This window comes from Xiphophorus hellerii, chromosome 21 (genome assembly GCF_003331165.1).
Source record: "Xiphophorus hellerii strain 12219 chromosome 21, Xiphophorus_hellerii-4.1, whole genome shotgun sequence".
Lineage (NCBI taxonomy): Eukaryota > Metazoa > Chordata > Actinopteri > Cyprinodontiformes > Poeciliidae > Xiphophorus > Xiphophorus hellerii.
In genome coordinates this window covers 4,983,362-5,544,196 of record NC_045692.1, presented here as the reverse complement: position 1 = coordinate 5,544,196, position 560,835 = coordinate 4,983,362, and the positions used below count along the sequence as shown (strand labels likewise).

At 39.3% G+C, this 560,835-nt stretch overlaps 5 protein-coding genes, 6 long non-coding RNA genes and 2 other non-coding genes across 19 annotated transcripts; 3 read left to right on the top strand and 10 right to left on the bottom strand.

The window, feature by feature from the left end:
- Window positions 1–3,624: 3,624 nt before the first annotated feature.
- LOC116711612 (uncharacterized) lies at window positions 3,625–4,133 on the bottom strand. The gene is made up of 3 exons (XR_004337291.1): window positions 4,076–4,133; window positions 3,875–3,987; window positions 3,625–3,768 (listed from the first exon to the last, which is right to left on the bottom strand). It is a non-coding gene; the product is annotated as an uncharacterized LOC116711612 (long non-coding RNA).
- Window positions 4,134–29,565: 25,432 nt separating this feature from the next.
- LOC116711613 (uncharacterized) lies at window positions 29,566–30,074 on the bottom strand. Its single transcript, XR_004337292.1, has 3 exons — window positions 30,017–30,074; window positions 29,816–29,928; window positions 29,566–29,709 (listed from the first exon to the last, which is right to left on the bottom strand). It is a non-coding gene; the product is annotated as an uncharacterized LOC116711613 (long non-coding RNA).
- Window positions 30,075–55,487: 25,413 nt separating this feature from the next.
- On the bottom strand, window positions 55,488–56,540 carry LOC116711610 (uncharacterized). 2 transcript variants are annotated; one of them, XR_004337288.1, is made up of 3 exons: window positions 55,939–56,520; window positions 55,738–55,850; window positions 55,488–55,631 (listed from the first exon to the last, which is right to left on the bottom strand). It is a non-coding gene; the product is annotated as an uncharacterized LOC116711610 (long non-coding RNA). The 2 variants fall into 2 exon arrangements; XR_004337287.1 differs by lacking the exon at window positions 55,488–55,631 and having other exon boundaries at window positions 55,776–55,850; window positions 55,939–56,540.
- Window positions 56,541–81,442: 24,902 nt separating this feature from the next.
- On the bottom strand, window positions 81,443–82,496 carry LOC116711611 (uncharacterized). 2 transcript variants are annotated; one of them, XR_004337290.1, is made up of 3 exons: window positions 81,894–82,476; window positions 81,693–81,805; window positions 81,443–81,586 (listed from the first exon to the last, which is right to left on the bottom strand). It is a non-coding gene; the product is annotated as an uncharacterized LOC116711611 (long non-coding RNA). The 2 variants fall into 2 exon arrangements; XR_004337289.1 differs by lacking the exon at window positions 81,443–81,586 and having other exon boundaries at window positions 81,731–81,805; window positions 81,894–82,496.
- Window positions 82,497–83,878: 1,382 nt separating this feature from the next.
- On the bottom strand, window positions 83,879–84,551 carry LOC116711410 (uncharacterized). Its single transcript, XR_004337215.1, has 3 exons — window positions 84,527–84,551; window positions 84,353–84,454; window positions 83,879–83,928 (listed from the first exon to the last, which is right to left on the bottom strand). It is a non-coding gene; the product is annotated as an uncharacterized LOC116711410 (long non-coding RNA).
- Window positions 84,552–100,629: 16,078 nt separating this feature from the next.
- gjd4 (gap junction protein delta 4) lies at window positions 100,630–104,348 on the bottom strand. The gene has a single exon (XM_032550830.1). It carries the CDS (start codon window positions 103,195–103,197, stop codon window positions 102,007–102,009), a length of 1,191 nt encoding a protein of 396 aa, XP_032406721.1. The 5' UTR covers window positions 103,198–104,348; the 3' UTR covers window positions 100,630–102,006.
- Window positions 104,349–105,920: 1,572 nt separating this feature from the next.
- ccny (cyclin Y) lies at window positions 105,921–132,901 on the bottom strand. 4 transcript variants are annotated; one of them, XM_032551234.1, is made up of 12 exons: window positions 132,245–132,901; window positions 119,523–119,597; window positions 117,805–117,825; window positions 115,833–115,867; window positions 115,723–115,746; window positions 115,098–115,198; window positions 114,924–114,959; window positions 114,351–114,408; window positions 113,915–114,034; window positions 111,966–112,132; window positions 110,054–110,216; window positions 105,921–109,225 (listed from the first exon to the last, which is right to left on the bottom strand). In XM_032551234.1, exons 1-12 carry the CDS (start codon window positions 132,396–132,398, stop codon window positions 109,112–109,114), a joined length of 1,068 nt encoding a protein of 355 aa, XP_032407125.1. In that variant the 5' UTR covers window positions 132,399–132,901; the 3' UTR covers window positions 105,921–109,111. The 4 variants fall into 4 exon arrangements, with proteins under 4 accessions (XP_032407125.1, XP_032407128.1, XP_032407127.1 ...); XM_032551237.1 differs by lacking the exon at window positions 115,723–115,746; XM_032551236.1 differs by lacking the exon at window positions 117,805–117,825.
- Window positions 132,902–134,985: 2,084 nt separating this feature from the next.
- LOC116712332 (cAMP-responsive element modulator-like) lies at window positions 134,986–140,586 on the bottom strand. Its single transcript, XM_032552205.1, has 5 exons — window positions 140,422–140,586; window positions 140,051–140,182; window positions 138,641–138,730; window positions 136,561–136,711; window positions 134,986–136,215 (listed from the first exon to the last, which is right to left on the bottom strand). Exons 1-5 carry the CDS (start codon window positions 140,546–140,548, stop codon window positions 136,071–136,073), a joined length of 645 nt encoding a protein of 214 aa, XP_032408096.1. The 5' UTR covers window positions 140,549–140,586; the 3' UTR covers window positions 134,986–136,070.
- A 3,327-nt stretch (window positions 140,587–143,913) lies between these two features.
- cul2 (cullin 2) lies at window positions 143,914–156,103 on the top strand. The gene is made up of 21 exons (XM_032551658.1): window positions 143,914–144,028; window positions 145,019–145,157; window positions 145,468–145,570; window positions 145,689–145,783; window positions 148,242–148,347; window positions 148,475–148,557; window positions 148,866–148,962; window positions 150,138–150,248; window positions 151,096–151,258; window positions 151,359–151,483; window positions 151,613–151,720; window positions 151,828–151,887; window positions 151,994–152,122; window positions 152,229–152,315; window positions 152,472–152,624; window positions 152,716–152,793; window positions 152,877–152,943; window positions 153,531–153,733; window positions 153,851–153,952; window positions 154,036–154,152; window positions 155,299–156,103. The coding sequence occupies exons 2-21, from the start codon at window positions 145,039–145,041 to the stop codon at window positions 155,428–155,430; spliced, it is 2,238 nt and encodes a 745-aa protein (XP_032407549.1). The 5' UTR covers window positions 143,914–144,028; window positions 145,019–145,038; the 3' UTR covers window positions 155,431–156,103.
- An 897-nt stretch (window positions 156,104–157,000) lies between these two features.
- Window positions 157,001–157,072, top strand: trnaw-cca (transfer RNA tryptophan (anticodon CCA)). Its single transcript has one exon. It is a non-coding gene; the product is annotated as a tRNA-Trp (tRNA).
- Window positions 157,073–161,968: 4,896 nt separating this feature from the next.
- LOC116711717 (partitioning defective 3 homolog) lies at window positions 161,969–558,732 on the top strand. Of its 2 annotated transcripts, XM_032551184.1 has the most exons (24): window positions 161,969–162,504; window positions 198,518–198,619; window positions 267,777–267,951; window positions 289,739–289,923; window positions 295,325–295,462; window positions 316,986–317,092; window positions 318,549–318,632; window positions 323,729–323,854; window positions 328,080–328,307; window positions 329,261–329,460; window positions 332,871–333,010; window positions 333,248–333,376; window positions 348,526–348,711; window positions 349,020–349,190; window positions 362,185–362,323; window positions 376,820–377,006; window positions 391,366–391,514; window positions 402,712–402,942; window positions 408,061–408,271; window positions 433,607–433,726; window positions 448,363–448,665; window positions 527,348–527,468; window positions 544,871–545,004; window positions 553,214–558,732. In XM_032551184.1, the coding sequence occupies exons 1-24, from the start codon at window positions 162,385–162,387 to the stop codon at window positions 553,731–553,733; spliced, it is 4,206 nt and encodes a 1,401-aa protein (XP_032407075.1). In that variant the 5' UTR covers window positions 161,969–162,384; the 3' UTR covers window positions 553,734–558,732. The 2 variants fall into 2 exon arrangements, with proteins under 2 accessions (XP_032407075.1, XP_032407076.1); XM_032551185.1 differs by lacking the exon at window positions 295,325–295,462.
- On the bottom strand, window positions 191,557–191,628 carry trnaw-cca (transfer RNA tryptophan (anticodon CCA)). Its single transcript has one exon. It is a non-coding gene; the product is annotated as a tRNA-Trp (tRNA).
- LOC116711718 (uncharacterized) lies at window positions 414,998–415,291 on the bottom strand. Its single transcript, XR_004337316.1, has 2 exons — window positions 415,239–415,291; window positions 414,998–415,055 (listed from the first exon to the last, which is right to left on the bottom strand). It is a non-coding gene; the product is annotated as an uncharacterized LOC116711718 (long non-coding RNA).
- Window positions 558,733–560,835: the final 2,103 nt, after the last annotated feature.

Genomic DNA, 560,835 nt, shown 5'->3' with positions numbered 1-560,835 from the left:
CGAATATCACCGTAAAACGTTGCACTGTTCTTAATCCAGCAACTCTTTTGCCGACTCCTGATGATGGTGAACCTCATCATTGTGAGGCAGTCTTGGAACAAGTTTGCACACCCAGACCTGATTTATGTGACACACCTCTAACTAACCCTGACTTAGTGCTGTTTGTTGATGGCTCTGCATCATGTGATCCTATTACTACTACTAACCGTGTTGGCTTTGCTGTTTGCTCTTTGCATGAAACGCTAGTTTCTGGCTCCTTACCTAAACACTTTTCTGCATAAACTGCTGAGCTTGTAGCACTAACAGAGGCATGTAAACTGGCAGCTGGTAAGTCTGCCTCGATATTTACTGATTCAAACTATGCATTTAAAATTGTGCATAGTTTTGGAGTTCTTTGGAAACATAGAAGATTTCTTAAAGCAGATGGTAAACCTATTCTGAACTCTTCTCAAGTTGCAGATTTGTTGGATGCTATCATGTTACCTTCTGCCATCTCTGTGACTAAATGTCAGGCTCACACAAACTCTGCTGATACCGTTGCCCGTGGCAACGCAAGAGCTGATATGGCAGCGAAACAGGCTGCACAGCGGCCTTCAATGATGAACTGCCCCTCCTTCCACACTTCTCCACCTTCTCCCCCCTCCCCTCTCTGATGTTGAAGCACTACAGTCTTTTGCTTCAGGAACAGAGAGGCGTGTTTGGAAATCCTCATCTGTTTATGATAATGGAATATGGATGGGTCCGAATGGCAAACCATGCCTTCCAAGACATTTTTTTCCGCACTTCGCAAAACTGACTCATGGTTTTGACCATGTTTCGAAGTCTGGGATGATTGCTTCACTTACAGCACACTGGTTTACTAAGGGATTCAGTTCTTTTGCACAAAGACACTGTCAGGCATGCATGATCTGTGCAACACACAATACGGGGAGGGGTGCGAGCACATCTCAGGCTGCACAACCTCCGCCTGACAGACCTTTTGACTATTTGATGATGGACTTCATTGAACTGTCCCCTGCTGAGGGGAAGAAATTTTTGCTTGTTATTGTTGACATGTTTAGCAAATGGGTGGAAGCTTTCCCATCGAAGCATGCGGACAGTCACACAGTAACTAAGGCTTTGCTGACTGAAATTATCCCTCGTTGGGGTGTTCCTGCCAGAATTAGCAGTGATAATGGCACACACTTTGTTAATGCAGCATTAACTGAAGTGGGAAAGCTTTTAGGTACGACTTTGAAAACTCATTGCGCATATCACCCGCGAAGTTCTGGCGCTGTCGAACGCGTCAACGGCGTTTTGAAGACCAAACTAGCTAAATGCTGTGAAGAAACAGGTCTGTCTTGGGTTAAGGCCCTACCGATCGTTTTGACTTACATGAGGATGCAGAGGAGAGCCAGGATTAACCTCAGTCCATTTGAGATCCTGTTTGGCCGGCCTCCTAATTTGGGTTTAGGGCCTCAGAGAAAGGTCCTTCCTTCCACTTCTATCTGTGATGATGCCATGTTGTCTTACTGTCAAAACCTGTCGAATGTGCTTTCTCAAGTTTTTCAGATGGTTGAAAGACGCATTGCCGCGTCCTGCCGAGTCACCACTCCATGCCATCAAGCCAGGTGATTGGGTCGTGGTGAAAGACTTCAGGAGGACGCGGTGGAACTCCAAACGCTGGAGGGGACCCTTTCAAGTGTTGCTCGTCACGCTTACAGCTGTTAAGGTTGCAGAGCGGGCGACGTGGATTCATGCCAGCCACTGTAAACGGGTGCCGGAGCCTCAGGAGGACGCTCATCCTGACGGGGAGGAAGTAGTCCACCAGTCGTCAGAACGACAGACCGAGGAGGACGACGCGCATCTTTCTGAATGAGGATAAATTACTTAACTGCTGCTGGTGTTAAGTGCTAGTAACCTCTGACACCGCAGACAGCCACGTTTGATTTCCTGGATCGCTGAAAAAAAAACAAACCTTCATTATAATTGGTGTTAAGTGCTAGTAACCTCTGACACCCAAAGAGGAAAGTCCGCACAGACGGTATACGGAAGAGGCGGAACATAACAACGAACATTGTAGAAAAGCAACATTGGTTGCTTTTCTACGTCAAAAGGCTCCCCAACCAAAGAACTATTGCTGGTCCACTGGTGAGTGGTCGAAGTGGGGTGTGAAGATTTAAAATAAATATTAAGAGTTCCTGAGTGATGCGACTACAAGTGTTTCACCATGATGTCTTCATCTTGTTCCAATTACAGACATTTGTGTTGGCTGTTTTTGCTTTTTGTTGTTTGTTTGTGTCGCTCAGGTGGTGGGTTTTGTTTCCCTCTGATGAGGTGGGAAGTTTTCTTCTACGTGGACTGAGGGATGTTGAATGGCTGCATGAGGAGGTTAATGTGTAGAAAGTTTTTTATAGTCTTTACTTAGTAATAATCATGTGTATTTTCCAGCTAGTGTCCTAGCTTAGCTTTCCTATCTGCTTTGCTCCTCATAGAAATGTCTATGTTTTACAAAAACAAATGCCTGTCCTTTCTACATCTTCTGCAAATCCATTTTATATTTAGATTTTACATTTCATTTGATCTAGCCTTCTGGGTTTTTTTTTTTTTTAAGGTTTAGTTAGAGTGGAGTTTTACCTTGTTGAACATTGTTGTTGTGACATTGATTTTAAATTACTCGACGTCATGTGTATGAATTGTTTTTCTAGCTACTTATAAGGGTGTTTTCTACTGAGCTTAACTTTGACATTGATTTTTTGTTTGTTTGTTTTTTGCTATTTGATGTTGTTTCTTTTGTTTGTTTTTATGTTACCTTTTTTTTATTACAATAGTTATTCGTGATTTTTTTCGTATCTTCATTCGTTGGTGTGATGCCTCCGTGTTTATCCTGGTTAGCACATATACAGAACCGTCTCCCTGGCAAGGAGGGGTTGCAAGATAAGTTTTCCTACCTAACACAGTGATATTGTTGCAGGGTTGAGTAGGTGTCTGCCGGTAGGTTTTTCGTATCTTGTGTATATGTGTTTGTTTTTTATTTTGTTTTTTTTTTTATTATTTTTGTTTTCATTTTCATTTTTTTTCTCCTTTTCTTACATCTTCCAGGATAGTTTTATGTTGTATCTTTTAACCTCGGAGGGAAATGATGATTAATATTAAATATTACATATTTACTTATAATCAAAAGGGGGGAAATGATGTGGAAAAATTACAGTTAGGTTACACCTGCTAGTTGTATTTCTATATGTTTATTCTAAGTTCTGTATATTCCCACCAAGTTAAAGCTGTTTTGGTTACATGTACAAGGTTGGACGTTGTTTTTCCCCAGCTGCATGGGAACCAGTCTGTTTCCCATGCTTAGGATCCCTTATCCCTTTGTACAAAACTCATGTGTTGTCTCTGCCTGGCAGAGCTTTTCATCCAGACTTGCTTCATTACTGATTGTCCTACAAGCTCTCTGTATTGTGCACAATATATGAATAAACCTGACTGAGTGATTTCACCTGAACAGTGCTTGGAAATAGTATTTTTTCCACGACAGTTTCCTTATTTATTGTTTCCTTAAAACTGTTTAAGGAGTGTTGATTTCATCCAAAATTTTAAGAGATTATAAAGGATTTAAAGTTAAAAAAAAAAAACCCAATGAAAATGTACTACATGGCATGCATTTGAAGCTTTGACCCAACACAGGGCAGGCTGTACACTGTGATGGAGATATTTGTCTCTTTAAAGATCTGTTCCAGGATCTTTGACACCTTTGACCACAGCAGCTGGTCCAGGCCACAGCCAATTCTGAGGGGGGAGATACGAGACAAGCAAATTGTTTAATAATTCCCAATAAAGAAGAAGATTTAAGGGTATTTATTATAGTCATTTATTCACAGTAGTTCCTACAAACCGGGGTATTGATATCCTATTGACACCATTTTCTAAGCAGTGAGATTTCATGTCTTCCAGACTCTGTCTTAGGTTGACATACGTGGGTTTCTGGCTGGCTTTTTTCTTTGTGATCTGAGACACATAATAGGAAAGATACAGTTACCAGATTGAATAATGAAACAACTTTTGGTCCTATGCAGTATAATTGAGGTACGTTTACCAGATAGTAGATGAAACGTTGATCATGTGTCAGGACAGCACACTGCCCTGGAAGCTTCTCTATTAGGACATACATAAAAAAATACAAAAACAGGATATGATTTAGCACTTGCTGTTGAAATCAGACATTTGAACAAACTGCAAAAAAAAAAACATAAAACATTTTTTTTTCCAAAACAAAGACTTTAGTAACTAGTCTGACTCACTCTGCTCCTTTAACTCTGAGACTCGACCAAACTTCTTCTTGAACATCACCGCTATGCCTGCTCCCATGCGACAGTCTTCACTGATGCAGTGGGCCAAGGATTCATCGCGTGGACAGGAGAACAAATCTCCGGTGAGATACTTGAATGTCCAGTTGGTTGATCGATAGAGTTTCTCAGTTTTGCACATGTTCATACTTTCTTCAAGCGCGACTTGGAGAAAACTATAACCACAAAGTACCAAGTTGGTAACGGCGCTTACTACAGCCTTGCTTATCCCCTCTACATGTGGCCCCACACTAGGCTGTGTCTCATTGTTCCTTAAAGCATCACCCACTTTAGCTGAATTTTTTTTTCCAAATTTGTCCGGGGGTTGTTAGTCCCAGTAAACTACAATAAGCTGGATTTTCTGTTTGCCTCAAAAATGAATTTTGATGTTACAAAAAAATAAAAAAATAAAAATACCAATCTTTGCTTTCATCCACCATAAAACATTGCTCATTATTTCTCCTCAGTCCAATCCGATGGTCAAATTTCAATTCAGTTGATTTATAAAACGCTAATTTACAATAGGTAATCTCAAAACCATTTACAAAAAAGTCATTTCCATCCTACTTATCAAACAACGCAGCAATTTAAAAGTATTAAAGTCAGTAAAAAACAAAAAGTTTAGTTATCCGAGTTAAAAAGGCAGAATGCATCATGTCATTGACTCGTCATTGACTTGACTTGTTTATACGCTTCTCCTTCTTCAAATTACTTTAACCCTACAATGACTGATTTGATCCATATTTTCAGGGGAAGCCGGTGGAACCAACATGTACATTTGCTGCTTTCTATCTTTGTTCTTTCTTAGACTAGGACCACCACAAAATGAATAACCTCGCTGATTGAACTCTAAAATGAATAAAAAGTCATTCAGTTAATCATTCAGTTACTCAGAATCAGCACAACATTGACTCTTTCCATCTTTAAGATGACTAGAACAAACTCCTCACTGTTGAATCCGTGGTGTTGGCGTCACTTTATTACAAATGATAGTAAATAATTGGAAATATAATTTTACCAAGATAGAACTTAATCCGCTATTACCGGACACAACTGGAACTCCATAAAGTCTCGTAGTAAAAGTCACATTAATACACAATCAGAGCGCATCATGCTAAACCGATCCTCCGCAAAAATACAAAAAAACAAACAAACAAACAAACAAACATTTGTTTAACATGTCAGAATTTTAACAAGAAAGAAAAACACAGAGTACAAGCGATAAAATTGTTGTGTTATTAGATGCAGGTCACAACAGTTGGAAGTGTACATTTTATCTTTAGGATTTTATGTAACACCGTACTAATAAGCTACATTATTGTTGGTGAATAATATCACAGTGAACACAGATCCTAATCATCCATCACTAGTGGATCTGCTCTTCTCTTCTTCTGCAGCCCCTGGATGAACAGGAACAACTGATGTTTGTTTGTTCTGTAGGACACAATTTCCCTTTAAGGAGAAAAAAAATCAAAGTTTAGTTTGTTTGACATTGTTGTTTTTCAGCACACGCAAATGATAGAGCACTTAATAAATTAAAATAAAAGTTGTTCATTTACATTATATTCATTTAGACCAAAAAGGAAAGTTATTAGTTATATTCTACAATTCAGAGTAGAATTCAGTTTTTAACGAGATCCAATTTTTTTTTAAAGTTTTTGACAAACCTTAAAGTGTCTTCAGCTCGTGGAGCCGTTTCAGTGAAGTTAGCGTTCATGGAGGGAAACTTGCTGCTGCTGTTCTGCTCGGTCAGAATGTTGCTGATGTCAGAAAAATCTGCTGTCATGTCATGAGCTGGAAAAACAAAAAATGAACAAACATGTTTGCAAAAAGAAGTGGCATCGTGTTTTCACTTAAGACTTATAAAATAGTTTCATGATTTTGGTTATGCCTGTAGAATTTAAACTGAGGTAACACTGAACAATGAATCGTTGGGTAAATAGTTTGAAAAAGAAAAGATATTAAAGACACGCTAACCTAAATGGCTGCAAATGCAACCATTGCTGAAAATGAATCAGACTCATGTGTAATGTTTTGTCTTAGTGTAATGTTTCATCTCTCTGCAAAAATTTGAGTCACTAAGCTTTATTCTGTTTTAAACCTTTGCTATTTGATCAGTTTGGTTTTAGAAGGGGAACAATGACTTTTTTTATTATTTATAACAGAAACATAAAATCTAGTCTTTTTACATCTTTAAGATGACTAGAACAAGACTCACTGTGAACACTGAGGGCGACGAGTTCAGCCAAAAGTAAAACATTCAGGATTCCCAAACAGACAGCCGTACGGAGGCAGAGCCTCTCTTTGGAGCTGCTCCAACCTTAACAAAAACCTCAACCTTAGCAAAATTGAATTCAATACACACTAGATTTCTCTGTAACTTCGTTCTTACCTGTGTGATTTGATGCAGTTTGTCCAACAGGTTCCATATTGACGTAAATTTCCTCCATCGCTTCAGACTCTGTGCTGGCTTTAAACATTGACTATAAAATCCACTGCAGTAGTGGAACAAAGTGAAAAACTGTGGGAAAGAGATGAGATGTCTGGTGTTCAACAAAACAAAAGGTAAACGTATTTTAGAGATAACGACCAAATAAAGAAATTCATGAGCGCAGATTCAGTATTATTTCTTAAATATCTTACACAACATAAAATTCTTGAAGGTTTCAATAGTTTCATAAGTTCATATTTGCTGATTCGGTTCTGTATCAATGAATATTTATTTATCCTTTTTCTTTGTTTTCCTTCAGCTTGGTTAATCCTACTCATAATAAACACATTACACTTTTCCATGGGTGAAAAAATAATTGACTCTTTCCATCTTTAAGATGACACAAAATTAAAAATAGTTTTAAATCACTGATATAAGGATGAAAAAATACATCTGATGTTGTGATGTTCTTGCTTCATCTTGCTCCTGCAGATGGCCGTGTCCAAAAATATTTCCTAAAAGCTAATAAATTGTTGGAGCAGATGACTGGTTCCCTCCTTGGTCATATGGACCCAACAGTTTTACAGGTCTCATTCTGTCCTGATAACTAGTCACAGCCTTGCTCTCGGTAAAAACAACTATCATCTTCGTATTTTGCTTTCTAAATCCTCTTTTAACCCTGTTTCTTGTCCAGTAGCAGAAACACTTACATTAAGAAACCACAGGTGTTGAACTGAAATCCTCCTTTAGTCCAGAAAATGTAAAATCCCTGAATTGCATTATTACAAAACTTCTATAGCCGCTGAAATGAATAATTATGGAATTGTACGTATTTATTCATATTTTAAAGATATGTACTTTTAGGACTGCCATCTAGTAAAAAACAAGCTGCATGAGCTGGCTAGTACTGTCTAAAACTCTGTCACCATATCTTCTAAAACAGCCATGAGGCAGATCAACAGTTTGACAAACGGTTTGCTTTGTGAAGCACCGCCTCACTGGGAGGGAATCAAAAGGGAATCAGGTGCAAGTTGGGCGGGTTAAAGTAAGAGAAACCAGATACTGCATTCAAAGCATGATGAAGACCAGCAAGCAAAACAATCACAGAGTGGATATAGTAGAATATCAGAGTTCAGGAGATACAGGATAGAAGATTTGACTGAATCAAGACATTGCCCAGAAGTTCAGACTGGGAAGCTAACTGGCAAATTACTAGCTAAGTATGTGGAGCAGGAAAATAGGTCGTATTTACTTTAATTTATGCAAACCAATTGCCTCAAAAAGATTCAATTACTGCAACTTATAAAAGACAAGTGTAGTTACACCGTGTGATTTTGGCAAACAATATTCTTAAACTCATCCAAAATATTATTCTCCGCAAAACTTATTTTATTTTCTGCCTACAGCAGCAGCAGCAATATATTTGCTACATAGATTAAAGATTCATGGTCTCATCATTTGACATGGTTGTTCTGTTCAAAACCTTTTGGTTTGCTTGAGCAGAAATGGCGTAGTGTCTGGGCATGTTAAAATGTTCAACTTTTACCACCCTAAATCCTCACTACTTTCCTATAGCTCACTTTTTATTTTATTTTACTTGTTGCATGGACTCAACTTAAATAGATTAACTTATAAAGCTTTTTTTTTTTATATTCAAACGTTCCTGCCACTTGTTTAAGATGAGTACAAACAACAAGTTGATGATAATTAAATGATGTTCACTTGAACTTTTTTTTTTTTTAAGTCTAATGTTTTATTTTACAGTGAGGAAGGCCGGAGTCTAGCTTTAGCAGATGGCTGAAGGCATCTGATCCGCTTCAAACTCAGTACCTGTTTGCTCCAAGGCAAAACTTTGGTAAGGTTAAATTTAATCGGCTAAAGAAAGTCAGACGGTTTATTCTCCAATGTGAGAAATCCCTTGAGGTAGTCAGGTTTCTTGTTTGATCAGATCTTGTTAGTCATTTACATAGTATGATTACTAATTAACGGTTGATTCTTTTGTATCTAGATGCAATGTAATCATTCAATTCACAATTGAAGTTCTATTATGGGGATTCTGCAAATTAAATATTTCATAGTATATTTCACTGATTCCTTTCATACAGTCCAAGTTCCCTGACAAGGAGAAATGACCTTTCAGAGAAACATAATCTTTATTGCTTTGAGTATAATGATATTTTACTTAATCTGACTGATATGATCTTCTTTAGCGCATACTGATGCTTCGCATTGATCATTTATAAGCTTATCGATTACAAGAGTTGTACTGTCTGTTAGAGAACATTAGTGAACAGCATCATTAGGACCAAGGAACAAAAGCTGCAGATCATTTTTAAGGTAACAAAACAATTCACCATTTTGTGAGCAACTCATGGAGCATGGTTGTGTAGTGAGCAGAGGTGTGACCAAGTCACTGTGTTGCAAGTCTCAAGTAAGTCTCAAGTCTCTGTCCTCAAGTCCGAGTCAAGTCTCAAGTAAAGAAGGCAAAAGTCGAGTCAAGTCTCAAGTCAGGAACCTTTAATTTCAAGTCATTTCGAGTCATTTTTATTTATTTTTTTTTTAATAATTTGCAATTATACATAAAATTCAAATAATAGACCATTTGTTCTTTTTAAAATATGTATTTATCTCAAATGATAGAACATGTGTAGCTGAACACAAAGTATAAAAAACATTTTTAAATTGGACCACTTTATTGCCCAGTTCTGTTAAACTTGATATTCAATAAAAAAAGATGAAAATGCTGACATTTCCACAGCACAATACAAAGAACCATAACAGCAGTTTTTTCCTCTTTTCTCTGACCTGGTCACTGAGTGAACATGTATTTTTATGTGTCCATGTTTTGAGTGACATAAGAAACAAAACAAATATATCAACTGAACAATTAACAGAAATCTGCAATTGAGGATACTGTATTTCAGTTAACTATTCTGCATTGCATTTGCAAAAGACCAAACTGAAAAAAAGTCTGTCTGTCATTTGTGCACGATGAGGACGTAAAATGATGCCACCATAGCTGAAGACACGCTCCACTGGAGCACTGCAAGCAGGCACTGCCAAAACTCTGGTGGCCACATTAAACAGTGAAGGAAGAATGTGCATGTTCATTGCCCAGAACAAGAGGGCGTTCTGTCCATCAGCAATATGGAGGTAATGACTTAGCTGTAGTGCTGGACTTGTCTGGACATCCTTCTTCTGCCTCTTACAATAAGCGGCAAACAGTCCTCCATCTTCACAGTCCTTTTGATCTTTATCACCAGGAGTCACGTGTTGCTCCAACTTTGCAGGATCTGCAGCATTTTCCAGCATCAGATCTGAGAAAACATCCAAGTAACAGCGGCAAAAGAGCCTGTATTAGAATTTTAGACAATAAATAAATAATACAGAAAAAGAACACCAAATACAGTCTTTACCTTAAACTTTTTGTGTCACTTCTGTCTTCATGTCCTGACTGCCCAACACATGGTGTTCCACCCACAACAGAGAAAACGCTGGATCCAAAGCAGCTGCTTTGAGGTACACTGGATCTGAAAAGGGTGCAGTGATCCCTTCTTCTGCTCTCGCCATTTGCACACTGATAAAAATTCCAAGAAATCTTTTGTTCAAAGATGCCTGGAGACTGCTGACCAGACCACGGTGCACATTATTTGTGGAGGCATTTGAAGGACCGGATTTATGGTAAATCATCACCAATTTAACCCGGAGTACACATGCTAACACGAAGTTAGCTATAGTCAACCATCTTACAGCAAAAGAAAAGTGCCACCTACCGATCTTTGTGAAGCTTCAAATGCCGGACAAAGTTGGACGTCGTGGCATCTCCATCCGATATTCTCTTCTTGCATGTTTTACAAGTTGCAGTTCGTTTTTTAGTCGAAAGTTCATAACCTACGTAGCCAAAAGAAATTACTCGCGGAAGCATATTCGAGCGGTTATTTCGTATTTCGTTCCCTGAGCTCTGTAGCTTTGCCGCGTTTTTTTAAACCTCCAAATCCTGTTAATTTGATTGGTTGTGCTGCAGCTACGTACACATACATACATAAGGAGAGAGGAAAACCATAGTGACGGTCTGCGCATATTGATACGGAATGAGTGAAATTAATTAATGACGCCACTTTATAAATAATGTGTTTTAAATTTTAAGACTTTGAGTAAAAAATATCAAGTCTTTTCAAGTAAACAGCTTCAAGTCGAGTCAAGTCCCAAGTCAATGGCATGAAAGTCAAAGTCAAGTCCGAGTCTTTGAGCATTTTTTCAAGTCAAGTCTCAAGTCGTGATTTTAACGACTCGAGTCTGACTCCAGTCCAAGTCATGTGACTCGAGTCCCCATCTCTGGTAGTGAGTATGTTTAATTTTTATTTTTAGGTAAAGTGTACCAATAGCAAACTTAGTCAATGTTATTATAAGTTGGGCTAGTTGTCAGAAGATGTAAGTAAGTCTCGGTGAGAGGGAGTATTTAAGAAAAAACACAAATTCACTGATTAAATTGTTGGTTGATAGCCAGCATATATTTGAATTTGTGCAACAAACACCAAAAGAAAAAAACTATATAAAACTGAATGGCCATTCAGTTTGATAAAATATTTACACATTCAATAAATCAATAGAAATCCAAGGGCACACATTAAAACATCAAATCTAAATAAATAATATGAATTATATTAACTATTTTAATACAGACTGATGGTTCACATTGATCATTTAAAAGTTTTAGTAATGAAAAATTTCAACTGTAGTGAAAGCTGAAAGATACATATAAGTATCCTCACCGAGGCCTGTTTTGTCCCTGTCAGATATTCTTCAGAAATAAATTTACAGATGAGGAACTTTTACTAACATGTTTCACACTAGCAAGTGTTACAGAAAAAAAAAGAGTTTCAAATGTATTTAAACCAAGATTTACTATTTTGGAGAAAATATGAAGCAGTGGGAAGATCAGTGTTGATTCAACAGCGTGAAAAAAAAAACTGAACAAAATCATTCACAGTGATGCCAGGACAAATTCTGGAAAAGTCTGGACAAATTCTTTAACTGCGGAAAGATAAAAGTTCAATTTGAGCAGCCTCACTTAGGCCTGTTTACTGTCTGTCACATGTTCTTCAGAAGTACGTGTACAAATGAACATTTACTGACATGTTTCACACTAGCTAGTGTTACAGAAAAAAAAAAATCTATAAGAGTTTAAAATTTAAGTGATGAAGGAAATCACAAACTCATAGTCAGCACTGACTAATCGTTCTACCATAAAATAAAGCAGTAAAACAGTTAAAACTCTAGGCTTTCTGTAGAGGTATGTGTTCAGTCTTACAGGTGCGCACACACAGATGGCAGGGGCTGGGGTCAGCCCTGCACCCACACACACACACACACACACACACACACACACACGCATCCAGAGTAAGAGGGCAGGGGAGGGGGTCACTGCTGACCCTCAGTCCTTATGTCCTACACACACACAAACACACGCACACACAGACGGCATGGATAAATCTAAACTTATCTAGGAAAGGTGACAATCTATGTATTAATCTTGATACTGATGATCACTTATTGTTTTTTTGTGCTCTAATTGTACTGTACTTTAATTTGCTCACAAGTGGTCACATGTGCCACTGGCACACAGATGGAGTGCTGCAGATCCTGAGAGCTGATAGCTGATAATCAATAAGCATGGCGACCAAAGCCCATCCAGACGGTTGAGGTCTGTGAGCTGATGTTTTAAGTTGTACTGAAAATTTGTTTTCCGAAATTATTCTCAATCATCTAACACTTATTGTATTTCTCTTAAAACTCATAATGTTTATTCATTCTTTAATTATATTATTTTAAAACACAGAGGTCAGAAGGTGAAGGAATATTGGATGGGGTTTGGGGAGGGGGGCGGGGGGTTGACTGGATGGGGGGAGGGGCATCATGTGACCGGAAATTAAAATCAATTAATGATTAGGGTCATAAATCACTCATCAATCAAACTCCGATTAAAATTTGACAGAAGGGGTCCTATATACCTCTCTATCAGCGCAGCACTGAGAAATACTTAGATTCTGGGAAGCTGCATCCAAACCGGGAGCTGAGGCCTCTCCTCCTGAAGAGCCGCCTGTCTGAAACAATAAAAAATAAATATATTCTGTGACGGAGGAGCCGTCACGAGCTGGGACTTAGAGTCCTTGTCAGCATGCCCGCGCACCCACGCCGACAAACACGTACACAATCACTAACTTACTTTTGTTGCAGCTTGGACTGGGGCGGTTCGTCGTGGGTGCACACGCGGTGTTCCTGCTTCAGTTAAACATTCATTCTAACCTATTTTAGCATTAAACGTTTTCCCGGTTCTGTTTTCAAGTAGGGTGTTTCCGGATTGTGGCGTGCCGGGAGGGAGTCACATGAGGTGGTGATGTCATCAGAGCGCACTGGGTGTTGTCTATTAAATTGAGTATTGTATTTTGTTTACAAGTTTATTTTATTTATTTATTTTTTCTATTATTATTATTATTATTATTTTGTATACTTTACAAACTTCAAACTGATTTGATGTTTGATTCAAATCAGAATCAAACTTCTGATTTGAGTTAGAAGTAATTTGTATTTTTGCTAGTTTGGATTGTCTGTGGGCGGAGCCTGTGGCTTTAAAAGCAGGGCTCTGCTCCACAGGAGGCAGTCTGTGGTTAGACTACTGAAGAAGTCACGCTGGAGGTGATGGACTACTGCAAGTGAAGGTACTAATGATTATTTGATTTCTAACCTGCTCTGGATGTCCTTTGTGTGTGGTCTGCACCTGCCATCTTTGTGAGAGCTTAATAAATCCTCTAAAACGATCTCCGACTTGGAACAGTCATTTTGTTTGACTAAATCATAAGAGAACCCCGTCACATATTCAAAAATGTTCACACTGCACGTAAGAAGTCAATCGAAGGGAAGAATATATTTCACGCACACACAAAAATATGAATTTACAAACTAAAAAAATCCATAAGGCAATATTAGCAACTGGAATTCGAAGAAAATACTGGGCAAAGTTGAGGAGATAATATCTTCAGAAGTGTCGAACTCTCTAGAAAGAGTATTTTATTTTGATACAGGTATCTAACGGTCCATATAGCCTACAAACACATTAAACTCTTCATATCACACTTTGAGCCGCTACGAACCGATAACAGGCAGCGGAAAACAACAGAGGGACTTGGCGAAATGAGGTTAGCGGGGAAAACACACGCCGCCTGGCCCCGTCAGCGGAGCTACGCTGCTCCGAAAACTCCGGAGCGTATTTCAAAGAAGCCTAATTTTGGATGAACTAAGTTGATAGACGAAGCTATAAGGACTACTTTTTGTGGCAAATTAATAGGGTACTTACCTCTATTTACCGGTGCTGGTTGCACATTGCAATGGACGCCATCTTGCTGGTCCAGAGACGAGGGAGTTATGACTGCAGGATGGTGTGGAAAGCCTCGCCCTCGCGCTCTGGCTTTTCAAAATAAAAACTCAGGATAACCATTTTTCTCGGAGGCCAGGTGTCTCACAGGAGACACCTTGTTTCTCACAGGAGCATTACTTAAACTGACTTGCGCTTGGCAGATCGTCTTTCTGCAGCTTGTATAAAGTCTATGTGTGATAGGGACCCTGTGTAAGCCGGACAGAGAGAACTTCCGGGTCAGATATCTTGTCAAAAATGTTGTCATGAAAATCGAAATTGAGCGCTCGTTATCCGGTTTTTCCATTTTCGTTTTGTTCACTAAATGGGAAATCGGATAACGAGCCGTCATCCGATTTTGGTTTAATAAACGAAAAACTAGTCTAGTTTCGTTTTTTCATTTTTCATTTTAAACAAAAGAAACTAACTGCCTGAAAATACACGGGCCGCAAAAGGTAAAGAGCTGGAAAAGCAAAGTGAAAAACTACGAGAGGAGAATGCTGGTCTTAAGAAGAGGCTCAGAGAAAAGGTACAGAATGAAATGGAGCCTTCGCATAAAAGGTCTGAAGGAGGAGAAAGATGAAGACATCAGGGCTTTAGTCATATGTACTCTGAAGCACATCGTTCCTGAATCTGCATCAAGGCTGAAGGGGGACGTGCATGTTGTTCATCGACTGGGACGAAGGATGGAGAACAAACACAGAACCGTTATTGTGCTATTTACACGAAGATTATTGAAGGAAGAAATCTGGAAGAAGACCAAAAAATCCACTTATTGCAAAGAACTGGGCATCCGGTTTGCTAAAATGCTACCCAAAGAAACCTGGGAGGAGGGAAATCGTCTGTGGCTGCAGATTGATCAAGCCAGGGGAGCCGGGAAGGTGGCCTACTGATGGACGCCAAATCGGACTGGAAGGTACCTATACTGACTAAGGTGGAGATGTAGACTTTGTAACAGGACCTGCTGCTCAACATCATTTTGTGGTAATCAGTTTAACTGAGTTTTCTTTTTCTTTTCTATTCAAGGAGCTTTTTTTTGTTTGCTTATAATGTTGAATACGAAAATTTCATTTATTTCACTCAATGTTAGCATATCTAGCTACTTCACTGACTCAATTGCTTCGGATGCCTATGAGGGTTTTCTTCCATTGGCTTTTTGTCCACACAATGAAACGAGCACATAAAGCATTTTGGGTTCTCTCTCCAAGTTTAGAATTTTTAGCCGAATTCTTTTTGTTTCCTTATCTGTCGGTAGGCTATGAAAACTACCTCTTATCACAGAAACACTGTCTTTTTGGTTTCGGGAGCACGTTCAAAACACACCTGTTGCTGCCACAAATTAAGTTTGGTCTAATTATTAGAGCACAGCAGTTACCCGAGTTCCACAGGGGCATCTTACGGCCCTTTCTAGTGGCAAGTTGTTCTCTAGAACAGATTAATGTGTGGTTCGGTTCAGTTCGGTTCTGTTCGGTTCGGTTCCGGTCCAGTGGGGAGATTCTCCGGGTTACGGACAGCTGCGGTCTTTTCTCCGCTTATTTGCAGCGACACTCAGCAACGGAGAACCTCGACGTTCTGGTTGTGATGGACTAAATAAATCCAAATATATTTTTTTGTACTATAGAAATGTATTGCTGGCCCAAACATAATGATAAAGATTCAGATCATGAACTTTATGACTTTTTAAATCCAAATGAAAACTCAAATTCACATCACACCAAGCTAATATTATGTATTTCTGCTGTTTTACACTGTTGGCACAAACCTGCAGCTCAGAACTCTGACCAGCTTCTCTGCTTTTCTCTTTGTTAAAGTCGGTTCTTCAGAGAGACGAGCTGCTAGCAGCGCTGCTAATTCACCGTCACTCCATTACCAAACTTAACGCTGTGTTCCTGTCGCTCCCCGTGATTAAACTCACAAACTGTCCTCTGAACTGAGCAGCTCTCTGATGGCAGACGGCGTCTCCGTGAACAAGTTTTACCAAACATTGTACAGTAACTGAAAAGAGAGATGTAACTTCTATCATGAATATAGATGAACAAAAAACCCTACAAATTACAGTAAAATGCCGCTACGTCCGGTGGGCGCCGGAAGTAAGACTCATAATCGTTTCCACAGTAAGCCTCCCAGGAATAGAGAGTTCTGGCAGCGTGGCGTGCTGAGCAGTACTACTTCTCTTAAACAATTCCTCAAATAAGAGTTAATGAATTTTAGAATCGTTTCACACACTAAGCCTCCCAGGAATATGGTGGAAAGTGAGCTGGCTTTGCTGTTGCCTGGCAACATAGCATACATGACATTATTCCACTGATGTAATCTGATGATGCCAAAGTGTGATGATGTCATAAGGGACAAGGCAACTGTCCCTTATGACATCACAAGGAACAGATGCCTTGAATATCCAGCGTCTGAATCAAACTTGCAGAAGTCAAGTTTCGGACGTTGGGTTTTCCATATTGGATTGAACAGTGCATTTTTTCATAGCTTTTGAGATACATCAGTCGAACAGCCAAAATGCTGCCAATTAAGACTTATTTTTTAACAGAGTGCGAAATTAAAGAAATGAGTAGAGATGAATTGATCTCCGTGAATCTGGATTTCATACAAAGGTTTAAAAAAATAGCTAAGGAGCATCGGAGTAGAACCGCAGTGGAGGAAGAGTTGAAAGCAGCTCAGGAAGAAATTTTGGATCTAAATCAGAACATTGATTCACTCAAGAAACAGCTAGATGAGTCTCAAAGACAAAACAACAACCTGAACTGTAAGACAATCCCACAGTTAGAAAGAGAGATAAAGAACCAGAGGTCCCACAGGAATCAGTTGTTGACTGTGAATAAAAACTACCAAACTAAATTCGAAGACCTTCAAACCTCTTTAAATGACCTCATGGACTCAAAACTGCAGCTTGAGAGGACGTTGGCAGAAAAAAGAGAAGCGATGTCTCAACTCACAGCCAACAAAATGGATGTTGAAAAGCAGGAAAATGAAGTGGAGAAACTTCGGTTGGAATTGTACAAAAAGAGCAACTATGTTGACCAGAAGAATACTGAAATTAAGAGAGAAAAAGAAAAGTCCAGAAGTCTTGAGGGCAAGGTAAAAGATCTGGAAAAGCAGTTGAATGAGGCAAAGAGTCAAATGAAAATTCCTGGGAATAGACTTTCAAAAACTCTGGTGGGAGATGAATATAAGAATGAACCAAGTGCCACGTTTTCTGACACCGTATTATTTCAGAAAAAAGTGCAAAACAGGGTATTAGCAACATATCAGAAGGCAAGAGCTCTCCGGGAGGAAAAACCCTTGAAGAAGCAGGCCGAGAGCCGCTCAATGCTCCCAGCCTCACAACAAAAAGAAACCTTAAAACTACAGGAAGAAGACTCACGACGACAGCAAGAAGCCATGGGTAAGGAAAGAAATTTTCACCGCACAGAATTTGATTGGAAAAGGCTGAAGGAGAAAATTCAGTCCTTAAATGGTCAGATACAGGCACTAACTCAAAACAGACATAGGGATCAAGAGTGCATTAAAAAACTCACTGAACAAGTGTCTACGATGAATACTAAGCACTACAGGGAGAAGAAGGAATACAAGGATTTAAATAAATCCATAAAGAGCAAAGAGACAAAGGTACAAGGTAATACTGCTCCGGAAATACCTAAAAATGAAACACAGACCAACGAACAGCAAGCCAAATTTCTACCGTCCATTGAGGGAAAGTCAGTTCATTATAAAGGAACCTTGCCTCTGGGTGGAGGCAGGTTAGATCCAGAATTCAAAGAAGACAAGCACATAACGATAGATAAGTTAAACCATAGCCCAATGCCCCCTAGCAAAAAGAAGCTTGAAATGCCATCATTTAAACTTTCAGGCAGGAAGATTGTCCTCAGGGAACCTGAGCAGAGAAGAAACAGTGGTCAATCAGGCAGGCGTGCCACAGTTGATGGGAACGTTAAAGTTCCCTCATTAGAAGTTAAAGGCAACAAAATATTATGAGGTGCATTTGTGAGCATCACATAGAAGAGGCGTATTCACCTTGGGGCTGGGCTTTAACCCATGGAGCCCAGCCGGGCACAGCCGAAGAGGAGACATGATTCCCTCTTCACACGGGCTCACCACCTTTGGGGGAGACAAACTGGTGGGGTGCAGAGTCAAAAGGATGGCAGCTGAAGGTAAGGACCTTGGTGATCTGATCCTGAGCTACAGAAGCTCAGGAACAGACCAGAGTCCGGTCCTCATTGCCGGCAGTACCTCGGGCTCGTTTCCAGTGAGAGTTGGACTCCGCCAAGGCTAATCTTTGTCACTAATTCTATTCAATACTTTTATTGACAGAATTTTTAAGGCACAGCCAAGGTGTTGAGGGGATCCGATTTGGTGGCCTTAAGATCAGATCTCTGCTTTTTGCAGAAGATGTGGTCCTACTGCCTTCATCAGGTCGTGATCTACAGCTTTCACTGGAGCGATTCGCAGCCGAGTGCGAAGTGGCCGGGATGAGGATCGGTGCCTCCAAATCCAAGGCCATTGAGTTCTTGAGCCAGAAAATCTGGTTAGGATGCCTCCTGATATGCATCCCATCTCTTTAAATGCAAAGGTTTTCTCCGGGTGCTCCGGTTTTTCCTACCTTCGGGGAAAAAGTGATTAGGCTAATTGGTCTCTTTTAAATTTACCTTAGTCTCTCACTCACTAACATTTGGAGACATTCTTTAAATGGACACACTTTAAACTCAATGCATAGGTTTTCTCCGGGTGCTCCGGTTTTTCCTACCTTCGGGGGAAAAGTGATTAGGTCAATTGGTGTCTTTTAAATTTAGCTCTGTGTCTCACTCACTGACTGTTAGAGATACAAAGAATATGAACTTATCTAGTTCAGATTCTTAATGCGTTTCTTTTTAGCACACACTCCTTACATGGCCTCATAAAATGGCTTCCAGTCCTAATGTTTCTATATTTTCTGTTTTTTTAGTCGTCTTAATTTTGAACAGGTCATAGAATATGATCAGTCTCTCTAAGCTGGAGTGTCTTCCTGTTAAAAGGGAGTTGTTCCTCTCTACTTGACTGCTCAGGATGAGGGACGGTAACAACTATCAATTGGATAATTGGATGAATGGATTGATGATTGGATTGGATGCAAAGTTTTTCTCTTGGTGCCCCGATTATTTTGACTATTCAGGAAAAGAAGTTTTTAGGCTAAGGGTGTAACTTTGTGTTGCAAGTTGGTGGGGATGAAGTGTGGGGCGTGGGGGTGGGGGGGTGCTGATGCACCCACAGTCACTGGACGACCTTTTCTTTCTAGTGCTAAGAATAAAGCCAAAACTTACATGAGAATGCAATAAATTAAGATATGATGTGTCTTTAGTATAGCAAATAATAAAGACGCAAAACCTTTTTTGGGTCTGGTTGGGGCAGTTAACTCTTTATTTAGTTATTATTGGATTCTATAAAATGTGGCTTAATGCTGAGATGCTGATGTTTAGATATGTAAAACATATTTTATCTCTGCTAATAAATCTATAGTTTGGTTTCTGTCAGCTCTAGAAACAAGAGAGAACAAAGCCAATTTCTCTTTATAATGGCCCATAATTTAATTTTACTTAGCAGGAGTCGTGGTTTAAAATTTAACAAACTTTGGCTCTTTATGCTTTATGAAATATTTCATCCTATTTGATGATTGATCTGAATATTGCCACGTTCTATGAACAAATGATGCAATTTGTCCAGGTGAAAACAGGGTGTTTTTTATGTCAGCCTGTCAGCTTAACGTCACACGCAAGAGTGACGGTTCAATTAACACAAAATAAGGTGAACTGCACACATTTTCTGACAGATAATCAGAAGTTCAGGTGCTTAAGTAGCTAATCAATTCAGATCAAACATCAAATAGGGCGAAATATTTCCTAAAGCATAGAGTTTGTTAAATTTGAAACCATTTAATGGTTATTTTTTACAGCAAAGTCAAATTAAAGTACTGGTCATGCAAAAGAGAAATTCGCTTTGGTTCTCTCTTGTATCTTTACAGAACTGACAGAAACCAAACTATTATAGATTCATATGCAGAGAGAATATATACATTTTACATGTCCAAACATCAGCATCTCAGCTTTAAGCCACATTTTATAGAGTCCAGTAACATCGATGGTCACTTTACTCACTGACAGCCCCAAACCAGAGCCAAAACAAGGTTTTTGGGTCTTTAATATTTGCTATATTAAAGCAAATATACTCAGCAAATACACATTCCATAAATTAGATTATGACTGAAAAGTTTCTTTGTTAGTAGTTCCATCACCAAGTAAGCATTATATGATTAATTAGATGTTTTAACATATTTATATTCCATAGCATGTTTAATACCTGCTAAAAAGTTATTTTCGAAAGGTACTATTAATCTGACAAGCCTATATAGATATATATATATATATATATATATATATATATATAGATAGATATATATAGATATATATATATATATATACATACATCCACACATCATAGAGACATATATAAATATATATCGTCTTTTAAAGCTGAAGTTATATATATATATATATATATTATATATATATAGACATACACACACTATATAATATATATATAAATATATATCTTCTTTAAAGCTGAAGTTATTATATATATATATATATATCGTCAATCTCAAGTTGTGATAGCAGTTGCCGTTTGCAGATTTTGGAACACTGAGCTAAACTAGTTGTTTAGCGCTTAGTGGTTGACCGGGATGTCGAAGTAACCATTCCTCACCCAGTCTTTGCATGTAACCTCTCTGATTAGGGTTACTTGAGTAGTAGCATTCCTTGTCCAGTAGCCCATTTGTCATCAAGTGCTCTGGTTCCCCAACACCTGACGCAGACCTTGTTGGGCCGGGGTGACGTCTGAGACGGATGTTATGCATATTAGTATCTCTAATGGTATGAGGTAGGCAGTAGCTTGAAGGGTCTTGCCTAAGGACCCAGACTGGATTCGAACCCCGCCCTCTCGGGGCTCTATTGAGCTTATCTATTGATAAGCTCAATAGACCTTATCTATTGAGCTGTCCAGTCAGCTGATTAGATGCCAGAGCTAAGATCCTGTGGGACTTCCAGATCCAGACAGACCAAATGGTAATGGCGAACCAGCCAGACATTGTCTAGTAGTGGATAAACAACAGAGGAAAGCCGTTGTGGTAGATGTAGCAATACCGAGCGACTGCAACATCAGGAAAAAGGAGCACGAGAAACTAGAGAAATACCAGGGCCTCAGGGAGGAACTGGAGAGGGCCTGGAAGGTGAAGACCACAGTGGTGCCTGTGGTCATCGGGGCCCTCGGGGCAGTCACCCCCAAACTGGACCAATGGCTACAACAGATCCCAGGAACAACATCAGACATCTCAGTCCAGAATGTGCAGTCCTTGGCACAGCCAAGATACTGCGCAGAACCCTCAAGCTCCCAGGCCTCGGTAGAGGACCCAAGCTCAGAGGATAAGAACCACCTGCGGTGGGTGAGAAGGGAATTTAAATTTATATATATATATACATACACACATATATATACATATATATACATATATATATATATATATATATAAAACTTTAAAAGAAGAGGAAAGCTTTCCTAAAACACAGTAGAACTCAACAGAAGATTTTATTGTAAAAATATGAAAAAATATCCTTTTCATCATCACTTTTCAAACACTAGCAGCGTTTTAAGCCCTTTTACTGACTGCTTTAGTAGTCAGTAGAAAGCAACTTTAAAAGAAGTGCATTTAAAACTCTTATTAACCCTTGTTACAGCATAAAATTCAAATGAAAAGCACGTCATGTCTTAATGTTGTCTTCCTCAGAGTACCAGCCTGCTGATGTTTTAGGCGGGGGAATAAAACATGAGGCTGCGGTTATCATTCTTGTCACCAGGGGGCAGCAGAATATCAAAACACCGGTGTTGGGAGAAGCAGCGAATACAAAACTTGATTGAAAACTATAAAAATCGCATTAAAAGATCGCATTAATCACGTTTGTATGGTTTTGAGCCATAAAACGTGATGAAAGCTGTGGCTGTTTCATACAAAAATAGAAGAGATCAAACAAACAATTATTCAAAATCTGGGATTTATTGTGCTTGAGATTAAACTGAGTATTGCAGTGCCTCGAAAAAGGATTTATACCTCTTGAACTTAAAGAAGAGAAAAAAAATCCTACATTCCCACCACTCATTTTAATGATTTTATCGTGATTTTATAGAATAATAAACCAACAGAAAGGTAGCAGGTTGCAAAATGTTCTACAAATAAGAGGTCGGCAAGCATTTGTATACTTTGTGACACTAAAAAGGAAAAACGCAGTGTGATGTGGAAAAATTACAGTTAGGTTACACCTGCTAGTTGTATTGCTATATGTTTATTCTAAGTTCTGTATATTCCCACCAAGTTAAAGCTGTTTTGGTTACATGTACAAGGTTGGACGTTGTTTTTCCCCAGCTGCATGGGAACCAGTCTGTTTCCCATGCTTAGGATCCCTTATCCCTTTGTACAAAACTCATGTGTTGTCTCTGCCTGGCAGAGCTTTCATCCAGACTTGCTTCATTACTGATTGTCCTACAAGCTCTCTGTATTGTGCACAATATATGAATAAACCTGACTGAGTGATTTCACTGAACAGTGCTTGGAAATAGTATTTTTTTCCACGACAGTTTGGTGCCGTGACCCGGATCCCTCGACTGGACATCCGAGGACGTCGACGAGCAGCGTTTGGCCAACCTGGACTACACTCCAGCCTCAAAGCTCGATTTAAGAGAGGAGAGCTGTTGGTCGGCTCCACGGCTCCAGCGCTGGGAATCAACGAACTCAAAACCACTGTTATCAGGTGGGATACTCACTCAGGCTAATAAAATTAATTTTGCAAATTCTAAATAATAAATCTAAAATAGTGAAGGATCCGATAAACCTTTCACCCTGGGGAATAGAGATGACGGTGTTGTTAACAGGAACGTTGGGTTTAAAGTCCCACGGGGAAAATAAAAATGTAAAAAATGAGAAAAACAACGGATGGGAAAGAGTCCCTCCGGAATTGTTTGAGTTTCAGTCTTAAACGGAAGAGAAAAAAGGGAACCACGGGTTTCTAGGCTGAGGGTCCTAGTGAAAGACCTTATCGGTGAATAAGGCGGGTATTTTCTTAAGTTTTGGTTTTCTAAATTGGGGGAACTAAACCTTTAGAGAATCCTAAAGACCTTTATCGGAAATAAAGGCCCCTCTTAAAGGAGTAAGAGGCAGAGCGACCACAAAGCTGATTTGTTGGATTCTGCGAAGACGTTTGCAGTCTAAAGAGGATATCCCACCCAATTCAAGAAGAATGGGTCTACGTGGTTCCAGAACGCAATCTCCTCCTCAGGCTGAATTGTTTGACTATATGATAACAAAATATGGAGAAAAAAGTGTGTATGGAGTGCATGAATGGATAAAATGTGGTGTTTTCCCTGCGGGTGGTTCATTGAAACTCTCTGTTTTGAAAAAAGTAGAAAGAAAGAGAATAGAAAATAGAGAACGTACTTTAAGAGACAAAAAACAGATAGAGACTAGGAGTCTTGTTGATCTTGAAAAACATACAGAGAGTTTGGAATGCTGGATGAAAGGATGACACAGACAATGACAATTATAAAACAATGCTCACTGGACTAATGGATGCCAAAGGCTACATTTCCTGTCCGTATAAACATGACCTCCATCTATACATGCAAACAACGACCGGATGAGACAACTGATGACTTCATTCATCGCCTTATGGACACCGTTACAACATACGGAGGCCATGCCAGGCCAGACACCTTCAACAATCAAGCTCCACCTGACCTTTGGGAAAGTATTACCTGTGACGCCATAATTAAAGGATTGCTTCCAGACATCTCAAAGGAACTGAAACAAGCTATGGGTTGGGCTGAGCAACCTCGTTTGGAAGATATCAGGCGTTATGCCAGACATGCACAGCAGCAATTTGACTCGTCTGCTCTTAACTATGTATATGAATGGAAGCTTCCAAATTCAACTCTTTCACAACAACTTCTTGCAGAAGTGAAAACTTTAATTTCTCCTTCTTCTGATTTTAAACAGCCTGATGACTTAAGCTGCATTTCAAATGTTTCATTGGGAGCTAATTGTGATTATGAGAAGCGATGGCTCCGAGCTCCTTCTGAGAAACTGTCAACATCTGCTTTGTTTTGGAACACACACACAGCGGGTCTGGCTGCAAAATCACAAAATTTGGAGTGGAATGATGTAGGGTCATTTATTCATGCGTGTAAAAATGAGACTGATTGGTTTCTTTCACCTACTGACCCAAATCTAATGTTTTCTGAGCGCATGTCTGCCTTCAAAAAGTTTTTCATTGTGTGCACTGTAAAAAAACTGTGGAATTGGTTCCTACCACAGATCCAAATTTTGAAGCATGCTTTTTTATCTCACACAGATCTGTTTTCACTACCACAAGCCCTATCTAAAGTTCCTGATGATTTTGGGGCTAAAAGCAAATATGATGTGGTCTAATTAAAGGTTGTGAACCAGTTGTTATTACCCCGACATCTGATTTCCGTCCATGTCAAAAACAATATCCCCTAAAACCTGAAGCTGTTGAGGGCATAAAACCAGTTTTTGAAGCTTTACTAAACGCCGGCATCATTATTCCCTGTAATGATTCTCCAGTTCGCTCACCAATATTTCCAGTAAAAAAGGCAAGGATCCCTGGGGAACGTGGAGTGGAGATTTGTGCAAGATTTAAAACTAGTAAATAAATCAGTTTTACCACGTGCAACAATAATGCCAAATCCTCATACGATCCTCTCTCAGATTCCCTCAAATGCTCAGTTCTTTTCGGTGATTGACCTTTCAAATGCATTTTTCTCTGTCCCTGTGGGCCCGAAAAGTCAGTTTCTGGTTTGCTTTTGAATTTGAAGGAAAATTACGGTTGTGTCAAGGCTTTTGTGACAGCCCCCCTATCTATAATGCTGCGCTGAAGGCTAGCTTGGATTCACTCCAACTTTCACCTGGTTCTGCTCTTATTCAGTATGTTGATGATCTTCTGTTATGCAGTCCAACTAAAGAGCAATGTGAAAAAGCAACAGTTACCTTGCTAACGCATCTTCATGCTGGGGGTCACAAAGCCAGTCTTTCTAAGCTTCAGTTTGTCAAAGAAGAAGTGACCTTTTTAGGTCATGTTGTGTCAAAAAAGGGTCGTTCCCTTTCACCTAAACGTGTTTCTGCTGTTCAAAAACATACCCAGACCAGTCACAAAGAAACAGCTTCTGTCTTTCTGGGTATTACATCTTACTGCAGAAACTTCATTCTGAATTACTCAATTCTGGAGAGTCCTTTGAGAGCCCTTAGTAGTGGTCTTCAGGCTCCAGGCACTGTCCAATGGACTCCAGAGGCTGAAGCTGCTTTTACTCAGCTAAAGCTGACACTACAGACTGCTGCTACACTTGGCATTCCTAATCCCAACAAACCGTTTGTTCAAACAGTGGATGAAAAAAAAAGGCTGCATGACATCCGTCCTGCTGCAATCACACGGAGGAAAATTAAGACCTGTGGCATATTTTTCAGCTAAGTTAGATCCTGTTGCTGAAGGGCTAATTGGTTGTTTACGTGCTGTGGCTGCTGCAGAAAAAAGCTGTTCTTGCATCACGTGACATTGTGGGTTATGCCAACCTCACCTTGTTGGTTCCACACTCTGTTTCTATCATACTTTTAGAGCAGAAAACTTCTCATCTTTCTGGCGCGTGGCTAAGATATACAACTGTTCTTCTGGATTTACCGAATATCACCGTAAAACGTTGCACTGTTCTTAATCCAGCAACTCTTTTGCCGACTCCTGATGATGGTGAACCTCATCATTGTGAGGCAGTCTTGGAACAAGTTTGCACACCCAGACCTGATTTATGTGACACACCTCTAACTAACCCTGACTTAGTGCTGTTTGTTGATGGCTCTGCATCATGTGATCCTATTACTACTACTAACGTGTTGGCTTTGCTGTTTGCTCTTTGCATGAAACGCTAGTTTCTGGCTCCTTACCTAAACACTTTTCTGCATAAACTGCTGAGCTTGTAGCACTAACAGAGGCATGTAAACTGGCAGCTGGTAAGTCTGCCTCGATATTTACTGATTCAAACTATGCATTTAAAATTGTGCATAGTTTTGGAGTTCTTTGGAAACATAGAAGATTTCTTAAAGCAGATGGTAAACCTATTCTGAACTCTTCTCAAGTTGCAGATTTGTTGGATGCTATCATGTTACCTTCTGCCATCTCTGTGACTAAATGTCAGGCTCACACAAACTCTGCTGATACCGTTGCCCGTGGCAACGCAAGAGCTGATATGGCAGCGAAACAGGCTGCACAGCGGCCTTCAATGATGAACTGCCCCTCCTTCCACACTTCTCCACCTTCTCCCCCCTCCCCTCTCTGATGTTGAAGCACTACAGTCTTTTGCTTCAGGAACAGAGAGGCGTGTTTGGAAATCCTCATCTGTTTATGATAATGGAATATGGATGGGTCCGAATGGCAAACCATGCCTTCCAAGACATTTTTTTCCGCACTTCGCAAAACTGACTCATGGTTTTGACCATGTTTCGAAGTCTGGGATGATTGCTTCACTTACAGCACACTGGTTTACTAAGGGATTCAGTTCTTTTGCACAAAGACACTGTCAGGCATGCATGATCTGTGCAACACACAATACGGGGAGGGGTGCGAGCACATCTCAGGCTGCACAACCTCCGCCTGACAGACCTTTTGACTATTTGATGATGGACTTCATTGAACTGTCCCCTGCTGAGGGGAGAAATAGAAATTTTGCTTGTTATTGTTGACATGTTTAGCAAATGGGTGGAAGCTTTCCCATCGAAGCATGCGGACAGTCACACAGTAACTAAGGCTTTGCTGACTGAAATTATCCCTCGTTGGGGTGTTCCTGCCAGAATTAGCAGTGATAATGGCACACACTTTGTTAATGCAGCATTAACTGAAGTGGGAAAGCTTTTAGGTACGACTTTGAAAACTCATTGCGCATATCACCCGCGAAGTTCTGGCGCTGTCGAACGCGTCAACGGCGTTTTGAAGACCAAACTAGCTAAATGCTGTGAAGAAACAGGTCTGTCTTGGGTTAAGGCCCTACCGATCGTTTTGACTTACATGAGGATGCAGAGGAGAGCCAGGATTAACCTCAGTCCATTTGAGATCCTGTTTGGCCGGCCTCCTAATTTGGGTTTAGGGCCTCAGAGAAAGGTCCTTCCTTCCACTTCTATCTGTGATGATGCCATGTTGTCTTACTGTCAAAACCTGTCGAATGTGCTTTCTCAAGTTTTTCAGATGGTGAAAGACGCATTGCCGCGTCCTGCCGAGTCACCACTCCATGCCATCAAGCCAGGTGATTGGGTCGTGGTGAAAGACTTCAGGAGGACGCGGTGGAACTCCAAACGCTGGAGGGGACCCTTTCAAGTGTTGCTCGTCACGCTTACAGCTGTTAAGGTTGCAGAGCGGGCGACGTGGATTCATGCCAGCCACTGTAAACGGGTGCCGGAGCCTCAGGAGGACGCTCATCCTGACGGGGAGGAAGTAGTCCACCAGTCGTCAGAACGACAGACCGAGGAGGACGACGCGCATCTTTCTGAATGAGGATAAATTACTTAACTGCTGCTGGTGTTAAGTGCTAGTAACCTCTGACACCGCAGACAGCCACGTTTGATTTCCTGGATCGCTGAAAAAAAAACAAACCTTCATTATAATTGGTGTTAAGTGCTAGTAACCTCTGACACCCAAAGAGGAAAGTCCGCACAGACGGTATACGGAAGAGGCGGAACATAACAACGAACATTGTAGAAAAGCAACATTGGTTGCTTTTCTACGTCAAAAGGCTCCCCAACCAAAGAACTATTGCTGGTCCACTGGTGAGTGGTCGAAGTGGGGTGTGAAGATTTAAAATAAATATTAAGAGTTCCTGAGTGATGCGACTACAAGTGTTTCACCATGATGTCTTCATCTTGTTCCAATTACAGACATTTGTGTTGGCTGTTTTTGCTTTTTGTTGTTTGTTTGTGTCGCTCAGGTGGTGGGTTTTGTTTCCCTCTGATGAGGTGGGAAGTTTTCTTCTACGTGGACTGAGGGATGTTGAATGGCTGCATGAGGAGGTTAATGTGTAGAAAGTTTTTTATAGTCTTTACTTAGTAATAATCATGTGTATTTTCCAGCTAGTGTCCTAGCTTAGCTTTCCTATCTGCTTTGCTCCTCATAGAAATGTCTATGTTTTACAAAAACAAATGCCTGTCCTTTCTACATCTTCTGCAAATCCATTTTATATTTAGATTTTACATTTCATTTGATCTAGCCTTCTGGGTTTTTTTTTTTTTAAGGTTTAGTTAGAGTGGAGTTTTACCTTGTTGAACATTGTTGTTGTGACATTGATTTTAAATTACTCGACGTCATGTGTATGAATTGTTTTTCTAGCTACTTATAAGGGTGTTTTCTACTGAGCTTAACTTTGACATTGATTTTTTGTTTGTTTGTTTTTTGCTATTTGATGTTGTTTCTTTTGTTTGTTTTTATGTTACCTTTTTTTTATTACAATAGTTATTCGTGATTTTTTTCGTATCTTCATTCGTTGGTGTGATGCCTCCGTGTTTATCCTGGTTAGCACATATACAGAACCGCCTGGCAAGGAGGGGTTGCAAGATAAGTTTTCCTACCTAACACAGTGATATTGTTGCAGGGTTGAGTAGGTGTCTGCCGGTAGGTTTTTCGTATCTTGTGTATATGTGTTTGTTTTTTATTTTGTTTTTTTTATTATTTTTGTTTTCATTTTCATTTTTTTTCTCCTTTTCTTACATCTTCCAGGATAGTTTTATGTTGTATCTTTTAACCTCGGAGGGAAATGATGATTAATATTAAATATTACATATTTACTTATAATCAAAAGGGGGGAAATGATGTGGAAAAATTACAGTTAGGTTACACCTGCTAGTTGTATTTCTATATGTTTATTCTAAGTTCTGTATATTCCCACCAAGTTAAAGCTGTTTTGGTTACATGTACAAGGTTGGACGTTGTTTTTCCCCAGCTGCATGGGAACCAGTCTGTTTCCCATGCTTAGGATCCCTTATCCCTTTGTACAAAACTCATGTGTTGTCTCTGCCTGGCAGAGCTTTTCATCCAGACTTGCTTCATTACTGATTGTCCTACAAGCTCTCTGTATTGTGCACAATATATGAATAAACCTGACTGAGTGATTTCACCTGAACAGTGCTTGGAAATAGTATTTTTTCCACGACAGTTTCCTTATTTATTGTTTCCTTAAAACTGTTTAAGGAGTGTTGATTTCATCCAAAATTTTAAGAGATTATAAAGGATTTAAAGTTAAAAAAAAAAAACCCAATGAAAATGTACTACATGGCATGCATTTGAAGCTTTGACCCAACACAGGGCAGGCTGTACACTGTGATGGAGATATTTGTCTCTTTAAAGATCTGTTCCAGGATCTTTGACACCTTTGACCACAGCAGCTGGTCCAGGCCACAGCCAATTCTGAGGGGGGAGATACGAGACAAGCAAATTGTTTAATAATTCCCAATAAAGAAGAAGATTTAAGGGTATTTATTATAGTCATTTATTCACAGTAGTTCCTACAAACCGGGGTATTGATATCCTATTGACACCATTTTCTAAGCAGTGAGATTTCATGTCTTCCAGACTCTGTCTTAGGTTGACATACGTGGGTTTCTGGCTGGCTTTTTTCTTTGTGATCTGAGACACATAATAGGAAAGATACAGTTACCAGATTGAATAATGAAACAACTTTTGGTCCTATGCAGTATAATTGAGGTACGTTTACCAGATAGTAGATGAAACGTTGATCATGTGTCAGGACAGCACACTGCCCTGGAAGCTTCTCTATTAGGACATACATAAAAAAATACAAAAACAGGATATGATTTAGCACTTGCTGTTGAAATCAGACATTTGAACAAACTGCAAAAAAAAAACATAAAACATTTTTTTTCCAAAACAAAGACTTTAGTAACTAGTCTGACTCACTCTGCTCCTTTAACTCTGAGACTCGACCAAACTTCTTCTTGAACATCACCGCTATGCCTGCTCCCATGCGACAGTCTTCACTGATGCAGTGGGCCAAGGATTCATCGCGTGGACAGGAGAACAAATCTCCGGTGAGATACTTGAATGTCCAGTTGGTTGATCGATAGAGTTTCTCAGTTTTGCACATGTTCATACTTTCTTCAAGCGCGACTTGGAGAAAACTATAACCACAAAGTACCAAGTTGGTAACGGCGCTTACTACAGCCTTGCTTATCCCCTCTACATGTGGCCCCACACTAGGCTGTGTCTCATTGTTCCTTAAAGCATCACCCACTTTAGCTGAATTTTTTTTTCCAAATTTGTCCGGGGGTTGTTAGTCCCAGTAAACTACAATAAGCTGGATTTTCTGTTTGCCTCAAAAATGAATTTTGATGTTACAAAAAAATAAAAAATAAAAATACCAATCTTTGCTTTCATCCACCATAAAACATTGCTCATTATTTCTCCTCAGTCCAATCCGATGGTCAAATTTCAATTCAGTTGATTTATAAAACGCTAATTTACAATAGGTAATCTCAAAACCATTTACAAAAAAGTCATTTCCATCCTACTTATCAAACAACGCAGCAATTTAAAAGTATTAAAGTCAGTAAAAAACAAAAAGTTTAGTTATCCGAGTTAAAAAGGCAGAATGCATCATGTCATTGACTCGTCATTGACTTGACTTGTTTATACGCTTCTCCTTCTTCAAATTACTTTAACCCTACAATGACTGATTTGATCCATATTTTCAGGGGAAGCCGGTGGAACCAACATGTACATTTGCTGCTTTCTATCTTTGTTCTTTCTTAGACTAGGACCACCACAAAATGAATAACCTCGCTGATTGAACTCTAAAATGAATAAAAAGTCATTCAGTTAATCATTCAGTTACTCAGAATCAGCACAACATTGACTCTTTCCATCTTTAAGATGACTAGAACAAACTCCTCACTGTTGAATCCGTGGTGTTGGCGTCACTTTATTACAAATGATAGTAAATAATTGGAAATATAATTTTACCAAGATAGAACTTAATCCGCTATTACCGGACACAACTGGAACTCCATAAAGTCTCGTAGTAAAAGTCACATTAATACACAATCAGAGCGCATCATGCTAAACCGATCCTCCGCAAAAATACAAAAAACAAACAAACAAACAAACAAACATTTGTTTAACATGTCAGAATTTTAACAAGAAAGAAAAACACAGAGTACAAGCGATAAAATTGTTGTGTTATTAGATGCAGGTCACAACAGTTGGAAGTGTACATTTTATCTTTAGGATTTTATGTAACACCGTACTAATAAGCTACATTATTGTTGGTGAATAATATCACAGTGAACACAGATCCTAATCATCCATCACTAGTGGATCTGCTCTTCTCTTCTTCTGCAGCCCCTGGATGAACAGGAACAACTGATGTTTGTTTGTTCTGTAGGACACAATTTCCCTTTAAGGAGAAAAAAAATCAAAGTTTAGTTTGTTTGACATTGTTGTTTTTCAGCACACGCAAATGATAGAGCACTTAATAAATTAAAATAAAAGTTGTTCATTTACATTATATTCATTTAGACCAAAAAGGAAAGTTATTATATACAATTCAGAGTAGAATTCAGTTTTTAACGAGATCCAATTTTTTTTTAAAGTTTTTGACAAACCTTAAAGTGTCTTCAGCTCGTGGAGCCGTTTCAGTGAAGTTAGCGTTCATGGAGGGAAACTTGCTGCTGCTGTTCTGCTCGGTCAGAATGTTGCTGATGTCAGAAAAATCTGCTGTCATGTCATGAGCTGGAAAAACAAAAAATGAACAAACATGTTTGCAAAAAGAAGTGGCATCGTGTTTTCACTTAAGACTTATAAAATAGTTTCATGATTTTGGTTATGCCTGTAGAATTTAAACTGAGGTAACACTGAACAATGAATCGTTGGGTAAATAGTTTGAAAAAGAAAAGATATTAAAGACACGCTAACCTAAATGGCTGCAAATGCAACCATTGCTGAAAATGAATCAGACTCATGTGTAATGTTTTGTCTTAGTGTAATGTTTCATCTCTCTGCAAAAATTTGAGTCACTAAGCTTTATTATGTTTTAAACCTTTGCTATTTGATCAGTTTGGTTTTAGAAGGGGAACAATGACTTTTTTTATTATTTATAACAGAAACATAAATCTAGTCTTTTTACATCTTTAAGATGACTAGAACAAGACTCACTGTGAACACTGAGGGCGACGAGTTCAGCCAAAAGTAAAACATTCAGGATTCCCAAACAGACAGCCGTACGGAGGCAGAGCCTCTCTTTGGAGCTGCTCCAACCTTAACAAAAACCTCAACCTTAGCAAAATTGAATTCAATACACACTAGATTTCTCTGTAACTTCGTTCTTACCTGTGTGATTTGATGCAGTTTGTCCAACAGGTTCCATATTGACGTAAATTTCCTCCATCGCTTCAGACTCTGTTGGCTTTAAACATTGACTATAAAATCACTGCAGTAGTGGAACAAGTGAAAAACTGTGGGAAAGAGATGAGATGTCTGGTGTTCAACAAAACAAAAGGTAAAGTATTTTAGAGATAACGACCAAATAAAGAAATTCATGAGCGCAGATTCAATATTATTTCTTAAATATCTTACACAACATAAAATTCTTGAAGGTTTCAATAGTTTCATAAGTTCATATTGCTGATTCGGTTCTGTATCAATGAATATTTATTTATCCTTTTCTTTGTTTTCCTTCAGCTTGGTTAATCCTACTCATAATAAACACATTACACTTTTCCATGGGTGAAAAATAATTGACTCTTTCCATCTTTAAGATGACACAAAATTAAAAATAGTTTTAAATCACTGATATAAGGATGAAAAAATACATCTGATGTTGTGATGTTCTTGCTTCATCTTGCTCCTGCAGATGGCCGTGTCCAAAAATATTTCCTAAAAGCTAATAAATTGTTGGAGCAGATGACTGGTTCCCTCCTTGGTCATATGGACCCAACAGTTTTACAGGTCTCATTCTGTCCTGATAACTAGTCACAGCCTTGCTCTCGGTAAAAACAACTATCATCTTCGTATTTTGCTTTCTAAATCCTCTTTTAACCCTGTTTCTTGTCCAGTAGCAGAAACACTTACATTAAGAAACCACAGTGTTGAACTGAAATCCTCCTTTAGTCCAGAAAATGTAAAATCCCTGAATTGCATATTACAAAACTTCTATAGCCGCTGAAATGAATAATTATGGAATTGTACGTATTTATTCATATTTTAAAGATATGTACTTTTAGGACTGCCATCTAGTAAAAAACAAGCTGCATGAGCTGGCTAGTACTGTCTAAAACTCTGTCACCATATCTTCTAAAACAGCCATGAGGCAGATCAACAGTTTGACAAACGGTTTGCTTTGTGAAGCACCGCCTCACTGGGAGGGAATCAAAAGGGAATCAGGTGCAAGTTGGGCGGGTTAAAGTAAGAGAAACCAGATACTGCATTCAAAGCATGATGAAGACCAGCAAGCAAAACAATCACAGAGTGGATATAGTAGAATATCAGAGTTCAGGAGATACAGGATAGAAGATTTGACTGAATCAAGACATTGCCAGAAGTTCAGACTGGGAAGCTAACTGGCAAATTACTAGCTAAGTATGTGGAGCAGGAAAATAGGTCGTATTTACTTTAATTATGCAAACCAATTGCCTCAAAAAGATTCAATTACTGCAACTTATAAAAGACAAGTGTAGTTACACCGTGTGATTTTGGCAAACAATATTCTTAAACTCATCCAAAATATTATTCTCCGCAAAACTTATTTTATTTCTGCCTACAGCAGCAGCAGCAATATATTTGCTACATAGATTAAAGATTCATGGTCTCATCATTTGACATGGTTGTTCTGTTCAAAACCTTTTGGTTTGCTTGAGCAGAAATGGCGTAGTGTCTGGGCATGTTAAAATGTTCAACTTTACCACCCTAAATCCTCACTACTTTCCTATAGCTCACTTTTTATTTTATTTTACTTGTTGCATGGACTCAACTTAAATAGATTAACTTATAAAGCTTTTTTTTTTTATATTCAACGTTCCTGCCACTTGTTTAAGATGAGTACAAACAACAAGTTGATGATAATTAAATGATGTTCACTTGAACTTTTTTTTTTTTTAAGTCTAATGTTTTATTTTACAGTGAGGAAGGCCGGAGTCTAGCTTTAGCAGATGGCTGAAGGCATCTGATCCGCTTCAAACTCAGTACCTGTTTGCTCCAAGGCAAAACTTTGGTAAGGTTAAATTTAATCGGCTAAAGAAAGTCAGACGGTTTATTCTCCAATGTGAGAAATCCCTTGAGGTAGTCAGGTTTCTTGTTGATCAGATCTTGTTAGTCATTTACATAGTATGATTACTAATTAACGGTTGATTCTTTTGTATCTAGATGCAATGTAATCATTCAATTCACAATTGAAGTTCTATTATGGGGATCTGCAAATTAAATATTTCATAGTATATTTCACTGATTCCTTTCATACAGTCCAAGTTCCCTGACAAGGAGAAATGACCTTCAGAGAAACATAATCTTTATTGCTTTGAGTATAATGATATTTTACTTAATCTGACTGATATGATCTTCTTTAGCGCATACTGATGCTTCGCATTGATCATTTATAAGCTTATCGATTACAAGAGTTGTACTGTCTGTTAGAGAACATTAGTGAACAGCATCATTAGGACCAAGGAACAAAAGCTGCAGATCATTTTTAAGGTAACAAAACAATTCACCATTTTGTGAGCAACTCATGGAGCATGGTTGTGTAGTGAGCAGAGGTGTGACCAAGTCACTGTGTTGCAAGTCTCAAGTAAGTCTCAAGTCTCTGTCCTCAAGTCCGAGTCAAGTCTCAAGTAAAGAAGGCAAAAGTCGAGTCAAGTCTCAAGTCAGGAACCTTTAATTTCAAGTCATTTCGAGTCATTTTTATTTATTTTTTTTTTAATAATTTGCAATTATACATAAAATTCAAATAATAGACCATTTGTTCTTTTTAAAATATGTATTTATCTCAAATGATAGAACATGTGTAGCTGAACACAAAGTATAAAAAACATTTTTAAATTGGACCACTTTATTGCCCAGTTCTGTTAACTTGATATTCAATAAAAAAGATGAAAATGCTGACATTTCCACAGCACAATACAAGAACCATAACAGCAGTTTTTTTCCTCTTTTCTCTGACCTGGTCACTGAGTGAACATGTATTTTTATGTGTCCATGTTTTGAGTGACATAAGAAACAAAACAAATATATCAACTGAACAATTAACAGAAATCTGCAATTGAGGATACTGTATTTCAGTTAACTATTCTGCATTGCATTTGCAAAAGACCAAACTGAAAAAAAGTCTGTCTGTCATTTGTGCACGATGAGGACGTAAAATGATGCCACCATAGCTGAAGACACGCTCCACTGGAGCACTGCAAGCAGGCACTGCCAAAACTCTGGTGGCCACATTAAACAGTGAAGGAAGAATGTGCATGTTCATTGCCCAGAACAAGAGGGCGTTCTGTCCATCAGCAATATGGAGGTAATGACTTAGCTGTAGTGCTGGACTTGTCTGGACATCCTTCTTCTGCCTCTTACAATAAGCGGCAAACAGTCCTCCATCTTCACAGTCCTTTTGATCTTTATCACCAGGAGTCACGTGTTGCTCCAACTTTGCAGGATCTGCAGCATTTTCCAGCATCAGATCTGAGAAAACATCCAAGTAACAGCGGCAAAAGAGCCTGTATTAGAATTTTAGACAATAAATAAATAATACAGAAAAAGAACACCAAATACAGTCTTTACCTTAAACTTTTTGTGTCACTTCTGTCTTCATGTCCTGACTGCCCAACACATGGTGTTCCACCCACAACAGAGAAAACGCTGGATCCAAAGCAGCTGCTTTGAGGTACACTGGATCTGAAAAGGGTGCAGTGATCCCTTCTTCTGCTCTCGCCATTTGCACACTGATAAAAATTCCAAGAAATCTTTTGTTCAAAGATGCCTGGAGACTGCTGACCAGACCACGGTGCACATTATTTGTGGAGGCATTTGAAGGACCGGATTTATGGTAAATCATCACCAATTTAACCCGGAGTACACATGCTAACACGAAGTTAGCTATAGTCAACCATCTTACAGCAAAAGAAAAGTGCCACCTACCGATCTTTGTGAAGCTTCAAATGCCGGACAAAGTTGGACGTCGTGGCATCTCCATCCGATATTCTCTTCTTGCATGTTTTACAAGTTGCAGTTCGTTTTTTAGTCGAAAGTTCATAACCTACGTAGCCAAAAGAAATTACTCGCGGAAAGCATATTCGAGCGGTTATTTCGTATTTCGTTCCCTGAGCTCTGTAGCTTTGCCGCGTTTTTTTAAACCTCCAAATCCTGTTAATTTGATTGGTTGTGCTGCAGCTACGTACACATACATACATAAGGAGAGAGGAAAACCATAGTGACGGTCTGCGCATATTGATACGGAATGAGTGAAATTAATTAATGACGCCACTTTATAATAATGTGTTTTAAATTTTAAGACTTTGAGTAAAAAATATCAAGTCTTTTCAAGTAAACAGCTTCAAGTCGAGTCAAGTCCCAAGTCAATGGCATGAAAGTCAAAGTCAAGTCCGAGTCTTTGAGCATTTTTTCAAGTCAAGTCTCAAGTCGTGATTTTAACGACTCGAGTCTGACTCCAGTCCAAGTCATGTGACTCGAGTCCCCATCTCTGGTAGTGAGTATGTTTAATTTTTATTTTTAGGTAAAGTGTACCAATAGCAAACTTAGTCAATGTTATTATAAGTTGGGCTAGTTGTCAGAAGATGTAAGTAAGTCTCGGTGAGAGGGAGTATTTAAGAAAAAACACAAATTCACTGATTAAATTGTTGGTTGATAGCCAGCATATATTTGAATTTGTGCAACAAACACCAAAAGAAAAAAACTATATAAAACTGAATGGCCATTCAGTTTGATAAAATATTTACACATTCAATAAATCAATAGAAATCCAAGGGCACACATTAAAACATCAAATCTAAATAAATAATATGAATTATATTAACTATTTTAATACAGACTGATGGTTCACATTGATCATTTAAAAGTTTTAGTAATGAAAATTTCAACTGTAGTGAAAGCTGAAAGATACATATAAGTATCCTCACCGAGGCCTGTTTTGTCCCTGTCAGATATTCTTCAGAAATAAATTTACAGATGAGGAACTTTTACTAACATGTTTCACACTAGCAAGTGTTACAGAAAAAAAAAGAGTTTCAAATGTATTTAAACCAAGATTTACTATTTTGGAGAAAATATGAAGCAGTGGGAAGATCAGTGTTGATTCAACAGCGTGAAAAAAAAAAACTGAACAAAATCATTCACAGTGATGCCAGGACAAATTCTGGAAAAGTCTGGACAAATTCTTTAACTGCGGAAAGATAAAAGTTCAATTTGAGCAGCCTCACTTAGGCCTGTTTACTGTCTGTCACATGTTCTTCAGAAGTACGTGTACAAATGAACATTTACTGACATGTTTCACACTAGCTAGTGTTACAGAAAAAAAAAATCTATAAGAGTTTAAAATTTAAGTGATGAAGGAAATCACAAACTCATAGTCAGCACTGACTAATCGTTCTACCATAAAATAAAGCAGTAAAACAGTTAAAACTCTAGGCTTTCTGTAGAGGTATGTGTTCAGTCTTACAGGTGCGCACACACAGATGGCAGGGGCTGGGGTCAGCCCTGCACCCACACACACACACACACACACACACACACACACACGCATCCAGAGTAAGAGGGCAGGGGAGGGGGTCACTGCTGACCCTCAGTCCTTATGTCCTACACACACACAAACACACGCACACACAGACGGCATGGATAAATCTAAACTTATCTAGGAAAGGTGACAATCTATGTATTAATCTTGATACTGATGATCACTTATTGTTTTTTTGTGCTCTAATTGTACTGTACTTTAATTTGCTCACAAGTGGTCACATGTGCCACTGGCACACAGATGGAGTGCTGCAGATCCTGAGAGCTGATAGCTGATAATCAATAAGCATGGCGACCAAAGCCCATCCAGACGGTTGAGGTCTGTGAGCTGATGTTTTAAGTTGTACTGAAAATTTGTTTTCCGAAATTATTCTCAATCATCTAACACTTATTGTATTTCTCTTAAAACTCATAATGTTTATTCATTCTTTAATTATATTATTTTAAAACACAGAGGTCAGAAGGTGAAGGAATATTGGATGGGGTTTGGGGAGGGGGGCGGGGGGTTGACTGGATGGGGGGAGGGGCATCATGTGACCGGAAATTAAAATCAATTAATGATTAGGGTCATAAATCACTCATCAATCAAACTCCGATTAAAATTTGACAGAAGGGGTCCTATATACCTCTCTATCAGCGCAGCACTGAGAAATACTTAGATTCTGGGAAGCTGCATCCAAACCGGGAGCTGAGGCCTCTCCTCCTGAAGAGCCGCCTGTCTGAAACAATAAAAAATAAATATATTCTGTGACGGAGGAGCCGTCACGAGCTGGGACTTAGAGTCCTTGTCAGCATGCCCGCGCACCCACGCCGACAAACACGTACACAATCACTAACTTACTTTTGTTGCAGCTTGGACTGGGGCGGTTCGTCGTGGGTGCACACGCGGTGTTCCTGCTTCAGTTAAACATTCATTCTAACCTATTTTTAGCATTAAACGTTTTCCCGGTTCTGTTTTCAAGTAGGGTGTTTCCGGATTGTGGCGTGCCGGGAGGGAGTCACATGAGGTGGTGATGTCATCAGAGCGCACTGGGTGTTGTCTATTAAATTGAGTATTGTATTTTGTTTACAAGTTTATTTTATTTATTTATTTTTTCTATTATTATTATTATTATTATTTTGTATACTTTACAAACTTCAAACTGATTTGATGTTTGATTCAAATCAGAATCAAACTTCTGATTTGAGTTAGAAGTAATTTGTATTTTTGCTAGTTTGGATTGTCTGTGGGCGGAGCCTGTGGCTTTAAAAGCAGGGCTCTGCTCCACAGGAGGCAGTCTGTGGTTAGACTACTGAAGAAGTCACGCTGGAGGTGATGGACTACTGCAAGTGAAGGTACTAATGATTATTTGATTTCTAACCTGCTCTGGATGTCCTTTGTGTGTGGTCTGCACCTGCCATCTTTGTGAGAGCTTAATAAATCCTCTAAAACGATCTCCGACTTGGAACAGTCATTTTGTTTGACTAAATCATAAGAGAACCCCGTCACATATTCAAAAATGTTCACACTGCACGTAAGAAGTCAATCGAAGGGAAGAATATATTTCACGCACACACAAAAATATGAATTTACAAACTAAAAAAATCCATAAGGCAATATTAGCAACTGGAATTCGAAGAAAATACTGGGCAAAGTTGAGGAGATAATATCTTCAGAAGTGTCGAACTCTCTAGAAAGAGTATTTTATTTTGATACAGGTATCTAACGGTCCATATAGCCTACAAACACATTAAACTCTTCATATCACACTTTGAGCCGCTACGAACCGATAACAGGCAGCGGAAAACAACAGAGGGACTTGGCGAAATGAGGTTAGCGGGGAAAACACACGCCGCCTGGCCCCGTCAGCGGAGCTACGCTGCTCCGAAAACTCCGGAGCGTATTTCAAAGAAGCCTAATTTTGGATGAACTAAGTTGATAGACGAAGCTATAAGGACTACTTTTTGTGGCAAATTAATAGGGTACTTACCTCTATTTACCGGTGCTGGTTGCACATTGCAATGGACGCCATCTTGCTGGTCCAGAGACGAGGGAGTTATGACTGCAGGATGGTGTGGAAAGCCTCGCCCTCGCGCTCTGGCTTTTCAAAATAAAAACTCAGGATAACCATTTTTCTCGGAGGCCAGGTGTCTCACAGGAGACACCTTGTTTCTCACAGGAGCATTACTTAAACTGACTTGCGCTTGGCAGATCGTCTTTCTGCAGCTTGTATAAAGTCTATGTGTGATAGGGACCCTGTGTAAGCCGGACAGAGAGAACTTCCGGGTCAGATATCTTGTCAAAAATGTTGTCATGAAAATCGAAATTGAGCGCTCGTTATCCGGTTTTTCCATTTTCGTTTTGTTCACTAAATGGGAAATCGGATAACGAGCCGTCATCCGATTTTGGTTTAATAAACGAAAAACTAGTCTAGTTTCGTTTTTTCATTTTTCATTTTAAACAAAAGAAACTAACTGCCTGAAAATACACGGGCCGCAAAAGGTAAAGAGCTGGAAAAGCAAAGTGAAAAACTACGAGAGGAGAATGCTGGTCTTAAGAAGAGGCTCAGAGAAAAGGTACAGAATGAAATGGAGCCTTCGCATAAAAGGTCTGAAGGAGGAGAAAGATGAAGACATCAGGGCTTTAGTCATATGTACTCTGAAGCACATCGTTCCTGAATCTGCATCAAGGCTGAAGGGGGACGTGCATGTTGTTCATCGACTGGGACGAAGGATGGAGAACAAACACAGAACCGTTATTGTGCTATTTACACGAAGATTATTGAAGGAAGAAATCTGGAAGAAGACCAAAAAATCCACTTATTGCAAAGAACTGGGCATCCGGTTTGCTAAAATGCTACCCAAAGAAACCTGGGAGGAGGGAAATCGTCTGTGGCTGCAGATTGATCAAGCCAGGGGAGCCGGGAAGGTGGCCTACTGATGGACGCCAAATCGGACTGGAAGGTACCTATACTGACTAAGGTGGAGATGTAGACTTTGTAACAGGACCTGCTGCTCAACATCATTTTGTGGTAATCAGTTTAACTGAGTTTTCTTTTTCTTTTCTATTCAAGGAGCTTTTTTTTGTTTGCTTATAATGTTGAATACGAAAATTTCATTTATTTCACTCAATGTTAGCATATCTAGCTACTTCACTGACTCAATTGCTTCGGATGCCTATGAGGGTTTTCTTCCATTGGCTTTTTGTCCACACAATGAAACGAGCACATAAAGCATTTTGGGTTCTCTCTCCAAGTTTAGAATTTTTAGCCGAATTCTTTTTGTTTCCTTATCTGTCGGTAGGCTATGAAAACTACCTCTTATCACAGAAACACTGTCTTTTTGGTTTCGGGAGCACGTTCAAAACACACCTGTTGCTGCCACAAATTAAGTTTGGTCTAATTATTAGAGCACAGCAGTTACCCGAGTTCCACAGGGGCATCTTACGGCCCTTTCTAGTGGCAAGTTGTTCTCTAGAACAGATTAATGTGTGGTTCGGTTCAGTTCGGTTCTGTTCGGTTCGGTTCCGGTCCAGTGGGGAGATTCTCCGGGTTACGGACAGCTGCGGTCTTTTCTCCGCTTATTTGCAGCGACACTCAGCAACGGAGAACCTCGACGTTCTGGTTGTGATGGACTAAATAAATCCAAATATATTTTTTTGTACTATAGAAATGTATTGCTGGCCCAAACATAATGATAAAGATTCAGATCATGAACTTTATGACTTTTTAAATCCAAATGAAAACTCAAATTCACATCACACCAAGCTAATATTATGTATTTCTGCTGTTTTACACTGTTGGCACAAACCTGCAGCTCAGAACTCTGACCAGCTTCTCTGCTTTTCTCTTTGTTAAAGTCGGTTCTTCAGAGAGACGAGCTGCTAGCAGCGCTGCTAATTCACCGTCACTCCATTACCAAACTTAACGCTGTGTTCCTGTCGCTCCCCGTGATTAAACTCACAAACTGTCCTCTGAACTGAGCAGCTCTCTGATGGCAGACGGCGTCTCCGTGAACAAGTTTTACCAAACATTGTACAGTAACTGAAAAGAGAGATGTAACTTCTATCATGAATATAGATGAACAAAAAACCCTACAAATTACAGTAAAATGCCGCTACGTCCGGTGGGCGCCGGAAGTAAGACTCATAATCGTTTCCACAGTAAGCCTCCCAGGAATAGAGAGTTCTGGCAGCGTGGCGTGCTGAGCAGTACTACTTCTCTTAAACAATTCCTCAAATAAGAGTTAATGAATTTTAGAATCGTTTCACACACTAAGCCTCCCAGGAATATGGTGGAAAGTGAGCTGGCTTTGCTGTTGCCTGGCAACATAGCATACATGACATTATTCCACTGATGTAATCTGATGATGCCAAAGTGTGATGATGTCATAAGGGACAAGGCAACTGTCCCTTATGACATCACAAGGAACAGATGCCTTGAATATCCAGCGTCTGAATCAAACTTGCAGAAGTCAAGTTTCGGACGTTGGGTTTTCCATATTGGATTGAACAGTGCATTTTTTCATAGCTTTTGAGATACATCAGTCGAACAGCCAAAATGCTGCCAATTAAGACTTATTTTTTAACAGAGTGCGAAATTAAAGAAATGAGTAGAGATGAATTGATCTCCGTGAATCTGGATTTCATACAAAGGTTTAAAAAAATAGCTAAGGAGCATCGGAGTAGAACCGCAGTGGAGGAAGAGTTGAAAGCAGCTCAGGAAGAAATTTTGGATCTAAATCAGAACATTGATTCACTCAAGAAACAGCTAGATGAGTCTCAAAGACAAAACAACAACCTGAACTGTAAGACAATCCCACAGTTAGAAAGAGAGATAAAGAACCAGAGGTCCCACAGGAATCAGTTGTTGACTGTGAATAAAAACTACCAAACTAAATTCGAAGACCTTCAAACCTCTTTAAATGACCTCATGGACTCAAAACTGCAGCTTGAGAGGACGTTGGCAGAAAAAAGAGAAGCGATGTCTCAACTCACAGCCAACAAAATGGATGTTGAAAAGCAGGAAAATGAAGTGGAGAAACTTCGGTTGGAATTGTACAAAAAGAGCAACTATGTTGACCAGAAGAATACTGAAATTAAGAGAGAAAAAGAAAAGTCCAGAAGTCTTGAGGGCAAGGTAAAAGATCTGGAAAAGCAGTTGAATGAGGCAAAGAGTCAAATGAAAATTCCTGGGAATAGACTTTCAAAAACTCTGGTGGGAGATGAATATAAGAATGAACCAAGTGCCACGTTTTCTGACACCGTATTATTTCAGAAAAAAGTGCAAAACAGGGTATTAGCAACATATCAGAAGGCAAGAGCTCTCCGGGAGGAAAAACCCTTGAAGAAGCAGGCCGAGAGCCGCTCAATGCTCCCAGCCTCACAACAAAAAGAAACCTTAAAACTACAGGAAGAAGACTCACGACGACAGCAAGAAGCCATGGGTAAGGAAAGAAATTTTCACCGCACAGAATTTGATTGGAAAAGGCTGAAGGAGAAAATTCAGTCCTTAAATGGTCAGATACAGGCACTAACTCAAAACAGACATAGGGATCAAGAGTGCATTAAAAAACTCACTGAACAAGTGTCTACGATGAATACTAAGCACTACAGGGAGAAGAAGGAATACAAGGATTTAAATAAATCCATAAAGAGCAAAGAGACAAAGGTACAAGGTAATACTGCTCCGGAAATACCTAAAAATGAAACACAGACCAACGAACAGCAAGCCAAATTTCTACCGTCCATTGAGGGAAAGTCAGTTCATTATAAAGGAACCTTGCCTCTGGGTGGAGGCAGGTTAGATCCAGAATTCAAAGAAGACAAGCACATAACGATAGATAAGTTAAACCATAGCCCAATGCCCCCTAGCAAAAAGAAGCTTGAAATGCCATCATTTAAACTTTCAGGCAGGAAGATTGTCCTCAGGGAACCTGAGCAGAGAAGAAACAGTGGTCAATCAGGCAGGCGTGCCACAGTTGATGGGAACGTTAAAGTTCCCTCATTAGAAGTTAAAGGCAACAAAATATTATGAGGTGCATTTGTGAGCATCACATAGAAGAGGCGTATTCACCTTGGGGCTGGGCTTTAACCCATGGAGCCCAGCCGGGCACAGCCGAAGAGGAGACATGATTCCCTCTTCACACGGGCTCACCACCTTTGGGGGAGACAAACTGGTGGGGTGCAGAGTCAAAAGGATGGCAGCTGAAGGTAAGGACCTTGGTGATCTGATCCTGAGCTACAGAAGCTCAGGAACAGACCAGAGTCCGGTCCTCATTGCCGGCAGTACCTCGGGCTCGTTTCCAGTGAGAGTTGGACTCCGCCAAGGCTAATCTTTGTCACTAATTCTATTCAATACTTTTATTGACAGAATTTTTAAGGCACAGCCAAGGTGTTGAGGGGATCCGATTTGGTGGCCTTAAGATCAGATCTCTGCTTTTTGCAGAAGATGTGGTCCTACTGCCTTCATCAGGTCGTGATCTACAGCTTTCACTGGAGCGATTCGCAGCCGAGTGCGAAGTGGCCGGGATGAGGATCGGTGCCTCCAAATCCAAGGCCATTGAGTTCTTGAGCCAGAAAATCTGGTTAGGATGCCTCCTGATATGCATCCCATCTCTTTAAATGCAAAGGTTTTCTCCGGGTGCTCCGGTTTTTCCTACCTTCGGGGAAAAAGTGATTAGGCTAATTGGTCTCTTTTAAATTTACCTTAGTCTCTCACTCACTAACATTTGGAGACATTCTTTAAATGGACACACTTTAAACTCAATGCATAGGTTTTCTCCGGGTGCTCCGGTTTTTCCTACCTTCGGGGGAAAAGTGATTAGGTCAATTGGTGTCTTTTAAATTTAGCTCTGTGTCTCACTCACTGACTGTTAGAGATACAAAGAATATGAACTTATCTAGTTCAGATTCTTAATGCGTTTCTTTTTAGCACACACTCCTTACATGGCCTCATAAAATGGCTTCCAGTCCTAATGTTTCTATATTTTCTGTTTTTTTAGTCGTCTTAATTTTGAACAGGTCATAGAATATGATCAGTCTCTCTAAGCTGGAGTGTCTTCCTGTTAAAAGGGAGTTGTTCCTCTCTACTTGACTGCTCAGGATGAGGGACGGTAACAACTATCAATTGGATAATTGGATGAATGGATTGATGATTGGATTGGATGCAAAGTTTTTCTCTTGGTGCCCCGATTATTTTGACTATTCAGGAAAAGAAGTTTTTAGGCTAAGGGTGTAACTTTGTGTTGCAAGTTGGTGGGGATGAAGTGTGGGGCGTGGGGGTGGGGGGGTGCTGATGCACCCACAGTCACTGGACGACCTTTTCTTTTCTAGTGCTAAGAATAAAGCCAAAACTTACATGAGAATGCAATAAATTAAGATATGATGTGTCTTTAGTATAGCAAATAATAAAGACGCAAAACCTTTTTTGGGTCTGGTTGGGGCAGTTAACTCTTTATTTAGTTATTATTGGATTCTATAAAATGTGGCTTAATGCTGAGATGCTGATGTTTAGATATGTAAAACATATTTTATCTCTGCTAATAAATCTATAGTTTGGTTTCTGTCAGCTCTAGAAACAAGAGAGAACAAAGCCAATTTCTCTTTATAATGGCCCATAATTTAATTTTACTTAGCAGGAGTCGTGGTTTAAAATTTAACAAACTTTGGCTCTTTATGCTTTATGAAATATTTCATCCTATTTGATGATTGATCTGAATATTGCCACGTTCTATGAACAAATGATGCAATTTGTCCAGGTGAAAACAGGGTGTTTTTTATGTCAGCCTGTCAGCTTAACGTCACACGCAGTGACGGTTCAATTAACACAAAATAAGGTGAACTGCACACATTTTCTGACAGATAATCAGAAGTTCAGGTGCTTAAGTAGCTAATCAATTCAGATCAAACATCAAATAGGGCGAAATATTTCCTAAAGCATAGAGTTTGTTAAATTTGAAACCATTTAATGGTTATTTTTTACAGCAAAGTCAAATTAAAGTACTGGTCATGCAAAAGAGAAATTCGCTTTGGTTCTCTCTTGTATCTTTACAGAACTGACAGAAACCAAACTATTTATAGATTCATATGCAGAGAGAATATATACATTTTACATGTCCAAACATCAGCATCTCAGCTTTAAGCCACATTTTATAGAGTCCAGTAACATCGATGGTCACTTTACTCACTGACAGCCCCAAACCAGAGCCAAAACAAGGTTTTTGGGTCTTTAATATTTGCTATATTAAAGCAAATATACTCAGCAAATACACATTCCATAAATTAGATTATGACTGAAAAGTTTCTTTGTTAGTAGTTCCATCACCAAGTAAGACATTATATGATTAATTAGATGTTTTAACATATTTATATTTCATAGCATGTTTAATACCTGCTAAAAAGTTATTTTCGAAAGGTACTATTAATCTGACAAGCCTATATATATATATATATATATATATATATATATATATATATATATATATATATATATATATATATATATACATACACACACATATATATACATATATAAATATATATCTTCTTTTAAAGCTGAAGTTATATATATATATATATATATATATATATATATATACATACACACACATATATATATATATATAAATATATATCTTCTTTTAAAGCTGAAGTTATATATATATATATATATATATCGTCAATCTCAAGTTGTGATAGCAGTTGCCGTTTGCAGATGTTGGAACACTGAGCTACTAGTTGTTTAGCGCTTAGTGTTGACCGGGGATGTCGAAGTAACCATTCCTTCACCAGTCTTTGCATGTAACCTCTCTGATTAGGGTTACTTGAGTAGTAGCATTCCTTGTTCCAGTAGCCCATTTGTCATCAAGGTGCTCTGGTTCCCCAACACCTGACGCAGACCTTGTTTGGCCGGGTGACGTCTGAGCCGGCATGTTATGCATATTAGTATCTCTAATGGTATGAGGTAGGCAGTAGCTTGAAGGGTCTTGCCTAAGGACCCAGACTGGATTCGAACCCCGCCCTCTCGGGGCTCTATTGAGCTTATCTATTGATAAGCTCAATAGACCTTATCTATTGAGCTGTCCAGTCAGCTGATAGATGCCAGAGCTAAGATCCTGTGGGACTTCCAGATCCAGACAGACAAAATGGTAATGGCGAACCAGCCAGACATTGTCGTAGTGGATAAACAACAGAGGAAAGCCGTTGTGGTAGATGTAGCAATACCGAGCGACTGCAACATCAGGAAAAAGGAGCACGAGAAACTAGAGAAATACCAGGGCCTCAGGGAGGAACTGGAGAGGGCCTGGAAGGTGAAGACCACAGTGGTGCCTGTGGTCATCGGGGCCCTCGGGGCAGTCACCCCCAAACTGGACCAATGGCTACAACAGATCCCAGGAACAACATCAGACATCTCAGTCCAGAAATGTGCAGTCCTTGGCACAGCCAAGATACTGCGCAGAACCCTCAAGCTCCCAGGCCTCTGGTAGAGGACCCAAGCTCAGAGGATAAGAACCACCTGCGGTGGGTGAGAAGGGAATTTAAATTTATATATATATATATACATACACACATATATATATACATATATATACATATATATATATATATATATATAAAACTTTAAAAGAAGAGGAAAGCTTTCCTAAAACACAGTAGAACTCAACAGAAGATTTTATTGTATAAAAATATGAAAAAATATCCTTTTTCATCATCACTTTTCAAACACTAGCAGCGTTTTAAGCCCTTTTACTGACTGCTTTAGTAGTCAGTAGAAAGCAACTTTAAAAGAAGTTGCATTTAAAACTCTTATTAACCCTTGTTACAGCATAAAATTCAACGAATGAAAAGCACGTCATGTCTTAATGTTGTCTTCCTCAGAGTACCAGCCTGCTGATGTTTTAGGCGGGGGAATAAAACATGAGGCTGCGGTTATCATTCTTTGTCACCAGGGGGCAGCAGAATATCAAAACACCGGTGTTGGGAGAAGCAGCGAATACAAAACTTGATTGAAAACTATAAAAATCGCATTAAAAGATCGCATTAATCACGTTTGTATGGTTTTGAGCCATACAAACGTGATGAAAGCTGTGGCTGTTTCATACAAAAATAGAAGAGATCAAACAAACAATTATTCAAAATCTGGGATTTATTGTGCTTGAGATTAAACTGAGTATTGCAGTGCCTCGAAAAAGGATTTATACCTCTTGAACTTAAAGAAGAAGAAAAAATCCTACATTCCCACCACTCATTTTAATGTATTTTATCGTGATTTTATAGAATAATAAACCAACAGAAGGTAGCAGGTTGCAAAATGTTCTACAAATAAGAGGTCGGCAAGCATTTGTATACTTTATGACACTAAAAAGGAAAACGCAGTGTGATGTGGAAAAATTACAGTTAGGTTACACCTGCTAGTTGTATTGCTATATGTTTATTCTAAGTTCTGTATATTCCCACCAAGTTAAAGCTGTTTTGGTTACATGTACAAGGTTGGACGTTGTTTTTCCCCAGCTGCATGGGAACCAGTCTGTTTCCCATGCTTAGGATCCCTTATCCCTTTGTACAAAACTCATGTGTTGTCTCTGCCTGGCAGAGCTTTCATCCAGACTTGCTTCATTACTGATTGTCCTACAAGCTCTCTGTATTGTGCACAATATATGAATAAACCTGACTGAGTGATTTCACCTGAACAGTGCTTGGAAATAGTATTTTTTTCCACGACAGTTTGGTGCCGTGACCCGGATCCCTCGACTGGACATCCGAGGACGTCGACGAGCAGCGTTTGGCCAACCTGGACTACACTCCAGCCTCAAAGCTCGATTTAAGAGAGGAGAGCTGTTGGTCGGCTCCACGGCTCCAGCGCTGGGATCAACGAACTCAAAACCACTGTTATCAGGTGGGATACTCACTCAGGCTAATAAATTAATTTTGCAAATTCTAAATAATTAAATCTAAAATAGTGAAGGATCCGATAAACCTTTCACCCTGGGGAATAGAGATTGACGGTGTTAACAGGAAACGTTGGGTTAAAGTCCCACGGGGAAAATAAAAATGTAAAAAATGAGAAAACAACGGATGGGAAAGAGTCCCTCCGGAATTGTTTGAGTTTCAGTCTTAAACGGAAGAGAAAAAAGGGAACCACGGGTTTCTAGGCTGAGGGTCCTAGTGAAAGACCTTATCGGTGAATAAGGCGGGTATTTTCTTAAGTTTTGGTTTTCTAAATTGGGGGAACTAAACCTTTAGAGAATCCTAAAGACCTTTATCGGAAATAAAGGCCCCTCTTAAAGGAGTAAGAGGCAGAGCGACCACAAAGCTGATTTGTTGGATTCTGCGAAGACGTTTGCAGTCTAAAGAGGATATCCCACCCAATTCAAGAAGAATGGGTCTACGTGGTTCCAGAACGCAATCTCCTCCTCAGGCTGAATTGTTTGACTATATGATAACAAAATATGGAGAAAAAAGTGTGTATGGAGTGCATGAATGGATAAAATGTGGTGTTTTCCCTGCGGGTGGTTCATTGAAACTCTCTGTTTTGAAAAAAGTAGAAAGAGAAATAGAAAATAGAGAACGTACTTTAAGAGACAAAAAACAGATAGAGACTAGGAGTCTTGTTGATCTTGAAAAACATACAGAGAGTTTGGAATGCTGGATGAAAGGATGACACAGACAATGACAATTATAAAACAATGCTCACTGGACTAATGGATGCCATAAAGGCTACATTTCCTGTCCGTATAAACATGACCTCCATCTATACATGCAAACAACGACCGGATGAGACAACTGATGACTTCATTCATCGCCTTATGGACACCGTTACAACATACGGAGGCCATGCCAGGCCAGACACCTTCAACAATCAAGCTCCACCTGACCTTTGGGAAAGTATTACCTGTGACGCCATAATTAAAGGATTGCTTCCAGACATCTCAAAGGAACTGAAACAGAGCTATGTGGGTTGGGCTGAGCAACCTCGTTTGGAAGATATCAGGCGTTATGCCAGACATGCACAGCAACAATTTGACTCGTCTGCTCTTAACTATGTATATGAATGGAAGCTTCCAAATTCAACTCTTTCACAACAACTTCTTGCAGAAGTGAAAACTTTAATTTCTCCTTCTTCTGATTTTAAACAGCCTGATGACTTAAGCTGCATTTCAAATGTTTCATTGGGAGCTAATTGTGATTATGAGAAGCGATGGCTCCGAGCTCCTTCTGAGAAACTGTCAACATCTGCTTTGTTTTGGAACACACACACAGCGGGTCTGGCTGCAAAATCACAAAATTTGGAGTGGAATGATGTAGGGTCATTTATTCATGCGTGTAAAAATGAGACTGATTGGTTTCTTTCACCTACTGACCCAAATCTAATGTTTTCTGAGCGCATGTCTGCCTTCAAAAAAGTTTTTCATTGTACAGTGCACTGTAAAAAAACTGTGGAATTGGTTCCTACCACAGATCCAAATTTTGAAGCATGCTTTTTATCTCACACAGATCTGTTTTCACTACCACAAGCCCTATCTAAAGTTCCTGATGATTTTGGGGCTAAAAGCAAATATGATGTTGGTCTAATTAAAGGTTGTGAACCAGTTGTTATTACCCCGACATCTGATTTCCGTCCATGTCAAAAACAATATCCCCTAAAACCTGAAGCTGTTGAGGGCATAAAACCAGTTTTTGAAGCTTTACTAAACGCCGGCATCATTATTCCCTGTAATGATTCTCCAGTTCGCTCACCAATATTTCCAGTAAAAAAGGCAAGGATCCCTGGGGAACGTCAGGAGTGGAGATTTGTGCAAGATTTAAAACTAGTAAATAAATCAGTTTTACCACGTGCAACAATAATGCCAAATCCTCATACGATCCTCTCTCAGATTCCCTCAAATGCTCAGTTCTTTTCGGTGATTGACCTTTCAAATGCATTTTTCTCTGTCCCTGTGGGCCCGAAAAGTCAGTTCTGGTTTGCTTTTGAATTTGAAGGAAAATTACGGTTGTGTCAAGGCTTTTGTGACAGCCCCCCTATCTATAATGCTGCGCTGAAGGCTAGCTTGGATTCACTCCAACTTTCACCTGGTTCTGCTCTTATTCAGTATGTTGATGATCTTCTGTTATGCAGTCCAACTAAAGAGCAATGTGAAAAAGCAACAGTTACCTTGCTAACGCATCTTCATGCTGGGGGTCACAAAGCCAGTCTTTCTAAGCTTCAGTTTGTCAAAGAAGAAGTGACCTTTTTAGGTCATGTTGTGTCAAAAAAGGGTCGTTCCCTTTCACCTAAACGTGTTTCTGCTGTTCAAAACATACCCAGACCAGTCACAAAGAAACAGCTTCTGTCTTTTCTGGGTATTACATCTTACTGCAGAAACTTCATTCTGAATTACTCAATTCTGGAGAGTCCTTTGAGAGCCCTTAGTAGTGGTCTTCAGGCTCCAGGCACTGTCCAATGGACTCCAGAGGCTGAAGCTGCTTTTACTCAGCTAAAGCTGACACTACAGACTGCTGCTACACTTGGCATTCCTAATCCCAACAAACCGTTTGTTCAAACAGTGGATGAAAAAAAAGGCTGCATGACATCCGTCCTGCTGCAATCACACGGAGGAAAATTAAGACCTGTGGCATATTTTTCAGCTAAGTTAGATCCTGTTGCTGAAGGGCTAATTGGTTGTTTACGTGCTGTGGCTGCTGCAGAAAAAGCTGTTCTTGCATCACGTGACATTGTGGGTTATGCCAACCTCACCTTGTTGGTTCCACACTCTGTTTCTATCATACTTTTAGAGCAGAAAACTTCTCATCTTTCTGCTGCGCGTTGGCTAAGATATACAACTGTTCTTCTGGATTTACCGAATATCACCGTAAAACGTTGCACTGTTCTTAATCCAGCAACTCTTTTGCCGACTCCTGATGATGGTGAACCTCATCATTGTGAGGCAGTCTTGGAACAAGTTTGCACACCCAGACCTGATTTATGTGACACACCTCTAACTAACCCTGACTTAGTGCTGTTTGTTGATGGCTCTGCATCATGTGATCCTATTACTACTACTAACCGTGTTGGCTTTGCTGTTTGCTCTTTGCATGAAACGCTAGTTTCTGGCTCCTTACCTAAACACTTTTCTGCATAAACTGCTGAGCTTGTAGCACTAACAGAGGCATGTAAACTGGCAGCTGGTAAGTCTGCCTCGATATTTACTGATTCAAACTATGCATTTAAAATTGTGCATAGTTTTGGAGTTCTTTGGAAACATAGAAGATTTCTTAAAGCAGATGGTAAACCTATTCTGAACTCTTCTCAAGTTGCAGATTTGTTGGATGCTATCATGTTACCTTCTGCCATCTCTGTGACTAAATGTCAGGCTCACACAAACTCTGCTGATACCGTTGCCCGTGGCAACGCAAGAGCTGATATGGCAGCGAAACAGGCTGCACAGCGGCCTTCAATGATGAACTGCCCCTCCTTCCACACTTCTCCACCTTCTCCCCCCTCCCCTCTCTGATGTTGAAGCACTACAGTCTTTTGCTTCAGGAACAGAGAGGCGTGTTTGGAAATCCTCATCTGTTTATGATAATGGAATATGGATGGGTCCGAATGGCAAACCATGCCTTCCAAGACATTTTTTTCCGCACTTCGCAAAACTGACTCATGGTTTTGACCATGTTTCGAAGTCTGGGATGATTGCTTCACTTACAGCACACTGGTTTACTAAGGGATTCAGTTCTTTTGCACAAAGACACTGTCAGGCATGCATGATCTGTGCAACACACAATACGGGGAGGGGTGCGAGCACATCTCAGGCTGCACAACCTCCGCCTGACAGACCTTTTGACTATTTGATGATGGACTTCATTGAACTGTCCCCTGCTGAGGGGAAGAAATTTTTGCTTGTTATTGTTGACATGTTTAGCAAATGGGTGGAAGCTTTCCCATCGAAGCATGCGGACAGTCACACAGTAACTAAGGCTTTGCTGACTGAAATTATCCCTCGTTGGGGTGTTCCTGCCAGAATTAGCAGTGATAATGGCACACACTTTGTTAATGCAGCATTAACTGAAGTGGGAAAGCTTTTAGGTACGACTTTGAAAACTCATTGCGCATATCACCCGCGAAGTTCTGGCGCTGTCGAACGCGTCAACGGCGTTTTGAAGACCAAACTAGCTAAATGCTGTGAAGAAACAGGTCTGTCTTGGGTTAAGGCCCTACCGATCGTTTTGACTTACATGAGGATGCAGAGGAGAGCCAGGATTAACCTCAGTCCATTTGAGATCCTGTTTGGCCGGCCTCCTAATTTGGGTTTAGGGCCTCAGAGAAAGGTCCTTCCTTCCACTTCTATCTGTGATGATGCCATGTTGTCTTACTGTCAAAACCTGTCGAATGTGCTTTCTCAAGTTTTTCAGATGGTGAAAGACGCATTGCCGCGTCCTGCCGAGTCACCACTCCATGCCATCAAGCCAGGTGATTGGGTCGTGGTGAAAGACTTCAGGAGGACGCGGTGGAACTCCAAACGCTGGAGGGGACCCTTTCAAGTGTTGCTCGTCACGCTTACAGCTGTTAAGGTTGCAGAGCGGGCGACGTGGATTCATGCCAGCCACTGTAAACGGGTGCCGGAGCCTCAGGAGGACGCTCATCCTGACGGGGAGGAAGTAGTCCACCAGTCGTCAGAACGACAGACCGAGGAGGACGACGCGCATCTTTCTGAATGAGGATAAATTACTTAACTGCTGCTGGTGTTAAGTGCTAGTAACCTCTGACACCGCAGACAGCCACGTTTGATTTCCTGGATCGCTGAAAAAAAAACAAACCTTCATTATAATTGGTGTTAAGTGCTAGTAACCTCTGACACCCAAAGAGGAAAGTCCGCACAGACGGTATACGGAAGAGGCGGAACATAACAACGAACATTGTAGAAAAGCAACATTGGTTGCTTTTCTACGTCAAAAGGCTCCCCAACCAAAGAACTATTGCTGGTCCACTGGTGAGTGGTCGAAGTGGGGTGTGAAGATTTAAAATAAATATTAAGAGTTCCTGAGTGATGCGACTACAAGTGTTTCACCATGATGTCTTCATCTTGTTCCAATTACAGACATTTGTGTTGGCTGTTTTTGCTTTTTGTTGTTTGTTTGTGTCGCTCAGGTGGTGGGTTTTGTTTCCCTCTGATGAGGTGGGAAGTTTTCTTCTACGTGGACTGAGGGATGTTGAATGGCTGCATGAGGAGGTTAATGTGTAGAAAGTTTTTTATAGTCTTTACTTAGTAATAATCATGTGTATTTTCCAGCTAGTGTCCTAGCTTAGCTTTCCTATCTGCTTTGCTCCTCATAGAAATGTCTATGTTTTACAAAAACAAATGCCTGTCCTTTCTACATCTTCTGCAAATCCATTTTATATTTAGATTTTACATTTCATTTGATCTAGCCTTCTGGGTTTTTTTTTTTTAAGGTTTAGTTAGAGTGGAGTTTTACCTTGTTGAACATTGTTGTTGTGACATTGATTTTAAATTACTCGACGTCATGTGTATGAATTGTTTTTCTAGCTACTTATAAGGGTGTTTTCTACTGAGCTTAACTTTGACATTGATTTTTTGTTTGTTTGTTTTTTGCTATTTGATGTTGTTTCTTTTGTTTGTTTTTATGTTACCTTTTTTTTATTACAATAGTTATTCGTGATTTTTTTCGTATCTTCATTCGTTGGTGTGATGCCTCCGTGTTTATCCTGGTTAGCACATATACAGAACCGTCTCCCTGGCAAGGAGGGGTTGCAAGATAAGTTTTCCTACCTAACACAGTGATATTGTTGCAGGGTTGAGTAGGTGTCTGCCGGTAGGTTTTTCGTATCTTGTGTATATGTGTTTGTTTTTTATTTTGTTTTTTTTTTTTATTATTTTTGTTTTCATTTTCATTTTTTTTCTCCTTTTCTTACATCTTCCAGGATAGTTTTATGTTGTATCTTTTAACCTCGGAGGGAAATGATGATTAATATTAAATATTACATATTTACTTATAATCAAAAGGGGGGAAATGATGTGGAAAAATTACAGTTAGGTTACACCTGCTAGTTGTATTTCTATATGTTTATTCTAAGTTCTGTATATTCCCACCAAGTTAAAGCTGTTTTGGTTACATGTACAAGGTTGGACGTTGTTTTTCCCCAGCTGCATGGGAACCAGTCTGTTTCCCATGCTTAGGATCCCTTATCCCTTTGTACAAAACTCATGTGTTGTCTCTGCCTGGCAGAGCTTTTCATCCAGACTTGCTTCATTACTGATTGTCCTACAAGCTCTCTGTATTGTGCACAATATATGAATAAACCTGACTGAGTGATTTCACCTGAACAGTGCTTGGAAATAGTATTTTTTCCACGACAGTTTCCTTATTTATTGTTTCCTTAAAACTGTTTAAGGAGTGTTGATTTCATCCAAAATTTTAAGAGATTATAAAGGATTTAAAGTTAAAAAAAAAAAACCCAATGAAAATGTACTACATGGCATGCATTTGAAGCTTTGACCCAACACAGGGCAGGCTGTACACTGTGATGGAGATATTTGTCTCTTTAAAGATCTGTTCCAGGATCTTTGACACCTTTGACCACAGCAGCTGGTCCAGGCCACAGCCAATTCTGAGGGGGGAGATACGAGACAAGCAAATTGTTTAATAATTCCCAATAAAGAAGAAGATTTAAGGGTATTTATTATAGTCATTTATTCACAGTAGTTCCTACAAACCGGGGTATTGATATCCTATTGACACCATTTTCTAAGCAGTGAGATTTCATGTCTTCCAGACTCTGTCTTAGGTTGACATACGTGGGTTTCTGGCTGGCTTTTTTCTTTGTGATCTGAGACACATAATAGGAAAGATACAGTTACCAGATTGAATAATGAAACAACTTTTGGTCCTATGCAGTATAATTGAGGTACGTTTACCAGATAGTAGATGAAACGTTGATCATGTGTCAGGACAGCACACTGCCCTGGAAGCTTCTCTATTAGGACATACATAAAAAAATACAAAAACAGGATATGATTTAGCACTTGCTGTTGAAATCAGACATTTGAACAAACTGCAAAAAAAAAAACATAAAACATTTTTTTTCCAAAACAAAGACTTTAGTAACTAGTCTGACTCACTCTGCTCCTTTAACTCTGAGACTCGACCAAACTTCTTCTTGAACATCACCGCTATGCCTGCTCCCATGCGACAGTCTTCACTGATGCAGTGGGCCAAGGATTCATCGCGTGGACAGGAGAACAAATCTCCGGTGAGATACTTGAATGTCCAGTTGGTTGATCGATAGAGTTTCTCAGTTTTGCACATGTTCATACTTTCTTCAAGCGCGACTTGGAGAAAACTATAACCACAAAGTACCAAGTTGGTAACGGCGCTTACTACAGCCTTGCTTATCCCCTCTACATGTGGCCCCACACTAGGCTGTGTCTCATTGTTCCTTAAAGCATCACCCACTTTAGCTGAATTTTTTTTTCCAAATTTGTCCGGGGGTTGTTAGTCCCAGTAAACTACAATAAGCTGGATTTTCTGTTTGCCTCAAAAATGAATTTTGATGTTACAAAAAAATAAAAAAATAAAAATACCAATCTTTGCTTTCATCCACCATAAAACATTGCTCATTATTTCTCCTCAGTCCAATCCGATGGTCAAATTTCAATTCAGTTGATTTATAAAACGCTAATTTACAATAGGTAATCTCAAAACCATTTACAAAAAAGTCATTTCCATCCTACTTATCAAACAACGCAGCAATTTAAAAGTATTAAAGTCAGTAAAAAACAAAAAGTTTAGTTATCCGAGTTAAAAAGGCAGAATGCATCATGTCATTGACTCGTCATTGACTTGACTTGTTTATACGCTTCTCCTTCTTCAAATTACTTTAACCCTACAATGACTGATTTGATCCATATTTTCAGGGGAAGCCGGTGGAACCAACATGTACATTTGCTGCTTTCTATCTTTGTTCTTTCTTAGACTAGGACCACCACAAAATGAATAACCTCGCTGATTGAACTCTAAAATGAATAAAAAGTCATTCAGTTAATCATTCAGTTACTCAGAATCAGCACAACATTGACTCTTTCCATCTTTAAGATGACTAGAACAAACTCCTCACTGTTGAATCCGTGGTGTTGGCGTCACTTTATTACAAATGATAGTAAATAATTGGAAATATAATTTTACCAAGATAGAACTTAATCCGCTATTACCGGACACAACTGGAACTCCATAAAGTCTCGTAGTAAAAGTCACATTAATACACAATCAGAGCGCATCATGCTAAACCGATCCTCCGCAAAAATACAAAAAAACAAACAAACAAACAAACAAACATTTGTTTAACATGTCAGAATTTTAACAAGAAAGAAAAACACAGAGTACAAGCGATAAAATTGTTGTGTTATTAGATGCAGGTCACAACAGTTGGAAGTGTACATTTTATCTTTAGGATTTTATGTAACACCGTACTAATAAGCTACATTATTGTTGGTGAATAATATCACAGTGAACACAGATCCTAATCATCCATCACTAGTGGATCTGCTCTTCTCTTCTTCTGCAGCCCCTGGATGAACAGGAACAACTGATGTTTGTTTGTTCTGTAGGACACAATTTCCCTTTAAGGAGAAAAAAAAATCAAAGTTTAGTTTGTTTGACATTGTTGTTTTTCAGCACACGCAAATGATAGAGCACTTAATAAATTAAAATAAAAGTTGTTCATTTACATTATATTCATTTAGACCAAAAAGGAAAGTTATTAGTTATATTCTACAATTCAGAGTAGAATTCAGTTTTTAACGAGATCCAATTTTTTTTTAAAGTTTTTGACAAACCTTAAAGTGTCTTCAGCTCGTGGAGCCGTTTCAGTGAAGTTAGCGTTCATGGAGGGAAACTTGCTGCTGCTGTTCTGCTCGGTCAGAATGTTGCTGATGTCAGAAAAATCTGCTGTCATGTCATGAGCTGGAAAAACAAAAAATGAACAAACATGTTTGCAAAAAGAAGTGGCATCGTGTTTTCACTTAAGACTTATAAAATAGTTTCATGATTTTGGTTATGCCTGTAGAATTTAAACTGAGGTAACACTGAACAATGAATCGTTGGGTAAATAGTTTGAAAAAGAAAAGATATTAAAGACACGCTAACCTAAATGGCTGCAAATGCAACCATTGCTGAAAATGAATCAGACTCATGTGTAATGTTTTGTCTTAGTGTAATGTTTCATCTCTCTGCAAAAATTTGAGTCACTAAGCTTTATTCTGTTTTAAACCTTTGCTATTTGATCAGTTTGGTTTTAGAAGGGGAACAATGACTTTTTTATTATTTATAACAGAAACATAAAATCTAGTCTTTTTACATCTTTAAGATGACTAGAACAAGACTCACTGTGAACACTGAGGGCGACGAGTTCAGCCAAAAGTAAAACATTCAGGATTCCCAAACAGACAGCCGTACGGAGGCAGAGCCTCTCTTTGGAGCTGCTCCAACCTTAACAAAAACCTCAACCTTAGCAAAATTGAATTCAATACACACTAGATTTCTCTGTAACTTCGTTCTTACCTGTGTGATTTGATGCAGTTTGTCCAACAGGTTCCATATTGACGTAAATTTCCTCCATCGCTTCAGACTCTGTTGGCTTTAAACATTGACTATAAAATCCACTGCAGTAGTGGAACAAAGTGAAAAACTGTGGGAAAGAGATGAGATGTCTGGTGTTCAACAAAACAAAAGGTAAACGTATTTTAGAGATAACGACCAAATAAAGAAATTCATGAGCGCAGATTCAAGTATTAGTTTCTTAAATATCTTACACAACATAAAATTCTTGAAGGTTTCAATAGTTTCATAAGTTCATATTTGCTGATTCGGTTCTGTATCAATGAATATTTATTTATCCTTTTTCTTTGTTTTCCTTCAGCTTGGTTAATCCTACTCATAATAAACACATTACACTTTTCCATGGGTGAAAAAATAATTGACTCTTTCCATCTTTAAGATGACACAAAATTAAAAATAGTTTTAAATCACTGATATAAGGATGAAAAAATACATCTGATGTTGTGATGTTCTTGCTTCATCTTGCTCCTGCAGATGGCCGTGTCCAAAAATATTTCCTAAAAGCTAATAAATTGTTGGAGCAGATGACTGGTTCCCTCCTTGGTCATATGGACCCAACAGTTTTACAGGTCTCATTCTGTCCTGATAACTAGTCACAGCCTTGCTCTCGGTAAAAACAACTATCATCTTCGTATTTTGCTTTCTAAATCCTCTTTTAACCCTGTTTCTTGTCCAGTAGCAGAAACACTTACATTAAGAAACCACAGGTGTTGAACTGAAATCCTCCTTTAGTCCAGAAAATGTAAAATCCCTGAATTGCATTATTACAAAACTTCTATAGCCGCTGAAATGAATAATTATGGAATTGTACGTATTTATTCATATTTTAAAGATATGTACTTTTAGGACTGCCATCTAGTAAAAAACAAGCTGCATGAGCTGGCTAGTACTGTCTAAAACTCTGTCACCATATCTTCTAAAACAGCCATGAGGCAGATCAACAGTTTGACAAACGGTTTGCTTTGTGAAGCACCGCCTCACTGGGAGGGAATCAAAAGGGAATCAGGTGCAAGTTGGGCGGGTTAAAGTAAGAGAAACCAGATACTGCATTCAAAGCATGATGAAGACCAGCAAGCAAAACAATCACAGAGTGGATATAGTAGAATATCAGAGTTCAGGAGATACAGGATAGAAGATTTGACTGAATCAAGACATTGCCCAGAAGTTCAGACTGGGAAGCTAACTGGCAAATTACTAGCTAAGTATGTGGAGCAGGAAAATAGGTCGTATTTACTTTAATTTATGCAAACCAATTGCCTCAAAAAGATTCAATTACTGCAACTTATAAAAGACAAGTGTAGTTACACCGTGTGATTTTGGCAAACAATATTCTTAAACTCATCCAAAATATTATTCTCCGCAAAACTTATTTTATTTTCTGCCTACAGCAGCAGCAGCAATATATTTGCTACATAGATTAAAGATTCATGGTCTCATCATTTGACATGGTTGTTCTGTTCAAAACCTTTTGGTTTGCTTGAGCAGAAATGGCGTAGTGTCTGGGCATGTTAAAATGTTCAACTTTTACCACCCTAAATCCTCACTACTTTCCTATAGCTCACTTTTTATTTTATTTTACTTGTTGCATGGACTCAACTTAAATAGATTAACTTATAAAGCTTTTTTTTTTATATTCAAACGTTCCTGCCACTTGTTTAAGATGAGTACAAACAACAAGTTGATGATAATTAAATGATGTTCACTTGAACTTTTTTTTTTTTAAGTCTAATGTTTTATTTTACAGTGAGGAAGGCCGGAGTCTAGCTTTAGCAGATGGCTGAAGGCATCTGATCCGCTTCAAACTCAGTACCTGTTTGCTCCAAGGCAAAACTTTGGTAAGGTTAAATTTAATCGGCTAAAGAAAGTCAGACGGTTTATTCTCCAATGTGAGAAATCCCTTGAGGTAGTCAGGTTTCTTGTTTGATCAGATCTTGTTAGTCATTTACATAGTATGATTACTAATTAACGGTTGATTCTTTTGTATCTAGATGCAATGTAATCATTCAATTCACAATTGAAGTTCTATTATGGGGATTCTGCAAATTAAATATTTCATAGTATATTTCACTGATTCCTTTCATACAGTCCAAGTTCCCTGACAAGGAGAAATGACCTTTCAGAGAAACATAATCTTTATTGCTTTGAGTATAATGATATTTTACTTAATCTGACTGATATGATCTTCTTTAGCGCATACTGATGCTTCGCATTGATCATTTATAAGCTTATCGATTACAAGAGTTGTACTGTCTGTTAGAGAACATTAGTGAACAGCATCATTAGGACCAAGGAACAAAAGCTGCAGATCATTTTTAAGGTAACAAAACAATTCACCATTTTGTGAGCAACTCATGGAGCATGGTTGTGTAGTGAGCAGAGGTGTGACCAAGTCACTGTGTTGCAAGTCTCAAGTAAGTCTCAAGTCTCTGTCCTCAAGTCCGAGTCAAGTCTCAAGTAAAGAAGGCAAAAGTCGAGTCAAGTCTCAAGTCAGGAACCTTTAATTTCAAGTCATTTCGAGTCATTTTTATTTATTTTTTTTTTAATAATTTGCAATTATACATAAAATTCAAATAATAGACCATTTGTTCTTTTTAAAATATGTATTTATCTCAAATGATAGAACATGTGTAGCTGAACACAAAGTATAAAAAACATTTTTAAATTGGACCACTTTATTGCCCAGTTCTGTTAAACTTGATATTCAATAAAAAAAGATGAAAATGCTGACATTTCCACAGCACAATACAAAGAACCATAACAGCAGTTTTTTCCTCTTTTCTCTGACCTGGTCACTGAGTGAACATGTATTTTTATGTGTCCATGTTTTGAGTGACATAAGAAACAAAACAAATATATCAACTGAACAATTAACAGAAATCTGCAATTGAGGATACTGTATTTCAGTTAACTATTCTGCATTGCATTTGCAAAAGACCAAACTGAAAAAAAGTCTGTCTGTCATTTGTGCACGATGAGGACGTAAAATGATGCCACCATAGCTGAAGACACGCTCCACTGGAGCACTGCAAGCAGGCACTGCCAAAACTCTGGTGGCCACATTAAACAGTGAAGGAAGAGTGTGCATGTTCATTGCCCAGAACAAGAGGGCGTTCTGTCCATCAGCAATATGGAGGTAATGACTTAGCTGTAGTGCTGGACTTGTCTGGACATCCTTCTTCTGCCTCTTACAATAAGCGGCAAACAGTCCTCCATCTTCACAGTCCTTTTGATCTTTATCACCAGGAGTCACGTGTTGCTCCAACTTTGCAGGATCTGCAGCATTTTCCAGCATCAGATCTGAGAAAACATCCAAGTAACAGCGGCAAAAGAGCCTGTATTAGAATTTTAGACAATAAATAAATAATACAGAAAAAGAACACCAAATACAGTCTTTACCTTAAACTTTTTGTGTCACTTCTGTCTTCATGTCCTGACTGCCCAACACATGGTGTTCCACCCACAACAGAGAAAACGCTGGATCCAAAGCAGCTGCTTTGAGGTACACTGGATCTGAAAAGGGTGCAGTGATCCCTTCTTCTGCTCTCGCCATTTGCACACTGATAAAAATTCCAAGAAATCTTTTGTTCAAAGATGCCTGGAGACTGCTGACCAGACCACGGTGCACATTATTTGTGGAGGCATTTGAAGGACCGGATTTATGGTAAATCATCACCAATTTAACCCGGAGTACACATGCTAACACGAAGTTAGCTATAGTCAACCATCTTACAGCAAAAGAAAAGTGCCACCTACCGATCTTTGTGAAGCTTCAAATGCCGGACAAAGTTGGACGTCGTGGCATCTCCATCCGATATTCTCTTCTTGCATGTTTTACAAGTTGCAGTTCGTTTTTTAGTCGAAAGTTCATAACCTACGTAGCCAAAAGAAATTACTCGCGGAAGCATATTCGAGCGGTTATTTCGTATTTCGTTCCCTGAGCTCTGTAGCTTTGCCGCGTTTTTTTAAACCTCCAAATCCTGTTAATTTGATTGGTTGTGCTGCAGCTACGTACACATACATACATAAGGAGAGAGGAAAACCATAGTGACGGTCTGCGCATATTGATACGGAATGAGTGAAATTAATTAATGACGCCACTTTATAAATAATGTGTTTTAAATTTTAAGACTTTGAGTAAAAAATATCAAGTCTTTTCAAGTAAACAGCTTCAAGTCGAGTCAAGTCCCAAGTCAATGGCATGAAAGTCAAAGTCAAGTCCGAGTCTTTGAGCATTTTTTCAAGTCAAGTCTCAAGTCGTGATTTTAACGACTCGAGTCTGACTCCAGTCCAAGTCATGTGACTCGAGTCCCCATCTCTGGTAGTGAGTATGTTTAATTTTTATTTTTAGGTAAAGTGTACCAATAGCAAACTTAGTCAATGTTATTATAAGTTGGGCTAGTTGTCAGAAGATGTAAGTAAGTCTCGGTGAGAGGGAGTATTTAAGAAAAAACACAAATTCACTGATTAAATTGTTGGTTGATAGCCAGCATATATTTGAATTTGTGCAACAAACACCAAAAGAAAAAAACTATATAAAACTGAATGGCCATTCAGTTTGATAAAATATTTACACATTCAATAAATCAATAGAAATCCAAGGGCACACATTAAAACATCAAATCTAAATAAATAATATGAATTATATTAACTATTTTAATACAGACTGATGGTTCACATTGATCATTTAAAAGTTTTAGTAATGAAAAATTTCAACTGTAGTGAAAGCTGAAAGATACATATAAGTATCCTCACCGAGGCCTGTTTTGTCCCTGTCAGATATTCTTCAGAAATAAATTTACAGATGAGGAACTTTTACTAACATGTTTCACACTAGCAAGTGTTACAGAAAAAAAAAGAGTTTCAAATGTATTTAAACCAAGATTTACTATTTTGGAGAAAATATGAAGCAGTGGGAAGATCAGTGTTGATTCAACAGCGTGAAAAAAAAAAACTGAACAAAATCATTCACAGTGATGCCAGGACAAATTCTGGAAAAGTCTGGACAAATTCTTTAACTGCGGAAAGATAAAAGTTCAATTTGAGCAGCCTCACTTAGGCCTGTTTACTGTCTGTCACATGTTCTTCAGAAGTACGTGTACAAATGAACATTTACTGACATGTTTCACACTAGCTAGTGTTACAGAAAAAAAAAATCTATAAGAGTTTAAAATTTAAGTGATGAAGGAAATCACAAACTCATAGTCAGCACTGACTAATCGTTCTACCATAAAATAAAGCAGTAAAACAGTTAAAACTCTAGGCTTTCTGTAGAGGTATGTGTTCAGTCTTACAGGTGCGCACACACAGATGGCAGGGGCTGGGGTCAGCCCTGCACCCACACACACACACACACACACACACACACACACACGCATCCAGAGTAAGAGGGCAGGGGAGGGGGTCACTGCTGACCCTCAGTCCTTATGTCCTACACACACACAAACACACGCACACACAGACGGCATGGATAAATCTAAACTTATCTAGGAAAGGTGACAATCTATGTATTAATCTTGATACTGATGATCACTTATTGTTTTTTTGTGCTCTAATTGTACTGTACTTTAATTTGCTCACAAGTGGTCACATGTGCCACTGGCACACAGATGGAGTGCTGCAGATCCTGAGAGCTGATAGCTGATAATCAATAAGCATGGCGACCAAAGCCCATCCAGACGGTTGAGGTCTGTGAGCTGATGTTTTAAGTTGTACTGAAAATTTGTTTTCCGAAATTATTCTCAATCATCTAACACTTATTGTATTTCTCTTAAAACTCATAATGTTTATTCATTCTTTAATTATATTATTTTAAAACACAGAGGTCAGAAGGTGAAGGAATATTGGATGGGGTTTGGGGAGGGGGGCGGGGGGTTGACTGGATGGGGGGAGGGGCATCATGTGACCGGAAATTAAAATCAATTAATGATTAGGGTCATAAATCACTCATCAATCAAACTCCGATTAAAATTTGACAGAAGGGGTCCTATATACCTCTCTATCAGCGCAGCACTGAGAAATACTTAGATTCTGGGAAGCTGCATCCAAACCGGGAGCTGAGGCCTCTCCTCCTGAAGAGCCGCCTGTCTGAAACAATAAAAAATAAATATATTCTGTGACGGAGGAGCCGTCACGAGCTGGGACTTAGAGTCCTTGTCAGCATGCCCGCGCACCCACGCCGACAAACACGTACACAATCACTAACTTACTTTTGTTGCAGCTTGGACTGGGGCGGTTCGTCGTGGGTGCACACGCGGTGTTCCTGCTTCAGTTAAACATTCATTCTAACCTATTTTTAGCATTAAACGTTTTCCCGGTTCTGTTTTCAAGTAGGGTGTTTCCGGATTGTGGCGTGCCGGGAGGGAGTCACATGAGGTGGTGATGTCATCAGAGCGCACTGGGTGTTGTCTATTAAATTGAGTATTGTATTTTGTTTACAAGTTTATTTTATTTATTTATTTTTTCTATTATTATTATTATTATTATTTTGTATACTTTACAAACTTCAAACTGATTTGATGTTTGATTCAAATCAGAATCAAACTTCTGATTTGAGTTAGAAGTAATTTGTATTTTTGCTAGTTTGGATTGTCTGTGGGCGGAGCCTGTGGCTTTAAAAGCAGGGCTCTGCTCCACAGGAGGCAGTCTGTGGTTAGACTACTGAAGAAGTCACGCTGGAGGTGATGGACTACTGCAAGTGAAGGTACTAATGATTATTTGATTTCTAACCTGCTCTGGATGTCCTTTGTGTGTGGTCTGCACCTGCCATCTTTGTGAGAGCTTAATAAATCCTCTAAAACGATCTCCGACTTGGAACAGTCATTTTGTTTGACTAAATCATAAGAGAACCCCGTCACATATTCAAAAATGTTCACACTGCACGTAAGAAGTCAATCGAAGGGAAGAATATATTTCACGCACACACAAAAATATGAATTTACAAACTAAAAAAATCCATAAGGCAATATTAGCAACTGGAATTCGAAGAAAATACTGGGCAAAGTTGAGGAGATAATATCTTCAGAAGTGTCGAACTCTCTAGAAAGAGTATTTTATTTTGATACAGGTATCTAACGGTCCATATAGCCTACAAACACATTAAACTCTTCATATCACACTTTGAGCCGCTACGAACCGATAACAGGCAGCGGAAAACAACAGAGGGACTTGGCGAAATGAGGTTAGCGGGGAAAACACACGCCGCCTGGCCCCGTCAGCGGAGCTACGCTGCTCCGAAAACTCCGGAGCGTATTTCAAAGAAGCCTAATTTTGGATGAACTAAGTTGATAGACGAAGCTATAAGGACTACTTTTTGTGGCAAATTAATAGGGTACTTACCTCTATTTACCGGTGCTGGTTGCACATTGCAATGGACGCCATCTTGCTGGTCCAGAGACGAGGGAGTTATGACTGCAGGATGGTGTGGAAAGCCTCGCCCTCGCGCTCTGGCTTTTCAAAATAAAAACTCAGGATAACCATTTTTCTCGGAGGCCAGGTGTCTCACAGGAGACACCTTGTTTCTCACAGGAGCATTACTTAAACTGACTTGCGCTTGGCAGATCGTCTTTCTGCAGCTTGTATAAAGTCTATGTGTGATAGGGACCCTGTGTAAGCCGGACAGAGAGAACTTCCGGGTCAGATATCTTGTCAAAAATGTTGTCATGAAAATCGAAATTGAGCGCTCGTTATCCGGTTTTTCCATTTTCGTTTTGTTCACTAAATGGGAAATCGGATAACGAGCCGTCATCCGATTTTGGTTTAATAAACGAAAAACTAGTCTAGTTTCGTTTTTTCATTTTTCATTTTAAACAAAAGAAACTAACTGCCTGAAAATACACGGGCCGCAAAAGGTAAAGAGCTGGAAAAGCAAAGTGAAAAACTACGAGAGGAGAATGCTGGTCTTAAGAAGAGGCTCAGAGAAAAGGTACAGAATGAAATGGAGCCTTCGCATAAAAGGTCTGAAGGAGGAGAAAGATGAAGACATCAGGGCTTTAGTCATATGTACTCTGAAGCACATCGTTCCTGAATCTGCATCAAGGCTGAAGGGGGACGTGCATGTTGTTCATCGACTGGGACGAAGGATGGAGAACAAACACAGAACCGTTATTGTGCTATTTACACGAAGATTATTGAAGGAAGAAATCTGGAAGAAGACCAAAAAATCCACTTATTGCAAAGAACTGGGCATCCGGTTTGCTAAAATGCTACCCAAAGAAACCTGGGAGGAGGGAAATCGTCTGTGGCTGCAGATTGATCAAGCCAGGGGAGCCGGGAAGGTGGCCTACTGATGGACGCCAAATCGGACTGGAAGGTACCTATACTGACTAAGGTGGAGATGTAGACTTTGTAACAGGACCTGCTGCTCAACATCATTTTGTGGTAATCAGTTTAACTGAGTTTTCTTTTTCTTTTCTATTCAAGGAGCTTTTTTTTGTTTGCTTATAATGTTGAATACGAAAATTTCATTTATTTCACTCAATGTTAGCATATCTAGCTACTTCACTGACTCAATTGCTTCGGATGCCTATGAGGGTTTTCTTCCATTGGCTTTTTGTCCACACAATGAAACGAGCACATAAAGCATTTTGGGTTCTCTCTCCAAGTTTAGAATTTTTAGCCGAATTCTTTTTGTTTCCTTATCTGTCGGTAGGCTATGAAAACTACCTCTTATCACAGAAACACTGTCTTTTTGGTTTCGGGAGCACGTTCAAAACACACCTGTTGCTGCCACAAATTAAGTTTGGTCTAATTATTAGAGCACAGCAGTTACCCGAGTTCCACAGGGGCATCTTACGGCCCTTTCTAGTGGCAAGTTGTTCTCTAGAACAGATTAATGTGTGGTTCGGTTCAGTTCGGTTCTGTTCGGTTCGGTTCCGGTCCAGTGGGGAGATTCTCCGGGTTACGGACAGCTGCGGTCTTTTCTCCGCTTATTTGCAGCGACACTCAGCAACGGAGAACCTCGACGTTCTGGTTGTGATGGACTAAATAAATCCAAATATATTTTTTTGTACTATAGAAATGTATTGCTGGCCCAAACATAATGATAAAGATTCAGATCATGAACTTTATGACTTTTTAAATCCAAATGAAAACTCAAATTCACATCACACCAAGCTAATATTATGTATTTCTGCTGTTTTACACTGTTGGCACAAACCTGCAGCTCAGAACTCTGACCAGCTTCTCTGCTTTTCTCTTTGTTAAAGTCGGTTCTTCAGAGAGACGAGCTGCTAGCAGCGCTGCTAATTCACCGTCACTCCATTACCAAACTTAACGCTGTGTTCCTGTCGCTCCCCGTGATTAAACTCACAAACTGTCCTCTGAACTGAGCAGCTCTCTGATGGCAGACGGCGTCTCCGTGAACAAGTTTTACCAAACATTGTACAGTAACTGAAAAGAGAGATGTAACTTCTATCATGAATATAGATGAACAAAAAACCCTACAAATTACAGTAAAATGCCGCTACGTCCGGTGGGCGCCGGAAGTAAGACTCATAATCGTTTCCACAGTAAGCCTCCCAGGAATAGAGAGTTCTGGCAGCGTGGCGTGCTGAGCAGTACTACTTCTCTTAAACAATTCCTCAAATAAGAGTTAATGAATTTTAGAATCGTTTCACACACTAAGCCTCCCAGGAATATGGTGGAAAGTGAGCTGGCTTTGCTGTTGCCTGGCAACATAGCATACATGACATTATTCCACTGATGTAATCTGATGATGCCAAAGTGTGATGATGTCATAAGGGACAAGGCAACTGTCCCTTATGACATCACAAGGAACAGATGCCTTGAATATCCAGCGTCTGAATCAAACTTGCAGAAGTCAAGTTTCGGACGTTGGGTTTTCCATATTGGATTGAACAGTGCATTTTTTCATAGCTTTTGAGATACATCAGTCGAACAGCCAAAATGCTGCCAATTAAGACTTATTTTTTAACAGAGTGCGAAATTAAAGAAATGAGTAGAGATGAATTGATCTCCGTGAATCTGGATTTCATACAAAGGTTTAAAAAAATAGCTAAGGAGCATCGGAGTAGAACCGCAGTGGAGGAAGAGTTGAAAGCAGCTCAGGAAGAAATTTTGGATCTAAATCAGAACATTGATTCACTCAAGAAACAGCTAGATGAGTCTCAAAGACAAAACAACAACCTGAACTGTAAGACAATCCCACAGTTAGAAAGAGAGATAAAGAACCAGAGGTCCCACAGGAATCAGTTGTTGACTGTGAATAAAAACTACCAAACTAAATTCGAAGACCTTCAAACCTCTTTAAATGACCTCATGGACTCAAAACTGCAGCTTGAGAGGACGTTGGCAGAAAAAAGAGAAGCGATGTCTCAACTCACAGCCAACAAAATGGATGTTGAAAAGCAGGAAAATGAAGTGGAGAAACTTCGGTTGGAATTGTACAAAAAGAGCAACTATGTTGACCAGAAGAATACTGAAATTAAGAGAGAAAAAGAAAAGTCCAGAAGTCTTGAGGGCAAGGTAAAAGATCTGGAAAAGCAGTTGAATGAGGCAAAGAGTCAAATGAAAATTCCTGGGAATAGACTTTCAAAAACTCTGGTGGGAGATGAATATAAGAATGAACCAAGTGCCACGTTTTCTGACACCGTATTATTTCAGAAAAAAGTGCAAAACAGGGTATTAGCAACATATCAGAAGGCAAGAGCTCTCCGGGAGGAAAAACCCTTGAAGAAGCAGGCCGAGAGCCGCTCAATGCTCCCAGCCTCACAACAAAAAGAAACCTTAAAACTACAGGAAGAAGACTCACGACGACAGCAAGAAGCCATGGGTAAGGAAAGAAATTTTCACCGCACAGAATTTGATTGGAAAAGGCTGAAGGAGAAAATTCAGTCCTTAAATGGTCAGATACAGGCACTAACTCAAAACAGACATAGGGATCAAGAGTGCATTAAAAAACTCACTGAACAAGTGTCTACGATGAATACTAAGCACTACAGGGAGAAGAAGGAATACAAGGATTTAAATAAATCCATAAAGAGCAAAGAGACAAAGGTACAAGGTAATACTGCTCCGGAAATACCTAAAAATGAAACACAGACCAACGAACAGCAAGCCAAATTTCTACCGTCCATTGAGGGAAAGTCAGTTCATTATAAAGGAACCTTGCCTCTGGGTGGAGGCAGGTTAGATCCAGAATTCAAAGAAGACAAGCACATAACGATAGATAAGTTAAACCATAGCCCAATGCCCCCTAGCAAAAAGAAGCTTGAAATGCCATCATTTAAACTTTCAGGCAGGAAGATTGTCCTCAGGGAACCTGAGCAGAGAAGAAACAGTGGTCAATCAGGCAGGCGTGCCACAGTTGATGGGAACGTTAAAGTTCCCTCATTAGAAGTTAAAGGCAACAAAATATTATGAGGTGCATTTGTGAGCATCACATAGAAGAGGCGTATTCACCTTGGGGCTGGGCTTTAACCCATGGAGCCCAGCCGGGCACAGCCGAAGAGGAGACATGATTCCCTCTTCACACGGGCTCACCACCTTTGGGGGAGACAAACTGGTGGGGTGCAGAGTCAAAAGGATGGCAGCTGAAGGTAAGGACCTTGGTGATCTGATCCTGAGCTACAGAAGCTCAGGAACAGACCAGAGTCCGGTCCTCATTGCCGGCAGTACCTCGGGCTCGTTTCCAGTGAGAGTTGGACTCCGCCAAGGCTAATCTTTGTCACTAATTCTATTCAATACTTTTATTGACAGAATTTTTAAGGCACAGCCAAGGTGTTGAGGGGATCCGATTTGGTGGCCTTAAGATCAGATCTCTGCTTTTTGCAGAAGATGTGGTCCTACTGCCTTCATCAGGTCGTGATCTACAGCTTTCACTGGAGCGATTCGCAGCCGAGTGCGAAGTGGCCGGGATGAGGATCGGTGCCTCCAAATCCAAGGCCATTGAGTTCTTGAGCCAGAAAATCTGGTTAGGATGCCTCCTGATATGCATCCCATCTCTTTAAATGCAAAGGTTTTCTCCGGGTGCTCCGGTTTTTCCTACCTTCGGGGAAAAAGTGATTAGGCTAATTGGTCTCTTTTAAATTTACCTTAGTCTCTCACTCACTAACATTTGGAGACATTCTTTAAATGGACACACTTTAAACTCAATGCATAGGTTTTCTCCGGGTGCTCCGGTTTTTCCTACCTTCGGGGGAAAAGTGATTAGGTCAATTGGTGTCTTTTAAATTTAGCTCTGTGTCTCACTCACTGACTGTTAGAGATACAAAGAATATGAACTTATCTAGTTCAGATTCTTAATGCGTTTCTTTTTAGCACACACTCCTTACATGGCCTCATAAAATGGCTTCCAGTCCTAATGTTTCTATATTTTCTGTTTTTTTAGTCGTCTTAATTTTGAACAGGTCATAGAATATGATCAGTCTCTCTAAGCTGGAGTGTCTTCCTGTTAAAAGGGAGTTGTTCCTCTCTACTTGACTGCTCAGGATGAGGGACGGTAACAACTATCAATTGGATAATTGGATGAATGGATTGATGATTGGATTGGATGCAAAGTTTTTCTCTTGGTGCCCCGATTATTTTGACTATTCAGGAAAAGAAGTTTTTAGGCTAAGGGTGTAACTTTGTGTTGCAAGTTGGTGGGGATGAAGTGTGGGGCGTGGGGGTGGGGGGGTGCTGATGCACCCACAGTCACTGGACGACCTTTTCTTTTCTAGTGCTAAGAATAAAGCCAAAACTTACATGAGAATGCAATAAATTAAGATATGATGTGTCTTTAGTATAGCAAATAATAAAGACGCAAAACCTTTTTTGGGTCTGGTTGGGGCAGTTAACTCTTTATTTAGTTATTATTGGATTCTATAAAATGTGGCTTAATGCTGAGATGCTGATGTTTAGATATGTAAAACATATTTTATCTCTGCTAATAAATCTATAGTTTGGTTTCTGTCAGCTCTAGAAACAAGAGAGAACAAAGCCAATTTCTCTTTATAATGGCCCATAATTTAATTTTACTTAGCAGGAGTCGTGGTTTAAAATTTAACAAACTTTGGCTCTTTATGCTTTATGAAATATTTCATCCTATTTGATGATTGATCTGAATATTGCCACGTTCTATGAACAAATGATGCAATTTGTCCAGGTGAAAACAGGGTGTTTTTTATGTCAGCCTGTCAGCTTAACGTCACACGCAGTGACGGTTCAATTAACACAAAATAAGGTGAACTGCACACATTTTCTGACAGATAATCAGAAGTTCAGGTGCTTAAGTAGCTAATCAATTCAGATCAAACATCAAATAGGGCGAAATATTTCCTAAAGCATAGAGTTTGTTAAATTTGAAACCATTTAATGGTTATTTTTTACAGCAAAGTCAAATTAAAGTACTGGTCATGCAAAAGAGAAATTCGCTTTGGTTCTCTCTTGTATCTTTACAGAACTGACAGAAACCAAACTATTTATAGATTCATATGCAGAGAGAATATATACATTTTACATGTCCAAACATCAGCATCTCAGCTTTAAGCCACATTTTATAGAGTCCAGTAACATCGATGGTCACTTTACTCACTGACAGCCCCAAACCAGAGCCAAAACAAGGTTTTTGGGTCTTTAATATTTGCTATATTAAAGCAAATATACTCAGCAAATACACATTCCATAAATTAGATTATGACTGAAAAGTTTCTTTGTTAGTAGTTCCATCACCAAGTAAGACATTATATGATTAATTAGATGTTTTAACATATTTATATTTCATAGCATGTTTAATACCTGCTAAAAAGTTATTTTCGAAAGGTACTATTAATCTGACAAGCCTATATATATATATATATATATATATATATATATATATATATATATATATATATATATATATATATATATATATATACATACACACACATATATATACATATATAAATATATATCTTCTTTTAAAGCTGAAGTTATATATATATATATATATATATATATATATATACATACACACACATATATATATATATATAAATATATATCTTCTTTTAAAGCTGAAGTTATATATATATATATATATATCGTCAATCTCAAGTTGTGATAGCAGTTGCCGTTTGCAGATGTTGGAACACTGAGCTACTAGTTGTTTAGCGCTTAGTGTTGACCGGGGATGTCGAAGTAACCATTCCTTCACCAGTCTTTGCATGTAACCTCTCTGATTAGGGTTACTTGAGTAGTAGCATTCCTTGTTCCAGTAGCCCATTTGTCATCAAGGTGCTCTGGTTCCCCAACACCTGACGCAGACCTTGTTTGGCCGGGTGACGTCTGAGCCGGCATGTTATGCATATTAGTATCTCTAATGGTATGAGGTAGGCAGTAGCTTGAAGGGTCTTGCCTAAGGACCCAGACTGGATTCGAACCCCGCCCTCTCGGGGCTCTATTGAGCTTATCTATTGATAAGCTCAATAGACCTTATCTATTGAGCTGTCCAGTCAGCTGATAGATGCCAGAGCTAAGATCCTGTGGGACTTCCAGATCCAGACAGACAAAATGGTAATGGCGAACCAGCCAGACATTGTCGTAGTGGATAAACAACAGAGGAAAGCCGTTGTGGTAGATGTAGCAATACCGAGCGACTGCAACATCAGGAAAAAGGAGCACGAGAAACTAGAGAAATACCAGGGCCTCAGGGAGGAACTGGAGAGGGCCTGGAAGGTGAAGACCACAGTGGTGCCTGTGGTCATCGGGGCCCTCGGGGCAGTCACCCCCAAACTGGACCAATGGCTACAACAGATCCCAGGAACAACATCAGACATCTCAGTCCAGAAATGTGCAGTCCTTGGCACAGCCAAGATACTGCGCAGAACCCTCAAGCTCCCAGGCCTCTGGTAGAGGACCCAAGCTCAGAGGATAAGAACCACCTGCGGTGGGTGAGAAGGGAATTTAAATTTATATATATATATATACATACACACATATATATATACATATATATACATATATATATATATATATATATAAAACTTTAAAAGAAGAGGAAAGCTTTCCTAAAACACAGTAGAACTCAACAGAAGATTTTATTGTATAAAAATATGAAAAAATATCCTTTTTCATCATCACTTTTCAAACACTAGCAGCGTTTTAAGCCCTTTTACTGACTGCTTTAGTAGTCAGTAGAAAGCAACTTTAAAAGAAGTTGCATTTAAAACTCTTATTAACCCTTGTTACAGCATAAAATTCAACGAATGAAAAGCACGTCATGTCTTAATGTTGTCTTCCTCAGAGTACCAGCCTGCTGATGTTTTAGGCGGGGGAATAAAACATGAGGCTGCGGTTATCATTCTTTGTCACCAGGGGGCAGCAGAATATCAAAACACCGGTGTTGGGAGAAGCAGCGAATACAAAACTTGATTGAAAACTATAAAAATCGCATTAAAAGATCGCATTAATCACGTTTGTATGGTTTTGAGCCATACAAACGTGATGAAAGCTGTGGCTGTTTCATACAAAAATAGAAGAGATCAAACAAACAATTATTCAAAATCTGGGATTTATTGTGCTTGAGATTAAACTGAGTATTGCAGTGCCTCGAAAAAGGATTTATACCTCTTGAACTTAAAGAAGAAGAAAAAATCCTACATTCCCACCACTCATTTTAATGTATTTTATCGTGATTTTATAGAATAATAAACCAACAGAAGGTAGCAGGTTGCAAAATGTTCTACAAATAAGAGGTCGGCAAGCATTTGTATACTTTATGACACTAAAAAGGAAAACGCAGTGTGATGTGGAAAAATTACAGTTAGGTTACACCTGCTAGTTGTATTGCTATATGTTTATTCTAAGTTCTGTATATTCCCACCAAGTTAAAGCTGTTTTGGTTACATGTACAAGGTTGGACGTTGTTTTTCCCCAGCTGCATGGGAACCAGTCTGTTTCCCATGCTTAGGATCCCTTATCCCTTTGTACAAAACTCATGTGTTGTCTCTGCCTGGCAGAGCTTTCATCCAGACTTGCTTCATTACTGATTGTCCTACAAGCTCTCTGTATTGTGCACAATATATGAATAAACCTGACTGAGTGATTTCACCTGAACAGTGCTTGGAAATAGTATTTTTTTCCACGACAGTTTGGTGCCGTGACCCGGATCCCTCGACTGGACATCCGAGGACGTCGACGAGCAGCGTTTGGCCAACCTGGACTACACTCCAGCCTCAAAGCTCGATTTAAGAGAGGAGAGCTGTTGGTCGGCTCCACGGCTCCAGCGCTGGGATCAACGAACTCAAAACCACTGTTATCAGGTGGGATACTCACTCAGGCTAATAAATTAATTTTGCAAATTCTAAATAATTAAATCTAAAATAGTGAAGGATCCGATAAACCTTTCACCCTGGGGAATAGAGATTGACGGTGTTAACAGGAAACGTTGGGTTAAAGTCCCACGGGGAAAATAAAAATGTAAAAAATGAGAAAACAACGGATGGGAAAGAGTCCCTCCGGAATTGTTTGAGTTTCAGTCTTAAACGGAAGAGAAAAAAGGGAACCACGGGTTTCTAGGCTGAGGGTCCTAGTGAAAGACCTTATCGGTGAATAAGGCGGGTATTTTCTTAAGTTTTGGTTTTCTAAATTGGGGGAACTAAACCTTTAGAGAATCCTAAAGACCTTTATCGGAAATAAAGGCCCCTCTTAAAGGAGTAAGAGGCAGAGCGACCACAAAGCTGATTTGTTGGATTCTGCGAAGACGTTTGCAGTCTAAAGAGGATATCCCACCCAATTCAAGAAGAATGGGTCTACGTGGTTCCAGAACGCAATCTCCTCCTCAGGCTGAATTGTTTGACTATATGATAACAAAATATGGAGAAAAAAGTGTGTATGGAGTGCATGAATGGATAAAATGTGGTGTTTTCCCTGCGGGTGGTTCATTGAAACTCTCTGTTTTGAAAAAAGTAGAAAGAGAAATAGAAAATAGAGAACGTACTTTAAGAGACAAAAAACAGATAGAGACTAGGAGTCTTGTTGATCTTGAAAAACATACAGAGAGTTTGGAATGCTGGATGAAAGGATGACACAGACAATGACAATTATAAAACAATGCTCACTGGACTAATGGATGCCATAAAGGCTACATTTCCTGTCCGTATAAACATGACCTCCATCTATACATGCAAACAACGACCGGATGAGACAACTGATGACTTCATTCATCGCCTTATGGACACCGTTACAACATACGGAGGCCATGCCAGGCCAGACACCTTCAACAATCAAGCTCCACCTGACCTTTGGGAAAGTATTACCTGTGACGCCATAATTAAAGGATTGCTTCCAGACATCTCAAAGGAACTGAAACAGAGCTATGTGGGTTGGGCTGAGCAACCTCGTTTGGAAGATATCAGGCGTTATGCCAGACATGCACAGCAACAATTTGACTCGTCTGCTCTTAACTATGTATATGAATGGAAGCTTCCAAATTCAACTCTTTCACAACAACTTCTTGCAGAAGTGAAAACTTTAATTTCTCCTTCTTCTGATTTTAAACAGCCTGATGACTTAAGCTGCATTTCAAATGTTTCATTGGGAGCTAATTGTGATTATGAGAAGCGATGGCTCCGAGCTCCTTCTGAGAAACTGTCAACATCTGCTTTGTTTTGGAACACACACACAGCGGGTCTGGCTGCAAAATCACAAAATTTGGAGTGGAATGATGTAGGGTCATTTATTCATGCGTGTAAAAATGAGACTGATTGGTTTCTTTCACCTACTGACCCAAATCTAATGTTTTCTGAGCGCATGTCTGCCTTCAAAAAAGTTTTTCATTGTACAGTGCACTGTAAAAAAACTGTGGAATTGGTTCCTACCACAGATCCAAATTTTGAAGCATGCTTTTTATCTCACACAGATCTGTTTTCACTACCACAAGCCCTATCTAAAGTTCCTGATGATTTTGGGGCTAAAAGCAAATATGATGTTGGTCTAATTAAAGGTTGTGAACCAGTTGTTATTACCCCGACATCTGATTTCCGTCCATGTCAAAAACAATATCCCCTAAAACCTGAAGCTGTTGAGGGCATAAAACCAGTTTTTGAAGCTTTACTAAACGCCGGCATCATTATTCCCTGTAATGATTCTCCAGTTCGCTCACCAATATTTCCAGTAAAAAAGGCAAGGATCCCTGGGGAACGTCAGGAGTGGAGATTTGTGCAAGATTTAAAACTAGTAAATAAATCAGTTTTACCACGTGCAACAATAATGCCAAATCCTCATACGATCCTCTCTCAGATTCCCTCAAATGCTCAGTTCTTTTCGGTGATTGACCTTTCAAATGCATTTTTCTCTGTCCCTGTGGGCCCGAAAAGTCAGTTCTGGTTTGCTTTTGAATTTGAAGGAAAATTACGGTTGTGTCAAGGCTTTTGTGACAGCCCCCCTATCTATAATGCTGCGCTGAAGGCTAGCTTGGATTCACTCCAACTTTCACCTGGTTCTGCTCTTATTCAGTATGTTGATGATCTTCTGTTATGCAGTCCAACTAAAGAGCAATGTGAAAAAGCAACAGTTACCTTGCTAACGCATCTTCATGCTGGGGGTCACAAAGCCAGTCTTTCTAAGCTTCAGTTTGTCAAAGAAGAAGTGACCTTTTTAGGTCATGTTGTGTCAAAAAAGGGTCGTTCCCTTTCACCTAAACGTGTTTCTGCTGTTCAAAACATACCCAGACCAGTCACAAAGAAACAGCTTCTGTCTTTTCTGGGTATTACATCTTACTGCAGAAACTTCATTCTGAATTACTCAATTCTGGAGAGTCCTTTGAGAGCCCTTAGTAGTGGTCTTCAGGCTCCAGGCACTGTCCAATGGACTCCAGAGGCTGAAGCTGCTTTTACTCAGCTAAAGCTGACACTACAGACTGCTGCTACACTTGGCATTCCTAATCCCAACAAACCGTTTGTTCAAACAGTGGATGAAAAAAAAGGCTGCATGACATCCGTCCTGCTGCAATCACACGGAGGAAAATTAAGACCTGTGGCATATTTTTCAGCTAAGTTAGATCCTGTTGCTGAAGGGCTAATTGGTTGTTTACGTGCTGTGGCTGCTGCAGAAAAAGCTGTTCTTGCATCACGTGACATTGTGGGTTATGCCAACCTCACCTTGTTGGTTCCACACTCTGTTTCTATCATACTTTTAGAGCAGAAAACTTCTCATCTTTCTGCTGCGCGTTGGCTAAGATATACAACTGTTCTTCTGGATTTACCGAATATCACCGTAAAACGTTGCACTGTTCTTAATCCAGCAACTCTTTTGCCGACTCCTGATGATGGTGAACCTCATCATTGTGAGGCAGTCTTGGAACAAGTTTGCACACCCAGACCTGATTTATGTGACACACCTCTAACTAACCCTGACTTAGTGCTGTTTGTTGATGGCTCTGCATCATGTGATCCTATTACTACTACTAACCGTGTTGGCTTTGCTGTTTGCTCTTTGCATGAAACGCTAGTTTCTGGCTCCTTACCTAAACACTTTTCTGCATAAACTGCTGAGCTTGTAGCACTAACAGAGGCATGTAAACTGGCAGCTGGTAAGTCTGCCTCGATATTTACTGATTCAAACTATGCATTTAAAATTGTGCATAGTTTTGGAGTTCTTTGGAAACATAGAAGATTTCTTAAAGCAGATGGTAAACCTATTCTGAACTCTTCTCAAGTTGCAGATTTGTTGGATGCTATCATGTTACCTTCTGCCATCTCTGTGACTAAATGTCAGGCTCACACAAACTCTGCTGATACCGTTGCCCGTGGCAACGCAAGAGCTGATATGGCAGCGAAACAGGCTGCACAGCGGCCTTCAATGATGAACTGCCCCTCCTTCCACACTTCTCCACCTTCTCCCCCCTCCCCTCTCTGATGTTGAAGCACTACAGTCTTTTGCTTCAGGAACAGAGAGGCGTGTTTGGAAATCCTCATCTGTTTATGATAATGGAATATGGATGGGTCCGAATGGCAAACCATGCCTTCCAAGACATTTTTTTCCGCACTTCGCAAAACTGACTCATGGTTTTGACCATGTTTCGAAGTCTGGGATGATTGCTTCACTTACAGCACACTGGTTTACTAAGGGATTCAGTTCTTTTGCACAAAGACACTGTCAGGCATGCATGATCTGTGCAACACACAATACGGGGAGGGGTGCGAGCACATCTCAGGCTGCACAACCTCCGCCTGACAGACCTTTTGACTATTTGATGATGGACTTCATTGAACTGTCCCCTGCTGAGGGGAAGAAATTTTTGCTTGTTATTGTTGACATGTTTAGCAAATGGGTGGAAGCTTTCCCATCGAAGCATGCGGACAGTCACACAGTAACTAAGGCTTTGCTGACTGAAATTATCCCTCGTTGGGGTGTTCCTGCCAGAATTAGCAGTGATAATGGCACACACTTTGTTAATGCAGCATTAACTGAAGTGGGAAAGCTTTTAGGTACGACTTTGAAAACTCATTGCGCATATCACCCGCGAAGTTCTGGCGCTGTCGAACGCGTCAACGGCGTTTTGAAGACCAAACTAGCTAAATGCTGTGAAGAAACAGGTCTGTCTTGGGTTAAGGCCCTACCGATCGTTTTGACTTACATGAGGATGCAGAGGAGAGCCAGGATTAACCTCAGTCCATTTGAGATCCTGTTTGGCCGGCCTCCTAATTTGGGTTTAGGGCCTCAGAGAAAGGTCCTTCCTTCCACTTCTATCTGTGATGATGCCATGTTGTCTTACTGTCAAAACCTGTCGAATGTGCTTTCTCAAGTTTTTCAGATGGTGAAAGACGCATTGCCGCGTCCTGCCGAGTCACCACTCCATGCCATCAAGCCAGGTGATTGGGTCGTGGTGAAAGACTTCAGGAGGACGCGGTGGAACTCCAAACGCTGGAGGGGACCCTTTCAAGTGTTGCTCGTCACGCTTACAGCTGTTAAGGTTGCAGAGCGGGCGACGTGGATTCATGCCAGCCACTGTAAACGGGTGCCGGAGCCTCAGGAGGACGCTCATCCTGACGGGGAGGAAGTAGTCCACCAGTCGTCAGAACGACAGACCGAGGAGGACGACGCGCATCTTTCTGAATGAGGATAAATTACTTAACTGCTGCTGGTGTTAAGTGCTAGTAACCTCTGACACCGCAGACAGCCACGTTTGATTTCCTGGATCGCTGAAAAAAAAACAAACCTTCATTATAATTGGTGTTAAGTGCTAGTAACCTCTGACACCCAAAGAGGAAAGTCCGCACAGACGGTATACGGAAGAGGCGGAACATAACAACGAACATTGTAGAAAAGCAACATTGGTTGCTTTTCTACGTCAAAAGGCTCCCCAACCAAAGAACTATTGCTGGTCCACTGGTGAGTGGTCGAAGTGGGGTGTGAAGATTTAAAATAAATATTAAGAGTTCCTGAGTGATGCGACTACAAGTGTTTCACCATGATGTCTTCATCTTGTTCCAATTACAGACATTTGTGTTGGCTGTTTTTGCTTTTTGTTGTTTGTTTGTGTCGCTCAGGTGGTGGGTTTTGTTTCCCTCTGATGAGGTGGGAAGTTTTCTTCTACGTGGACTGAGGGATGTTGAATGGCTGCATGAGGAGGTTAATGTGTAGAAAGTTTTTTATAGTCTTTACTTAGTAATAATCATGTGTATTTTCCAGCTAGTGTCCTAGCTTAGCTTTCCTATCTGCTTTGCTCCTCATAGAAATGTCTATGTTTTACAAAAACAAATGCCTGTCCTTTCTACATCTTCTGCAAATCCATTTTATATTTAGATTTTACATTTCATTTGATCTAGCCTTCTGGGTTTTTTTTTTTTTAAGGTTTAGTTAGAGTGGAGTTTTACCTTGTTGAACATTGTTGTTGTGACATTGATTTTAAATTACTCGACGTCATGTGTATGAATTGTTTTTCTAGCTACTTATAAGGGTGTTTTCTACTGAGCTTAACTTTGACATTGATTTTTTGTTTGTTTGTTTTTTGCTATTTGATGTTGTTTCTTTTGTTTGTTTTTATGTTACCTTTTTTTTATTACAATAGTTATTCGTGATTTTTTTCGTATCTTCATTCGTTGGTGTGATGCCTCCGTGTTTATCCTGGTTAGCACATATACAGAACCGTCTCCCTGGCAAGGAGGGGTTGCAAGATAAGTTTTCCTACCTAACACAGTGATATTGTTGCAGGGTTGAGTAGGTGTCTGCCGGTAGGTTTTTCGTATCTTGTGTATATGTGTTTGTTTTTTATTTTGTTTTTTTTTTTTATTATTTTTGTTTTCATTTTCATTTTTTTTCTCCTTTTCTTACATCTTCCAGGATAGTTTTATGTTGTATCTTTTAACCTCGGAGGGAAATGATGATTAATATTAAATATTACATATTTACTTATAATCAAAAGGGGGGAAATGATGTGGAAAAATTACAGTTAGGTTACACCTGCTAGTTGTATTTCTATATGTTTATTCTAAGTTCTGTATATTCCCACCAAGTTAAAGCTGTTTTGGTTACATGTACAAGGTTGGACGTTGTTTTTCCCCAGCTGCATGGGAACCAGTCTGTTTCCCATGCTTAGGATCCCTTATCCCTTTGTACAAAACTCATGTGTTGTCTCTGCCTGGCAGAGCTTTTCATCCAGACTTGCTTCATTACTGATTGTCCTACAAGCTCTCTGTATTGTGCACAATATATGAATAAACCTGACTGAGTGATTTCACCTGAACAGTGCTTGGAAATAGTATTTTTTCCACGACAGTTTCCTTATTTATTGTTTCCTTAAAACTGTTTAAGGAGTGTTGATTTCATCCAAAATTTTAAGAGATTATAAAGGATTTAAAGTTAAAAAAAAAAAACCCAATGAAAATGTACTACATGGCATGCATTTGAAGCTTTGACCCAACACAGGGCAGGCTGTACACTGTGATGGAGATATTTGTCTCTTTAAAGATCTGTTCCAGGATCTTTGACACCTTTGACCACAGCAGCTGGTCCAGGCCACAGCCAATTCTGAGGGGGGAGATACGAGACAAGCAAATTGTTTAATAATTCCCAATAAAGAAGAAGATTTAAGGGTATTTATTATAGTCATTTATTCACAGTAGTTCCTACAAACCGGGGTATTGATATCCTATTGACACCATTTTCTAAGCAGTGAGATTTCATGTCTTCCAGACTCTGTCTTAGGTTGACATACGTGGGTTTCTGGCTGGCTTTTTTCTTTGTGATCTGAGACACATAATAGGAAAGATACAGTTACCAGATTGAATAATGAAACAACTTTTGGTCCTATGCAGTATAATTGAGGTACGTTTACCAGATAGTAGATGAAACGTTGATCATGTGTCAGGACAGCACACTGCCCTGGAAGCTTCTCTATTAGGACATACATAAAAAAATACAAAAACAGGATATGATTTAGCACTTGCTGTTGAAATCAGACATTTGAACAAACTGCAAAAAAAAAAACATAAAACATTTTTTTTCCAAAACAAAGACTTTAGTAACTAGTCTGACTCACTCTGCTCCTTTAACTCTGAGACTCGACCAAACTTCTTCTTGAACATCACCGCTATGCCTGCTCCCATGCGACAGTCTTCACTGATGCAGTGGGCCAAGGATTCATCGCGTGGACAGGAGAACAAATCTCCGGTGAGATACTTGAATGTCCAGTTGGTTGATCGATAGAGTTTCTCAGTTTTGCACATGTTCATACTTTCTTCAAGCGCGACTTGGAGAAAACTATAACCACAAAGTACCAAGTTGGTAACGGCGCTTACTACAGCCTTGCTTATCCCCTCTACATGTGGCCCCACACTAGGCTGTGTCTCATTGTTCCTTAAAGCATCACCCACTTTAGCTGAATTTTTTTTTCCAAATTTGTCCGGGGGTTGTTAGTCCCAGTAAACTACAATAAGCTGGATTTTCTGTTTGCCTCAAAAATGAATTTTGATGTTACAAAAAAATAAAAAAATAAAAATACCAATCTTTGCTTTCATCCACCATAAAACATTGCTCATTATTTCTCCTCAGTCCAATCCGATGGTCAAATTTCAATTCAGTTGATTTATAAAACGCTAATTTACAATAGGTAATCTCAAAACCATTTACAAAAAAGTCATTTCCATCCTACTTATCAAACAACGCAGCAATTTAAAAGTATTAAAGTCAGTAAAAAACAAAAAGTTTAGTTATCCGAGTTAAAAAGGCAGAATGCATCATGTCATTGACTCGTCATTGACTTGACTTGTTTATACGCTTCTCCTTCTTCAAATTACTTTAACCCTACAATGACTGATTTGATCCATATTTTCAGGGGAAGCCGGTGGAACCAACATGTACATTTGCTGCTTTCTATCTTTGTTCTTTCTTAGACTAGGACCACCACAAAATGAATAACCTCGCTGATTGAACTCTAAAATGAATAAAAAGTCATTCAGTTAATCATTCAGTTACTCAGAATCAGCACAACATTGACTCTTTCCATCTTTAAGATGACTAGAACAAACTCCTCACTGTTGAATCCGTGGTGTTGGCGTCACTTTATTACAAATGATAGTAAATAATTGGAAATATAATTTTACCAAGATAGAACTTAATCCGCTATTACCGGACACAACTGGAACTCCATAAAGTCTCGTAGTAAAAGTCACATTAATACACAATCAGAGCGCATCATGCTAAACCGATCCTCCGCAAAAATACAAAAAAACAAACAAACAAACATTTGTTTAACATGTCAGAATTTTAACAAGAAAGAAAAACACAGAGTACAAGCGATAAAATTGTTGTGTTATTAGATGCAGGTCACAACAGTTGGAAGTGTACATTTTATCTTTAGGATTTTATGTAACACCGTACTAATAAGCTACATTATTGTTGGTGAATAATATCACAGTGAACACAGATCCTAATCATCCATCACTAGTGGATCTGCTCTTCTCTTCTTCTGCAGCCCCTGGATGAACAGGAACAACTGATGTTTGTTTGTTCTGTAGGACACAATTTCCCTTTAAGGAGAAAAAAAATCAAAGTTTAGTTTGTTTGACATTGTTGTTTTTCAGCACACGCAAATGATAGAGCACTTAATAAATTAAAATAAAAGTTGTTCATTTACATTATATTCATTTAGACCAAAAAGGAAAGTTATTAGTTATATTCTACAATTCAGAGTAGAATTCAGTTTTTAACGAGATCCAATTTTTTTTTAAAGTTTTTGACAAACCTTAAAGTGTCTTCAGCTCGTGGAGCCGTTTCAGTGAAGTTAGCGTTCATGGAGGGAAACTTGCTGCTGCTGTTCTGCTCGGTCAGAATGTTGCTGATGTCAGAAAAATCTGCTGTCATGTCATGAGCTGGAAAAACAAAAAATGAACAAACATGTTTGCAAAAAGAAGTGGCATCGTGTTTTCACTTAAGACTTATAAAATAGTTTCATGATTTTGGTTATGCCTGTAGAATTTAAACTGAGGTAACACTGAACAATGAATCGTTGGGTAAATAGTTTGAAAAAGAAAAGATATTAAAGACACGCTAACCTAAATGGCTGCAAATGCAACCATTGCTGAAAATGAATCAGACTCATGTGTAATGTTTTGTCTTAGTGTAATGTTTCATCTCTCTGCAAAAATGTGAGTCACTAAGCTTTATTCTGTTTTAAACCTTTGCTATTTGATCAGTTTGGTTTTAGAAGGGGAACAATGACTTTTTTTATTATTTATAACAGAAACATAAAATCTAGTCTTTTTACATCTTTAAGATGACTAGAACAAGACTCACTGTGAACACTGAGGGCGACGAGTTCAGCCAAAAGTAAAACATTCAGGATTCCCAAACAGACAGCCGCACGGAGGCAGAGCCTCTCTTTGGAGCTGCTCCAACCTTAACAAAAACCTCAACCTTAGCAAAATTGAATTCAATACACACTAGATTTCTCTGTAACTTCGTTCTTACCTGTGTGATTTGATGCAGTTTGTCCAACAGGTTCCATATTGACGTAAATTTCCTCCATCGCTTCAGACTCTGTTGGCTTTAAACATTGACTATAAAATCCACTGCAGTAGTGGAACAAAGTGAAAAACTGTGGGAAAGAGATGAGATGTCTGGTGTTCAACAAAACAAAAGGTAAACGTATTTTAGAGATAACGACCAAATAAAGAAATTCATGAGCGCAGATTCAGTATTAGTTTCTTAAATATCTTACACAACATAAAATTCTTGAAGGTTTCAATAGTTTCATAAGTTCATATTTGCTGATTCGGTTCTGTATCAATGAATATTTATTTATCCTTTTTCTTTGTTTTCCTTCAGCTTGGTTAATCCTACTCATAATAAACACATTACACTTTTCCATGGGTGAAAAAATAATTGACTCTTTCCATCTTTAAGATGACACAAAATTAAAAATAGTTTTAAATCACTGATATAAGGATGAAAAAATACATCTGATGTTGTGATGTTCTTGCTTCATCTTGCTCCTGCAGATGGCCGTGTCCAAAAATATTTCCTAAAAGCTAATAAATTGTTGGAGCAGATGACTGGTTCCCTCCTTGGTCATATGGACCCAACAGTTTTACAGGTCTCATTCTGTCCTGATAACTAGTCACAGCCTTGCTCTCGGTAAAAACAACTATCATCTTCGTATTTTGCTTTCTAAATCCTCTTTTAACCCTGTTTCTTGTCCAGTAGCAGAAACACTTACATTAAGAAACCACAGGTATTGAACTGAAATCCTCCTTTAGTCCAGAAAATGTAAAATCCCTGAATTGCATTATTACAAAACTTCTATAGCCGCTGAAATGAATAATTATGGAATTGTACGTATTTATTCATATTTTAAAGATATGTACTTTTAGGACTGCCATCTAGTAAAAAACAAGCTGCATGAGCTGGCTAGTACTGTCTAAAACTCTGTCACCATATCTTCTAAAACAGCCATGAGGCAGATCAACAGTTTGACAAACGGTTTGCTTTGTGAAGCACCGCCTCACTGGGAGGGAATCAAAAGGGAATCAGGTGCAAGTTGGGCGGGTTAAAGTAAGAGAAACCAGATACTGCATTCAAAGCATGATGAAGACCAGCAAGCAAAACAATCACAGAGTGGATATAGTAGAATATCAGAGTTCAGGAGATACAGGATAGAAGATTTGACTGAATCAAGACATTGCCCAGAAGTTCAGACTGGGAAGCTAACTGGCAAATTACTAGCTAAGTATGTGGAGCAGGAAAATAGGTCGTATTTACTTTAATTTATGCAAACCAATTGCCTCAAAAAGATTCAATTACTGCAACTTATAAAAGACAAGTGTAGTTACACCGTGTGATTTTGGCAAACAATATTCTTAAACTCATCCAAAATATTATTCTCCGCAAAACTTATTTTATTTTCTGCCTACAGCAGCAGCAGCAATATATTTGCTACATAGATTAAAGATTCATGGTCTCATCATTTGACATGGTTGTTCTGTTCAAAACCTTTTGGTTTGCTTGAGCAGAAATGGCGTAGTGTCTGGGCATGTTAAAATGTTCAACTTTTACCACCCTAAATCCTCACTACTTTCCTATAGCTCACTTTTTATTTTATTTTACTTGTTGCATGGACTCAACTTAAATAGATTAACTTATAAAGCTTTTTTTTTTTATATTCAAACGTTCCTGCCACTTGTTTAAGATGAGTACAAACAACAAGTTGATGATAATTAAATGATGTTCACTTGAACTTTTTTTTTTTTTAAGTCTAATGTTTTATTTTACAGTGAGGAAGGCCGGAGTCTAGCTTTAGCAGATGGCTGAAGGCATCTGATCCGCTTCAAACTCAGTACCTGTTTGCTCCAAGGCAAAACTTTGGTAAGGTTAAATTTAATCGGCTAAAGAAAGTCAGACGGTTTATTCTCCAATGTGAGAAATCCCTTGAGGTAGTCAGGTTTCTTGTTTGATCAGATCTTGTTAGTCATTTACATAGTATGATTACTAATTAACGGTTGATTCTTTTGTATCTAGATGCAATGTAATCATTCAATTCACAATTGAAGTTCTATTATGGGGATTCTGCAAATTAAATATTTCATAGTATATTTCACTGATTCCTTTCATACAGTCCAAGTTCCCTGACAAGGAGAAATGACCTTTCAGAGAAACATAATCTTTATTGCTTTGAGTATAATGATATTTTACTTAATCTGACTGATATGATCTTCTTTAGCGCATACTGATGCTTCGCATTGATCATTTATAAGCTTATCGATTACAAGAGTTGTACTGTCTGTTAGAGAACATTAGTGAACAGCATCATTAGGACCAAGGAACAAAAGCTGCAGATCATTTTTAAGGTAACAAAACAATTCACCATTTTGTGAGCAACTCATGGAGCATGGTTGTGTAGTGAGCAGAGGTGTGACCAAGTCACTGTGTTGCAAGTCTCAAGTAAGTCTCAAGTCTCTGTCCTCAAGTCCGAGTCAAGTCTCAAGTAAAGAAGGCAAAAGTCGAGTCAAGTCTCAAGTCAGGAACCTTTAATTTCAAGTCATTTCGAGTCATTTTTATTTATTTTTTTTTTAATAATTTGCAATTATACATAAAATTCAAATAATAGACCATTTGTTCTTTTTAAAATATGTATTTATCTCAAATGATAGAACATGTGTAGCTGAACACAAAGTATAAAAAACATTTTTAAATTGGACCACTTTATTGCCCAGTTCTGTTAAACTTGATATTCAATAAAAAAAGACGAAAATGCTGACATTTCCACAGCACAATACAAAGAACCATAACAGCAGTTTTTTCCTCTTTTCTCTGACCTGGTCACTGAGTGAACATGTATTTTTATGTGTCCATGTTTTGAGTGACATAAGAAACAAAACAAATATATCAACTGAACAATTAACAGAAATCTGCAATTGAGGATACTGTATTTCAGTTAACTATTCTGCATTGCATTTGCAAAAGACCAAACTGAAAAAAAGTCTGTCTGTCATTTGTGCACGATGAGGACGTAAAATGATGCCACCATAGCTGAAGACACGCTCCACTGGAGCACTGCAAGCAGGCACTGCCAAAACTCTGGTGGCCACATTAAACAGTGAAGGAAGAGTGTGCATGTTCATTGCCCAGAACAAGAGGGCGTTCTGTCCATCAGCAATATGGAGGTAATGACTTAGCTGTAGTGCTGGACTTGTCTGGACATCCTTCTTCTGCCTCTTACAATAAGCGGCAAACAGTCCTCCATCTTCACAGTCCTTTTGATCTTTATCACCAGGAGTCACGTGTTGCTCCAACTTTGCAGGATCTGCAGCATTTTCCAGCATCAGATCTGAGAAAACATCCAAGTAACAGCGGCAAAAGAGCCTGTATTAGAATTTTAGACAATAAATAAATAATACAGAAAAAGAACACCAAATACAGTCTTTACCTTAAACTTTTTGTGTCACTTCTGTCTTCATGTCCTGACTGCCCAACACATGGTGTTCCACCCACAACAGAGAAAACGCTGGATCCAAAGCAGCTGCTTTGAGGTACACTGGATCTGAAAAGGGTGCAGTGATCCCTTCTTCTGCTCTCGCCATTTGCACACTGATAAAAATTCCAAGAAATCTTTTGTTCAAAGATGCCTGGAGACTGCTGACCAGACCATGGTGCACATTATTTGTGGAGGCATTTGAAGGACCGGATTTATGGTAAATCATCACCAATTTAACCCGGAGTACACATGCTAACACGAAGTTAGCTATAGTCAACCATCTTACAGCAAAAGAAAAGTGCCACCTACCGATCTTTGTGAAGCTTCAAATGCCGGACAAAGTTGGACGTCGTGGCATCTCCATCCGATATTCTCTTCTTGCATGTTTTACAAGTTGCAGTTCGTTTTTTAGTCGAAAGTTCATAACCTACGTAGCCAAAAGAAATTACTCGCGGAAGCATATTCGAGCGGTTATTTCGTATTTCGTTCCCTGAGCTCTGTAGCTTTGCCGCGTTTTTTTAAACCTCCAAATCCTGTTAATTTGATTGGTTGTGCTGCAGCTACGTACACATACATACATAAGGAGAGAGGAAAACCATAGTGACGGTCTGCGCATATTGATACGGAATGAGTGAAATTAATTAATGACGCCACTTTATAAATAATGTGTTTTAAATTTTAAGACTTTGAGTAAAAAATATCAAGTCTTTTCAAGTAAACAGCTTCAAGTCGAGTCAAGTCCCAAGTCAATGGCATGAAAGTCAAAGTCAAGTCCGAGTCTTTGAGCATTTTTTGAAGTCAAGTCTCAAGTCGTGATTTTAACGACTCGAGTCTGACTCCAGTCCAAGTCATGTGACTCGAGTCCCCATCTCTGGTAGTGAGTATGTTTAATTTTTATTTTTAGGTAAAGTGTACCAATAGCAAACTTAGTCAATGTTATTATAAGTTGGGCTAGTTGTCAGAAGATGTAAGTAAGTCTCGGTGAGAGGGAGTATTTAAGAAAAAACACAAATTCACTGATTAAATTGTTGGTTGATAGCCAGCATATATTTGAATTTGTGCAACAAACACCAAAAGAAAAAAACTATATAAAACTGAATGGCCATTCAGTTTGATAAAATATTTACACATTCAATAAATCAATAGAAATCCAAGGGCACACATTAAAACATCAAATCTAAATAAATAATATGAATTATATTAACTATTTTAATACAGACTGATGGTTCACATTGATCATTTAAAAGTTTTAGTAATGAAAAATTTCAACTGTAGTGAAAGCTGAAAGATACATATAAGTATCCTCACCGAGGCCTGTTTTGTCCCTGTCAGATATTCTTCAGAAATAAATTTACAGATGAGGAACTTTTACTAACATGTTTCACACTAGCAAGTGTTACAGAAAAAAAAAGAGTTTCAAATGTATTTAAACCAAGATTTACTATTTTGGAGAAAATATGAAGCAGTGGGAAGATCAGTGTTGATTCAACAGCGTGAAAAAAAAAACTGAACAAAATCATTCACAGTGATGCCAGGACAAATTCTGGAAAAGTCTGGACAAATTCTTTAACTGCGGAAAGATAAAAGTTCAATTTGAGCAGCCTCACTTAGGCCTGTTTACTGTCTGTCACATGTTCTTCAGAAGTACGTGTACAAATGAACATTTACTGACATGTTTCACACTAGCTAGGGTTACAGAAAAAAAAATCTATAAGAGTTTAAAATTTAAGTGATGAAGGAAATCACAAACTCATAGTCAGCACTGACTAATCGTTCTACCATAAAATAAAGCAGTAAAACAGTTAAAACTCTAGGCTTTCTGTAGAGGTCTGTGTTCAGTCTTACGGGTGCGCACACACAGATGGCAGGGGCTGGGGTCAGCCCTGCACCCACACACACACACACACACGCATCCAGAGTAAGAGGGCAGGGGAGGGGGTCACTGCTGACCCTCAGTCCTTATGTCCTACACACACACAAACACACGCACACACAGACGGCATGGATAAATCTAAACTTATCTAGGAAAGGTGACAATCTATGTATTAATCTTGATACTGATGATCACTTATTGTTTTTTTGTGCTCTAATTGTACTGTACTTTAATTTGCTCACAAGTGGTCACATGTGCCACTGGCACACAGATGGAGTGCTGCAGATCCTGAGAGCTGATAGCTGATAATCAATAAGCATGGCGACCAAAGTCCATCCAGACGGTTGAGGTCTGTGAGCTGATGTTTTAAGTTGTACTGAAAATTTGTTTTCCGAAATTATTCTCAATCATCTAACACTTATTGTATTTCTCTTAAAACTCATAATGTTTATTCATTCTTTAATTATATTATTTTAAAACACAGAGGTCAGAAGGTGAAGGAATATCGGATGGGGTTTGGGGGGGTGCGGGGGGGTTGACTGGATGGGGGGAGGGGCATCATGTGACCGGAAATTAAAATCAATTAATGATTAGGGTCATAAATCACTCATCAATCAAACTCCGATTAAAATTTGACAGAAGGGGTCCTATATACCTCTCTATCAGCGCAGCACTGAGAAATACTTAGATTCTGGGAAGCTGCATCCAAACCGGGAGCTGAGGCCTCTCCTCCTGAAGAGCCGCCTGTCTGAAACAATAAAAAATAAATATATTCTGTGACGGAGGAGCCGTCACGAGCTGGGACTTAGAGTCCTTGTCAGCATGCCCGCGCACCCACGCCGACAAACACGTACACAATCACTAACTTACTTGTGTTGCAGCTTGGACTGGGGCGGTTCGTCGTGGGTGCACACGCGGTGTTCCTGCTTCAGTTAAACATTCATTCTAACCTATTTTTAGCATTAAACGTTTTCCCGGTTCTGTTTTCAAGTAGGGTGTTTCCGGATTGTGGCGTGCCGGGAGGGAGTCACATGAGGTGGTGATGTCATCAGAGCGCACTGGGTGTTGTCTATTAAATTGAGTATTGTATTTTGTTTACAAGTTTATTTTATTTATTTATTTTTTCTATTATTATTATTATTATTATTATTATTATTATTATTATTATTTTGTATACTTTACAAACTTCAAACTGATTTGATGTTTGATTCAAATCAGAATCAAACTTCTGATTTGAGTTAGAAGTAATTAGTATTTTTGCTAGTTTGGATTGTCTGTGGGCGGAGCCTGTGGCTTTAAAAGCAGGGCTCTGCTCCACAGGAGGCAGTCTGTGGTTAGACTCCTGAAGAAGTCACGCTGGAGGTGATGGACTACTGCAAGTGAAGGTACTAATGATTATTTGATTTCTAACCTGCTCTGGATGTCCTTTGTGTGTGGTCTGCACCTGCCATCTTTGTGAGAGCTTAATAAATCCTCTAAAACGATCTCCGACTTGGAACAGTCATGTTGTTTGACTAAATCATAAGAGAACCCCGTCACATATTCAAAAAAGTTCACACTGCACGTAAGAAGTCAATCGAAGGGAAGAATATATTTCACGCACACACAAAAATATGAATTTACAAACTAAAAAAATCCATAAGGCAATATTAGCAACTGGAATTCGAAGAAAATACTGGGCAAAGTTGAGGAGATAATATCTTCAGAAGTGTCGAACTCTCTAGAAAGAGTATTTTATTTTGATACAGGTATCTAACGGTCCATATAGCCTACAAACACATTAAACTCTTCATATCACACTTTGAGCCGCTACGAACCGATAACAGGCAGCGGAAAACAACAGAGGGACTTGGCGAAATGAGGTTAGCGGGGAAAACGCACGCCGCCTGGCCCCGTCAGCGGAGCTACGCTGCTCCGAAAACTCCGGAGCGCATTTCAAAGATGCCTAATTTTGGATGAACTAAGTTGATAGACGAAGCTATAAGGACTACTTTTTGTGGCAAATTAATAGGGTACTTACCTCTATTTACCGGTGCTGGTTGCACATTGCAATGGACGCCATCTTGCTGGTCCAGAGACGAGGGAGTTATGACTGCAGGATGGTGTGGAAAGCCTCGCCCTCGCGCTCTGGCTTTTCAAAATAAAAACTCAGGATAACCATTTTTCTCGGAGGCCAGGTGTCTCACAGGAGACACCTTGTTTCTCACAGGAGCATTACTTAAACTGACTTGCGCTTGGCAGATCGTCTTTCTGCAGCTTGTATAAAGTCTATGTGTGATAGGGACCCTGTGTAAGCCGGACAGAGAGAACTTCCGGGTCAGATATCTTGTCAAAAATGTTGTCATGAAAATCGAAATTGAGCGCTCGTTATCCGGTTTTTCCATTTTCGTTTTGTTCACTAAATGGGAAATCGGATAACGAGCCGTCATCCGATTTTGGTTTAATAAACGAAAAACTAGTCTAGTTTTGTTTTTTCATTTTTCATTTTAAACAAAAGAAACTAACTGCCTGAAAATACACGGGCCGCAAAAGGTAAAGAGCTGGAAAAGCAAAGTGAAAAACTACGAGAGGAGAATGCTGGTCTTAAGAAGAGGCTCAGAGAAAAGGTACAGAATGAAATGGAGCCTTCGCATAAAAGGTCTGAAGGAGGAGAAAGATGAAGACATCAGGGCTTTAGTCATATGTACTCTGAAGCACATCGTTCCTGAATCTGCATCAAGGCTGAAGGGGGACGTGCATGTTGTTCATCGACTGGGACGAAGGATGGAGAACAAACACAGAACCGTTATTGTGCTATTTACACGAAGATTATTGAAGGAAGAAATCTGGAAGAAGACCAAAAAATCCACTTATTGCAAAGAACTGGGCATCCGGTTTGCTAAAATGCTACCCAAAGAAACCTGGGAGGAGGGAAATCGTCTGTGGCTGCAGATTGATCAAGCCAGGGGAGCCGGGAAGGTGGCCTACTGATGGACGCCAAATCGGACTGGAAGGTACCTATACTGACTAAGGTGGAGATGTAGACTTTGTAACAGGACCTGCTGCTCAACATCATTTTGTGGTAATCAGTTTAACTGAGTTTTCTTTTTCTTTTCTATTCAAGGAGCTTTTTTTTGTTTGTTTATAATGTTGAATACGAAAATTTCATTTATTTCACTCAATGTTAGCATATCTAGCTACTACACTGACTCAATTGCTTCGGATGCCTATGAGGGTTTTCTTCCATTGGCTTTTTGTCCACACAATGAAACGAGCACATAAAGCATTTTGGGTTCTCTCTCCAAGTTTAGAATTTTTAGCCGAATTCTTTTTGTTTCCTTATCTGTCGGTAGGCTATGAAAACTACCTCTTTTCACAGAAACACTGTCTTTTTGGTTTCGGGAGCACGTTCAAAACACACCTGTTGCTGCCACAAATTAAGTTTGGTCTAATTATTAGAGCACAGCAGTCACCCGAGTTCCATAGGGGCATCTTACGGCCCTTTCTAGTGGCAAGTTGTTCTCTAGAACAGATTAATGTGTGGTTCGGTTCGGTTCAGGTCCAGTGGAGAGATTCTCCGGGTTACGGACAGCTGCGGTCTTTTCTCCGCTTATTTGCAGCGACACTCAGCAACGGAGAACCTCGACGTTCTGGTTGTGATGGACTAAATAAATCCAAATATATTTTTTTGTACTATAGAAATGTATTGCTGGCCCAAACATAATGATAAAGATTCAGATCATGAACTTTATGACTTTTTAAATCCAAACGAAAACTCAAATTCACATCACACCAAGCTAATATTATGTATTTCTGCTGTTTTACACTGTTGGCACAAACCTGCAGCTCAGAACTCTGACCAGCTTCTCTGCTTTTCTCTTTGTTAAAGTCGGTTCTTCAGAGAGACGAGCTGCTAGCAGCGCTGCTAATTCACCGTCACTCCATTACCAAACTTAACGCTGTGTTCCTGTCGCTCCCCGTGATTAAACTCACAAACTGTCCTCTGAACTGAGCAGCTCTCTGATGGCAGACAGCGTCTCCGTGAACAAGTTTTACCAAACATTGTACAGTAACTGAAAAGAGAGATGTAACTTCTATCATGAATATAGATGAACAAAAAACCCTACAAATTACAGTAAAATGCCGCTACGTCCGGTGGGCCCCGGAAGTAAGACTCATAATCGTTTCCACAGTAAGCCTCCCAGGAATAGAGAGTTCTGGCAGCGTGGCGTGCTGAGCAGTACTACTTCTCTTAAACAATTCCTCAAATAAGAGTTAATGAATTTTAGAATCGTTTCACACAGTAAGCCTCCCAAGAATATGGTGGAAAGTGAGCTGGCTTTGCTGTTGCCTGGCAACATAGCATGCATGACATTATTCCACTGATGTAATCTGATGATGCCAAAGTGTGATGATGTCATAAGGGACAAGGCATCTGTCCCTTATGACATCACAAGGAACAGATGCCTTGAATATCCAGCGACTGAATCAAACTTGCAGAAGTCAAGTTTCGGACGTTGGGTTTTCCATATTGAATTGAACAGTGCATTTTTTCGTAGCTTTTGTGATACATCAGTCGAACAGCCAAAATGCTGCCAATTAAGACTTATTTTTTAACAGAATGCGAAATTAAAGAAATGAGTAGAGATGAATTGATCTCCGTGAATCTGGATTTCATACAAAGGTTTAAAAAAATAGCTAAGGAGCATCGGAGTAGAACCGCAGTGGAGGAAGAGTTGAAAGCAGCTCAGGAAGAAATTTTGGATCTAAATCAGAACATTGATTCACTCAAGAAACAGCTAGATGAGTCTCAAAGACAAAACAACAACCTGAACTGTAAGACAATCCCACAGTTAGAAAGAGAGATAAAGAACCAGAGGTCCCACAGGAATCAGTTGTTGACTGTGAATAAAAACTACCAAACTAAATTCGAAGACCTTCAAACCTCTTTAAATGACCTCATGGACTCAAAACTGCAGCTTGAGAGGACGTTGGCAGAAAAAAGAGAAGCGATGTCTCAACTCACAGCCAACAAAATGGATGTTGAAAAGCAGGAAAATGAAGTGGAGAAACTTCGGTTGGAATTGTACAAAAAGAGCAACTATGTTGACCAGAAGAATACTGAAATTAAGAGAGAAAAAGAAAAGTCCAGAAGTCTTGAGGGCAAGGTAAAAGATCTGGAAAAGCAGTTGAATGAGGCAAAGAGTCAAATGAAAATTCCTGGGAATAGACTTTCAAAAACTCTGGTGGGAGATGAATATAAGAATGAACCAAGTGCCACGTTTTCTGACACCGTATTATTTCAGAAAAAAGTGCAAAACAGGGTATTAGCAACATATCAGAAGGCAAGAGCTCTCCGGGAGGAAAAACCCTTGAAGAAGCAGGCCGAGAGCCACTCAACGCTCCCAGCCTCACAACAGAAAGAAAATTTAAAACTACAGGAAGAAGACTCACGACGACAGCAAGAAGCCATGGGTAAGGAAAGAAATTTTCACCGCACAGAATTTGATTGGAAAAGGCTGAAGGAGAAAATTCAGTCCTTAAATGGTCAGATACAGGCACTAACTCAAAACAGACATAGGGATCAAGAGTGCATTAAAAAACTCACTGAACAAGTGTCTACGATGAATACTAAGCACTACAGGGAGAAGAAGGAATACAAGGATTTAAATAAATCCATAAAGAGCAAAGAGACAAAGGTACAAGGTAATACTGCTCCGGAAATACCTAAAAATGAAACACAGACCAACGAACAGCAAGCCAAATTTCTACCGTCCATTGAGGGAAAGTCAGTTCATTATAAAGGAACCTTGCCTCTGGGTGGAGGCAGGTTAGATCCAGAATTCAAAGAAGACAAGCACATAACGATAGATAAGTTAAACCATAGCCCAATGCCCCCTAGCAAAAAGAAGCTTGAAATGCCATCATTTAAACTTTCAGGCAGGAAGATTGTCCTCAGGGAACCTGAGCAGAGAAGAAAAAGTGGTCAATCAGGCAGGCGTGCCACAGTTGATGGGAACGTTAAAGTTCCCTCATTAGAAGTTAAAGGCAACAAAATATTATGAGGTGCATTTGTGAGCATCACATAGTAGAGGCGTATTCACCTTGGGGCTGGGCTTTAACCCATGGAGCCCAGCCGGGCACAGCCGAAGAGGAGACATGATTCCCTCTTCACACGGGCTCACCACCTTTGGGGGAGACAAACTGGTGGGGTGCAGAGTCAAAAGGATGGCAGCTGAAGGTAAGGACCTTGGTGATCTGTTCCTGAGCTACAGAAGCTCAGGAACAGACCAGAGTCCGGTCCTCATTGCCGGCAGTACCTCGGGCTCGTTTCCAGTGAGAGTTGGACTCCGCCAAGGCTAATCTTTGTCACTAATTCTATTCAATACTTTTATTGACAGAATTTTTAAGGCACAGCCAAGGTGTTGAGGGGATCCGATTTGGTGGCCTTAAGATCAGATCTCTGCTTTTTGCAGAAGATGTGGTCCTACTGCCTTCATCAGGTCGTGATCTACAGCTTTCACTGGAGTGATTCGCAGCCGAGTGCGAAGTGGCCGGGATGAGGATCGGTGCCTCCAAATCCAAGGCCATTGAGTTCTTGAGCCAGAAAATCTGGTTAGGATGCCTCCTGATATGCATCCCATCTCTTTAAATGCAAAGGTTTTCTCCGGGTGCTCCGGTTTTTCCTACCTTCGGGGAAAAAGTGATTAGGCTAATTGGTCTCTTTTAAATTTACCTTAGTCTCTCACTCACTAACATTTGGAGACATTCTTTAAATGGACACACTTTAAACTCAATGCATAGGTTTTCTCCGGGTGCTCCGGTTTTTCCTACCTTCGGGGAAAAAGTGATTAGGTCAATTGGTGTCTTTTAAATTTAGCTCTGTGTCTCACTCACTGACTGTTAGAGATACAAAGAATATGAACTTATCTAGTTCAGATTCTTAATGCGTTTCTTTTTAGCACACACTCCTTACATGGCCTCATAAAATGGCTTCCAGTCCTAATGTTTCTATATTTTCTGTTTTCTTAGTCGTCTTAATTTTGAACAGGTCATAGAATATGATCAGTCTCTCTAAGCTGGAGTGTCTTCCTGTTAAAAGGGAGTTGTTCCTCTCTACTTGACTGCTCAGGATGAGGGACGGTAACAACTATCAATTGGATAATTGGATGAATGGATTGATGATTGGATTGGATGCAAAGTTTTTCTCTTGGTGCCTCGATTATTTTGACTATTCAGGAAAAGAAATTTTTAGGCTAAGGGTGTAACTTTGTGTTGCAAGTTGGTGGGGATGAAGTGTTGGGCGTGGGGGTGGGGGGGTGCTGATGCACCCACAGTCACTGGACGACCTTTTCTTTTCTAGTGCTAAGAATAAAGAGAAAACTTACATGAGAATGCAATAAATTAAGATATGATGTGTCTTTAGTATAGCAAATAATAAAGACGCAAAACCTTTTTTGGGTCTGGTTGGGGCAGTTAACTCTTTATTTAGTTATTATTGGATTCTATCAAATGTGGCTTAAAGCTGAGATGCTGATGTTTGGATATGTAAAACATATTTTATCTCTGCTAATAAATCTATAGTTTGGTTTCTGTCAGCTCTAGAAACAAGAGAGAAAAAAGCCAATTTCTCTTTATAATGGCCCATAATTTAATTTTACTTAGCAGGAGTCGTGGTTTAAAATTTAACAAACTTTGGCTCTTTATGCTTTATGAAATATTTCATCCTATTTGATGATTGATCTGAATATTGCCACGTTCTATGAACAAATGATGCAATTTGTCCAGGTGAAAACAGGGTGTTTTTTATGTCAGTCTGTCAGCTTAACGTCACACGCAGTGACAGTTCAATTAACACAAAATAAGGTGAACTGCACACATTTTCTGACAGATAATCAGAAGTTCAGGTGCTTAAGTAGCTAATCAATTCAGATCAAACATCAAATATGGCGAAATATTTCCTAAAGCATAGAGTTTGTTAAATTTGAAACCATTTAATGGTTATTTTTACAGCAAAGTAAAAATAAAGTACTGGTCATGCAAAAGAGAAACTCGCTTTGGTTCTCTCTTGTATCTTGTACAGTATATATACACATACACACACATATATATACATATATAAATATACTGCTCAAAAAAATAAAGGGAACACTTTAAGTGTTAAACACCTGTTTAAGTGTTCCCTTTATTTTTTTGAGCAGTGTATATATCTTCTTTTAAAGCTAAATATATTAAAGCTAAATATATATATATATATATATATATATATATATATATATATATATATATATATACACACACCCTCCCATTGAATTCAATGAGAAGGTGTGTCCAAACCTTTGGTCTGTACTGTATATATATATATACATATATATATATACATATATATACATATATATATAACTTTAAAAGAGGAGGAAAGCTTCTCTCTTGTATCTTTACAGAACTGACAGAAACCAAACTATTTATAGATTCATATGCAGAGAGAATATATACATTTTACATGTCCAAACATCAGCATCTCAGCTTTAAGCCACATTTTATAGAGTCCAGTAACATCGATGGTCACTTTACTCACTGACAGCCCCAAACCAGAGCCAAAACAAGGTTTTTGGGTCTTTAATATTTGCTATATTAAAGCAAATATACTCAGCAAATACACATTCCATAAATTAGAATATGACTGAAAAGTTTCTTTGTTAGTAGTTCCATCACCAAGTAAGACATTATATGATTAATTAGATGTTTTAACATATTTATATTTCATAGCATGTTTAATACCTGCTAAAAAGTTATTTTCGAAAGGTACTATTAATCTGACAAGCCTATATATATATATATATATATATATATATATATATATATATATATATATATATATATACATACACACACACATATATACATATATAAATATATATCTTCTTTTAAAGCTGAAGTTGAAGCTATATATATATAACTTCAGCTTTAAAGGAAGATATATATACAGTACAGACCAAAAGTTTGGACACACCTTCCCATTGAATTCAATGAGAAGGTGTGTCCAAACCTTTGGTCTGTACTGTATGTACATATATATATACTGCTCAAAAAAATAAAGGGAACACTTTAAGTGTTAAACACCTGTTTAAGTGTTCCCTTTATTTTTTTGAGCAGTGTATATATATATATATATATATATATATATATATATATATATATATATATATATATATATATAACTTTAAAAGAGGAGGAAAGCTTTCATAAAACACAGTAGAACTCAACAGAAGATTTTATTGTATAAAAATATGAAAAAATATCCTTTTTCATCATCACTTTTCAAACACTAGCAGCGTTTTAAGCCCTTTTACTGACTGCTTTAGTAGTCAGTAGAAAGCAACTTTAAAAGAAGTTGCATTTAAAACTCTTATTAACCCTTGTTACAGCATAAAATTCAACGAATGAAAAGCACGTCATGTCTTAATGTTGTCTTCCTCAGAGTACCAGCCTGCTGATGTTTTAGGCGGGGGAATAAAACATGAGGCTGCGGTTATCATTCTTTGTCACCAGGGGGCAGCAAAATATCAAAACACCGGTGTTGGGAGAAGCAGCGAATACAAAACTTGATTGAAAACTATAAAAATCGCATTAAAAGATCGCATTAATCACGTTTGTATGGTTTTGAACCATACAAACGTGATGAAAGCTGTGGCTGTTTCATACAAAAATAGAAGAGATCAAACAAACAATTATTCAAAATCTGGGATTTATTGTGCTTGAGATTAAACTGAGTATTGCAGTGCCTCGAAAAAGGATTTATACCTCTTGAACTTAAAAAAGAAAAAAAAAATCCTACATTCCCACCACTCATTTTAATGTATTTTATCGTGATTTTATAGAATAATAAACCAACAGAAAGTAGCAGGTTGCAAAATGTTCTACAAATAAGAGGTCGGCAAGCATTTGTATACTTTGTGACACTAAAAAGGAAAACGCAGTGCAACCAGTTGCCTTCAGAAGTCATGTAATTAGAAAACAGTCCATCTCAGAGGTTTGTTGGAGAACACCAGCGAACAGAAACACAGCAGTCAATGATAGAGTTCTGCTGAAGCTTAAAGCAGGGTTAGGTCCTAAGTATCTAGAATATCCTAAGGTTTAAACAATGTTCAGTTCATTATCTGAAGAAAAATGGAAGTAGTAGTGCATTAGTACAGTATTACACAACTAGTGCACTGCATTACTCTTCCTGATCTGAAGTGTTGTTGAAGAAAAAGCTCATCTGAAATCTGCAAAGCTCATCAGACGCTACGAAGCTGTTAGAGACTGATTAATACGTCTCTTTTGAGATTTTTTTTAAAGTTTAAAACAATTTCAAAACGTTGCATCCTTGTTTTTCTTCCACTTCCTAATGAGGCACTACTTTGTTTTAACGTGTAACACAAGATCCAAATGGATAATACTGACGTTTGTGATTGTACCGTGTCAAAATCCAGAAAGTTTAAGATGTGTGACTATTTTTGCAACCTATTGTACATCAACAGTAGCATATTCACTGGCACAGCAGCACAAAAGTCTATGCGAAGGGCGTATAAAATCTCAAATGGCTTAAGTTTTTTTTTTTTTTAGTACAAGAATTGTAGCACTTAAGAATTTCATCAGAGAATTTAATTTAGATTAAATGCCGGCCCAGCTGAACAATGAAAGCATACACAAAAGACACTTTGGTGGAAGAAGAAAACAAAACTCTTCATCATACATGCTTTTGTCTTTGGTTTAAAAAAAAATAAAAGGAAAAGCCATTTCACAGTCAGTGTGCAGTTCTCTTTACGAATCCAAGATATGAGTCGGGGAGCTTTTTTCAAAAAGACCACAAGAAGAAGATCAAGAGCTACAGTATCTCTTCACACAAAGATAAGCCCCTCAGCTCTACAGCAACTCAGTCATATCGATGACTCATTTCAATCATTTTGTGTAAATCGTTTAAAGTGGTTTCACTGGCTGTGTAAACACAGCGACACATCCTCCTGTCCTTAACGGGCGAGTGTCAAAATTAATTTCGGCTTCGATCAAGGTGAAACTAAAGCCGAAGCAGAGCGCAGAGATCCTGCGGGGGCAACAGCTAACTCTCCTCTATTTCCAGTGTGGAAGTGTGCTGATGTTTGTGGTCCTCTTGATCCCTCGGAGGCCCTGAAATAGAGTGACAAGCTGTCGCCGTAAATACTGGGCCCCTACGGGGGAGCATAATTACTTAGTGATCCTATGTCAGCTTTTAGGGGCCTTCGTAGTGTCCTTCACTTTGCAGGAGGACTCTCTTTCCATGTATGGGCCAGGTGACGGCATTGCCTCTCGTTTTAGTTGAACCATCTGACCTGGTCCGGTGGACTTTGACCTCACTGATCCATGCTCAAAAGCAGGGCTATCTATGTTGGGAATCATATGGAGGGATTTGAGACGGGGGAGCGAACTGAGTCCAGGTCAAGACTCGGCTTTGTTGTGGACAGTGTTGGGGGTAAAATCTGTATGGAAACAAACAGGTGGGCTGCATTCTTGTAGGGTTTTTTTTTTTCTTTTAAATCTTTAATACCCCCCAAGAACGACGCTTGCTCAAAGACGCCTTATTCAAAACTCTTCTGTCATTGCTAACTTTGATTCAGGAGGTAGGAGGATTTTTGTCGTAGCGTCACAGAGCACGTACCCTAAGAGAGAGAGCAAATAATAAAAAAAAGCAACAAAATGGATTATGATTAGAGCGGCACTAAAAAAAAAAAAAACAATTTCCAACTTGATCACCCCTAACCAGTGTCCAGGCAGCTAGAAAAGGAAAGATTAATTTTTTCCCAATCAGTAAACACATCATGCATAACAACTACCAGGTCATACAAGTGCTCAAATTCTTTTATAGGCGTATGAAGTGAAAAAGACTCAAGGTTATTTAGTAATTTTGTACTTCTGCAGTGGTTCACGACTGACTTGTTTGGAGTGCAGAAAGCAGCAGCCCATTCTGATTGGTGCATCTCTAATTATGATGTGTTGTGTCTGATGTTTATGTCTCCATTTCAGATTCTCAAACTAAACAGCAGCCTGGGTTTAAAGGAAAAACACATTGCTGTAGTACGGGGAACTACAGTAATGTGTGCCTAAAGCTCACACCCACTCTGATCTTTTCTCCTGACCACCTTCACCGCTTTGAGGCTCAATACCATTTCCAAGTTCAAACAGCGAATACTGACCCACTCTCCGGGTACAGACTGAAGTTGTCATGGAAACATCCTTGACCGGTGCTACAGATTCCCCAGAGGGTGGTTTGAGGTCCAGCCTGGGTGGAGGTGGGGGTTTAAGTTTGTTGCGTTTGCTGACTCTAATGGGCCTTGGCGTCCCTATGGTCTCCTGGGGGCAGAGGGCGACCTCGCTGCCATTCCTCTCCAGAACTTCCTCTTGGGAGATCAAAATGTCTTTGTTACCACTGTTGCAGCACAGAGGCTCTGAAGAGCACGGGTGCGCGCAATGCCCCAGGATGGACGCCTTCGGACTTGAATGAAATTTCCCACCACTCCCGTGCCTCTTCCTGAAACTTTCCATTTTCTCGGATTGGGCCTCTATATCTTGCTGAGTAGTGGATGTGCTAGGATCTCTGCAAGTGGATGCCACACCGGCAGAGAGGAAGCAGCGCTCCTCTTCAAATATTTTCTCAACCGTCATCTTCCTCTTGGTGTTGTGCTTCAGCGATCGCTTGACGGCCCAAATGAAATCCAGAACATTGAGGAAAAGGGACAGAGCGGCCACAGCGAGCATGAAGTTGAGCATAACCGTCTTCTCGGTGGGCCTGGAGATGTAGCAGTCCACCTGAGTGGTGCACGGAGCGTGCTGGCACAGGAATCTCCTGGGGATGTAGAACCCGAACATGTAATAATGAGCGGCCCCAAATCCGGCTTCCAACAGCGTCCGGAACAGCAGATGGAGGATGTAGGCCCCTGTGAAGCACCGCAGCCCCCCTCTCTGCTCAACTGCCACTGGCACCTTGTTCACACACATCTTGTTGAACTGCTCCTTGTGGACCTTGAAGAGTTGGAAAGCTTTGGCATGTCCGGTTGAGTTCAGAGCCACGGAGAGAGCGTTGCACACCTTGTGGATGACATAGATGACAAAGATGACGTAAGGCAGACACAAGGCGACGAGCTGCACCAGCCAGAAACGGAAGAGGGAAACGGGCGAGAAAAGATCATAGCAGATGTTTGCACAACCGGGTTGGATGGTGTTACAGACGAATCTCTCCTGTTCGTCCTGGTACAGAGGGTATCCAGCAAAGAGGAGGATCAGGACCCGGAGGAAGAGCATTACAATGAGCCACACCTTTCCTGTGAAATAAATAAATCAAAACACTAATATGAGAAGAAACACAACCTTTGAAAATGGTTACGTTGACATTACTTCATTGAAGCCTAAAACATCCAGATTGTTTAAGCGATATAAAGACAAGAGAAATCGACTTACCCATCAAAGTGATGCTGTGACTGACAGAGATAAAGAGGACCTCAGAGACACTTGATTCTACCATGGTTACTCGGCCTAATGCTCTAAAAACTCTCAAAATAAAGTTGAAAAAGTCCTGCAGGTGACACTTCACTCTACATTTTTCAGCTCATCCATCTTCCACCTCTACCATTCCCGCCAAAGGTCAGCTGGAGCTCAGTGTGCCCAGTCCTTAAGGTTGAAATCCTTCCTGACCGACTCCAACAAACCAAGTTTGACAGACCAAATGACGTGCTCCGTCTTACTTCTTCATCTGCCCTTTGCAGCCAAACGCCTGTTGCCAGAAAACAGAAGACAGGCGCACGCTCTATTGTCGGTCTATTCTTAACACGTTTGCAGAAGCACGTTGCCGTCCTGGCATCGCAGAGATATTTTTGTGCTGTTGGCTCATTCTTACAACAAGCCTCTTGGCTTACTCGCTCCAAATTGGACTGGTCCTGAGTTTTTGCGGACAATGATGAGCATGCTCACATTGACTCCTTCATAATCCTGGAGGAACTTGCTGCAACATAGATCAGTCACAGAACATGCAGGTATGTGGACTTTGGAATCTCGCTCATGAAATAAAACCAGGTTTTAAATTGCCGTTTCCCCTCAAGTGACGCTGGTTTATGGGGGGAGAAGAATTAAAGTTGCTTCTTGTAGGTTGCACAGGAAATAAAAGTGTAATTAATCATTAATCAGATGAGAGACAGGAGCTTATTTTAGGACCACTGTTTACTAAAGACAGAATCAGAAACAATAGAGATCTCACAATTTAAAACTCAGTGGTGGGAGAATTTGAGTTTTCCTAAAACTGACAAACTTATGTAAAAATGATTTTATGAGATACCTTATTGAATAAATATATGAATGACAAATCAGACAAACTTCCATTTTTTGAGTCTCTCAGCAGTGGTTAACTACACTTTTATTGTGTGTGTATGTTGCTGCAGGTATGAGACACATCTCACAGGCTTGAACACTAGGATAGCTCAGTTTTCGAGTCCTTCCCATATCGGCTCACCAGGGCCAAAAGGCCGGAGTCCACCCTGACGACTCTGATGGCTCAAATTAGCATCCCTTCTTCAATTGTAAATGTGGTCGTTGACCGTCAGGCCAGAAGGTAGGAATGTGAATAGTCCATGTTGGGGGTGGGTGCAATCTATGATGGAGGCAGCTCTACAGTAGACTCTCCTGTAGGTAGTGCTCTTCAGTTTAGTTTTGAAGCATACATGAAGTGTTTTTGGAGAGATGTGACCTTTTGCAGCTGATCCATGATGTTGTGCTGCATTATCCAGGTCATTTTGCCAAATGTACATAGAGTTTGCAAAACATACAATCTGTTTCAAGAAATGTGCAAAGGTTTTTCTAAAAGAAATTAGTAATGTTTCTCTTTGAAATAAAGCTAAGAGGGTATAAAATGACAGTTTAGAAAGAGCAGCATGCACAGCGTGGTTGAGACTGAGGATACCACCAAAAGGAAGCCAAACACGGTCACAGATTACAACAAAACAAAGTGTGGTGTGGATGTGATGGACCAAATGGTGCGGGAGTACAGCGTGCGTGCAGGAACACGGAGATGGCCAGTTGCGGTGTTCTACAACCTGATTGACATGGCAGCACTGAATGCACATGTGCTTTATCAGGCATGCACTGGGGTGAAGGAGAGACAGGTAGACTTCCTTGTTGAACTTGCTAAAGAGTTCGGTAACTCTCATGTGAATGAGAAGAAGGCACACAAGGAGAAACTGCTTCGGGAACAACCTTCCACACCCAGCCCAGGCAAAAGGGCGAAGTGTCAGGTCAACCAGCGAACATTTTTCTCCTCAAACATTGTCCTGAGCCGTATGCAACGAAATTTCGTTCTTTATACACCCTGTGCATTGAAAATGACAACAAAGTCAGTCTAAGTCGAAGTCGAAGTCTAAGTCTATTGTGCAACTGTGAGATGCGTTGAGGCCATTACCAGGGTACTGATAAGGTAATGGCCCTATTTACTGAACAAAAGCACCTGCTAGATAAAATCCTTCAGGCCAGTTGGACTATCGAAGCCGAAATAGGTATACGTCAAAGTGGACTAACTCAAGCTATTCTAGTGTTAAAGCTCTGTGGATTATTCCACTCGCAGTTGTGAGTCAGGGTCAGTGCAGTTTATTTCAATTCAATTCGACTAACACTTTCACTCAGTTTGCACAATGGCAGTCTGGGACTTTAAAGCTATAACTGACGTGAAACAATGTGAGATTAATGATGTCTTGGTCTGATTTCATCATTTTAAAACGCATCCCACTGATCTCTTCCTTCAGATCAAAGCTCCACGCCAGCAGGAAGAAACGCTCCAAAGTTATTTACATAAAGTTGGGTTGTGCACAAAAACGACACCGATGATCAGGAGAAAGAAAAAAAAATAACACATTCAAGACCTCATAGTGGAAACTTGACAGAATGTGATTGTTTTGCAGGTGCCTCTTTGTCTTTAGGTGGTGTTAAGTTTAAATTAAGCAAAAAAAAAAAAAAAAAAAGTGCAGATAAAGTCAGACAGGATGTACTGCAAGAGTGGATTTGCTTTAATTCTTGCTGTATTTTCTTCCTAAACATTGCTTCAGAGGAGGAATGGAGACATAGAAATCACAGTTGAAAACACAGAAGAAAAAAAAACAAACTATTTGACAAACTGAGAACAAGAATAAAAGCAAATTAGACTCACTGGGATACACAAAACAAAACTACAGAATACAATTCGCTGAAAATGTCCATTGATGAGAGGGGAAAAAAAAAGAAAGAGTTCAGATACAGCAGTGGACTGTTAGCATGGGAATTCTGATCGAAAATGAGCATCTCAACGCAAAAACATTTGAAATACAGAGGAATGAAAGTAAAGAAAAAAGGAAACTATGCAGAGGTAGAGCTCAGTGATGTGGCACTCATCTAGCAACCAACCATCGAAGCGCCACAACCCCCCCGCGCCTCCACCCCCCGGTCTTCACTGTGAGAATAGTACGTTTTCCACCTTAGAACTCAACAAAGCTGGCCGCACGGCAACAACGCTCAGCTCTTGCCGTTTAAAACACCGGGGCCTCAACATATGTACACACACATATGAAATAAATACGATATACAATCTTTGAGGACAGTTTGAGCAACTCTAGTAGCATCACTTTCCTACAGACACTTATGAACTCCTCCTCATTAACTAATGTGCAAGTGGACTGAGAAATTGCAACACACTGGAAATCATCTTCCTTCATTTCTCCTCGACTTTGGTTCGGTTCTTTCCCTTCTCACTCATGGAGGTCAGACGTGAATGGCTGACTGGTTCCTTAGCGGTTTGACAGACGGTGGAGGCCGTCAATGAAATGCACATAACGTGGAAATTACAATATACAAGTTGAAAATGAACCTTCTTCAGACCTTTGTGGGGTTTTTTTTTTTTAGAAAAAAACAATAGAAACTGACTGCTCAATATTTAACTTTTTTTTTAAGCCTATGTTATTTCATTAGTAATAGCTCTAAGGAATGCGAGTCCAGTTGATCATATTCAAACAAGCACTGGTGTAAAGAAAAGGTTTCTCCCACAAGTTCACCAATACTGTCGAACAATTAGAAGTATTCAGTCCGTAGCGTCGTTTTTCTTTTTCCCCTTTTGTTCTCTACTAGAAGAAGAGAGGTGTGAAAAAAATACTGATTCTATCCAGAAAATATAAATACTTTGGAATCCGGAAACTGACCAAAACAAGCGGAGGTTTATTACAAAATGGACTAAAATAGTTGGGTCAAAACAAAACTTTCTGTATCAAAATTTCTTGGTTAATTTGTGACCGAACTGTTTAGATCAGTAACATTGTTTATTTAAACGCTAAGCCAAAGATTTCTGATCCAACTACCTATGTAGCTGAGAAGGTGATAGCTTCTTAGCTAACAATACCCAGCTTCAGAAATGTCAAATTAAAATGTGAAGTATACAGGACATTCAGTTAAGCAAACTATGGTGTTAATTAATACAGAAGACAAATAACACCATTTACATCAATTAACATGATATTAGAACAAGAGGGGACAAGAATACTGAATGAAAAACAAAGGAAACAACTGTTAGCTACGTAGCTAATGCTAAACATTTCTAGATAAAACTTGTACTGAAGTTAATTAGTAATTAATTCAGTTGCATTTGGCAGTGTGGTTCAAGAAGTCTTTTGGAAAATGTGTAAAAGTTTGGTGAATATTTAGTGACATCAACATACCAGTAACGCATTCAAAGGTGACCAATTTCTATTATGCAAATGTTAATGAGATAGACAAAAAATAATAATCTTGAGTGGTGTGTCCCATTTTAATTTTAATACTTCACTTTTTTTTCTTTACTTGATTTGTCACAGGAGCACAAAGTCATACATACAATATTCACTGCCTCCATCCTCCATAAAAACTGATATAAATATTTCTAACATCACTTTGCAGCCTTTTTTCTGTTTTTACAATATACCTTTTAGTGAGTCTAAAGGTCTTTCACAATTTCACAATTTATTTACACTGTACAAAGAAAAGTCTGAAAGTTTATATATATATATTTATATATATATATATATATTTATACAATCTCTCATTTTCTGAGCAGTGTTTTAATCAGCGCTGAATGTTTTGCTTTTATTAATTTTGGTCTTCATTAGACCAACAAAACCCCTGAAGAATCATATTTAAGTGGCTTCGAAATGTAAATTCCATATTGTGCCATTTCTTTTTAAGACGGAAGAGCCATACAAAATAGTGAAGCAGAAAAATTGAATTTGTTCTCGTCCTGATAAAGAGGGGAAGAAGGGTTAATTACAGGCACCACAGGTCGGGACAATGGCAGTGGACACAACATAAACTCTACAGTATGTCTCGCATTCGTCTTCAAGGCAATCTTCTCCAGAGTGTGTTTCCTTTAATCATGTTCCATCCAAAACACAGAGGTGGACTGGATATTGCTTTATTTGAAAGAGCTTGGTGAGTTTCTGCACATGGAGGTTGAATTAGCGTTTCCTGACGAAAGATTCTTGAGGTATAATCTGATCTAAATAGGTGTGTGATGAATTCTCTGGATAAATTTAGCCAAATGACCACAGTTTCAATAAAAACTGTGGGTTAGTTTGATGATATGTAGTCTACTGAAATGCATCACCTCTGCTCTCACCCAGGAAATGGAATGTACAATCTTTTTCTGAGTGTTTGATGGGAATGAAAAAAAATAAGAAATCACAAACATTGTGAGGAAATGTGTCTGTATGAGGCGTAAAATGATGCTCCAGTAATGGATTCGATTAAACCAGAGGATTCGAATTAAAGAAATGTAATCAGATGTACAAACCAGTTAAGCTTCAAAGAAAACTATTAAAACACTTCTGCCATTCTTTTTTTCCTCTTGTGTCTTGCTATTGAAGTGCTTTCCAACTTCCCAGTCTCTCAATTCACCTCCATTCACCTGCTTTTCTCCTGTAACTTAGATCTTCATTCCACATCTTTCAGCTCAATTTGATTCAGGCAACCAGTGGGACCTTTTATGTACAACAGCCAGGGAAAGGGCAATCTCACTTGTCAAAGTGCCAGTCTGAATGGAAGTTTGTGTGTTGTGTGGGTGTATATATTCCAGACAGACCCACCGGCCTGCAGTCGGCGGAACCGCTCGCCTCCCTGCTTTTCAGGCAACAATATGGCAAAGGTCTATTTATTCCTCTGATCCTCTGAAGGTGGCCAGGTGTTAGGAAATGATAGCCGGACACCACCGCACCACCGTCAGGTTGTCCGCACTCACCGATCGCTTCTTGGCCAGTTTCCTCACGTCCTTGTACTTATCGCACAACCGTGCGATGGCCTGCAAGACGAAACAACAGAGAGTGCTTGAACTGCTTCTCAGAATACTCGCATATCGAGATTTATCGGGGAATTGGGTGACGATCGGGACGATTTTAGGTTTGATCATCCTACATCTTTTTTTTCCCCAAACAGTGAATAAAACCAGAAGTGTACCAAACAACACTCTTTGTTGTGATGACCGAAACTCTTACTTTGTTTAGTGCAGCAAACTTGCTCTATAATCTCCTTCTGTAATGGAACATTTGGGAATGCATAGAAGCTGAGTTTTACAATTACTAATGATAACCTTTGTTATGCAGCTGTTGTTTTGACGTTGCCGGTCACAGAAAATATTTAAAAATTGTAAAATTGGGAGAATGAAGTAGCAATTTTATGAGAACTCCAACACACACACAAAATTGCATCTTTATTCTGCTAATATTATGACTATGTTCTTGTAATTTAGCAAGAATTGCCATAGCCAGGCCATAATACTCTGTCATACAACTCACAGGAGTGATTGAAATAGAAGCCACTTTTTAAAAACATTTTCTATCATCTCCAACCTTTTCTATCTTTTTTTCTTCTTTTTTAGAAAAGAAAGCAAGAAATAAAAAGATTAAAATAGAAATTCAGATCTGGTATGAAAAAAAAATAGGACATTTTATTTTTAAGCAATATTGCCCTGCCTTAAACATAACCAACAAAAATGTATTTTAATATATTTATAAAAGAAGAAGAAAAATATCTTCATTAGTCCCTTTGTTGTACTGAAATTGAAATTTCAGTACAACAAAAGAACAAAACCCAGACAAACATAAGACCTGGGTAGACAGGTGGTCCGCACCTCTAGTTTCTGGGCCTTGTCCCTGCTGAGCGGCTCCAAGGGAAAGCTGAGGTTGTTGGCCTCAGCCAGGGAGCGCAGGTCGAAGTAATACTTGGCGTAAACGCTGGACGGTACGTTGATATTAAACTGCAGCAGCTCCAGGAACTGACGCTCCAGCTCGTTCCTTTAGAAGACAAAGGAAACAAAAAATGTCTTGTGAGGAACGCCTTCTAGTTGAACCAAATTAAAATAATCATTATGTTGACTTCTGTCCACAAAGAACTCCATAGACGGCAGAAGTCCGACTGAAACGGAAACTGATAACTTTGATAATGAAAACAAGCTTTTTCAAATATCGAACAGGAATGCTTTGCAAGTAAACGCTCTGAGTGTTGTGCGTGAGGAGGAGAATTAATCCCAACTCCAGATTATGTTTTAGTCATGCATACTCGGCAGCTTTGCGGTCTCTTCTGCGCTGCGATGACAGCAGCTTTCATCTGCTTCTCCTCGGTCGTGACCGACTCTTTTCTGCTCTGTGGCTTCCATCCACCTCTCCTTCCCAGTCTTTGTTCCTAACCCACGCACATTTCGACGCACGCAGCTAAAATTAGACTCCATTGTTGCCAAACTCTGCCTAATAACGCTGCTTCGTTTTCTGCTCTCTTGTTTATTTTTGGTTGTCCCTGCTCAACGTTCTCCATAATTTCCCAGCAGCGAGCAGGTGGAAAGGGAGATTCAGCTGTTACAGAGGAGGAATTTTGCAGCAAAGAACTGGTCTGATTCTGAGTCACTGTCTGGTAAATGCTCAGCTGTATTGTCTGGAGTCAGCTCCGGACAGGTGGATTGTGGTCACTTCAGCCCCAAGACGAGAATAGACCTCCACCGGCTCAGCAGAATGTGCATAGGTCAGAGGTTAATGCAGGGATAGAATGTCTATATAGCATAATTTGCATCGTCAGGATAATCCTGCCAAGACTCCATAGGGTTAAAAAAAACCATGTAGGATGTAAAGAATATGAGGTTTCATGCCTGATTTGAACTTAAGTAATGTCTATAAAAACAAATGTTACATTTAATTTCTCCACAGAGCCCTTTATCTCGATGAGTATATAGTTTTCATCCTTGCAACAAATTGTAACTGAAGACGAAGGAAAGCAATTCATTTATTTTAAATATTTTTTTTTAAACCAAATTAAAGAAATCTGAGTTATGAACAACTCATTGAGCGATGTTGCAATTATCATCTGAAAGCGTGGAGGTTGATATCAAGAAGTTTGTTAGCCAAAAATTGGAGAAGAGGGTGTTTAAATGTAAAAACTGCCCTTAACATAAACCATAAGGAATACTAGAAAAAAAAAATTTTTTTGGACAATGTTTTGTCAAATAATGTAATTTGAGGGCATTTCACATGATAGTAGTATAATATAAATACATTTAGTGAAGTTCATTGAATTTATTTTCTGCCTCTCTTAGCCAATTATAACAATCTAACATGATATAAAGCAAAGAAAAAGTAAATATTATATCATGTCTCCATTAGGAGATTACATTCCCTTATTCTAAAACTAATTTAGCCCAGCTTTGTTGAAGATATTTCGAACAACATGTGGCTACAACCACAAAGAGTGTAGATACGCTAATGCTAGCTAGCTTGCTCCTAATTCAGCTTATAAAATATATTTCTAAGCAGTTCCAGATGATTATGTGAACAAAATAAATGTATAGAAAAAGTTTAACTTCTGATTCTTAAACTGAAAACTTTACTTAAATTACGTTATTTTTAATCAACAGTGTACCTAGGGTTTGCTCTCTGCTTTTATCGCCTCTTTCTCACACAGATATTCTATTATGCTGTTCAAACGTGACCCGCTACTGAGATCAGACAGAAACATAGGGAAATCTGATGCTTTTCTATGTCTTTTCAGAGACTTACATGTCCTCTACTGTGATATCCTTGAGAATTTGGCAGTAGTCAACATTCCACACCGCCTGGTCGTCCCAAACTTTGGAAGCTAAGAGGATCGCTCCCAGCACAATGCGCTTCCAATTTGCAGGGCAGATGTCAATCTCAGCGTAAGTTAAGAGCCTTTCCAAATAAACCTGAAACAGAGAAAGTTTTCCATTTTGAAGATCAGACAAGTTAAGAGTCATCTTCCCTCATAAAATTTCGTCATTTTAACAGCTTCTGTGCTGCTTTAGAGTTTTCCAGGCCCATAGTGACTCTTCTTCCTCAAAGATCCACCCTGGAGTTTCCTCATAAAATATCCATGCCAATCAAAGCAACTTCAGTAGGTTTCCACACTTCCCACAGGGTTAAAGCTCCTACAGGGCCCCGGGTTAAAGGATTACCACCGGCGCTGATTCGCTGGATCACCTGATCATTTTAGAATCATGTTAGAATCAAAGACATTGGTGAGTTGAAAATTAAACACAGACACAGATCAAAGCTGGACTCCTTTGCTAAAGGAGAAATAACATGTTTTTTAAAGAGGAGCTGACTGATACAGTATGAATTATTCATATCAGTTTGTTTTTGCATTAATAATTTGCAATTTTAAGATATAATTGGGAATATTCCAATCTTTCTTAATACTATTAATGCAGACTCAGACTGAAATACAAAATGATCCTTCAAACGGGCAGTATTATGCATTTTCCAGGCATGGAGTGCCATTTTGCAACTATGTTGTCTTCAGTTGTTCTAAAAATACTACATATATCAAACATGACTTAAAATAAATACGACTTCAAAATTTAACGTCTTGAAATTGGGCCTCTGCTTATTTAAGAAACTCCTGCTCTTTCAGAAATATTGCCTTCAGGAAGTCATCACAACAGACCTCCCCTATTGATCCTTTAATAAAGTTTTTACCAGGGTTTCATGATGATGTTTTATCCTAACATCTGCTGGAATCGCTCAGTTTAGTGTGAATTGGTCTCAGTATCACTCGAATAAATAAAGTTGTTGTTTTTTTTCTCTGCTTCAGAAAACCCAACAGTAGACATAAACTAGTTGAATGCATCAGCTAAAACGGCATTTGCAGAAAACAGAGAGATATAAACACTTGAACTTTGTCACTTTTCTGTTGCACTTTTGGAAGACACTGCAGGGGAATATTATCTGTACATGATCCATATTGGCTTTGCACAGACCTGCTGGTTGCTCTTGTTTTCTGCTTTTCCCATCTTTTAATGAAGCCTTTAATCTTCTTCCCAGTGGAGCAACAATTACAAAGCGAAGACAGAATCCACAGCGTCTATCTGTATTTCCCTAAGGTTTAAGTCAGCTGAACTAACTTTATTACCACCAGCCAACTGCTCTGTCAGTTACTGGAAGTCTGTCAGATTTTACATGGAGAAAGCAGAGCATATGTATTTTTAAGCCATGTGTCGGCATTAAACATTTTTTTTATGAATAGCCATGCAGAATAAAGCACATAGAGTGTAATACAGTCATTCTTAAAAGCACATCCATTAAGCATATGTCAAAAAGGAAAGCAGATTAAACAAGGTTAGCCAGCCAGCTGTATGAAATCCTGAAAATGTCTTTTCTTGCTTTTACTTTTGTCTATTCAAAATAAATAAATAAATCCATGATGTGTTGGATTTACATTCAGATGTAAAAGAGTTTCCAAATTTGTAGTCTAAATATCCAGCAGGTAGGCTTTCCTAAAGTCCGGTCTAGAAATTAAATTTGGTTACCACTCATAAGTGCAAGGAGCAATACTAAACTGTTTACTTCTGATTTTAAGTACAGCTTCACGAATATAGAAGTGGACTGATTATTTTGGAGAAGTCAAAATAACAGAGAATCAGAAAGCAGCAACAACCCCTCCTAGTGTCAGCGCATATTTTGGCACCCTCAAGTATTTTGGCACCTACCAAAGTGACAATAGCACACTCGGCAGTGAGCTGCGCGGCGCTGAACAGCGTCCGGACAAAGCGATAGATCTGCTTCTGCTCAGGGTCGTATTTGTCATAATCAGCAGGAACCTCAGACTTCTAGAAATGGAAAAAGAAAAAAGAAAATCAGACAAGTAATATAAAAAAACAACCTATTTCCACCTCATCGGATTTTTTTAGAGTAGAAAATAGAATAGAGAATGCATTTGGCAAAGTGTCAGAGTACATTTTGAGAGTAAATCATTGCAAATGCGCTCAGATGGGAACAGATGAGAATGATCAAGCTGGATTCCTCAGATTTCCCCCCCCCCATGTTGTACTCGTTGGTATGCATTTGCTGTTTGTTCTGCTGATGAATGCTGACATCGCTACACTTTGCTCCTAATGGGAGTTTTGTCTGCAGCTGAGGCCGTACCGAGAGAGGATGCAGCTTCTCGTCAAAAATGTCTAACAACATTCGTCCGTCGACGTCTCTGGAAGGAGAAAGAGAAGGAAAAACATCAAGGTAGAAAAAAAAAGAATGTAAAACCTGAGTTGAATAGCAATCTGCCTGTTCAATAAGCCCCTTTATTGGCATTTATATGCTTTTCATTCCCACCAAAATATGATGAACTGAAACACTGGACTGAATCCAGAGAGATTTGTTTTTCTATGAGATTTGCATTCATAAATGACTCAAGCAGGATTGACAAAATTGGATAAATTGTAAGAAAAAAATATGAATCACTCTCAATTGTGTGTGTTAGTGCTTCTAAGTACTAAAAGAACACTGGTCCATCAAAGAAACATTTTGACAGAATTATTAAATGTAGAAATTTGAGACTTTTAGCTGCTTCCATTCACTACCATTATTTTTCCCCCCACATTTTCCAAGTAAAATACAAGGAATGATGACATATGCTCTTTAATATGTGTTTTTGTTGGCTTTTTTTTTTTTTTTTTTACAACATTCAGTGGAGAATCTAAAAGGGTAGAATATTTTCCACACCTGTTTTTTATGTGGTAGTAGATCGCCAGGGCTACACTGCAAAAAACAAAAAAAAAGGCAGATTAAAAATAACCTCCACTACAAAGAAGCAGGAAAGGATAAAATTCTGAATATTTCTGTAAAAAGTGAATTAATTGAAGTGAGGAGGAATCCTGAAACAATGAGCAGAGTTACCATTTGATGGTGTATTTGAGGTTGGGCTGACTGACTGTGCTGTCGTCTAGAAATATGGTGGAACAGGAGCTGTACTTTCGTCTCAGTGGACCCGGATGATGCTGCAGCACATTTGCACGCGGTCATACAAAACACACATACACACACACACGCCCCCAAACACATACATGTGGATTGATCAATATCTTTAAAGCTATACTTGGGAACATTTGATGGCTTTATAACGGATGGAAAGAAGTGCATCTTCAGTGCTTTACATGGCTGCATGCATGATTTAGATTTATGGTGTAGTTCCTCTTTAAAGAATAATAACAGTTTAATTTCAAGTTGTTCAAATCATTTTTTGTTTATACGTTTACAATATTATATTGCATATTTACCTACGTGGATTCCTGGGTAATTGTGCACACATATTGAAAATATTAAATGTATACCACCGATGAGGTAGAGAGGAACTGCACCACACACAAAATAACCTGTATTTTTACATTCAAACTACATTAAAAAATATACATAAAAACCCAATAAAAAAAAGGATTTTCAACAGTGTAATTATAGGCATGTAGGATCTGTGAAATTGACAAATACAAGACATCGAGGTGACTCTGAATGGTCGTTACTTTACCTTGTTTTCCGAAATGTGTGTGAACTTGCAAAGCATACAAGATATTTGAATTACAAAACGGTTCTTTTCTTTAGTTAAACAATCAAACAAATGCGTGTTATTTCACTTACGTGGTTGATGTAAAGGCTCTTCCGCTTTTCTCGAACTGGAAGGAAAGATGAGAGAACAGCGTCAGCGCAGTACCCCACCCCAACAGACAGGGAGCAGCATCTCTCTAAAGTTCTCTTGTACGGCTTGTTATTCTATTGAATATTTTAAAAAGCAATAGTAAATTGCATTTTAATAAAGCAACATAACAAAGCTTATGCATGGTTTTTACTGTGGTATTAAAATCCAAATCAAGTTAGATTTGATTTGGATTAGAAATAACCAAATCTGGTTATTTGTGTTGCCAATTTATTTCAATGGATATTTCTATGTTTTAGTTTTATAGGTGCCTGTTTTGTATTCTTTTTTTTTTTTTATACATGATGGTGTGTAGCATGTTCTACACACAGCTAACACCAATGACTCAATTCCTGTATGTTTATCTACAGTGTATGACTGGAGGTTGAAGTGTTTCATGGCAACATTAGGCTTTCTGTAAATTAATCTGATATGACTGCACCAAAGTATCATAATATGTCAAACAGGAAATTGTGGAAAACGCCAGTCTTTAAATTGAGAAAAACTGGAAACTGTGGCAAATCTTGTCATGACCAGCATGTTAGCAGGATGGTGAAGAAAGTTAAAAAAAAAAATGGATCGGAGAGTGACTTATTTTTTGTTTGTTTGTTTGTTTGTTTGTTTTAATTTTATTGTTTGAGTTACTTGTTCTCCTTTTCTGAGGAGGGGCACTAACTGAATTGAAATCGAAGCAAATCCTAAGGCGAACAAAAGATTTACACTAAGTTGCAACTTTAGTTTCCACGATTGAATAACGAACCGCCACTTAATTGGCTGAGAAAGACTGAGAAACAACCTGATTTAGAGCAACCCCTGGCACATATCGGCACAGGTCTGTCATGATTTGAGATTACAAGTGTAAGTTTTACATCCCTGGCACTTTAAAGGTTGTGGTGGGAAAAACAAGAAAGAGTAGAATTACCACTACACATTTACAGAGAGATGACTAAGTCAGAATTAGTCTGCATAACAGTAAATGATCTACTGTATTTTAACCTATTAACCTATTCCACAAATCTGCAGCAAACTCCCAGAAAACTGCAAAAATGCTGAAACATCAAGGCTAAAAACCAATTTGCAACATATTTGGTGTACATTTGCTTGATGATTTTGATGACATTTGACAATATGCGATGTTTATTGCTTGTTCATCATTGTTTATTGTATGGTGTGATGTAAAGCCTTGTTGGTGGAATGTGCTACACAAACCTGAATTGACAATTCTTTTCTTCTTCTGGTTAAACCAACAGATTAAACAATCGTTTGAGAGCCTATTGTTGTCATGACTTTTGTGGAGAAGTGTAGGCTTGTAGACAGAAATATACTCCAAATATGTTACGTACGAGGAGGAAAATGACTGCTAACAAAAGCAAACAGGAGCAGTTGGGAGGGAAAGTAGGAGTAGCAGAGTTACATACATGAAACAAAGTACTGAGGTACCTCACATTTCTTATCCCAGTTTTCTTCTGTATCTTACCTCTAGTACACTGGTGCTCTCACAGCAATGCACATTTTCCACTGACAAGTCTGGAGTACAACTGGTTTAAGCAACAAGCAACAATTTTATTTTTATGAAAGAAAATTAAAACATGCATAATACATTACATTACGGGGATTTTGTAGGTTTTGACCGCTCTAACTACAGTTGTACTCATGGACCGACATGTGCAGTGGAAGAAATGTACACACAAAATGACAGAAGTAGATCAGCTCGAAACACAAACAACTACCTACACATTCACGGCATGATGACGCATAACGTAGACAACACTGGCCAAAGAAAAAACAACAACATGAAGGCGGTACAGCTTTAGATACCAGGAAGGAGCCGTTCTCTTCAGAGTTAAGCCCAAACAGACAGTAAAGCAGGGCGGTGTTTGCCAGTCCTGTTGGGACCGGACACACAGACATGCTTACCTCGCTTGTTGGGCAGCAAAACTGAAAAACAAAAGTCCAAGTTGGCTTCATGCTTTTCGTCATGACAGATGTTTAAAAGAAAATACACAATGAAGTAACAAATGGCGAGTCTGCAAACATCAAAGGATGCGGTTTTGGTGAGGTTTTAGAAAAAGGTTTAATTTAATTATTCAATACGTCTCGATCAGGTAAGCCTTTCATTTTACTAAAGTTATATAGGGCTGAGAACAATGACCAGCAGATCTTCCCACAAGAGCGTAATCATGGCCAACAGAGGAGTGAGGAGTTCCAGCACATTATCCCTGATCAATACACTATGCTCCAGGCAACAGGCTGCAAAGTTCAACTGGCTTTTCTCCAGGATTAAAGATATTAAACAGCATTAGAATACTTTTCACCAAAGTAAAGAGGCTGTGTCTGAATTGGAAAAAAATCAGAAAATAGCTACACAGAATGAAACAACAACAGTGTCTTTTGACAGTAAGGGTCTTTAACTATAGTTCTCGACAGTCACTATTCAGTAGTACTAAAATGCTTGGATGCATTCTTGCTCCAACCCACCTGAGTTAAATAGATCAGTTACCTCTATGGCATGTCTTCAAGTTGTGTACAGGCCCGACAGTGACTTGTCCTTTTGATTCAGGTGAGTTGGAACAGAAATGCATCTAAGGCATCTAGAGCTTTTTACACTTTTAGCAACCATTGTCAAGTCTCACTAGATTGAGACATGACAATGGTTCTAGCAGAGTTGGGTGGGTCTCCCTGGACAGTGTGATCCTCACTATGGGGACGGACCATCAGTGCGTAGGACTTGTGGTTGACGCTCCAATGACGTCATTTTGATTGTGAAAAACTGGCCCTGGTCGGCCAGTTTTCCCGAAATCTCTCTGTATATTTGTTCGTTGAGGTTTGCCTTGACAAGTTGACACTGTATGTAGTCTTCCACCATAATCAATGAAAAGGTTTGGACCTCAAAGTTTGACAATGGAATTATTACTTTGAAGCTCGCCATCTCACAAACTACAATTTCGTCGTATATTGAAAATAGTGTTTGATTTGTTGTTGTAGACGTAAATCCACTGACAATCAATGAATACAGTCTGCTCCCAATCAAATCACTTGGCGGCAATATCCAACTAGGACCGGATTGTACCACCGGTAACCAGGTTACCTAACTAACCTGGTAAGGGTTCACTGGGGAAGAACCAGTTAAAGCCACTGTTAACAGCAAGGAGTTAAGCACCTCTGCTCTAAAGGCTAAAACTCGTGCAAGACCATCACAGATGGTAAAATATGTTAATATGTTGTTAATACAACTAACTTGATAGCATATTTGCTTTCCACTAAAACCATAATCTCTGGATGCATGAAACTGAAATGTTCAAACTCTGTTCTAAAATTATTAAATTTAATGAACAGCTTACGACATTCACTTAGAGGCAAATATGCATTTCACAATGGTTCACATTTCAAAATATTTTCTCCTTTTGCGATTTATGCATGCTTAAAGATGGTTGTGTATGAAATTTTACAGAAAAATCAGTTTCCTTCATCATGCTATGCTAACCTGGTCCAAACAGATTGCTGTGTGTATCCCAAACACAAATACTTATTTGTAGATGAAAAACTTATGCAATTCCTAGTCAGCTCAAGGAGTAGAGACATATTAGATGCAACATTCAGAGAAATGAGAAGTCCCAGTAGGGGTCACAACTTACCATCTGTTTGTGACTTGCTAAGAAAGATGGTGCTGGCTCGAGGATGATCTGAAGGATTGTATTCCATGGGCAGATCTAGAATTACAAAAAAGTTAAACTTAAGTTCCAAAAATCCCAATCCCACTTGGAATGTGATGGACAAACACAGTGAAACACAAAAAAACGATACTAACATATTTTGACGTTAATTGTAAGATTATATTTTTGTTAATTTATTTGAAGACAAATGTATTTAACTTGGACAAACAAAACATGCTGAGTTCAAGTTCAAGTCTGAAATAGTCTCTAGAGGTGAAATGTCTACCTTGTAATGAAGTGAACTAAACGAAAAGGTAATCTGTTAGCTGACAGTGTGCTGCATCAGTGCTGTGCTGTGTAAACAGCAGTTTGGAAATCGATGAACTCAGCAAACACAACAGAGTATTATAGATCTGGGTTAGATCAGCGTCTGCTGATCACACAGGAGCCGGCAGAGTGAAAACAAAGCCTTCAGTGAGGAGATTTTATGAACTGCAGTTCTGTTGTGTTGAGGTAAACAGTAAAATGTCTGCACAGGTAACTACTCAACCTTATAGCTCTACTTTTTGTAACAGTCAGCCAGGTACAGTTATTCTGCAATGAAAGACAATTATAGCAACATTGACGAGACAACCACCAGGGCACAATGCTTTAGTTTATCAGGTGCTCACTGCCAAGAAAATGACATTTTTTACAACCTTTAATATCAATTTCATTAGAATTGCAAACACATGCCACAAGGTAGAACCTAATTGGCTGAATCTAATTAATGGATGTAAATATAGTGCAATTTGGAAAGTGCAGAAGACTTGAGCGAAGACTTCACCCAGAAGGATAACATCCCCAAATATACAATAAATAAGTAACAGTAAACAGGCTTAGATTGCTGCTGCTTCAAATACTTTGAGTATGCTTGTCAGTGAAACAGATACAAATACAGACAGCATCAATAATGTTTTTTTTAATACTTCTCATACTGTTTTATATCTCTCCTTATAAGAATAGCATAATTGTCTTTTATATGTTTTTCATGTACTTACATTTTCGGAGAGAATCTATGGAACCCTTGACTCAAACTTTGGGAAGCTAAATTTTTGTTATTATCCCACCTTTCATTAGACTTTTGAACACTTGTCTAAAATAACTTTTAGACCAGGGTGGCTAATTTATATTAGCTACACTGGTCTATTTTCTTCTTTTTTTAATTTAAATTTTGTTGTAAATTTCTGCTTCAAATTCTGTTTCTAACTGTTGCTGGCACTTTATAATTACTGTATGTATGTGTTATTTTTGTGCAACTGTACATGGACTGGATGGCTGTAAGTAAGTTGTTATTTATGAGATTAATAAAGTTCTCCTGAGCAGAACTGGAACCACTGGTTTAGATTTTAAATAAAGCTACAGTCCCTGATGTTCAATGGTCAGTTTCTGTTTCCGTCACTGAATATAACAGTATCCAGTTTTGTGTCCTACATTTTACCCTGATTAAAACCCACAGGGATAAGCGTGGTGTAAAGGGTCATTTTATTTAGAAAACCCAGGCAAAGTTGGTTATTGAAACTTTACACTGCAAGTGAAAAACCCATCTGGGTGTGGTGAGTTAATGTCCCGAATAGCACAACACCAGACATTTGTTCAGATTCTCTAAAGATCCTTAGAAAATATAATATGATCTACTTACTTCGTAGTCTTAGAACACCAATAGTGTCAATAACTACATTCTGGCCCTAGAAAGTTTTACAGCTAAATTGAAAGCAGTTCAGACTATGACTCTGTGTGTGATGTCAGTGTGACAGGAAGGGTAAGACAGGGCTAACGCCTCAACTCATCATAGAGAAAGACAATGTGAGACAGATAACTAAAAAAGGCTCACAACTGGAGAGAGTAGAAAAGTAGGAAATGAAAAGACCAGAATGACATGATGTAAAACATGATTGAAAGGATGCAGTGGATATAATAAAAACCAATGAAAAAAGGGTATCTACAGGTTTTAGCAATTCCAATATAAAACTTTTTAAGACCTTTTTAATGCCATCTTGAATGAAATTTAAGATTGTGCTTCTCACTCTCACATATGGCTCTCTGTAGTCTTAACCCCGTAGTGCCAAACTTAATCGCTGTTTTACACTTAGCTTCATATGGGTTGGCAATAGAAGTAAGCCAATGGCGAAAACAAATATCGTCCAGCCAACTACTGAAAAAATTGCACTTCCTCACAAAAAAGCTAGCAAGTTAGCTAGCGCGGATATATTTAGCAGCTACTTACCGGTAGCCGCAACCTCTGCAAGTCACAGAACGCAATGAAGATGTATGCACGCAACCTAAACTTTTGCCTGACACAAAAAGCCCATAGGTAAAAAAAAAAAAACTACATATACGAGATTAAATTGTCCTGTCACAACAAAATGTAAGACCTGTGACTAACATATTTAAGCCCATTTGCATTTTCTTCATGAATTTAGGCCTTCATTTAAAGGCCTTCATTTTAGATAAATGAATTTAAGAGGTTCCATGGATGCACGAACACCCTGATAAACCAGAGCAAAGCAGGATTCTTGAGATGGGGCAAATGTAAGAGATGGGTCTCGCATTTACCTCAACCTTTAAACACTCTGTGATGCCAACTATAGAGCATACCTGTGATCAGTGTACTGCAGGTAACACGCAAGCCATTGCCATTGTCTCCTTACTCTTTTGAACTTCAGTGTCTTTGAGCTGAGAGCCACTTAGGGACACAAAGCCACAAAGGGGCACTGATACATGCACAGGGATACACGCTGCTGTGATGTTGGCGGAATAAACCCTCCATACTGAATAAAGACGGGTGTGTAGGAAGGCATTAAGAGGGCTGAAGTTGGGTTATGGATGCTGCTTTCAGAGTTAGTGACCTCGATAGTGTTGGCAAGAGCACCCTTTCCTTCTCTGCAACCAGGATTTATAACGTTTCCTCTGATTTCCAGACAGCATCGCATACACACAGGAAGATGACAACATCCACAGACAGAAAGTGTGTCTCTGTCTGCAGCTGCTACTGGTAACCCCCCTTTATTTATTTCCAGCCTCTCCAAAAACTCCAGCCCATTTCTCCAACCTGGGGAGAAGAAAGCCCCCAACATCCTCTGTTTCAGGAAGTGATGTGGAAATGGAACAAGGGGTGGTGATTACATAGTGTAAGGGAGGCAAACTGAACAAAGAGCGGAGGGAACAGGTCGGTGTGTGCATTTGGGGGAGGAACTTCTACATTTAACCATTTTCACAGTTACAAAATCCTTTCAAGGTGAACAGCCCTCACTATTTGTGAACTTCAGTATCTCAACCATTAAATAAATGCCCAAGTGCAAATATCATAGACTGACAAAGTCTATCCAATTTATATTCATATACATTGTTCCACACAATGTATATGAATAACAGAATTATAATCAAATACTGCCTCCAAGGAGTAATTTGTGATGGCTACATTGCACACACTGATTGTGTTTTTGATTGTAATTTTATATATTATGCAGCTCAAATTTGGACTTAGCATCTCAGATAAGCAATTAGCAAGGTTAGCAACAGTAACTGTGTTTCTATTACAAATGTACGCAAAACGCTAAATATATAATCTTACATATATATATATGTAAATGGCATTTTTGGAAAATTATAGCGCCAATAGATTCAAAACTTTTGAATGACAAACCAAACAAAGATTTTGTATTCCTGAATAACTTGGTAAAGCTCAGTTCTTCCCACAATGTTTTTGTTTATATTTGTACCTGCCTTACTTAGGAATAACACATTGGTTCAAGACTTCTCAACAGTACTTTTATAGCATTTACACCAGATGTGTTGTGTTTTGTTGTTCCCGGCACCCTGCCAACAGAGATCCTCCTGAAGAAGACTTCAGTTTCCAACATCATCCGTGAAAGGACACCCACTGCTGGTTTCTGGCTGACCTGTATGAGTGCGTGTGTTGGAGGGTCCAAATGGTGCAGTGTGGCAGCAGCATGCTTTCAAGCCAGGAAACCCACTAATAAAGTATTAGAGATGTTACTGGTACTTTGGGAATTGCTACGATTAATGCATCCCAGGGCTGAATGGCTGAATTGTGAGTCTGGATGCTGTTGTATTCACTCCAGGCTCTTACAGGTTTGTGTGATTGCTTTCTATCCCACTTTCAGTTTCTGAGCACATTTGTCATGGAATTAATTGATTAATGAATTGGCGTAAGACAGAGATCCACAAAGAACTAATTATGAATCTAGTTCAGAATTTCAAAAAAGCCTGGAAGCTGAAAACTAGTAAGATGAGAAACACAACAGATGTTCAAAAATGATGAGAAGATGGGGAGGAAAAGATTCACTTATTCTACACCAAACAGAGCTAGACCCACCCTTCCTCTTTCTCCTCTGTCCCAGCCCTAACATCTTCTTGCTCACTGTAGCTAGGCAACGCTGGCTTGAAACAACTCAGATAGTAGAGGTGGACCCATCAAAGGCAAAGGCACACAGCTGAGCTTGCCATCTTCTCTTCTCTTGCTTAATCTCTCTCTGCCTAGAACACCTGTTTGAACACTGTATTGTGCTTTTAGCAGCTGGTTCTTGCAGTGTTTTCCAACAAAGAAGTAACAGTGGGGGGCAGTACCAAATCGACCATTGAAACATTTTCAAATGAACCACACAAGTAGCACACACATCTTGTTGTGTCCGGATCTTAATCACTTCAGTGTCGCTCAAACGTTTGAGCTAAAATAAAAAGTATTGTAGCTGAAAACAAACACTTTCTACTGCAGTTTAAAACTATATTTATGGTTTGTGTCATTATAATTCTGTACTTTTCTTGATTAAATTTGTCTAAGATCTTAGTTGAGTTAAAGTAATTTTAAAAATAAGCACGGTAACTACATTTTCAACAAAAATTTTACAGATGCACATTATGTGGAATTATGAGATACGGAATAAAGTCTGGAAATACAAATATTTACAGCTTTCTTTTGGCATACACTTTAATCCAATTCCAGACTTCTTTGTGCTAGCTTAGCAGTAGCATAGCATCGTCTCTAGACGTGTAATGTCAATGCTCATTGCTAGACATGTTCCAGAAAAGGTGATGAAAATATATGATATATTATTGTTACCAAAAATAAGGTTTAAGGACACTTTTTTGTGGCAAAAGCGATAGAAACTGATCCGATTTAATCTTTCCAATCTGGCACAAAACTTTGCATAGCAACACTACAAACACACACAAAGGCAATGGCTTTTACCTTTGTCCCTCTCAGGTCAAGGTAAAATAAAAGGCATGGTTTGAAGATGTTTCGCCAATGAGGCAACGAGGCAATCAATAATAAAATGATTAATGTTAAAGAACAGAACAGGTTTGTAGCTAAATACAAAGTTATTGCTCACACCTCCTTTCCAAAATGTTTGCGCAACTCAATCCAAGTAGGAAATTATTGCGTTGTTTATAATTTTTCATGATAAATTTCTCATATAAAGTTTGATTTACTGTTGCCACAAAAAATAAATAAATCTGTCCGCATTGTTGGGAATGCTGCTTTACTATTTTCTCCAATGAGAGAAAGTGAAATGAGAGTATCAATACATTTAAAGATGTTGTTCAATGCAGTTAATGTGTGCAGTTTAATGATACAAATCACACTTCATATGACTGGTGTCCTAAAAAAGCATATTGAAAAATTGGTATGTTTTTCCAAGAGCAGAGAAACATAGAGACACAGTCACAGCCATACAGTTACCTGAAAAAGTAGTAAGAAGTAGTTCTTTTTATCACTTTTGTCGCTATCACAGTACTATCACAAAATAGCGTGATAAAACTTTTATACTCCCATCCCTAAATTCGAGATATGTGACTTCCATCAAGCATGCTTAAACACTCCCACTTTTATCATTATTATTATTTACTATAAATAATGCCACATATTTAGAATCCAGACAGAAATTATATCAATCACAATTGGTCAAGAAAATTAACTTTTATTTTAAAGGTACTGGATTAATACCAACTACCCATCATAGACTGTTCAATTTCCCTGCAGGGCAGCAAAATGGAGCTCATAATAACAGATCTTAGTGTAATCATGAACTTGTGAAAGCTGGTCAAGCGTGATGTATTTTTCCTGACCACACTCAGTTGCCCTCCCTTAGCTCTTCTTTCATACAAAATCCCTATGATAGCGTAACGTTTCAAAAGTGTCAAAATTGTGAGGGAGCAAGGAACGTCACTGGTGTCAAGCCCTGTCAAGCTGTTGACTGTTTTCTGTGTTTCGTGGCTAAATCAGACATGACTACATGACTTTTCCCAAACAACCAGGCTTTATTTACTACTCTAACCTCATAAAGATGTGTGGTGTTGTCTATACAATCCCATTGGTATCTTAAGGTAGTCATACTCCTTTAAGGCATTTCAAAGCCTGCATTTATGAGGCTTAGAAATATTCTGACGGTGTTGAAAAATGAAAATCAAACACCCGTTGTTAGCCGAGCTTAATTTGATAGTGTGACCACTCTGTTTTTAGGATGACATTTTAGTCACAATACATAATTTCAAGGCGAGAACTGTAATTTTACCCTTACAAGAGGCCTGTAAAAGGTCTTATTCTGCAGAACTACGCAAGACCACACACCATATTGAATACATTCTGTGCCACATTTAGATGTCACTGTCCCTTTTGCAGCCTTCCCTGATTATATCTTTGCAAAACTGCAGAAACGCAGGCCTCCCACTTCCAACTATGCCCACACACTACATGAATTTCCACTGCGACTCTTTTTCCAAGCGTACGTGTAGCTAAAAGCACCACTTCAGCGAGGGGGGGGGGGGATGGATGAGCTATATGATTGAAGCAGAACTCCAATTTTGCCATTAAAGAGTCTCTTGAGTATTTCTTGAGAAAGATGTTCTTGATCCAGTGTAACAGAGGAACACCTAATAAATGATAAGATGAAGTCTCAGATCATTTAAAGGGGGAGAGGATGGGGAGGGCTATAATTTAAAGATACTTGTAATCCCAGAGGAGCCTCAGTGCAGACTTCAGACAAACACATTAATGTCTGCTTGGACAAAGTTGGCCTTTCAAACCCATAACAGCTTTGCTGCTTTTATAAATGTTAGCATCTCCCTCTAATCACACAGCAACATGCATATAACATAGTATTGATCTCAACACAAGATAGAATGAGATTGTCAAAGGAAACTGCACTTTAATTAATATTGCATGCAGCAGCTAATTTGCACTTAAAGAAGAAAACGGTCCCTTTCAAATAATTTTTTTTCTTGAGGGAAATATCTGAGCAGTGACAGAGTATTAATTATATGCATAGTTTCAATGAGGAACTGTACAACAGATGGCACACAATCAAATTTCCTGCCCTACATTTCAGTGTTTGTCTGGAAATCCTTTTGATGCATCACACTCAACCAGGAACAGCAGTGAGTTATATTAAGGACACGTCTGGATTTTAGTACATTTCTGCTAATGTACAAAACAAATAATCATCAACCTGACTGTGATTCCTTATTTGTTTTGGCTAGAAATGAAACAAGACATAGACTGGTGAATGGAATCAAATCATTTTCAGCTTGACCGGGCACTGAATGGTGACCGACTGGTGAAAAAGTCAGCAAACCAATATTTTCCCCAAACTGTAGCTGCATTTCCATTACAAATGTCAATATTCTGCCAATGTTAAACCCTCCCACCCCCCACAATTTTGCAATTGCAGTGTTTCCATTAAGTAGGAAACGCAATAAAAACACATGTGAATAAGTTTGTTTACATGATAAGTTGTAAAAGAACATGACGCACCATCCTCCTCTAACTACTTCCCTTAGTCTTCTTCTTTGTGTTTTGTGCCAGAGGCAACATTCAGTAGTTGATCATGTGACTTGTGATCATGCGAAAAAAAAAGTGCTTACATTGCAGTTTTAAGAAATAAACCAATTTCCATACGGCCCCCCCCCCCCAAAAAAACACCTCGTTCTTGCACCAAAACTTTTTTTATGAAAAGACAAGAGTTTTTTTCAAAATTGGAATGTTTTCATTAAGCAAATTTATTTTGGAAATGTCAAATTGGACAATTATATGGCCAATGAAAGGATAACAGTAAGGATAAAGGAAGTAAAGCAAGTTTGGTTTGTTTTAAAGCTATAAAAGGATTAAATAGAAATAGAAACCAATTTTAAAGGAAAGTGTATTTTCTACAAAGACACTTTTGCTCTTTGTTCTTTTGTTCAGGCTGCAAGACAGCGAAAGAGAGCAAGACTTCAGTAGATGAAAGAAAGGCTAAAGGGACAGTAGCAACTTTCGGTCTTTGTTTGTCATGGAACATGCTTAATTTGGAAATGTTGGCAGCCTTGTAGACATTTCAGTATTAGTGCACATATAATATACACACAAAAAAATCACAGGTAAACGAGTCACAGAGTTATCAGTTTTAGGTGACGTGGATGTATAAGCTCACCGTACTGCTATGAAACACTTGTATTGTGATATGTTTTTCAGCCATATCGTCTAGCCCTATTTGATTATATATTATATTTAGTAAAGATAGAAAACATCATCTCTTAAGTTCTGAATGGTGTTGCTATGCTATGAAGTGCTTGGCAAAACAGGAAATCACAATGGATAAAGTTTAACTTAACACATTTTTTTTTGTTAAAGCTCAGTTACTATAAAGTGCATATTTTGTCTTATTGTCACTCCGGTAGTGAGGTAAATATTAGATCTGGGTTAACTAGTCTGGAATAAGTTAGGAAACTCCCCAGACTCATTAACTACACATGAATAATCCATGCACAGATTATAATTAGCCTGCAAGTGGGACTCATCAATACGTATGTGTGTGTGTGGTGGGGGGGGGGTGCGTGTGTGTGTGTGCGTGTTCCAGAAATAGCTGACTTCACTACTGATGAGACCGAGCTTGCAGCCATCTCTTATTTACAGATGTCACTTTTAAATAAAACTCAAAGAAATCACTGCCATTTTATCAAGCTCTTTTAAATTTGACATGTTAAAAATACACTTGAAAAAGTCTTTGATTTGATTAGAGGTAAAGTAGCCCATGTGTTGATTTAGAGGGTTTAGAAATGAAAAGGCCGTTAATGTTCATTTTTGTATTGAGTAAAGATAGAAAACATCATCTCCTTATGTGCTGATTTTACTTGTCTTTAGGTAAAATAAAATTATTGAATACAATCTATGTTATAATACAATTTTCTTTGGGTACTGCAAAATTTTTCAGATAAAACAGTTTCAGACTAGAGGACATCCTGATTGTGAAATCTTTTTATTGGCTGCACAAAGGAGCAGCAGAGGTCTTTTATGAAAACTTTCCTCTCACTTAGCAGTCAATTACTCAGCAGCTGAATTACAACCAGAAGACTTGCCCTCAGGCCCAACATATGAGTGCTAACAGACATGTCTTTATCTCAGTGAAGGCTGTGATAAAAACATCAGAATGGTGAAACCACTGGGGAAAACCAGAAGCACAAGCAGTCCATCAGCTCTGGTTATTTAACTGGAAACTGTTCAAAGACAAGCTGTGGTCCCATTACAAATGTGCACAAAACTTTATTGATATCCCACTAAAGAGGAAAAAACACAATTTCACAACTGCAGTGTTTCCATTAAAGAAGAAACACAAATAAAATCACACATGAATAAGTCTGTTTGCGCTACAAGTCGTTGAAAGTCATGTGGCAAGTCATTCTTTGTCTCTTACGCCATTAGTAACATTCGGTTGTTGATCATTTGACTCGTGTGATGTGAAAAAAGTGTTTACATTGCAAAATACACTAATTTTAAAGCCCAGAATGCTGTGGCTTACATTAAGTGGGATGGAGAAAGATGCACAACGTAACATAATAAATTTTCATTTTGCACAGAACACTCAACATTGGAACTGGAAGATATTTTAAATAACCAAAGAAACAACAACTCAAAACAATAAACAAAAACCAAACACAAGCGAAACCATAAATAAAACGAACTATGATGTCTTTGTAAACAAAATTGCCCTTCATCAGAAAGGAAATGATCAAGCTCATTTTAATTTATCATACAATTGATGAATTGCTTAATGCAACAAGCTTCCTTTAGAGATGTGATTTCTTTTATTTAAAAGAGGATATAGTAGAAGTTTAACGTTACAACCAGCGGAACCCATTTGTTCAGAGTTATTATTATTATTATGAAAGACCCGAGTTGCAAGCTGGATATTGTTTAGAATCTATTGGAGGGAAAATAAATAAGTGAGAGAAAAGGATTTGTTTTAACCTTTGACAGTTAGAACCTTTATCAGAATTTGTAAAAGAGCTGAACTCACATCAGCATCCTATTTTTTTCCCCGAGACATTTCCCTTACATGAAATGTAAGGGAAACTGACTCATTCAGTGATTATTTACCAAGTCGCTAACGACGACACGCTTCAGGACTTTAACCACGCCTCATTATTAACTTAAGGAAGCTTGCACTGGAAAAAGGAAACTTAGACAAACATTGTTCCACAGAACATAAAGCTTCTCTCTCTTATCTCCTTATGTGAGGAAAAGGCAGCTTATTGTCTATATATCAGTTTCAAATTAGCAAGAATATTCTGCTCCAACAGGGAGAGTTAAAGCCAGTTCCTGCTGTTTAAAAACAAAAAGCAAAAAAAAAACTCCGGTAAGCAATTTCCTTTACTGTGGTGACATGCTGGGAAAACTTCCTTTTCTTCATTTACTCCCACTTCCTCAAATTTCCAACCTAATCACTGTGGTTATACTCTAGTGCCCCCCACCCCCCGAAAAAAGAAACCCTCTATCTGGGTGGTCTGATGGAGATTTATAAAGTTGTTTGATTTGCTACCACAGCAAAGCCTCAGTCATTCACTTTTGCTGAATCAACATCCACCCAGGATCAATGCTGTCAAATCCCAAACAGTATATAGTGATGGAAAATGATTGCGTCATCTAACTTTTTTTTTTTTTGGGGGGGGGGGGAGAAAAAATTTCCAATGTTAATATCAATCATGTGATACTTATAATAAACTCTTACCTATGACGTTTGGAAACATTAACAACTAAGAACTGGCTGAGAATATTAACTTTTATCCCCACTGTTGGTTTAAGAAATGTAGAGAATTACCTTATATTCTGTTTTTGTTGTAACAGGACTGTGGATGTATGCGATAATAGATTTACAGACAAGAGAAAAAATGATTTAATTGTGAAATAGGTTTTATCATCATTGCAATCCAAAAACACAAACTTCCAGAAACTGCAAAACTGCCAAAAATACTGACTTCCTTTAATTCAACCTAAAATCCCACGTTTAGAGCTGATTTTGATTCATAATAACTGCAACACTGATGAACATATTTGATGTATATTTGTGTCACAATTTTGACAATGGCTTTTGAATGAATTTAATGGGATAATTTTACTACTAAGCTCCCAAAATAACAGCTCGGTCCTCTTAATTTAAGTTTGAACAGAATCAGTTTTTATGTTAAAGAGAAAAGTCAACCCAGCAGTGCCTTTAAAAGCGGCCATAATAATAGAAATAGCCTTACGGAAATGTTTTTCAGTCAAAATACTAGGTTTGTACTGCTTTCTAAAAATAAAGATGTTAAAAAGTGGCAATGAGTGTGGCTGCTTTGGAGGAATTTATTCATAATAGAGCAAAGAATAAAACGGATTGGACGAAAACGCTGCGCAAAGACAATCGATTGGCTGATTGTTGAATGATGTCATGATCCAAGTATAAATTTTAAAACTTCACTTAAGCCACAAAATGCTAAATGCCTATAAGCCAAAAAACTGATCTAATATGTGGGCAGATACTGAATTGATTCTGGCCTTGAATATATCAATACAAGGAAATATGTTGATTTAAATTTTAGAATACACTTAGAAGTCTTAAAAATAATTTAACCAGAAAGTTCGTTGTTTGTTTGTTGTTGGGTTTTTTTTGCTTCGAGGCAGAATATTGTTTCTGTTTTTGTGAAAATCTAACAAACGCAAGCTTTGGGTTGAACAGAACGTTGTATTAAGGCAGAACATGTATCAATTTAAAAAGTCTGCAGAACCTTTTATGGCAATCCTGACAAGGTTTTTAGAAAAAGAGCATATGGTATGTTAGAACTCTGATAAAGTGTGTCAGCTGAGGGACATAATAATAATAGAAGAATTTCAGCTTTCAGAGAGCTCTAATTGTCTTAATTTGATCTGATAGTTTCTAAAAACAAAATTGAAAAAAATTTCTCCAGAAAGTTTTCTGGGAATCTGTTTTCATAGGACTGTAAGTATACTGAAGTCTCTCAGCTCTCTGTTCATTATTGTCACGTGTATTCCCACTTGAACACCCATTCACACTAACACCTTAATAAGCTGCTCCAGGCTCGTGCATCCCGGATCCACTCCCACAAAGATGGAGGCTGAGAAAAACTCGAGATAAAAGTAAAACCAACAGATATGTAAAATGTGTCCAAAAAAAAAACCTGCAGAAATGTGCGTATTGATTTGATGAGTGGGTGTGTCTTTGCACAGCTGTGGCAAGCTCTCAAATTAATTCTCCAGCAGAAGTCTGCAGAGATACTAGGTAAAACCCCACGTCCATTATAACGGTATTTAAATATTCTGAAAATGAATTTTCATTTAGCAATATACTCAGAAACTCAGTGAACTTCACTTCAGACCTGTCAAGTCTGCGTCTTACCGTCTAGATTTTCTCTGTCGCTGATGTGCTGGAGATTGCAGCCCGTGTCCTCACGACTCAGCTCCGGCTCCGGTCGGTAGGGCTCCAGCCTAGAGTGGTTGCTCCTCCGGTGTTTGGGGCTCGACGACACGCAGCAGGAGGTTGTATTCCCCATTTTGTACGCGGGGCCCCGGTGAGAGTCTTCGCCGCCCCAACTGCTTTATTTACGGTGCTGTCGGTGTTGCTGAAGAAGGGAGGGAGAGAGGGCTGGGAGGCGGTAACGCTACGAGCTGCTCCCCCGGTATCCGCTAGCGCTACACGCCCTTCTCTGGTGTTCCAATGGCGTCCCGAAGGTTGAGCGGAGCCATTAAAACTGATGAGAAACGCGAAACTCGGGCCGGTAAATCAGAAGAGGAGCCCAGCGTCCTCCTCCAAAACCTTCAAGCGGGGACAGGCAGCGCCTCTAAGAGCTTCGGCTTTCCCTCGCCTGGTATTTCCTGACAGGTCGCACAACTATCGTTACAAAGGCATTTTAGTGTCCCGAAACTTTTTATCGACATAAATAAAGGTTACAACGCCGTTCCTAAACAATTCGGAAATATATTTCAGCGTTGACTGCTACATTGTTGCCACTGTACAGTAGATTGCTGTTGCAGCTACATCCGCTGCCCTGCTGCATTCAAGTACTTCGCATAAAATGGGATTTTTTTAAAAGCGCTATCATTTATTTTCTTCTGAACAAATTCTATGTAGCTAGCACCTGAAAAACAGAGTAGTGGGTGAATAAAATCACCAGTTTTATGTTTTAAAAACACCAAATGCAGTTAATCCTAATTATGGTAAACATAGTTAAAACTATGCTAAAAACAAGTAGCTTTCTTAAGGTTTACCTTACATTTCAAAATTGGTAAATAAAAAAGCACACTGGATAAGACAAGGAATAGATTTTATTTGCTAACCACCTTGCTTTTATATTTCCCAAAAACATAATGATGTTGTATGCCGAAGAACAAAAGGAAATTACAACATTTCTGTCTGTACTTGAACACATCCACGTTGTGGCCGTGATAGAAACGTTTCCGGTTCAAGTGGGTGGTTACAGCTGAGTAATAAATAGACTGAAGTGATAGTCCCCTGGGTTTTACAGTTGGATTAGTGCAGATGTGCTTCTGAAGACGGTCTGTTTTCATAGTGATCCTTTTTTAATGTTTACAGGCAATGTAATAAATTCTATTCTAATAATAAGTGACCTATGCCGGTGCTGCAGGGCTTGGATGTAGCAACTCCAATATTTTTCATTGGAATACGTTGTTTAAGGTCTCTGTAGGATTTTGTATTAGACAACTAATGACAAAAAAGTTTTACTCTCCAAAATGTTACTTTATACACAGAATATTATGTTGCATACAGTGGTGGCCTTGGTATAATAGGGCACCTGGGTGAGAGTATTGGATTTAAAGTCCTTTTAACATTTTGCAAATTAAAAAAAAATGACAGTTGGGTACACAATAACCTAAACGTTTTTCTGCTTTGTCAATCCCCCCACCCCAAAATAATATCCTTGTATTTCTTAATTATATCATTTTATCTACATCTATTTTTTGATGAACTATAGGAATAAATACCAAGAAAGTGATCAAATCTCTCATTTAATTAAATGTATTGGTGAATTCTGAAAGAGCTTGTCTTACACACTATTTCCATTGGTTGTAGCTGTGAATCCAGTTTGAATTAGGCGACTCCATGAAATGCATCCATCTACTTGCTAGAAATCCATTTTATATAGATTTATTCCACATTGTGTGATAATCACGCGGTAGCTGCAGTCAAGTACGATGGTATGGCACATCCTACTGGTAATGCAAGTACATTGCACTTTTTGATACGGGGTGAGTTTTGTGTTGGAGTAATCCTTTTTACGACTGAACGTTTTGCTGTTCAGCCAATAAAATGTTTTTGGGTGGGTGTGTGTGTTAATTGACTTATGTAGAACAACCATTATAACATATTTTATCGATGCTGTCATGTTTGACAATATGTGTGACTGGATCCAGGACGTAACCTAAAGTCAGACATGCGTCTTGCTCCGGAACAGTGAGTTTTCCAGTGTGGTTTTGTTTCAGTCAAACCAGAGAACGGCTGGGTTTTGTTTGAAGCAGTCACAGGAATGCAGTTTCACAGCAGATCATCTTCTGAATGGTGTCTCAGATCTCCTGCAGTACAAAATGAATCAAAGTCCTAATCTGTGTTTATTCTGTCAGAAAGTCTTCCATAATTGCAATCTACATGTGGCAAAATTCCCCACTAGTCCACACTTAGGTGTTTAGATTAATATGGTTTCCATGGGAGACAGTATATCGTGTTTTCTAGTTAGAAGCATTCTGTTCTCTTCAAATATCCATTCTCAGTTGGGTGAGGCTTATGGAAAACGTACTCATCCTTTCTCACTGTGTACTGCATATCAAAACACTAGAATGTTTTGGGGGGGTTTTACGCCTGACAGTTGGAAAATGGGACAAAACATCTGATAGTGGTAGAAAAATTGAAGGACAAAACATCTGAGTAGTCACACAAGCTTGAATATGAAGATGGTAAAAGCTGTCTTATGCACTTGTTGAGGTATGAGTCAGTGTAAAAGTTTCAAAGTTTGATAACCTTGGGTAAAAATACATCAGTTTTATAGTAAAGGAAAAAAATTATAACAGAGGATGATAGCATTTAGCATCTATCATCTTTTTTTTTTTAATGCTTGTTCCTTAAGGTTCTGTTTTGGGAACTACTCTGGAACACGTGAAGATTCATATGGGATTAATAAAGTTTTTTTTTTTAATGAATTATTTTGGCATACCACTTCCTCTGCATTGAATAAAACTCCTTAAATTTCCAAATCTTTATCAACACATTTAAATCTCCTCTTAAAATCGGACTCTCTCAACTTTTTACAAATGTGAACCTAAAAACTGAACAATACTTACAATAACATTGCATCCGCATTGGCACGGTATCAAGATGAAAAAACTGTTTGGGCAAAATCGGTGTAAAAGTCTAAGATCTTTTAATATGGTGAAACTAAACCCATCAAACAGTTTTTGAAGAGAATAAAAACACATAACAAAAATAAATAAAACACAAAATCCGGCAGGCAAAATGGGTTTAAACAGTATTGTTAATATATAAACCTCCTTTCCTCACTCACAAAACAAATGAGGGATTTTATTAACAAAATATACATCTAACATAAAACTGTTGAGGCAAAAAAAAAAACCTGCCCAAAAATAAATAAGCAATGATACTTGTCTTGAGATATGTCATCGCATATATGAACTTTGGGACCTTATAGTCTGGTTTTCAGCTAAAATATTGAATATCCTGCAACTATAATAATATCAAGATTTTTTTTTTTTTTTTTTAGAGAGGAATAATAGTAAATTTAGTTTTTTGAAATACATTCTCGAGTTTTTTTTCTTCTCACAACATCAGCTGGCGATGCAAAACAATGCCGAGCTAATCATGCGGAATACAGAATGCGACACAAATAAAATGAGATGGCGGCATGAATAAAGGCAGTGACTTCTGCTATTTTCACTCAACCTCACTCATTTGTGTCCGGTAAACACCGGCGCGCACTTACAAACCTTCCCCCCTAATACTCGCTCTCGTTTGTCCTGCTGGTGTTGGATAATTGCGACCCTCGAAATCCTGACATCATTGTGTGAACACAGAAAATTAACGACGAGGAGTGCTTTGTGTCAGCGCGTTTGTTATTCCAGACTCCATTCAAAAACACGCCACTGAAACAGACAAAAGTCCACGGGATCCCAAGTTGCCCATCTCCTCTGCAACGCAGTCACTCCACTTTGTGTCCGTAGATGTCTTTCAGGGCTCTGAGCTCCTCTATGAGAGTCTTGTTTTGCTGCTCCAGCACGGCCACGCGGTTTTCCAGGCACGAGACGTACTCCTTTTTCTTTCGCCGACACTCTCGCGCAGCTTCCCTGGAAGCGACAGCGGCAACGATTAGAGGCCTGGACATCTTTGGCTCCTCTCCCGGATTAAACACAGAGCGTATTGGAGCCATAAATAATGAAAGCTTCTTTGTAATGTTTCGGTCATGACTGCTATGATGACGCTAAAGTAGAACTACACTTTGGTTGGATGGATTGTTTGCATACTGAGACAAAGCACGATTGAAACGATACAAAGCCTCAACAAAATAGCATTTTGTGGCTGGGGAACCACAACAGTCATTCTTTCCTTCAAAAATACGTCACAGAAAAGCTAACAGAAAGATGAATGACCTAACAAGAGAGAATGACTGAGAATGACTGGTCCCTCTCTACCTGTTTTTCATTAGGCGGAGCTCCCTCTTCTGCAAGGAGTCCTCTAAAGGCTTCTGAGGGCCGTAACTCCCAAACCCGGACTCGGTCTTCAACAGCCTAGAGGTGGGGTTGCGTTGCTGGCAGTTGGGAAAGTCGCCAGCAGCAACAGAGCCTGGGAAGAGGCCAAATAAATACAGCACGTCAAACTACTAGATTGATCTACTACAGTATAGGGGGTACCAAATACTGGTTACTCAGTAGCTAACAAGTTACAATTAATGGGACATAAAATAATGTGTTATAGACTAAAAGACAACAGGTCAAATGTTAGCAAATCTGTAAAAACAATAATTAAAAAAATCCCCCCAAACAGTTTTTGTGTTTGAACAGCAAATAAGCATGGAGGAGAATTCAGCCCAGGCTACACATTTTTGTCAGCGATTCAACACATTCGAATGACGCACAACTTTTTATGAACTGTGTGCTGGTGGAGCCGGCTGCACATTGCCCAAAAAAACCAAAAAACCATTAATCATCTTTCCACTTCCTGTTGTCTTCATGGCTTTCACCAGTAGCGACATCCGGCTGTTGATCATGTGACTCCTGTGATACAAAAAAAAAGTGTTTCCACTGCAGTTTTGCGAAATACATCTATTTCGATAAGGTCAAAACAACCACGTCATCCTAGCGCAAAAACTTTTGATAAAAAATGATTTTTTTAATTTTTTTTTTTTTAGAATTTGCCATGTTTCCATTTCCATAAAGTTGTGCAAATTGAAATCACGGAAATAAACTTAAATTTGCAATAACCAATTTATTAGGAAAATAAATTTGTTTTACTCAACTGCACATTAAAGACACCCACGTCTCCTCTGACGGCTGATGTATGAAAAAGGAAAATATGTTTCCATTTTTAAACTGAAGAAATTATTAATAAAAGAAATAAAATAGTGAAACCTGAAATGTCAAACTTCATGCCAATTTGTGTCATTTAAATCAATAATATTTAAAGGTAACAGATAATGTAAGTCACAGCGGAGTTTAAACTGACCTACTATGGTGTATCATTCTTACAAAATTCAACCAATCAGAATGCACCACAAAGCACCACCCCCCTGAAGATTCAGGGAGATAGCAACAAGTGGTACCAGAGAACAACCCCGGTTCCTGTAAAAGGTTCCTGAAAACAAACGGAAACTTCAGTCCTTTTCTTGTGATAATTTTCCACACTTTACATGAAAAATGTTTTTTTTATTTTTTTTTTTATTTTTTCTTTTCAAACTGTTTCGGTTCAGAAAGTTTGATTCCAATTTCTCCTTTCATCCAGAACAACCAGCTACAAACAGGAACATAACCGTTTAGTTTGGATTAACTAGGTGACTGAGCCTTTTCCAGGCAAAACAAATGCACAAGTGCATTTTCAACAAATCAAAGATAAAGGCAATAACATAGAAAATGAATTAAGTGACAATACATTGCTTATCTATCGCTCTGTCAACAGAACTCTCCTCTTATGTCGTAAAACTCTGCTGACTAATTCAGTTATATGTGGCGCTTGCAAAAAAATGAGCCGTGTCTGATCACAGCGAGTCCTGCGACTGACGTCAGGGTACATCTTATTTGCTGTTTCACATTTACACGTTGCTGCTGGGGGTCTGTTCCAGGAAAAGCAGTGACGTCAGCCACTGCTGCTATGCAAGTGAGTAAGTGAGTGAGTGGGTAGCGCACAGCACTGAAGCATTTCACAGATGACGGGCGAGAGAAACGCAGAGTGAAGAACACAGAGAAAACGCAGAGCTTTTCCAAAGTGTTTCTCAAAGTGAGCTTGTTGGATTTTAGCATGCTGTTTATGCCAATGAACTATTTTATATTACTTTTTTCAAGCGAGTAATTAAATGTTATTATATGAAGTCAACACTACATTTCAAGTCAAGACTACATTTCCCAAGGAAAATCACATTTTTTTAAAAGAAAACAAATCCATTTTTCCATTCCAAAGCTCTCCACCTCATTCCACATGCAACTAGTTTGAGTTAAACATATAGCTATTCAACAAATCATAAAGTAGTACCTCATCTTAGTTACAAAGTAAAACACATACCTGCTTCTGTCTCATCTCCAGTTACAGCCATGCTGTATCCGATCCCACGCTCCCAAGAAGAGACTGTCTTCTTCAAAGTCTTCTCCAGCACTGAAATGTCACCGCAAGCAACAGTGAGACTATGTATGCAGTTTACAATTAGGCATTGACATCACTATGACATCACTGCTTGATGTCAACAGTGTGGTTTGTTCTCTCCCGCCTCCCCCCAGCTGCCTGACACAGCGCTATGAGTCAGGGACTCTGCTGTTTGTATTTCCTCATCTTGAGCTTATGAATGATCCTGCTCTTTGAAAGCAGGCTGTGATTAAGAATCACTTTTTAGCTTAGCGCTAGCAATTGAGATAGGTAGCCTTCCTGGTGGATTGGGCAAAATGTTAAATCAGCTCTTGACCCATCATTTGGTATTATCTTAAATTAAAAAATATATATAGAAATATGCGCTTCCAATCATAAGTGAGGCAAAAAACTAAATTATTTTCATCTATAAATAAAAACAGCATTCTGCCCATAGTTTTTTTTTGTATGCTCATAAATAAATCAAACTAATTAGAGGTTTTAGAGTAAATAGTGGCGCTCATAATACCAGAGCCTTTTCCTTATGGCTAATACTAAAGGAAAAGGCTCCCTCTACAGGTAGTGCAGAGGTACAGACAGGACAATGTGTGATGGAGGAAATTGTTCATTTACCTCAAAGTTTCAGCAACTCCAAATAGACACACACAAAAAAACTGTCTGCAAGTAATGACTCTATGAACATTGTAAAAGGGGCAGTGTGATTATGAACTTTTTGAAATACAAAAAGATAAAAGAAATATGGTAGCATTTGCCAGAGAAACTAAGAATTGGTCTTCATTAGGTATTTCAGCAGATTAATAATTCCCCCCAAAAATATTCTAATGAGCACATAACTGCTTCACCAGATCAGATTCAGGAATAATCTAGAGAGCCAGACGGTCAAAGATCGCTCTCTCCTCACCCAAAACTTAATAAAAGTTATCGGACAATGCTATCTGCTGCCCTTTTGGTAAATGGTAGCTGACTAGCATCGGTGTTGACGCCAGTGAATATCCAAATGAATTTCTCAACTTTGGATACCTTTTCACACTTTATTCATCTTTACCGGAGAACATGCCAACAAACCCATATACCCATATGTATATCTGAATGTGACAGTTTCCACTTGGTTCCAGCTCATGTTTTTTTTTTTTAATTTAACCTGATAACAGAGAAATGTTGTGTGGTGACATTTAAGAAGGTGATGTGGGAAAATCCTACTTTCACATCTACACAGGCAACTCTGGGCATCTATTCATCAATAACTGAAAGGAAAAAGGCACGATCGCCTTGCAGAGAGAGAAGGGATGGAAAAGGGGAAGGAAAAGTGGGAGGGATGAAGGAAGGAGCTACCTTGTGCCATAACAAAACTGTTTGGTCCTTGCAGTGAATCCATGTCCTCTGATGCTGGCTGCTCATTGGTTCTTCTTACAGGAACAGATGCCAGGGTTAGCGTACTGTCTTGCTTTACCTGGGCAGGAACGCCTTGACGACAACAAAACAAAACAAATAAATGCTTTAAAGACAGGACAGCTGTGTTTCTCAGCTGAGATTATTGCGACCGGTTTCATCGCTTGGTGATTTAGTTTGAAATTTATAAAATATTACACAGTTGTTAGAAGACACAGCTTTGACACAACGTCCCTTGTGTCAAAGCTTAGAGATTGGATCTTAGAGATTTGGGATCATTATACGCAGTAGTCTAGATGAAGATGAGGTGTTACCTGACAGTGAGTACATCCAACGCTGCTGCATACAGTTGTACATCTCCTCATAAAGCGGAAACGCAGTGGGAGGTGGAGGCTGCGGCATCTGGGCGCAGCCCATGGAAGAGGACGGCAGGTTTGGCATTGTGTTAAGAACGTAACCGACAGGAGGTGCCTGAAAAAGCCCAGCTGGAACAAGCAGAATGGGAAAAGGCTCAGATATATTACATATCATAATATAATAACTGTTTGTGATCATGCTTTCGGACATGCTTACTGTGCTGGGCTTCCATGGTTCGCTGGAAAACCTGATCATTTCCCTCTGACTTAATCTGGTACATTGTGACTGACTAAGCCTGCAAGGGAATCCCAGTGGTACAAAATGTTAAACAGTTCGTCTTTGGTTCTGCATCTTTATGCAGGATATCTTTTTAAAACTCTAAAACACACAGCTATTAATGTCTACATTGCTGGAGTCTAAAGGGCATACCTCACAATGGAAAAATGTCCAAATTGTGCCCAATTAAACATTTTCCCTCCCTGGAAATACGTGACTTGTTGGTGTTACAAGGTATCAGGTGTGAATGGGGAGCAGGTGAGTTGCATTATTTTGGTTATACAGTTACATAAGCTGTACAATGATTTGATACATTGCATCAAAGTGTCATATCTTCAGTGCTGTATTATGAAAAGAAAAGAAATATTTACAAAAATTTGAAGGGTGTGCTCACTTTTGTGTTTGACGTCAATCAATCAAATAACCCATGACTAATGAAATGCTTGCTCGCTTAATTACACAGCCATTTGTTTAATCAATGGCAAATGTTTGCCAAGTGCTTTTGGATTGTTACCGAGTTGTTATCTGCTGGCGATGAATTTACAATTGAACACTTCTGCTATTTAAAATTAAAGCAATTTATCAGAAAGAGGAACCTGCCTTGTATTAAACTGCACGTTTCACAGAAGTATGGTTATTACCAGAGGTGTGACCAAGTCACTGTGTTGCAAGTCTCAAGTAAGTCTCAAGTCTCTGTCCTCAAGTCCGAGTCAAGTCTCAAGTAAAGACAGGCAAAAGTCGAGTCAAGTCTCAAGTCAGGAACCTTTAATTTCAAGTCATTTCGAGTCGTTTTTTTTTTTTTTTTAATAATTTGCAATTATACATAAAATTCAAATATTAGACCATTTGTTCTTTTTAAAATATGTATTTGAGGTTCATTTGTGATCCTCTTATTCATCTGGTATTCTTCAAATCTGTCAGAAGTAAACAGATGTCAGAAAATAAATTACAGCCTTTCATGAATTACATTTGACTTCAGTTTACTCCTTCTATTCATAAATAAACATCAACACTACAACAATCATAGTTTTCAAAAAATGAAATAAGTATAAATGAAGTTATCACAAGTAAACTCAGGAAGGTCTGGTGCATTTATTTTTCTGCTTTTATTTCTAAGTATGTTAGTTTCAGTCCTCCGTAAATATGGGACAGATATTCTAAACACAAAATTTATTTGGGACAGTCACTGTATTTGGTCTTTTTTTTTTTTTTTCCCAGCAAAGCTATACTACTTGGAAATGGGTTCTGTGCGACATGTGACAGTCACGCTGGTCAGTGCATTAAGTCAAAAACAGTTGACTTAATGCACTGACTGCAGTAAACAATATATTGTCAATATAATTTCCCAACGTAGATGTCTTCAAATACACCAACCATCCTTAGATGATACTGGACCCGGCTCATCATCATGATGGGACAGAGAGACTCTGTTCCCTGTGTTCAGGTCCAGAACCTGCTTTCTGTTCCGGAGCCCCGCTCACTATCCACCGGCTTCCTGAGCTAACACGGTGCACATTATTTGTGGAGGCATTTGAAGGACCGGATTTATGGTAAATCATCACCAATTTAACCCGGAGTACACATGCTAACACGAAGTTAGCTAAAGTCAACTATCTTACAGCAAAAGAAAAGTGCCACCTACCGATCTTTGTGAAGCTTCAAATGCCGGACAAAGTTGGACGTCGTGGCATCTCCATCCGATATTCTCTTCTTGCATGTTTTACAAGTTGCAGTTCGTTTTTTAGTCGAAAGTTCATAACCTACGTAGCCAAAAGAAATTACTCGCGGAAGCATATTCGAGCGGTTATTTCGTATTTCGTTCCCTGAGCTCTGTAGCTTTGCCGCATTTTTTTAAACGTCCAAATCCTGTTAATTTGATTGGTTGTGCTGCAGCTACGTACACATACATACATAAGGAGAGAGGAAAACCATAGTGACGGTCTGCGCATATTGATACGGAATGAGTGAAATTAATTAATGACGCCACTTTATAAATAATGTGTTTTAAATTTTAAGACTTTGAGTAAAAAATATCAAGTCTTTTCAAGTAAACAGCTTCAAGTCGAGTCAAGTCCCAAGTCAATGGCATGAAAGTCAAAGTCAAGTCCGAGTCTTTGAGCATTTTTTCAAGTCAAGTCTCAAGTCGTGATTTTAACGACTCGAGTCTGACTCGAGACCAAGTCATGTGACTCGAGTCCCCACCTCTGGTTATTACAACGAAAGGCTCCTTTGGGGATAAAAATGTCTTAAGTGTCACCCTCTGGTGGCTTTGGTAAGATATTTAAGGTTCAGGGGAAACCTAGCTATGAAAATATGATGCACTTCAGGAAAATTCACAAGTTTGGTCAGGATAGCACAAAGCTAACTGATGTTTCATCTAGCATTACTGCCTGGGGCGCTACGTTTTGTAAACACCAGCAAGCTAAAGTTTAAAGTTACACTGTAAAGTAAATAGTAAAGAGCTAATGTACTAACATTGCTTACTTTTAATAACAACAGTAAATGGCATGACTCACGATAAAGACTGCTTAATTTCGCCGGAGCGTGGCCTCAGTTGTAGTTTTATTTTTTTTAATCAGTCTGTTTTCGCACAATTTAATTGGTGCTTTATTCTGTTGCCAAGTAACTGTTTGACCGTTTTCTTGTTTTGGTTTTGTTCGTTCCACATTCAAAGCCCATGAGCAAGAAGCATACAGTTAACGACATGTTGTCTATTTGTACTGTAAACTGAAAAACAACAACAATAATAACAATGATAATAATAATGATAATAATAATAAGAAAAAGAATATACAAGAACATAAATGATATAATTGATAATAGAATATTAAAAGTAAAAGCAATTATTATTTTATAAATTTATTATTATTATTGCTATTATTATTATTATTATTATTATTATTATTATTATTATTATTATTATTATTATTATTATTATACTGAAAATAAAAGTTTTATGAAACGCGTCCAAAGAGGTTCCCGTAGTTTTGGGCGATACCATTAAAAACGAGGGTGTTTTTGTTATTTGGGACTGACTCGGTCAACTTATTTCTCATTAGTATAAGCAACTGAAAAACAGTTCCTAAGTCTAAGTATAATTTGTAAGCAAACTCGCACGTTGAAAATAATAAAATAGCATTTCAAATACATTTACTTGTTTCTTTACGGCGTATTCCCAACTAGTCGAAATGGTTTGATCCTGGAGGTACTAGGGAAGACTTGTAAAGCGAAATCAAGTCCGTGACAGCGGAGAAAGCTGACTTTTATAAAAGTAACTAGTGTACAGAGGTTGGTAGCACTTTCACGACTTTTCTTGACCTGAGCGTGCTGTTCTGTGTGACTGTAGCGACATGTTTTGCTGAGCTGTCAGAGCGACTGTGCTGAAACTACTAAGATGACAATTTGATAGTGATAGCCAAGCTACCGTTAGCTAGCCACTAGCCGGCTAGTAGCTAGCTGTTCCCTAGAAATTGAATGGCCCTGAGCAGGAAGAAGAAGTAGCATGTTAGCTAGAAGCTAGTTAGCCTTTTAGCTCGCCAGCCTATTTTGGGATTGTCATTCCGCTAGCCAGCAACCTTTACTTAGCTACGTTTATAGTAACGGTAAGAGGGGTGTTTATCAAGCGACAGTAACGTGTATTTATCCGAGACGAGTAATTGTATACAATAAGTAGCTAGAACCAAAAGCTGTCATGACGCTGCAGTGTTATTTTTGTCTTTAAATGACCTGTTACAGTAACACGGGGCCTCCGTTTTGGTACGCGATGTAATGTGATTTTTCTGGGACACACCTGAGTGTTCATTGTGTTTTTGGGGGGCGTTGTTGCTGTGGTAATCCTGGGTACTTGACGGAGATGAATGTACAGATGCATTCGGTAACCCGGAGCTTCGATAATGACGATTTGAACAGAGGTTTTAAGGCAAACTTAGAGCTTCTTACACTGATTTAGTTTCAGTATTAGTTTTGTTTTGTGTAGTTTTCAGTAACGTAGTATTTTTTTAGCCCTATTCTCAGTCTTAAACGTGCATTTGGTGTCTTATTACAATGCATTTAATGTCAATTATACTGTCATAATCGACTTTCTTTTCCTTGCCACTATGTTTATACTTTCAACATGCTAACTTGGCAGTCTTAAGCGTTCTCATAGGACTTATAATGGTCCTCTAAATTAAAAGATGAATTGTAAGGTCAAGGTTAGAGCATCTTTTTTTGTTCCCACCACCCCAAATGCATTTTCATCTAGTTTTATTTTGTTATAATTTTTTTGTTTTTTTTTAGGGTGAAATAGAAGCTGTACCATGTCTTTGAAGCCGCGGGTGGTGGATTTCGACGAGACATGGAACAAGCTACTAACTACAATCAAGGCTGTTGTGATGCTCGACTACGTGGAAAGAGCCACGTGGAACGATAGATTCTCGTATCCTAGATCGCAGTGTTTCATAATGCAACTTGAAGGTTAATAAAGGGCCCAAGTATGAATTTAATTCGCTGAATTTTATTCACATATAGTTTGAAAAGCTTCAGCAATTGTTGTAGATCAGACAAATTGGGTCATGTGACGCATTTGCGTTGGACATTTTTGCATAAATACGGCAGTCAAGGTCATCTCACGCTGACCATTGCCGACTTAGTAACAAAACTATATAACATAATTGTCGTAAATAATCACATACATCGTTGTTACTTGTGCAACTAACAATGTGTTCATCCTGAACTCCCAACTCCAGCGATATTTATGCCTTGTGCGTTGCATACCCAGAGCCTTTGGGTGAAAGATTATACACAGAGACCAAGGTTTTCCTCGAGAACCATGTCAGGCAGTTGTACAAGGTAAGAACTCGCCGAACCCTCCGCTGCCGACCTGCTCACCTCCTGTTGTGCTCCTCCTGCTCTTAACACCTTCTGTACTCGTTTGTGTGTTGTTGTCTTTGTTTTTGTTTTTTTTTAGAAAGTACTGGAATCAGAGGAAAAGGTTTTAGTTATGTACCACAGGTACTGGGAAGAGTACAGCAAAGGAGCTGACTACATGGACTGCTTGTACAGGTGAAACGCTGCTGTTTACGGAATTTAACCTTCCGGTTTATTTTTAAAGGAAAATGTGTGATGTTGCATTGTCTTTAGAGATTCGCTAATTGGAAATTTGTAGCTTTAACTTACTTAGCTTTAAATACCAATTCTTGCTCTTACTGATTTGTCTACTAAGAAACTTTAATACAAGAAGATGTAAAAGTTGCGTTTAAAATATTATTTCTATCCTTCCGTACCGTGTGAGTGAGCGGTAATTAATCATTTATATCAAGAGCGGGGTAGTCTTTGTAAAATAGTGCTTTCTGTTATTTTACAACTAAGACAAAATGTTCCCTCTGTCAACATTGAGTTGTTTTAGCATCTTGTTGGTGATTGGTTGTATTGGCATCCTCCCAAAAGCAGCCGTGTCCAAAACTTTTGCATTGTGGGCGAAAGACACCAAGTTGAAAGGGGGAACTTTGATTTTCTTTTTCTTTTTTTTTTTTTTGATTAAATAATTAAACAGATTTTATTTTTGAAGGATTTGTTTAATCTGTTCCGAAATAATTAAGTATATAATATTGTAATGAAACAAAGTAGAAACGAACAAATGATCTCAGATGTTTGCCTAAATAGAAGAAAGGCTTCCAGTTTCCTAACTTTTTGGGTTGATTGATTTCTAGAAAACATTTTAGCCTCTATTTGGCCAAATTTAAGGAATAGGTTTGTTTTCCCATTTTGGAAAAAAAAAAAGCGCTGGATGTTTGTGGGATTTAAAAATGAAAGCAAAACAAACTTGAGCTGTAAAAAGAAAGATATGAATTATCTACCTGACAACAGTTTACTTTTCATTGAAAGTCATCTCAAAAAACAAAACATCCTTCTGTATCAGCTGCATTTGCCGCAGAGCCAATTTTATTTATTTTATTTATTTATTTATTTATTTATTTGAGCTGCACTCAGGGACCACACAAATGATTCCCAAGACCAAAAAGGGCCCCTGAGGCCACACTTTGGTCACCCCTACTCTAGCGGATGAGCTCTTCACTCAATCTCTGAGATTTCCTAAAAGTATGCCGATATTTCCAAATCCAGCAATTTTCACCACTTTACTGATATAGAAAGTGAAACTTTGAGCTATTTCCCATAAGTAACAAGTTCCACATCGAAGGTGACTGTTGTTACTGCAACCTCCAAACATGATGTGTTCATTTACTGGAAAAAGACCCGAGTGTTTTGAGTTCCCCACTCCTGTTAGTATCACCTTTCCATTCTAAACAGAGTCAGCTTATCACTTTGTTGTCCTTAATCATTTATAGACTTAATTTAGTCTTTTTTTTTTCTTCACATATTTATGGGGGTTTTTTTTCACAGAAACACACCTGCTCAGTTGCATTTCTGATCCAGCACAGATTTTCGTCTCAGCTGCCTAAACGCAGAGGGTGTCGCTTCTCTCTTTTCACAAGCAACAGTGATCCTGCCATTATGGTTTTTATTTATTAGTTGTTGGTTTTTTTTTATTGCCTTGAAAACGACCCGTGCCAGACGCCAGCAGACGCATCAAGTGTCCCGATTCGAGTCGGTGTTTCTTTTTAAAGAACTTTCAAGTCTATTTTTATTTGTGTTTCTTCACAAGAGTGACTGTGCATCTAAATGCCTGTTATTAATAGTGTTACCTCATGAAGCACAGGGAGTGGCTCACTGTGTGGGGATAAGTTTGTATTTCAGAAAAAAAAAATTTGTGTGCTATTTGTTTATTTTTTACATCATGGTAAATGTCTTTGGTATTTAGCATAACAGAGGCAGATAGCACATCTGAAGAAACTTCATGCATCTTAAAGTGACCATATTCAGCCAGTGGGGATCAGTTTGGTGGCTGGTTACAGTAACTTTGAAAATCAGATTAAATGTGGTTACCATGTGCAGTTTAGAGTTAATAATAACACATTTCAAGAAAGAGACGTACATTTCAAATGGGAATGTTTTTCAAGACTGATATTTGTGTTTGTGCAGCCATGAATACTATGCCATGCAGTTGCAGTCAAAAATTAAGATTTTTTTAAATCAAAATCTTTACCAGTATTACAAATGTACAACAAAATATCACAATAAAAAGTGCGGTTGACAACAGTCGCCCCACTTTTGCCAACTTAACTTTGTCGTATTTAGCGACTTTTCAGACACAAAAGAAATTCGGAATCGGCAACATTGATGATCGGTTAGAAAACCGCAACCGTACTTAGAAACGTAATGCTTGTCCATGTCGAACAGCAGAATTTAACCTTAACCTTTCACACCTTGTTATACCATGAAACCAGTAACCAGCCTCTGCCTGGTCTCTGAGTTTACCAGAATCCGTTGGAAAGCAGCTACCAAAACAAGACTTTTATTTCTGGTTTTCACTGGGGGAATAAAATCGAAACTAAAACGTGCAGTCACTGATGAAACCAGTCGACTAATTTTATCATTTTACGTCTGTGCTCATGCCGTCCAGGTATCTGAACACGCAGTTTATCAAGAAGAACAAGCTAACAGAAGCAGACCTGCAGTACGGCTATGGGGGAGTGGACATGAATGAGCCCCTGATGGAGATCGGAGAGGTACTCAGCCATTCTTCCACATGTTGCTTATTGTTTTTTGTGTCTCCCACTTGATTGAGATGAAATAATTTGTTATTTCTGTTCTGAGACAATAATACAGTGACAAAATGCCGTCTTGTTATTGCAGCTGGCTCTAGATATGTGGAAGAAGCTGATGATTGAACCCCTGCAGGCCGTCCTCATCCGGATGTTGTTGAATGAAATAAAGAAGTGAGCTTTCTTTCAAAAAACTTTTTTTTTTTCGTTCCATAACGTACAACTGATGTGATAATAGTAGATTCTGTATAGAACTTTTAGCTTAGTTAAAAGCAATGAGTTTTGAGTGCCTTTCAGCGACTGCTGTGCCAAAAAAAAAAAAAAAAAAAAAAAAAACCTCCATAAAAAACATGTCTGCTCATGTTTGCAACACTTTCACACGAGTTGTATCAACAAATCATTCCCTCAAGACCCCCCCCCCCCCCCCCCCCCGTTTGGAAACACACGTCATGATCAGGCCTTCAACCTGTGCTGTCTTGCAGTGATCGCTGCGGTGAAAACCCCAACCAGAAGGTAATCCACGGGGTCATCAACTCTTTTGTTCATGTTGAACAGTACAAGAAGAAGTTTCCGCTAAAGGTGAGCCGACAAGCATACACCTGTTCTCCCAATCTGCTCTGTATTCAAGCTTTTTTGTTGTTGTTGTTTTTATTCTTTCTGTGTATATGGTGCCATTAAAAGACACAAGGGTCAAAATCCAGAGCTAAAACTGCGAAGTCCGCTAAATTGCTTGCACAGCGACAAAAATAACCACTGAACAGGCCAAAATTTTATTGCTAGGTTTGGCTGTGAACACGGAATTCACAACAGGTGTTGGTAACAATCCAAGAAATGCATACGTAAATCAGAACTGGAACTATTCCATAAAATACATCCAGATTTAAGCTTCCAGTTTCATTCCTGTACTTGGGATAATCATTTTTGCTAAAACAGTCGCCCTTGTTTTATCTCCAGATTCCTTATCTCGTCATCCTTTTGTTAATTATTTGACGTTTCCCGGTATCATATCTGGAAAGATGGAATCAAATCATTCCCCCCCCCCTCTTCAAAAATTCACTTTTTGTGTTGAGTTTTCTTAATTTATTCACTGAACATGGTGTTGAGTTGTGGTCCCACCTTGACCAGAAGAGATTTTTTAAAAACAAATTTCAGTACGTCATTCACCATATTTTCTTGACAGTAAGTCGCACCGGAATGTAAGTTGCATAAGTCATGAAAAATATTGAACAAAAAAATAAGGGGAAAAAGGCATACATAAGTTGCTCTTGAGTATAAGTCACTGGACCAAATTATGAAAATAAGTGCAACTTATAGACCAGATAAAATGGTACTTATCCAAATTTTCCACAGTAGACATTAAACAAACTTTTCCATTATTTTTCAGAAGTGCAATCTTGTGTATTATGTGTACACTTTTGGTCTGTACTCAATACAGTACATACATCTGTATGTACAGATCATTAGGTGGATCACTTGTTTCCATGGAACCTGAAATATTCCCCATGTACTGCACTTTATCATACATATTCTGAATTGTTGGACAGATTTACTTCATTTCTGTTTATGTGTAAATTACTGACATCAGAAGTACATTTCATGTCAGTCATTCAAAGTCTGTCTACTGAGGAAAGACGTTCACATGTATTTTTGACTATACTTTTTTCCCCCACTGTTGGATTGTGTTAATATTTACAAAAGAATATGTTTCTCAGTTGTTGTTGTTTTTTGTTGTTTTTTTTATTCCTGTGTTGCAGTTTTATCAAGAAATCTTTGAAGGGCCTTTTCTGATAAAAACAGGAGAGTATTACAAACAGGAAGCCTCCAATCTTCTCCAGGAATCCAACTGCTCACAGTATATGGAGAAGGTAAGTCGCCAGACAGAGAACGCGGGGAGTCGTTCATTGGTCGAGTTTGGGTTCACACAATTTCTTAATGTTCAACCAGGCTGTTTGTAATCTTGAGTATTAGCTCAAACATTAAGCCACTATCACAGACCTGATATTGTGTTGACCTCTGGCTTTAATTCTGTTCCCCTGATCCTCAGCCCTATTTCTTACCAAGGTGATCCTTTTAGTGGATGACAGTAGGGCCGCAACTAACGAGTTTTGTAGTAATCGATCACTCTGACGATTAATCGGCTAGGAAAAGCTTGCGCATTCTACAAATTTTTCATTTAATCGGCGTTTTTAGAGAATATTAAAAATACATTAAAAGAACGAGCAGCACAGAAAATAAACATTTTATTGACTAAATTGTAACAACGTAGCATTCCTTTCCTGAATTTTAACCATGTGAACCTTAAATGATGTCTCGTGGGGAGTTTAGGGTAAAACATATTTACATACAAAAGTGTATTTATCTTAAATGCAAAATGTGTATATATTTTGTACAGTTTTTTTGCTTAATTACTTCTCTGGATATGTTGCTCTTTCAGCAATTGGCCTTTTCTTTTTTTAGTCTCTGTACTCCAGTCAACGATTAATTGATTACTAAATTAGTTGACAATTACTTCAATAGTCGATTAATCACAATTAATACGATTAATCATTTCAACCTTCCTGTCCAATCAGTCAGTGGGGAGTAAAGCCAACATTTCATCCAGTCACTTCCTGTCTGGTCAAGCTCAGTGTTGTTGACTCATCTAAAACAACTTCCTGCTATGAGAAGAAAAACCCTTCTTTCTCTATATTTTGTGTCGCTCTCGTCTCGTAGGTCCTGGGCCGATTGAAAGATGAAGAAGTCCGATGTCGGAAGTACCTGCACCCCAGCTCCTACTCCAAAGTCATTCATGAATGCCAGCAGAGGATGGTGGCCGATCACCTGCAGTTCCTACACGGGGAGTGCCAGAACATCATCAGGCAAGAGAAGAGAGACGGTCAGTACGCTTTGTGCTTCTTTTTTTTTGATGTCCTGACGCCGTTCGCACGCCGCAACCTCAGCTAACAGTGACTGGCAAAATGGTTTGTTCCGTTCAGACATGGCCAACATGTACACCCTGTTGCGGGCTGTTTCAAACGGGTTGCCTCACATGATCCAGGAGCTGCAGGTCCACATCCACAACGAGGGCATCAGAGGCACCAGTAATCTCTCTCAGGAAAATGTTAGTACCGCTCCACACGTTATGTTTTTTGTTTTTGTTTTTTCCATCGGACTTTCAAAGTGCCTTGTTGTTTGTGTTTTTGATTTTTAGCCTTTTGACGGGAACTATTTGTGCTCCGTCTCCCTTTAGATGCCGACCCTATTCGTGGAGTCCGTGCTTGAGGTTCACAGTAAATTCGTTCAGCTCATTAACACAGTCCTAAATGGAGATCAACACTTCATGAGCGCACTTGATAAGGTACAAACCACAAATAGCTGTTGCCTGTAGTTTTTTTTTTTTTTGCCTTGATTATAATTGCCTTTCTACCAATTTAATCTCTCTTGCCGTCTCTCTCTCTCTTGTAGGCTTTGACGTCTGTGGTGAACTTTAGGGAGCCGAAGTCCATCTGCAAAGCCCCTGAACTTGTGAGTACACACACACACACACGCACACACACAGGAACTCTCATGTCGAGTTGTACGCGCAGAGCCTTGACCGAGTCACCCCCTTCCTGCTGCTATCTCTGACCAGCTGGCAAAATACTGCGACAATCTGCTGAAGAAATCTGCAAAGGGGATGACGGAAAACGAGGTGGAGGACAAGCTGACCAGTTTCATCACAGTGTTCAAGTACATAGACGACAAAGACATCTTTCAAAAGGTACAGGAAGCTTTTTGTACTACAGTATACCCAAATGTGACTCAGTTTGAAGCTTTAAATAGATCCAAAACTCATCACATTTGTTTTTTTTTCTTGTTTTTTTTAGTTTTATGCCAGAATGTTAGCAAAGCGGTTAATACACGGTTTATCATTGTCAATGGATTCAGAAGAAGCTATGATCAACAAACTAAAGGTAAATAAACAGCAGATTTCTTGAGTGTTTAAACAAGCTTTTTCATTATTTTTCTTCACCAGTAGACTCTTGTGTAATGTGTCAATAGAGGTCACTGTAATTATGTGTATTACTTTTATTATAATGACCTATGACCTCATTCTGTCCACTTTGCAGCAGGCTTGTGGCTACGAGTTCACCAGCAAACTTCACAGAATGTACACGGACATGAGCGTGAGCGCCGACCTCAACAACAAGTTCAACAATTTTATCAAGACGCAGGAGACGGTGGTGGACCTGGGGATCAGTTTCCAGATCTACGTATTACAGGTCTGCAATGAGGAAGCCGAAAACGGGCGGTTGAAAAGATGCCAGAAATATTAGTTTAACACTTTTGGCATATCGTCCGCTTTTTGTGCAGGCTGGCGCTTGGCCTCTCACACACGTCCCCTCGTCGACGTTCGCCATCCCTCAAGAACTAGAGAAGAGCGTTCAGATGGTGAGCGAAGCTGGTGAGATTTGTACTTGTAGCGAAAGAAGCGCCTTCTGATCATGTCTGTCCGTTTTTGCCCTGTTTTGCAGTTTGAATTGTTCTATAATCAGCACTTCAGTGGGAGGAAGTTGACTTGGCTGCACTATCTCTGCACAGGTAACACAAAACGATGGCAGATTTAGTAAGATGATTCAGCATGTTCTGGTTAAACTTAGAGGAAAAGACATTATAATAGTGCTCAACCCTTTTTAAAGCTCTTGTCGCAGAGTGTCATCACATCTTGAAATTAAGGCCTTAAATTCATTTCAAAACGTAAGCTTGCCTTTGAGACGTCAGTCACAGATTTTAAACTTTGCCTTGCTTGGATTATTTAATCTCATATATTCAATGTATTTTTTTTTTTTCTCGTGGGTCTTTGTTGTTAGGCAAAAGTTTGAGTCGCACTCAAGACTAACATATCCTTTGCATGCTAGCTAGCTTTTTTTGCATTTATGATGGGCAAGTGTAAATTTCTCACCAATTGGCTAGATGAAGTTTGCACATTTCTGTGGCAATACAGGTCTTAAACATCATAGTCATAACAGTCTCTAAAAATCTTAAATTTAAGTTGGTTGGACCTGCAGAAACTCTTTGCAGCTTTACACTCCACAGTAATCTTGTGCAAACGTCATTGGACTCTGTTTAAAAATAACGCAACAAGAGTTTCTGAACTTTGGCGTTATGCTTGTTACCCCTTCTCACAGGCGAAGTAAAAATGAACTTCCTGTCCAAACCCTACGTTGCCATGGTAACCACATACCAGATGGCTGTGCTTCTGGCCTTCAACAACAGCCAGACGGTAACGTACAAGGAGCTGCAGGACGGCACCCAGATGAACGAGAAGGAGCTGCAGAAGACCATCAAGTCCCTGATGGACGTCAAGATGCTAAACCACGACTCGCAGAAGGTCTAACGCGAAACAATGTTTGGCTACAGTTGCTTTTTACCCTCAGATTAGCGGTGAGGTACACTCAGGTTTTGGGTTCAGACGTTGAAAGTAGTGTACGTTTTCCCCTGTGCACAGGAGGAGATCGAAACAGAGTCGACGTTTTCACTAAATATGAGTTTCACCAGTAAACGAACAAAGTTCAAGATTACGACGTCGATGCAGAAAGACACGCCGCAGGTAAGGCTACTGCCGGCCGCCAACCTGCTGAGAAATGGGCCGTGCGATAACCAACTGTACCGCCGCGTGTCTGTAACGTTCAGGAGATGGAGCAGACGAGGAGCGCCGTCGACGAGGACCGCAAAATGTATTTACAAGCTGCTATAGTGAGGATCATGAAGGCGCGGAAGGTCCTCCGACACAACGCCCTCATCCAGGAGGTGAGTGGGTGGATAGGGTCAAGACCTTTTCAATTTGAACTGTTAGGATTTACATTAGCAGGGATAAAGGTTGAACATACGTATGTGCCACAAAACAAAGTGATCAGGTGCGATCTGGAATTGTTCGCTCATTGTTGCAATACCTCTATTACACTAGTTCTGAACTGTTCTTTTCATTCGATCTTTGTTTATAGCTCTTTTGATTGAGGCGTTGCATGTTTGGACAACTTTTCCCTCTGGTTTTGGATGCTGCTTAGCTGGAAGGATTTTTTTTTTCTCTCCTTTCTTTTACTTTCAAATACTTATGATGTGCGACTCCAGTCAGTCAGAGGCCACTTCAGATTCGTTGCGAGATTGACTGCTATTGGAGATCATCCGCAACGACTGTTTTAACGATATTTGAGTGATATAAGTTACAACATTTAATTGTCATTTGGAATAACTTAAGTATTTTTGAGTTGAATTAAATTTAGTTCTATTATATTAAAAGCATACTTGCCTACTTAAGTATAATTGAGGAGTTGTCTCAACCAGATTTTTTTAAATGTAACAGTAAATGTAAAATGTGAATAAACATACATTTTAATATATTTAAAAATGGGGTCTATCTACGTGTAATTTCATCTCATCATAAATCAGGACTTCAAAAAATTATTACTTTATTATTTCTTTAGCGAATTTGAACCGGGTGTAGCTAAAAGCAGTTCAGATTGAGGAGTTTTGGATAAAACATATATAGAGACAAATGTGGTTTTATCATAAATGCAAAATACATATATATTGTACACTTTTGACTTAATTACTGCTTTGGGTATTGTTCTTTCGGAAATTGACTTCCTTTTTCTTTTTTTTTTGAGTTTGTATACACCAGTCAACGATTAATCGATGACTAGATTAGTAATCAATTTGTGGTGATTAATTTGATTAATCATCTCATTCTTAGTATAAATCCAGTTGTTCTCTGAAGGTCTTGGAGGTTTGTTAGAGAATATTAGGGAACAAAGAGCAACATGAAGACCAAGAGAGAGAGGAGACCAAGAGGAGAAAAGTAACGGTCTAAAAATCACCCAATGCCTTGTGTTTTTTTTTTTTGTTGTTGTTTTTTTTAATTCTTTTTTTTTTTTTTTTTTTTCTAAACGTGTTCAGGTAATCAATCAGTCCAAAGCCAGGTTCAACCCCAGTATCAGCATGATCAAGAAGTGCATCGAGGTGCTCATCGACAAGCAGTACATCGAGCGGAGCCAGACGTCGGCCGACGAGTACAGCTACGTCGCATAGGCCCCATGAGCCGACGACGAAGGGAGCATCTCCACACAGAGACTCACCTATGAGACAGGTTTCAAATTATGAACAAAAACCACAACAACAGACTCATTCATCTAATTTAGAATTTTGAACTGCAGGCTGTCTGCGACGATCAAAAGCAGGACTTTGTGCCTCCATCTACGGGAAAAAAAAAAAAAGAAAGAAAAAGAATTTAAAAAAATGACTGATGACATCATGTCAACGCCAGACAGCCGGCTCGCACCACCACTCTGATAGGCCCCTCTCCTATTCGAACCTCTCCCACTTTCTGGTTTTTAAACTGTTTACAGCATCACCAGTGCCACGCACCTGTGCGTCCAACGTCAAAAAGAACATGCCTCTCTAGCTGTTGGAAAAGAAAGATCAGAAGAGCCTATTTGTTGAAAGAGTACAGAGGGGGGGGGGACAAAAGACATATTGATGGCTACATATTAAACATGCTTTCTTTTCTCACGTTTGCAGTTGTGTGTTTTTATTTCCTCTTTCTTTCTTTGTTAAATGTACTGAACTTAGGAAAAAAAAATATTGTAATAAAACTGGTATACTGACTATTGTTATCTTTCACATGTAAAGAGAAATGAGTGACAAACATGATCTTGCTGCTTGTCAAATAAATAAATAAAAACACTGAAAGCTTTTATGTAAATACCTGTGATATGTCCATTAGAGTTCTCACAGAATGTGGTTGACGAGTCTATGCTGCTGTGCTAAAATAAAATTCTTACGTAGTTTTTTGTGAGAATGTAGTTGAGGTTTTCAACCTTTTGCTATTGGCTGGTGTGTATCTGATTTACTTTACCTTAATAACGAGCCTCTTTCTGTTTTTATTCTGAGTAATAAAAGGCTCTATCTAGTATACTGCCACCTACTGGACAGCTAATGTAGGTTTAATATTTTACCAGTTCATCCTTACACCCTTATAGTTTAAAAAAACCCCAACATAAATTAAGCTCGAAGTACGAGTATAAATAGTTTTTAAATAACGATTTTATGTTGTAAAGTATTTACCGTAATAAGAGAACTTTTTACTACATAATATTTGAAAAATGTTGCCATGCTGGTTTAACAGCACTATTTGTATCAATGTTAAAATAATTTCAATTAAATCATTTACATTTTAAAGTTATAGAAAAAAATGTTTTAATTCATGTTTGTCATTCATATATTAAATCAGAAATATCAACCTGAGTGGATTTTAAATACTCTTTGACAAGTACATTAGTATAAACATTTTTTTTACGCACTTGACGTCCGCGTTTCATTGTGATTAGCGTGCTTTTATGTGTTTGTCGTCTCGCGCTGAGTGCGCGTGAGCGTGCGGAAGGAGAAAAGCTATAATAGGCAGCTGTCCTTGGTGCTGACGTAAGCTTAAAGAGAAATAAAATATTAATCCCCTGTTCAGGACTGATTTTCTTCGGAAATTGTTCGTCTTTGAAGGGGACATCACGGCTAAATCTCACGGTATATATCTGATTTACAAATGGACATCAAAATGACCAATACTCTGGTTGTATCATCCTCTTTCAGGTAGACAGGCCTTGAAGGCCTCGTGGCGCAACGGTAGCGCGTCTGACTCCAGATCAGAAGGTTGCGTGTTCAAATCACGTCGGGGTCAAAGCTTTTCTCCTCTCGAAACAGACCACAGACCACATTGAAATCCATACGTATGCGCTTAATTTTAATGGATGATGCCATTATAAAATATGCATAGTCAGATGCTACACCAAATGACTCACTTGGATACTTGTTTTTCCATCCACATGCTCCTCTGGTTAATAATTAGCAGCAACCAGGCGCTGTAGAGGACACTGTAATCACGTGGAAGAAGGTGGAACGAGACCCAAATTTGGTGTTGTGTGTTGTGGAAAAAAAACAAAACTATTCCCAAGCGAAACCTGAAATACTCCTTCACACTGTAAATGTCTGTTTATTCCAGAACAAGTATGTGGAACGGCATCTGGTTGAATTTGTTAACCCATAAAACCTGAGGGCCGAACTCTCAACATTCACACTGTGCAACATGCGCCGCAAAAACCACAAACAAGGCAGTTAGGGATTTTTTTTCTTTCCCAAAACTGTACTGAATCCTGAAAAGAAGACCAGGCAGAAGGAAACCTGCATGCATTTGCTTCTCCTCGTCATAATTACAATTTGTAAATAAGAGCAAACCGCATGTATTAACATTAAAATTTTGTCAAAACTGTGAACAGTTTCAGGGGCAGAAGATAAACAAGATAAGACATGTCACAATTAAAAGCAACGGCCAAAGTTACTTGTTTGTTTTTGGGCTTAACGTGCTCTCGCCTCATTACACGTTGAATGTTTTGGCGTCTTACTCAGGATTGTGGATTAACATTGCCTTGAGCTAATGATTTTTTTTTTTTACTTTTTCCTCATACAGTCGAGGTAGCAGCAGCTCGTAGTGAAGCTTTCCAACCTGCTGTGCAAGCCTCAGCGTGCGTCAGGCCCTTCATTAAAGCAATTGTGTGTGTGTGTGTGTTTTTTATAGAACCTCAATCCTTCAGGTTTTAAATCATACAATCGAGCGAGGCACCTAGCCAACATAACATTCCCGCCGAATGTTCTTGTACAGACTCAGCTGCTTTGTTCTGATGAGCAACTGTATCATCAGAAGAAGATGAGGGGGGGAAAAAAAACACTTAAGCAGTTGTCTTTCACTTCATATTTAATTAATTTCACACTTATTCGATAAAAGCGTTAATGTCTGTTAATGCAGCACGGAGTGGATACATTGTTTTAGAGCAATGAGGATTGTATAAAAGTATACCTCAACATTTTTAGGTTCATGTTTGCAATAAAATCTTGAAACATATATATAATTTGGTCTATCACATGAAATTCCTAAAGAAAATACAATGAATTTTGTAGCTGTAACGTGAGAAAATATGAACTGGTCCACGTGGTATGCATGCCTTCACAACGTACTGTGCTTTCTCCTAAACTCATAGACGTTCTGCCAAAGAGAGTCGATGTCACGTCACGTCTATTTGTGTGGCGCATTTCGGCAGCGAGGCAGTTGTAATGATCTTCTACATCGTAGAAACGTCATGCAGTTACTAATTATGACACAAACAATAAAACATTACATTTCGTCAGATGCCATCATTAAAATGATCAAGCAAGTACACATGGAATATGTCGATCCATGTTCCACTTACTACTTATCAACACATCCAAACAGAGGGGGTTAAAGCCTTGATTTGAATAAACTCAGTGTTTTGGCTGTTTTGCAGTTTTCTGGAAGTTTGCTCCAGATTTGTGGTGCTTCACAGGATGCCAGCCTTGCTCCTCCGTAAATACCGTAAATTCTGCCTTGAATCTGCCGACAACATGTAAGTTCTTGCAGCATCCGAAGTCCAGGGGCAACCGAACTCTGTGGCTCTTTGGTATTTTCTTGTCAGATCACATTTATTTTTGTATGTGCGTGTTTAAGTTTGCTCGTAGAAGATTATTGAACCACAAAGACTTCTTAACAGCTTCTTAAATGCTCAAAGCTATTGTCAGTACCTTGGAAGCCTTCGGTAGAAAGCTCTACTTGAATCCGCAGGGGGAACGTCAAGGAACTGTTGCTTTTTTTTTTAAGTGAGTCAGTATCAAGGCGGTCTTTGTAAGTAATGACACCTCATAGTGTGATGTAAGCATGTCATGACATTAGGACGTACTATGAATGCCCATTCTTCAGACCGTGTTCCAGCACGCAGGGTAAACACCTCCATGACAGTCAGAACGCACACAGAGACAGGCATTCGGTGTTTACGTCGTCTCCTTTGTATTGCCAGTCTGCTTTCCATGCAGGGCATGTCTGGAAATGTATAAACGGAGAAGGTGTGTTTTCCACACTTCAGTAACCAGGGAGGGGGGGGGGGGGGGGGGGGGGGGGGGGGGGGGGATGTAAGTGGGGAAAAGAGAAATAGAAACATACTTTCAGGATAATGAATACTCACACTTGTTTTGACATTTTATTTACAAAAACCAGAGCAGGGCTCTATAACTACCAATCTTCAATTCTCTGTCAAAGATTTTTTCTTCGTTGCTAGTTTTAGTTATTCCCAAAGGCAGACTTCTTCATTTGGAGGCCTTAAGGCAAAACACCGGCATCGTTTCAGTCCTTATTTCTCTGAAAGCAAGTTTGTTGGTATAGTTCTCGCTTTAATAAAAATATTACTAGTTGTTTGTCATCAAAGTGCTAAAATCTTGGGTGGCTGTTTAAAAAGAAAATAGTTCCAACCAAGAACTGAGTTTGCAAATTAGCACGTGGCTAGAAAACCTTGGTACAAAGCAACGGTTGCTTGTTTTTATCATGTAGCATTGTTTACTGTGAATAAATCAATTTAAATTGAAAATTGCATTAAGACGTCACTATTGACATTTTAACACTGTAACCTGTAACACGCAATTAAAAGACTATAAGACAAGCAGCACAGTACTAGTTTTTGTTTGTTTTGGGGGTTTTTTACCATTGCAGAAGCTTCTCTTTGTTGCATTCTCGAGAGTGCTTAACATACTTACCTATTGTTATTGTTTTATTTATAGATCCAGATCCAGATTTTTCATTTTGTTTTCACAGAAATTTGTGCCATTACATAAACTGTCAAATTATAACTCTAAGTGATGTTCACTCTCGACCGATGGTTAAAAAAAACGTGCACATATTTAAGGAGGTGTTTTCACATTGAATATTTTGCTCCCGGCCACCACTAGGTGGAGCTAGTTACATAAAAGTGAAAGCAGGTGTGTTGTTGCTATACGTCATAGTCGAGATCTAAGAAGAAATAACCTGTGGAGACAGTTCAGCTCAGCTTCTCATGCATTTCCTGTCAAATTTAAAAGCTTCATAGAACTCATAGCACTTGTAAACGAGCATACCATAGAACATATTTTCCTCCAGAGTCAGATGTGTCACTGCAGATACAGTGGAGCCAAGATTATACCTCTGCAAGCTGAACCCTGGCCCCTACAAACAGAAGAAATAAGGAAGTCATAGAGCATGGTCTAAAGTTATTATTGCAATAAACAAAGACATCTGACACCAGGCAAACACTCGGCGCCAGCTTAGAAACTTTAGCCCACGTGAGACCCTGATGCTTGTGCTAACACTGCACGGTTTTGGACCTGGTTTGTCCACGCTGAGCCGACGTTCATGTTCATTCATTTGGACTACATTGGATCATAAAGAGCCAGAGCTGCAGGGAGCGAGGGAATCTCCACAGAAAGGTTTCAGCTTTTCTCTGTAAATTGGGTCATACGTTTTATCTATCCTTTGGCATAGTCCTTATCCAGCTATGCAGGTCAATAATTCATACACAGTATAGTTACTCCCATTAGTACGTGCTCTGATCCGACGTTACAAGTGCAGATAAAACTCACAAAGTCTTTCTTGTTGGTTAAAATTGATATTTATGCAGCAGGTTGAGTGGAATTTATTGTGTAGGCGTTTGTATGTATTTGACATAGTAATGGCTTCACCTTAGCAAACCTATTCTCTTGTTTTGCCTTTTTTTTTTTTAATGGGGACCAAAGTCAAGATAAAATGTTCTTCTATATCCCCTCAAATCATTTTTGCAGTTCCTTGCAAAAGTATCACACCCATTTACGTTTTTCCACTTTACAACAACTGGCTAGCTAAATGTTTACATGGTGAATAGTAATGCATATTAAGGTATATTTGGTGTGTGCACTATTAAAATAGGCAGTGGTAAACATTTTTTTGTGACAGACTCAAGCATTTGTGGATTTGAGCTGTTCCAAGGCACCTTTAAATACCCCTGAAAATACTAAGGATTCAATGTACATCAATACATTTTGATCTGAACTATTTCATTGTTGCTTAGGCCACATGTTCAGGGTTCCTGTCTTGTGAATAAAAATCTCAAGCCACTATCCTTTCTCTATAGTACTGCATATTTTGGTATTAATCCAATACCAAATAAATACAGGGGTTGTATTGCCAATGTTTTTATTATTTAAGCTGATGTATCGTCAAATTTTTGTCCTTAAGGTGTACAAAATACCTTAATAACATATTAATATGATCAACAGAAACTGCAAAACAAACAAAAAAAACCCCCAAGTATCAATCTTAACACACTGATATCGATCTAATACAGACATGGTATCAATATTCTAGTTATTTTGTATCGAACAGACCACTTCTATTTCATCTCACCTAACCAGAACCCCTGGTTACTCACAAAACCTCACATTTTTATTTTGCCGTCTTTACATGTCTTGAACTAAACTGAACTCAATTTCACTTATATTTGAAACCCAAGTCAGGTTAAGAGGGAAAAAAAAGTGTAGTCGTTGCAAAAATGAATTATACTACGATAGATGTTTGCAACAAATAAGACTCCAAAGTGCATTACAGTTATAATACCAAACTTTTTTTTTTTTTTTTTGACAAAAACCACCCATTTCACTTTCAATCGTTAAAAACAACAGACTCCAAAAACTAGAAGAAGTAGACGGGCGGCTCTGCCTGCCCACTGAGCGCTCTGGCTGGGCTGCCGAGCACATTCTTCGTGCCTGCTCGAACATGTGGCTCTCACGCAGTGTCAGTTGTCAGCTGTGCGGTCGGAGTCGGGAAGGCTTTCTTTTTTTTCCTTTTTTTTTTAGTTGGGAACTTTCAAGCAAGTGAAGTGAGTCAGTTATAGCGCGGCACGAGGGAGGACGCCACCCAGCCCCGCCGCTGGGATCCTGCGCGTGGAGCTTCTGCCCGCTTCTCCTCTGAGGACTCGGCAGCTCAGCGAAGAGCGACTTCTCTCTCGGGGATTTTACTTGTTTCACCTTCACCCATTTCCACTCATTCACACACACGCACACACACACGCACACACGGGATGGTTGTTGTCGTCGTCGTTCGGACGCGGCTTTTTCCTCTTTGGGATTAACAGCAGCGGAGGAGACATGAAAGTGACGGTGTGTTTCGGGAGGACGCGCGTGGTCGTTCCGTGTGGAGATGGGAACGTAAAAGTGCAAAGCCTTATCGAACAAGCAGCCATGAGGTATAAAAAGGCCATTGCAAAGGTAGGTCTCCCCCTCCTTTTTCTCATTTCTCTCTCTCTTACACGCACACACTCTCTCTCTCCTGCGTGGAAGTGATTTTGTACCGTCTGCTTTGCGAGTTCCCGGAGCTGTGCGCTGGATTCACACCGGGGAGCCTCAACATGGCGCTTTCTTTTTTTCTTTCTCTTTTTGCTTTTTCCCCTGGGGAACGAATTGAGACCGCCAGGGGTCCCTCCTGGAGAACTTCCCCTCCCAACCCAATTTTTATTTTTATTTTTTTTGACAAAACCAGCAATGACAGCTAAATGCCTCTAAAATAATTCTCAAACTTCTCCCACACGTGAATGTCTGATTTAAACTTTTATCCCCCCCCCATGAAAACGTTGAAGCAACAAAGTAAGAAATTATGCAATAAATTCAGAGTGAGCAGGAATTCAAACTGGGTGGGGAGAAAAAAAAAAGACCCGCGCTGTGTGACTGCAGGTATTTGTGTGTAATTACACAAGGAGGGCTGCTCGGGGAGATCAGGTGAATTAGGCAATAACTTCTTTCCATATCGTCTGATCAGAAGCATCCAGCATCTGCATGCTGCATAATTCACTCTGACATTCTCTCTTTGGGCCCTGGGCTTAGAAAGAAAAAAAAAAAAGAAGTTCAATGTGATCAAGTTTAATGTGATAGCTTTGTTGTTTTCTTGCGGCTTCACTCTAAACCCCAGTAAAAGACAAATAAAAGAATTCCTGCTTGGTACTGTTACCATGGTGTGTGACAGCACTTTGCCAATTGCTTCTATTATCATTGGAGTCACATCAGAGTGGGGGGTCTAGCTCGCTCAAATTTCCAATTAGGCATGTTTGAGATTCTTCTGGCATGATTACTTTGGCTTGGTTTGAGCAAAACTGTAGAACATGGTCTGATTTCTTTTATTTAAAACCGTTGCCAAACAACTCGTAGTCGCCCAACTTGTCCTTTTCTGAAGGTTTGATAAAAATCTTAGTTGGTTAGTGGCTGTGGAACTCAACAGGTAGGCCATATTCAAAAACCTTCTCAGGCGTCTAATTATGTATTATTATTATTATTATTTGCTGAAGGTGAGATGGCTCTTTGCCCAAGTTGTGACTCTGTTAAGGGGAGGCACAAGAGATCAAAAAGAAGTCGGCATCAGTTGTAGGTACGGAAAAGACTGAGTTGTCCTAAGAGTCAGGATTGCAACTTTTCTCATGATGAGGTTTGTACCTGGACAGACCTTAATTGAAGTTTTCAGACGCCTGACTGAATTTCATCAGTATATAGCTACATTCACACATTAGGTCTTGACATTTACAATTTTTTGCTGAAATCCTTTTTTTTCTTTGCGAGGACATTCATATTATTAATTACAGTAAATGCGACCACATTAAAACTTCTCCCTGAACGGTTTTATGACCCAAAGTGACCCGGATGCGAAAAAAAGGTCTTTGTCTGGTCTGTGAATATATCACAGCGAACACAAAACAATGTAATATTGAAGCTTAAAATACTATTTGAATTTTTCCAACATGTTTCTTCGTGCTGGAAGTAATATTAATGTTTTATAGCCCTGACTTATGTCTGGTCTGTGGAGGGAGCTAAAGATTGGGGTTATGGTCAAAAGACCTCCAATCTCAAAGACTTGGAGCTCATCATAACCATAAAAATACCAGCAGAAACATATAAAAACGCTGCTCATTACAGCATAAAATGTTCCTCTGATTATTGTGAAGGGTCATGCCATTTTTAAACTGTAATAAACAATTTTTTTAAATTCCCAAATTAATTATTTTATATTCTTTTGTTATATTTTCAAACATACCTTTCTTATTTATCTTATTTCCTTCTTAAAAATTTGAAATGTAAAATTTCTGTCTAAATTTGAGTAATTTTGGCCTTATAAGTACGTTTAACAAAGGGTTATAGGGCAAAGGTTAGTAAATGGTGGGGGGGCAACTGTTGAAAACCCATCAGCTTTACAGTGAAAGAGCGATTAATCTGATCAGCTTTATTGGTCATCCTGAGGAGCATTTCCTCCCTAGACGCACACCGGTAACCACTGAGACGTCTCCCTCCTATTCTTACTAGAGCATCATGGCTTTCCTCACCTCAGCAGAATGCAGGCGACTCATCCATTGATCCATGCAGCAGTGTATTTGAAAAGATCCGGTGTAGTTTCCCCTTGGAAAATGCTTGGCTTTGCTTGTGTAAGACAAGGCCTTTCAGACCACACAAAAGATGTAATCTCTGGGTTTACAGCTGCTAACGCCTTGCTCGTCATCTATTGAAGTGCAATGGATTTCTTTCGATGCAGTCTCCTCTCGCATCTTATGATATGAAAGTATTGCTCAGTGTTTGCTATGGATTGATACAATAAGCTGAAACCTTAGAGAAAGTGAAAAAAAGTGTCTTCCCCGGAGTGTAGGGTCTCAGATTTCAAACCCCTCTCTGAATAGGTTTTTTTTTTCTTCTTTTGCATTTGATTGCTTTTCGATCACAGACTTCAATGTATTTTATTGGGATATTCTATGACAGATAGACTATAACAGTAAGGTTGAAGAAAAATGATACCTTGTCTTCAAATATCCTTAAAAATAAGATATTCATTTATATTCAGCTTCCTGCCACTAAATGCACCAATTCAGTGCATCAATCCAATTTAAATGTAGCCACAAACCACACAAAAGAACACTTCAGACACATGCAAGAAAGATGCTCTGGTCAGATGAGAACACCGTTGAAGTCTTGCATGCAACACTCCAGATGTGGTGGGAAAATACCACTGCACATCGGTCTAAAAACACAATTTCCATGGTGAAACATGGAAGTGCTCTACATCATGCACTGTGGATGCTTATTTTTGAAAGAGAAGACGATTGGAAGACAGATAGCGGTAAATACCGGGCAGTCTTTGGAGGAAACCTGTTGGATGCTGCCAAAGACTTAATGCCTAGTTCACACAGGAAGATTTTTAATACCAATATTTCTCCAGATCTTTCCATTCCAGAAATCGTAAGGATGTGCCGATTACTGGGATGGCTCCAAAGATCATTTTAAACCATATTCCTGCCATGTGTGGAAAGACGTGGTGACTACTCCAATCTAAAATTGGGAATATTCAACATGTTGAGTTGTCATTGCCTGATATTGGAGGGTGACTGGCATCCCCCAAGGACAAACGACAACGCAGCCTGTTGAATGTGACGTGTAGCCAATCAAAAAGTGAGGTGACGGAAACACGCAGGGGAATTAACAATACACAGAGGATGAAACAGACTGCTGTGGCACGATAATTGGCAAGATAATTGGAGACATCTTTGAATTGTGTTCTCTGTTAAACATAGTCCACAAACTATCGCCAATGCTTCTTCTCATTCAGTCATGTTTGTTTTCTCTGAACTCAGTTTCTTTGTGTCAAAGGGTTTTGCGAGATCTCCCGTTTGACATCTGAATGTTGGTGAGTGAAATCGGTTGGTGTGTGGTGTTTTGCTTCTGCCGAGTGACTCGATACCACAAACCGTACGACCAAACCTGTTATACCTACGATTTTGTATCATCACATGTGTGGTCTCTCAGGTTTTGAAAATCGGTCAGTAATTTTAAAATCTTGCCATGTGAACCAGGTACAGAAGCCGACATCGCAAGATCAATAAAATGTGAACAGCTTCAAGGAATACGAACGGCAATTCTGAGTCTGTTCTGAGTTTTCTCTGTGTATATTTGTTGCTTATATTGAATATCAGTCATAATAGGCTTACCGTCCACTTTGTATTTGATTGCAGCAGCTGAGCTCAGTCATTGTACATCCCATGCTGATGTAACGGAGCTTCCCCAGGGACTCTTGATGCTTTTGTCACCATCTCTGTGGGGAGCAAAAAAGAGGCATCGGTCACCCTGTCAAGTGCTATTACTTTCGGCTCCAATCTGGTGTACAATCTGCACAATCAAGGAAGATTAGAACCGCTCAGCCTCTTCTGTTGCTTTCTGCTCTGAGAGCTTTTGTCTTTACTGCTTTTCTCCTCAAAAAGCAGAAGCAATAAGAAGATGTGATTGGCAGCTACAGATCTCAACTCGTCATCTTGAAACTAGAGTTCCCTAACGGACGGTGTGCGGTAAATAACCAAAGAGCATGCAGATGTTCACTCACCCCAGCCATAGTTTGTGGTTCGACACTGAGGATCTAATTCTTTGAAGAGCTGCTTTTCAGGGTGGTTATTCATCCTCTGCTTTTCCCACAGTTGCTGAGGCTAAATGTACGATAAAGCCCTAAAGCACATAATTGGCCTTTTTTTACTCCCCCTAGATTCCCTAAACACAGACTTGGTGACATGTCACAACACAGCCAGACTGTTAGGATATACAAATGGAGAATTTTCTTATTTGAACAAGATTATAAGTCAAGACTGGAAGTTGCATATTTCCATACTAGTGTTTCATTTAAGCAGCTACATTATCTGCATATGAAGAACATGTGTCCTTTGAGCCAGAAATTTAAGGGAAGCTTCATCCTTTAAGCCATTAATCTGTTATAGATTATAAAGATGCACATCACATCATCCATCATGCAATAAGAAGCTTATAGATTACAGTAACTGTTTAAAAGTAGCGGTGCATCGATAAATCGGCCCTGATTTGGAAGATTGGAGATTGGTGTTTAGCCAATACTTATAAGTGAAACCACCAATCTTAACTACCTCTGCAAAGGTCTGAAAATCAATCACTTTCCCCTTTTGGCTCTGCCATAGGAGGGGATTGACAGACAGATCGGCCGACCGGGTTAATGAGTTCACCTCACCGTTGCCAATTTAGCAACTCCTTCAAAATATTTAGTGACTTTTCAGACAAAAAAAGTTGATATCGATAAAAACTTGAATCTCTATATATCTGGTTTTTTAAAGATCGGACAGTCAGTCTTTCACACCATTCAGCAATTTTTCATGAAATAGGTATTTCTCATGCAACCAAATGGATCTGAAATTTTTTTTGCACTGGATTCTATTTAGGGGTATCAATTAAATTGCTCATCACATTTTCAGAATTTTCTCTGCAAATTCAAAACTTCTCAGTGCTAATCGGTCTGGTTTGAGAAGCGTCCACGCTTTTGCAAGGCACTCCAGCTTCGAGTCAACACATTTTCCCATGTTTTGGTTTGGAATACTGTGTTGTTGTTCTCATGGCAGTCCTGAGCAACACTCTGAGCTCCAGGGCTGTTGCAACAGCACCCAACGAGTTCGTCTGTGTATTTAAAGTGACATTGCACACAAGTTACAAGTTACTTGGAGTAACGCCAGAAGAATGAACCAATCAGAGCCAAAAGCCTTTCTCTGCAGGAGGAGTACTTGTTTGTTTCCTTTGAGAAGATAGCAATCTCTGTGTGCCATAAGTGTGAAGCTAGCCAGTGGGTAAAATTTCATATAGCTAAATGAACAACACTATTTTCCACATCTATTTAAACATGCCTCTTTTGTTTATGTCTGTCTCTTTTGTGTGAAGCTAGCTATGGGGTATTTTTTTAATTTAGCTAAATGCACATCACTATTTTCCACATCTATTTAAACACTCCTCTGTTGTCTCTTTTGTTGAGTAGCTAGGTTAGATGTCCCCCCACTCCTCAAAACAAACATATTGAAAGGAACACTTTTGGGATTTGGTTTTACTGTAGACAAGACGGAGTCAAAAGTTCAGTTTTTAATCCTGAAATCCTCAAGTAAAGACCTGACATGGACCCATCCTGGTGATGCTTTGCAGAAAAGCTCATCAGTTAGAATGTGGGAAGTGCCTTAAAAGAGCTGTCAGTCCTCATTAGCTCACTTCACTTAGCTGTTATGTAACAGACTGCAGCTGCAGCATGAAAAGGGGGAGCCAATTCAGGTGGAGGATAGGGATTTTACGTGTTGAATAAAGACTAGCGATAAGTGCTAGCTAGTCAATGCAACCACCAAGCTAAAGTTACATTTTTAACCTCAAATGGAGGCAAATGACTAGAAGAAGAGATTGTATGAACATCGTCACCGTCTGTAGATCACAGCATTATACTTCTCATTTCGTCCTCACTTTGTTTCAGGGTGAAGTCCAGTACCAATCCCCGTGTAGAACATCACTCCTGCTGCTCCACAAGTCATGGGTTTCAGTTAGCCCAGCCATCCAGAAGAGATTTAAAGCACCTCAAATATGCAAAGCCCTATTTCACTATTACCGAAGATCTAAGTGAACGATTGAGCTGATCATATCCATTTTTGCTTTGTTTGAACTACACATGCATTGGAAAAATCGGCTGTAGGTGCTATAATCAAAGATATCGTGGAGTGAATGTAAACACTGAGAAAGGGGATCACTCTGGTGACAGCCTGCAATTACAAGGAGGCTTGTAAATTGCTTGTTTAGTCATGTTGGTAGTTAGAAACTGGTGACTTGAAATTCATCAGTTAGATAATTTTTTAAAATTTGCACGCAAGTCTGGTAATGCTACAGTCAGAAAAAAATTAACTCAGATCTGTCCTGACATACAATGTTATTGCATTCCTGATGGAGAACTGAAATATGGACAACCACAAACTTCATGCATTTTATTGGGGATTATGTGACAAGCAACACAAAGTAACACGTTATTGTCAGGGGAAAGGAAAATTATACAAAATCTTTTACAAATAGAAATCTGAAAAATGTGGTGCGCTTTTTTATTCTGACTGCTATTTTTTACACATTCTTCTTTTCAACAAAGCTCAGACTCCAATTGGATGGAGAGCATCAATTTTCAAGCTTTGCCCAAATTTCTGAATCAGATTGGATATTGATATTGATCCAAATTTGCATATCGGTGCATCCATACTGACGGGTTTTCAGTCAGTATGGATGGGCCTGCTTTTGGAAAAGCGGGCCCATAACATCACACTACCACCACCATTTTTGGTAGCCGTAGTGTGTTCAGGGTAGAGATTCACCAACATGACAATGTGTAACGTTATCCAATATTAATATTGAACATTGTTGTTATGGTTGATACCCAATATTTGCATATATATGTACAGTATACATACAGAAACAGAAACAAGATAAAAATAAACATTAGTTACTAACATTGGCCCAGTTTTTCTCATCTGACCAACATCAATGGTTTCAGAATTGACTAACAAAGGCCGTTACCAATGTTAAATCTGATACAATGTTCATCCTTAGTTTAGGGTGATCATTTTTATTGGCTGCCACACATGGACTGGGTCCAAATTCAGGGACTGCATCCTTTGAAGAACTCATTTGGAGGCTGATTATGTCTTTTATAGCTGCTTAAAGCTGCTCTAAATGTGCATTTGGTACAATATGAAAAAAAAAGAAAAACTACTAAGCAGTTTCACCATGCTGAAACCCACAGGAAAGACTGATTAAACAACAGTCTGGCAAACATCCCCTGCTGATGTGAATGGCATCGTAGACTTTGACTTCAGTCTCCGTGAACCTTATGTAATCCGAACTCTTCCCCACCCAGGTGCAAGGATTTCAGGCGCAAACACAGGTCAACACATTTGTATGCCGATTGTAGGAGGGTCTACAAAGAGCACAGGGAGCAAAGTTGGGAAAAAGACTGAGCAGAAAAAGTAGGCAAAATACCACAGTGGTGACTGCCAGAGTCTGGGTATGCCATGGCCATGCCAAGGATTGGTTTTCCTGCTATGTCCTGTCTGTTCAGGGTCAGGATCTGTTTTGCATGGTGGTGTAGTTTCTCAAATTCTTGGATTTCTGTTTTGGTTTTTGCTGTTTGCTTTCAGTGCCCTTGGAGCTGAATAGCAAAGCATCGTTTTCATGCCAACCTGTTTCAACTTGAGATTACAATAGATGTTGATTGTAAAATCTTATGTTTTGCATACTAAACATATTTTGTCATCTGTTGCATAGGGATTGTCTGGTGGAGGTAATGCGACGTTCATTTAAGATTTTCAAAGTACCACTCAGGAATACCAGACCTGAAATCTGTGGACAACTAAATCTGCCTTTTATACCAACAGAAGTCTAATTTCTTTTCCATATCTTAACTTATTGGCTAATTTTAAGAAAACACAATTAAAACAGACATATAGAACAAAATGGACTGCATAAAATCTGACATATCTTTAATGGTATGTTTAAGTCTGGAAAGGACTTAATAGACAAAGGATGGCTGTAAAACTGGCAGGTTTTGAACTTCCTGTTTATTTAAGGTAGTAAAATACTTCCTTCATAAAGTATGCCAGTATGAAGTCTGTTTTTCAATTCAACCTTTTTTTGTCAAGAGGAAAAAGTTTTTGAATCGTGTGACGTCAGCAGAAGTCTTATTGGAATGACGATATTTGACCTAGAACTTTTATCTTCACCAAGCAGAAGTTGCCTTTTTTAGACACATGGAATAGAAATGAAGCTGACGAATGTGTTATTAGTTGTGGTTTGCAAAATTTAGTAATCAGTTTCTCTGTGGTATTTACATTACAGGACAAGCAAAGTTATTTTTTTTTTCCAAGCTTCGTTTATTTTTATCTGACAAGATCTTTGTCTGTTTCCATCCTCTGAATGCCAAAAGGTGCGCAGAGAGCATATAATATTATCAGGGAACCAGTTATATCAGTTTGCCTGAAGACTGGAATGTTTTTACATGTTTTTACATGCTGTGTGGCATATGTTTTGACAGATTTGAAAGCGGTGATAGGAAACACACAACTCAGTTTTGACCCCACTTTAATTTCCCCAAGTGATTAAGAAAAATAGAAATTGCAGCCTCTGGGTTTTTTTTTTGTAAATGTATGACAGGCTGGTACCAATTTTTTTCAAGTTTTCTTTAAGTACTACAGTTAGCATCACTATAGTACTTGCCGCCTTCCTGTTAATTATTCATACGAGCAGAGATTACATCATCTTGTGTATAAGACAGGAATATCTGGAAAGTGAGAATTTGCTAATTTAAAACAAAATCAAATCAACTTCAGTAGCTGACATTTCAAACTGTCTTTAGCATTTAATGCTAGCGATTAGCACCTCTAGCATCATTAGCATTAGTAGGCCGTAGAAAATTCAAACCCTTATGCAAGACTGAAATTTGTGAAATTTTCCAAAATACTGCAAACATTTGCAGTATTCTATTGTAAGGAGATGTTAGAACCCCAAGAATAAGTTTGCTATTTGGCATTTAGCGTTTTATTTCCTGTTTCTCAACTCATCTAAAATATTTCACGTATAGGTCTCCTTTCCTAGCTTTCAAACTATCAGTGAGAGACTTAAAAAGGAGCAATAAAAGCAAATCAAGTGGATTAGCAGTGATTGGATACTTGGATAAGTTTGGACAACACGTAATAAATAAAGTACATTTGAATTGAATTGAACTGAATGTATTTAGATCAGTCTGTCTTTGTGCATTTGTAACTTCTGCACCAAAGAGTGTTATGGTTAGCGCCAAGATATGGTGTGTTTATTTTATTTTTTATTTTTTTGGGATTTTAGGTTTTTGAAGCTGGTCAGGACCGTTTAAGATAAAAACCTCCATATTCTGGTCACAACAGAGACAATGAAGAGAACGGAGTGAAAACTGGCCTCTGTAGGTGCTAAAGTCTTTTATATTAACTTTTAACACCAGATTTTCTTTGCTAAAACAACATCAGCCTTTTTTCTCATGCCTTTCTGCCACAGCTTTTTCCAAACGCTTATATCAAGGACAAAGGTGATGATGTAATGTTGGCTCACTGCCGTCTTTCCCAGAGCTTTTACAGTGGCTCTAATCCTGCCTCGTATTGTGACTAAGAAATAAGTAGTTGCAAACATATGAGGCAATTCAGTTCAATTGATTAAATGTTTTAGCTGTTGCTGCATTGTCAAGAGTCGAGTTGTGTTTGCAAAAGAGGCAGTGAAACATGGTTCCAGAACAAAGGAGCTAAACACGGCAATAAAAGGTGTTGGGCCAATGTTTTTTTTTCTCCCCAGAATTCAATTTCTCCACTGAAAAAAAAAAAAGAAATAACAAAACACGCTCAGGTCTCTGCACAAAAAGAGCCCTTGGGAAAAGAGGCAAATTGTCTAATTTAATGTGTGTTCCTTCTTTGCTAATGGAACAAGCACAAAGAACAGAGAGGTAAAATAATAAAATAATTGTTGTACTTTTTTAGACCTCATAACTTTACAATGTCATCAGTTGAGGTCTCTCCACCCTCTGTTTAAAGAAGAAGACATGCCTCAAAGTGAGTCAAAATGTAATTGATGTAGATTAAAGGCTACCGTACCGCAGAAGACTTGTTTCTTTCATTTGATTTAAGGTAATTGAGGTTATGCTGGCGTATATTTTGTTCTATAGACAAATACTTTGCTCTAAGCATGATTATGGTGTTCTGCAAAAGCTTCTCTGTGGTTTGTCATGTTATGACCACAAACTTCAATGAATTTTATCCATATTTTATGCAGTCAACCAACACAACATCCTAATATTTTCTCTTCAGAAAATTGAGTAACTTACGCACAAGTGACTTCTCAGAGCAACTTATGAAACATGGTAGTGGTAGTAGCATCATGCAGTGGAGTTGCTTTTTTATTAGGGGCAGGGATAGGGGTCAGAGGTGATGAAGTAGACTGAAGACTGCCGATCACATCTTATTTTTCATTTGTAGAGTCTTTCAAAGGAATTGGATTTTTCTTTTGTGGACAAAAAAATCTGAGGCAGGTCTTCTTTGGAGCACATGGTTGGGACAGCTGGCCAGTTTGCCTGTTGGATGCAACAGAGCAGCTTGAATTACAGCACACTCAGGGGTAGAATGACTGCCTTTCCTCACCACATTGTTAGAAGACTGCTTTATCATCAAAGAGAATGTGTAGTTATTGGTTCTAAAGTAAGGATCAATAAAAGTTCAGGTCAATGACTCCAGCCCTAAAGCATTTGACTAGAAGACACTACCTTGAAACGATCAGCTTGTCTTTCTGATCTGTATACTCGTCCATTCATAAAATGCTGTGAGAATAGACTTTAATTCCCTGGACTCTAATACTCTGTCAATGCACCAATACTTCCCCAACTACTTTTTGTTGTTATTATTTCAATATACACTTGTGCTTCCATCCTTATTTACCGGATACACACCCATATGTCATGACAGAGTAGTCCATGGAGAATAATAGGTGTTTTAGGAAAGCTTAGCGTTAAGTCTGTTTCATGCAATTCCTTCAACCAAACTGGTTGTTTGGTAGGTAGAGTGTAGAAGTCAGGGGAATCCCCGTCACAGTAACCAACACAACATATCGTCTTAGTAGTAGACTCTCCTCTTTTTTTGTGCCACTTTAGAAGTTTCAATGTAATGTGGTATTCAGAATAATAAGAAATACAAATAATTATTTCTGAACTCCAAAAACACCATACTGTGGTTCTCTTGTGGCCAAATCTGAAACATTAAAAACAGGCCCACTCAATGCAGGTATCCATTGTCAACACAGACTTGTTCTTCAATGGTTGCTAGTGAATATCTCTGCAGGTCATTGGGTGAGAGCTGGGGTACACCCTAGACAGGCTGCAAGTACATCACAAAGCAACATAGTGACCTACGACAATTTAGATTTACCAATCATCTTAACAAGAAGCCAGAATACTCATAGAGAATGCATTCATGCATAGGTTGAACTTGCCAACTTCATGCAGAACCTTTTGCTGCATGGCAACAGTGCTACCAGCCACACCACTGTTCAACTCTCATTCAATACAACTCAACTCAAAGATGTTTAATAAAAAAAAAGAAACAACAAAAGTTGACCAAAGTGTGGAACAAGCCAACAATAGCTTGGCTTTTTGTTGAGTAGTTGGTACCTAGACTAGGTCATATGTCCCAGACAGTAAGGACCAGCATGATATTAAATGGATTTCACGCAGAAAGAGCTGGTATTAAGCTTCATTTTGCTGTTGTAAAGGGAAAAAACTCTTTAGCTTCCCAGTGCATTCTTCCAGGTAGTGTTCACACCTACCATTGTTTATGCTTAACACGTTTTAACAAGAAGGTTTCTTAACTTCAAACACACAAATTACTTTGCTGTGGTGGAGCACAATTTTATAGTCAGCAACGGTTTCTACTTATTGACATGAAGTTTGACATTCACACATAAAGCTAGCAAACTGTTAACAGCTATCATGTGGAGTACTTCTTTAACCTGCCTGTATGTTTTTAATGATGATATTGTTATCTGGTCCGGTATGAAGTTCTTTGTTTTTATTAAACATAATTTAATACTATAAGTATTACAGATAATCTGATAGTATTACAGTTGACCCAAAGTCAAAGATCTAGTCCTTCATCTTGGGGCTTCTCGTACTAAAGACTACTTGGATTAGAGAGGGAATAAATAAATAGTATTTCACTCTGTGAAACCTGTTTTCTTTTCATCCTCCAAACACACACTTCTTTATACCCTTGTCGCTTAGAGCAGTGGTGCCCAACCCTGGTCCTCAGGGCCCACTGCCCTGCATGTTTTAGGTGTTCCCTGCTGCTGTACACCTGGGTTAAATGAACAGGTGATTAACTAGCTTCTGCAGCAATTGATAGAATGCAAAGGAGGTGATGCAATCATAGGAATCAGCTGTGCCGTAGTCCGGACTCATCACAAACATGCAGGACAGCGGTTCCTGAGGACCAAGGTTGGAGACCACTGCCTTAGAGGCCCTTAGAGGGGTGCTGGTGCCTATCTCCAGCTAACGTTCCGGGCGAGAGGCGGGGTCTCCCTGGACAGGTCGCCAGTCTGTCGCAGGGCAAGACAGAAACATGCAGGACACACAACCATGTACACTCATACCTAGGGAGAATTTAGAGAAGCCAATTAACCTAACAGTCATGTTTTTGGACTGTGCCAAAAGCTGGAGTACCTGGAGAGAGCACAGGGAGAATGCAGAAAGACCCCGGGCCGCGAATCGAACCCAGGACCTTCTTGCTCCAAGGCAAGAAGGTCTACCAACTGCTCCACTGTGCAGCCCGCACTTGCATGTTGTTTGTTCATATTAGCATACATCAGCAAATTTTAAGTTAGGAAGAGGATTTAAATGGGAGGTTAGGATTTAAGTTTTAAATGAGTTAAAATTAGAATTAGGTCTATTAAAACACAAAGCCACCATATAAACTATATTTTTTTCAGTTTAAAATCAACGGCATACTCGTTTCACACAACCTCAGTTACAATAAATGGCATTCAGCATACCAACTGTTTCCACTGACCATATAATTGTGCAATTTCACATTTCTCTTAATGGAAACAGGGCAATTTGGAAAAAAAAACAAAAAACACTTGCTTTTCGATAAAAAGTTTTGCCGATAGGATGAGGTGTTTTCTTTTTGCTATATCGAAAGTTTTCAAGGGCCCAATGCAAAATATACCTGGCTGTTATTACCCGGCAAACTAGTTAAGGTTTCTGTTCAGGAGGACATGATACAGTTAGTTGTGTGCAGTTTTAAAACCGTGTTTATTTTAGTAGCAATGATGGGTAACAGTCCTACAAGTTTTATTAGGACTTTTGTGTCTTTTGCAATAAGAAACATTTCCAAGCAGGAATACTTGTCTTTGCCTTCTTCCCCACAGTGCAAAGCAACAGATGGAAGAGGGCCAGGGCTGATGGCTCTATGCTCCACACAGCTGAAAACCAAATAGAGATAACTGCAAGCCAGAAAGAATCTATTTCATAAATTGGACCGTTAAAAACTCAAGAAAACCCTCTACCAGTAATTGGCCCTCTACTGGTTGACATCAATGCTTTTGGTATGGCATACATGATGGAGGTTCCAGCTCAAATTCCATTTTATTTGAGTAAATATTCCTTGTTTTTCTCATCTCACATCTCTGTGAGATGGCAATCTGTGTCTCAAACTATTCAAATTGGAGCAAGTTGTAGCATAGGCCAACTATGTGGTTTGTAGTGTTTCGACACGCAGACCATGCCAGGCTTTCTTGGGTGTGATCCACTGTTTTGTTAACAGCATGCATCAGTTTCAATGCACTTTGTTAGCGCCGCGGAAGCTCACGGGGTTTGTCAAAACATTAACAACCAGCTTGTATTTTAACAGGGGACACCTAATGCATTTCATCTCAAGCCCTTTCTTTTTCTGATAATGTAAGACGTTCACCTCTGCCACATGGTGAGGCTGTCTGGTTTATAGTGGCACAGCTGGGATGCATGCACTGATTTATCCTTGCCTAATACATACTGAAACGGTTCCAAAAACATTTTTAAAAAAAGTTTTAAAACCTCATAACTATCCAAAAAGCTTGCCAGCAGAGATAACACTCCAGCAACCTTTTTATTTAAACTGTTGCCAGTCAGACTTTTATGGCCTAAGAAACACAGGTGGAGCTAATCACTGGGGGGTTCTGTTGATCTGTTCAGTTCAGTTATCTCTGCAACATAAGAGAGTAAAGTAAGTATCTTCTTATTTTTCTTCTTTGATTTTTGTGGTGGTTGTTAAAGTAAGTACTGACATGGAATGGTTATTTTAAGAATACACCTGGACAGGATACAGCCCTAATGAATATCATTAATCAGACCTGTGGCCTTTTTGTTGCTGCAGGCCTAGTTGCTTGGAAAGTGCTAGCTTTGTAGTACCTAATTTGCTTCCAGCACATTCACTTTTACTTGTGCTTCATCTGTCTGACAAAAATGTAAGTCCTATCTCTCTTCTTAACTTACTTTTACCTCCAGAAAATATGTAGCTTTTGTTGACATTTCCCCACTAGCTAGAATGCTAGCTTTTTCACAGCACAGCTAAAGATGCTAGGTGCTACTAAAACTATGCAACTGTGTTTCTCTTTAAAAAATGTAATCTTGTCCTGTTTAATATCACAATTTAACAACATGAAAAGCATTATTTAACAGTTGTACTCTATTTTATTGCAGTGTTCTAAGGTTTAGTTATTTTGACTGAAAATTAACTAAATAAGGCCTGGGCTTATGCAAATTATTTTTAGCTGTTCTCCCACTGTAAATACAGTAAAATAAAAAGTTAAGTCTTGCGAAGTAAGTTTTACTTCTAAAATTGCAATCTTTACTCTCAATGGTGTGTGAAGAAGAATGGCAGTCCTCTTACAGATTCCTAAAATGTCTGAGTGCCTATTTGGAAGCTTTTGACTGGGCTGATTGAAATTTGAAGGATTTCTTATGAATATTCAAATTTATCAAAGTGTTTTGCAGTTTTTCCTCTTTTTTTGTTATCTTTTGATGCTAATAATTTATTGTTCAATAAATTAAAGCACCGCTCTGTCATCAGTTGCTAAAGAAAGCTCTTATAAAGCTGTCTAACCTGTTAACCTTTATTTTCACTTTGCATATTTTTCAGAAGTTCAGCCTAATACTCTAAGGCCTATCCTTATCCTAATTCACAAAAGCGTTTCCAACATAAAAGTAGGACCAATTTCTCCTCAGCTGGACATCTGATTTTTCAGCTTTATTGACTGACTGGAAAAAGCGCTAGAAGTGCCAATGTCAGAGGCTGTTGTAACACAGACATTTGTCGCTGATTTGGATTCCACTGCTCTGAGCTCATCTTAGTTCACTAAGATGTACTTTCATCCCTAAGCTGGGTGTTGCACACATCTTAATTTCAGCATAGACCTTGCGGTTTTTGCAGATGAACTTTAAATTCAGCCCATCTGGTTTTAATGGCCGCCATAGAGCTTTCGCGTGGAGAATTTCACTGATGAATATGTAAAGTTGCGGATTTATCTGCACAGCATAATTTCCTGCCCAGACATTTTTCCTGGTCACCGAACATGCTGTGGGATGATAAGTCTTTGGTTGGATCATAAATCGAGGTCATTTGGTGCAGGCGAAGGAAGTAGAACTCTGTAGAAGTAAAATTAGGATCAGTGTGTTGTTCATGTTGACCTGTTTTGTTTTTTCATATATGGTTTGGATAAAATACACACTGATTCAGACTTTTTTTTTTTTCTGACTTATTTTTCAGGCACACCTGTGAGGGCACTGTTAAAGTAATCAATACGACTAAAGATAAACGCACAGAAGCGTTTCTCTAGTTCTTGTTGGGACATTAGTCCTTTAATCCCGGAAATGTTCTTCAGGTGATAGAAGACCAACTTTGTCACTGTCTTTATGTGAATCTGAATGTTCAGGTTTGAGTCCATCACTAAACCCAAACTTCAGGCTTGATCACCAGTTTCTGGCTGTAATGACTGAATCTGTGTGCTGACTCTAGATCATTTCTCTTTAGATCTATTGATGATGCCTTCAGTTTTGTTTCTGTTCCTACTGAAAAATGTTGTGGCACATCCACACATTGGTTATGGGTTTGGCAGATTTAGTTGTTTGATGAGAAACAATGGCTTTTCTGTAGCTTTTGTAGCGAGAAGTGTTGGCCGGTGATGACAGATCGGGTTCTGCTCATCTGTTTCCTTAGACAGAAGATCCTGAATGGCCACAGACAGAGCAACATTCTCACAGCCTATCATTAGGGGTGGGTTAGGCCCGAGGGAAGGATAAAACCTGTAGTATCTGTTTCCTGAAAACATATTTCCCAAAACCTGAGCTAAGAAAATCTGATCAGAAATGATGGCTGCTAAGTTTCTGTTTTGGATAAAATGAATAAAAACATTTTAAAAAACAACTAACAGCAACATACTACATTGAATGATATTTTCACTTGAGAGTAGTGTTCCAGTTGGGGATGGTAAAACAGTAAAAGAATGTGTACTATTTTTAAAACATGCTGCAAAATGAGGGCATTTTTGGCATCTTGGTAACTCTTTGGACTTGTAATGTGCCATAGAAGGACATAATTTAGGTTTTATATTGATGGGTATAAAGTCTGTACAAAAATCTGTAAATAGATGTCTGTAAACTGCGTATAACCTCACTTTAACTTCTGTAAAAAATCACCAATCAGATTTAGGTGGCCGATTTTCTCTGGCTTTTACAAAGCTGACCTTTGTACACCAGTTTTAGCAGTGACAGCTAAAATCAGGGCAGCACGCTTATTCGGAATACATGCGACTTCAGTGTGTGATTAACCACAATTTTTCTCGTTTTTCTCTTTTTGTGTTATCAAGATGGTTGCAGCATTTTCCATGCATTTAAACAAAGATCCATGACACCAAGGTCAGTGAGAGTTCAACAAACTGTCCAAAGAAATTGTCAGGCAGAGCATTAAGGCCTTTCACTTGAGATATAAGAAATTACCTCAAAAATCTGACAAAATTTCCAAATTCCCAATTCCATAACAGAGAGCTCAAAATAATAAAACAAAATATCTTTGTTGTACTTCCTTCAGCCTTTCTGTTATCTGCTGAAAGTCTCATCCTCTCTCGCTCTGAATAAATGAGCCGCATACAAGTCTCAAAAGTATTTTGTTTGCTTTTACTTAATTTTAGCTCCTCGTCTCCAGATCTTGGAAATTACAAACGTGGAATGAGTCTTATTTAGAGAAGTAACTTCCACACCCAGAGGAGTGTTGTTGTAGTAAGTTGCACTAACTGTTAAAAAATGTGACTTTTGGGTTTCTAAATTTAGAACTGACCAAGCTGAAAAACAATGGCTTTCCTATTTGTTGTTGCAGTCACTATGCAGCAGTGGTTATAGTGTTTGACTGGCTCTCTGCTGACTCAAGGCCTTTTAGATTATACGCTGTTTTTTCTGGCGTATAACCTAAAAGGTAAGTTTTAGGTCAGCACAATTCACTTTTGGAGTAGCTCAGTTAGATACAACACTCATTGCATCACTGATTCAGTATCCTTTTGTATGTATTTGGGGAGAGCTGCGTTTGTTTTTTTTCTCTCTCATGTGCGCGCTGTCAGGTTTTAGGTGAAAGACCTGGTTTGGCTGGTTTGTTCCCTACCACGTCTGTCAACCAAATAGCTTCCCCTGTAATACTCCTGTTTGTATATGATGACTGAGTAACGCTTGAAACTACCTCCCGTTTTCCCAAGAAACACTTAAAACTCATCCCTTCAACTCCCAAAAATCTAAAAGTCTTTCCCAGAGTGCTGTTAGATTAATAAGTCTAGAGTTTGTTTTAGCAATGATCACTGATGATGAAAACCCCCTGAAGTCTCTGATTGAAATTGTATGTTTTAGTCAGTCGGTGAATCGAAATGAAGACACAACACACATATTAATAGATTATTATCATAGATTATTCCCCAGCTCTGTCAACGAGGTGGATTTAGATTCTCTTCTAGAGGGCAATCACTAGAAAAAGCTCTGTTCTGTGACGTAAACACACACTAGTGCTTTGAAGTCTCATCTTTTCAGCGCAGTATTTACAAAAGGTCTGCTATTCCTTATCTCTACAAACAAACCTTAAAGCCTCTGCTGTCGTTTCCACTCCACTGTATCCCTGATATTGCCACAGATGCACCACAGATAGAGTTAGCGCAGAACAATGCCACTCTCTCTGTCTAGGGCCACTCCTTTCTCACCAAGTCTGCAACCGTGGTGGTCCTTTGGAACACCGATGTCCTCTTCCATCACTCCCTGCTTTTATTGTGCGCAGCCAGAGCGAAGGCAGTGGGTGGAGGAGGAGTTACGGCTGTTGGACAATGGGATAGTGGTGGGCAGTTAAACGGAGACAATGTGGCCCACAGTAGGAAGAAGTGAGCGATGTGCCGAAAGATTGATGCTTTTTGGGTGGAATCCAAAATCTGAATCGTTGGATTTAGAGCATGTATGAAGAGCAGCTGTTAAATCTTGTCTCGCATTCTCGATGTGATCTATGTCCGGCCTTCGAGTGGATCATGAATATGAAGTTTTCCATCTGAGCTGAGCAGAGATGTCTTGTGTTGTCTTTAGCGTCACACTTAAGGTCAAGCAGGGACGTTCACTGGCTCATTAGTAGCGTATTATTATCTTTTGTTCAAATTGGTCACGTTTTGGTTTTATGTTGGTGTGTTCTTTGGTTGTGACGCTAACTGACAAACGAATGACGTGGGCATTTATTGTATCGTTTATCATTTGGCTTGATAAATTTCTTATCACTATAAGAATTTTGATTCATCACTGTAGTGATTAATTCCAATTAGTGATGGCTAAAATGCACCAAAACTGTCCTTACCACCAAGATTGATAGGTTTTTACTATTTTCTGCACTATTTGTTCACTCAACAAATTTAGCAAATAAATTTGAAAATGCAGTTAACGTGTCCAGTTTAGATAACGCGTCTTTATGTGAATGGTGTCCTGAAAGAAGAGCATTACTAATGGGAATGTTTCTCAATAGCATTATTTTTGTGTGTGGGGCTATAATTGCTGTGAAACACAGTCAGTCATACAGTTAAGAAGTATTAGTTATTATCACGTATCGTTATCACAATAGTACTGCAAAATAACATGATGAAACTTTAGGTCCACATTGCCCGCCCCTATGTAAAACTGATGTCTCTTGTGCTGCTTCGTATTAACATTAACTGTAAGTTGTTTTTCCAGCTTTTTTTCATGCCGTTTGATCACAATCAATGAGAAGGAAAGTATTAAAGTCACTTTACATTACAGTCTTGTTTAAAACTTCAGCAGGTCCTGAAATTATTCATAGTATGTATGAGCTTTTTCTTTCTCCCTACTGTGACTTTGTCCCTAATTCACTTGTCTGCAGCTACTGGGCTCATTAGATAAAAACCTTGCAGCAGGAGCCTCTGGTGATTTCTCTCAGCAGCCTATGTTCTCGTTTAACTACTTCTTCTTACTTTTGTAGTGTTCTGATTTTAACCCAGAAAAAACTTTGTTTCACGTCTTTTCATTTCCAATACATTTTTCTCCTGCATTTCCCAACTGAAAGATTATTGTTAAACCATTGCTCGCAATGGGGGACCTTGAAGTACTGCTGTTGTACTGAAAAGTGCAAAACACGTTCTAGCTGCTAAGAAGGGATTCTATGCATATTTTCTTTTTGTCTGCATGTGAGAGAAATTGTGCATCAGAGCAGGGATTGAAGTGAACTGATGCGACCCGTTACTCCAGAGGGTTCGGAGAGGGAGGGGAGGGACATCTGATCCGCACCACAAAGGATCAGTGAAGAACAGAGCAAACATGGTAGTACAGGGGGAGTTACGCAAAAAGGTGCAGTTGTTGACATTCTAAATGCAGTTTCTTCTAAAAAATTATAATAAATCTGGAACTCGTTAAGCTTTTGTCACTTTACGGCAACAAATGTCTATTTTTTTTTATTATACACAAACACAAATCAATGAATTACTATGAAGAGGAAGAAAAAGTAGTCATTGTTTTAAAACATTTGTTATGCATTTGTACTGTATATACTACCTTTGATTCGATAATCCTAAAGAATATGTAGTCTAGCAGAGATTTTTATTTGATTAAGCTTAATCAAAAAACATAATTTTTTTAATTAAAAAAACTAATCAAAAACATAATAGTTGCTATATTTCATCCAATCCAATATGCTGAACTAACCATGTTTTTTTTAATAACATGACTACAACCACGGCCAGAGATTAATTTAAGACTACAAAGATTGTTGGCAAAATAATTGACGTATAGTTTTTGTTTTAAAAACTACAATAAATTTTGAGAAGTAATTGCTTAGCTTATAATTGACACGTTTACATTCCATGTGAAATCAGGCTGATGAAACTTTTGAAGTGTTTTTACCCTATAATTATCTTCTCATTTAGAAAACATTTATTTACAAATACAAAGGAACAGAACACAGAATATGAAAAGCTATGCGTTTCTACTTTAAGCTGCTCCTCCACGTTGATATTTTTAAGGACTGTAGGGGGCAGTGTAGGGCGACTTCGACAAGCGTGACATGTTTTAGAAGTAGTAAAAAAAAAAAAAACCGCTGTTGGTAGCAACACCTGTGAGTGGCGGTGTTACTGTCATTATGGGGCGAATCATTACCAGGTCTTTCTTTGTGCACCTCCGCTGGAAGCAGCTCCTGCTCGTCCGCCATGTTTTTCCGCACGGAACTGTCCGCGTAGTTGGGGGTGCGGGGAAATTCAGAGATGCGCGGAGAATTTGGTCCGCACGGCGTTGCTGCTTTACGCAGAACAGATTAATGGACTCCAGCTGCGGGTAAGTTCTGCAGTAGCAGCGACGCTTGAAATGGGAAGAAAGAGTTTGGTAGAGAGAAGCGTTTTTGGTACGCAGGGGCCAGTCACTCAGTGGGTTGTTATAACTAGAAATAACAGGCATATTTTGTGATGCGTGTCACACACCACCAATGTGTATGCATTTGGAAAACATTTTTGGTAGATGTGTACTGAGTGAATTGTAGTTTAAATAGCAGTTGTTGGCTGCTCTTGTCGGAGTTGACAGCGCAGACAGATGTTTGATGCTATCGCACGTGACGAGCTCAGCTGCACAACTCCCTGACAGTCTCACTAACATTTCACACAGGACTTTGCATTTCTGTGGCTTATGTTTTGCTTATAAAGAGTACCCATTGTTAGCTTTTAATATTTCATTGTGTTTTTTGCCAGACCTGTTTGTTACTGAACTTAGATTTTTCCATTGAGAATCTGTAGACGTGCCTTGCAGTATATTTTGAAGTAACAGAGCATTTACATCACTGGGTTAACTGTACTACCGTGGTCTGTTTACAGGAAACAAATGGGACTGATGCTTTTACAGTCCTGCGTCAATAGGACAGAGCTTAGAGCTATATTGAGGTTGTGACAAGTTTGTGGATAACAATAAAACAAGCAAACATTTGGTTGATAAAGACAATTTTGTTTGCACACTTGTGTCAGTTGGTTTGACAGGACAGGACTTCCACATCTGTGAATGATTTTTTTTTTTTACCAACCGTGTGTGATCTTGTGTTCTGTGGTTTCGGTCCCCGTTGCTTCTTTTTAATTTGGTCTGTGGCACGTAAACGCCTTAGGAGTATTCAACATGCTTCTCTTTTTAGCAGTTGTTTAGCAGAAGAGAGAAGCAAAAACAAATTCTCCAGAGATGAATAATGTAGACTGAAAGGACACCCTTAAGACTTGATACAAAATGAAAAAAACAAAAGAATCTATAACATCATGTGATTGGTTCTATTTAAAACAAAAAAGATTGATGATCCCAAATGTTGCTAAAATATCACATATTGGGTTTTGCATCTGCAATAATGATCTTTATAACATTTACTTATTATTTACATTTTCCTGTGTACATTTGACCTAAAATCTAGGATAAACATGTTAAATTTCTTGAAGTAGTTTTCAAGTGTAAGAAGTAGTAATGTGAGAAAAGCAATAATTGTTATAAACCTAGTTATATTAGCTTCTTTTTTCACTGACTAGCTGGTCGAGTAGCAATCGACTGTTTACCAGAAATCCTGCTCGTAATTTGCAGACTGTGGTTTTTAAACAGCATGACCTTAAGAAAAGAGATTTTAGTTCCACATCAGGACTGTCAGTATTTATTTATTTATTTTTTACCAGATATATTGCAAACAGTGTGACTTACAACGGAGAAAGAGATTTAGTAAGCAGCCTCATACATGTATAAATTTAATTTGGTAAACTGTTGTTAGAGTGGATGGTTTCTTATACATCAGATTTGCTGAATCTTATTGGAAGTCTGGTTTGTACGTTGAAATGTTGACTTGTCTCTGCTGTGGAAGCCCAACTTTGGGTTAATAAAATTATTAGCAAACTACCGGATAACTTTGTGGCCTGCATATGTGGTTCTCTGTCCCGCTGACATGCGAGACCTTTTGAGAAGTGAGTTGAGTTCAGCTATACTTCATTCTCAGTGGATCTCTGTTCTGCATATGTTGTTATTGGACCTACTTATCTTTGCAGACACGCAGTAATACAATGTTCTATCTCAATCAACATGCAATAAAAGTGAAAAGTAATGTTTTAGTGTCATGGACTATTGTTTCCAACTTAAAAAATACATCCAACCTTTTTAGTCTCGCGGACCGGTCAACATAGTTTTTTGGGGGGAAAAAACTATGTTGTGTTCACTAGCGTGGTATTCACAGTGTTCTGCTGCACTATGACCCGGTGTATACTTGATATATTTGACTAAGCCCAATATTGGTCTCATCTCAACAGACAACCTACTTAAACACGTTGACATGTGAGAAACTTAACTGAGATTTTAACGGCTACTCCTCACTTTCCTCTCGCTACTGTCCTAGAAAGGCCAGATTTGTGGAGTGCACAAATAATAATAATCAGCCATGTCAACCGCTGCTCCCAGATGGGGTGCGGGTCTCTCCTTGCGTTGTTGCCAGTTTCTCGATCTTCAAGTGGACCCCGTTTACAAATTAGGCAACTTCCGAAGACATTCGGTTACACAGGATGTCTTTTAGTATTATCACTCTAAAGTTGGGCAGAGAGGGAGGACTGCATACCACAGTTTTTTGAGCTATAATGTTTAGAAAAAGCGAGAGGACCGTGTATTCTTGTACGCTTGCAGGAAGACCAATGGTAAGAACAAAAGGAGTCATCTTTGATGTTTAATCGGACGGCCGCAGGCAAATCGTAGCTGAACATTTACTCTTTAATCGGTTTAATGATGATTAGGTGTAATTAAAATGCTACTTAGTGAGAGCCTCCTGTGATAATGTCTGTCTTAATTTGTCAGTGAAACCTTCATCACAGCAGTGCATCCAGTACAGGCAGGGCCATAAAGCAGCTTTAGTGGTTTGTGTGAACCCACACGCTCACACTCCGACCTGCTCCTAGTATGTAGACCAGATGCTCGGCTTTCCTCGTTGGACTTATTATAAAGGGGGGGTCGGAGGGGCACACAGCTGTAGACTTACAGTTTCAAGGTTTAGGGACAGCAAATCCACTACACCAGCAGATCAAAGAGTTGGAAAGATGACTGCAGGGTTTATTGCTGCATATGATTCATGATCAGTCAGAAAAAGAAAAATCAGATGTCGTATGACTTGAGAATGACTATATATTTTTGCTTACAGCGTAGAAGATAATTTTTTATTACCATTTCCTTCTGTTTTTTTTTAAGAGAGAAATTTGAGACATCAAAACATTGACAGCTGTTGAACTTTTCTGGGTTAGAAATGAAATTATTTTCAAACAGGTTTTGAAATTCCTCTGTTTGGGATGTGCTGTGGTGGCGCAGAGGTTAAGCACAACCCACATAAGGAGGCCTTAGTCCTCGACGCGGCTGTCGCAGGTTCGATTCCCGGCCTGGCGACCTTTGTCGCATGTCTTCCCCCTTCTCTCATTACCCACTTTCCTGTCAATTAACTATCAAATAAAGGCCACTAGAGCCAATAAAACCTTTAAAAAAAAAAAAAAAAAAAAAGAAATTCCTCTGTTTTAGTCAGAAATGTTTTTTTTTTAATAAACAACAAGCTTGTTCAGTAAATTCCAATACGTGTTCAGATGAGGCTTGTTTGTTATATTAAATCACTCCTTTTTATTTATATAGCACATTTTAGCAACAAGGCAAAAGTACAAAGTCATAAATTACACCCTGCAGTACACCAACTTTTGAGTAATAACCTTTTGGCAGGTACGAAACATGTTTTTCATTAAGCCCAAATTGTTTTTTGTTTTTTTAAAGGTGTTTTTGTTAGCTGTAAGCAGAAAATCAACATGATGAACAGAAATTAAGGCCTAAAAGCATCCGTTATTGATGTAATGGTTATCCTTGTCTTATGAAATCCCAATAAAATACAGCTGGTAACTATAAACCATGGAAATATTCAAGGTGTGTCTCTTTGGTAGCTAACTCCTTGGGTGGAGTAGAGTAATAGTACATCTAAGTACTGTCTCATTTATTTAATTGCTTTAAAATTTGTTTTTATTTTTTTTTTTAAATATAAGTAGTACCAAAACATTAAGGGCATTAAATGCAACTCTTTTTATACTTTTCGTTCTCTACGATGACATACTCCAGTGGATAATTGCGTACAGTAGGCCTCTGGCGGGTTGCAGAGCTGTAAGCGCGTGTGCAGCAGCGTCTCATATTTCTCTGTTTTGAACTTGGCAGGCTGCAGCTGTATTGCATGGGCAGCACATAAATTATACACAAACCCTGGAAGAGACTTCGCCTTAGAAAAAAAACAACAAAACAATACAAAAAAAAAAAACATCGTATGGCTTCCCGCACAAGACAGCTGCAATCTTCCTACACATAAACTGTAATCACACAGTTTAATCCTAGTATTTTTCTCTTGGACAAAATGTTATTCCCTGAAGCAACGTTCAGTCTGTTTTAGCTGGATAAATCATACTAAAGTCTACCGAAAAGTACATTTTCTCTGCTTAACAGTTTGTGGAAGTTCAACTCTGAGTCATGGTATTGTGAGCAGCAAAATATTGGAATAAGGCTGAGTAAATTTGCACCTTTTTGACTGACCTAAGGTTCACTAAAGGACTGATCTAATAGCTGCGTTTCCATTACGAATGTGCAGAAACGATTGTCGGTATTCCATTAATGTCAAAATAAAAAACAAAACAAACTATTTTGCAGTTGCAGTGCTTCCATTAAATAAGAAACACAATTAAAATCACACATGAAAAAGTATGTTCACGAATTATCTCATTAAAAACACGGCGAGTCGTCATCCTCCTACCACATCCTGTCATGGTCTTAGTCTTTTCTAACGTTTTAGATAATGCTAAAATATCTTCTATTGTGTGTATTAATGCAAGTCAAGAGGCATATGGTGCTATTAAGATGGCAAATTATTTGCATTTCATATGGGATCTCAGGTATTTGTGGATTTTAACTATGAAGTTGAAAGTTTCTGACTTTTGAAACTTAGACATTTTTTCTATGAAATTTCTGAGATTATTCTCAAAATGTGAGGGTTAATTTTGTGAAAATCTTCTCCTTTTTCTATCTAAAGAGGCCCTAATTCACCTTTGTACTTTTCTCATTTTTGATGGTAAATAAAGACAGACAACATGCAAAATATCCCATGTAAGATATACGTTGAAAGCTTAAAAGAATACAACATTCAGCCTTCCTGTTATCTCCTGACAGTCTTGTTCTCTCTCACGAGACTTTCAGCAGATAAAAGTCTTGAGAAAATGGCTAACTTAAAAACTCCTTTTGCTAAGTAGCAACATTCACTAACTAGAGAAAGGTGGGATAAAAACTTTCCATCCTGTCTGGTTACTGGCTCGGCCTGATCAAGATAAAAAATCAGTTGATTCTGACCACCAGTCAGTTTCCCAGTGCAACTACTGTATATTTTGTTTATTTCACATGAATAATTTTGTCACTTCCCGACAGTTACAAAACATATGGAACTTAAAGAACACGAATCACTGTTCATATATTAGCAAAATAAGACTCACGTTTTATATGCAGCCAAATATATTTCACTGGTAAGATGCTGCTTTTGGTTCAACAAATTCTGCTGAAGCTATGAATATTTTGGAAATGATAAAGAGCTTGTGGAGTTTGTGCATGCATGCGGGTGTGTGAATGTGTGCAGTCACCAGTTGTGACAGTGGTGTTTATGACACACAAGGGAGAACATTCACTCCATAAATTGCTGCAATTATTGAGCTGCAGAGTCAAAACTCTGAGTGGGAGGTTGAAGTTGAGGAACATCAGTGATTCACGGTATTGTTAGTATTTCTAAAGGTCAGATGTCACAGGCTAATTGTAGGGTCTCAGCATTGTGTTCAGACAGTTAAAAGTTGGGAGTTGGTAGAAATATCGCTAAAGAACTTGTTGCTCAACCTGTTTGCTGACTATTACAGATACTGGAGCATAAATTACCAGATCATTTCATCCCTTAACCCTATGCCTTAATGTTAGCCAGAGGTTTTTGTGTGTGTTGTTGCTGCGTGGATCAGGATTTCTTAGTTAGGTTTCCGATTTATGCAGAGGTCAAAGTAGGTTTCATCTGTCGACCTCACGTTTTTTGTGTGGCACAAGTGAAAACCTCACCCACAAATATTGTGACAAACAGTTGTAACGTCTAGTTCGGTGCACTGGACGTATTAAATTAGTTTTTTATTAGCAGTACTCTAAAGAAGCTAATTAGTGTTTTTATTTATTTATTTTTATTCTTTCTCGGTGCATATTGTCTTTCAAAAGTCTCCCTTCCTCTTAAACCTTTTCACAATTTTTCCAATTTACAATAACAAACTTTATTGTATATACCAATATTTGTAGTAGACCAAAAATACATTTACATAAATTATTTACAAGTGGGAGGAAAACATGCAGATTTTCACATTTATTTTACAAGTAAAAATCTGAAAGGTGTAGTGGGCATTAGTACTAACTTTGCACATATAAAAACAGAGTGGTGGTTTTTTTTTTACAGAAAAACTTAGAGCGTTTGTAAACACCAATTTCAATATACTAGGATGGTGTTCAGTGAAGGTGTGTTCAGTGACATGTAGTGTTTTTCTGCTTCATATATCATTCTGTGTTTTGTTAATTTCCATGTGCCAAGTTTTCCCAAGCCTTGTGTGAAAGAAATACCAAAATATTATCAATGAATCAAAAGTTTAAATGGCAAAGTATGTTTGAATACTACCGAGTCGGGCAAGTAAATGTAAGTTGTGTAAGGATTCCAGCTTACATTTGTGAGATTTTGCAAGTTTTGTGATGTCTGCAAAATTTGTAAAAGTTTCCACGTCGTCATTTCCCCTACAGTCCAGGTGATATTTAAACATTCACAGTGGCTGTAGTTCCCCTGTGGTGGAAGCAGAACCTACCTGTTATGTGCTGGAAACAAGGTGACAACCGTGACAACAGCGTCAGTTCGTGGGGAGGGGGGGCCTATTTAGGTCCCGCAACGACAATTTAGCTGACCTTAACACTTATTGTTGAGATGTGTGTGATAGGTGTGTCTATCAGACATTTATAGCAATACGGAATAAATCGCGTCCCGTATTGGTTCAATACGGGTGGAGACAACAACCGCCTGTCATTGTAGCCTAGCTTAAGCTAACCTGAATATTTACAACTCTCTTGTTGATACGCTGACATTACTTTGACATTACTTACCTACTGTCTTTCAACCACTTTGAAAAGCTTTTCTTCGTCTCTCCAACATCTTTATCCTCCCCGTCTTCTGTTTTGTGCCCCAGAGTTTTTTTCTGCCGCCCCATCTTTAGCTCCCTGTTGTCAAGGCATTACTACAAATTTAAAAGAAAAAAAAAACTCGCCTCAGCGTGTTCTCGAAGGGCCGCTGCCCAAGCTACCCATATGGGAGTGGAGAGCGGCTGGCAGGAGGGGAGGGGAATCAGTGCTGTTCCTCTGTTATTGATCATTTCATGCACAAGCAGTGGTTAAGTACATAAAATGCTGACTAGAAAAAAAATTCCCACATCGTTTTTGCGTTGCATACAGTGCATAGCCGCCTTTTGCGCCACTAGTTCTCAGCGTCCACCTTACGTTTAGCCATTTTTGAGGAGGGGGGTACCTGAAAGTTGATCTCTGCTTTGATTGCTGATGAGCAATGAAGCCGCTTGTGCGCACTGCCGTGACTTTGCGGGCAACCCTTGCATTGTGGGGAATGTAGTGTTGGTGTGTGCAAAGGCTGTGGCCTTCGGGCCGGTACTAATAGTAATTAAATATCATCCAGGGGGCCATAGATAATTAATTCGAGGGCCGGATCCGGCCCGCGGGCCTTGACTTTCACATATGTGCTGTAGGGGAAACGCGCCCCGTATCAACGAGGAAACTGTACTTTTTAAAATAAATTCAACCAAAACTACCAATTCAGAAAGATTTGTGTTGAATGTTTCCCCGTACACCAAGATCTCTCTTCAGATTTACCTCACTTATTTGAAAACCGTATCTTCTGTCAAGCACTGATTTAATGTAGGGGCTGCAACTAACAATTATTTTAGCAATTGATTCTGATAATTAATCAGAAATGATTATTAGATCAGTATTTATTTAAATTATAAAAAGCACCAAGTCATTGTGACATCACTTTTGTAAGCTGCTTGCATTTTCATCTTATTTCATTCCCCTTCTCAGTTTACAGAAGAGAACACAGAAACACACATGGTCACAGTTAGTGTCTACTCGTGCTCTGTGAAAGCATGTTTTTCTACCAGTTCCATCTTTACTGGATTTTTAAATGCATACTAAATCCACACTTCCTCCATCTCTTTCTAATCGGGTTTGTTGTTGAATTCATTCAGGAGAGTTTCTGCGAGCGTGAAAAGCTTTGACCCCGACGTGATTTGAACACGCAACCTTCTGATCTGGAGTCAGACGCGCTACCGTTGCGCCACGAGGTCCTGTTGCCAACTCAGACGTGGGCAGTGATATTAGCCCAGTGGGAATAGCAACTCTTGCCGTTGCTGTAATAGTGCCGGATAGCAACACACTGGCACACGCTCAGCCTTTGTCATTTTCCCACTCTTCTCTTTATGCCTGCAGCAGCAGGCTTTGTGCCGTTTTCTTTTTGACAGGAACAGACAACCCCACTCTGCTACAAAGACATAAAGACGCGGAGACCTTCTGCTTGTCTTGATGTGACACAACAACTACCTCTCTGTTTCCCTTCACCTCTGACACTAGATCATCTAGGCAGATACATGAACAGACAAAGGAAGCAGTCTTCTTGGGGGGAATGAAGGAGTAATTAAAAAAGTGACTAAGAAGGTCACTGGCAGGGGAACGAAATGATGTCTTTCCAGTTCTCATACACATATTGACACACCTTCCTTATCTTCCCCCGTCTGCTCTGTTTATGCAAAATCCCTTTCACTTGCAGATGTATTCAGTTTCATAGTAGGGATTATGCTGTGGTCTTCTACTGTTCATGTTAGGTAGTTATTGTCAAAATGATGTCTTACTTTAGTGGTTTAAGTATACAGTATGATGCTATTGCCACATCTGTCATTAGTCTAGTTGTGTTTAGAGATGCACCGATCCAATTTTAATATCTATATTGGTCCTGATATTGAAAAAAATGTCTATATCCGCTGTTGGTGACTATGCCTGATCCATAAGGGCAGATCTTTCAGGCTAATCTTATGCTTTGTACTCTGAGCAATGCCATACGTTATTTATTTTACATTATACTTAGAATTCTTAATTGCACTTTCTTTTTACATGTCTGATCAAGCTTGAGAAGCTATTGGCATATTTAAGTGTGCTGTACTGGTGCAGAGTTATCAAATAAATGTGCAAATCTGTACATTTCTGTAAAAAAAAAAAAAAAAAGAGAATCAACTGTTGACCCATTGTTGCTTCCTGTGCTGAACTGGGAGAAGAGGTCATACTTCATAGTGCTGGTAGTTGTTTTGTCAGCACAGGTTACACTGGTTTTTTTTTTACTGTTTTTTTTTGTAAGCCATGCTGTTTGCAGTATATTGTTCTCATGTGTCATTGTTCTGACGTACATTCCGGACACCACTTGTTCTGTTCCAGACGTGATAATTGTTCTTAATATCTTCTTAATCTCACTATTTTTCCACAACATCCTTTGGATAAAATTCTTTAACACTTTCACACTTGATTAAGGTTACAGTGAAACATAATTCAGTGTTATTGTTGACTACTGTGATGATAATACCAGTTGCAATAAGCAGCCTCAAAATTATATCTCTGATGTTAATATTTCAGTCACTAAAATCTATAGACACTTTGCATGTTGTTTACATCTGTAAATTTTGTGCATTTCAGCCAAAAGGACGATTCTTTTACTTGTCAGCCATAGTTGCGCTGCCGTGGCAGGACAATTTTGTTAAAAGAATGTTTAACCTGGAGATTTACGTATTATTAATTTAGTGCCATGGGCCACAGCAAAGGGAAAAAAACATAGAAAAACACTCATATTCTTAATTTTTCTCGCTCTTTGTGTCACCTGCCCTACACACAGACTCATTGGCATAGGAACCGACAACAACGCTTCAGGATTCAACACCCAAAACATGCAAACTTTTTCCACACAAAGAACAGAACTTTCACAATTTTGAGACTTGATGCATATTTTGTGATTATTAATAAATGATTACCTAATTTAAACACCTGCTCTACAAATGATCTGTCAGAGTTGGTGTGTGGGGTCGCCTTTTTCTTTTTTGATTAACTAAACCGAGACACCAAATTCTGCAGCACATCTACAAGTTACGGTTGCCAAAGTCAAGCTAGCATAACTGACCTACTTCCCTCGTTCGCTCATTATTATTATTTTTTTTAATTAAAACTTTTTTTCTGACCTTATCTAGCTTTCATAGTGTTTACAATTAGTAGCAAAGCACTACGTCCCTTTTTCTTATATATATATATTATCCATACATTTAAGTTGTCATGTTGACAACTTGACAGGCAAGGTCAATGGCAGTCATTCAGCTAGCAGTTTTCTGCCCTCCAACAGGGTCACATTGCAACTTGTCTATAAAGTTCATAAATAGATTATATTTCAAGTGACAAAAAATTGCATCCAAGCTGTCTTGCAAACAATGACAGATTACACTGCTTTTTAATAGATAGCATAGGTTAAAAAAAAGTAAAAATTTTGCCAAAAGTTTGCTAAAGCAGATTCTGTCCACATGCAACCTCAGGAGTGAAAGTGCCAATGCTTGTTTCCAGAACTGCCAGAGCATAGATGGTGTGTTTATAGAATTATATTTCATGATTACAGCTCTATGGTTATCTGATACTGGAGCAGTTTCCATCCAGCTAACACCCCACGGGTCAGAGAGATCTTCTGTCGCCACACCGACCCGTAAAAGAGAGTGGCGTTCTCTGTGTGCAGACTTCCAATGATGTCAAATGGAACTTGACGTTAGACTGCAATAAATCACACTCTGAGGAAAACATAAGTGCATGTGTAAAGAGTCCTGATGTCAGAAGGGTAGATGTCTCCACTCTGTAATATAACGGACTGTTTTTTTTCCTGCAGAGATGTGGTAACAGTTTGAGGTTAACTCTTATGTTTGCTAAGACTTTATCAGCTCAGTGCTGTCCTCCCTCTACCAGCTGTTACTATATGCTGCAATAATAGAAATGGCTGCACCACAAAGCTCCCTTAGTTAAAATGATAATGTCCCTCTTTTCGGTTTCTCCTCTTTACATTTGTACTGGTTTCCAGTTCACCATTTGCTTAGACCCTGTCAGATGGAAGACTGTATGCAAAAAAAAAAACAACTGTATGCTTAAGTACACTTCAGCACTTCACTCTTACAAACATGACTTTAGGAGGCATTAGTTGTCATAATTTAAGTCAGTGATTATTTCCTTTGCAAAGTAGCCAATACTGATATTATTGTTTATAATTTTTCCAACTGTAAATGTCCTAATGCATGTTTTTTAAGCTTGCCAACATGTTTTATTTGTAAGTTTGTCTAAAGTGCCTTGTAAAAGTGTTCATGACCCCTGAAACTTTCCATCTTTGTCAACAACAGGCCTCGATTTACAAACTACCACAGAGCTATGAAGTAGAAGGAATAATCTATTTCAGAATAATCTGAAAAATGTGGCATGCATTTGTATTCATCCGTCTTTACTCTGATTGCCTTAAGTAAAATCCAGTGTGACTACAAAAAGATTCTCACAATCATAGTGGACAAAAATTACACATGTAGAAGAAGCTCCTTTGACAAGTTGAGTAGAAAATTAAAAGGATAGCAATGGTGTAAAGTAATGTTTTAAGGTAATTCCCTCATCAAAAATATGTCTGGAGTGTTGCCTTGATTTTATTTATTTTTTCATGCATATTTGAGAAATCCTGTAATCTTCCGTTCATCCATTCAGCTGTGCAAAACGCCTGGGTGAACCTAGCTCCGCCTTTGAGGATGAAGCTCCTCCTCGGAGATGCAGTTTCCAAGCTTCCGATCCTCCACCTCATAGATTAGCTCCTTCAGACTAGCCAGAAGCAATTAGCAAACACCTGGTGGAACTGTGCATCTGCTGAGCTCATTATATGAGCTTCTTCTCAGAGAAGATTCTCAGAAGCTTCTGAGAAGAAGCTTCTACTCAGTTGTTTTACTTTACAACTGAGTAAAACTGAGGTTAAAATAGTTACTTGATTGTGTTTCCCCCCCTTTTTTTTCATAAAACAGTGGAACTTCCTCTGTTTCTCTTGAAAATCACCAATTACTTGATATTATAACATCACAAAATGTGAAGTTAAGAGGGCAATTTTGCAAGTTACCCTATCTGCGTGCCATCACCACGTGCGTGTGAGCCAAAAGGATGACAATATAAAACACAACCACAATACATTAGAAAGCTGTTTTCCGTTTGCATGAAGCAAAGCACCGCAGATAAAATGTTCCAAGATATGTCTTCACAAGTCCAACCTAAATAGAGCATATGAAAGCTGTTTTTTTTCCCCCCCCTTCCATCCATCCCAAGTGTAATGCCGAGATTAATTTGTGTGGTTGAGCTTCCCCCAGAATATTTGTTCCTTGTAATCCATCTGTGGAACATGTTTGGATCAAGATTTTACCAAGCAGACATAGACTTAGTCAGCATTTGAACACATCTTTTTTGAATACCGAGGGTCACTTTGTGGCTTGTAATAACTTCCAGAGAGGTTGGATTTCAGCTGTTTCTGTCTCTTCTGGGTTTTGGTCAACTTTTATCAGGCTGCATCACAGAAGTAGTTTATTGAATTTTGTCTTCCTGACTGGACTCCTTCAAAACACAAAGTATATTTTATTACGTTTAAATCTGGAACACAGAGAGAGAATATTTTTAGACTGGAGAGTAAGATGTGTGTTATGCATATTCTGCATGGTACCTCTTAGATTTTCTTCCCTTTTGATTCTGCCAGATTTTTTTTTGTCTACTAGAATTGACTTCAGTTTTTTTTTCTCTTTTAATGATCTCAAAAGGAAAGAAAAGATACCACACGATTGTTTCCCTCTCAATTTGGACCATTATCTCTGGTGAACCACAATTCAGTACAACATAAAGGCATTTAACCAAAATGCCTTCAAATTATGGAGACAGTTTAGTTTGGATCAGAGAGAAGTAGTGAAAATGAAGGATCCCAAAAAAGAAATGAAAGACATGCCTGTTTCCAAATTTACTTTAGAAAGAAGGGCAGTCACTGAACTTACTATTTTCTCTGTTATGTTGTGTCTTAGAGGCTAGAATAAGGAGAAGCAGAGGATATCCTATAGTTTTTTAACAAAATCCCATTTTTCTTTAAGAAGAAATATAGAATGGCATTAAAATGTTTTTTCTTCCCCAGCCTTCATGCTTGATCACTTATTAAATAAACTTATCAGAGACGATATGACATCGTGTGAGAGAGGAGCCTTTGTGAAACGAGATTTTTTACTAATCTTTCATCAAAAGACAAATTGATGACTGAGTTGACAATTTAAGCTAGCTTTAGCCTCCTATATTAGCCTGACTCTGAGATTCCGAACTGTTGCCTACATTTCCAAATCCAGCATGTTCCATAAAATATGGAAGAGAGTCTGTAAACTCTGAAGAAGAAATAAACAAAGCAACTTTGCTGTACTTTGCCAATTTATTATTATTTTTTTACATTTTTGTTATTGTTATTTATGTCAGAGTTCACATTTTCCCCATTTATAAGGAGCTACAATATTCCACTAAGAAGTAATTACTTTATTTTTGTTTTTAATCTGATAAGCTCATATATTATGTGACAGATCATACAAAACATTTTTCTTGAATATATTAAATATGTTTTCTTTCATTCAGTCACAGACAATGACTCACTTTTGCTTCTTCCAAATTTTCACGTAGATAATAGATTGGACTGAATATCAGTTGAGTGGTGAAATTGAATTGTTTTAAATCTTCATCAGTTCTTTGTGTATTTTTAATACGCTGTCACCTTCCTAAATTAATGGCCCACGTCATTTTTTGTCAAGGGATTATTTAGTGCCATTATTTTTAGGAAGGTGACGATATTGGATCATTAACAGTGTTTCAAGATGCATATCAACCACAAATCAGAGGTAGCTAACACTAGACCGCAGATTGCATTCCAACAGAACCAGTCTTTCACTTTGCATAATTGTTCAATTTAGATGGAAAAGTTTGACATTGTAACTAGGGGTGCATTGATTTCCTTAATTTTAGGAGATTGAACGATAGTTGCCTGAGAAACCGGTCTTATCCAGTGATCCTATCTACCTTTGCAAATGCCTGAAAATCAGCTACTATCTATCCACTGTTGCTTTGTTGTGAGAGAAGTCTGGCTGACGGACCCACTCACCAGATCACAGCTGCACGTGAGCTAACAGTAATGACCCCACCGTTGCCAACTTGGCAGACTAAAAAATCGGAATTGACCAAAATCGGAATCGGCAGATAATTGCAAACGGTGCACTTTTAATAGGAACTTTTTATCCATATTTCTGTGGCATACATGATTAGTCAGCTTATTTCAATCAGCCAGCTTGAAAATTTAAAATCAATGTGTCAGCTTTTAGATGCAGCTAAAGGTGTTTTGAGGGATAGTTGAATAGTCAATTTGTCATATAACATGTCTTGATGAATAAAATGAGACTGAGAGCATGATAAAGTCTTTATAAAGTGTATAATTGGCCGGTTTACATTATAAGTGTCTTTGGTGAGTTTGTATGTATCTTAAGAAATAATTACATTTTTGCTGTTTATTTTGAAAAGCACTTTGGAAATGAGACTTTAAATATATCTGGATAAACAACATAGCAAATTGTCATAAAGAGTAAAGCTGGGCCATAAAAGTAGACTAATTTTATCAGGTACCACTGAAGTTTCACCTCAGCGTTATTCATGCCTGAACCATTTTCATACTGCTGATACAAAACAGGAAATTACAGGTATTTTTAATTCCACATAGAAGAATGAAGATTTATATACTTTTATTCATTCAAATACATAAGTAAGAACGGCCCTTAATCACATAACATAGATTGTCGCAAATAGAAAGGTCTAGAGCACTTGTTTAGGGAATGACCATGCTCCACAGTTTCAATCCCTAACCATGTCACATCCTATATCTGCGCCAGCGAACCGGATCATAATATAAACCCCATGATGATCAGACCAGCTGATTCCTAAGAAGACACAAGCTGGTAATTCACTTGGCCGACCAGTGTTTTGTGGCTTAACTCGCATAATGCAACAAATCCTGCGTCTATATGGTTCAAATAAAGCAAATCTCATTACAGGGCTTATGAACTATCTTTTTTTTTTCTTTCCCAGGACCCCAGCTACTGGGTTCAGGTCCACAGACTGGAGCATGGCGATGGAGGCATTTTGGACCTTGATGATATGCTGTGTGACGTGGTAGATGACAAGGATAGGGTAAGTCCAGTTATATTTTACTATGCAAATAAGTATGTATTTGCATTGTAACATTGATATTTCATTTCTTTCTAAACTTCCATCAGCTTCTGTCTGTTTTCTTATTTGTCTGTCACATTTCCTTCAAATCATATTAGAACTTGCCACGCAAACTGAAAGACTTGCTTTACTAAGGCTGAAGTGTCATGTGTTCTTGATCATATCTAGTCCCTATTAAGCAGTACAGAACTACTGAACACAATCATTTCCTTGATTTAATCATTTCAACCTGTTTGGAACATCCCACTAGTGGAAGGTTTAATGACGCTATGTAACTTTCAAGGCCCTAATTTGCTTTTTTTGTGTGATTTTATTTACCAGTATGTGGTAGAAACATGGTGTCTGGACAATATGATGCTCACAGTACCCACTCTTTCACTGCCCTGTCTGGGCCGTTACCCACAATGCCACTGGATTCTTCCCATGGGAGCAGTGGTGACTACACTTTAGTCACCAGTTGGCTTTAATGTTGGGCCAGCTGGTGAGCTATTCCCAAATTTGAAGTTGTTTGATGGGTAACTTGCAAACCTGATTTTATTTGTTTATGTCAGGGGTGCCCAAAGTCCTCGCAATGTCAGTATGTACATGGAAATCACATACTGCCTCTTGTAAAACTTAAAGGGATAAAACAGAGCTACTTTGATTTACTCTTCAACCTTCCTATTATCAACCAAAACTCTTGCTCTTTCACCTGACACCTCAGTGATATTAATCGGCTAACTTCATTTCCTTTTCATGGAGTAATGATTAGCGGCGCACTGATTGGAGTTTTCTGGTCAATAATTAATCTTTAAAAAGCCTGACTTGCTGATTCCAATTTTTGGCTGATACCATTTATTTTGTCTGAAAAGTCACTAAATATAGCAACAAAGTTGCTAAGTTGATAACAGTGGGCTGACTATTGTTAAGCAGGCATGTGTATATGTGACATGGTGGGCGGTTCTCTCACAGCTTACCTTTGTGGAGGTGGATTAGATAAAATATGTTATCTGTGGATAATGAATATGGATTTTGGGAGATTACCTGTCTCTGAAAATTAAGGAAATCAGGGCTGATTTGTCATTGCACTCCTAGTCATGATCTTGTCATTGAAGAGTTGAATTGTCAGTGTGATGGTATTGCTATTGTACATTTACTAGTTAGAAATTCAACCAACTCTAGTCACCTGCTAATTTCTTTGTATATATCTACCTATACTTTTGAAGTGTTATTGTTATTAGTTCACATATTTTTGCACTTAAGTAAATAGTTCTGGTTTCTTAAAGGGAGGATTGCAACATTTAGCCTAAAAAGAAATCAATATCTAGTGGCATTAGATTAAAATATTTGCAAGTTCTGAAATTTAAACATTCATATTCTTTTTAATTGAACAGTTAATCCATGTGACTAACTTTACAGATGCTCTTAGGTCTAAAAGAGCATTTTTTTCTGAGCCAGACAAAAACCCATGTATACTTATGTCCCTACTCACCTGATAATAACCGGTAGCTGCCATGGTTACACATTAGGTTGGATCAAGGAGGATAGCAGCTGTTTGTACCTGCTGCCACATACACACCTTTCTCCCGTTTTCCTTCTAATCTCAGCAGCTTTCTCTGTCTCCTGTGGCCTGTTGTCTGTAACCATCGGAAACCAGATGACTGATTATGGAAAGAGAAGAGATAAAATTGGCAATTTCATAAAAAAAACAAAACAAAACATGGAGACTTCATCATTTTTTTTAAAAATGTCATCAGTTTACTCTTATGCTGTATGTCCTCCCTCTAGTGGCCGTGTAAGCTCATTACACTCTCCATTTTCTCAGAAAATAGATAATAAATGTATAATTTTTTCTTATTTTGTTCTATGCATTTCCTAAATACTTGGCTGCACAAGCCTTTCTTAAAAAGTAAATAGTGACAGTTGATACGAATGACTTCCTGTGGTGACATGTTGGTAGTTGTAGTATAACAGAGTGCAGAGTTCAGCTGGGGCAGATCTGGGTCAGCCAGCTTTGTTCAAGTAGAATATATATGTGTGTGTGTGCATGAGTGTGCTTGCGTGCGTGCACACCTGTGTGGGGAGTTTATCTCACTCTGTGGGTGTTTGCTTCTTTGTGTGTGTACAGTTGTAGAGGTAAAGCCAGTCTGTCCAGTTATTTCCATTAGCCACAACCTCCTGTCTTTGCTGTTGAAACTCTTGACAAGCAAGAACAAAGTCAAGCTGTTAAGTTTCTGTAACAAACAACAGCCGTCCTCCTGTTCATGCAAGTATCACTGCTTCAGGCTTCTTGTCATGTGGGGTAATATATGTAACATATGTATATGGAGTCAGAAAAATATTGCTGATCTCATCTAAAGTAAATAAGCATTAGTTTACACTGAAGAATTGTCCCCATTTTTAAAATCTGTGTGCTGGATCTGTGTAGTCAGGTGGGATCAATTTAACACTGAATGAAACTCTTGCAATTTAAAAGGGGAGTTGCACTTTTTAAATTTAATTTATGACATTAGAAGGATATGACCTCAGTGTTGCTTTAGTATAAATGATGATAGGCAAGACATAATTTTAAGTTTAGTTGAATCCTTTTTGTTGCTGTAGGATGTATTTCACTAGCAAATGTACACTGACATTGGAAACACATCTGTATCTTTTCCACAGAATTTTACAAAATGCAAAGTTGTTAAAATCTCTACTGGGGGGAAGAGAAAATTTTGTTCTGATGTCATCAACTTGTGGTCATCAACTTGTGGTTGATGACATAAGAAGAAACACAGGAAATCCACCAGTAAAGTGAAGAGTGAAAGTATTTGAGTTAAATGTTTGAGTTCCAATGATCCTCATCCCATAATGGACGTGTCAGAAAAATTGCTGTTCCTCTTCAGATCTTTAAAAGTTAACACTTTGCTTATGTTTGAATTTGTCCACCTGGATGATTCTTGAAAAGAATACATATCTTCGTTATTGTGTCACCATAAATAGTTGTGGCACATTTTGAATTCTTCCTGTTGTAGTTAGTTCTTCTGAACAACCTTTTTTTTCTCCTACAGCTAACAGATGGGATGATTTTTTCCCCCTTCTTGCATTCATAATTCCTCTAGTATTTAGTGAGATTATGGCAGTGGTACATGTTGTACTGCAAGTGCATGCACGGCGGGGCTAACTGGTAGAACTGGGTTCGTTTCAAATCTGCCTGTCAATTTTTTTTGATGGAAGTAGTGGGTTATACAGCAGCTTTTATAAAAGCTTGGCATAGTATAAGCTTGATAGTGAAATCTGGCAATTGCAGGCTGCCATTGTAGTTTTCACAAAACACTCACATGTGTTTTATTGCTGCCAAACACATAAAAAAAAATCCACAAAGTGTTCTCATTTATGGCTCAAAAGTGCACAATGCAAGTAAACACCTCAGAAGGACAGAAAAAACACAAAATGACTTAGCCAAAAGAACTAGATGATGTCGCAGCAACATATTAAGGCCATTGTAGATAGAAAAAGAGTAGCATCAAATTTCTGCCCTAATTTTTTTTTTTATTAATTTCAGAAACTTTCAGAAGTTTTCAAGTCGAAAATCTTTGACATTTGAGACTCAGAAAATTAAAAAAATTCCTAGAAACTTTGAAACTAATCTAAAAATTGCTGAGTTTGCATATTTTCAACTTTTCAATAATAAAAAAAAAGCTTTTGTTTCTAGAAGTTTTTAATTTTTTTGGTGGAGATTTACTCCTCTCTTTTCTATTTACATTGGCCTTAATATGCCATTATAGTATTACTTAATGACTTCCAAGAAAATATTAAAACAAATAGAAAAACCAATGATGATGGTACGTTGTTCCACAGGAGGCAGCTATGAGCTTTTGTAGATTTTCCAGGAAATTACGCGAAGAAGTAACTTCATCGTTAACACCAATTCATTTCAGCATTTTAGTAAAACGTGTTTTTAATTTGGTGTGAAGTGAGTGTAAAACAATGACATTGGAGTTACTTATGCCTTGATTAGTTCAGGAATATTCATCTGAACTGGTGATGTGTGTGTGGGTGTCAGTGTGTGTTGCTTGGCTCAGGTTCAGAAGTTGTACTATGAGAAGTGATTCATATGCGCTTGCTGAGCTGCTGCAAGCTGCAACCTGTTGGTTTCTGCTCCACAGATTGTCACACCGATGATCTAACTTCCATTTCACATGACCGACAAATTATGACTGTATTTCCACAGTTGGGTAGGTTTTGGGTTTTTGTTACACACCAGACCTAGCTACCGTTTCCAAGGTTTGTTCTAGTGGTGCTAAGGCTGTCAAAATAACAAAATGTCATGTATGAGCTTAGATTTCCAATGTTAAAATTCACTGTTTATTTATTTACTAAGCAACCTCCTTTTGCTTTGACGAGACGAGATAAGACGTTAAATCTCATCTTTCCACTGAACTTTGGTGCAGATATTTTGGTTATTTCCTTCTCTGCTTTTGTGGTTCAGCACCGCTACCAGCTGACTTAAAAAGGTTGAGGCTCATTTTGTTTCGGGTGTGTTGGGATGCATTTTGTTGAATCGTTTCCAGAAAAAACATGTTAGTTATCCTCTAGAAAGCCATGTGTACTATTGATTCTTTTTCAGCTCTAACAAATCCTTTAAAAGTTGCTTGTTGTCATGCTGATTGTGTTAAAAAGTATTGTTAACTTCAATGTATCAGTAAAGACATGTAAAACAAAATCTCTCATTGCATGCTATATAAGGCAGTGTGATTTAGCTTTCCCTAGACTTTGAACCCCCTTGCAATACTAGCCATACCAATGTAGCTTTTGCATTTTGTCAGGTGATAAAACAATAACGATATCTATTGCAATAATAGACACATGATCAAGATCAATTAGAATTTTAATAATTCCACTGTACTCTGATCCAGATCCACTCACTCTTTGGTTAGCTAGCAACAACTTATAGTGCAACATGCACAGTAGTTCCTGTTTCCCCCAGTGTACTTGGGTTTGTTTCACTTCTCGGGACTTATGGGTGTGCTTGAGGCGGACTCGACTAGCTCATCAAACTTGCTAGTATCATTTTGGAATTGTGGGAAATGAAGAAATTTGTCATGACAAATGTAGGCAGTTGTCCGCTTTACTATGAAATCTCAAATGTCTGTGGAAAGAACGCGGCCCTCAAAATACATACAGCAAACTTAAGTATGAGGGAGCAGCTTTGTGATTTGACACCGTGACGTCAAGAAATTGTGCCTAAAGGAGGAAATGTCACGTCCCTTGTGTGTCTATATTAAAAACAAAAAATGAATCGATTATAGATATTGACTAAATGCCAATACTGTGATACTTTTTTCCTTGTTAAAACCCAGAGGTTTGTGGCAGAGATGGGGAACCATGTCAGAATTCATGGGAAAGATAGAAAGAGCTCTATAAAAGATAACCCTTCAAGAAAATATGTTAGATTGGACAGAAGAGGCCAAAAATCAGGCCTGGTATGGAAGGAGTTAATCTGAGAAGCTTTGAGATTCATGATAACTGTGGAGGAGCTGCATAAATCTATAGATCAGTTGGCAGAATCTCTTGACAGGACAACTCTTTGTTAGTGGCATAAAAGCCCCTCACACACAGCTTGCTGTTGACGTTTCATAATTTATGAACGAAAGTGATGGCCCACAACTTTAGAGTCACACACATGCAAGGTAAATGACCTCTGTATTCTGTATTTATTATAACTAATTATTTACTGCGTACCACATACCATGCTCGTTACACCAATTCATTGCCGCATTACTCAGCAGCAGTAACCACTCCAATTATTCCACTCCACACTTCAAAACAAACTAAGAATAGATCGCGGAACGGCACAATTAGCACAAGGTGTCAACTCTTTCTCACTGCCTCAGATGCATTTTTGAAAGAACTTCCCTATGAGAGACAGACTTTCATGAATGATTGCTTTTACTTCTTGTCAATGATCATGCTGACTAACTGTGGCATCGAAGCTTAAACATACCAGCAAAATCTTACCGCAATTAAATGCAGACATAATTTCCATATGTCTGTATGTTTTCAGCTATCACATAACATTTGGAGGCCCAACTCAAAAGGACTCAAAGGATCTGCCAGTGTTTTCACTGAACTGTCACTAACAAGCTGTTTGGTTAGAATCATTAGTTTGACATGTCAAAGATGCCTTATAGTAGGGCAGGATTATGTAAATTTGATTTTTTTTGAGCTTCCGTCATGTTATAATGTTGTTCCCTCATAAAAACATATCTGCAGTGTTGTCTTAGTTCTTAATTCTTAACATTTTAACACTGGCAAAAATGTTGCTAAAGGGTTAATAGAGGAGCCATATTGTGTTGACTTCCTGAAAGCGGAGTTTCGGAAAGAGTGGAAGTTTCTTAAATGATTTTTTAAGCATGAATTTTCTTTCAAGTCATGTTTGATATATGCAGCATTTTTATAACAACTGAAGTTAACAGTTACCTGATTGTGCTATAAAATGTCACTATGTGCTTGAAAAATGAATAATACTACTCCTTTAAATACTAGTTCATGAATTTTATTTAAAAGTAATCACATTGGTAAATCATGTATGAATAGACTCTTTGATGTTTTGATGGTTGTGATACTCAAACTTGGTTATTTTGGCTTCACCCAGATGAGGTACACACTGAACAGTTCATCACTGTGTATTCCAGTCCTTAAAATGCATGTTTTCCTCTACACCATAATTCTGAATCCATTGAAATAAGAAAAAAACCCCCAGCAGTCTAGTATTAAAGATGAAGGAAGACAAGGCACAACTATAAAAATGTAATTCTGGAATAATTCCTAATGATCGCCGTGCAGCTTTGATTCAAACTAATAAACTATGCAGCAGATGGCAGTGTCGCCATTAAATTGTGAGAGGATAGCCTTGAGTAAGACATTTACAATACGGGTCTGTTCAAATAGGACCATAAAAGCGACAAAATGCCTGTAATATGGCCAATTAGGGTAAATGAAAGTAAAATCTAATGGTTGTTGCATGCAAAATGAGAAATAACACCAGCAATCATACTGTTATTGTACTCCTCGGAGCTGTTGATGCTGCAGAGAACAAACTTCTCTTTCAATCACTAACAAACCTCTTTTGTATAATCATAAGAGAAGGTAGATTGCATGCTGCATAGCAGGGAATGTTATTAAGGAACAGAAAATGTACAATACTTGCAAAAATACAAACCCTAAATATACTAATACTTCATTAGGAAAACACTTTTCAGCACAATCCTTAACAGAAACTTTAGATCTTTAGATATTCAAATTTAATTTGAGCTTGCTTTTTTTTTAAAAAAAAAAAAAAAAGCAACACCCCTCTAATGCTTTAGTATGCCTTGGTATGCAACTGTCTGGATATAGCTAATAGCAGGTGCACTTGTAGATGTGTACCTGCAGAAAGATGTTGCAGTGACACATTGGAACCACAAGGAGGCAGCATAACCTAAGTGACAGTCACTTCTAAACATTTTCCTGCATGTATTCTTAGTATATTTATGCTTCTTGCTTCATATTAAAAAACAGATTTCTAAGGGAACACAGGCGCTCAAACATATATAACCCCCCCCCAAAAATTGATCTGTTCAGGTCTTACTGCTTTTTTCATTGGTCCTGTTTTCTTTGTCTTTGTAATGTCACATCACTGGCCCCTGTGGTTGGGCTCTTTGGACAACTGGCATTTTCTTGGCCTCCGAAGTTGACATTGCCATGGAAACTGCGGTCGGGTGCCAAGTGGGCACCTGTGCTGGGTCGAGATCAAGCAGTGAGTGAAATTAGCCAAGGCCAAAGCAGGGTCCCACAGCTGCCCCCTGGCACCATAACACTGCCAAGGGAAATCAAAGACTAATTATCGTGGGGGTGTGTGTGTAAGAGTGAGGGAAAGAGAAAGCGAGAGTCTGATTGGCTGATTCCTGTTATCGTTTCTTAGACTGTACGATGCGTTCAGTTCACACCCAAGTATGTGGCTTTTACACAGTGGAACAAAATGTATTTGGTCAGAGTTTTTCTTGTCAGGGTTAGCAAAGAGTTGCCTTGTAGACAGGAACAGAGTGATATATGCGCCTGGCTGTGTGGCATATGTAGACACTTGGAAATCTGATTCTTATGAACAAAAGACACAAAAGATACTCACAGGAAGGCTGTTTTGCAACAAAAAATGCTTCTTGTTTGAAAACTGTAAAACAGCTGAAACACTGCGTTCCTTTAAATCTCGACTAAAAGCCCACCTGTTTAGAGTTGTATTTGAAACGTATTCAATTACGAATTTGATGATGGCACATGACTTAATGTAATGTTTTGATTGTTGATTCTATGTTGCATGACTTTGTGTTTGTTATGACGTAAAGCATTTTGAAATGCCTCGCTGCTGAAATGTGCTGTACAAATCAAATTTGATTGATTGATTGTTTGATTGTTTAATTACAATCAAAGTGAGCTGAATGAGTTTATAGATGGCCACATCAGTAGATCATAGAATTGGGCACTTTGGGCCATGTCCACAGCTTCATTAAATAATTTAATTTTATGTTCTCAAACATACATAATTCCATTTATTTTGATTGTTACATAGATTTTAATAGAACGGTGATAAATTTAGTTTGTTCAGAGTGTAAAATTATGTAAAAATACATAATCATAAAAATGTTTTATATCTATAAATCTTAGTTTCAGTTCCACTATTATTGGTATTTCTATCAGACATGTCAAGTAATTAGTTATTGTGTCAGAAAGTCTTATGTGTGATTAAAATACTGTTGAATTAATGAGGGGTTGCACCGGTGGTGCTGCCCCCTGGTGGTTGAAACTAAACATGCTACTCATGCCTTTCAGTTGTCTTACCAATTTATTTGCTAATAAAAATGTAAGCCTTAAAGTTTAACACTGTATGATTACAAATGTGGGTAGAATTCTTGGCTGGTACTGATGAGGTTTTTATTTATCCCCTTGTTTGTTTTTCTTTTCCTTTTTTTTAAAGTGTGTTGTTGCTTGAATATAGCACATTTACTTGAGTGATTTTTGTGTAACGTGGAGATAAGGTGCTGATGATGCCAAAAAAAGTTCAGCTGCTGTGTCTAAATTGAAAGCATAAGCAAGGCAGCATGTGTAGATTCAGACACACTAAGCCACTAGTATGGATAACATGAGACCAGTCTTGTTGACAAAACCATAGCTTCAGCTGCAGAGCATATGCAGTATGACATACTCCTTCTTGGGCCCGGGGTAACAATGTTATGACTCCATATTGCAGAGCAGCAGGCAGCTCCTCCATCCTCTGCTTGTTTTTTGTTTCTTGTAAAACTGCTGAAATGAGGTCATGTCACCAAGCCTGTCTAACAGCTTGGAGGAAATCCACCAAGTCACGTAGGTGTCTTTGATTTCTCCTTCATGACAGCTTCCCCTCCCCCACAGGGAGAGTTTTCTGCACACATGCCAAATAGCTCCTGACATGGCATCAGCCTGCCACAATCTCTACTGGAAATACCAAGACGATTCACCAAAAAACGATGGGTAGGCAGCGCCAGAGGAACGTACGGATTTAAAACACACCTTTGTAGTCAAAAGCCATCGCCCCCCCATGCTCACACTGTCAAAGAGAAAACCCATTACAGACAACGATGTTTATGCACGTGTCATGCAGGAAGATGTTGGTTCTGGTTGACAGCTGTCATGGCTGCTTTGGTTCCAGCGTCTGGATACTTTGCCAAACAAGCCTATTATCTGCGGCGGTGGAGCCCTGTGTAGGGGCTCGGCATTGCCTCGGGGGGTTGATTTGGGTCAGCTGCTACGAGACGGGCCCTAAATGGAGGTGACAGATACAGGCCCCCCTTCTGGGACCCAGCCAGCCTTCCAGAGACCCCTGCAGGGGGTATATTTAAGAGCAGTAATATAACAAAGGAGTCGTTTTCTTCGTCATGTGGTGAGTGCTGCACCCACAGGACTGACATTAAGCAGGGGAAGAGATAATGACCTGGTTTCCGCTTCAAAAAAGATGGGTTGCATTTTTGTTGTTTCTGCTACAGTGCCTTGCAAAAATTGTATAACCCTTGAACATGGTCACGCTACAACCACGAGTGACTGAACAGCGATTTTTCAAGAATTGCCAAAATATTCTTAAAAGGATTTACATAGGAAAATTGATTGGACCAGGTTAACTTGTGAGCATGGTTTGATATTAACCATACCATTGCAGCATTCACTGAATGTTTGATATATGTTTTTGCTGGATTATGAGTTATCCCCAGTCTACCCTATCCTCTGATATATTTTCTCCCAGACCTGTCTGTTATTTAGGTGTATCGGTCTCATTACCTCTGACCAGCTTCTATTTCCTGCTGTTTTGAATGATCCCAACAGCACTGTGATGCCATCACTATGTTTCACAACTGGAATACTGTATGCAGTATTGGTTTTCCACCATGCATAAAATCTTACAAATACAGTGGTCACCCAGCCAGTTGCAGTTCAGTATTCAAGAATTCACCTGCTCATAGATTTATTTTGTGGAACTTGACTCCAAATTATAGGTAGAAAATGTGCCTGTTTGAAGGTTTTTGTTCAGGTCATGTCTAAAATACTGGAAAGGAAGCTTGGGAAGCTAAAATACCTCGTCACAATGGTACTTCACACATTATTGACTGGCATTTTCAATTGATTGACTCCCAATTGTTGACTTCTCTGCAAAGACGGTTTCCATTGTGCCTATTATGGCATACTTGTTGTTTGAACTATTAAAATACATTGTTCGGGGCGTCTTTAGAGGGGTTCTTGGGTATTCACAGATATTACATGGTGGTCTCCAACCACCACAATTACCAGTAAGTATCTGACAAGAGCACCTTCAAGACGAGAGCAATGGTGACTTATTTTTTGCCACTCTTCCATGAATACCATACATTTGGAGTTCACCAATCATCTGATTCTTATAGTATGTATTGTGTTTATCATATTCCTTCAACTTTTCTGTAGTGTACTGTTTCTTGTTTTGTTACGTAAAATCACAGTGAAATTCTTAGAGATTTGTGGTTATAATGTGGAAAAGTTCAATGAATCGTTTTAGACGGACTCTATCATCTGGTGAATCTTCTCCTCCTCGCCTCACAGGGAAATGATGCATTCTTCAGTTGTCTTTAAAATGATTGCCTACTTAGAAGTTACTTATCCAAAGTCAGAAAGAGACTGCAATCTCAAATAGGAGATTTCAATCGGCTCTCAGATGGGTCCTCTTTTGAATAGAAACCTACTTCCCTCTCACATATCTCCCGCTCAACTCCTTGTCAGACCAAGCAAAGTATCTTCTCTGCATGACAAGTATCCCTCTGTAGTTTTTGTCTCAGGGGTCTCCAGACTGTGAGTGGCTGTTCTCAGTACTTGAATGCTTCCCTCAGAACCGTATATAATTACTCTCGCACATCCAAAGTCACTCCAAGGTTGCTTCTTAAAATTGGCTCTTACATAGACATCGGACAGCAAAGCTCTTTTTTAGACTGGCTTAATTTATAGCTGGCTATATGAGATATGCCAGGCTAGTTGGGATATTCAGCGGTTGCTGGGTTTAAATTTTGTACTAATTAGAGTAGCTGTGAAAGTGGTCCAGGGGTGAAAAGAAGATGGATTTTAGTAAGTAACTCTTTATAATTACTTCTGAGGAACCCTCAACGTACCTCATCATGAAAATAGCATTTGAATGCAGACAAACTGATGGTAATGAGGACAAATAAAAGCGTTAGATGAAGAGCGGCATCAAAAGGTGGGATGGTAGAAAAGATTAGAAGTGAGGAGAAGTGGAAAGCATGCATTGCCACAAGCTAAGGAGAGTCTGTCATGCAGCTGGCACAGCACCAAGCTGTAGTTGACTCTGGCACAGAGAGGGAGTGTGGCAGCGCCAGGACCGGGAAGCTAAGCCTGCTTAGGAGAGCTTTAGACAGGCATATTGTAGCAGACAGCTGAACACCCTCTAACATCATGCCCGTGAGCTCCCATTTCCTCTCCCCTCATGAGAAAAGGCTAAACACCTCTTCAGCCTCTCTGAACACTGAACCTTGCTTCCTTCCACAGCATCTTGTCAAAGTGGTTTGTCAATGAAAGTTTAGTTTTGAGCTTTTGCATTTGATATTCCAATGTTTGCACAATTAGTTTTGTTTAGTTAGTAAATAATAAATAAAAACTATTTTCATTTTTCTTTTCAAAAAGATAAATTACCATTCTGTTTTGGTTTGTTTTGTTTTTACATTTGGAGAAGTGCTGTTTGTTTTTATCACGACTTGAACTGACTGGAGTGTACTTTATATTGATGCATCTATTGATTTTAACAAATTGAAAGTTTTAATATAATTACATGTTTTTTTGTTGTTGTTTTTTTTACATCTAGAAGTTCAACAGGAACTTTTGCATTTGTGTGTTTCTGGTATGCCCATAAATTAGATGCACAACTGACATCTACAAACAGCTGCAATGGACAACTAAGCTGCTCCTACTAGTCCATTTGTGGCTCATTTCTTTTTCATAAAGAAATGAGATCATAAAGTGATCTGCTCTGACTCTGGAAAAGACTATTATTGTTTTCAATCTGTATAGAAAGAAGTTAGCATATTATCGACGCTATTCCTGCCTAAAATACCAGCCTGATGCAAAAGATCAGCAAGAAACAAGCAGCATCAAGCACAGATGTCCCCAATGCTAATGTCAGCATCCACAGTCCATATTTCTAAAAGACACGTTTTTTATAGCAGTTCTGTAAATGATCAAGGGTTCCTGAAACACTTGAAAGTTGAATGGGTATAATATCACTTTGCACTAATGGAGGAATAACTAAAATAATAGAATAAATATAATAAATATCTTTATTGTTGAGCTCCCGTGTCAATTTAGTCAAGGTTTTTTTTAATTTAGAAAGGTGCTTATTTTGTCAGTAAATGGTTTTCAAATGAAGTTGTGATTAGCCTAAAAATTTACTCCAGTCCCACCGCTATCTAAAAGATAATGAAATATATTACAACTTACTCTTACATAAATCTTAGTTGTTGCAGCCAAAGACGCACAGTTTCTGAACTCTAGTTTTTAATGTTGATAATGTCTTGCATTAGCACAGCTAGCCTTTCTAACTGTAAACATCTATCTTTTTGTGCACACCCAATCACTTAGAGATCCTTACTCAAATTTTGAGACTTTCAGAAGCACATCAATATTTTTAAATCTAGCATGTTATATAACAGATAGAGGTTAAAAGTTTAAAGGGATAAACCAGAGCAAATTTAATCTTGTATCTGTTAAAAGTCCTGCTCTTTCTCTCTTTCCTGTAGCACAAAAGAACAGCAGACATATCTTCAAAACAGTTTCCTAATGGTTTCCTCCAACTATGTAGTTTCTCAAACAATACCAAAGTGTGTTGTTGTTAGCTTCATCTTACAGCCCTTACGGATTCATTGGTCAGAAAAAAAATCTTACTCGAGTGTCCGACTGGGTAGCCACCTGTCGGAGTATTTTAATCTAAAAATCATTCAGTTCCGGCCACCATCCAGTTTCTTTATGCATCTCTAATTATGAGTTATTCTTAGTTGATAGGTCACTACTGGTATAAATACAAAGAGAAATTTCATCATCAAAACAGATTTTTGCTGCAACACTCCTTACATTCCCTTCCGTGAAACTCAAAACTCTTGTGCCCTCATTGTCTTCCTTCTTCTGTCTGCCTGCACTAAAAGTCATGAATACTAAAAGCTGCATGCATTCATTATGGGGAGTATCTGAAGGTCAGTGGGCCAATTTGTGAGAAAGTGTCTCTGTGTCTTTGTCTGCCGCCATGCTTTTTTTTTGTCCGGAGGGAATTATTTAGGAATTACTGTCTTAAGACCTCTTCACCACCATGTCGTCCCTCTTCTGGAGCATTTTTAAAAAAGCTCATTCATCACACATAGTGTGTGTGTGTTTGTGTGTACTGTATGTGCGGAGCCGGTACTTTATGGGGAGTCTTAAAAGTCTCTTCATGGATGCCTTATGTCTCCTCTATAACAGATGTACCACAGCCTAAGGCTCTAGAGTTGCAGCTCGTTATCTGAGTGAGGGCGTGTGTGTGTGTGTGTGCAGGAACGCTGCATACTATTCCCATTTAGATGTCAGCAGGGAGTTCACCTATAAAAGATCAAATAATAGGTAGTCATTTATCTCTAAAGACACTCCTCTGCTCATGCAGACACAACTGCACACACGACGATGTAGTATTTTATTGCTCCATTGTTCCAGAGCTACCTTTCTGTAGACGTGCATTAATGTAAATGTGTACCTTTGCACTTTTGTTATTGCCTCCTGTTAGTAACGTCTGCTTTTCTTCTTTAAAGTCCATTAGACTGTAAAAGCTCTGATTCACTTGCCGACACTGTGTGTGGCCTCACCTTCTGATGACGCCCCCAAAGGACACAGAAACGGCCCTATCTGCTGCCTCCAGGAAACTATTATTTTAAGTGACTACAGAGGCGACATGCTATGGAGTCTGTGTAGCCCATTTGCTTCCTGTTAGTCTAAAACGATCTGAATCTTCATGGATGTTCTTTTATGACAGCTGGGATTATTAGAGGTGAAGGCTGAAGAAAGGCTGGTCGATGGGAATGCCTGAAAAGACGTATTTTGATTATAGTCTGGATCAATTTTTTACCGCACAGTGATCAGCTTGAGCGTCTTGCTCTGATTTGTGGGAGTATAAACACTAGCGGCATAGCTCAACGTTTTAGGCACTTTACAGAGAAAAATATTCACAGTAAAGATGCAAACAATGAAATGATTTCCGATTGGCTATTAATGCTTTCATAGATTAAAATTGGTTCGCATTGATTAATGTCCGCTTAGACTTTCTTTCAGTGTTGTTGTTTGGCCACCATCCAGCAGAGGGCACTGCTGGTCATCCTTAGACAAGCCAGTTTTTACAGAATAGAAAGGAAAAAAGATGGCGTAGATATCCCAGAATGGAAAAAAGAAACAGTTGAAATGGAGTCTATTGTGGGAGGCAAAATGCACTTTTCATTCTATATTTAATACAGCTGACACAAATGTTAAAATGTAATTGTTTGTTCTTACATTAAGTTTTTCAGTGTTTAATATATTTAGAAAAGGGTTTTTATTGTAAATCTACAAATGTACCAAGTGAGAAAAAGAACAGAATAATCAAAAACTTACCCCATAATAATAAACAATTTAGTCCTTCAGTTATTGAAAGACTGTCGACACGTTTGATACATGACCAAAGTCAGTTTTTTTAACAAAATGTCTGCTTATCAATTGGTCAATAAGTTCAATCAGCTTAATATTAACTCCTTAATCAATAACTTGCATCCCTAATTGCACCCCTTCTGCCACCAGCAGACACATCAGGGAGAACATTGTAAAAAAGTTTAAACCTGAGTTATGAAAATTTTAGATTTTAGTCACCATGACAACTGCTAAATGTTTGAAAGTTAGATGTTAAAGAGTGGCGGTGGTGTTTTTTTTTTTGCACATGAAACATGTCAGAACTGTATTTATTTTCTCCACGTTTCTTATCAAAAGGGGCAACTCAGATGTGTGCATGCTGTCGGATAAATATAAAATGGCTGTTTATTAAACTGAGCACTAGATTTGACTCATCCTTACCAGCTTTACCTCTGCGTCAAACTGTGATGTTGGCTCTATCACCTCAGAGTGACTTTGCAGACTTCTTCTTGGTGATCAGACCTTTTGCAAGAAATAGAAGCTTCCAAGGAAATCAAAGATAAGTTTTTTTTTTTCTTTTTCTTTTCTCTTTTATAGCTTAAAAATCCAGCTTATCACTATTTATACCACAGATTTTGGTCTCCTTCTGCTTCCTTTATCTTTAAACGCTGTGTTTCAATGCCACTGTGTGGGCAGAGCTCATGGATACAAAGCACAGATATGGAACATTACTTTTATTACAAGTCCAATAATAATGAGTGTTGCTGCCAGTGACAACCGGATGTTAATTATTCACGACAGAGGGAAAAAAAGCAGAAGTGACAGATGTGCTGCTTCCTCACTTTCAGATATGCCCCTTGGAACTCAGCGTAACACCGCCTCTCCCTGCCTCACTCCCTGGAACTAACTCTTTGATTTACTATTCTTTCATTTTTAAACTGCAGGGTTTTGGTAATTGATTGGAGTTTTCAGCAACAAGTAGTAGTAGTGGTGTGTTTGGTTCTATTAATATGTAAAATCAATTACATACTAATAAATGATTGGAAAAGTACAGTATTTTCTGTGCACAGAGGTTTTGATAAAGCATTCATTCTGTTCTGTTTCTCATTGAAACATACATTCTTACAAACGGAATAAGGTTTTGCCACTGTACAATTGAAGATTAACAAACAAAATAAGACGAGAAAACATTTATGGTTTTGATTTGGTGCCTCTTCTCTCTCTTTTTTTATCGCAAGTTCTAAAAATATCTGTGTAGACTTTTTTTTTTTTCACACCCCCTTACCTCACAAACAACTCCCCTTGTGGCTTGGCCTTTGTCTGTGTCTGCTCTGTCACTCTGCCACGTTCCAATTAGCAGCCGCGTAAGCCGAGGTGTGGCACCTGTGACCACAGAAGGTGCTGTGGGAGTTCCCCATCTCCCCTCTTAACAAAACATTAAGAGAACTGGTCCCTTCTTTTGTTTGACAAAGACCTCACTATGACACCCCGCTCCAGAGCCAACCATAATATTTTGTCCTGTGGCGGAGAAAATGAGTTCTACTGCAGTCGGGGAGGCAACGTCTCAGTCACCTGTTACTTGGGAGGTGGAATAAATCACAGACTCGAAGCTAAAACACTTACTGTCGCAGTTTGATTTGATATAAGAAGGGTGCTTATATCGGGAAACATTTTTTCCTCATAAAGTGCAATAAAGTAAGAATGTAACAATAACCTGCAAGTTGTATTTGTTATGCAAGGCTCAGATAGAGCCTGCTTATTATTCTCACCTACAGGGATTTTTATGATATATGTCTGTGTTCACTTATAAAAACAAATGATTGCGATAGATTGCAGAAGGATCTAAAAAGTATAATTGTATTCACTATAACAATGCCTCCCTTCCCTTAAATAAAATCCATTGCACGAAACTTCCTTTGTAGTCACCTAATTCGTAAAAAGCATCAAATCTAAGTCTTATGTTCTGTGAAGGCCTCTGATTTGTTAGACAGCAGTGTCAAAAAGGCCAATAAATTCAGCAGACGGGTTAGGGAGAAAACTTTAGTGAAGTTTAAAACGGGGTTAAGTTCTAAATTAATATCTCAAACTTGGAACAAAGATACAACTGTAAGCTAAAGGTGAGCGATATGGACTTTTCTCATATTTTGCTGTAGTATTGTGATACGGATAAAAGTGACAATGAGAACTATTTAGCACGTTTTTTTTCCCGGTAACTGTATGGCTGTGACCACAAGGGCTGCAAACACAAATGCTGCTTTTGAAAAACATGCCTATTTGAAATGACCTTCTTCAGGATGTCACCTCATTGAAGGAGTGTAATGTATATCGCTACACTTCTCAGGCAGACTTCATTTTAATCTTATTTTAAAATTTACTGGTATTTATTGATGGGGGAAAAAACAGTGGAGAAAGTAGTAAAATTAACATTTTAGTCCGTTTTTTTCCCCATCCACTACTTTGTGTTAATCTATCACATGAAATCCCAGTAAATATCATTATAGTTTGTGGTTGCATTATGACGACACAAAAAACCCAGGGGGCATGATGGTTTTTGAAAGACGCAGACATCTGACCCTGTCCACTGAGTGTGTTCTGCTCCCTAATTGTGATGCTGATTGCGGCCTTGTCTGCGGAGCGTCCTCGACTTCCAGCGGGTGGTTGGGAAGGACCAGCGTCCTTCCAGATCTTCCTCTCAACACAATCGACTGTTGTGCCACTCTTCATTAGACACTGGCGAGAAACTTCTTCCAACTTTTAGAAAAGCTGCTTGTTATTCTCCCCACTTTTTTGCCCGCCTACATAGTTTGCACTTTGCAGGCAGCGTGTTTTCGATGGATCAAGAATGCCAATCACTGTGGATACGTTTCAACATGTCTCTTTTATGTTTTGTCATTATTTTTCTGTCACATTTGAAGTAGGAAATGATGGAACAGGTAGAGAGAGAGAAAGGAACATGAGGGGGTTATTTTATTGTAGCGTACGAAGATGTTACTTGATATGAATACCAAAGATTTTGGTCTGTGTGAGCAGGTGATGCTGCCTGTGGCGTTCAGCACACACTGACAGGTGGTCCCTGTGGTGTGTACGCTTGACTTTCCATAAGTTTGGCTGTGTTTAAACTTGCGAATGTGCACTGCTCTTTGTCTGTGCTTTCGCTTGCTTGGGTTATGCATTATACAGTGTGTTTATTTGTTTCCACAGATGAATCCGCCGTATCAGACTGTGACGGAGCGCGTCTGTTGTTTAACACGTGTGACGTTTCGTCCATTTAAATGAGGTTGATCTCAGTGGGGGGGATCTGCTGTTTTAACGCTGAGTAGAGCAGAACAACCTGGGCTTGTATTTCAGAAGCTCCCGGCTTAAAGGAAGAAAATAAGATAAAATATTAAAAGGTGAGTGTTTGGAGTCCCTAAAAGATTTTTTAAAAATGATGTGGCTTTTGTTAGGGTGGAATGTTTCTGTGTTTAATTATTGCAAGTAAAAAAATTAACTCTGGAGAGAAAAATGTGAAAATTGCAGCTATGTTTACAGTAGACTGCTGCCTGGAAACTGCTGGTATTTTTTTAATGTTGATTATAAAAAACAATACCAGTATAGTGCCATGTCTTGGTCAGCACTGCCAAGACACCTCAAGTCAGCTGTAGTTATCATGCCAGGCCACTAGATGGCACTGTGATTATTGCATGTCATCGACCATGCATGTGCTTTTGACCCTTAGTTTCGACCATTAGCTTACACCTCATTGTAAGCAGTGACCCGTTTCGAATGAAGTGATAATGTAACATATATTCCTTGTTGGAAATTGCGCTAAACAGAACAGATTAAGCAGCACAACACAGCACAATGCTATCAGCCATTGTAATTTTTGTTATCTGCCTTTGCATGCGTAGAATAAACATTACAGAGGTACGTTCTGCACAAGAGCGCTTTCACACCTGCCGAGCACTTCACACCTTTGTTACAGAAAAGTTTCACTCGTGTAAACAAGCAGCTGCATTGCAACAAAAATGCTATGGTTTAACCTAAGTGGCTCCATGTAAATGGGGGCTGAGTATTAATTTTCTTCTGCATCTATTAGATAGATGTTTTTACAATTGTTTAGTATTAGTAGAAAAAAAATCACTATTTTTGTAAGCATCATTAAGAACAGCCTTAAATCAGGACCTCAATTCTTAAAATTTTGTTTGAGTACACAAATCGAGCCGTGTTATCGTTTCTGTTTAGTTTAGATATACCATACTATTGACACCTTTTGTTTCTTTCTCGGTAGTGTTTGTTTCTGTCCTTCGCCATCTCCTTAGCTGCTAATAGCACTTAGCATTTGTCAACAACTCATTGACTGAAGTGAGCATTGTGCAACACAAAAAAACATCCAGCCTAAACACAGTGCACTTAACAGTAAGACATAATTTAACAAATTCTCATGGCAGATAATTTGCCTCAAGAACTGTTAATCAGTGTACTCAAATTGTTACAGCCCTAACGTGTAGCTTCACTTTCCTGTTCTTTGCTAACCAGCATCTGGTGTTATCTTCTGCTGCTGGAAGGTGCATACATGTTGTTCTGAACAACCTTAAGTGTATCTAGTGGCTATTTAGGTTATTGTTGCCTTTCTGTCAACTTAAACTGGTGTGCCTTTCTCCTCTGGCCTCAACAGGGTATTTTCCATACTCTCAATTGTTGCTAATTTGAAAATGTTCACTATTTTGGACTATACTCTGTAAATTCAAAAGATATTTGTGCTTTCTAATCACAGTTACAAACTATCTGGACACCAAACAACCATGTCATCTTTTGGTTCAAGCATTTGTTCAAGTGGCACTTATTGACAGTAATCAGATGGCAAACGGGCCGAGAAAGTACAGGTAGGAAAAGTCTCAAAGTTGGGAATTTTCAGATTTAATGTTTGTTTTGCAACAAACACTAAAAAGGTGCAAATGCAAGTTTGAATTAGTTTACGTAAATTTTTTCACTGTACTACTGAACATTCGATTTAATATATCCATAAAGGATTTGCATACATATCATCTATCTAAAAACTTACCAGTAAATATTTAATGCACTCTGAAAATATGTACATCTTCAACTTTTTCACATTTCTTCATGTTTCAACAACTATTTATCCATCTGGTGTTCTTTTGAAGGCAACAGGTTGAACTGAATTCAGATTTTTATTCATAAAAATAACGCCATTTAAAACCATATGTCATTTCCTTCCACTTCATCAATTTTATGCAACTTTCTCCTCATCTATCATATAAAATTCCAATAAAACGTGTCAAAGTTTGTGTTTGTGGGGTGACAAAATGTAGAACCTATCAGTAATAAAGTGAACTGTCCAAAACATGATACACTCTCAATATCTTGTCAATAAGCTCATTGGCTGAACTCCACAAAAAGCTAATTTCTCTGAAAGTACAACTGGGAATTCTTGATCTATACCAAACAGTCCTCGTTCCACACAAACTGTGTCAACGACTGCATACATAAGAAGTAGCATAAGAGCCTCTCCAGGGTGTCAGAGTGATCCACTGGCTGAAATAGGAGCCTCTTGTATTATAGCTCGAGGCTTTCTTCTGCTTGCAATTTGCTCTAAGTGCAGCAGGGGGCACTGTGGTGTCACTGTTGCCACTTCCATGCAGGCTAACTGTTAAAGAGAGTCACATTTGTGTTTAAGCACCAACTTTTTCTGCTTTTTACAAATTGTCACTCCCAGAGAATTGAGTTGAAACCATCCGCACAGTTTTCAGATTTTAAATGACATTAATTTGTCCAAATTCATGCTTCGAATCATTCGGAACATCTGTCATTTCAGGTGTGACTATTTTGAGCTTATTACCTCTGCATTTATTGTTAAAAATGTGGTTTGGTTGTGGTGCACAGTGTGTGGAGGTTTGCAGGCATAACAAGCATGTGCCGTTCCTCTGCACATATCAGCAACATCAGATTACCGTCATGTTGAAACACGCCCTCCTCATTCGAGAAGTGATGGAAAAAGCAGTGCAAGTCATGTGAGCTGCTGATTGCCAAATAGTTCATCAGGGGTAATCCAGAACAATTTAACTGAATTTATAATCCTCAAAATGACCAGTATATGATGTCTCAACCTTTATAGAAAGTTGGTGTCAAAGAGAGAGACGGAAAAAAAAAATCTGAAGTGTTGAAGTTTCCAGGTGTGTGGTCACATCAGCTGTCACAGATCACTTAACAGGCTTGAGATCGACACCAGTCTTCCTCTCTCCCACTGTCACCTTGATGTAGAGAAAGTGGGAAGACTTTCTTTTTTCTGAGGCAGATGGGGAAGGGGGGATGCCCCATTTATTATCCACTGCCCCCCTCCTCCTCCTTTCCCTTCTCCACCTCTTCCTCAGACAGTTGCCTTACACCAAGCGTGAAATGGCTCCAAATGGTTTCCTTTGTCTATTGGCAGTTCTGCTGCTATGCTTTACACTAAACCTGGTGTCTGTTGGCATAGTGGGGGTTATACAGTACCTCATCCACGCTCAGTTGTGTCACTAAAATTAGCAGTATGGGGACACCATACACAGGAGAAAGGTGTTTACGTCCACACTAAAGTGTCTTGCTAAAATATACATCAACATTTGAACTTTTTCTTTCATGCTAGGACTAGGGATTCACAATATATCTGCACTGACATTGCTATTGGCCACTATTACTAATTTATTTTAAACATTTGTATTGGTCCTACAAATACAAACTGTATAATACATATACAGTTTATATGTATTATATAATATATCTATCTTCTTGCCATTTGTTTTTGGAGGAGGTGGTTCATGCAACAGCAGCTGCATTGACAATATATTTGCACAAATTGAATTGAAGAACATAAATAAATTTTGGGGAAAAAAAGAAGTTTTTTGACACAGTTTTTGTGCTAGGATGAGTTTATTTTTCGGCTGCATCAAAATTAGTGTATTTTGCAAAACGGCAATGGAAACACTTTTCTCGCATCAAGCGAGTGACATGATCAACAACCGAATATAAAGATGAAGAAGACGACAGGAAGTGGTAGGAGGGCGATGGCACGATTTGACTTTTAATGACTTATTGTGTGAACAAGCTTGTTTTTATTTAATGGAATGTTTCATGGAAACACTACAATTACAAAAAACATTTTGTCGTTTTTTCCCCCGAATTCAACGGAATATCAACAAAGTTTTGTGCACATTTGTAATGGAAACACAGCTACTGACAGGATGCATTGCTGGTTTGTGGGTAGTTTAACTGATTCAGTGGTGGTTGGTTAGTGAAATGTATATATAATGTATATTATATCAGGTTTGTCTTTCAGCAGGGCAACAAGCCAATAAAACACAACCAAAGCTATGAAAGCAGAGATGAGATCACATTTATGTACTAAAATAGCCTAGTCAAAATCCAGAAATAATTCCAACTGAGAATGTGCATTAAGACTTTCAATCAATCAAATTTTATTTGTATAGCACATTTCAGCAGCAAGGCATTTCAAAGTGTTTTACATCATTACAAACACAGAAACAAAGCAACATAGAATCAACAATCAAAACACAACATTAAGTCAAGTTCCATCATTAAATTTGTAATTGATTACATTTCAAATACAATTCTAAACAGGTGGGTTTTCAGTTGAGATTTAAAAGAAGTCAGTGTTTCAGCTGTTTTACAGTTTTCTGGAAGTTTGTTCCAAATTTGTGGTGCATAGAAGCTGAAAGCTGCTTCTCCTCATTTGGTTCTGGTTCTGGGGATGCAGAGCAGACCAGAACCAGAAGACCTGAGAGGTCTGGAAGGTTGATACAACAACAGCAGATCTTTAATGTATTGTGGTGCTGAGCCGTTCAGTGATTTATAAACTAACAACAGTATTTTAAAGTCTATTCTTTGAGCTACAGGGAGCCAGTGGAGGGACTTTAAAACTGGTGTTATGTGCTCTATCTTCCTGGTTTTAGTGAGAACGCCAGCAGCAGCATTCTGGATCAGCTGCAGCTGTTTGATTGATTTATTGGACAGACCTGTGAAGACGCTGTTGCAATAATCAATGCGACTGAAGATGAACGCATGGATGAGTTTCTCTAGATCTAGACTTTAACTTAAAAAGCTATGTTCACTGTCTCCAATTAATTTGACTGGTATTAAGCAGAATTCATAATTTAAGTTATTCAAATAACTTAAATTATGAATTCTTTTTCATCCACTCACAGTTAAGCAGGTATGTAGAGCGAGCCTTTTGCATTCAAAATGAATTAAATATATACATACCGTCATTGGTAATCAATGCTCCATCAAATAAATAAATGTCCCTATGAGGTAAAAAATAAATAAATATTAATCGTCAGTGAAAATGTATTTATTTCACAATGGTGTTTTCATTTATTTTATGAAGCTGCTTTCTGTATTTCATTAACTTGTATTTTTTTTTTGCTTTTTATTTCTATTTCACATTCTTATTTTCAGATGCTGTGATTATTAGCATAAAGTTTCCTAATTTTCATCTAGGAAGCCCTTTTTTTGGTGCCCTCCTAAGGTCCTGCATGACTGATTAAAGTGGCCTGAACGGAGCACCCTTAGTTTCTTAGTAAATCACTTTCATCAGTCACACAGACGCTTTGTACATTAGTCCTGCTGCTCATCCCTTCTACAGTAAAACCGTCTCTCCTTCCCTCTGCACGGAAATCTCCACTCAGCATACTTTAGCAAACTTCCCCACAACTGCTTTAAAGCCCTAAGCCCTCTGCCTCCCGACTCCCACCGTACACATCTTTGAAGCATCACTCATTGGCAGTACTGCGCAGCTCTAAAAGCTTATGCACTGAAAGCCTAATGGCCACAGCGCTGGTTAACTTTCAGGCTTATACCCCGGTTGATGAACTCCGGCAGTCATCACCACTGTCTCTCATCCCTGCTTAAACCTGCATTGTGCTGGTGAGGTTTAGAGATGAGAAGTGAGAGGATTGTCAATAGATAGCGTGAGAGGGAGGAAAGCTGAGTGGGAGGGTAGGTTCTTAGGTGAAACCTGTGAAGGGGGGTAGAAGTTGGATACGAAAACTCTGGAATAATGAACTTTGCAGAATCTGACGAGTGAAAACGGTTGCAAACAGACTTAAGGCGTTTTGAATGGCAGATTACCTACAGGGTTATGCAGAGTCACATAACCCTGACTGACAGGGATTCCTGCTGCACCTTAGCATGAGTCAGACACCCCTGACTGGGACTCAATGGCATTACTATGTAGAACATAAGAACATCTTTATGTTGACACAAGACTGTTTCTTTAAAACCGTTGAGATTAAAGTACTCCAGTGGATCCGACCTGACACAAAATTCTGCACGAAATATCAAACGTGACAGCTGTTCAACCAAAAAGACGACTTTCGTCTCACTTTCCTGCTGATGGCCACTTTTATGTACTGTACTGTAGAAACTAATAAAGCATTGCATTATATAAATTATGTATGGATGAATATTTGAACTCTTGTGACAGATGCTAAACATTAGAACATGCTGTTTTATGGCTTGCTGCTTAAGTATAACATCCTTCTGGTTGTAATAATTACATTGTTTAATCAGAAGAGAACAGAAAAAACATTTTCAGCTCAAATTGACCTAGTACATTCAGCCTTAGCCAGGACAGCCAAACAAGAGTCTTAGTCCTGTAAATGAAGGACAAAAGCACCAGTAGGATGATTTAGTGCTGTTCGAGTGAAAGAAGCTTGGTAATTACATTTATAGGTAGCAGCACAACATACCAAAGAGTTATTGAAAAGATGATTCTCTTAAAGAGGATGAATCTGTGACTGCGTGATAAATGTCTAAAGTACCAAGCCAACATATATCCAGAGAGTGATGTCTTAGTTGTGGCATTTTTTCCCCCTTCAAGCATTTTAACAGACAAATGCTTGCAGTTGTGGGAAAAACAACAAAACGAATATGGACGTTTAAGACAATGTCAAGTTTTATTATATAGCACATTTAAGAACATCAGTTGACTAAAGTGCTTCTCTTTGGTCATAAAACAAAATAGTAGTTTTTGATCTCCAAACTTCAAGGAGAAACCGGCTAGTTGACTGGAGTGCTCTCAAAGATTAAGGAGATCACATAGATAAGATGGGACTAGGCATGTAAAACTTTAAAAGTTAGCAATGATATTTTAAATCAATGCCAAGACAAAGAGGAAGCATGGACAACCTTCTTCAGGTTGTTGAAATTGAGATATTGCTTCAATTTGGCAAGAAGTTACAGTGGATCTGTTTGTCTAACGTGGCTGTCTAGGAGAGAACCCAGTTTCTTTTCTGCAGTTTAAGTTCTACAAGTAGTTAAAAAAACGACTTATAGTTTTATTTTTTAACTACTAATAGTAGTTAAAAAAACGTAATTTTTAAAACTACTGTAAGTAGTTAAAAAACAAAAACCAGATGTCTTTAGTCTTCTTTTATTCATGGTTAGAAAGTTTTATCGTCACCCAAGTTTTAATTTCAGCCAGACTGTTTAATAGGAGTGTCAGTGCATTAGTGTTTCTGGATGCCATCAGCAAACCAATGAAAACGCTCATTGTGTCTCCTAAAAATAGATTCCAGGGGCAGAGAAATTGTCTCTAGGGAACCCCAAGACAGAAAGAGACTGCTGAAAAGGAATAAGCCTCTAAATTGACAAACGCTTGTGCATGTGAGGTATGACTTGCACCTTGGAGAGAACTTGCACCTTTAATGCTGATAATATGTTCCAACCAGATTAGCAAAATGTTGTCTGGGGTGACAAAGGCTGCTGATAAATCCAAAAGCACTAAATCAGCAGGATTTCCTGGGTCTGCTGAAGAATGTCATTAAAAACCTTTTATTATTGGTCAGTCACTGATTAGATCAGATCAAACTGAAAATCTGCCGGCACCAGTCAACAGCTAAGTCACCAGTTTACGTCAAACAAACTAAATGTCACACTTAAACTGATGAAATATGCATGTAAGAATCTCATATTTGTTGCAAGTTTGTTTAGGGAAGTCGGGCAAGAGAGACATTTGATCAAAGCTTCATCCTTAGTTGACTCATACATTAAATGTGAGGGGTTTTGTTTCCACTCTAAATCATGTTTTTCCCCCTTACGTTTATCTCAACACTTTCTCATTGTGTTGTAACACAGCTTCACCTTCCTCTAAAATGTCTCTCTGTGTATCTCATAAAGATTCGATTTTAGTACAGTCTAGATATCCATATAGAGTTGATAAAGTTATTGTTGGTGTTTTAGCTTGGGTGAATGGGGAATATTCTACACCTCACCTCTCTGCCCACACAGCCACTGATATGTAGATTGTGCAATAAATGGCCGTAAATTGTCCTGAGATTGTTTTTTTATTTTTTCCATCAGGATGAGCTGGCCCCTCAGGCTCCGTGTAACGTGAGCATGTTTTGTGAGAGTGTGTGAGATGTATTCACATTTAAACATTTGATACTTAGAGTTTTGTCCGTTTCTTTGCATTTTCAGAGCGGTTTCCTGCCAGCATTCGGATACTTTTCTGCATAGCTAATATGTTTTTCCTCCTCCTCATGTATGTCTGAGCACAAATGAGCAAAGGCTTGTTTACCAGACTGCTTTATGTGCTTGTCACCCTGCATATCTCCCCTGCCTTCTCCATTCTCCTACATTAGCTCATGGTGCAGATAAAGAGCCGAGATAGCACACCCTATCGAATCAAACAAGCTGAGGAGTGGGCTTGGAGGGCAAACTCCATCCTTCCTTCCACTCCTCTCCCTCATTTTGCCTTCCATCCATCCCCATGTTAAACCAATTAACAGTAATTACTGGGCCACCCCAGGCACAGCTTCTTTCTGCTAGCTTGGCTATTTTGTACTCATCACCACACCAACACAAAGGGAGGCTCTGAGATGCTTCGAGAAGAAGGTCATTACTGTTTATTAGGGAAGGAAGGTTGATTTCCCTTGATGTTCCCTGATGATGAGGCCTGGTGAAGTTTTGACGGCATGTTCATACAGCTGACTTTGCATATCAGCCCAGCTTTTTGTTACTGGTGTGTTAGTATCATCTATATATTCTGTCGTTTAGTTGCAGTTCATTACATTGTTACTTTCATGTTTTGATAAGATTTTTATGGCAATATGTATAAATTTGCTATTTTTCCTCTTATATAAGGTAATGTGAACAATGGTACAATGCAAAAACACAAAATTTGTGGTCTAGTTTGTAGTGCAAATACTGTATCTTAATACACTTCAAATAAGACAAACTAACTTAGAAGTAATTTTTTAAAGTGTACGCACAAATATGGTAGATCATAAGCTAACCAATTCCTTAAGTTTCATCAGAACCAAACTGTCATGCTCAATTGAAAAGAAATTGCTTTGAAAGTTCAAACCACACCTGATACCAGCCAGGCTCAAACCTACCACGAGCTAGAGCACAAGTTTCACTGCCTACAGTTTACCAAATTTTACATTACCATGGACTGAGAGGGTGCTGACCAAAAAATAAGCTCCTGCTCCAAAATGGACATCTTTAAGCTTTTTATCAACACAACAAACCAACTGCTAGATGTTTGAAACATGGACAGAATTGATCCACGTTTCAATTCTGTCCACAATGAGGAAGTGTTAAGATAAACATGATTTATAGTGGCAACAAAACCCCTCACATATAATGTATGAGTCAACTAATGATGAAGCTTTGGTCAAATGTCTCTGTGTTGTATTATCCTGAACACACATGTAAACGGGTTTTGCAATAGTAAAGGCAGGTGAACATTTGGTTTCTCAAACCAAAGTGTATAGTTTAAGTTAAGGTAGGGGGATTTGTTTTCACTACCAGCATTTGGAAATGGACCTTTCATGAGGAAATGTCACCATTAGAAAACTATTTCCAGGTTAAGACCACCGATGTACAACCCTCAAAGCTAATCAGATTCCAACAGAGCGATATGACCGATCATGATCAGTAATTATTGAAACTAGAAAACTCCAGTTTCCCTAGAGTTTATTTTAATCTAATTATTTGTACCCTTTTTCCTTAGTTTTTAAATACGCACATGCTTCCACAGACTGATCCATGATTATTGAGAGAAGTCCTGGGTCGTGCTCTGGTTGGTATTAGATGTGAACACGAGGTCACAGTCCTCTCTATTACCTAGTGACACTTCCTGTGATGAAGTGGGTTAATGTGCACAAACCCAGTTGACACTTGACTCATGATTATGATTATTTTCACACACGCACACATATGTCTGCACAGCTTCACCCACGTGTCCTCCTGTTTCACAGGGACCATGATCTCATCATATGAGAAATCCCCCATTGCCATGTGGGGTGGACACCTAGTTCCTGAATAATTTAAGCAGTTATATATTGGGAGTCTTGATATTAGTGGATGATGCCACCCCTTGCAATTATGTCAGCTTCAATAATAGATAAGAGGTGGGAGTGTTGGTGCCCATTCAATAGTTGTGGGAATAGGGCTGGCATGGTAACATTATCTGACTAATATCTGATGAGAAAATAACTTTTTACCTTAATTTTGTAAAGACATGTTGGAACTTAGTGTGTCTGAGGGTAGACATCAGATGGTAATTGCTTTTCTTATCTGCTGATTTGAGAGCAAAAATAATCATTGCTCTTTACATTTTACATTGATACAAGCACAAATTCAGTGTATTCCATTAGGATTTTATACAACAGGAAAAAACCAAAATGACATATTTGTTCAACAGAACAAATAGGAGTTCATGAGCCTCCTGGTTGCTACTCTGATTGGCCCAGTTGGTCCACCAAAGGTGTTTTTTTGCAAAGGAAATCAGTTGGACTTTATTTTATTGAGAGGTGTTGGAAGTGAGGGGTATTGAAAGCAAACACATGCCACATTTTCTGTTTTTTCTATTTTATTCTTTGAAAGACATATTGTTTTTTCCTCTTTTTTTCAATTATGTTCTGCTTTGTGTTGGCCTGTTGCATAAAATTCCATCTTTTTTGTAGCTTGACAAAATGTGAAAAGGTTCCAGGGGATATGAATACTTTATAAGGTACTGTGTAATACTCACCTACCTGACTTGTCTTTGCATCATGTTTCTTGTGTTGGTGCTTAGTGAAGCTTGTATAACCTGGTCAGGAAAATCCATCTGCTGTCTAGTTGGGGAGTCTTTTATTTTTTTGCCTCTCCTTTCTGTTTTTAACACACAGTCGCCTATGCCAACACACACACATATACACCCTTATATTTCAATCAATCTGAGGACTTTGAATTGAATGTCATTTATTTTGTTTACTCCATTTATGCCTAACCCTCACACTTATCCTAACCCCTAGCACATTCCTAACCAAAACTTTCACACATTCACATTCACACCATACCTCTAAATCTAGAAGGGCTTAGTACAAACAAGAAAAAAGGCAAGACCACAAAAAATGTCCTCACTTTTCAGCATACACACACACACACACACACATGCCGTCAGTTGCTCAGGGTTCAGCTTGCATCTCCCAGCTGCAGGTGGCTCAGAGGTCTTATGGCTTCAGGGCGGTAGGGAAGGCACTGACCTGTAAAAACCTCCAGCTCCATAATGTTCACTCCAGTCCATGGCTAATTTAATAAAGGCCATTCAGACAGACTGTAACCAACATCTGTCTGTGTTCACGCATCACCTCTCTGCGTCACAGGGGCCACAATTCACGCTCGGTTACCGCTTCATTTAAGTTTTGAACAAACTGCCATTTAGTGCTCCACAGTACTTTGGCTTTTAGTGGTTAACCGTGGCTAAATGCTATAATATCATCTTTTACTGTGTGTTGTGACTACTGAGAATTTTCAACACTATGAGGGCCACTAATGATGTGTCAGTGTTCAATGTTATAGTTTTAAGGTAGAGAAGAAACTGTAAGAACATGAAACGGTATGTTCGAAATGCTTAACTGCTGAGGCAGTTTGGAAGTTTTCTGCGAAGCCAGGTGGAAGGAGCAATAGGGCAATTATTCATTTTGAGTTAAAAAGAGGTTAAAGTTGACAGGAAATTTGAAAATATGACCGTTATTGGAAGACATTATTAAGAATAGTTTACTATAAACTATAAAGCCTTAAAAAAGGCAAATAAAAAAAATACAATTAAAATAAATATTAATTTTCCCACTTCAGTTGTTTTACCCCAGTTAAAGTGTCCAAATTTTTTTATCCTTTATTCGTGCCCTGTCATTTTATCTGCGGAGGTTGTTGGTGTGTGGACCTGTAAAGACAGGAAGTGGTTACAGTTGTTCTGGTGAATAAATAGACACCTGACCTCAATCTCCCTGTGTTCAGACTGGCTGGACTATGTTGCTGTCATGCTTCCAATCTTCTAACCCTGTGAGGTAAGTCCTAACTTCTTAGAAGCACAATCAGAAAACTAGAAAATTTCGGAAGAAATTTAGCCGGGGCCTGCCGAGGCGCGCCCGTGGGGTTTGGGCACGGCGTCGTCGCTACAAATCGGCATCGACGCTAAAGAACGCCGCGACGTAATCAGTGGCACGCGGAGAACCGCAAGAACGTTAAGCGAGGTGGACGTGCACCATTCGGTACGATTTAAAATGTTGTCAAGGCTTTTATTTTGGAAGTTTTGTTAAACTTCATTTCAAAGGGACAAACTAATCCCATGCGTAATAGTCCTTGGGTTAAAATAGTTATATAATGCTCAAAACACAAGTAGCTGATGTAAAAATATTCAAGGCTTTTATTTTGAAATTTTCAGTATGCTTCATTTTAAAGTTCCGAACTAATACCACGTGTAAGAGTGCTTTGGATGAAAAAGTCAAATAAAGCCAAAAAGAGCAATTACATGATGTAAAAATATTCAAGGCTTTTATTTTGAAATTGATGAAAAAGTCAAATAAAGCCAAAAAGAGCAATTACATGATGTAAAAATATTCAAGGCTTTTATTTTTGGAAGTTTTGTTAAACTTCATTTCAAAGGGCCAAACTAATCCCATGCGTAATAGTCCTTGGGTTAAAATAGTTATATAATGCTCAAAACACAAGTAGCTGATGTAAAAATATTAAAGGCTTTTATTTTGAAATTTGCAGTATGCTTTATTTTAAAGTTCTGAACTAATACCACGTGTAAGAGTGCTTTGGATGAAAAAGTCAAATAAAGCCAAAAAGAGCAATTACGTCATGTAAAAATATGCAAGGCTTTTATTTTGAAATTTTCAGTATGCTTCATTACGTCATGTAAAAATATTCAAGGCTTTTATTTTGAAATTGATGAAAAAGTCAAATAAAGCCAAAAAGAGCAATTACATGATGTAAAAATATTCAAGGCTTTTATTTTGAAATTATTATTATGCTCCATTTTAAAGTTCCGAAGTAATCCCATGTGTAACAGTGCTTTGGATGAAAAAGTCATACAAAGCCAAAAACAGCAATTGCATGATGTAAAAATATTCAAGGCTTTTATTTTGAAATTATTATTATGCTCCATTTTAAAGTTCCAAACTAATCCCATGTGTAACAGTGCTTTGTATGAAAAAGTCATATACGGCCAAAAAAAGCAATTACATGATGTAAAAATATGCAAGGCTTTTATTTTGAAATTTTCAGTATGCTTCATTTCAGAGGGCCAAACTAATACCACGTGTAACAGTGCTTTGGATGAAAAAGTCACATAAAGCCAAAAACAGCAATTAGCTGATGTAAAAATATTCAAGGCTTTTATTTTGAAATTATTATTATGCTCCATTTTAAAGTTCCGAACTAATCCCATGTGTAACATTGCTTTGGATGAAAAAGTCATATACGGCCAAAAAGAGCAATTACGTCATGTAAAATATTCAAGGCTTTTATTTTGAAATTTTCAGCATGCTTAATTTTAAAGTTCCAAACTAATCCCATGTGTAACAGTGCTTTGGATGGAAAAGTAAAATAAAGCCAAAAAGAGCAATTACGTCATGTAAAAATATTCAGGGCTTTTATTTTGAAATTTTCAATATGCTTAATTTTAAAGTTCCAAACTAATCCCATGTGTAACAGTTACTGAGTGAAATCAGTTATATACAGCCCATAGCAGCAGGTAGTTCTAAAGGCCAGTTCTCAGTCCTGATCTGTTTCAACTGAGGATAGATAGAACTACAGCGATGCGTATTTGTAGTCCTGACCACCAGCCAATAGCCTCTTGAGTTCCGTTGCCATGGTAAATAATGGTCTCAGCAGGTGTGAGCTGTGAGTCATACATGCTCAAACACACAATTGTGTGTTTGAGCCTACACGTTTTACTGAAAAAAAGCATTGGAAACAAATCCTTCGTGTTCGGGAACCGTAATACATATTCGAAAAGCGTTTCGAGCGTATAAGAGGGCAATGTGTCTTCTGCGATAGTCCCGAGATTCATATCTGTACCTCAGTCAGAGCATTTACAGCGATGAGAGAAAGAAATGTTGTGCCCAGATCTGAAATTCTATTCAAATACATGGGAGAGAGCCTCAGACAGCCTCAGAAAATCCTGTCGCATGACTTTGCTCTGAAGCACCGTGACAGAAAACCGTACGGTCTAGATAAATTTCGAAAACATTTTACCGGAGCAGACAGGCGTATCAATGTCAGGACCGATTTTGATACTAATCGTGCGATATTTGTGGGCGTGATGGCGATTTCAAAAATGATTTGGGCTGAAAAAGTTGTCTTCATCTCTCACTCTAAGCAGCCAGAGACGCACTCTAACTTTAGGAAAAATGAGAAACTTTGGGTCGCTTAGAGGCAAATTGTGGACAAACCGTAACTGGTATCGACGAGCCGTCTTCACTTTCGAAGAGATCACAGACGTATCTACAAAATGAAATTTGAATGGCATTTCTAGGTGAAATTGTGACGACACAGAAAATCCTCAAAAATAGGGTATTTCTAGGATTTTTCCCATTGACTTATAATGGGGTTTTTTTCGTAGTTTTTTGCGAATTATGTCGCCACGTTAAGCCCAAATCCCACCAAAAGTAATAGCTGGAATGGCGTGAATTTTCTGCACGTTTTGATACCTCATTTGTAGGTGTGCACCCAGCGGTACGAGCCGCATTAACGGTTACGGAAGAAAAATAAAGAAGAAGAAAGAAACACTTTCTCCGACAATAGTAATAGGTTCCTGCCATTGCTTTGCATGGCAGGCCCCAATAAATCCCAGATTTGGGCCAAATCCAACACATTTTGCCATTTTTCTGAGTATGACATTAGAAACTCAAAACAAATATTCAACAGGTAATGTTTCTGCCATGAGATGCAAGCTGATGCTCATCTTCATTTATCCTTCTTTTCTTCTGCCATCTGTGGGTGACAGAGAAGAGGTCTTTGTCTGAAAATGCATGGGGTGCCGGGTGGAGAAGATGTAGAGGATGGGAAAAGGGGGGAGGTGAAAGGGGTAAGAGGAAGGATATCAAGTTTCTTTCCTCCCCCTTTACTCCTTCTGCTGTCTCCTTGTTTCCTGCTTATCAGTCCTCTGCACTTCCAAATTAAATTTGTCCACAGATGGGTGAATAGTGTGGTGGTGGGTGGGGTGGGCTATATGGAGGCCCCTGAAGAGCTGAGCTGGTCGTGATGATGACAAGCCAGATGCAATCAGGGATTGGTCCCGGTCCGTGTATGAGTCTGTGTGTGTTTGTGGGCGTGTGGGGGTGTGTGTGTCTAAGAGGAAGGTGAAAGGAGCACCCTTCCACAGAGATAAACATAGTGTAGCATCAGTGGGGCCCTCGGGGCAGAGCAAGTGCCCACTTCCTGTCTGCTCTTTGTCCACTCACAGAGGATTGATTTATCTCTCCTCCACAAGCTGACACATCAAGAGGAAGATGTTGCGCTGTATTTTACTGGGTCAGTTCGAGCTGCAGCTTCTGTCAGAGAGCAGATGGACAGCAAATGAAAGCAAAAGCATCTCGAGTGAATGCACTCAAATCGCAACTGTCGAGCTCTGAAACAAAGGGAAGACTTCAGGAACACGTTGCGTAAGATATCTGGTGTTGTTCTGTTCTCATTCAGATGTAGCAAAAGTTCTTTGCTGGTATTTCTGTATTGTACACTACTGAGGTATGTCTTCTTTTTACATAATATAACAGCCAGTCATAATATAATGTAGGAATGGGGGCTACATGAGTACTTTTGTGTGTAAAAAAAGAAGAAAAAAAAACTACAACAAAAAAAAAATCACACAAATTGTATTTTGTGTGTATTTGCTCGTAATTGCTAGTTTTGCACATAATGTAGTAAAAAATGAAAACAAAAAATACTACTTGTCCTGTGTTACCATGTGTTCAGAAAACCTCAGCGCAAGTATTGCAAGTTCATCATTGTTTGCCAGCTTTCTTGGTTTACTCGGATACCTTTTGTAAAAAGGTCAGCTCCCTGTGGGTTCCACTGTGAAAAATAACCCCAATATTTGGATTCTCCTTCTGACAGCTACAAGTGCTGTGTCCAATTTCTATTGTCGTAGACAGGATACAAAACAACCCAAAGCTTTTGTTGGACGTGAAGCCTTCAACATAAAGGTTACTCCTAATTGAGGAAGCATTCAGCCTTCTGTTGAGATAAGAAGCAATGTAGGCGGCTTTGAGACGTGTTCCACGTTGGGACAGAGCGTTATAATAGGTGTCTGGTATGCCAACGCACAACCTTCCACCCACTCAAACCTAAAATTGCATATAAAAAAAAAAAAGCAGCTAAACAGACAGGGCGTAACGCAGACACACGCCAACAGTTTGGAACGAACACACATGGGTCCCTGGATGGCCTGTATTGGTCCTTGGTGATGAATGGGACAAGAGGCTTGAGAAGAGAGCGAGGCCTGGGTTGGCCGCATGACAGAGCCATTGATTCTGCCTCTCCGTCACTCACCCACACGTGTGCACGCGCGCATTGTCTGTGTACTCGGTGACAATGCTCCTTTTCAGACCTCTTAATCTGCCTGACATTGACTAATTGAATTCATTAACTGTCTAGCTGCAGGCCTTTCTTTGTGTTGCTAGTTATTTACAGGTCCATTTAAAAAGTAACAATCCAGGAGGAAATGTCAGGTTATAGCTGGAATGGCATTACGTGAAAGCACTGGTTCTGAGGGCTTATTCCTCTGTGTGTGCGTGTGTGTGTTCATCATTAAGTGTCACACTTCGAATACATGTGTACTGTTTAACATCCATGAATGATTTAGCGCACAGCCTAGAGAAAGTGGAGGAAAGCTCACAGTTCCTCCAAACGACTTTGTTTTATGGCCAGATAATGACAAAGAAATAAATCATAACCTATTTAACAGTTTGCGTGTGCGCGTGTTTAAGTGTGCACGCATGTCACGCAGGGTTAAACAGCCTATAGGTGGAGGGGGTCTCTAGGGAGGGCTTTAATTCCAAGCCAAATAAAATCCTACATCAAGTGTGGTTTCAAAAGTTCTCCCCGAGGCCCACTTAGGAAAATATCACCGCCCCATTTTCCAGATCCAGGGAGTTTTCAACTCTGGGAAACTGCTTTCACTTCACTTCCTTAGGTTATTATCTAATTCTAAACTGTTTGGACATGTAATGAAATATGCCGTTCATACATTCTCGTTAGTTTGCCAAGATTTATTGAATTATCTTCAGAGTGGGAAGATTTCAGAAGGTCTAGCTCACTTCTTTTACTATGTTTACTAAGTTTTTTTTCTCTTCTCTAACAATAGTTAAAATCACGAGTTTGATACACAGGTAAAGCTATTTGTATGGTCATTTCTTCAAGTTTCAAGCCAGTATACTCAAACAGTCCAAAGGTGCCAAACCTTATCTTGGATGGGATCAAAAAAAAGGATGACGTTTTGTAGAAGAAACTGGAAATGTCCATGAATTCAAAGTATTGATTCATCATCCAGAGATCTGTTACACCCTTCCAAAAATACTTCAAAAACAGAAAGTAGCTGCACAACGAAAGTGAATGACTACAAAGTAGTTTTTCAAAGAGCATACAACATATGAAGCCCAATTAACTATAGGACAGTGAGCCCGGCTTAGGACTACAAAGCCTTTTGTTCTGGAAACCATGTGCATACAAAGTATTTCAGAGGTTAGAAGTTGCGACTGAATAATCTGCCTGTCTGAATGAAATCATTCAGACGACTGAACAATAATTTCCGGTAGGAAGACAGTGAAAATAAAAATAATCACGGTTAAGACACAAGACCTTTGTGACATACAGAAATTGAAGATTTTCGGGGATGGATGGAAACATTAGTTCCTTAATGGGAAACATCTGCAAGGTGATGTGAACCCGTCTAGTTGTTATACCTTATAGTGAATGACATTAAGTTAACTTTCCTTTGAAGATAATAGAAAGCATCTAGAATTATTAGGAGTGTAATGATGCTTTCAGCTCTTGAGACAAGGCCGAACATGATGCTGGGTTCACAGCAACGAGACTTGAGGAAATTAAGTTTCACAAACTTAATCAGTGCTTTAGTAGCCAAGTGTTGGTGCCAATCTCAAACATAGTGTCAAGTGAAGCATACATTTTCATATCCAAGAATCTCTATAATAGTTTTGTCGATGTTAGATCTTGTTATAGCCCATTTTTTACTAGATTTCTACTGTGTCCGTATTACTGTTGATGCTTTTAAAGTATAGAAAATCACTGTAAGAACTGCTTGGAATTGAAAATTTTACCTTGAAAGCGGTGGAAAGCTGTTCTAAATTATATTCCTTCACAAATCTTCATACCACTCTTTTATAAATGCATTTAAAAGTGAAATTAAGTCTGCCACTCTTTAGCTTCAATAGAATTGAATCAATAAATAAAAATGTTAACCTCCCTGGAGAAACAAAAGAAAGAAAACAATATAAAGATACTCAAAAACAAGGGAAAATGGATCATCAATAAATGACCCAGCTTTTTGTGATAATGTGATCATTTAAAATCATGCTTTCAAAGTAAGACATTTGTAGTTGTCAGAATTAAGATAACTACATCAAAGTGGTACTTAAGTTAGCAATTATCATTTCAAATACTGTCACGTTTTTATAATATTGCTTTTTTATTTCTAGATCTTATTCTTGCAATGCAGGATTTTGCATTTTTCTAAAATATTTTTTGAGGTTACGATGTCACTGTTTTGTTCAATTGTATTTATTAAATGTTTTTACAGTGAGTTTCCTCTCTAGTCACAGAATTTCATTTCCACATTTTCTCATCCTCACTAATTGATCAACTTGTCTGTTTTAGTTCACCATTGTTTTATGATTGATATCATTAATTTATCCTTAATTTATAAATTTTAATATTTGAGTTTCTCTTGTGGCCTTCTGTCTGACTTTCTGTTTTCTACCTCTGTGCCACTTAGTATTACATTTAACTGTACAGAAAGTGCCCTATAAACAAAGTTTGATTGATTTATATCGACAAATATAATATAAACTCTTACTCTATTTTATGTTGACTAGAAGACAAAGCATTGCAATTCCGTTTGGTGGAATTATACAATCTTGAAATTAACTGGAGAACAACATATGAAATATTATGTCAGATCAGATGTTATGTCAGAGTTATTCCACAGTTAACTGAACCGGACTGCAGTAAAAACCAAGAGATTAGCAAATTAAACATAACTGCAAATGCAATGAATTGGTTAAATTGGCAAAATTTCTAAATATTAAGGATACAATTCGATCCTGCAGTTAGTAGAACTTCCTTTATTTTAGCAAGGGTGTAATATTTACAGTTTCTTGTTTCGACACTATTTTTAGGCACAGTAGCGTTGTCATAATTGTGGCTTAAAAACACTCTGCTGGTCTGTGGTTGCTTTTCCATAAATCTTACCAGCTTTTAAACAACACTGCCTACTGCTGACAAACACACACACACACACACACACATACTTGCACACAACCCGACATCACTATCCAGCTCTTATGCAAGTCACCACATCACAGGTAAACAGTCCTGCCTCCCTCAGTAATAAATTGCTGGCTGGCGGAGAAGAGCTCATATAGATACCCATTAGACCTCCCCAATTGTCTTACTGCCAGCTTTGGATGGTGTCTCGATGAGTTTAATTGAGCCCTGAGTGGCATTCATCAGTCTATTGTCATTCTTCTTTTTTCGCCTTTCTCACTGGAGGTAATTGACTGCAGAATAATGCCACCCGATCAGTCCATCTATGGAGCGACAAGCCATAGATTGATTAGGCCTAAGGCGGCGCGGCGAGCCGCACAGTCACTGTGATATTGTTATTCTCCAATATGAAACCGCTCTAATGGAGCTGGACAGAGACTGATGATCAGAGGGGATGGGATGGAATAAGAAAAGCACGGAAACATTACCACAGCTCATTTATGTAAGAGGCACATTTTGCAGAGCGAAAAGGTTGAGTTGTTCAGTGTTTCCTCTCTTTATATTTATGGAGAAAGAAAGCAATATTTAGGGTTATTTTACTGACACTGGTTAAATGTCTTATTCTTGGTACACTACTAATGGCACCTTTTGAAAAGTGCTCAACCTAAAGGCATACTGAAGGTCATAAAAGTATAATTTCTTCTAGTGCGTCTCCTTTTGCAGAAGCCAGGAAGCTGTGGTTTACTTCAGTGCCTTGAAAAAGTATTGATACATTTAAAACTTAATATTCTATCATATGAAAACTACAGAGTTCCATGTACTTTATTGGAATGCCTTGTGAAAGATCCAGTGAAGTTCGGTGCACTATTATATTGGTTTCCATTGTAAAATTGGCCCATTTAACCGACCCATGCACCATTCCTGGACCCCCTTCAGTTGTAGGTCCATAGGACAATGAGGACAAAGCAGTACTTGTCACTGCTTGCTATAAGCATAAGACAAACCATGTCACATTTGTTGTTGGACCTGTATGATGCAATGTTAATCATTTGAGTTTTATCTACTTGCCCAGTCAGAGTCCAACTGCCAGTGGGAATGCTTTCTTGAATGTGCCAGACCATAAAATAATCTACCAGACCTCACTAATCTGTGTCATACCGAACATTGGAAATGAGACATAAGAGTTTTGATACATTGGTAGCCTCAAGGCATGTTCAAAGCACCCAGTATTGACTTTGCCGGTCTTTCATGAAAGTCAGGAATGTAATATTGGTCCAGTCAACAGATCCCTTGCTGGGCCTGTCAGATTAGGCGAATAATTGTGCAATAGATTTAAAATTGTGTCATACTCTCTTTTTTTAAATTATGTGATACTCTCTATCTTTATTTTGGCAATTGAGCATGACTCCCTGTTGGGTGAACAAACTTTGTCTTAAAACTAGGTTGTTCCATGTTAGAATTAGTTTCTTTATGTAGTCTTATTATGACTGTTAAGCACATTTCTACATGCAATCACATGATCCACTCAGATTTCACATTTCCAATTAAATTAATACAATTATATATCTACAGAAAGATTACTAAAAAAATAATTGACAGAGTGCAATAATCCGCAAAATATGCAATATAAAATTTTCTTTTTCAGATTCACTTTTGTACATATGACTTACCATCAAATAAAAATAGAGGCATCTTAAACTCCATACCCTATATAATTCACACACACCTCAACTATTGAAAAATCCCCAAATTTATAACCATATTATCTACAGGTCCTATATTCCATTATATAGTTTAATCAACCACACTGGGTGCAAACGGTTTCTATTATTTCATAATTTCATTGTTTAACTATTTATCACTCAGCACTCTGCAGACTTATTTTCTTTCCATTTCTTTTGTCCTTACAGAGAAAAGAAAAGTGATAGAGACTCAGTGCGAAGATTCATTTTATTTACGTGCATATTTGGCATTCAAAAGTGAAAATATAATCCCAGTGTATGCATCATTAATCTTCACATGTATATCAATAACAAATTTAATTTAAAAATGGTCAAATTCTAATCTAATCAAATGGGTGTTAGCATTGCTCATGATGTGCTTTGTTTATGCTTTATGCTACTATTTTCATGGAATTCTTGTATTGTTTAGCCATGAATTATACCTTACAGAGGTGTAATTCATTTCACTAACTTTTGTTCGTCAATAATAAAATCACATCTGGGAAATGAAGTATGGATTCTCTCAGCAAGAATTTACAAAAATAAGAGAACCTGTTCATTCACTTATTTGAGTTGAAGGTGTTACCCCTGTTTTTGCTTGTTTGTTTGTTTGTTTTAAATTGGTGTATGAAACTTTTATTCCAAAAAAGGGTGTTAAAGGCTTCTGGATTATGATATCCTTGATATATTACTGCTTATAAAAAAAAGAGGGGAACAGAAGCAAAGGAAAAATGCAAGTAACAGTGAGGGTTTTTTTTTTTTCTGACGGAAGTGACAGTGACAGTGGGCTTATTGCCCAGTCAAACACACAGTCACTGCCCCACACAGCCTGACCCAGTAATGTGGAGGCCAATGAAATGTGCTCATTGGGAGCAGGGGACATGGCCGTCGGTTCCGCAACTGAGCGAAACGGTCTCATTCTGCTGCTGTCATACGCAGAAAACAGCAGACTTCAATCATGACTGCGTCGGGGTCCTCTGAGGTTTGGTGGCAGCAGCTTTGACACTGAGGATAAGGATTTATGCTGCTCCATTGTGATATCCAAATGGATGTGACATGCAATTTCACCTGGAGTGAGCACAAACTGCGGTTTCATAGAGTTATACGTTCCTTGTTTTGCTCCAGGCGTTCAACAGGGAGGGAATGTTTGAGACTTAAATTGACAGAGATAGAAAGTGACCTGCGTCCAACCTCCTTTCTTGTGAAGGGTCTCCGTAATGGTTCGGTCCTTTGTTTCCCCATCCTGTAATCAAACTGTGGTGTAAAGAGACTTTGAGGGAAGCAGTCGGGGACCTAAAATAAGCTCATCTTTCTGTGGAAAGCGGTATTTTTGAGCGATGTTTCCTGGAAATGGCTCCAATAGCAGTGCATTTTAACGAAACTCTTCATTGAGGTTTTGCCCAACTGCAGGCCCCTGAATTTTAAATACTTTTTCAATTCCTGGTAAAAAATGGTAATCTGTGGGACTTAAATTCTCCTTGTCTGGAGTGGTTCAGTCAGCCTTAGAACAAATACTAAATAATAAAGATCAAACCTGGTGTCGTAGTGCACCGGAACCTCTCATTTATCATATTCCTTACATGCTTTTCATGTCATGGATTATAGGGATTTGATGAGCAACCAGGGCTTTATAAAATGCCCCTCTCCATGAAGTCCTGTGACTGCACAAGCAAGATACCAGCAGCACAATGTTAAAAGGATTAATAAGCAGTTCAGTGTGAAGAATTCTGCATGAACTTATTTTGGCATCCCAGCATCCTTCTTATCATTTGCATGTTTGTAAAGAGTGAATAAAACTTTATTTTCTTGGCCGAATTGAAAAGCAGAAGAAAGTAAACATGACATCAATGGTGTGTCTGCTCTTGCTGCGCCTTCCTCCTCCTATCATCAAACCAAATGTCCTCGGGAGGTGGGTTTGGAGAGTTGAGGCAAACCCTGTTTTCTGGAACCTTATCTGCTCTGCAGCCTGCCCCCCTTATGCAAAAGCCCCACAAAGACTCCAAGAAACACAGAAATTAACATAATTTCCAATTTTCCATGCACATTTTTGCCATTCTTTAATGTATTCCTTTGACGTATTGAGCAGTATTTCTCAGCTGCCGAGCTGAAATCCAAAGCACACCTTGAGAAATAGGCAGTTCTCTTAGGACTGCACGTTGCTTTGAATATCAGGTTCAAAGACAGGTGTTAATGGCTTCAGAGAATAAATTCAGCCAGGAACAAAACAATCCGCAGTCTTTTACGGAAAACTGTTGTGACAAGCAAAAAAACGGCTCAAATTAATCCCTGTTTGTTGTTCCCAGTTTCTTCTGAAAAACAAAATGATTAATAATCACAGTTGATATTACTTGTGTACTCAAAGTTTAGTCCTTTTCTTTGACATCTGTTTTTTATATGATAAACTCTTCCTCATCTTTTCGATATGTACTACAAACAACACCGATTAGCATTAAAAGGCTAATTGGTGTTGTTGGCATGATCTTTCTTGTGAAAGTGATCATATCATGAAGTCAAGATGATTTTGTCTCGTGACGTTCATATTATATACACAATGTCATAAAGTGTTGTCCTTTACCTTTAACACCCTATTGAATTCATGTTTGTGACTTATTTTGAAGTAAAACAGGAAATACCTGTGGAGAGGTTGTGTTCATATCTTTGCTCCATGAGTGAACATTATTTCGTTGGGTTAGCTTCTGTGAGAAAACAAGGTTTTGCTACTTTCTTAAAGCAAATTAGTTAATGTAAATTAACATTTAAGCACTCTTTGGGATGTTTTCTTGTCAGTTAGCTTGATTAGTAGGATTAGCTATATAAAAACACCTTTTTTCTCTGGAGAACTAACTCACAAACTTCCAAAACTCTTTGATGTATTATATGACAGACAGAAGTTAATAGCTCAAAAGAATAAAATAGAGCAACTTTGACGTTCTCTGTTTGCCCTCTGATAATGTTTTGCTCTCCATCACTCTCTCGCAGCTTGAATGAAGTCTCACAGTTTCTTAGAAAATGTAGTTGAGGGGCGTGCTGTGGTGGCGCAGGGGGTTAGCATGCCCAACGCTTGGAGGCCTTAGTCCTCGACGCAGGTTCGACTCCCGGACCCGGCGACCTTTGCCGCATGTCTTCCCCCCTCTCCTTGCCCTCTTTCCTGTCTGCCTGCTGTCACAAAAAAAATACGAGCTACTAGCACCGCAAAAACTCTTCGGAAAAAAACAAGAAAATGTTGTTGACTTTTGAGTATCTTCTTATATCTTTGTGCTTTTTATGTGTAAGCACGTCATTGTCTCTGAAAATAGCTAACTTTGAGCCTTCACTCAACAACTTTCACGCTGTTGAGTGTTGCTTTCGCTATGTTACGTTTCCTGATTCCAGCCAATAACTTGTCGCATCTCTACTTTCAAAGGACTAATGCCAGAGTGATTGAGAAGAATGGCATACTTTGTTTGCACTGTGAAACATGCAGACTACATGCCTGGTGATTTGCTGCTAATTACTTGGAGGTCTAATAATAAACCACTAATTGGTATTTTTAATGAGGCTTAGTTGGATTTCATCAACTGTCCAAAATCAAAATTACTCAGACTGCTCCAACTTGAGATATAAAATTCTACACTCAGAAGAATCTTTAAAACACAGTTTGATATCTTCAAAACATTGATTGTATTTGATTGTAGAAAGATGAAGCCTGTCCATTGTGTTTTTTTCATACGTCCACATTAGCTGTAGACAAGCAACATGTCATGTAATTTTTGAACACGTCAAACCTACATTGGCATGCCCAATACTGATTACAGATTCTTTGTAATTTTTGAAATGTTTTTTTCCATTTGTGGTGAAAAAGGGGATTTTTTTACTTTCCCCCCCCCAGTTTTCCCAAACACATTGCCTAAGTCAAGTGTATCGTCTTGTCCTCTGAGCTGGATGATTTGTTACACCCCTACATAGCATGTTTTACTTCACCTCGCTGAACACGGATTTTGGTTTTTGAATTATTCATTTTAATCCTATCTCTTTTTTTTTTTCTCGCTACCTTGACTTTTTTTTTTTTCTGGTTTTGTTTTCCTCTCACCTTTCTTCTGACTCAGTCCCTGGTATCCTGGTTCTCATCTGTATTCCTGGTTCCATCACAGTGCAGTTTTTTTTTTTTACCCTGGCCCTATCCTCTTGCTCTTCTTTCCCAATAAGTGATGCTGCGTTGCCTAGATACTTGTCTTCTCCTCTCCATATGAGGGAGGCTGGCTTTGGGAAAGATGGGATGGAGAGGGGGAGGATACAGAGAGAGAGAGAGAGAGAGACGGTTGAGGGAAACAGGCCAACAACAATCACCAAAGGGCTATGAACCCGCTGAAGGACGACGGCTAGTTTAAAAAAAAAAGACAAGAAAAAAACTGTGAAGAAACGGAAAACAGAGGGGGGCGGCTGTCAGTCTATCAGTCTCCATCTCAGTCTGTTTTTTTTGTTTGTTTTTTTTAATCATATGTATAAGAAGTTCTGACCTAAAATACTTGATGAACTTGTGTGTATGTTTGTTTTTTGCCTGATTCATTTCAAAAAGAATGACACTAGTATTGATGGATAACCATATCTTTAATCACTACACAGGCTCCTTCTTTCCCTGTCGATCCCCACATTGTGGTCTTTGCACTCATGCTCACCCTCCTGCTGCTCATTCTCCCCCCGCTCCCCCGTTTTTTTTAACCAATGCCAATCTCCGTTTCCAAGACAACCACTCCATCATCCTCTCATGGCTTAGCTGCCAATAGTATTGCTGATGATTTGCGTGTGTGTGATAAGTATTACTGTGCCCTGCTGTGCTCCTCTCCTCCTCCTGTTTGGTAAGACTTTGAAGGTTTAGAGCCGGTCAAGATTGAAAATTGATTTCTGATGCATTATGTCGAGACGTGATCCATACACAGAGGCTGCTGAGGAGTTTTTCTGGTAAACTCATTAAAAGTTTCAGGACTGATAAATATAATAAGAGCCTGCTCATATCATTCTTGTTTAACTTTTAGTATAAGGAAAAGGTCAATACTTATGATTGTTTTATCTTGTACTTTCACTGAGTGTGTCTGAGACTGTGAGTTTATCCGATTTTTTTATTTTATTTTCCTTTTTCATTGAATTTCTATTTATCTAACACCAGAATTTTACATTATTGGTGAAAGGTGTACTTACGCATATTATTAATGTGAATATCATATTAATTTAGGCATTTAATGATGCATTTGAATATTTTTACGTGCATGCAATGACTAATGCATTTACTGTAGGTGTTTCCTGATCCATTTGAAAACACCAACAAGCTTTAGGGATTCAAGCTGGAAATTTGATCATTTTTTTCTTTTGGAAACAGCAGAGTTTATTTAAACTGGTGGGTTTACTACAGTACAGCTAGCCTTTATGGATATTTACAATATGGTTGAGGTTAGAGCCTTTGCAAAAACTTGATGTTGACCTGATTTTCGCAATACAAATCTCTTTGGGATGTTTGGTGTGTGCAGTTTGTATCCTCAAGGACCAAAGACATACTTAAACTCTAGAAGTTGTTTGATTTGGTGTTTAATTATTTCTTGAAAAGCAGTTCTAGGAATATTTTTTTCTATGCAAAATCTTCCTATCCTTTCTAATTTCTTCAGCATGTTTTTATTTTAACTGCAAAATGCCATGTCTTCACTCTCACCCAACCTTTTTTGTCTGAAGTTATTTGTAGCTCTATCTGCCCTTCCTTCCTCCTTCAAACAAGCAAAGACCACCATGTTTCTTTGTGTATTTGATATAAGGAGGAGGGGGAGCGGCAGCAGACAGCGCTAATAGGCCTGCTTGGCCTGATGTTAGTCTCCACAGTCACTGCTTCCATATTATTCTGCTGCCACATGTCCAAAGGGAGGTCTGTAAGACTTCAGCATAAGAGAAGAGACGACAGGAGTGAAAGAAAAGGAAGAAAAGATGCCTTTACAAAGGAAATTAAACTTTTTTTTTTTTTACTTTGAGAAAGATTTGTATGATTTATTGCATGTTGTTCCTTGTAGAAAACAACTTGGATGAATGGTTATTTGGTTTATCTTAAGTACACAGATCCTTGTAAAAAAATCGAGATTTATCAGACAGGACAAACAAAGCAAAACAATATTCATCAAAGCCAAAATGAATGAAGAAATGTAGCTTTTACAAACATTGAAATCGAGACCTTTTTCAAATTTCTTGTTGAGGAAAAGTGTTTTATACTGTTTTATGTTCGTTAAGACCAAGACCAATTGACCACATAATTACGCAAACTATACGGTCTGTGCAATTAATAAAAACTAATTGATGAAAAAAAAATCACCTTAATGGAAATGCACCAATTTCGAAAAAACTCAGTTTTCTGAATAAAAAGTTTTTCCGTTAGGATGAGGTGATTTTTCTACTGTCAACATTGGTGTATTTCATAAAACTGCGATGAAAACACTTTCTTTTCCATCACACGAGTCGTATAATCAACAACTGGATGTTACTACTGGCAGAAGTGGCGCAGAAGATGACAGGATGACTTATCACTTGAACAAACATATTCACATGATTTTTATTGTTTATTTGATGGAAACACCACAATTGCGAAATCATGTTTTTTTTTTTTTTTTTTTACTTTTAGTGGATTACTGACTAAATTCTCTGCACGTTTGTAATAGAGCTAAAATGGACGTGGTGAAAACACATGATACATTGATATGCAATGCTGCAATATACATAAATATACGTATTTTAAATATGTTCCAAAACATTTTATTTTCTTATGTTTATACCTACATATCATGGTTTTGTAATTGTATTATATAAAATAGCTACTAGCAGCTTTAGGAAACATTTTTCTTTCCAGATTTACAGATTTCTATGGCAGAATTCACAAAGAAATGAGTTCTTCTATAAAATTCCTAAGTAATTTGATATGATATTGAGTTGATTTATCATAAAACAATAGAACTTGTGGTGTATATGTGCCAGCTAATATAAAAATATTCTCTCTTCAGGTATCATAAAGAAATGCAGTCCCATATTCTTTTCTCTCTCTCTCTCCCTTCAAGTTAACTCCGTCCCCTCCTCCCATGATGCCCCTCTCCCTCCACCACCTCTCAATATTACATCTCTAATACTTCCTTTCCAAGTGCAAATATTTGAGTCTGCCGTCAAATCCCTAATCACACCGATCAATCTCCTGGATATTACCGTTCATTTGAAGGCTTTAGGATATGTCTAATGATTTAGTTTTTTTCTAATGTATGTATTAGGTTGGAGCTTTTACAGGCACTTTGTAAAAAAAAATAGTATATTCATCATTTCTCACTTGTTTCATAAAGTTGTTGCAACGAGATTGCCGTCTTACGGCATTTTTCTTGTGCAAAAAAAACAAAAGAAAAAAAACCTCTCAGCCCGACATGATCGCAGTACATTCACTTAGTGCCTCGCGGTGACCTTTTGAGACATAAATACAATTAAAATGCAAAGAGCACAAATGAACTTGTGGCTGAAAAAAAGGTGCACAAAAATAACAAGGCTGCGTGTTTTGAGGGTGGGAAACAAGAAACTCTCTGGAGCCTGCATATTATCAGGCTAATTAGGCAGAGCAAGGCATTCCGAATGCATAGCTAATGAGCACCTTCTCCATCTCTGTCGGGATCACCCAGCACATCTAATGGTCACATAAATTCTCATTTATAGGTCATAATCTGTCATTTATGTAGACGAACCGCCCCAATTAGAGACTGGGGTCCTTCAGACTGATGCCTCTCTTGGGGATTCGCAGCTCTGGTTTCCCTTCCACTCACAAAAGCCCGTTAGAGACAAACCTCGACCCGGGGCGTCATAATTGACCCTGGTAAGACCGGGAATAACATGGCTCATAAAAGGTGCAGGTACGAGCAAATGGTTCCAGGTGCTTATGGCGAGGTGTCTGTGTATCTGTCTGCTTGAGGTAAAAACGGCGGACTGGCAGGAAGCTAACATTAAAGGTTTGACGAAGTGAGTGAGGGGATGAATAGCAGAAACTTTGCTGCCATTTGCTATTCCGCCGCTGCCATTTTGGTTGACAATTACCATTGTATCATCGTTTGCCAAAAGTATTTATATAAAGCATGTGGACAGAATTAGAATTGTAAATAGATCATAAACTTGGACTGCATTCTGCTCCACTCTAATTAGAAGAAAAAAAATGTAAATTTCCAATGAGCGGGGACATTTAACTCTATCCCACTGGAACCAGTTAAAGGCCAAACAGTCACTTTTCCATGACCCATTGAAGTGATATGTGACTGTAGGAAAAAAAACCAAACCCATAAACCAACTACTGAAGGACTGTGCTGGGTACGTTTTAATTTGCAAATCTTGTAAATGTACTTAATAAACAGCACATTTAAAAGATGTTTCCCATTGTTCCCACATTTCTACATTATATTAATCACATGGAGTATAATTTCAGGCTTAGGATCTTTACCTGATACTTAACACTTTTTGGCTTCCCCAATTATTGCTCAGAAAGGACCTATTAGCCTTGAAGGTTTATAATATAGTGCAACTGTTTCTATTGTTGCCATCTCTTGGCAAAAATTCTTTGTTTTCTTACTCACCAAGAGCTAGAGTTAGTCCCAACAAACCAGAGGGCTGAACAATAAATGAACGAGATGAAACTCTGATTGGACATTCAAGTGGTGTTTGCAGTAGATCCATTGTTGTACAGTTAAGAACCAGCACAAGGCCTGGTTAAGAACTGGAACTTTTTGGGAGGCAAAAGCCCTACCTGTCTGTTATGAGTCTGTCTGTCACTACATTAAGTTTAACTAATTTCTTGTGGAAATTCAGCTTAAAAACTTGCATGAACAACGAGTAATAATGTCATATCAGCTGAAGTCAAGCTTGCTCTAATATAACCAGGAAAAGCTAATGGGTGAACGGCCCACGCTTTGATGACCTGGAGATGAACCTGTGTTGTTAGCCCCTGTTGACCCATTCCACATACGGTCCTCACTGCTGCTGCTGCTTTTCCAGAAAGTCAATTCTGATCCTTTTATCTCCAGCTGTCCCAGGAGACCCCTCCCCTGTTCTCTACAGTCTCATCAGGGTCACATTTTGTCTTTCTGTAACTTATTTTTCTTCGATGGCTGTCAGGCAAAGAGCTCAGAAACCTCAGAGGGCTGCCTTTCAGAAAAGAAAAGCAACAATGACGTCTTACCCCTGTCATCCCTGTCAAATGGTCAGTGCACATGGTTGGCCTCAGAAAGGAAGGCCGTTTGGCAGTTCAGCTCTAGGTAGATTACAGTGGAAAAAGTAGGCCAATCATTTTATATCCTACTTTGTTTTCCAGTCAGATAATAGATTGCACCATAGAGTGCGGTAATTACTAATGTACAGAGAAAGGGAGGAATCATTTTCCTGCACTGCCAATATTATGTTTCTTCAGGCATTACTTACAGAAAGGAAGCTGAGCAAGTGGGATACATTCCGAGCTCAAGTTGTGGGCAAGTGCTGGAACCCAAAACATATCTGAAGCAGAAAGCCAATACAGTTCAGTTACAATGTGGGTGTTTTTAGATTTTCTGTTTGTAAGGCACCCTCTTGAGAGGTACTAATGTTTTCTATGGGGAAGATGAGACAGTGGTGCTTTGGTTTAACTCTAGATTTGTGGGGGAAAAAAATCTGAACGGATAATTGGATTTTTTTCTAGGACTGAAGCAAAACATTCTTGTACTTGTTTAAATAAAATTAAATCTCAAGTGACTGCAACAACTGAACTTTCTAGACTGAAAGGTCAGGTTATGAAAGGTTACGCAACTTAAAAGTACAAGTACAGCATATGTATAATATTACAATCAAGTCTACAGTTAAGTACTGTACTTGCCCTGAGATCTTCACTCAAAAATTAGTTGGTTGTGTACTAAAAAATGGCTTTTTCTTTGGACAAAACCAATAGCAACAGCCTATAGCAAACAAATATTTTCTTCAGTTTGGGTATTAGTAGGCTGCAGGGGAGCGTAAAGAAAAAAAATACTGTATTCCTTGTGAACAATTGTTTTATGTCCTTGATATGAACATGTTTTAGAGTTTCCAGCTTGAATACATGAAAGCTACATGTATTCTTGTCTGAGGCTCTTATTTTGATTTCATACAGGAAGACGTTCTTGAGTTGCTGCCCAGCTATTGACATCAAGACATCAGACTGATTGAAAACACTTTTGAGTTTTAAGTAGAAAAAAGAACAGTGACAGAAAAAAGAGTACCACATTTTGGAAAGTATTTATTACAAATGCAGCTAAAGCTGTACATCTTCTAGATTACAAACGCCACTATTTCCCTGTTTTTTAATGGTGCCTGGGGTGCATTTCTATATCTCTGTTTTAAAATCTAAGAAGTCTGTTGTGTGCGGATATAAGAATGCTTTCATTGTTTTTTGCCACTAGAAATGTTTAGGACAACAAACATGAAAACTGCAATATATCAGCAAATCAAACTTGGACTGGATTATTGCATTTTAATTATCACATTTCTACTTGCTCTCATGAGTCCCCATTCTTTAACTGGAGACTTAGTTAAATGCTCAAATTAACTGGCTGAAATGGTATTTTCTTTCTCCTTGTTTGCCTCTATAGATCTGGTGGTGGAGATATTTTAGGTGACGTGACCACATAATGTTTTCTGATGGGTTCAATCTCTGACTTCAGCTTTAGAGGACAGTACTTCTCCTATGCAAACTGATAATTATAATCAATTATTATGTCAGAGCTTCTTGCGATGTGTGTATTTTTTGATATAAGTTACTATCACTTTTAGCGTCTTAACTTGTTGATGCAGCATTACCAACACTATGCTCTTTATTGTGTTTGTTAGCTAAGAATGATTCTACAAAGATTCTTAATTGGCCTAATTCATAGGTGAACAGGTACATCTAAAGCCAAACCCAACATTTGTATTGCTTTTAAACTACCAGTGTGACCATTTGTTTACTTAACAGAAACAAAAATCTTATTGAGGTTTGGATGTGGGCCTGTCTTTACTATTATATTCCTATTGACATTCATTTCTCTGTTGATGTTTCAGTCTCCAATGGTTACTGGTTGTCTCTGAATAATGCATATTAAGTAATGAGCTGGCCAAATGGATCAGAGGACAGACAGTTAGGCCTTGTATAAAGCAATCAATTATTCAATCAATAGACCTTATTAGTCCATCATATAGTTAAGCTGTATGTATGGGCCTCCTGATGGAATGAATAATTCACAGGACACAGAGGGGAAATGGGAAGGCTGGCTCTGTTCAATGCTGTCTCATGTCTGCCGTTATATTCTTATCGGATAAAATCACAATATAGAGACTTTACCTGTCCATGCGTTTATATTAAATGTAAAAATGTTTGTGACAAAGTTCTCTCGTGTCTTTTATCAAATTTAATATCTGAAGAAGAGTCATTAGTCTTGCTTGTAGGACTTTTTATTTTACAGTGAATGATTTTTGGCAGTTAATATAAAGCAGACCTTACTTATTATATTTACATTTTAAGTGCTACAATATTAATGCAATGTGATTAAATCTTAAGCTTAATCAGGTAAAATATTTTGTTAATATCTCATTTGTGTTGAAAGAATTGCACTAATGAACTGTAGTACGGTAGACAAGTGTAATGTGACCATTGTACAATTGTGTCAAAAATTACCCCAAATTGGGGACTGTTTTACCATTATGCTAAAGAATGGAATTTGTTTGAGGTAAAAAAAAAGAAGAAAAAAGCTTTGCAGCACATGTGAAACTTCACGAAGCTTTCAAAGTCTTTTACTTGGAGTCTTGCTGCGAGTTTTGTAAGATTTCCAAAACACGTTTTCAGATCTTGGTCGGCGGTCGAGATTCCGACATGCGGTGGTTTGTGCTTGGTCTGGTGTTAATAGGCACCGTTACATAGACCTAACACAAACTTGCTCAAGGGGGCAGCGTAAGGGATCTGGAGCACAGCCCAAACGAGTGGCGCCAGTCACTCATGGCGATAATCTGGTTGAGGCGGAGCCTTTGAAGATCAGTGCAGTTCTGTAACTTCCCCTTTATCCCCCATGGGAGCCTTTAAAAACCATATAAACCCATATCAAGGGAACCAATTTTTTTTGAACAAATGGTTCAAAAACCATTTGTATTTTGCTAATTGTTCCGCACAATATTTTCCTCATACATAGATCTGAATGTGACTTGATTAATCAACATGATGCCAACTTACAATCATGAATTCCATTGGGAATACCTTCTCCGTCCCCATTAGCTTGTGCATGAACACAATTCACCATTCCCTGTTTGGTATTCTAAATCCCCTTCCTGTTTTAAGTGTTCATGTTTCCTGTTGCTAATTGCATCCAGCTTTCTGGAATCAGACCTTAATGGCTGTGTAGGTGTTAATTGGTTTGAAGGACTGCTAACAGGAGTCAAAGCAGAGAGAGGTGAATTAGGACAGAGCATGGTGCACATAAAGTAGCACAGTGTGGCCTGAAACCTGTCATGCCTTGGATAGAGGTATTCTGGCTAATGTCACTTTTGGCCAAGGTCAATAATGAAGCGACACATGATACAAAGTCATATTTATGTTCTCAGTTTCAAGACAAAGTGTTTTGTTCATTAAAGTTAAATTTAACCAGTTTCAGTGGGACAACTGAAACTGTTGTCCCGCAGGGTTTTTCATAATTCATGAAGTGAAGATGTACCGCAAGCTGCAGAGATAAAGTTGAGGTACTCAGAGGCAGCAGTACAGAGTTAAAATAGAAGAAATACATTTAGAAAAAGGGAAATGAGAGAGAGAAAGTTTAGACAGACAAGAGTAGAAAGTGCGAGTTGACATTCTAAGGTGGTGGACAGGAGAAGAGAACAGAGCCTCTCATCTTTACCTCTGACAGTGTCTGACAGCATGATCCATCATCTGATTTGCATTCTTGCCACCCTGCGTGTCTGCACAGAGCTCTGCCATCTTGTGAAGAGCTGATCTTTATTTTACTTCGACAACAGATTCCCTTCATCTTCCCCCTCATCCCACAGCTGAGAAACTCTTTTGCGTTTTGCTAAGTCTTTGTATTGCGGGTGAGCCATTTCTTTATGCGGCAGGTTGTTTCATAGTTGTTGGGTACTTGGAGGATTTTTCCCACTAGGCTGCTACTCTCACAACTGTTTGATAAGTTTCAAACTCAGGGCAAAGTCTTGACAGATTGTGCCTACAATGACCTTTCTGATGATATATCGTGATAGGTGTAACGTCTTGTAATTTTTAGGTACTTTAAGCTTGTCTTCCCACTGGCAGAAATAGTGAAACATTATATGCAAATTAGGAGAGATCTGCAAATTAAAAGGCACTGAAAAGTTTTGATACCCATTAAGTCAGATTAGAACTTGCCTCCACGCCAGAGGCACACGAGTACGCATACATAGGACACAAAACATTCTCTTGACATACCGTTGCGGTGAAAACATGGATTGTTGTTTTCTATAGAGGATACAGACTTTGCTTTAAACAGCTACAAACAGGTGCTGTGGTTTCTTGCATGAGCATGTCATCAACCCTGCCAATTAAGAGTTGATTAGCTGGTGGGGAATTCCTGAGAGGCAACAACTCTGTGCCAAGACCTGTGCTTCACCCTGCTTACCAGCCTCAACCCACAACGCTCAGCAAGCATACATCCTTTCTCAGTGAAGGCAATGTCATTATTTTGAAGTAAGCCACTGAGTACTTAACTTTAAAAGGATTAGTTTAGATTTTTTTTTAGAGTGAGCTCCTGTGATGTTATTATTAGTAATAGCTTCTTTATCTGTAGTATAAAGATGCGCCATCACTGTTAACTTGTCGGAACCAAAATAAATCCTCAGAGGTGTTGAACTCTAACACTGCATCAATCCGTCTTATCAGGTGATTTGCCAAATCTGTTGTAAGTCTAGTGCAATCATTTTCAAACAACTGAGAGACGTGGGAAGCACAGGAACATATCATATCCAGTGCAGCTACAAAACTGAAGAAAAATCCTAAGATTTACTCTGTTCTTGCCGGAGCTCGAGTGGACTTTGTTGGATTCATGCAGAAAGTCAAGTTGCAGTCATATGGTTACCTTGCCATTAAGGATGAAAAGGCACCTAAAACTCACAAGATGAGACAAGATATGACATTAAGTTCACAAAATTGAGACGGGAGAAGATTGCATTCTCCCTGTTATTATTGCTCTGGGTATTGTGATGTAGCTCATCATTATCCTAGGCGTCCATTGTTATAGCTTTCAGCCCCCTGAACAACTTCCAGTGCTTACTACTGGAAACCCAAAATGCTTAATAATTATTATTATTTAAGCATATTTGGAGCATCTCCTATTTAAACTTCATCAGGCGAAGACATTCATACCGTAACTGGCTGGTGCTCGTGAGATAGCAGTCACTTCAGCGAGAAGCATTGTGATGTTTTGATATCAAGAAACCTGAGGATATTAAGGGGAATTTGTGGAATATCATGTTCTATCACTTCTTATGGTATGTCTCTTGTTCTAAGTGGTGCAATTGTATTGATTTTAAAGGTGTGCAATTCTGTGTTGTGACAGGATGGAATATGTTAGTTTTGCTTTGATGCCATCATATCGCTTTACTCTTTTTTTAATTTTGAAAAATCATATTACTACCTGAGGGATTAGCATTAATAGGGAAGAAGCAGCAGTTGAAGCTGACATTCATGAAACACTGAACGTTGCTGCTGCTAATGCCTTTTTCCTGAAAATAGTTATCTCGATCACCAGTTGATCATAAAGATTCACCTCACTGACAATCCTTCATACATCATAAGAGATTATTCTTTCTTTCAAAAACTAAAAGAAAACAACCTTCGTCATAGTGCATTGAGCCAAAAGTTATCTTGGTGTCCTGGTACAAGAGGAGCTACTGCAAATGTCCAGACACCCATCCCAGAACAGTAGTTATGAAGTGTAGTGGTATTTTCCAAAACACGATTTCATGGTTTTGATGTTTAAAGACACAAATCAAACAATTACAAACAAGTCTTTTCAGTCACTTTTAAATTAAACTGACTAAATCAGTACCCTACTTTGCCAACACCTGTTGTATAACTTCTTCCAGCTTTTTTCCCTCAGATTTCTTGCATCTCCATATTTTTAGTCAACCTTTGGGACTCTAGATTAACCCCCGCTCCCACACTCTTCTAGTTTCAAAGCCCTGAACTTGCCCAGTTCAGTTCTGTGTTCTGTTCAGCTCCACTTCTCAAGGTTATGCCAAGGAGAAGCTGCTGAAACCCAGCTCTTACCATCTGTTTCATTTGGAAGCTGACCCGCATCTGACCATGCAGCTACAGCAGGTACAGACAATGCCAGACCTGACTGATTCCAGGCAGAACGATTCAAAACACACAGTCTTACACATGTTTTCAGAATACCAGGGCTTAAGTAAGTGTGAGAACCACAGAATCAGACTTTCTTTGGCAAGGTCTGTTATTTGTTTTTTTTGTTTTTTTGCTGAAGATGGCCTAGATATTAATGAAGGCTTGGGAACAACTCTGAACTCTTAGGAACACTACTAGCACAACATAACCCTAAACAATTCTGTGTCTTCAAGTATTTCCTTGCACATCTGACAGCCGAAGAGCTTTTCTTTTCTTACATAAATATTATTCTGGCCTCAGTGGGAGCTCAAGCCATGGGAACCCCCTGGCCTCTATTTATCACTGCTCTCTGTCTGCAAGGTTGCCAAGTCAAACTAACCAGTCCCTTCACCTCTAACAAACTAACTAACCCATGAACTGTGAAGTCCTAATTCATCACCACCTTGATAAGGGCTATCTTTAATTACACCGTGCTCCGCTCATGTGGATCTTTATCTCTTTTAACTCTCCTAACGGACTACCATCCATCTATCTATCCGTCCATTCCCAGCCATCCCTCCCAGCTCAGGCTATAGCATGTCACTGTCCCAATGCTTGAGACTCAGTAAGTCGATCCAACAGGAAATCAATAGCAGGGCCTAATGCTGAATAATTGAGGTTACGGGAGTTCAGCAGCACTCCCTAGACAAACACCATCACCCCGTCGCGTAATTTCGTATTATGCACAGGGTAGGGCGTGCTCTGTAGTCATTTCCAAAATTGAGCATACAAATGCATTTATTACTGACCATCCTGGCACTATTTTCCTTGCTGTCCTGTCGCAAATTTACAATTTTAAACAAAGATGAGGCGTTTTCATTCTCTGTTTCTCATAAAATCAAAAATGTATAAGTGCTATATATGAAAGTTGTAATGTGGAGTTTAAAAAAAAAATTTTTTTAACTAGGGCAGATAATGTCATTCCTCTTTGCTTTGGAGAACTAAGCTGCAGAGTAAGGGGAAGAGTGCTGCTACTTTCAAGGTTTTTGGAGTGTACCGTGCACTAGAGGGCACAAGCTGTCTTGAAAAGATGCCGACCTTCTGCTGGAAGGAACAAAGCAGCTGAGCCGAGTGTTGGACTCCACTCAGATACTGCCTGCAAGTCATAACAGAGGGGCTTGGAAAGAAACAAACAAATAAATCAATATTAAACTGTATTTCTGTATTACTTTGATTTATATTTACTTGATATGCTTTTCTTTTGTCAGGAGTTGGAATTTAGTATTTTTTATTAGATGGTTGTGCAGTGAAAAAGAGTTTGTTTCCATTTTGGTTGTTGTTGCTTTCAGTAGAATTGTTATTATTAAGTAAAAAAAAAAAAAGGTTTTCGGCATAGCCATTAAGCATGTATTGTTGTGAGTTAGAGTATGATGGTGATACTCCTGATGTGTCACATCACTGTTATTGTCAGGTCGTTATCATAAATAGGAACTCCTTCTTAATATCCTATCAGACTAAATAAAGGTTGAATTAATTAATACCAGCCCTAAAATATTAAACAAACTATGCATAACAAGATCTAACTGCTATAAAAATTAAGAATGAAAAGTTATTTCTTCTCCTGAATAATTAATCCAACATATTAACCACTGCAGATATAAAAATGTCACTCATAATATTCATATTTTGTTATTTTTAATTGTCAAACCTGGTGAGTGTTCTTTCTACTGTAATTTAAATTGAACGGTAACTACCTGAGTGGAGTTGCCTCCCCTCCACTTTCTTCAAATTGGTCAGATTTTGTGCTGGTTTGTGCAGCAAAAAGTTTCGTTTGTGCCGCTGTCATTTTAAAGATATTAAGAAATGAGGTCAGTCCACATTTACAAAGTCAAGCACATTTGGAGTCAATCTACTGTTCTACATATATTTTAGATGCAGAAACACAGCACAATTGATTGACACTAGATCTGTTGGATTATTTTAAAGTTGGACTGGTTGACCTTTGATGACCTCTGGATATATTTATTAATATCTTTGAAATGACAGCAGCACAACCAAAAATTTTTTGCTGCATGAACATAGCACAAACATTTGACACAAATTTTGTGTAATTTGAGGAAGGCGACTTTCAGAAACGGCGTGCGGAGCAAGAAGCAGCAGGAAGTCATTGAAAGTCTCAACAGTTTGTGTCTTTTGTTATCCTACGCTGACTGGGATACTCTCCAGGTTGTCATTTTTTACATTTTGCAAGCATTACTGTAGTTTGCTCTAAAATATGAAATTAATCTGGTGCAGTAAACACTTAATGTCAAGCAGACAACAGAGAAATGTCCTAAATGAGATCATTTTTGCTAACTGTAACTCATGACAACAGAATCAAAGATCGATGGGCGAAATGAACTTAAAGTTTTATCGCGATGCTTTGTGGTATTATTGCGGTAACAATAAAAGTGATGAGAACTACTTTTTCAGGCAACTGCATGTCTGTGTGTTGCAGTATTCTGCTCTATTGAAGTCACATAAAGAAGTCTGATCTGTATCATTAAGCTGCATACAGTAACTGCATTTAATTATATTTTCTAATATATTGATATTTATTGATACTCTGGAACAAACGGTGGAGGAAGTAGTAAAATCCTAACAATATGGGCAGTTTTAGGGGTTATAAACATTGTTAATTGCAAATTATTGTGACAACAGTAAATCAGAATTCTTAAGTTAACAAATTTATCATGATAAATGACAAACGGTACGAGAAATGCCCGTCAAATAAGATCCCGAAAATCCTACCACATCCTTTTTAAAATATGCAATCATTATTAGATGCAATGAATTTAAAACACTTTCAAACTCACAAATACACCAGTAGTGGTGTTCTGTTTCTTTTTTTATTTCCCTGATTGGCTGGTCTTGTTTTCCTGTGGTTGCACACTTCTCTCTCACAAAGCAAGAGCTGTGTGTTCCCTTTTCAGAAACCGAGCCAATTCTTTGTTGTCCTCCGACGTGATTTGGTGTGTTTGGGGGAGCGTGTCGCTTCTCCCATCGCATGTTTGCCTCCCAACGAATGCACACATAAGGGGTGGCATCCTCTGGCCACGCTTCACCTTCCTCCTATTCATTTCCTCTCACCTCCAGGCTGCGGCCACTCAGGCCTGCAGATGGCAGATAATGACGGTGCTGTCCCCACCGGCTTGTCTTGCGTGTGTATGTGTTGTGGGTGTTGGCGCTGTCTCTGTTAAGTTAAGTGCCAGCAGCGGGGCATTTAGCTCCACTTGGCTCTCTTGTGGCTTGCCGACTGGGTCATGGGTTGGAGTGTTGCCGGGCTGGCTGACCACGTTTCCTGGCTTACAGATCACTGGGACTGTTTACTACTCAGTGTTGTTTGTAGTGGGGGCGTGGGGGGGAGTAAGAGAGAGACCAGCTTTTTTGGCTGACCAATTCAAGTAACTGCGTGACTTCATAAATCAAATTTATGCCATACATATATCAGATTGATCGTGTATTTATTCATTTTTCTAGTTCAACATCTGACGAACCTACAATTTGACTGGCTATTTCTCCTGAAAATATGTAGGAATCCATCGTCCATTGGCATCTGTGTGACAGTCCAACACAAACGTAGTGCTCAGGTAAAAAGTGGATTGAAGGGGGGGTTCTGAATTTTTTGCAAATGCCTATCGACAAAGTGTAGTATCCATTCATATTCAGCCTTTCTTAGACAATTATGTGTAGGATGCTTCTTTGATGCCATATCTCTCAACCAACTTTGCACATTTCTCGACTGCCATACTTGGTCGTACTTTAAAAATAGCTCAGTGTCAATCAGATTGCATATAATTTATTTATATTTTTAACTAGACCATTTTAGCACATGAATACGCTTTGAACTACTCCAAAAATTGTAGCCGTTACCAGGATCTTATAATTAGCTCAATCTGGTTCCCCATCAATTCATCAAAACTTTCCTGTCCATGCTAAGGAGAAGCATCTCCATAGCATGATGCCCTGTTTCACAATGGGGATGATGTGTCCAAAGTAATGAACTTTGTTGACATGTCACTAGAACCAATTTGTCAGGGCTTAGTTGACCGCTGAGTCTTCTACATGGCTTGTGCCAGTAGGCTTGTGCCAATTTGACTTCTCTTGGGGTTTCTTTCAAAAATGGTTTTCTTCACCTCACTTTTTTATAATAGCCAGATTGTTGGTGAACAAGCAAACTTTGTCTATTCAACAGATTCTTCCACTTGACCCGTGGATCTCTAGGCCAGTTTTAGCTTGTTGCCATGTGTTGGGGTAGTTGCAATAGAGCTGCATTATGTCAAACAAAAGTCATGATTTTATTGTCAGTTTGTGCATATCACAGGTTGGACACATTATTTAGTAAGCTAATATATTTTAAGTGGCAGTCATTCACATTGCATATCAACTATTGACAAGTTGAAAGGACTCAAACTGCCCTAAACGTCCACATGTGATGTACAGCTGTAGTGGCTAATATGCTAAAGCCCATGGTGCAATGTTAATGACAGAAAAATGTCATGAAATCTGGATTAACCATAGTAGATACTGTCTTAGATTGCTTCAGCCGTTGTGTATTCCCCTCAGCTTTTGTATGTTTTCAGTAGAAAAACAAATGCTGCTGCCCACCAGCATCTTTTGCAGCACTTTATGAAATGTTTATGGGCCCAGCTTGTATGTCAGAGAAAAAGATGCCACACACATCGACTGTATGCAATTTATTATTATTATTATTGCAGGGTTTTCTTGGTGATAATCCCATAAGATACAGAAACCCCAGAAATTAATTCTTCAAGAACTCTTCCGAAGCTGTTATTTTGGTAAAAAAATAAAAACCCAGTGACCCATTCTTGACATTTTCTTCAAGACATAATTGAAGAATCTCTAAATCCTGCTGTACTTTGTCAGCAAATTAGTTTTAAGATGATACCAACATGATCATTATTTATATTCTTTCAATCTAATCTTAGTTTTTACGCAATATGGTAACATATAATGTAAATTATTTCTAATAGACCTCCAAAAATAATTAGAAAACTTGTCAGATGCAGTCAGTTTCTTGTTGTACTTGTGGTTTTGAGTTCTGTTTTCCATTGGAAGACGTCGGCCCATTTTATTTACCACATAAAGCCGTCAAGATGAGTGCTTAACTCTCACTGTTTGGCTTTGTTGAAGTTTATCACTGAAGGTTAGCTGAATGTGCAGCTCAGGACAACAAAGCCTCAGAAGTTACTGTGAAATAGATGCATTCAAGGTAGGGGTTTGCTTTCAGCAGCTATGCACATTGAAGTGTTAATTCTGAGCTCTATTTAGTTCAAATGCAAAGTGCTTCCTTGTGCATATTAAGTAGTTTTAGGCACATAAACAGCCTCTGTTGTTGGTCCGTGGCTCGGGGCGATGAGGCGGTGCACCCAGGGCCGTCCCAGGCGACAGCATGAAAGCCAGAGGGCAGATATGAAAACCCTAATTTGCCAACAGTTACTTTGTGAAACCGGGTTGACAGGTTGACAGCAAGCTGTGTGAAACGGTCCTTGGGAAGTATGTCATTGTGAAGAAAACATTAAAAGCCTCACTAATACATTATTTTTACTACTACAAGGATGTGCACCTCGCCATTTTGATTGAGCTAAACTGAAATATTGCTGTCAGATATTTCTGTCAAAACAGAAAGGATGTCGGTCAACATTTGTCCAGTGTTACATATGACAAAGGCTCTATTGTGGAGATATGAGCTCTGAGAGTCAAGTAGATCCATTTGCTGTAGGTCTGTTACTCACTAGACTCTGAGACAGACAATCAATCCACCCATCCACCTTTTTTTGCAGGGTCACAACGGAGATAGATGACACTGATAAAAAAGAGTGAGGGAAAACCTTTATGTCTCAATAATTGGACCTAGTTTTGCCGCAGGTATTAAACACCTGATTTCCAACACATCTTGATTGCAGAAGATGTACAGGCTTTTCAAGGATACTCTCTTCCCTTTGAGTCTGCCCCATCCTCTGTCTGCTGTTTATTCTGTCCGCTTTATCCCACAAGGGACACCAAAAAATGTTTGAAGTTCTTTGTTTTTTTCTTTTCTTTTGCTGGTCTTTTCTTCCTGTGTTTCTAGGTCTCTGAGTGTCGAGTTTTGAATTATGTTTTCTGAGTTTGTGTTTGTTTATTTATTTATTTTTGCCTAACCAATCGAAGGACAAATCCTTTTTAAAGATTTTTCTGGAATATTTTTCTCTTCTCCAACCCCTTTTTGGTTTATAGAGAGGAGTACCAATACACACCGTGTTACTGACCGACTGGCCTTTATTTTCCACGTTGATGGGGTGTGTAGGGAAAAATCTGATGATACCAGTCCCATTCATTTTCCTTGTTGTCAGAACCTTCACTTCATCTCTAGTCACCAGGCCACAGCAGGCCTCTATAATGCAGTTAGCTCAAACACATCACTGCTGCAGCCATCAATTCAAAGGTGTGATTTTCTGGCACACAACCTGGAGAAATAAAGGATGTGGGCACCGAACAACAAGATCTGTATTCTGTTTTATCACAGAAATATGCTTGAAACTGAGCATAGGCTGCCTGTCACGGCTTCCTGAATTAGCAGGCTAACTGCTAGCACCGCATGCTAATGTTAGCTTCCTCAAAGGAGTTGAGGAAGCTGTTTGGGAACAGGACCTCATTGATTTATTGCACTTTATTTCACTTTTACCAGGAATCAACCTAATAGTGGGACATATGGAATAAAAGCAGTGCTGACCTGTGTTCAATTTTATGTACAAATTTCTCTGTGGTAGTATTGTAGGTTATTTTTGCTGTCTTTTTTTTTAACTCTTAACACAGGTGAGCTCAGTTACAATAGCATATCTCTGTAAATGAACTTTGTAGATGAACTTTTATAAAGACCGCTCTTCAAGAGATAACCTTTTTATGGCTAATAATCTAGAAAACACATTTTCCGCTCATTGCAGAGTTACTGAAAGGCTATGTACTTAACTGTTCAACATTGAAATGTATAACTTTCCATGGAATCAAAGAGATTAAGTAGCTCGTATTGAATTTTGACATGTATGTTTGTTTATGAGAGAGAATGTAAAATAATTTAACATTTGTAAACAAATGCCTGTCTGAAATACCTTTATGAATGAGGTTTCCTCATGAGGCTATGTAGAACGTTTTGGTGAAACATAATCAGCATTATTTCATGTGTCTGCTCAGTGTTCATAACCCTTAAGCAATCAGTGGCTATTAAGCCCATGAAGGTCGTAAAATGATTACAACGTCTCTTTCCTTCTGTCTATAGAGATTCACTTTAATTGCTTTTAATGTCATCACTTTTTCTGCTCTCGCTTGATAACCTTGGCTTCTTTCTTGCTTTTCAGTCAGCAATGATCTTTTGTGTGTCTTGGAAAAATTGAAAAAAAAAAATCAAAAACGTATTTTTTAAAAACATTTTATTTCCCAGGGCTAAACGAAATTGAATTGCACATATGAGCATAGGTTATAAGGTATTAATATACATGGAAGAATGTGTCGGGGGCGTAGTAGGAACTTTCTCCTCTGTCAGCACTGCGTAGGTAGCGCTCCAACACCGGTCTCTAATATGTGTGAATTCATTACCCGCGCCCAGGAGGGAAACTTCAAAGGTGGACGGGAACTTAGCCTTGTGGATTTGAAAGGGATGACTCTGTAATCTGGTTAAACTTTGCTTGCTCTGTGTATTTTCTCACTGCGATCCACGTTGTCAGTGTTCCCACCATGTGTTCATCTTTTTTTCTTTTTTTTCTGTGGTGAATTGTCTTTACCAAAGTGAGCTAAAATAATATATCTGTATATCACTTTAGCTCAGATTAAGCAGAACAAACTAATTGTCTGCTTGGTATTATTGCATATAGTTAAGCCTTTCATCTCACTTTTCCCTTTGATTCCCGGTGCCCTGCTCTGCTGCTGATGCACACTTTCACAGTTAGAAAACGGGAGGATGTATTTTACGTGTCGTTTCACGTTACATTGGATTTCCAAGTTGTGTCATCATTTCCACTCTTGCTTTTAGTTTTTTTTGTTTTTTTTTTTGCAAAAGCCAGCCTTTGGGGGCTGTCTTCCCTTGCATCAACCCCATGTGACAGCACCTGCAATATGCATACGTTTCTAAAGCGCCGCCGGGTGCAGTTTGATGGTTATCTGGAATGCAAGTGATGGGCCAAGAGTGCTGGAGACTCTTTCTCTGAATATTTGATGCTCTTGATGAGCAGGAAAATACATAACTAAGCACTTTGTTGGATTGCTTGACTCATGGTGTGTTAGAAATAACGGACAGGAGGAAGAATGAAATATTAAAAACTGTAATAGCTTCAGAGTGAGGGGAGAAAGGGCTGTTCGCGCCAATCTTGGTTTAAGGTAATAAAAAAATATATATATATATATTCACTTGGAATGACAAGTGAATATTAACAAGTGACAAGTCTTTAAGAAGACAATTCTTTTCTTCCACAAACAAAGTATTATCTAAGACCAACCTCTGCTAGTGTTGAAAACTGAGAAATGGTCCAAAAGCGCCACGATGTCTCGGGAACGTTGAAGGGAGTGATGAATAGACAGATAGATGGAAAGACGAGCAGTGTGTAGATGATATATGGTGTTTCATGGCCATTACTCAACAAGTTTGAAGTCCTTGGATTCTCTGGAGTATGTGACTTCACTGTTCCACCTCTACTGTACCTATAATAACTTTGTGCCACCGGTGACCTTGCAGTAAAATGATGATAAATGGCAGCGAGAGAGGAGATGAAGCACTGTCTGTCTCTGTGAGTGTCAAGGTATGCGTGTTTACTTTTCCCACTATACAGTTCTTTGTTAAATATTTCACACCCTCAGGAATTTCACTTCATTTCACAAAAGAAAAACAGAGTGTTAATAACTGTCAAGTGATGGGAAAAGGATACAGTGTTTTAGGAATCTTAACTTTTATGTATTTTCCAGTGTCATTTTATATCACCATCAAATAACTAAGTAGCCTTCACTTGTTAGAAAAATGCTAGTGTATATCTCAGAAAAAAGTCTAACTTTGCATTTGTATCTGAAATGGCCGTCTGTCTCTTCAAAAAGTCCCTTTTTGACACTCCCCATCCAGCACGTCATCACAAAACGCTCCTCCATTATTTACAACCGTCCTTAGGGGTGTTGGACTGAAAAGTAGCTCATAATGAGATCAGTAGACGCACACTTCCACCAGATGTTTGCTAATTGCTGCTGCCGCTAGTCTGGAGGAACCGTGTGGGGTAGGACTCCTCTGTGGGGGCGGAAGCTCAACTGGAGACTGAATCTCTACGGTGGAGCTCTGGGTAAATAGGTGGCGCTTTGTATGAGCAAACTTTAAGGGACCGCTGATTGGTTGCCACGGGAGACTCAGGTTTCCTTAAACATTCGTGAAAGAGTCAAAGCAACACTCCAGGTATGTTTTCGATGAGGACATAATATCATAATATGATAACAAAAAACTAGATTTTTAGATAATATTCCTCTTTTAAATTTTGAATTGGAGAAATGCAGCATTCATTTTTATTCAGCTCTCACATCACAATACTTAAAAAAAAAAGTTTGGTGCAATCACTGCTGCAAGTTTTTTGCTTTACAAATCTAGAGACTGTAATTTTTGCTAACTCATCTTTGTAAACACAACTCAAAATTAATCGGTTTTTATGTGAAAAGCAATTTTTCCAATTTTTTGCAACTGATTCTCCATTTGATTGAAGCCTGGACTTTGACTAAACCACTCTGACAGAGCAGCTCCATTCAGGTGTTAATTTGCTACTTAAAATTCCACTTGGGCGTGCCGTGGTGGCATAGGGGATAGCGCGACCCATATTTGGAGGCCTTGAGTCCTCGACGCGGCCGTCACGGGTTCGACTCCCGGACCTGACGATATTTGCCGCATGTCTTTCCCCCTCTCCTTCCCCGTTTCCTGTCAGCCTACTGTCATATAAGGGACACTAGAGCCCACAAAATACCCCCTGGAGGGGTAAAAAAAAAAAAATATTTCCACCATATACAATACTTGTGAATGTTTGCCGTACTAAAGTAACTAATTGTGTAAATGTTCCCAGCGTATGAATATGTTTGCAAGACGCTACTTTTTTCTTGCCTTTGTTAGTGCTGCTGGTACATATAGCCTTTGTTGTCTTGCTCCTTTCCCGAGCCACTTGGTGAGTGTTTTGGACAGGCGTTTTGCAGCGACGCCAATCCCAATCGCCCATGCACCCGCGCAGATCACAGGTTCTGGTAGGCCGGTGGGGCAGTGGGGGGAGAAAGCGGACGCGGAGAGGAGATCTTAAGAGGTTGTCAAAACTGCTTCTCATTTCCCCCTTTAGCTACCTCCTCTCCATTTCTTCTTCTTCTTCACCTTACTGCCAAAAGCCGGAAGGTGATCAAAGGAGGCCAACATGAAAGGCATCCCTGAATTTCTGCGTTTTTTTTTTTTTTAAATACTGTCTGCCAGCTCACTCCATTTAATGATATGGAAATACCGAACACAGCTTGTACCTACGCAACTGAAAAACGCTTGGCCTCAGTTGACTTTCTCTTTTCTTCCGCTTCCTCCTCAATCCCCCGCTTCGTTTCACCCGTTCAACATCATCTCTATCCATTCCCCCGCTCATGCCTCTCCCCCAACAGCCCCTCGGGCTCTCAGGTAGATAGCGCTTGATTGGCAGCTGCTGTGACAGTCAGTGGAACAGGCTGAAAGTGGATGAGTGTCAGCCTTGCTACAGGGGCTTAAAGCAGCATCTGTGTTGTAGCTCTCTCCTAGAGGGAAAGAGAGAGAAAGAGAGAGAGGGGTCCATGAAATAAGACTGCCAGCTCCGTGCTTTTCCACGGTTCTCTCAACTGAAGCAGGTGGGAGCTAAATAGGTTTTTGAAACCGCTCTGGAGTTTATCCCAAGCCTGGAAACTGGACTTTTTTTTTCTTCTACCCCTAAATCTTTGTGCTTTCTCTCTGCCTTTTCATGTCTCTGGTTTTGATTGGTGTGTTTCATTGTAACACCACGTTATTTAGAGTCTCCCTCAGCCTCGACTGTCTCGCCACTCGACAATTAGCCGTCATGTCTCCTGGCCTAGAAAGTTTACTCTCGCTTCAAAAACTTCTGAGTTCATCTCCAGCATCCTTTGTACAGTAGCTTAAAGGAGACGGTGAGTGAATAAAAGAGAGGGGAAAAAAATAATCAAAAATAGAAATCAAAAAGATGTGTGAACTTGTCTCTGTTCTGAAGTGGTTGGGATCAATTCCCAGGAGGAGGCAAGCGCTCTGTGATGGATTTCACTGCTTTAGCAGTTCGAGTTCTGTCTCACCGAAAGCAAAAATTGCGTCAGTTCTCCCTCCGGCCTCCTGTGCCCTGCTCTTCCTTACACAGACAGAGGTCAAAATGCCGCGAGAAAAAGCTCCGAGACATCCAAGAGAGACATGTGGAAACCTGGTGTCTGATAAAATCTACCTGCTGTTCCAAAGACATTTCATAGTCTTCAATAAAAGTTGAAGCCTTCTCCAACTAAAAAACACAATTTTTGAAAAGTAGATAAGCCTAATAATTTCCTTGTAAATTGATGCACCCTGCCACACATTTTTTCAGTGCATTATAGGAACATGTGCTTCAATAGGTAAATAACGCTCTAGTGTCTTCTTCCTATGCCTCTGATACTGTAGCATACACGATCAGCTGTCCAGACGTTTCAAAACATCAAACAAAACAATTACCAAATTTCTCTTGTTTTCTCGGTAAGAGTGACCAAAATCATCTCTGTTCGCTAAATGCCACAATAGTGAGCGAATGTCTCAGATGTATTTATTAATATCTTCAAAATCAAGCTGCTCTGGAATTTACATAGATTCTAAGAAATGTTTTGCAGCAATGAATCAATATTAACATTCTTTTATCTTTTGCCAAACTATGCAAACTCTCTGTGTGCACCAGTGAAGGGTCACTTACTTTGGTTTGCTTTGACTCACTCCAAGTTGTTTTCAAACATAATGCATCTTGTGATTACTTGGCCAAGCATTTTTAAACATACCCATGCTGAGAATAACTAACCTTGTCTTCATTACTCAGTAACAACTTCCACACCAAAGAGAGTTTTATTCATGGTCAAATCAACTGTTATGTGCGGATCTATTCACATTTTGCAGCCTCAATTCCTGGTTTATAGCAGAATAAACTGCTCATTACTGGACGTCATAAATCCTGAATTCGGTGGAGGGAAAGACTAATTTGATTATGAAACAGAGCACTTGGTAGTGGGCAAGACAAGCTGACTTAATTAATGAGACTTTAAAAGTATTTAAAAATGAATTGCGCTTTCCCCCAGACAGCAACAACAGTATTAAGCACTTCCCTAAATGGGCAGCTGGCAGGCACATGGCTTGTCGAGTTGCTAAATGCTCCCAGTAACACATGAATGGGAGGCCTGATCATTTCATTGCTAATGATCCATTGGCCTTCACACATCACACTCGGCCAGCGTAAACGCCAAGAAGTCTTTTTGTCTTTCTGGCCCTCTTCTTTTCATCTCTATAAAAATATTTAGCGCATTTACCCTTCTTCTTGGAAGAACTCACCCAACACACCCCTTCGCTTTTTACTCTTTAATCTCCCGTTTAAGTTTGTTTGCAGTCAAACCAAAAGCAAACCGTCTTTTACGCCTTCACTCGTGAATTCGCATATTTACCAATAAGCACGCCTGAGCTATGATGCCTCCTCTTATGCTGGTAGTAGCAGATCGTTTTCGTTTCTGATTGCCTCTCTGGTGTGCTGAGCACATTCGTGATAAACCCTTACAATCTGAGGAATGTAATTTTAACATCGGGATGGAACGTGATTAGGGTGAAATGAAAGCTTTCGGTGATAAAGACGGTTCTCAGAGACGGCACCAACACACGGCAAAACATCTTAAGGAGAGGAAAAGAAGAGAGGGGAGAAAAAAAACCCAGGCTGCTTTAATTGTGCAAAGCCAGCGTGAGAGATGCTGCTGTGAATTACAGCCGCCGTAAACCACACGGGCATACACGCGGAGCGGCGTGAATTCATATGCAGACACACACAAACACACGTACACGCTTAAGTGTAATACTCTTCTTGTGGATATGAACCAAATCAAACAGAGGAGCAGACGCATTTCAGCTTGTTTGTATGCAGATTTTCCTGTGTTGGGGAGATGAAAAATAACAAATACATGGGAAAACTGTTATTTTTATATTTTGTTTTTGCTTTCAGATCAACCTAATGTGATATTCACGAATGACTACTTCTTTTTTGTGTGTGTGTTTGCAGGTAGCAGAAAAATATTAAAAATAACTCATTTCAAGTCTTTAATGTATGCGTTGTTGTTTTGTCTTGCATGCCGCACATCTTCCTGCTGCTGTTTGGTTGCTTAGTCTGGATAGAGGCAGAGGTTAATCCGCTTTTGAGAGGTTCAGCAGCGGATTCAGCTGAAAATGAAAAAGCCAACTGGCACTGCCGTGTCCTCCCTGCTACCAAAGGTTGTGCAGTATTGCATTCCTTCTGTCTTTGGAATTATTTCAGCGAGGGTTCAAAATCCACGAGACTTTCAGAAAGAATTGAAATCATTTGGGTCCCTTCCACTGGCTGACATTTTTTCTTCTTCTTCTGCTGAGTTATGTTACACATTTTCCTCTCATTATTATTCGGCCATTTTGGCTCCGATAATGAGTGATGGTGATCTGATCATGCAATGCCTTGCAGAGTTTTCTCCATCTGGCCTGGGAAACGTGGCAACGAATCACTTTTTGTTAGATTGGAGTAGCAGCTTGCCCTGGAAGCCAAACCTGGCAACCTGGAGCAACCCACATCGTTACAGAAATACACACGTTTCAGAGATAAGCCTCTGCTCTCATGTTGCTAAATTCCCCCGAAAGAACAAATTATTTGTAATAAAATTCCACAACGACACCTTACTTTGGAGTGAAATGATGCCACTTGGAGCGATGTTGGCTCTAGCGAATGCAGAGCGTCTGGCACTCCAGTTAATGTGCCATTGTGCGGATAAAAAGATACAGTATGTGAAAGGATTTGTTTCATTGTCTCCTCAGCTGGTTGCAGTGTACGAAGAGCAAGATCCACACAATGGAGGGGACGGAACCAGCGCCAGCTCCACGGGAACGCACAGCCCAGAACCGTTTGCCAGCGAGATGAATTCGGCGTCAGCATTCCAGCCCTACCAAGCTGCAAGCGAGATCGAGGTCACAACATCTGCTCTGCGATCAAGTAAGTCCAACGCGGGCCTGAAAATACTCTTAGCTTGGAGGGTGAGAAAATGCGTGACACTGGGACCACAGGAGTGAGACGATATTCTAGCAATATTTTTTTCTGATAAGTGTTTCACCATTTTGCAAAATGTGGTTAGAGTGGAATATTCCAGTTCAGGTTTGAATCTCCCATCTGTCAACATTTTTATGTTTGCCTAATTCTAAGATGGACCTGGTGGCAAAAGGTGATGGATATTTTCCGTTTATGTGTTTTTTCAAGTGGAAGGGTTTCCTAAAACTCCAATTGTGTTTTATAAATAACCTCTGTTGTCTCCAGAAATCAAGTTTGATCAATTTAAGTATATCCAATTTGGACTGGAGATGATCAAACATAGTTGTGAAACAATAAATAACTGTGGTATATCCCTTAAGCTTAGCTCTGATAGGAATCTACAAATAAGATGCTAATTTTAATATTGTTAGCTTAAACCTAACCTAAAGCTAGGTTTAGGTTAGGTTGCATCATTCTCAGAGTTCTTACAAAAAATGTCTTGTTTTTAACTCTATCAACTTTAAAGTCTTCTACAGAGTTCCCAAAATGATCCTTAAAGGTTTGTAGACTACGTCTTTCAGCTAGCTTGTCTGGGTCTTTATTAATCATTTCTGTCACACACGCAACAAAAAAACTCAAGAACTACTACTTTTTCCTCTTCAAAATAAGAGTCCTGTAGATACAAGTCAAAGTCTTATAGATACAAGCCATATCCAGAAGTCATAGTAGCTCAGACATATTTCACACAACATAAAGTGATGCTAACAGCTAACTTATTGCTGTCTCTTGGTCTAAATATCAAGAGATCTTATACTTGTGGAATAATGCAGTAACTAAGGGCATAAAAAGCATAAGTGTGTTCAAACTGACGAGACAAATAATAGTTAGCTTTTAACATTCAAGGCCAGTTTCAGTCTAATGCTAAACTTCACCATATTTGGTTTGTTATGTAGGATGCCGTGCATGTATACAGCACAAGTTTCAAACCCTTTAGAATTCTCTTCAAACTTCATTCTAATAATCAGAAATTTCTGCCGTTCCTACATATCAGAAAAATCTAATACCGAGTACCCAGCAATCACACTAAATATGTCAACATATTTTCAGGTATCAGTTTCATTTGTAAGCAATGACAGTACTACCTGTTCTGTTGTTTGGAGAGAAAACTGACTTCAAAAATAATCTCAAGGCCATAGCAAACTCCTTAATTTCTTTTTTTGCAGTAAGGCTTGTACAAATAAAAACTTTATAGAAGAGTGATGCAAAAAAGTTCATTTTGATCCAATTTAGAAAATTAACCATCAGAACAGATTCTACTTTAACTTTAAACCATGTGAAAATAGCAAAATATCAGCTTTTTAGTCATCTTTTTGGTTTGTAAAGCATTACTTCCAGACCTATAGTAGCAGACAAGGTGTAAGGATTTATATACAATGTGGAACCATAGGCACTCGTCTCACAGTGTCACATTTGAAGCGCAGTAAGAACCCAGATTCAGGAAGCAGCTCGGAGTCGGGAGGAAATATGTTTTGAGAGAGAAACCAAGGCACCGCACAGCAGGAAAGGAACCTAATGTAAACCACAAAACATGAAGCAACATGACAAGACTCGGAGCACAAACAATGATAACGGCGTAGGTGAAGGGTGATGATGAGAAAGATGCACTAAGCAAAGAAAGCAGAAGTATAATCCCACAAGGGATGATACAGGTAGTAGCAATCAATCACCACAGCCCTGCTGAGGCCCCAGGCAGAAAAAAAGCAAAACAGAGAAACTGTTCTGGTGAAATAACTTTTAATTTAACAAATGCAAATAAAACACAAAAAGTATAGAGTAGGACAAAAGGATTACCTGAACCAATTGACTCCAACAGACACAATGTCTCGTAGATGGTTCCTTGTTCTTTGGAAACAGTAAGTGGAATTTACAATCCAAGTCTTCCAAGGCATTCTGCAACTTTAGATCAGTCTGTGCTCAAAAAGCCATAATGGACACTGTATTATGGCATTTTTTCATTTCTATAAAATACTTTTATTACAATAAAACAGGAAATTTGGTTTATGTTGCATGAAATATATTGATATATTCAGTGTATACACAATACATTTGTTTAGTCCCTCTGCTTAACCATGTAATCATGCCCAGAAGTTTTAAGATTGACAAATGCTTTTTTGCAAACTTTAGTTTGTACAATGTTCAAATAAACACATTTAATTTGACATTCAAGGAAAATAAATGTTATCATGAAAGAAAAAAAACACACACACAGACACTTGCTATTTGCTTTAGCTCAGCCACAAAAACTGCTGGCATCAGTTCTGCGATCGTATCGTTACCTCGAGGGAACGCATTAATGACGACAGGAAAACTGATCTCACTCTGTTATTCTGATTGAATTAGAAGAACAGAATGTTTGCCTTAAAGCGGCGTGGTGCTTAAAATCATTCTTCATTGTCAGCCACAGTTACCGCCATCGCCGTCACTTTGCATCAGACGAGCTTTACAGGCAAATAAGTTTTTGTCCGGGTCAGCTATTTATTGAGTCATCAGAAACTTCAATTAATGCAATGGGAGCTTCAGGTTGACTCAGAAAAGCCAGCAGTGTCAGGACACTGGGAAATTAAAGGGCCCAGAATGGTCTGGTCGAAGTTGAGCAGTGGGATTTTCAAGCTCCACAAGACGCACCGAGTCAAGTTCTTGTAGAACCCTTCAAACAAGAACGACTGTTATGAGTTTACAAGTTTGAAGAACACAGATGTAATGATTGACGAACTAGAAGATATTATTTTATTTCCCATATTACTGGAAAAAAAGAACGGATGGTGTCATTGGGAGATTTGCCTGCTCTACAGGACCAGAACAGAGTAGGGGAAGTTCAGTGTTTTGGTCCAACTGTACTTCTACTGAAAACTACTGAACGGTTTTCCGTGAGGAAGTACTTCTGTACTTCCCATGCCGTGGAGAGTTGCTCCACAAAACTGTCTGTCTTGCTCTCTGGCTGGAAATCCAGCTTCTGGAAGTTGAGTAGCTGGATGAGTAGTTTTCCGTATAAACTAACACATCTACGAGACTCAGACAAATCACACATGTACAGTAGGGCAGAAAAATGTGCCATTGGGGTTTGTGGCATGAAGGGGCGGGCATCACGAGAACACGATGCAATCTTTGTCACCCAAATATGACAATGAGAACCGATTTCGATTCACCGACCATTCAGAGCTCTTAAACGATCCGCCACCAGAGCAGTGCTTGGTCAGGAATGGCAGCCTTTTGGATACCTGGAAGTGAGGCAGAGACTTTTGGATGCACGCTTGGTATCAAAAAGGGCAGCAAAGAAGTCATTTCTCTCTAAGAAAAACATTTCTGCGTATCCGACATCTTTCCCAATGATCGGCAGTCCAAAGCGGCAGACTGGAATGAAGTTATTTTCTTTGAAGTCTCCTCCCTTCTTTCAGATTGTCTGAAAGAATTGCTGTCCATACAAGAAAAGCTAACAACAAAATACCCTGCGGCAAACCATTTGAGGGTTTGGCTCGTTTAAGCGTCTGGGCTCACAAATCACTTTCCTATCAGTAAAGAATTGGATCTCAATCTTTTCAGAGCGTTTGGTGATGGAAAAGCTTTTTATTCCTGCACATTGGAGTTCCATGTCACAAGGTAAAAGTGATATCTGTGGTCCGAAAATATTAGAAAAGTCTGCCGATTTTAATCCAGTCATGAACTTGTCGTCGATCCTTGAGGCGAGTGAACAAAAATAAATGTGAACCGACATTACTGATAAAGCAAGAACAGGCCACTATCTATCAGGACTTGGCATGGAAATTGATATCCAGTATGACAGAGAAAGTTCAACACTGAACCTTTTTCTTTTCATGGCTATTTTGCAAAACTTGATGCATTTCTTAAGACGAGCCTTACAAATGTGTTCAATAGTTTTTATTGAACTATTGTATAAGACCTGGCAAAAGAGATGGTTTAACATTGAAGCTTGTGGGCCAAAAAATATCTAGCTAATTTTGGGTTAAAATGGAGTCAAAAGTAAAGATGACTAAATTGATCATAGATGTGTTTCATAGTGCAGAAAAAACTGTAAGGCACACATGTCAAACTCGAGGCCCATGGCTCAAATCTGGCCTGCCACAACGTTTTATGTGGCCCTCTAGATTCTCGCCTAAATATTATGTTATCAATCAAATCAAAGAAGTTTTTATCTGTTACCTCCAAATTTTATCAATCAGTCCCTCCAGTTTCTTGAGAATTATTGTGGAAATTTACGCAAAATCAACAAATCCCCACACTTTTTTTTTTTTGTAGTGATACAAATTGCCAAAATCACAAGAAGTATCACAAAATCGAGGAGGGACTGAAAAGATGTTCAGCAATATTATTTCATTTTAAGAATTCGTTGACATTTTAACAGTTTGGTGAACAGGTTTTATTAATACTTTCTGGCACAACCGGCCCTTTAAGAGCATTCATGATCTCACTTTGGCCCAAAACGAAAATGCGTTTGACACCTAATACCAGATAATTTTTCCTAGTGGATGATAAATATTGGAAAAGTTTTAAAAAAATAATAATACTGCACAAACGTTTGAGAGGCACTTAATGCAAAGTTCAAATCCATGATGTCAGCTAATAGATAGCTTATATTCAACATCGGATCTCGATCTTATTGGATTTGTTGAAATTAGGAAACCAAATTACAATCAGACTAACTTACAAACACACAGAGATTCATGAAAGTGGATTAAAAGAGTGAAATAAATAAAATATCTTGATTGGCTTTTGGCAAGGACCAGAACTGTATCCTGCGTTGTGTCAATTGGCTGTTCTCAAAAAAAGCTTAGCTTCAACAGGTTTACACTCCAGAAATTATAATAAATCCAATCTTTTTTTTTTTTTACTGACAATTTGAATATACCTTCCAATAATTATTCAGAGTGTGTTTTAATTTAAAGCGGGGGTAGTTGGGGGAACGCACCCTTTCTACATGGTCAGGCAGATGAACAAGACTGGCAGGAGACGGTCCCTCTTGGGATGCAGATGAGCAAATTACTGCCAGTAATATTTCATATCAGACTTGAAAGCATTGCAGTGGTGCCCTTGGCAGCTGTACTCTGAGGCAGAGAATTATGTCTATTTAAAATCATTATCTTCTAGAGCCATATTGATCCCCTCTTCCTTCACACAACTCCCAAAGTCCCAAACTCCACCTCCCATTTTTTATTTTTTTTTCCTCCACCCATCCGTTGGTTTCGTCTCAGTAGCCTATTGCTAATAATTGGATTGGAGATGGGATGTAAATTACAATAATGAATGCAATTTTCCTGTAATTATACAGATGCCAGAGCAGTCTCCTCCATTTCGCACAAATCTGATCTTTTAAAAGTAAAAGAAAATGGTTAAAACTTTAAATTAAAATTGGACATTGATGGTACGCCTTCTATTCTTAGTGGTCGTGTTTTTCATTTTTCTGTCGCACGTTTCTGTCGACAAGTAAACACGAGGCCGAAATAGAACATGCTAGCAACTTTGTAGTGCTTATTTGAGGCTGAAGTTACTTAGCAACTAAAAATTAGTTACTAAGTGATGAAGGTTATTTCTTTCTAAAGTTACCTGTGAGCAAAGTTTCATGTTCTAAAAGAAGATGAAACTAATACAGACGTGTCAAAAAATGTCCAGATTTTCTGCAATTATCCCAATTTTTTTAAACTTTTGCAGCTGGAGGTATAATTCATATGTTTAATTTTTGTGAATTTGTCACATCAAACTCCAGGAGTGCAGATGTTTGCAGATCACACAAAACTCTTTGAACACGCATGCGTATGTCAAGTCGAGCCTAAAAGGCTTTCCCTGTGCTTGCCTCATCATTTTGGCCTTGGTTGGTTGAAACTCTTTGGCGACAGGGTTGCTGAAACGCCACTGAAAGTACTGCCTGTGCAGGAAGGTTGATGCCTCAAAGAGAAAGGCCTTCATCTAATCAATTGGGCTTAGTGATCTGTCACTGTGGAGACCTCCTGCCACCAGCCAAGGCCATATTAAAGTCACTGCAGAAGAGGCGACAGACGCAGTGAGAAAAACTGAGAGTACATCTCAGAGCACAGTGAATTAGTCCATTTTTTAATATATACTGGCTCACCAAAGTAACCAAGCCAAGACAGGTGATCTATAATACATGTATTTTTTTGCAGATATTTGCTCCAAGACACTGTTGGGAAGTCCATTTGCCCCCCCTCTTATCAATCTTTCACTTTAGTTGAAATTGCTGAGCTTATAACAGTGGCATTTTTGCATCAGCTGATTAGTCTGATGGTTCATTTAACTCATTCTTTTCTGCATCAGTGTTTGACCCCAATGTTTTGCATTTTTCTACACATTAATGACATTTTTTTTTTTACACGTAAATTTAAATGCAACAACATGACACATATTGCTGTATATAGTTTTAAGAGCAGTAAGAAAAACATTTTAGTTTTTTAAGTTCAGTTCTGTACGTATTTTTATTCAAATAAAAAACCTTTGAACTAGATATTCAAGTGTTATAAAAGAATGTTTTCTAATCTCTTATTTTAGTAAAGGTGTAATCTGCTGATAATGATAATTTTTATTTCTCTTGTGATGTAAGATATAAAGACAGCATTTAAGGTATGTTTTGTTTGTCTTGCATTCCTCTGTTTTGGGAGCAGAAGCAAAGACCACACTGTTATCTAAGTGAACAAAAAAGAAATTACTACTACTATTTTAGCATCGTGTGTTGGCATGCTAGCACTACAGTATTTACTTGAGTATTCTGTGGAGAAGGTCGTTCATTAACTTATAGCTCATATTGCGTCCTCTTTGCTCAGGAACAACATCCACCCTGAAGACTGTTAGTAATTAGTGCCTTACATCCTTAATAGCAGCTACATTCAGATGTTTTTGCTTTATTTTTTGGAAGTATGAAGTATATGTTTGTATCATTACCAGTATCCAAAACATTTTTTTTTCCCTTCCCAGTGACAATCTAGCTACGTTATAAATTCCTAACAATTAAAATCGTTTGGAAAGACTACGTTCAGCAGAAAGCCTGTTGAGATAGCTAGCTTAAAATGAGCTGACTGAAAGCTCCAGTCATCTCCTGATCCTACTTACAGTTGCAAGAGGAAAACATGGCGTCCATGGTCGATGTTGGTGTGAAACAGCTGAGGAGTGGCTGTTCTTTATTAACCAACCTCTCATTAATAGGGTCTTGATATAATTCAAAGCAGATTATAGCTAATGACTGCAATTGGCTAGATGGTGTTGGCAGTGCGAGCGTTGGTCTCCACTTAACGCTGATGGGAATGCGCTACTACTGCGAGTCCTTTTGTTGCTCCTGCCAGAACCCTAATAAAACTACAGCTAAGCGGCGGAATCATGTGAATGTGTGTATGAGTGGAGTGTGTGACCGTGCTTGACTGCTTTATTGCTTCCTGAGCCGAGCTCTCCTCTGCAAGTCATTCGACTGAAAAAAAGTAAACAACAACAAATCAACTTTTGGCATGTTACATAAACTCCATTGCGACCGATTGTAACCCGGGGACAAAGATCATGAGAAAAAGAGACGGAGCTGGTCTGAACAGTGTCGTTTCAGCACCACTCGCATTAAGCTGAAGAATATCTAAAAAGGGAAGCGTCTGTGAAAGAGCTCATTAAGAAATCAGTTTCAGAGAGGCGCTCACTTTTTTTTCCCCCTCCAACGCCCCAAGAGCACCATCTTTTGGAAAAATATGTTTTTGCTCTATGAAAGTTAACACCTCCAAAAAGAGCTGAATATGGAAAATAATTGAGAATACAGCAAAAATATGTTTGGTAGTGGTAGTTTTTCATTCAGTATCACCAGGGGGTTTCTTTCTTCTTCTTCTTTTTTTATTTCTTTGAAAAAAAAAAATAAAAATCCCAGATATAATAGTTCTTCACATTTGAAATTTATTGTTTGGACTGCCAGAAAATCCCCCCAAAAAGTCTAAGAGGTGATATTTAGGAATAACATATTTCCACAGCAAAGTTAATGTAACATTGAGTTGTTCTCTCCTTTTCTGCCTAAAATAAAATATTTGAAAAATGTCCTTTTTAAAAAAACATAAAAGAAATGTATTAATTTTCATTTTGTGTGAGACCTATTAATTTGTACTTTTAAAAACAACAAAATTTGATCAGGATTTCACAATTTAGATAGACATAAAACGAAACCAACAAATAAAATCACGGACAAAAACGCAACAAAGTACACACCCAACTGATTAAACACTGAAAACTGTTTAGCATGTCATATTCCAGATTAAATTGTCGTAAATTAGATTTTATACCAGCATTTAACTGTTTATCAAGTTTCACTGTGCCTCAAATTTTTCAACGGGAAGACTGTGATTTGATTAGGAACTTTTTTATCACTGGATAATCCGGCAGAAGCAAAACATTTTCCAAGCCGACGTTTGCTAAGCTTCAAAAAACTGAACTTCATTCACATCTTGAGTTCATTCTCACAGCTCATTACAGTGTGAGCAGATTCAGTGAACTTTAATGTTTTGTCTTCACAATGAAGAGTGTTTTACTTCCTAAAAATGCCCCACCTGGGGCAGTATACACAAGATAAACAGCAATGGGATGAATATGCGCATTTGGGAAATGAGAGCTTTTCATAGGAAGGGTATGACAAATATCATCCATAAATGTTTTGGTTTTAAGAAAGGACGAGTCAAGTTCTGCTCAATTGGCCGCCTCCATAGCAGAAAAGGGAAGTTTTCAGGTTAGCAATATAGCTGGTTCCAGTTTGTGTTGAGAACCATCTGTTCAGCCTCAGTCACAGCAAATCCATCACTGTCCTTTTATCGCTTTCTGTTTCGCCTTAGCTGGATTCAGATATAATGTGCGCCAATGCTCTGTGGAAATCCCAAAAAGCTCCCCTTGCAACATCTTTCTTCAGATATGATTACTTTCAGAGAGACCCTGATTTGACTCGGAGTCACAGGTCGGATCAAAGTAAAACATTAGTTTTCCACTCGTCACTCAGAAGGGCTTTCTTTGGAGGCTTTTTGAGTATCGTAGTAGATTTAATTTGACAACGTACAACATTACCTTGCGGACATAATGTGCTCTAGCGATGAGATGGTTTGGCGACGACGTGTGTGATGGAAGAAAGAGGTGAACGGTTTTAAAATGTCCGAATGTAAAGATTAAAGGTTGGGGTCCCTTGTAATAACTTAAACTATTTATTTGAGAAGAGAAAATAGGAAAAACAAGATATTAATATAAAGCTGAACCTTGGGGCAAATTGTAGTGAATTAAATTTTTAGTTTTAACTTTTTGCCAACCAAAAACATACATTTTAATCCAGATACTGAAGTTTCACATCATTATTCATACATGCAAACAATTATTAAAGCGGCTTTTAGACACTGTATGTATTTATATACACCGCTCCCGGTCAGAAACAACCAATCAGAGGTAGGAGGAGGGTCTTAGTGCTGTCACCATGCTCGTCTGCACGCTGCTCAATGTGCTAATAGTGGAGAAACAATTAACAGTTATATGAAAACTATTCATCTTCTGTTATTGGTGGCCATGATAACTAGCTTGCACATTCATATCAGGCTCCAGTGTGGGGAAGAAGCCATAAAGCACAAATGAGCAAGAGGGAGGGTGTGAGCAGCACTTACATGAGCATGTTTAACAGCGGTAAGACCCTCCTCCTGGCTCTGATTGGTTGTTTCTGCGGAGTATGTCTGCAGCTAGCAGTACCAGAAAAACATGAAACAGATTATTTGTCTCATGCTGTCCTGACAGTGACAGTTTTAGCAAATATGCACAAAGCATATTGATTATAAAAATTACACAGTGCAGCTTTAGAGCAGAACAGTAACTTCAAATTCTTTTTACTGTGGCATCAGGTTTGTACTTTGTACATTTCCATTAGGACAGATCTTCTTTCATTTATAACCATGTCCATACGCCTCACATTCCGACACTGAGCCCGTCCAGAAAAAGAAGAAAATCACCCCGGAGCTCCGGGTTGGCTTTAATAATTCTGTCGAGCTTTCTGCCCACTTCCTAAAGCCTTCCAGGCCAGGTTGTCCTTGTCACGCGGAATTCGGTCAGGAAGCAAAGATCAAACCTCCGACCAGCTGAACTGAAGGGTCTCACTCAAGAGAGCATTTGCAGGTTTGGCAACCGATGCGGTGGAGCATTTGACTGCCGAGCATCACAGCACAGTTCTAGCATGGCTGCTTTTCTTCTTCAGGCTGGGTCAAAAGGTCATTTAAAACTTAACTGGGTTCATGTTGGCCAGTTATGTCTTTCTGAAAGGGAAAAAAAACAACATTTCCAGACTGTTTCTGAACCTTAAAAGTAGATCATCACTGTGTTCCTACCAACCTGCTTAAACTATAAGAAATAAGATTAAATATGTTTACATTTTTGGAAAAACATAGTTATTTCCTTTTAGGATCAAAAAAATCTTTCACTGCAGTGTTTTACAGAGTTTTCTGTCTGACTTACTGTATTGAAGTATGATGATCGTTTCTTTTTACAAGCTGGTTATGTAACCTAAAAGATTGAAAGACACTAGTAAAAAAAATGAAAGTCTTAACCGCTTCTAGTGGTAAGACTGCTGTGTTGCTGTGTTTCCGTCTGATGCAGTAAACTTATACTGGCACAATCACAACACCCACTGCATGTTTAAAGTCCAATAAAGCCTCAGTAAAATCAAACCTGATCGTTTATGATGTATAAGTGATTTATGAATGTTTATCTGCCTGACCTAACTTCTCTTAAACTCTAAGCACACTCACAGTGCTTTATTTTGGGCAGAGTATTTTTTTTATTATCTGTAACCTACGCACAAGTCAGCCAGTCTGGTTTTACCCAGAATACATTTCTGGGTAAAACCATACAGAGGAACAGGCTGAGATATATAACTTTTGTGCATGATGTTTCTATTTTACAGCCCCCTGGTTTGGATTCTTGTGAAAATCACATGTACTTTAATCACGCTGTGACTGATCTCGGTAATTTATATCTAAAACAGCCTCTACATGTCAGGAATAACATCTGTTTCTAGGTGTCTTGGTTTGGCTTTTTCGAAAACTGTCATAATAAAGCTTCTTCAGCTGTAGGCTTACGAGTCCCTTTTAGAATGATTTGTTCTGCATTTTTGGAAAAAGGACTTCATTTAAAACTTTCAATGATTCTTTTCTTTCAGCTCCCCATCCAATCAGATATCAAATCTACATGAGCTCCACATTTTGTGTCCTGGCACTCGTGTTACTTTTAGAACCCACAAACCAACTAACATTCGGTAAGCATCAGAAGGATTCAGATTGAAAACTTGGAGTCTTTGGTGGATTCGTTTTGCGGCGCCGGTGTTAAACTGCTCCACGTCTGTAAGGCAAATAAAAATAACCTGCATAATTTAGATGTTGCATAACTGCTGAAAACTCGATTGTACGTTGTGTATTTACTCGGCATTTTTACTCCTTCATTAATTCCTTCAAAAGGAAGTTTTCTCATTGTGAATAAGTTTCTGTGCCATTTTTGTAAGTCTAGCTCTTGTTAAACATAAAATAAGACATCTACTGTCTTATTAAAATAAAAATAAAAAACAGAGCTTCATCAGTGTGTGTATACGTGAAAACTACTCTGTATAGTTAAAAAAAACTATTAAAATATTCTTATTTACTGTTTAACCATGAATCGCTGACAGCTAACATTTTCCCAAAAACTTTTTTAATATATTTTATCTTATTTGTATCGTACAATTGTTTTTCTCTTAAGGAAAGGATTGCGATAAAATAGTTTCCTCCATTTAAACATGTTTTATTCCCAAATGAGCAATCAAAAATAAATAAAATAAATAAAAAAACATGGTTAGTTACATAATGCCTCAGGCCAGACAATGGGTATGCCACACTTTTTTTTGTTCACTTAAATAATAATAACCTTAAATTTTAGAACATAATCAAATAAAGTTTTAGAAATTGAAATAGATGCTTTGTTTAATGATGACAGAAGTTGAAACGAAAGTTTGCTCTTCTTGATTGAAGTCAACCAAAAAATTTACCAAAGTTTACCTTTGGAACCCAAATACACAAAAAATTAGATTTTTAGGACAGTGTTTCATCACCATATTATATTTTATGATATTTCAGTTTTAATTCTGATTTTATTATGAGAGCAGTCTATATATCTTTGACAAATTTATGTAAAACAACATAATATTTGTTATTGAGAAAGTCAATATTACAAACTTATGACTTTCGTGGAGAGAAGTTCAGATTTCAAATCACAGCAGAACGTGTTTTCTTAACAGATTATATTCCACACATTCAGCTGAGTTCACAGCTTGGGAAGCCTAAATAGAGAGAAGCTGATCCTTTCTTCTTTTTAAATTTTTTTAGCTGTTTTCAATGCCAGAATTAATTCCTACATTTAAAAGAATAGTAAGTTTGATGTTGGTGTTCAGGTCTGGTACTCCAGGCTGGTAGTGCTGCTTCTTCTGGGATGTATTGCCTCTTTAGAGCGTGCACTGCTAGACTTATCATAATGGAGGAACATACAGAACACCAGTGGTGGAGAAAGTACTCAAAAAATTTACTTAAGTGAAAGTACAAATACACAGACAAAAATGTACTCTAGTAAAAGTACCACATTAACATTTTTACTTGAGTAAAAGTAAAAAAGTACTGACTTTTAAAAATACTTAAGTATTAAAAGTAAAAGTACTTGCTAAATGCATTACCTAATCGCTAATGCAATACCATTAAGTGTACAGTAATGAAGTACTTGTACTTCGTTACTTCCCACCACTGCAGAACACCATTTAAAAAATAAAAAGTACATTCTTTTACTGTAGTTCTGTTTTTGCCTGAGGGTTATTGGCTTTCTTGACAAGAAACTTTGAAGATTTTGAAGTGAATCAGTTCCAGATACGAAGTTTTAGAATGTTGTTTTTTGTTTTTAAATTGATTTTGTAGCTATAGTTCTTCTGATCAGAACCCACAAACAGGAAAATGAGTTTTAAAATCTGAAAACCCATGTGGTTCAGATATTTAGCAATAAACACCTAACCTGAATGCTTTTGTTGTTGTTCTTATTTGGGCAAAAGCAACACACATTGTCACACATGCAGTCATTGACCTAAATCAGTCAGATCTGACTTCTGGGTGTGAACTTTTTGCCTCCTTCTTTTCCTGGGATCCATGTTGTCTAGGGGAAATGGTCACACACACACATGCACCCCTGCACACTCCCCCCCCCCCCCCCCCCCCCCACACACACACACGCACACACACTTCAGTGTTATTGTTGCTGAAGTATTTGAGTGTCTGCTGGAGATCCTGTCTCAGAGGGCATGAGGAAGGCTGACATCTTTTCCTCTCTCTTTCCAGTAGATTGTCTGTATTGCCTTTCTGTCAAGAGAGAAGAATCTTTCTCTCTCTGTGTTTCTTATTGAGATTGAAAGCTGAATAGTGAATTCAGAAGTCATGTGGGAACAAAGCTGCTTCCTACTTCTTTCCTGCTTCAGTCCTCAGAAACCAGAGTTCCTCCAAGGCGGTTTTATTACTAAACCAGGGAGTGATGCTAAAAGCTGGTTCTTGGGTGATTCTGTAGAAAGGCTGTTACGAACCTTTTGGTTTTCCACAGCCAGAAAGCAACCTAGATGACACATTGTTACGTCACTGAAGCCATTGCTTCCTGTAAATGTTGTTTTCACCATCTGTGGAGAATTGTAGTTAAGGAAGACTGATTTTTCTCTTTGGACCTTGCAGACACTGAAAAGAAACGTTGGCGTACTTTACTGAAGGTACCGTGAGTTTCACCCAACCAGATATGTTTTCATCCAGTTGTCATGAGAATTTTAAGCAAACTTTCCAAATGTCACAAAACAGGGGTCAAAGAAAAGTTAATTATACCTTTCCATCTACTGGTTTTGGAGCAAATCAATCAACCAAAGTGTTATTTTGTCAGACGTTGATGCAACGCAAGGCCTTTGTAAACAGGAAGTACAGGTTGCAAACTAGATCACACATCTTAGACAAATGGAGAGAGTCCTTGGCGCCAAGTTGGAGGTTTGGACTTAAAACCTGGTAGGGGACACGTAAAGCATGGTGTGTCCCCTACCTGGAGTGCAAATGCAACAGCTCTTTTTATTATGTGTGTACTTAAAACATAATTCCTAATTCTTTATAGGGCTTTTTTTTTTTTACTTCTAAGTTCTAGTGAGTTTCTCAATGACAGTGCTATCTAATATATTCATTTAATTTTGTTTTTAATTTCACATGTGCACGCACAAATATATCAGAGGCTCTGAGGATGTTCAATGTGCAGCTTAAGTCCACTCTGGCACACTGAATTGGGAAGGGAATTAAACTGCCAAAGTTTGAGTCTGACAGAAAACCACTGTGCAACCGGGCTGACACCGCGTCCAAGACAGAATGGTGATGCTTTTTGTATGATTTTGGTTTATATGATATTGTATTTCTTAAAAGATCTGCTCCTAAGAGACAATGAAAACCAAGCTATACCTCTGATAAAAGTGTCTTTATGGTGGGCGTGCCGTGGTGGTGGAGGGGTTAGCGCGACCCACATTCAGAGGCAACGTAGCCTCTACGCGGCTGTCGCGGGTTCGACTCCCGGACCCGACGACGTTTACCGCATATCTCTCCCCCTTTTCATCCCCCTTTCCTGTCAGCCTACTTTGAAAAAGGGACACTAGAGCCCACAAAAAGACCCCTTGCGGGGCGAAAAAAAAAAAAGTGTCTTTATGGAAGTCGTGTCAATTGATGCTGTATTGCAGTTCTGTGTTTGTAATAAATACTTATAGCTTGCAGGGTTACATCTGCGGGATTGCTTGATATAAATTCTGTTTTTAAAGGTACATAATCGTGAGGACCAAAAGTATTTTTGTGGTACAAAGAACGAAACTAAGTAGTTTTAGCTGCTGTTTTGCCTAAAAGCATTTTCCATCTATTTGATTTAGATTAAATCTCAGTCTCATGGTAAAGGTCAGCAGTTCATATTTATTCAGAGCTGGTTTTGTGGTTTCACTTTCTGATGTTTCATCAGATTACACTGCTACAATTCTAGAGAAGTAGAACTTTATTTTTTGTTGTTGCCATTTTCAGATTATTAGATGACTAGGCCTCCTTTTTAGACTTTCTCATATTTCATCTCCATCTCTAACACTTGAGGTTCCCACCACCCCCAGTACGTCAATGTTCTCATCCAAAAATGAAATTCTTTGTCCCACTGTGGATGATTCAGGTCAGTGTGTATACTATGGAAATTCCCATGTGCACAGAGGACATCAATATGTAGTCAGTGGTTAAAGAGAGAGCTAAAATTGCTCAGTACCATAATTTATTCAGACACTGAATTTGTCCATGCTTGAGAGGTTCAAAGTTGCCTGGGAAAAAAAAAAAGCTTTTAGAGATTTCATGAAGCCATGGCCACTTGGCATTCATATTTAAATCAGGCTGATGTGAAAGCAAAAGCCCAAAATACACAAGGGCTTCGGGGCCACAAAAAAAAATAAATCCACAGATAGTCTTTATGTCTGTTTGGTCAGTGGTGCCTTGATGCTTAGCATGAGCAAACTTTTTAAGTTAGTTTTGATCTACCTAACCCATGGTTTCTCTGTTTGTAAAAGTACTGAAACATGAAATAGAAGATGTAAAAAAAATATTTTCTTTTCCCTCATGTTGTCTAAAAATTGCACCCATCCTGGAAATATTAAAATAACAAGGTCTCTGATGTTATTAGGGTGTTTTCGCCTCTGATAGTCCGGTAGACTTGGTTCGATTGACGAACAAAATTTTCAACCGGTGTGGTTTGCTTCCACACTGCACTGTTAAACGATCCAAACTATTGAAAAACCCATTTGACTCCTTGCGTGTGATGGTGCTGCAACAAGAACTACTGAAGGGAACAATATGAAAACCTCTGAAGAAGACATGAGCACAATTTCCGTCTTCACAAGATAACAAAAATGGAGTGGCGTCAGATTTTAGCGGTTGTAGGATTTTCCTCTCGCCTTTGATAAAAGACCACTCGCCATTTTTCCTGCTAGCCATAGGCTCGAGTGCTTGTTTTGGTTGTACTTATCCAGAATGCCCTGCGCTACAGTTCGCTTCCTGCTTTTGGAGCATTTTCCTGTCCACTTACACTTTCATAAATGTATTCGAACCGCACCAGAGTACACTCTAACTTAACCAAGAGCTAGGTTTTTAGGTGGACCAGAGTTAGCTTTTCTGGTCTCCATCGCACCTCCACAAACAAGCCAGACTTTCTAGGCAAGCGATCTAAAATTCAATTAAAACAGACTAAACAGGGCTGGTGTGAATGCATCCCAAGTCACCATAAGCTTGCCGGGGTTTCTATTGTGCTATTTCATGGTGATTTTAGCTGTGAAATAATTAGCAAGTCAGTTATTGGGTATTTATATACAGCCTGCTGCTTTATGACTGTTGTTTGTTATATATATATGGCAGTGCTTTTATCCCATGCTAATTCCTATAAGGTAATTTCTCCTCTGAAGACGGCCAGTGTGAAAGTTAAATAAAGGACAAAGCAATGGGAGGTAATAGTCCCCGGAGAATCCGACCTCTCTTTGCTAAATTTTAGTTTGTGTACATGTCCATGACCCTGTGGCCCCACCATAATCCCTCACTACAGGGGCTGGATTAGGGCCTCATTTTATTAGCCATCCACCCCAACTGTCTCATTCCGTCTTCAGTCTGGATCGATCGCCGGCCCGCTCTGAAGTGGAGATGCTGGATATTAAACGTGGGACCAGCCAAACCCTTTGGACTGCACGGATAATCCCATCACAAATTAAAAAGAGGAAAATTGGTTTGATAAAATGGCAGAGACGTCTTCATGTGGTGACCTCCTTTAAAGTCAAGACATAAAAACCCCCCAATACATTCCTTTATTTATCATGGGTAAAAAGCTGCTATAGAACTGTGCCACATTTTATTAAAGAGGAGGATTTCATTAATGGAAATTCTGTCAACGTTTATGTAGCACATAACTCGGTCTATGTGTAAGGTTCTCCAGAGATTTTTGGAAGATATTCTTATAGCTATAAATAACAAAAACAAATAACTAAATATTAGAGACGTTGTGTTTTTGAACAGAAACGTCTGGAACTCTTTAGATTTTAATGTGATACATGTCTATGTCATGGAACACTATGAGAAATGGCATCAATAAAAGTAATCTAAGAAACAAAAGATCACAAGCATCATCATATTTAGAGTATTATTTGCACACAATAAGCCTCCTTGCCTCTAGAGGCAGTAACATTAAGTAAAGTAAGATGGACTTTGTTAAATTAAATAATTTTAAAAAGCTTCTAGTAACACCTGAGCTCTGATGTATTCTGGGAAATACATTGTTTTTCATCTATAGCAAGTCAATAGCCTTTTGTAAGAACACAAATGAGGCATGACATTATGACCACGTCCGCGTTTGGCTGCCAAAACAGCAAACTGACCCACTAAGAAATGGACTCCATCAGACTCCTGAAAGTTACGAAGTTCAATGGTATCTGACACCAAGATGTTAGTGCCATATTCTAATAATGTATGTTGTGAGGCGTGGCCTTCTTAGATTGGACTCATTTGTCCAGCAGATCCCAACAGAGTCTCAAGTTGATTGGGATAAGCAGAAATTAGATGCCATATTGACTCCTCAGTCGTCTTGTTGAGCTCCTCAAACCACTCCTGACCACTTTTTGGCTTTATCACAGGGTAGATATTCCTCATGAAAGAGCCCACAGCGGTTAGGGCGGGGGTCGGCAACCTGTAGCTCTAGAGCCGCATGCGGCTCTTTAGCGCTGTCCTAGTGGCTCTATGGAGCTTTTTCAAAAATGTTTGAAAATTGAAAAAGATGAGGGTGGGAAATATATTTTTCGTTTTAATATGGTTTCTGTAGGAGGACAAACATGACACAATCATTCTTAACGTTTTCCAATGCTATAAAAAAGTGTAGAAAAAATATTAAATTTCAACATTTCTGTCAACGAAGATTTGCGTCATAGCCTGTGACACGTTTCTTTCAGCTGGGCAGGGTGTGAGGCAGGTAGTAAGCAAACCAACGGGTGTGTGGTGGGCCATGGAGAGCAAAGGGGAAAAGAGGAAAATAGCTGAGCAGAGATTCTACAATTCTTGGACCAAATCATTTGCATTCATTGCCAATGCAGAAGGATTGCCTGAATGTTTGCTCTGTAGTGAGAAGTTGTCAAATAAACCATACTTGCTGGACTATAGAGCGCACCTTATTATAAGCCGCATGTACAAATAAAAAAAAAAATCAAAACAACTGGAAACGTCCATATATAAGCTGCATGGTTCAAAGCGTGGGGAAAAAGTAGCAGCTTATAGTCGGAAAAATACGGTAATGTGGAAAGATATTTCCAAGGAAGGCGTTACATTAGCTGCCGTGTCAAGATTAAAGTTGCATCTTACAAGCCCGATGTTGAGAAGCTGTCCAGTGATGTCTGTAAACAGAAGTCACATTAAACATGTAAGAACACAATCCTGCCATCTGCATATATACAGTATATTTAGTAACAAAGTGGTTGTTTTTAGAAATTGATTAGCAATTTTTGTCAGTATATATTTAGAATGACACTTAGCGATATTATTGTGTTTTGTTGCTCAGGTCCGACGATGGTTGCGTGTCAAAAGAGAAGAGGATGCTGCTATGTCTTACCATTGCACTGACTTGCTTGGCATTTGCACAGAAATCAAACTTAAACTGTATAAATTAAATTTGATATACTTTACTTTTTCAAAAGGCAACTACTTTAATTTTATAACTGCAGGTTGCATTTTATTGCACTCTGTTTGTTGCCCAGATAAGGGGCACGTTCCGTTTTGTTGTTGTTTTTTTTGATCACACATTTACAGTGATTATTTACAAAGAGCGATCGTTATGCAAACTGCATTTTGGAGTTCCAAAAGGGAAAAAAAATGACCCTGTTTTCCCTGTCGATCTTCATAATAAAAATGACATAAAAAATCTGTTTTCTTTATTGCATTTCTTTAATTTTATCAATGCAACGAAACACAATACATTCATATTGTAATGGAAGGTAAACTTAAAGCACCATCGTACAACAGAATAGTCAGGTGGTGCGTCATTCTGTCCAGGAAGCACTGCAGGGAAAATAAACATTTAATCCTGAATGCTAATTATGTAAACACTTAGTCATTTTGATAATAGGCTAATATAAACACTTAAAGCCTGTTTCGCCTTCTTTATAAGCCTTTTACAAGGCTTTTATTTTTTTACGGCTCCAGACAGATTTGCTTTTGTTTTTTTTTTGCTCCAATATGGCTCTTTCAACATTTTGGGTTGCCGACACCTGGGTTAGGGAATACTGTCTCCCTGTCGGGATGTACATGGTCTGTAGCAATACTTTAAAGGCGCTATGTGTAAAAGTAACATCCACTCAGATGGCAAGATACAGAGCATCATGCTGGCTTCAGCATCTTGCCTCTTTCCCACAGTGCATCTTGATGCCATGTGTTCCTCAGATAACCACCCTGTGACGTAAAAAAAAAGAAAGAAAAGAAATGATGTCGCTGATCAGGCCACTTTTTTGTCATCACTCTGTGGTTCAGCTGTGCTTTTATCTGATAGGCCCGTGCTGATCCCAGTCTATCAGCTGGTCTGAAGCTGTGCGGCTTCACTCTGCATTTTTACACCTAGCTATCAGAATCAAGTTCTTTGGCGAAATGACGTAAGCTAGTTCCTTTGTTGGAGCTTTCCCACATGCATCAATGACAATGTCGTAGTTTCCCCATTGTTCCTTGCTTGGACTGTTGTTGATAATACTAACCACTCCAGACTAAGAACACCCCATAAAAATTGCAATATTAGAGATGTGATGGCATCACAATATGGAACCTGCTCAAATCTGTGTGCTAGCTCATTTTTCCCTGTTTTTAACACATCAACATTGTTTCAGCGCTTGTATTCACTAAGCATCCCTGCTGAGAGCCCTGGTCTTTACGCGAACCAGCCATTACTGAAAAGGGAAAAGGTTTGTTTCCTGTTATTAGATCTACAACCTAAACTGTAAAGTAAGCTCACAGTGACTTGCCTGCTGGCTGACTTCTGTTGAGGTTCCTTCATCTGATTTCTGAAGGTATTTAGAGACCCCTGTGGTCGCCATATAAAATAAATGAAACACATTCGCAACCAAGAAAAACACTCGTTAAAACCCGCCGTTTGGATTCGCATGGCACGGTTTTACGCAGAGAAATACTTTAATAATGACAGAGATTAGACATTTGTGGGAAGCCCTCTGCCAGCTACCTGCCTCGACATGCAAGCTAATAAAGTATTGATTTCTTAAAGACAAAATAAAAAAGAGCGAGAGAAAGAGAAAATCTCTTTGGAAACGACATTCATCTGGTTGCTAAGAAAGAGTCGAGATGTTTCCAGATGCCATAAAAATGTGCCTACAACATAACTATGATGAAATACAAACTTTATAAAATGTAATTTAAGTACAACAATAATAGTTGCTAGGTAAATAAAAGGTTTATTTTGAAATAGTTAAATAAAACCACAGAAAAACAAGGAACGACACTAGAATAAACTATGGAAAATGCTTTATTGTGTAAATCAGAAACCCTAACAACAAAGAGTTGGAGCTGCTTATTCCGAGTTCAATGATATGAAACAAAGAACTGATAAAGGCTGTACAGTTAATTACAGTGAAATAAACAATAAAACAGATGTTTACCAAAAGTACATCATCAAGGATAACTTGACAAATGTGCTGGAAAGATGACTGAGTTGTTAAATGAAAAATTACTAATTGAAGGTGGGACGTAAACAGTAGCAACAAACACTCTTCAAAACAACATCAGCTCCAGAAACCATTCCAAGGCATGAAACGACTGCTACACGCTACTAGATAGAACATTGTAAACAACATTTACATTAAATAAGGAGCAAACAAAATTGCACACTATTTACAAACCACATACTTTCATTCTCTTTTAATAGCACAGCTTGTGGATATTGTTATGGTCCTCCATGAGTTTTTATATAGCATATCTAATGTGAAACCTGAAACGCTTCCATTTCCATTGTTCAGGCACATTGAAGCAAATGTCAGTAAACTGTAGGAAGTGATGCAGCTGTAAACAGTTTCCTGTCTGCAGTTTTCTTTACATTATTAATGTTTGCAGCATGAGACTTTTTTTAGTCTGTTGATTCGCCTCTTGTTTGCTGAGAAATTATGACCTTGAAGTTGAAGATCAGTGGTGTTTGAATGTCTTAATTGGATTGTGGCTTGTTGGAGAACATTAGTGAGCAAACAGCTTCACCTTCCAACAGGACAGTCAAAGTCCAGACCAAAATCTGATTGAGATTCTGAGACAAGGCTAGAAAATATGTGGTTCCCATCTAGTCTGACTGAGTTTGAGCTTTTCACAAAGAATGAGTAAACATTTTTTTCCTCTACAAAGCAATGCTGGTGAAGGTTTACCCTAAAAGACTTTGCAGCTGGAATATCAGTGCAAGGTGATTTAGTGGTATTTACTTTTGAGCATAAAAGATTATCTTAAAAAAAGCGTTATAGATATATTTAGATGAATAAATATAATGATGCTGCATTTGAAAGCGAGAGTGTACGTACATAATACTAGCTACTCTTTCTGATTTTAGTTGTGTCATATTTTGACTTCTTTTCCCTCTGCCTTCCCCGCTCCAGGCATGTCGCTGAATGTCCGTCGAGGCAGCGATCCCTCGTTGGCTGACCTGCCTCCAGGTGAGGCTCTGGTTGGTCAAGACGAACCGTCAAGAAAGAACCCGACTCGCTGGTCCACAACTGCTGGTTTCCAGAAGTACAACAACAAGCCAAACCCTCGGGGCGCCTCAAGCACCCTGGAACAACAGGTAACAATGTTGTGTTTGGCATTGACTGCTAAACCGAGACGAACACGAACAGCTTCAAATGTAGCTGCGTATTAAGACGTAGACTTTGTATCTGTGCTTTATAATAGACCCCTTTTAGTTCACGTTGATTCAGTTTTATATTTTTCCACTACCTTATTAACTGCAGTTCACCAGATGTTTTGAAGTTGTTTCAATTAGACACGTGTGATGCTAGTTAAGTTCACAGAATTCTCCTGTCTCCCCACAGTCTCCCTCATTTCCACCCTTTTCTCTTCTGCCTCCCTAAATCAGAGGAATAACTGTTAGAAACTGAAACACTGTCAGCAGTAGCACAGACAGTCCTTATCTGAGACGAGCTTCTTCTGATGGCACCCCTTTTATCCATAAAAAGGCAGAAGTTGTTAAACACATTACCTTTTTTTTTCTTAGCCTTTTTGCTGCTTTTAAAGACTGATAATAAACCTAAGGCAGGAAAAAAAAAGCCCAGATATCGCCTGTGTGTGGCATGCAAAGGGGATATGAAGCTAATTAACATCTTAAAATGGTTTTCTCTGCAAGGCCCTGGCAGACCTTTTACTTCTGATGGAGAATGAGATATTTTAATAATCAAAAAAGAAATAAATGAGAACTTGGGAATTGAGAAAAAGCTACTTCATAAGTGATCAGCATGTCTTGAAGCAGGGTCTAATCCTATTCAAAGACATTTTCATTGTCAAAGATATCACTGTCACTATCGGAAAGTGGTATAATATCTGGGATGACATGGGTGTTAGGTCTTTCATTCTAACTCAGAGCAGTTGTTACAGCAAGGAGCTTGTATGCAGAGTGAAAATCAAAAGCAAGAGGCTCCATACATGCTATTTGGCTAATGTACCTTTAAAGGTAACACTCTTGTGAAGAGTTCTTACATGAATGCTGCTCTAGACAAGCCCCTCATTCTGGACCCAACATGTAATGAGACTAGGGTAACGATAACGAGATGGGAAGATATCGTCTCGTCTCAATCGAAGGCAAAACAACACAAAGTTTAATAAACCTCTGACTACACAGTACCGGTTTAACCAGTCTAAATATTGTGGACTTGGAAATAAGATTGCTTAAATGTTTTTCAAATGACTTGTGAACCAACACTGATTCCCTTCTGCTATGTGGCCAAAATAGTTGCCATCAAAATGTTGAGTTTCTTAGTGTGGTTATTAATGTCTTGGTCAGTAACCATATCAACCATTTATTAGCGAGAGCTGTCCACTGGGAAAGCTATATGTAGGTTGTAGCCGCATTTAGCTTTCTGGGGCTTTTTTATGCAACTTCCTGGCATGAAGCAAAGGAAAAAATACTCATAAAAGATCAGCTAAACCTTAAACATTCCCTGGAAGATGTTTAAACAATCCAAACTCTGTGGTTAGCTTTGGCTATAGCATGTGTGCCTGCTCCGTTTGGACACAGTTGTAAACACATTAAAATGACACAAAACACTTAAAATGTTCATCCTAGGATATTATTACTCTCCAGGTGGGGGAACAGTGAGGAACCGGCTTGCAGTGTATTGTCGAGAGTCTTTAGCTGCTGGGCTAGCCGTTTGGTTTCCTGGTCAGCTAGCCTGGGGCCCTTAGCCATGGCAAACAGCCTGGAGGCGTCACATCTTCAGTTGCGGTCCTGGGACGTCTGCAGCATTCGATCAGGGGTTTGTTTTATTGTTGGAGACTAGCGGTGAAAAACCGGTCCAGAATCTCCTTTCAGCTCTGTTTCTATAGACAAACAGTTATGTGTGACTGGCATAACTCAACTTTGGAAAGTTGGTGCTTGTTATCTCTGGTTTGAGCAGCATTGTCTCCAGTCGGTATTCTGTGTAGTTTCCTGTACTGAACATAGTTTTACTGCTTTCCATTTGTCCCATAAATCTGACAGAGTGTACAGACAGAAAAAACCATCCATGTATCCGGACCGGAAAATGCTTCTCACTCTTTTTCCCCCCCCCGTCCCTCTCTTTTTCTCATCCTGCACACATAAAGATCCAGGTGGCAGCATTTAAAATTTCAAAGTGAAAAACTTTGGGGTGGCTGAAGGCTCTGTAGTACGGCAGGTACATTACCTACAGAGAGTCCTCAAAGCAGCTCCAGACAGAGAAAAACACCTCAAATACTGAGATAAAATCAAGACCAAGGAAAAGTGTAGACCCAGAGACAAAATCAAGACTTTGAAAATGTGATTTGAGCATGTGTTATGAGTGCAACAACTGTGTAACAGATTGCTTGTAGTTATACTTTGCAATGTGAGCAACAGTGTATTTAAATAGTAAACTTACAAGACAATAGGTTAAATGAACACAAACTTTAGTTGATTGGAAAATCTTGTTGGCTTAACATGTTAATGATGTACAGTGGACTCCCTGCCTATTTTTGGATTTGCTTATTTGTCTAAATATGTGAATTGGCAAAATATTAGTAAATGATAAAGTCCATTTATTTTTCAGATGTGTTTCATATAACATATCTAAAATATTGGAACGAATATACAGCTTGACTGGCTGAAATTCCTAGGAGCAATGCTACTTGACATTTTACTGGCTGGGTTTCGCAAAGCAACCAATCCAGAACTGGGAATTGCTTTCTTTGGCGCTGATCGGCTTCACCGACAAGACTGTAGATGTTTGCTTCTGCTGTAGACCCAAGTTTCCACTGTGTGTATTATTGCATATTGCATATTATGGTATATTTGGTGTGTGAACTGTTAAAGTATGCAGTTATATGCATTTTTAGAAGTATCTGGGGAATTTACCTATTCGTGGTTTGCCTTTACTATAAAGGTAGATTTAAATATCATCATCTTTTTTTTTTTATCATACATCAATTGTTACGTGTATAGCCTGCAGTATCATTGCTGTGCTAAAAGGATTTTTGTTTTTGTCAGTCAGCGTATGCTAAATAGTTTGTATAATAAAGGTTTTGAAAATAACCTCCATTAGTGATTCTCAGTGCCAAAACACATTTGGATTCATGCCTCACACAAAAAAACAACAGTTTTTGAGCTGTTGGGAACAATTTATTTTTCTCAAAATGCTAAATGTTCATATCCTACATCCAGCTGAGTTAAGTTTATCGAATCAAACGGAAGTTCTCAGTCAACAGCTGGATGTGTAAAGTCATCACACCGCAGTGACCTCACTGCACTTTACAATGCTTCTTCGCAGTGAACACACCAGAATAAGCATGTATTGTGCGTCTGCTGCCCTTTTTCCCTTTTACGTTGTAAAAGTTTGTGGACAGGAGTCAGTTGTTCCTCTGCGGCTAAAGACCGTGATGGTTATTAAGGCTGTCTCCCTATCAGGCTCCACATGTTCAGTTGAGTTTTATGGTCCTGTCTGCATCGCTTCCTCAGGCTCCTTCACGGCACATTGAGCTGTGCTGAAAACACGTGTTTTTATCAAAGCACGGAAGGGTCAGGAGTCTGACTTCTTTATTTACAATTGTTAGCTGTCATTTAGTGACGTGCTAAGCAAAACTCGCCCTCTTTGCGCCTCCTCATCTTTCACATTTCTTTCCTTCTCATGTTTTATGATGACATTCATGCATAGTTTGTTTGATTTTTGTTATACTCCTTTGTTTTTGCTATATGTTTCTCACATGGTGCACGTAGCTAAACGTCTTGATCCACAATTTGTTAGTTTTTTAAATAATCAAATCTTAAATTAATGTCTTTCATACTAACTCACTCCAGTTTGGGTTTTGATATTTAATTGCTTTTTTTTTTTCTGCCCGCTGACAGTTTTATCTACCACCTCCAGTTGTTGAGATTTCAAATTCAACGCTTGCATGTCTGGAATATAAAAAGGTTCTTGAGATGTAATTCTTTTCAGGTCTGCCGATGTTTGATGTCACGTTGGCAGGAGATATTTGGAAGGTTCTTTTTTTCGTGTAATGGAGGGGCTTAGATTTGGCACTCCTATTAAAAAGTCCCTAAAGCCGTGAGTCAAGGTCAAGGGAAAAGAGGACAGATCTAAATGGGACTTGGATGAACAAACTGGACTATTTGAGGCACAGTATAAAAACAACAAGAAAGCACTATGGATCTTGCAACACCTGGTGTTTTTTTCTCTACTGTTTGATCTGTGGCTGGTTTCAGTCTTATGGTTTTTGTAAAGGTTTTACTCGGCATGCAAATTATATATTTTTTTAAGAACTACAGTTATGTATCGTTTGAAAGCAACAGCCAGTAGGCAGGTATTAGACATACTTTTATGAATGAAGTGTTTCTGAATTGGTTTGATGCGATATTCTAATGTCAAATGTTGTGTTTTCTTTAACCATAAGCAGAAAATCATTGTAGTTAACAGAAACAAAGGCTTGAAAACATCAGTGTGTGTAGTTAATCTGTATAATAGTTACTGAAAGAAATGTTTCAGTTATATTGTATTTTGCTGAATTAGACAGTATAATCAGCAGCATTCAAAACCTAGGAAGTCAATCATCTGTAATGGTGACGTCACACTGTGTGAGGAAATTAAGACAAAATCAAATTGAAGATGACAGTTAAAGCTGTCTCTTGCATCTTTTGGTAGCAGTTAGCATGATTAGCATGGTACCTGTAAACAACAATAAACTGCATTCCATTGAGATTCTTGTCTCAACTCTGAGATTGTCCGAAATGCTGCCCACACCTGAAACACCCAGCATGATTTCTAGCTCGTTGTAGTACTGATCTGTGTCACTGATTGGCTGTGCCCTCAAAAAGTGAAAGTAATCAATCAAGTTTTATTTGTATAGCACATTTTAGCAACCAGGCAGTTTAAAAACATCATACAATGAAACCAGTAACAAACATCACATATTGGCAAGTGCCATCATCAAATAAGGAAGACTGTCAATATTAGCTTCTGTTCTCATGCTAAGACTGTTTCCACTGTGCTAATGCATATTAAGGTATATAAGGGCAATTAACTATTTAAAATAGGCATTTGTAAGTGTTTTTGGACGGGTGCCAAGTATTCATGGATTTGAGCTATTCGCAAAAACACAAGAACTTTGACATAATACTGTCGGCCTTTCGTGACATCTGAAGGATACATTTCATCCTGTAGCTGAAAACTCCTTTTGAAAACAGAAAAAGTTGAGGATGAAATTACCCAATGTGCAAAAGTCAGAGAAAGTGAAAGAGAAAAACAACCAGTGATTGCTGTAGCAGCGTCTCCTCTGACTTTATCTCCTCTGGCGTATTTTTTATTTTATTGGGGCTACAAATGACAAAATTAGATCAAGAAATTTACACCAACCCCACTATTAGATCGTTGGGGCCTAACTTTTATTGTTATACCAGCAAATCCTTTTTCATCGAAAGTTCCCTCTGTATCACAGTGATGGAGTGAAGCACATTAATAACTCTACGTTTTCTTGTTGTTTGGCAGGGCAGGGGTGCCCAAGCCTATCGGAGTCTTCCTCGTGACGCGAGTGGCTGGATTGCTCAGTTTCACAGAGACATGCTTCGTTCTTCCCTTAGTGCCAACCACCCTATGGTTGACCAGTGGCTTGACCAGCAGGAACAGGTATGATGCTAATACCAGCAGCAAAAGCTTACATTCTAGTATTCAAATATAAACACTAGCAAATAAGTCAAAGTAATATTTTAAAATTAAATCTAGGCGAAATGTTTCTCCTCCTTGTTAAAACTCATTATTTGAGTCTGTTTACGCAGCAGCTGATTACTATATATTATCAGTGTAGTGATATTTCAAGGCTGAGGGGTACCACAGAAAGCCCTCAAACAAATACCATCTGATTAATTTTTCAGAGGAAAAAAACCCTGAATTACAAAGCATAGATCTAAACGGGGCTGTTGTCGGTCGGGTAAGGTAAGAGGCGCTGCCGGGTAATTAACGCTGGAACAGCTGAATGACCTTCCAGGGTTGCCAGTTGCTGCCAAAATCAAGTTTTAAATTCAAGTCACTAATCCTTGGCTATGAAGTGACTTTTGGGTCTGCAATCAGCTAATTAAACTCAGTCATGCACCATTTTGACCTCTGCAGTCCCGTGAAGAACTTCAAACTTTTATTTAGCTCCTTTCATGTTTCTCAGAAGAACAATAACTCTTGACAGCGGAAAATGCTTTGACGCTACATTTTTACATCTGATCCGCTGACGGGAAAGGAAAATCTGCATTCTTATCTGTGAAACACAAGAGTTACTCTGACTACTGATAAGTCATCCAGTGGATATTTCACAAAATCATGAACGTATTAATTAGTTTTCAATGTCAAAAATATATAAAGTGTTGCATATTGCAACTGTTTTGATAAAGAAAAGCAATAATTATGTCCTGGTTTATAACTATTTTCTTGTCTGGTCATCAATTCTGAAATGGACAAAAAGGTAAATCCGCATAATCCGTGATTGCGATGAAATTGCTGGCCTGCTTCATATCCGAAGGTTTCCTATAGGATTGTAAACATGCCAGCAGTTCTCTGACCTTTGCCCTCATGTCTTTTTATAATTGGGGTCTCCTGTCCAATTTGCTGCCTGAACTACATATGGGCATGTTGTGGCGTTAGCTATGCAATAGGAGGGATATGGCATCATTCCCTCGTTGTAAAGACACACCACAGACACACGGCAACCAGACCCGCCGTACCGTTTGCAGATATAGAAGATGCATATGCTTTTTGAATGCAGCATACATCTTTGGTGTATTTGTTTGTTTTTTCATGTCTTTAAGTTTATAAATCCAGTTATTGTTTTTGTATTTCAAACTGTGAGAAATGTTAATAACCCTCTACGCCTCTCTGTTCTCATACTTTAGGAATTATCTGGCAAAAAATTAAATAAAAACCATACATAAAAAATTAAAACAAATGTAATCTGAAGGGGCTGTATTATGTTACATGTGACTTTTTGAGCTCTACATCATGTTATAACTTTATTCCCTCATCAAAAAAACGTACCAGAAATGTTGCCTTAATTCTTTCATCCTTATTTGAAAAATCTTTGAATCTCCCGGGGCAACCGCTCGGTAGACTCCCCCACTCAGCTCCCTCAGACTAGCCAGTAGCAATTAGCAAACATCTGGTGGAACTGCCAATCTACTGAGCTCATTATATGAGCTGCGTCTCAGTGCAATGCTGGCAAAAACGTTAAAGGGTTAAGAGGGGCCATGTTGTGATGACTTCTTGAAGGTGAAGTGTCAGTAAGAGTCAGTTTCTTAAAGAAACAAAGGCCCAATTTCAAAGTCAAAGTCAAATTTCTTTTGAGTCATATTTCATATATACGACATTTTCTAAACTGGCTGTGCTATAAAATGGCACTCTGTGGTTGGGAAACACGTAATACCACCTCTTTAACTGTATATTTGTCATATTTGCGTTCCTAATGTCAGTCTAAATTTCATCGGGCTCATGAAACGAGAAGCAATATTCATATATTTTGACAGTAAGTGACTGTTACAGTTGTGAGATCTAGTCGCGATGTCAGCTCACTGACCAACTTGAAACAGCCAGTGACTGACAGACTTCCCACTTCTGTGTCCACGTGGCGATACATTTCAGTGTAAAGTGTTAGCAATCGCAGGCTGGTCTCCTCCCTTCGCACGTCCTCGCTCTGTTGACGCTTTATGATTGAGTCAGCCCATGACTGGTCCCTCTACTCCTCAATCTGTCAAAGGAGAGAAAATATGCTTCCTTTAAAAGTTATTAAAAGTGACAGAGCCTCTCAGCAGGGAGCGCTGAAATGACCTTGGGAAGTGTTAAAGTGCTGAGCTTGATGAGAAGAAGATTTCCCCCCAGTTCGTGTGTCAGGCTCTTACTCTTCATTATTGGCTACCTGCTCTGACTTCTTGTATAGAAAGATTAAGAATAGTCAAGGAAAGGATGTGGGAAGATGAGTGATTGTAGAATCATGTTGAAGAACTAAAGACAGTCAAAGTGAAAAATGTTCGATTGATATATGAAATACAAACCAGAAAAGATTTTTTTTTTTTTCCTGTGGCATTTCAGGATTGTTTCCTTTGTTTTTAAGAGACTAAGCTATGATGACAATGGAAAATTAGTTAAAGCTAAAGATTGTGCATACAGACAATTCAATTCAATTTCTTACTCTTAAGGAGCCTGCTGGATTCAAAAATGTCTGCAGTCTTTTGGAAATATCACAGTATGAGTGTACTTTTGTTAGTAGATACACACCGAGATCTCTGTTCAAGTTATGATTTTTAACTACACTGATTATAGCAAATGCTACTGTCAGACATTAACGTCACTTTTAAAATGTCCACTAAGGACTTCTTTTTCTTTGCTTTACAAACTCCTCTCTGTCACATACAATCTCTCAACAGTATGGCTGTAAAAATAAAGGTGAATGCTGTTAATTATAATAGTTAAGAGGAAACTTTGACAGTTCAAACTTTGACAAAGATCAGAACGTGTCTACAAAGCTGATTGGTATATCTCTAGATGAGCGTTTTTCATATTTTGTCTATAAGCTGGATAAGATTAACACCTCTTCTACGTTACCATGGTAAACGATAAGCAGCTGCCAGTAGTTACTCACTTAATTATAGTTATTTATAAAGTCATTTTTTCCCAGCAAAAAGTCTTTTATGATACTATGCAGAAAAAGTGATGAAACAGGTTCAATGAATAAAGACTGAGCATCATTCAGTGGTAAGAAAATGCCAGGCTGAGCAAAAGTTTTCTAGCAAAGAAAACTAACTACTCAAACAAGGACTAGTCTTACTCCTCCTACTACTTTTTTTTTTTTTTTTTTAATTTGGAAATAGTTGTCAGGCCCTGAATAATAATTAAAAAAAGATTGTATGAACTACAATGGTATTCATTTCCATACAAACTTTAAAAAAACATGCCTTTTTTTCTCCATAAGTTTGAAAAACAAACTAATCCAAGATTAAGGTTTTGGCTTAAAACACCTCGACAAATATGTACTTATAAATATTGAAGATTATTATTTCAGAGTAAAGGTTATACCAGCTGAGTTATGTAAATATTTAATGAATAACAGCAGGAATGCCACAGCTTGAGTGCAGGCTTCCACGCGGTGGCTAATTCTTCTTCTTCTTTTTTTTTTTTTTTTGCTGGCTGTTTGTAATCCGACAGCTGCGTGACTCAGATGAGTCACTAAACACAAATCTGCTCATTAGAGGTGAAAGTGGATATCTGTAAGTGGCGTCTATTTCCACTCGCTGCAGCTAAGTCGTGATGGCTGCCTTCTCTCCGCGCGCGTGACGAGTTTGATATTTTTTCCTCCTTTGTCTGTCTGACGGGCGCGCGGCACAGCGGCATGAGATTGTGAGATAAATACACACTCCATGGGTTAATTAAAAAGAACTGCGATCTGTGCTACAGAACTGGCAGAGATAATGAGTCTACACATGCACAAACACTGACACGCATTCATATATATCAAGGTTTTTGGAGGAAGGGGGGGGGGGGAAACACCCCAATTAGCAGGTCTTTGTTTGTGGCGGATTATGTGTCTCTTCTCGTTTTTCATTATGCTTCACAAGTAAAAATAGCAAGAAAAAGGAGGGGAAAAAAACAGAAAACAAAGAGAGAGTGTTAAACTTATTTTGGTTTTTCCAATGAAACAATTGGCACTGAATATGTTTTTCTACAGGTGGGCTTTTGTGCCATGTTCCAACAGCTACTATTCTTCTATTTTCTTTATTCTTTTTACTGAGTTGTTCCTGTCAACTTTAATCAGATCTTGTAGTTGCGTAGCTATTGTCTGGAATACAACTCATTTGTGGCTAGGCCTGTCACAATAAACAATGAGTCAATTAATCGCATGATAAATTAAAAGAAACTCAATAATTTTCATTTGCTTGATTCATCGTTTTTCTCTTTTTCTTTCTCTATTTTTACCAAAAACTGAGTGATAAGTCTCGATTCTGTTTTGGTCTCAACTATCCCTTTTTTTTTTTTTTTTTTAAGATAGTCTTGTTTGGAGAGAGATTTCATAATTTGTTATTTGTTGTTTCTGTTGTTCTCTTTATTTATTTTGGATATTTCAAATATATTTCAGTTTCAGTATTTAAATGTTCATTAGAATTGAAATCTTATTGATCACTGAGAATGTGTTCTTGCATTTTATACTATGATTACTATTATATTACATGGTCTCAAAACCACATTATTGTTTAATCGCAATAAGGTCTGGGATAATTTATTGTCCAGCAAAATTTGTTATCGTGGAAGCTAGGCATTTGTGACCGAACAGATTTAGTAAAAATACTAAAAAAGAGCTTAAGAAAGTTCTAGATTCATGGATAAACTTTAGTTAGTTGACAGTAACATCTTAACTTAAAATTTGTCTGACTTTTGATCAAGTCATAGGATCATATTACCACTGCAGCAGCTGAGCTGGTAATGAATGACATAGTTGAGGCATTGGACAGGAAATGAAATTGCACGGCCTTATTTGTTGATCTGCCCAGACCACTTGATTCTGTTTACCAGTCTCCTTGATGTTGGTCTGAGTTTCGGGACTTTCGGATGGTTTAAAATCTTCTTTTTACATAGAACATAGTGCATTTCTGCAGGTGGGTGTAAAGATTTTAAAGTTGGCTCCCCCTGGCGCATTTTTATTTTCCCTGTTTTTCTTCCAGAGCTCATTCCTATATGTGTTGGTGTTTCTACTCTAGAGGGTATCCTGGCTTTCTTTCAGTGTTCATTTTTAAACTTTTAGTTAAAAAAGCCGAAGGTAAGACAGATATTTTGTTATTTAATCAGAGCACGTTTTACTTTACAAATTAGGGAAAGCGTGTTCAGGCTGTATTTTTTTCTAATGTTCTTGACTATGACGGCGTTCCACTGCTTCCTGGGAACTTTCCTGTTTAGACTCTGTCAATCACTCTCCTTTGACTTCTATAACAAGACTGAAGATGAATGTTTATATGCTTTTTAAAAACTGATTTTCAAAACCAAAGAAGACAAAAATATATTTACAAAGCTTGCTGGCTAAACTACCCTCTAACCTGGGTACTTTATCAACACCTTTCAACATTTAATTTTGCACCTTTTTATGTAATTATCTTCAGAAAACCGCAGATTCTGGGAGCACTTCTAAAGGATTCCTTCAATGAACACTGCCACTGCTAGTCTTAAGCTGTCCCTTGAACATGTATCACATTAGCTCTGTCTTGTTTTATGTATTTCAATGTTGATATCAAACTTTTAGCCTGAAGTGTGCAAAAATGTCACTTCTTTGTCAGATCTCGCTTGAAAAAGATGTTAATCCTTAGAGAAACATTAAAGGAATAACAAAAATAAACAAAGTTTTACAAGAAAGTGTTTGATCTTGGGGTTTTACTTTAAATCCCAGATCATGTTTCATTTCTTTTTTTTTGTATTTTGTCCTCCTCCTTGTGTAGAAGCCTTGGTAATACACACTAAACACAAGGCCATCCAGCCTGTGGTTAAATCTGGCAATTGTCTTTTGTTTAGCTAGCCAATCAATAAATTCATTTCAGTGTCAGATGGTGCCTTCGGAGATTTCATAAACTCCACCTCCGAAATCCCTCTTCACTCTAGTGCGCACCCCCACATGCACACACACGCCTCCTGCCAAATGTGGCGTGGAGCAGAGCATGCTTTATCAGCCTATATACACCAAGGCCTTATGAGTTATTTTTCATATAAACAGCTGACGTTAATGCTGGTCTATTATCCCACTGATGAATGTTAATGGGCCTTCCCGCTCAACATATACACACACTCCCTCATGCACCCACATTCTGATCTGGTTGAGTGGCTCTCCGCTGTGTTGTTTTGCGGCCTTGATGAGGAACCGGAGGCCATTATCATGAGCCGCACCACTGTCTGGACTGACACCAGCTGTCCATCAGCGGGATCTAAACCAATCAACGGCTAATGCACACAAATCAGAGGGAACATGTTTGAGTTGTGTTTGTGAAGCTTATCCTTTTGGTAGCTTCTGAGAAGGTGAGAAAAAGTTTCAAAATAAGATACGTTGTTTCTCATTGTAGACTTTTAAGTTCAAGTGTGGTTTAATTTTACATTTGCAACTTGTCAGGTAACTTTTCTAATTTAATGTGGCTACTGTACGTTTTCTTTATATTACAACGTAGTCTGGTGGGATTTCGTGTGACGGACCGACCCAAAGTAGTGCGTGATTGTAAAGTGAAAATAAATCGAATCAATCAATTAGATGCAAAACATTAAAAGCAAAATGAAAATGAAACATTGAACTTTTTGTCCATATTCGTCATGATGGAGACTGTTCTTTTACTGCATCCTCTCCATTTTTACTTCAAGTACATTTCAGGTGGTGGGGTCATGTCTCGATGGGTTTGCAGTTGGTTCCACATTCTCTCTCTCTTTTTTTTTTTTTTCCAGTGGTATTAAAGCAAATGTGGCTGATTGCAACTGATACCATCCTTGGAAATAGTCTTTTTCCTTCAGTCTTCCTATTGTGCACAGTTTTTTTGGGGGGGGGGAGGGAGAAAGGAGGTGATCTGTCACATAAAATCCAGCAAAACTCCAATAAAGTTTAAGTTTGTTAGACGACAAAAGGTGAAAACAGGTATCAAAACTTCCAAAATGCACTTTGCTTGTTAGGTCATAGGTTCTCAAAATTATGTTTCAAGTGGTAATTCTCATAAAAAAAAAAAAAAAGAGACATGAAATAAAAACCATCCAGAGAGACCAAAAATAAAAGTTGCATAACAGTGTCAAAACATGTTGGAGAGGCTTGATCAAAGATGTGGTTACACATCTTTGATCAAGCCTCCGACTGTCGGAGTGCATCCCTCGATTTGTGGTTTAATGAGGCGTCTCGTCTGACGGGTTTTACAGGGAACCCAAAGCGATAAGCTGCCTGGCTTAAACACAGAGACAAGAGCCCGAAAACAGACGAGTCCCTTCAGTTGATATATTATAAAAATTATAATAATTTAGCCAGTTTCTGCCCCCTTTTTGTACGGTTCAGCCTCGCAGAAGAGCTGAAATCGGTTTCATCAGACAGATAAATGATACTTATTGTTTCTCAGCGATAACAATAAAAAAATACTCACAATTTCTGCCAGGAATTGCCTCTTATATATCTGTTTTAATTAATGTTTAATGTCAAACACCCAAATAAAATACTGATGTTAAGGTGATGGGATTTTAAATAATAATAAAAAAAACAACAGCCTGAAAGACCTTTTAGCATGAGGATGTAAGTATTAAATGTGTAATTGCTGTTGTTTGTCAGTGAACTCAGTCTTTTCCCCACACTTGTTTTTTTGGCAAAGCCCACACAGTCTGTAGGCCCTGAGGCGAGCTGCAGGCTGTGTCAGGGCGGCTGAGCATGGAGACACGAGTTAGGAGTATTTGCTCCCCCATAAGAAAAGAGGTGCACACCTGCAAGTCTCTGTTTGTCTGTTACAGCCTCTCTATACTGCTACCTGGTGGAGAAAGTGTGCACCTCTACCTGCATGCTCCATTCAGTCACTGCATGCAAGACTATGGGCAGCCAAACCTTAAGTAGCTGTTAAAACGTAGAGCAGTGCAGTCAGATGATATTCTAGTTTTTCCAAACTTGCCGTCTTAGTCCTTTAAAAAAAATAAGAATATCATAAGATCAGTCCTGGAAGATTGAGTTTTGTGCAGTATGCTGATGTTTTCATGATCAAATTTTTGGATTGTAAGCATGTTGAAGTGACAATTCTCTTTCAGCTAGCAGTTAACTCCTGTTTGACTTGCTTACATCCTTACTGACTTTAAACTGAAAAAACTATTTGCTCCTTTACCGATTTCTTTAGTATTTTTGTTTCATTCCTAAGTGTTTCAGATGATCACATTGATTTTGACAATAAAAATAGCCTGAGTAAATGTGAAATACACTTTATAAATGTAAATTATTGAGGGAAAAGCAACTATTTTTCTCCAAAACCAACTAGGCAAGCCAAGTTTATTTGGATAGCATGTACAAGATAATGGTAATACCATCAAATTGTGGACACGTGTATGTAAATATGGAAGTGTTTCACTGACTCTGGGGTAGAAAGGGTTGGTAACAAGGCATTGTCAAGGTCTTACAAATCCCGTTATTTTCCTGAGTATTTAAAGTTAGCATCGTTTGTAGCATCCGTCCATCAATCATACTGGCTTGGTAGTATGTTTAGTTCAGGTTGCCATTGAGCATTAAAGGGGCAGTGTTATGTATAAAGTTGACTTTTTTGAGTTTTTCATCATGTTATAATGTTATTCCCTCATCAAAATCGTACCTGGAGAGTTGCTTTGATTCTTTCATGCATGTTTGAGAAATCCTTTCATCTCCATGGCAACCATTCAGCTGTGCAAAATGCAAAATGCCTGGTTGGACCTAGCCCCTCCTTTGAGATGCAGTTCCTCCTCAGAGCTGCAGTTTCCATCCTTCTGAGCTACAAACACCTGCACATCTGCTGAGCTCATTATACGAGCTACTTCTCAGTGCAATGCAGTGGAAAAAAATAACAAAAACAAATGTTAAAGGGTTAATAGAGGACCCTTTAAATATAAATTTAAATTTCTGTTTTTCTGTCGTGCCATCCCATCACAGTGCTGTTGGCGCTCCTCTTATGTGCCTACATAAGAGGTATTCTTGGTATTCTGAGGAAATACCAACTCTTCAATTATTTTAACAACCTCTCTCAAAGCTCCACTAATAACTATGTAGAATGCAACATTTCTGAACTTTCCGACCTTCCAGCTCGAGATCTCGACATTACTCTATTGTTCTATCCGTCTAACCTTTGTCTACATCAGCGACATCATTTGCATGATCTGGGTGACTACACCTCTCTCCAACGCTGGCTGTGAACATGTTAATTCCTGACTCTTGTTTAGAGTTCATGCGTTTGCCATCTCCGTTTTGCTCTGTGGAGTGAGAAATCACTTTCTCAATGAGAATAATTGAACACGGGCAGGGGGGAGCCAGCTCATTACCCACAAATCACAGGGTGCACGGGCACCTTAGTTGAAGACAATAATGACTTCTGGGAATAGAACGAGGCCGCCAGCCTGGAGCCGAACCGGCATGGGCAGCATTGAACAAAGATGGGAAAGGAAGCTACATGCTCATCCTCAAGCTGAAATGACATGATGAGCTTCTTTTAGTTCTTTGTGAGTGACAGGTTTCAATCCATTTACCGACCCCAAAGTCTGACTAACTCAGATATAAATCTACATGTAGTCTATGCGTAAATCTTTATGTATGCAAGGTATGTTCACATGTCAAATGTTGAAAATACACTTTCTTTAATACTAGAAAGTGATGAAGAGGGCGGTATTCTGTGATTGATGATGTCCATTTTGTCACATGACAACGATGTGGGGCCAGCACTGTGCCGAGAGCCAAATGAGTCCACTCTAACATAATGAGTTCCATTGTCACAACAGACTTTCTCACTGTTTTATTGGCCCCATTTGCAAGCCAAGGCTTTTAAGTTGCAGAGCGAACATAATAAGGCCCTGGCCAACAATAAACATCCACTTTCTGGGGCGCATAGAAACAGAAGAGTAGTGCACCCGTCCCTTCTCTGCCAAATGGTTATTTTGTAGTAGTGAGAGTTTTATAGAAACCTGGGGGAAAAAGAAAATATTATTTCAGAGGTGTTGGGAGGAATACCAAGTATGGATGCACAATATTGGATTTTTGGTTGATATCCGATATGATGATATACTGAAACTCATTTGGTCAATAACTGATACTAATACCAATATCGAAACTATATGGCTTTTTCTACTGTGGATTAAAATACTGCATTAGCTTTGTCAATTTAGCCTGCCAGCAAAGCTAAAAAGGAGGCAGAAAACAATGTAACACTTTCAACTTACATTATGTTAAATGTCAAATTTATTCATGATATTTGCTCTCTCTAAGACAATGACAACACTCAGTGCAAATTTGATGTGCTGTGCTGCAGGCATCATTGTCACTGGTTTGTCATATAAAAAAAACGCCTTTTATATTGGTGAGTTATTTTTACTGAATGGCTGATGTCTGATATTAAATGTTACAGCTAATATTGGCTGGCACCGATACCGTGCCGATAATATCGTGCATCCGTAATACCAAGCCTTTAGAATCTTTGTGCTTGCTGTTTTTTGTGTCCTCCTGCTTTCCTGACTTTCAGTCTGAAGTGTTGCATATCAATTTCCTGCATTGTAAGCATTGTTTTTTTTCTTCTCAATATTCTGTAGTCTAGTCAATTTATTCATGATTTATATTAGCCATCAGATTAACTTGTACACTCTGGTTTTATTTTCTCTTTAATTATGTTAAGTTTGAACCATTTCAATTTAACTTGGTTATACTGTTAGATTAAATAGTGAGAGAGGTGATTCACTTTGGTAACTCACTGGAGGAAAAATACTAAAGAGTAGAAGAAGAAGTTATGTTATTTGCTTATAAGACTCACTACACCTCACTTGATGATTGTGTCAGTAGTTTTTACACACAGGTCAGAGAAAATAGATGCTGCATCAATTTACAGTCATGATAAAAAAAATAAATAAACCACACCCTCTGTCAAGTCTGTGCTTTTACAATTCAAAAACACAAAATATCATCAAGTTATTTTGGTCTAGTTTCAAGTGCAAATATCTTAGTACTCTTAAAATGAGACAAAACTAACTCTTAAGTAAATTTTGAGCAAAATATAGTAGCTAGTGGCTTGTTTTTAGTTAATAACTCCTTAATATTGATGGAAAAGTACTAGTTTCTTTGGATTATAACTTGGGGAAATCATCTTCCTATGGAACAAGTAGTGGGAAGTGCTGAATTTAGAAATATTGACTGTCTTGTTGACGTTAAATCCTTATCTGTCATATTTTAAAGGTAAGGATCTTCTTTTTGTTAGGACTGAAGATGGGAAGTAAAATGTGATCGCGTAAGCATGTCAGCCAAGTAATTGTTTAATAATAAAAGTGAGAAATGAACTGGACAACGTAAAATCTGACTTATTATGGCTAGAAGTGCAAGAAGTGTACTGTAAATTTTATGTCATCTTGACCTCATTCAGACACTTTTATTTGGAAGAACATGGATACTAGTGGCTCCATAAATGTTTGAAACCACAAAAAAATTGTTGTTTTTCCAAGATTGGGAAGCAAAGCAAGGCAATTTCTGGTATGCCTTTGTTTTTCTCCTGCTGAGCAGTTTACCATAGGAATTGTCTCTTCTTCAGGCTGGAAGCACACAGGCTGTTGAAGTGTGTTGTCGAACAGTTTCCCTGCTGGGCTTCATCACAGCGATATGTGCCGTTTCTTCATGCATTCATGATTTCAGCTACAAACATGTTTACATTATTTTCCATTTTTTGAAAAAGCAGTGCTCCCAGTCATTCAGTGCTGTACCTGGTGATGTTTTATGTATGTTGCCTTTGAGGACTGAGAATCCAGATAACGCTGGCATCTGATTGGCTGAAATCTGAACTTGTATGGAAATCTGAACAGTGAGGAAAATAAGTATCAAACGGGGCAAGAATGATAGAAAATAAAGTCTCTTGAATCCAGCTGAAAACCTATAGAAGAGACTTAAGATCAGATTTCACAGAAAAGGCCTCCAGAAACTAAGTTTTGAAGACATTTTGTGAGAAGAGTGGTTCAAAATCGCATCTCTGCAATGCTTGTCACTACTGTAGACAGGAGACACTTTAAAGTTTCAAAACCCAGAGATTGCTTTCCAACAATGCTATACGTAACCCAACATATCGCCTAATTTGTTTTGATTTCCTTGTATGTCTGGATTACTTTAGTTGTTTCACAGGCTGTATGATAAATTAGGAAAACATAACATTATATTATCTTTGTTTTGTTTTTACCATATATCTTTATTGAATTTTAAACCTTAACATAGGACATCAATCACAACAACCAAAAAACAAACATACATAACGCCCAACTTACTCCCCTATACCCTCTGTCAGTACATCCCTTCAATATGTACTTTATTTTATCTAATATTAGGGAAAAAAAATTGTGTCCTTTAACCAACTTGATACAGAATGAGAATTGTGGGTTGACGTCTGGCCAGCAAACATGTGAAGACTTATATAGTTTCAATATTGACATGATGAAGTTGGTTACGATTACCCCCCCATTCCCCTCACCATCTTCTCCCTTACAGTCTCCTCATTATCCTCCCTGCGCTTCCAATCTTGATTAAAATCAAGATAATTCATTGGCGTAATGGACAGTGAAAGCCCATCTGAGTTGCCAGAAATATTATTGGAAATAATTGTTTTAATGCACAGCCATTGAAATATTATAGCACACCAAAAACTGCATGCAAGCAGTCATCTAATCTGCAAGTAACTTTCCATTTAATCTTTGGGCCAGTCGACATCTTGTCTCGTCTTACTGTCTTTGCGTTCAGGGCTGTTTGTACATATCGCTTTTACTGTACCAACCTCACCTAGACCCATTTCAGATCTGTTTTCCTTCTTTATCCTCCTATCTTTCCATTTTCCTTTTGTACTGAAGCAGCTGCTGCCACCACCGGTCCTCAGCTCTCTCCTCTCTGTTGGGTCTGTAAAATTACTGTGACCCTACCGGTGCCTTTTGGGATCTCTCTTCATTACTGGCCCTCGCTAGACCCCCCACGCACCCCACCTCTTATTTCGACACAGCCGTCCTCACTTAGGCTTGGTACAGAAGAAGGATCCAGCCGAATGGCTTTCTGTCTCCCCCTTTATCCAAGAAATTTGGCGTCCAATTAAAATGAAATGGAAAGCCCTCCCCAGCCCCTTTCACAAAACCTCACACCACACTAGTCCCATGATTCTCCAGATGAGCCCCCTATTCAGGACCCTCTAAAAACAAGACAGCAAACAATAGCTGTTGTGTTGAGCATTTACCTTCTAATAACAATCTAGTGTGTACTAAGCCTTTAGTTTGCTCAAACTCATCCTAATGTCTGTTCATTTTAGGCATATTTCAGCTTTTAAGTCACTATGTAAACATCCATCATAAAATGGGTGTGTCTACCATCATCATCTTTCCATTACTGCCCGCTGGACCACTTGCGATGAAGTAACTGTCGAACAAAGTGGTTTAAATAGAAATTTGGCAAAGTAAGAAATGTAGTTTGTTGGCAGCTTCCGTGCAACTCAATAAACCAGCACGATTCCGACACAACTAACTGCAAGAGTGGCCACTAACAAAATAATTAAAAAGAGAAATTGTATTTGATTACAATTGGATTCAGATCCACAGGGGTGCTCTCATTTAAATTCAGGCAATTGCTATTATTTCAACAGGGGTAACGTTCAGTGACTGACCTTCACAGTTTGAAAGATGGATTAAATGTTCGGTGCAATGGAAAGCAGACTGTCCGCCCACTTAATAAGCTCAAAATGATGATTAATCTGCGAAAAGCACCGCAGAGCTCCTTTTTAATGCATGGTTAAAGACCCTGGATTCAGCTGGGACCGTCGTCTCGACGGGGCCGCGCACTCATCCTTCAGGATTGGCTGTTCACAATTACCTCCCGTCAACAAAGACAGAAGACAAAAAAAGGGGAAAAAATGGTGTCCCTCTGTGTCAGAAACACAAAACCAAGTGCTACCCTCAGTAACAACCCCCTGTCCCCCCCAAAAGTACGCTTTTGTGTTTAAGTATTTTGTTTCTGTACATAAGCAATATTTAGACATCTCAGATCTTAAAATGTTGTCTGGATAGTCACTGCTGATGATAACTTAATTTGCTGTCATCTCTCCCCGGTTTGAACCTCCGGCTCTCTGGCTTATGAGCAGTCTGCTCCTGTTTCAGCTGTTATTGATGAGGCTTGAAAAAAAGGTCTTGAGCATTTCTGTCCACTTTGTGCCTTGCTTATTGACCTGGTGATGGATTTAGGGCCTCATAATTAGCGAACTTAATTTAATTAAAGTGCAATTTCACATTACAGTAGGCAAAGGGAAATGCAGCTGTGTCACTGATAGATCAGCTTGTGCTTGCTATAAAACAGGCACATGTGTTCCACCTCCTAGGGTTTCCACACACACACACACACACACATGCACACACAGAGAGAGAAGTAACATCATAGAAGTAAGAAGAGATATACTACAATGTATCCGTCTTGCATTAATCTCTACACATCTCACTGCTCAATGCTGATGTGGACAAATCCAACCTCGCTTCTCTGATCTAATTTTCTTAACAGCATTAACTGTGTGTCCCCATAACCCACTTCTAGTACATTTCTGTCAGAGTGTAACATCTATGAGTCAGAGGCCGTTCCTTTTTAAAGCGAAACAAAAAGGTTTAAAGTTCTGCTTTTCTGTTGATTCTAACTGAGAAATTTTATGGGTAGTTAGAAATACTTAAGGTTTTGTCCTCTTTCTAACTTCATTTTACATATTGATGAGAGTTGCTCATTTTTAAAGGAGAACTTGTACGCATTTTAAGCTACCATCAGGTGAAAGAAAATGCTTGTTGTAAAATTTTCCAATAATGATAATAAAAAATATAACTTTGAATGTTGGAAAAACAAAATAAAAACACTGGACTGATGTGTGACATAAGCATTCAGTATTTGAACAGTGAGTGAATGAGTACGGGTACAATGTGGTTCGGTTCGTTGCAATTAATTTCTCCAACCGTTCAGAAAACGCTACTTTAGTTTCATTGTTCAGCTTCCGTAAAGATAAAAATATTTAGATAAGTAAGCTGAGAATTAAAAATTACTATCCAGGCTTACAAAAAGGGCACATGGAGATGAAGACAACGAAACAGAAAGAGTGTCTTACCTCAAGCGAGATGGCCTTGATGTCATATAGATAGCTCTATGTGCTTCGCATAACTACCAGAATAGAAATTTCTATTAATTTGTGTATTAATTGTACATTACAAATGTTAATCAGTTGTCACATTTCCAGTTCCCAACTCAGTTGCTATGCATGTCAGCCGTGACGCTCCTGATCATCTGAATCCAAATCTGAAGAGTTTTCACTTGATTCTGGACATCCAGCTGTCGGTTCAGGTTCACGCCGGTATGATTGCATATTACTTACTCCCATAAAGTCTTGGGGTATTTCTTCATACACAACAAAAGCTGCTTATTACATTTCCACTAACAACCAGTTTTAGTGGCTGGCTGAGGCATAATGACATCATAAACCCAGGACTGTAGTAAATGGCAACCCTGCCCTACAAAATCACACCACTTTGGCATTTATTGACAACAAAGGTAAAAACAGGTTCTTTAAGTTTAAGTTTAAGAAATGGGTCACTGTAATGTGTTTTACTAAAAGATTTTCAAGCAATACCAATATTTTCAGATTAGATTTCAGTCCTCTCTTAAATCTTTGTTCAGTAACAACTTCACAACTTCTGCACTGAAGACTGTTGACGTTTGGGATGAGTAAAACTGGAAATCAACCATTTCTGGTTATGACTGATGACCACAATGCTGGATCAGTCCTTAGGAATTGAAAAGTAACAGGCTGTTTTTAAAAGCAATCAGCAGAATTTTAATTGTATATTAAAATCCTGCTATACTTATTTCCCCTCAAAACCTATAGCAGTTTAAAATGTAGACACCTTTAGATGGTGCTGTTTTTATTTCCCAAAAGATCTGCAGCTTCCCTTCCAAAAGAGGGTTTATGGTGGTATTAGACAAATTAAATATTTCTTAAACGTTGAACAATATGAATAACCATTGCTAAAAAAACCCAACACGTTTTATTACAAAGTCTCATCACTGGCTTTGTCCGTCATTCTTAAGATGCTAAGTCTGATATGAAAGTACACTGTGACTGAGTACTATTATGACTTGGACAACCACAAATGACTGGCCAAGGCCAGAGATCACTTCAGTGAAATTTATTAGGCTTTTTTCACATGAACAGAGATGGCAGGTGCAGAATATATGCAAAGGATGTCCAAGGCAGGTTCAAATCAGACAAACGGCAGTACCTTCAATGTAAGAGTCCATCACCTTCAGTGTGACTTCTCAGGAGTCTAACCACAGACTGACTCCCTGTGGAGCAGAGCCCTGCTTTTAAAGCCACAGGTTCCGCCCACAGAAAGTCCGAACAAGCAAAACAGAAACAAACAAAGTGATTACTTCTAACCCAAATAAACTCTTAAAATATACCAAATAATAATAATAATAATAATAATAATGAGAGAAAAATAAATAAAGAAATAAACTTGTAATCAAAAATACAATACTCAATTTAATAGAAAACACTCTGAAGTTCTGATGACTTCACTATGTCATCATGTGACTCTCTCCCATGGCGCCACAATCCTGAAACAACCCTGCTTGAAAATAGAGCCGGGAAAATGTTTGAAGCTGAAAATAACAGGTTAGGGTGAATGTTAACTGAAGCAGGAACACCGCGTGTGCACCCACGATGAACCGCGTCAGTTTAAGGTGCAACAAAAAGTAAGTTAGCCAATGTGTATGTGTTTGTGTGCAGGGGTGCGCGGGTGTGTGCTTGCATGCTGACTCATAACTAAGGCCCGGCTCGTGACGGCTCCTCCGTCACATACACCAAAGCTATTTTGGCCTCTCTGCTGACAAGTTATTAATTGCATTTTAGAGATTGTGCGGTTAGGGTGAAGGTCATTATGACCTTCTCATCTTCCTCTAAGCAGTTTAACTCTCTACCCAGCCTTCAATAATGCACATCTATTGCCTACATAAATGTAAATAAAATGTCTCGTGACCGTATTTATGACGATGTATTGGTTGTCTTAATGGGGATGGAGTCCGGTGAACTGGGGTCCAGTAAAGGGGGTAAATTACCCCTTGGCATGTTAAAGCTGAGCTGTTGGGTCCAACCGACATGTCAAATCTTATCAACGAACATAATTTGGACCCAATTTGGCATGAGGAAAAAGAAAAATGCATCTGTGGCCTTAAACAATTCAGAGTAGACAGTTGCACGTATTCTGGCTTATATAGGTGGCTTGTGAAAACTCCATTAGGAATCAAATTAAGGTAAGAAAGCTTTTTGTCCAACATCATAAAGCGTCTTTTAAGAGCCGAGTAAAAACAGTAAGCTTCTGGCTCCGGTTAAGATGGAAAAGCTTTGGTAAATGTCTCAAGGTCAAATGAACATTAATGGTACTATTAGGAGTTATTACTGCCGGTTTGTCTTTGTATAGCAATGCCATTGTGCAATGCAGCAGCGCAGTGAACTTCAATTTGGTCCTGCAGGTTGTTCAGCGTTCAGCTAAACTGCATTTAGCGAAAGTAATTGGGGCGCAATTAAGGCTCCTCAGCCTTTCTTTTTTTAAGCAACAGGAAGAACCTCAGCGTCCACTTTTCTTAGACTCGGGCTCACTGCAAACAAAATCTTTCTACTACACGCTGCCAGCAACATGTAAAGAAAAAATAAAACTGTTACCTTTGGCCGGTTGGATGTTGCTGTAAGGGGCGTACGTTCTTTTCCGTAATTAGCGTTCCTTAGTTTAAGCAGTTCAGACATCTGCTTTTATAAATGCGGGACTGTTTACTTTTGTGGGACAAATAACATTCTGGACTTACTCAAAAAGTAAATAAAAAAAGAGACTTATTTTCCATGTTGAGATATTATTAGATGTTCAGCTCAGGTAGAAATTGCTGTGGAAACAAAGCACTCGTTGTGTATGGGGGGAAATGTCTGTTCCACATATAAAACTGTCACACTGATTTGGGCCCCAGATCGGAGCCCAACAACACTATTCATTCTGACCTTTGAACCTGTCCTTGTTAGCCTCAGACGTCAAAGACGGGCTCAAGAGAAACCCTCCTCTCCCCAATCCACCTATTTCTCCCCACAGGTACATGTTGTACCTGCCTATAAGCACGCGCACACGCACACACACACACGCCCACACACATTTATGGTTACATTAGGACTTTAAGGGGGTAGTTGGTGATGGGGAATGACAGCTCCTCAACACACTGCCTTTACCCCAGCTTTTAAAAGGTGTGTGTGCGTGGGTGTGTGTGTGTGTGGGGTGTGTGGGTGTGTGGGGGTGTGTGTGAGTGAGTGTGTAGAGTATCTCCCCAGTCTCCCAACCAAACAGCTGCTACCTTTCTCCCTTCCTTTTAGTTCTCTCAACAGTCTCCAACCTGCCGGTTTATTTGAAGGTAACAAGATTCTGCACTTAGCAGCTGCCTCTCCTTTATATGGCTACAGTTTCTTTTTTTCTGTTGTTTCTAATATTCCATGTAAAAAAAAAAAAAGAAAATCTGAAAACCAACTGTTAGTGTCAACATTGTTCACGGTTGATTTAATTCTTCTCTTTTTTTGGCTTCCTTCCTGATAAAGGCTACATGCGAGCATCCGTTTCTGTACAAGTATCTGATGCTTCTTGCACAACCTTCTAGTCATTCCCAATGTACAGGCACTCAAGAGTAGCATCATGTACTCTCTACTGTCACTCATTATTCCATGTTTCCTGGCCTCTAAACATAACCTTTGTTTTCACAGAGATCTGGTGTTAGAAGATTCATTAAACCACATATCATGTCTTGTACGTCAGTTTGTCATCGCTTCTTTTTGTGTATCTTTTGAAATGACAGCGGCACCCACAGGTAAATTAGTCAACCTTGTAATATCCCTTAGTGAAGTTCTTAATATAATTTGGAAGGGTACGTTTCTGGTTTTGCTGGACTCTCCTTCCACCTTCCGGGATCTGAATCTTCGCCGCCATAAGAGTAGGAGAGAGAAAGAGGAAAAAATTGGAGGAGGGATAGATGGACGCAGCAAGAGGGCAAGCTAGGGAAAGAGCAGCAGGAGAGTTGAAAAGCCTTGTTGCATCCCCACTTCACTGGTTACCAAAGGATCAACAGGGTGCTAAAAGCACTCAGGGGAGGAGGAAGTGGATGGGTTTTAGAGACGGGGGGGATGGAAGAGGGGATTCAGAGCGATGGGGAGATGAAGAAAGAGAGCATAAAGTGGGAATAAATTGGGAGGGAGATGTGTATTTAGCTTGTGTCTTTCCTCTACTGTCACTCAGGGCTGAACTTTGCCACTGACTCAAGGACAGTCAGTAAGGGGGGTTGGCTCCAGATATAAATTGCCTGTCATTCCCCTGATCACAAATAATATGGCTTCTGCAATATTGGTTTTAGACCCATAGTGTGAGGGGTTCCTCAGCTATTTTAAAGAGCATGAATGTTGTTCCATTTATTATGATTTATACTCAACACGAGTTGGGTTTACCAAAACTAGTTAACTGATTTGTGTGTTTGTTAGTTCTAGTTCACTTCCAAATTTTTGCCAACATCCTTAATTTTTATTTTTATTTTTTTCTGGTTCATTAATTAAACACGGCCACCATCAGACTTCTGTGTGGACAATTTATGACTACAAAGATATATTTTTTAAAAAAGTGTGATATAGGTCTGAAAAATATCTGAAGTGGGTCATATTTGCCGATTGTGTATATGACATGCAAACACAAAGACGGGAATAACTATGGAGTGGAATTCTGAAAACCCTCTAACTTGTCATTGCATATTTCTAGTTGTTGTTGTTTTTTGTTTCTCTCTTGCATTTGTGCAGAAAAAAACACCGTCATAAACACTTTCACCGTGTTCTCGTAAATGACCAGCTACAAAATCGATGCAACATGTTGCAATGAAGTAATTACGTGTGCCCTGCAAATCAGCTTTATCCGCCCTGAAACCATTTATCGTGTTTTTATCTAAATCTGTTTTGTTTGTTGTTTTCACAACAGTAAAACAATCAGTTTTCACACTTACAATGTATTCTTTGCTCTTTTTATTTTTACTTTATGCACTATTCATGTTGTTTTTATTCTTTTGTAGGAGGCTTTTCTACTTTGAGACTCTCTCCTCCCATATTTATGTATGAATTACTAAAGGTGTTATAAGAAGTTTACTTTGAGGATGAAAAAAATAAAATCTATCCTTTCTCCTGGGGGTGGGGGGTATTTTCATAAAAAAATAGCTTTGTGAATAACAGGCCCTTTGAGACACCCGCAACCTTAGCTGACATGTAATTAAAGGCAGGGGTCGCCGGCTGACTGACTCATTTTCATATCGGATGGTTAGAGAAAGGAGGTAGACAGGGCCGGCAGGACGAGGTCTTTTAAGGTGTGCGGCTGATGAAATTTTCATGCCCTCTCCCTTTCTTCTCACCAGCAGACTGTAATAAATAAATGGAAGACAGAGTCTCACTGTGGCACCTATGAGTGTCTGCTAAGATACCCTGGTAAATGAAAAGGGCTGAATCTATTTCCATAAAGAAAGCAGAAAGGCGCCGGTCCTATTTGGATCTGCTTGACATTTCAGTAAAAGAGAGGTTTGGGGGTGGGGGGGGAGATGCAAAAGGTGAAGGGTGAGGGTGGGCAAATAGCAGTGGCTAACAAAGTGTCTGCCCCCACCCCAAGGAGACAACACACTCCCTGGATGCTGCTCACACACACTCAACTATCCGCAGTCCCTAACCCAGCTGGAGGCAGAAAGTGAAATTAAAAGGAAGAAACTGTGCTGCACGGTGTGCTTGTTAGCTGTTGATGAGAGATTCAGCAGCTAGTTAATGGAAACGCACTCTGTTATTTGATGCGTCTTCTGGTTCTGTTGCCTGAAAGACGATTCAACTCACACGACCGCATGTGAGTGCAAGGCTCAATTGGTAGCATCCCCATAAAGAGAGCTTAAATGAAGATTTTTATCCCTCATTAGGGGAGCATGAAGCTGTCGTCTTATCCTAGTGCCTAGTTAAGTCCTCACATGTCTGGCCTCCCTGGAAAAGCCACCGCCTGCCTAATGGCCCTGAAGGACGAGGAGTTACTGGAACGGCGAGCTCGAGAGAAATGGTCAACAACACTTTCCTTTTGCTTTAAACCTCAATCAAATCACTTCAAAGACTGGTATTGGTGCCACTCTACAGGTCAGACGGAAGTGATCAAACCTGAGCGGTTCTGGTCTGTACTACTGCAGTCAATGGTGGCGTTTATAACTGAGAGGTATCAAGCCTTCAAAATGCCCTGAACTTGAACTGATTTAACATGTAGACACTAATTTTCTAGAGACATTGCAGGCATTAGACATTAAAGGCACAGTAGTGATGGTGTTTTAAATTTTTTTTTCCCTCTCTCTTTTCTTTAGGAGGAGGAAGAAGCAGAGCAAAGAAAAAACGAAAGGAGGATTGAGCGAATCGAGCCTGTAGGGAGGGCCGACTCTTCACTGGACCGTTCACCTGTGTTAAGTCTTGAGTGAGTGGCCCTACTGACCAAACTCCCACAACTTACCTCCACCCCACACTGGGCTTAGAACGTGCGCTGGCTCACCAGCTTACAGTTTTAGTAATATGGGCCTCCTATTTTCCAAGCTTCACAGATATGTGGACATGATATGTGGTAAACTGTTGAAAATGAACCTAATACCCCTTAGTTTCTTTTCACATTTTGCTACATTGTAGCCACACATTCATATATCCTAGTAAAAGATTTAGTAGTAGACTAACATAAAGTGTGTAATTGTACAGTCGAAGGAAAATGATGTATATTTTTCAGTGCTCATCACTGACCATTGTTCAGTCTACCTTCCAAAATGAGTAAAGTATTTCACAACTACATACTTACTAAGACATGGCCGTCCATCTAAACTGAGAAGCAGCTATACGTCCATAGTAACTCTGGATGAGTTTCAGATATCCACCGTTTGAGAATATCTATCAACAGGACAGCTATTTATTTATGGAAGAGTGGCAAAAGAAAGCAACTGCTGAAAAAAGTTATGACTCATTTGCTGTTGATTGGAAGATGGATGGAAATAGGACAATTCTGGGGGGGGAAAAAACTGAACAAGCTGAAAAGGCTTCCAGAGTAACGACTAACAATAAAGCCAGAGCTGTGATAGAATGGTTTAGATCAAAGCATCTTTATTTTTTTTAAATGGCCTAGTCAAAGTACAGACCTGAATGAAAATGGGCATAATTTTAAATGTCTAGATGTGCAAAGCTGATTGAGACATAATGAAAAGAGTTGAAGCTGCAATTACAATAAGTACTGCAGCATCTTGACTCTCGAAGTCTAAATACTAACTTTTCAGGTATCTTAGGTCACTGCAGTTTGTGCTTGTGGAGTGACTAAACGTGAAAAAATAATGAAAGGGTGTGAAGACTTTTACAAAACTTCTTTATTTGGTGCGAGGTGGAAAAGTGCACCATTTAATTTGGGGGTGAGAAGACTACTTTAGCACACATCAAATGCCAAGGTGTTCTTTCATGAGACGCAACGTACCGATCTGCATTGATGGTGGCTCATGTTCATTTGTCTTCACGTCTTTATCTGCTCAAATTAACCTTCTCCTCCAACCCGTCCTCCCTTCCCTTACATGTTTTCAATTAATCCGCTCTCTCTTAGCAGTCTGATCTTAATCACTTAATTGGAGTCTCCATTTGGATCTCTAATTGACCCCGAGGTCCACTTGTCAGACTTTGTAATGGATGACTTTGTATAGACAACACAATACAGGTCCGACCAACAAAGCAGAGCAATTTTCCATCCTCCTTTTAGTTTCATCAAGCTTAGCTTTTGTCATGTTGGACTGTATTTCCCTTTTACACACACTGCTTTTTTTTTTCCATTTCCTTGTCACCCTTATTATTTTTATTCATGCATGTCTCCTCCTCCCTGTTTGTTCTCGTCATCTGTCAACGTCCTGCAGAAGCATGCTCAAGCCGGTCGAAGTGTCCAATGAAGGAGGGCCCCTGGGGATCCACGTAGTTTCTTTCAGTTCACATGACGTTAGGTAAAAAATATATATATACATTTTATTGTTTTTTTTTTCATTCATTAATTCATTCATTGCCTGTTTTTTTCCATCTGTTTTTATTGAATTCCTTTGTCAATGTATCCTTTGTATGTTAGTTCAAGGGTAAGTCTCTGTGAAAACAACATGTTCATGCTTATCAGTGCTATTGGAATCAGAATCAGGTTTTATTTTAGTGTCACATTGACAAAAGATTTCTTTTGGTAATTATTGCAGAAGTGATATAAAGTTGCATAAATATATAAATATTTATATATATACCGACATATGTACATAGAATGAACAGATTGACATAGCAGGTTTAGAATTATTTTATAAGTTGGAAGTTCACTGCTTCTAATCACAACAAGTGTGTTGCTGTCACACTTTTGTGTATCACCTCTCTTTTTGCCAAAATATAACTTTGGCAAAATAAACAACACAAAAAATAATCACTTTTGGCCGTTATTTTTAGGAAGGTACTGAGATGAAGTTTGATCTTCAGTATAAATTCTTTTAGAAATGTTGAAAGATTTATTACAATGGATATTATGCTACTGCTAATCAAATATTTCAGCAATGACATAATAACACTATTAAATAATCTCATGCTACATTATGCAGACTTTCTGTCAGCACTGACGGAGATGTACTCACCACAGCATTCCGATTGCTTGAGACTGAGAGTGGAAGTAATGTTTCAATTTCTTCCTAACTAATTTAGCTAATAATTATTGTAGAGCAAATGAACAAGACAACCAAAACAATAAATGCAATTAATTATAAAATCTCAGTAAACAAAATTGTCTTTCAAAAAAGGGATAATTGAGACAAAGGCCAGTTTTGGTAAGAAAATAGAAGAATGATAAATCACTGAAATAAAAAATTAATGAACTCGCTTTTAGTTATCATACGATTAATTGATTTATTGTTTAGTTTGACAAGCCTAAAAGTACACGACTAAATAAAAAATAAAGTGCAAGCAGGTTTATTTTGTTCACTGCAACTTTCTGAAGTTGTCAAAAGTCGTACTTTAAAACCCCTGTTTCCCATCACAACTGCATCAAAAGTGATTCCGGCCATTTTCTTTTACCTAACTTTTAACTGATGAGTGTTGCTTATAGAAAGAGCGGGGAAGAAAAGGAATGAATTTTAGTTTATGGTTTTTCCTTAAAAAAAAAAAGGACACAAGAAAGTGTCCAGATGTAATCAAACTAAAAGCCTGTGTAAAACACAGACCCCTGCTGAATGCCAACAGACTGGCCCACCTCCAAGGTGAATGTGGCCACTCAGCACTGGGGAAGAGGGGCAAAGACAGGGCATGGGGAAGAACTGGGAGGACATTTGAAGGGGTGTGGGGGGAGACATTGGCTGTCATTGAGCACTGGAGACAGTAATCTTGTTGCTGTTTATTAGCACGTGTCAGAAAGCTATATTTAGCTCTGACTTCTTGCTAACTCACCCCGCAGCTCTGACACTCGGAGTTTCTCTTGGCCAGAAAGGACGGATAACCTGCATTTAAAAATAGAAGCGTTCAAAATCATGAGCAATATTGCTTGAATAAAGTCCATATCCACCTTGACAGACTAATTATCCCTCAAAGCTCCCCTTGTATTCCAGTAAAGTCATTGTATTGGTCTCCTTTCCATCAGCTTTAGCTTGATTCTAATAGCCACCACAGACTTCAATTAATTTCAGCCATAATAAGACTTTCGTCTAGCCAGTGGGTTGATGCTAATGGGCTGGCCCAGTTCTTTCCTGTTTGCTGTATGCTAGGACAGGAGGCATTAAGCTCAGTGGGCTGTCATTAGTGTCTAGACCAGGGCCAGAGGGGTCAGACAGCAAGCAGGGGGAAAAAAAAGAAAGAAAAAAAACAGACAGGCAACAAACAAGGAACTGTGGGCACTCCAGCGTCGGCTGTCCACATTCTGCTCCACTGCACTGACATAAAACGAGATCCGGAGTGGTGGGTGGTGGGGGGAGACAGCTGCAGGAGAGAGCTTAGAGACTCTGTCACTCCAGCTGACAGTATCTCTCTTATACACACACACACATCCAGATGCACTGATCCTCACCTGAAAATGAACTTACATCCAATCACTTTGTGAGAAATATGGACCTGTGGAGTTGTTTTCCCCACACAGAATCGAGCCGTCTTGTCTTTCTCCATGCAAACCATCAGACATTCACACACATAAATCGTCACTTTACACAAACCCGCTCGCCTCTTCCAGACGAATTTTGTGCTTAATGAACTTCTAATTCCATGACCAGTTTTGATTGTAAACAAATAGAGGACATAATTGCCGTGCCGAAATGATCTTGATTGGAGTATTATTTGATTAACGGCAGTTGATGAGAGCAGGTGGCCTCCTTCAGATTATTGCCGATCCGCGAGACGATGTAAAACGTGAGTTGCTGTTGTTGTTAGATACAGATTCATATTGTCTTGGAAGTGGGGCCCAGCAGTAGTAAGATGTACAGACATCATTGGAGATTAGTAAGAAAGGCAAATAGGGAAACTTGGCCTTCTAGCACAGACGGTTGATACAGATTGAGACATTTTAAGTCGAGATTTTCAGTGGAAACAGCTCGAGTTTCTAAGACTTTGTTCAAATTTACTTGGGAAGTTTCTGAAAATCACTGATGAGATTATATAAAAACCCACAGAGACGTGAAGGAATTGTTAAATTGTACATTCTGCATTACACATAATCGACACAATAGCATTGCTTCCATAAATCTCTAAAAGATGCTGCTTTATCCCCGCCGTCGCCTGCTGCAGCCTTGAATACCGATCGTCGATCGACTTAAAACTCCCTGTTAGCAGATCAACAGTCATCTTGAGTTCGTCTACGCCGTAATCTCTACAGGGCAACTCTTTTGTTTCCAACCCGACAGCCTGGAATAAAAGCAAAGTCATCTCTGCCTCAACGGTTCCCGTAATTACTCCGAGCGCTTCAGCCTTAAGATGATGCGGCATCTTAAGGCTGAGACGGTGAGGGTGGGGGGAGAGAAAGGCAGGCCATTGGTTGATCCTCGTTTCAATTTATGGCTGAACCGTTTACCCCCCGCTGATCGGCTGAGACGAGTCCGTGGCGTGAGCGTGGATGTCCACGTTATGCAGCCAATTACTGTAATGTTCTGAAAGTGGTCATGTTTGACTCAAATGCTAAAGAGCTCTTTAAATCTAGACTTGACGTCCACCGTGAACCGGGCTCGCAACTGAAACCATGCCGAATCGCCCGAAGGTTCACAGCGGTGTTAGTTGATTACTTTTTTTTTTTTTTTTTTTTAGATGAATGCGTCATTGTTTTTCACCTGGTATTTTATCAATCTTTGGTTTAATCGAAAGACGTCAACAGAACAAAACAAAGATAAAAGCACCTCAGGCCTCCCAGTCAATTTCACATTAGCTGGAGTTATCAGTAGAGCCCAGAAAAAGCCCAAAGGTGCAGACGGATGTATTTATTCCAAGAGCAATAAAAGGAGGAAGTATTTGAAGGTAAAGGTCTCTCTCTTTTTTTTAAGGGATTGCTGAGATGGCACTGCAGTAAAACTCTCTGGGTATTTAGTTCACACTGCGAGCTCTTACCTTTAAGCTCCAGGGAAGGAAGCTGTAGCATTTCCCTCAAAGCCAAAGATGATCTCCTAGTTTGTGGTTTGGATTATTTCAGACAAACCTGCCTGTCACTCTCTCATACCTGAACACATATAAAGAACTGCAAAGGAAAAGACAGACAGGAGCTGAGAATCAAGTTCCAGCTGCAGCGTCTTTCCAGATCTCAATAAAATTCTGTTTTTACTCAAGCCTAAAATATGGATGGTATAATTTTTCTGTCAACAAGTAGGGGTAAAAGTGTCCTTGTTAGTTTATTTACATATTCAAAACACATACTTTTTTCATTTTGTCCCATTACAACAAACATGACCCTTTTTTTTTTTAGAAGTTATGTGATACACTGACACAAAGTGTGTAGTTGTGAAGAGGAACAGAAATTCTAATTTATTTATTTTTTTACTTAAAGCGATTCTTGCGTTTTGTATTCCGATCTCCTTACTCTGATCTCCCTAAATAAAATGCTAAACCTTTCAGCCTGCATGCTAACTGCTATGTATGATGTGTGAACTGAACACAGCATCAAGCCGAACATGTTTCTCCACTGTACAAAATGGTGGTGGGAGAGTCACACTTTCAAACTGAAGGAACAAAGAGGCAGTTAAGAGTAGATGGAAAAACGGAGGTGAGCTGAATACAGAACAATCATGGAAGAAAACCTGTTTGACGCTGCAGGGGATGTGAGACAGAGGTAAAACTTCACCTTCCAGCAAAACAACAAACATCCAACCAGAGAGGAAATTGGGCAATTTATTCATTATTAAACATATAGCTTAAGGATAGAGACATGTAAGATATGTGTTAAAAATCATCACCTTCAGAAAATAAAGTCTCTTTTTTTTTGCCTTAATTTCCTTTTTGCAAAAAAGAGGTGGTGACATTTTTGCCAAAACCATTTTTGGAAAAAATGACGTAGGCCATTATGTTAGGAAGGTGACGAAATGCAAGTCCACACACATTCTCAATCTGATTTTTTGATTTATTTTTATTTTTTTTGAGAAGGCGGGGGGCGAAAACAGGGTGAAAAATTCAATATCTCAATGTATCATGTTACAGTCGTAACCCAAAACACCTGAGACCATTTTCACAGCTAAACGTTGTGCTACAAAATGTTGATTCAGCATGCGTCACTCATTTCAAAACCAGAGAGCAAAAAATCCCAATAAAATACATTAAAGTTCTTTGGAAAAAATTCAGTCAGGCATTAAAGATAAGATTAATAATAATAATAATTCACAAACACAAAAACCTGCAGTATTTCTGCTATTAACATAAATTTGTCTTAAAATATTGAAAATCTCCATTACATACCTTTAACTAATTAACGTTTTGACTTGTGTGTGCTATTGCTCTGACATAGGTTGATTCAGCTGCAAAATCTGTTGACTTGCATTTTATAATCTCCATAGTTTTCCCCCCCCTCTTAATATTGAAAGGATATCCATTAAGTACTAATCTGTAATGTGCTCATTTGCAGGACTCAGGGCTTGCTGGTGAAACGCTTGGAGCCTGGAGGAAAAGCTGAGCACGAGCGTCTCTTCCAGGAAAACGACTGCATCGTCAGGATTAATCAGGGAGACATTCGCAACCTGCGCTTCGAACAGTAAGCTGCTGATAGCGACGGGCGCAGCCTGCATTTAGTGCAGCAGCACACAGGACGAATGCTCACTGGCTTTAATTAGCGCTCGCGACCTCTTAATTGTCGAGTTCCGAACACTTTTCTCTTCCCCCCGTTTTATCAGAGCTGTTCTGCCTTCAAATGTTTTAACACACATCTTCATTATCATCATCCTGTAGCAGGTGAGTGAACTGCATCGCTGTCGAACAGCACAATGCAAAACCGCGGTAAAGCTGGAGATATTGCCGACTTGTTGGACCCGCTGTAATGGCTCTCGTTGACCTGCAGTGCCTCGGCGCTGCTTTGGCCTCTGATCTAACACCGCCCGTATTCTCCTCTGGATCCATTTCCAGCCATTCATTGCTGACCTTCATTTCCTAAAGTGGGAGGAAGATATAAGGCTGGCACTCCTCCACTTCCATTTACCCAAAGCCACCTTCGCTCTCACTCACACTAGGCTCAATGTGTGGACTCACATACTTAAACTTGTGCTGACACACGGATTCAATGACACCGAGGAGCTCGGCGTCCTTGGGGTTCACTTCTCTATTTCTTCTCAGAAGCCAATGGAATAGATTTTTGTCTAATGAAGGCTAAGGTGTAGGAGATTTTACAACTTTAATTGTACAGAAAGAGAATATTCATAACAACTGCATTGCTACCAAGATTATAGACCAAGACTGTCTGAAGACACCTTTATGGAAGAGTGGTACGAAGAACGGACTTACTGAAAGGAAGCCTTACAAACTCTCCCTTAAATTTTCTATGTGAAACAAGGTGAAGAAACTGAAGTTGCTGGCAACAAAATAATACATTGTGTTACCAAGAGAAACAGGGAAACTGCTTAGAGTTGATGGGGAGCTAAATACAGGAGGATCTTAGAAAGAAACCTGTAAAGGTTCTCCCAAACTTTATCTGAAGCGTCGAAACTGGCTTTTATCGAGGAAGTCACATTACAAAAGTGGCACCATCTTGTCTTCCTCCCCTTCTCAACACCAGACCTGAAAAGCTTTGTGCGATGTGTTGTGTGATTGGTCAGAAGTTAGTCGGCATGTTTTATGCAGAAATGCAACGTTGATGTTGGTATTTCGCTTAAACTAGTCCTTAAACTAGACATGCCTCCTGTATCTGCAGGAGTGAATACTTTTGTGAACTATTTGAGAGCCTTCAGACTACAAAAAAAATGTAGTCTGACTATGTTCAGACAGGAAGTCTCCAGTTCCGATTCTTTTTTTTTTTTTGCCAAAATTAAATTTTTTGTGTATATGTTCATGCTACTAAATGATGCTATTGCAATCAGTCTTCTGTGTGAACGGTTTACGTTCCCAAAACGACTGGCATGTGGAGAAGAACATTGATGTCACACAACAAAGCTCTGTTTATCTACATAATAATGAATGCCGAAGTCCATGGATCTTTTTTAAATAGCTTAGAGCTTAGACAGAAGAACGTACAACTTGGCGCACTGACCCTTTGTGGAGCACTGACTGCAACTTCTATAGAGACGTTTATTGGGATACGTGGTCAGACCAGGAGCGGTGGTCTGTGAAGTGCTACAGTGACGCAGACTTCTTTCAGAAGTTCTGAATTATGATTTTCAGCCATTGTTTACGTCCAGATTTACCACATCTGGCTTCTCACGTCAATGACAAAAGTCAGACAAAATGCGACATGATTGTTCAGACTACAGAAAGAGCAGTTCAAAGTTGGTAGCAACATAACCCAACAGACATTCAACTTTCATTGCAGTGAAAGGTGGTTCTACAAAATCTTAAACGCTATTGTTAGTCCCTCCAGACTTGCTCTACTGTGAAAGAGGCTTAAATAAACCAAATCCTCAAGACACTCATGTTACGCAGCATCCCATCCAATCACCGACATGCCCGTGTTTTGGGTGATTCTGCATGAAAACGAGACAATGGAGCTAAACTTTCCTCCCCTGCTCCGTCTGCCCCTCCCAGCTCTGTCATGATTGCGTGCCACAGAGAGTGACAATTTAAAGTGATAGTCTAATCTTCTTGGATTGTTTTGCATGGGTAAATATTTTGAGGAGCTTAATCTAACTGAATGTAATGATGCATTGATGGGGGTAATTTATTATTCAATCAGGCTCTCGCAGAGGTTGATTGCTAGAGCGACGGCAGCGTATATGAACATGTGAGAACATTTGGATATAAACACATGCGTTATGCGCACACGCAGGCACACCCCTACTTATCCAGCCATCAGCACTCAGTGTGAGTTTGTGACTGATTTTTGTAAATTACCATAAGAATAAAGATGCGAGAGAGTCCAAATCCTGCAGAAGAGGCTTTGGTGATGCATTCAGGCGTTTGCCTTTGTGACACTGCGTGAATAAAGAACTCATAGCATTTTTAAGCACTTGTAATTACGGCAGGTTAGGTATGGTGTTGCTGTCGAGGTTGTGGGCGGTCTAAATATCTGCATTCAGTCATCAAATTATGCTTCTGGCCCCCTGTGCCAATGCTTGGCTCTTTCCTAAGTTCCTTTTCTAAACACTTTTGTGTTTTATGATGCTGTAACCTGAAACTTCTGCTTATTTAAAATGGTAAACAGATTGTTAAATAGAGCTTTTCTAGTCACATCAACCACTGAAAATGTTTTTACAATAAGCATCCTAATTTTCATAAACTCATACACAAATCAGTAGGCAACATCAAGTTAAGTGTCTTGCCCAAGGGAACATCTGTCTGACATAGCGAAACCTGGATTTGAACCCACAATTTTCCCAATGCACGCCAACTACTTTTAAAAAAATTACAAACAAATCCAATGAACCTTACACAGTTATTCCGATAAACCATCCATCCATCTACAGAAGTTGAAAGATTTTACAAATGTAGAATAACTCATCATTCAGTCTCTAAATCAAAGGATTTTATGTGATATACACACACAAAGGTTTTGAGCATGAAATCGAATGAAATATTATACTTTCCGATTTTTTTTTTACACATAAAAATCGGAAGTGTGCTTTACATAGAAGTTTTGCCGCATGATTTTCCCACTATTGCTATAAACAGTAATATTGTTTTTTATGAGGTCATTATCAGGTAACATATATTGATAATGATATAATAATGCAAGTTTCCCCCTTCAACAGTAATACATTTTAATTTTGTAGAGAACACTTGACTCTGGAAGTGGAAGATATTTTAAATAACCAAAACAAAACATGGCAACCAAAACCAAAAATAAAATGGATTATTTGTCAAAGTGAAAATTTTAATTTTAATTTTGTGATTAATTTATTGCTTTTTGCTTACTTTGTCTCTTACAAGCCATACTTTAAAAGTGAGGTTTTTGCTTTATTTCAGCAAAGTCTTGATTCTTACCCCTCTTTTATAAAGGGTTGTGAATAAACAGAGTGATGACTTGCCCTTAAAAAGTCTTAATTTCATATATCTAAAATGAATGCCTTAAAATGTCTTGAATTTATTTTTAAAAATGTAAGTTGACCTCAAATGCGTTAGTCATAGGGCTGACATTTTGTCGTGGCATTTAGTCTCTATAGTTGCTAATGTACTCTTGCTACACTTTTAGCTAGCTGGCTTTTTTATTTTGCATCTAGCATGGGTAAGTGCAAATTTATCACCAGTTGACTGGACAATGTTCGTTTTTACTACTGACTCACTTTTGTTACCAACTCATACGATGGTAGGTGCATGCTGTGCAAGAAATGTTTAAGCTTACTTATCTCACCGATCATGCTTTGTGTCCACCTGTGTGTTTCTATTGTGACATTTTGTTTGCAAAGAACAATTTGTGCTTGCTTACTCGGCAGTTTTATTTTCTGCACATCCTCCGCCGTGCACAATTCATCTTCTCTGCTCAGTTTGTTGAGCCAGTGCGTGTCCTCTCAACTCAGAGACTCACGCAGATTATAAAGTGGAACTCTCATTCGAGTGAACTTTGAACAGAGGGAATTCTGGGTAATCATTCATCACTGATGCACTCTTCACCCAGCATGTGCTGATGCTGGTTATTACAGATAATGTAATGTCTTCTACTGCTATATAAAAGTCCCCCCCCCCACCCGTGATTAGCTGTGCTACTCTCAACTCTCTGCATCACTCTTCAACATACAACACACTGCAGCTTTCTCTGTATATCTCTATATATCAGCAAAGCCTAACTGTACCTCCTATCATGTTAAAGTTAATTTATTTCTGTCTTCCTCTTCTTCCAGAGCTCAGAACATTTTCAGGCAGGCGATGGGTTGCCCGGTCATTCTTTTCCATGTGGTTCCTGCCTCCATGAAGAGACAATATGAAATGCTTTCGGCCCAGAACGAGCTCAGTTCACCCCAGTCAACGAGGGTCCGCTTTAGCCAAGACTCCCAGCATCCAGGGGACCGGTCGATTCTGGATGCAGGGACGTCGTCCAGATCTAGGCAACAAGAGGCCGTCCACCTCGAGTGAGTCTTACACTTAATTCAATGCACATAAGTGTGACACCCAGAATGGAATTAAATGCAACACTCTAATAAAAAATGTTCGTTACACTCTCTGTAGATCTAATTGCGATGAATTATCGCCGATTTCATTGCAACAGTTACTGGCTGTCCAACAATGTCTTAATACCGAATCCATCCAAGTTAAAATGTGCTATGTTAAAACAGAAAAGTCATATTTTTAACCCGGGACATCTTGTTGAAAGACTAGTTCAGAATTTTATATGGGGTTAAACGTGCTTAATATTTTCCCAGCAGCCGTTAACTCTCTCAACTTTTGCATTTTAGTGTAAATCCAGGTCCGGTCTGTCCCGGAGGCGGAGGCTAATGGCTCCGATCACAAATATGCCTCTGTACTTTAGACAAACTGTGTTTAATGAATCATTTAACCATCATAACATTTTCATTTTATGGTCATTTTACGGTCATTTTCTGAGAAGTCGATGATTATACACATGAGAAACATGGAGGAACCAAAACACGCATAGTGTTTCTGTTTGGAGTTACTGTCTGATATAAAAGTAAAATGCTGTACAAAGCAAGAACTTTATAGCAGGTTAAGTGAATACTGTTAAATACTTTACTTTTTGCTACTTTGATCAGAAGCAATTTAAATGTTGGGTCCTCTGGTTCTACAGTTTATACAGAAAAATCAATGGCGTCCTGCGTTATTGCACACAAAATAATTGTTTTCTGTGTAGGCTGTAGAGACAGGAACTTCAAAAATATTTTACAAGATAGGCGTTATGCAATGGAAACATGTCAATCGCAACTTGAACAGAAATGTGAACATTAGCCTTGTCACCTTTGTTTTCCACATCTTTGTTGAAAAGTTTTCCTTTCCTTTGATCAATAATTCACTAGAAATTGTTTAATGGTTTTCACCGACAGAAATAAACTTTGTGTTCCTCCTGCAGTCACCAAGGTCCTCTGGCAGGAAGCACCCCAGAACCAAGTCGGCGGTATGCCACCTTACCCCATGCCGTACCTCACCTCATAATCTCCAGGACTCCCTCAGCGCCTTCCCCCTCCCTGCAGCGCAGAATAAGCACAACTCCGTCCAACAGCTCCTACCTAAAGAAAAAAGGACGCAGCTTCAACATCCAGCTGAAGAAAGGTAAGATCTGACTGAATGACTGGATAAAAGTGTGTTTGTTTTTAGTTCAATACCTGCAAATTGTTACATTGCACACCTGCAGACTACATACCAATCTGTAATAGTTAGCTATTAAGCTATTATGATTAACTAGTAGTTGACTGTTATCCGAGGCTGATCAATTCAGTTTGATCAACCTCGTCTTAAAGTGAACCGGTGTAGAGGTGGCATGCCCTTGCCGCCTCTCCTCCTCTTTGCTTCTTTGTATGTTGGACGTAATGAGCAGATGTTTAGCTGAAAGCTGGAAGAGTCTGGAGTGCAGTGAGCTTCAGGGAATTGTGCAGCAGTGGGGGCAACAGTGGCAGATAAATGGGGCAAACTCGAGGGAATGAAGTTGCAAGCTGCTCTAATATGTTTGGCGAGGAATTCTGACTACTGCCAGCCCAGTTCATTGGCAAACTCCTTTATTTGTTTTAACATTATAAACTTTCTCTGCCTTTTCCCCCCCGCAAAAATAAGTGTAATTTAAGCATGTGAGGGGCACAGTGGTGAAACGGCACCGGTCTATTTTTTAGCAACCCTATAAATACAAAGCCTAAAATATAGTTTATTTATTCAGGACTTCACTGAATTTAACTGGCTCCACTGTAAACTCACAGCCACGTCCAAAAGCATAACTAAAAACAAATTCTAGCCAACGTGTTATTGTATCAGAAAAATTGTAGAAACATGCCCAGAAATCATTTTGACATCTCCATTTAATTACCACCAGACTTTCTCTCTGCTAATGCGCTTTCAGACCGGGCCGTGGCAGTTTTGTTGTTGACTCGATGTAATTGTTGTGATTCAGCCTAAGTGGCTCCGAGTTCCAAGTGGCAGGAGCAGATCTTGAATGGCACATTAACAAGAGTGCCCTAATCAAATACTTCTGTTGAAAACAACATACGCAGCCCATTACGTCGTTGTCATGTCCCCCAGCCTCTCCTCGTGTTTGCTGTTTAATTGGCTTATTGGAGCCAGGATTTCTAACTAATCTAGAAAGGGATACAATTACTTTTATCCTGGTCTTCTATTACCCAAAAATGAAGACGTCAGTGGTTAATTACTGAAGGCCTATTAGTGATGTATTCTCCTAATTGCCTGATTGGGCCATTAATGACAGTATCTACTGATGGAGACAGGAGTTTGATTCTGTTCATTAAGCTGCGTCTTGGGCTGGGAGGAAGTAGGAACGTGGATGATTAGAGTAAAAAAATCACAACAAAGAATTTCATGTTGAAGTTTGAAAAGAAAGAAGTTTCCACACACTCACTGTCAACAAGAGTGTTGTTAATATTGACTTTTAAAAAAAAAAAATTTTTCAAATTGACCCTTTGTAGAAAATAATTTAAGGCAACATTGAGATGCAGCTTCCTCTTACTTGTTGCATTAAGCTAACAAATAAGAGAGTAGGGGTTGCAGCTCAGGTGTTTAAATTTAAAATAAAATCACACAGATACATTGTGTAAAGCATTGCACACTTTACATAAATAATTTCTTAACAAAAATACAAGTCACACAGAAGAGATCACTTTACATCAGAAAAGTTCAGTTCTCCAAGGTCCAAATGTGCTTGAAAATAGAACAAAACTAAAGTTATGTTTACATGAAACTGCATGTACTTTCGGATGTTGATTGGGGAAAAGTTTTACATTTAGATGGTGCCAGTTACACACTTTGAGTCAGTTGTAGTTGTCATGCCAGGCCACTAGATGACACTGTGATTTTAGCATCTCGTTGAACATGTGTTCGCTTTTGACCCTTTGCTTTTACCTCATTTTAAACAGAAACCCATGTCCCAGGAACAAAGTACTAATGTAACACATATACTCCTTATCAGAAAATATGCTAAGCTGAACAGGTTAAGTAGCACAACACAGCACAATGCTATCTGCCAGAGTTTTTGTTTTTATCTTCTCGTGCATGCGTAGAATAAACCCTACAGTCGTGTATTCTGTGCATGTTCACTTAATGGTATAGAAAAGTTTCACTCTGAAACCTCGTTTTGAAAGTGCTGGTGTCGTGTAAAAAAAAAAAATGCTACAGTTGTTTGTACGGATGTTTATACGGGTCTTTTGGGATCCGTATAAACGGTGCCTAAAAAGATTTTAAATGTTACGGATGTTTTTCACCTTCATTTCTGCAAAGCTCCCCTGATTTTTGAAAGCTAATAGGTTATTCCTGCCTAGATTAGTGACTTACAAATACTTCGTATGGCTCATCAATGTAAGCATAACACACAAGTTGTTTTGTGAAAGTGGTGTTTGACTTGTACGACCATAGAAGTTTTCTCTGGAGAGCATTTGACTTGACATCCTTTGTTCAACCCACTTTGCACGGTGACACCAGCGTTCTGGCTGTTTCTTGTTTATGACAGTCTGTGGCCTATATAATCATTCCACTGTAAAGACATGCGTATATAATAACTCCAGCTATGGAGTGAAATATTTGAAACCACATTACCTTTTCGTTCCAAAATACCAAAAGCTGCATTTATTTGCTTTACTTTTAAGTGCTGAAAAATGTCCCTAATGAGACAAACTTCTCACAGTAACTATGTGACCTTGCATTAAAAGTTGAGCAGTCATGAAGACAAACTGCATATTTGATGCCCGGCATAAATAATGACAGCTATTTCGGTCTGCTCAGTTATCACGACGCGCTGATGGAGAGATCAGAGAGCGTCATTATCCTCAACAGCTCAACTTTCCGACTCCATAAGCAATCTCTTTACCCTTCTGCAAGTTTGTTTGCGTGAAGGAGTCGGGAGGAAAGTTGCCGTCCTCGTTTGTTTCTCCTGGTGTTCCTTGTTCATCACCTCATCACTGTCAGCAAGCTGACAGACAGATCGACAGACTGCCGGAGAGACACATGGGGGGGGAAAAGTAGGTCATGATGAACTATCAGAGGTGCTGACAGCTCTGTGAAATGAGCAGCTAGTTTGACACGAATACTAATCACTGCTGTTTGAAAAGCCTCGACTGAACCAACGTAACGCAACTTGCCAACCAGACTGCCAGAAATACGCAGCAAGGTTGGTCTTTAGAGACTTCTTACCGTCTCTCTGATCACACTGACTGATTAATCAAGATTGAGATTGAATTGAGACCAGAGAGAGATTTTACCCTTTTTTCCAGACTAAATGTGTCTGTACGTTTAACAAATTTTAAAGGCTGGCCTGTAAACCTAAAGACACAGCAAATAGCAACAAGATGGAAATGCACAGCAGTAAACAATTATCAATAAAATATCAACCGATATTGAAAAATAAGTCATATTGACCAATACTTATGTTAGTGCCGACATATCGTGGATCCCTAAAACATATTTCCCATTTTTCATGTTTTTCATTACGTTTCTGTGTTGTTGTTTTTTTTTCTCTATCTGACCAGGTCCAGAGGGTCTCGGTTTCAGTATCACCTCCAGAGACGTCCCTATTGGAGGAAGTGCTCCCATTTACATCAAAAACATTCTCCCTCGAGGCGCTGCCATCCAAGATGGACGACTGAAAGCTGGAGACCGGCTGTTGGAGGTAAAGCAGGGCTTTCAACCAATCTATAATCTTTTTGTAGAGTTTGTGGAGTGTTAAAAGACTAATTGTCTGTGATTTATGCAGTTATACTCCAGCTCTCTTTAGGATATCATTAGTTAGAACAATATTCAGATTTTCAGCTAAACTAAATCATCTGAGTAACACCACAATGCAGATTCCTGCTGTGTTTGTAAAGCCTGGGTCGTGTTAGTGACTGTTGGACATGTTGTTGTGCAGGTTAGTGGAGTAGACCTGAATGGAAAGAGCCAGGAGGAAGTGGTAGCCCTGCTTCGAGCCACACCCATGGACGGGACGGTGAACCTGTTGGTGCTTCGTCAGGAGGACCTACTTCTGCCACGAGAAGTGGTCAGTACCATTCTGGACTCTCGCTTTATGAAAAGCAGACATTCTATCTATATTTACCAGATTTTGATTACAAATTTTCTACAGCATATCTGTGCTGATTCAATCAGTCCTATGCAATCAGCTGGTAAATGGATTTAAAACCTCAAATATGGATCCTGTATTCTGTCTGGACTTGTATAACTTTGACTCTTACTGATGCTCTCTGATATATCTATATATATTTTTTTACGTTTTATGGTTGAAATCTTTGTGTAATTCTTTTAGCGTAATCAAGTGAAATAGCTCTTTTTGTCACTTGCTATAATAACTTATGAAGTGCAGGCTGCCTTGAAATTGCTTTTTACAGTTTTTTCAGTTGCTTGCTATTCACAGATTTTTCTCTTTACAGATTTTCAGAAGTATTGTGGATGCCCAGTTTCACTCCTTTTTAGGATCTTTTAACAGTCCTAATTTCTGCTTCCAAATTGCAGACAAAAAAATATGTACCTTTTGCGGCTTTGATGAGAAACGGCAAGTTTCTGATCTATAAAGACCCAGACGTTATTAAAAAGAAAGTACACCTGCATTAAATTTTACGCATTAGGACATAATAAATATAATTTGGTCTTTACCAGCTTAAATTATTTTTAAACCTAAACTCAAACAACAACAACACACTACATTCAACTCTGTCATTTGTTATTTATCAAACTGTGTGGGGACCTCTAAATGTCACACAAAGCTTGAACACAATTAATAGGAGTGTTTTTTATGGACAGTGAACTTAACTGTGTCCACAACATTCATTCTGAAGATTATTTCTAAAGGTTACTGGTGCTAAAGATGGATTTAAAAGGTATTAAATCATGAGGTGCTGTTTGTTATTGCATCAAAATTTTCCCTTTATTTTCCTTTTTATAAAGAATGACATGGTAGATTCTGCTTTGTTTTGTACATTTAAAGTCACAGAATGTAACTTTTACAAAAATATGTTTTTTTTTTACATATTTGTTTAAACTGTCACCATGTTGTGACATTATAATTTGAGACAGATAATCTGCAAAGAATGAGCTCCTCCACCTTCTCCCAGTGCTACTTTTGCCATCTGAAGAAATTTCTCCGCTCCCAACCAAAAACAACCAATCAGGAAAAAGATGCTGCAGCCTCTTTTAATATCATGATTTTACATAGCATTTTTTTTAAAATAATACAAAGCTTTTCTGTATCTACCTTAAAACAGCAGCATATAACTGTTATAAAACATGTTTTTTTTTTTAATTTTTGTTAAAACTAAAGCTACGTCATTGACAGTATGGACAGATGGTCTTTCTTCATTCTCTATTAACCAATCAGAGCCACAAGGAGGGTCTTAGCGCTTAGTCAGTCATCTTCATGCTAAATGCGCTAAAGGCGCTAAACTTACCGCCTCAGAAAGCATGTTTATCGGCTGTCATCGGTGGTTATGCTAACTAGCCTTAGCATTCGTAACAGTCTAACAGCAGCGTGTACGCGAGTGATTGACAACACTAAGACCCTCCTCCTGCTTTTGATTGTTTTTTTTTGACAGAGCAAGAAGGCAGATCATCTGTCTCACATTATACTGTTATGACATAGGGACAGTTTTAACAAAAGTGGGGAAAAAAGCATGTTTTATAAAAGCTATATGCTGCTGCTAAATACAGGAAAAGTTCTGGATTTTTTTTAATGTGTTATGTAAATTAATAATACTAAAAGAGACTGTGGCATCTTTTTCCTGAGAGTAAACTCAGAACACAATAGAGTCCAGAAGCTGATGGTAAAAGACAGACTTTAGTCTGCACCAAAAATACAACTGCAATTACATTCACATACATTAAACAAGCACCCAGACGCAGACAAACTCACAGACTTGTGCTCAGACACCAGTGCCTGCACACAGGGTGACTTTGGCTGTCGCGAAACAGATGGCAGGGCTGCTGCCCTCGTCCAGCCCGCTCTCAGTGTCTCTGACAGCAGGTGTGGGCTTCACAGCCCCTCAGCAGACCAGGAAGTCCTTTATGCCAACCTCATTTCTGCCCATAAACCTCAGCCTGGCACCCAGGCTCTTAACCCTGCCAAAGAAGCTGTTAAAACTGTACGTTGCTGAAAACTCAAGGCATATTTTACTAAAGAAATGCAACCCGAGTCTTTAGATTTCACAATTTTGTTTTATGAAGAAAGAGCCATATTGCCTCATTCGTATTCAATATGCTACTAATGTTAAATTCTCTGTCTTTTAGCGGTTCGTAATGGCTTCTTCTCTGTTGCTTTCCAAAACACATATTACTTTACTTTTATATGGACCAAACTAATTCATGCAGTGGTTCTTGACAGTACCTGACAAATGCTGCAGGGGTGACTAAAATGCCGTGGCAACTGTGGCTTCAGATCATTAGTAAAGTAGTAGAAATTGTTGGCTGGATTTTGTTCACTTCTCAGAAAATGTTTTTCATCATTAATATTTTGACCAGCATGATAGTAAGTATGAATTTTTGGTGGATCATTTTCTGCTGAGATTAAGTAGTTTTTTTTTTTACTCATGTAACATTTGTTTTGACTCAGAGCCGTCATATCTTTTTCAGTAGCAATATCACAGAAATTCAGAATTTTTTTTCTTTCTGGTAAAAAAAAAATAATAATAAAAAATTTATAAGGAGGTTGATGTTTTGACTGTGACAGTAATTACTAATAAAGCATGATAGAAAAGCATAGCGGGTAATTACCTCCTGTCCCAGAAATTGCGGATAGATGAATATGTGTATGCTCTGCAGATCAGTTGCTCAGATCCACATGAATGTAAGCACATAGATGAACATTTAGTGGCTGTCATTCATCCAATTGCCTCAGTGACAAGCTGATGATGTTTTGAATTGCGGTTTGAATGATGTACACACTCACGCCTACACACACACACAGTAGGTCTTTCTGTCTTCATCGGGACTTTGTATTGACTTCCATACATTTTCTACTCATTTCCATAGCCTAACCTTAAAACTAACCATTACCAGTACATGCTTAATCCTAAATCTAACCTAAACTCAATTCAAACTAACCCCTAACCCTAAGGCAGCACTTCTATTTATTAGACCATTGGAGAAGGGGGTCCTCACAATGTGGTGCTTGTTGGATCAATGGGCCTTACAAAGTATCAAATACCGTACAAGACTACGCACACACATCCATGCACTCACACACCACTGCCAGTATATTCCTAAACCCAAACTTAACCAAAACTTCATTCACACCGTATCTGTAGAGACCTAACCAATAAACCGCAGAAGGGATTCCGCCGCATTAGGGCCAGGCTTTGGCCGCTTCGTATTTATAAAGTTAGTGAATATGCTAGAGAAGGTCTTAAATAGATTAGCTAAATGAGTACACACACCCGCACGCGCAGACAGATGGGTTGACAGCAGTAAAAAGCAGGTCTTTTTGTGTGGTTGACATTTTCCCACTGATGTTTGATATTGGTGTCATAAATCCCACACATCCCCTTTTGTTTGGCTGTTCCATTACACGTTCACTACACCATCTCCCTAGGGAATTAATTTATTCTCCCAGCATGTTTGCATCGCATCCTTAATTAACACGGTCAGAGTGTGTTTTGACATGCTTTCGGAGGCAACAGCAACAGCTCTCAATAGCTTTCAATAAACATGTACTTTCAGGGAAGAGAAAAGGTTAAATGGTAATTGAGCAAAATAGGGCATTGCCCTTTGTGGTTTCTATGGTCTGTCACTTTCCCTTCTGCAGTCCAAGGATATCAACAAATATTTTCATATAGATAAATTACAATCTATACGATAATATTAGCAAGCTTTAACCTTTACTCAGCTCTGATCTCATCAACTTCTTCAAAATCGAATCCATCAACCATAAGGTTGAACAGAATCCAAATGAGTTTATTAACTTATACCCCACCCACCACACTATTGCACATCTTCCTTACATTTAAATGATAAATATGTAGCAAGATATGCAGCTTAAAAGAAGCAACCCTCCAACATCGTCTTTTTGGGACAGGCTAAAAATGATGTGGCATTAATACGACATGTTTGTGATGCCATATGTACACTTAAAACCACCATTGCTACAGATCAATGCATTCAATGCAAAATAATGTTGCTATTCTAACGCTAAGCTATTTTGACTCTCTGTCACTAACATTTTGTTAGGTGTGCATGTTGAATAATTGAAGTGGCTCCAACGGCAAAGACGACTGTCCTACCTTTTGTCTAATTCAGCTAATAATTATTTGACCTCTTGCAGATGTTCTTGTCCTGAGCTTTTATTCCCATATTAACAGTTTACCCCAAACAGCTTATGTCAGAAGTAATATATATTTTATGGTATAATATTTTATGACTGTGAATTCTACATTCTTAATCCCAGTATACACTCAATATACAAGGTCTATTGCTCCTGAATTTGTTGGGCAATAAAGATTATTTCCTAAGACGTCAGAGGCCCACAAACAGTTAAACTTTCATATGCAGCATCACACTGTGAGAATCTAGCACAGATCCATAACACTAAACTGTACCGTGGCATATCCAATAGATGTTTTATGCTGTTGGCATTAATCTCCCAGCTTGCAACAATTGTCCTTTTTGCTATATTCATTGTTTGCTCCATATTGTGGAGATTAATCTTCCAGCGTTGTAACAAAGTCAGAAGCCAGGTTTTACCGAGCAAAAGCAGATATTAAAAATGACAAGAATTGCCCCTTCCTCCACCTGTTTACTAGTTAAAAGCCTCCACATTTATTCTCCACTCTCTCCGTGTGCAGACACACCCAAAACAAAAGCAGAACGTCTGTAAGTATTAGTCATCAGAAATAAAAACGATGAGTTTGGAAAATTTGGGGCAAATCTTCAACATCTCTTCCGGTGAGCAAATACTGAACCCAGCATGGGGTGTAAATTATCCTTAAACTAGCAGTTGTTGGTGCTGCGTCAGCAACAACTGCTGTGGCGCCAGCTTCTTATTTCACTTCCCACACTCACACAGAAGTTTATGTCCAATCATATCCTGAGCATATTTTAAACATGCTAATGTGCTCCTTGTAAAAATCTGGCGCCGATTAACTACACATGCTTTGGGTGGTGTAATAAGATTGTCCGTAGCTGCCCTTACATCGCTCCATGGCCCTACATGAGCAGCATATTTCATTTCCAATAGGCCCGGAGAAGATATGGTCTCATGTAGCCTCAGCTGGAACACTGACGGCCGCATAAGAGCAATGAAGCACTGCATTAAAATTCCCTCTTTATGATCGTATCACACTTGTCTCTGATCCATTAGTAGCTGTTTCTGCCATGCAATGAGAATCTTAATTGCACAATTAATTGAGGCCTCTGATTGATGTGACAGTTAAATTTATACCACGTGTCAATGCTGAGGACAGGGTAGACAAATGCGTGACAGTGTTGGTGACAATTATCATAGAGTAATGGGCTGTTTCATAAGTGTCAGGCCCAGCGGCCTGGTTTAATATCCCCCTTGTATGTTTTTTTTTTATCCCTGGACTGTAGTTGAGTCACGGGGGCAGGGTTATTTTATTAAAATACTTTTTTGGAAAGAGAACCCTGGTGTTTTAAGTCCCTGAAGTATAAAAAAATGTGGGTATAAAATAACTTCTTCACGTTTTGCTCATCTAAAACCAATATCTAGTTTTATCAGAAGAAGAATCCAGAGAAACCCCTACTAATTTATAAATTATGGACTGCTTATTCTTACTAAACATGAGGAACCAATATGTAGTTTTATGCTTTTACCTTTTTGTCTTTCTTTTGGTTAATTTTTATGTTTGTATTTCCTTCTAATTCATGTAAAGCACTTTGAACTGCTTTGTTTCTGAATATGTGCTACATAAATGAATTTACCTTACCTTAAAACGGGATACGTTCAGTGTTGCACATTTGCTCAACTTATTTCTCCAACTATCTATTTTTAATGGCATAAGTGAATTTATATAGCACTATGTTTAGACCAACTACTCAAAGTGCTTCACCAAGAGACACATTCACTCAGTCACACGCCAATCGGAAGATTGGTTAGGTAACCTGGCTGACATGTGACATAAGGAAGCTGGAATTGGACCCACAAATTTACGATTGCAAGACAGCTGCTCTACCGGCTGTGAGAATTTTCTTTGGTTTTATTATTAAAGTGGAAATGGTGAGAAATGGTACGGCATCTAACTCGATGCCTGTTAAGCTTACAGTTCTTCATTTTGCTTAGCCGTCTTTCCAAACTAGGCCGCATGAATCCAGCAATAGGTAGTTTTTCATTTTTGTCCTTTTCAATGAAAAAGGCTAAACCTTTCTTACTAATATTCATGAAGTTGTAGCACTACAGCTTTTAGATGTTATCAATGAACTTAGCCTCTTGATCAAAATTCAGTATGATTTTCCGTGGAATCCACTCTACTCAATCAGTTCTCCTTAAATTCTCCAATGCCTTTTTAAACAAGGATGCAGGAGAAGCCATAATCATAACAAATCTGGATTTAAATGCATTTGACTCTCCTTATATTATTCTCACACCACACATATTTCTGCTTAATCAATGGTTCTTATTTATCACTCAGAAGTGGGGTTTTTTTTGAAAATGTAACTTTAAATCATATTTAGTTGCTCATAAGTATACCAAGTTACCAAAGGTTTGATATCTGCTGGGGTTTCTTATAAATCTTCTTCTTTTTTACTTTCCTCATGCCATTTTTTTTATTATTAGACTTTTTTATCAGTTCTTCATGGGAGCTTGAAATTAAGATTTGTCTTTTTAGGCAAGCATTTGGTCAGTATTGCTTGTTAACTGATATTTTATTATTTCTATTAGGTTTATTACGATATACTGTATTTTGGCAGTGGCAGAACAGGCACTCAATATGCAGAGGTTAAAGTCACTAATGCATCTGTTCCAGGTAGATTCCCAACTCCTTACCATTTACTTATTGTCTTTCCCTTATCTCTCTACCCGTCTTACTGTCAAGCTGCTAATAAAAATGCAAATAATATATCCAATTTATCTGTGAAGCATCTTGTGATATTCATGCAGTCAAAACGCTGAATTCGTAAAATGTGTTAGCTTACTTACATGGCTGGATTTGTTGTGGTTTTGACTTTGTCGTTCACAATTTCCCCGCTTTAAAGTTGGAAATGAAGATTAGATGTTCAGTTGATCTCCATGTAGCATAAGGAAGAATGGATTTACACTATCTGTTCTCATCATTTTCTTCTTCCATAAACATATGTTCTTTTTCTCGGTTCACATCTGTTCCTGACTGAAAAGTGTTGGAGTAGGTAATGATAAAGGCTATGGCTTACTTCTCTGAAGCAATGATAAACGGCCTGCCTTTCTGAACCTGTGCACCATCGGCAGCCATGCCAAAAAAGACATCTTCCAAGTTAATATAATTAGATGTCTCTTAGAGTAATGCTTCCTTGCAAGGATGATGTAATGTGTTGCAATTTTCCTAAATAATGTGCGAATGACAGAGTTTTCCATTCCAGGTCTTTTAAACAGTTTATTTATGTTACTGCAGGTGGTTTCGGCAGATATATTACCACAAGAGAAATGATCAAACATCTCAAGGCGATGAGTCAGTTCTTGGTGTAAAAAAAGATTCTGCAACATTTTTTGATGGTATTTGCAATTTAAGGTGTGATGAAGCTTAAAAACTGACCTGCAGTTGAATATATTTGAGCGTAATAAGCAGATTGCTTTATTTCTTCACACCACTGAATGCTTCTCTGTAAATTAGCTTGTAACTTATAGTTTATGCTCAGGTGAGGCTAAATTCCAGTGTATAGACCCTGTCAATGTCGATATGTCTGACTGCGCAAGATTCTGTACAATATTGTGCTTACTGTAGTGGCTTCAAAGACTCTAACTAGGGATGCACCAATGCACTTTTTACACTTCTGAAACCGATACTGATATCTGAGGTTTGGTATCGGCTGATCCGATACGTTCCAGAAGAAAATGCTGTTTCACCCAAAATGTTTTTTGTTTTTTTTTTGTACTGAATAACATTTATTTGACAATTCTAGTACGGCAGACTTAAACACACCAATAGCATCACAAGCTTGGTCAAACTTAAAAAACAACACAATTTTAATTTGTTTAGTCAGTGCAGTTAGGAGTATAGCAGTTAACATAAAAATAAATAATAAAGAAACTGAAACTGACTAAAATAATAGGTTGACTACCTTAGTTAAACATGTAAAAATAAACTACCCTCTGTTAAATGGTTCAGAAAGTGCAGTTAGGAATTCTAAATACAATTCTAAAATAAATAATAAAGCATGATTCACTTAGTGATTAAACCATAGAATAAGACTAAATAGCTCTACTGGATTGGGAGCATAGTCACTGATACACAATGTAGATTTTTTTTCAATATCCAGATATTAATATTGGATCAGTGAATCTCTAACTCTAACCATAAATGTACTTTTGGAAGAATATTTAGTTTAGATTCAGTAGGTAAAGGATGCAGCATACTAGTCTAGTTCAAAAACAGAACAAACTAACTTTTATTTTACTCTGATTTCAGCATCACTATTCTCTTTCCTTCCCTTTACCTAGATTTCCCTCTTTTTTTTTTTTTTTGGTTTCCTTATAATTGTCCGCTCATGACACAGCCCAAAAGAAGCTGATCAAACTTTTCCTTTTAATGCCGGTCTGAGAACTGCATAGCTGCCTGATCAAACGGCAAAAGTTTCGAAACATCCTCTGTCATAATTAAAGCCCGAGCTGCCAAGCGTGGTCGAAGACAATGCCAGCCCGGTTAACATTTTCTGAGCGAGTCTCACCGACGCCACCTGTTTTCGTTTAGCACTTTTCCAGCAGCTGTTCCCATAATTACACTCGCTGTCAGCGTGGTGCAGAGTATGGGATGGTGCAGTGCAGCGCTGCGCATTGCCGATAAACAAGGTAGTTAAAGGCCACTTATGGCGGCAAAGTTACTCTCCCGGAGGGAATTCGGCATCTGCTTTCGGATCACCGTTATGGGCTGTTGTGTGTCTGCATTTGGACATATCAAAACTCATTTTAGCTTATAATAACGTTGAATGAGAGGTGTATGTTTCTTGATGTGTAACCTCCTCTTTGAAATGCGTTTTTGAACAGCTTCCAAGCACACCAAAAAAGTCGCTATTTTATTATTCTTGCTCCATCTAATGTAAATGTCTTATTCAAGCTTATAAATACACTTCTTGATCTGGTGTGGGCAGTTAATTTCACCAAAGGGGCCACATGATTGGGAGAAAATATAGTTGCTAATAAACTCTTGCAATTTGTAAAAGTGTGACTTTTATTGGCTGCTGGTGATAAATGTGTTGCATCTGAATAATAAAATAATGTGACAACTGAAACTTTGAATCAGTAAAGGTAATTATCTTCTAAAAACACTGAGTTCCTTTAAATCTGGACTGAAAACTCACCTGTTTAGAGTTTCTAATAATGAAACATTGACCAACATATTTGATGTGTATGACTTTGGCGATGACACTCATCAAAATATAATGTTTGTTCAACTGCTGACGGTATGATATATTTTTTATAACTGCATGAATGTTTATGACTGTTGTTATGAAGTGTCTGTAAATAGAGACACTTTTTATGCAAAGGTGGCCATTTTAATGGACTTTGCATTAGAAGTGTCATTACTTACCAAATAACACTTCATGACAAAAGTCATTTACATTCATGAAGATTCCTTCATGTTCATGGCAGGTGTTATGTTTATGACAGTGTTATGTCAGTCTCATATACACCCTTTCATATAAAGTCTTACCATATTTAGTTTGTTAGTAATTCAAACTCTTCCACAATCACCCCTTCATTCCACACCCTTAGATTCTGTGAATTTGTTTTTTCTTTTCTTTTTGGTTTAGAGTTACTTGATATTCGCCTCTATTGTCAGGAAATGTTGCAGGGGAGAATCACGGCCAAAGAAATTTGTGTTACAATGCCTAGCACGGGTGCACCTCTTTTATAATTACACCCATGGCTGATTTCTTTTATCCACTTTTAGATTAATTTCCAATGACCTTTATGTCACTAAATTGGGCCAAGTATGGAAAGAAGCTTCCAGCAGCGTTAATTGTTTTAGGCATTGATGTGCGGAGAACTCCTATTTTTTTGTGTGTGAATAGACTTAATTGCAGTTCATTTGCTCTGTCTTTTTCTCTTTCTGTCTTGGTTTTCCTTGTGTGTTTTTTTCTTTTCTTGCTGTGTTTTTATTTTTGACAGACATATGAGCATATCTCTTTTCAGCACAGAATAGGTTAGACACTGTATGAACACCACAGAAACGGCTGACAGGCAGACGGGGTCTTGTTAGAACAATCGTCTAACTCTTTTCTGTCTGTGCCCACCCTCACTCTCCTGCCAACATCTGTGTGGAAATGTTTCCTTTATTTCCCTCCCCTGCCGATAATGACTGGGTGTTAGCCCATCACACTGTTAATTAATAAAGGCCCTAATTGAGTAATGGACGATGACTATAGCTGAGTGAAGAGGAGGAATAAAAGCGAGTGGAGGCAAAGGGTTGCCCTTTGGGGTTGTCTAGCCTACCAGTTAGACAGACCGTTGAGCTCAGGAAATAGTGATATTACAGCTACTCTACATTATAATTATCCTGTACTGTTGTGAATACATGGCTGCTTATTTATAAAGTTTAAACTATGAATCTCCATTTCTCAAATCTGTGATAGAGTACAGTATGTAAACTAGCCTTGAACAATTTTTGTATAAAACCTTTCAATAACTTCCCTTTTGCTTAATGTATGAATAAATTTAGATAAACATGCACTCAATATATTAATTACAATAAAAATATTAGTTGTGATGAATCCGACTGTTCCTCCCTGAGCTGATGCCCCTTCCTTTATGCTTTCTATCCCAGGTTCATAAAAGTGCTGAGCTTTGAACAATGGACAAAAACGGTCTCTCTCTTCTTGTTTTTTTTTCCTCCTCCGTGAGGGTGGTTAGGTTCAACTCTTCCTCAGTTCAATTGGAGCAATAACGGCTGTCAGGTGGCTTGACAAACTCATTTCTGGCTAGCGGCTCTTCTTCCTTTCTGACGAAAATGTTACAGTGCTGTCTCATTCTTTGCCTCGGTCTTCTTTTCCCGTAACACATCACTGAGTGGGTGGTTATTCTGTCATCATTTTGGACGCAAGCATTAGCGTGTAGCACAAAGACTCACACCGTGTCTGTCCACCATCGTTTTTCCAGCTGCTGCTTTCTGGTTGACTTTAGCTAGTTTGCTTAAAACCCTACACAAAGACGTAGCATCTATTCACTGTGTGTTCATTTTCATTTGAACATCTTCATCACTATTTAAACATGTTTCTTTTTTAAATAATTCACACGCCAGAATTTTAATTCTTTTTATGTTCATTATACTTGCAAAAGCATGCTGAACAGTTGGTGAGTTGGTATAATAGCGTAGATTTGTATTCGATCCTTTTAGTGATTTAAGTCCAGCGTAACCACTTGCTTCTACAAGTCAGCTAACTCATAAATATAGCCCACCTTTGTGTGATTTAATCTTGGTATTAATCCAGCTTCTCACAGGGTTTTTCAAGAACATTAGTGAACAATTGCATGCTGAAGACCAAGGAAAACACCAGACAGGTCAGGGATAAAGTTGTGACTCTGGTAGTCAAGAAGTCTTTATCTCTTCCATACTTCCTCCAAAGCCAAACAATCGATGCATGGTCGTGTGTTTGCGGAACGCTCGTATTCGCACACTTCGCAGACCACCCGGGTGGCACCTATTTCACTTCACCATCTGTCACACCCTGCCCACTGAGATTCCCACTCCCTCTCTGCATCCTCCATTTTACTTTTACAAAAACGTTCACAGAGAGAGCGCCACACCTTTCTGCAGACACCCACCTTTGTGGACAGTGACTTTGCAATTTCCATCCAGGAGTTTTTAGCCATTTGGCAATCTTAAATATTTTTGGTGAAGAATCGTACAAATGTATGCAATTCACTGCGTCTTATAAATGCCCCTCCAATGTAATCCTACTGTTACGACCCAGCTCAGCCGGTGGGAAGAAGAAGTAACATTAAAGAAATCTAGATGTTAAAAGTTTAACAGTTTGGGATTTATTGTTTGGGTTTAACAAAATAAAAAGGTAAAAACCAACAATAATCAAAAGGTAGGGGCATACAACCAAAAGTACTAAATAAAACAAAATTTACAAAACAATCAGAGTTGTACACCAAAGATCTTAACAAAGCAAAACTGCACCTTTTATCCAGGTTAAAGAAGGTTAAATAAAAACACTAAACAAATCTCTAGTAGAGATACAAAACCCACACAGGGAAAAAGCTATCAAAGTTTACAAAAGCTCACAGAAAGACGAAGCTATTTAGAGCAGTCAAACACCCAACAAGTGGCAAGCTGTCCGAAAAAAGAATCAGTCACGCCTTCACCCAGGAAGTCTTGGGTTTAAAAAGGGAGGCCTTATCAGGGATTGGTGGAGCTGATAATTGGTGAGCCAATCAGCTCTGCTGTAGACCTCAGGGCGTGGCACAGGAGGGTGAGGGCTGCATCCAGTTCCCAGTGGAGTCAATTTGATTAGAAAGCTGCAGATATACAGAAAAGGAAGAGGAAAAAGAAAACATACAAGGCCACCGGCCGTAACAGATCTCATGTCAGTAGTTTAAGGTTCTTCCTCTTCTCTCCAGACAAGCCATGGAAATTTAAACAATATTGATGCATTACATTTGCTCCTGGTGCAGAGAAGGAATTTTCTTAAAGTGTCTGTTTTTCTGGCCCCTATCCGCCTCATTCAGCAGTCGGGAGGGAAAGAAAAGGGTCATTTCCTGCCAAGACCTGGGGATTTTTTTTTTTTTTGTATTAGAACCACAGGTGTTGAAATCCAGCACGATTAAATGGATTCCAGTGGTCGGCGATGATGAAGGAGTCCGGTCTCAAACAAAAACCCCCTCTTGGCAAGTTGTACGGACAGGTGTAGAGCAATTTTAAAAGCAAGAAAGAGAGAATGGAGAGAAGAATGGAGGGCAGATAGTAGGGGCTCCACATGGAGAATAGGGGCCCAGTCAGATGGTGTTGAAAAGAGCCTCCACCTGAATGCACCGCTGCATCCTAATAAGTCATCAGCATACGAAAAACTCACAAAAAAGACACACACACCTTATATTCTGCTTTTCTTTTCTCTCTGCTTCTGCCTTCTTATCCACACGGCAACAATTTATCTGTTTTTCTTGATGTTTGGGGTTAATGAAGTTGTTCATAGGAATATTTTCTGGTTTTTGCTTCGACTGCTAGCTAAAATCGTGCCAATCCCAGCCTCTCACTGCTGCCCTCAAACTCCTGTGTTGAGTTCACTAGTATGAGACGATAATCTTCCTTCATCTATATACAAACGCATTTTTTAGTGACTGAAAAGGAAACATTAATTTTGGCCAATGTTTCATTTGAATTATTGAATCCTGGTATTTCTGAGAGAGCAGAGACCTTGGCTGAATCATGTCAGAGCTGTCTTCTGCTTTGAAATGTTATGGAAGTAAAATTCAAAGTAGTAGATTCTCCTTTCATGAGCACCGTGCTATTCAAAAAAAAAAAAAAAAGAGCTGTGAAACACAAAATTTTGTTTCAGCTCATTTTCTGTGCTGACACCTCTGACAGGGTGTGAACCGCTGATCATGAATTATTTGAAAAGATTCTGGAGACGGCAGAAGGTTTTCAATAGACAGAAACGTGCTTCAAAAGAAGCTGCCACTTGTTTAATGCTGACTAGTGCCTTTTCTTTTTAGTCTTTTTTAGACATTGATATACATTATCGCAAAAGCGCATGATCTATCTTATTTGAACTATTTTCCATTAGATTGTGTGTATTCTATAATTATCTGTAACAATATTACCTCTGTACAGCCAAGACAAAATATTTTGTGCAAAGTGCTGCATTATGGCAGACTTATACCTCTCAGTTCACCAGATGTGTCGGATAAAATGGTGACGTCAGTTTGGTTCTTTGTCATTTTTGTGACTGCTCTGACAATAAAACTCCTATATAAAGGATGAGACTAAACATACAACAGCTAAAAGAAAGCTGTTGTTTTTCTTAATCTTATTCAGATTAAGAAAAAGGAAAACAACAACGATGCTTATTTTGAGACACTGTAGTTAATACAGTCTGGATTTTTACCATTTGGGTCGTTTTCACTCTTTTGAAACACAAAGACAGCAAACTCCAGTGGTATCCTGGTGAGAAATCACTTTAATCTTTCTTAGTTCTTTTCTTCTTCTATTCTGATGAGCAGACAGATGTGACTTTGCAGGAATGCTACCCACATCAGGTTGTAATAAAACTCAACTACTTACGGGTGTGTGCCCCTGTATTCTGAGAACACAATTTATTTATTTATTTTTTTAATTATGTTGCATCAAATTAGAAAGAGGGCTCTTGCTATTAGCGTGAGGGAAAGTTTCTTTTTAAGGAATCAACTTCTGAAAAGTGCTGAGTTTTAACGTATGAGTCAGAGTTCATTGTTCTTGCCTTGTATCTCCAACAAAGTTGTTATACTGGAATGGACTTACTAATATTCTGCTTCACAAGATGACTGATGGAATATGGCAATCCTAATCTATGTGACATGTTTTCTATGTCTTTGATTTCCTGCTTCCTCTACTGTGTGTTTACTATTTCCGGTCGGTTTTCCAGTACTTTCTACATCTGCTCCCCAGTTCACTGTTTTCTCTTTTGTTTCTTAATGCAACAGTGGACCTCAACGTCATTTTGTCAACTTAGGCAAGTAAGTAATGTAGATAAATTCCAGGTTTATTGTGTTGTGTTGTACTTTTTGATCACTACAAACAGATTTGCTGTCTCTAATGGCTTTGCACTTGCTGGTTTTTCGAAATAAAACACCACTTGTCAAGACTGCTGAAATTACTATGAAATGTTTTTCTCCATGGCCTGTTGACAATACACTCAAACCATTATACAGGTTTTGTGACTTTTTGGTTGGGGATCTCTAACCAAAGAAATACGTCTGTCTGTGCTTTGATTAAGGTGCAAAATTCCTACTAAACACAAACTGACATAAAGTAGATCCCAGTCTTATCATATCTTTTGTTTGTTCAATGTCCTCATCAGAAACAGGACAATGACACGGTGCTAACCCCGGACGGAACACGAGAGTTTCTGACGTTTGAGGTCCCTCTGAATGACTCGGGCTCCGCTGGCTTGGGGGTCAGCGTTAAGGGGAACCGCTCCAAGGAGAACCATGCTGATCTGGGCATCTTTGTGAAATCCATAATTCATGGAGGTGCTGCTAGCAAGGCAAGTAGCAACTTCTTCCTTCTACTTATCCTCTAACGATTATGTTGATGGACATCATTGATTTTACATCTTGTCTTTATTGTAACCATGGCACACATCATACACACAACTCCTGCTGTGGTATTTTTTTCTACGGTGTTACTTGATGTTGTTGAGTTGGATCAAGACGAGCAGTATTTTGATAAAGTTGTAAGTTAGATAGAAATGTTTGGGGGCAATAAAAATCTGGTGGGATTTTCTAAGTGAAAACAGTGGGTGAATCTGATAAATATTCACAAATGGTTGCTGAATGCTGTGTTCGCGTACAGGACGGACGTCTTCAAGTCAATGACCAACTAATTGCAGTCAATGGGGAGTCGCTGCTCAGGATGACCAATCAGGATGCCATGGAGGCGCTTCGGAAGTCCATGTCAGTAGAGGGCAACAAACGTGGGATGATTCAGCTCATCGTGGCCCGGCGGTTGATTAAGGACAGCGAGGTAAGCAAACAGAAAGTCAAGTGTCATGGCTAATTTCTGTCAAAAGAATTTTTGAGTTAGTTCATGAATCAGTTTGTCTTCCCTACAAGTCCAGATATGTTGGGTGGTGAGTGAAGTATATTGATTTTCACGAGTTAGCTTGGACATGTGACTAAGCACAAAATTTGTCCATGTTGTGATTAGCGAACACGCAATCCTAAGTGCGATTGGGTTTTGCTGCTAATAACACTCATCAGAATGGAATTTGTTACTGCAGGACAGAAACCTACTTTGTTGTTTTTAAGTGCAGCAGGGTTTTTAAAATGAAGAGAGATAAGAAGCAGATTCAAAAGCAAATAGGGAACTGCTACATTTAAATTCCACTAAATTTCAAAACATTTTTTTTTTCAATTCTCCACTGGTCCTAATCTTTTTATCTTTAACTTTAAAAAAGTGACATGTAGAGAGAATTTTATAGCGAGACCATAACATTGCGTCTTACCTCGCTCAGTGGAACACCGTTACATGATATCCAAGACTCACTTGGTTGATTTTTGGTTGACTATTGTCCATTAAAACAACAAAAAAATGAGATTATGTACTGCAAGTAGAATTTTTGTTATGAGGCAACAGCACAGAAAATTACATTTGTTTCAATTCATAAACATCCTCTGTGACATTTAACAGTCAAACCAATGTGTTTTGTACCTTTTAATAAATAATAAAAAAAGCAGTTCATTCAGAAATCTTTTTTTGTGACGCACAGCTTGATTGTGGAGCAGAACTGCGGAGTGCAGGTGTGGATTCATACACACGCACATGCACATTGAGTCACCCTGCAGCCAGTGGTTGTAGATCAGATTTGATTAGAGTTGCTGTGACTCTAATTGGAGCCCGTGTCCTGTGGCTATGTGTCAGTTTGGAGTACCACGCTGTGCCCCTCCATGCTAATTCTCATCCTTCAAGCGCCGTCTCTCTCTCTTCTTACACACTTGCCACATGCCATGCACTTGTTTTTCCTCGGTTTCAAAGCTAATTCTGACCCCCATCTTGTGATTCTCCACTGACTGCAGCTGAATTCATTAGAAACTGGCCACCATGTTGACAGTTAATTTTTCAAATTTATCTATTTATTTATTTTTTTTATCTGTGGAGTATCTTCTTTCCCATCTCTCGCTCTCCTTCCTTGCACCTTCAGACGCAGAGCAGAGGACATGTGTCCCTCCTGGGGATCTCAGTGCTAAGGTTCACTGAGTCCTATCGGCCCAGTCCAGTCAGTCTCCTGTCGACTTTAATCCCTGACCGGACTCTGTAGAGAGGCTCACACTGAGCACACATTTACACCTAAATCTTCAGGAAAAAAAAGGAAGAAAAAATCTAATCATTCTTCCTGGGGGAAGATGAAAAGTCACACTTTTTTTTAACCTGTTTCTTTACTTTGATCCACAGCATGAGGTTTTGACTACTCTTTACAAAGATTTTGCTAATTGAAACACTAATTGCCATGAGACAACAGGTTGACGGTGTTATGCAAGTTCACATTAACTATGAAAGAGGTAGGTGTGATAATGTCCAATATTATATTCTACTCTGTTCCATGTCCCTCCATCCATTCATGATCTAGGTCTGTCACAATAACACAATTTGCTGGATGATAAATTGTCCCAGAAGTTGTTGCGATAAACAATAATATTGTTTTGAGACAATTTTAAAGTAATATAATAATGGCATAATAATACACCCGGTCAAAAATCAATTAACTTTAAATTCTAATAAACATTTAACACTGGAACTGGAATACATTTTAAATAAATAAAATAAATAAACAAAACAAAAACGACAAATAAAAATACTTAAGTCTCTGTAAAGAAATCGGAGTTGACTGAATACATGCAAATGGAAATGACAGAACTTGTTTTAATTTATCATGTGATTTATTGCTTATTGCAGTGGTTCCCAAAAATTTTCTGGGCCCCCCCTATGGATTACCATAAACACCCCCCTCCAAAAAAAAGAAAAAAAAATCAACAGGGCACACACATTGCTCAACCAGACATAAACCTATAAACATATTTTGTTTTCAAACTCCACTGAAGTTTATTTCACACTTCAGGTTGCAACAAAACAAACTACAAACCATCTTTACAGTGAAAGACTATTGTGTAACTGCTTTTTTTTCATTCATCTATTCTGCTTCCTGCCCCCCCACCCCTGCAATGGCACCCACACTTTGGGAACCACTGGCCTATTGCGATCTTCTATGATCTTCTGCTTAATCTGGGGTTAAGTCATCAGATTAAATCAGCCATAGCATTGAGGCTGCCTTGACTTTGAATATGCATTTAAACGCAGAATCCCCAACATACAGAGAGGCTACCAATGGTAAAAATGTTCATCATAATTGGGCTCAGATTAAAAACTGCTGCAAGAATAGCAAGGTTATCTCAACAGAGATTCTTACCTTGCTACTTTGCTTTACTGCACTGGTAATGTGGATATGTGGGGTTTGAGGGGGAGTGAGGGGGCAGGCCAGTTTGCTTCTGTCACCCAGCGGAATGGGAGAAAGTACTGAAAGCTATCAGAAATGACCACCATGAAATGAATCAGATCCATCACTGTCTGCAGGGGAAAGAAGCCAAGCAACACAGCCTAATGAATCGAAGATGGGGGGTAGGGGAGGAGTGAGAATAGGGTTGACGGTGGGGCTTGGGTGACCACCATATACAACCATATTTAGTAGAAAAGAAAAGGTTTTTAGATCATTTTGACCTTTGTAGAACGCATCATCTTTAGTCGGTTAAGTTATTGTAAGTTAAAGTAAAAGCTTAAGTTTTATATTAGTTAAATTCATGCTTGAACACTTCACATACGTGGCTTTTTCAGTTGCAGTTTCCTGGTAGAATTTGATCCTCTTTTACATACGGTTGTAGCTGTACAAACCTGACTGGGAATGTGAAACGAGCAATTTGGACACAGTTCTTGCTTTGGTTTTATATGAACTAGATCATCCTTAAGAATGCCCTGTGATGGACCGGTGACCTCGACAGGGTTACCCATGACGGCTGGAGACAGGCACAGTTCCACCCAACCCTGCTTAAGAGTTGTACCCCATACTGTTATAGGAACATCCACAGAGTCCAATCAGATCAGAATCAGAATTCTCTTATTGTTGCTGTACAGAAGCACAACAAAATTTCCATTCAGTACAGCCCGACCCAAGAAAAGACAAACGGCATAAGACATGGGAAGACAAGTGCCTGAAGCTGCAGCCATCTTGGGAGGTGCCATTCATGAGGGACAGACATGGTTGGATATAAACCTTCACCAAGTTCACAAAACAAATGAGAACAGAACAATTAAACTGGAATTATCTCCTCAAGCAACTCCGCAAGGTTGCAGAGATGGTGCACTGTTCTACATGCAGGATAAAAGTCACACTAGTCCTCCATACAAGGTTTTACAATTGGTCAGAGAAGTATGATTGGTATGCTCTCCATACTCCTTTCTTGAACATTTGATTGTTATTCTAGTTTCCAATGGTTCCTATAGTGTATGACCAGTGTTTTTGGTGTTGGGAGTGCGGGGGGGAAAGAAAAAAAAAAGGTCACATTTGGTCGGTGTGGTGGCCAGAGTTTGACGTCAGACGACAGAAATCTTTTATCTTCTCAGCTTGTTTGAAGAACTGCTGTTCTGCCCCAGATTGTCTTGTGATATGATTGGTCACTGTCAATTAGTTTCAAAGCGTTATAATTGCATCTAGGCTTCTGGAGCAGTGTAATCTCTACATCCATATCTTAGTTCTATTAATATTTTGTCATGGGTTTCAACTATTACATTTTCGACAAGTCATTTTAATCCCACTATTTTTGGAACCGCATTCCCTTAGTCTTGGGGTTTAGTCCAGAGTCTTGTGACTAAATTGTGATCTGTTATTATAAATTATTTGTCTCTTGTCTACAACTTATGATGCTAAAAACTTGTTAGTAGCAATTCAAATATTACCTGAATTGTCTTTTATCCACATGTCACCATTTGAAAGTATATCTACAAGGACGTTCTGTGGAATTATGGGGTTTTTTGCTACTTATTATGATTATAAACCAGTCTTCTTGTGCAAGGATAAAAATGAACCCTCCTCCTTTTTTTATCCTGATGATGCGCTCCAGTTCAGTGTTTGGTGTGTGTTTCTTTGTGTTGCAACATATGTCACAGTTCACAATATTACTGAGCTATTCATCAGATGAACCTCTAAAAGGAGACAATCAGATGAGCGTGTCTGACACTGTTTTATTTCTGCATTCCTTTCACATCACTTGATGCACATGCTTGCCTCCGTAATTAGAGATTATAAAAATGATGCTAATCTGTAGGAGTTTTTCTTTTTTCTTTATTGAAGCCCCCATTAGCCCGCATCATGCTGCCTACGTTGTCTGGGCCAGGATTCAATGTGAAATTAGCCTGAAGACATGATCGTATAGAGCCCATCTTCCCTTGGCTTTTTGAAATATTTTCCAGTCAAACAAACTCAATTATGTAAATAAGGCGAACAAACCTGTGCAAAAATAAAAAATGTCCCGGCACATAGCTTGTCCTTTTAGACTTTTTATTTTTATTTTTAGAAAGTTCCGTGTGTGTCCTCTGTTCCTGAACAAATGAACCATTAGCGTTGCCACTGCTTACTGCAGTGACGGTGTATTAATGTACTCTACATGACAGCTAATCAACATTAGAGCTTTAGACTGAAAAGATATGACAGGCTTATGAAAATATGATGCATGATTTGACATGGTATCATGTGGAAAATGGTGGCCGTTTACGGTGGGGTTTTTTTTTTTTACGTGGAAGTCATTTTTAGTGTTTGTTGAAAGGATAAATGTGGTGTAGTTTTTTCTTTTTCTTTTTTGCTTTTCCCACTGGCTTTGTGACTTTGGCTTGGGGTACAAACAAATCACTTCTTCAACAGCCTCAGACTGCACTTGAAGTAAGACAAAACTAACTTACAAATGACTTTTCGGCAAGAAATCTGAGCTTGTTTTAAGTCAATATTTCCTTAATATTGATTAAAAAATATTACAAGTTTCACTGGCAAAATATTTCACTTGTGCTATGGTAAAAATGTCTTGTTATAAGGGAGAGAATCTACTGCTGGAACTAGTAGTTTTTTATTAATATTAAGGAATGATTGACTCAAAACAAGCTGAAAAGTTACTTGTAAGTCAGTTTTGTCTTATTTCAAGTGTCCTAAGATATTTAAGAAACTAGACCAAAAATACTTAAGATTTTGTTTTTGCATTGTTAATTTGTAATATCAATTGGAACGATTGTGATAGTTAATAGTTGTTGCTACTGTGATAAGAATGCTGCCTATTAGTCTCCCATTAGACACCAGTACCAGACAGAGATGCTTGCTGTTATTTCCATGCACTTGCCCCTTAACAGTGAATACTAACAAAACCAGCATAAAACAGGATGGAGATCTGAGCTGCTGCTAAAACATGCAACTTGCAGTTGAATGTAGAGTCAGCTTAACAAGCCTGGCGGCAGAACCACACAATGAACAGTCCTGAGCATCACTCTGGAACTCCATGGTTACAGCATCCATTAGAATGTTTTTTTATTTATTTCAGTTTACACAAGGTGATGGAAAAATTGGGCACCTTGTACACGAAACCCTAACCCTAACACACAAAAAAATCCAAGTTTTCTACATATATTGTACATATATTACACTGTTAGAGTCTTCTAATGAGCTGAACAATCTGAATCTATATGAAGGTAGAGACCAAAGGAGGGAAAAAAATTGGAGTAAAGGAAAACAGTAACATCAGCACTTTGTTCTCTGTGTTATACTTTACATTGTGGCAGCAGAAACAATCAAAAGTTACCTCTGACTATAGAAGAACTTAGGGTGGATGCAAAGAGCAACACGGTGATCTCATTGGCTGCTCAGCTGGCGATCCATTCCAACGGCATTGTTGCTGGTCAGCCTGAGAGGGTTTTATGCAAAGAGACAAGGGGGGAAGGAAGTGGCTGGCTCGAACAAAAGACGCTAACTCGGATGAGAGAGGGGCTGATCGATAGAACCTTGAGAGAGCTATCAATCAGAGCCCCGCTCTAGTAGATTATGCTTTTATTAGTATTGAGCTGACCACTGCTGAGAGAGACCTTAAAACACTGAGATGCTTCCCACAACAGAGGCAGGAGAAAGCAGAGGGAAATTTGTGCTTACCCCATGCCCCTCCTGCCTCCCAACTTAATGTGGACTGATTGAAGTGTCTTTGGATCATGACATGTGCAGCTCTGCTGTTTTCACAGCGAACGCCAACAACTCACGCGGAGGGGATAAAATGAGTGTGCGGAGTGCGGCACTCTGGGAAATGCAGTTTGCGACGGTGCGCCGAGTAAATTGAGAGAAGGAGCTCACACAGCGGCAGAAATGCAATTCCAGTGCTGCTGGCCCTCATTCCCGACCGGCTCTCTAAGGACTAACTCATTTAGGAGCGGCAGGGGAAACTCAATAGCACCAATTGAGAGAATAATATATTGAATCTAGCGGGTTGAGTGGGCAGCTTGAAGCACGGTGGAGGACTGTGGAGTTGGAGTGTCTCGTTCCATGCTCGAGAATCGTTGCGGTGCTCAGAAACACACACATAAATATTGGAAAACATGCGCAGGCGGAAACCACACAAACCTTTTATCCATACGTAGCATGACATGGTCGTTTAAAAGTTAGGCCATGTCCTCCACACTTACTGCAACCCCTTTCTAAAGATATTTTTTTTTAAATCATAGTAAAAAAAAATCAAGCATTTAATGTGATTACATTACTGGGATAAAAACGAAATTCAGATAAAGAATAAGCATCAGTTTGTCTAAAACAGATTTATGTGACTCTTTTGCTTTGTTTTGTTTTTTTAAATCATCAGTGATGAGGAACTTTTAATTAGTAATCCACAACTTCCTGTTTCCCTGGGGCATACATATGATGCAACACACACCGCCATCACAGCTCCTTGACGTATGATAGACAAGATAACATGCCATCAATGTAAGGTGTGTTGGTAAAAGCAAATATGTTAATAAATGAACCCAAAGAGTGAGAGTTAGCCAACCTAGTTTAGCTTAGCTGCTCAACAATGAGAGACTTTGAACGGCTAAAGCCTTTCCTCTGCTTACATGCCCATTCTTTGATTTTTAAGATGCTATTAAACTTTTATTTAATAGTGAATTGACTATTGAGAGAGGGGGGAAGACATGCAGGACTCGAACCTGTGACATTTGGGTCGAGGACTAAGGCCTCCATATGTGGGTTGTGCTTCACCCCTGCTCCACCACAGCACCTCTGCTGTGCGGTTCTTGATCGGAGTTCAGTGAACTTATTATATATTCTGTCATATATTATCTTTTGACATGGATCACATGTCTACTGTGATCTAAATTATTGATTTATTGCCCAGCCCTAATTCCCACTATGCTTTTGCTTTTATTGTTTATTGTGGAAATAAGGTAAAATAAGACCATTTACATATTTCACTTTACTTCACAATTCTCCGCTAAGTTGTGTTGTTGTGTCGAAAATCCAAGTAGTGAATGAGTGCCTGTACACTGTGTTACGTGTTTCTACAACAAATCAAACAAATCAATCAAACAGCTGCAGCTGATCCAGAACGTTGCTGCTTGCGTTCTCACTAAAACCAGGAAGATAGAGCACATAACACCAGTTTTAAAGTCCCTCCACTGGCTCCCTGTAGCTCAAAGAATAGACTTTAAAATACTGTTGTTAGTTTATAAATCACTGAACGGCTTAGCACCACAATACATTAAAGATCTGCTGTTGTTGTATGAACCTTCCAGACCTCTCAGGTCTTCCGGTTCTGGTTCTGCTCTGCATCCCCAGAACCAGAACCAAACAAGGAGAAGCAGCTTTCAGCATCTATGCACCACAAATTTGGAACAAACTTCCAGAAAACTGTAAAACAGCTGAAACACTGACTTCCTTTAAAACTCGACTAAAAACCCACCTGTTTAGAATTGTATTTGAAATGTAATCAATTACACATTTATTGATGGAACTTGACTTAATGTAATGTTTTGATTGTTGATTCTATGTTGCATTGTGTTTCTGTGTTTGTAATGATGTAAAACACTTTGAAATGCCTTGCTGCTGAAATGTTCTATACAAATAAAATTAAACGCACCTGCTTCAAGTTACTGAATTATGCTCAGCTTTCAGGTAAGCCAGGCATAAAAATCATATTCATACCTAGAGAGTCATAAAATGTTTCAACCAAAGCCATTCGTGGACATGGACTTGTATCGTGGAAAAAATACTATTTCCAAGCACTGCTAAGGTGAAATCACTCAATCAGGTTTATTCATATATTGTGCACAATACAGAGAGCTTGTAGGACAATCAGTAATGAAGCAGGTCTGTATGAAAAAGCTCTGTCAGGCAGAGACAACACATGAGTTTTATACCAAGGATAAAGAATTAACAACAAGGGGTGAGACAGTCTGGTTCTGATGCAGCTGTAAAAAACAACTTCCAGCCTTCTACATGTAACCCAAATAGTTCTTTTGGTGAGAGTTCACAAGCACTTCATATAACATGACTAGCAGATGTGACCTTAATGTAATTTTTCCATCACAACGTGTTGCTCTGGTTTGGCCTTCCTATTTCTGTTGTGGTTTCGTGAAATTGAAGTATTGCGTGGAACTCCAGAAAGACCATAAAATCTCACTTTTGGAAGCGTTGGCATTAGGCGAGGCTCTGCCTGGATGTGTTTGGCTAATGAAACCCCCGGCATCGAGCTGGAAGAGGAGAGGCGAGTTGTGCCCTGGGTGGAATGCAGCAGCTTAGAGAATGTAATTACAGCATTATGGCGGAGATAGACTGGATTAGGGTTACGGCAACCGACTGAGACCAGGATAGAGGGTTCGGAAATGACCGCGGAGGAGACATTATCAGCAGTGCTTGAAAGCTTAAGACCGAACCTTTTAACGCACTGCCTCTTCTTCCTCGCTGATTACTCAAGGCCAGGTAGACGCTGACGCAAAAAACCCCCCCAAACAACACGTATATATGATGTTGCATTTACCACAAATAACTTCTCAGTTCAATAAAACGTGCACAAGATATTTACACTCTTTCACTCTGATGAATAAAAATACTTGGATAAGGAGACATTTTGGAGTCTTTCTGAGTCGCAGTGCTCCGTCCTTGCCCTCAATCAGAGGGGTAATCCACAGAAAATGACTAGATTAAGATGGTTTAAATGCATAAAGTGAAGCTATGGTGAGAATAGATTAAAATATCACTCGAAAACAAGTCTAATTGTGGACCAAAGCTCCTTCATCAAGTTATTTTGTCGGGCTGAATTGAAAACACTTTGATACTACCAAGCAGGGTGTTTTTTTTCTATTGATTCCACTCATTTGCATTAGATTTAAATGTTTTATTTTTTTTTAATTTTGGGGTTCTCTACTATGGTGGTTTGCACCTAAAATACTCTTAACATATTTTTATTTCAGGAACCAGCTGCTTCAGCTAAACCAGCATGTTGCTTGAAAAGATAACCCCTTGAGAAACACCAAGCTGACAGTTGGATATTTGGTGGCAGCAGACTTATTTTTTATCTTTTATTTTTTTTACGGAAAAGTCACATCATGCACACTGTCTCGTGTCTGTAAACATTCAAATCAGTCAACAAGATGAGCAAAACCCGAAGCTTTAACATGCACAAAACACACTTAATTAACCCTGAATAAACAACGATTAAATTGCAGCGGTATTTGATCGGCCTTACACAAACCCCAGCATTTGTTTTGCCCTGCGAGGCAAAAACACGTTTGAAAATCAACTTGCACAGCTCAGACAGACAGTGTCACGCAAAAGCATTCATGAACCTTGAAGTTCTTCATATTGTAATAGTTTGTGGGGTTGGAATGGTGTCAGCTGATAGATGTAAATGTGCATGTCATTCATTTAATATGCAGAATTTTATGGATTTATCTGTAAAAAAAAAACAACATTCTAATGCATTTTGAAGTTTTAAAAAAAAAGTATAATTTTTTTAACTTTTTACACTTTTCTCTGCACTGAATGGCAAGCAGTGCTCTTATTTTTCTTGACCATTCTCTCATTCCCGGACGAGGTTTTCTTCATTTCTGAGTTTTTCTTCCTCTTCTTCTTCTGTGTGGTTCCGGATTCAAGGGAACGACTTGTGTAATCAGTCAGGTCCCAATGTTATTGAACTATCATCAAAAATGGAAAGAGTATTGAATTAATAGGACTGCATGTAATATAGTATAAACATCAACTCATTTTTAAATAAACGTGGAAAGTTCAATATTAGTTTCTCACCACACATAGCATTGCGCGTGTTGGCTAAAAAGTTCATTTGAAAAGTTACGTATGGTAGTAAAGGGGGTACAAATTATATGCACTACATATATTTTTCACAGGAAGCCATGTATCTTTTTCTGATTTTTGGTTGTCATGCTCTAAAATGTGAAAAGGTTAACGAGATATAAACACTGTTGCACTTTATCTGTTTTCTGAGATGTATGCTAAATGCCAAATGAGGGTTTGGGGTTATAATTTCCGACTTAAACAAGTAAACACCCAAACCCCGACATCTCTCCTCCACACGGTCAAAGTTCAGTGCCTATTAAAAAACTGCAGACACCAGTCGAGCAAAAGTGAGAACGTAAGTTAAACAAGTCTTCATTTCAGCAGCCTGACCCTTACTGAGTCTAATTTTTCCTGGGAGATGGTTTCATTAAAAGGCTGGCTGCAGCCATGACTCTGATTGTAATTGTGTTGACCCAGCCGTGCACAGGCACCGTTTCTCTCCCTTCTCGCTCTTATCAACACGCTGTTCTGATAAGATTTTGTGCTTTCAACCACATTAAACCTCTTATTTATATTAAACAGCCAATAAGTACCCCTGACCCCATAGCCTGGCATATTGCGTGCACATCGAGACCGCTTGGCAGCACCCTCGCTGCTCTGGGGCCTCGGCTCCAACACCCACACGGGTCCTTCTTCTGTGTTTACGCGAAAGTCTAATTTTCCTCCATTTTACTCTCCTCTCTACTCCGGAATGTCAGCTCTTTCTTAACTCTTCTTTGTGATGAACCTAACAGAGTATTGTGCGTATGCAATTGTAGTCAGGATGTTACAGATTCAAGCTTATGGTATAGAAGTGCAATAAACTAACAGGTTATAAGGAACGAAAGGTGTTTTCAGTGGGTTTGATCGGGGACCAGAATTGCAACATCTGTCAAATTTTTAGCTGCTCTGCGTCAAGCAAACCAAACCTTTTGGTATCCCCCTTCCCCACGCCTCTGGTGGCGCTGCACCAAGAACTGCTGAAAGAAGTGAAACAAAACTTTAGAAGAAGACATCAGCACAACTTTCTTCTTCAAAAAGATGTAAGCAAAAATGAGGTAGCGTCAGATTTCAGCCGATGTAGGACTCCTCTTATGTCTTAGGTAAAAGACCAGCACACCATTGTCCCGCTAGCGCCTGACTCGCATGTTTGTTTTAGTTGTAGTTACCCAGAATGCCCTGTACTATCGTCCACTGCCAGCTTTTGGATCGGTCTCTGGTCCTCTTGGCATTCAAACCGCATCAGAGTTCACTTCAGGTAAAACTGAGACTTAGGTTTTTAGGCAGACCAGAGTTTGCTTTATTGGTCCTCATCAGAGTTTGATTACGAAACGAACCGAACTTTCTAGCCAAACAAACTAGAGTTTGATTAAAGCAGACTAAACAGAACTGGTGTGAATGTACCCTTGATCCCACATTTGCACATTTGCAACTCCATGAAATTTATCCTGAAATGAAATGCTTGATAAACTATTATCAGTTAAAGCTCAACATTTGCTCAACAACAGTGGTGTCCAAACCAGACATGTCCCCATACAAGGAGTGGCTCATGGAATAAGTGTGCGGTGGGCTCAGAGACCAGCAGTGCAGAACATCGACCACATGGCAAATGTCACTGGTCCCTTTACTCAAGCTCATTGTTAGCGACAGCTGTCTGTTGGCCTGTGGGAAATCCATGGAGCTTTATCCAGCTTGGACTCCCTGCTGGACCTGTTTCACACTGCTGAACCGGAAAATACCGAGCTAAGCTGAGATGGATACTCTCCGGCCTTGGTTCCGTCGTTCCTGAATATTGATGACACAAGTTTAGAACCATGTGACATTTGAGATTTTCTGTCCTTTTGTGTGAATACAGTCCATCCTCGCACACGTTGCTTATTATGTTCTTCAGTTAAAACTCTGTTTAGCATGTTGTAAAGTGTAATTTTGTAATTTAAGTTTTACAGGTTGACGTTTCACTTTTCATTTTTGTTATGACAAATTATAGCTTAGCAAACACGCTCTTGGGACAAAGCTACACTGAGAAAGTTGGACTGTTTCTGTTTGAACACAAACATCTCTTAGCGGAGAAATATCATTATAAACTAACTTACACACAATGTTTTGCAAGTTTCCATACACTGTGACAACCACCACGGTGTGGTGCATAATTTTGAAGTGGCAGGACGGGAACACAGATGTTTTTTACAAATGCAAACCAGAAAACCACGTCAAGCAATTTAGCAGCTGTAATTGTACTGAGATGAAATTGTGACATTTATAGGATATAAGGGGCAGTTGTTTTAATACTTTTTATTCAGGGGCTTCACAGTAAAATGGGTTGAATACAGATGCATGCCACACTTTTCAGATTTTTATAGTATACCATTTGTCATTTTTTTTACTCTTAGGAATTATGTTCTGTTTTCCGAAAAAATAAAATTCCAATAAAATGCATTAAAACTTGTGGTGGGAACATGAACAAGTTTGAAATGATTAAAGGGGTGTGATTTATTTTTTGTTTTTTTCTAGTTTGCCTATTTTTTTTATATAAGTTGGATGAATGTTGCAAGACACCAGCTAAGTCCAGTTATGAGCTATGAGATTTTAGAATAACATGCACTCTGGTCTGTCCATTGATAGGACGGTTCAGGAATGTCGGAGCTTCCTGTACATGCGCCTTTGGACGACGATGAAGATCAACTCTCTCAGTCACTCTACGAAACGATTGACTGCCAGGACAACATGCCTGCATCACGCGCTAGCATACATGCACACAACGGTGAGTTTTGATTGGCTGTTAAACCTAGTCACCCTCATCTGTACATTGCCTATAAAAAGTTTTCACCCCCTACCTTGGATGTTCTAATGTTTTAGATGATTTTACAAATCAACCATGAGTAACAAAATGGGGCTTTTTTTTGACAAAAAAAATATACTAAAAGAAACCCTTTAACGTCAAAATGAAATGTGATTTCTGCAAAACAATGGCAAGTAAATAAAAATAAGTAACATAAAATAAGTGATTGCTTAAATTTTCACCCTCTTCAAGTCACTATTCAGCAGCTTCAGCACTGCGCTCCGGTGATCTGCATTCCACTCATTGTGAGACTACTAGCACCAATTGGACTGGACCTATGTTGAATTAGATCAGTCATTTTAAAGAGACAGTATTATATATTTTCCAGGCACTTAGGGTAATTTTAAAGTATAATCAAGTAACTGTTACCTTCAGTTGGTATAGAAATGGTATACATATCAAATAGGACTTAAAGGAAATTTGACTTCATAATTTAACACCTTGAAATTGGGTTGCTGTCTCTTTAAAAATGCCTGATCATCACAATATGGCTCCTCTATTAAACCTTTAATGTTTTTACCAGCATAAAAACGTTTTACCAGAAGTAGCTCGTATAATTAGCTCAGCAGATGGACAGTTCCACCAGGTGTTTGCTAATTGTTTCTGGCTAGTCTGAAGGAGCTGAGAGGAGGAGTCAGAAGCCTGGAAACTGAAGCTCTGAGAAGAAGCTGCATCTCTAAGGCGGGGCTAGATCCACCCAGGTGTTTTACAAAACTGAATGGTTGCCAGGGGAGATTAAAGGATTTCTCAAACATGCATAAAAGAATCAAAGGAACAATCCGGGTTTGTTTTTGACAAAGGAACAAAATTATAACATAATGTAATGCTCAAAAAGGTCCATTTTACCTAATACTCTCCCTTTAAAGGTGGCGAATATCGAAGCAAACACTTATTTTATGTTAAGTATTTTTGATTTGCCTTTTTTTTCTTTATGGATATTAGTTTTCACTTTGACATTAAAGAGTTTTTTTGGTCATTCTTTTGTGTCAAAAAAAAAATTGTAGCCTATGGGAAGCACTGAGTACTTTCTATAGGCTTTTCTTTTTAGATCGATAGAATATGTACTTGAGCATCTAACCTCGTGAACACGTTGCCTGACATTAATAACTGTGCTCATAAAATGCGCATTCCACCTCCTTCCTTCCGGGTCTTGAGCGACATCATCCTCAAAGCCCGATCTCTCCTCTTCACATTCCACAAAGCACAATTTCACTGTTCAACCACCCCCACCCTCCAGGGATTAACGTCAGCCCCAATCCCCATACCTTCACTCCACTCCACTGGTTTCATTTGGGTCAATTCCAATTCTGGCCCGAATTAAATCAGCGGGCCAAGATCTTGGCTTCTTAGGTAGATTAGAATTGGCAATTCAATCCTCAAGCAGTCACCGCTGTCATCTCAACGTTGACAGAACCGTTCACATATCCACGTTCAGAGGCTGAAGGTGATTGCATCAGCGCGAGGGACGACAGAGCGTGGCAAGAGGCTATCCCCTCCTCCCTTCTTGGGAATTCTTGAGAAATTGTTAACGGGATTGGTTCTCTTTTCAGATTTTATTTAAGTCAAACATTTGCTTTAGAAAAATTTGAGTGAATTAGTAGCGTTTTTTTTTTTTTTATGTAGTGTTGCCCTCCTGCCCTTCGCCCGCCCACTCTCCTGTTTCGTTTCCATCCACTCTCTTCCAACTCCCCCAAGAGCAATGCCACTCTGCCACTGATCATGGAAGATCAGACACTGAGTCAGAAGCATCCGACGGTTAATTAAGACTCCAGATCAATAAGGTTTCCTCCTGACACTTTACCTCCATCTGAGCCCCGTTTCTCTCTCTCTCTCTCCCTCTCCATTTTTCCTCTCCTTTCTTCGTTTCGTTACTAAAATTATCTACGTTTTATTTATTTATTTTTTGGTTTTACACAGCTACGTTTATTTACTCAACTGGCTTTTCAAAATGATGTTCTGATCAGCTATAACTAGGGGTTGCTATAAAGAGAAAAAAATGGTTTTTTTTCATACCCTATTGAAGCTTCAAGGGCATCTGTCTCTGCCTGCAGAGTAGATGTCAAACGAGGCAAGTGGAAAAGTTTTGGGGATGTGGGCGGAGCGGCTGCCAATGCGGTAAGCTATCACAGCTGAAGCTCGGCGCTCTCAGATCTCCGACGTGTCTGTCTCGTCTCGCTGCAGGAAAATGTCGGGATATTTTCCCTGCACGTCTTCGGTCTGCCTCCCGAGTTATTCCGTTACTAACCTGCGTCGAGGTTCTTTGACAGATCTTCATCTTTTAAACTGACACACTTCTCCTGTGTGTAGCAAAGGTTGGGTTTGTATTTATAGATCCGACACACGGGTGATATTCAGCAGCTGAAATCTAATTGGTGGATTTTCCGGTTTTTATCCAGCCGATTGGTTGGAACTTCCTTGACTTAATTTGAGGCGCCGTTTATTTTGCAATTCAAATGTTATTCAGATATAGATATATATATATATATAGAACTTCGACAACCAATGCTTCTTAACAATGTTCTGCACTTTCTTATGAGTGCACAGAATTTTGAACTTTGTTGAACTAAAAATGGATGAAGTGGCGTTTTGACTCTGAAGGCCAAATATTCCTCTTTGGCTTTTGTTCTTATGATAGAAGAAATCAGTATCATATTTAGTTCCGTTTTCAATGTTGCAAAAAGCACAGCAAGAAGGTTGACTATACTTGTAAAATTTTTTTGGCGTACAACAAATAATCTTTTTTTTTTTTGTCACATTTGAATTAACTGTTTTAGTTTTTAATAGAACGTATTTAAGTCATAGAGCATGGTGTTTGAGAGTAGAACTATTTAGACTTTTGATCACAATTGGCCAAATTTCAAACACTTCTCATATAAGTGCCAATGGCTTTGAAATGTCAAGTTATTAGAAGGGAATTCTACATGTAGCATGCAGTTAGATGTGTAAATGTTGTTTGTATATCTGCATACATCTACTGCATATATCCCCAAGCGTGCGCCCCTTCGAGAGATTTTTTTCATTTTTGAATCGTGAAGTCTTGTTAGTCATACTTTTAAACTTGTGCATTGGAAACCCTTGGTGAGGTTTGGGTCATCCATAATGTGCCTGCATACACAGCAGAAAGTATGTAGTTGTCTCTGTATATATCAACATCTATTATTCCTGTAATTCTGACAAAGTTCCTGGCACCACTGGAAAAAAACAATGTTGTGTGATGCTGAAATGTTTTCATACCTGATAGTCCAGTAGACTGAGTTCAACTGGGGACCAAAATTGCAATGTTACATTTTCAGCTGGCGTGTTTTGCTTTCACACTGTGGAATCATCCAAACTATTGAAAAACCTGTTCACCCAGTCGCCAGTAGTGGCGCTGCACCAAGAACTACTGAATGGCATGAAAGCCTCTGAAGAACACATGAGAAATCAGTATCATATTTCCTTCTCCACAAAATGTAAACAAAAATGGAGTAGCATCAGATTTTAGCGGTTAAAGGATTTCTCTTTTGCTTTTGGTAAAAGACCAGGAGACATTTCTCCAATTATCACTAGAGTTTGTTTTGGTTGTATTTACCCAGAATGCTGTGCACTGCAGCTCGCTTCGCTTGACATTGAACTGCGACAGAGTTCACTTTAACTAAGCCTGTTCCTAGGTGTTTAGATAGAGCTGAGTTCACTTTTTGGTCCATATCAGAGTTCGATTACGTATTCTCACCTTCCCAAAGGAACCGGATTTTCTATTCAAACAAACAAGAGCTTGTTTAAAGTGGACTAAACAAAGCTGGTCTGGATGCACCTTTAGTCTCATCTAACCTACATCACCTCCTTCTGCATTTGTTGAAATTGAAGTTTTGCTGAGCTTCAAATGTTGCTTATTCTTTGACACAATGACTACTTTCCATAAAGAAACGATTGAAGTAGTTTCATCAACCCAGAGTCAGAAATCTGACCGTCTCTTTTGTCCATTTTAACACTTTGAAGCATCGTTGGTGCATTTTTTCTGTCTCTCTAATAAATGACATTTTCTTGTACCAAGGTTAGTTGTTCTGTTGTTATGACATTCGCCAAAGTGTCATATTCATTCGGAGAATGCTTTGAGGGATAGACAGAATATCTTACTAAGTCAACCTTGGCCATGATTTATCCGTCATGCTGATTGGTTGGTTGGGTCCTTTCTTAAGTATGTTAGTCTTTGAGGCCTTTTTATGCCAGGCATAATCAATATTTACTCTGATTACCGAGTATCGTAGTTTTTGAGTAAAGGGGCGTAAATACCAAAGCTCAAGCAATTTTCCTCTATCATTTCTTCTAACATTTTATATTGGTTCATTACATAAAATACACCTTCTGATGTTTGTATTTAAATTAAATACACACATTGTGCCATAATGTGGACTTGCCAACTGAATTGTATTTCAAATTGTGGTACTCTACAATGTGCGAATATCTCAAATTGGCTCCTTGCTTTGACATGAGATATTTGATGGTAAATGTCTGCGGGCTTTGACAGCGAGTAGCCAGCTCCCCTCCGTCTTTTTCTGGGTGTTATTTCAGACGGACTCAGACATATTGCCTGGTGTGCGAGACGTGACAGTTGTGGTTAGAGGACAGATGTTGAGACGGGCTCAGCGAGGTCAGGAAACACACAGCCGCCGGGGCTTGACTGACAGGTTGATGTGGAGTGTATCTAAACCCGCTGAATTACTGAATCATGAAGGTTAGACGTTGGAGTTTGAGTTGTGGCGCCGTGCACACCTTGCACGCGTTGCACAGACGCAGCTACAGACAAATGCACAACCTCTGCTCGCTTGAGTCATGAAAAAACATTTAGTGCTATCAGAACTTAGTGGATTTTTTTTTTAGTCTTTAGGAAGACCAAAGAGAGAGGAGTCCCCTAATCAAATCAGCAGTTATTTTTCCTCTTTCGCTCGGCTCCGTTATGCAGCTTCTGCGTCCATAAATGAACGGAGACTCAGAGCTAAATGAAATGGAAAGGTTTTGATGCTGAAAAATTAAGACCTGGCTTTAATCGTGAGTTATCGGAGTTGGCGGCAAATCAATGTAGCGAAAATGTAAACTTGTTCCTGCCCAGCCATGAGTAGTCTCTGTCCTGTAAAGTCAGCTAACAGACGCAGTGCTCTGCTGTGAGGGTTAGATGTTTTTTTTTTTAAAACAGTTATTTTCTTGTAATTGTGCAGCTGGTTTAAAATGGGAATTGTGATTACCATGGCGACACTATAGATATTGATTAAGTGACATTTGCTTTAAAGCTGGTACGGTGGCGTCATATTGACTGTAATAATAATTTTCCTTGAACTGTGGGAGTTGCCTCTTATGGTCTGGTATTCCGAGTTATTGTCAGCTTCACATGTGCTTACATTACGCATTTGTACACCATGTGCAATAGTGTATTAAACAATATTCTATTTTGTTTTAATTGCCTTCTCCTCCAATATGACCTCTGGTGACAAATTGCAGAAGAATATGTCAATAAAGTCCATTTTCCCCTCAATAGGGGAAATTACATGGAGATTTAGAGTATAAGAAAAACCATTTCCAGGGGAAGGATATGTTAAACATGATCCGATTTTTATTCCAAGGTCATTTGGATCACACACAACTTCACTTGGGTCGTCTGTAATAGAAAAGCGTCGCTAGGTGTGGGTTTCACATGCTGGGGTGAAAATTGGGACTTGTGGGCTGAAGCGTTATGTGTTGGATCCCGAGCAGATTCACACCAAGTATCGGTGCCTTACTAACACATAGATTTGGACCAGAGTTTCGGAACCACAGTGCTGGACTTGTTTGAGTGTGAAAAAAAGAAAGAAAATGTTTGTTGTAATGTGTACTGTAAAGCTTAAGGTGCAAAATCCTGCAGTCAGTGTAGCCAAAAAAAAACAAACTTGTAGGAACCGGTCAGAAATATTGTAAACCTTTGACTTCATAAAAGTAACTTTAGCTTTGCTTACTGAGATATATTTTTCTTATTCTTTCTGCTGTGAGCAATCATTAAACCTGTAAAGTTTTATGAAACAAGCAATAATCAGAAAAGTCTTGTTTTTGTTTGTTTCTTGATTTTAATTGACACACTAGGGATTTATGGTAATTTCTTTATGACAACCAAAAATATGTTTTTGTTCTCTAAAAAGGCCACATGAAAGGCCATGTTTTCAAGAAATTACACATTTTTGTATTGAGGTAATAGTCTCTCATAAACATATATCAAAAATGATGCATTTCACACTTAGGTGATAAAATGATTACGGAGCAGCATCTTTATGCCCGGTTTGTACAGTTAGCTTTTTCCAGTCTTTTTATCCTCAACTCTTAGCCTCCCGACTTTTAGCTTCCACATTTCCAGATCTTGTACATTTCATGACACACACAAGCTGAAAGCTCAAAAGTTTACTCGGAGGTAAAAATTCAGTTTTCCTGTCATTTTTTTGGGGCCTTACTTTCTCTCCTTTTCTCTCTTGCAGTCTAAGTGAATAGTGAGCTGTTGGAGGAAAAAAAATATACAATTTCCTTTCAATCCACTCTTATACATCTGTGCTTCTCATGACATGATTTCAATACCTCACTGATACTGACATTAACTGTATACACAACGAGCTCCACAGTGAAGAACGCTGCTGTCGGGACATTATGGTAATGGTGCATTTCCTGATGGTGTGTCACAAGAATTAATGTTTGGACCATTCGACGTTTAAGTTGTTGCAGTTGGTCTCCAGGAGAGATTGCTCTGACCCTTCTGTCCTCTTCCATCCTGATTTATGGCTTTTTTTCCCTTTTTTTAATATGTGGGCTGCTGTGTGAGGAAGCATGACCTTTCTTAACTTTGGGTCCAGAATATCTAAGGGTGATCCCCCCGGTCCCCATGGAGAAATGTGACAGTGATGAAAATGACAGTATCCCAGACCTTTGCCGTTTTCAAAGCTTTACTGGAACAATCTGTCATGATTAACTCTGTCAAAAGGGGTTTGGTTAAATAGGATTCGGTGAGTCATTTTAGAAGGCGGAGCGATAAAATCTTCACATTTACACGGTGAAGCGATTCATAATAAAACCGGTGCTCACTTTTTCCAAGCTTGAAGTAAGTAATCACTAATTAACGCCAGGCATCTTAAATATGTCTTTCTTGCAGAAGTAAGCCATTGCCATCGAAGCCCTTTTTACTAAATGTCCAGATCAGTTGTGCTGATGTGGGAATGGGTCCTGTAACATGGCGCAAACCTGCTGGAAAAATGGCCCAGACGTTCGCCCCGGTGTGCATAAAGACAATGGTTTTCACCGGTGTGTACTTAAAGTGATTACCTGCTGCAGTCCAGGCAGCAGGGATCAACTAATGATCTCTCCTCCAGTCAAATCAATAGGCCAAAGGTGTCAGAGAGGGAAGGAGGACGCGAGAGAACACAGAGGAGAAATCATAAAGGAGAAGGGAGATTGTGTGGGGCTATTAGTGTGTCCTCTCACCTTATAGTTCAGTGTTTGAAGGGGCAAAGCCTGGTCAGCAGACAGACGGAGAGAGAGGAGTCAGGCGCTGGTCTATTGGGATGAATGCAGCCAGGTGGCACTGTAGGTCTGAGAGCTCATCAGTCTGTGGATGAGGGAGGAAGAACATCGCCGCTTCAGTAGTATAAGAGGGTTTCCATGAGTTCAGCACAAGAGAGGGGTGCACTTACACAGGATCTCGGAAGCAGTTTATCTTCTTTTCCCCAAATTTCAACAATTAAGACTGAATTTTTTCACATTTTGTCAACCACAAACATGAATGTCTGTCAGTGGGTTTTCATTTACAGGGGCAGTGTTATGTAAAATTGACTTTTTTGAACTTGACATCATTTTATAATATTGTCCCCTCATCAAAAGCAAACCTGGAGTGTTGACTTGATTCTTTCATGCATGTTTGAGAAATCCTTTAATCTCCACGGCAACCATTCAGATGTGCAAAACCCCTGGGTGGACCTAGCTTTGCCTTTGAGACGAAGCTCCTCCTCGGAGCTGTAGTTTCCAAGTTTCCGAACTCCCGCCCTCAGAGCAGCCCTCCCCCACTCAGCTCCTTCAGACTAGCCAGCAGCAATTAGCAAACACCTGGTGGAACTGCACATCTGCTGAGCTCATAGTACAAGCTCCTTCTCAGTGAAATGCTGATAAATCAAGGGTTACAACAATCATCATGCTGTGATGAAAGAGCCTGGGTTTTTAAAAAGACCGAGGCCCAATTTCAAGGTGTTAAATTACAAAGTCAAATTTATTTGAAGTCATATTTGATATATTTATATAGAGAGCTTTTTTATAGCAACTGAAGGTAACATAGACACTTGACTGTGCTATAAAATGGCACTTTGTGCCTGGAGAATACATTATACAACCCTTTTAATAGCCAAGACAAACTAGGGTATAATTGTGAAGTCAATGGAAGACATTCATTAATTGGCTTTAATTTTTATTACAAATCAAACTCTGAACAGTGAGCCATGTATTTGCATTTAGCCCCTTATACCACTTACTGAAATACACCACAATCCATACCAACTAGAGTTCAGTTCTAGTCGGTATGGTTCTTAGAATACATCCAGCAGTTTTGTGACGTTCTCAGAAGGAGAACATTAGTATAAACAGCATGAAATTATAAAACACCTATGATCTGATTGTCCATTTCATAGTTAATGCACTACAAACATTGGTTTGCGATAAAGTTCAAAGGGTGCAAATATTTTTGCTAAGCTTAGAACCTAAAACCTAAAACCTACTGTATCTCTGATTATTAGATAGTTTATTGATTTTTTGTTTTTAACTAGTTTTCTCTGAGGCACAATCCCAATGAAATTCTGTGTTCCAACACTGTAATTAATGATCAGCATAATCGAATTGACTTTAATGCGTTTCAGCTGTTAACTGTAATTCTGTTAAGCTCCAACATTTCGGCTTACTTATTACATTACTGCTACTTGGCACACGCCGACCAACAACTTCTGCTCCGTGTTTTTTTTAGCAGGACGCTAACTGGAATAAGGCGGCGTTTATCTGCCTCGGGACGAGGTGGCTCATAAGTGGCCCTTTCCAAAACACAGTGAGACCATCAGGTCACAGCGACACGGTCATGTTACCGGGGAAATCTCCTGCCAAACAGAACCTTCCGTGCAGAAACACTGAATAACCCCCTTTGTGAGAGGACCGGTTTTCTGTGGACTGTTTATCATAATTGGTAATATTTATTCCCATGTGAACTCATTTTAAAATTGTGCTGATTATTCCCAATAGTTTCATAATATTCATGTTTCTCCCTCTCCTCTGGTTATTCCGCAAACAAAAAAAAACAAACAAAAAAAATTGCATGAAAGGTTCTTTGTGTTTTTTTTTGTTTTTTTTTTTAAAATCAGGATTGTTGAGGTCATAAAAAGCTAAATAACAGCATTTTTCTGATTTTTAGTCAAGATAGGAGTTCTGGATTCGGGTAGAAAACAATAATTGCATTCACAGCGCTCAGGTTTTTGAGGTTATTTTTGCTCTGGTGCTTTTAGATAAGGAACAGCTTTGAATAAAAAAAACAAAAACAACCCCACATTAATCACGATAGTCAGCTTTTATGGAGTAAACAGCTGGTACAACATTCCATGCGCATGAAATAAATCAGAATAACCTCTATTAAGTCATTATAACAATAAGAAAAGTTAGAAAAGAACCTTTTACCAAAACAAACAGCTGCAAATGTACATCTGGATGGCTGATGGATGTGAAAACCTCTAGATCGGATTTGCCGTTCTCAACGCTGAGGCTGTGAGCAGCTGGTAAAAGTAAGCGGTGGTAAAACTGCCTACTTGGTGGCTTGATTTGAACCGCAGCGTTGCTTCCTGTTCAGTCCAGGTTTTTATGAACTCAAGAGCCTGTCCCCACAGATCTCCGTGCTGTTTGCACTGTTTGACGTTCGTGCGCCTTGCTTCGTTTCCCCCGGTTACACAGTCACGTCGGCATCAAGTGCAACGAGGATAAGGAGCGTCGGTTTGCAGGTTGGCCGCTTTGGCTCATTATGCCGACAACTGCAGAACACAAAGTGCTCCGGTTTCTCTAATTATTTTCACCTTTCCGAGGATCACCGCCGGCCCGTCTGTGGCTTTCCAATAGCCGTCTAACTCGTGTGTGCAAAAGTGAACGAGTTTAACAATGCTTCATCTGCACTTCTACGTCTTGTGTCAAGAGTTCCTGGCTGGGAATTTTTATGAAGCTCCCAGCTTCCAATTAAAGCTGTCCTTTGCCAAGTGCCAGGCCGTCATGAAAGAATACGAGGTGATTATTTGTAATTTATTGTCCTGAAGAGGACCTTGGGTGAACACAAGTGAATGCTACATTCTTGGGCGTGTAAGTGACAAAAAATCCCCCCCAAAAAACCCTTTTGTATGATGGCAAAAACTGCTGCGCTACTCCAGGTTGGAGCCATGACATTTTCAGTGCAATAATGAGACACCTAAGCTTAGCAACAAGGGACGTACTGACCAAATTACTTTTTGTCCGTCTTACATATCTGAATTATTTAAGAGGAGGCATTCACCCTTTGTTTCTTATTTTAGTTCAGTACCATGCAGCTAAATTTGTTATCAGCTTTTTGAAGTAGCCCTGTTACAGCCGTTGGATAAATGAGTTACAAGTACATTCAATTTTCCTTTGAGATTAGTTATTTAATATTTGAAATGTAACTGAATTGAACATGCTTAAATATTTGATGCTTTAACTTGTAGTGAATTAAATGCAATCAATAACCTGTGGCATATATTAGCATTAGGATTGTTTCCCATTTCATTTTCTTACGTTGTGGAGAAAGCTATCTCAGTTTTTCTTCTTTTATTTCAACAGGAGTTCCCGCTGGACAGCCATGGGTCTAACATAATCAGACCCAACATGCAGTTAAACCTAAAATCTATTTCATTTCATTTCTTTTTTTACTTGTCTGATTGGAAATGAGATGGGTATCTCTCGAAAGATGACTCAATGTGAAGTAAAAACTGTATATTTTTCCTGTCATCAAATAGTAAGTTATTTACTTTACCCCCTTGTAACAATGCAACAATCCAACCCTTCTTGTAATTGCCGACCAGCTTTCCTCTGGTTACTCCGGAACTTTTATGTTGCATCCAATCAGAATAAACATGTTAAGGAAGATATTATTATAAACATAAATCTGACAGAGGTATTCATAATTTTGGATTCAGCCGTATCACTTCAATATTTAAAAATTCTACCTTTTGCTCCTCGTGATAATGCACTAGGATGTTTGCTCTCTGTTTTGAGGAAGGCTGGAGCTGGAGTTCATTCATTTTGATGAATGAGATGCAAAAATGTAACTGAAGTATTTACATTTCCAGTAAAATTAAGTGATTGCAACGAGTGACTCAGAGAGAAGCAGAAGATTTATAAATATGCAACAAAGTGACAAAAATTCCATTCTATAAAACATAGAGACATTTAACTTTTCCCCAATATATCTGCATGACTTACAGTACGAACTGTAAAGCTGCTGGCTTAATGATTAAGCCAGTAGAGATGTTGCATGTAACTCCAGTTGGACCTGTATGGTTGAATGAACCATAAAGGTTGCCAAGATACCATACCTGTCATTTGCTACACTTCATGAAGCAAACATCAACAGAAAAATATTGTAGTAAATTTTTGTGTTTAATACTTGGCTACTTCTTCTAGAACCAATTCTCACTTTAGTAGAGGAACTTCGGACATTAGTAGCATCTCTGATAATTAGCAATTAGTTATCAACAGATTCCCAACCACAGTTTTAACTTTTCTTTGGGACGATATAAGTGAGAGATTTAGCCTTGTCGTAGCGACTCTGAATTCATGATATCACTTCTTTTTTCATTTATGATGATGCAATAAACATAACGTCTTCTGTTTTCCACGTTTACCCAAGACTCTGGCTAAATAACAGCCTTGAGTGTCTACATCAAAGTCTTTGTCTTTGTCGTAGACCATGCATCTAAGATACATTGATCATCAAAGCCCTCATATCTGTGACAAATGACTTTATACTTTTATACTTTCTTTATATATATATATATATATATATTTTTTACACATGGATATGAGACGTTTGTTTTCCATCCATGGTTTTCTCCTCCTCTTTGTTTTGCTTGAGCGAGTCCTTATACTCAGCTATACATTTCACTGCTGCGCTGATTGCTGCTCAGATTGTCCTCCGCCGTGTTCATTCATCATGTGCATGTCTTGCCCCCACCCCTGTCAAATTAAGAACTCTCTCGTTGGAATCACGCCAGGGTAAATATTGTTGTCTGCTGTTAGTGATTAAGCACAATTGTTCCTAAGCTATTAGATTTGGGAAAATGACTCCGTTTTATAATGGAAACATAAGCAAAGGCTACAGGAAGTTCTGAAAAGCCTTCCCTTTAATGGCGAGCAGGTGATCTGGTAATGGGTCTCGACTTTGGGCTGATGCGTGTGTCATAGCCTGAGTGAATCGTCCGACCGAGCATTGTAATTCCACTTCTCATGCAGCCGAGCGGCTCCTCCGCTGCCCTTGGTGCCGAGTGCCAGAACATTCCCCATTGACTTTGATTCCTGAGGAGCAGCAAAGGAGCAATTGTGGATGTCCTCAGCAGGGAGGGTCGGGAGGGACAGAATACAGATCAGGGAGGCTCTCCTCGGCATTTGTCCTTGAAAATGGCTGAAGCTACAATTGTGTCAAAAAAGTTTAGTCTGGAGGAATAGCAGACTTGATGCTGGATGGCAGGTCTTTTAAACTTCCCTTATAACTCATAATGTCCTTTTTGTGGTTGTCAGTCGCTGGCTGCCATTTGGCAGGTGCACTTGAATGCAATCAGAATTTGTTTGTCTTTGTATCGGTCAGCTCATTAACAGGGTTATGAGACAGAGAGGGATGAAAAACAACCCAGAACGTTTGTATTCCTCAGAGATATACCCAAGAGCAATTTGTTACCACTTTCCAGTCTTTGTCGTTGGGAAAAAGTTTGACCTGTCAGGATCAATTGTTGCTAATTCCGAATTGATTTGAAGAACTAAAATGACTACATGAAAGCGACATTCATTTTTTTTGGTCTAGTTTTTCTGCTGTAAGTAGTCATTAATAATTTATAGAGGTGACATCATGTCACTGTGGTACAATGGAAAAGAAAGTCATTTCAGAAGTATGCATCAGAAATTAGCCTAGTTAGCACAGCTAGCATTGCAAAGAAAATGTTCTTCATGTATATTTCAATGGAATGAAGACAAGTCACATTTTTTTTTAGCATTAATCCAGCTCTAGTGGCTTTATTGAACAGCAGTGTGACATAAAAGAAGGTAGAGAGAAAGAAAACATGTACAAAATGGCACAAGAATGGGAAATGTTAAGGACTGTAGCCTCTGCTAGCTCCCATGCTAGCTCTACCAACTGAGCCATCCAACGTCCTGCAGATCTCTCTCTTTTTTTTAAACTTAACTTTTGATGTTGTTTTTAGTCATTTACCAGCCAGTAAGGGACATTTTGTGTTATTGTTTTGGTTGTTGTTTTTTAGGCTACAGATTAGATGCAGATTAATATGCATTGCATTTGTGTCATGAAGTCAAATGTTCAGATCTTAATCTTAGGGGGAAAATGACATAAGAATTTCACATCGGAAAATTAGGTGGTTCTCTCCAACTTCAACCTCTAAGTCCAAGATGGCTGACTGCAATTTAACACTTGACATACAGTACAGACCAAAAGTTTGGACACAACTCTGTGTCCAAACTTTTGGTCTGAACTGTATGTAGAACAAACAGTTAAATATTTTCACTTCTAATCAAGTGTATCTCATAAAATGTGTGACACCATGTGCCACACAACTTTATTGCTATATAATGTTGCAACAAATTGTTTTACCGATATGGTGTGTTTAGTGGTCAGAAAAAGACTGAATTTTTCAGCTTCCGACCTGTTTCTGTGTGTGTCTTTGCCTTTCCTGAGAATCAAAATTATTTTCTGATAAACAATCTGCTTGTTTTAGAAATATGTTCCAGTTTCCTAGTTTCCTGTGTGCTTCCATTGCCACTGTTCCCCTGGTTAGCACTCGTTTTAACCTTTTTTACGCCAGTGTCCTTGAAACAGGCTTACAGAAAATGTTCATTGTGCAGTCACACAGTGTTGCTGTCCTTGTCTGAAGTTATCTGTTGGCTGGATGCTTTATCTTAGCAATTTGTGAAGCAAGATATTATTATGTTTATCACACAGCGTCTTTGAAGGAAGCGGAGTCTGAAGTTGCTTCAGTATGATCACATATTTGTCAGATATTGTGCTATCAGGCCTCCCTGACTGCATGGAATTGAATATTGATGGAGTTTTAAAAGTTTGAAAGTCATACTTTTGAAGAAACTTACGTAAATGCCTCCTGCTTAGCCATTCGGTTTCTTTTGCAGGCCTCTACCAGCTCTCTCCAACTGTGAACATGCCACAAGACGACACGGTGATGATTGAGGACGATAGGCCGCCCCTGCTTCCAGCCAACCTGTCTGACCAGTCGTCCTCCAGTTCCCACGACGACATGGGCTTTGTGGGAGAAAACCCGGTTGCCTGGATACGTGAGATGCCCAATCATAATGAATGGTAGGTTGCAAGTTGTTCTTTACAACTGGCTGAATCTTTCATGTATCATTGAACTCTAGGTAACCCTTGGTGGAGAGAAGCAGGATGGTGGTTGTTTTAAGATTTTTACAAAAAAAAAAAGTTGCTGTGAAGTATTACCTGTTTATTTTACCATCTCAAAATATTCATAATTCTAAACCTTGTTATATTTGACCAAATTTTAAGCAAAATACAGTGGTAGGGGGTGCTGTGATGGCGCAGGGGTTAAGCACAACCCAAATATGGAGGCCTTAGTTCTCGACGCGGCCGTCGCAGGTTCGATTCCCAGTCTGGCAATCTTTGCCACATGTCTTCCCCTTCTCTCATTACCCATAGAGCCAGTAAAACTGTAAAAAAAGTAAATTATAGTAGACCATGATGCTAAAGACAACCCAATTAAACAAGATAACCCTTTCACTACATGAGTGGTGCCCAAACTTTTTGCCCTGATTGTTCAAACTGGCAAATTTAAATTACTGGCCGGCCATAAAACTCATTAAATTAAAAATGCTAAAAACTTGTTTTTTTTATCTGTTTTTTTCTACTTGCTCAACAAAAAAACAACTTTTTAATGACGCATTTACAAAGGACTTTAGACTTAGTAAGAGAAAAATGTCAACATTTTTTGGGTTATCAATTGTTGGCCAAAACTTACTATTCCAGACCTGTGGTCAGGGGCCGAACAGAATCACTCTGTGGGCCACACATGGCCCCAGGGCCACACTTTGGACACCCCTACATGATATTGCAGATGCACTATAAAGTTGAAAACTATAGTACTATGTAAACTATGGCATTACCTTTTATACTAAGTAGTTAATAAATAGAGTGCATGTGAGTTTTTAGCCAGTAAAGATATAAACCAAAGGACTTGTAACTATAATTACCGCAAAAAGATGGTTTTATGTAAGTGCTGACTGAAGGGGGCCATTTTAAAATTTTACATTTTAAAATGTAAAATTTCTTTACATGTCAAAATGATTCTCTTGGTGTTGATCTGTCAGCAGGTCAACCAAACGACTCCATAGCAACCAAAAGAGAGAGATACAGGATTGTGATTTTATGTTGCATGAAGGTTATATCTGAATACAAATGTCTACGCGGCTTTTAGTAAAAACTTTCGTAACAGTGTGTTGGTGTGTGTGCTGTGTAAGGGCGTTTGTTAAATAATTGATTAGCAGTAGAAGTCAAACTGTGAGTAAAAAGACTCTCTGGGGCTCAAAGTTCCTCCACCTCCTCAACTCCAACCACCCATGGGATTTTAGTGCCCGACTCGGCGTGCGGACCACAGGCCCGGCTGCAGCACCCGCGCAATAAAATGAAGCCAAGGCTCATCAACCTTGTCAGAACACGAAGTCTCTGTTGGGAATGGACCGCTTAAGCTGAGGAACCCTTTTTGCACCAGGCTTGTTAAAAAAAAAAGGCAGACATTTTAGCAGTTCAGCAGTGCTAAGGTCGCACAGACATTCACCTTAGCACTTTATTTTTTTTTAAGCTGTGTTTTTTTTTTTTTTTGCGTGACAATCTTAGACCTTACACCAAAGATAGACTTGCTGAGTCAATTTTTTTTTCCACAATTCAAAGTTTTCCTCTCCCTAAAGTCTCCCCCATCTCTCCCTCTGTTCCTCTCTTCCTCTGACTCATTTATTATGGATGAGTGGATTTGCTCAGCATGCCTGCTGTTCATGATGTCAGAGGTTTGTCATAGTGGATTAGGTCTACAGCATATGTCTGAAATGCACTCAGACTTCCTCACGCCCCGGCTACACACACACGCATGCACCCCCCCACGCACACATGCTGCCCACACACAACCACGGTGTGTTGACGCGCATGGGGCTGGAGTTTTACCACATACTGGAGCCTGGGGTTATTCTGAATAATTCATGTTTTGAAGTCACAGACACACATCAGGCACACATTGGCTTTTACTCACCAGCTAACAGCTGGCTGCAAACAGTAAGAGTGCATCGTCTTTCTGACTTACTTATACCGTTTCTCATTTTTCTTCCAACATCACATTGGGAAAAAAAAAAAAGAAAACATCCGGGGAGGAGGAAGGGGGGCTGCGGGTCAGCCAGAGTCCAGTGTACTGGAACTGTTGCTTTTTAATTAAGCTCTTTCTATAGTTGAAGTCAAGGGTCTGTGTAGATTGAATATGTATTGTGCAGAGCTGGGAGAGTCTCACCTTTGCCCTCTATTATTATCCAGCCTTCTGTCCTCACGGGAGAACCTGGCCAAGGCCACAGCTATGAACATGCTGTGCATACGCAAGAGTGGCTGGACGGCTTGTTAAATCAGTGTGTTTTTAGACTCTCCCTCTTGTCCTCCTTACTGTCCCTACAATTGGACAAATTAGTATTTTCCATCTCCTACCTCTAATTCCTTTTGTCCATCATGTTCCAGATAGAACGGCTTGGAAAATGCATACACACCCAATGAGGTTTAGACAACCACAAACCTGAATGTATTTAATTGGGATTTCATGGTAGACCAACTCGAAGAAGTGCCTGATTGTAAAGTCGAGGAAGAATGATGCATGATTTCACAGTCTATTAGAAATAATAAAGTAGAAAAGCGTGGTATACATTTGTATTCAGCCACTTTTATCTCTACAAAATACAGTTCAAGTACAGTAGAGTCCTGTAAATACTTAAGAACCTCCATAGAAACATTAAAGCTGCAAATTTTAATAGTTAAAACATCAAATATACCTTAACATCTTAGCACCACTGCAGGAGCTAACAATCACAATCTTCTTTATCTCCAGTCTTGATGGTTACAGCCAATCAAATAAATGCCTCTCATGTATTGGTTGTTTTGCATATGCCAGTCTAGCTATTTCCGCTTCCCAAGCTAGATTTTTATTAACATATATATATCCTCAAATATAATTGGTGTTAGTTTAGCACATAATTGAATACGTTGAAGTTTTTCCATGTAATGTAAAAAACATGGGAGACCTCTGGCACCGCTTTACTTTCTTTTCTTTCGTCGTGTTTTGATTTCTGCTTTACTTTAATTGTCTCTTGTCCAGATTTCTCTTTGGTTCATCCTCGTCATCGGATCCTAGCCTGTGACACAACCTCTGTGACGGGACGGACCTTGTGAAGAGACTTAGAGGAAAACGAACTATATTTTCTCAATGTCCTTCGCTAATCCCATATAGCCTATCCCATAAAGCGTAGCTGAACGAGTCAGTTTTATAGGAAACGAATAAAGTTACAATACAAATTTTTACCAGTCCTTTTCACTGGTGTGTAATAAATGTTAGGAGCAGTGTGCTTCTCTTCAAACTAGCTTTAAAAGTCAAAGAGTCTCGATGCGTTAGTCTAAAAGCCTAACGCATGGGTGTAGAGGAGTTTGTGAAGCTGATGCAAAGCAGGATGGTGATGGAATCCAGCATGTGCTATCTCCTGGGTTTCAGTGGATAAATAAAGGCTTTAAATTATTACTTTGCATATCAGCACTAAAGGTTGCTCAACACCGGGTCCCGACCCTCCACATTAATTTCCTCGGCTGCGTCTCCCTCCTCCTCATCCTCCTCCGTGAGCTTTAATGGAAAGCCAAACGGGAAAACCATGTCGAAGTGATATTAAGCAAGACATATACAACACACCAGTAGACATAGTGTCCAAATAATGGGAATAAACAAAGAGATAAAAGGATTTGCTAATTGGAACCGGACGACGTTTCATATTTATGGCAGAGTTAGTCGAGTAAAATAGGAATGCTTCTTTTCTCCACCTGGTTTTTGTCTCAGGAGCTGATGGAGTGCAGTTGTGCTTTCATAAGGGCGTGTGTGTTTTCTCGCTGCGCTCAGACCCGTGCTGTCTAAATGTCCTAAACCCTAAATCAAGATCTAGGAAAAACATTGGAGTTGAGGGTACTCAGAGGGTCAGTCCCGTCAGGTGTGCAGCGAGCTGTATTAAATCTACGGCCTGACGTGTTATTTCCGGCGTCTCGGCTCCGTCGCCCGCTCACCTTTTCCTTTCACGAAAGTCGCCGCATTATATGTGATTTTTACCGAAGCGCTTCCTACTTTGTCTATAAGGAATAATAAAATAAAAAGCAACTTTTCAGCTTTTCTGTGACAAAATATGCGTGAGTGTGTGCTTAGGAGACGTTTTAGAGACAAAAGGAGCGCTGCAGCATCCTGGCGTTGATTGAGGGAGGAATGAAAGCGTCTCTCTTCTCAGAAATTCATACTCTCTCTTTCATCTATGAACTCAGAGTGATCTTTGTTCTTTTCTTAAACTGCTCCCGGTTTTGATGCTGAACACAACAAACTTTGTGCCAACAGCAGAGCTCTGATAAATCATTAACTTTTAAAGACCGTATTATAGTCTAGAACTCAAGGACTTGTGTTTTTAGTTCTTATTTTTGTGACACACATAGTTTTGGAGGTGTAAAAGATAATCATAATTTTAATATAACGCTCCTAAAATAGGCTTTCCCGACTATGTACAGTTATTGTTTTTACTGTTTCTCTTATTTTATGTATTAAATTGTATGAATGCTTGAATTTTGGTTAATTGTATAGGACTATGAATGGAAATGAGCATTTTGCTAAACTTGTATATTTACACCAACACTGTACCTTCACTAAAACGCACTGTCCTATTTAAAAAAGAGACATATTCAGAGTGAAAAGACAAAAATGTTAGTTGAATTTTTTCCCCTTTTGCCATTTTAAAACTACAAACTTCAGTGTAGTTTCTTAAGATTTTAGTTGATATGTTATTACAAAGTAGCAAGTAATTATGAAGCGGAATGAACATAATACCTTTTTTTAAACGTCTTTTATGACTAAAACTTGAGAAGTGTGGTATGGATTTGAAATTTTCTCTCTAAAACCAATGCTTTGTTGAATATTTAGGAGCAGTTACAGTCATCTAGAGATTTTCACCTCTAACACCTGATATTTGCAAATATCTTAGCAAATATCAAGACAAGGCTAACTTACAAATATCTTTTTAGCACAGCATTGGAGGTTGTTTTAAATCAATAATTAAATCTTTGTTGATTTTAAAAAAGTGGTATTTCCATAGGCAGATTATTTCACTTATAACATGGGGAAAATGCATCATTATGAAAGTAATCTGCCAGTGGAACTATTACTTTTGACTAAATATTAAGGAATTACTGACTTTAAAAAAAAGCTCCCATGTCTTGTTGAAATGTTAGTTGAGTGTTACTTTTGTCTTATTTCAAGTGTGCTAAGATATTTACACAGAAAAAAAAGAGACCAAAAATATTCGGTAAGGTTTTGACAGGCGTTCACTGTCCAGGCAGTGAAAGCCTGTCTTGTCTCATTATTTGTGTGTACTGATTTATATCGATTGCCAAATATATTCAGGCTTCGGACCTTACCGAAACCCGAATATAAGCAAATCGTTTAAAAATTTTTTTTTAAAAATGGCAAGAGATTATCATAAAATCCTTGGAAACATAATACGAAACAATAGAAAACAAGTGGGAGCTCTGCAGCAGCGGTTAGTGGCGTCTGGATCTTTCTCCTGGACGCGGCTGAGGCGGGTGTCAACTCCTATTAAGTTAAGAGAGCGGCGAATCGGACAACCAGAGAGACGGTGTGAGAGAGAGAAGGAGAGTGAACTAGACTGTGTCCTCCTCGGTCTCTATGAGATGTCACAGGTGGAGACATCATTTCGCAGGCAGCCCTGACACAGGCTGTCAACCAGCCAGAATGGAAAAGGATTCCAGTCAAACATACAGGCAGACATTTATTTATATCTTTTTTTCACACCCACAAACACACAGACGCACGTAGTCTCGCGAGTGTTTAGATACACATTGGCTGGTAAACAATTTCACAAATTAACATATAAAGTGGAAAAAAGGTCCACACAGACCCGAGAAACAAACTTTGCAGGCAGACTGCCTACTTGGGTTGACTCCCTAATAGTCTCTATAATCAGCAGGGTAACTAAGATCCCCTTGTGCTCCATTAAGCTCATTCTTTTCTCATCAAGTTATCAACATAGTGACATAGAAATGCAAAAAAGGCCCGTAGTGCACACACACACACACACACCCCTACAAACACATACATACATATTTACATATATGTATGTTTTTTATTTTACCAGTTATTTTGATATTTGACTAGTTAAAGTCATTGAATTTCGATTTGAACTTTATATGCTGATTTTATTTTTGATTGATTATTATTACTATAATTATTATTTGTGTTGTTTAACCGTTAGTTTGTTAAGCCCCCCCACATACAAAAGTAATTAGATTATAGACGTTAGTTTAACAGGTCAGCAGTTAGTACGGTACTTTATCTTTCAAAGAGCAAGATGTTGAAACGTTATTTTGTTCTGGCAGGCCCTCCGAAGACTCAGATGCTTAGCTATTACGGTGGTGACTTGTGAATTACGATGCTACAATGAATGAAATGTGCTTTAGAGGTGATTAGATCTCATAAAACCATAAGTAAACTTATCCTTGTTGGGAGCGGCATGCTGTTGGATCGTTTTTTGTTTTTTTTTTCTTTTTAAAAACGACAGAAAAATAATCAAATTATTGCACAGAGTACATCTGGTTTAGAAGCGCATTCTAACCTTTGGTTGAAATGGTGCATTTGATTTCATTCTGTAGTAATAACACAACAGACGAAAAATACAGAAAATGTTACTGTCTTAATCTATTTGTAGTCTAAAGACAGGAGCATATAGAGAAAAAAGATACAAGTGCGGAAAAATGTGACAAGCGCAGAGCACTGCAAAAATATTGCGCGGTTTTAGGAGCAATGCCAGAAAATTTACAATTAACTCCCCATGCGGATTTCAATTAAAGGAGCTGGAATACATTAACCTTTCGTGGTCAGTTGGGAAAATAAAGGATAACCGATTTTCTGAAGACGAATATGCAGGAAATGCTTTCTTCTAGTTTAAGCTACTCTGATGTTTCAATCATTCAGTTTTCTGAAACAAGGCCCAGTATATGCATATATCCTACAACAACATCAACACAGCAAAAAATTACAAACTTACAAGTAAACGGTATCGGTTAATTAAACGACAAAACCGAAAAAATTAAAAACAGTATTTATGAGAAAGAAAACAAACAACTCACCTCCATATTGAGGTGCAACAAATACAGTCCTTGCTCGCGATGTCTCCAGTTCTTAATCCAAAGCTTTGATTTTTGGTTACGTCTTTTTTGGGTTAAAATAAGTCCACAAACTAAAGTGACCGCTTCAACGTCGTTGTCCATGTTTGTTTACTCTAAATTCATGTGTGGTAGTGCAGAATTTTAAGGGATTTCATATCTGGAATTGAAATGTCCTTGAGTGAAACCTCAGACTCTGCAATCGAGTCTGAGGTTTCACTCAAGGACATTCAAATTATACCTACGATTTTTAATCAGCTAGTGTGCGGTCTCTCACGTTTTGAGAATCGGCTGACAGTTCTAAAATCATATAGTGTGAACTGGGCTCAAGAAGTATATGTGCTTGTAAGATTTGGCTGTTTCTTTCTACAATAAAGTTTTGTGAATATATATATATATAAAGCCTCCCAGGAGGCTGGAGAATGTGAGCAGGCTTTGCTGATGTACCCGGTAATTCTTCAGCTATTCGTCAACTGACAAAAATTGTTAACGATAGGTTTATTCATTCAGCCAGGGCTTGACACTGTCACTATCCTAGTGCTTTGCAGTTAGATTGTAGTTGTTACTATTAAAACATTTATTAATGTCTGTATCACTTGGCCGTTCAAATGATTTACTAATCGGATGTATACATTAGGTTGTGCCCATTGTTCTCAACGTAAACATCGTTTTTAGCCGTTGTTCTGTCACATGTAAACAGAAATGGCTAATGAAGTATCTTATAGTATTCATCATTTATTTTTATAAATTATTTATTCTCTAACAAGAATTTTTACAAATACAAGTTCACGCAGGTTGGTCGTGACTGTATTTGTCAGGTAACACACATTTCCACACATGCATTTTTTTTTTCCAGAAATGCCACAAGTGCCCTGTAGCTGTGTGCGTACCGAGTACGTTTCACTGGGACGCCGCTGCTAAAAACATGTCATGAATGTTCTCATTCCTTCAGTGCCCCTCCCTTGTGTTTATCTCCAGCTCACTGCACAATGCTCGGGGTGTGGCGGCGACATGTGGCACACTGTGCCTCTTTGATTGTGCTGCAGCTGAATTTCAATATTTGTGATAATGCAACCTGTTTGCTAAGGCTTTTTGTGGCAAGTGATTTCTGGCAACGCTGGTTTCTCTTTAGAAACTGCAGCACAAGAAGAAGTGAAATTAGATTTGCAGCATTTCTGACATTCAAAACAAGAGACAAGAGATATAATTAGTAGGGAGTATCTAGTGTTAGTGAATAGCAAAACTAGCATTACAAAAACAGTTGGCTTGATGTGTGTCCTCTGCAAACCTTTGACAGAGGTTGGAATCTTAATAGGATAATAGAACAACTTTGCTGTACTCAGTCTGTCCTTTCTGTTGTCAACTTAAGTCTTTCTCTTGCTTTCTTGCAACGTGGATAACATACAGACATCTTTAATCCCCATTTAATATCGTCCTTGCTCCTTTATACGTTCAGGGTAGCAGAGAGGTTTGGGTTTCTGCTTACGCTCGTCCCCAGGAGTCGAGCGTAAGCAGGGTCTTTAGACCTTTTCCAGGCCACAACAGCTGTTTCCATTACAAATGTGAGCAAAACTTTGTCAATATTCCGCTAATGTCGACAAAACACAATTTCGCAATTGTGGCGAGTTTTGTCAAATAAGAAAGAAGCGCAATTAAAAGCATACGTGAATGAGTCTGTTTACACAGTAAGTCATTAAAAAGCTTCATCCTCCGACCTCTTCCTGTCACCATCTTCTTTGGGATTTGCTCCAGTGTTTTTTTGAATTTGGAATTTTTTCCATTCAGCAAATTTATTTTCAAAATGTCAAATTGCACAATTATAAAATCAATAGAAACACCAAACAAAACAAATGCATGTATTTATGCACCCACTGAAATCTAAGGATGATTTAGAGAGACCCGTTAAAATCGCATGCATGTTTTGAGCCAGAGTACCAGGAGAAAACCCACTTAAACCCACAGAAAAAATAAAAACACATCTACAAAGTATTAATAGATTTATTTGATTTTCTTTTTTCACCATTTCCTGAAGGTGAATGAAAAGTGTTTTTTCTGGTTGTCCTCTGGTGCACGTCTGCAGCAACTTCACATGTAATACCTTATGCACTGAAGGCAGGCCAGCGATCAGCAGCTCAGCCATCCAGTCAGCTGAATCAGAGCGCTCAAACCTCTGGAGAACATTTCTCTGGTTTCTCTTCTATACTGGTTTTGATGCGTGTAAATATTTTTCAGGACTTTTACCTTTTATTCACAATAAGATGGGTTTTCTATGCCTTTTTTTAAAATCAAGTTCTTATTTTGCACAGAAGCTAATTATAGGTAAAGTCACTATAAGGTGATTGTCAGCGCAGAGACCTTTTAGCAAGCGCCACTTTGCGACAAGGCCAGTGTGCAATTTGACACATTTTCGTTTCCTGCGAGGAAGGCAGAGATGGGAACACTAATGCAAAATGCAAGTTGAAGTTGTGGTTTTGCCTATGAGCAATACTCAGCTTTGGTTAATTTTAGATGATGAGTGAAATTTAAATGGAGAAGAAACCATCTGCTCAGAATTGGCAAAAAAAAAATGCTTTTAAAATCTGCTTATGGAAAGAGAAATTGGGATCTATCTATCTATCTAGATTTGGCAGACTATTAAAAATCTGCTAGAGGCGTGTGGGGGACCAACCATCCAAAGACACTGTGTGAGTATTTAAATTATGTAACTCATGTGAGAATTATCTATATTGTCAAGGTCCTGTTGTTGGGGTTTTTTTTCCAATAGATGTTTTTTATTCTCAGGGTATAATAGGACACATGTTTCAGGGTTGTGGCAAACATATTTCAAGTCTACTTAAGTAATTAATCTATTTACAAAAAGCCACCTCTATAGGGAAATATATAGTCTGCAGTTAATTACAGTACTGCATCTGCAGATGTTTTGACTGCTTAACGGTCAGAGACATGTTTGTTCTAAAAATAAACCAAGTAGAGTGTTGAATGTGTTGGAGTCAAGGGCTTTACTTACAGTATGTAGAAAATATTTCTTTTACAATTTACTGTACTATTTAAAAAGGGGTATTATGTATTTTCCAGTCACATAGTGCCATTTTATAGCACAATGGCTTCAGTTGTTATAAAAAAAAAAAGAAAAAAAAGAAAAGCTGTACAGATCCAACACATGTTAAAAGAAATTTGACTTTACATCATATCTGTATCTGGCAACATGAAATTTACCACTGTCTCTTTAAGAGTCTCCTGCCTCTTTGGACACGCCCCCTTCAGCTGGTTCTCACAATAGTTCTCCATTGATGCTGTTTCCAACCGTTCTTAGGGGCGTTGCAGTTCGCATGATGAGTTCTAATAGGTGTTTGCTAATTGTTGCTGCCGCTAGTCTGGTGGAACTGTGGACTGAAGCTCGAAGGTGGAGCTTTGGGTAAATTGGTGATGTATTATACGAACAGTCGTTTAGTCACTCCTGAATGGTTGCCAGGGGAGATTCAAGGATTCCTGAAACACGCATGAAAGAGTGGAAGAAACACTCCAGGTATGTGTTTGATGAGGGAAAGACATCGTTAAGATATCAAGCTCAAAAAAAGTCGATTTTTGCATAATACCTCCCACCCCCGAAAGATTTATGCATCTTCTGATCAAAGCTGTTTAGCGGAATTGGCACCACAATGCCAAAAACAATCAGTGGGGGCCGAGACAGCTGGTGGTTCTGATAATACAATTGCCTTTGTTCTCATCAGGTTGTTGTAGGCTCTCACGCTGTGCATTTAGTCATTCCTCTGTGTGTTTCATATTCAATCAAAAGCGGCGCTAAAACAGTTGCCAGCTTAAATTTGATTCCCCACTAAGCGAATTGACACCACTGCAGAGCTCTCTCGCTGAACTTCACTCCTACTGCCCACATATTTCTCACCAGTTTCACCCAGACACGCTGGATGCTGACCATTTGTCTGCATAATTGCTCCCCCAAATGGTCACACATTCATCAAGTCTCTTCAACTGAGCAACAGTGCGTCTGCGGGCCTCTTATTTTGTCCTCGTCCTTTGCGCGTGTTCGATTGTTCCGGTAAAACAACAGGAGTAAGAGTGAATTCATCCTAAATGCTGGGCGAAAATGTGTCCCTTTCTAGCCGGCGCTGTCTCAGTCATGCGCTGATAAATGACATTTGTGGAAGTAGGAAAATAGAGGGCAAGCTGATTTTGTGAGCCCCAGGAATGATGACAGGAGAAAAAAGCAAAAGTTGATGAATAAATGAATAATACATCTGTGCTGTCATTCCCCTCTCCCCGCTCCGCCTCACTCTCTTCCTGTGTCATCTGGAGTTGGCCCTGCGAGGCAGTCTGATCTTAGTTAGAATTGTCAGGTATGGTCGATGGCGAAGTGACAAGTTGACACCAGTCCCTCTGTTACACACAAGGCAGGTATTTTGTTAAATAGGGTTGACATCCTTAAAAAGAATGATTTAAATGCAAACAAGTGCCATCAGTTCTGAAGTGGAAAAAGCTCAGAACAAAGGCTGCTCTAAGGGGATTTACTTCAAAAACACATTTCTAAAATTTTGCACCTGCACAAGACATTTTAGACTTACCGTATTTTCCAAACTATAAGTAGCATTTTTTTGTTACTTTTGTTGACCTGTGACTCAGTCAAATTGCGGCTTATATGTTTTTCCCTTCTTCATGATGCATTTTTTGAGTGATGCAGTAAATGTTAATTTGTATTGATTGACGTGACCGTCTGGAGCTGGGAGGAAACCTGATCATGGGGTTGAAAGCTGTGAGGCTAGAACAGGAGGAACTAGTCCTCAGATAGATGATTGAAGAACGTGTGATGCAGTTACGCTTACTGGTAGTTGCCAAAGAGATGAGTATAAATGTCTATGCTGTCGGGTCTTGGTATTGTTGGTTCATGCAATGCAACAACCTCTCTATCACCCTGTATTTATACTTCATGCGTCTCCGCTCCGCTGTGCACTTCGCCGGCAGAGCTGAGTTGTTCCTGACCACCCTGACTTGGAGAACAGACATTCACCTGTAAAGAGATAGCAAAGACAAGTTAAAGAGTGCCTTTGAAATGGGTGAAAGCACAAGGATGGGATATTATGTTTACCATACGTGAACACATAGGACGTCCGAGAAAATGCACGCCACAAAACCAGTGTTGTAATAATTAAAGGTCCTATTCTAATAGACACAGGTTTAAAGTCATACGTACATGCATAACCAGTAATATTTGGTCAGTTGTCTGGCAGAAACGTGCACAATGTTGTATTCCTGAGCATGGTCGAAGCAGTTGCCATTGTAACTGTGGCTTAGTTGAAAAGAGTAGTCAACTCACCGTCCAAAAGCTGTTGGTCTAATTCTATCTTCCTCATGTTGATATGCCCCTAAGCAAGGCAACTTAAACATAAATTGCCATTGGGTGAATGTAGCTCTAGTGTAAAATACATTAAGTGATTGGTAGAGAAGGACTGTAGAAATTCAATCCTTTCAGCCATAATTCTTGCTGAATTTTTCTTGGCAAATAAAAGTTCATTTAAATATATTTTTTCTGGCACACACTTGGTTTTATAAAAAGTAGTTTCTATATCCTCCATAGAATTGAGGTTATAGGAACATTCCGGACTCCTAATGATAGCCTGCTTATATATTATATTCCAAAACCAGCTTTGAAATGTTTGGCAACATTTTCCTGTTGGGCACGCCAACTGTGTTTTATGACTTATGTCTAAGTTCCAACCATCTGACTTCAACTGGCCCCCCCAGATGAAAGGAAATTGGTGGGGATGTTTAAAAAAGACCCACCAAAAATCCAGGAATCACTGAGGCTGGAGCTGATTATGAACCGAAAGGCGCTGAAACAGTTATGCGAGTTGGAAATCAGCATAGATTGAGAGGGTGCTGACCTAAACAGAAACACCTTTCCCCAAAACCGGCACCTTGTAAATTTTGCAACTTCCCACACATGGACCGGCTCGTGCCTCCTTTTCACAAAGCCTGTGGAATAAAGCCGGACTGCAGTTGGATGGTTGAAACTTGGTCACAACTGATGTCTCTAACAGGATAATGATCCCACAACACACATCATAACACATCATAAGTTGGCAAACATTAAGCTGTAGAATTACCCTGAACTCAACCCTGTGGATGAAACCTTGGCCTGTGCCAGAAAACTAACAGATTTAAATAAGCTTTCCATATTCTGATAATGAGTAGTGGTAAAATATTCAGTCGGAATTAAAACACACTATGGTATGGTTTTTCTGCAAAGTGACCACAATAGTGGGGTTTTATGTGTATATTTAGGCAAACATGTGTAATGTTGACTCTGTTTTCAATTTAAAGCATTCAGGAAATTCAAATATTACACCCAATTTTTCTTTTCCAGAATAATTGAAAGTGTGTGCTTTATAATTATACCTCCCTCATGTCCTACTGGTTGAAAATGCATAATTGACTGAATGAATGTATGTAAACCTCCGACAGGTTCTGCATGTTATCGCTGATAGAATCGAAAGCACAGCGATAGTCATCTAAGGCATATACACCATTTGTTATCAATTATTTTGTCTCTGAGTAGATGGCAACATCATTTCTTTGTGCAGAAAGTACAATACTCCTTCCCTCACTACCTCCTTTTTTTTTAACTCCCTTCTGATTTTATTTTAATTAAGATCCAGACAGAGATACTGAAGATCTTAAAGGGAGTTCTCTGAAACGGGTTGGGTTCTGTCACGCTCCGGACACACACGTTTAGAGGGTGGAGGTGGTGGTGGTGGTGTGGGGTGGGGGTGGATGGGAATTGAGTGGCCCTGACCCTGGAGCTCTCTCACCTCACTGGGGTAGCACACAGCCTCCTCTTTTCTAATTATTCCAAACGTAGCCAGAGGTGGAGGTGTCCTTCATTAAAAAGAGTCATTGAAATGAAAGCTTAAACAGTGTGTATACATACTGTATATATGCAAGTGTGAGCATTGAATGTCGATATTCATTATCTGATGGTGACTGGGCTGAGGTTTGTGGTTGTGTAAATATTAATGGGTCAGTTTCATTCATCTGTCATATCGCAGGAGAGGCCGCAATCACGGCTGCGAAACGTGATGTACATGATGAAAATTTAAAGATGTTTATCCTGCAATCAAGCAAACTGCGTTAACATCATGTTTAATCTGCCTCTCTGTTTCTTCCCTTTTTTTATCCCGGTGGGCCACAGCTCTCTGAGTCCGGACGCAGAACCCGATGTTTCCTTCCAGAGGGAGGGCTTCGCCCGCCAGAGTATGTCAGAGAAGCGCACCAAGCAGTACGACAGCCCGGCTCATCTGGACATCATCAAGAACCGCAAGTCCAAAAGCATGGATCTTGGTAAGTTTTAAGGCACCGCCAACAACGCTTACAGCTTTTGCTTGACTAATGCAACACATTTTACCTTTACATTCCCAGTGGGGTTTAATAGTTTTCGGTCTAATAGAATATAATAGAAATGGAAATTATTGTCCCGCATTGGATTCTCACTTAGATTAAAATATGAAAGACCAAAAATATGATGTTCAATGAGGGCGAAATTACAACATAAGATAAAACAATACTGTATAGTTATAAAAATAGCATACATAGATTCAAAGAAATGTGCAGCTGATTGGGATAATTGTTAAAACAATGTACTGTATGTTGTTAGTGTTAAGTGCTTTGGAGTACACAGACTTGATAGAGCACCATCAGTAGGCAATTTTCCTTAACAAAAATCCACAGGCTATCTATAAATAATGGAGAAAATGCCAATAGGAATGGGCAATATGGACTTAATGATTTATCACAATATTTTGATTAGGATAACAATAAAAGTGAAAAAAAAAAAGTTAAACCAATAATCCCGACAATACGGATAGTCTTGGAGGTTGGATGTCGTCATTGATGCTTGAGTTTCTTGAGAGCTGTGATGGTTATAACATTTTAACAGCATCATGAAGGAAGTATATGTGATAATGCTCCTTTGTGCACCTAGGATTCAACAATTGAAATGCCTCCATAAAAAAATACAGTCAGCTTTGCAAGACAGCTGTTGTTTCTTCTGGTTTTCTCTTTATACCTTAATCATGTTGAGTACTTAAACATCTCGTCTCTATTCTTGTTGCAACTGCTTCCAGATCAAAGAGTGTTGATGGTAGCTTAGCCTGGTAGCTAAAATGTATCTGACATTCACCAAAAGTAGGAAGTATTTGTCATGATGTGTTCTATTGTCATTAGTTGTTCTCTTCATTCCCGCCACCTGGGCGTAATTAACGCAGCTGTTTTGTTTTCCTGATTGTGTTTTTTCCCAGTATTCTTAAGTTCACCTGTGTCCCTAGTTCTTTATGGGATCCCCTGCGTAGCTCGCTGCGTTCTCAGTGTAGTTTATGATCGGTCGTTACCTAGAAAGGTACCAGTTTAGAAAATAAAGCTTCTATATTCTGTTGAACTGAGCTTGGCTGGACTTACCTTCATTCACACGATGACCAGATCTGACCGTATTTTTCATTTTCCAACAAGGTGATCTTGTTTAGCCTAAGAATCTGACATTTTTAGCCATAATGATTCATTCATCTTCATGTTTTCCAAGTCATAATTCTTTATTTAGAACTCCATGCTCGGAAATTGACACATTGGAGCCTCAAGAGACGAGCTCTTATCGAGGCCAATCTTTGCTTAAAACAAAGGATTTATGTCAAACTGTTTGCTGTTTCATGCATTTAGAATTTATTTAAATCTTAACTGTTCCTGTTAGGTGAACTTTCACTATGAAGACAGTAATTGCACAGAACTTTTCCCTGCGGATTCTCTCGGATCCGTGTATAATTACATCAGTCAGCAGTCTGCAGGTTTCTCCATCAAGTTCAGGGACCGGGTTTCCAACATGAAGCTGCTTAGGAAGATGTTAATAAGAGGTCACTGGGTTGGTTTCACTCGGAGCATTAAATTGGTTTCCATTATGCGCTTTGTGTGTTGAAAATGTAATTGACTGTCGCTCCTAAGAACAGGAAGAGAGCAGAAAGGACAGGATGCTGAGATAACTCACCGTAATGACGCTGTTTGTCTTCAGCGCAAATGCATATTTTATCAACACATTTAATCAAAAAAAAAAAGATCCATAATTGTACCAAACTGGAGCCACCATTTATTCGTCAATTTGATTAGCCGAAGCCGGCAGGGTGTTTTTCTTCTGAAACTGGGTCATCTGCTCACGCTGTGGTGCCTGTCTCATCTTATAACCAATCTTATTGATCTACAGTTGAATTATTATTATACGGGTGTGTCACTAGAAGAAACTCTGAGCAGCACTCTTCTGTTCTCATTCGTGTTATGTTAGCTGTTCTGCTATTCATTTAAAATTTGTAGGAAAACATATTTTTTCTTGAAAAGGTTTTTAAGTCCTTTGCAAAATATTCTTACCGCTTGAAGTATTTTACTCCAACTTTATGTGACGAAGCAGCAAATAATTGTACTTTAATACATATCTGTATTAACACCAGGAATTCTTTAGCGTGCAACATGCATAACATCTGTTTTATTTATGTTTTTATTTGGTGAAGGTGCTTCACGTTCTTAATTTATTGTTGCCGTCCCTTGTCAGGCTTACATAGCTTGAGGCTTTTGTTCTATCTCTCAAACTCAGACTGCAGTTTACCATAACCTGCTTTTAAATTCAGATGAGAGTTAAAAAAAACTGTGATGCAGTCACATTTTGAATTTCTGAAATATTTTATTGCACTGGAATAAGTATCAACTTTTACCTTATTAAAAATCCTCGTTTTAGATGTTCAGAGGTCCTTTGGAACTGTCTCTATTGGATTACTGACCAAAACATGTGATGTGCATCGATGATTTTGATGCAGGCACTCAACAAAATGCAATGTTTGTTACTAGTTTCACAGCTGATGACTGTCTTTTGTTTTTAATGACTTTCTATTTTTGTGTTTTTATGATGTAAAGCACTTTGAACTGCTTTGTTGCTAAAATTAGCTACACAAAAATACTTGATTGATTGGTTGAATGATTGATTCATCTATTAAAGCAGAAAAAAGTTATTCAAGGGATAGTCATTGTCTAAAAATGTATTAATAATGTACTGACCTTTGTATATGTGTAACATGATAGAGATGTACACCCTTTAAAGCACATTATAAAGTGCTTTACATTAAATAAATTAAATTAAAAACATCATAACTTACACAAGAAGCACAAAATGTGCAACAAATTAATTAAATACATAAGACAACAATGAAATAAAAAAATGCAAAAGAGATCCAAATATTGTAAGTCAATTTTGACGATATAAGTTAGAAGGAGATACCATATGTACAAAGTTCAGCTGGTAAAAGTAAAACTAGGCGAAGAAAGTTTTTTCTATTATAAAGTGATTTTTCTTAGTTTTACTTCAAAAGTTGCTGCTGTATTGTAATAAAAAGGTGATTCTGAAAGTTTTTGTGGGGGTGGAGGTGAATAATATTGTCTGGCACACCTTTCACATTTTTATTTATGTAAAAAAAAAACAATAAAAATTGTACATTTTCTTCATTTTACTTCATTTGCTGTTAAACTATAACATACAACCCTAATAAAAAACCTGCTCTACCTCCCTGTAGCTTAGCTAAATATGAAAAACTTCAATGTGTATGAATACTTTTGCGAGCTACTGTAGATCTTTTAGATTTTTCTCTGATTTTGTTCAGATTCACTGCAAGTCCTACGGTTCAAAGCACTCCTCCTATATTCAATCCACAACTTTCAATTTTTCCCAGATTTTGTTTCCCCCCTCCCTTCACTTCCACCACTTTTGAAGTCTCCATACTCGGTTCAGCATACAGATCACGTAACTTTGAGGCCTGCCTGTATTGAAATATGTTAAACTTGTCAGACTCTCTGCTGCTTTATATCTGTCAAGATTAAGCAAAGAAGGGAAAAAACAAGAAAGAAAGATGTGAGATAGGCCGTCTTCCAGTATTAATACATTATCTCATCGCAGGCACTTGTAAGCCTCATGATGGACAGGTTTTTACATCAGGTGTAAGATCTGTTCTATTTGGATAATTGAATCCATCCTTCACATTCTGACTCGGCCTTCGTTTGCTTTGCTTGCGCTTGGTAACGTGGCATCAAGTGCACTAACTAATAAGGCGGTGGGTTGTTAAGCACAAACTGATGAGATTAACTGCAACACAGGGATCACTGGGAGCGAGCAGCTAACGCTTGATACACTGTCGTCATTATTTCAGACAATCGTTCTGGTGGGTCTGTAGGTCAAGAAGAGAATGGTGAAAAACAGGCTTATTCTGTTTTTATAATAACCAGATCAGAAATAGCTATCTATTGGATGTGGCATCATGGCCCCTTTACACTCTCACAGCGAAGAGTGTTGATGTAATTGCCGCATAGTCAAATGAGTTTTTTTTTTCTTTTCATATTGCTGAGAGAGACTTTTGTGGTATTGAGTACAGAACAGGCAACCGATGCCAGCGCCATTGTGCTCATTCTGGGTGCAAATTAAAGAAAACACTTAATGCTCATAGAAGTATGGAAAGCCAAAGAGAGCCAGGCAGTGGAGAGGCTTTTTCTGCAAGTAGATATTCTTAGCCGGTTGGCCTCTTCAGCTCTTGCAATTGATCCCTCATAATCAGACTCTTTTTACTTTAGAATTTAACTTATTACATTAACACAGACAACCCGAGAGTTTTTAACACATGGATATTTGTAATGAAAAGTTGGTCTTAATGGTGGAGTTCATCATGTCACCTACAAAAAACATTCTTAGCTCTGTCCATCTGTCTGTATAACCTTCTGTCCAATTCTCTCCAGTGCATTCTGGGGATCCCTAGACCCTCCTGGGCCAGAAAGTATATATAATACCTTCTTCTTTAAGCTTTGTTTAACCAGAATAAAACTCCTTGAGATCAAAGATCTCTTTTACAAGAGTGTCCTGACAACAGTGCAGTTAAAACAGTTGGTTACAAAAAAACACAAACCACCTTCAGAGATTTCATGAGACTTCTGCCAATGGGACCAGCCTTGAGAAGAATCCACACCAATTACCCAAATTATCTATCTCTCGATGCGGAGGAGAAGGGATCTACTTTGACAACATGATTGATGAAACTCTTAAACCTATGCCTAAGGTAAAACCCATCCACCCTGCAGGGGAAGCTTATTGTACTTGCTTACATCAGGGATCTTGCTCTTTCAATCACGAGCTATGTTTTGCAACGATGGGTGAAGATTGATACAAGGATTTGTAAATCAAGATTTTTGCTTTTGGGTTCAGCTCTTTCTTCAGTTCTACAAGGACCAGATACAGTGGCCCTTAAAAACAGTTCTGCTTCTCCATACTCCAACAGCACCTATAAGAAGCCTTGAAAGACACAGGCAGTAGCCTTCACAAAACACATGTGGACCAGACGAGCAACCCTCATGACCTTATTAGGGTAAAGATCTAGTCTACCGTATTGTCTAACTCTCTAGTTCCAAGGTCAGATAAATGGTTTTGAGCCTCCTTTTCAATACCATACAGTAGAGTTTCTCAGAGGGGGAAACGAGTGATATCCCTTAATAGTTGGTACACACTCGGCAGTTCCCTCTTGAGTCCAAAATTAGGACTACTACCTGTTTGCAACTCCAAAGATGTTGTCCCAGCCCTTATATCCCTGTCAAACAATGTGGGCATTCCTTTCTTGCCTCGCTATCAGTTTCAAACTGAGTCATTCACATCTTGATCACTAGATTAGTCAGGTTGCCATGAATGTTTTGTTTTTTTTGTCCAACGTACCACTTCTGTAGAATTATTGGTAGACTCAAATGACCTAATTTCCGATGCCAGTTGGAAGTAAAAATAAATGTTCTACCTCCATTCTGGTTAGGCTGAGTAGCAAATATCTAACCTTTGGGGCATACTTTGAGCATTTGAACTTCCTTCCTTGATAGTCAGCCAATCCTTCAGAAACAAACCTTTTCTGATGCAGTATAGCACTAGATTCCACATCCTTCATTCCAATACACATGTACTGTTTAGAATAGGAGTGCATCAGAAGTGACGCACATATTTCACAGATGTTACAAGCTACTGAAGCGTACGCTGCAATTTTTTCTGCCCCCTCTATTCTTATAGCATGCATAAGTTCAGGTGGTAATGGCAAATGTTGTGTGTCTTATACAAGCCTGCAGAGGACATACTCCTTCGGGTTAATGATCCAGCACTAGAATAGACCTAATAGCATATCTGACCCGAAGACACCTTATTTCCATCAGGATACAAGCGTATGGCCTTTATACTACCACCTTAGAAGCTATTTTTACCCTAATTACCCTTTTAACGCCCAGCGTAAAGCGCTAACTCTCTGAATAAATTATGTGTAATGGAGAACCTGTCTGTACACAGATCTTTGAATGCCAGGACCTGTGGTGAATAATGGTCGGTAAGCATAGTTTCAGCCACTCTAATCATACCACGGGCTTCTGTCACTGTAATAACTGCTTCTTATTTATTCATAGAGTTTGCCACATCTCCTTGATGGTCCTTAATAGCAATAGGTTGTCTCCGATTAGCTGTCCTTGGCCTTAATCACGGTAAAGAGCTCACCTCGTTGGCCAGTTTTGTTTGCAGCCGTGAGGAGTTTCAAGGTGCACTTCCTCTCAGTTTAATTTGATTGTCTTCTTTTCTTATTCTGATCATTTTAATTTCTCCCCCAGACGTGTTGGGAGTGGCAAACCCATGTCTGTATGCAAATGGGGGAATTTGTATTTTCTTCCCTCTGAATACGAAGGCGATGAGCAGCGGAGCACTGGGGCTCCCGTTGTGTGATAGGAATCACATAATAGACCGGTATACAGAGAGCTGTCCGTCAAAGTCTCCCAGGAGAGCCGGGGGCCCCAAAACAAAGGCAGGTTGGGTCTGTGTGCAAACTGTCTCTCTCTCTCTCTCCTTTTGCTTCGCTCACCCATTCTCTTTGGGTCTTTGCTCCTCTCAGTCATCTAGAGCGTTGACTAGAAACAATGATGAGTAGGATTGTAGGGCAGAATACCAAGCAGGAGGATAATTCCCTGTACAAGTACAGCAGATGTCATTTGGGTTTCTTTGAACAGGCACTGAGTGAACTCTGTGGAATTCACAATTGGCATCCTTTTTTTTTTTTTTAAAGAAAAAATATGATTTTAACATCAATCCATCCATTTTCTGTTCACCCTTTGTCCCTAATGGGGTTGCTGGTGCCTATCTCCAGCTACGTTCCAGGCGAGAGGCGGGGTACACCCTGGACAGGTCGCCAGTCTGTCGCAGGGCAACACAGAGACATACAGGACAAACAACCATGCACACGCACACTCACACCTAGGGAGAATTTAAAGAGACCAATTAACCTGACAGTCATGTTTTTGGACTGTGGGAGGAAGCCGGAATACCCAGAGAGAACCCACGCATGCACAGGGAGAACATGCAAACTCCATGCAGAAAGACCCCAGCCGGGAATCGAACCCAGGACCTTCTTGCTGCAAGGCAACAGTGCTACCAACTGCGCCACTGTGCAGCCATGATTTTAACATTTCAAAGTAATTTGTGTTTGAACCATTAAGCTGGGACGTTTTGTATGGCTGTGGTTTTGCTTATTTTTTTTGATTAAATTGAAAGTTTTTCTCTCTTGTCCTTCATACAATGACATTACACAGTTTGTGAGTTAGAGAGACTTAATTTTTTCTGTTAGTGCTGTAAATCTGTTTATTCTCTGTTGGCATTCATATTTGCCATAGCAGCAATCAAATAAAAACTACGTCCTTCCAAAAAAAAAAAAAAAATTTAAAAAATGACTTTTATGATGAAGCAACAGTAATCCTGAGCTATTGTGCATTTTGTCAATAAAGGTGCATGTAGGACATCTCCTTACCTAAACAGATGAAGTGGTACAGCGTTGTGCTTTGCTATATGCTTTTGGCATTGATTGGTCTAATTAGCATTGACCAAAAAGGGAGAAAGGTTGTGTTAATGATGTACAGTATTACGACGTTTACTCCCGTGACTGACAGCTGACCTTTGAGCCTATTTGATTTGTTTGCCACTTAAATCCATACCTGGCACTCATGACAGTGAAGCACTCAGTGAGGACCTGTGTGTTAGCTGCTAACAAAGCAGAGAAGGACTCTGCCTTATGGGCAAGGACTTGCCAAGATAGTTTAGAATGTAAGTATAAAATATAACAAGATGATTGTAGCTTTATGAAATACATGAGATTGGTGTTTTCCACATTTTTTGTCAACCAAAACTACAACCCAAAATTTCAGTGTATGTTTTGACCGATAACCAACACAACTCCAGAGGTAATTGTGAAAGGGGAAGAATTTTTTTTTTCCAAATACCCCAAATTCAGTGCAACCAACTTCTTTCAGTAGTCATCTAATTAGTAAATATAACCATCTTTTGTTTAGTTTAGTCTAAGTTTATCCAAGGTTTGTTAGGGAAGATTAGTGACCAAACAGCATCCTGAGAGGAACTCAACAGACAGGTCAAGGGAGAAAGTTGAGTTGTAAGTAGGATGAAGTTAGAAAACTTAGTTACATTTACTCAAGTACTTTTGTGGGGTGAGAAAAAATACTTTTATGGGTAGCTTTACTTCGTCATACTTTAGCATCCCTATAAACCAATGCCCCGATATCACTAGCTTAACTTATTAATTTAGTCTTTAAAGCTGTGGTGTAACTTTTATAAAAAAAATATTTCTTTACATATTTGTAGAAACTGTCGCTATGTTATCACAGTTTGGTATAAAACAGATCATCTCGGAAGAAAACCAAGTTTCTCTGCCTTCTCCCTGGAAACAACCAATCACACCCAGGAGGCGGGTGTTAGGGATGTGACACCCCACTTGCTCTCTATTATGCTGTTGCTAGCATAGCATGTTTTCCATGCTAAGCCAGTTAGCATGACCACCCGTTACCGCAGATGAACAGTTTTCCTGTAACAGTATGTTGTTTTTCTCCCATTGGCACATTTACCAGTGACTACATGAGATTGATTGACAGCACTTAGACCCTCCTCCTGGCTCTGATTGGTTGTTTTTGGTCAGGAGAGGTGCATTTCTTCAGACTGCAATGCTAGGTCAGGGAGAACGTGGAGGAGATTGATCTTTTCTCTTCACACATTATCTGTCTCATAACATACATACAAACAGTTTTCACAAATATGCAAAAAGCATATTATTTCTATAAATTGCATACTGCAAATTTAACAAAGAAGTTGTTGTGAAAGCTGCTCAGTCCAAATCGGCCAACCTTTAATTTCCACCAGCGCCACTGAAAGCAGGAGTCAAACATAATGTTTAGAGCAGCATATATCAACACCATATGGTCATATTAAAACCATTCCGTGAAGAAGAATGAGTCAAAGTCTTTGAATGTGCAAACTTGGCAGTGACATACCCCGCAAATTCTTTCAGCTGGAATTGCGTTTTTTTATGTTTAGAGGGCGGCTTTCCTGAGCAACAAATAGTTTTCTTTCATTTAGGGTGTTTGTTTTGTTTGCCAAGAGGTCTATGTGATCACCGGCAGTGGTCAAACACGCCTCATTTAGGCTACTTTAAACGTGACATGGATCCTGTTCATATCAGCTAAATGTTACTGCTCCTTTGGGGTCCCTAAAATTGTTTGCATGTGTGTGATAGAAACTAAATCACATAGTGCTATTTGCTGTCGAAAACCCCAAAGCCTTTATAATCTAAAGTGAATTTTAATGGCACACTTCCTTTATGAATACGTTTTCTCAGCATATGCCATGGCCTCTGAATCAATAAGTCTAACAAGTGTTACTATTATTATTGAAAGTTCTTTTTTTTAAAGCTTTACTTGTGCATGCTATTTGGACAGTAACCTGCTGCACCCTGAGTCAAATAGGAGAAGAAGGGACTGAAAATCGAAAACAGATCTACTTGTTTACCAGCCACTGGATAAGGAGAGAAGTCGGGTGGCTGATGGATGGTCCCTGAAAAAAACAAAATAAATAAAACAGCTGTCTGGAACACGGCTCAGCGGTACAAGAGGCGGAATGCTTTCTGTCGTTGCGTCGTGTTAACAATTTACAGTTCGTGTTAACCGTTTATTTGCGTTGCCGTGCAAACTTTAGTAGTCACATAAATACGCGGTAACAAAGTGATCCCTTTCCAACAAACACGAGTGCCCATAATAGCCCCAATGCCTTGCGTAGCAATACATTGCTACGGTTTGTATGAATGATTGTAATAATCTGTGAAATTGTACAGTTTGTGGTAGTTCAATGCTAAAAGCTAGTTAATCAGCATCTATTTCCTTCACTGGTTTGTTGTCGTCGTAGTTGACAGCCATGACTGACATTTTCAAAAGTAAAAACTCTGTTACAGCCGTGAGATTCTCACGTAGTCTATCATGTTTCTCTAAGAAACTAAGTAAAAAAGCAAACTGCAGATGTTAAAATAATTTTATTTCTATTTAAACATTTGTAAAATTACTACAGTGTATGGAATCAAAGGAAGTTGTCTGTACTGCTGCGGTACAGTAAATACTTTCCCTCAGAGTTTGAGGTAGGGTTGAATCAGCAACAATGATACAAAGTAAAGTGTAACTCGTAACTGTAAATAGTCTTTGGGAATATATATATTAATGTGATTTTTAACTCTCCCTCCCTCCTGCCCCTCTCAAATTTCCCAAACCCTCCAAAGACGACATAATTTAATTGAACCAGTAAAAGTAAATACACATTTAAAACAAGCCAAAAAATGCAAATACTAGATTATAACTTGAAGTCATTATATGATTAAATCATGCATAGGATCATACACAATTTAGTAATTTCAGTAGTGCTACAATCCATCATTAAAAAAAAGCAACAATCTGTGTGCCTAAAATCTGATTGGTACTTTAACTCCAGACCAATCACATGGTCTGTAACAGCATACGAATCATTTTATCCTGAACTGTAGATTGTTTGAACAGTTCTTCAGTTCAAATCTTATTTATCTATTTCATCTGTAATTGTGTTGGATTCTCACATATTTACAGAGCAAATAAAAACAATAGATTGGTAAGGTTTATTTATTTTAGTAACTCAGTTCTCAAGTGAAACACATTGCAATCACACAGACTGATTCTTTTTACGCCTTTATTTCTGCTAGGATGAGTTTTCGCTTACAGCCGATGAAGACGTGACACTTAAGATTAGAATATTACATTATCTTGAAAGAGTTTAATTAAAGGTTATTTTAAAAGATGCTTTTAATCTAACAAGCAGGTCTCATCAGAATGCATACACTAACTTATTGACTATGATTTAATATATTATTATAAGGATTTATTGAATTATGAGGCTCGCAGCCCTCAATATTAAGGCATCTATTTCTGATTTTGATTGATATACTTTAACCTTTTCTTTTTTTTCAATGACGTAGAGTTTTGTTGAAAATATGAAGGATTTATTTAAATGACCCAGTTCCATAATTTACACATATTAACTCCTGCTTGTGCGATACTAAGAGCCAAAAATCTCACGACCATTTTCACACTCCTCACTCTTTTTTTGCAGGTTTTGAAGAGCGACATGTCAGCTCTTCCCCGCGTCTAAAAAAGTCCACCTCCATGGAGAGTCTCCAGAAAGATGCCCACGACGTCATCGCGGGCGACGAGCTCAACGTCCAGAGGATTCATCCACGCATCATCAGGGGGAGAGGCTGCAACGAGAGCTTCCGGGCGGCAATCGACAAGTCATATGTGAAACCTGGTCTCATACCAAGGGAAGAAAACAGCGTGGAGACATGTGAGCATTTATATATTTCTGCTTAACAATTCCGTCTTTGTTCTAGTTTCTACTGCAAATATCTTAGCACACTTGAAATAAGACAAAACTAACTTATAAGTAACTTTTCAGCAAAAAGTGAAAACCGAGTATTAACCCTCCACAGTGACACATGGTGGATTGAGCAAAGCCTCTTCTAAAGGGAGTTTGTTGCACAAGATTTTTATTTCGGGGTGTTAGACTGAAGAAGTTAAACATGTATGTCAACACTTTTCAGTTCTTTTGTTGGAAAATCACATCAACAACTCCCCAAAATTCTGCATTGTGTTGGTCTGTCTCGTAAAAGCCCATTAGAACACAGTTAAGTGTGAGATAAAACACTAAAAAGTTCAAGGGGTGTGAATATTTCTGCACGTGACTGTAGTTGTCAGGCGATGACAGCACACACACAACACACACCCCCACACACAGGATGGCGGAGAGACAGCCGTGTTACAGTTTCCGACAGGTAATAACACTGCAACACCACAAGAGTAATCACTCGATATAAATTTCCTTTCACCATTAAAGGATTCCATTAAAAGAGCTGGGGGACATTTGAAAAAGAAGGAATTATTTGCCTGAAACGCTTTGTTCTCATAAGCTCTGTCGGCAAGCCACTAAATACAGTCTTATCTCTGCAAAGAAAAATGGGGAAAGCAACCGATTTCCCCTGCTGCAGTATATTGCATTCTCCCCATGATATTCAAATAACTCTGTTTTTCAATTTAGATAAAAGCAGCCAGCCTGCGCTCGTCACCGAGGTTAATAGTCAGAGTTGACAGATAAGCCGCTGCCTTCCACATGCTCCCAGACTTTTATTTACATAAAATAAGAACGGAGGGATGGGAGTGGGGTGTGTGTGTGGGGGGGAGGGGGGAAGGTGGGCAACAACACGTAAAGAAAATGTGTCCCCACAAGATATTCTGCTGGACAAAAACAACAAAAAAAAAAAACAGGAAAAAACAAAATGCTTTTGTGTTGGACTGTTTTGAAGGAGTAAGATAGAGAAAGTAAAATCATCTCTCATGTCTTTTATGTGTTGGCGGGGGGGAGGAAAAATGACTTGCAATTTTCTTTGTCTTTCATAACCTTCGCTGACGAGCTGTCTTAAAGGTCTATGATTATTAAGGAGGAAAAGTTTAATGGTTGATTTCAGAGAAGTGACAAAATGTTTCAGGCGATTGTCGCCTGCCGCAAATTATCTTTGAGTTTCCTGACACTTTCATCAAGGCTTCCGCTTATCAGTTGAGAATGTCGAACTTTTTCTTCTTTTTGAGACCCATCAAATCAGTCTTCCCAGCCTCACCTTCTGATGTCTGACGGTGAAGGCTTTTTTCTGATTTTTAAAAAGATGTAGTTCTTTTTTTCCCCCCTCATTTAATGTCATGTTTAATAGTGTATAGTGTATAAATGTGTATATATATTGAATTCAAATCAGCTTAAACACAAACAAAACCTGCAGGTGTGCGCAGAGAGACGCGTTCATCTGCTGCCCTCTGGGAAGTTGTGGATTAAAATATTTAGAGTGTTATCTGCAGCTCAGCATCATTAAGCAGTGGTAGGAACATTAGCACTACTGCTAATCTCATTCATTTAACTAGCCAGATACAGCTCACAGCTGCTACTCAGCACCATTGTTCTTAAGTGGATGATAAGCAGGCGGCAGATAGAGGGATCAAGCAGATCCCTATCCAGAAACCGCATGCGAATGTGTGCAGGTGCCCAGGTTCATCTCAGGTAATCACACCAGCCCTGTTTAGTCTGCTTACATCCAACTCCCAATTCATTTGCGAAGAAAGTGTGGTTCGTTTGGGGAGGCGTTCAATGCGCAATTGAACTCTGACACGGATCAAAAAAGCTAAATCTGGGTCTCAAATTGAATTCCAACCGGAGACCGCTCCAAAAAGAGGAAGAGAACTACATCGCAAGGCATTCTGGGTAATGTTGGGAATAAAGAATTCTGTGTGTTCCTCTATCTGTTTTAGCTACTTGCATGCTCCTATATACACACATGCACATTCGCTAAGGAACGCCCTCTTTAGGACCTCGTTTACATAGAGGCCTACTAAAGGAAGGCCTCTATGTTGTTAGGTGTCATTTTTGCTGTGCTTTCCCATAAGAAAAACATGACAATGGATCAGCGTTGCATTTTAATAAATGGAATTCATGAATCCAAGTCACTGACTCTTCTTGAACCTCATACATCACGAACCTAGCTGGAGGAAAAATCATCTCCAACAGCAAAAACAACCAAAACACACTACCGTATCTAGTGCTAGTATGAGAAATGACTCACGGTCTTTACAAGGTATTGAAAAACCTACTGCTAGCGAGCGGTAGCTTGCAGCTAGTTAGCTAGCTAGCTAGTTTTTTTGTGTCTATCGTGGGTAAGTGGAAATTTATCGGCAGTTTGCTGGATGACGTATGTCTTTGCCACTGACTCACTTCTTTTGCCAACTCACACAATGCTAAATGCATTCTGGGCAAAACAGCTGGGCACTGCCACTATATAAAAATATGTGATTTTTTGTTTTTTTGATGCAGGTCTTAAACTTAATTCATAAACGTCTTAAAAAGTCTTACATTTAAGTTGGTGAAACCTGCACAAACCCTGATTAATACACTTGGACACCACATGCTCAACCAATCTTAGACCAACACTCTTCCTCATAATTAAGTGGGCCATGACATGATCATAACGCTGCAGTTCTATATTACAAAACATCTTGTTATTATTGTAGCAGGCAATTGTTATTGAGCCTGTCAATAACAATTGAAGAAAACACACACATGAAGTAGCTCATCCTGTTTCTATTAAAACTACATCATCACTGTTTGAATCAAATTGTTGAAACGAACTGAGTTTTCTGCGACATTCTAATGTGGTGCGGAGGCACCTGTGCAAACAGAGGCGAGAGGCCGTGTGGAGAGACCAACTGCATAATCGAGCAGATTGAAGACGCTAATCTCCTTTGTGTTCTCGCCGTTCGGTGCTCTGTGTTCACATTCCGTTTCGGTGGTTTCCTTTGAGGTGGCAGCTGAAACAAAAGGCTGATAGCTGCACAGATCACAAGAAGAAAGCCAAACCCGATCATCCTTCAAATCTGATTCCAGCACACTCTCCCCTTCCTTAGGCTGCTAAATATCTTTGTCTCGCCTCCCTCGTCTTTCCACATGATAAGCACTTTTCTCTCCCTCTTTCTCTATATATATATCAGAGGCAGAAGTTGAACAATGATATGTATGACTGTAATACATTGTAATCTAAGGGACATCTACTTCATACCTCAGAGCGCAGACAGGGAGCCGTGCCAAGCTCGGCGCACGTCGTATTTGCAATTATGATCCCCAGAAGCCTTCTTCAAGATTATTTAAATGCATAATTAGTGACGGATTAATTACATTTTCTACATTGATTCTGATTAGATGTGATGAAAACTTTGGGTTTAATCAACCTTGCAGCACCTAAGGAGTTCGGTTTGAGTTTGATCTCGGTTTTAAAATTAGTTCAGACGTAATTAAAAATCAGATTCGCATGACTATCATTACTGCTTACGCTTGCGTGAAGGTGTTTTTTTTTTATGTGTAAAATACAGCAGAAGAGGTTTTTTTTCTTTCTTTCTGTGTTCCATGTGAAATACACACAACTGAAATAACTTTGAGCGTCTGAGCTAAGTGAAAATCTGTTCCAGTGCACACTACTCTCAGTGGGTGTGCAACGTAAATATATTCTGCTCTAATGAGGCGAATGAATTCAGTGTGTTTTGTTCAGAGCTGCTATACCTTTTGGGACACAGTTTTTTTTTTGTTTTTTTTTCCATGGCTCCTCTGATGTTGCTAAAAGAAAGAAGTTATGCACTGCAACTGATAAAAGAAAACTGGCGCTGTCTGCTGATTTCAAATACAGCTTCATTGATCTGCAGGGAGTCGACTGAAAGTTAAAGTTCATTTAGTTGCACTTTATTTTCTAAGCTGCCTTGGCTTGTGTAAAAGTTCCTGACAGTGTGGAAGTGCTGTGATAAAATATTTCCTCCTTAAGGATTCTTCTTTTGCTCTTTGTGCCGTAAATGTTACAGATCAACAAACATTATGAGACAAAAACAGGAGTTAGTATGAACTGCTTTTTAAAATTGGTTTATAAAGGGAAAATCCATCCAAACCAGCTTGGCTCTATGTGAAAAAGTAATCCTCTAATGGATTGCTCACTCTAATTGGCTACAATGTCTGCAATAACAATGAGTGGAGGAATTGTGTCCCCTTTCTTCTGGAAAGATTGTTTTAATTGGAATGTTTTCAAGAATGTTCCATATCATGCCCCAAGGTTTTCCATTGGATTAAGGTTCAGACTTTAACCAGGACACTCCAAGACCCTTCTCGCTTCATGCTAGGGATTGCTTTCTCACTGCATAGCCCAAGCATGCCTTATCTCGAGACAACGCGCCCTTGTTGAGATTTTCTGGTTGAGAGGAATCTTGGTTCAGTTGTTTACATCAAGTCTTCCCAGTCCTGAAGTAGCAGTGCAGTTTTAGACCAACATGCTATGTAATGGGATGCACATCCTCCAAACAGTTCTATCATTGTCTTGTCAATCCGCTGGTTTTTTTGGTGGTCTCTGTGGTCAGCTGGCATTTTGACGTTGGAAGTCTCCCATGGATTATGTTTTCACCCAGTCTCTTAATTATGATTATATCATAGACACTGACCTTTATAGTTCTTTACGGGAGGTTTGCGGTACTTCAGATTTTGTTCCCTGTTTGTTTGTACGCTCTAGAGGAATTGGGTAGGGTTAGGCTTAGATAGGTTCTTGAATTTTTTTCACATCAAGCCATGATGTAGTGCTTAAATGAGGTCTTTCTGCTTTCTTCATGTTGTCAGACAGGTGCTCTTTGAGCAATATCTTCATTCTGGCAGTAACTAGGCCTTGGTGTGGCTGGTGAAATGGAACTCAAGTTTTCAGAAATATACTTTACTAGAGTTAAATCAAAGGAGGACCAGTACTTTTTTTGATGATCCTGACCCATTGAATTGTGACTGCACAGCACATCTGTACCACAACTTTATACTTGACACTCCATCTGACATTTTCTGTCCTTCCAGTGGATGAAGACACAGAGGAGAGCTACCGGTCAGGCCTCGAGTCGATGTCCACGAGCGGCGACCTCAGCCTAGGCGGCGGGCTGGTTGATGACAAACAGAAGGACGGTGCCCTGGGCGGGCCGAAGGAAACCAAGAGCGTGGACAAGGAGAAAGACAAGGACAAAAACAAACCAAAGAAGGGTGTGCTGAAGGGCCTGGGTGAGATGTTCAGGTAGGAACACCAGAGGGCCGAAGCTGTGCTCCCACACAACACCGACACCCTGACACACTCCGTTTGCGTTGCCCTGAGCACCAATCGCTGTTTTGTTTAATTCCACACAACATGTTCAGCAGTGGATCATACAGACTGAATACATTCTCTGGATGTTGCCAGCGCTAATCAGGGACCCTTTTCCTTGAACCCTGTGAGATGCTGGAGTGATGGAGCAAGGGGGTGGGGGGTTGGTTATCGACCTCAAGGGCCTTTGGCACTTTAGAGCAAGATTATTTTTAATAAGGGCAACATGTTTTATTCATAATCCCATGTGCGCAGGCCTTCTATCCACATCGCTCAGCATTGGTTAACCAGCAGACATTGTTCAGAGCCGGTGTGAGCGCTAATGGGGAGGGGCCCGAACGTCGCTTGGGGAATTAAAGACCTTTGGAGATGTTAAAATCGACTTTGAATCAGTTAGCACTGCCGCCTCTTCCTGACTCTAATAGCTTCTGTTTCAACATGGAGCTGCAGGATTCCAGCAAAAGCATATATTTTACTTCTTCTCTCTGAATCTTTTTGCTGCTATTATCCAACCACACAGGATTCTTTATATGCAGAAAATCCTATAGCAGGGATGTATTCTGAATTAAACCCAAAGTGACTCTCCTGTTTTCCAGCATTGTCATTCCCTTGGAAATATCTGGCAAAATTAAATGACACATCTACAGTGTGACCTTGTCTTTGCAATCATAAATATCAAATTATGTTTTTCCAATTTTGAGAAGGTTTTTAAGAACCTCATCATTGTCAATCTGAGATTTTTTCCAAATTGGCGCGTTTCTGTCAAGTAAATTTTGTAATTCCAATTTGTGCAACTATACGGTCAATGGATGCCTCACTTCTCATATTTGTATTGTTTAAGATTTTTTTAATCTGTGTAACATTTTCTACCCGTTAAATTGCAATATGAAAAATGTTATTAAAAAAAAGAAGATACTCTTACAAGGCACCGTACTTCAGAAGTCCTGTGATCATTGTCATTGTATTCTTGAAGTCTTTATATATAAGCCCCCCTCATGTTTCCACACAAATGAGAATAGAGCATTTAAATTATGCACATTAAAAACATTTGCTTTCAATCACAGACGCGACTATCGACGCAGAAGCATTCCCAGACTTGCACTCGAATAAAACTCACATCCTGCAGGTATCAATTCAGCATTCCCGTCGCATGAAAAACTTCCAATGGAGTTCCATTAATTATTTCGGTTCTCTGCACATTTTAATATGGCATAAATTAACGGCGAAGGCGCTCTCTCCACCGCTATCGCGCCGTAAGTTGTTTTCATGTGGATTACCTTAATAGGATTAGTTAGCATATCACTGGGAAAGGCACAGAACTCTGAACAAAAGACGACAAGCGTGTTTCCAGGTCACAACTGACAAATGCGCGGGGGTGGGGGCTTGTTCGTTTTGAATGATTTCAGTTTTGCACATTTCATGTTTTTTTTTTGTTTGTTTTTTTTTATGGTTGCTCAGTTGTCATTTCAAGGTTTGGCAACAATATACAAGTCACACACCAGGCAAAAGCGCAAACACGCAGAGATGTTTTTTTTAGTTTTTTTAGGAACTGCAGATCATTTGAATAGAGGTAGCAATTTGAGCCAGAGGTCTGACACTCTGACATGCAATCAGTGCTGTGAGCAAAGCTTAAATCTTTCTGAGTAGCTGTGTGCTGCTGGTGATTTTCCCTGTGCATGTGGGCCCGGTACATGCCCTCCTTGGCCCCATCATCGTTCTTCATTATCTTTGAGTGCCACAGTCACTTAAGAGTTGGCATGCTGCGGGCCGCTCTGACACTCCCCCTGCTCTGTGCGTTTAACGGCAGGCCCCGCGCCTCCTGAATACAAAGAGGGAGACCTGCGAGCCTACGGCAGCGTGTCAAGGCCACTGTGTAAAAAATGTGGAAATTTCTGTTTGTGAAAAGTTACAAATTTGCTTTGAAAATCTAGGAAATTTTGAGATTAATCCCAGAAAATGTCCTAGAAAAATCTTAGAAATTTCTGAGTTTGAAAACTCAAAAAGAAGCAGAAATTTTCTCGAATCTTTAAAACAGTATCTTTCACTTGGAAGTAAAAAATTTGCTTGGAAGAAATCAGAAAATTTGAGATTAATCGGAAATTTTCTAGAAAAAATGTTGGAAATTTCTCAGTTTGAAATGTTGAACATTTTTGACTTTTGGAAATTTTCTGAATGTCAATATTTGAACATTTTTGACTTGAGTTTCAAGTTTGTTCTAAAAAATTTCCCAGATCAGTATCAAAAAAAAATTTCTTGCAATTTTCATACTTTGAGTTTGAATATGTTTCCTTTTTTCTGGAAAAAAGGAAAGTTGTGAGTTTTTTAATCAAAAATATTTGTAAGATTAATTCCCAAAATTTTTTTTGTCTCCTTTTGTGTTTTCTCCTATCTTTGATGACCCTAATACGCCGTCGTAGTGAACCAGCCTGACTCAGCCTCAAAGTTTTGGTGTCGTCTCTCAACAACTTCTACTTCATGTCATTTTTCAGCTTAAATCCTATCAAACTCCTCGCACCATCTTAATGTCTTCTCTTCGTTTTTCTCCCACTCCACCTGACAGTTTTAAATACTTAACAATGGCAAAGAACTGAGGTGAAAATAAACGCGTCTCGCCGGGTGCAACAACAAAACACTAAGTGCTGTGAAATGCCTAGCGGTCAGGAGGGAGGATAGAGAATCAAAGTGTCATATCTGTCTGTTGTGTGTCTCGCTTTTAGCAATTCCGGCGAAAGTTTTGTTTCATTTCAGGGAGGGGAAAGTTGCACTGCTCATGACAAAGGCTCCGGCTGACAGGGGAAGGAAAACGCTCCTTGAAGGCTCACGCTTCGCGGACGGAATTCATAGCGCTGATTTTCACATTCGGGTGTCTCAGCGTTGCATCAAAACATCAAAAAGACATCCTGATTAGGTTAATCCTTTGTGCTGCTCGTCTCCGTGGTTTTCATCAGCATGAATTGGACAGCCCGCCGTGTCTCCCAGATGCATGTCTTCCACACGTTCTGCCTCTCAGGATTTTCAAGGAGTTTTGCAACTCGCTGCAGTTTGAGCTCATTTGCATGCAGGCCTTCTTGGATGGCCTGATGAACGCGTTGTCCACGTCGGCCTAATAGACAGCCTTGTTGGGAGTGCATTAACGTCGGTGCCAGGAGAAAAGGAGGGATGCCTAATATATAGGAGTTCAGGGGAAGAAGAGGTGGAATGCAAAAACAAAGGAAGAGTCGAATGCCAGAATGTATAAAGTTGTGTTGTACAGAAAGGGAGCTGAAAGTCATGCTGGACCTTTCTGGATTCCTACCTCTTCTCAGTAGTTTACATTACAGGCAGACAAAAAGTAATTTGGCTCAAAAAGTGAAACATGTACGCTGTAGTGTTTTACTAAACAGAGTGAGATGTTGTACTTTCTCTCTTTTGCCACATTTAAACTTCTCAGAGTTTATAATCTGAAACCAGACCGAGGTATGTAGAACATAGTTTATTAACCAAGTTCAGTCAGTGTGAACATCCACTTTCTAATTTAAAGTTCATGTCTGGACTTTAAAGCTGCATTATGCAACTTTTACTTAAAAAAAACCGACATATTTGTTAAAACTGTCACCATGTCGTGAAAGTACATTATGAGACACCGGAGAAAATCGAGCTCCTCTGCCTTCTCCCCCGTGTTCCTACTGCACAAATACCCCACTTTGTCAGAAACAACCAATCAGACATGAGGAGGGTCTTAGCACTGTCACTCATGCTCGTGTACAAGCTGCTCCCAACTTCTCCTTTGCTTATCCACCACAATGGAGTCTGCCATGAATGCTTAAACTAGTTACCATGGCCACCAATGACATCAGAAAAACGATTTTCCTGCAACGGTGAGTTGTTTTTCCACCGTTGTACACGTACACAGAGCTAAGGCCCTCCCCCTTGCTCTGATTGGTTGTTTTTTACCAGGAGCGGTGCATTTCTTCAGTCAGCAACAGTAGCTCAGGGAGGAGGAGGAGGAGATGGATCTTTTCACAGATTATCGGTCTCATGACAAACTGTCACAAATGGTGACAGTTGACAAATTTAGCACAGGAATATCCTGGACATTGAATCTCCTCCAAGAGTTGACCTTCCAGAATCTCCATGTATTGATCTCTATCCTCCTTCCCACTAAACATAATCAACTTTTGTGACTCGAATGGAAAAACATCCCCCAGAGCATGACGCCGCCACCACCATGTTTCACTGTGAGATACCTCAGAATGATGCCAGTTTGCCAGCGCACTGCTAGTTTCTGTTTTCTCTAATTAATCTGTCAACTTTTCACATAACAGCTGTTTGACTGAACATTTGCTCTTGGAATAAATGGAACAAGTGGACTGAAATGACCTCCGAAGGTGAATGAGGGTTATCAGAATAAATGGAGTTCTTTTTTTTTCTTTAAGTTTAACACTTCCATTATGTTTCTGTCACTATTTTTCCAAGCATTATGGACATTTTTGCACTGTAAGCGACCCAGTAGACTACTCCATAATCGTATGAATGGACTGGGCTCTGCATGTTTGCGTGCAGAAGATAAAACCAGCCCTGGGCAGCGATGCATCGGTGTTATTCTAAAAATGCCCGTTACATGCATGTTGTCACAGTGTACATGTCTGCATTCATTAGGCTATAGGGGTCACATGGGGCCACATTATCCCCCCTAACCACTATCCTTTATTATTTATGTCCTTTCTAGTGGATAACACGTGATCGTTACCTTCCAGTCCGATCAGGATTGTTTCCATGTCTGCAGCTTAGCCCAGGGCCGCGTTGGCATGCTATCGCACAACGATGCCTTCAACTGGACTAATGAGGTGTTGTTTATCTGCTCTGCGACTGGCTGACCTCTTCCATCAGAGCCCCAAACTCCATCACTTGGTGTGAAAGTGTGTCACGTCTACGAGCATGCACCAAATAAAGGAAACAAATGGACGTGCGGAGCATCCACCCTGCAAAAACGCAAAACCTAACCGAATATTTTTGGTACAGTTTCTAATAAATATCTTGGTGTGCTTGAAATAAGACAAAACTAACTCACAAGTAACTTTTCTGCAGCATATGAGCTTGTTTTAAGTCAGTAATTCCCTAATATTGTTCTAGTTTCAATGGCGGATTATTTCATTAAAACATGGGGAAAAATTTATTGTTGTAAGTGGAATAATCTACATGTAATTTCACCCAAGCTACAAAGCTAACGCTGCTCTGCAAAAACACAAAAAGTCTTTTTTTCACACTAGTTTCTAGTGCAATATTGAAATAAAATACAAGTAACTTTTCAGCAAGATATGAGCCTATTGTAAGGATAATTCCTTAAAATTGTTGAGAAAGTACTAGTTCCTCTGGTAGACTATTTCACTAATAACATGGTGAAAATGTCTTGAAATAACCTGCCAGTGGAACCTGAACTTTCTTATCGATATTCAAGAATTAATGACTTAAAACAAGCTCCTATAACTTGCTGAAAAGTTACTTGTACATTTTTATTTCAAGTTCACTAACACGTTTGCACTAGAAACTAAACTGGAAAAAATACTTGGTAAATTTTTATGTTTTTGCAGTGCAGTGTTAGCTTTGCAGCTTGGGTAAAATCATATATGCATATACATAATTCACATCCTATATGTGATTATATGTGGTAGTTAAATATATTTATGAAGATTAGACTTGTATGCATTAATATGCATTCAAACATTTTGTCTTTAACTGTTTTTTCTTTTTTTTTCACTTTGATACATCAGAACAGCAGTAGGGAGACAGGGGAAATGCAAAGAAGGGCTGGGAAGGGAAATGGTTTCCACAGAGAGGTGGTGGAGGTGGGGAGTGGAGGGAGAAAGGGAGCGTGTGCACTGGAGTGAACTGGGGCACCGGGGGAGAATGGAAACCAAGGATGAAAAGCAAAGGGAGACGGGGAAGGAGAGAGGGATGAGAAAAGAAGGGAGCCTTTTTTTGCAGTCAAGCCATCACGCCACTGTCTGCCTGCCTGCAGGAAGGTTTGGGGGATCTGTGGAGGTTTTTGTACATCTTAATGCGGGATGCTGGGCGAGCGAGCTGCGAGGCGCATGTAGATCTGCGTGTCTGCTCGCGTGTAGTGCTCGTCTGCGTGTGTGGAAATGAAAAAGATTGCTTTAATAGGCTCTGGCATCAACTTCAACCCTTCCTCCCCAGTGTATTCTCACCCACACAGACACTCCCCCCCCCCTCCCACACACACACCGTTTTTTTTTTTTTTCTTGATTTTTACTACCCTCCCCACCAATCTGATAAGTGGCATGCCTCATGCGGAGCCATCAGGCGACACTGGAGCTTAGTGTGACAGTCGCGACCCCCTCTCTCCCCCCTCTGTGTCAGCCCCTCCTCCCCCACCAATGCGCAGCCCCTCTCAAGGCTGCGCAGGGGGACTCGGGAGGGCCGGGGCGTCGCGGTGAAAGCCGGAGAGGAAGGAAGCTTTCTGTCCTTCAGCCCCTATTATTCTTATGCAGTGAAGGAGCCGGCCTGAAGTGCCTGGGACTGGACCAGAGCAGGACTAAAGCGTGTATGGGTGTGTGTGTGTGCGTGTTTTTTTTTTCTGTGCATGCACTAGTACTGCCTGGAATATGGATAACATATTACAAAAAGCGTGACCATATCGTCCACGTATATCACTGCAAAAACACAAAATCTCACCAAGTATATCTGGTCTAGATTCTAGTGCGGATATCTTAGTACACTTTAAATAAGGCAAAACTATCTTATAAGTAATTTTTATTTTAAGTCAATATTTCCTTAATATTGATTTTTTTAAAAGTACTAGTTCCATTGGAAGATTATTTCACTTAAAATTATATTTTTCACATTTAATCTTGCCAGGTATTTCTATCGTCTAGTTGTTAGTGCAAATATTGTAGTACACTTTAAATAAGACAAAACTAAGTTGCAAGTAACTTTTCAGAAAGATATAAGAGCTTGTGAAAAGTAAATATTTCCTTAATATTGATGAAAAAGTAAAAGTATTATTATAACGAGACATTTTTCACACAAAATCTTACCACCTATTTTTTGGTCTAATTTGTAGTGCAAGATATGAGTCTCTTCCAAGTCCAACATTCTTGAATGTTGATTAAAACGTCCTGGTTCTGTTGTATGTTTCACTTATAAGAAGACCTTTTCCACATTTTAGAAGTGAAATAATCTGCCAGTGGAGCTAGTACGTTTTTAAAAATCAATATTAAGGAATTATTGATATATAACAAGCTCCTATATCTTGTTGAAACGTTACGTTTAAGTTAGTCTCATCTTATTTCAAGTGTACTGAGATATTTGCACTAGAAACTAGACCAAAAAAAAAAAAAAGAAGATAGGTAAGAGTTTGTGTTTTTGCAGTGTAGCAAGTTCCTCCACGACTCTTCCCTGCTCATGTTGTTAAAAAGCAATGATGAACAAGCTTGGTTCGTCATTACTACACTGCAGTGACACGTGTTGGTTTCCTGCACACGCACACACACACCCCCACACACACACACACACCCTCTCGGTTTAACACACGAGCCTCTCCGCTTCCCTACGACATGCGCTCGCATATTGTAATATTGTGCCACATTTGATTTGAAGACAGCAATTAGACGCCTCCACATGAGAGCCCTGACATCTGCTGAATGTAATCTGAGAGAAAATGATAATTGTTCTGCTTTTTTTTTTTTCTTTTTTTTTCCCGCCTCACTTATCACAATGTCTGGGCTGAGGTATTAAAGGCAAGCGTGAGGCGCAGCATCAAGCTGGAGCCTCTGTGTAGCAACGAGTATCATGTGGAGTTATCTGAACAATGGAGTAATTATATAAGAAGTCATTTAAAAAACACATCTTTAATGTGGATGGTGAAGTGAGCACAAACAGTAACTTGTATTTGGATAAGATTAAGTAAAGTAAACTGAGGGAAATTAGTTTTGTTTTGAATATTTCTTGAACTTTTTCATTTTTTTTGTCTCAGTCTCAGTATAGACTTTTAAAGTTTGAACAAAACAAAGTAGTGAACTTAATGTTAGGTCGGTTTTTCAAATAAACATCTAAGAAATGTGGCATGCACTGATGTTCACCCTCAACTTACTCATACACCAATAAAACGAAATTTAGTCCAATGAAATGCCTTCAGAAGTAAACAAAGTGGAACACTGCAAAAACATAAAATCTTACTAAGTATTTTACTTATATCATGGAATTTTTTTTATAAGTGAAATAATCTGCTAGGGAGCTAGTATTTTCTTTTAAATTAATATTGAGGATTTTTTTTCACTTAAAACAAGCTCATACATCTTGCTGAAAAGTTACTTTTAAGTTAGTTTTGTTCTATTTCAAGTGTACTAAGAAATGAACACTAGAAACTAGATTTTGGGTTTTTTGCAGTGAAGGTTTATGGCCCACCTAAAAACTTTTCTTGTCTGCTGCTAGAATGACCAGGCCAGACAAGAAAAGTATTAACTAGTGAGGCAGCCAAAATGTCCAGAGCTCATTAGGAGGAGCTACAGAGAACGAATCTCAGGTTGGAGAATCGGTTGTCACGTTACTAAAACGGTTTCCATATATGTTTTTTTGAAATATGATGGAAACGATATCTTTTGAAATAAATTCCTCAGTTTCGCAAGAGTGTTTTTACCCTCGCTTGAGATGGTTTTGGTTCTTGTGGAGAAGACTTGATGATCTAAAGGGGTGAAGGAAACACATTTGCCAAATAAATTCTGACATAGTGAACATTTACCTCATGATGGATCAGCTGTTTCCACTGTTGGCGTGCAGCAAAACCTCTTTCCATTTTTCTAATATGTGCGACTATGCTAGCTTGAAACTACAGCATAGTCAACATCTTAGAAAAGTACGTTTTCCTGGTTGACTCGCTCCAAACCAGTAGATGGAAACGCCCCTAATATGCTTTTTTTGGGTGTGTGTGACATTTCAAAAGTTTGCTCAAATTCCTGTGACAATTGGCACATAGCTAGTGTTTATCAAAATACTTTACAAATCTAACCTTTACAGAGGAGAGGCAGGGAAAAAGCCATCGCCGAACCATAAGCTGGTCAGAGGACCTGAATACAGGACAATCCAGGAAGAACACCTGTTAGAGGGTGTGAAAGACTCCAGACTTAGGCGTAGTTTCACCTTCCAGCGGGGCAATGTCACCAAGCATTCAGTCAGAGCAGCAGTGGAAAAGCCTGGATGAAGGCAGGCAGTAAGTATAAATGTGATTAAATGGTCCTCAATGAAAACAAACGGCACATTTTTCCAAATCTTTATTAGTTAGAACTGTATTTTTGGTGATCCCAAAGACTGGCACACCACATTAACACATGCCATGTAAGTTACAAACAGGCCAAAAATGCGGCATGGGGGGACCAAATTAGTAACAATACATCCCCCCACTGAGAAGATTAACGAGTCAAAAACAAGCCAGTTAAGTAACTAAACTCCAGAGTACGGCATATTAAAGCAAACACAAACGCCTTTGTCTGGTGTTAAATAATTAAATGTAACCATCAGATTGTTGCGGGGCTTCAGGACGGGGAGGGGGGGAATGACGGCTAACCGATTTAGACATGGGGTGAATCAAAGTGATGGGATTAAATGGAGAGGTTGAAGGGAGGGGGAGGGGGGGGGGGGGGGTATTTAACCCACCGTCCGTAGAAAAATGATTGACAGTTTTGACTGGTTGGGACTTCTCTGCTTTTGGCCGCTCAGTGCAAATATGACTGGGCAGCACCGGGCCTCCGTCAGACGGCTCTGGAGTAATTAGGTTTTGAATGCTGCATGCAGTGCTCCAAGATAGACCTAGAAGCACGGAGTGTAGGGGTGTGTGTGTGTGTGTGTGTGTGTGTGCGGGGGTGTTCGTGTGAGAACAGAGGTGGTACTGCGCGATGGAGTTAATTGAATCTGAAATCTTGTTGGCCTGAAATGAGATCCACCGATGTCTCTCACGCTGCGTCTCGTGCAGAGGGGCTGCAAACATGACTGAATTCATAAAGTGCCTTATTAAAGAGCTGAAATTAAGTGTAGCAGTGCAACTCTTTCATAGTCTACCAGGCCCATAACTGCTAATGATCCAACCCCGACGGAATGTCAACCCAAAGACAATCTCTTTCTTGTTTCACTCCTCCCTTTGTTGCTCCTTTCCACTTGAGCTTCTATTGCCTCTCCTTTCCTCCGCCGTGATTTTACACAGAGTGCATCCAGTGTTTCTTGACTTTCTCCTAATCTATTTGATATTTTGCTTCTTTTTTTTTAGACGACGAGACACTTTGATGTTATTTCCCACTTTGGGCTGGAATCCCTTTGATCAATGCGAGGAAGGCTGCTCAACCTGAAATCTCTCTCCGAGGATAGGCAGGCCGATCCAAAGTTATGAAAAATCATTTTAAAAAAGCTGCGCGCTGATTTGAGAAAGGATCGGTTTCGTATTGTTTTTCTAAAACAGTGTGAGTAAACCATTAATATTCCCTGTAATAAAGCGTATTAAACATCTTCGAAGAGGAAAGAAAAAAGCCCAATAAGCTGAATTAGAGATGCATAGCATGTTTGATATTGCGGAGACAAAGGTGAGAAATGCACAGGGGGAATCTATTTATTTTCTCCTATGCGCTATGCAAATGAAGTGGGCCGCCTGCTACAGTGGAAGTCATTACTAGTCCGCTCACCAATCTCCTTGGCTCAGAATGTAATGAAACAGAGGCCTTTGCCTGAAATGACCTTTCCCATTGGTGGAGTTCCCTCATGTGCATAGACGCTAACATACACGGTAGATAGTTTGCGGGAGAGACAATCACCGGCATGGCGAGGAGGAAGAACAAAAGCTCCGAAAATTGCTTTTGAATTGCAAAGATAATATCAATCAACGTTGAATTACATTTCTGATTTCCATCAAAGGCAACCAATTAAAGGCAGGAAGCAGATTCCTCTTGCTCTGTCACCGCCTCAACATGTGTTCGGCATGTTAAGAGAAAATGTCTGCGTTCTTTTTTTTTTCTCCTCCTCAACAGTCTTCAAAGAGTATGTCGGGGAATGTGAGATTCCTTCCTTTTTTCCTTTTTTTTAGTTGAATCAGAATTTCATTCCTTCCTGTGTTTGTATTGAAGGAATCTTAATTGGTGCCTGGCTTCCATACCATACGGTAACACACGAGTCTGCTCCTGGTAAAGGTTGTACATTTGGGGAGAGAGGGTTTGAATGCATGGCTGAGATGGATAAAGTGGTCTAGAGCAGCAGATTATTATCAAGGCATGTTCAGATCATTAGTGAATAGGTCGTTGGAGGCTTCACGCCTCTGTTGTGCCTGACGGGCATTGCCTCGCAAAATGACTAATGTCCTCGAATTTTTCACATTTTGTCAAGCCATGCTCATAAACAATGGGAACACACTAGAAAGGTCAAAAAATTGTTGCCAAAGTTCAAAACAGGGTTATGTTAAAAATCAACAACAATCCCAAGTTGTTTCATCTACCTACAGGGAAAATGGGAAATTGCCTGTATTGCCGGCTTTCAGTCACGTGACCCGGATGACACGTGCAATACAGATGGAGGGCCAGAAGTGGGTTTCTCTGTTTCAAAACAAAGCAAATTTGATCACAACAGTACACTAATGCCCTAAATAGGCTGGAACAGACAAGGCATCTAAATGGGCTGCATTTACTTCCGGCCCTCCATCTGCATTGGGTGACGTCGGTGCTACATCATCTGAAACCCAGCAATAGCACTCTTCTTGTCCAGAAGTGCTTCACACTACATTCAACCAAGTACCTTGCCACCATCAGTTTCAAGGTACTTGGTACCTTGCCAAATACTTGGCAAGATACCAAAGTACATCATTGTAGCCACAGGTTCTCTGGAACAGTCCAACAGAAGCTCGACTGCTTACACCAATAGGTTAGGTGGGTCAAGTGTCTTGCCCAAGAACATTACAATGAGCATCCTAGAGTAGATTATTTTTCAAAAATGTCATGTATGCAGTTTTATTTTGCTCGACTGTGAGCAAAAATGCCTCTTTGGATTGTAAAAGTTACAGAAACCTTGAACTGTACCTACAGTAGAATAGCTGCAAATTAAGTATTATCAAGTGTTGGAATAGCACAGTCAAAGAACAGACCTAATCCATATGAGAATTTGTGGCAAAACTTGACAATTGGGGTTCAAAGACTCTAGATTTGAACTGAAGCTCCTTTGACTCTCTAGAAGATCAGCAAATCTGGTAAAGGGAAATGCCCCAAAAGACTCCCAGCTGTAATTGCAGCTAAAAGTGACTCAACAAAATTTTGACTCAGGGGGCACTGAATACTGAATACATACAATCCCAGTAACATCCACAGGTTTGTGCTTATTATATCAGTAAATGTGAAAAGGTTCTAAGGGGTAAAGATTCTCTAGCGACGCACCGCCAACTTGCTACCCCAATGGGATATAGACAGCTTAGAGGCATAGAGAAGTTTATTGTCCTACATGTTTTAATATTTATTTGTGGAATGATTTTGCAATCAGCAGATATACTTTTCGGATTTAGCCATTTCTTTCCAGTATTTGCTCTTGTCATGTTGAAATCCTGAGTGCAGCTTTTTTTTTTTAGCTCTTCTCAAAGGTGTTTTAAGATGACTAATTCAGCTTTAGAGGAGGACTATCCCAAGTTATTTATCTAACTGCATCCTCTGGACTCCTACTTTTGCTCATCCTCACTTTGTTCACCATCACAGTCACTCCACCCAGCTCTTTTCTTTCCAAATGTCCTGACACAACTGCCCATCCCCTCCTGTTTCACCGCTGCTCTGGAGATTCATCACGGCATTGACAGAAAGATCTCTCACGTCTTCCTCGAAATGCTTGGAGGGATGTATATCACAGCTCGACAGTTCTGCTGTCTCCAATCTCCAATGGTCTCACATGCAATGCTTGGGCAGATTCGCGTTCATGCCTGTATTTCAGTCTGACTGTTACGAGACGAGCAGACTGGACTACCTCCCATTTCCCTCCACCTCTCCTTTAGGTTGAAAGTCATTCATTTGAGCGGCACAAAGCACATTTGTCTCTAGACTCGTCAGCATTGAACTTTGTTTGCAAACAAGAATCAACAGAAGAGAGCTATTTTGTAAAATAATGTTAATCAACTTGTTATTTTTCATAACAAAGGTATTTTGTTTGATGTGAAAACACATCTAGTTGAGTCTCCAAATCTTTTACATAAGATTCTCCACCTCTGAAACTGGATTTCCAATAACCACAACATTGCGCAAGTTGAAATCAGGAAAATAAATTTGCTTAATGAAAAAAACACACGTTTTTTGATAAAAAAAATTGTGCTAGGACGAGGTGGTTTTTCGGCCATATTAAAACAGATGTATTATGCAAAACTACACTTTTTTCACATCCGACGAGTCACATGATCAACAGCCAGATGTTGCGACAAAGAAGACGACAGGAAATAGTAGGAGGATCACGTTTTGTTTTTGTTTTTGTTGTGAGTCATTCAAACGTGTTGAATCCATATTTCCTCTTAAAAATCGACAATTCCAATTTCCCCAAAACACCACATATGTTCCCTAATATAAGGGGTTTGTTATTCCAACGTCTGAATAAGACACCAACTTCTCCTCTGATGTCTTACAGATGATAAGTGCTAGCACCATGACTGAATTATGAACTGTTTACATCCATGGCTGCCATAATTTTTAACAACTTATCACATGAACAAGTTTATTCACGTGATTGTTAATTTTATTTCTTATTTATTGGAAACATCGCAATTGCAAAATTGTGGGAGCATGGGGGAGTTCGACATTAGCAGAATATAGACAAAGATTTTTCTCATATTTGTAATGAAAATGTGGCTTGAGACGACTTGCAAAGAAGCTTCACTAACAGGCGACCTTGCTTTTCCATCGTCTACCACTGACGTCTGTCATCTGAGAGCTGAATGCTTGTGGACGAGGCATGTGGCAGAAGTCTAGCTGAGGACACAGACTGCAGTAGTGATCAAAATGGCCCATTAGGAATGCAGTGTGCTGTTCTCTATCTAGGTCACAGCCTGAGCCACCTACTCTAGCTCTTCCCTAGAGTCCTCACCATGCTCCCCATCTCCACCCTATCTCCTCCCCATCCCAGCACCCTGTATGGAAGTGGATGATTGGGGCATTAGCTTACCACCGGGGTGTGTGTCTATCAGGGAATATGAGCTCGTGTGACTGTCTGTTTCCTGGACAGGCTGTGCCTAACAAGGACACTTGATAGCTGTTTATCTGTTTAGCTGTTTTCATGTTTCACTGTTTATCTGTCTCTAATTTGACAGAAGCAAAGGACGACTGAAAAAGTAATTCACATAGAGTACCTAGCAAGAGTTTTAGTAGTCATTGACCAGCTAAAAGTCACAAACAGGTGTGGTGTAAGATACAATGATTTTTTTTTGTGTTTCTACTTATACAAATTTGAAAAATATGTGAAAAAAACCCCCCACATCTCCACCCAAACAAAATCTTTTTAGGACCACCTTATGCTGTTTTACATCTCCAAGCAAAATAGCTCGATCGGACTGGTTGAGGAATGTCTGTGAACAGCAATTTTGCTACATATTCTCCATTAAACCAAACATTTTCTAACAAGTTTTCATACAGGAAAGCCTACAGGATGCTATATCTATCTCACTCCTTTTTACCTAGTCTACTTTATCCTCCTTGCTGACAAAAAGCTCTCTGTCATAAAGGTAAAACTTGTGGCGTGAGCAACATACAGTTTTCCTGTCGACAGATTCTCCCACTTGAGTTGTAGATCTTTGTCGTTGCGTCTTGCCCAGTTTAGATGAAAGCCCCTGTCTCAATCTGTAGGAATACCTTTACAAGTCACTGTGTAGAGATTAGGCTATACACAGGTGAACTCTCTTTTCTAGTTAGGCAACTTCTGGAGCAGTTTTATTTAGAAGTACAATTGTGACTGAATGCACACCACTTCTTCACATTTTTATTTCTAAGTATCCTCCGGATGGTCCTGCAGGTGAAACAGTCCCTGGTAAACAGACCATTTTTTTCCGTTCTCTGTTATACCTGAAGGATTTCAAAATTGTCGACATTCAAGTCTTCGTAGAGATGAATCCACCTCTGTAAAGTTCTACTTCCTCAATACAAACACTCTAACCTTTAATGGGTCCTTAACTCACTACATATTGTTTTCCTTCCGCTTCTCAACTATGCACTACATTCTGTTGGTGCGTCACATAAAATCCCAATGTAACACTGTTAAGTTTGTGCTTGTAATGCGACAAATTAAATAGAAATTCTTGTGAATACTTTTTTGAGCCACTGTAATAACAAATCACACACACAAAGCTCACCTTGATTCCTTGGGTGTTAACAGAGAGCCTGAAGGTTTCGTAGTAGATTGCCCTTCAGAAACTCTTCCTCACTGTACTCATATACTTCATCTAATGGATTTATGAATGCATTCTGACTGTTTATTTGTGTAGTAATGAGAGGCTTTAATCAGGGTTGCCAGGAACTTGAAACGTTCCTCTGAGTGTCTACAAAAACAGCCCCCCCTCCTTGCGCACACACACATAATGCAGTGATTTATGGGAAACATTACAGGCAATCATGTCGAGCTGGGCCGTGTCCTTAGCATTGTTCAGCCTGTTTGAAATATGGAAGAGCCACTGTTCCCCCCGTGATGCACAGATTCATCAAGATACAAGCTAGCGCACAAAAAACACAGATACATGTTTGGCTTTCTTTTTCTTTAGGTATGAATAATTATAAGCGGACGAATGCGGTACTCTGTAGCTCGCAAATGCTCAAACGTATGTATTAGTTACATACTTTAGACAGACCTCTGCTGCAAACACACTATTATACTCGCACTTCTTCAGCTCTACAGTCTCTTTGATAGTGATAGTTGTTAGTTTAAAGGCAGAGAACGTCCTCCGCTATTCTGATATCATTTCAGTGCCTCAGATGTTGCTGCGGTTCTGTTTATCTTGTTTCTGTCTGGTCTCTGTGGCTAGAAAAAAAAAGGGGGAAAAAAACATCTCTCAGTAAGAGCGGATTAACTGGGATGCACAAATTTGTTTTCAAAATACCCTCCTCTGCATATGTTTTCACAAAAATGACTAAAAAAACAAACATATTGGACACCCATGGGCCGGGGTGCCACACAATACAAACCCGGCTCGATGTGACGGAGCATTCTCCACACGTATTTTGGTTCAGACCATTTCGTCTTTATCTCATTTTTCCTTTCGGGGGAGTTGAATGCGGGGATAAGAAATGCCTATGAAGCTCCGCTTGTCTTTGGCCGCCAACGTCTGCCGACGACCCGACCACCACTGGAACGTAGCTGTTGATCAGGCCATTGGACACGCTCGCAAGCATGAAATCAAAAAGCGGACAACTCAGAAAGATTACTTCTAAAAGAGGAGCTCAAACATGGAAGGAAAGCACACAGAAACGGAGGGGAACAGAAATGGCACGAAGCGCTAATAGACACAGCTGAGAAAAATTTCAAGGCAACAAACAATTTCGGAACGGAGCGCTGCAACGACCAGATCCATTCACCTGGCAGAAAATCTTCATTTCTATGTAAACAGGTTGGTAGCGACAGGGATATATGGGTAGAAATAGAGCATTTAAATACCATAATTTGACTTGACACACAATGCGCACCTGAAAATAGTTTCTTTTTCAATATACTTTCCACGGTGAGAGACCGCATGCGATGTTTCTAAAACTGAGCAGCATCCAGCATTACGGTTTCGTTCCTGCTTGTCTGGGAAACCTAAGAGGCGTAGAAGTTTGTGGCGAGAATCGTTTTCCCTCCGATTCGCCTATGTCGTCGCCCCCTTACTGGGACTCAGTCTGATGTCATGAATAAATGCATGTCATGCCGCCACGGTGAATAACACGCCGCTTTCCCACCCAGGACAAACCATTCTCAACCTCATCTTCCTTTCCCTCCTTTGTTTTTACTCCACTGCTGAAAGACTTTAGAAGGACTTCATCCCCCAGAGCCGAAGCCAATCATAGAGTCCAGCCCACTGTTTCTCTAGAAAAGATTTGGTTGAATTTGCTCACACTCTTGGCCAAAACACAGGGCTGTCATGGTTGAAATCCCTAACGTGCCAGACGTTGAATTCTTGTCTAGTCAAATGAGTGATTTCTTTCTTCTGAAAGGTCATTTTTTGTTATGCCAGCCACTGTAACTCATGCACTGAAGGATACATCTTGGCTTGAAGTTGATTTTCTTGTGATGTGTCAAATTCAAGTCTCTTGCGAGAAAGAAGTCTGGCAAAGCAGAAAAAGCTCAGACTAACCCTATGGCCTATGGATAATCAATTCCTGGGGGAAAAAAGACAATGGACTGCAGACTGGTACATTAAGTTAACCTCCCTTTCTTCCTTGACGTTACTCTGCCAGGAAAGGGAATAGTTGCATGATGTTCAGGGCAAATTAAAAATGTGCTTTTTCTTTCTTTTACTTCTTGTCTCTATTTGAGTAGTTTTTATTCACAACAGTTGCTTCAACACACAGCGAGTCAAAAGGTCAGACAAATCAATTAAATTTCCTAATAGGTTGTGGTGTAGATCTGTATTCAGATTCCTACAGTATGACAACCTTGAATGCAAATATTATGGTTTTTACAGTGTTAACACAGTTTTAACTGGAACGCAAAGTGTAATGTAGAGACAACTCTACAGACCGCTAGAGATAAACTCCAGTCACTCTGGTTACACCAGTACTCTTCTTGGCATCTTGTAATAAAATCTTTAAACTTTAGGAATGTTTTTTTTTTTTTTTTAGAAATTGAAATCCCCTTTCGACAATTAGGTTCAATGGTCGCAAACCGGGTTTGCAAGAGTCTGTAATCCGTGTAGAACAATTTAGTTCTGTTTTAACTGGCCCATATGGTGCTGATTTTATGTCTGACGTTGTGGTGATTTACTCAAACTGGGTTTTAAAGGAGCTCTGTTCTGTGTAAAATTATCCAGTTCAGTTTTAAGATTATATATATATATACTGTATACAGTATATATATATATATGACAATCCACTGGATTGATGGTGAACTATGGGGTAGAATTCAACTATTAAAATAGAAAAAATACAGCAGTAATCAATTCATTTTAATTGATTACTTCTGTAATCAATTAATTAATTACAGCAGTAACCTATTATCCTTTACCTGGGATAATAGATAAAGGAATGTGGGAGTACTGTGATATGAGCAGGTCAATATTGAGGCACATGTGGTTTAAGAGCTTATTGCATCTGATGTAGTATTAAAGCAAAACTGAGCATCACTCTCAATTCTTACAGCTTGGACTGTCATCATAATTGTAACCAGAGCTGAACATTCAATCAAAGGATTTTAAATCATAAAGTGGAGCTGGTCAAATGTAGGCCAGACTATTACAAAAATGATGAAATTGATATTTAGGTTAGCACTGAGAGGAAGATGGGTATGAAATTCCTAGAGATGTTTGCAGCTAACGGTTAGCATACGCTACCATTGTTGTGTTCTACAGAGGATCCAAAATGCACCCAGACAAGCATTTAAGTGTTATAAATGCTTAAATGCTTTTATAACACCATGGTGCTTACAATTCACCATGGAAACAACTACATAAGTACTTATGTTTTATACTTTCACAAATTGTCGAGCCAAAATTACTCACCAATATTTCATAAGCTGCGTTTCCATTGACCTTAAAATTGCACAAATTGGAGATATGAAAATAAATTTGTATAATGGAAAAATGGCAATTTAGAGAAAAAACCCTCCTTTTTTAGGATTAGGTGTTTTTTTGGCTTTATCAAAATTTGGGTATTGGGAAAACTGCAATTGCAACACTTTTTCACATCACAAGTCATACAATCAACAACTGGATGTCACTACTGGCGGAAATGACAAAGAAAACATCAGGAAGAGGATGAGGGTGTGGCATGTTTTTTTAAATAACTTAACACATGATTTTAATTGCATTTATTATTTATTGGAAACATGTTAATTGCGAAATGGTGTATGGTGACACTAGCAGAATATCGACAAAGTTTTCCTCACATTTGTAATGGCAATGTAGCTGTAGTAGCATCTTAAACCCATAAGAATTAGGTCTTATTACAACTCATTTAAAACTGACATTGTATTGACAATCTGCTTCCCAACAGCAAAGCTATTTAGAAGTAACGCTCTCTTTTTTCCCTTCAACATTTTATTACATTGGACAGAAATGTAAGAAGTTATGAGTCTTTAGTTGTGTTTCTGTGTGCCTGTCTTAACTTTGTGATGTGCTCCAGCCTTCCATTAGCATACAGATAGCATCTCTTTGTTTTTCTCTTTGAGAAAATACAGTTTTAATGGGTCTTTACAGCAGATGAAATCTGAAGGTGGGCGAGTAGTTATTTATTTTCCTCTTGAGTGCCACCAGCACACTTTCAGGGGACGGGTGCTCAAACACCATCAGACCTCCGCGGGGGGGCTTTGCCATGGGAGATATAGATTAAGTTTCAGGTTGGCCGAGCAGAAACCGTAATGATTCTCACTGTCTGCCCTTGAAATTACCTTCTCATCGCGTACTCGGATTGATACACACAGTCATTTTTTCCCTCCTTTCTAACTCACCTGTTTTTCAATCGCAAATTTGAATAATGGCAAATGCTTTAACACTCAGAGTGAGTGCATCATTTCAGGTTAAACCCCCGGTGGTTTTTTATATCCTGTCACACTCTTTCCAAGCCCACACATTTAGGCAGCAGAAACGGGATGCAGTCTCTGCTTTTGTTTCTCCATAATTCGGTGAGTAACTCTGAACTAGCCTCAAAAATTCCCCACAGAAGATGTCAAAACAGATTAGCTTCTCTTAAATCCACTCCCCAGATTAAATGATTGTACAAATCAAACTGGCTTTGAGGCTTTGCATAATTTATTTTTTTTCTCTCCCTGTTTAGAAATTCTGTCTTTGACTTTTTACTTCTCTGTTGTGTTTGAGCCTTGACAGACTATTAGTCCATAAATCAATGGAGATGATGTATGAGGCACCCGGTGCTGGGGGGGTATAAACCTTTCTGTTTTCTATGATATATGACCATGTATCGTGTTGGATAAATTACAGTTTCACTAACTCCCTTTCATGTATGAGCAGAGTGTAGCAAAATGTTGATTAGTACTTAAAAACATTTTATTTGGGGGGGAAAACAAAACCAACGTAATTGATGTAATACTCAGGAAATTAAGATTGAGTATCTTGAATTGAATATGTTTGATCATAATTTGTCTTGTACAATGTGTTCAACACATACAGCGCCAAAGACGAGTTTACAAATGTACTCATGAATCTTATGTTGATTTTGGACTATTAATATTCAGAAGTGTTTGGAGGTTGTTGTTTTTTTCATATGAAATGATCATACAATAAACAACATCAATTATTCGTACAAATGAGAATTGGGAACATGGCTTTTTATGAACCCACAGATTTGCAAAAAGATGCACACTGGCTCACATGTAGATAAAATAGATAACAGATAATAATACTTTATTATTTCCTGAGGAATGGGGTTATTTTGAAAGCTTTTTAATGCTGGCTTGCTTTTTCTGTTCCAAAACCGGTCAAGCATCGCAGCGGCAGCATTAAGTTCAAATACTTATAGGTCCCAAAGATAAAGACAGAGCACCTGCTCCTAACTGTAACCAACAGCTAGGGGAATTTAACCTAAACATATTTTGGTGATGTTCGTAAATACACACCAAAACTGGGTTTGGAACCATTTAAAACAGCTAACATGAAGCTTGTGGAACGACCTGGACCTCAGTGATTTGACTATACCAAATGATTTTTGTAATCAAGAGACTATTTAATGGGTTTTTTTGTTGTGCTCTGTGTTAAAGTAGTATATAAGGCACTGTGAATTCCATTTTATTTTTCTCCCAAATACCACTTAAATTTTTCTGAATATAATTTTTTTTCTGAATTGCATTTCACCCTATTTATTAACCCTTATTATGGTGCAAATGACAGTTTTATTATTACATTTTGCTGAAAAAAAGCATACTAAAAAAAGGACTGGGTTTGTTTGAAGAATCCAAACATTCTTAGTTTTCATGCTAAAAGCCATAAAATCCTGTTTTTAGCATGACAGAAAATCTGCCTTTTAGAATTGAAATGCTTATATAGGTTCCGCATTTTATTACGTATTCCATTTTGTTTATTAAATTCCGTGATTCATCTGCATTTTCCACATCTCAGAAATCATAGGGCCCTAAGTATACCAGTCAAGGTGACTGGAATAGAAACATCTGAAGCATTCGTATTGTTGGCAATAGGTACATTTTCTGTATTGACACAGTTTTAAATCTTTATGGATCCAGATGAAGGAATAATAAATGTTTCATAATCTTTAGGTAACATTTTGGATGCTCATGGTTCAGACTGACAAGACTCAGACTACCAAAGTAAAAAGGCTCACCTGGTTGTCAGTGAAGCAGCAGATTTCCTAAATTGCCTTTTTTTTTTTTTACCCCTTTCCTGGTCTTGTGCTTTGATCTGTTCCTCGTTCAGGACACAATAGATGTGGGAAAAGTCTTTCATATGGAGCTGCTGCATGCCCAAGGTCTTGCTCAGCTTAATCCGTCAATATGTTTCGCAATAAAGACACCTCTCACTTTATTAATGCCGATCCAGAAGAAAAGTTTCTACTCCCGTAAGGTTTTGTCATGCTTTTAGAGGAAGAATGGCAATTATAAAAGAAAAGATTAAAAAAATAAACATCATTCAAGCAAGGTATTTGTCATCTTCTTTAAGCAGGCATATTTTTTATATTTATTCAGCTTTATCACCACGTAAAGCACATTATCCACATTATCACACAGACAGATTTTCCACTTACAGTTAATGGAAAAAAAATTACCTTTAAAATGAGAATATTACAAAAGACCAATAAAAAACACATTTTAAAATGTATCCTTAATGACCAGTTTGTTTAATACCTGGTTAGAGGTTTCCAATTTAAAAAAAATATATTTTTTTTATTCTGACAAAATATCCTCGTCTGAACACATATTCTAATTTACTGAACATGGCTGTATTAGTAAGAGATTATTGTTTATAATCTGATGACATCTGAATGGACGATCTGTACCACAGGTGGCAACGCATTGCTTTCATAAAGAAAGCTGCAAACATTGGAATTCCAAATAGGTTTACTTCCAAACCCGTTTGCAAGTTCCATGTTGTGATATAAAGTAGGACCAAAAAAAAAGAAAACACATTCATTAGGGAAGCAGCCTCCCTTTCCATGAATATATGTGCTTCCATCGCCTAAAAGTCAAATCTTGTCTGATGTAATTTTTCAGCTTTCAGAGAAAGTTTTCAAACTGTCAAGAAAAGCTCTGCTGCGAGGAAGGTAAAAATAAACCTGGAGCGAACCACCGCAGGGACTGGAGACTGCAGAGCTTAGTGCTTTCACAGTCTTAAAATCCCAAAAAAAACATGTGAAACATCATAATCAATGTCTGTACATAAAACGCATTGAGGCACACTGCGGAACAAAAACGCTCAATAAAACCCAGATCTTTGTCAGTGATTATATTTATTGGATTTCTTGCCACTTGTGGCCACCTGCTCTCATGTCTGCACCCTTTCCTGCTACTGCTTTGTTGTTAAAGTTCTCAAATACTTTTATGAAATGACCTCATTTCGGCAGTCTGTGGGTTTCTCTGGCTGTGCTGCTGCTCCCCCAACAAACAACTAGCAGCAGCAAACCCTGTTTTACTTTTGTTTATGAGATGCTGCCAGTGACATTCACAGTCTCTGCCCAAGATTATCTCAAAACTTCATTTTGATCAGGTAGACTGTATAAAGCTAGCACTACTCTGAAGACAAACTGTAGTCAGTAGTGCATTTTTTATCGGATTTAAGTTGAAGTACTTATGAACATTATACAAATGGAACTTTATTATGACGTGGTGATTCACAGATTCAAAGAGTGGATGGTATTGTCCAGCACTCTACTAAATTGGCTTAAAACTTTTATCAAATTTTGATAAAAAATCTGAGTGAACAAAGATTACATTTGGGGTTCCTCAAGGCTCCCTTTTCGAGTCACTTTCACTCAATATCGGTACGATCCTCGTACCTCAGATTGCGGATCACAATATCGGTTTGCATAAGTATGCTGATGAAACACACAATTATATTTATGTGTCATTATGAGACCACAGTACTTTAAAGTTGCTGCATTTTCTCCAGAATAATTTTAAAAAGTCAAACTTAAACAATTGAAACAATTTTGCGGTCTCACTTATGTGAGGTTAGAAGTCAGCACCTAACTGGCAGAGATCTAGGTCAAAACAGGATGCACAAAACTAGAACCTGATTTTATTTAGTGTGATGGTTTCTTGACTGATCTCTGCAGAAAGTCTACATACATCCACATCTGAGCTATAATGCTTCTGCAACAACACTGAGCAGCACCAAGACAACGGATTATATCACATCAGTTCTTTGCTTGCTGTTTTTGCTGGGACAGATTTGTTTTAAAAGGTTGCAATGTTTCTACAAGGTACAGAATGATAAAGGACCTAAATACGTCCGAGTCACTCTGCAGGTTTGACCCTCTCAGATCCTTGCAGGTCATCAGAGGGCAGGACGCATTTAGTTTCAACGCTCCTCATCTCTCAAACCGATTCGCTGAAAAGCTGAGATGCTGGGTCCTTTTCAAATTTAACATACTGAAGCATTACCGTTTATGGCCCGTCTGCACAGCTATCCCTTAAACGTTGAAAATGGCTTTATTGGGTTATTTTCATTGGAGTATTTGGTTAATTCTATAACCATGTCACATTGTCCAACATTTCACTTACAGCGAGTGCACTTACTGCTTATGTGTTGTGTATTTTTAGCATCATTCCTAGGCTTAAAAAAAAAAAAGTACATAGCGGTGAAATAAAGCTGCTTAGTGAGTGAACATTTAAATAATTCAGAACAGACTGATTTGAGCTACCATGTTTGGATCAAGAGAGATTTGACCAATAAACACCATTTGGGTGAAACGTTACACTTTGCAGTAGTTTGTCTGTTTGACGGGAGGAGTTTACCATCGAGGTAATGTGACATAAACTTCTTCCTTTACCCAGAAGACTAAAGATGGGTACTGGATGGATCTTTAGCTTTGATAATACAAAACTTAGCAATGCAACAAACAAGTACAGTAACCTCATTGAGTGGCCTAGCCAACATAGACCTCAGTCGTTTAGTCAGTATGTGGACTGAGCTGACACTTTGAGTTTACAAGTGGAAGTACAACTTAAAGGTTCCAGAGTTTTTTAAATAGAAGTATTTAACACATATATCTCTCCTCATATGTGTGAGAACCTGGTGACCAGCCACCATGTCATGTTTTGCTAACACGTCTCACCGTGACGTGTATATCATGACCACAAATCCACCGGAACCGAACAATTTCTACCACAAGAATCATTAAAGCCACTCACTTTGCCTTCTCCTCCGTTTTCTATCAACCCATCAACAAACAAATTCTTCTCATTAAAATGTAAAAAGTTTGCAGCCAGTTTCCTTCCCCTGCAGTTTGCCAGGATGCAGATATTTTCTTCTCCCTGCTTGAGTCTAAATCACGAGTTGTCACAGCTCCCATCACTCGGTGAAGCTCAGGAAGAAAAAAAACAGAGCTTATCCTTTCTTTAGAAAAGCTGACTTTGACCATTTTTACTATTTATGCTTAAGTTTCTACTGATAGCGACACACTTTTTTTTTTTTACCAATTGGAGTGCAGAAAGAAAGGAAAAAAAACACTGTTTGGTTATCTTTATGCGACTTGATGCATTCTGATTCTCTTTATATTGAAAAGGCACATTATTATTTCAGTATTGAATTGGTGCCCTCCGAAATTGTCTTCACAATACAAACACGGCCTGCGCACCCTGACAGTTTGACACTTTAATTTTCAACAAAATGTTTTACCCGAACTTCCCTGATAAAGTGAAAGAAATTGCCCTCATAAATATATTTATACTGTGTTGGAAAACACTGCATGCTTTCTCCTCCATCCTTCAGGTTGGTGGTACAGAGCGCTATCTGCAAAATAGAGCCACTACAGTGACAGTGACTTGTCTGTCTGATGAATAAAACGAACACCTTACAGCCTGACTAGTTAGCTAGCCTCAACTCCCCTCTAAAGTTTCTACAGTTATACTAAATGTGTGTTCACTGTGATTCCTTGGCCATTAAATCCGACTCTGAGTCTTCTTTTCTTTTTCTAGGTTTGGAAAGGGCAAGAAGGACGAGGACAAGGTGGAGAGAAAGAGCTCAAGAAGATCGAAAGCTGAAGATATGCAAGCATATGAAGATGAAACCATCCAAATGAAGCAGGAACAGGAAAGGTAGGCGCAGATTCTGAACTAGCTAATGCCCCCACTAATAATTCCCTTGTAGTTGAGTTATAAAAGTGTTGAGTTTAGTCAATATGGTCATTTAAGCTTCTTCTCTGTTGCCAAGTCTCACTCTAGCCGGTAAATGTCTGGTAGCCAAGGTGACCATGTCTCCATAGGCAGAGTGTTCCTCTCTATGTGGGCATGAATATGGGCAGGAACCTGTTGGCCATGAGCGCGCAGGAGCTGTGGTCGACCTTCTGATGATGTCGTTTTGAGTGTGTACCCTTGATCGGCCAGTTTTTCTGAAATCTCTAGGCATGTTTGTCCGTTGCTGATTGCCCTGTCCAGTTGACGCTGTATGCGCTCTTCCGCCACAATTGCTAAAAAGGTTTTGACCTCAAGGTCAAAACCTGCATCTCGCAAACTACCACGAGATGGCATCTCATAGTAAAGTCTTGTCAAGTTCCTTAAGTTATCACCTTCCTTCTGCATGACATTAAAAAATGACTGATTTGCTACAAAGGCGAGGAGAATGTGATGACAGAAAAGTAAAAAAAATTGTAACATGATTGAATAAAACATGACACCCAAACGTGTCACCCTGTACGCTTTGGAAAGACGGTCAACCCTCTTTATTCAAGAGAAACGTCAGGTTTTTAAGAACATGGCCGCACATCGATTAATCGTTTGTTGATCGAAAATCAATCAACCTGTTTTGATCCCTGTTAGGGGTCATGGATCAGTTTCAGTATCTGAAAATACTTGAAGAAGTCATATTGTCATATGCAGAAGACAATATGACAATCCCAAACACGCCATCTTGTTTCCAGATGTATAAGATTGACATTTTGGAGTGGGCATGGCAATCTTTAGACCGCAGTCTATTAGAAATCTTTTGGGTTTACTTGAGAAAAATGCTGTTTCTGCGGCACAAACCAAGAAACTCGGAGGAATTATGGAATGTGGTTTGGAATACCTGTTCACAAGAACCAGGAGTTGACTCTATGAAAAACAGATGTGGAGCAGTTCTCAGAAACTGCTGCTTATGAAACTGAACATTAGAGATTCACACAAAAAGCTAAATATTCAAACATTCTCAGGTTTGTACAGAAATGGTTCAAACTTGCAATGCTGACATTGCAATTTTTTCCTACAGTTTGAATTTATTTTTCCTCGCTTTCTGTGACTCAATAACAAAAGTAAATTTTTCTATCTGTTCCAGTGTTTCAGCTCAAATTGCTGTTATTTAAAACACAGTTCTACATTCTTAAGCTGGACAGGCGTGGACAGTTTGCCAATATTTAAGATGGGTCTTTCCATGAATCAGTTATGCATCCTAGTGGCCCGTGCCAATCACAGCTCTTCGTGTCAGTCCTGTGGATTCAATCTTATTGTTTGGTGATTAACAATTAACAACCATCAACGAAGGTTGTTAGTCTTCAAAGAACACACTGTTTCTCTTGATCCCATCCTTGTGGTTTGTTTCTTTTGATCGCTCTGTGGACGTTGGGATGTGCAAAAGAATCGGGCGTCGCATCGACCTCGCTGCCGTGACCTCACTCCTCACCAACATGTAACTCTCGCCAGTGAGGAAGATGGCATCGGTGGCGGGACGAATGAAAAGGCAGCTTGCCACCTCCGTTGTTCTGCACCAGCCAAATGAACTCAGTAATCAAACTGCCGTTGGTAATGACGGCTAATTGAATAGAAACAATGGAGCTTGATAGCGCGCCCTCTTACAGCGATGGAAGAAAAGGATGGATGGTTGTTGAGAACGTAATGCACAGACACACACCCACTCACACACGCAGAGGGAGAGAGAGACTGAACTGTCACAAAGCCCGTCTTCCCTGCTGAATGGAACATCTGGAGGTTTTACTCAAATAACTGCACCACGTCGCTTGGTGGTATTGAACTGTGATTTGCAGTGAAGGTCCGATCCATTCAGACCGTGAACCTCTCTGGCTGTGGGCCTGGTCTGTTTCTTTCAGTGAGCTTTGGAAACCAGCAGGCCTGTTTTTTCCCCGTCCAGACCCATCTCCTTTTGAACGGCTCCCAAACAGCAAGAATCGATACAAAAACACAGTGGGCATGAGATAATGTTCGGTGCCATGGACATGTATTCATGCCTATTGAACCTTTTTTTTACATTCTGTTAACCTCAAACCCTTATTGGGATTAAATGTGACGGAGCAGCACAAAGCAGCTCGTGATTGTGAAGTGGGAAGAAAATGATGGTTTTTACAGCTAAAATCCGCATTTATTTTCACCTCTCTGTACTCCGATGCTCATATATTGCATCCGCTCCTTTAGAAGTAACCTATCTAGTAAATGCAGTCCTCCCCTTCTTAAAATGTAAATTCACAGTACAAACCTACCAGGACAGTGCTGTCCACTTAAACTGAAAGACCTAATGGAATAAACATAAATCATAACAGAAGCCAGGAGGCCCATAGCATCGCCGAGGTAGCAGCAGAGATCCACTATGAAATCTGTTGAGAAAACATCATCAGTCGCGCACATTTAATGGAATCGAAGGACTAGAAAGCTGTTGTTGGAAAAAAAAAATCACAACAGCTTTTATTTGCAATTTTCTTCAAGTGATCTAGGGATCATGACGAGGATGTGGAAGAAAGTTCTCTATCCAGACGAGGAAATAAAAAAAGTTCTTGGCTCACTGCTACTTTTAGTAGAAAACAGACATTCCATTTTTTCTGAACACACCATCCCCACTATGAAGCATGGTGGTGGCTGCATATAGAGCTAATTTTATTCAGCAGGAACTGAGAATTTGGGCAAAGCTGACGGAGCTAAACACAAGGCAATTCTGGGAGATTTGCTCAAGCAGGGATGTCCAAAGTGAGGCATGCGGGCCAAATGTGTCACGAAGAATACTTTGCTGCAGCATGGGATTTTTAAAATATGGGCCTCTAGTAAAATTGCTTGATTTATGTTTTCCCTGACAAGAATGTTAAATAAATACTCCTAAAATTTAAATAAAAGGAGCCTTTGGTTGAATTTGATAACAAATAAAACTAAATACATCTAGTGGATTTTACTTTTACTTTTACTAAGGAGACCTTAGTACATCCAATAAGCATAGCTATTTGTAGCTGTTATTTTCAATGGAATGGTGAGGTAACAATCATTCTAGTAGATCATACACCCAAAATTTAATTTTAGGCAAAGAAAATGGACAAAAGACTCTTTTTGCAATTGTTGACCAGATCTGAATATAAAAATGCAGACAAAATGTGTAAAACACCTAAAAAAAAATCTAATTTTTGTAAACTTTTTGGCTAAAAGTTACGAACCTGCAGCGTAAAAGCTACTAGACTGTGGCAGATGTTCACCTTCAGCAGGACAACAACAAACATTCAGCCAGAGCGATAATGAAATGCTTCAGATGAACGCTCTATTGATGGTCGTCTGGACCGGCAATAGAGCATAAGAGGCAAGCCTCGGAGGTTTAAGTTCACAGATACTCCAACTAATCTGACCTTTAAACTATTTTGTAAAGAAAATGTCCAACAATTTCACTTTCTAGATGTACAAAACTGGTATAAAAACACCCCAACATAGTCCATGTTAAGTTAGTAATACCAAATATTAACTCAGAGATACCAAATTCAATTGTGTTTCTTCTATTTCACAATTATCCTTCCCTTTGAGTTGGTTTACCCCCAAAAATTCCAATAATGTACACTGGAGCTTGTTTCTATGACGTGACAAAGTGTTCAAAAGTAATGAATACTTTTCAAGGCATTGAATAAACACTGTACCTTTATATTCTTCACTTCTGCCACACATTACTGAGATAAGATAAGATAAGATTTATTTGTCATTGTCATCAACAGATTACAACGAGATTGAGATTTGCTCGACTCGAGTTAAGATGCAGGTTATGTGTATATACATAATACACAAAGATAAAGAAATAAATAGTACAAAATGAGAAATAAATAGACATCAGAAGATGGTTGCGGCACCTGGAGGTGTTGCAACAGAATTTACATTTTTAACAAAGTGGTGTCAAGAGCAGAAGTTCTTATGCCTTTGAATTTAGTGCTGATTTGTCTTGTCCTGTTTTATGTCCGTTCTGCATCTCTGAGCTCTTCCCATGTTTCTTCTGCAAGGACTGACCCTCTGTTAATGGAAAGGAAGTCCTATGGGAAATTGCAGTTTTTAATAATACACCAACGTGCCATACAGCCGACGTCCAAAGCATTAAGGTTTGGCACCGTGACGGCTCAGACGTCCATTACCGCTTGCGTTCTTTGGTGATATCGCTGTTTCGCTCTTCTACTGCGATAAATTTCTCAGTCGTAGTCCTCCGCAAAAGTCATCTGAGCTGATTGAGCGTTCTTTTTTTTTTTTATCCTGAAATGGAGACCGGACATTTCTGAGTGCCTTTAAAAAATGATTGAGCTAATCAATTTAGGCTTATGACGACGTTGCGTCAGAGCACTACCCACAGCTGTGAACCCAAAGTGTCTGCTCAGCCGACATTAGTGATCATTAATCCGAGCAGACAGTTCTGACAAGTGCTTTAAGTGATTAAAAATAGCAGCCAGTGAAGAGGTGAAGCAGATTACTTCATAAAAGGTTTGCTATAATAAGGAAGTGATGATCTTATATTTAAAACTTTAACCCTTTTATGATTCTTGTGATTGATGGTTTGGCCTGCGAGGCTCACAGACACAATCCATTTATTTTAGGTTAGGTGTGATCCAAATTAATATCCTTTCAGTGTCTTCTAGGCTCTAAATGATGGAGATGAGAGTACATAAAAAGTTGACATCGCCACTGGAGCTAAGCTGTGTTGCATCACTGCCACAATGAGTGGTTGCCTGTAGAATTTTAGTCAAATTTGGCACATTTTTACAAAGCTACTGTACTTTCATGTCTCATTAAAAAGCTTAGGTTAGTAGTATAGGGATAGATTGATTAAGCACAATAGGTTGTAATATCTAACATTTAGGCTAATAAAGAGTAAAAGTTGATTATCCAACAATCCATTTTTTCCTCTATCTTTGTAGGGTAACGTGAGTGTTGGTGCCAGTATCCATCAGTCATTGGTCACTAGGGCATAACCCTGAGACACAAAAGATAAACGGCCAAAACAAACCCAAACAGAAAATGTGTTTATGCTGTGGGAGGAAGCCGGAGTACCCAGAGAGAACCCACACAAATACAGCAAAAGCCTGCCAACAACTGGGGGCCAAAATGGCAACATCTGTTACATTTGCAGCTGGTGTGGTTTGCATTCACACGGCACTGTGGTAAACTGTGTTTACACCCTCGCCTGTGGTGGTGCTGCACCAAGAACTACCAAAACGAAACAACAAGAAAACCGCAGCAGACGACACAGAGCGCAACTTCCTTCTTCACGAAATGTAAACAGAAATTGAGTAGCGTGAGAATTTAGCAACTGTAAGAATTTTCTCTAGTCTTTTGACCTCTTTTGTCAAAAGACCACAAGCTATTTCTCTCGCTAATGCGAGACGTGTGTTTGTTTTGGTTGTATTTACCCAGAATGCCTTGCGCTATAGTCCATTTCCTGCTTTTGGAGTGGTCTCTGGCATGCTTTGGGTAAATACAGCCAAAACAAATTGTGGAGTACTTATACAGCAACCAAGAACAGGAACATTTAGTTTAGATACTTCCTAGAACAGGAATTTTAAAAACCTGGAATCCAGAGAAACTCCTGTTAGTTTATCTAGAGAAACTATTTGTTACCTTAGATCAACATCTAGCATTAAGCTTTTTAATATCAGAGACACTCCTGTTAGATTACAAATCTAGAACAAACTTATCTGGAAAATACCATATACCATCTACTTTATATAATCAAACACAGAGAACCAACATTTAGTTCTATACCTCACTAATCTTAACAAACATAGAGAACCAACATCTAATTTGATCAGATCAAGGATCCAGAGAAACCCCTACCAGTTTATAAATTACGGACTACTTATTGTTATTCTTATTAAACATGGGGAACCAATATGTAGTTCTGTACTTTTACCTTGTCTTTCTTTTGGTTGGTTGCTTTGTTTGCAATTCCTTCTAATTCACGTAAAGCATTTTGAATTGCCTTGTTGCTGAAAATGTGCTATATAAATAAAATGACCTTACCTTTGCATTCGAACCGTACCAGAGTTCACTTCAATCGAACCGAGACCTAGGATTTTTAGATGGACCAAAGTTTTATTAGACATTCACACCTCCACAAACGAGTTGGACTTTATGCAAACAAACTGGAGTTTAATTCAAGCAGACTAAACATGGCTGGTGTGAACCCTTTGGGGTGTAGCTTGTCTCAGCAGAGCAAGCCAGTATTCTGCTTCTCTTTAGTCTGCGGACAGTACCCATAACACTTTTATCTGACTGGCTCATGTTGGGAGGCCAATGGATTCAACAAGTTCCCTGATTGCATCCGTAGCGACAGCCGGACTTATTCATCCAGTAACATCAGGGTGAAGAGAAAGGATGAAAGACAGGCGTTGGTCGGGCTTCTATCAGTCTCTGGCTTATCTCTGCACATTCCAGTCCTGAAATTTTATTTTTCTGTCCAAAGTGATTGGACAAAAAAAAAAAAGAAGAAAGAAAGAAAGAAATGTGACATTGTTCCGTCTCCATTTTCTGCCTGGGCTGAGCACCATTTTCTCTTTCTCTGAAGCGGCTGATTATGATGTCCGTTCTCTGTTATCTGCTTGGCTCTGCTTGGCTTCTAATCAGCGACCAGCAGTCCTCTGCCACTCCTTTTGTTACCCCTGCCTGGACTACAGCAGAGCTCGTCATTGTTCTTCTTCTTTTTTTTTATTCCAAGAAAGAGACTTCCTCTTGTTTCTTAATAGACTTAAAGCTGACTCCAAGCAAACACAACCTGACCCCTTTTTCTGAACAAGTCAGCACAATTTGCTTTTAAGAAAAAGGACAACAAAACAAAACAAACCTCGATTAGGGACGAGAATGTGCTTTTCTAATTACCAAAAGAATGAAAAAGCAATCTGCCTCGGGGAACTCTTTTTTTTTTTTTCCCCATTCTTTTTTGCGACCAGTGATACTGTTCCACTTTGTCAAACTATCTCATTATTTTCGAGCGCGGCGTCCTGCATCTCATTTGCGGAGCGAGTTCAGAGAAAGGTCTAACCGACTGATTGAGAAGAGTGACGAGATTTGTAATTATATTGATACCTACAGGAAGTTAATATGATTATTAACACCAGAAAACAGAACAATTATCTCCGTGATTGTGTTACGAGCCCGGTTTCGGCGCCGAGCTGCGCCGCTCGAGGTTTGTGATTCTGCACAGGCAGCTGCGTGCGGAGCCATTTGCCATCCTTTGATGAGATTCAGATTCGTTCTGCCCTCTACCTGCACTTCGGAATACCGCGAGCATGTTATGATGAAGGCGTACTGCAAATAAAAATCTATTTCACAAATCTCAATTTAAGAGTACGAGAGCAAATACATTCTGTTTCATCTGCCGAAACAATCCACGCCGAAGAGGCATGCCTTCAAAACTGCTAAGTGTGCTGACTTGAGAATAAATAAGAAACAAAGACGACGTTCCCTTTTCACTCTTGTGTCGCTTAACGTGGATGAAACACTGACAGAAATATGGCGATGGAGCTCGCTAGCCAAAACATTGCTTCTGTTTGCTTAGAATTGGCATTTATTTAAGGCGGAGAGATCTTAAAAAAGATCTAAGGTCTGTTTCTGCAGCACAGCGCCAGTAAGAAGCTTTCATACACAGGCATTAATAGGCATTACAGAGGCAGTATTATGTAAGCTTGACTTTATTGAGGTTTACATCATATTATAATGTTATTTCCTCTTCAAAAACATAACCTCGATTCTTTTGAGAATGTTTGAGAAATCTTTTAATTTCCATGGCAACCATTCAGCTGTGCAAATCACATGGGTGGACCTAGCTCCACCTTCTACATGCAGCTCTTCCTCAGAGCTGCGGTTTCCAAGCTTCCGAGTTTCAGCCTCATAGAGAAGCCCCCCCTCATGACTCCCCCAATCAGCTCCTTCAGACTAGCCAGCAGCAATTAACAAACACCTGGTGGAACTGGGCTTCAGCTGAGCTCATTATAGGAGCTACTTCTCAGTGCAACAGTGGTAAAATGTTGTTAAACAGTTAATAGAGGACAGATGTTGTACTGACTTCCCTAAGGCAGAGTTTCAGAAAGAGCAGGGGTTTCTTAAAGCACTAGAGGCCCAATTTCAAATCACAAAGTCAAATTTCTTATGAGTCATATTTCATACATACAGCATTTTTTTTTAACAACTGAAGTTAACATAGTTACATGATCGTGCTATAAAATGGCTCTATGTGCCTGGAAAATACATGATACTGCCCCTTGAATATCATCTTTGTGGCTTTTAATCAGATATTTTACCATTTTTTATTAAGGGTAAACAAAAAACAATACATTTTAAGTCGAAAAATTTAAGTGCTCAAGTTTGAATTTTCTTTAGTGGGTTTTCTATCATCCAGACATGGTCAGATGCACTATAGTCTCCCATTAATATTTAGTTATATATTTCTTGGAGAGTATATATTCTTGATGCTTTTTGGCAGTAATACTCTACCCTAATTACTTTTACTGTCTAAGTGACTAATCTTAAATTCAGAAAATATAGTTTTAATAAGTTGGCTGGTTTCTTGTCATGAACGCAGCTTTTAATCGTAGTCCAGGAGTTTGAAGTCCAGTTGAGGTCACGGCTGTAGAGTAACTTTATTTTTAATGTCTTTCCTACATGGTGAGGGTTTGGGGTCTGTTTCTTGCTTAATTTAACATCCAGTTAAATCTAAGGTTAAGCAATATGACCCCAACTTCAGCTCCTTCAAACATCAAGTCTGACTTGTCTGAGCAATTTTCATTTCTCAAATTTGTTGAAGTTGTTTTTCGTCTGGCCATGCTCAAATGCATCTTGAAAGGATGAAAATGAGCAAAACATTTCTTTGCTTTGTGAGTGAGTGTCGACATTTCACCAACACTCTAATAGCTTGACATGGTCCTTCACACTAGTCACGTTCTAAATGATTTTTGTAGTTGATATGGACATGTTGGAAAAAGAGAAGAAGGGTGTCATCTGCATGACATAATCTTCTTGAAGAAATGTTTAGTCGGTGAATTAGAGGCTGAACTTGAACTGCCCTGGTTGCCTTAGCGTTAGACTGTCTAGACTGTCTATTTACCAAGAGGAAATGCCATTCCAATACAAAGTCATGAAAGCTTAAAACTTAATGCAATTTTTCCTCCTGTTCAAAGTTCAAACACTTGAAACTCTGGAGCTGAACTAGAAACTTACTCTGTTTTTTTTGTCATCCATTTGATTAAATAACCCAAAGCAAGCCTGCAGTTGGATACTTTACTGTCCCATTATCTCCCTTAAATGGTTAGTTTTGAAACTACTTTGCTTTCTTTGCTAAATGTAGGCTGTGGTTAGAGGAGGAGAAAGAAGACAGGCAGGTAATTGGGATTGTACGGTAATAATGTGTTTGGTGTGGGCCAGACTTTCCTGGGTGTTAACATACTGGGCCATTAATTGGCTAATGGAGTATATGTGGTGGAGTACAAGTGTGGTCTCTGAGGAGAAAGTGGGGGGAGGAGAGGAGTTGGCAGCGAAGCTGTTACAGGTTGCTGAAGTAAAACGCTGTTAGCAGGCGTTTGAGGTTTGAGGCTAATGAGGGGAAAAGTGGCCCACGCATTTCGGCACTCTTGTTCTGCTTTTAGAACAACTTTATTGTTCGACGTCTTTTTTCTTTTCTTTTCAAAGCATTTTGGTAAGTATTCGGTAGCGTAGAACAAGATTGCAATGTTTGCGTTTCAAAATTTTACAAGTACAACTCGGTTGTCAATGCTACAAAAAAAATTGTGCACTAAAACTGCATCATTTTAATTATAAATAAATATCAGTCTTAAAATACTGCTGCATGGGGCGTGCTGTGGTGGTGCAGGGTGTTAGCACGTTTGGAGGCCTTAGTCCTCGACGCGGACGTCGCGGGTTCGACTCCCGGTCCCGACGACCTTTGCCGCATGTCTTCCCCCCTCTCCTTCCCTGTTTCCTGTCAGCCTACTGTAGAAAAAATACGAGCCACTAGCGCCGTAAAAACTCTTCAGAGAAAAAAATGGAAAAATAAAAATAAAAATACTGCTGCATACATCCCTATGTTCTAATATTATACACATTACGTGTCTATTTAAACCAGGCTGTCACATATATTTTTTAGGACATGTTGAAATATTTGCTATTTGTGCCACAGTTTGAAGACACCATTTTAGAGATATAAGCTACACTTGAACACAGTTTGAGTGCTACACAAATGTCACAATATGGACCCAATTATAACATTATATAATCTTGTGCTACACTATTCAGACACCCTACACTAAATGAAGACTCCTTTACCTCAGCATGCTAAATGCCTGACGTGGTTGCAACAGAACGGCAGTCTGATCTACTCTCTCAATAATTTGGTTAATAATTGTTTGAGCACCTGGGGGCGCTCTACAGACACTACAGTACAGATTATTGAACTGTTACTGCCAGATGATCAGGGAATTAGTAAGTATAAAAAAACCAAAAACAAATGAGACATAGCAAAAGTAAATAATTCTTTAACAAAACATATATTTTTCAATTCAATTACATGCAACATTTTTGTGGACAATAAATGTTTGTCCTATCTTAACATAGACCTATTGTTTGTGGCGAGTTTAGTTTCAGAATACCTGTGCATGCACACTTCACCGCCAATAAAGGAGAGGACTTGGCTAACGGTGGTAGGAAGTGGTTTACCTTCTAAAAGTGATTTTATTTTTTTTAGTAATGAATAATTTGCCTAATAATTACCTGATAACTTTGGAGCAATCTGAGCTTTAAAGAGGGTGTATTTATTATTGAATACAAAAGAAATATCAAACAAATGTTCTAAATGAGATGGTGATATCATGGCAAACGCAACATGTTCTGTGTATTCCACAACTTTAAACCCAGTGTACATGAACCATTCAGAAAGGGAGCACATTTAAAGAGACACATATGCTTCAGAGTTTAAGTTAACACTTTTTGCTCATCTCGTTTTCAAACAAATAGTTATGCAAATATGCATAATGATGTTTGAATATGAGTAAGTTTGAAATAAGCTAAACTAAACTGACCTTGACCGCCTGCTTTACCTTCACGTTTCAAACACTAACACTTCTTATGCATAGCTAGATATGAAACATCATGACAGCAGTTTTCAATACATTTCATTTTTATAAAGTTAATTTGTAGGTTTGACTTATTTAAAAATAAACTTGGCACAAACAAATTTCTGCCTGCTGAACAGTGAGGTATGAGGTATGCCACTCAGTCACCCAGTTATCCTCTTTTATTACTCTCCCTTACACCAGTGAAATATTTCCCTTCAAACATGCAGGGAAAAATACTGAATGTTTAAATGATTTAACAGAAACTGGATCCAAGTAAAACAATGACACAGGACTTACAGTTTTGTTAGTTTTGCTAAGTCTGTTGATTTACTTTTTTCATGTCAGACTGCAGCCTGGAAAGGAAGGTTCATCTCTAGCTTAAAGCCATTACTCCAACCCTAAGGTCAGTAAGACTGTTTTTCATGGATCTGATTAGTCCATAAAGCACCAGAGGCTCTTTAAATCCCAGGGGAATGACGTGAACCTGCAGTAACATCATTCCCGACAGACCTGACATCATTGTGCAGGTGGAAAACCTTGTGCAAAGTTTGGGATTTTATATCATTTCTTGCCCTTTTTTTCCTAAATAAAAAAAGCTAAATTAAAGCACCCTAGTTTTAACTATCTAAATTCATGGGGTGTGCTGTGGTGGCTTAGGGGATAGCGCGACCCACGTTTGGAGGCCTTGAGGCCTTGACGAGGCCGTCGCAGGTTCAATTCCCGGACCCGGCGACATTTTGCCGCATGTCTTCCTCCCTCTCCTTCCCCCTTTCCTGTCAGCCTACTTTCATATAAGGGACACTAGAGCCCACAAAAAGACCCCCTGGAGGGGAGAAAAGAAAAAACTATCTAAATTCATAATTTGTTATACTATACCACACTTTCGAATATTCAAAAGAAAAAACAAAACGGCTCAGCTCGTCGCTAAAGATGACAGCACATCTCGCAGCGTTGCATCAGCCTTCCAAATCTCATTCTCCAGATAATACCAAGAAAATAGGATTCGGGGCGGTTAGGAGAAAACACGGCCGCCTATGGACAGGATGTGGGAATTGGGTTAATCTGGCACTGAAAAATGGTGATTGTTTGAAATGTGATTACCGTTATTAAAACACACAGACCTGGGAGAGCCAGTCCTGCAGGGGGAATTGTGCTGTGATCCAAACCTGCCAATCATCTTCGAAGAGCAGCAAGGGGGGGAGGTCAGAGGTCAGCTGTGACCTGAGGTAAGGGGGAAGTTTTAGCAGTAGGAGGCTGCTTGTGCGTGCATGAGTGCGTTCCCCATTGTAGTGCATCCAACATCTGGAACCAGTGAACGGTTTGGTGGCTGCTGTTGCCGGGGTCACCACAGTGGAAGTTTAGCCGCACCCCGTCGCCCCCTTTTGGTTGTCCTCGGCGCTCCTCGCTCTGTATCTCTCTCTCTCTCCCCTCCGCTATCCTCTCCATCTTCTCCCGCGGTGCCAGATCTGCTCGCACACATGCAGCGTGAGTCTCGTTAGCTGCAGACAGATGGGCGTTCGCATGGAACCGTTCTGTGCGACGGGAAAGGTCTGTGAAAGGCTGTGTTGTGTGGCACGGTTCCCAGGGGTGGAACAACATGGAAGGGGGCATGAAGAGAAGAATATGAGATTTCCTTCCCACCTTCTCTTATTTGCAATGCTAAGGAACTGATCACCACGAGGCCTCGCTTTGCTTACTTGAATGAACTGGAGTTGCAAAAACATAAAATCCCGCCGAGTATTTTTGGTTTAGTTTCTAGTGCGAATACTTTAGTACACTTGAAATAAGACAAAACTAACCTTTCAGCTTGTTTTAAGTAAATAATTCCTTAATACTGATTAAAATAGTATCTATTCCATTGGCAGATTATTTCACTTATAACAAGGCATTTTTCTAATGTTATGTGAAATAATCACATAGCATAGAACAAGTACTTTTTTTACATAAATTAAGGAATTATTGACTTAAAATAAGCTCCTATATCTTGTTGAAAAGTTAGTTTTGTCTTATTTCAAGTGTACTAAGATATTTGCGCCAGAACCTAGACCAGAAATACTTGGTAAGGTTCTGTGTTTTTGCAGTGTTTTCATTTTGAGACTGACATTTTTTTCCCCATATTTCATTGCGAAAGAGTCAGTGTTGTGGCACAGACGCTTTGGGGTGCAGGTGCTCAAGTGTTAATAAAGGGGCACCTTGTGCTCCACATACAACCCCCGTCTGCCTCAGTGGTGTGAGATTTATTACAGCCCATCATGTACATTTTAAATCAAGAGCCATTTGCAGTCTGATGCAGATGTGTGGTAATGTTCAACAGAACAGAATCAATCAGTCACGTTTATTTGTATAACACATTTCAGCAACAGTGTAGTGTAAAACCCTTTGCATCATAAAAACAGAAACATAAAAAGCCATAAAAACAACAAACAGTCACCATTTGAGAAACCAGTAACAAACATCAGGCTGGGTGTGCCGTGGTGGCGTAGGGGTTAGCGCAACCCACATTTGGAGGCCTCAAGTCCTCGACGCGGCTGTCGCGGGTTCGACTCCCGGACCCGGCGACATTTACCGCATGTCTTCCCCCCTCTCCCTCCCCCTTTCCTGTCAGCCTACTTCATGAAAAGGGACTCTAGAGCCCACAAAAAGACCCCCTGGAGGGGTTATAAAAAAAAAAACAAAAAAAAAAAACAAACATCAGGCTTGTTAAAAGCGCCATCATCAGAATCATCAATATACGTCCAATATGGTGGTCAATGTTCCATTTATTATGCAACTTCAAAAGCAACTCTAAGCAGGTGGGTTTTGAGCCTTGATTTAAAGGAATTCAGTTTTTCAGCTGTTTTGAAGTTTTCTGGAAGTTTGTTCTAGATTTGTGGTGCATAGAAGCTGAATGTGTCTGTTTTGTCTGGCAATATTCAAAAAAATGTGAGGCGGTGGAACTATAAGTTGTTAAATCCAGAAATGCTACCTTAGGCCACACACTATAAACAGTAAATTTAAACAAAAACATTTTAGAAAGGCACTTTTTTTGTTCAGAAGAAAAAAGAGTAGGTGCTCCAGCACCTCCTAGTGTCTGTCTGTCCCTAAAACTCAGTCAGATTGGATGGAAACTATCTATTAACAATAATATTTAAGTCATACTAAAGATTCCCTATTTAATTTAAATGTAGAGTTTCTCAGGTGCTCCAACAAATATTTACTATCCTAAAGCACTGACTGTACATGTAGACAAAACGACTCATTTTGGTGTACTTTAGGTAAATCAGAGTAAATGAGACAAATGTAAATGTAGGCTATACATTTCCCATTTTTTGGGGGGGATCTTCAAGTTTTGTGCTTTATCAGAAGTAAATTGAAACATCCATGATATGCGTGGCATTGTTCATACACTGTGTCTAACGCCTATCCTGATAACGTTCGTTTCAGAATCCAGGCCAAAACGCGGGAAATTCGGGAGCGGCAGGTGAAGGAGCGGGAATATGCTGAGATCCAAGACGTCGTCAGCCGCACCTTCAGCTCAGACGAGGAGCACACCTACGCCGGCATCGGGTCGCTGGGCTCGTCTCAAGACAGCGGCAGCACCGACCCCTACGGCCACCACTACCACCTCCCTCAGAGCCCGCAGAGCCCTCGATCCCCCGTCAACCCACAGCGCAACGGACCGCCTCTGGAGGCGCTGTACGCCCAGGTCAACAAGCACCGCAACGGCCGACCAGCGGCACCCGACAGGTAAGGAACCCAATTCAGATCCCGCTGGTCTTCTGAATGAGACTGACCGGCCTTGCTCCTCCATAGCTTACTGATTTGCATCAGTCTGGGCGATTTACATCTCATCTATTATGCATAGACAGTGGTGTGAGTTCATTTGTTCACTTTTAGTTGGCAAAGACGAGACACGGTTCACAGATCAACGCTGAATTTCATACAGTGTTTTATCACATGCTTTATCTACAGGGCATTCCCCAGACCAGGCTGGTAAAATCCAGAAACAAAGTAAAAAGAACATCGGAATCCTATCAGTAATTTTTCATGTGGCAGAATATATTATCTAGCGTTGGCTCACTTTTTTTTCTTTTTTTTTTTCAATTCGCCGGGATCACAGGTAATCTCCTTGGAGTCTCGTCGCACAGCCACGTCTTTACCTTGAACGCATGTGCAGCCGAAGGCGTGGCCACGTCAATAAAATAATAAATCTACAGTTTATAAGGTTGCAACACCATAAAGTTGCTTTCCTGTTCCAATAGGAAATTACCCAATATTTTAAACTACCCGCTACCAATCGGCAGCCACTAAGAACTCGTTACACAGTTTGCCGCCTCAGTGGCTTCAGATCTCTGTTTTGCCTTTGCGCTGGAGATAATCCAATCTGTTTGGAAGGCGCAGGAGAGATGAGTGTATTGTTGGCGAAAACTTTTTGCAACTGATGCTGTAGGGCTGCTTCAGGCAAATAGGTAAGTTGTGAAGTTGCCGGGTCATGTCAGAAAAGTTTTCCCAAAACATTCTTTCCTGTAGCTTAGTTTATTTTTTCCATTTTTACTTGACGGAAACGAATTACCCTCAACCTTACAACATTCATTAGGTTAACTTGCTAAACCCTGATGCCCTTTTCTCTTCCTGAGTTGACGTAAGGTGCATTTATTGATACTCATCGGGGGAGCATCAGTAGACCACTGGTCTACTGGTCTTTCCAACTTTTGGAGGACTGGATGATACCCACCTCCTGAGACTGACATGTGTCTTTGGCAGTGTAGTGACCTTTCCCTGCTGGGCGGTGGTTGGAGGGGTGTGTTACTGTATGTGGGTGTGTGTGGGGGTGTGTGTGTGTGTGACCAGGAAAGAGCACCTCAGGATAAGTAGCTGGATGTTTTTAAGAGGATTTGAGGAGGAAGGATCTTCATCCTGTAACCCTCACGGGACAGTAGATGTAGAATAACAAGGCCTTGTGTTCCTCCTGGAAGCCAGATCAATCCACACAGGAACCTGCCCAGTATTTCACCAAAAGCCAAAGATCCGCATCTTCTCTGTACCAACTTCCAAACAACTGATTACGAATACGTAAAGAAAATACGATTATTGTCTTGACCTGAGCTTGTATTTCAAGTTCTTTTTCCTTTTCACAAAAAAGGTTTTAATTAAAGAATCCATTTTCTATGCTTTACAAACAAAACATCAGAGAAGTACACGTTTCCATGTCTCTCTTTACGTTCTTTTGTAGTATCTTGCTTCATATGTTACATCTTTGTTCTTTTTTTTCCACGTCTATGAAATTTTTCCGATTTGCAAGAACAATGAAAGTATAATCTTCCAGCTTCATATAGATGATAATGTGACTGCAACAACAGCTACAAAGTTCAATGTATTTTATAAGGATTTTTTACTTTCTATAGAAAGTAGCAAGTAATTGTGAAGAGGAAGGAAATTGATGGTTTGGAAAATTGCATGAAGAGCATTTTAATTCAACTTGAGTCTGACATTTTTGCCCATCTTTGGCAGCACTTGCCCATCTACCTACTGACTCATCAGTAGGCAGAGTGATTAGTTCTGTTTTTAGTCTGAGTATGATGGAATTTTAAAATTAAAAGGAGTTTGGAGGTTTATGTTTATGGATAGACATAAACCTGGATAGACGAAAATGGTAAAACTTGCCCATCTTTGGCAAGACTAGTATGTTAGGGGTTATAATTCTGCTAGAAGGTGAACCTCCACCCTAATCTTAAGGCTTTCTTTCTAGTTTTCCTCCGTATTTGTTTAGTACTGTCTTCTGTCCATCGTTCTGTTAGTGTTACGCCACCCTGAAAGATTTTCATACAGACAAGAAAGCTCAATATTGTTCTCATGGCCTAATAATAAACTGTAAATGGGATTTCTTATGGTTTTCATTCTCAACAATGTCTTGCTTTAAGCAGTTCTTCCTTAATGGCCAGACTTATGGGGTACGCACATTATAATTCTCTCACCTGATGTGTCACTAACGTTTGACGACTTCATAAAAGAGCAGCAGTTTTAGAGAGATTCCTGGTATTGTACTGGATTTTGGGGTGCCGTAGTAAAGAGGATGAAACATATACGTTTTTCAACTTCTATTAGCCAAAATATTTCCAAGTCATGTGTCATTTACCTCCCACTGCTGTCCTCTATCATAAAAATCCAAAAACAGTATAAAAAAATCCCTCCTTATCACTGTAATAATGTTTAATTATTTCAACTTAAAATAACACATCAACAGTACATACACCTTGTGTTGCAATGTAAAAAAATTTAAAGGGGGTGAATATTTTAGCAACAAATTGTATTTCTTGTTTTACCTATTTTGAAAGCACCTTAAATATGCAGATCTATCAGCTATTTGCAGGTTTATTTCCATATTAAAACTTAGTGTTTCATGTTAATTATATGCAGAGGCTTCTGTTGAGTTTCGGCTGTGAGCTTTGAGTATTGATTGCTGTATGTGGAGCTTATTTGCAGGAACGGGATTAACTTTTCTGAACGTAGCGATTGGATTTCAAATATGCACAACGTGTACGACACTTGGGTTTTCGTTTTGCACCCCCTCTCGCTTTGCATATCTTATGTATGCCAGCCCAGCTGTGTGCCTGCCTGCAGTATTTGTCTGAAATACAATAATACCCACTGCTTCTTGGTTCCCTCTGTTTTTCCATTTACTGCTTTCAAAAAGGAGCCAGAAGCACATTCAGATTTAAAACTCCTGTCACTTGCCTATCATAACCAACGTAAACAGCAATTTGCATTTCTAAATTAATCTTAATGGAACTGTCAAGTTTAAAGCCCCCATAAAACAGAATTTGCAATTATTTCCGACCTTTCCAACACTCACGTCAACAAACATGAGTTAAAACGTTTTGATTCATATTTTTGTTGCATACTCTTTATTCCTGTTTTGAATCTGTAACAATAACATCATTTGTGCAGGTGAAGCTATTCGGAAAAGAGGTTTATGTTTTACTCAATAGACCTGTAACATTACATGGAAATAATATGTCCCAACTAACCCAACTTAACTGTATTTACTGGTGTCTAATTGCAATTTGACTCCATGTTAACAGAGCCGATTTAAACTGTTTTAACAGACTCTAAGGTAACCAATTCAACTTATTCATTATTACTTTTTTCTTATATGTGCTAGAACTCTATTTTTTTATATATATATTTATTAGTTTTTCAGAATATAACATACATAAATCATACATGAGAGCATGAAGCATATACAGTATATACTGTAGGTAGATGGGCATATTCACGGAGGCTTACATACACACGCATGTATGCAACAAAATCCTGTATGAAAGCAGTATACTCTTATCAATAAAGTAGTAAAAATAAAGACATACAATAACCAAAAAAAAAGAAAGAAATAAAAATTTATAATAACAAGTCAGGAAAATTATCCAAAGAGTTGATTACACTGCATTGAGTACAATTTCTGCTTAAGGATGGTATTAACTGTCTGTAAGGGCATAGGTGGCATACTATGAAACTGAGCGAGTGTCGGGGTCGACCTTGGATCGAGAAAGATAGTCCAAAACCGGCTGCCAGATACTACAGAACTTATTAGAGAAACCCACAACATCATATCGTAGCTTCTCCAAATGGAGAATCTCAGTAAAGTCGCTCAACCACATTTTAAACTGAGGAACCTTGTCAGTTTTCCAAAGTCTCAATATTACTTTTTTGGCTATTACCATTCCATACACCACCGTCGTTATGTGCTAGAACTCTATTTTGATATACTCTTGTTTAATTTCCTAAAATTTCAGAGAGTGAAGCCAGGATGACATACGTAACTTGCTACTTTGGCATATTACATTATAATATATTACAAGGTATTTGTTTTGAGAGTAGATGCCCTCACAACTGCAGTGGCCTCTCATGTCTGAGAAAGGATATGATTATTATTACTTCCATGAACCTTTTCGTTTGTATATCTGATGAAATATACAAACACTTGCATTTGGAGTTGAACTGTTGAGAAAACTGAAGCTGGCTTAAAGGGAACACATGGAATGTGGTGCGCTAAGAGACAAAGTTGTTAGCTTAGCACTTTTTAGAGCTAACTGCTCCCAATAATATTTGTTCCCATTAAATACCAACTGATTTTGTTATGGAGTGCACACATGTTGAATGGCCACCTAAAGTTTTGAGCCAACTTCGCAGCATTGTATGATATTGAAACTGTATGCTAGCAATGCTAGCAGCTAGCATCCCGCCAACTAAATGACGAAGAGGTGGCCACCTGCTAAACCTAAATCTGGATGCCGCGGTGAATATTTCAGTCAAACCATGAAGTTAAGCCTACTGCCACTTATTAGCAAACACAACAAGTAGTTGCCATGGAAACTGAACTGCTTTCCCTATGCAAGTTGTGCTTCAATACAAAACCTAAGTGGTTTAATCACTTGGATGTGACAGATGAATCATCTTCATTAGTAGGTTCAGTAGGACCGTAGATTTTCTAGAAATATAACATGGAAATTAATTACATTTAAATTGTTGTTAATAACATCTGCTACGTTTAAGCAAACCTGAAACATTTACACACCGATCAGACGTAATATTGTGACCACTGGCAACTGAAGTAAAGTGAGTAACATGGATTGTCTCGTCTTTAATTGCATCTGTCAGTGGGGAGGTTATGTTTGGCAGCCAGTGAACATTTTGATTTAAGTGAGTTTGACTGTTGTCAGATTTTTATTTGCTTGAAAGCCTGGTCAGAGCATCTCACCAATTCTGCAGACCCGGTGGTGTGTTCAGTCTCTGTAGTTATAAGCGTCTATGAAAGCGGAAGGCAGTTCCCTCCATTAATGCTTGATTGGTGTATATTTTCAAGGTTAAAACAGTTCAAGTGCCATGGTAAGCTAATTAGCATCACGCCGATTCAAATTTTTAGTCACAAGTCTGACTCTATCAGGTAGTTGGTAATTTGTTAGATAAGGTAAATTTCACATTTGTGCAAGTGCCCTAACACTTTTGTTTGGACTCTTCAACTCATTTATGCCCCAGGTGTTTGAACATACATGTGCATTCACTTAATGTCTTAATAAAAGCACTCAGCCATGACTCTGCGATGCTTGGTAAGCCGCTCTGTTGTTTACCTACTAAATTTCACAGAGAGAGAGGCTGCAGCTGGATAAATAACCTCCGTATGCACCCCCCTCTAATAGACCTTTGGTAATGGAGCCCTAATGGGAAGGTCACTGTGACTGTAAAGCCAGAGTGAGTCAGACCTGAGCCAATAAACCACCGGGAGATGCGAGGAGCCCTGCTTGGTGTGGGCGTTCAGAGATACTGCCCACTCTGCCATATCGAGTTTTACAGTTCCTCTCTGGGATCACACTACAACAAGAGCTCATTTGACAATTTATTGCTGTGTTATTAGAACTGGCAGCTCTGGTGGTGTTTTGACAGTGCTGTCAGAATCGGTAAAACTGAGGAGCACCGGTGGAAACCGAGGATTTGTTTGTGCTCGGTGTTGTCAAAACCTTATTTAAAACCAAAAGGTAAATATTGTGTTTCACCTCAATGTCTGAAGCATTGATTCTGCTCTGTTTATCATGAAGTTTACATAAAAGCGAGCCAGGCCTGTACATCTGAGCACATGTTCTTTTTAGATTGGTTTGTTTCACCTTATAAAAAAAAAAGAGGCAGACCTGTAAAAATGGAATGACCTCATTTCTCGACAGGCATCTGACAGGTCAACCCCTCCATCTGCCCGGGGACTGTGCGGTTTGGGTGACTGGAGTCAGTGCTGCCTTTTAGAACAACGTCGTGACAGGTTGCAAGGCTCAATGGGATTTGGGGGAAGCAAGCATGAAACAAAGCATCACCTTTTGAAACTCGAGTTTGATTGACTGCTGCCCCCATTACCCAGCAGAGTTTCCAACACACCTTAGCGCGCGGGCAAGGAAGAGTCAGAGAGATGCGAAGGAAAGGGGGTCGGGGTGAGAGAAAAGATACGACGCTTATGGATCTCAGCTTTTCAAAGTCTCCAAAGTCCCAGGCAACTCAGCAGTTTTGAAACGTCTGTTGAGGAGGCAGAAATAAAAACCCTAAAGATCTTCTCCTAAAAGGAACAAACAGTGCTGTGCTTGTTTTTCCCCTTTGCTTCCTCGTGTTAGCCTCAAAGTTTAGGTAACAATCGTCCTTTTTGCATACTCTTGAATTGGATCATGATGAGCATTTGATGAAAGCTATTTACTTCTAAGTAAAGTTTATTGGTACAGTGGAACCGTTAACAACCTTCATGGCTACAGGTTTAAGGATGTTGTCCTGGGAATCATCAATCTGGTGAGGCACAGTTGCATACCCTAGATGAGAGGTAGTACTCTAAATTCCTTGCAGAAGTAGTCACACCCTTTCAACATTTTGATATTTTGATATAAATGGACTGGCGAAGTGTCCAGGGTGCATCCCCGCTTCTCGCCCAATGACTACCGGACATAGGTACCTAATCTACAATCTCCCCGGCGACCCTACAAGGGCAAACATTTGTAGACCAATGAATGGATGGACATTACCACAGACATCAAACGTGTTGCTAACTTAAAATAAACTTTTATCCATTGTAGAACCCGCTGTATTTCAGCCAGAAGTTGGCCTGTCTCAAATCCCCAGACGGTTGGGGCAGATGGCTGCTCACAGTGAGCCTGGTTCGTCTGGAGGTCATAACTACTGACTGCTGAGAGTCGGTAGTTCAGTGCAGCCTTTCTTTTTTTATGTATCGCCATAATAAAGTGAATTTGACTGTATTTTATAAGAACTAGGAGCCTAGTGATTTACCTTGTAATGCCCTAGTGGGACATTACAACTAATTTGCGTTGGTATTACATAAATAAACTGAAGTAAATTGAGCTAAATCTTTTACAGTCTCTGACAGGCTTTCATCCAGCATTAGCATATATTTAGCTTAATAAATTGTCCTATCAACTTTGACCAAGCTCCCTGCCCATCGTGAAAAAAAGGTAACCTCTTAACATAATGCCGCCACCACCATGTTTCAACATGGGCATGGTGTGTTACCAGTTTTCTTTCATGGTCTGTCAGTTTAGGCGGACAGTTTTAAAACTGCAAAATTTGTTGGTTCACACAGCTGCTATGCCTTTCTCTTTATCTTTTTGCTTGTTTTATGATACGTTTATCTTGCGTTTTATCGTTTATTGCGTTTATTTATAAATTTTGGACAAGAGAAAATCTAACTCACATTCTACTCCAATGGAGACATATATTCCTTTGGTTCTGTTATGTGTTCTATTGTCTGAAAGGACAATTGTACGACAGCATTAAAGTCATAAATTATAACAATAGCATCTCTACCTCGGGTCAGATAATCACAGAACCAATCTAGAGTAATCACTTTTTTATTGTTTACTCTCTTATTTCGTGTCTGTAATTAACTCTGCAATCAACAATCAGTTTGATTTTTATAGTCTCTTTTAATTGAGAGGCAATCATAGAGAGATTAACAGCACTTTTGTCTGCAACATCTGTAGCTTTGATTAAATCCTTGCCTCTCAATAATTCATCGGTATACAAATGAATCTTCTACAAGCCTTGCATCTGCATTAAGGCTTTAATAACAGCTCCTAAGTCTCTAATAACCTTTACTTGCCGTCCCCCAAGGGAGTCACACTGATATTTCTAACATCAAGGAACAATTTGCTCTAATGAAACACATACATAAGTGGTTACTAATGGTGATTTTCATTCTTGTTGGTGTTTTGCTTTGTCCAGAAATTGTTTTATTTTATTTGAATCCAAATGGGATAAATATTATACATTCTTAATTTCAAGAGTAGCTGTCAGCAATTAGTAGCAAAAGATAGACGTTTAATGCTCAAGTATTAGAATAACGACTTGAGCTCAGAACCTAAGAAGTTTTTAGTTTTGGACAAACTAGAAGGCACACACATGGTGTGTGGACTGATCATTTCAGTCACTAGAAATCTGACACTTGTCTTAGTTTTGGAGAAAAAGACCTGTGGTTTTAGCTAGGGTTAGGCTTGCATCTCAAAGATTTGAGTCCTAACCTGGACTCAGATTTATTTATTTTTCATACGGAGGACAATGCAAAATCATCAGCATGAATGCATCATGTAAATTTTTGCAGTTTTAAAGTTAATGCCACAAAAAAGTTAATGTTTTCCTTAAAAATGGATGATGTTAAGCAAATGGGCATTGTCACACCGGGAAAAGCGTTGGTACTTCCCTGTCGGAGAGTTTGATTTTTCATATTATGAAGATGAGTTGATGATCTCTCTTTCACCTTGAAAGAAAAAGATGGAACCAAGTACATGTAGTTGTATATATACAACTACATGCATACCCTGATATTTCCCCTTTTTTCCATATTTGCTGTAGGCCCAAGACATCAAACACATATCAAACTCATCACAGCAACTCCACACTGAAAGCAATGCAGATCTAAAAGGCAAAGCAAGTGAATTATTTTTCTGGTGTGTGTGCTTGTGTTTGAACCCCTCCCCACTTCAGAAAGGACCCTTGGGATAGATGTGATGAGATGAAGTGCGCAGAAGGCAATTTATCCTCCGTTTGTATCATTACGTTCATTTAGGAAGGCAAACAGCCTGAAAGCAAAATAAAGAAGAAAAAGAAAACATGGGATAGAGAACATGAGAGGGATATCGAAACATTTTGACTTCAACTCCACACAAAGTGGATCTGATTAAGAATCCGTGTACTATATTTTAACAACGCCCTACAAGGCCTCAAGGACATGCAGGCAGCACCTAATGAACTAGAACAAGATCAAAGAAAAAAGAGGGAGTGTTATTTAATGCTGCTGTACCCCGACAAGCCAAATATGAGGTGGAGGCAAAGGAGTGCGAACATGGCCGGAGGGCCGTTACGGCCCTGTTTGCTGATCAGCACTGGAGGGCCTTCCATTCCCAGCAATCAGTAGCAGCAAAACAGCCAGTAAATCCCCTCTCAACTCTCCTGAAGGCGGCTGATGCCCGACACTGTAACCACGCCACGCCACGTCTACAACGCAAACTTACAGCAACAAACAAGCCCTCGGTGGAACTCGCAAGGTTTTCCTCTGCAGATTTAAACCCGATGTGATGATTTGTTTGGAAAATGTCACAGCAACTAATTGGGGAGCACACACAGAGAACATGCTGTTGGCAAATGTGGGATATACTTCAGCGGAATTCAATCACGGAGAAATCCATTTTGATTAAATAACACGCACACACACATGCACGCCGCTGCGTGCCTGTCGTGTTGGTATGAAGCCGTTGCGTAAGAAAGTCTGCTTTTCACATGACAGATAACGTAATTTCACACACTAACAGCAGCTCTTCGCAACAAATATAGAATCACTGCTTTCAACACTGTTACTCAGTATAAAACAGGCTTTTATAGCCGTAGATCTGGTATGGCTGAGGTAAAGAGCTGGTAGGTCGGTGACTTCTGACTTTAAGGTTTGGGTTTGATCTCTGAGTCATTTCACCAAGCAGAAAAGCATAGCAGCACATCATCATATCATCATCCTCTCTGGATTTATGGATCTGTTGGGTCAGGCATAAATGCACAGATTCTAGTGTCATCAGCCTGTGAGGAAAGAGATCTGATGTTTATAATCAGTCAAAAGAGGCCATGATGCCTCTGATTACTGGAAAGCAAAACGTAGTCCTGCTGTTAAGCTCGGTTCAATCTTAATGCATGTATATTCCACAAGTAATCAGACCATTGCGACTTTTGCACCATTTATACTCTGTGCGACTCGTCCCGCTGTTGAAATATTCTGCTAGACTCTAGGGGGCAGTGTAGGCTGCCTAGGGCGAGTATACAATGCATAATGTTTAGAAAAAAAAAAGTAGCAACACAGCTACACCTGTGAGTGTGGGTGTAGTATTGTTGTCTTCCGTAACATGTCCGTCTTTCTGAACCTCCAGCAGGAGGAGCTCCAACTTTCCGTCATATTTTTCCACACGGAACAGGTCCATACAGTTGCAAAATTTCAGACACAGATGGTGCGGAAAACTGGTTGTTGATGGACGTAGTGCAGAAGGGTGTGGTTGCTGAAATGACTAATTTGACCTAGCAGACGTATCAAACATAACCAAGTGTTAGGAATTGTTAGTTTCCTCGATTGCTACGTTTACAGCTTGTTGACATTGTGACATTATTATGGGAAAATCTTTTAATAATTCGAAAAACGCAAAAAACATTACATACCCGTGGCCTATGAAAATTTAAACAGTCACTCTGCTGTTAAATCAGTATGGTTAAATCTCCAGAATCACTGTGATCTTCTAAAAGAAAATGTCTCTAGATCGGGGCATTTTGGGTTCTCATGTTCACAGGAAGATGAAACTACACTGAGTTTCAAACCATAAATAATTGTTTAAAAACAAAGAAATTGTTGCTTTACCACATTTCCCTAGACTACTGATCACTGTAAAAAATATCTTCCATAATAGCTGCTTATTTTTGTCACTGTCATGTTTTTAAAAGCTTTCTACCTGCCAAGAAACACTCTTTAGTCATTGAAAAGGCATAGAAAAAAGACAATGTTGCATTCCATCTAAAAGGTTGAAAATAGATTAAAAGATTGAGGAAAAAATATATATTTGATTTGTGAAAATTTTACTTGCAATATGTTTAAATGTGGTCATGTTCATGAATGACTGCCTTATAATTCATGAAGTAGGATTATGGAGCATAGAAAAACAACTTATACTACATTATTTATTTAAACTGATACCCTAATATCATCAACCTGTTTCAAACAATAATGCAAAGTTTCAGAATCAATCAGGTAAGCCACAGTAGGTTCCAGCAGAGCTAGAAGAAGCAGCTAAACAGCTTTTGACTCTAGCTGAAAACTCTACAGGGCCACAGTATGATACTCAAGGTTATCATACCGTAACAATCTCCCTCAATGCCATTGAAAAGTGGCAACTCTCTAATGAAGAAGTTCATTCTCTTTGAAAGTAATTCAATTCCAATTGTCAGCAGTGTGTAGGTGTAGTAGTACCTTACTAGCAAAGATGCCGCTATAAGTACGTTGAAAGGAGTCTTTCCTCTTCATCAGATGACTGAATATGCCCTAACACCATTTTCTAAGTGGTCACTCAGGTTCAGTTGTTTCAAGCAGTCCGTTCATGCTAAGTGAAAGCCGGCAGTGTGTACAGGGCATGTAATTAAATTTACCTTACCCCATCTAAGCCATCACGCCCCACACACTCGACACAGAACTGCATTAGTTCTCTCTATTTTAAGAGCGGTATCCATATTTCTTTGTCAGACTGAGCCGTTGTCGTTCCAATCCTCCTGCCTCGAACGAGCTTCCGGAGACAAATCGGATCTCGGCAAAAGCCTTTGTAATTACAGGGAACTGAATAGGTGACTACGTAGCAAATCCTCAACACCAGCGACAGGCATATTTCATCTGTCTTAAACCGTATTCAGACTTTGACTCTTAGAGTCTTTTTTTTAAAAAAAAAGGCCAAATCAGCAACATTTTCAATTCTTGTCTTTTTAAAAGTTTTCCCTATTTTTCCATTTCCTGGTCTATGACACCAAATATAAATCAGAATCTCTTGCTAATATTGTGTTGCCTGTGAACACGAGAACCTAAAATGTGTTTAGTGATCATTTTCTCAGCTGTTTTCTCTGTCAGAGTAAAGCTACATCATAATGGGCTTATTCTAAAGGCTTCCTTGTATATGTCTGAAACCAGTACAGCGTCTGCTAAGGTCCAGACTCAACTTTAGGGACCCCTGCTGAAAAATGATGCAAGTGCTTTGTTAGGTCACCTGAACCAGACTTTGGTACCTAATAAAATCCAGTGGAAGCCACCAGACATTTCTAATGGCATCAGCATGCTTGTAAAAAGGCTCTTAGTCCCTTGTGACAGGGTAATGGTAGCACGTGGCCTTGTTGGTCCACTGTAATGGCCTCATGATGTCGTCATGGATCACAGCAGAGCCAAAGTTCTCAAAACCTGGCTTGTTTTCAAAGAAAAGCAAGATTATTTAAGGGAATGACATTAGCATCTCTTGGTTTCCACTGTATCCTCTCTGATCGGTGAAGCTTTTCTGTTCTTTGTGCCAGGAGAAATAATTGGAGAAGTTTATAACAAAAGGCACTTTAACAAGGTCAGGCTTATTGAATTGGTTTACTGATTTGAAATAAAATGCCATGTTAGTCTGTAAGTTTCAGGCCCAGCTATTTTTTCTCTGTCACCCTTAGGCTTGGACATACTCAAATCAATGGATTTACGTGCTTAATGTTTCAAATGGGGTCATTTTTACAGATTTTCCTATTGGGTTGGTTTGTAGCTCGTGGTTTGTACTTTGGTGTACATCATTTCATTCAGGCCATGAATCACATCAAACGTTTGCTGTACGACACCATAGATAAGTTCTCTTTTAACCAGCTTATATTTTGAAAAGATAACCGCTTGAACCACATTCTGTACCCTTGAACCTCCCAAAGCAGCATTAGCTGCATTTCCATTACAAGTGTTCACAAAACTTTGCCAATATTCCCCAGATTTATGGTCAAGAGAAACACAGACACTCTTGGTTGAAATGGAACACCACACATAACATCTCCTGCCTTTCTTGGTGGCTCAGTTCAACCACCCGTGCTACTTTGGTCCTCACGTAATTTGAAAATATCCTGTTAAATTTGCTTGGTGTGTATCTAGGATTTATTACCATACCGTACTGGTTTCATAGATGATTGATCATACGTTCTATACGAGTATTTGATAGTGCTCGGACTGATAACAGAGCTATTACACAGTGTCTGCTGCAGATAAAAATAATTGAATGAATACAGTATGGTTAAATCTCCAGAATCACTATGATCTTCTAAAAGAAAATGTTGCAAAATCGGAGCATTTTGGATTCTCGCGTTCACAGGAAGATGAAACTACGCAGAGTTTCAGACCATAAATAATTGTTTAAAAACAAAGAATTTGTTGTTTTACCACTTTCCCCTAGTCTACTGACCACGGTAAAAAATGTCTTCCATAATAGCTGCTTATGTTTGTCACTGTGAGGTTTGTAAAAGCTTTCTACCTGCCAAGAAACACTCTTCAGTCATTGAAAAGGCATAGAAAAAAGACAGTGTTGCGTTCCATCTGAAAAGGTTGAAAATAGGTTTAAAAGATTGAGGAAAAAAATATATTTGTGACAATTTTACTTGCAGTATGTTTCAATGTGCTTGGGTGTTAGGATTTTAGGATTTTTAGGAAAACCATGTTTATCAAAGCTCTTTAAGCTGGATTTAGATGTTTTATATGTTTCTCTTTAGTTACCAAGGTTAGAAAACGATTCAAAAAGCTTAAAATGTGTGCTTAGATCTGAAAACTTGAGTCATGCACGTCATACTTTTAAAACTATGATGTTGCGTTTTAAAACGCAGTCTAACATCATCAGTGTTAGACTGATGATGTCTAACACTTCATTAGTCATTTTCTGGGGGGAGTCATTAGGTGTTTCAGGTCTCTCACAGTTTCAGACACTCCTGTCCAAGTGACCCCAGCGGGGGTCAATGAGGCCCTAGATTGTTGCTCGAGGTATCTCTGCTCTTCCTCAGATTCTACTCTTTTGATCCACATCCACCTCAACCAGACTTCTGCCGCCTCAGTGACCAGCTTGATGGCTTTCTGCTTACCTGCCGCTCTAATGCCCTGCATGCTATAAACCCTCTGCAGTGATTGGCCTGCAAATCCTCTGGTATCCAATCTCAGTGTGTCTTACACCTCGCTCGACATATCTTGCTGTTGTTCCTTTTATAGTTTCCACCATTGCAGCAGGAACCCACGACTTGCTTTGACTTCTCAGAATTAGCAGAATATGTCTGCTAAATGTTCTACAACTGTAAAATCACAAATGTAATCAGTTTAGTTTTTCTTGTGTTTAACAAAAGAAAAACGGGGCAACATTTGGCCTCCGATCTTTATTGAAAACCATGGAAATATTTTTTTTTCCAAAACTACAAGGAGTACTTTTTTTATTCTGTCAGTCAAAAGGAATCGCCAGGTTAGTCTTGAGACAATTTCACTTCTGTAGTTCAAGTGCTGCCTCATTTATTAAAGAGTTTCTGGGCTTTACGAGAAGAAGAAGAAGAAAAAAAACTTTTCCATAAATCACGTCTCTTCTTGAGTGCCTCATGACATTTACAAAAAGGGGGAAAAATTTTTTTTAGATCATTGCAATTATCATCAATACTTCTGAGCGTTATCTATAATTTTCCAGCCCTCAAAAAGTTACTTGGGCTTTAAGGAAGTGCTTGAACACTGTAAAATGACAGCAGCAGTTCCAACATCATCCAATCAAGAGATGGCTTTCTAAGTGATTTAAAAGTGAATCTTTTATCTTTTAAAAATAACATCTCTTGTCTGGAACAAGGCGAAGACTTTATAAATGTGGTCATGAGATGGTGTGGGGGGAAAAGTGGCAAAGTACAAAAAGGGAACGCGAAACATTAGCTGCAACATGGAGACGTGAAATGGTTTTTCATGTTGTTTCCTTCCCCTTCACTTCATCCGCTCTCCATTATGGGATCGGCTCTGCTTCATTAATGTTCCCTTCTCTCATCCTCACATCTTATTCTTAATCTCTTTCTCCCCTTGCTCCTGTTGCGCTCTCTTACTTCTCACCCCTATTTTTTTCTCCTCCCCCCCACCCCCTGCGCCACCTCTTTTACCTCTCATTATCACTCTTTCTTCCCCCTCATTTTCCACCGATGCCCGGGATGAAGAACAAGCCCCAGCTATCCAGAGAGAGAGAGAATGGAGCGTGTTCGCCGAAGCTCTGATTCATCGGAACAAAGAGAGGCATGGGGGAGCGAGGGAGAGGGAGACGCTGGAGTGTACTCTTGAATGGCTTTGGACTGTAAACCCCCACAGCTTCCTCCTCCTTTGGCTGTATTTTTCCTAATAGCCTCTTGGGCTATTTCTGGGTCTCTTTTTTTTTTAAATGGGAGGTGGGAGAGAGTGAATACAGTGAAGAGAGGGTGGAGAGGAGCATTAGTGTGAGTGTGTATGGGGGGAGAGGGTGTGGGGGGGCATTTGGCCCTGCTGAGGCAGTGAATAAGCACTCTGACTCACAGCGGGATCAGTGGTGGTGGCAGCAGGGCTTGGTGTATGTGTGCAGGGACACGCTGTTGCCACTGGAGACACAGGAAGGGGTGCACTGACACACGCACACCCCGACACGCACACACACATACGTAGGGGTGCACATGCTGAATGTTGAACCTCTAAAGCTGATTAGTCAAACTTGTGATTTCCAATTTCAAACCCGCAACACAAATCCCATACTTAATATTCATGCAGAACGCGGTTAGGGCTCCCCTCCACCCCTCGCAGCTGAAAGGCTCGGGGTTAGGTGGTGTGTGAGTTGGGTGTTGGGGTGTTGCCTTTTAATCAGCTTAGTTAAAAGAAGAAATATGATGGAGGGAAAAAGAAAGGAGTAGGATGAAAGGGAAAAAGGAAAAGGAGATCTTGTGGGTTGCCCTACAGTGGAAACACACATACACACTCACATACACACTCGAAGGTATGCAAACATAGATTGAAGACACTTTCTTTGTGTTCATTATAGAAAGATGAAGCTCCTTTGATTACCCCACCTGTGTTTTATTGTCTTGTTTTATTAGGTCTGATCACCAGAGATCAGTAATACAACCTGACAAAGTGTCTTCCTTTCCTGTCATTTATTGTTTGAATGTCTCATCATCACTATGGCATAGCTGACAGATGTCATTTCTATTTTAGTGGCGGGCTTGGCGGAGTCAGTGTTGAATCCACCATCTGTAACTTTTAACCTTGCGATGGAGATCTCATGCCGCGTTTCTATCTCTGCTCTGCACGGTCAAACAAGAAGGGTTCAAAGTACCGAGAGAACGACTGAGGATGAGAGAAACAACGCTACAGAGATGAAGAGATGAGGATTATTTCACCCTGATTCCAAACCAAAGCATCAGTTCAACTGGTGCGACTGTGGCTCTGAGGGTAGAGTAGATCGGAAGGTTATAGGTTCGATTTCAGCTTCCTACTGTCACACGTCAATGTGCCCCTGGGCAAGGCACTTAGCTCTAAGTTGCCTACAGATCTGCGTATCGGTGTATAAGTGTGTGTACATTTGTGAGTACAAAGTAAATGTGACTCTTTGAGTGTAAAGCGTTTGAGTGGTCAAAATGATTGGAAAAGCACTATATAATTTATTCACCATCAATTGTCACTCTCAAAATACTTCTATGTAAGACGAAGGTTCAATGAGGACACCGGTGTCACCATGACAGTTAAAAGGTTAAAGAATACGCATCAGACACAGAGTCTCAGTCTAATACTTGCATGAACATGACTTTGTAATCATCCATAGTTTCCATAGCACAAGGATATGGGTCAGTTAGGGTTGTTGATTTGATGAAATTGCAGACTTTGCCTGAATGTTCATCACATGATTTCTATCACTATTTTCCCTTACAGTAGAACAGACCTAAGAGTGTACAAAAGTCTACATGCTTGACAGTTTTTTAATACATGCTCGGCTACATGATAATGGGGCATTTTCTCCATGGTTACTAATGATTAAATGTGTATCTTTCATTGTATCTTACTAAGCTAAGTATGAACGATAATCTTTTACCTTGTAAAAAGTGTTCGCTGCAGGAGATGAATTATAGCGCAGGGCATTCTGGGTAAGTACAACCAAAACAAACTTAAGAGTCTAGCATTAGCAGGAGAAATGGCTCATGATCTTTTACCAAATACAAAAGAGAAATGCTACAACAACTTAATATAACCATTTCCTATAACCATTTTGAAGAAGAAGAAGGAAATCGCGCTTAAGTCTTATTCACTGGTTTTTGTGGCGTTTGTTGGTGCAGCGCAACCACCACCATGGTGGGGAACAGCTTTTCCAGTTAGTTTGGAACATTTGGAAATGTAAAAAATGTTGCAATTTTGCTCTCCTATCGAACCGAATCTACCAAACTATCAGGCGTGAAAACACGGTACATCACATAAAACACATTGAAATCAGTGACTGTGACGTGATATGTGAAACATTTCAAGGTATATAACTCCCTACTCAACAAAACAACTGGTTTTGTTTGCATCAGTGTCCATGTGTTTCTGAAAATAAAAAACACACCCGAACAAAATACATCCATTCTGCTTGTCAGAAGACCTCCAGAAAATATCAGATTAGGGCAAATGTTTAACAAAATGATCAGATAGTTCTTCAAAACATAATCGAAAATGGTCAGGTAACAAAAGAAAGCAAGACAACAGCTGCAGGGAGAAGCAGAGCAGCAGAGAGACAAAGATTAACCTGAGCCAATAGAATACAATGACACAAAGTGGACCTGCACCTCCCAGAGAACGAGAGCAGTTGCACTGAAGAACGCCCCACCCAAACCTCCTCACCCCTCCCTCCCTCTCTCCAGCCTCACTCCTTCAGGTTGAGGCCCCAGCTGCACCCTCCATCCCATCATTCACGGAGCACAGCAGAGCGATGCGAGGCGTTCCCAGTCGTCACCGCGCTCCATAACTCAGCCGCTCACTCTCTCTCTCTCTCTCTCTCGCCCGTCTCCGGAGACAGAGACGAGGCTCAAACACCGTCTCCATCCACCTCTCATCGCTCCCATCGGTCTGTCTTTTAAAACAACCATTAGAGATATGGGACGCAGCAGCCTGCAACCCTCACTGTAAGTCTCACATATCCAGCAGGCTCAGCCACCTGTGGGGAGAAGGATGGTGGGATGGTGGGGGCTGTTCCTCTGGGAGACTTTAGGAAAAATATGGCGGCATCTGAGTCCGCAGAGAGGATAATTCACCTGCTCGGCTCCCCGCCGTGACATGATTATCATCCATATAACGCAGAGCTGCATCATTTACCGCTTACATCTTGTTTCTCCTTTGCTCGCGTCTCTGAAGGTAGTAGCCAAAACGGCGACTTCGGAGGACGGTTGATGCTTCTGGAAGAAATGGTTTGTTCTCCGTTTTTAGTTCATGTTGTTTTTTTGCTCCTTTTTTCTTTATCTATACCTCAGAATAATGATAATAATAATAATAAACACGCTGGCTTATTTCCAGGAGATAGATGTTAATTAGGTGGCTGTGTGCCTGCGGCGTGCTGACAGGGTGAAAACACAGCAGAGGAGCTTTCATGTGTCAGCTCTGCGTTCCCCAGGTAGCCGATTCTTCCTTCAAACTGTTCGGTAACATCTGAGACCGATAAAAAGCATATTTAAATACAAATTAACTGCTGTTTTGTTTTTTTTGCTTTGAAGTTTGGACTGTCTGCCAACTTGACTAAGATTATATTTCATTTTCCGCCGATTTGCTCCAGAAAGATCCCCGCTGTTATTTATTTCATTTTGATCTCATGAATTTTGGTTTGATCACCTTTTTTTTCCATAGAATTGGCAAACTGGGACAAAGTTATCACGCATTGTCACACATTAATTAATGTTCAAGTCAACCCAAAACGATTTGGACACATTTGTTTTTGCAGTATTGCATGACAACACTTAGACACGTTCTTAAAAATACATGTTTAAAGAAACCTGAGTGTTCTATGTGCATATAAACTGTACATGCCAGGGAGTTCTGCTTTCGGGTTTGGGAGTTTGTTTTATTGCGGCGATGACTGCATCTTTCAGGCTTGTGAAATAAATCAACCGACTGTCACGGTTTCCATATTCACTAGAGTTATATATGTCATCCAGTTTAAAGGAGGCATAAATAATATCCTTCCCCTATCTCTGCTCACCTGTCTGAAGTCTGAACCCAGCACTACTGGGAAGCTACAGGCTGTGAGTGGGATTTATGATGAACTCTTGGCAAGAATCTCAATTTGGAGGGAAAAGAAGACTTAAACCTCCGGTGTTAGTTTAGGCATCCTGATGTGCTTTGGTCTTGACGGGTAGTATCATTTCAGCTATGGAATGCATGTAAATCTCTGAGACAGATTTACAAATAGCATGACAGATATCTTTCTTGCCATTGTATTTTTTGAGAACTGGAATTTGAAAACCCACTTGAGCACATCCGTATACCACTTCTTATTACTTACAGTTACCTCGAAATGAATCCTGCTTGAAAAAATAGCTAACGCTAGGGGTTGTCATTTATCGCATCATCATTTGTTGTGATAAAACTTTGATTTATCAGTGTCACAATAAATTTCTATAAAGGATGTTTAAAATCCCGTAAAACTGTCCTTATTGTCAGGATTTATAGTCTCACTGTTTTCTCCACTGTTTGTTCAATGAAAGCATCAATAAATACTAATAAATGTGAAAATACTGTTATCATGTGCAGTTTAGTGATAAAAATGACATTTCTTTATGTTGCTGCTGTCTTAAAGAATTGACTTTCAAATGTTTTTCAAGAGCAGTATTTCTGTATGTGGGGCTATAATTGCTGTGACACTGTGATGTAGTTACCTAAAAAAGATGTAATTAAATAATTATTATTGTCACTTTTACTATTATGAGGTACTCCATAAGTAACTATTGAGTGTGAAGAAGATTTATTGTCCACATGAAACTATAAAGACCCCAATGATGAAGGAAAACTTTGGACTTGGTGTTCCCTCGCCCGGACGCGGGTCACCGGGGCCCCACTCTGGAGCCAGGCCTGGAGGGGGGGCACGATGGCGAGCGTCTGGTGGCCGGGCTTTTACCCATGGAGCCCGGCCGGGCTCAGCCCGAAGAGGAAACATGGGCCCCCCCTCCCATGGGCCCACCACCCGTGGGAGGGGCCAAAGGGGTCGGGTGCAGTGTGGGATGGGTGGCAGCAGAGGGAGGGGACCCTGGCGGTCCGATCCTCGGTTGCAGAAACTGGCTCTTGGGACGTGGAATGTCACCTCTCTGGTGGGGAAGGAGCCGGAGCTAGTGCGTGAGGTCGAGAGGTTCCGGCTAGAAATAGTCGGTCTCACCTCGACGCACGGCTCTGGTTCTGGAACCAGTCTCCTTGAGAGGGGCTGGACATACTTCCACTCTGGAGTTGCCCAAGGTGAGAGGCGTCGGGCAGGAGTGGGCATACTTGTTGCTCCCCATCTCGGCGCCTGTACGTTGGGGTTTACCCCGGTGAACGAGAGGGTAGCATCCCTCCGCCTACGGGTGGGGGGACGGGTTCTGACTGTCGTTTGTGCTTACGGGCCGAACGACAGTTCAGATTACCCACCCTTTTTGGAGTCCTTAGAGGGGGTACTGGAGAGTGCTCCTCCTGGGGACTCCCTTGTTCTGCTGGGGGACTTCAACGCTCACGTGGGCAATGACAGTGAGACCTGGAGGGGCGTGGTTGGGAGGAACGGCCCGCCCGACCTGAACTCGAGCGGTGTTCTGTTGCTGGACTTCTGTGCTCGCCATGGATTGTCCATAACGAACACCATGTTCAAGCATAAGGGTGTCCATATGTGCACTTGGCACCAGGACACCCTAGGCCGCAGTTCGATGATCGACTTTGTCATCGTTTCATCGGATCTGCGGCCGTATGTCTTGGACACTCGGGTGAAGAGAGGTGCGGAGCTGTCCACTGACCACTACCTGGTGGTGAGTTGGCTCCGGTGGTGGGGGCGAAAGCCGGTCAGACCTGGCAGGCCCAAACGTGTTGTGAGGGTCTGCTGGGAACGTCTGGCGGAATCCCCTGTGAGACGGAGCTTTAACTCCCATCTCCGGCAAAACTTCGAACACGTCCCGGGGGAGGTGGGGGACATGGAGTCTGAGTGGACCGTGTTCCGTGCCTCCATTGTCGAGGCGGCCGATCGGAGCTGTGGCCGCAAGGTTGTCGGTGCCTGTCGCGGCGGCAACCCTCGAACCCGCTGGTGGACACCTTCGGTGAGGGATGCCGTCAAGCTGAAGAAGGAGTCCTATCGGGCCTTTTTGGCCTGTGGGACTCCGGAAGCAGCTGATGGGTACCGGCGGGCGAAGCGGCATGCGGCTCGGGCGGTTGCTGAGGCAAAAACCCGGGCGTGGGAGGAGTTTGGAGAGGCCATGGAGAAAGACTTCCGTACGGCTTCGAGGCGATTCTGGTCCACCATCCGGCGTCTCAGGGGGGGGAAGCGGTGCAGCACCAACACTGTTTATAGTGGGGATGGTGTGCTGCTGACCTCTACTCGGGACGTTGTGGGCCGGTGGGCAGAGTACTTCGAAGACCTCCTCAATCCCACCAACATGCCTTCCACTGAGGAAGCGGAGCCTGGGGACTCTGGGTTGGGCTCTCCAATCTCTGGGGACGAGGTCGCCGAGGTGGTTAAAAAGCTCCTCGGTGGCAGGGCCCCGGGGGTGGATGAGATCCGCCCGGAGTTCCTTAAGGCTCTGGATGTTGTAGGGTTGTGTTGGTTGACGCGACTCTGCAATGTCGCATGGACATCGGGGGCAGTCCCCCTGGATTGGCAGACTGGGGTGGTGGTCCCCCTGTTCAAAAAGGGGGACCGGAGGGTGTGCTCCAATTATAGAGGGGTCACACTCTTAAGCCTCCCTGGCAAGGTCTATTCAGGGGTCCTGGAGAGGAGGGTCCGTCGGATAGTCGAACCTCGGATTCAGGAAGAGCAGTGTGGTTTTCGTCCTGGTCGTGGAACGCTGGACCAGCTCTACACCCTCGGCAGGGTCCTGGAGGGTGCATGGGAGTTCGCCCAACCAGTCTACATGTGTTTTGTGGACCTGGAGAAGGCGTTCGACCGTGTCCCTCGGGGAGCCCTGTGGGGGGTTCTCCGGGAGTATGGGGTACCGGGCCCTTTGATACGGGCTGTCAGGTCCCTGTATGACCGGTGTCAGAGTCTGGTCCGCATTGCCGGCAGTAAGTCGGGCTCGTTTCCGGTGAGAGTTGGACTCCGCCAGGGCTGCCCTTTGTCACCGATTCTGTTCATCACTTTCATGGACAGAATTTCTAGGCGCAGCCAAGGTGTTGAGGGGATCCGATTTGGTGGCCTTAGGATCTCATCTCTGCTTTTTGCAGACGATGTGGTCCTTTTGGCTTCATCAGATCGTGATCTGCAGCTCTCGCTGGAGCGGTTCGCAGCCGAGTGTGACGCGGCCGGGATGAGGATCAGTGCCTCCAAATCCGAGGCCATGGTCTTGAGCCGGAAAAGGGTAGAGTGCCTTCTCCGGGTCAGGGGGGGTGTCCTGCCCCAAGTGGAGGAGTTTAAGTATCTCGGGATCTTGTTCACGAATGGGGGAAGAAGGGAGCGGGAGATCGACAGGCGGATTGGCGCAGCGTCTGCTGTCAAGCGGGCGCTGTACCGGTCCGTCGTGGTGAAGAGAGAGCTGAGCCAAAAAGCGAAGCTCTCGATTTACCGGTCGATCTACGTTCCCACCCTCATCTATGGTCATGAGCTTTGGGTCATGACCGAAAGAACGAGATCGCGGATACAAGCGGCCGAAATGGGTTTTCTCCGTAGGGTGGCTGGGCTCTCCCTTAGAGATAGGGGGAGAAGCTCAGTCATCCGGGAGGGACTCAGAGTAGAGCCGCTGCTCCTTCACATCGAGAGGAGCCAGTTGAGGTGGCTCGGGCATCTGGTCAGGATGCCTCCTAGACGCCTCCCTGGTGAGGTGTTCCGGGCACGTCCCACCGGGAGGAGGCCCCGGGGAAGACCCAGGACACGCTGGAGGGACTATGTCTCTCGGCTGGCCTGGGAACGCCTCGGGATTCCCCCGGAGGAGCTAGAAGAAGTGGCTGGGGAGAGGGAAGTCTGGGCCTCCCTTCTGAAGCTGCTACCCCCGCGACCCGACCTCGGATAAGCGGAAGAAGATGGATGGATGGATGGATGGATGGATGAAACTATAATCTGACAGAAAGGACTTAAGCCAGCCTACTTCTGCTTTTTGTACTTGTGTGTTCAAGCAGTTCTAACATAATATTTTGGTCAAAAGCAGCACTGAGATCTATCAAAACTAGAACCTACACAAATTCATTATCACGAACCAAGAGAATATCATTTGTAACTTTTACAAGTTCTGTTTAAGTGCTAAGAGGAACTCTGAGACCTGAGTGAGACGCTTTACATGTCATTACTGTTTAGACCAGGGGTGGGCAACTCCAGGCCTCGAGGGCCAGTCTCCTGCAACTTTTAGATGCATCTCTACTTCAACACACCTGAGTCAAATAATGAGGTCATTAGCAGGACTCTGGAGAACTTGACTGCACTTAGGAGGTGATTCCGCTATTGGATTCAAGTGTGTTGGACCAGGGAGACATCTAAGAGTTGCAGGACACCGGCCCTCGAGGACCAGGATTGCCCACCCCTGGTTTAGACGGTCACATACTTTATTAGCCCATATTTTATCAAGGATTTTAGATAATAAAGGAAGTTTAGATATAGGTCTTTTATTTAGTGACGCTTAAGAAAGACCCCTTGGCATTGATTATTTTATCAATATCAAAGAGTCCACACACATAGATGGACTCTGTTGCTATTTAGGTCAAATCTAAAGGTGATCAGTTGCACTGGATTCTACTTCAGGGTGTCAGACTAAAGGGGCTGAGCACAAATGCAATATGGTTGCAATGTGACAAATTTCAAAAGGTACAAATATGTTTGCGAGGCGCTTTTTGCACCGAGTGTAAAGGACAGTTATGAATCAGCCAGCAGCAGTGCGCAGCTAACTGGTGATACATAGAAATCCTGAAGCGCATAAGCATCAACACTGGTATGCACACCCCACCACACACGCACACATGAGTGCCCACACCAACCCAACCCCAACCCCCATCTGGTAAACACTTTAATGCTGCAGACCATTTTGACGTTTGAACTCGCAGTTCTAATTTAGTTTAGCATTAAATTACCCACAATTACCTTTTCAGCGCTGCTCCAGTGCCCCCCCCCCACTCCCTCTCTTCATCATCAACAGCCCCTTGTCACCTCATCCTCTCTGCCCTCTCATTCCATCTCACTTTCCCTTTTCTTCCTTTGTCTGACTCACTTTCCACTTTAAAGAACATACTTTCGCGCACGCCCGCACACACACACACATGCAGGGCAGCTTAGGCGCCCTTAGGAATAGCTGTCAATCACCCATCAGGCACCCAGGTCAATTTGCTAGGCTGCCAAATGTGTTGTATCAGTGTGCTCCCCGGTGTCAAGAGCCCTCATTATAGGCCAAAGGCTAAACCAAGGAAGTGAATGAGGCTTTCCTCTTCATTATTTTTGGTCCCCCATGACCTCCTAACATTCTTGTACCTCCCCACCCCCCCCCACTACCTGGTCATAACAACAATACAACCTTTAACAACCAGTCTGGTTTAACCCTGTTTACCTGCAGGCCATTGCCCCACTGCTCCCTCATGTGACTCATACTTCTAGCTCCTTCTCTTTTTTTATTATCCATTTCTTTCTTTGCTACATTTCTTCTGTTTCCTGTTCATGTGCCCTAAGGAGTTTTGGGGGAATAGAAGAGCGTTTGACAAGCAGCCTTAGAGGAGTCTTCTTTTTTTTTCTCTCTCTGTCCCTTCTGCTTGATGCTGATGGTGTTTAATTGTGAGAGAGAGAAAACCTGTTGCTTTTCAGCTTTTAAAAAAAAATCACCTAGGCAACATTAGATGCAGGGAGAAAACAGCTGGTGGATGGAATAAACTGAAACCAGGGTACTTCAGTGCAGTCACGCTAAGGATAATATATTTTCAGTATCAATGTTTCAAAATGAAATTAGAGCCAAGAAAACAAACATGCAAAGTCATTTTCTCTATATACATGCCGACTAAGTCATTTTCAAATCTAACTTTAAGGGTAAATATTTACTTACTCTCCAACCTCTGTAATGCTAACCATGTTAGGGACATTAAAAGTACAAACTACAAGTAAAAGGTGTCAAAGAAGCCTTACAATTTCAACTCACTGGGATGCACTTTGCAGAGTTGTGTAACACTGACTGTTTTCTGTCATACAAGGTTCAATTTAGCATTGAACCTTGCTAAATTGCAAGGTTCAATGCTAAATTTAGCATTGAACCTTGTATTCTTTATAGTCTTTTTGTAGTTGCAATAAAGAGTTTGATTTAAAGATAACACAAACAGTCAATCAGAACTTTTTCCTCTTAAATATTGAGTTGGACACAGCTGGTGTCTGTTTTGAAATGGTCTTGTTGGAAAAGAAATGCATCCAGGCGTCCATTAACTTTGACTTAATCCAGGGTCGGGTCGCGGAGGCAGCAGCCTAAGCAGACAGGCCCAGACTTTCCTCTCGCTTGGGATTACCCGTTCCTCTGGGATCATTCCAAGCTGTTCCAAGGCCAGCCAAGAAACATAGTCCCTCGAGCGTGTTGTGGATCTTCCTATGGGTCTCCTGCTGATGGGACATGCTTGAAATGCCTCACCAGGAATGTGTCCAGGAGGCATCCTCACCAGATGCCTGAGTCACCTCAACTAGCTCATCTTGATGATGTGGAGGTGCAGGGGTTCTACTCTGAGTCCCTCTCAGGTCACCAAACTTACCTGTAAAGACTCCAACATCCTTCATTCGAACTGTTGCCGTGCGGTCACATGGCTTCAGGATATTCACATACACCTTTCATTCACTGCGCAGACCAACTGGGGTACTCTCATCCCACTTCTGTATACGTTGCGCCTCTAGCCATGGACAGTAACAGTGCATGTCTACTACAGATACAAAAACCGAACAGTGGAAGTGCACTACCCTGGTGAAAACCAACCTCTTGTTCTATTTCGATTTCTTTCTGGAAGCGTGAACTGTGTTGAAGTTTTAAATGTTACCCAATCGCTAACATTTGCCTGTGACGCTTACCGGTACAGTAATTGCCTGGGATGTTAACATCCGTCTTCCATTGTGCAGAGAGAAGAGTTGAGCATTTACAGGTGACTGCTATTGCTAATTCAATATTTGGAAGCGTGTTCGGCTCAGACTGAACAGCTTCGTTCACTTCCTCCTCTGCCATTGCTAAAACTACAGGCAGACTACAATTCTAAACCAGTGCATAAGATTAACATTATCGTTCACAACTTTTTCTGTTAGCTGATTGGAGAGGCCGATGTCTTTCTACAAACTAAATGACGCAATTTTTGTGACATTTCTATGTCAATGAGAGGCGAATTTGCACTGCGGATAAAGTATGGTGGAGGAGCCTTAAGAGAGATCACTACTTGGATTCACCGTCTCATAATTTTGGTCAGTACCCAGAGCTCATAGCCATCGATGAGGGTAGGACATTGGATCGACTGGTAGAGTCAGACTTCTGTCTTTTGGGCTCAGCCCTCTCTTCACCACAAGAAATCGGAACAGTGGTCTCATCAATGCGGAAGCCGCACCAACCCACCTGTCAATCCAATTCCCCCACCTTGGCAAACAAGATCCCAAGACTGTGGAGACTTTAGGAGAATTATCTGTGGTAAGCAGAAATCACTAGAAAAGTTGAAGGACTTTTTTTTTATTGTTGGTTATAGTCGGAATTGGATTTGGCTAAATTCATGACCACTAAGTTAGAGATAAAATAAAATCTCCAATGCTGGTCAGCTTCTTGTGCATGAGGCGCCACTGGGTAAAAATTCATATAAATGAAACATCAACTGCTCCAAGTTCTGTTGTACAAGTAACACAGTCTGGGAAGGCAGATGAAATATTTAATGTTCTAACCTGGGTTTGTTTTTTTTCCCCCCCATCACTATCGGTGTGATCAGTAAATCCACCCCGCAGCATGTGGAGCACCTTGTTGTTGGCAAGATAGCATGACGGAATCACATTGGCAGCAGAAATATTGTTCTCCTCATTATTAATTCACAAATCAATTAACTGCCGTTGCAGCATCTGTCTGAGGAATCGCCTGTAATTACGCCGTAAGGTGCGACAGAGCCCCTCCTCCGTTATCTGTCTTCATACCCGGCTGCGTATTGGTCAGGCAGGCCGATGTGAGCTTAGATGGCTCTCCTGCACATTAGCCTAATGCAGTTAAACTAATTATCGATCCCAGTCTCGACTCTGTGCAATTCGCAGCTCAGATAGAGCTCTGACGGACATAAAAGGCCCTGATTTGTGTGGAGATTAGGAGAAAGGAGTAAAAGCTTTTGCTGAAGGACAACAGTAACTTCAAAGCTCTGTTTATTTTTCTTCTTTTTTTTTTTTTTTAACTCCGGCGGGCTGTTAGTGTGGCAGAGTTTTATATAATGCGGGACATACATGTATAGAGAAGAGTAAACAAGGTTATCTGGAGACCTTGATGGCTTTACCTCACCCACACAAAGGCCCTACTGTTTGTTTGCTCATCTTATCAGAAGGCAAATGAATCACAAACAGCATCTGTGTGCGTATTAAATATCGACCTTGGTCTGGACTCAGTAACAACCTGTGGCTAGCGTTGCTCTTGATAAATGCCATTTTAATTCCGAATGGAGCTAAAGTTACACTTGCACAAGTTCACTGCACTGTAAGACTTGCAGTGTACAACAAAATACCGGGCACTCTAAATGATTTAAGCATCTAGTTATGATGTTTAATTTTTGTTGTTGTTGCATATTTTAGATAAAATAATAAATCTTGCATACCTAGGTGTTGTTAATTATGTTAGATTAGATAAAACGTTAGCTGACGCATGTTCATGGTTTGCTATTTTAAAGTTCTACTTCACTTTATTACAGCCTAATGAGCTAACGTTTTCCTAAAACAAATTGATATGTTCATCAAACACTTAGAACAGCTTACTTATTTTTACATATTGGTCATATTAATTTGGCAAAATGTAGATTTTATTCATTTAATTTTCTGCTTCCATTGTCACAAAAGCTAAAATAAAATCACATAAACAAGTGGAAAATAAGCTACTGTTTAGTTATTAAAAATTAAACTTTATTTTAAGCAACTTGAAAAAATAAATAAATCATAAATTTTTTAAATACTTAAAGCTTGTGCAAGCAAAGAATTCAACTCAATAATGTAATTTTTTTTCATTTCAATTGCATTTCAGATTCAGATATGACAATGATCTTTACTCAGATCTTGCAAGATTTTCAAGAGATCCCCTACAACCAACAAATAATGCAATAACGAATAAAAAATGATTTTATTTCACTTATTTTTCTACACTCTTTGTTTTCATTGATTTTACTTTTCTTGTTTTTCTTCAGTTTTATTGAATTTATTCCATTTTAACGTTTTAACATTCACCCCTGTGAAACTGAATTAAAACAAACATTTGTACGCTCATTTTTGGCACAATGACAACCAAGAGGTAACTGTGCATGCAGAGCAGCGGCCTGGTGTGTGCGTGTGTGTGTGAGAATGTCAAGTAGCTTAAGCCAAAGCTCACTGGTCTTAGCCTCCTCCTCCGTTCCCGCCAGTGTTGAGCTAACCAGCGCTGCATGTAAAGCCTGCCCCTCACGGATAAGCCTCATTCAGTCCGACACATGGTGCTTGACCACGATGGGAAGAGAACAAAACAGGAAGTGTGGTGGGAGAGAGTCAAAGAGTACAGAGCATTCTTCAAGCAGTTAGGAGGCATGCTAATCCTCACTCCCCTGCCAGGTGCTGAGAGAGGAGATAACTTGGGAGACAATGGCAATGAGCAGGCCTCTCCATATGGTCCTAAGTGTGTATATGTGTGTGTGGATTTGTGTGCGAAAGCTGCTAAGCAGTCATGGGGTGGCCAGGCTGAGTGACTGACAGGATGGATATAGGGATGTGGGGTGGGGGGGCGAGAGGGACTGGCATTGAGAGGACTAACAGGAGTCAGCCAGAGGGAGGGTGAGGCCTTTGTCTTTGTTTTAACAGGCCTAAACAGGGATTAGTGGCTTGCTGACACTTTCTGTCATTTGCCGCACGGCGGCGGCTGCTCTGAGAGGCCTCAGCTCAGTGAGAGTGACTGAGGAGAAAGTGGCCCACCATGGCTCAAAGCCACGCTGACTGATTTGCATCAAAGAGCTTCACTGGACTGAGCCTTTCAGTGCTCTTAGAGAGTACCACCCAGTTTATGTTTGTATCAAAATAAGGTAAAACAGAAGTTTGCCATATGTTTGGACTTTTTTGTGTTCATTCCGACTAATAGATTACATAAATTTTAATGCAAAGAGCAGCGGTGGACAACAAAACCGTTTCTCGTGACCCACTGGGGGATTCATTTCTTCTTCAAAAAATCGATCCAAAAGACTATTGTGCTAAAACAGAGTTTCCCCTCAGAAAACCTGCTAAGCCCGACAGTAAGCCTGGTGGACAGGTCTGCCCACCAGTGCCCCACTGTGTTTTTGTATTAGAAAATGTGAAAAGTTCTAAAAATTTGGAGGTGCATGAGCAGGCATCATAATTTGAAATAATAGCGTGTGAGGTCAACAGGCAGGTGCAGAAATGGCGCAAATTCAATACGTCAACTATAAACCATCGTCTTTTTCGTCACTGTTACTGGTGAATGAAAAGCCCTATTTAAAATAGGCTGGTGGGGGGAGGAGCAAGTAAAGACTGGTGGACCGCCAGGCTTATATTATGTTAAGGGGAACCCTGGAAAATAAGTTAGCCTATCAGCAAAGCTACTTAAATAACATCTCAATGCTAAACATGTTGTAGCAGCGCAGACCTCCCCAACGTCGACGTCCTCAGTACACGTTTCTAAAGAAGTATTTTTTCATAAATGATTAGAGGTTCCTGAAACACATGAAAACTGTTTAGGCATAATAGCAATTTGCACCAATCTGATGGCTGAATAACTTAAATAACAGATAAACAAAAAATATCTTGTCTAATTGAGCTCACATGTTCATTTATCCAATAGTTTAGCAGAAAAACTAGATTTTGAATTGAAAATATTGCTTATTTTGTAAATAAATTGTTTTTAAAGGGCAATTAATTTTGATTATTTACACACTGTGTTTAACACATCACAGACACAATTTACTTGTTTTCATTTTTTTTTGTTGGTGACATATAAAGGGAAGATCTTGCATTTTGAATTATGTCTCAACAGGTAAGATCATGTTTTTTATATATACATATGAATACATACACACATATAGCACTGCTAATTCTATTAGTGTCTTGATTGAGTGGTTGAGCTATTCTGTTCATTTAATATTTCAAACAATAAGGCATTTAATACATTGATAGATGCGTCTCCTCCTTGTTTCTTCTTAATAGGCTTGAAGGTTGATAAGATCCACTAATTTTCCATTATCGGATCAGATTGTTGCAATGTTAGCGTTTCCTGTGATGGCTGATGAATACATAATTTCACTAACAGTCAGCTGAAATTGCCTTTGGAAATTTTTAAAACCAATGCTACAATGCCCTGTGAAATTAAACGTTGCAAAGACTAGCTTAGAATCTGAGGTTCTCTTCCAGTTAACACTGTATGCTAAAAAAGGTTTTCAGTTACTTACATTAAAGGTATTTATAGAAATTTTAGGCTTACGATGTACTTTGCAAGAACTTTCATAATTCGACTTACTTGGTTTTGTGAGACTTCAGCTCACATTAGAGGAATTATCTTTTACTGTGAGCCACATGGAGACGATTTCAAGTGTGTCTGTAAAGCTTTTTGCCGTTTAAGCTGGATCCAATGTCTTGGGAGAACAGAAACAAGCATTTTTGAAACCGGGTTTGAAACTGTGGACACATTTTAAAATGCTGGCTGCATGTTTCCATGTGGCTATATAAGGTGCATCTGTTTTTAAAACGATAACATCGTAGCTCCATCTGACATTGTTTTTCGTGTCTTTCTCTGGAAGTGGTACAGCGCCACCGATTGTCCCGGCATAACTACTATATCATTTTCTGTGACACATCTTGTTGTGTTTTGGTATTGAGTTATGAACAACATCGCAGCCAATACAACCAAGTTTTGTCTAAAATGGAGCAACAAGAATTGGTAGACAAAACCATGGTCATCATGGAGAGAGTCCATGGAAAGGAAAAAAAAAAGATGCCTGTATTTGATGTGAAAATCCACGGATGCATTTCAACTGTCTTTTCTGAGATCAAGCGTCATTCTGGTTCTTGAAGTTTTCACCTGGAGTTTCAGGAGAAAGGGGAAATGCAAGAATGTGGTGGAGAGTTTAGTCAGTGGGGAGAGACTCCAGACCAACCAACCTGTGATTCCAATAAAGAAAACTGATGAAGTTAAAGGGAATATATTATGAGCTTTATATCATGATGTAATGTTATTCCCTCATCAAAAACATACCTGGAGTGTTGCTTTGATTCTTTCATGCATGTTTGAGGAATCTTTGAATCTTCCACACAGCGCCCCTCTCAATTCCCCCAGTCAGCTCCTTCAGACTAGCAGGCAGCAATTAGCAAACACCTGGTTTGGCTGAGCTCCATAAACAAGCTGCTTCTCAGTGCAACGGAGGTAAAAATGTTGGTAAAGTGTTGATAGAGAAGCGATGTGATGACTTCCTGAAGGCAGGGTTTTGGAAAGAGCAGTAGTTTTTAAAGAGAAGCCTAATTTCAAGGCGTATATATTTCTTTTGAGTCATATTCGATATGTGTTAAATTTTTATAATAACTTAAATTAACATAGATACTAGATTGCACTGTAAAATTGCACTATATGGCTGTAAAATACACAATACTGTCCCTTCTGATCAGTGTTTCCTAGTGTTCACTTTTCAATATATTACTAAAGAAAAGTGCTAAAATGACCTTCCCTGCATGCCTCTGTAAGTACCCACAAAAATAGGGGGAAAAAAAACCAGACTGGTATAATTGTGACTCTGTAGGGGCCTGTCACTTTTTATTCATTTGTAAAACCCTGATGAAGGCGGTGAGCAGCGAGTTTCTCCTGGTACCTCAGCGCCCACACGCAGGCGCTCACATAAGCCGGCTCCCATTGTGAATTCTGTTTCTTCCTTCCACTCTGTGAAAACTTCACATCTCTCTGCAGAACTCAGTGCTCTATCTTTATAAAAGTTTAAAAAAAAAAAAAAGTCTTCCAGGTAGAGACCACAGAGAATAGTGTCTCTGTGTTTTTTGTTTTGCTTTCCATATTCTTACCTGAATTCCCTTCAAACGTGTCAGATTACAAGGAAGTCTTTTTTGTTTCTTTTTTTTTTTTGCACTAACCTAGATTTTTCTGTGATGTTTTCTTTTAGCAAACTAATCTCTTTCCTCTCTTACCTGGAAATACAGTGGCAAGTTGAAGAACTTTTACAAAGTGCTGGGTGGAGGGGGGCTCTGCATGCATGAACAAAAAAAAAAAGAGAAACATGGGAGGGAAGAAAAAAACGCAGTAAACTGAGACGGTAAGATTGCAGCAAGAGTGTTGCTTATTATACACTCCCCCCTCTGTGCGAGAGGGGAAGTGATACGGCGATAAAATGCCACACTGGGCGAGATAGGACATGACACAAACTTGGCTGCCACTTGACAGCCTTTCCACTTTCCACCCACACGTCGGATGAATGTTTTTCTTTCTTTCTTTTCTTGTTGTTTTTTTTTCTTTGCGGGGGGGAGGTAAGCGTCAAACTTAAACAAGCAGAGATTTGCTACAGTTTCCGCACGGACTTTTCACAATCCAAAGTCCTGCTGATAAGATCAAGAATGTAAGACTCCCTGATAGTTTCCCACAGCCCCCTTTGCTTTTCTTCACGTGTTGACAGATGTTTTATTCCAGTCTTGTAAAAGTTCCCGCCCCCTTAAGCTTTTCCGATTTATTTTGTTACAACCTGAAACTTTGATGCATTTGATAGGTAAACAGAAAATTGTTCATATCTGTGTGAAAAGAATATACACTGCTCAAAAAAATAAAGGGAACACTTAAACAGGTGTTTAACACTTAAAGTGTTCCCTTTATTTTTTTGAGCAGTATATATATTTTAGGGATTTTCTTTTTGTGCTCAGTCCCAACTTTGTAGGCTACCCATTTACTGCAGTTAAGCTGGAAGTATTCAAAGGCATTCGCTGCCATTTTTGTACTTTAGAAGACTGGGATTGAAGTTTTTTGGGGGGAAATTGATCAACCTGTAACAGACTGGATGGTGAATTTCTGTAAAAATCCATTGTTTTTTTTTTTTGTTGGTTTTTTTTTCCATCTAAATGTCCAAATCTTCTACATATTTCCTAGGCAGTTTTTTTTCAGCTCTGAGTTATTTATTTTTTCTGCCTTTACATTATGTTATAATATTATTCCCTCATCAAAAACAAATCTGGGTTGTTGCTTACATTTTTCATGAATATTTCAGGAATCCTTGAATCTCCTGTGTCAGAGATTTTTTTACTGAACTCCTCTGGACTAGCGGCAGCCGCAATTAGCCATTAGCAAACACTTGATGGAAAGCTGCGTGTGTGCTGAGGGAACAAATTGCTTTGCTTTGACTTCCTGAAAGCGGAGTGTCAGAAAGACCAGGAGCTTCTTAAAGAGACAGAGACCCAATTTCAAGGCATCAAATTACAAAGTACAATTCCTTTTTAGTCATTTATGATATACATATGTAGAGTATTTTTATAACAACAGACAGTTACATAGTTACTTGATTGTGCTGCAAAAAGGCACTAAATGCCTGGAAAACATGTAGTACTCCCCTATTAAATCTTGATTTCTAATGGAATATCAAAATTATTTTACCTCAAGCTGCAGATTTGTGGGAAACGCAAAATCCAAATAACATACTTTGAAATATTAAACTGTAATGTGACAAAATGGGAAATGTTCAGACACTGTTGATGCTGTATGCCAAACCAACACCCTTTGAGTTTTTTTTTGTTTTTTTTGGTGAACATGTCCGCAGTGCAACAAACCACATGTCTTTTAGAAAATTCCTTTTAATATGTTTGTTTAACTCGGAGCCTCAAAAGCTGCCTCTGTGCCTGAGTTTATGAGACATCTGACCGCGCCTGACATGTGAAACCTCCGTCTGTATCAGAACAGAGGATGCAATATTGCTACTGTCAAAGCTGGCTTTGTTGGGGACGCATCAGAACGGAGTCTGAACGGAGACCGTCAGACGCAGAAGTCCGGAGGTTTCGGTGGTCGTGGAAGTCCTCAGGACACAATGAAGATAAGCTAACAACGACCGCCTTGTCCCTGCCACTGTGGGAAGAGCGGCTTACAGCATGGAAACAAGCTCGAGGCGCCCTTTGGTGTGTGCTAGTTTGTTTTCGCAAAACTAGCTCACAAGTAAGCGGCAGAGCAAATTAGCTGTTGACAGGCTACTGCTTTAAAGGACTAGCTGCAGCTTGTGGTTGCTGAACTACAGGAAGGGAAATGGAAAAATACTGGAGACGCACCGGTCAAATATTCATATCTATATTACTCCAGATACTGAAAAAAAAATTCTATATCAGGTATCAGTAACAATGTACCCTATCTTTATTATTTTTTTCCCGTTGGCTGTTCTACTCCTGATTGCACTGACAGAACAATTTAAAGTTGTGTTGTTTTTACATTTGACCAAGCTAAGCTAGCTTGGGAAGCTTGGTGTACTTAAATGTGCTGTACTGGTGCAGAATTATCAAATAAGTGTATAATTCAGCACATGTATGTCTGCGTTAAAAAAAAAAAGTAAGTTGGTTGAGCAGTGGTTTTCTATATCGGATTGGTATTGGCCGATACTAAACCTCAGATATCGGTATTGGAAGTGATAAAAGTGGATCGGTGTGCCTCTCAAAAATACTGTTGCAAACATTTAAAAAATTATCTGCATTGGTTCCTCATTTTTTAAAAATTGTTCCTTATTAACAAAAAAAGACAGTCCCTCTGTGTTGCTTCTATTTTTGGATTAATTGCCATGTTTGCTCTTCACGGTACTATTTTTCTGGTACAATTTTATTTATTTATATTTTTTGTTTAGTATCTTTGTTTTTTTTTATTTAACAGAGTGTGCTTTCTATCCCGAGGAGATGCCAGTCATAAATATTGATGATTAACCTCTTTCAACATTTCTCCCTTTCTCTGCATTCCACGCCAAGGTGTTTAAGAATATCTGCAGGATATAAATCCCGACCCCGGTTGGGTATGCGGCAGATAGCGGGGATGTTCCCTCTGCATTCTCTCCGCTGCTCGTACAAAGTGTTCTTCTTTTCTTTCTTTTTCCCCCAGCTCGCGGTTCCTCTAGCCTGGCACTTCTCCTCAGTTGTTTTGATCTTAGGTGACAAGTGAGGGCTTTTTGCAGACGGGTGAAGTAGCAGGCGGCGTGGCGCGCCGAGAAAGGGGCTTTGATAGTTGAAATTAATGAGGCTGGATATGTTTGGCTCTGCTCATTATGCCTACACATAGATCCCGAGCCCTGGGGGCCCCCGGAGTTCTGCTTCTCGTCGGCGGGCCGTGATCTTTCCGTCTCCTGATTTAGAGCCTCCTCTACTCTTTCTCTTTTCCCTGTTTGCAACTTTTTTCTTTCCCCCCGTCTTTGTTCGTTTTTTTTTTTCTTTCTTCCTCCCCACCCACGCGTCACCCCATCTCTCAAACATCCCATTTTGTGTGTGCGAGAAGCTAAAAGATAATATAATCAGCATGGTGAGAAGTGCAAGTGTGTGGTGTCAGGCTCACTAGATGCTTCAAAGCCACCTTAACATTCCACTTGAGGCCTGACTGCATGTGGCTGGAGGAAGGTAAAGGGGCGGAGCAGCTCTAAACTTTTCCTCTCACTCCGTCAAAAGAAGCTATCAGCGGCTTCGGAAATGTTTGTTTTGTTCACCTCTGAGGATACGAGTGTGTGTTTGTGTTCCAATTAGAGGTAAGACTACCTCTTAATTGATACACACAAGATCCTATCCTCCAGTTCCCTACTGGTGAGCAAAAAAACTGCTAGCCGACATTGACTACCTTTGGTTTTAGCTGTTGAGTTGTCAGCATGTGGAGTTAAATCATAGATATATGCGTAATATATATAAAAGAAAAATGGATGCAGTGCTTTGCTTCTAATTGTCAAAACTGCGACAACTAGATAACAAGGTCAGGAAAAAAGCAAGAGAGAGGGAAGTATGCTAGTTATGCTAGCTTGACTTTGACAACCTTAATATGTAGATGTGCTGTGGAATTTGGTATGTTTCTGTTCAGTAAAAAAAAAGGGCTACTTTCTGACAGATCATCAGTAGAGCAGGTGCTTAAATTAGCTAATCAACCAACGCTGCTTTCAAACGATCACATATTAATTATTAATAACCACAAAAAAATAATGAAACTTGAAAACAAAAAACTAATGGACTGAATGTCCTGTTCTTTCTGTCAAAATGTTTTTTGGTGTTGAATTCTGATACATTAGTGGAGCTGTTTTCAGTCAATTTCCACAGCAACGGCTTTGTGTGTAGCACAGCCGACAGAGAACGAGAAAAAATAATAATACCAATAGTTTTCAGTTCTTCAATGGTTTTTCGGGGTTATTAATGAATATATCTTCAGGTTTCATTTTGTTAATGGAATTGTTCTAACGCAGCAATTAAAATCATCTTTTGCCTTGTATCACTGTGCACATGCGCAATATCTTCGGTTTTAAACAATAACATGCAACGTGTCTACATGCAAGACTTAATTACTTCCACATTGAAACTTTACGGAAGCAGCCGCCGTGCGCGCACGTTTAGGTTGCTGATTGTTGGTTTGCGCGTGTTGAGGGGTTGATGGGCTTGAGGTTTGGTCCGGAGATAAGGGGAACATCTGTTAGTCTGTCTTTATCTCTGGCAGAGCTCCTGGCAAGCCAAAGTAAGAAACCCCATCTAATCAGAGCAGACAGAGAGTCAGGGAGGAGGTTAGCATGGCTGCCAGCCCTGTCCTGTCTCAGACCTGGCGCCAGGACACACACACAAACACACACACATACACACGCAGAGAGACGCCATGTTCAGACAAAACAGATTTTATTTGTTGCCACCTTTTCACTTTGGCTCATTTTAGCCGTCTGTTTCACCAAATGGTAGCTTTTCGTCATTATGTTGTTTTCCATTAAGTGGCATCTGGTTACTTCTCAACATTTAATATTACATTTTACAGTCTCTATCCACCCCGCTACCATTGCATGTAATGATCAAATTTCTACTTTTGTATTAAATCCGCTCACTTTATCCAGATCAACCAGTGCGGTCCATCTGTTTCTAATTTGTTCTCAGTAAAGATTTTCTGCAAAGGCCTCCCAAAGTTTGTTAGCAGACATTGGTGAGCAATTAGCCCCAGTTCAGCTTATTTATGTAGTGCCAATTCTGAACACATTGTCAAATGGGACTGGACAAAATAAAAAGTCAATTCATTCCAATCATCCAAAGTTGAAAGATGGTATTGAAGCTGCAGAAAACTGTGGACTTAATCCAAAAGCACAAAGTCCCTCCTTGTTGCTCTGAAGGCTAAAAATTGGCACTTTTCCTGTTACATTGGCTTGTATCTCCACTGTTAAGAAAGGTGCAACACATCGGCCATCTTAAACTTGAATGACCTGCTGTGTATTGGAAGGGTGTGAGGAGCACATACACAAGGGTGATTGACTGCAATAAGACCCTCCTACTGCCTCAGTTTTTTTTGTTTCTGACTGGGAGCAGTAATGGGACCGCAGAGGAAACAAAGGAACTAAATGTTTCCCACAGATTATCTTTTTGATTTTATTATACAGTCATGACAATGTGACAGTTTTAGTAAATATGCAAAAAATATTTACCAAAGAAAAATAATAAAAGTAACCCTTAAAGCTTTAAGTTAGAGATCCGTTGCTGAAGTGGGAAAATTTGTCGACAAGACAACTTTTAGTTCCCCTTCACAGAGCACCCCTTAGCCGCAAATTCCCCAATTAGCTCCTTCAAACTAGCCAGCATCAATTAGCAAACATCTGCTGCAACTGTGCATATGCTGATCTCATTATACAAGCTGCTTCTCAGTGCAACGCTGGTAAAAACATCGTTAAAGTGTTCATAAAGGATTGCTGTTGTGATGACTTCCTGAAGGCGGAGTTTCAGAAAGAGCAGGAGTTTCTTAAAAAGACAGAGGCACAATGTCACGGCGTTACATTACCAAGTCAAATTTCTTTTAAGTCATATTTGATATATTTATGGCATGTCTATAACAACTGAAGGTAACACTTAATTGTGCTATAAAATGTCCTGGAAAACACAAAATACTGTCCCTTTAACATGACCGCCTGTGAAAAAATTTCAGGGTAATGGCTGCTTCCATAAGTCGCCTCAAATAATATTTTTCTTGGCTAAGAAAAATGCAACTTTATGGTTTCTTTTTCATCTTGCAGAAGTCAGGATTGTGTCAGACATGGCCAACTTTCCAAAGTCAAACACAATAACACGGCTGTTGACACGAATTGGCTGATATTGACTGCTAGGTGGTCTCCCTGTGAATCAACATCGATTTATGTTATTCCCATCTTCTGGATTATTTTAGTTGGAGGCGTTTTTTGTGTGTGTTTGTGCGACCGCCCATGCGCCTGCCTGTGTGTTTGTGTGTTTCGGGTAACCAGCAGTGACACGGACCTGCTGCGCCGTATGGATCTGATCGCTGGGAGGTCTAATAAATGTGGGTGGGACTTGTCACCATGCACCTCCTTGCATCCCGCTGCCGATCATGAGAGTCGACAGGTGTGTCCAGCTACGGCGGCTCCCTGGGGAACGGCGTGCAGCAGGAGCCTACAGGCACACACACACACACCCACACACACACCCACTCCCGCCCTCCAGGTTTTGGTCAAAAGAGCATTATTTACACCCTTCTCCACTGCTCAGCCAGTACAGCAACATGCTTTTGAAGCAAAAAGCAGCAGGAGGATGGAATAGTACCTTCGGTGGCTTTGAAATAAAAAAAAAAAATGGCATGAAAAGCAAAACAATTATAAGATATTCATATCGCTTATATTTTCTTACATTCTGCCACTTTGCAATCGTAAACTTTAATGTGTTTCATTGATAGAGCGGCACAAAGGAGTGAACAATTATGAGGTGGAATTGAACCGTGGCGTATTTTTGTATTCAGAACTTCAAAGAACTTCTTTTTATCTGCTGTTGGTTACATTGAAACGGTTAGATTAGCTGAGACGGACGTTTCTGCTCGCTCTCCTGTGGCAGTAAAAAGAAGAGTTGCTTTTTAGTCATAATAAATTGAACTTTCACCAACACATTTGATGTGTGTTGATGATTCTGATGATGGTTCTCGAGAAAATGTAATGTTAGTTTCTGGTTTCTCAGTTTGTTCCTGTATGTTGTTTTTATTTTTAATTTTTTTTATGATGTAAAACTGCCTTGTCGCTGACATGTGCTAAACAAATAAACTTGATTTACTGATTGATTGATTACAGCTCAGGTGGACAGTGAATGACAGCTAGAAGTCTAGCCTTGATTAAAATTTTAATTTTGGTCTGGACTTTGACTTTGTAAAGCTTTGTAGCTTTATAACTTTTTGCCATGATGCCTGGTTTATCTGTTATGATGGCTAACCATGTCTTGGGGTTGTAGGTTTTTGGAATGCAGACTTTTGTGATCTTCAAGGCCAAAATTATTGTTTTAAAAATCCTCAACAACTTTATCCCATACCTGTTATTTTTTCTTAGTCTTCATGATGCCACTAATGTTCTTTAACAAACCCCTGAGGTCGTTTGCAGAATATACTTACATTAAATGATTAAACTCATGGATGACTTAATGTGGTAATCAGGAGACTTTTAAAGGTAGTTGAATGCACTGGCACAATAACCATATGCCAAACTTTTCAGGGTTTTTTATATGCAGCACATTTTTCTTTCTGCACCATTGTTTATTTTGTTGGAAGAAATAAACAACATTGCAGGGGAAAAAGTTGACTCTGTTTTTTTTGTTTGTTTTTTTGATGGTTAAAAACATAGTAAAAGTTGAGTTTCTGTTTTTCTACAATGATGAATGACTCAACAAGTTTTGTGTTCTGTGTTGATGGAGAGTTCTCTTTCCTTTCTTTCTTTATTACTTTTCTTAATCTCATTCTGTTTCTGTTTTCCTTTCTTGTTCTCTTTTTCTTTCTCTCTTATCTCTTTCTTTCTGTCCTCCTTCCTTTCTCTCTCTGTTTCCCTCTTTCTTTTCTGTACCACTTTGGTCTCCCACATAAAATGTCAGTAAAATAAATTGAAGTCTGTGCTTGTAGTGGAACAAACTGTGCAATAGTTCAAAGTGAACTTACGCTTTATAGCCAGATAGACTGGCTATTGCGGTTTTTCATTTTATGCAATATTGTCCTTTTGATAAGAGCCTCTGTAAATGCAAAGCTATAACATACACTCCGCCAGAAGTGCTGTTTTATCTTCGATTCGGCCTTACTTCTTTTTTTTAATGTTGTTTTTCTTTTATTCCTAATAAGCATAAAAGTCCTGGCAACACGAGATAGCATCTTTCATTTGTGTTGACTGCGAGTCAAAGATTATTAATTTTCCCATCTGTAATGAAAATAGATTTGAGCTAGAGGGGCCTTGCATTTGTGGGGGAATTAATTTGCTTGTGATGGAGAGGTTAGCCAAGTTTTATATTGTGTTTTGCTCTGGAAACACATCTATATCTTCACAGAGCAGTGCGTGCTCTGTGGTTTTGGCGTGGTTTTATGGACTGTACTGTGGAGTGGATGAGAAAACGTTTCATTTGCTTCCAGCCTCGACTGTAACTGTACTGACTTGTGCTCCTTATGTTTGGATTAGGAAGTCCGTTTAAATTCTATTTTGAATGCCAGAAAACAAATAAAATAAAACATTTTATTTAGCTTGTTGTGCTACGACAAGTTAACACACGGATGGAGATTTCCAAGCATGGGCTGCCGAGTCATTTTCTCACTTCCCCAAAAAGTCAAAAGTCACACGCCAACCTTTTCATATAATGACTTAATTAAAGCAATTTTCTTTTTTAATTCCCACCGTGCCAGCTCTCACGCTGGGCGACCTTTGACTCGTCTCCCCTCCACGCCCGCCTCCTCCGGTATGCTGAGTTTTAACATGTGTCACTTCTCCTGCGGCGCGTTCCCATGGCCCGCTTGGATAAACGCCGATCTGAAGCCCGGCTTGTCTGGAGAAATTATGGCTTCACATGTCATCTCGGAGAAAAGCCAGAAGTCTGTTTGTTTACTCATGTGTCATTCAAAGTGTGGCTTTAAAAGACAGACACTTTCCCCTGTTTTTTTTTTTTTTTTCAAAACACTCTGGGATTAGAGATTTTTTAACAGAATGGAGCTCTTTTTTAGTGACTTAAGGGGAAACAAAGTGTGAGGATAGGCTGTTTCAGACGCGTCAAAGACGGCGGGTAAATGAGAAGCTAAACAGACCTCCTTTTTTTCCTCATACTTTGTCTCTTCTCTCCTTGTTTTACTAAAATATGCACTATATGGGTAAAAAAGGTGCAAAATTAAAGTGCATTTTGTTGAAGATCTGTCACATCTATGAAATATTTCACTATGTTAGTGAATGTGTATTGGGATGATGGGTGTCTCTGGCTGTGACATCAGCACCTCTTTTTTTTTATTACATTTTTTTATAATGTAATTAAAAAAAAAAAAAAAAAATTAAATTTTTTTTATTAATTTAATTGTTGCTGAGTACAGCAACAATTAATAATTTAATTGTTGCTGTACTCAGAAATAGGTCAGGCCGTCATCGATTTGAATCACTCGAAGCAATTTGAAATGCAACTTTATTAGCGCAGACAAAGCGTCTGCATAGAGCGGCATCAGATTAAGCAGTGTTAGAACTAGAACTTCCTGTATCAGTACATTGAATTAAATTAAGTCATGACTGTGTACAGTATATATGGTGTGTCATAATTGTGACTGAATTTTTCATCTTGACACTCAAGAAAGACACAGCAGCCTGGCTTTGCAGGTGATCGAATTACACACGATGTATATTATTTGCCTCGTGCTTAGTTTATACGGCAGATTTGACCATAAAAAAATCTTAGCTATAGCAGGTTTGATTGTAGCTCAGTAGGTGCATTTCAGCCTTTGTCCTATGTCAAGTAAACACAAAAAACAAAACACCTCACTTTGCAATTCACAGGACAAGACACAGAGTTCTTTTAAAAGAAGCAAAAAAAGAAAAGGCAAAGACGGCAACAAAACATTTACAACAAAAAATAACTAACAGACGGAAACAATATAAAAACAGGATATAAGACTTTCTGCAGTCGGCAGTGGAAGACATTATGAATGGGTACACAACTGGTTTGTTTTCAACCAAGGCTTGAGTTTCTTTTCAGAAATTGACCAAACGTGACGTCAGAGAAAACAAACATGGCTGACTGAAAAGAAACAACGGCAATAATTTGTGGACTTTGTTTAACAGTGAAAGACATCTCCGACATCCACCAGATTTACTGGTGCTCCACGGTAGTTTGTTTTGTCTTTTGTGTATATTGAATTCCCCTGTCCTGTTTCTGTCACCTTACTTTCTGACTTGCTTTGAGTCACGTTCAACAGACTGTGTTGACGTTTGTCCTCGGAGGACTCCACACGTACTGCGATATCGGGTTGAGACAATCCAACATGTTGAATATCCCCGATTTTACATCCCTCTTAAAATAATCTTAAGACGAATTCTGATAATTGGGGCGACCTTAAGATTGCCGGAAGAGGGAAATCTGGACAAAAATCTACATAAAAATCCTGCTATGTGAACTATGCATTATGCCACATATCTTCCTGTGCCATTTAAACACAATGTAATAATCAATTTGGGTGTAAGGACCTCCTATTTTCTTGAGGATGGAGATATTTTCTTCCTCAGTCCAGCACTTTGTTTCAAGTGGCCGTCATCAAAGTGACCCAGGATGTAGAATGCACCTTGTTTGATAAACTTCTTAAGTGTGTTTGCACCTTTTTTTTCTTAGGATTAAAAATAGCCAATTTTTTTATTTCATTTAGCATGTTCTTCTACCTCTTCTGTCAGCTTACTTTTTTTTTATATATAACTTGCACCTTTGCAGCACTTTCTGTTTTTCTTTTCTGTTTTTCCAAAGAGTGCCGGTGAACAAACTGGCGCTCAGATGAGCACAGGGAGGGATCTTGCTCCTCAAATACTCCACTTCTTGGCAGGGTGCTGCGCATAATGGCAGGAAGCGTACAACACAACACACCTTAAGCCCCCCGGGAGGCTACCTCCTCCTCAGCACCAGCCCATGTAGCTTATGGCTTGGAGTGCAGCAGCAGGGGGGTTGGCCTTTGCTCAGCTGGAGCTTTCTCCTTCCTTCCTTCTGGCACTCATCAGACCATCATTTTTTTCACATTGGATAGAAAGCTAATCCAACGCTATTAGATATGTTAGATGTGTGGGTGGGTGTGTGTAACAAAGCAAAGTTACATTTAAAATATAAGATCAATATAGGTAGCCATTTTTACATAAGCATCAAAATCTCTTTTCTGAGATTAGAAACTTCCTTGAGATCATTTCTTGACAACAAAGCAGCAAAGGCAAGTTTATCTGACAGTCTGGCCAGTAATGTCTGCACACTAGCTTGCAAAGCACTCACCATTGTAACCAACCTGAAGTGGTTCATTTCTGCTTTTAGTTTTAGCTGAAAATACAGAGTGTCAGGGTGTAGTTATACCTCTTTGTTGACTTAACTGATGGATTTCAACATTCAGCGGCGCTGAGTTGTTACAAAAATGCTACATACATCAAATATGACTGAAAAGGAAATTGACTTTGTAATTTAATGCCTTGAAATTGGGCCTCTGCTCTTTCTGAAACTCCGTCTCAGGAAGTCATCAAAACATAGCTCCTCTATTAACCCTTTAACAAGGTTTTTACCAGCATTTCACTGAGAAATAGCTCCTATAATCCTCAGCAGATGCACATTTCCACCCGGTGTTTGCAGATTGTTGCTGGCTAGTCTGAAGGAGCTGAATGGAGGCATTGTGGAGAAGCTCTGCTCTGTGAGGTTGAAGCTCAGAAACTTGGAGACTGCAGCTCCAAGGAGGCGAGGGCGGGGTTAGAACCACCCAGACATTTTTGCACAGCTGATTGGTTAATAAAGGATTTCTCAAACAAGCATGAAAGAATCAAAGTAACACTCCAGGTACATTATTGATGATGGAATAACATTATTATGTGATGTAAATGTCAAAAAAGTCGATTTTACATAAAACTGACCCTTTAAATAACTATTAGTTAGCATCCACTTGTTGTTCTTGTAGTAACTTTACATAACAGAATGGCAGAATTATTTTCACTGTAAACTTGATGCAAAGTGTGTTTTTGGTTAGTTTATATATTAAAATAAAGACATTTTGAATATAAATATATAATAGATAACATTTTTGTGACTATGATAATCAACATCTGTTATTATTTTAGTAGCTGTATGAAAAATGTACACTTTTAAAAAAAAAAGAAATTGTGAAAGTACAGTGAGACCCTCAAACAATGGAGGTACTCAGTGTTATCTTACTGCAAAAATCTCATTAGGCCCATGCCTGCTTTCAGCATTTTCTACTGGAACCACTCGAACCAGAACATACAGTATATCTGCCGTCCAGACGTACAAACTGGCAGGTGGATGAACTGATCTCGCTTCTATAACTTCTAGAAAATGAAAAAAACAGAAAAACAAAACCAAGGTCCGTACAGCTATATATTCTGTCTTGTTGCTTTCACAATGTTTTTACCTCACTGCACAGAATTCCCACCTCTCTTTTTCCCCCCCCCCATTGAAACAGGTTTCAACTTGGTTGCACTCACACGAAGATGACAATGTACATTTAAAGCAAAACAGCCCATCCACACGCCTGGAACATCAACCTCACTGTCCAGAGTGGCTTCATAGCCTGTGATTTAATCTTTTTTTTTTTGGTGTTGTTGTTGTTGCTTCTTGCTGCAATAGCATCCTTTCCTATCCCCCGATGCCCAGTGGTACAATAACAGGCTTTGAGCTCTTCCACAAAACCCACAGGACCGCTCTTGAATCATTGCTACAATTTGAACTATCAAATCATAATGGCTGGACGAGATTGGCTCTCTTTTCTCGGCGCTGCTGTGTGTGTGTGTGCGTGTGGGGGTGAGTGTGTACATGGCAGGTAGCTAAGCAGGTTTACGGTCTCTGCGCCTGTAGGCTTTGTTTAACGCTGTTAGATAGCTCACAATTTCCTCCTTCTTTTTTCCCAGCTGAGGGTAATGTAGTTTTTCTTCATTGTTATACAGTTTTTTTTTCTTTTCCCATCTAGAAGTGCTTTTTTGTTATTTATTGAAAAGCGGGAGCAGCTCAATTGTTGCCTGTTGGTTCATGTATGAATGTCCCCGACACGGCCCGACTGATGTTTTCTTGTTCTACATAGCTACACTGTGATTGTGCTATCAGCTTTTCCTAGCAGTTACCGTGACAGCCTCACCGGCGGCGGGTCAGCGCATTGCGCACGCGGCGCCCTCTGAAGGGTAATGGAGGGTGGGTCTCCCGGAGACGTATCTTAACTGCTTACAATAAAAGAGCGGCTGGCGTTTGTTCAGAAAACACTAAATCTATTTCGTGTGATTTCGCACAGCGCGGGCCGTCGATGGGCGTCTTTGCCGTTTTTCTGTCTCCACATTATAACATTGCTCCGCTGCCGGCTTCACGTTAAATCATTTGTATGCTTGCGATTCATACTTTGGCATCATTAGGACTTTTCCCTTTGATTTAAAGTCACACTGCTCATGACAAGCTATCAGTGGCACAGCAAAAGACATACAAAGGAGAAAAGGGCAAAAAGCAATGGATGATTGCCCTCGGTCCACCGGCTCTGTTATTACATAGCTCTGGCTGTGCCACTGTGTGAGCGGTGAGATCTATTTTTTTTTTCTCCCTCTGTGAATGGAATGTAATTTACCATCAGCTTTGTAAAGGCAAGCCCTGGTCATGGCTAAGAGAGCTCTCTCTTCTGCCCGGGCTAATGATCAGCTTTGACAGAGGAATGGCCACCGTGCTTTTCACCACAATCCTTATTCCTCTCACATTGATTACCCCCCCACCCCCACCCCCCACCCTCGCTCCTGCCTATTTTCACAGAGTAATGGATGGCATTGTCCCTCCCTCACCACTGTTAGCACAAATAATTACGAATCAATATGCACTCAAGGCACACATCAGAATATAATTTTACCACATGATTTATTCCCCACCAAGTCCCTCCTACACTCGGGGGGTCGATGTTGGGGCTGTTCTGCAACCAACACTCCGGAGCAATCGGGGACGAGCTTGCAGTTTTTAGTTGTTAGATTGAAGATGCAGCTGTGGGTATTTTTTGTGGTGTTTCCATTAGATTTGAATGTCTACTTACAGATTTTTTTGTGCTGGATGTAACTTATACAAAAATATGATTTATCCATATTTATTAAAACTGTCACCATGTTTTGACAGTATGGCATGAGACTGATATTCCTCCACCTCCTCCCAGTGCGGTCTGCAAAAATGCTCCCGGTCAAAAACAACCAATCAGAGACAGGAGGGAGGGTCTATGCGCTGTCAATCATCCTCCTGTTTACTGCTCAATGTGCTAATGTTGTAAAACAACTTAGCGTTGTCCGGCCACTAACATCGGTGGCCATGCTAACTGATTTTAGTTTGTAGAAAAATAAGGAAATGCCATATACTAAATTTTCCATTCCAAATGCCAAAACAATAAAAATTTTTTGCAAATTTCAATGACTTTTGTAAGTTATAGCAAAAACCGATGGTATAGAACTAGTACAATCAAGATCTGACCTTCAGTAGTCACAAAAATTAAAATACATTCATGGGAGAACAACAGACATAAGAAGTGGTGAAACTGAGGAGTGGAACAACATCGCAACATTTTAAACTGCCATAATATCTCTTGTCAAAGTCTCAAAGTGCAGCTACTATCAGCATGCGACTCCCACTGGTATAGCAAATCTAAGTTGCTATTTTGGGCCGTAGTTATGAAGATGACAGCTTTATGCTCAACACACCACATGGCTAGACAATTTTAGCACCAGAGTCAGCCTGTTGTGTGACAATACTCTGGAGCAAAAGCATTGAACAAGCCCCCAGCTCTTTTAAACTGTTTTTAGTACGAGGTTTATATCTCAACTTGCTAACTCTTATCTGCTAGCAAAGCTAACGTTAGCATTCGCTTCACAGCTCCCTAGTTACGCTAAAGGCTCTTTTAAACTGTTTTTGGTACAAGATTTATATCTCAACTGGCTAACTTTTAGCTGCTAGCAAAGCTAAAGTTAGCATCTGCTTCAGAGCTCGTTAGTTAAGACGAAAGGCAAGTTTATTGAAGCTGAACTGCAATATTGCACCCAAAGTTTGGGTGCAATATTGGGCAATATTTTGAGATATCAAAAACTACTTGTATTTGTATAATCTCAAACAGCAAACATTTGCATTGCTTTTCTTTTTTTTTTGTCTTTTGAACCAACCTGAAATTAGACAAGCATGAGATCACCGCATGTGATGACTTTGATTATTCAAACCAGAATAAAAAAGAAGACACTAACTTTTGAAAAGATTATTGCTCATACCTGATATGGTCTCAAACTCATATCTTTCAGTAAGGCAGAATTCCATGATAAAACTGGCATTTTGATCAATTGTCATTAATCAGTGCTAAATTCATTAAATAAAATAATTCTTCCATTTATTGAGAAATTGTTAACAAAAAACACCACTTTAGAAGTTCACCACCAAAGTGCCATGGGTAATCTTTATAAAAAAAATATTTCTTTTTACATATAAAATGATCATTATGTGATGACGGTATAAGACAAATTTGTGAAAAAATTGAGCTCGTCCACGTTCCCCCAGTGCTGCTAAAATGTCTGCAAAAATTCCCACCTCCCGGTCAAAAACAACCAATCAGTGGCAGGAGGAGGGTATTAGCGCTGTCAATCACTTTCATGCTCACAGCTGGTTCACCACAAAGCAGCCTGCCACAAATGCTAATGCTAGTTAGTCTGTCACAATATGTTTACTTTCATTTAAATAAGATGTTAAAACAGTGGGATACACCAATAATACTTCAAATGCTGAAGTAAATTTTTTTTTCAATCATATAAACATAGAGCATAATGAAATGAGAAAGCAAAATTTATATACCTAAATATTCAAGAACAAAACCATAAATTTTAAACAGCAATAAAAAATATTTACAAAATCAAAATAATAGTATGATAATGATGATGATATATTATTTCCATTTAACTTGAAGATTTTTTTATGAACAAAAAGGATTTTCAGTTTCTTCAGTTCTCTGTAGAATTTGCATGAACTCTGTTTCAACTGAATGCATCGCTTTAAGGCAGAACCGAGCCTCTCCAAGCCCACATGGCAACTCCACTGTCATCTTCTATAGATAGAGTGGGTACTGTCTGCTCAGAGCCCACTGGGGCCTTTGTCAAAGATACAAAGACTCTCTACAAGCGGCAGTGTGTTGTGTGTTAATAAGCATAAACTGGAGCAGCCAGCTGGCAGAGGTCGAGTCAGGACAGGGATGTTCTTCCTGTGTCAGACCAACACAGAGCCGCAAAACTGTTCACATCCAAATATAAAATAATTTTTCATTTTTTCTTTCTTTTTTTTAACACGTTTCCGTCTGGTGAGAGCGTTTGCGGCTATGCCTGTTGCAGCAGGATTACGGTCTTTGATTCTCGGCAGATGAAATAAAAACCAAATATGGCACCAGCAGCTCCTGACAGATGGAGGTCAGACACTCACAGAAGTAATTCCCTGTTATGGATTTAAGAATGAACATCCACCATGCTCTCGCGCACCACACACTCGCATGCACACGCCTTAAATCCACACGTTTGTGATGTTAGCAAATATGAACGCAGTGGCTCATCAGTGAAGGCGGATGAGTGTCTTTGGGATTCTCTTTGATGGCTCCGCACCCCCTGCTGAGACTCCAAGTCGCTTCTCTCTGTCTCACATGCTTCTCTTCACACCCACAGATACATGAGCTGGAATGATTATGGACGTACTGATGAGATAGTGTGGCTATTAAAACGCAGGTTGGCCTTTGTTATATTTTCTTTGGCGATATAGAGACAGAGTGGGTCAGCGATTTATTTATTCACTTGTAGATGTGGTTAAAATGCCACAAGCCTCAAATGTTAAAGCTATAAACATAGTGCATAATTATGAGGTGAGAGGAAAAATGCTAATTTGTGTAACCACCTTTTGGCACAATTCAAGCGGCAAGATTTTACCAGCTAAGCATATCTAAAGAGTGAAAATCTCACCAATTTTTTTCTCAACCTGTGTCAGATTGCCAGGACAATGTTTTTTAACATCCATTTCCAAGTCTTGAATCATATTATCAGTTGGATTTAGGCCTGGACTTTGACTGTCCTTTGATCTAAATCCTCCTATTGTATTTCTGATCGTACTTTAAGGGTTATTGTTTAACAAGATTAGTTTGTAATTAGCTAAATCCTTAACTTAACTATTCCCCATTCCTGCATAGGAAAAGTACCCCCATGTCATGATACAGCCACCATCATGTTACGCTATAGGGATTGTAGATTCAGAGGGATTTAGACTTGGGGTGCATTCACATCAGCCCTGTTTAGTCCGCTTTAATCGAACTTTAGTTCGTTTACTCGAAAGTCCGGTTCATTTAGGGAGGTGTGAATGAGCAATCGAACTCCGATGAAGACCAAAGAAGTGAACTGTGGTCCGCCTAAAACTCTAGGCCTAAAACTCTAGGCCAACCCTGGTCCTCAAGGCACACTGTCCTACATGTTTTTGAGGTTTCCCTGCTTTAATGTGCCTGATTCAACTGATTGCAGTTCAACAAACGCCTGTTAATCAGTCATCAATTGAAATCAGCTGGACTGAAGCAAGGAAATACCTAAAACATGCAGGGCAGTGTGCCTTGAGGACCACGGTTGGGAAACACTGCTCTAGGTCTCAGTTGGGTTGGGTGAACGCTGGTGAGGTTTTAATACATATGTGAATGCCAAGTGGACCAAAGGCCAATCTAAAAGCAGGACACGGACTATAGTCAAGGGCATTCTGGGTAAATACAACCAAAACAAATGTGTGAGTGTCTCACTAAAGGTAGAAACGGCTTGTGGTCTTTTGCCAAAGACTTAAAATAAATCCTACAAGTGCTAAAGTCTAACGCAGCTACATTTTTGTTTACAGCGTCCTCCTCAGAGGTTCACATGTAAACAGTTTTTTCGTTTTGGATTATTTGACAAAGTGCAGTGTGAAAAAGAACCGCACCGACTGAAAACATAACAATTACTGCAACTTCTTTCCCCGATCGGACCGAGTCTACCGGACTATTGGGTGTGGAAACACCCCAGGTTTCATTTCATTAATTAATACATGGTTTTAAAATATTTTACAGATAACAATTGTACAAGTATGGAATCCAGCTGCCTTCTAAAGTCACCTTGCAGTCGTGCTTTTCTAAAGCGTGCCCCTGTGTTTCTGTCTTTCCTCCCCTTAAGGCTGACACTGATCCACAGTTCTCCCCAGTCCTCCTGACCTTGCCTCTTCTTCATTACTGAGTGACCCCTTTCAGAGTTGGCCTTAATTAAAAGTAGGCTGCATCTGTTTCAGCTCTTCGCCTGCCAACACAAGACAATCCAATTCATCGCTCCTTATTTTCAGCCATTACCTGAACAGCGCTGAGCTAATGAACATGGCTGAGCAGCAGGGAGGTTTTTCACTTATCTGCTCCTTTTAATTTCAGACGTTTTATTCGCTGCCTTGGAATAACTTTCCGCGGCGCTTTGGCTGTGTACCTTGACAAAGGGGGCAGATTTAAATAACTGAAAGCACCTCGGCTTAGGTTTAATTCCTCCCCTCAATCTAATCAACCCCACTGTTCCCTTCTTTGCTTCTTAACATTTTCTATGTGATTGGGTGAAGCAAGGCCAGATAGAGGCATTTAAATATAAGTGCTGGTAGGTTAATCTCCGCAAATCCACTCTCCATTGCTTTCATTACTCCACCAAAGTGTGTGTATGTTTTCTGGATCACTCTTTTTATATTACAAGTCAGAAGGTGATTTTTCACAATATGAAAGACAGCAAATTGTTCCACTTTCCGTAAGAAAGAAACCCCCCCGGGTTGTAAGAGAAAATCTGATGTGGACTTGCCTTTTTCTGTACCAACAATCTCTGGTTGGTCAGAGTCAATAAAAAACATCACGTTTCTTTTGTATTCAGCTGCAGTAAGCCTTCCTAAATACTTCTGCAAACGTGACATTTATTTTATTACGTACCTGAGCCGAGATACTGCTACAATCCTGGGAAGACAGAGCTAGACTACATCTCCTGCAACTGATAAGACCTGCTTTTTCTCTCCTTTTATGCATTGGTCTTTTGACCCTGAAGCAAAACAAAGCAGAGAAATGAAACTTTCATGAGTGATTTGAGCATCAAAAGCTCTTGTGACATTCTGTAAAGATAAAAATCTTTGGGGAGGAATCTGCAGCATCCCTTATAGCCTTAGCATTTCATCATAGAGACTCGATGAGATGGAGCGGACAGCCTTATTGTTGTGTACCGTTCCCATTCGTATTGCTGTTATCATGTAATGGCTTCAATCATAAAGCTGACGGACAATAGACACGTTGAAATGTGACATCACACGCGCAAGGTTCTGCAAAAAAATCCTCGTCGACGTTGACTATCACTGGTTTTAGCTATCAATTTGTCAACATAACCCGCTAAATCTTAGTTTCAGTAAAAAAATATATATATAGCGAGGGAGAAGAAGTAGGTCAGTTGTACTAGCTTGACTTTGATAACCTTAACATGTACTGTAGATGTGCTGCAGAATTCTGCACGTTTGAGTTCAGTGTAAGAAAAGGCAACCCACACACCAGATCTCTGGCAGATCATCAGTAGAGCAGGTGTTTACATTAGCTAATCAACCAACATTGTGTTCAGACAATCAATTAATAATCATCGCAAAACAAACATCAAACCTGAAAACATAAAACTGTGATGGACTGACTTCTCCGTTCTTTGCGTGTTTGCGTTTTCTGGTGTTGAATTCAGATACACTAGTGGAGCTGATGTCAGTCAGACGCTATGGCAACGGATCTGTGTGCCGACACACAGAGCGAGAAAAAAGAATACCACCAAAGTTTTATCAACGTTATTTTCTCTTTGTTGTGGCGCACCACACTGCATGAATAAAATCTACATCTCCAAGTTCCATTTTGTGAAGAGAATTGATCCGGCAGCGTGGCTATGGACGACAAGTGACAGAATTATCTTTTTGCCCTCTGGCATTGTGCGCACATGCAAACATTTCCAGATGTAAACAATAACATGCAACATCTTTATAGGGCAGCACTGCAGACGCTTGGTTCCAACTACAATAGAGAGTTGAATTCAGCCACATTCGCGATTACTGTGGCAATGGCATACTACTTCCTCTTTCAACCTCTGGCAGGGATTGTGTCATAGTGCTCTGCACACATGATTTTTGCACTTATTCACAGTAATGGCTTCATCTTTCCCGCTTCCTTACCCTTCTGTCGGTGCAGCACCGTCCCTGATTTCACAAAAGGGCATACGTTTCCGTTCAAAGACGTCTTTCTCTCACGGAGCCTCTTCCGCATTCCGCGAGCGTATTTGCGGTGAAAGGAACAAAATCCACAGAGGTTTTCTCCTCTTCACGCCTGAGCTTTGAAGTTCTGCATTTGCTGTCGTCCCTCTCCATCCCTTGCTCTGCGTGTCCAACAGGCGTTCCTGCACTTGGGCGGCTTCGACATCTGTGGAGCATTCCCGTTTCGGATTCCGACACACCGGGCCGCAGCTTGCATCAGGAACTGATTAAACGGAGGTGGAGGGGTGAAAGTTTCAGGTTTTTAAGAGGCTGGTGTGAACTTTATTAAAGCGGTGTGTCTCTGCAGCACTTTCAGGACTTCCCTTTGATCTGTGTTTATTTATAGAGTTCAGGTTGTAGCAAAGGCTGCGGATCTCAGTGGAGCTTTTAGAAAACGCTGCACCTGTTTCAGCAGAAATGAAAAGAATGCAAGGGTTGAATATGAAAATGATGTATTTAGATGATATCAGGCCCACACAAGCCGGAGTGCTCCATGGAGAAAATCATAAATATAAATGCAGACATCTCTTGCTTGCGGGTGTATAGGCTGCGGTAGCAGTAGTGTTGTTCCTCTTGCTGGTCAGCACTAGCTGCACGTCCACTGACTTTAAAATTTTGCGAGTTGGAATTACGATTTGCGCAAGATTGAGGTGGGGCTGTTTTCAGCCGTGTCGAAATGTGTGTATTTTGCAAAACTTGCAATGGAAACACTTTTTTCTCATCACGAGTCATGTGATCAACAACTGGTTTATACCGCCGGGATGTTTTTTTTTTTTCTTTCTGATTTTGTCAATATTACACTGGAAAATTTAAATACATTTATTCGTTCACCATGGTGAACCGTAGAGGAAAACATATGAAGCGTTTTATGTTGCAGATCCATTCAATAAATTTGGCCATTTATTTCAGGAATTTTTTCACCAAGCAAAACACATCATGTGGGTTAATTACACACAAATTGATGTTTGAAAACCTTTATTGCTGTTAAATGTGATGATTTTCCGCTTACAACTGCTGAAAACATGACATTTAAAAATAGAAGGCCAAACCGTCAAAAAAAACTATTAAAAAACAGAAACGTGGGCTCAAACAAAAGTATGTTTAATATGTGCTTAAAGGTTGTTATTTTCAAAAGGTACTTTTAATCTGAAAACAAGACATTATCTAATATCCTAATATATTGAATATATAAGACTGAATATTCAAACACATAGTGTGTACTGCATCTTCTAGCTTGAATGACAATGAGGTAAAAAGCCAGATCACCTAGGTTAAGACAAAGGAATAGGTAGTAGATTCAGAAATTAAACTTTAATTGATATGAAAATCCATAACATATTCTAATCTTAAGTTTTCTGTTTCTCCTGGACTTGTAGGGTGGCTGAATATAAATCTGTTTTGAGTTTAGTTTAGTGTATTCAGAACCCCTTCCTGACCAAGACCTTTCCCTCTGCACAAGGTTTTCATCTGTTTTCTGTTTATTTTTGGGGGGGTTGTCTGCCTATGATATTTTTATATTCCTAGTTTTGAGTATCTCCTTTTATCTGTTTTAAAAGGCTATAAAACTTTCATGGGTCCCGATTTATCGTTTACAGTAAACTTTATTTATCACAAGTTATATCACAGAAATGCTCTTCATAACGTGCAGACAATTAGGTCCAGACCTTTTCCACAGTTGCTGTTGCCACTTTTTCTTCATTGTGGAGGATTTACTCCTGGACATGTCTTACATCCCGTAACGCAGTGTTAAGGAGAGGGAGGGGTGGGGCACTAGTTACACATCTGTCTACAAGAGGCGTCTGAAGGCAGAAAGTACACTGTGTAAAACTCTAGCAGGAGCAGATCAGGAAATTTTGTTTGTATGTAAACAATTAACATTTTGCTAAACCAGATCTGAGTTAAACATAGCCCAATCCATGTACGAGTTAAGAAGATGACCCAGCCATTGTCCAACATTAAGGCTACCAATGAGTGGGTTGAAATAAAAGAAAAAAAGTTAAACAATTAATATTTTGGTTAAAAGGTATTTATTTTTAGATCATTTCTGCAATAAAAATTATTGGACTGGAAGCCTAATAACAAAACCTAAGCTGATGCCACTTTTATTGACAATTTGGACAGTAAAATTAATATGCAGCACATAACACTGTGTCACAGACGCAGCTCAAGGTTAAATTTCCAAAATTAAATGACAAACAATTCAAAATTTTTACCTTTAGCTGCGTTTCCATGGACCATAAAATTGGACAAATTGGAATTATGAAAATACATGTTCTTCATTTGCAACTTCAAAACAGCTCACGTTTTTCAATAAAAGGTGTTGGCGCTGGTGGTTTTTTAGCTGTCAAATTTAGGGTATTTGGCAAAACTGTGACGGAAGCGCTTTTTTCGCATCCCACTGTTCATGTGATCAACTACAGAATGTTATTGTACTGGAAACACGGCTGCTGTTGAGCCTTAAAGTAGAAATAACTATATATTTCTAGCCTGCCTTTCCCTACATTTATTTGGTCAAAGCTGAGGAATGAGTAGCACAGCTTCCACTAGCTCACAACTACTTTGCAAAAGCCTAATGAAAACACCATTTGACCTCTAGTGTGAACCACAGTAATTAAGACAACCCACATTATTATGCAGCATCATATCCATATCACCATTTCACTTTTTTTTTATATCGTTCCGTTGAGGACATTCTATGAAGACTGACCAGGTTTAGTTCAAAATGGTAACTTGTGAAGAATGACCAGATGCCTTCTGGTCTCTTCTCTAATGCACCAATCAACCTCTTTCCCAAAGACATAAACCCAAACCCAGAGTTCAATAAGTTATTTTATGTTTTTACCAATTACATTATTTCACGGATGACCAAAACACCATCCAACGTCCATGAGCAAATATGTCATTTTATACCTTTTAGTCTTACAGCACTTTGATAAACAGCTGAGCCCATAAAAAGGATTGCTACCCATGTACTTGTCAGTAGGACAATATTGACTCATCAAGGGGATTGATATGTTAAAAGGAAACAGACAAGATAATATACAGTGCTGAAGGCAGCTGGAGACCAATCTTTGAGTGGTCCTCTTTGTCTGCCATCTCCCCCAGCACTTCAGAAACCCCCCTACTCCCACCCCTTCCTCTTCCTCCTCGTCCCTTAATTCCCCCTCGGTGCACAAAGAGGGGACAGCGCTGGCCTGAGTCATTTGGATAATAATTATTTCTGCATTTAGTGCCAGCTGGGTGCCTGAAAAGGTCAGGGAACAGCACAAGGACCGGCCGATCTGAGTGTTGGTGCCGGCTTCCGTACAGCAGCGGACAATAGAGAGAGGGCCTTGGCCCCGGATTTAAATGGCATGGCAACGGGACAGCTCCCTTGCCGAAGCAGCACCGCCCACGGTGGCCTTCTGAATTGCCACACAGGCTGTTGGCCGGATGGTTGGTAGAGGCAAATGTGAAGATTGATGAAGACGAGAGCCACAAGAAGGGTGCACTGGAAGAAAGCTGTGTGTTTCTGAGCAGAAATGACAACAGGTACTGTATATGTGGGTCCACTGCAAAAACACAAAATCTTATCAAGTTTCTAGTGCAAATATCTTGCACCATCTGGCAAAGTTATGGCCATAAAAGTTAGTTTTGCCATATTTGAGATATGGTAAGACTAACTTAACAGTAACTTGTATGTAAGATATAGGAGCTTGTTTTAAGTCAATAATAATAATAAAATATTAGTTCCACTGGTTGATTTTTTTTTTTTTCACTTATATGGGAAAAATGCCTTGTTACAATTGAAATAATCTACCAATAAACTAGTACTTTTTAATCATTATTCAAGAATCATTGGCTTAAAACAAGATCCTTTATCTTGCTGAAATGATACGTTAGTAGTTTTGTCTTGTTTCCCCCCCCCAAGTGTACTAAGAAACTAGACACAAATACTTGATGGGATTTTTGTGTTTGAACTGGAAAAAGAGAATATCTGTAGCAAACAGACACAACTACACCAACACAAGCATCAGAGAACATTTTAAGCCAGGACATGGAGTAAACTTTGTTACAGTTGTCTGATTCAGGGTACATATTTTGGTTTTGCCTGAATATAAGCGCTGGAACGCATTTGATAGAAAGTCCGTCTCCTGACTCGCTGCCTTTGTTGCATTAGCTTGCAGAGGCTTAATGGAATCATGTGAACACTGAGAGGTTAAAAAGTCTCTTTTCTTGCTGCTCTCCATTCAAACCTCCCTTCATCCTTAACTTTTTTAAGTTTACCATAGCGCCAAAGTCCCTGCAGCTAAGCTCCATGAATGAGATTTTTTTTTCAAATTTGTGGCGGTGCTTTTAATCTTGGTTCTTTGACAGCTTTATTTCATTCCCTCTCTTTGAAGGGTTTCCATTGGACAGTCTGCGCTGAAGAGAATACCGGGGTGGGAGAATTCACGTCTATGTGAGAATGTGAATGGATTTACAAAAGAACAACAACAACAACAAAGGTTTATTGAAATCCAATGTCACAGAAAGCCCTCTTCTGGTATTTCTTTACGTATTTGTGACACATATCCAGTTTGTTGGCGTGTCAGAGTGAAATTTTAACAGTATAATAAGCTTAAGTAAAAATACCATGGTCTTGCTTTATTACAGTATTTACATTTTTTTAGGAACATTTTTATGATCTGCAGATGTTTAGACGTTATGTGTTTATGTGAAACAATCAAGTTTATTTGTAACAAGGCAGTTCAAAGTGCTTAACATCATAAAAACACAATAAGAAGTCAAAAAACAACATACAGTCTACAATCAATCAATCAATCAATCAATAAAGTTTACTTGTCTAGCACATTTCAGCAACAAGGCAGTTCAAGATGCTTTACATCACAAAAACACAAAATGCAAAGTCATGGAACACAGTCAACAATTGAAGCAATTGAGAATCATGTTTGATCATTTCCTTTCTCATTTCCATTCATTTCACCAGTTGATTGTTTTTTGCTCATTGTTTGTGCTTCAGGATTGTATCTTTCGATTAGTGCTTGTTTGTTAGCTGTTATTAGCTTTTCCCCTTTTTCATTGTCTGCTTTATTTATCTCTCGCCTTCCACCTGCCTGCCAGCTCGCTCCCCTTCCCAGCTGTTTATCACTTCCTCATTTGCCTCTACCTGCTGCCTTCCTCAGCTGCACCCACTCACCTGAAATTCACTCTTTTGGTCCCTTTTGTCATTTCCGCCTCCCCCCTCTCCAATTAAAGCTCCTTTTTCTCCTTCACTGTACTTTTGCCTTTTATTTATTTTTCTCCATGTCTTTCTCTGTCACTCGTTGTTTTTGTCTTTTTTCATCACTAAATATCTTTTCTCCAACAACATCCCGTATCCCTCATTTAATCGTTTTGGTCCGATTAAATTGTAACTCACCGACAAAAATGTGCAACGTGAATTTAACTGATTGGTGGTGGGGACACTTAGCCATGTTCGTGGCAACTCAAAGTATTTTGTTGAAAGCAAAGAAAAAGTAGGTAAACAAAAGTGCACACAGTTTTACTTTTGCGTCTCATTAAAAGGTTTTTAAGCAGTGGGATCAGTATATAGAAAATGTTTTAGCGTCTTTTAATCCATAACCATGCAAAACCTTAGAGTTTATTGGTGCTAGCGACCACGGGCCTTGTTGCGGTTCAAAAGATGAGGCCATCACCATCGCCGTCACTTTAATGACTGGCTGTTGATCCACTTCAGGGCTGAAGTCATGCTACACCTTCGTGTCCAAATTACAGGCCCTCAACTGTTCTCTTTTTCATATGCTTTCTTTTACGAGACGAGCCTTAATTTTATTAAAAGGGATCTTGGCAGTGTTCTAAAAGATTCATTGCTTTATCATAAAGGGACTTTGTTTTTGGTGCAACCTGTTAATCAGAGTGGCACTACAAAGGACGCAGGCCAACAAAACCTTCTCCAGGCACCATTAGTATTTATTTATTTTTTTTGTATGTACTGACTGTTCCAGGTCGTAGTGCCGTCTCAAACGGGGTGAGAGAGGACAAGCCTGGGAGGACTTGGACGAGCTCGGTTGAGCAAAAGAAGAGTTGGTGTGTGTCTGATACAGTCACGCTGCTCCGAGGGCCATTTCAGTAACCGTCCCATTGATCTGCAGCGAAATGGATGAGATGGGGCTGTAATGGCGTGGCCCCTTCTTTCAACGTCGGCCGTCTATCTCAGACTGTATAAGACGTGATCAATGGGCTGAAATAAGGCTGGAATCAGGTAGTTCATCTTTAGGGAGCAAACGGTTGGATGTGATCTGAGTGTGATCTTTGTTTGGGTGTGGAATCTGCTGAAACACCTTCGGGGCAAATGAGAGCAGTAGTCTTAACATTTGTAATATCACTTTTGTTCAGACGGGGTTGTAATAAACAAACTGGATAAAAGATATTTAAAACACACAAAAAATTATCAATAATTATCGATATCTGTTGATATGTAATCCTTATGTCATGATACCATTCACTGTATCACCCAGCTCTAGTACATGGATGTGCGGATTAAGAATAGAAAACTACCATGACACCATGATCCACATTATTATTTTCATACATTATAATGTAGAACAGTTTGAAGTTAAAGCTACAAACACGCAGTCACCAGTTAGCTTGGTGAAATTGATATAAACTTAATGTATTTGACATCACACTACATGTCCTTGGATGTAAGTTAATTTAACTGTCAGACGACGTTTTGCCAGAAGAGTAAAGGTCTGCAATTTTTATTTATTTCAGGAAATGAATCTAATGGAGGAATAACCTTCTCAAACCGTTAGCGAGTTTCTGTGAAGCTCTCGTGAGTAGAATACCTGGAGAGGTGCAGAGTATTGGACCTAGTGGAGCAATAACCAATTTATACTGCAGAAGTTTGGAAAATCACACCCACAGGGATATGTTCTAACAGCTATGAGCCACTATGAACTCATTCTTGTGTAAACGTGCTGTCACAGTGGAGTCACCTGGTTTCCACAGCCAAAAGAAATATGAAGGTAAGCAAAGCAAATGTATCAGAAAACCCCAGCTGGCTCCTCATAAAGCTAATTCAGGGTGGGCTAAACATCATCAGCATTTAAAACATGCATTCACCAAGAAAGTACATCAAATTGACCTGTAAGTTTTTGACATGGGATTTCTTTTTTACTCTAAACTAAATTTTGATACTTTTTCATTTATGTTAAGATGCTAACTTGTTGCTTTTTTTATTCAGTTGGTCTTTTATCTGTGATCATAAGTATTGTTATTAAGGAGTAAATATTTTCTGTGGTTATTTTCTGTTCTCAGAACCAAAACTTATACCCCAGTCACAGTGTTGTGTATATGCCGTGTGTTTTACTAGCTGCATTTCCATTGACCATAAAATTGGAATTACGAAAATAAATCCGCTAAATGGAAACGCACCAATTTTGAAAAAAAAAAAAGTTTTTCAGATTTTTGCGGCAGGATGAGGTGATTTGTCAGTTGAATCGCAATTGGTATACTTTGCAAATTTTCAATTGAAAATGTTTTTTCACATTATGAAAAAATGTGAAACTACTACTGCTGTAGTTTGTGTACAGCAGCAAAGTGCTTATTTGCAGGCACTGGCCTCCTGCAACAACATCCGCACATCCAGGTACCAGAGCTGGCTCCACCTGAGCTCTCACAGCCTTGTAAAGTTCATCAAAAGTTGAGTTTGTCTTTCGAAAGTGTTGAATACACGGCTCTACTGAAAAACCATAACTCCAATTTAACTAAGACGCTGCACACATAAGTGGCGGCTCCCAAGTAAAAGGAATTTGTCCCTCCATTGCCTGAATAAGAGGCCATGGCTTTAATATGAATATTTATCTCATGCAGCTGTTTGTTTATAAGATTTTTATCGTCTTATTGCGTGAACGAGCTTATTCTTGTCTGATTTTAATTTTCTTTTTTCTTTATCGAAAATAACGCAATTGCGAAACTGTTTTTTGATGATAATATTAAAAAAGTTTTGTGCCCATTTGCAAAGGATACACAGCTGATGATATAGAACAAATATGCTGCCATACAATAGTCAAACTGGTTATAATTTTGCCATATAAAGACACTTATTTACAACGTACAGCACAATGGTGATCAACTATGGCAAATGAAAAAATGCCATAGGATTACTTTGCCATATGTACAATACTCCATCCTGACACAGTAGAACAGCATGAACTTCACACCCTTCATCCTGATAAACATGGACTATACACACCAGAAGCAACACACGCACTTATGTTTCACAAAACTATGCCTCCTTTTTCCACATTTAGACCAACATGAAACATGCCAGTAAACATGGTAAGAGAAAAGAAAATGTGACAGCATCTCAAGAACAAACCCTGATAACCTTTTAGTTGTGGTTGCTCTTAAAAATGAAATTGTTGTTGTTGTTATAATCGGTTTGGTGGGTGTGGGGGTCAGGGGGGTTCTGTTTTTAGCAGCGCAGCCACGCCCTGCTTTGAGATCTGCATTCTGTGAACCCCAGCCAATTGGCAGGCCCCATTTACTACCAGCTGCGTTTGCACATTAAAGTTGCTGCCTTCTCGTTTACACTTCAGTCTATTTTTTTCTCCCCTATCATTAATTTTTACAAGATCTCGCAGTATGGTTGGAGTTGCGCTTTGCCATAATTTACTGGTCTTCGGGATTCATTAAAGTTGTTTTTAGGAACACTTTGGTGTTCATCAGACTATGTCGAGAGCTTAGATGGTTTCAGTTTCCATGAACCACTTTACAATGTTTGGGGACGCGGTACCCTAACCGTTAGTTGATTTTCCTGTTGACACAGTCATCCCACCAGAAATTTGGAAAAGCTTCCTTTCTCCCCCTGCAGAATATCACCTTGCCAAACACTTTGCTTTAAAATGGAGCTGGGGAGTGGAAGCCAAAAGATGATAATGGACCGCTTCCTATCAGTGCCCGACAGTCTATCTATAGCTTAAGAATGACTTTTAAAAACATGAAATAGAGATTGTTACCTTTTTTTTTTTTTTTTTTTACTGTCATATCATGCATGTGTTTGAAGTTCTGACAGTGAGGGGATAAATGAGATAGAGATTTTTTTTTTTTCACCCAACTTCTCACTCGCTCCCTTTATTTTTTTTTGTCAAATCCACAGAGCTCCAAATCAATTTTCCATGCAACTACAGTTATCCCTGAGCTTGTCAAGAAGCACCGACAGGCAAAGCTGTCACGTTTCAAATGGACACATTGTCACAATCTCTTCCAAGTTTTTTTTTTTTTTTTTTTCCCATATAGGTCTCCTCCTTCACACATTCTCTCCCTTAAAGGAGCCACCTAATAACACCCATCCTCACACTCAGGGACCATGAGAGAGCCAATAGACTCGTTTATTATCACTTCTTTATTATCCTCGAAGCCGCTAACTACACCGTATTATGGAGCATATTGCTGTTAGGATTTTAATTTTAATGGCGCCGCTCTCAGAAAGGTGCCTTCGGTCTTTAGCGATTTACAGGAACACATAAAAAGAGCAAAAGATGTAAAATGAGCTAATTTCCTTTTGATAGTCCATTTTCATGCAGTTATCTTTCTATGGTGTGTAAATTATGTCGGCAATTATAACTCCGTGATAATGTTTTACACACTTAAGCTTTACATGTATTGGTAATTATTACAGTAAATTATTTACTTTCAGTCCACATTGGGTCTGGTTTCATAGAAAACAGATAATTATTGCATCATTTGTTTTAGAGATTCACCTACCTGAATTTGTTGCTTTTTTTTGTAAAACTTTAACCAAACAAGACGGCTTTCAACAAATTTTGATTTAGAACTATAAGAGCAAAAAACAGTTGTTGCGGTTCTTGGTCATGTCAGGAGGAGAAGTGTCTGTGGCGGAAGAGTTCCTGATAAATGGGTTTTTACAAATCTAATATGTCTTCTAGATTTTTTTTCTATTAGCGATTAGCATGGTTAGCAGTGTTGTGTCTATATGTATTCCCCAGAAAATGTGGATTTTTAACTGTGAAATTTTCAAAGCCAGTCGGTTTCATGACAGACCGAGATTTTATCTCAAAAGTATAAAACACAGTACCCTTACTGTACTGCATTTTGTCTTCCTATAATCTGCCGCACCCTGCAAAATATTTCTCCATTGATTGAAAAAGAAACATTTGTTTTTATGCTGCTGTATTGATATGAATACCCTGAAAATGGCTAAAGATCTCCTCTAAACAACTTAAGCTCCTGTTTCCAAAAATTAGTTTTGTGTACAAAATGAGCCTACCCATCATCGATTCTGATAGAGTCTTGAAAACCAGTCACGATGATGTATGGCAAGCAAAGTTTGCAAGTTTATCTCTAATATGGAAGGTAAAAATATATTTCTTTCAGGGCTGGGCATTATGGCTGAAAAATGTATTGGGATATTAACCTTTCACATCTGTCAATATAGATAACTGTTGATTCATTTCCTTTTTCTTTTTTCTTTTTGTTTATCCAAAACATCCAAAATAGTTCCCTACTGGTGATGTGACTTTATATTATTAACATTCTATCTTACATATTTTCTATGATGTTTATCCCAGTATATATTGTTACTGTTTTGTCACCCATACCTGATTTCTACCAGAAAAAAAAGCTGCACTTGCAAGTTTATGGGGTAGAAACATGTTTACCAAGATCTCCACAATATATCAAGTCAGACATCACAATATCGATTTTGGTGTGTTGGACAAACATTCGCTGCTCTCAGTGGATACATATTTTAAGCAGGTGAGATGCTGAACTTCAAAAACAGGGATGGTATTATGTCAGGAAAATTAATCGTAATCAATATCGTCTTTGATTCCACAACAGTGTCGGAACTACGTATTTTCCCTGATATCCTACGGCTACAGTTTCAACTTGTCCGAGAAATAACTTCCTTCATTTCCGTGTTTTCTCTGCCTTCATTTGTAAACACCTTACTAATGTTGTGAATGAAAAAAAAAAAAACCCTCACTAACAGGAAAAGAGAATTGTTTCTACAGTCCGGTAGTGCATAGCTGTGCTGGAATCACTCGTTGAAAACGGACCCAAACCTGAAAACTGTCTGATCCCGGTCACCAGCCGGTCCCCTGGGTCATCTCTAATTTCTGTGACATCCTGATCTCCTTGTCCCACCATGCTGTGTGTGTGTGTGTGTGTGTTCTGTCATAGCTCGAGGACGTGTGTGTTAACTCAGCAGGCTGACCATTACTGAAGGCTTCTATTGTTCTCGGCTTTATTGAAAAGTCTCCAAACACAGGCCTGTAATTAAAGGGCTCACTTCCACTTAATACTTTTGTTCCCGTGCCCTCTTGCCCTACATACAGGACTGTGGAGGGGAGCCGGTGAAGGATAATAGGGGTGTGCGGGGGTGTACTCAGATAAGTGTGTGTTTGCAGGCAGATGCAAGTGACGGCATCTTAATTCAGCTCTGACTCACTGCCGCATTCATTCACACATCATCTAGTAGTAGCGGTTGCCATCTGTGGTGGAACCCGTGACCGCCTGGACCCCTTCATCAGCACAAAGGGCTAATCCCCCTGTGACTTGTCTGGGCCTTGGAGAACACCAACAGCTTCCTCCCTGACATCCATTCCTAAAACCACCTGGAGGTGACAGTGTTTTGTCACCATGGTTTCATAGCTGCTTTTAGCTAAAAAATCAGTAGTAGGCATTCCTTGGGCAAAGGCTTTATTCTTTCTGGCATTTGGTGTTTGTCTTTTGTGTAAATGTCCCTACCCACTATCCCTTTTGGGGTTTTAGTCTTTAAATGCTTAGGGTGGCCAAAGTGAGCGATGTCTTATTAGATAAAAATAGAAGACCCCACAAGAGGAGAGTTTAGTAGAACTACTTTGCCTTTTTTTGTCTCTGTGGCCAATTCTCATGAAGATACGTTTTCCTTCTTCTGTTTGCTTAAATTGCGAGCAGGAGTACCTCACAAGTGGAACAAAATGAGATGGATCTTCTCTATTTAGAACACAGACTTTGGTTGTGTACAAGCCGTCTCATCCCCCGCCCCGCCCGTTCCTCCTCACCGCTCTGTTTACTCTGACTCAGAAGCAGTTAGGCTTTGTCTGAGGATTAGAGAAGATTACACCATGATCCAGTTTATGATAGCAGCTCATTTTTGGGGAAGTCCAGAAGTCACCCTGCTAGGAAAGACAAACTGAGGCAGACAAAACACCCAACTGATGTGGATGAATTGCTAACTGCGTGGCTCAGTGACTGACTGTTTCCCCTATCAACCATCTGTTGGCAGGTATCAGATCTCACTGATCTCTGTGAATACTGGATGTTATGGCTGGTAAATGTATTGGGATATAATCATTTCATATTATTTAATAATGAAAATTATAGATTAGTTTATTGTTTTAGATATCTGACACACTGCTAAACTGGTGGCGTGACCTTTCCTGTTTATCCACAGTTTCTACTTCACGCCATTATTGTTTATTTTTAATCAGTTACGAGGCATGGTGGCGAAACCTGAATCTGCTGTTGCGCAAGTTACTCAGCAGATTGTTGCTAGGTATCCAAAGAGTAAGTTATTTGACATCACCAACCTAGCATAGCTGGCTGTGAGATGTTCAGGCTAAAGCCTTTTCTCTGCCTACATCTCCCAGAATGATGTGTGATGTTGTATCCACAGTTTATACTTCACACCAATTTTTAATCTTTAAGCCGTTATCAAGCACTGTTATTGCTTGGTAACCAAAAACTCAGTGAATTAGTTGATGTCACTAACCTAGAGATAGGTTGACCAGATAAATCCTTACATCCCCCAAAATGCCGTGTGATTTTGTATCAGTCAAATGATTGAATATTCTATCAGATGTATTATCTGTTGATGTTCATCACGTGTCTATTGTTGCAGTGTTATCAGTTCCTTGTGCAGCTCTGAGACCCACACAAACTTTAGTCTAATCTGCTTCACATCCATTTGCCTGAAACATTAACAGGACAGGACTGCTGCATGCACTGAAACTTGCTTTAGATGTGTTCCTGTCCCAGCACAGGGAGGACGGATTCATTAGGTAGTGTGTGCACCTGGAATGTTGCCATGACGTCTGACTTATGGGCTAAAAGCTTGTCACAGTTGACCTCGCTGCCCTCTTTTATATGGAGCATGAAGACTTATGGTCCACTAAATCTCTGAAGAGGACAAAAAACACTTAGAGATCCACTTTGTCCTGCCTGAGAAGACGAGTCTTTGGAACTTTCTCACATTTTACCAGCGCCAGACTATACGATCTACTCTTGTCGGTCCACTTTGACAGGTATCTTTCAAAAAACAGGGCTAAGTTAATTAATGTATACCTCATTAGAATAAACAATTATACTTGACCAATTCCGTGCCTGATGGCCTTTTCCATGCCTCTGATTATTGACTGCTGCTGGTCCTGATTAGCATGTCGGTCACAGGGGGAATGATGCCCCGCAGTCATAGTGATAATTGAAAAAAATATTCACAGCCAACGAGATTAAGTGTGTTTTTGTGGCTATAATGATCATGCTAACGCACTGGGGGTGAGGGGGCCACCAGCTGTCAGATGGACTTTTTTGATTGATTGATGTCTGAACTGAGGTGATGGATGCACAGTCCCATTAAATCCAGTGACAGGCAGGCTGAGGCTGGACAGGTCTTTAGCAGTTTAAGGCAACATAATGTCTTCATTAAGAAAAAAAAAAGCCACCATGGCCATAGATCATGATGGTGTCAGCTCCATATTATGTCTGGCTGGGTTGATAATGATGAAGCGAATGTTGGGGGTCATAGGTCGAGGGGGTATTAACATATGCAAAACCCCTCTCATGTTGATTGGAGAGGAAGGAAGAAGTATTACAAACCTATATACTCGGATCAACTAATTTTATTCAAACTTTTTAAAATGTGGTAAAAAAAAAACATGATTGGTGAAATTGAGGAAATTAACAAATTGCAAATTTTACTGGTAAAAAACAAATGTATATCACATCCTTATACTTTCATAATTCATGTATTTTTCATGTTAGTTGTTAAATTTTGCACAAAATGACCAGATAAAAGATGTACAACAATGCCAGTTTAAAGTTTAAACTATTTGCATAAAGACTGAGCCCTGCAACATTAAAAACATGGATACAACTGCAACTATATTAATCATAACTCTTCTTCTCTTCAGTGTCAGTTTCTTATGCAGCAGCTCTGTGCTGCCTTCAGGAGAATGGGACATCAGAGAATTATCCATAAAATTTCACCCACATGGCATTTACTGTACAAACCAGAGCTGTCGGAGGAAAAACAAAAGTTCCAGATCTTTTTAATGCCATATATAAGCATGGGACAGAAACATGGATTATATCTTTTGATTTATAGTTTTACTGGACAGAAATTACAAAGAACAAAGTTGGTTTTTAAATCAAGTCCTAACGAGTCAAATTGAAAGTGTTATGGAGTCACTTAACAGCCTCATTACATTAACACTGACATAAAAAATTATATTGAGGAAATAAATATGTCAAACCTATTGTAATTAAAAACATAAATAAGTGATAAGCTCCTTACTACTGTTATTGTCTGTAAAATATATTAATTCTTAGTAATAGATGTGGTCTCAACAAACTCATGGCACTTCAATATCTTACCTTTTATCTGAAAACAGAGTCTGTTCTTGCCATACAGTCCTCTGTGTTAATTATTGCTCGAAAGGTCTTCCCATACCACTTTATTCCTCTATCTTTACTTTGTCCTCTCTTGGTTTATTATGTCCTCTTTAGTTTCTTACCTGTTGCTAGCTTTGTGTTTTATTGTTTGTATTGACGCTCACCACCAGTAATCTTCACTCTTCATGCTACTCACCTGCTGCGCCGCTTAATCACCACGAGTTTCACCTGATCTGTGGCTATAAGCTCTTGATTTTTCACTGTCCAGATGGACATCACATCTTGTTTGCTGCTCCGTTCTATGTCCTGGTTCTCCTGTTTCAGAGCTTTGCGCAACGTGAGCGTTGTTCTTTGTTTATTTGTTGTTGTTTTTAACGGTCGGGAAGCATATCGATGGAGAAAAGCAGAGTGATGTAAACATTTTAAAACAATGGAATCAATCCCGGTATTCTGATGATTAAAATTCAAAGGTGCTGTGGTACTACCGTTTCAGCACCGATGTTAACTCTATAAATGAACGCTCTCGATGGTATCACCCATGGAAGGATTTCTTTATTTTACTTAGTTCATTTTCCTGAGGGATACACAGTGAGTGTATCGTGATTTTAGTAATTACAAAAGAGCGATGTTCTGTTGTCCTTCCATGGAAGAGTGCAGCATCCAGACAGACAATAAAACACTTTTTAACATAAGTTGTTGCTTTGACATGATCACAGCACTGGCAAAACGTATTTACAAAAATCCTCAATAAAGCATAGAATATTTGAAAATCAGACATGAAACAAGTGAATCACAGCAGCGCCATCAGCCGGTGTAATGCTGAACTGATGCGGTGAAGCCACCAGTAGCAGGAGCGCGGAGCTGCGCCAAGACACTGAAAAGCTACCATCGATACAGTTGTAGCCAAGCATGTTTTAATGTTACACAATACAGTTTTAGCAAGTTTAGCAGCGCCCCCTGCCGTCCTCTGAACGCCCCCCCGGGGGTGGTACCGCCCCCGTTGAGAAACGTTAGCCTAGAAGGTCCATTTTGCTTGGGGAGGTGTGAATGAACTCTGACAAACTCTGACCTGCCTAAAAACCCAGGTCTCTGTTCGGTTGCAGTGAACTCTGATGTGGTACAGATGCATTTGTGACCTGTATTAAGTTTATTAAATGTAGAGTACTTCGCTTTTGAATTTCTAAAATGCTACAAATCAATCATATGATTAACAATTTGTTTTTGGTGGAAAACATTGCGTGACACAGCACAATAAAAAGCATTTGGAAGGAAATCCACATATATATATTTTTTAAGCACAGTAGAGGCAGTGTGTTCTCTAACTCAATCAGAAATCGTGACAAATGGAGCCGATTTCCATATTGATCAGAACAATCCGGACTATTCTTTTCCATAAATGGGCTGCTCTAATTTGACCTTTCATTTGCGTTCTGAAGCCTCCGCCCCCTCCCTCCACTCTCCACCGTTTCCCTCCATACTCTTCATTTCGTCCTCCATCTGTCAGTATCTGCCAGCCTCTTGACCTTCACATCGATTATTACACAATATCGATAGTGCCAATTGAAAGAACTGTGCCAGACATGTTTCTTTTCTTTCTGCGTCTCTCTGGTCATTACTAAATGTCATGACCTCTGACCTGCTCTGTTTTTTTGTTGTTTACCCCTCTTTCTGGAGACTCCAACTCTTAATCCGGTAATGGAAATGCCAGTTGAGAGCACCGAAAGAATCTCAACCTTCAACCTCTTTGTGCTTCCACTCGACGTCAATTTGAAACTATCCGAATGGGGGGGTGGGAGAATAAAAGGAAGAAAAAAATCATTCAAATCCATATTTTTAATTGTGCTTTATTACACCCACCATCAATATTTTTATTGTTTAATGTGGCTCCGGCTCTTGTCGGCTCTGGGTGATGGACATCCCACCGCGTCTCTCTCGTTAATTATGTATAGAAGGACTAGTGGCGGCACACTGTGGGGTGGGATGGGAGGGCTGTTCCAGGAGAAGACTTGTTGGGATGCGCACGGGGCAATGAGGGAAGCAACGCGGGGCTGATGTGAATTATTTACGGCCGGCTCGTGGTTCACATGCTGGGCGTCGGGGCTCTGACATTTGGAAAAGGGAGCGATCGTCTGCATTCGGCGCAGCGTGACGTCGCGCTGAAGTAAATGAGATTCTTTACAGGTGTAAGCCTCCTAGAACGAACCCGAGAAACCCGAGTGCCCTAATAAAAGGCAGGATTTCTGCTCTGCTTGTTAGTCATTAAAAAAGGATTAAAACTGGCTGTACACGCTGGCACAAAAAAAGAAGAAAATGAAGGAGGAGGAAAAAAAAGCCACAGTATGAAAGCAAGCCTAAGAAGGCAAGTCTGTTGCAGTGATACATTTTTGAAATCTCATCTAATATACAGCCAATCGACCTTTGCTTCTTGAGCCTGTTTAAATTCTGATGTTAGCTTTTCATTACAGGTAGTCTGTCAGAGTGTGTCACTTTGGTAATGTACCAGAAAAGCAAACAAGACTAGAGGTTCGGGTGCATGTGAATATCTGTATGTGTTGAGTAGATCAATCTGCTCCTTCGTATTCTGACAGGTTCCCATATATTTGCATTAAACAACCACCGAGCTCGTACGTTGTATAAAAACCTTTGGATTCGTTCACCTGGAGTAGCTCACAAACCACAGAAGACATTTTTTCCGGTTGTGTCGCGAGTCTGCTCTGTTAGCTGTACATTTAATTGAAGGTCATTTCTTATAAATAATGTTCAATTTCCTTTTCCATTCTTTTTCTAGCAGCACAGAATACCAAAACATTGAATTTGTTGTTATTTTTTACATTTGCCGTGCTGGCATGTGTGGTGTGTTTTACTTGAAAACCCCATCTTTTTGCGGTGGTCAGACAAGGGCAATGGGGGCAGCTGATAGACGCTTCAGTTTGAGAGGAGGGTGTTAAAGTAAATGGGAGGCAGGGGAGCTGATTGGCCTCAGGTCGAAAGCCAACGCACGTTTGTCAAGAGTTTGAACTGGATCTTCAGGGTTAGAAAATAGGCCACTTTCACTTTCCTACTGCATATCGGTTTAGTGCCTTGCAGTGTTCAAATCAATGCGATTAAATACAGAAACTACAATTAACATGATCGAAAATTTGAATCGAAATAAAATGCAGAGGTTGTCGGGCAACTATATAATGCTGTTGTCGGGGATTTTATTAAAGGCAACTGATATCTCATAAAAGTTGTCTTTAAAACCTAATGAGCTCATAAAAGCTGTTTAGCTGGATACATTAGCGTAAAGCTTCAACAGCTTTTCTTTGGATTTCGTACCATGGAATGGAGAGTTGCCTCAGGTGTAATGTTGTATATTACAAAAGAAAGCATACTTCAGCTAATTTCACCGGTCGGGTTGACTCACATGTTCGCTTTTGTTTCATTTTTTGAGTCATTGGGATCAGAAGCAAAATCCACCGCTTGAAGTTTTTTTACGTCAGGTACTTGCAAGTTTCACACATGCAGTTATCTTAGACGATCATCTCACACTGCTGCGTCTTTGTCTCTGTGCGAAGAGGCCCTGCCCTGAACGGGATGCAGGTGTTAGAGTGCGTCTCTCGCTCTGCAAATACTTTGTCTCTTTTTGAGTCAATTCATTGCCATCAGTGGCCCGTGCTTCACAGTTCTCCATCTTTACACCGAGTGCTGAGAATGAATCATTGAGATTTTCAGAACCATCAGGGCTAACTCTGTTTGCAGAGAGTTTTCTGTTCCCATGCAGTGAACATGACGTTGACTTTCCTTTGATGTTTTTTTTTTTGGTTTTTTTTGTATTTTAAATCTGTTTAACAGGATGGAAATAAAGCACTTGATGTGGAGTTTAAACTGTGTTAGACTGAATTAGATTTTTGCTAAACCTATAAAAGTTAGATAATGAACTTCTCCTACCTCTTGTGGTTTGTAAAACATCTTAAAAATTTACATTTCAAGTAACTGTATCTTCTTTCTTTTTTTTCCCAAGTTTATAGCCCTCGGTACTTGTAGATTTAACCGTTTAAGTGGATAATTGCGATTTAATTTACATTGGAATGAGCAGTGGTTTTCCCCTTTAAGATCAATGTGAGCCACACTGCGCAATGGGCTAATAATAACACTGGTTATGACTTCATGAATGCATACAGTCTGTCTGAAGAGAAGAAGTGCTGACTCGTGGCAGACTGTAAGATGAGTCATGCAAACACCACATTAACGTAGCAGATTTTTATTAGCTGACGGCCTGGAAAACGACTGCCTTGTTTTGCAGAACGTGTTAATATGCTGGCTGGTTTTCTGCTCTCTTAAGAACACTCTTCTCTCTCTCTCTCTCTCTCTCTCTCTCCCTCTCCTTTTTTTTTTTTAGTTATTTCCATGCACCGTCGTGATTATGATATAGACTGGAGCTTTATGGTACACAGACATGACTGGTGCAGAGACAGAAGTTGGCAGCCATCAACACATCTGAAGCTTTTGTTTTCCCCACAACAGTGCAAGTGATTCTTAGCAAATTTTCAGTCAGTTCCAGAATGTTCTCATTTAGTTATTTTTTCTAACTGGGTACATTCACCGCTTCACACACTACTACCCAGACAAGTTGGTTACATAGTACTTACTGTCTTAGTCATTGACATCTTGCTTAACTCCGTCAAAGCACTACAGACATTCTCACATCCACAAATCACTTGACATTGCCTTCTTTTCAGTTCTCTTTTCTAAACACCATTGCAGTCTGGCACTCCTAGGATGCAACTTCATTGTTGCAGTCATTGAAGAGATCAACAACGATAGCCCAACCTTGTCTAGACCACAATGTCTGGGGTCCTCCAACCTTTTTCAACACACCTGAGTCAAACAGTCAGCAGAACTCTGGAGAACGTAACTGCATACTGAGGAGGTGATTGAGTCATTTGTTTCAGACGTGTTGAACCAGGGACACATCTGAAAGTTGCTGGACACCGGCCCTCAAGGTCTAGAGTTGAAGACCCCTAATCTAAAGCTTTAAACATCTCAACACAAGTTTACCTCTACAGTCTTTCTAGGTGGTAAGCAGCTTGTCAGGGAGAGTTTAAACAACCTCGGTGGTAATGGTTTTGGCTTCATGTGGATCGACTCCACCACCTCCTCCTGAGAGCTTTTGTGTGCGGCCCTTTCTCGGCGGGTCCGTGGTGGAACAATGTTCTTTCCATTTGATGAAAATAGATTTGACGGTGCTCTGGGGGATCATCAGAGATTTTGATACATTTGTTTTATAACCCAACCTTGATTTTTTTCTTTTTCTTTTTTACTTCTGGACAACTTTGTCCCTAACTTGTTTGGAGAGCTCGTGGATATTCACGGTGGTGTTTGGTTAGAGGTGGTGTTGCAGCCTCTGAGGCCTTTCAGAAACGGTGTGACACAGTTGGATTTCATTTTTTTTCTTATTTAATTTCATCAGCTTAGAACACTTTTTTCCGATGCATTATATACAATTTAGATTTAAAAAACATTTAAATACAACTTGTAATGAAGAAAAACACACAAAAAATGCCAAGAGGGGTGAATACTTTCACAAGGCACCATACAAGGTTGTAGATGACACTGAAGAAATGCCTGTTTCCTTCATAATCATCAGCTCTATTTCCCTAGATGACATTTTTCTGTGCTCCACTTTGGGGCAGGCTTATTTTTACATCTTTCACCGTTGGGGATCGACAGATGAATTGCACACTAGAGCCCTGCCATGCCGGACTGCCCGCCCGCTGGAAGGAGCAGCTCCACAGACGTCGCTTCTGTCCCTTCCTAATCAGAGCTCCAAGCCCCCAGTCACGCCACCACTGTGGCCTCGGCGGGTGTCCCAGATGATGGCCTCTTAAGACCCCCGAGGACCTCCGTATGTGCTGCTTTGCAGTCTGACTGAAACCATGGATACCCGTTCACACAGCTCAACCTCGGCGAGGGCTGCGATCTCAAAGCGCGGGAGGTTCAGCTGGAGAGGCGCCACTGATGGTGCACCAGTCACAGGAACACATGGGTGAAGTCAGAGCCTGACAAATCCAGGGTATTATCAGACCCTTTGTCAGGCCTGCAGCTGTCACTTACCAGGCTAGTGGGAGAGCATGAGGAGGTTAGAGGGGGATTCATAAACTATCTCTTTAACCACAAAGGACAGTGGAGGCATTTAAGGATAAAATGAATGGAAATAAAATGAGAAAAGTTTGTATTTCTGAAGAAATTAGCTGAAAAATAGCAACGATAGTAAGGCTTGCTAAAATGTAGTCAACAGCTGGAGGGGTACCATTAGCATGTTGACTAACATTGACTTGCTTCATTCAACATTAGTGTTTAATCTAAAATAAGCTAAAATGCTGAAGTTAGCTTAAATGCTGTCAATAGCATGTGGTATCACAAGCATTTACATTGACTTGCTACTTTCACTATGTTAAACATAGCTAATATATTTAAAACATTCTAACGTTAGCATGAGGCCTATCACTAGCATGTTGACTACCACTGACATATTACATTTGGTATGTAAAGCTTAGTTTCTATATAAAAATTAGCTAAAGTGTTAATGTTAGCAAACCTCAAAGGACCATTGAGTCAGTTAAGGATAAAACATATTGAAATAAAATGAGGAAAGTAATAGAGGAACGAGGCATGAAGAGAGTTTTTTTTTTTTTTTTGAAGATGAGAATGTATTATAAGGCACAAGGAAGGAAATGCCAGAAGGGGGTATATATGCATGAAACACTTTCAATTGATTGCTTCCCAAAATCACGGTGATTGGCTGAAGATGGTTTCCTCCCCCAAAAAAAAACCCTAAAAAATGTTTTATCTCAGTCCTTCTTCCCTACATATATGACCAGGGGTAATATAGATCTAATCTCCTTCTATCATCGCAGTTGGTCCCAAAGGCTGTCCATCGCCCCAAAAAAAGCCTCATCTTTCCGTCTTTGAAATAAATGAAAGTCCACAGGGTGATGGAATAAAGATGAGCCGAGGCTTTGACTTGATGCAAGATTGCCACAGGGCCCAGACTTAAGAAGCCTGCGCCCTCATCTGCTGCGGAGAGATACTGGGGCCACGGCAAGGAACCAGATAATCTGATAGAATTTCAATCAACATTGATCAGATAAGAAAACAGCAGAATGTCGGACTTTAAAGTCGCTCCGGCAGCTTTCAGCTTTTTGTTTAGTTTATTTGAAAATGAACACCCAGCGACAACTCGCGGAGCTCCTGTCAATCTCCTCCAGAAACTTTAACCTCGGTAATTCCGACGCACCGGCTCCAGCTGGCTTGGAGCGCCCTCTGACCTCCAGGTATTCTCATATGATATGTGTTATGCTCAGAGTGACGGGATTACTCCTTTATTAGCCGGTGGCAGCGTTTACGGGACATGCAGAGACTCGGAGCGCCTTTGATCCGCCAACAGAAGCAAACAGGCGCACTGCGGCATAGTTTGCATCTCTCGGCTTAAGCCTTCTGGTGTGGGAGACATCTGCAAAAATCCTCTTGGATCAAAGGATGACTATTACACTGACAGGCCTCTGCACACCCCCAGCTGCAGCTTTAGAGCGCTCGTGACCCCTGTCAGCAGGCCACCAGGTTTAAAAAAACCACAGGTGGGAGCGGGGGTCACGCATTCGGACACATGCAAACACACACCCGCCATTGTTCTGTCCGCTGTGAAAACCGGAGCACTTATCGCTTGTTACTACCGAAGCCCGCAGCTTTTTGGACTTCTTCTACCTCAGCTGTTGCATTCAAAGTGGCAGGTGTAGAGAATCATTGGAAATGTTGTTTTTATTCATATGCCACAGAAGTCTTATTTGTTCTGACCCTGCCCGCCTGTAAATTCACAAGTTCGCCTCTCTCAATAAGCTCTCAGACACGCTCTAGAGGCAGCAATGGTGTGAATGTTCTGTGTACTTGTAGCAGACGGGAAAAGCGTTGCCCTTTCCCCGTCTGCGTCGACGGCGCTTTTTAAGTGAACCGATAACTCTTGAACTGTTTCACATTTTGTTGTGTTACGGCCGCAAAGTTTGGCGTACGGTTGTGTTATTGAGATTTTATGTGGTAGAGCAATTCAGTATTGCATCACTGAAATGGAAGAAATATGACACGTTTATTGAACGATTCTGTAAAATGGAGCACCTGTTTGTATCTAGACCTGACAGGTTTATATTTTTAGAACAACCTTCCAATGCAGTAGCACATTCAAGTCTTTTGAGGCTTATATCCGTCCTTAGTTTCAGGTTATTTTCAGCTATTTATGGCATTAATGTTCCAATAACACATAATTATCATGTGACATTTTCAAATTTCCTGTCAACTTTAAAAAAAATTTAAAATCAAAAGCATGGCAGGCCGCTGCTCAAAAGACTGCCCGAGCGCCCAACTACTGGCCTTAGCGCGTTTTCTGGGGAAAACCCTGGACAAGCATCTAAATTGTCGCTCTTAAGATCATGACAGGCATTCTGCCTCTCTGTGCACATGTTACCAGGGACCTTTTTCCTCTTACACAGGTAAGAGCAAATTAATGAGGATTGCTCATTTATGTTCCCTAATACCCAACTAATGCTACAGTGACACATTCTGCCCAGTCTGTGAGGTTGTCTCCTGATCTGAGTTGTTGGTTTCCTGTGCCAGTCTCCACTTGTCGCACTTCTACTTTAGGCTCATTACAGACGCTGATGCATTCGGAGGTAAATTTAACAGTGAGACCTTGATGCATCGGTAACAGTCACGACCGACTAATTAACCGCTGAATTGCTCGGGCTCAATTCAAGGAGTTACAGTGTAGTCGACTAAATCCATCTTTTGAGTCTACAGAGTTGTGCCAGACGCTTGCTGCTTGTCAAAGCAGGCCGACTTCGTCCCTAATTGGTGTCTTTGCTTAATTCTGAGATATAGCTTACTCCATATTGCCTTCACAAAGCGTGGAAGTCTTTCCAGGAAACCGGTGTCTGGACACAGCCGTGTGGGGCGGAGGACCGAGAACAGGAGCCACTGTATAGCAGTTTGATAATCCCCAGACTTCCTTTGTACTGTCATGGTAGTTTTACCCTTCATTAAATCTCACCCCGGGTCTAGGCCTGTACTCAACGCAGTTTCCATTTGCAGCACAAGTTACTGAAACACAAGGGTTCTGATTCTTTAATTTGCTCCAAGACTTGTTTTCACTCATCTGTTCACATTCTTCAACCCACCACATCATCCGTCACACACTAGACTAGACCCCTGTTTATTTATACAGACCGGGTTGGTTGTGAGAATGGAAGAAGAATGTTAGTAGAGTTGTTTGTGGCATAAAGTACCTGGCTCTCATAGCCGGTACACGTTTGAGATGCTGATTGTAACAAAAACCTTCCCTGAAGGGTCAAACAGAAAAATCTATGAAACTGTTCGTTTGCAGTGAGTCTGGCCTTCTCTTTGACCAGCAGCAGGGATTAAGCTAATTGCATGCAGTGGACTTCACAGATCTGTGTTTGGAGTTTTCCCACCTCCTCCTGTCTTGTTAAGCCTCTCATTTAACAAGCTGGGATGGTTGCAGAACGTCCGCTGTCTAAGCAGAAATAGAAGAGAGATTTAATAGGTACCTTGCAAACACATTCATACCCACTTTTCAGATGACTATTTGCATGAAGCCAGTATTTTTGCTAGCTTTAGCAAAAAGCTAGCAAAAGACCATCTAACTACCTTGTGACGGTCTGTTACATGAAATTGTAATTGTGACGTGAAAAATTCTAAGGGATATGAAAACTTTCAAAACCGGAAAAAAATCTGGAGTTAAAGTAGACCTTCAATCATTGGTGAGAAGCTAATGCTAAAGCGCCAACTTCAATTCAAATTATATCAAAGTAAGACCCACCAGCATAGAAAGGGAAAGAAAGAGAGAACATTTTCAGGAATGGCTTTCTGATTTTAATTAATCACATTTTTTTATTATGGCCTTTGCTATTTAATCCACCTCAAATAAATAGAGAGGGAACATTGATTTAGCAATGAACAGCAACAAAAAGCCTCCACCATCAGCCCACACCATAAAAGCATAAGCTACCTCACACCCCAGCGAGCCACCTAATTGCCCTCGTCCGCATAAAAAGGGCCTAATGCACTCCCCACACGTATGAACTCATAGGAATCAAATGGAGTATAACTAATACAATTGATTGTGATCAGGCAGTATGAATAACACGATAACCGAGTCTCCCCCAAGTGCTGCTAAGAAGGAAGCGCCGAGATCCATGCATCATTTAGGAGCAGCTATTTATTGTGCTTTTAATGAAGCCTGATTGGCAGCGTGTCCTGGTGCCCATTATCATCAGAGGGATGTGCTCATTCTAATCTGCAATTATCGGCATAATTACGCTCGGAATCCTCGGAGTCTAAATAAGCAATCACTTCCCGGCGCTCGCGGCGCCACCTGTGCGATCGGCTCCGGGTAGACGCGGCCGGTCCATTTTGAAGCTCGTCTTCATCGTCATTTTTTCTTGATTTCATGTGTTTTTTTTGGCCTTTAATGTTACATCCATCTTGGCTCACTTTGTGTCTTTTTTCTTTTTCTTTTTTTTTTTTTTTTTTTTGCCTTCCCACGTGTTTTTGTTTAACCTTTCGCATTCCCCCCTCCGCCGTGAACATCCCTCGTACTTTTATCTCTTCGTCCTTGCCCGACCCGCACCGCTCATTCCAGTCCATCACCACCCCTCCTGAACATCCTCCCTCCCCCACCCAGCGCAAATTCCTAACCTTTGGTCACTTTCATCCTCGCGGTATGCATAAACTCGGGCTTATTATCAAGCCGGTTGTTTCATCATAATTATGTGTTTTGTCATGTGCTGCCTCTGTAGCTGATGATAAAAGGAGAGCCTGATTAAGCTGAGGGAGCGCTATTGATTCCTATTGACAGGCCCCTCAAAGGCCTTTAATGAAGGAGATGTAAATGAGGGTTTTCCACGCTGTTTAATGACTATGTGCTATAAAAGGCCGACATTCTTCAGCATTCTGAATAGAGACGTACATCATTCGGCTGTGTTGCATTCTCGGCTATGAGGGTGTTTGCAGTAATGGCTAGAAATAGAGGGAAGGTTGGAAGAAAGAGACCAAAAAGAAAAAAAAAGAGGCACTTGAGAAATGTCAGTCCAGATATGCAAGCTCAAATCACGACTGTCAGATCAGGGGATCCCTGAAAGCGCTTTCCGAGGGGAGTCGGTGTGGTCAAGTGAATTATTTAAATGTGTTGGGGAGGGAGGAAAAAAAGGCACCTGGATCAACATGCTGGTTAGAGGTAACACCTGGAGCATCAGTGATGTTCTCGGTGAAGACTCGCAGCCGCGGCGTCTTGGTTTTAACGTCTTCTCGACCTCTCTCGGCAGCAGTCAGATGGCTCCCAGCAACCATGACCGGATACAGAGGCTGAGGCACGAGTTCCAGCAGGCCAGGCAGGGGGAGGAGCCAGAGGAACATCAGAGCTCCTACAGCTTCGACCAGTCCTGGGTGAGCGCCGCACTCTGTCACAAAGATGCTGAATCAGCCACTGATTCTTCTACTTTTATCCTTACATCACTTTTTTTTTCCCCCCTCCGCCAAATAAGCTCTGACTTGTCTGTCGTATTTTTTAACATTTCGCGGTTGTTTTTTTTCTTTCACACATTTATGCTCTGGTGAGGATTTTTTATTCAATAAATCCACAGACTCCCATTAAGATGTGTCATAAATTCTTGAATGGTAAAAATAAATCTCATAAAAACAGAAGGCACAGAGCAGAAAGTTTGATTACTTATCCCAACAGTCGTCCGACTGAAAATAACAAATACCTATGTCAAACCTTGGAATTCTACATAAAGAAGTGCACACTTGTGAGGATTTTTCTTTTTACCAAATAAAAACCTAAGCTGACTGGAGTATCAGGTTTTAAAGAAGCTGCTATTAGCTCCAGAGATGTTTTCTTCAGCAGACCCAGAGAAGCAGGAGAAAGCTCAAAGAAAAGATGAAAGGAGCTAAATATTAAGGAAAGGCATTGAGACTGGGACTCATTGACTGTTACAAAGCCAACTCGGGGCTGAATGCCACTCTTTTCAGATTTTACTTTCGAAAGAAATTTGCAAAGTCATGCGTTGTTTTCTTTCCGCTTGATTACCATGCCGTGACGCGACATGTATAAGATACATAAAAGTCGGTGAAGACATATTACTGAAGAAAAGCATTTTATGCTACATAACTCTGCAGGACTTACTGCTGAAAGGAAACTGATGGCACCGAGCCTTCCGTTTAATTTTCATTAAAAAATGATTAGAGGGATTTTTTACATTTTCTCAATTAAACTTTGAAAGCACTTTCTTCAAGCTGATCTCCACTTCCACGATTGATCTAGGACAACAATGGGATTTCCTCTTCATAATTGGAAAAAGGTAATTAAGTTAATTGCGTTGTTAATTTATTCCGGCTTGAATCTCATCCCACCCTGCTGTGCATCAGAAGTTGGGCTTTAACTGGAGTTCAGCTTAAATGGTGTGCTTAAGTTTTATTAAACACTTTGAGAGACAGACTGAATTGCCGGAAACTGCAGATCCAGCATATTTTTCCGTGTAAAATGTCCTTATATTTCAAAGAATCCATAACTCACTGCGCACGTCAACAATCTTCCCAGAGACCAGCCCACAGCCTGCTGGGTCGGTCACCGTACCCAACAGCAGCTGCTCCTGCATCATATCAAGTGTAGACCCTAAAAAATCAGAAAGTTATAGATTGATGACTAGAAAATCTTAGGCACTGATTTAAAAATTTAAGAAAGAATTTTGCAAAAAGCATCAGTTCCTTCTATTTAGATGAATTGTTAGTGGCTCCATCAATGATTTTGTTGAAAACTATTACTTCTCAACATTTGCTTTTAATGTCTAATATTCCCCTGATTGCTAGTGGTTAGTATTGTTGTTGTTTATAACTTTTATTACTGAACTGTGTGCTGGAATGTCTTGAAAAGGGCTTTATAGATAAGATGTATTATTATTATTATTATTACTAAAACTTTTTAATTGAGTTAAAGTTTCTATATTTATAGATCGTGTCTTTATTAGTCATTTTAACTGAAGTTTAAACCAGACGTTTGCATACACTACATAAAAAGAAACGTATGCATTTTTTTTCACACTGTCTGACGTGAAATCAGAATAAACTTTTCCCGTTTGACATCAATTACTAACATTTTTTAGTTTTCCAACTGCCAGAATAATGAGAGGGATTGTTTTTAAAGGCAGTTTTTATTGCTTTCTTCAAAGTCAAAAGTTTAAATAAAACTTCTTAAACAATTTGAGATGTTTGATGTCATGTCTTTGGAAGCTCCTCTTAGGCTTAACAGGTGTGTATTTGTTTTTGTTTTTGTTTTTGTTTTCCACGTCCTTATTGCAAAAAAACAAACAAACAAAAAAAAAAAAAAAACAGTTGAGAAACCAATGAACCTATTGGAGCCGTCATCTAAATGTCGGGTCAGAATGTCAGACCTTGAAAGTCAAATTAACCGGCACACAATTTTCCAGCTTAATTGCTTTGGTATGACCTTCGTGTCCTGCTGCGTTTTTTTCCCTTTTTTGCAGTTGTTCAAAACACTTTAGGTAAGACTGCAGCAATCTGCAGACTTCCCAGAAAGTTCCTGTGTGGATAAAGGCAGTCTTTGTTTGCTCTGGGTTTGCGTCAGTGTTTGTCCAGCTGATGGGCAAAGAATCACTGAGCCGACATCTATCTCTGTTTTCCTAATTTCTCTCTCTCTCTCCTCTCGTTCACTGCGAGATGTTAAGTGTTTGTTCAGCACTAAGCAGTTTAAGTCGTTCTCTTTCAGCATCTGAGCTCCTAATTGCTTGTGACTGTTGACATTGCTGGGCATACCAGTGCTGTTCCTCTAGCAACGAGCTACTGGGCGGTCCCAGGAGGATCCATATTATTAGTCATCGTCTTATTCCATTTGTGTAAACAAGTAATCGCAAAGGAAGCACCTGTAATCAGATCCACTAGTGTAATAATGCATAAAATCTAGAGAGGTTCAGCAAGGTTCCCTCCAGAAAATCAGCTAAGCCACTTGGTAGCGGTGCTAGGGTAGTCCAACAGTGCTTTTGTGTTTAAAAAAATGTAAAAGAACTGACTGGACATTTTGGAAATAACACAACAACAAAGAAAATACAGCAGTGAACTACATAAAACCACTCTTTCTGTAGGTTGTGTATGGATAATCAAATGCCATTATCTTTTAAAAAGATAATGGCATCTTTTGATCTTTAGTCATCTTAAGCTTTTCTGCTACAGATTGCTGATGTCTTATTATCCGAAAATAGCAGGTAGAGCGAGTCGACTGTCGTACCAAGCTTTATCGTTAAACTGGTTGTGATTAGGACAGGAGCAGAATGGCAGGTTCGCGTAGTTTCAGTGATTTTCAAAAGATGAGCGATCGTCCCGTTGGGTCTGCCCTCGTAGTGTTACCGATTGGGCAAAATGCCCTAAAATCTAGAGGCTGATCACTCATAAGATGATGATAAAACATACATAAATGCCACTGCATGGTATTGACACCAACACGTGTTTTTTTTTTTTACGCAATCCGACGTCCTCTGCTCCACTATGTGTTCAGATTCTCAACGCAATTGCACTGGAAAAAAAATGGCGCATTTTGCTACTTGTGGTTTAGGATGTTAATATACACCTCATTATTGATACCAGCAGCTTGCCGTAAGGAATTGATATTTGACGCGTACATTGGTGCAGTATTCTCCAAAATGAAAAATACAAGTTAAGCTTCTCTTCAAGAGCACCTTCCACACAGATCATGTTGAGTGAAAGGTGGTAGTCTGTGCCACTTTAAGCTTTTTCCTATCACTGTTATTAGTGTATCAAAAACTAATTTAAAATAAATGAAAGAATAGCCAAGTGGAGGAGGCAAGTGATGCCTGGTGGCCCGCCAGGCTGACAATATAATGGAAGAAACACTGGAACTTTGATTAGTCAACAGCGGGAACAGTCATGGACGGAGGTAATCTATGAAAACTGTGAGGGGGGGGAAATGAAAATAGGAGCAGCCAAAGTCATCCTTCTGCTATTTCACAAAATATTACAGGACCTCGCACAAAAATGTAACCTTGCGGTTGTGTTCTGTTCAGAGCAATTAGTAATCCACTTTGAGCTGAAACTGATACGGTCCTTTCGTACAGCGGACCCTGCTCCGTGTCATTCTCGAACGTTGCCCGCGTCGATGAAAGGGAAACCGTTAAGACCTCCACTCTTGTAAATCCAAACGTTTACTGAATTCAATATAGAAAAAAAAATACCCAAAAAACATGAGATGCTCCAACGGGGCGGTCAGCTGCCTTCCACATCAAAGACTCGACGTGGTGCTCTTTGACGACCGCCGTACCTCACTACCCGAGGTTACATCATAATGGCTTCCACGCAGCTCTGAACCGAAGCAGCTGCTGCCTCCTTTCACTCTTTAAATTCTGTGTTTCTTGTAAAAGCAAACTGCACCAACTTGGATTACAGATGGGACGTGTTAGCTGGCACCACTGGTAAGAGATGTGCCAAATGCTGAATTTATTTATTTTTTGGTTTCAATTTCAGTAGCATAGTTTAAAATAGATTTTCGTTGGTGGCACCGTTATTGGCACCCTTGTCAATTCCCTTACAATAAATGTAACTAGAGTTTTTTGAATTTCAATCTTTTATGATACTTAGAGCCTCTATGAATGTCTATTTCATAATACACAACATTGTTTCACCTTAGGTATAAATATGAGGTGACACAGAGGCCAGTTTCTTGTAACAACAAGGCAATACCCTGGATGAGGACTCTGGCCTTATTGTCACTTTGTCAAATAAGCACAATGGTAAAAGAGGTTTAGAAAAATCCCAAAATGTTATAAAAACGGGCCATTTCAGGTCAACAAGACTACATGACAGAATATTTTTGTCAAATGATACTGAGCTGCTACACTCCCTGTAGACCAAAATAAAGCAAGAACATGGCAAAATGCACCTTAACCCATTGTTAAGTAAATCATCAGGGAGCAGTGTTTTGCGCATGTGACATCATGTTACAATGTGTCTATAGAAACGTTAGAGCAGAGCCTAGGATAGAAGCTACAAATATGTATGACTTAAAGAGATTGTGCAGCATCTGTTAGTTCCACCGTTGGAACAAACAGACATATGAACAAACAGCTATTGTATTGGTAAAATAATAACATTTGCATTTGCAACTATTTTGTCAGAAAAAGCTACAATCCTGATGAGGTGTGGCTACCAGCGGAAGAAAATTCATAGATCCGTCTGAAGCATGGGGGCATGCTGACCGTTCATTTGACCCCAGCCTCTCTCCCAGGGGGAGTGGGCCGCTGGGCTCAGGTGTGGCTGCTGTGAACAGCTGTAATGGCTGTGAACAGGTCAGCACTCGAACCTTTGCTCCAACCTTAATGGAATAACGTCCGAGACACAAGAAGCCCTGTCTATCATGATTTCCCTGCCTCCCTCCCTCGCTCTCCGCTGCTCTGAGAGGATTTCCAGATGTTTATCATGAAGCTGCGCATATTTTTAATAGAGCTGCCTTTTTTTTCTCTTTTTTTTTTGCAGAGTGTTTCCTCTCTGCTATTAAAATCGATATGCGCTGTTTGGCGGGGGCACCGATGATGAGGATGACCACACAGCGGAGTGTGAGCGCCATGCTGGTGCCTCGGATCAAACAGACCAGCAGCAGCTTGTAAATTTCCTATTTATGGGAATTCTTTTGGATTTTATGACATTATTTATCTCATGCTACCAGGGTACATGTGTCCACAAGTATTTATTGTGTTTGTGTAAACTTTAGTTGCCCTCGTTATAGTACTTTATGTTGATGGGGAGGCCTGGATTGCGTACAGCTGCCTCCCTGCTCTGTGATCACATGCAGAATAAGCTACTTTTAGCCACAGTCACTTGACTTTCTTGAGGCTAGATGTTGGAGCCTGCGCCGAGGCTCAATGTGACTCTCTGGTTCTGAGTATACACACAATACAAGGAGTGTGGGTGGCTGTGTGGAAATTCCATGGAGGATTCAGTTTAGAACCGGAGGTGTGGTTTCCTTTTCTGTGTTTAAAGGCAAACTATTACACTTCCTTGAAGAGGTTAGGGTAGGTCTGTATAAAACATGTTCATTAGGTCTTTTTTCCACAAACATTTTTTTAGATAATTAGATTTCAGTTTGCTCAGTTCTGCCTATTTTGAGCTGTTTTAGGGCTTCTTGTCACTTTAAATCCAAATAATCTGTTGCTGGCCACACTCTCCAAAGTCAATGTTTACTCTCCCATGTGAAAATGGCAGCAAACAAGATGCACTACTATACAACCGTGCATGTTTGAAAAGCATAAGTAGAGCCTCCTGTACAACCAACAAGAATGCAGCAAGTGCTTTCTGAATGGTAAGCCAACAACAAACTATTCCAGCAGCCGTTGTAAAGAGCATACAGCGGGAAACCCGTCTGACCTAATGTGCTGAAGTTAAGCCTGGGTTGCTTGGTAAAATTGTGACTTAACAATAGGATTGTAACAACTAATTTCCCCGTTTCCAAAAACCTTAGCTTACTGCCTAAGAATGAAGCTGGGTGGTAATTCTTATGTGCTTGCGTTCTTTATAGACCCAAATGGTAGTACAAAAGCTTTCAAAATGTGAATTTTGCATTAAAATGTAAAAAAATTTGAAGGCAATTTTAGGTTTGACCGATGCAGATAGTGTCTCTGCATTCTTGCGCTCAAACTCTTTGAATTTTGTGACATTTCAACCACAATCTTATGCGATAAAGCAACACAAAGCAGAGGACAAGCATAAGGTTTTGCATGTTAGTCATAAGGTTCAGTGTTGGTCTAACCACAGCTCCCGCTCCCATATGTTTGGTGGGTACTCTGTAAAACTTGTGGCAAACTACAAACAAAGATGACCACAATTCAGGATGTTTTCTTACCTGATAGTCCTGTAGATCTTACAACATTGGTTAAATTTTCAATTGGTGTAGTTTGCTTTCAAACATCATTGTGTCAAACAAACTAAACCCTTTGAAATACCTGTTAATAGGATAAAAAGCACAATTTCTGACATGTTGACAAGAAAACCCAATCCAGTAAGTTATTCCTGCAAAACCCCCAGTTTGGACGGACGCCAAGTTGTGGTACGTTTGCAGATATGCCCTGTTGTTTCCATGTTTGATTGATGGATTAAACTGTGTGTTTAAATCTTGGTTTATTGTTCCCCAACATACTTTCACCACAACTTCATCATGATGGATGAGTACTTTTGCGAGGCACTGCAGTCGGGAATAACTGCGAGCAACTGAAGCTAAAATATGTGCAGCACCTGACAGATAATCATAGTGATTTAGCTTGTTCGTTAGTGTGCAAATCACTTTTTTTTTTTTTTACAATCATGGCAGCATTGTCATGTGAGTCCGCTGCTGCCAAATCTCGGATTAAATGATCGCCTTCTCTCCTCAGCATGGAGTGCACGGGAATGTAGGCAGAACTATGTCTGAGCGGTTTTACAGATAAGTCCAGCATTGTAATCTAAATGATAAAAATACCTTTCAGCTCAATTGATTCTATAAATCTGCCCGCAGTCATAAAAAAAAAAAAAAAAGCTCAAATATTTTGTTGTACTTTTCAAGTCTGAACGCGATACGGGGAAAGCCAGACGAGTTTCCCATTTTCTCTGGTTTCTTGGGCAAGGAGACCGGGAAACAGCAGACCACACTGCTTGCACTCAGATGGATTCGCCGCCCGAAGCTATACACCCCGCCAACCACAAATGGACTGGGCTTCCTTATAATAAATTGGCGGAATTGGGTTGGCGTGCTGACTTTAAGAGGAGATCATGATCCAAGTGGGCTTTTGTCAGGATGTGGCGGTTCACTACCATTCTCTCACTTTCTTCTCGTTCTGTATGCCCATTAGCAGCGTCAATGTTTTCCATATGTCTGTTTGTGTACAGCCCGGCTGCCTCCTTAAAGCGGTTACATCTGTGGGCGGCCTCCAAACATAGCCAGATAGGGGCGGCAAAGATAGCAAATTCTTAAAGGTAGCACTGATTCAAAACAGGAAGATACTTTCACGATGAAGAAGGTTTTCCGTAAATCGAAAGTGGATCCATACCTCAGCTATTCCGCCTTTTAAAGTTTCACTCCCATCCAGGTGCTTCCACTTGTCTGGGACTTTTGACGGCTCCAAATAATTTCCATAATTGCGTTCCCCCCCCTGGCTTTTATGTTTAAACAGGTGGAGGAGGTTTTTATCATTATTATGTTTTGCTTCTTTCTCTCCAAACACGCTCTGTAACACCAGCAAAGGAAACGAGGGAAGATAAAAGCGTGCCGTATTGACATCATTTTTCACGTTATTGGATAAAAACAAACACGGACATCTCTTTGATTCGATTTCAACAAATGTCATATTTCATATGGCATTATATTCCAGGCCTAACATGGAATAATCTGATTCTCCTTTCCTGGATAATGCCATTACACTGACTGATTTTCTCTCCTGGCTATTTCTCATGCATTCCTCTCAACTTGGCGTCATCCACCTCAAACCCGTCAGAATGAATCCGAGGCATCAGACACCTCCAGGTCCCATCAAGAGGAGTTCGTGACTAATTATTTTCTCACCATTTGGCTTCAGTGAAATAATTCCTCTAGTGTTTTCTTCCCCTCCCTCACATTTCATCTGATATTTGTTTATGTGCTCTACACTCTTTTGGAACCGGAGGGAAAGTGTTGTTATAAACTCAAACATACGAGTCCAATTCCATCCACCCACGTGGAATACTATTATGTTTTTAAGGACTTGGCGAGCTTGAGAAAGGAGTTGCTATTGACGTGGAGTGAAAAGTAATTGTGGTTGTTATTGCAGCTGTCCAAGTGAACAGGAAAGCAGCCATTTCAAGAACACAAGATGTTTCCAGGAAGACTTTTTTTTTTATTCAAGACTTCTATTCTGCCAGAAGAGTTTTATCCCATCAATTAATAATGCGCCGTCAACAGTATAGGACTTAGAAAAGTATGAGTACCTTTACAAGTTCATATTTTATCACCTTACAAACTTTAATGTAGGAAAAGCTGGTGTAATGACAGATATTTTAAAACAGGAAAACATTCCTCCATGTTTCTTGCATTTTGGCAAAACCTTAATAGGAAGTTCAAGTGGATTTCTTTGACCGATGACTTTCTTCTTCTTGCCACTTTTCTATAAGGTCCAGATTTGTGCTTTTCATTACAAAAGGCCCAGGCATTGGTTCTCATTATCACAGTTGTGTGACGACAATCACGTCCTTTTGTTCTCAGCCTCTTGTCGCACGCCACTTCTTGTTACGCCTGTTCAGGCGAAATTTTCGCCCTACTCTACATGTGAAACTGTTGTGTGATTGGTCAGGATTTCCTGGGCGTATTTCTTTATGTGGAAAACAGACCCAACTATTCAACTTCTAGAATTCGGTTTTACAGCCAGAGAGCAAAATGGATAGTTTTGGGGAGTGATTACCCAAAGCCATACTGTTGGACCAAAACACTGAATTCCCACTGCTTGATTCTTTTCCACGAATGTCCCACTAATACGTTTTGTTCCTTTTTCTTGGCTTCCAAAAACATGAAAACTTAGAACACTAAGCAGTTATCAGTGAACTCCAAGCCCTACTGACCTAGTTTACCCTTTACCCCAACCCTCTCTGCACACTCTGATCCCAACACTGGGTAGCTTAGTATGTGGATCGAATTGGAAGTTTTCAGGACAGTGCTTGCTTCTTAAAGGCATTTAGATCAATGAGTGATAGTCACCAAGCAACTGTGTCATACCTTACATTGGCTATAAGCTCACTTCCGTGGACTTGGAACCCCAATAAAATGAGATGTTGGCGCTCGTCAACATCTCATTGTTGTTATTTCCTCTTCCAAGCTCCTGAAGTCAGGATCTTCATACCTTTCTACCATGATCATTAGCTGTGTTTCCATTAACTGTAAAATTGCATTTATTAAAATTACAAAATAAATTTGCTTAATGGAAACAAAGCCATTTTGGGAAAAAAAACACATTTCAATAAAAAGTTGTTTGTGCAAGGATGAAATGGTTTTTCAGCTATATCAAAACATTTGCTCAACAGCTGGATGTTACTACTGGCAGAAATGAAGAAGACAATAGGAAGTGCTGTGAGGATGATGGTTTGTTTTTGTAGTTTTCAGGCAATGTACAGCTGGCTCCATCAGCGCTCTCACAGCACATAGTTCATAAAAAGTTGTCATCTGAACGTGTTGGATCTCTTCTGTAAAACTGCCAACTACAATTTCCCCAAAACGCTGCATATGTACGCTCCCAACTATAAACGGTTTGTTGCTCCAACACCTGAATATGACACGAACTTCTCTGATGGCTGACAGATGACTAACGCTAGCGCCATGGTTGAATTTGAATATATCTCATGTACCTATATACGTCCATTGCAGCCAGGATCTTTAGCGACTTATGGTGTGAAAAAATCATTCACACGTGATTTTAATTTTGTCCTTTTTTAATGGAAACACCGCAATTGCAAATTAGTTGGGTTTTTTTTTACATCAGAAGAATATAGACAAAAACAATTGTGCACTTTTGTAATGGAAACGCAGCTAGAGTGTTTACAATGTTGTTGTGAGCCACACACATGACTTACACTGCAACGGGAGGCTTTTCACTTGAACTCGGCTTTGTGTGTTTTGTGAAGTTTTAAGAGTGCAAGCAAAAAACGACAGTTGGTCTCCAGCTCAATCAATATTCTCTCATCTGAGCTGTGAATTTCCGCAGCTCCTCTATAGTTACCGTTGTAGTTTCAGCCACTTCACTGGTTAATGATGACCTTATTACCTAGATCTGCCTTGATCCTGGGTCTCCCTTGGTTGTTTGTTGTCACATTTTTTTTTTTATAAAAAAAAAAAAACAACCTCTGAGGCCTTTACGGATCATCTAGATATATCATGAGATTACCTGAAACGTGACAAAAAAAAAACGAAACACTAAGTGAGCTGCGAAACACAAAATCCAGTAAAAAGAGAAGAGATGATGCTTCCTAAACATCATCTCTTCTCATCGATAGAGAAGCACCTGGCATTGCCACGTTACCGTCCGAACCTCATGAAAACTGACACCCGGTAAAGCCATGTCCGCAACACTTTCTCTGCTTGTTTCTCTTAATTGGCTTGTCTTGTTCTTTCATCAGCCAGCTCGTTAGCGGCGCGCTGGTGGTGAGGGAAACGATATCTCCATGTCAACCCTTGAAGATAATCAGACAACAAAGGCAACACTGTGGGAATATGGAGACTAAGGCCAATAGGTTTATAGGGTGGGAAGCATGAGGATGTCACCGTCAATCTTTTTCTAATTAGAGAGTTTGAGCCTAAGAAAACATGCTTCTTCTTTCGTCATCTCTTTAAAAACACGCTCTCGGCCAATGAATTCTTAAAAAAAACCTTTATTTTCAAGATCCTCTTAAAATCCAAGGATAACATCTGCACTCCTCCGTGTTTTTGTCCTACGAATCAAATGTGAAGAAGTTTGACTCAAGCTGGACGTAAATCCCACACTTGCCTCACTCGGCCGAATCCGTGCCCAGGTACAGCTAATTCCTCATCACACGCACTCACTCACTCTCCTGTCAGGGACTTTGAAGTGCTTTAAATGATTTTCTGTGGGGTTCGTTTCTCTCTGAGCAACATTTCTCATCATGACTTTCCGTAACCACAGTAACTCTTGGCTATTTTTACTCTCGAAGCTGGTCCACGCTTCATTTTGACGGCGTTGGGGGAAACGCTTTCAACTAGTTTTCTTGCTCCTCTGGAGTTTTAGTTCCCCGTGGCAACCGAGCGCATTACAGAAGCCAGGGAGAGCGCTTGAGGTTAAACTGTGCAAACCTAAAACCTTTCAAGGCTGGACTGACTTTTAAACACTTACTCAACAGTCCAAACCTCTGCCAACTAATGACACACAATGCAACACTCTGTATATTGCAGCATTAGATCTAATATTTGGCTGTAGTCAAAAAAAAAAACATTTGGCTAAACGCAACATGTCCAGCTTTTTTATTCTATTTATCTTTCCTCACAAAAAAAGAATCATCTTTGAGAACCTCAACTAAAAGTTCCCTAAGTCTACAAAGCAACTACTGATTGCCATCAGTATGCAAAAAAGGGATTCTCACATATATGGTACAACTCAGGAAAAATATAAAAAATATATTTTATTCAGACAAAAACATAAGCTTTTCTTTTAAATAAAAAGGCTCTACTTTTACTTTTCAGTGTGAAATTACACCCTCTATGTACATTTTTTGGGGGGGGGGGGTATTTTTAGACTTTTTTTCTGACTTATCATTACTAAAACATAATTTCAATGAAGAAATATGACAAAGAAAACTTTTCCACATGTATTTTAACAAGCAAGTATCAATAAAAATAAGCGTTGGTAATAAAATGTCTAATTTTAATGCAAACATTGATTTCATCCCCAAACATTAATACAGTTTTTGTTAAATCAATTTCGATTGCTATTTTTGCCAAGTCATTAAATTGAAATAAATAAATAAATAAAATAATAATAACAATAATAATAATAATAATAATAATAATAATAATCTTTCTTGCAGCCACAATGAACTGCAGAAACGTTACAACATGTGGAATATGTTTTCCTTTTAAACAGCTTCTTACAGCTTTAGGATCCAGAGCGACAGTGCGGCTAGCTTGCTGCGGCTAGTTTACTAACATCGCGGCTGCTAACCGGGACGAGGCCAACGTCCGGCAGCTAACCGAGCTAACCGAGAAAACAACCAGTGGAAAACGACACGTTGGATTGACAGCAAGCAGAGAGAGACAGCGCAGTGGCCTCCAACTGCTGAGCAGGAGCCTTAAGGAAGCGACAGGCAAAAAGAAGCGAAATAATGCCTCCAAAAGGATCCAAGACTGACGGGAGACAAGATGAGGACTATGTATCACTCACGCAAGTCAAAGAGTTGCTGAGCCAGCAAAAGCAAATGTATATGGAGTTACTCCAACAACAACAGGACAATTTTAAAGGTTTTGTTAAAATCATTGTGGACACTACTAACACCAGAATGGACGCAATGACACGAGAACTACAGGACATTAAAACCAGCCTGCAATTTACACAGAAAGATGTTGACGATATTAAAGTAGAAAGTGCTAAGCACAAGGACCGAAGTGACACGGTGCAGTCAGACATGTTTAAAGTATGTGAAGGCATGATGACTATCACTGATAAAATGGAGTACCTTGAGGGGCAATCAAGGAGAAACAATCTGGTTTTTGATGGAATTACTGAATCACCAAATGAGACTTGGGCTGAGACTGAGGAGAAAGTGAAAACTATTTTAAATGAAAAGCTAAACTTTCAACATAAGGTTGACATTGAGAGAGCTCACCGCACCGGTAAACCTAGAGGAGACAGACCCAGGCCCATTGTTGTCAAATTTTTACGATACAAGGACAGATCAACTATTCTGCAGAGCACCAAGGCACTTAAGGGATCTAAGATTTTCATTAACGAAGACTTCACGGATGCAGTAAGGAAAAGGAGGGCGGAACTAATGCCGGACTTAAAAGCAGCACGTCAAAGAGGGGACATTGCTTACCTACGTTATGATAAGTTGATCACCCATCCACGTACTAGTACCCCTAAATTATCCAACAATGTATGACAGACAGCCAGACATAGCTGACGTTCACTTCTGAAAGAGAAACATGCAACAGATCGCGGCCTATGAGGATATAGAGCTACCCGTATTCCAACACAGAAACTATCATCAGCAAGATATTGAAACTGACATTGATCCTGATAACAACTTCTATAATGTCAGCAATGATAGTTGTCACTATTACAGCGATGATCAGTTTAACAACAGCATTAAAACGGAACAAAAGCTGTCAATAATTCACTTTAATAGCAGAAGCCTTTATGCAAATTTTGACAGCATCAAACAATACCTCCAACAACTTTCACAGACCTTCAATGTTATTGCCTTATCAGAAACTTGGCTCAATAGTGATAAGGGCATAGACTTTGAAATCAATGGTTATGAAATGGTTTGTAAGAACAGAGAAAACAAAAATGGAGGGGGAGTAGCTTTATATGTTGACAAGAAGATTAATTATAAGTTGATCGAAACAATGTCAACTGTGATGGACAACATGTTTGAATGTGTGACTATAGAAATACTCGTGGAAAAAAGGAAAAATGTCTTAGTGAGTTGCATTTATAGAGCCCCTGGATCAAACATTGAAGTACTCAACAACTGGATAGAAGAAAAATTTATAACAATTAATCAAAAAATAACATTTTTCTGTGGGGATTTCAATATTGACCTTCTTAATCCAAATAAACATAGAATGACTGAAGAATTTATTAACACCATGTTCAGTCTAAGCCTGTATCCTAAAATCACCAGGCCCAGTCGCATTACATCGCACTGCGCTACCTTAATTGATAATATTTTTACAAATGTGCTGGAAAATAATTTAACTAGTGGAATATTAATGAATGACATAACTGATCACTTACCAGTGTTCATAGTCTACGACTGTAAGTGCAAAACAGACGATCAAAAAATAGAGACGCATTACAGACGGGTTACGTCTGAAGAGACATTAAAAGCTCTAGAAGCTGAGTTGTTGGCCTACGATTGGAGATTAATATATAAAATGAATGATGTGAATTCAGCATATGAAGAATTTTTAAAAACATTTAAAATATTATATAACAAGCACTGCCCAATCAAACAATATAACAGGAAAAGCAATCAAAAAAATGAACAGTGGATCACAAAAGGAATACAAAAGGCATGTAAAAAGAAAAACAAACTTTATAGAGAATTTCTAAAACATAGAACGTCTGGATCAGAAAACAAATATAAGAAATATAAAAATAAGTTAACTAATATTATAAAAACATGTAAAAAGGACTATTATCATAAATTACTGGATAGGAATAAAAACAACATTAAGGAAACATGGAATATTTTAAATAGAGTTATTAGAAAATCTAACAATAACAACTATCCAGACTATTTTATAGATAATGAACAGAATATTACTGGTTTGAAAAGTGTCGTCAATAAATTCAATAGTTATTTTGTTAATATAGGACCTCAATTAGCAGAAAAAATACCGACTACAAAAACTGCAACTCAGCAATATCAAATTGAGAATAATCCCAGCTCCTTATATCTCAACCCTGTACTAGAAGAAGAAATCATAAACATTGTGAATAAATGTAAAAATAAGACATCCACTGACTGTGATGATCTGGACATGAAAACTATTAAAATAGTAATTAAAGGAATCTCTAAACCACTAACTTATATTTGCAATTTATCATTTCAAACGGGATCATTTCCCAACAAAATGAAAATAGCTAAGGTCAAACCAATGTATAAAACTGGCAACAAACACCTCTTCACTAACTACAGGCCTGTCTCTCTTCTCCCACAATTTTCTAAAATCCTGGAAAAACTCTTTAAGAAAAGAGTGGAACAATTCATAGAAAAACATTCGCTACTTATCAGCAGTCAATATGGATTTAGAGCTAACCGGTCAACATCGCTGGCCGTAACTGACTTAATAGAAGAAATAACCACCGCAACAGATAGTAAGAAACTGGCAGTAGGGATATTTATAGATCTAAAGAAAGCTTTTGATACAATAAATCATGAAATCCTACTTAAAAAATTAGAACGCTATGGAATTAGGGGAGTAGTTTCTGACTGGATGAGGAGTTATTTAAAGAGCCGAAAACAATTTGTGAAATTGGGAGATGTGGAATCTGACTGGCAGGAGACTGTCTGTGGAGTACCACAAGGATCAGTATTGGGACCAGTTTTATTTAATCTTTATATAAATGATATCAGTAAAGTGTCCAATGTATTAAAATTTATCTTATTCGCCGATGACACAAATATTCTAGCCTCTGGCGACAATTTAGAGCATCTTCTCTCAACAGTCACCTCAGAGATTAGTAAGTTAAAGATATGGTTTGACCATAATAAATTATCCCTAAATTTGGACAAGACGAAAATCATGGTCTTTGGGAACTGTTATAAAAATACTGAAATCCAAGTTCAAATAGAGGACGTAACTCTAGAAAGGGTTTTTGCTAATAAGTTCCTCGGTTTAATAATAGATGACAAAATCAGTTGGAAACCTCATATTAAACATTTACAGAGTAAACTCAGTAGAAGTATATCCATATTGGCTAGAGCTAGACATGTATTGAATGTTGAATCACTTCATATTCTATATAACTCTCTGATTTTACCATATCTATCATATTGTTGTGAAGTGTGGGGAGTTAATTTCAAGAGCTCTTTACATCCGGTAACCGTCCTACAGAAACGAGCCATTAGAATCATCCATAATGTCGGTTATTATGAGCATACAAACCCGCTCTTCATAATATCCAGAATTCTCAAATTTGAGGAGCTTGTAGAATTTAAAATGGCTCAATTTATGTTCAAAGTATCTAAAAAGTTGTTACCTGAGCACATACAGAGCACGTTTTCTGAAAGAGAAGGGGGGTATTACTTAAGGGGTCACTCAAACTTCAAGATCCGCAATTTTAGAACAACAAGAAAAAGCTTCTGTATTTCAATTAAAGGTGTAAAGTTATGGAACAAGTTACATGAAGATTTAAAACAAAGCAATAGCTTAACACAATTCAAAAGAAAGTACAAGGAGGTAATTTTCAATAGATACACATATGGGTGACAGAAAGCAATAAGGTGTGTATTGCAGATAACAACTTGGTGTAAGGGTTTAGAAAGACAAACCAGCATAAAATGGAAAATGTATAGGTAAATATTAGTAACTGTTACTTCTGACTGCCACTTTGATTTTGATTTTTTTAATGACAGTAGGACTCTAAAGTTTCAAGTGTTTAGGGGGTAGGAGTTTATAAGTTCTCACTTCTTCCTACCCCATTTTGAGCATGATATGTTAACTGAAACAAAAAATCTGTATTTTCTCTTCTTTTTTATGCACTTCTTGTTACTGTGCACTATTTTATTTTTATATTTGTATCATGTTCGAATAAATTTCATTTCATTTCATTTCATTTCATAATAATGCAGCCACACTGACACAAATCTAAATAATCATAAAGTTAATATAGCGGTAAAATGTATATTGGTAATGATTAACAATATCTCAGTAGTAAACGTGTCATAACCACACGAAAATTTAACGACGCAAACAATAAAATGCCGTCTGCTTCCTTACCAGAATTATCACCTTTGCAATATTCTCTAAATGACTTGCAGCCCTAAACGGACCTAGTACTCTACAAGTGGGTCATTTTTGGGACGCATGTCAAAAACATGGAGAAATCAGAGCAGAGATGATTCAGGAGGCACAAAATGAACCTACTTCAATGGTCATTTCAGTTCCTAAACCCTAAAGCCTTGTGAAAACACGTGACCTGAGCTGAAGAATGGGGAGAAGCTCTTTGCTTCTTTCCCCCACACTGAATATCTGTACTCAAAGAAAAGGTTTGAATTTCAGTGTTTTCAGAGGGAGGTTATGCTGCTTTAAAAACATCTTAACCAATAAATAAGTAAAGACCTTTTTTTTGTTGTTGTTTTTTTAGCACCACAGCCATCATAGTAACTGTTCCCCGCTGGCAGGTGAACGCTCAAGAGGCCTCACGCTGTTAGACCACATTCCGCCCTGAGGGGAATGTGTCCCACAGAGGAGATATGAGTGTGAAGCTAGTATCATTAGCTGTGTCAAATTGTTTTGTGTTTGTCTTTGTGAGTTTTTTTTTTTTTGACGCGTGTGTCTCATAGCGGCTGGTTTCTTGTCTTTCTTGTGCCAGGTGAGCAACGGGACCGAGACGCCGAGCGGACGCCACTCTGCCACAGCCGAGACTCAGCAGCAGCAGCAGCAGCAGCAGCAAGAAGACGGAGACGGTTTCCAACAGGCGCCGAAGCAGTACAACTCTCTGCCACGGTGAGACATCAGCCTTCTTCCTCCCCCTCCTCCTCCTCATCTGTCTGTCTGCGCCTCACCCTCCCTGTGACTTATCACGTCCTCCCTGCCCTTTCTCAAACCCTTCATTTGACTTTTTCCATTTCTATCAATTTCTTTTTCCTCTCATGTTTTTTTCCTCAATCGTTCACTTATTGCTTTAGATGTCCTCAAAGTCACTGCCCCACAAAGCTACTTTCAACTCGTCCCGCAGACATTTTTAATGAATCTTACAAACGCTGTTTAGATGATTATTTTAATAAAAATGATTGCTTTGAATGGCAGTCATGACCGCTAGTCAGCCTGATTAAGTCGGTGCTGACTGAAAGGATCAGTCGCAAACATCAGCGCCGTATCGGAGAATTGCTCACCCCTACTTTTCCGTTTCTCCTCTGGTACGGCTCGAGTTCAGAGCTTCGGGGGGGGCTCTTCATCTCCCCAATCTTGTCCATCTCCATTCTTTTGGCGCTCCAACAAAAATGTACCATATCTTACATCTGGAGGCCGAGCATCAACATTTGCATTTGCATCTGTCTCTCTCTAAAATGTCGTTTCCGTTCCTCTGGAGCTTTTTAATCTCCCTTCAGCCTGTGCTGAAAAACCTCATGAAAAAAATGTAGTACAATGCTGAAGGCTAACATAGGAGGTTTGACAAGTTACACAGAGCACTTGTAGTCCAAAAAGTCCACAGGCTGCTGGATTCTGTCTTTCTGTTTTAGTTACCTTATTCTCTTCAGTTCATTTTATTTTTTTAATGCAAACCACTTTCTCTCCACTGCTGCTGACCAGTCGCTGCCCGATCGATAAAAACATGTTTCTGCGTCTGACTATGGATTTTCGGTCCATATGGACACATAATCAATATGATCTGTATAAGCCTGACTGATCTATGCGTTCCCTTCAAAGGTGTTATCTGCTGGCATCTCATGTGATGTGACAGTTGCCCGGAGGCATCCGCACAGTGAGTTGTGTTTCTCCTGGGAAAGTTCAGCTTGACCGGCCGGAGCTTCCTTTGATATGCCTTCCTCTCATAATCTCACAGAGGAAAAAAAGTTGATGAGTTCAGACTTGACACTTGACCCAGATTTAGACTTTTCGGAACTTGGGGTTCAATTATCCACGGGCCAGCTACCGGTACCAAGGAGAAGTAAGGTTTTGAAAGATAAGAGTTTCAGAACTGTTAATATTTTCTGTTGTATCAATTCTATGGTTCAAATAGTTTTTTAATGAGATGCTGGAGATTTCTTCAGTTGTGTAGAGACAGAGCAATGCAGTGTTGCCTTTCTCCCACAAGTTGCTGTGCATTTCTGGTCAGTTGACTGACAGAAGGCTACTATACTTTGAGTGGCATTTATCCCTCTTATTAAGAAAACAATGGTTTAAAAGTACAGTTAGCAAGCTAGTCTGTTAGCAGCTGACAGAAAGCTAGCTACTTGACGAATTAATCAGCTACATCCTGATCTCTTTACTTTCCCTGAGTATTGAATGGAGCAACCACATTTCGGCCCCCCTGGGGAAAAAAACGTGATTGTTTTTTTTTGTGTTTTTTTTTTAAAGGTTTTGTTGGCTCTAATGGCCTTTATTTGAAAGTAGTTCAACAGGAAAGAGGATAACAAGAGAGGGGGGAAACATGCGGCAAATGTCACCAGGCCGGGAGTCGAACCTGTGACCACCGGCACAAGGACTAAGGCCTCCTTACGTGGGTTGTGCTTTGCCCCTGCCCAACCACAGCACCCAAAAACGTGGTTGTTTTTTGTCAACATGGCCATGGCTTCTACTTGTTCAAGTCAAGCTAATTTGACTGTGGAAGTAGCATACCTAGCGCTATTTAGAAAAGTTGGGCATAGCTTGCTTAGAAACCAAACCTCACCTTCTTCCTCCTTTTTTCTTTTTGTTGATTTGATCACATTGTGAACTTTACCTGAATTGGCTCAGTTTCTCCTTACACCAGAACAGACAATTTAAATTTAAAATGTAAAAGTCTAGATGCTAGCCAGTTTTTTTGGTATTGAGTATACAGCATAAAGGTGAAGTGTTCTGTCCATGGTTAATTGTGATTAGACGTGTACCTTCTCTATAGTGCAATATTTCATTGTGTTTTGCCAATCTTACTTATGAAGTATTTGTGAGTTAATTTTCTAATCTTGTACAAAGTGTGTGTTATAAATCCTTGAATGCATCGAGGGCAGCCAGTCCTTATGAATAATGGTTGCTTTCCATTGCTGTCATCTTTCTTTATCAAAAGATTTAAGAAAACATTAGAAGTTTGGTTTGCATCCCTGTCAGTTTGTGCGCCCTTTAACTATTTTATTGCAAGTCAACAAAATAAAAGAAATATTATGCTACCAACTGTCTGTTTGTTGACAGGTTTTAGAGAAGCTAACGGGCACATAGGTTGTTTGGATGTCCGCTGTGGCAAAGTGGGTCGCTTTCTAAAGAGCATTCCATCTTGTGCAGAGGGTCTGTAGCGTTTGCTTGTCCAACAACTGGGTCACTACAACAAGTTTTCAACCATTGTTTTAAAAAGATTTAGAGATTTCCAACACCAGTTTTATACGTAGAGCTGATGTCAACACTACCTACACATCCTGTTGCCCCCACACCGTTGGTTTTATCTTTCAAAACTCACAACTGCGGTGAAAACTGCTGCATCAATTTGTGATTTATGAATGGATGGAGGGAGGGAGGGAGCTCAAAGGCCATTTGTATTTATAGTGTTACAATGGATCTGTTTTGTAAAGGTGGCGCGCAAATACCAGATGTACAAAAACGTATATTGTTTACAGGCGGCAATTAGAAATGATTAAATGTAGAAGTGGGGTTTTTTTTCTAGAAGTTTGCTCAAGTTTATTTCTCAGAATTAAATGAACAGCAATTTTTTTAAATTGCTATAATATGCTGAGTTGCCAGAGCAGCAGTAGGGATAACTGCTATCAATTAGCAATGCATTTTTCTTTGCTTTTTTTGTAAAAAAAAATGCAGCGAAAATATATTTAAGGTTGTCATATTGAGAATCTCAAAAAAGTCTCTGTCTAGCCCCTGATTACAGAGCTAAAACTTTACATCCTCACTCTAATAATCACAAACTTATCTGCTTTACAATATTTGCCTTTATTAGGCAAATAGTGACAACTTCTCCCCACCCCCGTTTACAGAAAGAAGGGGGAAAAAATTGAACGACGCAAAGAGCTTTGAGAAGAAGCCATGGTGGCTGGTTATCAGATGACAGCCAGGCTTAACTCTCCTTGTGGGATGTGAGGATTGGAAGAGAACTAATGAAGGCTTGTTGTTGGAGCAGGATTAGTGGCGACAGGCGGCGGAGAGCGAGACGGGCCCGGAGAGGAACAAGTGTTTTAGTAGGAGCGGGGAACCACTGATTAGCCTGAAAGAGAAACTTACACACACAAATTCACACCCAGGCGCGCAGGTTGTTGTTGTTGTTGAGATAAGGTTCTCAACTCAGGGGGTCACTGGGTTCCTAATGCAGGCTGAGAGAGTCTGGGAAACGTTGGATTTTGATTTAGAATGAGAGTCATGAATCTATATAGACTTTGACTTGCATATTATATTGATTTTGTGACTTTTATTAATGATTATTAGCGGTTAATCATTTCAACGGCTGCACAAGCAAGAATTTTTAAGCATATATTTTTAAAAACAAGGCTTGATTTTATGAGTTGAGTTCATTCGTCTATCTGTCTTATCAGTTGTTCATCTGGTAATTCATTTATCATCCATCCATTCTTCATTCATTTATTCCGTAATTCATCCATCCATCCATTCATACATGCAACATTTCATCCATCCATCCATCCATCCATCCAGCGTTTGAAGATATTTATGTTTAGATCTTATCATTTTTAGAACTGTTCTCCAGTAAATCCACAGAGGGCTGAACGTACCTGATCATGTTCCATCTCTGCTGGTTTCAGTGTGATGAATCCAGGATCCCTGAGCTTCAGTAGCCAGCGGTTCCTTCCTGTGGCTTCCTCCACCAGAACAATATTATTTTTCCAATTCCAAGTTTAAAAAACATTTTTTGTGTCCATTACAGGAATGACTGCTCCATTGTGCGTTGGATGCATTTAAGGGCTTTTCTGTAATCAGCTTAAGTCTGTAATGTGTGTGTGTGTGTGTGTGTGTGTGTGCGTGGGCGTGTGTGTGTGGAGGTAATCTTTCTCCTACTTCTCATGAAGTCTGATTTTTCCCAGCTGCTTTAAAGAAGCACACAGCGGCCACAAATTTTTCCTCCAAGCCAACTTCCTGCCTTTGTTTGTTATTTTCCGTCATTCTGAATCCATCCTACTTTTTGCTAACACGGTTTTTTTTTCCACCTCCCGTTTTCTCCTTTTGTAAGTGGAACTAATCTATTCTGTGACATATTCTGGCTCAGAGGTAGAGGCGATAAGAGAACTAGATCTTTGGACACATCGATCGCGGCTACATTCCTGCGTGGAACAAACAATGCCTAAATCCGTTCTCTTCTGTCACAGAAAGGCCTAAAAGGTCATCCGGGAACTGCAGACCGCAGCCTGGTGCAACAGGCATCCTGAGTTTAAAGTGAGCTAACTCCCTCATGAGCGCCGTTGGCTGCTGCGCGAGCCAAGGCAGAGCGTGAATGCGTGGCGGCTTGCCCAGACAGCGAAACCCAGATACAGAGCATGTGGTGGGGCTCTCTCTGCAGTCTGTCCCTGCATCTGTCCTTGCATCAATTACACTCTTTCATCCTCATGTGCACAATGTAACAAAAAAAAAAAAAGAAAGAAATAAAAAATCAGCGTGTTTAAGGTCACATTGTAGGACACATAAAAACATATGTATCTGGCCCCACATGCGTGAATCAGCTTTGCGTTTGTGTTGATTTAATGCTAATTTTGTATGGGCTTACAGATGGTTTACAGTAGTAAATAGCCTAATAGTGATGAGATAAAACATAAACACCGGATTAAACATCTCTATCATCAGGCTATTGCATATCTCAGGATGCTACCCTAAATAAATCACACTGTAGCATCGGCTTCATCTGATAGGGAGGCCAGTTCCTTTCAAACAGAGCATTTGGCTTTTTTGTATGGTGCAGGAATGAGACTTTCAACCTAGAGACTCTTACATGCTGCGTTTATACACCTTTGCTTGGTCTTTCTGTAAGTACAGCCTAAATATTTTTGTAATGATCCCATAAAAACATGCAGCACTTAGAGCAATTGTAGATAAAAAAAAAAGTCAATTTGTGAAGAAGAAAAAAAAACCTCAGAAATTTTGAGATTAATCTCATACGTTTTGTAGAGAACAAAACAAGGACATTTCTGAGCTTAATGTCAAACAAATCAGAAGTTTTGAGATTGTCAGAGAATTCCTAGAATAAACTTGGATTATTTTTTTTTGTTGAAAATTTCTGAGATTAATCTCAAATCGTCCTTTCTTTCTTTCTCTCTCGCAAATGTTCGACTTTTGGAGCTCAGAAAATGTTTGTGTTTTTTCCTGAAAATTTCTAAAATTAATCTCAAAACGTCTGCGCTTTTTGGCAGACATGTACTCCTCCATTTTGTTTTCTATCTAAAATAGCCTTGATACAACAATGTAAACACATGACCGTTACGTGCTTCGGAATGCAGATGCTTTGTCTGCGCTCATGAAGATTTGATCATCTTTATATTCTGAATGCTTGGGATGTCTCCTCTTAACAGCAGACCAGCACACTTTTTAGTTATTTCAGAAAATGATTTGACCATTTGGAAGTTGCTCATATTGCTGTCAACTTAGTAACGTTTCATTGCTGTCATGCTGCCTTTTATTTAATTCTAGAGTTACTGGAATTCAAGCATCCACCATTTGGCTATTTCTTAGCTTTTCTTGTTTTTGATTATTTTAGGAGAAAAAAAAACAGCAATTTCCCCAGTAGTGAGAGTGTGAATATATTACTATATTGTTATATTTTTGAATGACCGCAAGCCCACTGGCTGGAGCTTATCTCTGAAGCCCATGAGTTCTGTTGCTAAGAATAAAACTGAGTGCTTTGGCCCTTGATGTGTATTGAAAGAAGCTTTACAGTTTTTTGTTTATTTCTGCCAAACGCAAGGGATATTTGATGAGTTTCTTCTTCTGCAGACTTCACAGTTTCAGTTTGAACAGAGGGTCCGCGTTTGAGCTGAAGAATCCCAAACTGTTTGTGTCTGGAACGAGACCCCCGGGGGCCAATAAGACACAGTTTTGTCCTAAAAGCATCCTGAGACGGCGTTCGCTCAAACTTTTTTTTTTTTTTTTTTTTTTACCACACAACGGGTCACTGAGTTGCGAAGAGGGTTTTCTCTTAGCACTCTCCATGAAAAAACTCGTTGCTGGTCTCCCATCTTGCGTTAGGCATTAGTGAAGAAAAAAAACAAAAACGTAATAAACCATAAAAGTTGACAGGAAACATCAGTAAACCATAAAATGGTTTAAAACTGTTGATTTGATGTGAAGTTGCCATGAATAAATTGATCGGTGAAAACAGTCATTTGTACATTTTACATTTGTGCATTCACTTTATAAGTTGTTTTCATGTTCATTTTAGGAATAGCATTATTGTCCTTAAGTTGAATTTGTTGGGGTTTTTTTTACAGTGAATCACTGACTCCAGCACCAGGTTTAGTCATAAAAATCACCAACAACAACGTCATCTAACCATGAAAGACAACAAATGTTTTACCCATAATTTTACAGTGGAATTTGGGCAATTTCACCGTAAAATTAAAACATTTTCAAAATTATTTTTTTACAGTGTTTTAATTGATCCTGATCATGGACGGACAGTTAACCCTTTTCCAGAGAAGGCTTTCCACCGCTAATTTCTGTTAAGAACAGCAGGTTTGTTACAGAGAGCTGTTTTATTTTTATTTTCCCCGAGTCGGGACTTGACGTGCGTGCGTCTCGTGCCGTCCTGTCAGCGTAGAGGCCGGCCGGCCGGCCGGCTGGAGACGAGTAGAAGGCAGAGAACGCTGCGAGGCCCGCTATTACTCTGTCTGTTCTGTAAGTGCACCCACCTGCGTCTCCAAATGGAAGTTAAATGGATCAAAGCAGACATTTCTTCTTTGTCTGTGAGGTTTTAGCTGTTGTGTTTGTTTACTACGTGGAACTAATTGTCCCGTGGGCATTTTCAGGCTTCTGCCATTTGTTTCCTGTCCATTGCGTGTCTCACTTATTATGCCGCTGGATGCAGGGTAATCAAGCAGCAATGCTTAAACAGATTCCTCTTTTCTTCCCTCATGCTGTTCCTAGTATTTTAAGGGAAAGGAAGGTAATGGCACGTCCTTCTTTTGTTCTCGCTGTTGGTACAAAAAACAAATCAAGGCAAGATGTTTTCAGTTCCTTCAGATTTGGTTCATACCCTTTATATCAGAGCATTATGATATTAGGAGAGCATAGCTGTGACAATATGAGCAAACATTTGAACATTTGATCCAAATTCTGGAAGAAAATAAGAAATGTATTACTTCTTTTTGAACAAAGCTTTATTCGAATAGTCGTTTCACGTCGACATTTCCCGTTTGACTTTATTGGAGTTTCTTTGACTCATTACCTGCTGAAACTTTTTGTTACGCACAAACAAGTAGTGTCCCCAATTATATTAAAGGCACAGAGAGGCTCAATGCATTGCACTCAACTGATCAGCTGTAATTTATTGCAGTCCAAGAACTTTTTCTATAACTTTGCGTTATTCTAAACTAGTAGTTTTTAAACTGTTAAACTGTCTGGTGTTAAAAGTCTGGGATGTGTTTTCTAAGCTGACCCTCACCTGAGGGTCACAGATGGACTCAGTTCACTGATTTAAGACTTCCAAAGTAGGAATGTACGAAATATCGGCACCAATATCGGTATCGGCCGATATGAGTAATTTTTTAAACATATCGCTATCAGGATGCTCGAGAAATATACCCATTTGCAATGTATTTTTTAGGACACCAGTCACGTAAAAAAGAATGATTATTATCATTATAGTGCACTCAGTAACTGCATTTAATTGAAAATTTTAATTTATTGATGCTTTCATTGAACAGACATTGGAGAAAGTAGTATACCTAACAATCCCAACAATGCGGATAATTTCAAATGTCATTAATTGGAATTTATTGTGACAATGATGAATGATAAAGGATCACTTTTACAAGTAACCCTCCTGCTTGTCTTTTTTTTTTTTTTTTTTTTTTTTCAGGCAACCTCGAAAGAACCCCAGCATGGCGTCCCAGGATTCCTGGGAGCGGTCCTACCCACCGTCCGAGGGATTCCAGACGCCCAAAGAGAACGCCCGGCTCTCCACGGGTCCGGGCCCTCGCAACGGCTTCCCGGGGAAACCCAGCCTGAACGCCCGGGTCCTGCTGGAGACCCAGGAGCTGCTGAGGCAGGAGCAAAGGCGGAGAGAACAGGAGGCCAGCAAAACCCGAGCAGCTCTCGCGCAGGAGGCCGCTAACAGCAGCAGCGGCTCCGGCGCCGGCGTCTACCACCACAGCCAGGCCTCAACCCCAGGCCACGCCCCAAACCACACCCCAAACCACACCCACACCTCACAGCGGTCCAAAGGCCCCTACAGGCAGGATGTTCCTCCATCACCCACACAGCTGGCCAAACTGGGCCACCGTCAGGGCTCAGAGAAGGGACGGTTTTTATATTCCCGAGGGCAGGAGGGAACGGGAAGAGATCCGAACAAGCATTTACACAGCATGAACGCAAAGTAGGCAACGAGTCTGCTTTTATATACTTAGGTAAAAAAAAAAAGTATTGATCGGTTATAAATTTGTAATATTTTAAAGACAGATTTTTTTAAATAATATAAAATTCATAGTTGTTTTTTTTTTTTAGCTGTAACAAAAGTAAATCAGAGAGGTTAACTGTTTCATATATTTTGTATAAAGTGCCTTTCTTCTCTTTGTCACCCATCCATCCATCATATAAGGTCAAACACAGATGTTTTGTACCCTCCGCACTGCAAAAACACTCAATCTTACCAGGTATTTTGTCTTTTTTGTATAATTTCTAGATAAGACAAAACTAACTTAGAAGTAGCTTTTCAGCTACATATAGGAACTTGTTTTAGTTCAATAACTCTTGAATGACAAATTATAAAACTTCTTGATAGAAGTGAAATAATCTGCCAGTGGAATTCTGCCTGTCACTGAAATAAGTTTTTCTGGGCGATAAATTGTCCTGGGAGTTATCGCGATAAACAATAATATTGCTGTTTTGATACCTTTTTCTCAAAGATCAATGAACTTTACATTCTAATGAACTATTAACATTGGAACTGGAATATGTTTTAAATATGCAAAATAATAACTATAGTAATAATAATAAAAAAAGAAACAAATAAAGTGAGCGAAATTGTCCTTCAAAATATCAATTAGTTGAGACCAAAGCAGCAGACTGAAGACTTTGGTGATTCAGTTTTTGGTTAAAAAGAAAAGAGAGAAAATGGAACAATGATAAATCATGCAGATGGAAATTATCAAGTTCGTTTTAATTCACAATGTGATATAAGACTTTGTCGCTTTATTGTGACAGGCCTCACTAGAACTTGCACTTTCATTTGTCTGTAGTGTCCAAACGTTTTGCTCTGGGAGCCAAAAGTTGCAAATTTTAACTCGTATTTCATTTCATTAATATTGAATATGACAAAAATTGTTTATTGTGATTTTTTTTGATTTTTTTTGTTATATCTTGCTCGATAAAATCTTTTTTAGTGAACTCTACAAATCCATTCAGATCAAAAACACAAACAAAAAATTCTTTTCGTTGCCTTTTTCAAAGCAAGACTGACAATTTCCAAATTTCCGGGCGTCATCAGTTGTTTTCTAATTTGTCGGCCAAAGTTTTACCGTTTTTGACTCGCAGTCGGGAGTCGAGGGCGGCCGATAAAAATCATTTCAAGGGCCACAAATGGCCCCCAGGCCACACTTTGGACGCTTCCTACATCCTGATGAAAAGTTACTCGTAACCCAGTTTTGTCTTCAAGCGTATTAAGATATTTGCTCTAAAGCGAACCAAAAATACTTCAGATGTGATGAGCTCATGGATCTCTGTTGGTTTAACCAGGTTTATTGTTGCTCTTCATGTCTGCCTGTGTGATTAGTGCAGGCAGGAACCGACATGCAGACACACACACAGGACTGGAGGTTTAAGGAGCTTGGGCCAACTGTGAAGTCAAAGCTTGGATTTCGGGCACACACACACACACCCACACACGCCCACATGCCCTCACACACACGCCCTCCTCCTATATTCACTATGATAATCCTGAGTTCTCTCTTCCTCTCGGCTGGCTGCTTTATCTCGGCGTTCTCTCCTCACGCCGTCGCCCTCATCCCTCCGCTCCCTCAGTCGAAGAAGAAAACAGCTTTAGATCTCCTTTTATTCTCGCTCTGCTCCACTCACCCAGGGACAACCGGCAGAACAAAACGGGGTCAGCGTCGGGTTATTAATTAATGCGTCGAGTCAAAAATGAACGCGGCCCTTTGTGTGTGTTTGCTGTCATGTGCGGAGGCGGGCGGGGCGGGGAGGGTGACGCCGCCGCCTCTGGCTTCACCTAGTAGTGACTCGGTTGTAACCAGAGCTGTTTCTCAATGAATATTTCATCGCCATGGGAGACCGGCACGTCGGCTGTGCAGTTGGTGCCTCTCTGTACAATGGAGCTGATTTTTGTTTTCCCTCTTGATTGTGGCCATTCATAAGAACCCACTCAGGAGCCCTTTCTTTGTTCAGTCAATAATTAGCGGCGCGTTGTGTTTCCGTGCTCAGTTTACCGGGAGAGGTCTGGCAGTGTGAGGCTTTTTAATGATAAGGAAATTAAAGGTGAGGATTTTTGGAAGAACCAGCAGAGTAACGTCAGGGTTTCTCCCCAGAAGGGCCTGCTGAGCCTGGCAGCAGGACGCTCCACCAGCTGCCTGATGTGTTTTTGAGTTCAAAAATGTGAAAAGTTGGGGCGTGCTGTGGTGGCGTAGGGGATAACGTGACCCACGTTTGGAGGCCTTGAGTCCTCGACGCCTTGAGTCCTTTGCCGACATCCCTCTCTCCTTCCCCCTTTCCTGTCTGCCTACTTTCATATAAGGGACACTAGAGCCCACAAAAGACCCCCTGGAGGGGAGAAAAAAAAAAGTGAAAAGTTGCAAAAATTTGTAGGTGAACGAGCAGGCATCAGAACTTGGAAATAAGAGCGTGTGAGGCCAACAGGAAGTTTGATTTTTCCTTACCTTTTGTATTATTAGATGATCCAGTTTCAATAAATGATCAGTTTATCTTCGGGCATTAGCATATACTTTGCAGAGATGCTAACAACTCTCTATGAGCCTCCGTATTCTTGGTTTATACGTCTTAAACCCATAATACATAAGATTACACAAGTCCAAAGTACTGCAGTACTCCCTTTGTAAACAATATACCATGATATGGTTCACATAAAGTTCAAACCTAGCAAAGTCCTTAAAGGAAAGCTGATTGGAACTGATCAGAATCTCAGCTGCAGACCAAGTTCAACTAAATCAGATGTTTCTAATTTTATGTATCAGCTGCAGGAATCAACTGCTTGCTGCCTAAGTGCACGAAAACATCGCCACTGGCTTTTGAAAACATACAGTACGTGTCATTCATCATGTGACAGTATGTTAAACTGGTGTCCCTACAGAAAGAACAACATTCAGCCCAGTTCTTTAGGTCCATGTGGAATACGTCACCAGACCTGTCTTACTTCCAGAGTTTCACTCTTATAGAGTAAAATATTGCAGTCACATCCTGATCTGTGACAGTTTAGAAGGTTGTTGGTCTACAGTTTTTAGCGTAATAGCTGTATCCTTTTTTTTCCCCCCTAATCAATCCTAATCAGCATCCAAAGCATCCATGTTTGACTCTTGACGAGTTCAGGATAATGTAGTGTTGGTTTTCAGAGAACATTCTTCCACATGCTTGCTGTGTCTCATGCAGGCTAACAGCAGCTAATAGTTGTTCTGTCTGCAGATTTTTTCACCTGAGCTGCGGATCTCTGCAGCCCCTCCAGAGTTATCATGGGTTTCTTGGCTGTTCTTGCCTGGCCTGTCACTCGCTGCGTTTCAGTTGACCATAAAATTATGCAAATTGGAATTCTGAAAATAAATTTGCCTAATGGAAACATGACAATTTTGATAAAAGACTCTTTTCAATAAAAACTTTTTGCGCTACTATCAACAAGGTGGTTTTTCAGTTTTAAAATTGGTGTATTTTGTAAAACTGCAATGGAAACACAAGTTCATATTCAGCATCGACGGCATTATTTATGGGCACTACTTGGACATTGCGCAGCTAGCTCCACCAGAGGCCTCATGACAGAATTCATCAAAAGTTAAGTTTCTTCGTATTGAATATGTTGCTTTTCTGTAAAACCAGCAACTACAGTTTTCCCAAAACGCTGCGTGCTTGGGGGGTTGTTCCGTCAGACCGTCAGTTCCCAAAACCACACAAAGAAACGCCTCATAAAAACGCAAACAGGACCGGTGCGACCACGCCAGACCACGCACAGGGTGAAAAGCTCGGGGTCCAAATGATCCCCTCCCTTAAGACCGTGGGAGCGTCAATAGAAACAGTTTTATTTTGCTTGGTTCAAAGAGGTACAGTAGTTATGATCCTACCCTGCTTTTGACGACTCGCTGCACATCCTACTGTTTGACTTCCTTAACCAGAACCTGAATAAGAAGCTTGATGTTCTTCACAGCTGAATAAAAAGGCATCTAGTGAAACATGCTACCTTATATATACATTAAAAAAAAGCAACCCAGCTCCTGTTTGCCTTCCCAGCATGCTTCTGCGTAGGTGGCCATGTGTTTCTGTTTCTGTAAACACCGCCAGTGACTGGACTCGTCGGCCGCCGTACGGACGGCTCGGCCGCCGAGTGGGAGGGAGAGGAGATGGGAGGCCTGACCCCTCTGGGTGACTCAGCGGATGCAGTAATCAGCAGCGCCCCTCTGAGTCTCCGGCACAAACGGGGAGGTTAGCGGCGAGGCGCTTTTTCAGCCGCTTTCATCTGCGCGTCTGTTCAGCGTCGTTCCAGGTTCAGATCTGCTGCTCTGCTCGGCTGAAAGTTCTGCCAGCTTTCCGAGTGTGTGTGTGTGTGGGGGTGGGTGTGTGTGTGTGTGTGTGTGTGTGGGGGTGTGTGTGTGTGTGTCGGATGGCTCTGCTCGTACTCAGCAGCTTTATTAACCAATGTTCTGTATGTTTTATCGTAAACTGGAGGGACGCCTGCAATAATGTGTTTTTTTTTCATCACATGCAAATTTGATCATGTTTTATATATTATTTGTGTTGTATAATTAATGTTTGAATGCCGGACTTTTTCCCATAAAGCTATTGTTTTCGGGGGACTTTTTGTCTTTTTTTTTAAACGACCAAAAGAGAAATATATTATTGTTTCATTGTGTTTTTATGACCATCCTTCATTGTGTTTTATTATCCACAGTATGGCACTATGCTGGTGAAAAATGACTAACGTAAGCACTGTGCAATTTCCCCCTTTTTTTTCTTTTTTTTTTACAATGATGTATTAAGAAATGTCTTTGCTGTTCTCTTTACATACAGTCTGCACTTGTCAGTGAATAAATTGAGGGTAGTCTCAGCCTTTGTAACAATAACTTCTCTTGATTGTGTTGCTTTAACATTCACAAATGGCTTCTCTCCCAGAGAAAGATGCATAATTAAAGGCAAACAATGAATATCTTATTTCCTGCTGCCGCTGTGCAGCTGCTGCACTGACTCTGCTTATTTTCTCATTATAAATATAACATTAGCTATTCATTTTTTTTCTTTTTCAGTAGTAAACATATTTAATATTGGAGACTTGTAGCTTGTCCTTTAGAAGTCTAGTTGGCCGACTTTTGAAGAAGCCAAGTATTCTGGACTTAATCACATTTTATCATGTTCCAACCTCAAACCTTTCTTTTTTTAACACTTTATGTTCTTTATTCAAACAACAAACATCCGATCATTTACATTTTCTCAATTATAGAATGTGTCATCATAGAGGACAAGGATTCAGGGATCAGGCAACATTTTCTATTTGCTGCTACATCAGCAGCTCTAACTCAAAGCTTCAACAGAAAAAAGTACCAAAAAGAAAAAAAAAAATCAGTTTTTGTCCATCTCTTTATCTTCCACTCCTCATAAGTCAGTGGAACAGCTGGCCAGGAGGGCTTTCACTGAGAGCTCAGATTAACTTCCAATAACATCCTGCGATGACTCCAAAGCGCATAAAAAAACCAAAAGTCAGATTTTATGATGTTCAACTCCAGGAGAAAGGGTAGATTATTTTTGTTTTGTTTTGTTTTTGGATTGTAGATTTGAAAAAGGTTCCTGCCAAATCTGCCCCTCTCAGTCACAGACAGGCTTTTGAGAGAATCCATCTGGTCGGCCTGGAAACACTGGGAAAGCTAGACACGCAGCCCAGATAAAGATATCCACTCGCCTGTGTGCCACTTTTGGATAGGAGGGTAAAAAATGAGGTGAAGAGGAAGAGAGGAGGCCAGAAATGAGAAATTTACAGAGATCATGAGAGGGCAGAGAGTGGCTTTAACCCCAGATGCTACCAGGGGTGGGAGCTTAATGGCCCCCTCTGAAGTTACTGGGCTCTTACAGCATCCCTGCTGAGTCGCACTCTGGTTCAGTCGACATTACCGTTGATTGAGGGAGAATGGAACAAATGGAGAGAAATGATTTGGCATTTGGCTCCCATCTTGATGCTTTTCAGATGTTTTCGTTTTCACCTCGCCAGATGCAAAGACGCTTCTAACGTCTGTTTCACAAAAATCACCCACCGACATCCAATAAGTTCTCCACCACAGGAGGAACAGTCAGCGTTCATTGCTTCAAAGGGGCAGAATTATGTAAAATTGAGTGTTTTTTGTTATTCCCTCCTCAAAAACATACCAGGAGTGTCGCCTTGATTCTTTCTGTTTGAGAAATCCTTTAATTGCCCATGACAACCATTCAGCTGGGTGGACCAAGCTCTGTCTTCGAAGACAAAGCTCCTCCTCTGAGCTGCAGTTTCCAAGCTTCCGCCTCACAGCAGCTCTCCCCAGCTCCTGCAGACTAGCCAGCAGCCATTAGCAAACACCTGCTGGAACTGCGCAACTCCTGAGTTCATTATAGGAGCTACTTCTCAGTGCAACGCTGGTAAAAACATTGTTGAAGGATTAATAGAGGAGCCATGTTGTGATGACTTCCTGAAGGTGGAGTTTCAAAAAGAGCAGGAGTTTCTTAAAGAGACAGAGGTGTTAAATTAAGTCAAATTTCTTTTAGGTCATACTTGATATATGTAGCATTTTTTACAACTGAAGGTAATAGTTACTTGACAAAGCTATAAAATGAAACTGCATGGCTTCGCTGCGGTTGTTGCTTTTTTACCTCTTTGAGCTCCAACTGGTGTCCAGAATAACATGTTTATGTTTGTCCCATTTCTGATTCTCTGATCGTATCGACTGAAGCTACCATAGTGGCAATTAAAGCCCGACGCTTGCATTCAAAAACGTAACAAATTCCATCCGTTTTGGTTCACCCAGCAGTGGGCGTTGATCCGTCCTCACTGAGCTCATGAACCGGGCGCCAGAATGAGATCGGAAATCATACTTTTTAACGCAAAGCACATTTTTGTTGCTGTTTTTGACCACGGCCAATTAAAAGCAGGATGTGCATGCAAATAAGGATGTGGGAAAAGCTTCTTTTCATGAGCGAGCTAAAGTTTGATTTGAGTCAGCATTCCATCCAGGAAAAACACACATTGTTTTTGTCTCATGGTTTATGAATTTTCAAGCCTTTTTTTTTCAGTTT

Coding starts and splice junctions, on each gene's coding strand:
- gjd4 (XM_032550830.1), bottom strand. CDS start 103,197: ATGCTCTTCCTCCGGGTCCTGATCCTCCTCTTTGCTGGATACCCTCTG.
- ccny (XM_032551234.1), bottom strand. CDS start 132,398: ATGGGGAATACAACCTCCTGCTGCGTGTCGTCGAGCCCCAAACACCGG. Junction 115,747..115,832: donor AGAGCCTTTACATCAACCAC/GTAAGTGAAATA, acceptor ATGCTTTGCAAG/TTCACACACATTTCGGAAAA. Junction 114,960..115,097: donor CTCAAATACACCATCAAATG/GTAACTCTGCTC, acceptor TGTTTTTTGCAG/TGTAGCCCTGGCGATCTACT.
- LOC116711717 (XM_032551184.1), top strand. CDS start 162,385: ATGAAAGTGACGGTGTGTTTCGGGAGGACGCGCGTGGTCGTTCCGTGT. Junction 333,011..333,247: donor CTGGAGACCGGCTGTTGGAG/GTAAAGCAGGGC, acceptor GTTGTTGTGCAG/GTTAGTGGAGTAGACCTGAA. Junction 391,515..402,711: donor GTCCAAAAGCATGGATCTTG/GTAAGTTTTAAG, acceptor CTTTTTTTGCAG/GTTTTGAAGAGCGACATGTC.
- cul2 (XM_032551658.1), top strand. CDS start 145,039: ATGTCTTTGAAGCCGCGGGTGGTGGATTTCGACGAGACATGGAACAAG. Junction 145,571..145,688: donor ATGTCAGGCAGTTGTACAAG/GTAAGAACTCGC, acceptor GTTTTTTTTTAG/AAAGTACTGGAATCAGAGGA. Junction 148,558..148,865: donor TTGTTGAATGAAATAAAGAA/GTGAGCTTTCTT, acceptor GCTGTCTTGCAG/TGATCGCTGCGGTGAAAACC.
- LOC116712332 (XM_032552205.1), bottom strand. CDS start 140,548: ATGCCAAACCTGCCGTCCTCTTCCATGGGCTGCGCCCAGATGCCGCAG. Junction 140,183..140,421: donor TTGGATGTACTCACTGTCAG/GTAACACCTCAT, acceptor GTTGTCGTCAAG/GCGTTCCTGCCCAGGTAAAG. Junction 136,216..136,560: donor CTCCGCCTAATGAAAAACAG/GTAGAGAGGGAC, acceptor TGTCGCTTCCAG/GGAAGCTGCGCGAGAGTGTC.